The sequence below is a fragment of the Pogoniulus pusillus genome, chromosome 9 (assembly GCF_015220805.1).
Source record: "Pogoniulus pusillus isolate bPogPus1 chromosome 9, bPogPus1.pri, whole genome shotgun sequence".
Classification (NCBI taxonomy): domain Eukaryota; kingdom Metazoa; phylum Chordata; class Aves; order Piciformes; family Lybiidae; genus Pogoniulus; species Pogoniulus pusillus.
Window position 1 is genome coordinate 25,821,464 of NC_087272.1, and position 562,660 is coordinate 26,384,123.

Here is a 562,660-nt window from a genome sequence, read left to right on the forward strand (position 1 = left end):
GTTTTCCTGTGACATGGAATACTACACTACTCACCGGTGTCCAGCCCCTAGCAAGCAAATAATCTCTCTCAATCTAGCTTTTAAATGAAAGGTGTCTGCTCTTTCAGAAGTTACTGGCTTGTATTCTGACAATGAAGTTAAACTACACAGGTATCTAGAATATTTCATCACAAAATGAAATATTTTGAATTTTGCTTTCTTCCTTGTAACTTGCATGCGTACACTAACCTATGAAAGTGTTCAGTAAGAACAGTATTTCAGAAAGCTACTGCTGCCTCAAGGAAAATGCTGGAAAATATTAAAAGACAGAAATAATTCTATTTATCAATCATTCTTCTTCCTCACCTCTTTGCTATTTAGAATATTTGCATGAAAATGGGATACTTATTTCCCAAGAGTTCATCAGCTGCTCCTGCTAAGATCTAATTTCCATGGATACCAATTGTATGCGATGTTGCAAGCATATAACTAGAAGATAAGGACTAAGGAAGAGAGAAATCAACTGCTTTACTCTTTGGCTATGTGTTTGAATAACTCCATAAAACAAAACCTAAAGCTTTAGATAATCTCCATCATTCACACAAATAACCTTCTCGGTCCCTTTCCCTTCCAAGCCCTCCTGGCAAAAATGTCCTCGCTTCTTTAAATGTGTTCAGTCTTTCAAATATTATCTATTACTCAGTGGAGTCTCAAGACTTTGGAAGGTGACAGAGATAAAAAGCTGTTCTAACATGCAAAATTTCTAAGCTAAAATATAAATCTTGCTAAATCAGAAATTTAAGTGGTAGGTCTCTCCATTAAAAAAGTAAAGCATTAATTTCAGAATGACCAGCAACAAATAATTACAGATACAAAAGAAATCTGTCTAGTATGGAGGAAAGAAATAAAAACACATTAAGTTTCAAAATATATTAAATTGCTCTGTCTACTAATAATACAAATAAATACAAAGTGCCTGCACAAGAGTGAGTTACTTCACAGTCTTACGTGGATTTAGACATTTGTGTCTTGTTAAAAATCATTTGGAGAATATGTTGTCTTTGGTTTAAAGCCATTTCTAATAATGGGTTTTGGATGAACAAGTTTTCTCATTTTGTAACTGTACAAAAAACATTTTTCAGATAAGCTTGATCAGATTATCACCCAGGGATTCCAATTTAGCTCAGAAGAGGAATGTCTAGAAGCAAACAGCAGAGTAGGCAGAGAGAACTGTAGTCTCCATCCATCCAGGGAACCCTGATGTTACTCACAGGCAAGTCTTTGCAATATTTTGATGTAATGGTAACATGTGTGACCTATAGAGATGCAGTAAGACAGTCATAACTATAAAGCTGTCACCATTATCTATGAACCCTCTTTCCAATATCTCAAAGGCAAGGATATATTTCACAGAGAAGGGAATGCACACACACACAATGAGGTCAAGAAACCTGGCCAGAATCAAAAGCAGGGTAGAGAGCAGAGATACAGAGAGAGGTCTCACAGGAGAGTTCAGGCCACTGAGGAGGCTCAGTCCTGGTCCAAGGGTAGTTGTAGCATGTCACCCAGGAGCTCTCACTCACTGCTTCTTCAAGCCCTAGCATCATCTCCCCTCACCATCTCTCAGCAGCTAACAGTCACTGCTACTTTTGCTTTCACTTATCCCACGCTCAGGCAGCACACTGAGAGGCAACCACGGAAAGCCTCCCTGTAGCTTGTAGGCTCCTGCCCAACAAGCCGATCCACTGGCTGAGAAGAAATGGATGTTACCCTCAGCACAGCCAGAGGGGGAGTGATTTAAAAGCTTTCACATCCTGCCTTCTGGTTCAGAAGGTTCAATGCAAATATCAGGCTGGGGGTGACACAGGCTGGCTGCTGCTCAGCTGCCAGGGCAGGCGGAGTGACCTGCAATTTTGTAGTCTCCTCCAAGAAACTGAAATGCAAGGTATGCATACCTGGCAGCACACAGGGGCAAGGCTCAAAGTACATATTTCCTGTTCATTTTCTACTTCTCAATAGTCTCAACGTTATCTCTGGGGCAGATAATAACTTTTTTAATTATTATTATTAACTTTGCTCATCTGTCAAATCTCATTGTCTGACATCAAGGAGATCAATCTGCCTTCCTTAAACAACGCCTGGCTCTTCCAAAAGGCTTCCTTTTTTAGATGTCGGTCTCCTAAGCTCCTCTCCACAGCTCATCTCCCCTGCTGCATCCTTCAAGAGATTTTTTCAAATCAGAACAGACAACCCATACAGGTTGACAAGCTTTTTGCAGTGCTCACTGCTCATAGCTGAATGCTACTACCCAATCTGCCTGCATTCCTGGACAGCACAGCAGAGGAGAGTAGGGACGAGAGGTGTCTGCTACATGTGTATATGCATGCACCTTGGAAGGACTCTTTTTCTGTAGTCAGTTAAAATGAGAGTGAGGTAATTCATAAACATCACTGACAGATAGTTTTAAGCATCAGGACCAGAAAATTTCCATGGGAGAAAAAGAAAAGGGGGGGGGACACACCAAGAACAAGGAAAAAGTCCCCCAGGTATTATAAGAATCTGCCCTCTCCTTTGGAGATTTTTCTCTAGAAAGAAGAAATTTAGGTGTGTGAACACATGACCTGCTCTCTCTTGAATGCCATCTTCTGAGAAACATTCATCTTACTAGATATTTAGTCTCTGGATGCCTGAGGCAAAGTCAGGCAGTTCTGTGTGCCTGGTGCTGGTAATTATGCCTTAACCTTAAAAATTGGTCAAAATAAACCAAATACAGTGAAGTTCCAATACCACACAGCTATCTCAACTTTTATAGGGAGTTACCCATTACAGAAGACTGTGACCTGAAACAGCTCTCCTTTGCTCTTCCCCAGCCCATTCTGCTCCCCCCTGCATGGGATATGTAAAAGAACACCTTAGTAAAATCAGTCTGAGCTAAAAGTGCATTTAAAAATCAATCCAGGTAATGTGTAGGGGCTACGCACTTGAGGGCAGAATCTCAAATTGCAATTATTTATTACCAGGCTGTAAAGCTGTGGTTTTGCAGCCTGTGTTGGGAAGGTGTTATTTGAATGCCAATAGGGACATCAAGCTCCATCTTTTTATATACCTCAGGTCAGGAAACGATGTGAGCACACCATCAGCTTTAGTTCCACTGACTTAAAGGCCAGTTAAACATGTATTTTACATTCTGTCATGCACAGGAAATATGTAATACTCTGGTCACCTTGGCTGCAAGGGGAATACACACACTTACACAGGCTACCTAGCTCTCTGCAAAGGATGATCATGTCTTTTCTTGCACTCTAAGCTATGATCAACAGAAAATGAACTGGTGAGAAGTGAACAATAGGCCCAGTCAGGTTTTATTCAATACGAATGTATGAAGGTACCTTTGTATTATGCCTCACAACAAGAATCATGCCAGGCATCACTGACCTTTCTGCAGGCTTAAGTCAACCCTACAGGGTCTAGGATCCCAAAGGCTCAGTCCCAGGGACAAGTATCCTGCCAAGCACTGATCTGGCTCTCCTGTACACACACAGCAGCATTGCTAGCCAGGGAGATAAGCCATAAGGAGCTGTGAAGGAAAGAGCAGCAGGGACATCCTACTTCCAGAGCTATTAAGGCTATCACCCCGTCTATTCAAGACCAGGTATATCACACCTTGTTTGAGACAACTGAGTCATTAGGGACTGTCACGGAGGAGGCAGCAGTCAAAAGCATACACCTGGAAATCAGGAGGTGCCACTGTACTGTGATAGTTGTTGGGAAATTCTATTTTCAGAGTAAAGCTGCTGACTCTCTATGAGATACAGTCACCCTCCCTCACAGTCCTAAAGGTTACCAGCTGGAGCAGAGCTTGTAGCCCATCAGCACCAAGCCTACAAAGTAACTTCGATGTACTCTCATAAATGGAACCATTTAAGTGCTCTGCAGTGACCTCTTAGTGGCCAGGTACACTAGAAGCACTTACAAAGCCAATCAATTTCAAAAGACCCTAGTTAGCACAAGAGAAATGTTGATTTTCGTCCTAGCCTTGTCACTTCAAAAAGCTCCTTCAGTTTCGAGCCGGGTCACCTGACATGACTCCCCCTCCTCCTTCTTACTCTTTTCTTCTCCAAATCACAGGAAGGTTCTATCACTCCCTGATTCCAGACAGCTTTCTGTGGCCTTGAAGTGCCTGACAGGTAACAGAGCTCTTGTGCAAACATACTTCCTTTTCTCTCCTCCTTTCATTCTCAGACTTCAACATCCCATCACAAATTTGTTCTGCTCTGGAGTTTCCCCTGTCCCTTTCCTCAGTGCAAGTCTCCAAGCACCAGTCGACGCTCTTTTAAGGTGTTTCCACTTTAAAAGCCACCTAACTAGCTTCTATTTTTCTATCTCTGGAAAATAGATAAGCAATATTAAGAGCAACGAGTAGATCCATGTTGACTAAGGCATTCACAATAATGGCTGTTTCTAACAGTGCAATGTCCTCAGTTTACCACAGAAACATTTCTTCTCCAAGAGATATAAACTCCCATGAGATACAAACTCAGAAAGAATAAAAAGGATACCCATATCAAACATAATTAAGTATAGTCACCCTCAAAAAAAGGAGTACACAGAACACAAAATCCTGGCATCTGAACATGTTGCTCCTTAGCAAAACTCATGAGCACTTTAAGAAATTAGTATGAAAGCCATACCGCAAAACACTAGATGCATTATTAGCAGCATCTTTAGTAACAGTACAAATATTAAAGTGCCATATTGTTTACAACACAAAATTAAAATTTTCATTTTAATCAGTCCTGTTTACCCAGCAACATTCTGATTAGCAGTCAGAGTTGACTGAACAGCGGAGGATAAAAACGCACCCGGCTCACAAGACACGCCGCATAAAAGACTTCAGCAGGAGGCAACAAATGGCAGTAGCAGTCATACAGACAGCTAAAGAATGCACGCAAGGCTCTGGCAAACCAAGACACAACTTATGCCACTGAAGCAGCGATCTGAACGCATTTCTTTTCCTCTCCTTTGGTGCAGGGAGCACTTCTGAACTGAAATACACATTAGCTTGAAACAATGAAGGAATAGAGAGGTAGTGAGCACAGAGACAGAAATCCCAGGAAACCATAGGCAATCGCTTCTTTATTATGCATATTTTGCTGCTGGAACACATTGTTCTCATTGTCCTTAGGGCATCCTTTGTTAATCGCACAGTAAATAATGTCAACAACTAAAAATCCAACACATACAACCTGATTTTTCTCTTTGCCTCCCCACAAATTTGTATGAAAGGGAGGGTCCTAGCAGAGGACAGATTCTACAGCACAAACTTTGAAGCATGAAAGACAGAAGTTGCAGTTTCCCCTACTCCATAATTCCTCCTAAAATAAAAATACCAAACAGGTAATGACACAGACATTATATTTCATGTACCCTATCACATATATCTGTGCTTGAAATGTTGCCCTTCTGCCACACAGTTCACAGAAAGAGTGCCCTTCTTTCTGGCGCTCATTATTGCGAGTGACAGGCAGCAGCCCTCCCACCACAATTATATGGTGGTGTCTTGCAGGCTCGGAGCTGCCCAAGGCACCTTCCCCCTGGGATACCGCCTCAGCAGGGAAAGGGTTCAAAGCCTAGCCGCATCAGTGCCTTTGAAGCATTCAAAGGACATAATTCCACTGTTCCTGGAAATAAGCAGCGTTAGGAAGCAAGCTGCGGCGATTAAGCATCTACTCCAGGAAAAAAAATCAAATACTCTATTCCTCCAAAGCTTGATTAACCACATGCTTCATTAAAGCTTTTGCTGCTAGTTAACTGAAAACATTTGAAAATACTGAGTTTTTTGAATGAAACAATTTTTGTTTTCCTCTCTTTCAAGCCAGAGAAAGTAAACAGATGAGTTAAGTGTAAAAGGAAGGGAAGATGGATTTAGAAGTTTCAGTTTCTTAATAGTCAGTTCTGTTTAATGCTTTCCCACTGTGTGCCTTTCAGTAGTTCCCAAGGCTGAGAAGATAGACCAGATGCAGACTACGCACTTGAAACAAGTTTTACCCCTCTGTTCTTCAATCAGAGAGAGTTTTACATTAGATAAACCTGGATTTTAAAGGAGAGAAAGCTGCTAAAAGAGTCTTTAGTGGCACAAACCCTTTGAGTCATCACCACTGAGAAGAGAAAGAGTTGGTACCTCACACTTTCAGGCCTGTATTATAGAAAACCTTTCCTTACCTACAACTGAGAAGAAACAGCTGCAAATAAATGGCCTTTCAGCTGTGGTCACTTCTGTGCTTCTTCCTTAGATGCTCCCAGTGTAGCAGAAACTTAAGTTGGATTCCTAAGGAGTACTGCTTGCTGCTCCTTCATGAGATTCACACCACTTAACAGCAGCAAGCTCCCGGCAGCCAACCTGCTCCCCACAGTCCCAGCTGCAGCTCATAAACTCATCCCAGGCCCCCAGGTGAGACCTTTAGCCCTGTATAACTGCTGCTTCAGGGTGATTAGGTGAGGTTTCTGTACTTTGTTCCACCTCACTTGCATAAAGACTCACATCACCTAGCTTCAGAGAAAAGCCAAGAATGGCAAGCCAGAATTGTTTATTTTGCTTATTCTCATTAAAACGACTGCAAGATTCATTTTGGTAGCTGGTGAACTACTGCAGCCTCTGAAGTCACATACATAGAGCTTTCAGGCTGGGCAATGCACCAGGAGAACTTTTATTGCCGAGGTTATCTTAGGCAATTGTTATCAGAACAATTATACTGGTCAGAGCATACTTTTTGTTATCCTTGTGAAAACACTCCTAACATACAAGCAATAAAATGCTCAGTCTATGATCAAAGCTGGAAAGATGTCATTCAGTATGCCAGCCTGTTTTCTTAAATGAAATTTATGTACTGCTGCCAGTTCCTTGGGTTTTCAAACAGAGCAGAACATTTAGAAGGAAAATCCAGATGATGACAGGATTTAGATTTGACCTTGAAGATAGTTATATTGAACTGGATAAGATCTCAGCATTTTATTTGAATGTTATTTCTTCCTTGAGTTAATGCTCTAGAAGTAACAACCAAACTGGTCTCAAGAGTCTCTTCAGCTTCCTGTACTGAATTTTTCAAGTAATCCCCAATGAAGCCTCAGCTCACAGTCACCTCTCATTCCCTCAGCAGGCTGGAGGGGTGGTTTATCACTAAAGCAGTGCTGATGGTCACGATGGGATCTGTGAAATTTCACACTGGTGACCCATCAGACACAAAGAGCCAGTGGTTCCAAGTCCAGCTCTATTAATGGCAGGAGGAGTGGGTTAATGGAACATGATGAAATCTTGCGCCAGGAACCATCCAGCCATACCAGGCTCTACTAGGAAGCTCATATAAAAATACATGAAAGATACATGCATTGTGATCCTAATTAAGTCTGAACTTAGAACAGCAATTATCTATGAAGAAAAAGCAACTTTGCTGCAAAACCCAAAATTTCTGCTTCTTTTTATCTCTGTCCCATTGTCAGACCAGTGTAACTCAAAATGCTTAATCTTATCAATTCAAGCCAACTAAAAAAATGTGCACAAGCTCTTTGTGTGACTTTTAATTAAAATATTTTTTTCAGGTTTCACCCTCCCCCTCCACATATGTGCAAATTTCTTTTGGCAGTAAGCCACAGACCAACTGAGGTGGAAAACAGTTGTAGGGAAAAAAGGGCAAGTCAGAAACTACTTTATAAAAGGACACATCTTATAATACATTGCAATGCTCCCTTTAGTAGCCCAGTGGTCCATGAACATTACACTTTATGCAGTATCACAAATGCATAAAATATGCTTTGCATATGATTGCAAAGACAGCAGCACTCTGGAGCCAAGAACATGGCTTAGTATTATAATAATGGGTCTACTTCAGTCTAGTGGATTTTAATAAGACTTTAATAAAGACTGGTATGAAGCCAAATTACATAATGTCCCAAAATATGAAACAAAGCTTTTATAGAGAAAATAAAAGCTCACTGAAGTCTAACCACATTTAAAGAAAAAAAACCAACAAACTACCACCAATGTTATCTAAACAAAGCCATTAGGCATATTTAATTTTAAAAAATCAAATTAGGGAAAAGGAACTCAAACCTATTCCCAGATCTCCAGACAAAATTAAAAAGGATATTATTTTAGCCAACATTTCTGAAAAGGAAGGTACAATGCCAGCACTGGAAAACAAGCTAACACCATAATTACCTCTTTTGGCACAGATATGGGGATGAGTTGACTACCTCTCAATTTCTCTCAAAGGACAAAAAAATTATTCAGTTACCTTACTAGTTGACTGTAAGACTGAGCTATGTTGGATTATCCAGAAACAATTTGGACCAATAAAATATTTTTTTTCTACACATGAAAAATAACTTCAAGTGAAAATCCCAAAATGGTAAAGAGGCACGTAACTTACACTCTCAACCTCTTCCAGTTCTGGAGTCTCGGGGAAAACAAATATTTGAAAGCACCTCTAAGGCAACATCTAGCATGGATCATTCTCAGAGCCACTTTCTCTCTCGCTCCTCTCCATGTATGACAGTGCTAGAGAGCAATTAAAAGAAAAATCAGTTATTGAATTTGTTGGAATATATAAGCAGAATATCACACCTCCTCAAAACTGTATAACCTTTGCAGTATTAGTGTTATGCTAGTTGGAGGATTAGTATTTGCATGAATAGCATTTTTTGTCCTTCATTAGGATCAACTATTTAGATCCGCATGTCCAACAGACAAATCACTGTAGTGTACTCCAATGCACTACTGGTTACACTATTGCCGTTAAACTGAGTCTAAACCAATGCTAACAGCCTATCAGAGCACGTGGTGACGAATACAGCAAGAATCAGAACAGTTTTCCTCACATATATTACATTGTCTCATCTACATGTCTCTAGACTTTCAAAGCAGTTATGATAAAGGCACTTTAAAAAAGAAAGTAGATTTAGTTGCCACATGACAAGATGAAGTGAGTGGGACACTTTATGCCTTGGATTTCTTAGAAGTCTACTTTAGCTACAGAAGCCAGTAAAAAGTTGCAAGTAACTTCAAGATGAAAGGCATTAGCAGCTTTTTAGAAAAGGATAATCACACTCTTCTAGAGACTTAATGAGACTTAATTCACAGAAGCTTTTCACTTGGTCTGCTGTTAATTGAATCAAAGTCGATGATGATCTTGTTACACTTTGGCTTGAATTCCCTGAAATAAAGAAAAACACAGGTATTAGTTAGTGAGCAGCTAAAACATTTTGCTTGCTTTAGCTCCAGCTAAATTTCTGAAGAAACTAAAAAACAAAAAGCCCTGCTTGGATTCACACACTTTTCATCTCTATGGGAGCCAATTATAGTGCACCACACTGAGAGAAACCTGGACAAGAAAGACTAAGACAAAAAAGACAGGTGGGTGGGTTAGCCTCTGCGTTCTTCGACTACAGGAGTTCATAAATTACCCAGCAGTCAAAGGGTATTTAACCACGTAGCAGGTGGTGGCATCATGTTTCCAGGGCTTGGGGTTTTGTTCATATTTATTTATATTCTAAATATTGTTTATATATATATTTACATATATAGGTGCACATAAAAATATTTTCATATACTGCATGTGTGTATAAAAAAGTGATCAAAATATATTTGGAATATATTTTGATAAATATTTTGATCACTTTTTTTTTCCTACCAGGTTCTCAAAGAACACTTTCAAACTTTGCCTCACTATATTAAAATACTTTTTTTTGGCTAGGAGAATATAGCACATTCTGCATCATACTGAGGAAAAACCAAACTAGTTAAGTGGGAATCATTAAAAATTCTAACTTTAGAACTGTAAAATTAATATTGCCACAAAATGTCTCTTTTTAATATCATTAGAGCATCTGTTACTGCAATTAGCAAGGAAGGTATTTGGGGACCAAGCATATATTTTCCAGTCTACCAGTAAACAAAGGATTATGCAAATAGTGTGGATTTAGTGCCTAATTAAGCTCTGCAGATCAGTTCAAGAGATTCATTAAGTACCACCTACATCCTTAACAATCAATACAAGAATGAGAAACAGTCAACACAGAAAAGCACATGCTGCTGGCTACAGAAACTGAATACTCTGTCCAGAACAGCAATCTGAAACGCAAGAAACACTTCTCACCGTGGAGAAGTTGCAATATTTGACTTACAAGAGAATGACTTATGCTTCTTAGTCAAACAGTCTTAGTAGACAGAAAATACACTTGATGTCGAGGAAAAAGCTCAAACTATCAAAATCAGGTAACCACAAAATCACAAAGTCAGTTAACCATGAAGAACCTGCTTTGAAACCAAGGTGATCAGGACAAAAGGTCCCTAAGGATAAACGCATTGTGATTAATCCCTAAATTAACAATTCTTGGCATAAAGTGCCAGATATTGTAGTTAGAAAGTTTGGGTAGGAACTATAACAGAATGCACAAGTGACCATGAGCATACTGACAAATGATGAAACCAAATGTAACCTTTGGTTGCCTTAAGCTGATTATAACATCATTATAAAAGAAAAAAAACACACCTCCTGGCTAGAAAAGTCCCCTACTCCTAAAGACCCTTATCTTTGGAGCATGAATTTAGGAAGTAGTTGTACCTTTAAGATGAAGTAAGAAATAAGCTAGCCAGTATCTAGGTAGTAGGTGTTAACTTTAGGCATAGCTAGTGCTGCACATTTTGAGCAGTGTGCTGGCCTTGTGGAATTGCCACCTAGCACCCTTTTCTGTGCAGAACTGGAATAAAACAAGTGTCTTAACTCTGTATATTGATCTGGTTTTGCACACTGGATAAAGAACCCAGAACATGCTGAACAACATGGAATCTAAAGAACTGCTATGTTTTCTCATGTATCTTTCTTAGCCCAACAGGTAACTTTCAGTCTAAAATTTTATGTCAGAACTGTTATGTTTGCAAAATTTTCAGTTTTTATATTAGTACTGTAAAATTTTTTACACTTGCAAAGCCTCCTGGACTGCATAACTAGCCTCACCCACACCATGTCACTGCTGTCAATCTAGCTGTTGAACAGATTGCCATTAGGTACCTCTGTTAGTGTCCTTAAAAACACCACTCTCTAAACATTTTTCAGATTCTCATTACTTTAAGCCAAATACTCCAAGTTTTATCTTTTTCTTATGAAAAAAAAAACCTGACAGAAAAAGACTAGACAGTTATAGGGACCACAAATTAATTATGGGTGGCTCAGCTGACACCTTCCCAAACTAACTGAAAAAAAAAACCCAAACCCTGAAGTTTCAGTAAGGATTAGATAATCCACATAAAAAGTCAGCTGGCCCAACTCATACGGTCACTGGGTAATTCAGAGTGTAAGGGACTTCAGAAGATTAACTACTCTAACATCCTGCTCAAAGCTAGGTCTGTGATGACTCCCAAGTACAGTGTAGCAACCATCACATTTGCAATTTCACTTGCAATCCAGGAGTGAAATGAATATTCCAAATGGACCATTTTCTCATCCAAACATTAAGAAACTGAAATTTAACCGTACACAAGGCAAAAAGAATGGTGCAACAGTCTGTAATTCCAGTATCTTTTGCTGGCATACAGAGAAAGGCATCTACAAACACTAGCAAAGATTGTGCACAAAGCAAAGAAGAAAAACCTTTGCCCTAAAGTTGGTCTTTCACACATAATTTTCTTTCTTTCACAAACAGGGTTAACCCACAGTTCTCTTACCTGTATATAACACCTGCTAAATCAAACATCCGCCGTGCAGCTGTCATCTCCATAGTGTCATGATACTTGTCAGACATAAAAATAACTTCCTTTATGCCTATAAATACAGAAAAAATAGAATTACACTAGAAACAAAAGTAATGTCTGATGAAAAAAATCAGAAAAGGCGGTATTCAGAGGGTAGGACAAGGGGCAATGGATGTAAACTACAGCACAGGAAGTTCCATCCCAACATGAAGATTACTGTAAGGGTCACAAAGCACTGGAACAGGCTGCTCAAGGAGGCTATGGAGTCTCCTTCTCTGTGGACTTTCAAGACCTGCCTGGATGCATTTCTGTGTGACCTGCTCTAGATTATATGGTCCTGCTCTGGCAGGGGCATTGGATTTGAAGATCTCCAGAGGTCTCTTCCAACCCCTAACATCCTGTGGTCATCCACATACCCTAGAACTTCTTAGCACACCTCTATTTCCCAGAAAATCATAGATTGTACTTGAGAATAAGGCTACATAACGTAGAACTGTTTTGGAAGACAGTTCTTTGAAAAACTTTGGAAAATATTTTTCTCCTCTTTCACCTCAGAAAAACAGAACTAAAATCTCACAAGCAAATCCACAAGTTACACAGACTAGAAATTAAACATTTTTTGCAAATGCAACTGAAAACTTAGCTTTCTACTTCTATAATATAGATAAAATTCTCAACAAAGAACTTAAATCTCAAGTCCTATTCCCATTCTAAAACCAGCTGTTACAGAGTGCTTTTTGATTTTGTTCTCTTTTATAAGTAACTCTCAATTCCAGGTTAAAATCATAATAAACGCATGCTGTATCAAATTGTTGAATGATCTATGTCTAAATTACTTAGGCAGGGGAGAAGTGTAGAGGCTGACTCAAGGGAATTCACAAGCATTTCAGAGCCTATCAACATCTTACTGTATTTACCAGGTAACATGAATATCAATACATTGCAATTTAGTGCTGCCCTAAGTGCATAGAGGAAAAAGATGAGTGACTACATTGAGAACAAGCATCCCATCTACCTTGCAGAACATTTGATTTTGATTCTATAAATAGAAGAAATGTAGCACAAATACAGAACACCATTGCCTTTCCTTCTTCACTTCATTTCCAACCTTATCGATCAAAGTAAAGCAGCATTCTCTTTGCTGCTTTCTTCCTAGATTCCTGTGGCCATTAGTGGTAAGAGAAACTCCCCAGAACAGCAATCCATGCTAGGACTGCAAGACTTCACTCAATGAGCAGAGTATATGCTACCTTAAGCAGAGATTTTTATGGAACTGAAGCCTACTGCAGATACTGCCTAATCTGAAAAAAAGGAGACACATTTAGGCCAGCACACTTGCTGCAGTGGCACAGATTTATAACAGTTGTAATGAAAGACATAATTAAAGTAGGATCATAGAAGTCTTATGACATTTATGAGCAAAGATATTTTAAAATCTTCAAATATCTACCATGCATCACATTGAAATTAAAATTTCATGTATATACTCCCAACAGACCTTTTGTCATGCAGAAGTTTATTTCTTTCTGCCCTACTCTATTCAATGTGTCAGAGCACAGTAAAACTGACAGTAATTACATGCAAAGCCTGTGTTGTTCTTTGGCAGCTCCTGGTCTAAGAAGTTACAAACCTAAATTAGAACCACAGTTAGAATCACAGAAGATGCAATTAGCACTAGAAAATTTTGGCACCATTCAGATGCAGAAAAAACCCACAAGTAGCATCTCATGAAGTTGACAGTGCAATTAATTTAGATCTAACAGCAGCAACTTAACATCAAATGCGTCCATGATAAGATACCAACAAGCAGGTAGCACTGCAACCCTGACAAATCAAGCTGGCATTACTCCTTACCTGCCTGGATGATGAGCTTTGCACATTCATTACAGGGAAATAAGGCAACATACATGCTGCAGCCTTTCACATCAGCGGAGTTTTTGTTCATGATGGCATTCAATTCAGCATGGCACACTGATTTTTTTTAATTAAAAAAAAAAAAAGAAACCATTCATAATACCATTCATTAAAATCCATCAGTCAAACTAAAATAAGCATTACAATGTAACTGCTTGCAATCCTTTAAAAGGCAAACGGCTTGCACAGCCTGTCATAAAGGGCAGAGGAAGAAATAAAAGCAGAAATACCAAGATCAATGAAGGTCAATTGTTCTGACTAGGCTGCCGATTAGTAATTATATAATTAAGCACATTAGCATTGCCATTTGCTAACACCTATTGCAGGCAACAAAGCTGTAGGCTGTGGGCCAAGTACTCGCAGCCACCCTAAGTGAAGCCATGTCTCACAGCTTCACAACTCTCTGTAGTATCTAATTGCTGGCATAAACCAGCTCATTTATGTGTTTACATGCACAGATAGGAACATTCTTATGGTTGAAGAGCGCACTGTGCACTCTTTAAAGGCAGGAGCATTGCAAAGTAAAACTGAGCAACTCAGTCCTCTGGGTCCCAGAACAGCTCAGTGTTGCAGCATGATTCTCTCACCCCAAGAATACACAAGACACACTCAACCATAAAATCACCCCAGCTTTAATATTACAATGAGCTTACTGCTCATATAAAGGTGCCAGACTTCCCAATTAGGGAAACAAAGTCCTTCAATTCTCCATGGCTTTGAGATAGGCTGGGTAGCGACAGACTACCCTGCCTTATTCCACTGTAACCCAGTAGCCCTCTCCAGAGGGATTGCACCTTAGCATTTAAGCTTTTATGCAGTACACATCAGCAGATTATCTAGTGTGTTACCAACAGAAGAGAGAAGAGTGCAGTTTCTGTGTCATCCACCCTGAACCTCTGAAAAAAACATTAGGATCTCTGCAAGAACTTCCTGTTTACTCCTAGGAATGACAGCAAACTGCATAATTTATGTATCTACCTACTAAGAAACTGCCTGCTTCCCTGACTTACTTCATGAACAGGTGCTGAAGTGTGGTGTGCAGTTGAGCTCATTTAGAGAGCTGCAGTAGCAGACTACACTAGGAGTTTTTCCAGTGCTTGTTTGGAAGAACGAATAGGGAGGAAAGAGGCAATTTTCCTCTCCCCTGTGCACATGCAAAAGTTCAAATGAATGAAGTTTCACAGCACAAGTTCATACCCATAGTATACTTGCTACTACAGACTGGCCTCTGTGTGAATCATCTCACCACACAAGGAACAACTGAGTGCAGTACCTTCAGCACTCAGGAATCCTCACTGAATGGAAAAGCATTCCGTATGTGTTGGATGTCCATATGGAATTTTCCATGTAACAGCTAATGCACTACAAATTTACAGCCTAACTTACAGCACACAAGCTTTCCCATGTAGACAAGTCACAAAGGACCAAACACTAGCCAAAGAAAGCTCAGTACTGACTTCTACAAGCAGTTCCCAGCATCACCAATACCATGCTGCCCGCATACTTTCTCATATCAGTAAAGCCAGAAATTAACATTTTATAGTATTAAGTTAGGAAATTGTGTTAGGAAATTATTTATGTTAGAAATAGGAAATTAAAAACAAAACAACAAAATAAACCCCAAGCATCATCACATTAAGGTTTATGTTACAGTTATTATTGTTTCAATTGCAACTGTAATGATCTTCAGGCCCAGTCTACACGGGTTTATGAAGGGCAGGTCTTGCTTAGTCAACCTCATCTCCTTCTATGACGAGGCAGCCTGCCTGGTGGATGAAGGAAAATGCTGTTGATGTCATCTGCCTGGACTTCAGTAACGTCTTTGACACAATTTTCCACAGCATCATTCTGAAGAAACTGGATGCTCACGGCTTGGACAGAAACATGGTTTATTGAGGGAAAAAATGGTTGAATGGCTGGGCCCAGAGAGTTGTAGTTATGGAGTCAAATCCAGATGGTGGCCAGTTACAAGTGGTGTTCCCAAGGGCTCTGTACTGAGGCCAGTTTTGGTTAACATCTTTATCGATGACTTGGATGAGAGGATCCTGTGCACCTTCAGTAAGTTTGCAAACAACACCAAATTGGGTGGCACGTTGATCTGCTGGTGGGCAGGAAGGCTCCACAGAGACATCTGGACAGGCTGGATAGACTGGCTAACAAATGGTATGAGATTCAACAGGGTCAAGTGTTGAGTGCTTCACCTGGGCCACAACAACCCTATGCAATGTTACAGGCTTGGGGAAGAATGGCTGAAGTGCTGTCCAGCAGAGAAAGACCTGGAGGTGCTGACTGACAGCTGGCTGAGTACAAGCCAGCAGTGTGTTCAGGTGGCCAATAAGGCCAACAGCATCCTGGCCTGTATCAGAAACAGTATGACCTGCAAATCTAGGGAAGTGATTGTCTGCCTCTACTCAGCACTGGTGAGGCCACACCTCAAGTAGTCTGTTCAGTTTTGGGCCTCTCACTACAAGAAGGACATTGAGGTGCTGGAGCGTATCCAAAGAAAAGCAACTAAGCTGATGAAGGGATTTGAATACAAGTCCTTATGAGGAATGTCTGAGGGAACTAAGGTTGTTTAGTCTGGAGGAGGCCAACAGTAGACCTCATCACCCACTACTAATATCTCAAACGAGGTTGCAGTTAGGTGGGGCTCAGTCTCTTCTCACATGTAGCAACTGACAAGACAAGAGGAAACAGCCTTGAGTTGTGCCAAGGGAGGTTCAGTTTGGGTATTAGAAAAAAATTATTCACAGAAAGGGTTATCAGGCATTGGGACAACCTGCCCAGGGAAGCAGTGGAGTCACAGTCCCTGGAGATATTTAAAAGACTCATGGATGCAGTGATTAGGGACATGCTTCAGCGGTAGTGGCTTAGCAGTAACAGTGGGATGGCAAGCTGCAGGTGAGCACTGGACTTGATGATCTCAGAGGTCTCTTCCAAGCTCAACAGTTCCGTGGTTCTAAGGTGAGTGAGTCACTGTATTTTAAACATACACCATTAAGTGTACGAGATACAAAATTATATGAACATATAAATTTAGAAAATCCAGAAAATCCATTTAATTCCAAGTATATTACTGAGTTGAACTAATTTTATGTAGCCTTCACAACAAATGGGCAAGAGAATTTTTTATGGGATTATAGAGAACAGAATGAAAAAGACTGTCATTACCTTTGCAACCAGAACTAGGTTATGTCAACAGGACAGAAACAACACTTTTATTTGAAGAACAGACTTATGTGCTAGGCAGCAGTTTAAAACTTCTACAAACTTTGAACAAACCTCTCCAAAGCAGAAAGAAGTTCAGGCCAAAAATAAGTTACAGAAGATAATCAGCTGGAGCAAGGGAAAAGATAAATTTTGTCTCCAGATCACTATGACACAATCTGAAGTTAAGAACAATTATGACTCTCCAGTATGGAAAGAAGACAGAGACAGTAAAAAGTAAGAGAGACTAATCATTCCAAAGGGACTCTCCAACAAACCCAGCAGGCTTTTGTTTCAAAACCAAAAAAAGGTAGGTTTTCATACACACTTTAACCTAACCAAGTATTTCTTACTGCAGTTACTGCAAAAGTAGTATGGAACTAGAAGTTTGCATTGATTCCAGAAGGAATCTTTCTCCTACTAGTATGTCTTATTTTTTTTTATTTATTGGGCTACTAAATACAAACCCATCTTGGCTCAGTTGCTGGAACCTGGAAGAGCATCCTGGGTAACTACCATTACAAGTCTTTGTTTTACACATTTTTCTAGACATCCAGTACTGGCCCCTCATTTTTATTGTAGACCTTCCCAGCTCTGTACTGAGCATTAGTAAAATTCAGAAGCCCAAAATGCCTCTTGTTAATAGCTAAGTAATTAACTTCTGGGGTGCTACAAGGTTTTCTAACCTGTTAAGCACTCCTAATAATAGTTACATACTGTTCTCTCTCAGACAATAAGAAGTTAGCTTAAAATCACCTTTCACAGGTGCACAGTATTTAGAACTGTGAAACCTGTGTCTTTAAGTAGACTAGTAAAACTAAGAATGTTTACAATACCCTGGAGGAGGTGGGATAGTGTTTTGGGTTTTTAAAATAAATAATAGTCACACTTAGCCAATACAATACTAAGTCTGAAGCGGTTTCCATTCTGGAAAGTGGCTTGAAAAGTATTCTCGAAAGGCTTCATTAGCTGAAGAAATAATCATGCAAAGAGAAGACAGTGTGTGCCCTGACATTCTCACCACCTGCTAATATATTCAAGAAAAGTGAAAAGAAAGGCAGAGAAATCACTGCTTTCTTGATGGCAGTATTAATTGCTAGTGCTTCTGTCTCTTCTCATTGCATACTGCTTTGCATTGCTTATACAAGGTACCATTCATCCTTAAGTCAACCTGTAAATAATCCCCCCATTTAGTCTATTAATGGTAGTTTTTGAGGCTTAACCACTTAATATGAACATGATCTTTAGTGAGTTGCAGAGTCAGAAGTACTCTTCCCACCCACTAAAAGTGTTCTGACTGCCTTTTAAGGGAGTCAAGCTTTTTAAGAACCACAGGACTAGTCAAAGTGTTTCTTAGAACAGTTTAAAGGCTTACATGCTTGACAAAGAGTCTGAAGTAGAGACTGTGGTAACATGACACCTTTTAAGAAGTAAAGGAGAGGCTGGGAGGAACAATCTTTCTATGTATCATATCATATCATAGTATCATCAGGGTTGGAAGAGACCTCACAGATCAAGTCCAACCCTTTACCACAGAGCTCAAGGTTAGACCATGGCACCAAGTGCCACGTCCAACCTTGCCTTAAAGTGCGTGATTGAGCCAGACAAGGAATTTTGAGAAATTATGTCCTAAATACGGTGTTACATCTGAAAATAGTTCATTTCAGTGCATACAGATGGCCATGCAGCAAGTTCTGATCTATTTATTAATGTAAGTTTTTATACTGCCCTGTTAACCAACCTGACATTATGAGTTCCCAATACAAATATATGATAATAGCCTGCATTCATCAGCATAACGCTGGTACAGAAATGGATAAAGGGGATTCTGTCATTTGGTTCACTTATCAAATCATAGAATCAACCAGATTGGAAGAGACTTCCAAAATCATCCAGTCCAACCTATCACTCAGCCCTATTCAATCAACTAGACCATGGCACTAAGTGCCCCATCCAGTCTTTTCTTGAACACCTCCAGGGACAGCGACTCCACCACCTCCCTGGGCAGCCCATTCCAATGGCATATCACTCTCTCTGTGAAGAGCTTCCTCCTAACATCCAGCCTCTATCTCCCCTGGCACAACTTGAGACTGTGTCTCCTTAACCTGTTGTTGGTTGCCTGGTTGCTGGTTGCACTTCTCAATATTGTAGTAAAAGCGTCACTTTTGCATGTTTATCCATGTCTACCCTGACTTTGTCTGAACTCCATCTACCAGATAACCCTTTCCTTGCTCGACCCCTGACACTGGACATACCAAGGATCACAGAAGGGTCTGAAGTATTATTTAAAAGAATGGGACCTGGAGCAACAACCAGTGAAGACAGTGGTGGATGGATCTGCAATCTGTAAAACAACAGTAATATTTCTTCAGCCTTGGTCAAAGTGTAGGGATGGTTGGATGGGGGGTCAACGCATTAGGGCAAGGCAAGAGACACTGATGTTGGGCTGACATTGCCTTTAGCCATTCCTGTGGCTCACTTCCTTGCTTTGCATGTTGGAGGAGGAGCAGTTGCTATGGTTGGAGCAGGGAGGCAAAAATAACACCACCAATTTTCAGTGAAAACTGGAAGTGAAATTTTCATGCAGACTGCAGTCCAAAAATGGGGGTGGCCCCAGCATCACTGCTTTCTTCTGTGAAAAAGGAAACGTGACAAGTGAAGATGAAAAGCAAATTTATGAACATCACAAAATCTGCTGGGGATTGTTTTTTGGAGCTGTTTGCAAAACCTGAGAAACATTAATCCACCCCTTTTCTCAGTCTGTTCCATGCTGCTGCAAGTTTGTTCCTACTGTCAGCAGAACAAAGTCATCTTTTTAATGGGCAAGCAGAATGAGAGAAATTATTCCTGGTCTTTTCAAATCTTCAAGCTTTCTAGATATTTGATGTATGACACTAGAATTTGACAAAAATCCATGCAGGACAAGAGAGTAAGGGGCTGCAGGTGGAGACTGTCTCCTATAGATCCTCTTTCCAGCTGAAGCTCCAGCTTTGCAATGCCAATTGGAGAGAGAGCATCACACCTCTTCATAGTGCCTTATCAAGTCTTGTGCTGTCAAAATAACAGCTTCTACAAAAGAAGCATTTGCCTGTGTATCTTTGAATGTTCATCTCTGACTAGAAGCTCATAATCCTAACACGAGGAACAGTTTGTTTCATTTTACACAGCAGGTACTGTTCAATTAGAGCATACTTTTTGCCACAACACATTTTATCATATCTGAACATGTATAAATATTTGTAAGCATATTTACTCAATATTTTCTCTATTGCTCAGAGGTTTCTAAATTTGCCAGTCATTTTAATTTTAAACTCTCTTAATTAGAAACTAGTTGTCAAATGGATGTTCTTAGATTACAGTAGAGACAGAGGGCATAACAGGAGCACAGCAACTAGCATTAGTGGAAAGACTTGTGTTAATAGGAGAAAAATGTATTTTTAATGATTGGTGAGAGGAAATTGAGCATTATCAAATCCTTGGATTCATCTAACAGAAACAAAGGGCATTTATGTTTGCCTCAAAGACAGAATATTTTCTAATTATGAAGAAGCTCCTGCACACTGTACTGAGCCCAATGCTTCAGGAAAAGCTTTCAATAACATCTCAGTAAAGTACGTATTCACTGCCAAAAATGGCATTCTGAAAAACACCCAGTGCCTTCTGACATAACAGGAGTATACTACTAAAGTGTTCAAGTACACACTACAACTAGAAGGAACAGTTTTAGTCTGCTTCAAGATTCTCATAAGGAATGCATACTATCAATACAAGCAATCCATACGACTATTCCTGTTATATCCAGATGCCTTGCAAACGGTTGCATCCTCTAAAGTGAACACTACATTTTGGTGCTTTCTTTCAGTAGCAGCTCAGGTCATACTCAGATATGGGCAAATACAATCTTTTTCATCAAGCACAATCCTCTCCCTAACACTCAGCTAAGCAGAAGCCACACTTGGGTGTGCAGGCTAGATATGTAAGCACGTTCCAGCAGACCTAGATAACTGAGACACTCAAGCCACAGTACAATTTAAAAATGTAAGAACTTGTCTAGCCTTATAGTACAAGTTCAACGAGTTATTGCTAACAGTATGTGAACAGGGAAGGGGGGATAAGGAGGAAGGGGGTTAATCACAGTGGGTGAAAAAAGCTAAATAGAATAATGCTGACACACACAAGAATGTACAAAACAGCCACAGTTAAATGAAACAGTGAATCTGATCAATGTTGTGGGGTCAGTGTATCCAGCTGTCCTGCTGAAGCTCAATAAATTTATTATAGGATTACCTAACACACTTCTGCAAAAATAGCCTCTGGGTCCAATCTCCTGCCATGTTTATACTGCTAAACACAGACAGGGGCAGGGACTGATCTTTGGCCTTGAGGCCAACTGCCACAGCCTGGTTCATGTTCATCTTACTCAGAGCTCCATCAGCATTACATAGCACTTGGCCCTGGGTTTCCTCAAGGCTCCACATCTCAAGAACCCCATGGCATCACATACTTCTTTTGTATGTCTCAGTTGAAAGTGCATAAACAAGTAAGATGACTTTTTTGCAGCCCACTGGAGCAGCACTTTTACAGAATGAAAGAGTATGCCTTGTGTAACCCCCAGTATGGCCTGAGGGAGGAGGGGTAAGTATACCATCTAGCACGCTTTGCATTGCAAGCCTATACAGGATGACAGTTTTCTTTCAGCCATTTTTCCACCCTGCTCTCCAAATCAGCCTTTGAGTGAGCCATTGGCAGAGCAATTCTCAGGCTTAGTTCTGGAGAAAACTAGTTAGAATGGCCCAAAAATGATGGGAACTGACCATGCTTATGCCTAACCTGCAACAGTGCATAAAAACAGGTCAGCATTCAGATCCATCTCCAGCCCTTTTCTGTAGTACTGCAGATGCATGAAGTAGCTATGAGAGACATCTTCTTAGTGTGGTGGTACATGCACAATTTCCATCATTTTTACAAAATAAGCTACATTGCAGCTCTAGTGATGAAGGTGTCAGCATTATCACAATAAGCTAATGGTTCACACAGCAAGACAGCCATCTCTGAACAAGGTATTTGGAAAAAAACAAGGATAAGAAGCTCAATTTACACAAATTCTGTGTTGATTAGCAAAAGTGGAAACGAAAACATGACAGTTCCATGAGATTTTAATAGCAATTCTATATCTGCATCTACCAGAATTTTTTTAAGCAGAAGATTTTTTTATACATACAATTGTCTAGTCTGTCAACTGTGCTAACAAAGGTAATAAGAAACTGCTAGAGTTTAAATGATCTGTGAATTACAAACTAGGCTGTTTATTCATCACAGCAGTCATTGCATGTTACAAAGTTGTGATTTTTTTTAAATGAGGTGAAGACTATGATTCTCTGGGGAAATGTGGCTAGACCAAGTCTTGGAAATTAACTCATCTCTCCAAGTTGTTAGGTTGGCTAGTGTATTTTTAAAATGTCACGTATTACAGATTTTTACTCCATTTAGTATTTTTTTGAGTTTAAAGCAAAAAAAACCCACAAACAAAATCCAACAAAACCCCACCACAAAATTAGGTTGCCTTGTACAAGGACTCCTTACAAATTCATACAGCATTTTTAGTTTCAACTGGTCAGCTTTCAGCTTACATTCAAGTGCCTGGAACATGCTCAGATTACAGAGACCACCCACTGATCTTAGTTCAGAACTGAGACCTTACAGCAGCATAAAGATTCAACCAAAATCAATATTCTGTTTTCAGTACTTTACATTTAATCAATGGGCTAACACTTGTTTCCTCACCCTATAAATAAAGAGCAGTCATACCAAGTTGCACAATTATGGTACCATCAATATATGTAAAACAAGGTCTTCTGTGCTTTAGAGCAGACTTAAAATTTGGCAGGAGCTGGCCCTAGTATGGGTAATACATCTCTTAGGAAAAATAATATGAATCTGTCTCAAGCTTAAGAGCTAATGTGAGAGCTTTAATAATAAATTGATATAGTGAACAAGGACAAAGTACCGGGGTTTTAAAAACTCAAATATGAAACTGATGAATTATGTGCTGAGCCACTGCGTATCATCTTTCACTTTAATGCTACAGGAAACAGAAAATGTATTGTCAGGTTTTTTTTAAGAGAGCTCTGGGTGAATACAGACAGACAAAACTTATCCAAGTCTGTTTTCTGTATTAGACCAGTTGTTAGAAGTAAAAAATAGTATTAGGAGGCAGGGATAAATACTGTATACGAGAAACAAGGAGTGTCTCTTTGCAAAAGATAAACCCTCAGGCCTGTTTCCTCTCCCCTGCCCCATGCAGACGGATGGGAGAGTTTCTCAGGGCTCTTGTTCATTTTCGTGATTCTTCGTTCTGCCATTCCAGAGGCCAGGACTGGCTGAGATGCAGCACTGGATGAAGGAGCTCCTAACACTCATTTTTCCTATGCCCATGGCTTCTGCTGCATTGATCTCACCCCACAAAGGTGCAGCAGGAGCTGGTGTAGAAGATGGAGGGAAATTTAAGAGAGCATACACTCTCTGCATCCTTATCAGTCCTAATCACAGTTCTTCCCCAACATTAGCTATTGCAGGCCCCAAGGCTGAGGCAGTTTTGTACTTCCACACCCAGTGGTGCACTCAATGGCACGAAGGCTGAGAGAGCCTAGCAAGTTGTCTCCTTGGTTCCTGGAAACCACATCTGGCCCAGGGGAGTAACTATAGAGTCCTGTTGATAGGTACACTGAGATTCACAAAGGATCCCTCAAAGCAGGCTTGCAAAAGACCAAACTACAATGCCTGCTGCAAAGGCAAAGACAGGATCCACAGCAGCACTCAGCCACATTTACCATGAAACCGTCCGTGGTCTTCATCGCTTTGCCCATGTAGTAAATGTGAATTAAATTAGAGGCTGAAATAAACAATGACAGTCATCTCACTCATAGTAGGGCTGAGATGCACTGTACACCCAGTAATGCAAAAATGACATCATAAAATGCAATCAGGTAATTCAAGACAAACAAAATTCATCCCCTTCATAATACATATTGTCTACACCACCAACATCTGAACACTGAAATTCCCCACAACTACTGGAATTTACTATTTTAATACCCGTGTTTTAGATACACTCATTTATTTTGCATATATATGCTCTGTAATTTCTGTAGAGATGAACATAGAGAAGCAGCAATCATTTGCACACACTGCAACTGTGTGCTAATGAGCTGCATTATATTTACAAGTTTTCACTACACTTTCATCAGGAAGTCAGTCCTTCATATAGGCTGCTTTCATTTGGCTTCAGAGCTGTGACTTTTATCCGTGAGTGCACACTAACAAAATCAGGTGAGTGGAAGAAAACTTGATTGATACTTTACTAGCTGAATTCTCATATATACAGACACGACAAGTCTGGTATGTCAGCCACAAGAAGCCTTACCATAAGGATATTTTGTGTCTAGTCTATGTGCTGCTGTTCTTGTCCAGGGTAGTACATCATCGCTGCAGCCATTAGGCATCCCATTATATCCAATTCCAACAATCTTGTTTTCTGAGTTTACAATGCAAGCACCAACCTAAATAAAAACAGATTTGCATAGTACCAACAGCATGCAAAACAATGTATCAAGAAGACAAGACCTGAGAAGTCAGCCCTACAATTTTTATTTAAGAGACAGAAGCCTCACTAAATCACTCCATCTAGTAAGCAAGGTTACAATTGTACGTAACTGGTGGAGCTTTAAAATAAAAGACCTCTCCAGTCATGCACTCCCCATCCCAGTCTGCCAGAACTGTTCCCTGTTCAACTAGGAAGTGAACCTAGCTCAGGGAGCAGAAACAGCACTGAACTGAATCTACTAAACATACATTTTCTCTCAGTTCAACTTCCCAAAAGAGCTTTCCCAGCAGCAGCAAGAGAAGGTATGATAGGCAGAACAGAAACGCAGTAGTCTTGACCTAGGCAGAGACAGGCTCACAAACCATTGTGGCTTGTTTACTTAACTGTGCACCAAAATATTAGATCTTTGAGCTCCCATCCTCTATTACTTCAACCTAAATCTACACTGAGACCCTTCTTAAAGAATGAAGTTTCCAATTTTTCTGTTTTCTGCCTACAGTTTGGATTTACTGAAATGGCAGTAGTACCGATTTCAATTCACACAAGTGTTTATCCATCAACTCTTATGCAACAAAAATTTAGCTCTAAGTGAATAACCTTCAGAGAACTCAGAGCCATAATATACAGCAGCCAGCAAGTAACTGAAGAAACAGTTAACGTTCATTTTTACTCCATGCATTTTTTTTTCTGGGATATGCTCCCTAAACTTTGGTACACAAAAGAAGACTAACAGAATGACTGGGTCCACGGCACAACATGTTTCAGGAGATCTATCAATCAGTTGCCTTAGAAGCATGTGAAAGAAGACACAGGCAACCAAAGAGTGAAGCTAAGCAAGGAACCAAACTAGAAGAAACTCCAGTCAACCCAAGAATAAACAAAAGGAAATTTTTATACTCTTACAGGTGAGGAAAAGTAACTTGTAAAATGCTGCCTCTTAAAAAAATTACAGCCTAAAACTTAGTAGTTTTATCCTTCTCTAACCATAACTGTATTTACTGCAAAAAGGAGAGAAAATGTGTGTGCTACTTTAACCTCCAGATGAAAAGAAGATTTACAAAACTCCAAGCCACAAATGCACACACAGAATTATACACAAGGTCAGGCTCAGTAAGAAAATTTCTGTAACAAAAGGTGCTGACCATGTTAAAAATTGAATAGCTATATACTGAAATAACTTTTAATAAGAAATCCCCGAAAGTGCTACATGCACATCTGATGTGATGTGCAATACAGATTAGATTACATTATTCTTACATATTGCCCTCTTACCTGAGAGCTTGGATCCTTGCTTCTTTGTGCTGACAAAAAAGCTACTGCCATGAAATATTCAGGCCATTCCAAATAATCCTCTCGTTTTGTGCAGGATGCTTCATTGCAGGAACTATAGTTTATGGGAAAAAAAACAACATCAGCAAACAACACACAGAGTTATTACAGATTGGACTGTTTTAATGTGCACAAGTTTAAAGTAATCAGGATCAGAATCTGGCTAAGACAACCACACAGTCACTAATATTTTAATAGAAAGCCCTAAATGTTATATGCTTTCCAGGAACTCATATATGCAATGCTTCCTTTTGGGGAATGGCATTCAAGTGAGGTTGCAAATTTCAGTTTTAGATAAGAAGGCTAAGCCAATTCAGAGCATTGAGCTATTCAAAGACAGAGCAATTTATTCTTTATAGATAACACCTTGTGTATTTCTAAGATTCAGGTATATCATGTACTGGCATTCTTTTCACCCAGCACAATCTTTTTTATGATGACTGTGCTAACTGCAAGCCTCTAATCTAAGATATTTTGTATTTCTGCCTACAAGAAGTGCTCGCTGGATTTCCATGTCATAGTTTCCTGTGCAGTCATTCATTTCTGCCCACACAGCTATTGAGTGCCATGAGTTTGTCTCTCATTACAACACTTACTAGCAAAAAACTGATGTCATTCTGATGGTCCCCTGATAAGTTTCTCCTGAGATTATGTCTTATGAAAACCTTTTAAAAATTGAGAGGAGATGGGTTCAAGAACTTTTTCTTAGATATAATGTACAGCAGTGGCACAAAACGTTGTTTCTTTCCCTGCACAGAAGGGTGTACTTGGTAGGAGGGGGAAAAAAAGTAATACACCATTTTCTTTTGCCTGCTGATAAGTGAAAGACTGTTCAGACAGTACAAGACATAATAGGGGAACTTCTGTGCTTTTCAGCACAAAGAGAGGAAAGACACATACAAAAAAAATCTTGCTCACTCTCTTTCCTTCTCCCTTCCAACATATTTAAGCTTTTCAAATTTCAAGGAAAATATCAAATTCAAAGAAATTTCCCCAAACTCTCATCTATTATTGCTACACTTGAAAAGCAAAACAATAATTAGCCTATCAAAACACAAGGGACATATCACAGAATTTCCTAGATTGGAAAAGACCTTCAAGATCAAGTCCAATCATTAGTTTCATACTAACAAGTCCTTGACTAAAGCAAATCCCTCAGCACAACATCTAATCACTATGAATTGCTATGGTTGGAAAGTACCAACCCGGTCCAACCTTCATCCTTCATCACTAGACCACAGCCTCAAGCGCCACATCCACTCTCCTTTTAAAACACCTCCAGGGACGGCGACTCCGCTGTCTCCCTGGGCAACCTGTTCCAGCGCCTGACCATCTGCTCAGTAAAGAACTTCCTCCCAACATCCAACCTAAATCTCCTCTGGCGCAACTTGAGGCCATTTCCTCTTGTCCTATCATTAGCAATCTGGGAGAAGAGACCAGCTCCTGCCTCACTACAACTACCTAAAAGGCCTTTTATGTAGTTGTAGAGGGCAACAAGGTCCCCTCTCAGCCTCCTCTTCTGCAAACTAAACAATCCCAGTTCCCTCAGCCGCTCCTCATAGGTCATGTTTTCCAGACCTCTCACCAGCCTTGTCACCCTTCTCTGCACTCACTCTGCACCTCAATGTCCCTCCTATACTGTGGTGACCAAAACTGGACGGACACAGTACTCAAGGTGTGGTCTCACAAGTGCTGAGTACAGGGGCATGATCACCTCCCTACTCCTGCTGGTTACACCATTTCTGATAGAGGCCAGGATGCTGTTGGCCCTTTTGGCCACTTGGGCACACTGCTGGCTCATGTTCAGCTGGCTGTCCACCAACACCCTTTTCCACCAGGCAGCTCTCCAGACACACTTCTTTGACTCCTCCTATCTGGGACTATAGGTTAAGACAGAGATACTCTTCTAGGAGAAGTACAACCATGCAGCAAAATTCATCACAGGTAACTGTGAACAGCAAGACATCTCCTAGCAACACTAGTACCAGGACTTTCAAAAGATAAACATTAGAAGACATGTATTTAATCAATTATTGTTTTTATAAGAAAAACTATGTTTTAGAAGCTCACAGTTAGCTTGTCATAAAAGTGTTATGCTATTTGAGTGAAGAAAATTCCAGCACATGAAAAAACCCTGTACTTCAGAAACCTACAGGGTGCTATTTACCAAAGATAAATTGATGCTTTTTAATAGTTCAGATATGGCACATTACAAGTGAACAGTTTTGGCTTGTTCTTGAAATGAAAGATCATCATTAAGGTCATGGTAATGACCTTAATCATTAAGGTCTCAATATAGTATTGAGAGTGCCAATCTGGCTTGAATGATGGTAACTAAAGGATTTGGGCTATACCCTGAGGAAAAAAGAGTTCAGAGAACAAGAAGCTCACAACAGAAATTATACATGCCCCCCATCACACCTCTCTATGCCATAGTCAACTTTGACAGGTTAACTGAAAGTGTTCCAGGTAATTTAAGTGATTATTTAAAATATCTCCTGAAAGCAGATTTACTAAATCCCAAACACCATCGGACTTTAAATGATCAGTTTAATACATTCCAGACTACGTGACATACACAGTGATGTCTCTGGAGAGGCATGCAACACATAATGCAGAACTAGTGTGAATAAAACATTTTGGGGAAAGGGCTCCAGAATGACAATAGTACTCTGAACTGTGAGATCTCCTTTTGTTAAATTATTCCCTCGCAACTCTATTTATTCAAAACAACAAAAGCTACTATTTACTTTTCTCATAACTACAGAACTGTATGTAAGTGGAGGTCCCCCAGAGTACCAAATTCACAGGGAGAGGAGCACATCTGAAAAATGAGCAGAAGGCTTACATCAAAAAGCACATTAAAAAAAAACTTACTCAATTACTTCTACTTAACATCACTGTGTTTGGTGAGATAATTCCCTCAACTCAGGAATGTAAGAGTGTGAAATGGGTATAAAACATTTAATTTCTGATTGAGCAGAAGCCAAGGCTTCTGGCTAGTAGTCAAGCACACAGAGGATAATTAAGTTTATGGATTTGGGGCAGCTGATCATCTTCCTTACCCTCATTTTAAGTTCTGGAATTGCATGAATGAAGATTACTCTAGAAAATATTACAGCTAGCTGTAAAATGAGCAATTAAGGCTTACCCTTGTGGTAACTCAAAAGAACTTCTGAATAAAAATAATAGGAACTGAAAAACATGAAGATAACACTGCTCAAGAAGAGGGGAAAAATCCTTACATTCTAGAGCGATCAGTAGTCTGTAGAAAAGCCTGCACAACTAGCATTTCAAAGGAAATCAGAGGAAAAGATTCTGCAGTTAGAGGACAGTGTCTCTCTTTTCATTCATCTAGGTTTCAAGTAAGCTATAACACCAGCTGAAAAAGTCATTTCATTCAGCTACTGAAAAAGCCTGTTTAAATAAAAACTTCAGTTGAAAATCCTAAATCAGAATACATCACTTCAAATCCTTTCATAGGACAATTCTGATGGTCAGGTACACAATACAGTACATCTGGAGAACTGGTGGGTATTGGACTTTTATCCCATCTTCCTCTTTATTAAGTTTTCCCTTCTGCTTTCTGATCTCCAATAATGGCACCTGCATTGTATCAGATATTTCCCCACTATCAAATATGAGAGAAGAGACTGCCCTCCATCTCACTACAACCTCTTTTCAGACAGTTCCCTGAGCTGCCCTTTGTAAGACCTCTGCTCTCAACTCTTCACCAGATTTGTTGATCTTGTCTGGACAAGCTCCAACGCCTTAATGTCCTTCTAGTAGTGAGGCCCCCAAAACTGAACACAGTATTCCAGAGGCAACCTCATCAGCACCAAGACAGGCATGATCACTTCCCTAGTAACGTGGGCCAAACTATTTCTGAAACATGTCAGGATGCTTTTGACCTTCTTGGTCACCTGGCACACTGCTGACATATTCAGACAGCTGTCAACCAGCAACCCCAGGTCCGTTTCCAGCAGGTGGCTTTACATCCAGTTTTCCCCAAGCCTGTAACATTGCATGGGGCTGTTGTGACTCAAGTGCACTCGGCCTAGTTAAAAACTCCATACAGCTGACCTTGGCCCGTTGATCCAGCCTGTCCAGATGTTTCTGCAGAGCCTTCCTGTTTGTGCAGATCAACACAACCTCCCAGCTTAGTGTCATCTGCAAATCTGCTGAGAGTGCACGCATCCAGATCATTGATAAAGACAGCAAACAAAGCTGGCCCCAAAACTGAGCCTTGGGGAAACTGCACTTGTGATGGGCTGATTTAACTCCACTCACCACTACTCTTTGGGCTTGGCCAAGCAGACAGTTTTACCTAAGGAAGAGTACACCTGTCTAAGCCATGAGACACCAGCTTCCCTAGGAGAATGCTGTGGAAGACAATGTCAAAGCCCTGCTAAACTTCAGGCAAACGTCCACAGCCTTTCTCTCACCCACTGGGCAGGACGCCCAGTTATTTTGGGAGATAACCCACCGAATCTATGAATATAAACACCCTGTAAAGCTCCCAAGCCCTAGCTGAGCCGTACAAGAGTATTTCCCTTCACCGAATGTCATTAGCTCTCACGGCACCACTTCTTTGACTAATTGCATACAGCTCACACCAGTCTCCAGTTCAGGAAATTGTGAATGCAAAATATCCTACATGCTCTTTATCCTATTCTAATGACCAAGAGGAAAAAAAAACCCAAACAGTAGATATCATCACCTCAGCGCCTTCAGAGGCCTCCAGAACACCTCCCCGCGAGCAGGTGGCGTTCCCATCCCCAAAAGCAGAGACTGCGCCGCCCAGGCCGACCCCGCTGCACCATGGAGCCCGGCGTCCACAGGGAGCGCAGTGCCGGGGCAGCTGCCCAGCTGCGTCTCCCGCTCGGCGCCCTCAGCCAGAACTGAACCGCTGCGCGGCTGCCGGCGGATACCTGCTACCCCAAAAGCCGCTGGCTGCTCCCGGCAGCGGGTGTCGCTGCTCTGCTTCCCTTACACCGGCAGCGGCCGCATGGCACAGGCCGCGGCCGGCAGCACCGTGGGCCCGCCAGTGTGGTTGCCGGCGCCCCCGTCACCAAGACGGCCCAGCCGAGGACTGAGAAAGTTTAGTCGGTCAGGGAAGTGAGCGGAAGAATGGACCTAGCAGGAGAGCGACCGCCGCCTGTAAGAGAAGGGAAACGGCACCACGCGGACCCCCAGCCCCACACCCACGTCCCCTCCCAGCCGCTGCTCCCTCGGCGACAGGGGGGCGAGCCCACGCGAAGGCCAGGGCCACGTAGCGTACCCGTTAAGGTGGCGGCTGGACTCATGGCCGCTCATCCCGGTCTCTTTCGCCGCTTGGCGCCAAAGCGGGAGCAGGCGGAGAAAGGGGCGGGGGCGGGGAGGGGTGTTAGCTGCGGGAGCTGCCCCGCTGCCATGCCGAGCCGCGGGGCCGGGATGGGGGCGGCTGGTCGGCGAGCTGCGGCTCCGGGGCGCCGGGCCACGACGGTCCCTGTGTTAATGCACATGCAGCGCCCGAGAGCTGATCTCGCTGACCTGAGGGAGGCCATTCCATCCCTCCACTTCTGTGAGCCACCGCAGTAACTCTGAACGAGTTACTTTAATGTGAGTTCGAGTTTTCAGTTTTCTGACGGACGCTGCTTCGAGCATTGTGCTTTGACTCCAGTATGCATGTTTTCACCCAGGTCACACTCGAGTTAAACGCTACTTATTAAAGGTTGGCATTAACATATTAAAATGTCTAAAGGTTGTTTTTTGTCCTCTGGATATGAATTTGACGTGATGAGTTATAGCTTATTAATACCTCCAGCTGCTGCCAAGTTTTAGAAGTCTCCCAGGATGCTCAAGTAGTGGAATGTATATACAGGACATTACAGTGCAAAATAAGTGTCATAGTAATAAACATTAAATGCTGGTATGGTGTGTTTTTCTTCATTCTGCGAGGAGATTTCTACTCTGGCTGGCCGATTGCCACAGGAGCCTGTCTTTATGGAAGCACTCATATGGGAGCAAGGTACAGATGTTCACTCTATGGGGCTGCAAGACATCAGGTGAGGACTGCCCAAACCCAGCCATATGTGTCTGATTCAGTTCCCACTGGAGGCAGTGACAGGTGCAACAAACTCACTGAGAGCTGTGATGGACAAAAGAAAAATATTTGCCTTTGAGAGCATCCCCAAGAGGGATTTGTGGGCACAAGCTGTGCAGCTCGCACTGCACATGTGCTGCACCATTGATCTGGATTTGGTCAACAGACGTTGCTGAGATAATGGTTTTCTGCAGCCTGATCAAAATCTTTATCTAGGGGAATGCTTCAAATTGGGTTAAAAAAAGGACAGTTTGGGGAAATGGGGCACAGAGTAGCCCTATTCCAGAAGCTGTCTCTATAGCTCCTCCTTAACCTCTATATGCATAAGTGAGCACACCAGGTAAACAAAGACACCAACATATGCAAGAAGAGGGCTAAGTCAAGGAACCTGGCATGTTCATAGTTATTCTTGAAGCTGTGCTAAAAGAGAGGCTGTAGTAACCAAAACAGAGAAATACACTGCTAATATGTTTTCATATTTAAATTGTATCAGCTAGCTTTTTTTGTTGTTGTTGTTGTTTTTTAACAACTGACAAACCATCAAGCTACTAAATTTCACCGACACTCCTGTTCATTTGTAACCAGAAAACTTGGCAAAAGCAGCCTGTTGACATTTCAACTGACAGGTTTTCCAGCCTTCAAAGGAAGGAAAACTTATAGCTATTTCAGTTTGCTAGACTTCTACTATCACAATTTCATATATGGACAACAAATCTTCGTGTACAGCTAATGAATGAAAAGGAACAATTTAAATGCAAGGAAAGAAATATAATGAAAGTAGCACCACTCAGGAAAGCATAAGCCTGAAGGTGAAATGGAAGGCCTGATTATGGTTGATCACGAAGAGAGTTAAAGAGCACTCACTTAATTAATCTGAAAAAAAAAATAGTGTAATTCAGTTTAAAAAGTTTTCTACTATCTATATATGTATTTCTGCACTCTTGAAATAGGAATTAAAATTAATAGTGCTACAATTATGCATGCCAAATTTGTTATTTTTCATAATTAAGATTCTGAAGGCAAACCATAACAACTACTAACATTTAAAATGCAGTGCTTATATGCTGATCATACACACTGAATGATGGATTTTCTCATCTGTGAACACAGATAAGGGGTTCTTGAAAACTCTTCCTAGCCTCTGAATTTACCATGTTTTCCAGCTGATATCTATAAATCAGCCAGAACCAAATTCACACAGTGGACCAGATTTAAAATAATACATCCTCATTTCTCAAAAAGAAGACAAAGACTTTTGCTCCCTTCTCTTTCTCTCCCATCATACAATTAAAAAAAATACTGCCAAATCACTGCTTATATTATTAGCAATGAGATTTTTGATTGTGGAGTGCATATTTCAACTTTCTATAAAATTACATAAGCATTTTTTTAAAATACAAGACTCAACTATTTTTGCTATGCTTAGCAAATAACTTTCTGTAATGATTTGAAACTGCTCTCATATCTCCATCTATTGAAGTCCAAAAATGTATGATTTAAAAAAAAAAAAAAAATTGTGTCAGTAGGAAAAGGCCTTTGAGATCATCAAGTCTAACATAGCCTAACATCACCATGGCCATTAAATTATGTCCCAGAGTGCCACGTCTGCATGTTTCTTGAACACCTTCAGGGATGGTGACTGCTACCTCCCTTGGCAACCTATTCCAATGCCTGACCACTCTTTCTGTAAATATTTTTTTCCTAATGTCCAATCTAAACCTCCTCTGGCAGAGTTTCAGGCTTTCTAGATCACAGTATCTTATCCTACCACCTGATACTTAGGGAGAAGAGACCAAGGCCCACCTCAGTACAGACTTCTTTCAGGTAGCTGTAGAGAGCAATAAGGTCTTGCCTCAGCCTCCTCCAGACTGAACAATCCCAGTTCCATCAGCTGCTCCCGTCACCAGCTTTGTTGCCCTTCTCTGGACAAGCTCCAACAACTCAATGTCTCTCCTGTGGTGAGGCACCCAAAACTGAGCACAGTATCCAAAGTGTGTCCTCACCATTGCTGAGTCCAGGGGCACAACTGTTTCACTACTCCTGCTGGCCATGCTTTTCTTAACACAGGCCAGGATGCTGCTGGCCTTTTTGGCCACCTTGGCACACCACTGGCTCATGTCAGAGAGCTGTGTACCAACACTCCCAGATCTTTTTCTGCCAGTTACTCTGTCCCAAGCCTGTAGCATTGCATGGGGTTGCTGTGACCCAACTGCAGAACCTGGCACTTGGTCTTCTTAAACCTCATACAACTGATATTGGCCCATCAGTCCAGCCTGTCCAGATCCCTTTGCAGTTTTCCTGTCCTCAGGATCAACATTCTCACCAAACTTGGTGTCATCTGTGAACTTACTGAGGGTGCACTCAATTCTTTTGTGTAGATAATTGATAAAGATATTAAAGAGAACTGGCCCAAATACTGAGCTCTGGGAAGCACCACTTGTGACTGGCTACCAGCTGGGTTTAACTCCATTCTCCACCATTCTTTGGGCCCAACCATCCAGCCAGTTCTTAACTCAGCAAAACATCCACCCATTCAAACCATAAACAGCCAGTTTCTCCAGGAGGATGCTCTGGGAAACAGTGTCAAATATTTTACTAAAGTCCAGGTAGACAACATCGATAGCCTTTCCCTTATCCACTAAATGGGTCACCTTGTAATAGAGGATCGGATTAGTCAAGCAGGATCTGCCTTTCATAGTCACATGCTGATAGGGCCTGATGACCTGGTTGCCCCGTACATACTGCATAACAGCACCTAAGATGACCTGCTCCATGACCTTCCCTAGCACCAAGGTTAGGCTGACAGGTCTGCAGTTCCCCAGGTCCTCCTTCCAGCCCTTTTTGTAGATGGACATCACTTATGTGAGTCTCCAGTAAGCTGGGACCTTCCCACTTAGCTAGGGCTACTGGTAAATGATGGAAAGTGGATTGGTGAGCACTTCCACCAGCTCCCCCAGGACCCTTGGCTGTAAAGGTTATTGAGTTCCATCTTCATTCAGCATTTCTAATAATGCAGCAGTGATACATAGCCCAAGATGAAAAAGTTTTGGTGGAATTCTAGTTAGGAGACTATAGTGTTGCTAAATAACACATTTTCTGGAAACTTTGCTACAGTTTGAGTTCTTCCTCTTCTATTTTAGAATTACACTGAAAACCTCTCTTGTGGTCAAGCTGTGACTGCTGTTTTGACAATGTGCTATGGAGGTGGTACCTGACATGACAGGCTCTTTCTTCTCATCTATATCCAAAATAGATTTTGTGGTTTCAGATATTTAGTGGAGGTTTCCCATGGTTTACATGAGATTTAGGCTTGGATCTTGTGTTCTAAACATAGGATTGCGCTCAAGGCTGGTAGCTTCACTTCTTACACGTGTGGGGCAAAGTCTCAGTGCCTGGTATGTTCCATAAGACTTCTCTGGCAGTTGCCTGCTTCGAAAAAGCAGCAGCTCTTCTGGATCTGCTGTCTGAATCCTGCTCTCCATTAACTGTCTTACACTGTGATCTAGAAGCTCATTTGTGCACTTCGTTTGTCTCAGGACCCTTCAGATCTCTCTGACAGAACTGGAGTGTGTTGACTCAAAGCTCCTGTTAAAACTGGTATGTGCTCAAATAGGTTGAATTTCTTTTAGTTTTGTGTCTGACACTCTAGTGCTCTCCTTACACATTTCTCATTAATTCGACAGAAGGATGTATGAAGATGCATGGAGTACTTCAGGTAGTCTTTTCTAGCTTATTTTTGTTTGTCTTTCGTTTCCTAGGTGGAAGTTCCAGGCATGGATTATCGTGACCTTGCTGTATAGCTATCAATAAACAATCTGAGCTAATTTAAAGTATTTTAGATGCTCTTATTAATGAGAAGTGATGCAAGTTTGAAAGACATGCTAAATATATGGCCATCTGTCAAGATCCTTATATTTTTAGCTTACTGCTTATGACATTTCCACATCTTCTACCTTTCGCTTTTGATAAAAGCAAACTTAGCCGAGTTTGGGGAAAGCCCAGGTTTCAGACCTCCTCTCTACTTTCTTGCTGCTTGTCAACAGACTATTTTAACTTTGTTGGCAAGCAAGATCTTTCCTCATATATATTATGTGTGTATGTTGTCATCTAGAGAATAATGTTTGATACTTTTTGTTTCACCTAAAATCATAGAATCATAGAATCAACCAGGTTGGAAGAGACCTCCAAGATCATCCAGTCCAACCTATCACCCTGCCCTATCCAATCAACTAGACCATGGCACTAAGTGCCTCATCCAGTCTTTTCTTGAAGACCCCCAGGGACAGTGCCTCCACCACCTCCCTGGGCAGCCCATTCCAATGGGAAATCACTCTCTCTGTGAAGAACTTCTTCCTAATATCCAGCCTATACCTACCCTGGCACAACTTGAGACTGTGTCCCCTTGTTCTATTGCTGGTTGCCTGGGAGAAGAGGCCAACCCCCACCTGGCTACAATGCCCTTTCAGGTAGTTGTAGACAGTAATAAGATCACCCCTGAGCCTCCTCTTCTCCAGGCTAAACAGGCCCAGCTCCCTCAACCTCTCCTCATAGGATTTGTGCTCCAGGCCCCTCACCAGCTTCGTTGCCCTTCTCTGGACATGTTCCAGCACCTCAACATCCTTCTTGAATTGAGGGGCCCAGAACTGGACACAGTACTCAAGGTGTGGCCTGACCAGTGCTGAGTACAGGGGAAGAATAATCTCCCTTGACCTACTGGCCACACTGTTCCTGATGCAGGCCAGGATGCCATTGGCTCTCCTGGCCACCTGGGCACACTGCTGGCTCATCTTCAGTTTACTGTCTATCAGTACCCCCAGGTTCCTTTCCTCCTGACTGCTCTCCAGCCATTATGAACATATGGTGGCTTTCCTAATTTTGACTGTTTTATTGTTTTATTCATACTGACAGCTCTAGTTATAGGCCAGTGCCCTGATCACATCATCATTTCTTTGCTGACAGTGTATTCTCCTGTTACATGTGTTCTTTCTGTATGTTATTTCCCAATATTTGATTTTTTCCTAGTGTCTCTGACCAGTTCTCTACTTTTGAAGTTACTTGTTCCTTTTGTATCTGTCCCTGCATCCAAATTCCGTGTTTTGTGCAAACTAGTAAAATTGACAGGACAAAGACAAGTAGTAGAAAAAACAGAAGATATTGCATGTGATCTTTTCTCCTATCTGCATACAGAACTGGAAATCCCAGATAGTCTTGCTAGGTTGTCCTGTGAAAAGTAAACTGAGCCATGAAGTCTCAGACTGCAAGTATGGCGGCAACCCTAGTCTTTCCTTCCAATATAGGAATTACCTTCTTTGCCCACTCATACTAGTCATGATCACAACTATTCCCTAATTAGAAGTGGGGAAAATAATTTTCCACTTTGAGCAAGAAATTTCACTTTCCTGATGTGTTGCTTCCTTTCTCATCACCTGCCTACATAGTTAACAGCTTTCTATTTCTTCTGTTACCTTCCCCTTATTTTTCAAGGTTATTTGTAATATCTAAGAAGATTATATTCTATTTTCATCCTTTTTGATTTGGCATGATTTTCCTGTCATGATGCAGTAGCTTTTCACATTACTTCCATGGTATTTCTCTAAGTCCACAATCTGTTGCAGTCTATCATCTTGCAAAAACTCCAACTGGACAATAACATTATCTGTAATCACTACATCAGACACATTCTGAAAAATGAAGCCTTTACTTTTCTACCACATACAAATAATCTTGAATACATCTATCCTTTCATACCTGGGCAACTGATTTGCTCTTTGTAGTTGTTAGTGGGGTGTGTGTTTGTTTGTTTGTTTGTTTGCTTGCTTGCTTGCTTTTCTTTTATTCTCCTGATACAAATTCCTTTTATGCTTGTCTTCTTGAACCTCAGTGGAATCTCTCTCTGTGTTTCTTACTCCTTCCACTTTTTTGTTCATTTACTGTAAGATTTAGATCTCTTGTATAGAATTTTTTTCTCATTTTTATGTATAATTTCTTGTCATTTATCTTAGTTTTATCTTTATATTTCATTATTACTGTGTGATAATAGTTTAATCTTAAATATAAGAATTGCTATACAGAATCCTTTTCTTACATTTTCATGTAGGATTTAGCATGGAATGTTTTAGGTAATGTGCTAAATCCATTCCATGATAAGAGATTAATTATCCTTTGAGCTGTCCTATGGATTAGGGCAAAAAACCCAAAGACAACTATTTCATGATTCTTAGATATACTGCTTTAGCTAGCAAAATTAAATAAAAGAATCAAAAAGAACTACTGAAATCACTCTGGTTTTGTCTTGTATCTCTCCTCAGCATCAAGAGATCCCTTTGACCTACTTGCCTTTCAAGTTTGCTAATATTCCCAATTCCCCCAACACCCGTTAGCACCAAAAGCATTTTCCTTCCTTGGCAATAACTGCTCCATTGTTAGGATGTAGCAGCAAGAGAAATGCAAAACAGGAGGCATGAATCCTTTATTTTGTAATATCCTAAATGTTAGCTTGACACCAGGGCAGAGGGAGCTCAGGTATCCCTATCACATATGACTTTTCATCTCTTCCATCTAAGTTCTGGCTGTTTCCTAAACTCATTGAACTAATTACAGAAGAGCAGCTAACAGCCACGCAGCTTTAACTTATCAATAATGAAAAGTGAGCTAGAGCTGTCAGGAAATACATTTGACATTCCAGTGTCAAAGAACAGGAACTCTCTGTTCCTTCTGTAGATATGAGGGGAAATATAATCATTAGTAAACCTAATTCATTTTATAAGCAGTGTTGTCAGTGTGATTCCTTTTCAAGATTTCCTGGCACTTTCCTATTATGAGATTCTGCTTTTAGTGGTCTACACGAGACAAACATGGTTTGTTCAGGATGAAATAACCCAAACTGAGCATTTGCTACTACTAAGATTGTTTCTGTGTTTTTTTCAGGTTGTATCCACATTTTTATGCTATTGTAACTTTAAAACCGTTCTAAATAAAAACGTATTCACATTTGGAAGGCATCGATTCAGATGATAAAGACAGTGTATGGTAAATGAGGAACTGCAGCCTAGAGCCACAGCAGCTTTGCACTATGGAAGATGGCTGATGAGGTAAAGGCAGCTAAGAGCAGGATGTGATCTTTGAAAGCAGGAATCACTGAGGAATTCAGAAGTGGATATGCTACAGGTTGTGAAAGTGGAAGGCAGACATCAGTTAGATATTTCCAGCTCTTATTTCTCAGAATACAACAGGATGTTATTAGGGTTCAAAGTAGTGAAGAAAAATTGTCTTTTGTGGCCAGCCTTCACAGTAGCCTAGGGAGACAAAGAAATCAAGTAACAGATGTACTTTTTCTTTCCTTTTTAAAAAAAAAATGAAGAAGTAAAAGGCAACTGAAATGTGATATCCTTCATTTGCAGGAAAGTAAACTGAAAACAAAAACAATCCCTATTACTTTTTTTAACATTCAGTGGGTTCTATCGGGAGAGTTGCCAAGGAGAACTCTGAATCTCTTCCACTGGTGTATACATCCTCTGGGGTGAGCATTTTTCCACAGAAGATGTCTTACACTAGCAAAATAAGAAAGAGGCCAAAAATCATAAGAATTTTAAGGGCTTTGTGAAAATTGACTACTCTTGTTAGTACAACTCTTTAGGATAAAAATATTTCTATGCAGAGTCAGTTAAATTGACTGCAGTGTGGGTTGTGGATTGTTTTCTCTAAGGATTAGAGAACAAAGACACAACATGGGTCATTTTGTCTGTGCATAGGTACTATAAAATTCTTCAAGAGTTTCTGCAACGCTTCAGCTGATCTGCAGTACCAGAACCTGAAATTAGCTAGGACAATGGAATCAATAGCAAGCAATATTTTGTCTCTGAAAGAAATGCAGTCTGACAGAGCAGTGTAATGATTCTGTAAGGAAACCAAGACTCTGGATACAAAGCCAGATACAGAAATTCCCTGTAAAGCAGTACAAATTAGTTGATGTCACCAGAGCAAGAAAACCGTAGTGACAGAATAAAACGTTATCGAGGTTCCAGAATACTTTATTATCACCACCTTAGGTCACTAAGCTTCACAAGCTATATCCATCAAGTTTGATAGCAGTATATATACTCAACAGCTGAAGCTAGAAGGTGTAGTGCTTTAATGTACTAGCGATTTACATTAAGACACCTGGGTTCAAAGTCAGTTTATGACAGGAACAGAATGGGTTTGTTGGTCTCAGCCTGCTCTCTAGTGGACAATTACACATAAGGCCAGCCCTGAGAAGAATCCCAAGAATTAAGCTGTTGAACAAGACATATTTGTATTCTCTGAACAAAATTATTTTAAAATCACTTAAACTGGATACCTGTGCTTTCTGTGCTGTTCTGAAACACTCTAAGATGAGACATTGCCATCAGCAGCTCTTAAATGCTGCGTTCCATATTCTCATTACCAGGATTTGAAAGGACACAAGAGAAGGGGATACACTACAATGGAAGGCAGTAAAGGCAATTAGATACTTTCATGTTAGTGGAAAATGAAGATAAGATGACATACTGCTGTGACAGACATCTATAATGTTTATGACTAGGTCTTTATGATTATGTCTTCATCTGCTCTTTTTCATAATACAAGATACTGGAACACAAACAAACAAACAAAAGACACATAATGATAAAAATAAATATTTTCTTGATAGGTAACTAACCTGTAAAAGTCATGTGTGAAATACATCTTAGAGCTAAATAAGACTTTAAAAAGGTGATGGGTTTGTATAAATAATAAGAATAGCTAGAGTTATGTTAGGTAGTATTAAAATATATGAGGGATATAAACTCTCATGATTCAAAACATAAACCAAACATGAATTGCCTGGAGCATGGGAAGAAACTACACAGAGGGATGTTTTATTTCATAACTGTGTCTCATAAAATGACTACATTGACTTCAGCAGGCAGGCAGTAGAATGCTGGACCCTTGATTTGTATAGTCTGTGGTGTTTCCTGTGCTTCCAACATAAATTCCTTAGTAATGCATTTGCAGAAGTCAGCTGCAAAAAAATTGTCTGGAACTCTGACCCCATTTCAGGCTATTCCCCTTTACATTGCTTAACATTTTATTAATCAGGAGAACAACACTCAGTGATACTGAAGCATTTACAATTACAATCATATGCCATCTATAGAGGCAAAGTAAAAATGTTATTGAGTTTAATATAAAAAAATAACATTAGTTGCATATAAATGACCATTATAAATTATACCTATTTATGTATATACACTACATTAACTTTTTTTTTTCCCCAGACTTGTGCTTTGTCTTAGCTTAAGCTGAGCATTTCAATATATTTCATCATGTTGGCTACTTCATTTATTTGCAGGAACATTTGAACACTTCCAGATTTTACAAGTCTACACTTCAGGTTCAAATTAAACTTAAAATTCTTTTCTTATCTAATTAAGTTTACCTTAGGGAGTGGCTACTGTTTACTGTGTTTAGAATGCTATATTTCTAGATTTTACATAATGGGGAAAAAACAAACCAACCAACCAAACACCACCACCCCCAAAAAAACACAAAGACCAACGCAGTGTCTTTTCAGGCTCTTGATGTCAGAACTGCCTCTCTGACACTCTTCTGATTCCAAAGTTGAAGAATCATAAATTTTTGGTAAGAAAGTAGTTTTATCTTCAAATTTGCAAAGAAATGCAATTCCACATGTACTTTAAAGTGTGATTTATCAGCCACTAATTTCAGTTGCTCTCTCGGCTTCTAGATAGACTATTGGTTTATCAAAGCCCTTAATTCCATGGTGCCTTCATAATTACCACTTCTGATTAGTTTATTTCTTATCTTCTGATAGTGATGATTCATAGAATCACAGAATCAACCAGGTTGGAAGAGACCTCCAAGATTATCCAGTCCAACCTAGCACCCAGCCCTAGCCAGTCAACTAGACCACAGCACTAAGTGCCTCATCCAGGCTTTTCTTGAAGACCCCCAGGGACAGTGCCTCCACCACCTCCCTGGGCAGCCCATTCCAATGCCAATCACTCTCTCTGTGAAGAACTTCCTCCTAACATCCAGCCTATACCTAACCTGGCACAACTTGAGACTGTGTCCCCTTGTTCTATTGCTGGTTGCCTGGGAGAAGAGGCCACCCCCTACCTGGCTACAATGTCCCTTCAGGTAGTTGTAGACAGCAATGAGGTCACCCCTGAGCCTCCTCTTCTCCAGGCCAAACAACCCCAGCTCCCTCAGCCTCTCCTCATAGGGTTTGTGTTCCAGGCCCCTCACCAGCTTTGTTGCCCCTCTCTGGACATGTTCTAGTACCTCAACATCTCTCTTGAATTGAGGGGCCCAGAACTGGACACAGGACTCAAGGTGTGGCCTGAGCAGTGCTGAGTACAGGGGCAGAATAACCTCCCTTGTCCTGCTGGCCACACTGTTGAACCAGTAAATGCTAGTGTAAAAAAAAAAAAAAAAAAAACAAAAAAAAAAACAGAAAAAACCTACATTTTTCTAGAATTTGCAGATAAGAAGTGAATGTTAACAAATTTTAATGTTAACTAATTGAATCTAGAGGCCTCTAAAATTATAAGGCAGGTAAAGTCAAATCTTAATGTACTGGGGGAGGGAGCTGACTCATAATTTCTGCTTATATGAAGATGACAACAGGCATCCATGATTAAATTCATACTCCAAAATGATGTATATATGGAGTCATTCGATGAGTGCATTTTCCTTGAAGATTTAAAAAAATAATTAAAAATGTTAAATAGGACCTAAATTTGTCAAGCATAGCACAGAGGAATGAAACAGCTAAGAGTCTTACAACTTCAAAAGAATTTGAATGATGCATTTAAATTCAGGTTCATGACATGAACTAAGATAATTACCAGGAAAACAGCAGCTTTTGCAGTCAATAACAGACATTGGATTAAGTTTGTCAATTTTTCTGAGCTGACAAATGAAAGATGATTGCTGCTGAAATAAGCTGCAGATTCTATGAGAAATACTATGGTCCAAAAGAACTTATGCTTTTATTTTCAAAGTCTGAAGGTGTAAGAAACATTAATAAAGTTATTTATATTTAGCTGGTTTTGCTGTTTACCCTGTAAAGAAAAGTTACTTGATGGAGGTAGTCTTCTGTTTCCACCTGGCATCAAACATAGCTTTCTAAAAAATCTTTTTCTGTTCTATTCTCCTGATAATTCAACAGCAGTAGAATCATAGAATCATAGAATCATAGAATCATAGAATCAACCGGGTTGGAAGAGACCTCCAAGATCATCCAGTCCAACCTATCACCCAGCCCTATCCAGTCAACTAGACCATGGCACTAAGTGCCTCATCCAGGCTTTTCTTGAAGACCCCCAGGAAACCCTGTCAGGACTACTGACTGCTTGCATAGAATTTCTGTTGTACTCATGACCACCTGCTGGCAAATACTGATGCTCAGAGCGAAAATAAGATAGCTATAGCTCAAAATGGGTAGTGCTGGAAAGGGGATATAGCAAGTGTACTGGTAAAGGAGAAATCCCACCCATAACAGTGGTGCCTCACTGCTAGAGGACAAATATAAACCAGTATTTATGCTATGCAAGAGCTTAATCTTTATTTGTGATCATACAAAGAGCTTAAAATCCCTTACTTTCTGCACAACAGAGATCTATGCATACTAAAGGAGGAACATACTGGAACCATTATTATATATTCCAGGGACATAAACCACTGCATGACAGTTCAGGATCAGCCAAAGCTGATCAAAGCTTGAGGAATCTTATCTCCCCAACTTCTGCAGGAGCCCACTGTGACAAGCTTATCTCTTTGATCACAAATTTAGAATGTGTCAGAATGGGTTAATCCTACAGGTTTAATTAAAAAAAAAAAGTCCAATGTGAAAATAAAGTGGTAGGCAGGACCCAAACTTTCCATTTGCTCACTGCTTTCCGTCCCTTGGAAAGTGTCATGGCATGAAGGGAAGTTCTAACTTATGGATTTCAGCTTTTCCTCAGCTCTTCTTCAAAGGTTTCTGAACCATACTGCAGAGAAACATGAGCAGTGAAGAACCTTACAAGTCTGATAAAAGTAGCATAGAAAGGAAGTGAGAAGGATCCTCATCTGTTCTTATTGTTACACTTCATTATTTCGGAAAGTCATTGGTTTTGAATGCTATAACTGAACTCTCTTAGCCATGATACAGATTTCCTGGAGCAGACAGTCACTTCCCCTGTACTCGGAGGTACAGCATGCTTCAGACAAGCCTGACATTGCCCTGACTGGAGGACCAGATGAGGGGGGAGCAACTGATGTCATTTACCGGCACCTGACCAAGGCCTTTGGCACTGTCCTGCACCACATCCTGGTGACACATGGGTTTGATGGGTGGACCACTAGATGGATAAAGAACTGGCTTGATGGCCACACCCAAAGAGTGGCTGTCAACAGGTCCATGTCCAAGTGGAGGCCAGTGACAAGTGGAGTCCCTCAGGGATCAGTCCTGGGACCAGTCTTGTTCAACATCTTTGTCAGTGCCATGGACAGAGGCATTGAGTGCACCCTCAGCAAGTCTGCTGATGACACCAAGCTGTGTGGTGCAGCAGACACACTGGAGGAAAGGGATGCTATCCAGAGGGACCTGGACAGGCTGGAGATATGGGCACAAGCCAACCTCATGAGGTTCAACAACACCAAGTGCAGTGTCCTACATCTGGGTTGGGGCAATGCCAAGCACAAATCCAGTCTGGGCAGTGACTGGCTGGAGAGCAGCCCTGAGGAGAGGTGCTTGGGGTGGCTGCTGGACGAGAAGCTCAACAGGAGCCAGCAGTGTGCACTTGCAGCCCAGAGGGCCAACCAGAGCCTGGGCTGCATCGGGAGAAGTGTGTCCAGCAGGTCGAGGGAGCTGATTCTCCCCCTCTATACTCTGCTCTGGTGAGACCCCATCTGGAGTATCGTGTCCAGTTCTGGAATTCCCATTACAAGAAGGATGTGGATGTGCTGGAGCATGTCCAGAGAAGGGCCACAAGGATGCTCAGAGGGCTGGAGCAGCTCTGCTATGAGAACAGACTGAAGGAGCTGGGGCTGTTCAGCCTGGAGAAGAGGAGGCTTCGAGGTGACTTTATTGTGGCCTTTCAGTATCTGAAGGGGGCCTACAAAAAGCTGGGGAGGAACTTTTTAGGATAGCAGGGAGTGACAGGATTGGGGGGAATGAAGCGAAGCTGGAGATGGGTAGGTTCAGGATGGATGTGAGGAGGAAGTTGTTGAGTGGTGAGAGCCTGGAATGGGTTGCCCAGGGAGGTGGTTGAGGCCTCATCTTTGGAGGTGTTTGAGGCCAGGCTGGATGAGGCTCTGGCCAGCCTGATCTAGGGTAAGGTGTCTCTGCCCATGTCAGAGAGGTTGGAACTGGATGATCCTTGTGGTCCCTTCTAACCATGACTGATTCTATGATTCTGTGACCCTCTTGTGAGCCTGACTGGCAGCTGAGTTACCCAAGGCATGCAAGGACCCTTATATGAGGCTGGTGAGAGGTGAGGCCTACACCTTCCTTCTTGTAATCATTCTCTGCAATCATCACAACTGACTTCTGCATAAAGACCTCCCTTTGGTTCTGCTGATCCTATATGTCTGAGACTCATTGTCTACATTTCACCCATATCTGGGGCTCAGCCATAGGAGCTACTCTAAAACCCAACAATCCCTGCCCAGCAGAGAAGGGGCAATCAGTAAAAGAAAAGTACATGGCTGAAATGAAAATTAAATTAATGAAACAGCTAAACCAATTTCAATGTCAGTATAAAGTAAAGGATGTCATAGTCAGCCCAGTGAACATACAGTGGCCACAATAATGTGAAAGTAGTCCTTGGGAGCAGAATGGGAAACGAGTCCCTCTAGGAATGGAGAGAAGCAGGAGAAGAAGGAAGATCAGGAGGAGCCCCCTTCCTCAGCAAACTCCCCACTTTATAATGACTGTGATGGTCATGTTAAGGGATACATCCATCAGCCAGCTTAGGTCAGCTGCCCTGGCTGACTGGATGCTGCTAACAGTCTGCAGACCAGAGATGGCCTACGATTTTATAGCAGCAAAACCAGAACACTCACAAAATAGCTAGATCACTGAACAGATACCATGAAGAGTTGTCCATTGCTTCAGCAGAGAAGCTGGAGGCACATGCTATTATCTGTAGCCTTACTGATTAGAGCATCACTCTCATTACTGTTGTCATTCCAGATATGATGTCCAAGAAGTCCAGAGACTATCCACTGCCACAGTCACAAAATATCAGTAAGAGTGTCGCAAAAATACAAATAAGGACATCTGTTCACTAAAACCAAGAGCGTTATGAGGGAAAGAAGCACAGGGCAGCTGCATGAATTAATCAGCCACAGGAGCATGGGAAAAAGCAAAGGCAGATAAGAACATAGAAAGTCCTAGGAAAGCATGAGCGCATATCCCTGTGTCTTCCTACATATTCATTTATTTGATCTGTACAAACCCAGCTCTGAGGAAGTGAACTCTGCCAGGAATTTCCTTCAGCAACACCTAAAGTGGATCATGGTAAAGGAACAGCTAGGAGCTTGTCTTCCTACAGCGTGGTTTTAAATTAAAAAAAGAAAAAAAAAAGAGTGATGCAATAAGAAAGAAGTTTGTTAGAAAGAAGCAAAGGGTAGCTCAGAGGCTCAGCTCTGCACAGGCGCTAAGGAACGTATTTAAGCAGATCGTAGTAGAAATACATACCTTCTCTTAAGACAGCCCTCAGAAAGGGCAGAAGGAAGCCAATGTAACTAACCAGCAGGGTAAGTGAGGTTGTTAGAAGCAAAAAATGCATCTTTGAAAATGCTGAAGTCATGTTCAAATAATGCAAGAAGAAAGAGTTACAGACTCTGGCAGGTTAAATGTGTATCACAGTATCACCAAAGTTGGAAGAGACCTCACAGATCATCAAGTCCAACCCTTTACCACAGAGCTCAAGGCTAGACCATGGCACCAAGTGCCACGTCCAACCTTGCCTTGAACTGCCCCAGGGACAGATTACGTGAAAACGTAATCAGGCAGACCTAAAAGCATCTGAAGAATAACTAACAAAGGAATCAAAACTAAAAACCCTTTTCTCTATAGAACACATCAGGAGCAGGAATTTTGCCAGAATCTCTAAGGCTAGATTGTTTTCAGGACATAAAAGAGTACTCAGAGAAGACAAGGTCATTGTAGAGAAACTAAGTGAACTCTTTGCATTGGTGTTTGCTGTGGAAGAACTTGGTAGATCCCAAAACTGAACCTTTGGTGGGGGACTCATCTGAAGATCAGCCTGAAATTGAAATTAATGTAGATGATATTTGGAATAAATAGATAAAGTGAAAATCATCATGACCATATAGTATTAACTCCAAATTTCTAAAGGAACTCAAGGAACTCAAGGACAATGGAGCTGAATTTCTCACAGCAGGGTGTAACCTATTGCTCAAAATTGCCTTCCTTGTGGAAGGAAGCAGATGTGACATCAATTCTTAAAAAGGTTCAAGAGCAAATCTGGGGAATGGTAGGAAGGTAAAAATCTGATGTGTACCAGCCAAATTACTACAAGTAATGATAAGGAACAGAACTAGGAGGCGCCTGCGTAGATCTGATTTATTTGATAAGAGTTAGCATTCTGTTGAGGGAAATACTGATTTACAATTCTGGTAGAAGTTTTTCAAAGGATCCAAAAAGTACATGGGCAACATGGAGGTGATGCTCTTAGTATAGTCTACTCCGGTTTGCAAAAGACTTGAGTAGAACAAAGAAGTTTATATCCAACAATTTTATCTGTATCAGTGATGTATTTTTTCTATATTAATGGAGTAATTTGTACTATTACGTTACTAAAACATTAACAGGACTAATGTTACATTCTTACCTCCTTTTTAAAGGCATGACTTACATTCTTACCTCCTTTTTAAAGGCATGACTTCTTTATCTCAATAAGATAATTTGAATGCAATGTAAATTATAGAATGATAGGGACTGGAAGGGACCTTTGGAGATCATCTAGTCCAACCCCACTGCTAATGCAGGTACACCTGGATCAGATTGCATGGGAACATGACCAGGTAGGGTTTGAAAGCCTCCAGGGGAGACTCCACAACCTCTTTAACCAGCCTCTTCCTGCACTCCATTGCCTTCAAACTAACTTCAAGTACTCCATTACCCTCATTAAATTTCAAGTGAAATCTCCTCTGTTTTCTAGTTTGTACCTGTTATCTCTTGTCTTGTCACTGGCCACCAGTGAATTCAGCTTCAGGCTAGGGCTAGTCCTAATGGCTAGGGTTAGAGTTTGAAAATCAGCAAGTTTACAGGGGGTGATGAAAATGATGGTGGAAAAAGGATTCCAAGGAAATGCAGGACAGTTGTCTAGAAGATCCCTAGGGAGGGGCTTTAAACATGCTATGAAGCTTCAGTCTAAGCCTTTGACAAAGTTGCTTGAGTGTGCTTCTTCATTCAACATGGAAGAAAATGTCAAGAAAGGCAGAAAATACCTATCACAGGTAAATTCCAAGACAATATTACTCTTCATAGAATCATCTAATCATTTATGTTGGAAAATACCTTTAAGGCTATTGAGTCTATGAGACTATGATCAAGCTTTGCTCCAATGCAGTCCTGCCATAGATGGTGTGACAGGGATGGTAAGAACTTGAACTCCATGTGAGTAGAAGCTCTAAGAGGTTCCTTAAGGACAATATTAGGCTATGTGGAACCTGAACCTATCTAAACAATGAGGAACTTGAGAAGCTTCATGAATAATATCTATAGTTGATTGTTAATATGCCACAAAATTTTCAGTGAAGTCAAAAGAATAGCATATGGCAAAAGTCTCAATTCAGACTTCTTTTCACCAGTAATGCCTGTGGAAGTCTTGGGATTTCAGTGGCAAGGAATTTTAAAGGTATTCCAGTTCTAAATATATAGCAGCCTAATAGGTTGGAACAGTAATTCTTTTTCCATCAAATTTAATGGGTACTTTTTAGATTTAATGTGTTTGTGGCATTTTTGAAGACTCATATTTCCTTTGTTGTCTTCAGACTGCTACGGAGTTGCACCCCAGGGTACTTTATGAAACTGTAACTGATGTAAAAACTTGATTGGCAGATTTTTGTGTGTAAAATATATGCTTCATGACATCTGAAAGTATTTCTTGATGGAATCTACTTTATTCTCTATTAGGCTGTAGTTCTTTTTTGTTATGTGAAAATGTATTTTTGCATTGGGTACTGTACCAAGTACATCGCTTTGTGTACTGTCAGTAAAATGTTAAATATTGCTCATGGCACTATGAGGGGTATCTAAAAGTACAATTTTGGTAAATTGCCCAGAGCTTCAGTGAAATGGAATTTTAGTATTTTGGTGTGAAGATTACCAAAATGCAAATAAAGCACAACAAACTAGCTCAAGTTCTTTGAGGAAAGGACAATAAAAGGAGACAAGAGTAAAGAAATGTACGGTACATTGTTCACCTGGATTCCAATCTGGTATCAAATACATTATTAATGAATAGGTTAAGAAAGTAAAGAAGTAACACTCAACCAGACAGCAAGCTGGCTTGATTACGAAGTGAAGGAATGACCATAACTGTAAAAGGAAAATGACAAATGCAGCACCACACAGCTTAGCACTAGCATTAGATGCTCACCTTTGTCACATTAATGAACAGGACAACTGAGAGAGCTTCAAGGTGTGCAATCTGATGTGTCAGTAATACAGATAACATCTTGACATGAACAGTAAGGAGGAAAATTTAATTCAGACTGAATTAAAAAAAAAGATGGCTATACATATGCCAGAGAAGTGAAAACTTAAAATGTCTAAAAGTAATCATAAGGAAGTTAAAAAGTAACAGAAATTATGCCCTAAAGTGTGGGCTATGCTGAGTATGTCAAAGACCTGGCAGTGTTCAATACAAAGTTTAAAACACGAGGTAATTAGATAAATTATTATATTAAATTATGTTCAAACCATTTGGTAAGAAATGTGAAATACCACATAAGTACAATTAGCCATTCAATATCTGGCAGCAGCTAGAAAGGATAACAATTATCTGCAGAAGATGGAGAACGCTAAATTGAGACTCATAGTACAAAGGAATGTGAAAAGAATTGAAAAGTAGAATATTAGTTTGAATTCGTCCTAGGAAGACAAAGATTAGCAGTTCTTTCCATCAGTTTACTTTTTTGGCTGTCTTTGTGCAACAAAGTGATAACTCTGCCAGCAGACCCATTAGTGACTGTCAGGAGTGTGAAATTAACTTTTCTCTTTCTCTGAGAATCTTCCAGTTATTCTCAGAAAATCAGAGGGAAATAAACAGGTAGAGGACAGCACTTGTTGGAGGATTGCTGTGATACTTCTGGAAATAAAGACAGGTTTAAGCACACTGTATTTCAAAACTGTATATATTAAGCACTAAGTATTGTTCTTCATTGCTGTACTCCCTCACAAGTGCAGTAGATGCTAAATCAATCACTGCTGTACATATCCTTGCACTTCGAGTGTTGCACTGTGAGTCCCCCATCCTGCTGACAGTGTATGCTCAAGAACAGTGAGTAGGTGCAATGATATTGCTACAAAACTCTATATTTACGTCAGTCACATGTAGGCTTTCTCCCACCTGCCTTTTCCAAATGCAGCCTTTTGGAGAACCAGTTAAGACAAGGTTAAGACAAGTGCAAACTACACTTCACTGCATTTGACCATACTCACTATCATCGAAGATGGCTTACTCTTTTTACAACAGCAGCTCTCACAAAAATATTTGGCTGAAGTAAAGAAATAAGTGATGCTACTTCAAGAGCTCACTGAGGCTACTCTGACTGAAAATACAAAATAGTAAGTGGGCAGTCCATAATTAGAGACTGTTCATGGTTTCTTACATCTTTGCATCTGGGACTAATACTTGCCCTCAGACACTTGCCTTTGTTGAACTGCAGTAAACGATGATCTTGCTTTGTTATTCACACTTCAGTTAAGTAGATTACAGCAAAACAGTGTGAAACCTGCAGCCCTCCAGAAGCTCTAACCTGATATTTATTTTCTGATAATCAGAGTAAATTCTGGATACATAAAACTCATCCTCCACTTTCCAAATTGCTTTTTCAAAGATTTGAAGTCTGAAAATTTAAGAACTTAGTATTCTGCAACCTCGAGCCAAGATAACTGGAAGCCAGAGGATGAAGAACATGATGTTATGGTTTGACAGAGCTGCTTCTTTGTCAACCTGTTAGGATAACAGATACCTGTATGACAGACAAAATTCTGGAGGGATGGAGGGTAGGGGCAAGAAGAAAATTAGAATCAACTCTTGCAGAAAGAAAATACTATTACAGTGCCACTACCTTCTGTTTCATGTGCAAGATCAGCTAGAACACTAAACAGAACCCTTCTCAACAAAGCAAAACAAAAAGATGACTGTATGTCTTCCTGGTCTTCTTAGGGCAGAAGTTAAATGCAGACAGTCATCACTCATCATTATTGGAAGAAATTAAAATAGTAAGATAGTAAGAACAGCACAAGAGAATTAATACAATAGCATAGCACAGCATAGGTCTTTTTTCAGTGACTTCTACACTTCACTACCTAGAGCAATACAGCTGTTTTCTTACTGATGTCAGATGCCTGTGGGGAAAACAGGACTGAAAGTAGTAATTGGGGGGGGGGGGGGGGACACAACTCTTTCTGAGAGGTTTCTGTGCTGGGGATCAAGATACTGAGAGGAAAATAAAACTCCTTGTCCCAGCTGAATCCTTCTCACAGCAAGAGGACAAACTAATCTCTGTCATGCTGGCCCTTTCTGTGTTGGTTATCATAGATATGTGAGATGGGTTGAGAGTTACCCACCCCACCCCTCCCACTTAAGAAATCACCCAGACTAGACTCAGCCAGATGGAAGTTAAGAAATTAAGCTATATTTACAACTTAGCACAATTTACAAGCATATATACACACAGTATTTACAGTTATATACAAGTTAAAAGTAATACAGAAACACAATAGCCCTCCTGGGGTCTCTGATTTCTGATTTATTACTTTTATGGAGGGTGTTTGTGGTTTTCTTTTGATTCTCTTGAATTAGCCTATGTCTGTTCTTATTTAATTCTTAACATATCTCAGGTATTTTCATCATCTTACAGGATGACAGTAAGATAAAGGTGGTATCAAATTATCTGATAAATCTTGGATCTATCCTTCATATCTAGTCTTTTCATAAGGAATTTTTTCCCAAAGACAGTCAGATACCTACTTTTGGTAGATTTTCAGATTTTGTATCTACACATTGGGATGTAAATTATCCCTATTCTCCCTCCTTAGAGCAATCTCCTAAAGCTTCTTTTCATAATATTATCAGTTTCTAACTTTTGAATGCTCAGTTTTGTAATATGAATGTCTATTTTTTTGGTAGAATCTGCAAAAGAGAGCAATCTGCTGTTAGCATGACTGGCACCAGTGATATTATTCTTACTCTTCGTGAGTACAATGATGAAAACAAATAGGCCCAATGCATTTGAGAATAGTTTCTTGTGAATTCTTGAGAATAGTTCTGGACAATTTTCCATTTAATTGTTTCTTTTACCAAGCTTTCAAGATATTCAGAGGTTTTTTTATAAGTCTTTCTATTACATTGGAAGAATTATAATGTTTTAAATAAGCATGCAGTGAATGAAGCTATAAAACCAGAAACAATCCTACTGCTACACTGTTAAAAATGGACTTAGTGCAAGTTCTTTGCTTTATGTTATTATATGGAGAAGAATTAATACAACAAATGTATTTAGAATCATAGAATGGTTTGGGTAGGAAGGGACTGTAAAGATTATCTAATTTCAACCCCCCAGCTTGTTGGTAGCTCACAACTAAGTGGTCATCAGCTATGGTCGGTATGGAGGTCTTGAAAATTGTATTTTATATTCATTACTGCTATGAATAATCTGCTTAATCTTCTCAAGTTATAATTGACAAAAATGATGTTTCATCCATGATGTTTGCAATAAAAATAATATGGCTTCAGGCATCAACTGACAACATTATTTTCAGAGCAGAGGGGAATCATTAATCTTGAGAGACAATCAACTGCTAAATCAATTATAAAAATATAGACAGTTTCAGTTAGCTTTAATTGTTTGGTATCCCGAGAAATTCAAACACTTGGTGTAGCTGCCTGAGGCATCAGCTAAGCAAACCTATGATGAAATTCCAGCAGTTCACATGAAACTAAAGCTGAAATATTTGAGTAAACCTTATCCAGGAAGAAATTAATAGAGTGCAGGTTGACATAGGCATCACAACTACACTCAACCTCTTCTATCCTCCTCTATTTGTTAATTACACTGAAATCTGAAGCCCAAAAATGTACTGGTAGGTCCTATTCATAGCATTTACAGTAACAGTTTTCCATAAAGCTCCCTTACTTTATTCTTGTGTTCTACCTCACTCCCATAGGAAAATAAACTAAACCAAAATTCAAACCAAAAAAGGAAAAGATGATAGAATCAGCTGATGAAATGGCATATTACCAAATCCATGTGAAGTTCATGGGCCATACCTGAGCCTACTGTATGAGAAATTTTACCTGCAAGCACTGGTGAAGGAATTTTCCCAAGAATTACTGAAAAATCACAATATTTCCTTTAGATTATGACTGATATGATTTAAAAATATTTACATTATTTATCAGCTCCTGCATCTCCTCATCTAAATGTAAGCTGTAATCAATAAATCATAAAATATCTCACTTTATTCTGTGGGATACGAATTATGCAGCTTTCCATTGTTTTTATATACATATGTATATGTGTATATGAGCCAGCAGTGTGCCCAGGTGGCCAAGAGAGCCAGTGGCATCCTGGCCTGCATCAGGAATGGTGTGGTCAGCAGGAGCAGGGAGGTCACTCTGCCCCTGTACTCTGCACTGGTTAGACCACACCTTGAGTACTGTGTTCAGTTCTGGGCCCCCCAGTTTAGGAAGGACACTGAGATGCTTGAGCGTGTCCAGAGAAGGGCGACAAGGCTGGGGAGAGGTCTCGAGCACAAGCCCTACGAGGAGAGGCTGAGGGAGCTGGGATTGGTTAGCCTGGAGGAGGCTCAGGGGTGACCTTATTGCTGTCTACAACTACCTGAGGGGTGGTTGTGGCCAGGAGGAGGTTGCTCTCTTCTCTCAGGTGGCCAGCACCAGAACGAGAGGACACAGCCTCAGGCTGCGCCAGGGGAAATTTAGGCTCGAGGTGAGGAGAAAGTTCTTCACTGAGAGAGTCATTGGACACTGGAATGGGCTGCCTGGGGAGGTGGTGGAGTCGCCGTCCCTGGGGCTGTTCAAGGCAGGATTGGACGTGGCACTTGGTGCCATGGTCTAGCCTTGAGCTCTGTGGTAAAGGGTTGGACTTGATGATCTGTGAGGTCTCTTCCAACCTTGGTGATACTGTGATACTGTGATACTGTGATATCTATCTATATATATATATGTAATGCTCAGCCTTCCCAAACCCCTCAGAAATAAAATTATTTCCAACAAATAGGTGTACCTATCATTGTATCATGACTCCTTCTGTATATTGAGTAATGAATTTAACTAGTATAAGATAAAATGGCAAGAATTGTTTATGCATTCTAACCCTGCAACCTTACAATGTAGAAGATAAATGCACATAGGTCCGATTTTTAGGAAAGGATTTTATTTTACTTTGAACTGTGCTCAAGTATCACAGTATCACAGTATCATCAGGGTTGGAAGAGACCTCACAGATCATCAAGTCCAACCCTAACTGTCATGAGAATTCAGAATGCTCAGGATCTCAAACTGTTTGCTATAGACAGACATAGAGTAGAGTAGAGTAGAGTAGAGTAGAGTAGAGTAGAGTAGAGTAGAGTAGGTAGACAAATGTCTCTGAGTTTCCGCAGCGTTTCTAAAAGAATAGAGTTTTGGGTTGCTCTAATACCACAATATTATCTACCCCCTCTCAATTCTGTAAGCTGTGAAGTGTTAATAAAAAATGGTAAAACTTAATAAAAATAGTCTTTGCTTTCCAGTAAAATATTTATTTCAGGGAAAGTAAAATGCTTAGGATACTTTACATAGTGGAAGTCACGTGAGGCTTGTATCAGGACTTAGGTTGACTTTTTGAGTATAGCTATACTTCACCACAGACTTGAATTTTACTTAGTTCAGTTTACTTAAGAATTTAAGTAACTTTATTTCAAACCACAAGGGAAAAACACAAAACTTGTTTTAAAGGTGTCTTTTGCTACGGAAAACTAACCCGTTCATCTGTATGACAATTATCACTGTTCTTAAAACTAAACCACTTAAAGAGCCTGGGAGTTCTTATGGAGAAGTTTAGAACTTCAAATTAAATTTGAAGGTATTACATACTGAGTTGCCTGCTTTTTTGTTCCTTTTTTTCTTCTACCATCATTTTTAATTACTAATACATTTACATAAAAATAGGATCTTTATTTCTTGAAAGCTCATCTGCTCCTGCTGTTTATTCTTCATTGAAAATGTCACATGCAAAGGGTTAGATCTTTGGGTGAGGTAGAAGCAAGAACAGATGTGCACAAAAGAAAGATTTTTTTTAAATGCAAATATTATTTTTAATAAACCAGAAGAGGATAAAAAGTGAAAGTACATGCTCTGAAAGCACAATTCAATATCTTTTCCAAGTGATACAGATGTCCCTCTGTAATTTTGAACTTTAAAACAGAATAGAGAATATGAAAATATGAAAACCTAGATCACTGTTACTCAAAAAAGCCCCCCAATTTGGTATTCATGCTCTTAGTGCACAAGAAGGATACACAAGAGCCACACAGGCAGGTTGATTTAAGCCCTCAAAATAAGGCTTTTCCTATACAAAAGTTTCTAATTTTTAATGGTCTTTTATGAAACAAATGGCTGATTTCTGTCTGAAATGAGGCATTCACAGTGTAAAAATCAGCCAGTCAAACACTTATGCCTTAATGTGAAGAAATCAAAAGCAGGAAGCACTGAATGAACACAAACTATGAAACCTATTGGCTCCTTCATGTGCAGAGCCAGTTACAATATCACAGTATCACAGTATCATCAGGGTTGGAAGAGACCTCACAGATTATCAAGTCCAACCCTTTACCACAGAGCTCAAGGCTAGACCATGGCACCAAGTGCCACGTCCAATCTTGCCTCGAACAGCTCCAGGGACGGCGACTCCACCACCTCCCCGGGCAGCCCATTCCAGTGTCCAATGACTCTCTCAGTGAAGAACTTTCTCCTCACCTCCAGCCTAAATTTCCCCTGGCGCAGCCTGAGGCTGTGTCCTCTCATTCTGGTGCTGGCCACCTGAGAGAAGAGAGCAACCTCCCCCTGGCCACAACCACCCCTCAGGTAGTTGTAGACAGCAATAAGGTCACCCCTGAGCATAGTGGTGCAATGCTTGGAGGGAGTTTGCACCATGTGATGTGCTTTCAGAGAGAACTGAAGGCATTTAATACATGAACCCTGTTTCTGTTTCTCAATAATGTGGCTTGATTTCAGATACCAACAATACTGAGTACATTAAAATAGTAACAAGAGCTTGGGCTGTATTAGAAGTATGAGGAAATCCATCAGAGACTCACACATTAAAATAAAATTGTTCTCCTTTAAAAGAGCTATTGTGGTCTACCAAATTCTATTGAAGATTATAAGGTCTTCAAATAGCTCTCCCAGTAAGGTACACAATCATTTCAACTGCCTGCAGCCTGTCTGGGAAGCATCTTGAAGTTCATCACACCCTGGGCACCAGAGTGGTGATGACAGTAAATGAGCTGTTACTCATCAGATATTCTAAATCTGTACACAACAATTTGGCTGTGTAAATAAGTGTTTTGGAATGACAACATGGCACTAATTATTTCCATAGTCAGATCCCCAGCCCGTATGGGGTAAACTAGAGGCAGCGCTGCATCTCTGCTGAAAGGGGGCACAACTTGACAGGGGAAAGTGAAGGAGAAAGAGAAGAGGAGGGGGAAGAGAAGGCCTTTTTTTTTTTACAAATGAGCCCTACTAAGAAAAATACAGCTCTGTCAAAGCACCAGACCTCATTTGGTATTTGACCACGTTTCTTCCAGTACAGAAAATGACACAGAAGCAGAGGCAAGGCCCAGAGAATGCTCTACCTGCAGCCAGGAAAAAATGACAGTGCACTCAGACCCTCAGATTCAAATCTGCAAAACAAATGAATTGCTACTAATAGAAACAGAGCAGAGAGTCCCTTTTACATTGTTTTATCCTGTTTAAAAGGCAAACATTTGCACACTGCAAGCCTCAAATGGATAAAAGCTACCATGAGAACTTATAAGCCATCTGCTAGCTTCCTAATGAAGCCAGTAACTATTATTGTTTACAGTTGAACACCGGGGGTCATGTGTATTTGCTGTAATGAAAGAATCAATGCATCACTGCAGATGCTAAAAGAGAATGTGTTTTTTTTTTACAGATGGCTAATTATAAATACAATAAAATAGCAAATTTTTAAAAAAATTAATCTGTTCATCTCCTTAGAGAAATAGAGCTTAGCACACCAAATACAAAAGGCACCACTGTTCTATTTTCTAGCAGTCTCCACTTGACAGACTCAGCTTACAGAAACAGAATCACAAAAAGTTACACCCTGATACTTAACAAATAGCTGATCGCCAAGGAATGCTTAGTCCCTAATTCTCTAATCTAAATGAACTTCCTACATTATTTACTTGTATTGTTTATTGGAATGTAATGATGAAGTGTGCATTAGCAGATATGCCTCTGTTGCTGTTTTGCTCTGTTTCTCTCACATGAAGAAGACACTGTGATGTATGAAAACTTGGCTCAGTTGATCTATTAAAAGTGCCCTGAAGTTTCTTGGATTTTTTCAGTGATCAGTTGAAGAGAAACTGATACAGCAGTAGTACAATAGATTTCTGTCTTGCTATCTTAGCACTTGAAAATGCACTTAGAAAAATTAATGCAGTAATATTAATTCCCAACACTTTGCAAAATCAAAGAATGATAAATAATTGGGCCTTTGTACCTGCCAGAGATCTTAAATTAACTGAAAATAAGCCATTAATTTTGAAATCTTGCTAAAAGCCTTTGTTTGCTTTAAGGAAATGGTTTAGTGTATACCCTTCAGTGCTGTGTTCAACCAGATGTATTCTGACTCTGTATGTGGTGCATGGGGTGGGAACTCCAAGGAGAGGCCCCACTGCAACCTTTTACTGTGGCTTCTCCTTGTACCTGGCCACGCACCCACGGCCCACAAACCTGCCATGTGAACTGCACATGCCGCATATGTTCCTGAGGTTTGCACCTCCCACAAGTGAGTGTCCGGAGATGCTGGATAAAGAGAAGGTGGAGAGACCTGCTTAGCATTCAGAGCTTTGCTTTAGCACACCTGGCTGGACCCCTTTGGAGGAAATCAGTGAAGGAGCCAAGTAACTGGAATATAGAAGAGGATTAGAAGAATAATTTAATTTCAATTCCTACTCTGACAACATTTCCATCTTTGTGGACTTAGGAGAATACCTTGATTTATATGTCTTAATTATCTGTTTCAGAAAATGTCAGAGATAATACTTCCTTCCCTAAACCACAGGCAAGCATATAAGAATATACTTGCTTCCCCAAATTACAGGGGAGTGGCAGGAATTAATTAGTTAATGTTCACAAAGTGCTTTGAAGGCAGAAAGCACTCTATAAGGGCTAATTACTAAATCAAAGGTTTATCTGACTTTACTACTAAACCACTAATAAAATAAGTTACATAGCTGTTGCAGGTTGGAAAAGGCACTTTTACTGTCTAAAAGATATAAAGGTTTTAATTAGCAAATGTTTTGGAAGCACTTTGCCGAGGAAAAAAAAATGCTAACTGTTAATAAAGGTTTTCCCTAATGAGAACAGCTACAAAATATGAACTCCTGGATGCTACTACAACTTCTGCATATATTATCTAAAGTTTTGTCCCATGACAACAATATTTGTACTTGAAGCACAATTTTTGTAATATTGATGAAAAAAAATGTGGCTATGTTTGTCAAATAATTGCTCAGATACAGCAAGAGATTAAACGTATCATTCTTAGCAGAGAATAGCAAACCCTAACATTGTCACATACATATATACACATACCAATTTTTTTGCTATTTAACATAAAATTGTGCTTTGCTAAGCTTCCAAGCTTCAGCTCTTTCAAATGCTCTGCCGTAACTGTGCATATGACCTGTCATGTACGTGTTAGCTTAAAATCATATGCTTTATCTTAAAATCTAAGCATGCAACAGATGTGAATCTTTTATGTATAGGCAGGTAGAAAGACTGAATTCTGAAGAGCCTCGACCCTTCTGAAACACTGTGGATCTTTAAGTTTGCATAGTTTCATCCTGCCAGGAGAAACCTTTTGTTCACCTGTTTTGAGACACTTGTTTCCTCTCTGGATGTAATAATATAAACCTGAGCATAATTATATGATCATGTTGATTTATTAATATGTGTACAATAACTAATGTGTAATAACATAATTGGTTTGGATCCCTGCCTACATATATTTTAGACATAGGTTTGATTTTAGAGCTTTCAAAAGTCGTATTATTATTTCACAATTATCAGATGGTAATCAGTACTTCTCAAGTGCCTAGGCTACTGGTTTGTAGAGAAGCTTGAAAGTAGATTTTGGTAAGCTTATTACCTGTTGTAAAGTCTGCCTGTGGCTGTAGAAAGCATGAAACCTTGAGCAGTAAGAAAAGCATATTAATCTGCTTTGCCAAGAGGGGAGAGGCAAGTCAGTATCCTTCCTGCTTAAACCGTGCTGATGGCAGGAGGAGGAGGGTGCAATCAGCCAGGTCTGCTCAGTGAAGCAATGCAGCCTGGCTGCTGAGGCAGAAGCTGCCCATTTCCACAGTCCAGGTGACAAATAACTCATGCTGTCTCCAGTGCTTCCACCAGGGAGAGGGCCAGGTGTTGAACAGAAAAGAAGAGTCTGCTCTTTCTGATGTCACAGACCTTGAGCTTCAAAAGGTCCCACTCTAAAATCCCTGGGGTAGGTGGTAGTACGTGTTCATTAATTTGAGCCATAAATGGCAATTTCATATGTCAGGAAAATGTCCAGAAGATGATATGCTACAGCAGGGGGTTATGTCCATTTCTGTGCTCTGACTATATCTCTTCTAGGCAGGCAGGGAGAGTCAGAGCAGCAGCAGGAGGGATAAACCTTTGTCACTGCACCAATTTGTCAAGCTGTCCCTGAAGGAAAGATCACTGAGATTTTTTGGAAAGGGGACAGGGTTCAGGGCTGGGGACAGGAAGGGCCATCTAGGAATAGACAGCAAACTTGTTAAAATGTCAAAGAGGTCCTTAGCAGAAGAAACTCAAGATTACTGAATTTCCCTAAGCCCAGAGGTTTTTGACTGTTTTCAGGGGTTGCAAATTTACCTTATAAAACCTGTAATTGTATCTTTACAAGACAATTCCATAATAAGTCATAAATAAACAACCCAAACTATTTTGCAGTTAGTCTAAAATTACACCTTGCATTATACCAATGCATAAAGCGAAAACACTAGCCTTGAGAATTGTGGTAAAGGGTTGGACTTGATGATCTGTGAGGTCTTTTCCAACCTTGTTGATACTGTGATACTGTGACATAAGGTCTCAAATGATAATTGTGTTCACATTATTATAACTATTCCCTCTTAGTTTTAAAAGAATATAGGGAATTGTGTGGCCTTTCTGAAGGAAGTTTATGGATTTTAAGGTTTATGGATGGTATTAACCTTATTGTGACAGAAGAAAAATAAACCCTTTTAACTTCCAATGCTACTTTAAATAAAAATGGACTTAGGTATAATATAGATATACACAAATCTTTGCTTGGAAAACCTCAATGTGATATGGACAGAGGAATCAAGTGCATCCTCAGCAAGTTTGCAGATGGCACCAAGCTCTGTGGCACAGTCGACTTGCCAGAGGGCAGGGATGCCATCTAGAGGGACCTGGACAGGCTGGAGAGGTGGGCCCAGGCCAACCTCATGACATTCAACAAGGCCAAGTGTAAGATCCTGTGCCTGAGTCAGTGCAATCCCAAGCACAGATCCAGGCTGGGTGGCGAATGCCTGGAGAGCAGCCCTGAGGAAAAGGACCCGGAGGTCTAGGTTGATGAAAAGCTCAACACGAGCCGGTAATGTGCACGTGCAGCCCAGACAGCAACTGTGTGCTGGGCTGCATCAAGAGAAGCATGGGCAGCAGGGCAAGGGAAGGGATTCTCTCCCTTTACTCTGCTCTCATGAAACCCTACCTGGAGTACTGGGTACAGTTCTGGAGCCCCCAAAACAAGAAGGACATTGAATTGCTGGAGCAAATACAGAGGAGGGCCACGAAGATCATCAGAGGTCTGAGGCACCTCTGCTATGAGGATAGGCTACAAGAGCCGAGGCTCTTCAGCCTGGAGAAGAAAAGGCTTCAAGGAGAACTTATAGTGGCCTTTCACTATCTGAAGGGGGCCTACAGGAAGGCTGGGGAGGGACTATTTACAAGGTCTTGTAATGACAGGATGAGGGGTAATGGGTTTAAACTGGCAAAGGGGAGATTCAAACTAGATGTTAGGAAAGGGTTCTTTACAGTGAGGGTGGTGAGACACTGGCACAGGTTGGCCAGGGAGGTTGTGGCTTCTTCCTCCCTGGAGGTGTTCAAGGCCAGTTTGGATGAGGGCTTGAGTGACCTGTTCTAGTGGAAGATGTCCCTGCCTATGTTGGGGGGGTGGAACTGAATGATCTTTGAGTTCACTTCCAACCTAAACCATTCTATGATTAATAAATTATGCTGATAAAATATTTCTGCTTGGACAGCAAATTGTGAAAAAAAAGTGTGGTAGTACTGGGCCAGGCATTTGAGCTTTAGAATATGATGGCCAAGAGTAAATTTGTATTTCAATAAGAAAAATAAAAATATCAAGTATCTGGAAAACAAGCATGCAGGTTATTTTTAGAGGACCATGGCCTTTATCTTTGGAATCCTCATAGCAGAACATCTTAGGTTGCGGAGCGGCATGGCCAGACTCCACCCAGGCAGCAGCAGAATCTCTCTCTATTACAGACAGAGATAACTTTTTATACTGTAACACAGGCAGGGCATTAACACAATCCATGATGTACAACCTTGTTTTTCTAACAGACTCCTTCCTTCCATGCCTTTTTTGTTCCCCCCGGGGCCACCTGGCCTGTTATTTTAGCTGGCTCTTTATTCCTATACTCCACTCCCACAGAGGAGCCTCTCTAACTCCTGGAAACCAAGGCAGTTTACAGCTCTACATAGATCATTATTCTCCTTTCTTGCATTTCTCCTTTTTGCATTCCCACATTAGGTCACAGAAGCAACCCTAGGACACATGTCCAAGTGACATGCTGTGGTAGAAGGAGTTAATTCAATCCACAGCAAATAACCCTGTGGAAATTACAGAAGAAGTGGATAGATGCCACATATCCCTGTTATGTGGCATTCCTGGGGAGTGAGTTCTATTTCTGATATTAAAACTTAAAAAATATCTCCTTTAATTAGAATAGAATCAGGGAAGAAAAATCAAAATTATTAAATGACTGGAAATTGATCTTTAAAGTGAAAACTTATCAAAGAGGAGATTAAGAAGTGGTTTGATCATATTATGTACATTTGCAAACCAGAAATAGTAATTTCCATTTGTGCAAGATAAGATTTAAACACATCTGATGAAATACAAGAGTGAAAGAATTCTGACATGGAAATGTTTACTGCTTTTCTATAGAAGTACTTAGTTCTGCTATGCATAGAGCACTAAAATTAAAATCCAGTATTTGAACAGGATGCAAAAACCATGTGCTTGACTTGCTTCAACTAAAAATCCAACAGTTATACTCGCCTCTTTGGGTTTCCTGCAATCATTTGAAAGCAACCCCAAAAATTATTTTTTCAGTCTGGCTTGGTACCAAGTTATCCCTCTTTACTTTGTCATTGCAGTTTTCTTCCCACCTGCTACATTTGTGACTTGTCACAGAACAATTTGCTTATACAGGTATACAGACTAAAAATACGAAGAAACCTAGCTCCATATTAAGGCAGTTTCACATCTCAGAAATCACGTGTAACAATCCATGTAGATTATTGCCCAGTGAGGAAAAGCAAGGCTTTGCAGAGGTTAAGAACCCTGTCATACTCTGGAATTGACACCGTTTGCCCTGTACTCAGCTAAATGGCATTTGGAATGGGGGATCATATTAAGGATTTAAATCATTGGATTAACAGGACTTCACTTGGTGCTGCGGAAGTATCAATTGTCAGGTAAAGCAGCAGAGAAAACATAAAGTGTTGACATGCTTATTATGGGTTGTCTTTCATCCATTATTGTTTGGCTTTGGGGTTTTCTGCTATTCCTTAGTTTTCTGCAGGTCCTTCAGTTCAGTATCTAACATTGTTTCAAAAAATATTACATGAGAAGACATCATAATTATTCTGTCACAATGATGTGGTATATTTCAACACAGGAATCCTCTGTAAATAAAGTGAAGGGATATGAAAAAGAATTTTAGCTCTGCAGACTGATTTAAGGCCTTTGATTTTACTTTGATTTGGAAATGTCATGGTTCACTGAAAGCTCGCCTGAGTGAGTTTAATGGATTAGAATATATTATTAAAATGAGATTGCTAGAGAAGTGTATTCCACAGAGGTAGAATACTGAGAAGGGAGATTAAACAAAATGACTGGCAAAAGGCCTCTGCTGCATTAAAAGACAGTATACACTATGCTATCTTTCTTGCTTTACCAGATAAACAGCAGGAGTAGCATTATAGATTGCCTATAGCAGACAAGTTTTCCCTGGTTTTAGATTTTCTTCATTTATGTTGATACATAAAAAAGATTTCTTAAAGATGCATACTGAAACCCACTCATCTTTCATGGGGCATTACAGACACAAAATGTGCAATATATGCTTTTGAGAATGTTTATGTTCTTTTTGAGATTTTCTGGAACATTATTTCCTTCAAGAATTTACTTGATTCCAGAAAACCTCTTTTCATAAACAACCCCTTTCTTCCCTGCCCCAGTGTATTTTTTGCCACCTCTTACCAAGACAAAACAAAATCTTCTGTCAGCTCATTCACAATCTATGAATACCACCTAAAACTTTATATATATCTTCAATTGGACAGATCTTTGCTTTCTCTTAGCAGCATCTGTTATATATGTGTAACGGTTCCACATAACATCACTATGTATTTGTAACATGAGAAGGGCTCTTCCCTGCAACTGCTGTAGAAGGCACACCAATTCCAGGGCTGATGACAACTCTCAACTTCCAGCTGCTGCCTCTTCCAGCTCTCACCAGACGGAGCTGCTGGTGCACCGATTGCGGCTGTTTCAGGCCACTGAAAGCCATGCAGCATATTCAGAGCCCCTGCTGAGCTGAATCCAGTGGCGAGCACTCCTGGTTTGGCTTTGATCCTAATTTTCCGTCACACAAGAGTGGGTTTCAGTAGCAATCCCAGGCACGAACTCTTAACAGCAGGTGTCACTGTCGGCAGCGTGGTCCAGATCCCAGCAACAGGTCTGGAGGTGACTACAGCCAGTAACACTGCTCGAGAGACTGGGGACGTGCCGGACTGGGGAACGGCATGGTTAATATAGCAGGACAGCACACACCGCGGAGCGCAGCACCGAGACACACCAACTGCGTGGAGTAATCCAGGTCTACTGGCATTACCTCTGATGCAGCCCTTGGCCTGGCAATCAGAGAATGGAGGTGGGACGAGGAAAGCAATGAAAAGTGCAGGAGCCAGCACCTACCACACAAGAAAGTGACACTATCTTTACTGCTCCTCCCCACATTCAGTGATACAGCAATCTTGGCTTTAGCATATGGGGTGAAACTGGATGGAAGCTGTAGAACCACCAACCTTTCTTCCACTACATTTTGAAGGTATACACCATTTTATTTCCTCAAGTCAAAAGGTCTAGTTCTGTAATCTGAAAAAAAGGTCAAACTAACTGTCTCTGAGTTCCCAGAATGGGAAGCAGGCTGCTGTATATTGTACTTTCTTCACATCTGTAATGTTCTGAGAACAAGGTGGCAATGGTTAAGTAATAAGAGTGTCTTTGAGCTAGTCTTTGAAAACACCACTTTTCTTCTTTCCATAAAAAAAGCACTTCTATCTGTGCCTGTTGCTGAAGATGTCACACTGAATTGTACAAACATGCAATAATGCCTTCATAGAAGAAGCAAGGTCTCCTGTGAGTGATGACATCATCTATGATACCACTGAAGGCTGCAGACACTGCTGTCCTGAGGAGGCTTATCTCTTGTTCTAATTGTGTAGCAAGACTAGAAAGAAAGCAGCACAGAATACAAACACCTGGCTGCTCACTTGTGAAGGCTCCTCTGGCCTAAGGTTGAAAAAGGCAGTTTGCAGCATAGTAGTTTCCTCTTTTTGGTATGTTTGAATCCCATAGCACAATTTTGTACTCATTAAAGTTGTGTAGAAATGAGCAAATGGGAATCTCATGAACTTCAACAAAGAGAAATGAAATGTCCCACATGTGGGGAGGCATTATCTCTCGTACCAGTACACAATCCAGACCAGATGGATGGAAAGCAGCTTTGCAGAAAAAGACCTAAGGGTCCTGGTGGGCAAAAAGCTGACCTAAGCGTCCTTGTGGCGAAGGCAGTCAGCAGCATCCTGGATTAGTTGTGTAGCATAGGTGATTCTTGGTTATCTGAGGTGACCCTTATCCTCTACTTGCACTGGTGAGGCCACTGAATCCAGTTCTGGGCTTCTCCATATGAAAGGTGTTGACATGACATGCTGAAGAGTATCCAACAGAGGGCCGCAAGGATGATTCATACTTAAGAAGAGGTTGAGAGCGCTGAGTCTGTTCAGCCTGGGTAAAAGAAGGCTCAAATCTTAATTGCCTATAAATAGCTGAACAAAGGGTGCAAAGAAGATGGAGCCAAGCTCTTTTCAGAGGTATACAGTGACAAAAATGGAGGCAATAGGCATAAAATGAAAAAAGGAGGTTCCCTCTGGGTCTCAGAAAACACTTTTGTTCTGTGAGAGTGACCCAGCACAGGAGCAGGTTGCTCAGTGAAGTTGTGGAATCTCCATCTTTGGAAATACTAACAAACTGTCTGGATGTGGTCTTGGACAACTGTCTCTAGATGTCCCTGCTTAACTGGGGGAGTTGAATAAGATGACCTCCAGAGGTCCAATTTCAACTATCCTGTGATTCTGTGATTCCTTTAGTATAAACACCAACTGTATATACATTGGATTTATATTTAAACCTTTATGAAAGAGCTGATCATCAGCAACAGCTCTGACATTTCAAAGTTCTGAGGATTATGTTTTAATACTTAAAATTTGCAGACTTTGCCTAGCTTCAAATGATTTTATAAAAAATTATTGTTCACTGTAATCATTTGATGTTGTAGAGGTTGGTACTCTACTAATGCATTTATTTTATCAACACACAAGTACTGTGAACTACAATTTATGCTTTTGTTCTGTTTCTCCACCAAACAAAAAAAAAGAAAGCTGCTGAATTATTGTAACATGTCTTATATGTGGACCCAAGCATTTCATAACTTATGCTTGACCATATGGAATTGATAACTTTTATACATGGTTTACCTGGGGAGATACTGAATAAAAGGAATTTTTCTATGAATTTTAATTTTTTTCCTCATGTCCAGGAAGCTTATCCCAAGTATTTCTGAGACCACATACTGAAATAATAAAAATTACACACTGCAGTTCAACAGACCCAGCTCAGGAGCTGAGAGCATTTTATGTTCTAATCCCTATTCTATTTCACTTACATATTTTTTACTCCATCAAATCACTTCACACTTCTTTTTAACATCCACTGCAAAGTGGACATAATATCACACTGTGTTCTTCATAATGTTCAGCCCTCAAAAAAAGCAGACACTGGGATTCCAGAATTTGGATATTACACTATAATGAAAATTGCCTTGTGGTAACTCATACAATTCAGCAACATCTATAGCAGTCTAGAAGTACTAAATCTTGGTGTTGATGTATTAGTCTCATTTTTTGCTATAAATTTGCATAGATTTAGATTCTTGCAGCATGCTTTTAGCCTCAGTTAGCAGTAAGATAGGATTGAGGTTCCTTTGTTGTTGGCCAGGACAAACATCAAAGTATTTTGCATTAGTGTAAAGAAATTGTACTTTTTTTAGGTGAAAAAAGAGGTGAAAAATAGGTAGAAGAGAAAATAAGCTTTTTAAAAAAATATCTGTTAGAAGAAAGGTCACCTAAGCCTCTCCATCAGTCAGAGGCTTTTTTTTTTGGTAATGCAGGTGTTAAATAGTGAGTTAGTCCAGTCTACTGCTTTTACTGCACTGAGTGTCTTAAGTACATGAATGACACAAAGAAGAAACCTACTTCAGGATATTATTGCTAAAACATTCCTTTGTGAATTTCATCTGTTGCCTTGCCATCTTTAGAAACAACACAGCAGACATAATAAGTGCCTTCTTCTGGCTGTGGTGGGAGCACTTATTCCTTGCATCAGTAGAGAGGGATGATTAAAAGCATTAGCTGCTTAAACCTGTGCACTTGTTTACTACTTAACAGAGTATCTTAGATGCTTGAAGAAATTAATCATAATTCTCCAACAAAGGAGCTGTTATTCAGAAACTCCTTCATTCTTCCCTTCCTGCTGATGAGCATAAACCTTCTGTTGCTGTCCTACTTCTGTCTCACACATGGCCAGAAGAGAAGACCTGGGAAGTCTTGGGAACCTTCTTGGCTGAGCAGGCATAGTTCTGTGGTTCTCCAAAGCCATTAGACAGCAGTTAATAGACGGCACAATTCCGTAGATATGATGATATGTAAGAAAGTTAGATTTGTGTGTACAAGTATCAGGTCTATTTTTAAGAAAACAACACCAAGACAACATACCAAGACTGCACGAGAAACGCGGCAGAGAAGAAACAGTCTAGGAAGCTCACAGAGTGCATGGAAGGTAACCTCCTGACACAGCTGGTAAGTGAGTCTACCAGCATCGGTGTCTTGTTTGACCTGCTGTTTACAGACTGGCAAGACCATCTTGTGCTTAGTGACCAAGATTATAGAGTGGTTTATCTTGAGTGTGATCACACAGCACATGCAGAACAACAAGGGGATGAGGATCTGCAGAGAGATCTGGACAGGCTGAGGTCAATTGCATGAAGTTTAACAAGGCCAAGTGCTGGAGTCCTGCATTTGGGTCAAGGCAACCCCACGAAACACGAAAGGCTTAGGGCAGAGGGGCTGGAAAGCTGCCTGATGGAAAAGGACCCTAGAAGTGCTGGTTGATAGCTGGCTCAAAAATGAGACAGAACTGTATCCAGGTAGCCAAGGCAGCCAACAGCATCCTGGCCTGTAGCAGTAATAGCATGGCCATCAGAACTAGGTTAAGTCATTGTTCCCCTGTACTCAGTTCTGGTGAGGTTGCACCTCAAATATTATGTTCAGTTTTGGGCCCCTCGCTACGAGAAAGACATTGAGTTGCTGCAGCAGGTCCCAAGAAGGACAACAAATCTGGTGAAGGGTTTACAATACAAGTCTTATGAAACACATCTGAGGCAACTAGGATTGTTTAGTCTGGCGCAGAGCAGGCTGAAGGGAGACCTTGTTGCTTTCTATGACTACCTAAAAGAAGATTGTACTGAGGTGGGAGTAGATCTCGTATCTTACATAACTAACAATAGGATAAGAAGAAATGGTCTCAAATTACACTGTGAGACATTTAGATTGGATGTTACAAAACATTCTTCACTGAGTGATCAGGCATTGGAACAAGCTGGCCAGGGAGGTGGTGGATCACCATCCCTGGAGGTGTTAAAAAGATGTGTAGATGTGACATTTTAGGACATGGTGTAGTGGGCATGGCAGTGTTGGGTTGACAGTTGAACTTGATGACTTTAGAGGTCTTTTCCACTTAATGATTCTGTGATTTGAAGAAATCCTTGAAAATATGGCTCACAGGCTAATTTGGACCCCACAGTCCTGGGGGTTTTGACACAACCAAAATTCTCCATCTTTTTCTATTTGTCCACAGAAATATCATCAGTATGTATCATAGTTAACAGAACTGAATGCTAATTCAGTGTAATGGCTATTTTAGGGTGAGTTTGAGGAGACTTTGTCATGAAAATGTTACTCACATTTCCATAGATAAGTTTGAGGCAGAGCTCTTTTCACATAATTTCCATTATACCAACACTAAACTTTAACCAGACTAACAATTGATTAAAATTGTTTTGGGAAGCCATTTTCCGATTTGTAGTATTAGGATTACATCTGCAAGGACTAAAAATGTGTAATTGCTCACTACTTTCTCCTGTGTGTGTCTGGAGGCAAATATAAGGCTAAAATTCTGAAAATGGTATATATTCCTTTGGAGCAGAACCTGGTATGGCCTTTTCTGCCCATCCTGTTTCAGTGACAAGCTGTCCAACTGAATATAAATGGAAAGAACAAGCTGCAGTAACGAGAAAAACTGAATGAGCACAAAAATCACCTGTCTCGATCACTTCTACACAGCTTCATTATAGGTTCAACCAGAAACACCATTCAAAGATATTTTACTCTCAGATGTATACATGCATCAGAAGCTCACAACGGTAAAAGTAGCACTCCTCCTACCACCCCCATCCATGCACAACGTTTTTTCTTTACCACACTTTTAAAACCCTTTGAAAACTATACATCCTGCTCCATATTTTTGGTGGGATTTGGTTTTATTTTTGGAAAACATAGCTGTCAGACACAATTGTTGTTATATAAACAATTGCTGTTATGTATATATGTTGTTATATATACAATTATTTATAATGCTGAGAATACTGTTTTCTAGAGTTCTACTGCAGTGATATGTGAGGGAAGTCAGACTTGTCCACATTTGTTGGTTTAAGTGTCTAAAAATCTCCAATGTAATGAATACATATTTTCAAATATTTTTGTCAGGTGTTTTTAGAAATTCTTTCTGTCACCATACTTTATCATTCATCCTGCACTTGAATTCTGTTTGAAAGCAATAGAGGTTGAACAATATAGATGTAGACAGCTGTGGCTCTTGATTCAGAGCCATTTGCAGATAGTACAACTTAGAGTTGTAACAGCTGTAAATTTCTTCAGGCATGTTACTCCAGAGAATCATCAAGTTAAGGGACTTATGGAGGGGGTACAAACATACTTTTTTTTAGTCACAGCCAGCATGAGAAACAGATTTAATGGGAAAAACAAAGAAGCAGAGACCATCAGGAGATTAACTACTGGAGAAGGGCATGCTTCTTCTTACATGACGGGTCACAACCATTTGCCTTTGCTGAACCCCATTCTGGATTCATCCACTTTCACTCTTGTGTTCTGAATCTTAGCACAGACATTTTTTCCTCTAGATGATAACAGTAAGCAAAAAGGACACAAAATAGCTATGATTCTAATTTCCTTTAAGTCAATCCTTTAACTACCTACTTAGAATGTGAACTTCTCCAGATCAGGTAAATACACATATGCCACGCAAAAGACAGGAACAATTGGCTCCTTTTCACTGACTATATCTTGTTATTTATCATACTTGCTGATAAATCCTTAAGTCATGCCACAGTGACATTGTTCTGTGCTTTTGGAAAACTCCTTCATATACACTCTTCTGTGATTTCAATAAAGCATGCTTACATCTTCTGAATCATGCTGTCTTATGCAATTAAGTCAAACAATCTGTGGTATGCTGTCAACTAACAATGTCAGCACAAAATGCCAGGCAGGTTATCAGTTGATATGTAAGAAATATACTTGAAAAACTACATTTAGTGTGGATTTATACCATATTTTAGGCTAAAAAGAATCATTATGGATATCTCTTCTGCCTTCTGATATTAGACATAGGAAAAGATATAGAAAGATAGCACAGAAAAATATTTTCTAGCAATCTAAATTACAAAAGAGTAAAAAATCAAGAGGATAAATGAATTCTAATTTCTACAACAATAGCAATCCTTCAAGAAGCTACATGTTCTCACTGACAATATTAAAGGTCTGGCATTTATTTACACAAATATTGCCTATCTTTTGCCAATCTGACTTCAAATACTGTCATTTCTAACTCGTCCTAAACTGGCACTCTGAACTGTAGACTCTTACTATAGGTACAAACACAATGAAATACTCAAACAATGGAAAACGAAGGAAGAGAACAGCCTAACACCATGAACCAGATTGTATTTATAAAGTGTAAGCACATCTGTATATGCACAAACAATAATATGCATAAAAATTCAAAGAGGATGCAACAATCTTAGTATATTTATCTCAAAAAAATCCACAAAGAAACAAAAACCCAAACCAACCAACCAAATAACCAACCAAGCACCTGCAATTTCAATTTATATAAATGGAAAATACTGTTTTCTGATGAGAAGTTGTACCTTGGTAAAGATGATTACATATCACATCCACATCCATGTGGATCTCATCTGACCAATAATAAAAGATGTGACTCTGACTGTCTTGGGAGTAACAAAGAATAGAAACTGGGTATTACCCAAGTACTGACATAAATGAGATTTCATAGAATCACTGAATCATAGAATCAACCAGGTTGGAGAAACCTCCAAGATCATCCAGTCCAACCTAGCACCCAGCTCTAGCCAATCAACTAGACCACAGCACTAAGTGCCTCACCCAGTCTTTTCTTGAACACTTCCACAGACAGTGACTCCACCTCCCTGGGCAGCTCATTCCAATGGCAAATCACTCTCTCTGTGAAGAACTTCCTCCTAATATCAAGCCTATACCTCCCCCTGCACAACTTGAGACTGTGACCCCTTGTTCTGTTGCTGGTTGCCTGGGAGAAGAGGCCAACTCCCACTTGGCTATAACCTCCCTTCAGGTAGTTGTAGACAGCAATGAGGTCACCCCGGAGCCTCCTCTTCTCCAGGCTAAACAACCCCAGCTCCCTCAGCCTTTCCTCATAGGGCTTGTGTTCCAGGCCTCTCACCAGCTTCGTCACCCCTCTCTGGACATGTTCTAGTACCTCAACATCTCTCCTGAATTGAGTGGCCCACAACTGGACATAGTACTCAAGGTGTGGCCTGACCAGTGCTGAGTACAGGGGAAGAATAATCTCCCTTGTCCTACTGGCCACACTGTTCCTGATACAGGCCAGGATGCCATTCGCTCTCCTGCCCACCTGGGCCCACTGCTGGCTCATCTTCAGCTACTATCTCCTAGCACCCCCAGGTCCCTTTCTGCCTTGCTGGTCTCCAGCCACTCTGTCTTCCAGCCTGTAGCACTGCATGGGGTTGTTGTGGCCAAAGTGCAGAACCCTGCACTTAGCCTCGTTAGATATCATCCTACTGGCCTCTGTCCACCCAGCCAGCCTGTCCAGGTCCCTCAGAAGAGCCCTCTGACCCTCCAACAGATCAACACTTGTTCCTAAGTTGGTGTCATTTGCAAACTTACTCATGATGGACTCAGTCCCCTCATCCACATCATCAATAAACATATTGAAGAGAAATTTATGAAACTTAAGATATTTAAGTTTTGCCTTTGTATTACAGTTTCTTTTGGTGGATTATTTGGAGAGTCGGAGTATAGGAGTGCGGCTGTATAACAGGCCTGATTTTCAGGAAAAAAAAGCTGTAGTGTTATAAAAGGTCCTTGTTAATACCAAGGTAAGTAACTGGCAGTTGGTTTCAGAAAGAAAATATCCTCTATAGCTTTTATCAATTTACATAATGAAATGTTTTATTGATCGTGCAAAGTTAACTTTAAAAAGGAAAAGGAAATCCAGCTTATCCTGTCTCACAAATGCCACATGTACTTCCTCATGTAAGATGGAAGTGTAAGATGTCACCTATAAATAGGTTTAAAAAAGTAAATAGTTTAAAAGAACACAACTGGAACCGGACAGAAAAAGCACTTTTTTTTTTACACTGATGGAAAGCAAGACTGGACTTCACAAATCAATTGGTTATTGGAACTTTACGTCCTCAATGAAAACAGGCAATGATCCTGTTGCTTTCTTGGAGTGTCTGAACACTTGACAATATTCAGAAGTTAGGACAGCTCAGTTACTACAAAGGCCTTATTTTTTGTATGTAATTTCACAACTGATCTGAAAATAAAATCAAGGTAGTCTGGAGCTCAATATTTTGGGGTGTTTTGGGGAGGCATAGGAGCCATTTGCAGAGATTGTGTTGCAGAATACAGTAAAATGAAGATCTTAGCTCTTCCAAGTTGGCAATTAGCTAAATTAATCATATCCTAATGGTACTTTCTTCTATTTAAGACAATGGAATTTAAATACCTGTAAATTAGCTACCGAAATACCTGTCAGATATTCGTACTCTGAAGTGGAATACAAAAACTTGTTATGCACTGAACAAGTACAGGACTTAGTAAGTGTAAATTGACTCAGAAAAATAATTAGTACTGTAACACTAAAGACAGCTACAACGGAGTAGACAAACAGACTTAAAAAATAAAAGGGAAAAAAGGAAAAATGATAACTTTAGATCCCACAATTAGTCTGCCAGGAAAATTCTGTTACTTTAAAACAGTAAATATAAGTGAAAAAAAAACTAAACATACTAGGAATCAGGGATTAAAACTAAGGTTGCTTAGTAGTCTTAGCTGATAAATTAGAGTCCTCCCTATAGGGGCTCTACTTCTGGTGTCAAATTTTGGGAGTAAGATGCACATCAAATTAATGGAGCTCATTAAGTTACCACCCATCAGAGCTGAACCTTGGTAACCAGACGCCTCCTCTCTTTTGGCAAATGTGAGATAAAGCACAGTAATTCGCACCTGGTTTCCATACTTAATACGACTTAGCTGCCTGCTTTTTAGGCCCAAACAACTATGGAGGCAAAAGTACACCCATTCTCCACTGGTCATACTGTTAAAAAAAAAAGGTAATTCCAGGATTAAATAAACTTTTCCTTTTCTTTTGGATTTAAATTTTGAGCTCGGGTATTTTAAATGCGGAGGTTCTTTTTAAGAACCCTTGAGCCTTACTGCAGCTTTGAGAACGTTCACATGGATGTGAAGCAAGGTTAGCGGGACCTGAGGGGAAGATAACAGAAACTCGACACCGCCGTGACATGCAGGCAGCGCCGAACTCGCCTTTTCCCGGGGCACGTTCCTCATGCCCCGCAGGGCCAGGACGCCAGCCGCCTGCGGCACCTGATGCGGGGCCAGCAACAAGTTCGCAGACAAAAGGCCGCGCTACCGCTCTGTCAGTGGGCCACACCGCAGCCCCTTCGCGCCGCTCTCCCCCAAGGGGGGTGGTGGCAGGGGTGCCTCCTCTGCCCTTGCAGCTGACCAAAACAGCTTTGGGGACGCGGTCGGTGTGCTTAAACCTGAGGACCTGTGATCGCTGGGGCACCGGTGGCTTGTCCCGCGTGGCTGCCGCCACCCCCTCAGGTGGCTGTCTCCTACCCCCACACTGGCCGAGCCTCAACGTGCCGCAGACACGGAAACAGGAGGAGCTCTCCGTTGCCGCCTCTTTCTCCCCCCCTCTTCTGTTTCTGCCTTCGGCACTCGCCCGCGGGACATTTTTTGTCCTGGATCTATGTCTGGGGCCTGCCCAGCCCGGCGGCAAGCAGCGCCGGCAGGGTTAACGCCGTGGAATGCGGCGGGAGGAATGTGCATGCAAATGAGATGGATGCTAATCTCATGCTAATAAGCACCGGCCGCCCGGGGCTGAGCCGGGCTCCCCGCGCCCAGACGGCAGCTGGGCTCCGCCGGCAACCCTGACCCGGGCTGCCGCGGCGCGGGCAAGGTGGCAGCTCAGGCATGGTGGCCTGAGACTCGGCCGCAGAGAAAGGCTTTCCTGGGCTTCTGCGAGCTCCTACCGTGTGCCCCCCAGCCTCTGCTTCCGGCCCCCTTCCCGTCCCTCTGCCTCGGGTGGGAGCTTTTCCCGCTTCCCATCTTTCTTTCTGTCCCTATGGAGCAGATACTCCTGCCGCCCGACCATGCCTAGGAAAGCGGGGAATGGGCAGCTCCCCTTACCCGATGGCTGGGAGGAAGCGAGGGATTACGACGGCAAAATCTTCTATATCGATCACAACACCAAGCAGACCAGCTGGATCGACCCCCGGGACAGGTGGGTGCACTGGCAGGGAGGTGGCGAGGCCCAGGGCGGGAGGTGGGCTTTGAGCGGTGCTTCCTGGGTCCCTCGCCGCTGGGGTAGCTCCGCCGTGACAGGGGGGTGGTGCGCCCGAGGGTGCCTCACTCGGGTCAGAGGAGCTGAGGAAAGGCGGGAGAAGCCCTTGTTTGCAGCGGGGCGCGTCATACTCTCCTTCCTATCGGTGGTTGTTAAGCCCGGTGTGTAAATTGATGTTGCGAGCCTGGCCGTGGGAGCAGGGGGAAGCCTGCAGAGCTCTTCCCAGAGGCGACGGGCGTTTCTGGTGTTTGGGGAGCTCCCAGTAGGTACCAAAGTTTGCAAGTGCCCCTCAAGCCTGAGGCACTGGCTCTTCCCGGGAGCCGCGGAGCGGGGCTGCTTCCCGCCTGGCTGGCGTAGCGTGCCAGGCGCCTGTCCCTCCTGTGTCCTTCCCCCTTCGGCCCTGGGGACCGCCTGCACCGCGGCTGACCCGGCTGTCCAGAGAGGTCTTGGCTGCTGGGGTTCTAGGGAGGCCTCGTGTGCTCACTAGGCCTCAGCAAGACCAAATCCTCTCAGCCCGACGCTAGCCCGGAGTGTTTGCTGCCCTTTCCAGGTCTAAGCGCTGTTAAATCGGCAAACCTCTGAAAGTGCTTCAGTGAGCAAGGTAACCAACTGAAAGGCTCCTCGCACAGGAGTCATTGGGGCAGGTCTGCAGCTGGGGAGGGATTCTGGCTCTTTAGGTAGGCTTCAGTGGCTGTTTTTAATCAAATGGATGATAGAGGCCCAATATACCTATTGTAAAATGTGGGTTTTGTCCATAGTGGTCCTGAAAAGTAATTAAACCCCAAAACGGCATTATGCAAACAGCGTTGCTACTGAAAACAGGGCAGCCTAATTGTCAAAAACCTTGAAGGCATTATAAATTTATGGAACAAGCTGCACTGAATTATAAATGAAGACCTTGGTTTATATTTCTCTAGTGAAATTAGAAAAGGTGTAGTTGTGACAGAGCTTTCTGACTGTACCATAGGGGAAGTTTTGACAAGCATATGCCATGCTGGGCCTACTTCTCTGTCCTGCTTGCTATAACTGCGAATTCCTGTAGTGGCAGGAATTCCTTTGTACTTCTAAACATGTTAAATACCTTGTAAGTGCTAGTGAGCTGGTAAGGCATACAGGACAGCGTTATTTATTATACCTGGACTTCTCAAGTAATTAGTTACTTTTTTACCACAGGAAAAAAAAAACAAAACAAACAAAAACCTCCAAACGTTCTGGGTTCACTGTCCCTAGAAATAGTGGCTTCGAGGTTTTGTTTAGTTTTAGACTTTTGTGTTTGCAAAGCTGAATACTAGATGGTACGATTGAAGTAAAGCAAAATGGGGTATCAGAGTGTGCTTGCTATAATCTTGCCTCACAAGTATACTCATTTAAAATATTTTTCACATTCTGTAGTCTCGAAAAGTTCAAGAATATTCATATTTGGTAGTAAAAGTCTAGTTTTCATTGTCATTAATGGAGTAGACAGCTGAGTAACACTTGTGTGTGTTTGCCCTTCTGTAGGGATAGCGTAAATATTGTTTCATTAATACCTTGTTTACAGATGGAGGAGAAATCAAGCCCTGAGACTTAATAATCTGTAATGAGAACTAAGGAAGTAAAGACCTTTTTCAGAAAGAATAGCGTTTGAAGTAATTGTTAACCTATGTCAGTCATGCAAAACAAACAGAGGGATTTTGCCCTAGGTGCTTGAGAGAATCTGTGCTTTAGTGTGTGTGGCTCACTGTGAAACTGAGTTGCTTCCAAAGAAGAGACCCATTTAATGTGCCTCTTGCATTGTATTTACAGTATCCGTATTTATAATTTGTATTTATATTGATGACCTGGTTTGGAAAAGTGAATAGGAAGTGCATTAAAGTCCTGTAATGACTTTTCTCTGGATTCCATTGTATCTTACTGGTATTTAGAGAATATATTTGGAACCTATACAGGATGTCATTAGGGCTTGCTCTCAGAAAAACTTAAAAGTCTTCTTCCAAGTCTGTCAGTATAATTAAATCTGGATTCCTACTGTTTCTGAAATTGTCAAAACAAAGATAATGGATTCTACAGATAGAGCAAAAATGCATTTCCTTGTTTGATGACACTTTAGGTCTTTTTTTTCCCTTTACAACCTTAGCATAGTAACAAAGTTTTCTTAATCTACTTGTGGAATATTACAGTATGTGGACTCCTGAAATATTCAGTTGGTAAAACAAGTATAGACTGAGGCAAGTTTTTATGGACGATATTCTTTATAACGTTGTTACACTGCATTATACTGCATTCCCTGGATTATTACATGGAAAAGTCATGCTTGCTGTTTTAAAATAACTTTTTTTCATTTTGATTTAGAAGATACAGATACTGAAGACTAGTGCTGTGAGACATTGCACATACATTTGTAGGTTGTCGGGTGTATTTGAACATGTTTTGGGACTTCTTTGTTACTAATTTAAAGTATTCATGTCTAGAAATAAGCTGACAGTTGAAAATGCAGTATTTCAAAGATTCTTGAAAAATTCTGTGGGTAATGCTTTTTCTCATGTGCATTTCTAGACTGTTCTGATAGAACATGTATTTGTTACTGATCATGTTGTACAGGTCTGTTAGTATGATAGGCTTGTCTATAGCTGTGGAAAAAACCTCACATCATCTTCAAGCTTGGGGCTCAGTTTTCAGTTTTGTCCACTTGATTGATCTGAGCAATCCCTTTGACATTAGAGAATCTCACACTTGTAAGGGCAAGAGTGTTGTGTTTAAGAAGTGTTGTGGAAACTATTTGAATTGTTTGTTTCTTCAGGGGTTTTAAAATGTTTTGCACTATTGAACAGTGATTTTTTTTTTTTTTTTTTTTTTTTGTTCTCTGAGCACTTAGAGTACTGTGTTGATTTGTTTTGAAGACTGGTGGCCCAAAAGACAGGGCACTTTAAAACATAGTGTGATAAAGAAAAACATCAAGGCAAGAATGTGGGACTTGTAGTAATTTGCCAAATATATAAATATGTTACTTCTTTGTTTATGACTCCCCCAGGCTACAACAAATTGAGAACTCGCTGATCTTGACAGTTTCCTTCTTAAACTGGTTTATTATAGTAAGGGAAATAGCCCAAAATGTCAATTCTATCCTACTATGACTTGACAAAGTTAAAAAAAAGACAGCTGTGGACTGAGGAGGATGAGCTAGATGAAAAGTTACAGGAATTCATAGTTTTCTGTGGGGTTCCCTTGAAACTCTTACAAGTTCCTGGGATACTGTGTTACACTAAGATGTTGATAAGATTTTTTTTTTTTTTAGATGTACAATCAAAAAGTGTGTAGAGCAGAGACAGAAATTTGAAAAGGAAAGTTTGGTTTTTAACTTGTTTCTTCTGCACATTGTTTATCCCATTTTATATAGGCCTTATGTTTGTTATGTTCCTTGATGGAGCCAATAGAGTAGAGCACCAAGGAAGAGTGGAATGTGAGATAGGAATATCGGCACTCTAAAGTCTTCAACAGCTGGGTGTTTGATTTTTCTCACCAGGATTCAGGGCTTCTCATATCCTGTTAAGTAGAGGATTATCTGATGATGCTCCAAGGTGTACAATTTGCAGTAGTCTCGTGAGATAGGACAATGATCCTCCTTCCACATAATGTGTTCCTGACTCCTTGTCTGCTCAGGAATGTGCATATTCCCTGTGAAACTGTCTGATATCTCATTTTGGTTTGAGTGACAGGTTGGAAACTACTTTTACTTAGTTGATCTGTATTTATTCAAAATAAATTTTGTGATGCAAGTATTGAACTCTCAATGAGAGACCAGCTGTGTCTGAACTTCTGACACCTTCATTTGTGGAGTTAGAATTCTCATATTACTGTGCTAATACTGTCTGACGCCATCACAAATGTATTAGAATACCTAGTATTTGGAGCGAGGATGGTTAACTAGTCTGTCATTTGCTTGGTGCAACGTATTGTTGATTTTAGCATTAGTGAAAATGGCTATGGTAACTCTGAGATAACACTTTTATTCTTTGGGAGTGATAGGGCTGCAGCATATCTTTCATCTCAGAACATGTGAAGTTAACAAGTCAGGAAATACTATGAGGTATTTGCTTATGTGTGCAAAGTATGCAGTGCTGTTTGAAGCCAAGAATTGTGAGCTGGTATGTAAAGCAGGGCAAGTGGTCTAGACTGTGTTCTATCCAGACCTGTGTCTGTAGTACTTGCCTACTGGGGCTATTTCGCTTAAAATCTGTCTTGACTTACAAGTACTGTAGTTGTCATGCACAATGGAAGCCTTAATGAGAAGCTATATAGATGAACAAAAATATAACTTTTCTCAAATAAATGGAGCTGAGCCATTTACTAGAGATGTTATCCTACTACAGTGTGGTTAAATGAAGGAATACTTGAGTACTGTTTCATATTTTCAGAGAGAAAATATGAAGCTGGCTTCAGTTTGAAGTAATGGCTGGGAAAAAAATTTATATTTTTACAAGTATGGGTCAGTTTATAGATTAGAGGGGATAAAGTACAACTCGAGAGATCAGTACAGATTTCCTTCTTCATTAGAAGTTTGTATTTATCTCCAGTTAAATAATTTGTGTTCAACCTTCTGGTTAGAATTCTACGTTTTGAACATGTTATCAAGGTTATTAGAATATGATAAGAGAACGTTTCTACTCCACTTACTAATGTTTGCAGCATCTAGACACAAGTTGAATTTTATAGTTGAATTTTGTGAACTTTTTCTTTGGGTTTTATTGTTACTTCTTTTCAGCCTAGAAAAATGTTACAGGTATTTGAACTTTCACTATTTTGATATCACACTAAAACTAGAATAATACTTCTGAAAGTAATGGCAGAGTTTGAAAATGGATGAACATAGAGTAGTATTTCCATGGTGACACATTTTCAGAAAGGTACAATTAGAAGCAGTACTAGGATTGTACAACTGTTAAGCTGGGAACATGTAAATTCTTACTACAGTGGTCTGTAGGGAAAGTGAAAGGGGTTCCACAGCCCACTAGATTTGAACTATCATGGTTTTGTTTACCCATTCCCTTCCTGCCACCAAATATGAAACTGACCCCAGAAGATGATTTGGCTACAATGAAACCACTTGGGTTTAGGGTTATTTTCTTTCAGAATTGGGTTGTTGTGTCGCTGTATGGATACTAGAGCTGGTATGAGGCAGGAAGCAAGTCCAGACCTGAGAGCAAAAGGTGAGAGTAGTGATCTACAAAGAAAGATGCAGGTCAGTCCTAGCTGCCATGGAACTGTTGTCTTAGGTGTCTATTTATTTTGTGGGTTTCTCCATTATTTTCTTGTGTGTGTCTTTGTGTTGGTCTGTGCTTGCTGTGAACCAGGAGTACTATGTCACAGACATCTTGATCCTAAACATCTTTGCTGTCACTAAGAAATCTTTATGATGCTACAAGCTTTTGACTGACTTTATAAATGTTTGTAACCATGAAACTCTTGTTGAGAAATTTTGTTGGTGTGCAGTTGCAGAGTTAGTTCTGTTTTCCTGGAATTTACTGCTGTTGATATGAGCTGCTGTGCTCTTGAACAGTTATTTTCTTCTATATGTGAAAGTAGATCAGAAATTCTTGGTGCATTTTTTCCTAATTGTCATAATAATGCCTAATTATTTTAAACTCTGCTGCAAAGTATCTCAGCAGAATGATGAGTGTTTTATTGTGTGAATCACAAAACCATGGAAACATTCAGGTCAGAAAAGACCTTCAGGATCACCAATTCCAACTGATAACCTACTATACAAGCAGATGTCTAGCATGTTAAAGTTGCCCACAAGAACAAGGGCAAGTGATCTTGAGGCAGCCTCCAGCTGCTTAAAGAATAATAATTCAACCTCTTCTTCCTGGTTGGGTGGTCTGTAACAGACTCCAACCAGGATGTCAGCCTTGTTGGCTTTCCCCTTAATTCTCACCCATAGGGATTCAACCTGATCATCCATAATCTCTACTTCCATGACATCCAAAGGATCCCTAATATATAGGCCCACTCCTCCACCCCTTCTCCCTTGCCTGTCTTCCCTGAAGAGTCTGTAGCCATTGATGGTGAAAGGCCTGGAACACAAACCCTATGAGGAGAGGCTGAGGGAGCTGGGGTTATTTAGCCTGGAGAAGAGGAGGCTCAGGGGTGATCTCGTTGCTGTCTACAACTACCTGAAGGGAGGTTGTAGCCAGGTGGAGGATGGCCTCTTCTCCCAGGCAACCAGCAATAGAACAAAGGGACACAGTCTCAAGTTGTGCCAGGGAAAGTATAGGCTGGATGTTAGGAGGAAGTTCTTCACAGAGAGAGTGATTTGCCATTCGAATGGGCTGCCCAGGGAGGTGGTGGAGGCACTGTCCCTGGAGGTGTTCAGGAGGGGACTGGATGAGGCACTTAGTGCCATGGTTTGGTTGACTGGATAGGGCTGGGTGATAGGTTGGACTGGATGATCTTGGAGGTCTCTTCCAACCTGGTTGATTCTATGATTACTGCACTCCAACTCGGATTGCCAGGCTCCAACACTCTCACAATTACTTGCAAGAAGAGACCAGAAGTGGAGCCATTTGTTTCCACGTATTTGAGGGAATATCATTTGGAAAGAGTAGCTAGTGGCTGAGAAGTGGAGTGATACAGTAAGTAGGTATGGTTTCCCTTTTGTGTTGCTAGACTATTTTGTAGGGCTTTGCTTTGTGGAGCAAAGGACAGTTTAGATAATTTTTAATGGCATATTTTGAGTGTTGCTGACTACTGTTGCTCTTCCCAGTGACATTTTCTGTGCAAATGTGTTAGTGATGATGAAGTTCCTACTTGATAAAAGTCAATCTTGGCTTCTTTTTAAAAAAAAAAAACCTGATGAAAGAGTTTCCTGGGGAAGAGATTGTTCCCCTCTCCTTTAAGTGTACTTCTAAAAGGCTAATTTGCTGTTGAATATTTTTTTGTTGTTGGTTAAGGCTTCTGGGCTAGAAGCAGTCTGTCAGTGGTAGGAATGTATTCTGTCTACTGAAACAATCATTTGTGTCTCATAGAACAAGATCAGATGCTATTCTTTGAGCATGGATACTGTTTGTACTTGAAGAAATGCAGCTTTATCTCAGCAGCTCTGAACACATTGTATTCAAACTAATTGTTTGGGTGTGTAAAGACATTGTCTTGGGACAACAAACTCAAGTTTTTGCCTATCATTGCTGTGTGCTATGCAGTACTGTATCTTGGACCTGTTATGTGTTTATGCTTTTTTCTTCCTCCATTCATTAAACTCCAATCTTTGGATAACAAAAGTGCACAACTATATGGGGTTGTCTTCCTTAATGTCCTGTTCATTCTGATAGTCAGGCTTCTAGTGTCTAGAAATACCAGATGATTTTTACTTTTGTTATGGAGGAAAAGATCTAGAAAAATCTGTATTTAACTAAGTTCTGGTAAGTCATGGGGTCTTTGAATTATCAACTTTCTTGTGTTGTTAACAAAGCAACAGTACTTTGCACACTTGTTCTTTTTCATGTACTTTACAGTGCTGAACTGTAGTCTCATCCAATTAAGCATAACCTATGGCCTACAGATCAGATCTGTTAAAAACTCTGATTCAGTGGCTGGCCCTTCACTCTTAAGGAGCTTACCTTCCTCAGAGCTGGTGATGTCTTCACAAAGATGTAGGGATTTTTAGTCACATGGCAGATGAACTTTTGATATTCTGCAGATTGTACAACCACATCATGCCATATGGCAGTAAACATGCCTGATGTGCAATGAATGGTGCTTGCCTTTTAGCTGTGTGACAGGCAAACGTTTGCTTCTTGTCAAGTAACATGGTTTGGCCAAAGTGTAGGTGTGCCCTGTCATATATGTGCGTGACAGTGTTTCTCTTGGGATTGCACTGTGGAGGAAGAATTCTGCTCGCTTCTGCCTCTCACTCTCTGGGACACTTCTGGTCGTTGAAGGACTAAGTGATTTGCTCTGTTACTCTATAATATTTCCAGAAGAGAAGGTATGGCCCATTTCAGCTGAAAAAGTTGGCATTTTAGGCATGTTCATTGCCTGTGGTGGATTGCATAAAATTGTCAGGGAAAGATACTTGCTCTTGATGAGAAAACAGTGGAACGTTTTGGGGTTTTTTGTTGTTTGTTTGTTGTTGTTTGGTGGTGGGTTTTTTCAACCTTGTTTAATACTATCAGTTGTTAAAACACAGTCTAGCTGAGAAATGTGTGTCTCATTCTTAAGTCAGATGTTTATGCAGACTGAAAACTTTGTCTTCACTGGTGTTAACAAAATGTCTCTATGAGAAATCTTAATTTCTCTTAGAAATAACTCTGTTAAAAATTTCAGTTGATAATAAACAGTCATTTTGCATGAGAGAAAGGTGTGTTTGAGAGTTATGGACTAGGGGATTTTTTTGGCTGTTATTAACAAAATGATTGTCAGTCTTATCCTGTGATTCAATTCACGTACTGGCTGTGTAGAACCCATAGGTGTATGATGCTGTCCTCATTGTAGCCTATCAAGTGCAGAGCCTAAGCGAGGGCTGCTGAGTTTAGCTTCTGCTCCACAAGGATCCAATGGAGACCAATTGTCATGAGAAAGTTTTATTGTGCCATAAGGGTGTAGTAGCTGGGAGCTGAATGAGGAAGAGAGCATTTGAATGTGTTTTTGCTGTTATATGAAATGGTCTGTGGTTACTGTTGCTTGTAAAGCTCCCTTGACCTATACTTAATCTTTGGTGTTTTGCCTGAGATGTGTATGATACAAAATTTACTTGTGAAGAGAAGTGACATAAAACTTCTACCCCTCTTGTCAAATGTATGTTGTTAAGAATTTGAGTTACATTTTTAAACCACTTGACCATCTTGAGTTACATTATGAATACTGATCTTGGAGTATCTTTGTATGCATCATTTCTTGGTAGAGTACTAAATAATGTAATTTAATTTTTCAGTTATTTTTTTAAAGAGATGTGACAAGCATCCTTTGAGAAATTAATGAGCTGCTGTAGGTCTAGTAGCTTATTTTCTTTAGAAAATTATGTCAGGGTAGGAATATATTAACACATAACAGATGAAGAACAGAAGTAAAAATGTAGACAGAAGTTAGGTCATGGCTTTGCAATAAGTACTTCATTATGCGTTTTGTGTACTCTTGGGGAATGTACTCCTAGGTGTACCTAAGACCACTCTCCACCCAAATCTGACACCCATGTTCCCAAGACCTATACAATATGTACTCAGCATATTCACATATTACCAAAATGAAATACATTTTAACTAATTCTGTCAATGCTGTCTTAACACAATCCCATCTTTTACAGTAATTTGTGATACATTTAAAAGTACGATATGACAAATGTTATTTGTGGTTCTATTTTTTTCTTGACACATTGCATGGATTTTAATGACATTCCCAGTAATGGACAGCTTTTATTGTCTGCAGGATCTTACACAAATGGTCTTTGGGGTTTTTATTGCTTGAGACTTTCAGTGCAAACTGCAAAGGCTTGCACTTACCCTCTCATTTTAGTTTGGATGGAATTATACAGCAGTAAACAATTCTAGTTTGGAGTGCTATGGCTTCTCTTGGAGAGATTTGCAAAATAAGCTATGGTATGAGTTTAAGGCATAAAACTATTCAGTGCTAAATTCCAGACTGAATGGTGACAGACTGCCAAAACTGGAATTGTAACATCCGTGGAAAACAGAATAATGCTCAGATGATGTGATCTCTGAGGGCCTGGCTTGAATGTCACCCATTTGGACTAAATAATACTGTTCCCTTTAATTTACTGGATTGGAATGTAGACCTGTAGAAAAGACCCAGAAATCAAGGCCCTTTCTTTTGTGTTTCGGTCTCTTAATGTTCCTGGACAGTAGGAGTTTTGCCAGTTTTTCACATTTCCCACATTCTTTTGAAGTTACCAGCTTTATTTTATGCAGGAGTGCCAGGCTGAGATGGTCCTTTAATTAGTTACACATGAAGAAGGATCATTTGGAATGCAAGTATTGAGTATTTAAAATATATTGTGCTGAACCTTTGAGTACTAGATGATTGTACAAAAGAGGATGCAATTCAGGACAGCAGTTTGACAAGGAGTAAAGACCTCTTTGTCATGTTGTGAGTATTGAAATGTTTTAAATGAACTGCTAAAACATTTCGAATCATTCTCGTGAACAGTAGAATGCTATGAATGTGAATAATCATCTGTGACCTCTGCAGGACATTCCTAAAATAGTGTTCAAATGACTAGAGAAACTATGGGATGCAGCAAAGCACACAAACACTATAAGCCTTTTTGTCAGGCTGGTGTGGTCAGTGGTTTGTTATTGCACTAAGTAAGGCTTAATACACAGGATCTTACATGGTAAACAGATGATTTGTTCAAGTTTTTGAACTATGTAGTTTTGTGGGTTTTATTCCCATTTTTCTTCTCTTATTTGTAATCCCTGGTTCTCACTTCAGTGCACTAAAGTTTGAGGCTTGCTAAGGAGTTGTTAACTGGCTACGCTGATGTGTTAGTTAAATTAGTGATACTATGGTTTAGCAGGTGAACTGCTTATAGCAAAGCAAATTATCATGGTGATACAGATCAGGCTTTTTGGTTCTTGCATACGTTTTGGCTTGTTTGGTTACTGTTCGGCCTTATTTGCCAGCATGGATTGCAATAATCTAAATCAGCTGTGGCAGTGGTAGGTTGCTGATCTGCATTCAGGATCTGGCTGGCCCCTTTGCTCAGAATGCATGAGAGCCATCAAAATTTTATTTTTCTAGGCAAGATTTTGGCAAGAAACTAGCTGTGGGGACACATACTCAACAGTTAAAAGTTTTTTTTATTAAAAATCTCTAGAACCTCGTTTACTTGGTATTTCATGTCTTGTTGGCCAAGGTTTGCCAAAAAGTTGTAAAGTATCTTCTATCTGGTTATAGTTGTGGTGCCTGATGTGGCTTGCATTTTCAGTTTTTTTTCTCAATGTGACACTTTGTCTGAATGTTCTCTTTCCTTAGATGTGAATATCTGAAGTTGCACTGATGATGAACAGAGTAACATTCAGATATAAAAAGTTTCATGTGACTTTTGTGGTAATGTCCTGATTAGGGGTGTTTCAGTTACATGAAAAACTATGCAAAAATGTAAGTACTTTAAGCATAAGAGAATGGGATACTTGGAATAATTTTGAAGAACAGTAAGTTTAAAGGAAGACATTATGTCTTTTCAGCCTTCTAGACCAATGGATGGAATTAATCTCTTGCAGAAAGTCACTTATGCAAACAAACTATATTGTAATCAGAGGAACTTGTGAAATGTGGTATACTTCTTCCTTCAGAGTATTCTTTGTACTGCATTGCAAGCTCTGATTGGTGGTATTACATGGAAGAATGTTTACAGACTTCTTTCCTGAGCTCTCTTTCCTTGCTGTTCATGACATGTGAACACTATGATGGCTAGCAAAAGTTGGACTAGTTGTTTTTATACTCTTGATAAGAGATTTGGAAGGACAGAGATTTTATATTAATCTTTTCTATAGCTTCACCTTCCTACAGTGGCTTCTAATGCCAAGATGAGGTTTGGTCCTGACTTCGAGAGTGGTCACACACAAACAGAAGTATGTGTGTCAGGACATGCCCTGGATGTCCTATAGTCAGCTGAACTGTACAGTACTGAACATTGCAGGTTTCATTTAGAACAGATCATCTAGAATTCAATATTGAAAAGTGGATCTGATACTTAACCAAATTTCTCTTCATTAGAGTGTCTGGCAACTCAGAAGACTGGAAGCATTTTCAAATCCCACTTTTTGTGGTTGAGATAGCCACAGAGTGCTAGCTTTCTTTTTCCTCGTCGAGATATCTCCTTTGTCTGTCAATCAGCCTGATTGATAGTGGTGGTAAAAGGGAATACTGGAATGGCAAAATCTTTCAAACTGCCTATTTCTGTATCAGGCAATCCATTATCTTTCCAAAAACATTTAGTTTGAAGCCACACAGTCTGAAGTTAATCAAGAGGGGGAGTAAATGAACTGCTGGTGCTGTGGACAAATTCATCAAGGTCCAAGCCAAACAGACTATTTTAATCTGAGGTGTTGAGACCTTTCCATCTGCCGTAATAAACAGAATTTTACAAAAATCAATGCTTACCTTTTAAGAGAAACAAATTAGTGCATTGTAGTGTTTTACTTATGTATGGTTGAGATATGCTTGATTTTCATGTGAAAACACTCTTAAGTTTCTGAAAATAAAGTTGTTCTTGATATAGGGCATTTCACTCTGTCCCATATGACATCCTGGTCACCAAACTGGAAAAACATGGACTTGATGAATGGAGCACTGCTGGATAAGGAGTTGGCTGGATGGTGGCATGCAGAGAGTGATGATCAGTGGCACAATGCCCCCCTGTAGACTAGTGACAAATGGTGTCCCTTAGGGGTCAGTACTGGCATCAGTGACGTTTAACATCTTTGTCAGTGATATGGACAGAGGAATTGAGTGCACCCTCAGCAGGTTTGCAGATGGCACCAAGCTCTGTGGTACAGTTGACTTGCTAGAGGGCAGGGATGCCATCCACAGGAACCTGAACAGGCTGAAGAGGTGGGCCCAGGATAACCTCATGAAATTCAACAAAGCCAAGTGTAAGGTCCTGCAACTGAGTCAGTGCAATCCCAAGCACAGATCCAGGCTAGGTGGCGAATGCCTGGAGAGCAGCCCTGAGGAAAAGGACCCGGGGGTCTAGGTTGATGAAAAGCTCAACACGAGCCGGTAATGTGCACGTGCAGCCCAGACAGCAGCTGTGTGCTGGGCTGCATCAAGAGAAGCATGGCCAGCAGGGCAAGGGAAGGGATTCTCTCCCTTTACTCTGCTCTCATGAAACCCCACCTGGCGTACTGGGTACAGTTCTGGAGCCCCCAAAACAAGAAGGACATTGAATTGCTGGAGCAAATACAGAGGAGGGCCACGAAGATCATCAGAGGTCTGGAGCACCTCTGCTATGAGGACAGGCTACAAGAGCCGAGGCTCTTCAGCCTGGAGAAGAAAAGGCTTCAAGGAGAACTTAAGTGGCCTTTCAGTATCTGAAGAGGACATATAGGAAGGCTGGGGAGGGACTATTTACAAGGTCTTGTAATGACAGGATGAGGGGGAATGGGTTTAAACTGGCAGAGGGGAGATTCAAACTAGATGTTAGGAAAGGGTTCTTTATAGTGAGGGTGATGAGACACTGGCACAGGTTGGCCAGGGAGGTTGTGGCTTCTTCCTCCCTGGAGGTGTTCAAGGCCAGTTTGGATGAGGGCTTGAGTGACCTGTTCTAGTGGGAGATGTCCCTGCCTATGTCAGGGGATTGGGACTGGATGATCTTTGAGTTCCCTTCCAACCTAAACCATTCTATTATATTGTTATATAATATGACTGGGGCAGTGTTCAGCTGACAATTGTCAATTTGGGTGATGTGATGTTCAGATGAGTTTTTGAAAGAGGAATGAGACTAGCAAACACTGAACTTTTGCTTTCAGGAGGAAAATTTTGTCTTAGTAAAGGCTGAAACTGTTTCTCTTTATTTGTATTACACAGTTTTTTTGAACTTTGCTATGAACCAGAATAGAAAGGCTTAAAAGCAGCAATAGTAAAGCTGCAAAAAGAAAAGACATTAAAGGTCATACTGCAACAAAAACTTACAGTACTACTGCATCACTGAAAAGTGAGTTTACTTTTTTTAATATTTTGTTTTTTAAAAAACAATCTTTAGAAAGATGCATCATTTTCTTTAAACTGGCTTTGGTACTGAAGACTTTATCTAGTGAAAGCACAATCTCTGGATGATGTGGAGTCTAAAGACAAAGTAGTGCAGAGTGTGCACTGAGTGAATACTCATTTTCATCTTCCATACAGATGTTTAAGTACATGATAATGGATACATGAAATGGACAAAAATGAGTTACTGAATTTTTTTAAGTCAAAGTCATAGTGTTTTTGCATGGAGTTATAATTTATGCTTCTCATTGTGTTGAAAATGTTGGGCCAATATATAAGCTGTATCCAAGAAAAGCTTTAAAAGTAACTGCAGATGGAAATTCAATTACTGAATAAAACAAAATGGAAATAAATTCAGTGTAGGCCAGGATTTGTGGGTAAAGATTAGAACAGGCTCCTCTGATTGTGTGCATGACTTGGAGCAACCAGGTCTAATTTTAGAGTTTTCCTGAACTGGACACAGGTATTGGACCGGATGACTTCTGGGGATTCCTTCCCATGTATATGATTCTGTGATTACCTTTTTTCCCCTTCTCAAAAAGAAAAAGAAAAGTTGTCTGAGCAAGACTGGCCTGCTATTGCAGGATTTTGTTACTGGCCTTTCCTTCATAGGCATGTGTGGGTAAATGTGGCTCTATCAGATCATCAAATAAACTAAATGTAATATTTTTGGAAAAAAAAAACCCTAGTTTTAAAGAAGGCATCTGTTGGGTTAATCTGTTTAAATTCAAGGAAAGTGCTTACTGTCATACCCCGACATGAAGTCTGTAATCTCAAACGCTTGTGACTTTAACAGAAGACCCAGCTGATGATCAAGTAGCTGCACAACAAGGAAACGAAAACATTCTGTATGGAAATGGGAATGATGAGGGTAATGGGAGATTACTAGTGGTCTTTTCTGGTATAATGGCAGTAACTCGGTTACTGTCCACTTGAGTAATACTATCTGTAAAATGATCTGGAGCTTCATTTTGGTTTAGCAATCAATCTTACAAGCAACAGTATAGAAATTAAATGTCTTATCACCTGGAAAACCAGCTCTATGTGGTGTCGATGCAGATCTCCAACACCCAGGAGCTGGTACTTACTTCTGGTAACTCAAATTCTAGAATTTTATGGGGAACTTGCCTACTAAATCTACTGATTGGTTTACTAAAGATTCATCTGTGTGGGCTACATTATTTGCAGTATAATGTTAAATTTACTGCTGCTACTAAATGTACTAGAAGCACCTAGTTACTTTTTTAATCCCTGTTCCTTCAAATGTGACTTTGGAAGGGACAACATTTTAAAGTTTGTTCCAGAAGGCACTTTCAGAGATGGATGATTGAAAACAGCTCTCCTAAACGGCACCTTGCTGTACTTCATAGTTCATAACAGCTTTTATTCACCACTGTGATTGTCTTTTAAATTACTACCTGTGGATGAATACCCGAAAGAATTGGCCTGCTGGCTGCATATTTGGTTTGATTGGGGGCTATCTTGAAGTTGCCTTTAAATTACATGGGGTTCTTGATGATCCTAGCATTTTCTAATCTTTGTACTGCATGTTTTGTGTCTGAGATTCTTGCCACTTTAGGAAGAATGATTTTTTTCCCCTTTTTAAAAGTGTGTCATTTCAAGCTAAGATACCAAGAAATATTTTTTCTAAAAATGATAAATATGCTATTTATTTTTTTTCCTACTAGAAGTTGTAAATTATGTAGTGAATAATTAGTATACTAATAGTTGCTGACAGACCAGAAACTGCTTAATTTGTAAGAGATGCATTTGTCACAGGGGAAGCTCTATGTGACATCTGTAACAAAGTAATACAAAAGTAGTACTACTTCAGTACCTTACTGAAAGTGTCAGTGTGGCAGTAGTGTGTTATGTGTTTTTCCACAAAGGGATGCTTCATTGCACTGTCACTAGCAAGACAGGCAAAATGAATGTCATAAGACAAAGCAATGGTTGAAGTTGATTGAAATATTTGAATAAAGAGCTATTTTCTCAGAAGTTGCAGTGTTGATAAGTCTGTATAAAATGTTCCATTCTTTTTTGATGAGATTTTCTTGTCAGAGGCCCTTTGGGGAATATAAAAGACTGGGAAGATTTTGTTTGTTAGTCAGTGTACTGGTCTGGAATGTGAAAGAATCAGATGCCAGGCTCTTTCCTGGCTCAGGATGATTTGATGCAGTTGAAAAGCCATCTTCTCTGAATGAATGATTTGGAAGAGGTACTTGAACATCCCCAAAGCTTGTTTCCTGAACTACCATAACCCAAGCCAACAGGAAAGTCTAGGTTTCAGGTTTGAAAATGGAACATATTGAGAATTTTCTGGGGGGAAATCCAGACAAATTAATACAAAGAAACAGTGTCTTAGGAATTCCTCTGAAATATGTTTGTCCTCTTGGTAGCACTGAGGTGTGTCTGTCACTAGGCACCAATCAAAGACTATCTGTAATCTCCATAAATTCATTTTAGATTTTTATCAACAGCAGTTCCCAGCTTCAGCTTCCATGTTCTGTGTGCCCTCTGTTCCTTGCATTTCATCTTTTTGCTTTTAATTCAGAAAATAGTTCACGTGAATAAGCAGAAGATAGGAGTGTGATAGAAAGAACGGATCTTAGCCTATTAGAATATATGCCTCCATCTATATAAATAGTATGGAATAAATAAAAAGGCAGATGAGGGTGCTGGTGGCAGTAGAATACAGCTTTTTCTATGTCCTGAAGTCTCCAACATGTTGTAGCATGTTGGCAGCTTGACAGAACTAGGATTGTTACTGAACGTCAGAAGAAGCATGATTTGCCATACACAGTTTGTATTAGTTCTGTTTCTTGGGCCACAAAGACACACTTAACCATGCCTGCCTTTGCAGATCCTCAAAAATCAAGTTCAGAAGGTCTACCTTTGCCTTTGGACATTGCTTTTACTACTTCTGCGTTCTGTTTTTCTGAGGCATGTAGCACCTGGAGGAAGCAAAGCAGAATGAAACAAAGACATGAAGGTCAGAGTTGGGGTATTTCAGTCCTTGTAGTGTCTTAGTGGGAAGTTTGCAGGCAATGGACATATTCCATACTATGGCTGTGGAATTTCTCTGATCTTTCTCTACCTCATTCCACCCCTAGTGATTGCAAATCATGCTCTGCAAGCTATACTCAGGCCTGCTTTGCTCTACTGAGAGACAAACTTCAGTCTTTCTGCCTAGCATAAGTATCACAGGAACATCATGCCACATGGATGGATCATTTTGCTTGTCTTTGCTGTCTGAAGCAGCTATCTGTCCTGCAGCATGCTCTGTTGCAGCTCATTCACAAGTATTTGAATGACCCATAAAGCACTTCGGTTATAACCTAAGCATGGTGAGTGTCAGTATAGTAAAGGTCCTTGTGACATCAATTAAGCTTCCTAGTCAGGTCTGTGAAAGAGAGATTTTTGTCTTTCCAGAGCTCAGTGAAAGGATCAAAAACTGCTCTAGCCTGCTTTTTTTTTTTTCCAGCTGGCACAGTGCATGGATTGCCATGCTTCATCAAATAGACTAATTCTTTGGCTGCCAGTGAGGGTCACCAAATGCTGCTGCTTCCTTGCATATCTCCCAGCATCTGGCTTTAGAGGGACAGCAGGGAGAACAATCCAGACAGGAAGACAACACTGCTAGTTACTTTGCAAATTCTGTCCATTCCTATTGCACAAGGCCATGCATCTCTTCTGCAGGCTCTGGTCAAATGAAACCAGTTGCCATTATGAAAACCCAAATGTGGCCATGTTTGTTTTTTTTTCATGTGCTTTGTTTGTTTGATTATGAAGATTCCAAGTAAAAAGTGTGTACTGTTATGACTGGATTCATGAAGGCAAAATTCAGTTTTAGACAGAATGTCTCATATGTGTCAATGCAGAAAACTAATAATTGAAATACTGTAAGGAGTAGTACTATTGCTCCACTGGTACCTCAAGGCTGCTCTGGTACCATTCATTGGATGTTTCTAGTTGTTTGAAGTGTTACTGCTGCTTCTATATCTTTATGTAAACCAAACCAGAGATGTTGTTACAGTCTATTTTAAATGCAAGGGCTTTAACATAGAGAAAGCATTAAGATGGAGAGGAAATGTGATGGGGAAAAAATATTTTTTTGTGTGTGCCTTTGGCATGAGGCAAAGGCAAGTGAAAGTGAAGTTCAGCAAAAAAGAGACAACTTGAAACCCATTCACCTGGACTTCCAATAAAGAGTGAGCTTTTCCACTATCAGTTCAATGTAAAATGAAACACAGGAGTTGGATTGGGAGAAGACAGAATTATCATATACTGAAAAAGTTAGTGAAGAACTATGCAGGTCACCTTTAGGAAGGAATGCTAGTGCTTTATTTTACTGCAAAGCTATACCTGCCTTCCTTTACAGATTTTACCGGTAAAAGTTCAGTTCTTTATAGCGTAGCTCAAAAAGAGGTGCTTGGTGTACTGACAGAATGAAATGATCAGCCACAAGTGCATTAAGAATGTTTAGAACTAAATGTAAAATGATGAATTTTTCATTGAACAAGGACACAGCTCTGATGATTCCTATTAAATTCTACCATTTCAAAGACTTGACAGAAAATCAAATCTCTCTTTTTGTGGCTGATTTAAATCAATCATTGTTCTGTCTGGCAAAATTCCAAGTCCACATTTGAAAGCTCTTTTGAGAATTATCTTTCCCCCACCCTAGGCTATATCTGCCAGATCAGGAAATTCCAGCTTCTCTTAAATTTACTATAGAATCCCCAGAGTCTAAAACACAGAAAACAGTTTTTTTGCTGGACTGTGAATAATCACGATCTTCTCTTTCTTTCCTAACATTTTTTGAATACTCTGTAAAATAGAACTTTAGGCATGCTGAATGCCTGCAGATAAGCTGAAAAAGACCTGCATGGACTGTCATGAGTTTGGAAATCTGTCTTGTTAGGTCAGATTCAATACTTATACACATTCTGTCTGCATGTTAATTTTCCTTGCGTTTGTTTTCATTGTTTTACTTAATATACTGTAGGGCATTGTAGTGCATGCATGCACCTATTGGCATTTTTAACAGATTATCACACACACAGTATCAACAAGGTTGGAAAAGACCTCACAGATCATCAAGTCCAACCCTTTACCACAATTCTCAAGGCTAGACCATGGCACCAAGTGCCACGTCCAATCTTGCCTTGAACAGCCCCAGGGATGGCGACTCCACCACCTCCCCGGGCAGCCCATTCCAGTGTCCAATGACTCTCTCAGTGAAGAACTTTCTCCTCACCTCAAGCCTAAATTTCCCCTGGCGCAGCCTGAGGCTGTGTCCTCTCGTTCTGGTGCTGGCCACCTGAGAGAAGAGAGCAACCTCCTCCTGGCCACAACCACCCCTCAGGTAGTTGTAGACAGCAATAAGGTCACCCCTGAGCCTCCTCTTCTCCAGGCTAACCAATCCCAGCTCCCTCAGCCTCTCCTCGTAGGGCTGTGCTCAAGGCCTCTCCCCAGCCTCGTCGCCCTTCTCTGGACACGCTCAAGCATCTCAATGTCCTTTCTAAACTGGGGGGCCCAGAACTGAACACAGTACTCAAGGTGTGGTCTAACCAGTGCCGACTACAGGGGCAGAGTGACTTCCCTGCTCCTGCTGCCCACAGTAAGTTGGACTCCTGTTGATTTGCAGTACACCTACTTCAAATACTTTGGAAACTATTTTAGGTGACTCATCTTTATAGGAGGAGCCTTGCCTCCAAGTAGATAATACTTTGTTTGAAAAGCTTGAATGGTACATGAAGTAACTTCTCCAAAGAACCAAATATTACAGGTAGAATTGGAGGGACTTTTTTTTGGAAGCAACTGATGGAGATTGATTTATGAGAGACAGTGGGAGATTTTCAAGGAGAAGTTTAAAGAGATTACTGAAGTAATTGGATAGTAGAGCTTTGTATCTGGACTATCTCTTAAGAGCAATCTTCTTTATTTTATTATGGCAAATAGAGATGTAATGCTTATCTTGGCAGTTATTGTGTGCTTCTGCAGTGTGAGCTAATGCTGAGGTTTTTCCTTACTCAAACTGTATAAAAACTTTACATCTAACAAAATACATAGTGTTTTTTATGAAGTAATTTTGAAAAAATACTGTCAAAGAAATTCCTAGAGTCTGTGAAACTTCAGCTTTCTAGTCAGCTGAATTTACTGAAACATCGCTTATATGTCAGCTTGCCTCTTCTAGTACAAAAGATACACACAGTGTGGGTGATTACTGTTTAATTGATTGTTTATGCTTAGATGGTGGCTTTCTTTGAAAGGGCCTCTACTCAGTATTTGAGGCAGTATTGTGGATTTTAGTGTCATTAGCAATTGTTTTTAAAAGTCTTTCCTTACTAGAGTCTCATTCAGGAGCTAATTTTGACTAAAAAAAAATTCAAATTGGCAAAAGTAGGGCCAAAATACTTTAAAGATTTATTTTTTTTGCAAACACGACAGAAGTCAGGTAATTAAAGTATTAATCATGTATGAAGTTTGCTTTAATTCTTGCTAAAAGTAGTGAGAGTACTGCCTTTGACTTTGGTGTAAAAGGAGGCTGCATATAGAAGTTTCCTTAGCTTACTCTCTGACGTTCACAGTTCCTGTGTATCCAGGATTGGACATTTCACTGATTTACACATTTCTACTTTGAAATTCAAGTAGCCAGCAGATCAAAGTATTGCAATAAATAGAAATTTCCCTAATTGCCCAAGGATTTCCATTTCAAAATACACCAGGAATTAAATGTTGTCCTCTGTAATGATTTCCCTTTTCTCAGAATTGGGGCTTTTCAACAAGATACAGCTCATTCTTAGTCCAAAAACATCTCAATCTACCAAAATCAGCCTCAAACATTAAAAAAAGGTACCATGTAAAAACTTCATAAGGTAGTTAAACACTTGTCCAGTTTTGCATGCTTAGTTTTTTTCTGCCTGTTTCATAAGTAGTAGTAATCAGGTATATTACAGCAGTGCCTGTAACCTCCATCAAGAACCACAGTCCTGGTGTCTGTTAGGATTTCTCTTGCTGGATGACTAGTTTACACCAGTCTGTATTAGTGTGAAGCCACTCTTGCATTGACATTTATACCAGCAGTGAACTGGTTAGACAGGGTAACAGATTGGGGGAAGAAAAGTACATTTCAATTTCTCATAGTAAGTTTATTTCTTTGAACTGACTTCTTAGGGAGTTAGATGAGTGCTAGCATAAGTAGAAGAGGAGAGGCAGGAACATGTTGCATGGAGGAAGAGCAGAATTCTGACAGGTTAGAACTGACAAATTTGTTACAGAACCTCAGTATTTATTGTCATATAAGCAAGGATCAGAGATTATTTTTTCTCTAATCAAGATACACAGTGGTGAAGTTCTAAACTCAAAGAAATGGAGGCAAGGCAGGAGTGAGTACATGCATGCATGTGTTTTGGAGGTGTGGTGAGCAGCAAAGATGTAAAAATTACATGCAAAAAGCATGGTCAGTTGTGAGATCAGAGTTACACAGGTACAACTTCCCAGGTTAGCTTGTCCCACCTGTCCTCATGGTTATTTTTTTTTCCCCTCTCATGTCTGCCTGAACTTTTTGTTTCTACTTATGCCTGTTTTTTCTCATCCTCCCATTGCACTCACCCCTGCAAAAAGCTTTACATAGTCATCTCGAAAACTTCCTTGTAGGTAGAGATAGGCTGCCATTGCATCCCTTTGAAGGTGCCTCTTCTCCATGCTGAGTTAACCCCAGATCCTCACCCTCTCTTCACAGGGCAGGTATTGCAGCTCCTGACTGTCCTTGTAACCTTCCCCTGGACTTGCTCCAGTCTGAGTTGGTTAAGGTGTTTGTTTGTTTTTCTTAGGAGACCAGAACTGGATGCAATATTTGAGATGCAGCCTAGTCAGTGTGGAGTAGAGAAACTAATCACTTCCCTTGATATGCTGTCCACACTTACTCCAGTAGAAAATCAAAGCACTGGAACACTGCCAGCTCACTGCTCACCAGGATCCCAGGGCTGTCCCACAGCTGTTAAATTTGAGTCTGTATTGACGTGAAAGGGTTATTGGCATCCCAAATGCAGGACTCTGAAGATTTCTGTTGCCCCCTTCTTGTACTCTCAATCCTTCAGAATGATGGTCATGTCACTGAGTGTTTGTTGTTCCCCTCTCAGTTTGTTGTCATCTGCGAATCTGATGAGAGTGCACTCTGATACATCCTCCAAATTGATACAAATGTTAAACAGGACAGGTTCCTCCAGTAATCCACTTCTTACTAGCTTCCAGCTAGAATAAACCCAGAAGGCTACAAGCCTGCACTTGCAGGCTGCTTGTGGAAGACTAGAACAGATGAACAGAATTGGTACCACATTTTCAGTAAAAGTAGGTCCTACCTATGACTTCTTTCTTTCAATTCAAGAGGAACCTGCTGCTGTGAGCTTTGTGGGAGTTGTAATGCTGAAGTAATACGTTATTCTCTCAACTAAGCTTACCGTTTTCACTAAAATTCAGTATTGACCATATGTTATTTGCCATAAGTCTAAGAAAGATCAACTTCCTTTTTTTAATTAAAAAAAAAAATCCTTTATGACTATAATGCCACAGAAGGAAAAAAAAACTCCAGTGTTAAATAACTAAATGCTTATTAAATAAAAATACATTAAAGGCACTTCAAAGATACCATTGCCTAGGAGTTGCGGTAGCTCCGCAATGTGCTCTGTAGCAGGGCAGTTTTAGGAATCCTTTCTAGCAAGGTTCCACTTTGAAATGTGTGTGCAAGGCTGAAACATATATATTATGAAAGTGAAGAGAATAAAACAATAATTGTAAATCAGATCTTAAGATGTGCGTATTACCTTTCTGTAGTATACTGCTCAACTATGCCGCTATTTCAGTGGCAATCATGAAAAGTATCACCTTTTTTTTTTTTTGGTTTTGCTGTCTTTTTAGTCATTAATGTAAAATCAGCAATTTCTCTGTAGCTAGAATGTTTTCTTTAAATTTTCTTGTAAGCAAAATGTACTGTATCTGACACTGTTTCTGTCTTTGGAATTTTGGTTTCCAATCATAGCAGCGTCAGGAAAGGAGAGTGGCAGCTTTAATCTTTCTGCATTTACTAGAAGACTGAATTCAGAATAGGAAAATGGTTGCATCTGGAATATCTCCGTCACTGTGACTGGATCTGTTCTTTGTGTTGTTTTTTAATTCACTTTTTAAAAGCAATTATGATTTTGACCTCAACAAAGTTCTCTGTTAGAGAGGTCTAGATATGATTGTGCTGTACAGAACTTTGTTTTGCGCCCGCTTTTCTGTGTGTTCCTCCTTGTAGTGTGAGAATAAGTGTTCCCTGCTCCTTTGTTTGTATGTAATACTTCTGCTCTGTAAGCAACTTCTGAGATGACTGATCTTCATCTGTTTGGTTACACTGCATTCTATACCCTGGTACCATTGCCTGCTTTCATTTTGGTCTGGGTTTTACTAAGGTGTTATGGTGCAGAGGTACAGAGCTATCAGAGCTGACACAGTATTAGAATGTAGTTACACTCTAGCTTTATAGAAATTGTAAGGCAATGTTTTCTAATTTTTTTTTTTTTAATAGTTCTTTCTTCACAACATGGAAATAAACTGTTTGGCATTTTGGCTTCTGCTAAATGTTGAGCTGATTCAAAGAGCTGTCCACAAGTCATTGACTTCCTCAGTGTTGCTGGCAAAAATACATCACATCTCTTGTTCCAATTAAAAGTGATTCAGTGGTACAAAATCTCATCTTAGAGTTTTGTTCATAACTTCTTTCCTTTTTTATTTTCTTGAGTTTTTTATTGTTAGCTTAAGCAATTGCACTTGAAAATGTGCAGATGATCTCATTCTGGTGTTCACATGGTCTTTCCCCTACTTGCATACACTTTCACCTTGAAAGACAGGACTAGTAAAACACTGCTGTTACCTGCTTCTGAGATTTTTGTGAATATTGTTTTGATGTCTGTATGCTTATTTCAAGTAATGATGATAATTTACTCAACACCATTAACAACCACAGTCAGGGAATAGTTTTTAGTGTGTACTGTGTGCTCTGAAGTAATTATTTAGCCTAGATTAGGATAATCTTTTTAAATCTATGATGCAAACTGCTAATAAACCTGAAGGGAGTGCATTTGCACATGTGGGAATGGCAGATGTCACTATTCCAATTTGGTAAGCAGAGCATTAGGTCATCTAGGGGCTCCAGATTCACAGAATCACAGAAACATCCAGGTTGGATGTCCAACCTATAACCCTACTCTACAGGATTCACTTTAAACCCATATCCCTAAGCACCACATCCAAATGACCCTTAAACACATCCAATGGGCAGCCCATTCCAGTGCCTGACCACTCAGTGAAAAACTTTTTCTTAATGTCCAATCTAAACCTACTCAGTCTCAGCTTGAGGCCATTCCCCCTTGTTCTGTTTCCTTTTACATTCTCACACAATTCCTCAGCACTCTGCAAATTACTGCCTTGTGTTTAATCAGTTTGACATGAGGGGTCAAAACTAGTGTGTTGGTTTAGGTTTTTGTTTCTCTAACAGCAAGTCATGCTGCAATAAAGTACGTATGTGCTGTATTTCTGTTAGCGGCTACCAGGAAATTTGCTGCATGTTTTACAGGTTTTGGAGTCTTGGGCTTTTTTCAGATAGTTTCTAGGATTGTGTGGGCAGGAAGTCACAGCAAAACATTTAAACATTTCCTGTTAGATAATTGTTGCATTTTCCCCAGTCCTAAACCCTTATTGCTACTGGGAATAAATTTAATCTATAACTTGAATTTGGTTAATATTTTGAGTAATAAAATAAACAGTAGAGGTGCTGAAGGAACTCAGCACCAAATTTGTTTAATGCTATTTTGTGAGTATCTTAGATTATACAAAGAAAGGCAGTTCAATTTTAATTAAAGCATTGCAAACTGGAGTTCTACATATTAAAATAATTGGTGGGAGGGATTAAATATAGGCCAGGACATACGTCTGAAATCTATCTGTGATTTTAAAATATTGTAATTTTAAAGTACCATGATCTAAGTTCAATATTAGATTTATATGAAACAAACATATCTGATACAGCCCTTGCTGTTGGTTTTGTGCAATTTTACTAATATGTAAGTAAGGCTATGGCTTCCATCACTCTGCTATCAAGAATGTTAAGATGTTTCTAGAAGCTATCTTCTGTGAAACCGCAGCTGAGATAACTTGAGGTGATTTTCTGAACTGTTTGTCCCAAGATTTGGGAGGCATTTTTACTTATTTTAAAATCTCCACATATTCCCTCATGCATTTATTTTAATATTATGCTGCTTACAGTTGTATAAAATCAGTGATGTGTTTGGTTTCCATGTTAAAAATTGTTGATAGATTTTCAAAGATTTGTCCCTCTTTTGTAGCATCTGGAAGTAATTTGTCAGTGCCCAGAGGTTAACCAAGTGATTGTGTGCCATTTGAGCTCTCATCCAACTCAGTATTTTTGCAGCAGGAGCTGCAGTGTATTGCAAGCACATAATGATTTTATGAAGTATGTGCTAAAAATTGTTACCAAATTGGACAAGAAGCTGAAAATCGGGATATGAAGACTGCAGCATGAGTGGGGTGCTGGTTCCCCAGGGCAGTTTGTAGGTCTGTAACCAAATTGCAGTGATCTTGGACAGTTAGCTGGAGTTTGCTCTTCCCTACTTCTGGAATGATTGGAGTACTTGGCAGGAGTGCTGTACAGCACTGAAGCTGAATGTTTGTGAGGTTGAGGTGTTCAGATGGATGGTACTTTCCAAAAGCGCTTGTCACAGATTTAAGTTTCCTGCTTCTGAAATTGGTAGCGTTCCTGCTGGCTTCTGTGAGAGCAGAGTTAGGCAAGGCGAATCTTGATATATCTGCTCTATAAATCCAAAGGTTCTTTGCAGTGGAAGTGTTTGTTTGCAGGAGGAGTGAAGGGGAGTTCACAGAACAGGATTTTCAAAATAATTTTCTGTAGCAGATAAGGTGAGTAGTGGGGTGATTTGGACTAGGGTGTATGAAATTACAGAATAGAGGAAGGGGGAAAGTTAGGGATAGGGAATATCTCTTAATGCTGATGTTAACATGATTGGTTTGGGGGTGTTTTTTTTTGTTTGTTTGTTAGTTTGTTTTGATTGTGTTTTTTCTCTAAAATGCATTTATCTTTCCGAGATTTAATTTTCACACTACAGAAATGTCCTATATTTAATCTTTTCAAAGTTACCTTTCTGCTGCAAAGTCTACTTTTGATACTTATTGCCTGACAGCCAAACTGACAAATCATCCTAAAGAACAGGATAAATGTTACAATCCTTTATTGTAACTATCTGTTTTGATTTATTCTAACAAAGCATTCCAATCTATGGACATTCTTTTCCCATGATTTATTATATCATGATTCAGTTAAGTGGCAAGCTTTTGGGGACAGATGCTGCTTCTGTTTGCATATGCAAAGTGTTGCCAAGATTGTGCCTTTTGTAATCTAACAAACCAGTGCTTAAACTGTATCTGATTTTTTTTTTTGTTTGATTGGCTGCAGGTTCTTTTTTTTCCTGTATTTGTGCATTTCTAAGAATATGTTGTGAAGGAATAGTTTCATGACAAATGTGTGAATGATACAAGACAGGTAAAGGAAGCACTTCCAAGTCATGTTTGCAGATAGGTATTGTAGAATTTGGAACACTTTAAATGACTGGAAAAATACAGTGTTTATGGCCTTAGATTACAACTAAATAGCTAAGTTTCATAACAGTGTTCTCGATGGCAACATGTTTTCCCTCTATCAACAGCACACAGCCATGTATATACAAATAACCTATAGTAACACTGCACATAATAGGTTTTTCATAATGCCACTACATTTGAGCTTTCCGGGGGAAGGCTCAAAGGTCATATCATTGGTTTATGGCTGTGGAATTATCCCTGTGCTAGGGTATGGTTATCAGACATTCCTCACATTCCAGGTGTCTAATATTATAGTGCTTACATGCCAGCGCAGGACCAACTGCTGTGTCAAAGAAGAAAGCAGGAGAAAACACTCATAGCAGTACTCATTTCCACTTCTCTGCCTCCCATTCTCCACAACCTTTTAAAATGTCATCTTTGCACTGAATTTGGAAATGGTAAAGGGATAAACAAATTGCAAGCAAGGATTTGGTTGGGGCTTTTTTCCTTGCAAAACCAAATAGCTAGTATGCTGAGCTGGAAAATGTTGATTCTCTTTCCATTTAAACATTTAATTTAGTTTGGTATTTTCAATAATAAAATGGTACAGCAATGTATTATTGTGTTCAGAGTGGGGGTTTTATCTTCACTAATGGTAATGATTCCGTGATTCCACTGCCAAAACAGTTTATCATAATCATAGTCAAAAGGAAAAGAAAACCTAAAACCCGTGCCAGCAGGCAGTCTGACCTGGTCTTGCAACCAGTGGGTGTGGGTCCCTTCCTTCCCAAAAACATTCTTCCCCTTCTCGGTCTAAGCTATCCACTTTATGTGCCTTTTCAGAAGCACCTGTAAAGAGATGAAGCAGCGGACATTGAGCTGATGTTAACCCCTTTGTAACTCAGAAGGGCTAGTTACGCTCTGTTTCCTTGCTGTTACAGTGTATTTTTATGGCACTCATTAACATACACATGGCATCGTATGGTAAACTGGAAGGCAGAATATTCCGTTTGCACTTGCCTCTGTCTTCTGCCTCCTGTACTGAAATCTTACATTGTCTATTTTCTGTTTGCTTCCTTCCTTTTATGTGTATGCACAAGAGGACAGTAGTTCCCTGGTAATAGTTTTAATGTTGGAGAAGCAGGCAAGATTTGCAGAGGACTTGAAAGATTTTAATCTAACTTTCTATATTGCATAAAGCTTCAATTTGAGAATGTGTAGGATTTTTGAGCACTGAGGTTAAGTATTTTAAAATAAAAAATTAAAAGGATAGTAAGGTTTGTTAATATATTGCAAGCACTTAATCACTGATGGTTTTGTAGGACACCTGCAAAACTACTAAGTAGGAAGGTGTTTTATAGGAAAACAATGTATTCCACTGAGTAGGAATTGTTTTGGTTTGTTTTGGTTCAATTCCACACCCTGATTAATTGGTGGATTTCCAGTTTGTCAGTTTGGTGCACTACTTCTGCAGATTTTTCTGGCTCCTATAAGGCAACCCTCCCCCCCCCCCAATATGTAATTTCTGTGACAAAAAGAATGAATGAAATAATGTAATTCAAATAATATAATTAATTCAGCAGCATTTTTGTTACTATTAAGCTATTGTTACTATCACATTGTGTGTTCGTGTTAAAATAAGTGGACTCAAATTCTTTGCAGTTATAAGTAGATTTTTTGTTTTTAAAACCTTAGTCACTGTATATAATGCATATTTTCTAGTAAAGACGTGGTTGTATTGCTTAAAATAGTTATGTTCACAATATTGGAAACGATAAACTTTTATCAGATTCCTGGTTTTGATGTCTTTTCAAGTTTAGCAAATGATTTATAAATATATTGAATTTGGATGTTTTCCTGTAGTGGGCATGCAGAAAGGTTAGTAGTTGGTTTGTTTTCATTCTTGCCTTGGCGGTTAAATGTTTAACTAAACCAGGAATAGTAATTCCTGGAAAACATCTGAGGAATGAAATACAGTTTTCTGCTGTAGTCAGTGCTTAGTGCTGAAGCCAGTCATTATATTCAGTGAGTACTGCTTAGAAACAGTGAACAAGTTGTGTGCTGTGGCACAGTGTATGAAACTCTTGACTTGGTTTTCAGAAAGGCCTTTTGGCAGTAGCAGTCACAACCAATAAGGGGCTGAGACTGTCATTTTACATTAATACTTCAATGCAACCATCTCTTTGGAGGGCTTTCTAATTAAGACACTGTTCAGCATACTGTGCTTCTCAGGAAAGCATTGCAGAACAGCTTTGAGTATTTTGCCTGAATTACAGAGAAGAAATCGCTTGGTAAAGTACTCTGAAAAGGTTTAAAAAAAACCGAGCCGCACAAGGATGGAAAATTATGAGATTTTAGTTTCTGTTTGATCTTTGTGTGCTTGCTGAGTGCACCATTGTGTTCACCTGGGCTACTGAACAGATAGACAAGAGTGTTTTTATGGAAATTGTGTTTTTCAAAGTCTTAGATGTTCCCTGAAACGTCATTGAATGTAGTTTAGTTGTACCTACATGAACCCACAGCTCACTTGGAGTATGTGAGATGTTGGGAAGCACTGCTATTATAAGTTTGGTACTGGAAACTTGTTCTTGAGCTTGTAAAATTGCTGTAGGAGCCTGTTACCCCAGTAGTATATACCCAAATAACGTCCAACCCTTCTGTGTTACTGTAAGGTGGTGAACTTGCTTATCTGTCTTTTGGTAGAGCACCCTATCTGCATGTTACACCACTATTTTAAAACAGAGGCTGCCACTATCCTTACTCCTTGTTTGATGAATTCTAATTCAGTACCGATGTCTGCTAAGTTACTCTTTCAAAATAATACCTGTAATAAATTTGCAGTGTATCTTAATAATACCCTTATTAAAAGAGAATGTACCTAAGCAATGCAAAGGTTGTACATAATGTCTTGCCTTGGTATCTGAATGGAAGGCACTGCTGTGTTGAGAACATGGTGTTTAGATGTTGAAATCCTGTCAACAGATTCAGGAGCTTTTCCAAGTGATAGACTTTGCGTGTGGCTTTTGCTAGTATATAGAATCAAATGAACAAATAATATGGTAAAAGGGTGTTCCATGGACAAGCAAGTTTTGCACCTTTCTGCAGGTAAATGATCCAGTTACCACTTTTTAAAACAAGGAAGGTGACAGTGGTATTATTAATGGAAAATATATTCATTTTGTTGCAGCTTTGTCCCCTGCAATTTGTACTCTAGCTGTCTTCCTGATGTAATGTACTTCCATGCTGCTAATGGATACTGACCTCAGCAGCAATGCCTCTCTTTGACCTGCAACATGGAGATACAGCTTGGTCTCTTTCACCATTCTGTGTGTGCTCTGCTGCCTGGTATGGTATTCACCTCCCTGAAATTTAGTTAGGTTATATAGGCTAGGGAGCCTTGCTTTCAGGCCTCTTCTGTAGTCACTAGAAAAAAGAAGGAAACTGTCAGTGTAATACATCTCCAGTCTAAATAAATGTGCTCTATCATCCTCTGGGGAATCTAAACAAGTAATTCAGGGTAGAAAACTAACTTTCAAAGAAAATGAGACTAATTGTATCACTGAGCTTTATAGAAGAAATCCATTTTGAGTGCGTGGAGTAAAATCCATGTTTGGATAGATATTTGAGGGGGGATTAGAAGACATATTTATAGATCCTTGAATGTCACAGTAAATATGAGTTCTAGTGAAGAATTGATAACACTTTTCTTGTATTTGCATCTTCTTTTCCTTGATCAGTTGATTAAAATTTTAATTTTTGCTACTGAATCAAAATAATAATTACTTGCAGTGACCCTTTAGCAAAGTAATAAATCAGCTGATGCTGATCATATGTTCTTACTCTATCATTGTACTAGCTAAAAATATTTGTGTAGAAGCACTCAAAGGAAACATCTTGCATTACTGTTGTACTGTATTACTGTAAAGTCATCGCTCTTCTGTAACAGTGTGCACACTTACCTGACATCTGGCTCGTGGTCCTTCCATCACTGGGTTTATTCTGTTACGTTTTAATAGAGTCTCTGTCCTGCACATCTAAATGATAACTTAAGTTTTGTCTTCTCCATTTCTAGCAGGTGGAAAAGTAGTATATTTTTCGGAATAGTTTCTGTTCAGAAAGAGAGCTATCTTCGTGAGAGAAAATAAACAATGTGTAATGTACATAATTGTACATGTGAATGAATGGATGTGAAATTTAATTGGTACAGTACTTCATGCAAGTGCTGCACAAGATCTTGCTACATGGCAAAGAACAGGAGGTCGTTTTGGGTAGAGGATAACTGGGACTTGAAGAGAGTTTTCAAGTGTATGTTGAAGTTGCTTATGGAAGTTCAGCATTGACCCTAGTTATAATTGAATTCAGAACTCCAAGTCTTGACTGTAGGTTAAGGACCACACAGCAGCGAAGGTAATTTTCAAAAAGAGGAAGGTGAACCTATTCATAATTCTCAGGTGTTTATGTACTTCTCACCAACCTCCAGTTTCTTCCTTTCTGATTGAGGAAAAGAAGTCTCAGATTTATGTGGGGGTTTTGTAGCTTAGTTTAGTTGCTTTTTCCTCTTCCGTCTCTATGCCCCATTTATTGAGGTCTGCCTACTGTATCCTTTCTTTTTTCACCATGCCCTCCACCATATATCTTATAAATCATCAAAAATTAATCTTACAAAGTTGATGCAAAGAGTTCTCTGTGAGCAAAACATGTCAAGCTGTACTTGCTCAGGATGTAAATAAAATGAAGTATGCTAAGAAGGTCAGCGATGCTGGTATCAGCTGAGTTTAGAAGAGAGCAAAGACCAAAGTCCAGAGTTTCTTATTCAGAAAGTAGAGTCCCAATCATAATATGGATAACCTGTGGGTCAGTGTTACAGTTGGTTTACTCCTGAACAGATTTTGGAGAAAAGCACAAGGCAGAAAAGGAATGCAGTAGAATGCAGTATTATTCTTGCATAAACATATTAAAGATGAGGTGGAGGATGTATATATGTATATATACACACGCATATGCTCTACACATTTGTGAAAACATGCACATTGATAGTCTCCAATCACAAAAGTGTGAAATACTGACTGAAGGATAGCATTCATTCGCATATGTAGTAATTTTCTATTTTTTTTTCATGAACCCTGACCTTATGAAGAAAACTTTTACATATTTTTGGTGGGTTGACTTAGCTGGATGACAGATGCCCACCAAGCCACTCTTGTCACTTCCCTCCTCTGTGAGGGCCGAGGATAGAATGGAAAAAACCTTGTGGGTCAAGATAAAGACAGTTTAATGAAGCAATGGAAGATGAAGGATTTTTTATCTACTTCCCACTGGAAGGTGACATCCAGCCACTTCCCAGAAAACAGGACTTCAGTATGCATAGCGGTTGCTTCAGAAGACTGATTCCCTGATAACTAATGTCTCTCTGAGCTTTTATTGCTGAGCCGATGTTACATGATCCAGAATGTGCCTTCAGTCAGTTAGGATCAACTGTCTTGGTTGTGTCCTCTCCCAAGATCCTGCCCACTGATTGGGCAGTGACAGCCTTGATGCTATGCAAGCAACGTTTGGCAGTAACCAGAATGCCCATGTGTTACCAGCACCCTTCTAGCTACCGTTGCAGTGCACTGCATCAGGAAGGCCACTATAAGGAAAATTAACTCTGTCACAGCCAGACCCCATACAGTTATCTTTGTGGTCTAGGAAGTACACCACTCAAGAAAGTTGTCCAAATGAAAAAATACTGCACTGACAATACATGAGTCTGTAGTTATGGTTCCCTTTTACAGTATCATCAGCCTCTCTATGAACTTTAGATGCATATACAGACTTGTAAGCATGGCTTTGAATGTTATCATGAACAGTTGCTATTGCATGTATATATCATTTTAGAATCTACATTTTAAGATCTTAGAAAACCTTATATTTTGAAAACTTTGAAGAAAATGTGGATTTAAAAACATGTGAATTGATGACTACAAACTGAAGAAGTATTACGAACTACCTTAGAGTGTCAACTTCCTGAGACACAGCACTTAATCTTCTATTATGTTGCAATAAACCTCATTTTTCTTGGGTCACGGTTAATAAATGTAGTGGCAGTCTTTCTGTCACAGGTTATTATGTCCCAGATAATGATCTTCACAAAGGTTTCTTCAGTCCTTGCTCCTTTCCAGTTGCATCATATACCTCTTTGCTTTCAGCTCTTGACTTACAAATTTTCTCTTGTGTTTTACTTATCTCCATCTCACACTGATATCCTTCATTTTTTAAAAGTAAATATTTTTTATGTTCAGGCAGGCATGAGGGAATTAAGCAGTTGGACATCACATTATTACACTGATTGCTGCTTAATAGTATAATTCTGGGTCAAAAATCTTGTACCGTTGAAATACTCTGCAACAGCAGAAAAAAAGAGTCATGGGGAATGTAGCACTTCAGTAATTATAATCTAGTTTTCATGTTTTAAAAATCTTCTTGGGACATAATCTAGATCTTAAGGCTGAGATGTCCAAGTGTGATCAGGCAGACCAGAATTCATAAAGTAATTTGTCCACTATTGCCTGTATTTGGGAGCCTCTGCCTCCCTCTTTTCTTGCTGAAGGTCTAGAATGGGTCAGTGAAGTGTTTTTCCACAATTTTTTAGTGTTGCTTTGATTTATGGAGTGTCTGGAATGACAGAATGGCTGCTATTCATTCTCACAGTGTCTGATTCTTGACGGGTGCTAACACCTGGACAGAACATACATGTGCCAGAATGATCTGCACTCTAACCTGCAGAACGCACTGTAACAGTAGTAAGACAGCATTTAATTAAAAGTGGTGTGGCATCCATTTGAAAAGCCAGGATAGTGCTAGGTTTAAATCCTTCCCATAGAGGTGGTTTAAGTTGTTCCTGTAGTGTGTATCTGTGAAAGGATTGAATGTTTATGCGGAGCTAAAAATTAATTTATTAGAGACCATCTAGCTATGTTTATAGGAGTTTTTTATTCCTTCTCTGCTGTATGATTTTTATAATATTTTTTCTAATTGAATCTATTTGATGTGCAAAATAAGACTTGTGTTTTGAGTTAATACTGTTAAGACTGTGGATGACACTAAACTATTATTCTATTTGAAATGGTTTGTGAAAACCCACATCTGTAATCTAACTTGAAGCAGAACTTTTGTCAAAGCAGAATGTGCCCTTGTTAGTTGGCACAGGTTCACATAACTAACCAAGCTTGCCAAAAGGCTGTTCCTTTTATGTGATTGATGCTTCCTCTGAACAGTAATGACCTGGGAACTCCCTGACATGGGTACCCTGTGTTCAGTCCATTGCGTGTTGTGGACAGTGTGGTCGAAGCTGCAATTGTTTGTGTTATACTAGCTTTAAAAAGTTTCTCCTGTTTTCCTAAGGACTATGTCTTTCACAGCTGTTACTATTATAAAATAACCCAAAACAGTCATCTTTGAAGTGCTGCTGATAGTTATTATTAATAGGTAGCATTTGGGCTGGTGTAGGTGATATGGCAGTGCTGGAAAGGTGAAGTTTTGTGCAGCAGCTGTCAGCTCGTTTTGCTGGGTAGCAGGCATCCTGGCCACAGCAGCACAGCTCCTGGTGCCTTCAGAAAAGGAGGCAGGTGAGAAGCAGAGTGGCAGGTCTGAGTTGAGATTTCTGGAGAGCTCCTCCTTATAACAGCCTCACTCAGAGCAATGCCTTATCTGGATTGTAAAATATCAGCAGTGGGAGAGAGTACAATGGCTTGGCTTACTATAGGCCTGGTCTTTCTGGAGACTTGGGGAGGAGTTTAACCAAGTCAGCTTCAGTGGGCTGTCTTGTCCTGCATTGTAATGTGGAGGATAGGACGTGCCCATGTAAGAAAAAGGACTTGCTGAGGAGATAAAAAGCTTGAATGAGAACAGTTCTGTGACTCTCATGGGAAATCTCTCCCATTAAACAGATATTTTACTCACTTGTGCTGCTTACTATCCTGATGTAATTCCACATACTATTAATCTCACGTGAATTTTATAATGATTTCTGGCTTGTTTAGTGCACAGCAGTTTTCAAGTGGCAATAAGTCTGCAAGCTTGCCTTATTTGTGAATTTGTTCGGGACCTCAACCATTAGTAACAATCGTAGGATTATTTGGTAAATGTTGGAGAAATACAAGAAAGGTGATTCATGCTTATGATTAAAAAAAAAAATCTGCATTGCTGAGATTATTTTTTGGCCTGTAAGAGATGGGTTTTTTTATTCCTCCAAACTAGGGCTGCAGATATTACAGTGTTGCCTTACATAAAGAATTGATAGGTCAGATCCATAAATCATCAATAGTAATAATATATTTGTGGGACAGTAATTTCTAAATCAAACCTGTGCTGAAATGTGTATTTTCTCAATTGTAAGAAGAAAATAATTCAATAGGTCTGTGAAGTACTTTCCATGTAGGGTTTTCTGCAAGCAAAGCTCATTAATTTTGTAGAAAGTTAAATGTTCTGTTCTTTTCTCTTTCAGTCCTCACAAAACCAGCAGTAAACCAGTTATTTTTGGTCAGAATCTGTAAGTGAAGAAAAAGTACCAAAACACAAAGAAGTGTATGTGAATTAGGTTGTTAGGTTTTTATTTGTATAGAATTGTAATGATGAGGTGACAGTCTGAGGTGATAGAACTTCAGCAGTGATGAGCAAAAGAGGCAATGCTCTTATATCCTATAAATTTCTCTGGATAATCTTACTCTGTTATTTTTTAACCTCTGGATATGTCTTAATCTTACTGTCACTATGCTCACAATAAGGCCTTAACTCTTCCTATTAAATATATCAGTATATCAGGCATGGCATTCAGTTTGTTGTTAATAAATCCACAGCTCAGTTAAAGAAATGGTGAAAATAGGATGATACAAAGCTTTGCTCAATATTATTGTTATCAATCTATTTCTTGTAACAAATGGGCACACTATTATAATGAGAAACTTCTTCCCAAAGATGCACCATGTGAACATCTGAAGGCCCATTAAATATTACTTGTAAAATGTCTATTTTGTGCACTCCTTCTCCACACTGCTGCTTGTTTTATTCAAGTATCTGGATAGGTAAATGCTGCTAACTGTGTCTTAGATGGTTGTATGCTCTTTTCTGAATTTCCTGTCTGTGGACATTTGTGGAGAGAACCCTGAAATCTTGTGCTCTCATCACAAACTCAAAGGTTTAAGGGTCTGGTTCTTCTGGGGACTAATTGGAGTATAGATTTTTAAATAAAAGAAAACCAACACTATTTTACAAGCTGTTGTTTGTTGTTCAACTGTCAAATGTGAAAGACATTGCAGTGAATTTCTCATGAGTGCTCATACTGAAAAAAGTTTACAATAATTGATATTATGTTTTTGTAAGTCAGAGTGATGAAATAGAGGATATCAGGAGCCTGAACTTTTAGAAGGATAAAACTGCTTGCTGTCCTTTCTCCATGCTATCTTTTTTTACTCTTTTTTTAGCTGCTGTGATAATAGAAGTTTGTATGAATAGCAAACACATGTATGTTAGAGAGAAAAGCTGTATTATTAACTATTTTTTTATCGTTTTAGGTTAACAAAGCCCTTGTCATTTGCGGATTGTGTTGGGGATGAGCTGCCATGGGGATGGGAAGCTGCCTATGATCCTCAGATTGGTGTATACTATATTGATCACATCAACCGTAAGTATCAGTTTCCCATATTGATTATATAAGAAGGCTTATCTTGAGCAGACTTCCCTGGGAAAGGGACTTCCCTTTGGAGTAGGGAAAGGGTTCTTATCAGAGAAGTATATTTGAAATACACAACTTCTGATTTCCAGGAGACAAATTATCCCATTTGTCTGCATGGTTTTGCTGAAGGTGATTGCAGATGTATTGTATAGTTAGCTCAAAATTATTCATATGAGTCTTCATTTTTTTCCTGTGGAAGAAAACCATGTAGTGTGTAGTAAATAAAGGTGGTTTACATATGTTGGTGTCTGAAGTGTATGGTGTTTGGTGGCTGTTAAACATTCAGTAATGCACACTGGCAGAGATAGTCTGGTACAAGTAACAAAAGCTGCCTTCAGGCTGCTGCTGAAAGGAACTATTGTAGATAAGGTAGTATGGAGAGTGAGGGAGTTCTTGTAACTTGTATATGAGGTATGGCAGATGTACTATAGTTTAAGAATACATTTCAGGCTGTGAGTAATGTTGTGGTTTGTAGCAATAAGAAAGAGAACAGAATCAAAATGCTGGGGAAAATTTGTCCTTCAGTATAACATTAATGACTTAAAGACAACTTGCTGGTACAAAATTACTACATCTATTTCTACATATATTTTTAAGTGTTAATTATTATATCTAAATCATACAAAAGTAGAGGAAAAATTGAAATACAATGCTTGCTAGACTTACTGAAATTAATGTATTCCTCCAAGTGTTTTGATTTTCTTTTCATGTGTTTATTACTCCGTAATAGTTGAAGCCTTTTTCTATTTTCTCAGAAATTCTTTAGTAATATAATAGAACAGATTCTTTTTGAGACCAATACCTGAATATAAGTGCTTACATCTGTGCTAGCAGTGCTGTGTACTGATGTGAACAATAAAGTGTCAATGGCCATTTTGGATACTTTAGGTTAGCAGAGACAACTGCACAAAGTCCATAGATAGAGCATGTTCCAGAAGTGGCCTTTTGGAACAAGAGATGGAGACAAGTCTTGTTACCCATGGCATCTCAAATGTGTGAGCAAGTGAATCAAACCTGAGATGTCCAAGCTGCTTTATATCTGTCTAGTCAGTAGTCCATGTAATGTAAAGTGTGATGTAACTGGTTTAGTGTCTGCTTTGGAGATCAGCTGATTTAAGCTCCTTTGGGCTGGAACTCTGATAACTAGCGTGCAACACTATCTTCTGTGCTTATTGAGCACCTGCAATGGACATCAATCTTGGACTGAATCCCACCCAGTAACTTCATTGGGACTTTTATAGACCTACATTACTGAACTAACAGTGAGAGTCCTCTGATCTTAACATGTGGCTCTAAATGTTTCTGAACTTTAGTAGAAGGGAGGTGTGCTTCACTGAATTCAAAAGGTCAGGAAAGAAAAGATTTTGCTTCTGAATACTAAATGAAACTGCTCTTGAACTTCTACTTGGACCAAAACTATAAAACTTTAACCTATAAAATTTGAAAGGCAACCTGCATTTCTGGGTGTTCTAAAAGTGTTCTGATAATCATCCTTTTTTATTTCATGAGCGCTCAAAACTTTTAAACAGTTCTAAAAATCTCAGTCTTGTAGCTTTGTCATTTTTTTTTATTTTAATTTTTTGGTTTGTTTGTTTCAGAAAGATTAAGATTTGGGTTTGGTTTGGTGGTTTTGTTGCTGTATTGCAAAAAACTAATGTTTGTGCTTAATAGAGAAGATCTCTCTATATCCATCTGTACATACATGTTTTTTTCTGTGGCTGGACAGATGAGTATGAATAGCTTGGTTTCTTTCCATTATGTTAATGTGTATGATGGATGACAAAATGGTCTACTTTGGACTTTGATATACTTAAACTGGTTTCCATTGTTCAGGAGTACATTTGGTTCCTGTTACATTACTATGCTGCTTTGTAACAACTTCAGTGAAAGTTTTTATTTGGGAAAGTGGCACGTTGTAGTGTTTTGCCTTGTATTTTGCACAGTGTTTCAATGATAGTATTCTTGAGTTGCTAGGAGGTAAACTGCCTAAGATTCTTAAAAGTAGGTAATTTTTCTAGGATGCCAAATGTGGAGATTATAACTTCTACTTCACCTGATGCGGATATATGTGTTGTTTTAGTGTTATTGAAATCTCTAGCAATAAGGGGGGAAAAGTAGTTTTAGCCCTTGCTTACTGTTTTATTATCAGTGTAATGATTCAGATATCTTGAATATGCTTTTTGTATTTGAACTGTTGAAATTCTCTGCCAGGAATGTGTTTATGTTAGAACAAGGATGACTACTTCACTATTTCACCTCTTTCAATTATAATTTTGTTAATTCTCTCTTGTACTGGACAAAGAAACCCAGTGCAAGAGAAAAACTGCTTACTGCTAGGAGAAGGACCAAATGGATAGATGTCTGATAAATGGGTTAGATATAAAGTGGAATTTCAGGGCCTGTAAATAGCAGCTTGAGAGATAGCACCTTGAGAAGAAATCTGCTCCCATGTGTTAGGTAGGGGGATGTGAGATTTCATGTTCATTGCCTCCTGGCTGGATTTATTTCAGCAAAATGAGGAGAGATACTCTTACATTCTATAATTACTCTGAACACTTTCTCTGTTATCAGTCCTGGGTTTAATTTCTTTTTCTAGTATTCTTCCTACTGTCTACCTGTGTACAAAGCTATATTTGGTACAGCTGTGAAGTTTCAGGTTGTCCACAGGACTTTAGAGCCATGCAGCAAAACTAGCCAAACTTGATGATAAATTCCTCAATAAGCTATGAGCTCGACCTTAGCACAATAGACTGTAAACTCTGAAGGTCTTACTAATGGTTCTTCCCTCCTTTTCTGTTAAAAACTCAAGGTTGAAAACGGAGAGAATTTCCATTAGTGTTCAGTGCGAGACTTGTTCTACTGCCCTGGAAGGGTGAATATTGGCAAAACTCCCACTGATTTCAAGGAAACAGTGCTAGGGTGGACTTTGGAAAGTTCTAAAAATGCTAATAAATTGCAAGAATGTCAATTTTCCAAAAATTGTTTAAATCAAGTTATATTTTTATCTAATAAATTGTATATATTATATATATGGTATACCCATAAAATGTAAATCTTTGTCCTTTACCTACCCTTCTGTCTTACAAACCTGAGAAAAGCCTGCTTCCTTTACCTGCCAGAGGAAACAGTTTGCCCTCATAGAGGGGTAATAGTTGACTCTGAGCAATCTGCAACTGCAGAACGCTCACTCAAACCTGGTGAATATTTTTTTAGTATCAGTATCTTTAAGTGTAAACTTGCATTTGAAAAAAACATTAAAATATACAAAATTATATAAAATGTTTGATGATAAAGAAGCATGTTTGTTTTTCTAGCTCTTCATTGCCTTAGACCTTTCTCATGATTATTTTGGATGATGTAACCCACTTAGAGAAACACTGAGTGAGGTCATTACTTTATGAATTTATTACCCCAATTAGGAGTTTTAATGTGATGCTTTCAGCTTCAAGGGAGACCAGATTACAGGCCATCTGGCAAGGCAGAATGTGCATATGATGTGGGCATAGCTAATACTATAAGAACCTAAATGCTTACCCTGTGGTTCAGTAGCACCCTTTGTTAGAGAGATGACTGAAGTGATATTATTTGGTAGCTAGGGACTGAGGGATTCTTTTTTGTGCAGGATCCTGCTTTCAGTGGTTTTTGAGAGCCTGAAGATTTTATAGCTTATGCTGTTCAGTCTTTTAATTATTCTGCACATGTGTACTGGTATGTTCATCCACTTAAGATAATGTACTAACATTTTCTAATTTTGTTAAATGACACAAGTAGGAATTCAAGGCAGTACCAAAGATAACACAAACTTATTATTCATATGTCTACAGGCAAATATGTCACTTTCAAGTATTTCCAATTCTTCTGCTGGGTTTTTAACATCAAACATGAAGTGGCTGACATGCAAGCATTACTAATTTTAGAGCTTGGATTTGCAAACACTTTTAAGATGATATAATCTCTGAAAGAACTGGTCCTGCTCTGTTGCTACCTCTGGCCTTTCATTCCATCCCTGCACTGTTTTTACTTATGCTGGCATGAATGGCCAGGCAGTGAATCAGATCAGGGAGCTGGTTCAAGTTGTAGGCAATCTAGTATGGAAAAAAAAGTTGCTATTTGTTTTGCTTTAGACTTCCTTATTTATGCAAGTAAGGGGGAGCAAGTGACCTGGGCATATGAGACAGCAGTCAGGTGGGACAGCTGCTTTTCATGGTAGCATAGGTTAAAGGCATTTTGAAATTACACTCTTGAACTTTCATCTGTTCCATGGTCTGAGCAAGCCTTCCAAAAACCAGTTTTGACTCTGAAACTGATTTCCAGGTGCACTTCTTCGGTGGTGGCAGCTGCTGAAGTAGCAGTTGTTGCTTGCCTTGATTCCTGTCCCCTTATTGTGTCAGCATGAGGATGTCTAGTAAACATGGACAACACGGAAACACTCTGCTTCCTGAAGTGTGTGAGCTGTCATTCCCCACATCCTCTTCCTTCCCCCAGCTGCTCAGGTTTTCTGATCTGGATCATTGCATGGGATGCATGCAGATGAACAGCTGTGCAGGTAATGAGGGCAAGGAAGGGAAACTTCTAGTTCTGGCTTGACATGACTAATCTGAGGGACTCCTGGACTGGGACAAGTTCTGCACTGATGTCAGTATCCTGATGTCAGTATCCTACGTATTCCTAAACAACTTAGCACATTTGCTTTCATTCAAGTTTGGCTCAGGAATATCCAATCAGGTGGTTATTTCTTAATTGCACTGATCTATTTAACCTATAAAATGCATACTCTGCTGTTAGTAATGTTTAATGGCAAAGGTAGAAGAAAGAAACTGTATTAAAAAGGTAAGGATGGGAAGGAGTAGCTAGTTCTAGTCTAGTAGTATTTCAGACGATCACAGCACCTTTCTTTTTGTCATTCTTTACCTCAATATGATGATTTTTTGCCTTGCCCTCAGCCCCCAGCACTTTTCTTCAAAATAGAGTTGGATGTCTGCCTCCTCTGCTTCTGCAGCACCTCCCAACTTAGTTTCAGATGTTCTCTTTGAAGGAATGAATGTACTTTTCTCAGCGACAGCTTTCTACCACTGTTTCATCCACAAAGAGGAGAAAAATTGAATCAGAATGATGCTAAAACACCAGGAAGCATTAAAGTAGAGGAATTTGTCTCTGCTTAGCTTAGGAATAGAATTCATTGAGGGTTTCTTGTTTCCTCCTTTTATTTCTCTCCATAAAATTTTGAAGCTTAGCTATTTACTGTTTGACACTTAACATAGTATTTTAACTACAGGTATTCTGTTTGTAATTGTAATCATACACTTCCATGACAGTTTACACTTGTGCAACTGATTTAACACAGGGATTTTTTGGGAGATAGACTGGCTCTTCCCTGCCCCAGCCTGGGACTTGACTACATCTGCATCTATGAAAGGATGCCAGATGGTGTTTTCAGACAAGGAAGAAATCTGAAAATCCTACTACAAGTCTGCAATTGCCATTAGCTTGAAAGTATACAAATGGTGTATCATGATCATGTATGTGTACTCTGTGTTCCCATGACTCATCACCATCTTCTAAGCAAGTGGTGACATACAAGCATTTGTTAAACAATTGTGAAGACTCCTCTCTGTCAACGAACACACATGGTAAAAATCTATGTGCAGTATATCTTGCATTGAATCTTACTTTTGGCTATCTTGTCTGCCCCATGGCTGTAGGAAGGGATTCATCTGGTACATGTTGGCTACAGAAGGAAGGCTCAAGCAATGAAGACTCTGGATTAGTCTTCTGTCTTTTATTTAAAGATCATGCTTTTCTTATGTCTTAGTTATGATAGCCATAACAGCAGAGCATTACCTACTTAATGGATAATGTAAAGCAAAATGTTCAGGGTTTCTGCTACCTGATGTCTAAAGAAAACTAATGTGCCATGAGGATATGTTCAGTATTTCTTCATAAAAATATCTGAATAAATATTTACTGGAAATCTGCCCATGCTTGCACAGCATAGATGGAACACATTCTCATTTTATCTTTTTATTCAAACTCAAGTTCAGGATTAATTCATGGAAGCGTTAAGGAGGTGTCTGGAAGAGAGACATTTTTTGTGTGCAAATTCTATGGCAGGAAGCAAACTGTAGGGAGCTCAGTGGAGAGCATACTGTCAATAACCTGTTTTTCCTTCATGTCCCATATTCCACATTATTGTATGCTAGAATGTGATTTTATTCAAGTACCCAGCAATATTTTAAATAATTTTTAAGACACTCTACATGCCATCTCACTGGCTTGCATGGTCTTACTGAAACAGCTCTCTCTGATATGCTATTCTTTATTTTACATACCTATGCAACAAATATGTCACCGTGAAATGGCACAATACTTGTTTGAGAAGTCTTCCTCAAATTTTTGAATACTAATTGTTTTTCTTGTTTGAGTTTGAATGATTAGTATATTAAAAAGCAGAAGGAAAAAGGATAAGGGGGGGAAGAAAAGAACTTTCAAGCCAATCTAGTACCACTTTGTTATTCTCCCTGAAACCAATGCTAGTGCATTTCCTCAGTGCCTTTTTAGTGTGTTGAGACGTACGTCTCAGTTGCCTGCAATACTTGTTATGCCACTTGAAGTGCAATGGAGTAGTATTTGTACTTCTTTCTTTATTGTAAGTGGTTTTTTTTTGTCTGATTGCAGGCAAAAATGCGGAGATCTGAAAGGCAGTTTATTTATCAAGCAAACATGGGATATACTTGTAGAGTAAACATACCCATAGTGATTGCGTAATGTTGTTGATAGGGTTGCTTTCACCACCCACCACTAAGCTAACTGGCATTATCCTATGATGATTGCTATCAAACACCACTTTTTATCCTTGTAATATTACAAGTCAAAGAGTTGTCATTGACTTTGTGCCCTCTTGAGACTTTTTTTGTGAGATACCATTGAAATCTGGATTCTACTTTGCTGCAATTGGCCTCAGCTTGGCTTGCAGACCTTTTCAAGAAGCTTGTCTTCAGCATGACTGAGGCTGCTTTCTGCATATCCCCCCATCTCAAACCACCTCTCTGGAGCAGGATGCAATCCTACATAGCAAAGGCTTTGGGTGTGTGTTCAAAAAAACCCAACCCATTCTGGATGTAGCCTGTGAAATTTCCTTAGCCACTGAGGTTCGAGAGAAGCACTGTTGATGAGGGATCCTGAATGTACTCAGCTATTGGGTTTGGGGTTTTAAGGCCTGTGGTACTCCCTCGAAGGTGAGATTCTATTGGTTGGAAATAGTAGTCCTGCAATTAGTTTGCAAGATAACCAGAGGTGTGTAATAGAGTCACCTTTTCATCACTTACTGATTCAGACAGACATTGCCACTCTGACACAGAGTACCTAGTTGACTTGCGGCTACATGGTGTAGCCCAGAGCACAGCTCTACCTGTGGCATGCATCTGCATTGGTCAGAACTACCTCTTTTCATTTTGTACCTCAGGTTTACATATCCAGAAACCTTCCTGTGGTTAGTACATGAGGGAGAAGGTGCAGAGTAGACCCTTATTTAATATTCTAATGGATGGCGAGATCCACGAGTAGGCTTGCTGGTGCCACAAAAAAGATGTCTCCTTATGTCCCCAGCTGTGTGGTGGTTTTTTTTTTTTTTAATTTTTCCCCTGGCTTACTGAATCTTTGCTAACATGGTACAAGTCACCTAACCTGCCACCTAACATGCTTTCCCGTTATCTTTTGGAGCCAGTGAGTGTTTGTGTGGGTTTAATATGTTGATAGCCTTTGTATTGGGTTGACTGAGCACCAAAGACTGTAAAAGAGAACACATAAGTATATAATGTTGGGGAACTTGGGCTGATGTGACATGGAAGAAGCCCTCACTGTGAAAAAGGAGGATAAAAAATACTACAACATCTTCATCTGTGGCATGCAGCTTACCTCTGCCTTGGAGTAGTCTCTATGCCGAGATGATTCTGCTGTGTTTACAAGCTGGAATAACACAGACAAGTGTTAAACAGGTGAGAGTTCTCTCTCCAAGATGCAAAGAATAATGTCATGATTTTGTCTTCTCTTGCTTGTATGTCTTTTGCAAGTAGCAATCTGACATGTCTGGCATTTTTTTTAATGGGACACCTTGAGAGTACTTGTTCTCTGCGTTGCCTAAATGTAGTGTCTGACTGAAGACAGCTTTTGTGTGAGTCATTCTAGAGCCAACCGATGTGATTGTTTTGTTTGGCAAGAGGAGATGTTGGAAGACTATTGCTTCCACATATTGTTAATCTGTAGTGAAATGTCCAATTCTCTCATGTCTAGCAGTAGGGTGTCAGGGAGCCATTCTCTTCCCTTTGGGAATTTCCAGTGGGATTTCAATGTAATGTATTTTAGGGAAATACAATCTACTGCTGATAAGGTAATAGTTTCCTTCTGTAAAAACTTGGCAGAGCTTCAGCTAAAAAAAAGAATGGCATACCTGACTATACCCTATACTCTATGTCATAGTATTTATCTGCTATATAATTACACAGACTATGCATAACATTGGTGCCCCTGAAGCAAGTTCTAGCCAAAGGAATAAAGAAAAACTTGCATAAAGTCTGTCCTGGCATTTTGATTTTCAATTAATTTTTGGGCCAAATTCTTAGCTGAGTTTAAGTCTATCAAACCTGCCTGGAAGTGAGACGGGAGTAATGCATTTAATGAATAGCTGCATGATTAAAGCCAGCACAGCTTCCTCTGGTGTGTTGCAGGACTGTGATAATTTCAGTGCAGAGGAATGTCCTTGGGTGGAGTGTGCCATCCTGTGCTTGTATGGTTCTGCTGGCTGAGACCACAAGTGTGTTTTGTCTCTCAGAACTCCCCCCTCTCCCTCCCCAAAATGTTGGGTAGTCATTCAGATCTCTAAATACAGGAGGAAATAAATTGCTGAATATAAGGCACACCACCTCCTCATAATTTTGTTGTAATTATTATTTTGCATTGTGATTGGACAGAGGAATTTGACAAATATTTAGATTGGTTTTTTTTTTAATCTAAGCAGTGCTTTTGAGAGAGCCTGATGTACAACTTTTGTAATTTTTAAAGGTCCACTTTAAGGAGGTTACTTTAGTTAATACCTTAGCTTATGCCACAAAAAACAGTGGCTGTGTGTGTTCATTTTCTGTGGTTGAAGTGGCTGAACTCTTGAATTTCAGCTATCTGGAGATGCAGAAAGTGTTTGAGCGGTTGTATCCAGGCAGATGGTTTGTTTATTCTCCACTGCTGATGACTGAAATCCAGCTACCATTTTCTAGAACAGATAAAACCTATAGCTCTGTCTAGTGTTCATAACCAATGCTTAATCCTCACCTGACCAGCAGAAGTAACATCTCCCCCAACTCTCCAGTTAGCAGTCTGTCTGTTGCACAATTCTGTTCTGCTGCAGACCAGACTGTGAGACATGTTGCAGCCACCAGTGGAAATATTTATCTGCCCTAAAACTTCAGTGAGCTCTCCCAAGTATATTTTACGTTAACTGTAGAATAATAAGGGCAGGAGAATGTTTGGATGTTCCTTGTGGTTTAAATCTCATGCTTTGGTTTAAGCATGAAGGGCTTCACATCTTGGTTTGAAATGTTCAGGAAGCTGTTACATCAATGACGTGTGTGCAACTATACAGGTACATGTAAGTTTGTCTCTAGCATCAGGTGCTTAAAACATTGTTGTCCATGGAAAAGAAATTTGTGTCTTTGTGAGGCTTTATTCTGAGAATGACAAATACTTATTTTTGAAAGAACTTTGCTATTAAAAAATGTAATTAGCTCATGGAAGGTACCTGTGCTCAAATGAACATACTTTTTGGAGTGCAGCAGTAGAGTAAGATATATTGTCACAGAATCATCAGGGTTTGAAGGTACTCCAAGGATCATCTAGTTCCAACCGCCCTACCATGGGCAGGGACGCCTTCCACTAGATCAGGTTGCCCAGAGCCACGTCTGGCCCAGCCTTTAAACCATCCCAGGGACGGAGTTTCTGCCACCTCCCTGGGCAACCTCTTCCAGTGTCTCACCACCCTTGTGGTGAAGAACTTCTTCCTAACATCTAATCTAAATCTACCCTCTTCTAGCTTGGATCCATTCCCTATATCACTACCCAACACCCTAAAATGTCCCTCATCAGCTTTCTTGTAAGCCTCCTTCAGATATTGGAAGGTCACAATAAGGTCTCCTTGGAGCCTTCTCATCTCCAAACGGAATAACCCCAACTCTCAGCCTCTATCAGTACTTGTTTTTATCTCTGTGGGGTAAACCTAATGATGAAAATATAGATGAATAAGCGTACGGTGCTGTTACACAAGCACATAAGTTTTTTATGTATATAAAATGAACAACTTGCCAAACAAGTGACATGCTGCTTCAGGTTTTCTGTGTCATAATATTTAAAATGATACAGAGCAAAAATTACTTTGAAGCCTTCTCTGCTTGGTTAAAGTTGAGTAACAATTCTGGATAGTCATTCCAGTACTACTTCGTTTTTTCCTGAGTGCTTGTTCCAGAATGAAATAAATATAAATAGAATTGGTGAGAATAATTTGATCAGTGAATGTACCTACACAGGCAAATACCAAATCCTCGGTGTGCTGAAGTTATAGCATGCAGTTTTCAAAATGCAGGGTCACCTTTAACTCATTTATGACTGTCAGTATAAAAGTTGTTAGCTCATATAATTGTAGTATTGTTTTGCACAGGTACCTCAGAGCGGCATAAAGAAAAGATTTGGTTTTATTCGTCAGCAATAGAAAATAATCTGCTGTTGATCAGTTTTGTCCTTCTCTTGCAGTCACAAGGACAGGGCATCTGTAGGCCACATTTTAGAACTCTGCAGGCTACATTTGGTCTTTGGGCTGCATGTTGAGCAATCCTCACTTAAAACCTACAAGGCAATTACCTACAACATGGTCGAAGATGAGACCTTCCAATCTTGTAAGATTATTTGGTGGCTGCTGGTTCCACTCTTAAAACACAATCACATCACTGCATTCTTCTAAAAAACCAACATAACTGCATTTATCCTATTTGGTCATTGACCCATGAGAATTCTGCTCTATGCTCCTCATCCTGCCTCACAAAAAAGGACAGCTCTGGAAACCAGCACTTCTTATCTTGTGTAAATAACTGTGAATGTGGAGGTGTGTTAAAGCACAACAGCAATAAGTGGCCACCGATAGGGACATGTGTTGACCATTTAGGAGAGAAAAGATATCGATTTGCTTCTTTGTGTGCCTGGTGTCTTTGTGGAAAAGAGCAGGTGACTATAAACAGGTATAGACGTGTGCCCGTGTCTGTCTGTAGAGTGTTTCTGTTGGGGTTACTGGAAAACCAACTGTGCATAAAGCTTCTCTGCTTTAACCTTTTATGCACTGCACTTGAGTTTACATGGTTTATACTGCAGATTCATCCACTGTGTACATCTTAAAAAGACCTTTTCCAAGTAGAAATACAAAAGCTTTTCATGTTTGTAAGTGGTGTGTTTATTTGTTTTTTAAAATAGTGGTTCTATAGACATTGCCAGGTTAGGATTCTACGGGGTTAGTTTTATGTATTGCTGCTTTTTATTTGTGTGTCTTTTGGTTTATGTGATGTTTGCACTGGTAAAGACTTTAGAAAAGCTGATTGTTAATCAGTATGGAAAATTGTTATTGACCAGAAACTTAACAGCTTCTGCTATTACAAAATCTGTTTTCTTATATGAAGTTGAAAGAATACCTTCTTCCCAAAAGTACTCTTCAGTTACAGTTTAGGTCAATAACGTTTTTTACCCCACAGATTTCAGGACCTGTGCCTGTTATCCACTCCACTCCATACCCACCACCACTGGCACTGGTTCTCATGGTAAAGCAATTCAGAGAACTCAGTGCTAGAGATATAACCCAGAATAAAAAATTTCCTCCTCCTTTTTGCAGAAAAAATCTTAAATAAATACTTTTCTCTTAAATACTTTGGTACTGAATGTTACTTTTAATCTTGTAAATCTATAAAGATATAGAGTGTGTAGCTTACAAAAGACAATGCAAGATGATGCTTGTGTGAATTTAACTGTCAAACTTTTCCTGGCTATGTCTTATACAGCTTTAAAGGAAGAATATTCATTGTACAGCTTCAAAAATTACTGAACTAAGTTAAATATTAATGATAAGGCAGAAGATTCAGCCTTAACCCTTCCTCTTTGTATGTTTACATTAAGAACGCATCTTAACATGTACAGTTAGATCTATCTCATCATACAATTTCTTATTATATGCAACTACACTGTGGTGGTCTTCTATGCTAGTATGCCTTCTGTGTGGCTGCTGGAGTTAAAAAGTTGACCTGAAGTTGTTCATTCATTTAGGACCTTTTCCAGCCTACTCATTTATATTACCTGGGTAGTTGGTGGAAAAAAGTAGTCACTTGAAAAAGGCAGTTCAGTCCCATATATCTTGGGCACCTGCCTTTGATGGAGTGAAATTTCCTCTGAGGGTGGTCCACTGTCAACCATAATCTTATGTCAGATGCCTAGCAGGGGTAGGGATTGAGTTAGAAGAGAAGATCTGAAGAGTTAATGATCTGTTAGTTCAGTTGCAGGGGAGAATATAAAACTGTTTTTGTAGAGAGAAAGGAGAATGATAACTGCTATAAAATATGAATAACATATGGCTGTAAAAATTAATGAAGTAGGGAGGAGAAGAGTTGAAAAAATAGAATTGCTAAGATTACTCTTCATTTTTGTTCAGAAATGCATTCAATTTAAAGATGTACTTGAAAAAGCTTTATTGATCCAATAATTTCCAAATAATTTCACAATTATTTTTTTCTTGAGTTTTAGGATGTTATTAATTCAAAGGTGAAGATGTAGGAATTATCCACATAAGTGTTTATCCATTATACCTTTATTTCTAACTTTGCAGTTGATCCCTTAAATAGCATTTTTACACACACTGCTGTAGCAGAGAAAAAACTTAAAATCACATTGCACATCTGCGTAGTAACCAAGAGCAAGCAATAGCTTAGACTTCTGTAACTGTGGATTACTGGCACAGAAAAAATACACTTGTCGCTGGGTTTCAGCAGAGATCTCTTTAAATCCTTTCTTTTTCTCCTATAAAGAAACAACACAGATAGAAGATCCCAGGAAACAATGGAGGCAAGAACAAGAGAGAATGTTGAAGGATTACCTTATGGTAGCCCAGGATGCTCTCAGTGCTCAGAAAGAACTGTACCAGGTGAAAGAACAGAGGCTAGCACTTGCACTGGATGAGTATGTACGCTTGAATGATGCCTACAAAGAAAAGTCAAGCTCTCGTACAAGCTGTAAGTACAATAGAGAACACAATGTAACTTCTTTGATCTATGCCTTGTAGGGAATCCTGATTCTCTTTAGGGTGAGTTTTCAAGGTTTACTAGGAACATCTTGTGCTCTGACTTTTATAAAGATAGGTATTCTACCTTTTTTTTTTTTTTAACATACAGATATCTGCTGGAGAGAGCTCTCTTCACTCTGGTACAACCTCTTTGAGCCATGGTTTGGACAAGGTGGCTCTGAAATCTATTTTGTCATGTAATGTGTCAGAACAAAATTCTGCCAAATTCTGTTCAAAGTAAATAAGATCTGTTGCACACCATGCATGGCTACATGCTGAAATGTCCCTAGCGTGTTGATGGGTGTCTTCAAGAAGGGAATTTGTTGCTGCTTCATAAGAATAGCATACAATAGCTTTGTAGCCTGTCTGCTGTGACTGGAAGAGAAGTACGGATACATGAGGCAACACTGGGCAAGGATTGGGTATGCAGTAAAGTGACATTGGAGGCCTGTTGTTGGCCAGACATCTCTCTTAGGAGAACTGTGCAGTGGACCTGAGAAGCTTCTGAATAAATATTCTGCTTTCCAGAAATCTCCTCAGGAATTACACTTCCCAGGAGGAGGTGATCACAAGATTTGTCATTCCAATGAATGGGAACTGAAAGCAAGGGGTAGAAAACCAGGGAGAATTAGGTGCTACTTTAGGTTCCTGGAGTAAGTGAAGGAGGAGAAATAGCAAATAGCGGTAGGGCAAAAAAGGGGCAAATTTTGATTATTCATTAATTAATACCATCCTGCAATGCTGACTAATCTATAAAACATTTCCCTTTTTAAGACTTTCTGCATTTTTGAAGTTTTTGATCAATGTTGATTCATTGAGAAAGGGACTAACTAATGACATGAAAGTACTTAAATATTTGTCTCTTTTTTTTGTCTTTTTGGAAAAGTGTTCTCAGGCTCCTCATCAAGCACAAAGTATGACCCTGACATTCTGAAGGCTGAAATCTCCACTACAAGATTAAGGGTGAGAGTGCTTAACACATACTCATTGGTATTCTGTGTGCAAAGTTTATGATTAGAAAAAGCAAAGCTTGAACTAGGAGACATGACCTGTACTCTGGTACTGAAACCTCCTAATATTCTCATCAAATGCAGTTTGGAGGTTTTTAATGAACTTTTCTGTTAATTTCAAATAACACATTTTGGGGAGACAGATGTTCTAATTAGATGTGTATTTAAATGAAGTAACTATTTTCATTTGTATGCTCTTGTTTTTAAAAGGAGGACTATGAGCTACATGAACTGCCTCACAAGTTTCTGTTGGTTTAAAAAATACTTTTCATTCTGCTTTGTCGAAGTGGAACAGTTAAAATGAAGAAATTTGTGTTTGCATTTTGAAATTGATAATGAACACAAATAAATTATTTGGTCAGCTGTGTTCAGTATGGTCACTAACGGACTCCATAGAAAGACCTTTGATTCACAGAGGAGTGAATTTATCATGAGTAAGGAGACAGAATCACGTGAAAGACATTTAAAATCTGTCTAGGGAGTTCATTTATTTAATCTGTGACATTTACTACTCTATGGCTAGGCTTTCTGTAGTTAGCAATGGAAAAAAGTACTCAAAAAACCCGGATCAAATCGTTCAGGGTTAAAACGGCAGCATCTCACAGCATAGCCTGTCAGTAAGGACTGGAATAGAGAGCAGAAACGACAGCAGTTATTCAGCTGTTCTATTGCCCCCTCCTGGTTTCCTCAGAGCAGCACTCCAGAAGCCTCTGAGAGCAACATCCCTTTTCACCTGGTATAAGAGAGATGAATCTAAACAATTAATATTTAAATGGAGCCGTGTAAAAAGCTCATTAAAACTTTAAACCCCAGTATAAATCAGAGAGGGAATACACTGTAAAGCTGATACCTGGATGTTGCCCTCCTGACTTCTCGTAAAACTGCTCATCCTTACCAATTTCAGTTTGTAGTCCCTTGTTCTTTCAGGTGAAGGGAAGGTGATTAGGGAGAGAACTTTTTTCAACACTGGAGGAGGTGGGAGGGGCAATTTTAAGCAGGGAGAATCAACAGCAGTAAGGACCCAATCAGGAACCAGAATGAAAAGGCAAGGTGAGAGCTTCTTCTTTATAAAATCAGAGTCATAGTTTAGATTAGACGCGACCTTAAAGATCATCTAATTCCAATCCCCCTGCCATGGGCAGGGACACTTCCTACTAAACTGGGTTGATCAAGGCCTCATCCAGCCTGGCTTTGAAGACTTCCAGGGTTGGAGCCTTCACAACTTCTCTGTGCAGTCTGTTACAGTGCCTTACCCTTATGGTAAAGAATTTCCTCCTAATGTCTAACCTGATTTGAGCTGCTTCTAATTTGAAGCCATTACCCCTTGTCCTAACAATGCATGCCTTTGTAAAAAGTTCCTCTGCAGCTCTCGTGTAGCCCCCTTGAAATACTGAAACGCTGCTCTAAAGTCTCCCTGGACGTTTCTCTACTCCAAGTAGAGCAATGTCAGCTCTCTCAGACTCTCTTCATAGAAGGGGTGCTCTAGCCCAAAATGAACGGAGCAGTAGTAGATGTTACCTTGGGCAGGGAGCTCACTAGTATACGTGGGGAATTAACAGTGTTGTTGAAAAACAAGATAGGTGACCAAATTTAATGTATAGTCACCTGCATTTCAAAGAGGGGAAATTGTGAATGTGATCTTGTGCTCAGATTTTCACATTACTTAGTACCTCCTAGCAAGAGATGCAAAACAACTGAATCACCTCTTGGCTGCAGGTCTACAATGTTTTCACTGAGGAGAGAGGCAGATTTGTTAATCATAATAATTGTTTGGAGGTGCTTCCTTCTCTTCATTGTTTTCTTGGAGTCAAGAAGCCTAATACCCTTCTGGTTCCCAACACCTGATTTATTGGCATTGCAAAATCCTAGTTGCCTATATGCCTAAAATAGGTGACCTGAATCTTGTCTGCAGAGTTTAGAAGGGTGCAGTCCAAGAATATCTGTATCAGCATAAAGTTTGTCATCCAAAGCCACTGGATATGAAAATCATTGAGATAAGAAAATGTGGAGCCCTGTGATGCTAGGGCTGGAAAGTGGCTTTCATGGAAGATGTCAAGAGAGGTATGATTGTTATAATGGTTTACTCTCATCTGAATGTTTGAGGATGCTTGCTAATATGCCACCCTTTGGCGTTTTGCAGTATATGCATGCGTGGACTTGGTGGGAAGCGAAGTTAGTCATTAGTAAGCTGCTATCCAGCTAGTTAGAATTTGCACATTGTTTAGTGAACTATTAGGTCAGATGTTCTCTCTCACACACTGGCTGAGACTTACTGGTATCATCGGGTTAATGGTGGCTGAAGGGGGAAACTCAGCATTTGAGGAAGTTCTGAATTGGCCTTTAGCCTTTTCCTTGCTAGCTGTGCTTAATATATGCATGTCGAGCCTTTTGGGTTCATGAATTGCTGTTGTGCAATAGTTCATGGAGAAAATATAACATTGCTAAATAAGCAGAAGAAAGACCTTTCTCATCAGATTAAAATTGAAGGACCTGATTTTGTAGTGGACTTTGAGTGGGGCCATTTTGGGTATTAATCAGTAATCAGTAAGATAATTCAAGCATTACAAGGCACATATGATTGCACTGTAGTTTATGCATATGCAGCACGTAAGGAATGCACCTTTATAAAACAACTAGAGGAAAGCACTTCGTCGTCATTGTTCCATTAGCACTCGAATGCTGGGAATAGAAGGAGGTTAGCACAGGAGCCTGCTTGAAGATGCAGTTAGGAGGAGGAAGCAAAAGGCCTGATCAGGTGATTTAAGATGCTGTGCAAAAGCAATAGGAAGGAGGTGAAGGATAAGTGAAGAGTTTTGATCGAGTGGGAATTATGTGAAAGTTTTGAAGGAGAAGATAAGGAACACAAGAATAGCTTAATGCAAGTATGATGCAGTAAACACAGAGTCTATATTATGATGTAGGTCACATCCTTCTAGGATAATGTGCCTCACTCACATTTCTTGATAATGAAATGATGATGAATTACAGCAGAGGACACTCAGAAGATGATCTTGAGGAAAAATGTAAGGGTTTCCAAGAGATCCAATCTTCTAAGTTGAAATCAAATGTGCCTCATGCTATTACTATAAATTGACATTTGTGATTTAAAAAAAAACAAAACCCAAAGTGTAGCCATTCTGTGTTTCTCAGAAAAATTGAGACTTCTTTCCCATTTTACACATGACTTTCTCTGGGAGATAGAGGCAATATCTGTTCATTTTCTACAACCTCGATCAGAACATTTGAGAGATTATTTTTGGAGTTTTCATGCTAATCAGAGGAGAAATAGTTAAGAAGTCCTGAGTGTCTGTTTAGAGACATTGACTATTTGCCATCCTAACTATTTGCTATGGCCACAATAAACACAGTTTCCTTTCAAGTGAAGCAACTAGTGATGAAAGTTTTCCTAAGCCTGAACCTAACGCCTCATCTAGGAAACCAATTTTGCTTTGGAGAGAATGGAGATCGAAAGCATTTTTTCTGTCACAGAAAATTCGTTAGCCAGAAGCTACAAACTCAAATGCTTAAGTGTCATTCACAAACCCATAAGAAGACCTTGCAAATTGCTGCTTACTTTAGACATACAAAACATTTCAGGTCTCTTGGAGATGCTCAGCACGTGGCATGTTGCCAATCTCACTTTTTCCTCTTCTTCAAAAAGAGACAAATAAACAACCCAAATTCAAAGAACAGCACCAAGTAGGACATCTGTGGGGATTTGGGCGAAGAATGTCCTGGGGACATATTTTGAAATTAGCTTCAGATGAAGGGGTCAAAATGCTTTATTTTAATAGAGAGTTAAATATCTGGGGACCTACATGAAAACAAACAAGAATTTCACAGTGGTAGGTGAGAGCAGGGGACTTCAGCAGGCTTTTCCTTTTGTCATCTTTCTGATTGTAAAGTCAAAACACCTGACAATATTTGGCTAGTATGTAGAGTGCAAACGAGCCAGGTATAGATGTACAAACACAAAAATTTGAGACTCTAAACTTCAAAGAGGCATTTATGTCTCAGTGTGTATGCAGAGAATTAATTTTGATTTTGTGTTAAAGTACACTTCTTTACAGATTGTCCAGAAACTGTTTCAGTATGTTTAGGAAGTACGACATAAAAAAATTAAAAGGAGAATTTGGTTTATTTAATCTTGATTTGTAAATATTTTGTAGTGTTACTCACATTCAGAATAGCAGTATTAAGATAAAAAGCAATTGAGCATGCAAATTCAGGCAAAGTAGGGAATGTGTTGCTGAAAAAAATTCTATTGAATAGGTGCATATGTTTGTGATCCAAATGTGTTTGGTGATTGTTATGTTAGAATTAAATAAATTTGAATTACATATTTAGGGGCCCAGTGTCTGTAAAGCTTTATAATAAATAACAGGAAAAAAAAAAACCACACACTCTCTTTTACTGTGCAAATTACTTGGGAGCTTCCTGGAATGAAAAAGTGAAAACATAATAAGCTTAAACATAAACAGACATATCCCTGTAGGACAATCGGAATGCATGCTTAACAAGTGAGAAGTAAATTACTTGTTAAAGTTCTCTCAGGTTTAATAACACAGTGTGGTATCGATACAAATAAGGAATGTGATTTAATCTGCTTGTGTCCCTTTTATGCTAAAGCATGTTGCCCATAGACATCAGGAAGAGAACAGATCTTTTTGTTTCTAATATGTGTCAGTAGAGCAATTTACTCTGCTTTTTTTCTCGTCTGATGTAGAGAATACATTAATTGTTCAAAGGCATGCGTTACGCCATTTAACAAGAGGAATTCTCTAACTCTTGCTTTGATTTAACACAAGGTTAAGAAGCTGAAGAGGGAACTCTCTCAGATGAAGCAAGAGCTGCTGTACAAGGAACAGGGCTTTGAAACACTGCAACAGTGAGTAAAAAAAAAAAAAGTTGAAAGTGTTGGGTTTGGGATCTTTTTTTTTGGCACAGAATTGAATCCATCTTATGTGAGAGAATTATTGAGGGGGGGAAGTGAATCTAATAACTTTCTGTTGTAGCTAGGAAGCAGGAAATCTGTAGAAATAGCAGGTGTTAACATGAGAAATCTGCTCCCACTCATATATTTTTTTTTTCCCATGAGGTAACTTGTGTTGAAAAGAGGCAGAAAGAAGGGGGCAATGGTTAAGAGTCTCAAGGAAGAATTTAACTGCTTTCTGTGTCACATAAAAAAAAATCTTTTTTTCCCCTTCTTCCTCACCTCTGGGCTCAAAAGTGAGAGAGGAGAATGCTGATCACAGAGGTATGAATGGTGCACAACTGTGCAGGATTTGAAATTAGTCACAATTTGAGGATTAAAGAGCTGACTTTCTTTGTTCCATTTGCTGGAATGCCTGGTGTCCAAAGGGCTGATGCTGAACTAGATGAGCATTCTAGGTATTCAGCCAGCTGGATTATTAGGGAATGACATTTTTTTCAGTCTGAGCACTCCCTGCTGCTCCTGACTTACAAAGTTGGGCCCTAAAATATTAAACATTACTGGAGCTGTCACCACAAAGAAACTGCTGCAGGGGAAACCTTGCTAACAAGCCTGTTTTCTTGACTAAAGCGAACAGAAAATTATTGATGCTTGTGTTTTTCTGTATTATGGTATGTACCCATACATTTACACAGTAAAATGCTGAGCTGCGTGCTCTTAGTACACTAGTTCCAGTAGCAGAAACAATGCTGCATCATTAGTAATTGCCTGGATTCATTTATCCTTTTATTCAGGACCTCCTGTCTATGGCAGTGTACTGTCACATGAGTAATAATCTCTGTCCTGGAGAGCTTGCAGAATGCATGGGGAAAATGGACAAAAGTTGGGAGAAGATAAGTGGTTTTTGTGAAGAATGACAGACCATCTGTGTTTGAAGCCGGGGGATTGAGAGTTCAGTTTGTAGCTCTAACCAAAACATCTTGCGTGCTATCGCCTCTGTGTTTTGATACTCGGTTCCGTGCAGCAGGATTTTTGTTAATTGGGAGAAAAAAATTCTGATCCAAGAAGCGGCCACTCGTAATTAGAAACATGTCAAAAGGGACAAAAATTGCTTTTCCAAGATGAACAGCTTTAAGTCAGTTTGGAACTAAAAAACCTCAGCACCTTGGAAAGATGCCAGTCATAGAATTGTCAGGGCTGGAAGACACCTCAAGGATTATCTAGTTCCAACACCTCTGCCATGGGCAAGGACACGCTCCACTAGATGGGTTGCCCAGAGACACATCCATCCTGGCCTTAAAAACATCCAGTGATGGGCCTTCCCTGGGCAACCTGTTCCACTGGCTCACCACCCTTATAGTGAAGAACTTCTTTCTAACATCTGGTCTAAACCTACCCTCCTCTATCTTGGATCCATTCCCCCTAGTCCTATCACTGCCTAACACTAAAATGTCCCTCACCAGCTTTCTTGTAAGCTCCCTCCAGATATTGGAAGGCCACAATAAAGGTCTCCTCCACACTGAACAGCCCCAACTCTGTCAGCCTGTGTTCATAGGAGAGGTACTCCATCCCTCTGATCACCCTCATGGCCCTTCTCCAGACACATTCCAGCATGTCCACATCTTTCTTGTAATAGTGGCTCCAGAACTGAACACAGTACTCCAGGTGGAGTCTCACAATGGGGATGCAGAAGGGGCGAACCACCTCTCTCGACCTGCTGGCCACACTTCTCTTGATGCAGCCCAGGATATGACTGGCTTTCTGGTCTGCAGGCATACACTGGCAGCTCATATTGAGCTTCTCATCTACTCTTAAGTCCTTTTCTTCAGGGCTGCTCTCAAGCCAGTCACTGCCCAGCCTCTAGTGGTGTCTGGGATTGCCCCAACCCAGATGCAGGACCCTGTGCTTGGTGTTGTTGAACCTTAATCAAGTCTCTGTCTTTAATTTTGACTAAAATAGAAGTGAGATTTATTTGTTTACATATATGAAGACTAGAGAGGAGCAAAGGTAGAAAAGGATAGTTGATTGAGTTTATTTAACCATAAATTGGATTTAATTTGAAGCAAAGTTTAGAAGAAGAAAGACATATTGATTCTAAAGTTTAAGATAATAAAAACTCATGCTCCTGTCTCAGAATTAAAGGTTAGCCAGTCATGCTGGGTTTATTTTATTAATTCAACAGTGAAGTATTGTTTTAAAGCAGCTTGCTCACAAGCCATTTTGATAGGAATCCAAAGCATGTTTCAGAAACTGTCAACAGCATTCCACAGAAACACAATGGACATTTGTTTTTAACATTCAGTCAGCTGCTTTCAAACAGTACTAATTTAAAACAGAAAGATGGAATATCTTATATATCAGAGATCCTTCTTGTCCATCCTGATTATATACAGAATAAAGCAGTTGTGGCTTGAATGTGGCACATCATATTACTGGGCAGCATGTGGTGTATTACCCAGCTGTTCATTCATGATCCCAGTTGTTGGCATATCCTACATATGTTTGACCTCAGCAACCTGGTAAGTTACCAAAAATTGAGTGTTGTCAGACAGAGCCTCCCTATGCAGGAGTCTGAGAAACTTCCAAGCTACAAACTAATTTATTCTTGAATAGGAATCAGAGTGCTGAGTCATGTAGGTAATTTTCTTACACAAATGAAGTTCTAGTTTACACAAAACCTGAAGTGTGGAGAAAGGAAAACAGACATGCTCGCAGTTTTAAAGACTGCTTTAGAACCTTGACATCTCTGTGCACAAACTGGAAGAAAAATACTTACAGGTGTCTTGTGCAAGTTGCTGTTTTTGCAGAGGAAGCTCAAGATCACTCTGATCATTAAAATGTTCACTCATTCCCCACTCACAATATCTTCCAGCAAAGATGGTGAAGGATGTTATAAACAGAAAACCAATTTGCTTTAGTTTTGTGAGGCACAACTGCAGTCATTTCTGTGATGCTATGAAATAGTTAAACTAGAGATCAGAGGAATGTGTTTACAGACTGTAATTCTTGAAATAAACACGAGAATACTAAAATGCAGCAGTAGGGGTTTTTTTTTGCCTCTATGTTTAGGAACATTTTGTTATTTTCAAGTTACAGTTTCAAGTTACAATGGTAATCTAAGAATTTGATAAATTGTCTAATTTTGCCAGAGATTTTGTGGCTAAAAAGAGCCTGGTTTACTGGCTGAGCAGAACAGCTGTTCCAGATGGTTGTTAATACCTTGGATTAGGGTGAAGTAGCAGGAAACTGGTTCCGTTTCTTCTCTGCAAGGCTGATTAGTAGCAAGAGGCTTGTCTGTCTGCCTGTGTCACTATGTGGATCTGGGTAGAGAAATACTGCTACTAATAAATTCTGCTTCCGTGAGCTTTACAAACAGTTTATGGTATGAAAGGTGTACCCAAAAGCAGCTTTTGTGCTGCACAGTTATGCTGGGGATGGTAATTTTGACAGTGTTGGCAGTGATAACATCCTACTCCTGGTAGCGTGTGTAGGACTTGTCAGTACTGTGTGCCCCTTCCATCCTTAAAGGCTGAATCAACTAAAATTGTTTGTGAAGTCTCTGTCTTTGCTAAGAGCCTGGTAGTTTAGCTGAAGTGGTTTTAAAGGCAACAGGGGGAAGAAAATCCATTAAATTTCCTGATGTCAGCAAAAGCTGTTCACTGGGCACTGGGTACGTGTTAGATAGTTTGGTGGTTTTGCCAAGGATTAAGTAGTAAACATTTTAATGAAGACATCAGTGTCCTTTTTCCTCTTTGTATGCCTGCTACAGGAAATGTTATCTTTTATCTCCTTCCCTTCTCTTTTCTAATTATGGTTCTGCCTGAAGCAGAATGTCAGAGATTCTGCAATTCTTTACTGTGTCTGGTATTAGTATAGTCTCTTTCCACAGAATTGACCAAAAAATGTCTGGAGGCCAGAGTGGGTATGAGCTGTGCGAAGCCAAAGCCATCCTGAGTGAATTGAAGTCCATCAGAAAGGCGATAAGTTCAGGGGAGAAAGAAAAACAAGATTTAATGAAGGTATTTTTAATGGTTTATGAAAGTTTTGTGTGAATCTGTTTTAACATGCCTGACTTCCCTGATGATAAATACTTTGCATTTTATATTTTTAAGAGATTCTTGAAATACTTTGAGCCAAACTGGTATTAAAATAGACTTTCCTAATTCAAAAGGCCCTCTGTGTCATTCAGAGAATATAGGTATTTGAACTTGTATCTAAAGTACCATGCATATGTTACTTCTAAACCACGATTTACAACACTTAATGAGCAGAACCAAGAGGTGTGTTTGAGATTCAAGGACATTTTCTAAATCAGAGCTTTCTAAATCTAAAGTGCCCCATTTGCCACCTACCAATTACTTGATTAAAAGGATAGCTTTCTTAATATAAACTAGACCCCAGGATTTTTATATTGGAGTCTTTTATGTGAACATTTCTTGGAGATGAACTGGTACAAGCATGGTAGAGTGAAAAGGGGCTTTAACACTATCTCCACTTGTGCTTCCTGAACAGAGTCTTGCAAAGCTGAGAGAGAAATTCAACTTTGACCAGACCACTGGGACATCTGAACAAGACTTGAATTCCAGCTCTGTAAATTCTCAGCTGTGTTTTTCTAGACAAACTCTGGATACAGGGTCTCAGACTGACATTTCTGGTGAGGTGAGCTTACATTTTGTCAGATGAAAGGAGAAATTCAATTGGAATGCTGCTGTTAACTAAGTTTGAGCCAAATGGTCATTTACTGATCAGTGTGTGTGTGTGTATATGTATATCTTGAGATGATTACTTAGACTCAGTTATCACGTTTTACCCATAAATTTCAAATCAAGATTCAGATGAGCTTTGTGCATGTAGCATGAGGCATTTATGACTATCTGATTTAATCAAGTAGTTCCAGTACAGTGAAGATCAGCATAAGTAAATAGTACTTTTTTTAATCCATGTGTAGAATCTATTTCACCTTACAGACTTGATGAAGTATGAAGGTGTTTTTAATTTTAAGAATCAAGATCTCAGAATTTAAATGTGCAATTTCATTTTGCACAGCTGAAAAACTGTTAATGGAACTACTTTCAGGGATTTATTAAAACCTTCTCTGTTTCACTCACGGTGAATTTTACATACACAGAAAGCTGTGCTTAATTTTAGTACCTTCTTTGAAGTTCTGAGAGCTACTATTGTGAGTAGGGCACTGTATAAAATTTTCCAAACAGAGCTAAGCTTGTCTATGTTTTGTAGCAAATTTGTTGAACTCTTACTTTGAAATGGACTTACTTCTAAACTCTGAGTTTGCTGAAGTTCAAAGTAAGAGATCAAAATTTTGGGCATAGTCACTGCAAAACATCTTAGAAAATACTCTTCCTTTCCTGTGATGAAATATGTTGATGAAATACAAGTGCAGAGTCCTGCATCTGGGGAGGAATAACAAACTCCACCAGTACAGGCTGGGAGGAGATCTGTTGGAAAGCAGTCCTGTGAAGAGGGACCTGGGGGTCCTGGTAGGTAACAAGTTAACCATGGCACAGCAATGTGCCCTTGTGGCCAGGAAGGCCAATGGGATCCTGGGGTGCATTGGGAAGAGTGTCCAGCAGATCGAGGGAGGTTCTCCTCCCCCTCTACTCTGCCCTGGCGAGACCTCATCTGTTTTAGCTTTGGGCTCCCCAGATTAAGAGGGACAGGGATCTGCTGGAGAGGGACCAGCAGAGGGCTACTAGGATGATTAGGGGACAGGAGGGCATGGCTTATGAGGAGAGGCTGAGGGACCTGGGGCTTTTTAGTCTGGAGAAAAGAAGACTTAGAGAGGATGTAATAAATGTTTATAAGTATCTGAAGGCTGGCCAGGAGGGGGGGGGGACAGGCTCTGCTCACTTGCTCCCTCTGATAGGACAAGGAGCAACGGGTGTAAATTGCAGCAAAAGAGGTTCCGCCTCAACACAAGGGGGATCTTCTTTACTGTAAGGGTCACAGAGCACTGGAACAGGCTCCCCAGGGAGTTCGTGGAGTTTCCTTCTTTGGAGATTTCGAGGCTTGTCTGGATGTGTTCCTCTGTGATCTGTGTTAGATAGTATTGTCCGGCTCTGGCAGGGGGGCTGGACTCGATGATCTCTTTGTGTCCCTTCTAACCCCTAACATCCTGTGATCCTATGGACAACTGATATAATAGTAATGAAAAATGCCTAACTGCATCAGAAGAAAACAGCACTCTTTTGTACAGCCCAGTAGATTCCTAACTAGGCATTTAGTAGCAAGTCCATGGCTGCAGGCAGGTGTTGTTTCTTTTTTTTTTTAAGTTGCAACTTTTCTAGCCCTTGTGTAGGTTTTGTTGAGTCATTTTACAACTTTACACAGTAATAAGGCTAATTTTAATTTAATTTTTTTCTTTCCCTGAACAGGTTGGAGCAAGAAGTAGATCAAATTTAGTGGAGAAGGTCAGACTAAGTCTTCAATATGAAGAGGCAAAAAGAAGGTAATAGGGTTAGTCACTTTGTTAAGTTCTAGCCTTGAGTTGTAACAGACAGGCAGCTGAAGATGAGCCAGCAGTGTGCCCAGGCAGCCAAGAAGGCCAGTGGCATCCTGGCTTGTATTAAAAATGCTTTGGCCAGCAAGAGTAGGGAGGTGATTGTCCCCTTGTACTTGGCTTTGGTGAGACCACACCTTGAGTATGGTGTTCAGTTTTGGGCACTGCAATACAAGGGAGATGTGGAGGTGCTGGAGTGGGTCCAGAGGAGGGCAATGAAGCTGTGTAAGGCTCTAGAGAATATATCTTATGAGGAGCCACTGAGGGAGCTGGGGATGGTTAGTTTGAGGAAGAGGAGGCTGAGGGAAGACTTTGTTGATGTCTACAGCTACCTGAAAGGACATTGTGGAGAGGCTGGTGCTGGTCTCTTCTCACAGGTAACTGGAAACAGAACAAGGGGGAATGGTCTTAAGTTGCAACTGGGTAGGTTTAGATCAGACATTAGGAAAAAGTTTTTCATGGAGAGAATGGTCAGGCACTGGAATGAGCTGCCCAGGGAGGTGGTTGAGTCACCGACACTAGATGTGTTTAAGCGTCGTTTGGATGTGGTGCTTAGCGATATGGTTTAGGGTGAATTTTGTAGGATAGGGTTGTAGTTTGGACCTGGTGATCCTGATAGTCTTTTCCAACCTGGATGATTCTGTGATTTTGTGAGTTGGGATTTTGCGAGTCTGAGCTCCGCAGCACTAACCCTGTACTCGCAGTGACATCTAGTGGACGGCGCTCTAGAGGCCCTGGGGAGCGTTACTGCGGTCTTTCTTTTCCTTCACAAGACAAGCAGACTTTCAGGAGCAGTCGGTGCTTTTGAACAGGCTTTACATTTAATGCTGAGGTGAAAGAGTTAAGAACGACAGTGCAGACAGTGACAAAGTAATGGACAAAGTTCCAGGATTAAGGGAATAGATTGAGTTGGCTTTCCTCTGAAAGGAGTCACCAGGTTATTTATGTCTGTTACATCCTTCTTTGGGATCATCATGCTGGTTTACTATGCCACTGAAGGCTCTTCAATTTTAGACCTGCTTTAGCCTTCCAGTGCAGATTTAGTAGGCTTAATTAATTATTTATTTTTTTACTTGGGACTGTGGATAATTTAAATACTTGTTATCACTGTGGGTTTTTTTTAAATGAGTTTAACCTGAGGAGAAAAGACATCAGGAACTGCTCCACTGATGGATGTGGAATGCTTTTCAAATTAAGTTCTGCAGTGGTTGCTCCTGAAAGCAGTGCCATTCTGATAAACTGCCACAGCACTGAAGAATGACCATCAGAAAGCAGAACATTCAGGGTTAGAATGACATGGTGCACTAGAACTGGTACACAATAGTAAGAAAATATTTACTTATATATATATATGAGGGTGGTGGGTGGTGTGAATTCTCTTTTTATTTATAATGTATAAATGTCTAATGCTTTTCATAAAACTAGATGTCAGCTCTTCCAAAAGGATATGTATATTTGCTATGGAAATTCTTTGCACTTTAAGGGGACAAAAAGTCTAAAAATTTATCCCATGCCCAAAATTCCTTTTTTACCAAGGCAATAAAATGAAAAAATAGCACTCCCCCCAGATCATAGTTGTCCCCAAATGCCATCAAATGAAATAATACTTATAATTGTAATACTATGGCATAATTAGTTAGTAAACTAGGAAAATTAACTTGCAGCTTATAAGTGCCAGGTAAAGGCACAGTTTCTTGTAATGGTCTAAAGGCAGGAGGCTGAACAATCAACATTTTTTAACCTTATTTCAAATGTACACCCTCCACATACAAGGTAGCTGCTACCATCCTTGCTGGTAACAAGTGGAATCCTTTATATCCTCATTAAGGATCCAAAAGCATTATTAGATAATCAATGCATTCATCAAAGAGTGCTAAGGGTCTTGTGCTTGTTCAGTGTTGAACATGTCAGGTTTTGGCTCAGAATCAACATGTACACAATATTAATTGTCAGGAGGTGTTTTAGATGCAGATAGATGACATTTTTTCTCAAGCATAACTGATACAAAACCAGATCATACTCTGTTTTCGTTATGCCTTGACAGCAGGAAGTCCTAGCTTTGTGTTTTTTATCTTCCCTTTGTAGGAGCAAAAAAAATCCTGAAGAAAAAGATTTCCCTTAAAAAAGGAAAAGGGGGGGGGAGTGGGGGGAGAAAACCAAATAGTACAGTGCTCAGAGTATGGCATATTGCAGCATGAGATCTTACTTTCTCACAGATTGGTCAGCCAAGAATTTGAGTTGAAATTTCAGTAGTTTATTCACTTACCTTAGCATAACTATTGGTTCTATATAACATTAGTGCCTTTCAGGGTTAAATTATCTTCTTTTACATAGTATCTTTATTCCATTTTGTCTGAAGAGTGCCCAATAATGAATGTTGGTTTCAGCTTTAAAGAAGATGTTCATGTGCCTTGAAGAGACAATTAAAGTCTTTAAAGTGTTTGCACGTGCTGGCTTTAAGTTCATCCTGTAGTCACTGATAAAGTGTGCATGTCTTGCAACAGTGAAGATAAACACCTGATAATGGCCATTGTAATCATCACTATAATTTAATAAGTATTGACCATCTTTTCTGAAACATCAAGTGTGCAAATTCTTGGTAGTTTTGAGCTAAAACAATGAAGAGAATGAGAGGATCTTGTAAGAGTGAACTTCGCTACTTAAAAATTAACAGATAATTTTGTACGTTGCATATTTTACGTTGCTTAGCAAGCAGAATACCATGAAGAGTTTCAATGCTGACATTAACTATGTTAAATTCAATTGCAATTGGTAATCAGAAGGATTTAATATAGCATGGGGACCATCCTATCCTGGTGTGATGAAAATACCGTTAATGTTCCTTGTTAACCTGTTGAGCAAGGACTTCTTCAAGAGTGAGACGTGAGACCAGTCAGTTTTCATATCCATGTAGTTCTTCACTTGTCTGGTGAGGCAGCTGGAAAGGATTTTCCTTCTCTGGAGACTTTCAAGGCCTGTCTGGATGTGTTCCTCTGTGATCTGTGTTAGATAGTATTGTCCTGCTCTGGCAGGGGGGTTGGACTCAAGCTCTTTGGACCCCTTCCAACCCCTAATATCCTGTGATGTCAGTTATGGAAGCAGACTTGTCTATAGCAGGGCGACTGAACTGCTTGGAGACCACCATCCCACTCCATAAACCATCGAATAGCTGTTGGTAGGAGCTGGTTTCAGAACAAGATTAGCTAGAACTAGTGACCTGGAGATGACAGTCTTAACATTTCATTATGTCTCTGAAATTAGTTGTTTGTTTTCCCTCTGAGTGCTGCTCCCCTAAAGGACTGATGAATATAAATGACATATGTTGGAATGCTTCATTTAATTTTATCCCTCTGCTTGGTTATGGCAGCACTGCTGATAGTATTTGTTTATTTTGCTTTGTTTTTCTGTGCAAATACTGAGTCAAACTTGCAGGGTTTTGCTGGGAATATGGGTTCTTTTCCTTTTTTTGAAGCTGTTGTTTTTCCATTGAGGTGAAGATGAGAAGAAAATGTTACCTGTGGAGGAAGAAAGGAGGTGGTTCCTCTTAAGTTTCTGGTATATGCAATGGGATAGTTAGAATCAATATTAACTCTTCTTAGCTTTGACCATAAATAAATGCCTTAATGTGCTGCAGAATTAATACTGGAGATGCCAAGTGAGCATGATATTATTAGTTTTGTTAATCACAAAAAAAATATGGAAAGAAGAAGAACATTTTCCCAGGAATCTGTCAGAACTGCAGAAGGGTTAAATAAACCAAATTATCTGTGTACTAATGAAGTATGGCATGGGTCATCTCCTTGGGGATGGCCTGGTAGCATTGGAGTTGCACAAATTTCTATCAGTTTTTGAGCTGACTTAGGGTTTGTCACAGTCATGAATAAATAAAAAGTAGCAGCTCAGTTCCTCTTGCCCTAGATTGCATAGAAGCATCTTTCTGTTTTGATGTCTACTTTCTCTGCCTTTTCCCCAGCCTACAAGAAAGGTGCAGAAGGCTGGGAGCTGTTGCATAGAACTTCCATGTCTTTAGCTATGCATCTGTGTTTATATGTAGCTAAGGCTGAAATTTGTCATCTTACTAGATACGTAGCACTTGTAGCAGGATTTTTTAGGCTTTCCCAGTGGACAAGGAATCCTTACTGCAAGACCTGCACTTCTTAATCTGTGATGCTGAGCCCACAAATGGGGTAATCATGGACACTGAATGTTGGAAATAACCTGTGTTGATCAGGACAAAACTACAGTGCAATAATAAAGTGGGGAAGTTTCTGATTACACGTTTATCTGGGCAGCTTGTATGCATAATCAAGTCTTGGGTGTCTTAACTCTATGATTTGACATCTTCAACTGGAACAGCAGTTGCACAAACTCAACCTTTCAAGTTAATATCCATTCTCTTTAGGTAGCTGCTATCTTCTCACCTTTTATTTTGATCTCGCAGAAGGACAATGTGTTTGCCTTTTAAGATTTGCATATATGTGTGCTGCTGAAGTGAGCACCTTGCTATGGTTTCTGTTATTTCACCATCTGCCTTGCTGTTTCTGAGGAGCAGTCAGCCTTCATCAGCTGAGGAGAAACTCGTTATACTCCTCAATGAGTAAAGCCTAGTGCCATTATGTTACCAGACTGCTTTCAGTTAAGCTTTTATTACTGTAAATTCTACTTCAACCTGGCATTGGAACAGGAGTTAGTACTTCCTAATGCATGTCCACATTGCTGTTAGCCTGGATAGGTGACTTGCTTTTCTGGTGTAGCCTGCATTCTTGTGCAGCAAAACCAATAGGAAGTATGGCTTTGAATAGAAAAAGTTATGTCCTAATACCTTTCAAAATACCATGTCACTGCTCTCTTGCCTGGGATTTCTGTGCTCAGACAAATCTGCTGTGTTTTATTTTAGCATGGCTAACTTGAAGATTGAACTTTCTAAGCTAGATAGTGAAGCCTGGCCTGGGGCACTGGATGTGGAAAAGGAAAAACTAATGTTAATCAATGAAAAAGAAGAGCTTTTAAAGGAACTGCAGTTTATTACACCGCGCAAACGTACTCAAGATGAGCTGGAGCAGCTAGAAGCAGAAAGGAAAAGGCTTGAAGAAGAGCTGCTCTCTGTGAAAAACACCCCTAGTCAAGCACTTGCTGAAAGGTAAGGGGTTGTCTTTTGCTAACATTATATGCTGCTTTCTGCAGTTTAACCTTTGTACCACTACTAAACCTGAAATATGCTTTGAATGGGCTGTTTTCCTTCAGTAACTGTTCTATGTAGAGCTTAATTAAATTTGTTATTACCCCACTGGGCAGGAACACAAAGAAGTCTTCTGTACTGTGAGAGAATGTGAACACCCTGTATGTGCTCTGCAGTATCAGTTGCTCTGCATTTGTTACCAGCATGAAAATGCCTGTGACAGATGTTAAATAACTGAGGAATGTCAGCATACCAGTAGGAGGGCAATACATCATTCACTCGTTTCTGATAATAGCTGTAAACTATTTGAACTCAGGTTACAAAGATTATCTTGATTGTTGCAGCATCTGAAGCCTTTCATTGTGAGCTTTATTTCATACAAAAATGCAACCAAGAGGGGAACAGAAAAACTTTGAGAAAATCAAAGATGATTGTCACAAATGGACTTCTCATCAAGTGGAAATAAATTTATAGGCACCTCCAGCACATAAATAAAAAGCAGTAGGCACAAAATGTCATTGTATATATCAATGTAGTATGCCTTATTGAAGTAATACAATCAGCATTGTTAAACCTTCCTTGCCTCCCTCTGCTAGGAAACACCTACTCTTGCTCCATTTTACTGAATGGTGAAATTCCTGCTACTGACATTAGAAGCTGAGCCCTAAATTGTAGCTGAGTAGTGAGCAAACTTTTTGTTTGTGAAGTATGTATGTGTGCGTTAGGCATGATTTCAAAACATATATGTACACTTCATCAGGGTTTTAACTTCATGATACTGTAATTCTCATATGGATCAAAAAGCATTATGTCCTACTGGAACTGTTTTGGTAGTGGTATCTAAAATACCACGTATCTGTTGCACTTTTTTGTTTACTTCATTAACAGATGGAGAGTAAAGGGGTCAAGTATAAAATCACTTTCACAAATAAGTGATTTTACCCAAAAATTTCAGTAAGATGCTGCTGTAAGTAATAGCTAAACCTTGACTAAGATAGTAAATAGATAGGTAGGTAGTCTCATGTTTTGCAGTTCCTGGTTCAGTGCCCAAAGAAAATTCTGCACCTGTCTGTTATCCAACACAAGTCAGATGCCAAACCTGGTCTTAATGAAATGGCAGATTTTTTTCAGTGTATGATAGGTTACTAAAGTCATTCCAGTGTTGCTGGTTGTTTTGTTTTGTTTTTCTGGTTTTGATTGTTATTCCTCAAACTCTGGACTATTTTTCTGAATTCAGTGTAAGATTTAATGTCATACACTGCAGGCTGAGGTAGCATTTGTGGTGGCTTCTGGTTTGCTTTTCATTATTCCAGTAAACTTCCAGTTAATTTCCACTGGCAGCAGTTTATGATATTAAAACTCCTCCCTAATGACTTCAGTGCACATCAATTCTTTCACACCAGGCTATTTTGAGGATTATTTCTGGTATGTCTGCTATAAACATGAAAAAAAAAAAAATCTTCATTTTGTAGAAGGATTCACACAGTGAAACTTGTACTGAAATGTTAATCTGAGAAAATGATACACTGAATTGTATTAGCTCAACCTGCAGCATTTTGTTTCTTGGAGATGAAGATTTTTTTTCTCTCCAGTGTCAGTGAAGGGGCCACACCATCCTCAAAGTGCTGCATTGTTGTTGAATTACTATTTTCTTTCATAAAATTTCATGAATGCCTTAGGTTTTCAGTATTTTCACAGGTACTGATAATGAAGCAACAGTGTAAGAAGCTAGAGATGGTGTCAGAACTTTGTGACAAGGATCCTTTGTTTGGCTTTGTTTTGTTGTTGGGAATTTTTTTAGCTTTTTTCTAAAGGAGGAAGAAATTGAAGACTTGCTCTGGCTTAAAACAAAAACATTATAGCATAGCCCAGGGTTATTTTGGAGTAGGATGCTGAAATTGCCACTAGTAGATGTACTCAAAATCAATTTACAGGAGGAGAGTATAAATCATAACATATCAGCTTCAAAAAACGCAGAGACAGGACATGCTCTGTTCTAAGAAGCCTTCCAGCAACGATACAGAAACCACTGCATTGTGAAGCTGTTGGAAACTATTTGCTGTTGTGTTCATGTCAGGGAGATTCCATTACTGTTACAGTCCTTGGCAAAATCTTCTAAATAATCCCAGGCATTTAAACAGAGGCATGACTTAACTACTTGATCGTGCTGCTGCCTGCAAAACGCCCCTGCTATTATTGTTGTTGTAAACAAGTTTGTCCACCTCAGTGGAGGTAGGGTGCATGCACTATAGCTTTTTAATGTATTTTTAAGAGTCTGTAGCCCTCTCAGCAATGTTCCAACTTAAGATCAAAACTGGAGACAGATTTCTTACACTTAAGTCACTTCTGCAATTAGTAATAGGTTAATTCAGACAGAAGTGAGAGAGGCTCATGCAGAAAACACACAAGCAAACCTTTTAGTTTAGCAGCACAAGCTCAGTGGAACCAACTATAGGCAACTATTTTGAGGGCTCTAGTCAGAGAAGTTCCTAAGCTTTTAATTATGTTTCTTGCTTTTTCCCTTTAATGGTTGCATACATGCAGCAATTCTTGTGTTTGTTCCTTGAAGATAAAATGATAGGTCACTGTTGAAAAGCCACAAAAGAGCTAGAGAAGAGCACTCTTGCTTGGGAAAAGCAGGACAGATTAAGTTTTAAAAGAAGACAGAAGGCATTGATAATAGTGAAATGATAGGAAGGAGTTTCTGATACCATAGGTGAGCATAATTTGTGGTTTGGAAACTAGAGTGTACATTTTCCTGAGCAAGGAATGAAATACTGTGTATGCTTTTAACAGTCTCAGCAGGTATTGGCAGATGAACATGTTATTGTGGTGTAAGAGCACATGCAGCGCAGGCAGTGGAGTGGAAGTTCACACCCTGGCTGACCTCAGGATAACTTATTCACCTTTGTGTAACCCAGATTTGCGCCCTGAATAAGCATGGGTGTAAGCAAGTGCTTTTCATGCTTTGCTGAATTGAGGACTTAATGTCTTCTTACTGGTATCTGACACTGAAAGAGAGTGAATTCTTGGAACTCCTGAGTATTTCGTTCAGTTTGCATATGAAAGCAACGGTTGATTTTTGGGGGGGGTGTGTCGTTGTTTGAAGTATTCTCTGCATTTGAGTTTTAATTTATACAACCTTGAGATGCCGGAAAGGCCAAATGAATGGTCTCTGAAAACACACATTGTTGGGTTTTGGGGTTTTTCTGTTTGTTTGTTGTGGTTTGAGTTTTTTTGTTATGGAGGGGAGGTAGTTTCTTGTGGCTGAGACTAGTAGGTGGAGAATTTGTGACTGAGCAAGGGCTAGAGCAGAATATACTAATCCACCGATGACAGGAGGATTGTAGCTGAATCCACCAAGGGAGAGCAATTTTTTTCATATTGTAGATAGAATAATAAAAGGGAATTATAAAAGTGAAAAAATCATAAACATTAGTGATTCTTTTTTTTTGCTATGAGCCAGCCAAAAGGAATGGGAGAGGCCCACCATTTGTGGGTTTAGAGCTATGATAGATAATGGTGCAGGAGGCAGTAAATCCTGGTGGTTTTTTTTTTCATAAAAGTGAACCTTGATAGTAAGCATTACAATGCTGTGTGGCTCTGAGGTCATGACAAAGGTGTTGGGATGTAGACATCTTTACCGAGGACTTCTAAATATGGTCCCTTATCTCAGAACCTTGTGCCTGAATGCTGCTTCAATTTACTGTGCTTTGTTCTCTATGTGAAGACTGAAAAGAAGAGCTTTAATTTTAGAGTTCCTGCAGTGCTACCTCAAGTTCTTGCATTATCAGAACTAGTACTGACATCAGTGTTCTTTTGAGTTTGGTTGTTTGGGTTTTCTCTTTTTCTGAAATCATAGTCAGTGAGGAGCCAGTTTACAGCATGGCTTTTAAAGACTGTATCAGTGTAGATTTTATTTTCCTGAAGTTTCAGCTGTTTTTCCAGTGCTCATCAGTACTCTTTTACTGGGTGCACGTTCTCCTTGGTACAGAGTGAACGTAACATCACTGTGTGTTTGTACTCTCAGCAGGTCTATTACAGTGCTTAAGCATTCTGCAGGTAAAGTAGCACAGTCTCTTGGATCTAGGTATTTTGCAACCAGATGAAAACATGAGGGATCTTCACTTCGTTTCTGTTTCACCTATGGAGTATTTTAGCCTCCAAATTATTTTCTAATGCTTTCCTGTACTTATATGTACCTCTCTTTCCAGGTTGAAATTGGAGGAGAGAAGAAAGGAGTTGGTACAGAAACTTGAAGAAACTACAAAGTTAACTACTTATTTACATTCACAACTTAGGAGGTAAGACTGTACGGCATAAGGTGAAATCTGGTTTTGGTGGTCCTGGATGTCTCAACCAGTTGACACTGATTTTATTCTTCAACACTGACTTAGCTTTCTATAGATAGAACTGCATCTTCTGCAGGATTTTCTGATTGTTTGTTCTTTGTCTGGCAGCTATTGATTCAAAATCTGACTCTAGATTTATGGATTTCATAATAATAAAAAAGTAACTGGCTATAGCAGCTGTGAACTCAAACTGATTGTTCTGATGGGAATTCTAATATTTAATGATATGTGTAACTGGTCCTAGGGAAGGGAATACAGTAGTTGGATACTGCATTAAAGCATTCTATAATGGTCCTCCCACAATAAGCCATACCATCCTATTCCTGGGATCTAGGCTTAGCTATTTCAGACATCTCAGCCACATCCCATAAATTGCATCTTGACTGGTGATTAGTTAGAGAAAGAATCTTTTAAATCATTCTTTAAAGTGTTTTGTGCTCATGTTTGTTTGGACTTTTGGGATTCTCTCTCTTCTGCTAAGAGCAGTTTTCTAGCCCAGCAGCAATTTTTTTCAAGTTGATAGCTCTGTTATTGTTCAGTAAACCTCTTGGATGTGTTTGGAAGGAGCTGCCTCAAATTACTTTTTTCTGATTTTTTTGTTTCTCCCCAGCTTAGTTCTTCTGAGCCAAGGCAGTGACACTCAGGTTCTCTGGCCTGACAGTGCTCCTTATATTCTGTTATTGGCAGAAGAAGATTGTATGTTATGGTCTTTATCATGCTTATGTAGTTGGATTTGCTATGCATGTAGTGTGTGTTGTCTTACAGATGTGAAGCAGTTCTGATATGAGTTTTCTGCTTCTAGCTGCCACCTTTCCCAGGCACTTGGGCAAAGGGAAGGCAGCATAAATTGTGGTCATGGTGGCAGCACTCCTTTGGATCCTGTGGATCCCTTTCCTGTCACACTGACTTTACCAGTGCCCATCAGAGTGGAGCACATCTGTAAAGGGGATATAGCAGCTCTAGGCCAGTTTTCAAATCCAAAACCCTCTCCAGAAGGGGCTTTGGCAGCAGACAGTAATTTGGATCAGTTGCCCTGATAGTGGGCAAATTGTGCATACCCATCTCAGCTAAGCATGGATGCTTAAAAAAAGCATAATACCCCAAGCAGCATACACTTGTAAGTTGTTGTAGTGCAGCTCCAGTCAATCTTGCCTCTGCTCGTGCCATTTCATGCTGTTTCAGTTCAGTAACAGCAGTTTGTGTGTTTGTGCTTGCTTTGCAGCCTCTCAGCTAGTACCTTATCTGTGTCTTCAGGGAGCAGTCTGGGATCTCTGGCATCCAGCCGTGGGTCTCTGAACACGTCAAGCAGAGGCTCACTAAACTCGCTCAGCTCTATGGATCTCTACTATAACCAAGGCGATCAAATAACAGATTTGGACTATCAGTACAAGCTTGACTTCATATTGCAAGAAAAAAGTGGTTACATTCCTTCAGGACCAATCACTACTATTCATGAAAATGAAGTGGTTGGTTCCCAGGGGAGACTGGGTTACAGTGACTCTCCCTCTGCTGCAGACCATCCAAAATTGTCTGAACCTCCCAAATCTGTGACTTCACTGTCATCCAGATCATCACTGTCTTCCTTGTCACCCCCAGGCTCCCCTTTGGTTTTAGAAGCTGCCTTTTCCATGTCAGCTCAAAATTCCCCTCTGCATCACCTCACTACAGACTTTGAAGACTCTGACCTTTCAGGGGATTTTGCAGGCATTAGTCTCTGTGAGAACCAAATATTACTGGACTCTGAAGTCAGAGCAGGATCTCGGATTCCTACAGGTGATAAAGATCTTAATGAAGGTATTAGGCAGCCTCTGCCTTCTCTGCATAAAGGCAATTCAGGTAATAAAGAATATAATGTCAAATGTGCTATGTAACATGAAAATTTTGAACTAGCAGCAGGCTTTTGAATGGGGACATAACCTCATGTAACTGAAGAGTATCTTGATCAGCACACATTTGCCATGGGCAGTCAGTAATTTTGAGGGACCTTATGTAACTACTAGCATTGGTTGCAGAGGGATGTGATCACCTGGATTCCACCTACATTTTTCACTAGCTCTCTGAGAAGGAAAGTTCATGTATTGCAGGCTATCATGAAGAAAAACAAAAGGTAGAAAAACCTGAAGCTGAGTCTTGAAGACATGGAGGATGCATGGTGTTCCTAGGTATTATCAGGCTGTAAGGGGATAGAGAAAAAAATACCCTCTGCTGGTTTTCAGCAACTTAATTGTTTCTCACTGAAGAGAAAGTTACAAACTGACACCCTCAGTAAAACAGACTTCTGGACTCAAAGTTAGACCTTCATGAAGAGTGTGGGCATATCTAGTTATTTGAACTTGCTCTCACTGAAAGATCTGAAGTTCTTTTTAATGTGAATTGAGAAAGACAAGTGACCACATGCCATGGAAGTTAGTGAGACACCACCCATTTTTAGCATAGGTTTCATAGCTTTTAGCTTTTTATCCAAGTTAAAAGGGAGCACCTAAGCTAGTCTGGACTCCCTGTGCAGTCTGTGGGTAATTTCTGAGAAGATGAGTCATCTTGTCCTGAAACAGACTTCCAGTTAGGGGAGCTGCCTGACCCTTTGGGTTATCAAGGTAGCTTTGGTAACTAGTTAACTGTAACTTTGAGATGGCTGAATTAGGTGTAATGAATTCCATGTTTAGACTGCAGTAAAAGCCATGCAGCATACCTGGTTGTCTTGTATTGTCAAAGCTTATGTCAGTCAGGACTTCAAAAATCCCAGCTGTCAAGAATTCGTGGCTTCAGTTACAGAGCACTGACTTTGCTGCCTTTTGTTAGGGTTGACAGTATATTGTGTTTTCTCTGCACATGTATTGACTTTCTAGTGTCATTCTGTGTCATTGTTTCTAAGCACGCTGCAAACCATTCATGTGTTTGTAATGCTGTGGCTCTGTTTTCACAAGGAAGAATTGAGGGAGCCTGATTTCCTCCTGTGCACTGAGGTGCTGATAAGCACCTAGCATTCACAGCTCCACATTCTGGGCCTCAGTTGATAGTGAGGAGTTTGAGTGTCATAGAATGAATACACCCTAGATCTAGAGAATTCGTTGTCCTCCAGATTTGTTGCCAAGCTTGAACCTTTTTGCCTGGAGTTTGACAAAGTTTGATGGGTTTTTTTTTGGAGGTTGGTTGGTATGTTTGATTTTTTTTTTTTACCAGTACTTGGACATATTGATAGAGACATATTTTAATGAGAAATATGCTTTGTTTGTTTATATACGTGTGTGTGTATGAAGAAATTGGTGTGATGTGGTAATTAGAATATCTTACTGCAGTATCTACTGCAGTAATTTCAGTATTGATCAAAGCAATGTGATGCCAGAGAAATGTATGGTATCCATAGTACAAACTGGGAGTGCCCCCTCTGCTCAGCTATTGAGAAATGAAAAAAAGAAACTGACTGATGTCCTAATGGTCTGAACCTGTGAAATGCAAAGTGGAAAAAACATGGAAAAGGATTTAGGGTGGAGGTGGTCATTTTGTCCTTTGTCTTCTAAGTACAGTGGAAGACAGTAGTTACTTTGCTTGAGAGCCATGTTATAAAAGCATTGAAATTTAATTGATTTACTTGCCCACATTTCAGCAGCATATGCTTTCCAAATTAACAAAAGCTTTTGGTCTGTCTGGTTTTGTGGTCTGGCTGCAACTCATCTAGTCTGAGAACTGAATTTAAGATGGTTCAGAACTTGGGAATATACAGGGCTGTGAGGAATCAGAATTATTTATTATTATTTACTACTTCAGCTCATTATTTTCAAAGGCATCACGTGGTTCTCTACCTTTTTGAGCTTGAGGACTTGTTATGCTGGGAAGTGTTGGGGTGTCTGAAGTCTACAGGTAGTTGTGGGTTTAAAATACAAATTCATATTGTGATTCTTCATACTGATATTTCCTTATATTGTAGTGTCATCTATAGGATACAAGTTAACTTTAAATCTGTGTTAAGACTGACAAACCAAGCACTCAGACTTTGGAAAGTCAGGTAGTAATTGTGTCAGTATCTCTAGTTGTCAAAGTGAAATGGGCCTCATGGTGAGGGATTCAGTATATTAATGGTGAAACACAGAGCTGAGGTGGCTTCAGTGCTTCTGCTCAAATTTCATTCATGGAATTAATGCGGTCCTAAATGGAAAGGTTTTCAACAAACTTAGCCAGAGGCACAAGCCTACACTGAAAATTTCAGCCCACCCACTGAAGTTCAACAAGACTACAAATATGAATACTGCTGAATCTTAACTCAGAGGACAGCAAACATACCTGAAGCCGGTAGAGCTAGTATTTTCATGTAGTCATCAGCACTGACTCTTTCAGTGCAGTGCTTGCCTGCTGCTCTGTCTCTGACTTTTCTGTACAGGTGAACCGTACAGATATTTGCTCCTCTGCACATGTCCCTGCTGTCAGAAACCAAGTTGGAATATCATGTAGTTCTTCCACAGTCAGTCTTTGTCATTGTCAAAGTCAGTTCAGGCTGCTGTGGAAATTCCTAAGGGTAATCAATAAATCATGTCATCACCTTCACCTCTCACAGGGTGGGGGGGAAGGGAAAGAGCACTTCATCATCAAGGAAAAAGCATTCTTATTGCCATAAATAAAAGTACAAATGCAGCAATCAATCATCTAATCCAAAGCCTTACATTTTAAACATCTTAACAAGATGTAAAGTCATGATTCAGAGGAGAATGATAATGCATACCAATATCCTCACCCCTTGGCAGATAAAAGTACTGCATAGGCCCTCACCTTGCTATGCTGCAGAACGTGGCTTTCTGTGAGTGCAGCTTCTTCACTGCATGACACTAGCATATGAATGTGAGTTGAGATTAAAGCTAAGTAGTAGTTGATAGAAAAGAGACTGTAGCATAAAAAGTTTTTGATGATAGTAAACCAGAGGGGATTTTCTAGCAGGTATATCACTGGGGAGAGGGTGTCTGTCTGACTTTTGAATATTTAATAAACAGTAGGCAAACACTTTGCATGTAGCTGAAGTGTTACTGCAGTGCAGAATGTGAACGTGGCAAATGCAGGTTTAAAGATTAGGATAATGAGGGCTAATAATGAAGATAATGAAGGATAATAACTGGCTTAACAGATACAGGTGATGACAGGAGCCCGTATCTCTGGAAAGGAATAATAGTTGTACATTTTCAAGTTCATCAGTTTGGTTTATATCCCCAGCCAGAAAATGTGATAACAGCAGTACAGTCTCAGAATGTTTAATGATGTGGAACAAAACTACTCTGTGATACTCAGTTAAGGGTCACTGCTTTCAACTTGACAACGTTCTAAGCTATGCGCTTCTCTCTTTCTGACTATTCATCTCTTGGACTCATTTTAATTCTTTCTCTTTGTAGGTGTTGACTTACCAAGAAGACCAGCTGGTCACCTGCTTCAGGAGAAAAAAGCTTGTGTATCTGCTGCTGTGTCCGACGAGTCTGTGGCTGGAGACAGTGGTGTATATGAAGCTTCTGTGAAACAGTACGTTTGAGAAATGGTGCAGAGCTTTCCCCCAGCACCAGAAATTTCAATACACTTATAAGCACTCATGCTGGTATTTTATAAGTAGCTCCTTGGTCTTGCCTTGTTAATAAAAACTGTGTACTTTCATATTGACAGGTACATTTGCCAGACAAGGAAGTTTGATTAGTATCTTTTCTAAAGTAGTACATGTGTTGGAGTGCTTGTATAACTTGATTGAGTAGCATTAATATGCTACTTCCTAATTCTGGAGGTTTTTTCTTGCTATAAGTGTTTCTAGGAGAAAAGATGAGTTTAAGCTATTTAGGTCTTGCCAGGTGGCTATAGTCACTCAGAGTGACTTGTTGCTTCTTGCTTTGTTTAGATGCAATCTTAAGGTTGCACATTGTTTAGCTTGAGTATTTTCTTTTTTCAAAGGGAAAGGACATAGGAAAGATAAGAAAGTCTCCAGTTGTAGTGTTAGTATAAAAATAATCCAGGTTACAATTTAATGCTCATGCTTTGCTGTGGTGAACATGATATGACAAATCTGTTTGCCATTGTTGTTATTTTGATGAGAAATAACTTCTACAGGATTCTTCATACCAGTTCATGTATGTTTTCTGGTAGAGAAGACAATGAACTTTAGACTGCATAACAGAAAACTGTTGTAAACTGAGAGAAAATAAAATCTTTATTTTTCACACCTCTGTTTGACAAGTTGTTGACATGAAGGATTTTTCTACCTGCTTGAATATTCAGAGAGATATTTTAACAAAATGGTTGCAAAAATGTAGATCTTCAGATGCAAGACTAAATGCTTTTCTATTAGGACTAGTAAAGGTGCATTACAGTATCATGAAGGGCTTTTGTTGGCCTCTGATAAAATTACTTTTACTTGTCAAGTCTTTAATAAATTAAAAGGTAATAAACCAGATGAGACTGAGGACGACATCTTGAATACAAATGGGATTTCTCCTGAAGAAATCTCCTCCATCCCATTCAATCTCACTTCAGGTCATGGATCCATATTTCACCCTAAACTCTGAATTTCATGGTATTAGTTTGCTCCAGGCCTTCAGTTAGATCTGAAGCAACTTCTTAGGCTGAAATAAATGCTCATCTATTAAAAAGTCAGCCTTCAGGTGGCTGAGTGTCTGCTACTGTGTATTTTTGGTTCAATAACCATTGTTGCCTTTCAATTTTGTTTCAATTCTGAGCCACTGTGATGAAAACTTAGTGTCTGCTCTAGTTGTAAGCCCAGTGGGTAGAAACGAACAGGTGCTGGACCAAAAGCTGTGGATGTTCTGTGGAGCAAGTCCTTAGCTGTCCTCTCTCCAGTGCTGTGAATGGTGGAATAGGTGGAACAAGGAACACTTCCTGTCTCCTTCCTGTCATTACTCAGGAAAAAAGGACATGTAACAGCTGCATCCATCCCCCAAGCCTGTATTCAAAAGGAAACAACTGCCATTTGTGCAAGCTAAGATTTACAGACTCGAGTTATTCCATGATAGCTCCAGGTGTGGATACTCCTAATTATTAATGAGTAGGAAGTAGTGAAGAGGTAACGAGTGTCTCTGAGAGAGTTGCTTATGTTTAGTAGAAGTGGCTTTATGAGCACTGTGCATGGAATGTCTTAGAGTTTGTCAGTGTGCTCCTGAAGTTACAGAACAGTGATTTCAGCTGTACAGATCAGTCCTTTGTATTGAATAATTTAAGGCAGGGAAGGAAATAAATACACTTTATCAATTTAGCCATTAGCCAGGAAATTAATAGTAGAAAGGAAACCTCTAAAAGCAGTCTTAAAATAGTGCTGTCATGTCATTGGAAAGTCTGTGTCGTTCTCCACATTTCCTATCTTAACATTTTCTACCTTGATCTTGTTTATTGATCCCAACAGTCTAGTTTTAAAAATCAATGGAACATGTTAATACCACATCCTCATTCCAACCTCCCAGAAAATGACTGGAAATTTTTATGCCATATGGATTCTGTGTAACTCTATTCAGTGTCCATTCTTCAGCTGGAAGACACTGGTTCTTTGAATGTTTCTGAAAATAGAGGAAAGGTGCTTCTTGTTTACACATCTTCTCTTTTACAGAGCTCTTGCTTCTCAGATACTCTCCAAAGCAGTATTTCATATCCAGTTCTCATGTGGGCTGACATTTATTATAAATTTTAATCTACAATTTTGTGTTTGCAGGGATAAAGAAATACTAAGTATGTGCAGGAAGATGTCATGAGCTATTCTCTTGTCTATTAGTCTGCCATCAGCCTAAGGCCTTTGACTCATTACAGGAGCTGTCAAACTGTTAAGCACTGACTGCCTCTAAAATCAGTACTGCTACTGTGTAGGGTCTGGAATTCTCATTTGCAGTCCAGGCTGTAATTAAATCAGCCTATTTAGGAGAACTTATCAATGTTCTGTGTACACATACCTTAATTATTGCTGAAAGCTAACTATACTTTTCCTAAATGTGACTATTTGCCTGTTTGCCCTAGACCAAATGAATCTGAGGACCTCATATATAGTGAAGATGACGCAGTAACTCTAGAGGCTGCCCAGGTACAAGTAGGACTCAGGTAAGTGACCAGCAAAGGGAATTGTTTCTGCTCATACATACATGCAAATAGTAAACTTCCCTCATGTTCTCCTTTCTTTAACAGATATGACCACAGCAGTTCAAGTTTTGTGATCATCATCGCACAGCTCAGAAATCTTCCAGCGTTCTCTGTCCCCCTTGGCTCTAAAGTGTAAGTCGAACAATCAGCGAACAGTAGTGTTGAAATATGAGAGGATAATAATAACTTGTACAAATTCTCCAAAGGAATGGAGTGATTTGTTGCTTAACAGCACTAAAATATGTATAATACTTTTCAAACTGTAGCAGTACGTAGCTTTTACATGTTCCAGCAATGCTGCAGGGAAAAGAATTTTTCAGGAAATTGGCACATTCCACTGAAGTGGAACAAAAAGCACTTTGTGTGTGTGTGTGTGTTTGTTTACATGATGCTTCTATTTAGTGTTTTTAAATATTCTGTACCTTTGCAAGTGCAGAACAGCTATTCTTTAAACACCAAAAAGTGAAATTGCTGAAATGAATTGGTTCTGGTTTAGCTCAGACAAGGACATGGAGTTACTAAGACCATTATTTTGATAGATCACCATTCTTTCAGCTCACGGTGCTGTCTTTTACATTAAAATGCCACATAAATGTAAAAATAATACTAAAATAATGTATTTTAAGTGGGCTTTTAAAGGGATAATTTGATAAATTGCGAGTGACCAAGGACAGATACATTGAAATACACCACCCATAATGAGTGGAGCTTGGAGGTCTGTTAAGGATTAGTTCTTGTATTGAATTGGACCAACAGGAAAGGTCTAAAAGTAATGACAGTGGAAATGGTATATAGGAAATGTGTGGAAATGCCCGAATAAGAAAATGTTGACACTAAGATTCTAATCCTAAACACTCATCCATACAAATAAGTACAGCTTGCCTTGGCTCCTTGGGGACACCTCTACTTCAGCGAGCTCTTTTACAGCCTGGAAAGCTTTCATAAACTGTTGAGAAGATTAGCACAGAACATAATCAATCCTCAGAAAACTGTTTTCTTGCTGGTTCCCTTCCCTTTGTTCCCCATCACCTTGAATTTGATTGGCAGATCAATAGAAAGCCACTGAACACAGGCCCACAGGCCTCTGCACTTGCTGAATTTTTCTGGGTTTGTTTGGTTTTAACAATAAATGTTTGCCTACCACCATCCTTCCTTCTCTGACTTCCATCTTCCCCCAATGATCCTCTTACCATTTAACACAGTAAAATAGGAAAAACTATGGAAGCATAATTAGACAGAGCTGAGAGAAAAAACAAGTGTCAACAAAACATTAGGTCATAGTTGGCATCTATGTAAGAATTGAAGTACAAAGTTGTAATTAGTAGTCAGGCATCATCAGTGCAGAAGTCCAGACCTGCTGCAGCTGTAAAGATGTAATAAAACTAAAACTACACAAAAGGAGGAAGAACGGATAGGGTAAAGAAAGGACCTTGAAAAGAACATTTTTTTCTGTTGCTTGCCATTATATGCATATAATTCTAAAAATATGTACAATGGTGAAAATGAGGTCTGGGAAATTATGCAGGGTTACAACTGTGTTTTCTAGAACATCCCATTGGATAGATGAGTGCTTTATTGAATTTTTATGCACAGAAGAACAGAGCTGACATGAGGTTTTACTGATGCCTGCTTTCACTTTGTAATAGCTGGTCATTTTAGAGTAGGCAGAGCCTAAATGAAGGCTTACTATTTGTGTCAGAATACTTTTTTCATCAGTTGAGAAATAATAGATTTATCCCAGCAGAATCTTGAGGCATTGGCTGGCTTTTTACCCTTTTTAATTAAAATGAAAGTAAGTACTCTTGTAAAACAAAGACAGTGAGGCATTTATCTTTTACTTCTTTCCTCAAGCCTCAGTCTGGCCTGATGCCAATACATTGGCTAACAATTAAAACTCCAATGAACCACCTTTTAAACATAGTTTTAATATACTTAATTTTCTATTCTCTTTTCTAAATGTTCCCTAATTGCAGCTGCTATTAGTAGACCATGCAAATTGCTTAGCTGCTTTTAGGTGAATACAGCAGCAGCATTATGGATGTACATTACACTGCCACTTAACTCTGGGACTGGTTTGTCAAAACATTGGATACCTGCTATCCAGGCTATGCATGTGAACCAAACAAATGAGATCTTACTACTTTTTTTTTTCTCAAGGAGCTTAGCTTAATTGGGGAATAAAGGCTGTGCCCAAATTCAAACAGCAACATCCTGTTTCTCACAGACCTAATTTATTTTGGTTTAATTAATGTAAACTAAGCTTTTAATGATAATAACAGTACATGCAAAGCCATTAGCAGAAAATACAGCAGTCGTACTATGCATTTTGGGAGAACAGGTCTTTTCCAGATTAATTTTCCTTGGCCCACCTTTTGTTCTTACTTTAACTGGCTTCACTACATTGTAATGTAGTCAATAGTATTTCAAGCAAATACCAGAAATAGACTAATGCATGGGCACAGAAAGGATGTAAAACAATTACTGTGCTCATTCATATGTATAAGAAGGTGAGTAAATGTACAGATTGCATTGGTAACATCTTTATGTCAAGCCACCACTAAAGCAAGTCAGCTTGCATTGTCTTTATCCGCTTAACAGCCATTCATATTTGTTACAAACAGAATGCAACCATCTAACAGTTCCTTTTTGGGAAATGCTTCTGCCAAGGGGCAGGAGGAATTTCTCACTCCAGTTTTTCACCTCGTTTCCATTCCAACTGATTTGTCGATGCTTCATTTTCTTGCCCTGCAGTTGATGGGTTCAAACTTCTGTTCTGCATCACCCGTAAGTGCCAGTTTAATTACAGGTGAAGATGCTGTTTTGTTTCCGGCAGGTACATTCGAGTGGCAGTGCTTCCCTCCTCACCTGATACCAGCTGTCTGTTCCGCACAAGAGTGCATCCCGCCATGGAAACCACCTTATTCAACGAGATATTCAGAGTAGCCATCTCCCAGCTAATACTGTTGCAGAAGACACTAAGAGTAGATGTTTGTGCTGTCAGCAGAAGTCATTGGGAAGAATGCTTGGTATGCAGTTGCATTTCTGGCAGGTTTATAGTATCCACTGGCATTTGTTTCTCTTACTTTGATGGTAAAGGCTGCTAAAGTTCCACAGTGCTTAGAGACAAATTCTGAAGCATAACTACCTTGGTTGTTGCTGTAGTGCTTAAAGAGCTCCTTTTAGTTGAAATTCTTGATAGAGAATCCAATCCTACTTCAAAGATTTAGGTGATGTTTTGATAATTCTAACACTGCATGATCATAACCCTTTAACTACAGGTTGACTGTAACATTATCCTAACACTAGATTTTAAAGAAAAAGCTGAGTAAGAGCCACAGTATGAAAGAAAAGTGTGGGGGGAAGAGCAAACTTTCATTATCACAAAGACCAAACTGAATTCAATTGTTGTAGGTTCTATGATGTCCACCATTTTAGGCTTTATGATCAGTAGAAATAAGAAAAAGGCAAGACAGTAACAGACCAGCCTGTTGGAAACTGGCACTTCAAAAAATTTGTTGTTGATTGAGGTCATCACCTAATTAGTGATGCTTCATTTACTTTCAGCTTGCTTTTGCGTGGTCTGGTACACAAGATAGACTCATGGCAAAAAAACTAAACTGACTCAGTAGCTCATAGTTTAGTTACACCCAGCTGAAGAGATGCTGGAATGTGGCGGGGTTCATCAGCTCTAACTATGTTGAGCAGGCTCTCACTTTGAAAAACACAGAAGTTAATTTAATTCCTGGGGAATTCAGTATGTAATAGGTTTCCCTTCAGGTAAGGGAAGGTGTGACGGTTTGGGTGTTACCTGCTCCCCCACTCTTATGAAATCACCCAGACTAGACTCAGCCAAGCTGGAAGTTAAGGAAATTAAGCTATATTTACAGCTTAGCAGATATTTACAATATATACAGCCATACACAGAAATATACAAGTTAAAGGTAATACAGAGAAACACTCCTCCCAGAAACCAGAGTCCCCAGAAGGACTTCTCAACCACCCTTCCACCTCCTTTCCACCCCTCTACCTTATTCCAGGCTTTGCCTTACATGCAAGGTGAGTTTGGAGGATCGGCCAGGGGTGTTAGAAAGCAGAAAGATTAGTTACACAGAAAACAGGCCAGAGAGAATAGTACAGGCACCATCTGCAACAGAGACCCACACTGGGTTATCTATGTTTATGTTCTTGTTTTTATACATCTCAGCAAGCCTATGAGCGAAGTAGACATCACCATTGTTTCCTTTTCACAGCCTATAATCTAATTCTTCTCACCAAAATATTCCAGCTAGCCTCAAATTAGCACAGAAGGGCAGCAGGCCAAAGCTGCAACAGAATGCAGGATATGAAGGTGAGATAAAAAAAAAACCACCAACAACAAAACAACCCCACAGCAAAGACATAAGCATTAATCACTAGATCAGAAGAAAGAGTTGGGAATACCACCCTCCAGCAAAGAAAGCCCTGAGCAAGATGACTGGTGTTGGTCAGAGCTACGTATGTGGCCCAGTAGCTGTGAGGATGATTTGCTTTGCCAAAGAACAGAGGATTTTACATGAGTACTTCCTAAGTTTTCACAGAATGCCAACTCAGTGGATGTCAGTGCTTGTACAGATGAAAGGGTTTAAGCCTTTTTACTGTCTTTTCATCTGCTTCTTCACTTGTTAGAGCAAACAAACTCCTATGTTATAATGATGATTTTTGTGGTGGAACAACTGAAAAGTTGACTAAAACTTGCTGCTCCCTGAGCTGATGCTGCAGGTTTCATTGACACAGTTTTTCTTTATTGAATGCTGCAGAAATCGAACATGTGCATGGTGGTGATAGAAGTGGGGTTGTGTGTGTACAGGGTGGGGGGAATTCTTAAGGCTCCAATAAAAGGTGGCAGAACAGGCAATCTGAAGGATCTTTCTATGTAGTTCTATTTGTTTATTTTAACTATAAGGGAAATATAAAAAGCGTACAGTTAAAAAGGGAAACAAGATTCACATCAAATTTGTGCTGCCTGTTTTACATGATAAGTACCATAGAATTTATGTTCAGATCTTGAGCAAGAAATAACACTACTTTGATCAATATTCTTCCCCTTTCCTGTTTCATGCAGGCTGGGACTCAGATCAGTCTGGCAGATTTATCATTTTCTGATGAGACTTGTACTCTGTGGTACAACCTGTTACCTTGCAAGCAAAGGCTTGGCAAAAAACCCAAGGAACAAAATGAAGACTCTATGTTTGTGTTAAGGAAGCAATCACTGCACTCACTGGACTTGGTAAGCAGTGTGTTGGCCCTGTGTGTTACTGAAGTAGCACCAAAACAGCCACAGAGCAGAGGTGCTGCACTGTAAGTGTGTGAATTGTTCTCCCCTGAAGGTCCAAGAGCCTGTTGTCTTGCAGGCACTTTTGTCTCTAGTGACTTTGTGCTAGTAGGTCCTATGTGTGCTTTCAGACTTGTTAGCAAGTGTGGATAGGGCTGACGTTTCTTATTGGGATATAAAACTGCACTCCAAATTTGAAACATTTAGCTGTGTTTTATTTGGAAAACAATGTTCTGAAGAGCTTCCTCAAGTTTACCATCGATTTTCATAAGCAGCCATTAAAAATTGTGATTTCCTGTTTGGATTTGCATACCTAAAGCCATTACACCAAAAACGCTGTTAATGCAAAACATACAAATTCTTCTGGTTACATAACTTGTGTTCTGCTTTAATACCTCTTCAAGAGAACTGTGGTAAGAAAACCACACCTTTTAAGAACAACATTTTTTTATTCAGTGATGTTGCAAGTATGAGAGAGAAAGAGAGATGAGACATTTAAGAATGACAGGAGCACATTAGACACTGTTACTGATTTGGGGGTTTTGGATGCAGGTTTTTTCTGTATAAAACAATCCGTTAACTTGCTGCAGACTGACAATTCGAACCCCTTACAGTTGCGATCTGAGTCGAGTTTTTGCTGGCATCAGGGAGCAGCAGGGCAATGTAGCTCTTGCAGATGTCTTTTTTTAACCTGTGTTGTGTGTCACTCAATTCTGGTTTCGTCTTCCTTTCCTTGTGAGTAGGAAACTGTGTCAGCTTTGCTGGAGAGGACATCTGCTGAGCTGGAAGCAGTAGAACAAGAGCTGGCAGAAGATGATGAGGAGGACGAGGAGGAGGAACAGGGACAAAGGGGCTCTGAGGAAGACTGGTAAAGCCACTTTTCCTGCCTCTGCTCAGGAATTCTGAATTATTCCACTGAATTGTTCCTATCCTTAGACAAATGCAAGGGCTGTATTTTCAGAGAAGATCACTAGACTCATAGAATGGTCTTTAAAGGTCATCTAGCCCAATCTTGCTGCCATGGGCAGGGACATCTTTCACTAAATCAAATTGCTAAAAGCAGTGTCTAACATGACCTTGAACACTTCCAGTGATACATCCACAGCTTCTCTGAGCAAGCTGTTCCAGTGCCTCACCACCACTGGAAATGGGGTAAAAGTTTGTTCTCATGTGGTCAGTTCATTCACCTTCCTTTTAGGTTTATGGTGTCTTGGCTGCTCTCCTAACTCTTCCATTCTATGTACATCTTCCTGCAAAACTACTTCGGGGGAAGCCTAAGGCACTGGAGGTGTCCTAGAATGTCTCATAGCAAATATTAGTTGCATTAACTATAATAAGCACTTCATAAGATTTTAAGAGAGTTGCTTTCTGCTAAAGTCAGTGTGTGCTTCCATCAATGGTCTTGGTTTTGAAGAAGTTGTGAGCTTTCCCAAGGAGCAGATTTCCTGCTAGATTGCTGTATTGAGCTCTGTTCCTGTGTAGCTATTTTAGCTGCACTGTAGAAGTACAATCATGCTTTGTTATGGGAGAGAGGGAAACATGCTCATTTCTTTTATGTATTTATTGCAGCCAAAGTCGTCAATGTTAGCAGCATACAGCTACTGAATGTAGTGTAGTGTTGCCATGATGATCCTGGGAGGTAAACTGTAGCAGAGCTTGCTGGGCCTTACTAGAGCATATAAGGAAATGTGCCTTCATATGAACTTAATGGTGATACTCCTGTTTTCCCTGTCAGAAAGATGTGTACATTATATGTGGGTGAAGGTCTAGGCCTTCTGCTAGCTTTTCCTGGTGGACTTTCTCATTTTGAGAGTAAGCTTTGGCTGTTTCTGTTCATACAGGTTAGAAATGCTTACAGAAGCCTCTGATGAAATTGTGGATGAAGAGGAAGATGGCTTAAAGCTGGCAGTAGAAGGCAGCTGTACTGATGACATGGAGTTACTCATTGATGCACCAGAAAGAAGTGAAGACAAGGACAGGGAGAACAGTGATGAGGGCCATGAAAGCCAGCAAGCTGCTGTAATGCTAACACTGGTGAGTATCTTCAAGTACACGTTCCTACGGTGCCTTATTGTGTCTGAAGATCTATTTCTGAGCAGCTAATAGAGAAATCTGCTGCATCTGAGTGCTTGCAGTTTGATGTGGCCTTCGCTGTCAATATGCAGCTTTAATGAAATTAATGTGGTCACTACTGAACTATAAAGATGTTTAACAGATATGCTAGACAGAACTTCTAAGACACTAACTAAATCATATATCTTCACTTATTTTTTAATAGGGAGAATATTCAAAACAGAAGTGCAGTTCAGTGGCTTCAACTTGTGCACATTTAAAACATTTCTGTACATCTGTTGAATCAGAAAAAAGAAAACAGTGCATCTGATAAACAGGGGAAAAGACAGAACAAGGGTCAAGACATTTCAACCAGTGTAGGGAATTCTTTATTTCTTCCCTTTTATGAAATACAAACCCTAGCTTAGCAGAGAGGAGGAGGGGGAGAGATTAATGAACAGAAAATTCCAAAATGTGTACAAATAGTGTCCTATTGAACTGCACATAATACACTCTAATTATATGTTCTTGTTGACTGGTTGCTTTAAATTATATATTCTGCCTTTCTACAAAGAACTAGTACATTTTTTGTAAATCTATCCACATGTTCTAAAAACTTTATTTCTAGAGTATCTTTCTGCATCTTAATAAAAATGCTGATGCATGTGGTAAATCCATAGGTTCTGTGAAACAGCAGAGGTAAAGAGGCAAAGAGTGACATCTTGTTCCTTCAAGTTTATGATGATACAAAATTCAACAGCTCAGTGGACTCGCTGCAAACTAATTAACTTCCAGTTAATGTGGCAAGATGCCAAATGAGCTAAGGCCATGGTATAAAAAGACTGGCAGTCTGCTGGGTAGCAAGTAAATATAGATCAAAGCTGTAATTGCTCCTTGGCAAGGGAAGGCATCGAGGACAACATCTGAAGGTTAGGCACTCACACAAGTCTTTTTTTTTTGTTAAGCCCAGGCTGGATGGACCTAGACAGTGAGTGAAAGACACAGCAGACCTGATCATAAAGCCAGGCAGAATATAGATCTCTGTGTGCCAGATGCTCTCCAGGTTGCAGTTTTGCTGTTTAGGTCATTATATTTATCACCTGCACAGTGAAAACTGTGAACCTCGTTAAATTACCCAAGCTGATGGAAATGCCCCAGTGCACATCATTAACATCATCAGATGTGCTCACTGCTGTAGTGTTTGTCCTAGCCTGGCTGTCAAGATGATTGCTGCATGTAAGCAAGCACAGGCAGTGCCACCAATGTGGATGTCAGCACCTTGAAGCTCCCTGTGACACCTGTGGGGCAACTGTAGCAGGTGTCAGGCTGCTCCAAAGGGACAGCAACAAGCAGCATCTTTTCCCTGGCTTCACATGGCACAGTTCAGCAGATTGCCTTAAAGCAGCCCTGCAGCTGGGACTTAGGGGACATAGGATGGTATGTCTGGAAGAACCTGGGCAATGTAGCTTCCCCAGCTGCCCCTTTTGATGGACCTAGGCATTATCTCTGGCATAGCAGAATCTCACTGTTGTGCAGATGCAGAACAAAATAAATACAAATGTGCAATAATAATCACAACAATAACATCTGCAGATAGCCTAGCACAAGGATTTTAGGAGTCTGGGGTGTGTGTAATATGCTTTTTGCTTCTGGTCTTTTTCCATCCACTGCAAGGTAGCAACATCATCTGGAATGTGCAAAGGCACAAAAGCTGTGCAGTAGCATTTGTCTGGATAGAGTAGTTCTTATAAACTAATTTTCTTTATATAGGTTGATAAAGAGACTAACACTGAGGAATCGGTTAATGAGAATGCAACAGTCCGACCCAAAGACAGAGCCAGCTGGAGCTCAAGACAGCGTCCCTTTGTCAGAAACAGCATGATAGTGCGCTCACAAACCTTCTCTCCAGGAGAGCGGAACCAGTACATCTGCAGGGTAAGAGGAAAAACACTTGGAATGAAGAGCTATTAACTAAAGAGTCGTTTAACTTATTGGGAATGACGCATTAATGACAGTGAGTCATGTGCCTGTTTCCACTGCAAGAGCCAGAGCCTGCACTTTGTCTAGATTCTTTCCCTGAGCTGATGCACAGTAGAAGTGACTTTCAGCAGCCTTGCATACTCTTGCAAAACACCTTTACTAAGGCAAAAAATACATCCCGTTGGAGAGAAGTAACACAGGTGCCTGTGCTGGCTGTTTGCAGAAAGCCTGTTCCCTGCGTGTCAGCAACTGCAACTTTCACTTAGTAAAATACTTTGTTAAAACATGGAATAGAATTCACTGTAAACTGCCATATTTGAATAATGTAATCATTTAAGGGTAGCGGTGTGGAAAGAGCACAGTAATCAGTTCTAACCCCCACTTTGTATATCAACTAGTTTTAAACCCGAGCAGCCCAAATCATGCTGTAATTACGTCTTTGAAGGCTGTGTGAGTGCTGCCTGCGGGCCGAGTTTTAAACATGGCTTTGGCAACAAAGTTCTCTTGTCTCTCTAGATCTTTGATAGCATGGGGAAAAATAGATTTGTCAGCCCTGGTGCTGCTAAACTAACTGTGAAAATCATGTTTAAAGATTTAAGCATGGTTTCCTAGGTCTATAGATTTTTATTACAGACACCCTGGTAAAGACAGGTTATTTTGATCTTTGGTTCCTACAGGTTACTCACACAAGTAAAGCTTCTTTAAAAAAAAATGCTTCAATTCTCCAGCTAGAAGTGGTTCCTTTTAATCATTAAAGTTGATGACTTCTCTGTCAGATTCTCACTGGCCTAAAAAATAGTATCTATAGTCAGCATCTATGTATTGAAATATCTATTCCATACACTCTGCAGAATTACAGAATCAGAATTGTTTGGGTTGGAAAAGACTTCTAAAATCATCAAGTCTAACCGTCAGCCTAAAACCACAGTAGCCATTAAACCACATCCTCAAGTGCTATGTCTGCATGCTCTTTAGCACCTTCAGGGATGGCAACTTCTGTAACAATCTTTATGTAATTTGGATAGGTTATTGTCTCTGATTCAGAACCTAGACTTCACCTTAATTCATAGTATCATAGTATCATCAGGGTTGGAAGAATACTTGAAACAAATTGTATTGGCAAAAATACATAGTCCTAGCTTACTGCCTATGGAGGAAGTGCAATTGGAAATAACACTAGTTGTTCTGATGGATTATTTAGTATGAACTCTTGAATTTGTTGCACCTGGGAAAGCACTGGGCATTTGTAGCTTTGCACATTGCTACGTCCCTGCTACCAGAAGCCATAAACATATCTTTCTCTTTCTGTCTGGAATCAAAGTACCCTGGGAAAAACTCGAATTTACACAGCTGACTCTCTTGCAGTTTCAGAAATACTTGCAGTTGGGGCTTAGGAGTGTGCCCTGTACCTGCATCCAAGAGCATGGAGAAGGGTGAGCAATGCAGGTCTCACCAGTCCCAAGCTTGCACCATGAGCATACCCAGCCTAGCTTGTTGTGTGCACCTGTGGGATATGCTCTGGCTAACTGCCAGCTGCTCTCTTCAGAAGAGATGGCCTAGCTTTAAGGAAGCACCCACTTCATATGCAAATACAGATTTTTGAGGCCTAAAGGATGCTTTGAAAAGCTCCCTTTAAAAGTGCATAAAGAACATCAGTGATGGTAGCCAGCTGTGTGTATCCAGGGGTTAGCTCCCAGTAGTGGCTCCATGGTGAAAAGCAGATTTGTCTCTTGAGAGGTGTATTTGTATTGCAAGAGGTTGTATTTCTCACCCCCAACTGTGTAAAACATACTTTAGAGCTCTGGTTATTGAAATGTTAGCAGAGTGATTATTTTTGTCTGTCTTTTTCTGAAGAGGTGAAATAAATATCCTGCAGATAGATGCGTCTCTTTTCTCCGAAGGTTACCCCCATGCATGCTGATGCATCTAACAATCAGTCTGCACTGATCTCTGTGGAAGTAGTGCTACAATTAAGAAGCAACTACTGTCAAGCTGTGGTGCAGGTTTTTGAGACGCAGGAACTGCTCTTGGAGGAAGCTGTAGGCACACCTGTACAAACAATGCCACAAAAATAGTGCTTGTTGGACAGGTACATGTCCACAGTGATTTACCTTTCTGTAGTAAATTTGTTAAAAGCCTACCCAGATAAATGAAAGCTCTCCAGCCAGTGATCTGGCAGTACTTAAAAACCATCAGTACCTTCCCTGCATTCCTAAAGAGTGTAGTTTCTATTCATCCAGTAAGATCAATGGTTGTCTTGAGTTAGAAATAGGATTTTAGAGTAAACGCTGCTTCTAGTTGGAAAAAAAACCAAAAACCTTACTTTGTACCAAGTATGACCTAGGTGTTTCTCACCACTGAGGTTTCCTGACTAGCTATAACACCACAGGTGCATTTCTGTGTGGAGGTGCTTTATGTCTGGTTGTACATTTTGACAGTTGAATCGAAGTGACAGCGACAGCTCGACGCTAGCCAAGAAGTCTCTCTTCGTGAGAAATGCCACAGAGCGACGCAGTCTCAGAGTGAAGCAGGTATGTACTGGGCATGGCTGAAAACAGAGCTTGGGGAGAGAATGAGGAGCAAACAAATTCAAACAATATGCTTTATGTCAAGGTTTCAGCAAAAGCAGTGAAAGTATCACTTGTAGTCCTGTAGTTGTAGGCTGGAGTCTCAATATTGTTGTCAGCCTTACATGTTCCCCTTCAACAAACCTTATCACAGTATCATCAAAGCTGGAAGAGACCTCATAGATCATCAAGTCCAACCCTTTACCACAGAGCTCAAGGCTAGACCATGGCACCAAGTGCCACGTCCAGTCTTGCCTTGAACAGCTCCAGGGACGGCGACTCTTGTGGCTGAAGCCAGCAGCAAGACACTGGTGCTCAGCATTGTGGCGTTTACTGTTGCGTTTGATCTTGTTACTGTCAGAGGGGTCTAGGTTAAAGAACCCAGACAGTACAGTGACCCAAGGTTGACTTTTATGCTGCGTAAAAGTCAACACAGGTAACAGATATCATGAGCAAAATTGGGTAGAAATTTCAAGGATTCATATGGCCTTTTAAAGGAGATTTATTCTTCTCTGGGAGTATTTGAGTAGCAAATGGATTGAGGGACAAGAGAGTAAGAGTATGTTTCTCATATAGTCTTGGTTATAGCTAATAAAACATTTCTGCAGAAGGTTACCAGGCACCAGTACTACATTTGGCATGAGAAAGAAGTACTGGATATTTGGGAATGGCTTCTCCTGCCCAACTTACTTATGCATAAAGTCACTGTGAAAGGAAGGACAGTAAATAATATGAAATACGCTGAAGAAATGAATGTTTACAGAGTTTATAACAGTATGTGTTAAAAAAACAAATGCTCATAAAAATTAATAGAGTTGAGATCTATGGGGAAGACTGGGTTGTGTTATCCTGGGGATCAGAATGTTTTTTGGGTTTTTTTTGTTTTAACTTGGAAATACATAATTGTACAGCTGGGTGGAGAAACTTTCACATTCATTTTTAGGTAGTGGCTGAAAAAAATCCAAAATAGATGTAGTTTGGGGGCTTGGATCTCATTCTAGCAGCTTTCTGCTTGAAGTAAAAAAAATATGTATATTTGAGCTTCTCTGACTGTAGTATGTCAAACCCTACCCTAACCCGTCTGGATATTAATTTTCCCTGTTCTGCCTCCCCAATGATTCAGCCTGTTTGCCAACCAATCATGCGAAGAGCTATGCAAGAGTGCCCCATACGCACTTCCCTTGACTTGGAGCTGGACCTCCAGGCATCACGCACAAGACAGAATCGTCTGAACGATGAGCTTCAGGCCTTGCGGGACCTTAAACAAAAGCTTGAGGAAATGAAAGGCAGAGGAGAGACAGACCTTCCCCTGTGTGTGCTAGAGGATGAGCGATTCCAGAAACTCCTGAAACAAGCTGAAAAACAGGTACGAGCAGCACACAGATGTGCGGGCAGATTAATAAATGCAGAGAAAGGGCATATGGGGAAGAATTTGGTCCATCGTGGTAATGACTTCTACAGAAGCTCACATTTGACTGATTACACCTCTGAATGACATAGTGGATGCAGTTTTTCTTTATTAGTCAATACTACAACATATAAACCTAGAGTTTGAGGTAATATTTTACTAGTGCCCTCGCTTCAGTAATTCAGAGTAGAAAATCTCTTATTGGAGTAGTAGTTGTGGTTGGTTTAGTAAGATAGCATTTAAAGTTGATTTTAAATTCTCACATCCCAGCCCAGGTATGCACATACTTTTTGTGACTCAGCATAAGAGGACTGGTGGTTTGCACAGAACTGGTGGTCTAAAGATGTCTGTAACAGGTCAAGAGAGACAGTAACCTATACTTCAGCTGTGCCTTGTTTCCTTACACAGGACATAATTATTCTAGTTGTGGCAAAGGAAAGCCAAACTCTGTTCTCCATGTGATGGTCTCTAAAACAACTGCAAAAGACAATGGGATGCCATTTACCCATGCATAAAAGACAAGCAACATGATAGCATGAGTGAGAGACAATTGACAAGTTTGAACATGGAAAATTCCCACCAAATGCATTAAAAAGTTGGATGTTGTAGGGGTTATGTCTGGAGAAGTTGTGCCTTTTTTTTTTCCCCTTTAAAAAAATTATTCTAAGGGTGATCAGACAGTGGACTAGGGGCCTAGTGAGATCGCCAAGGGAGTTAAAAAAACAAACAATCAAACAAAACCCTCCAGAGCAACCACCACAGTTGGACATATTTGGACCCTAATTGGACAAGATCCTGAATACCCAGCTCTAGCTTTGCCACTTAGGAGCAGGAGGTTGGAGTAGATGCCCTCTGGAGCCCTTCCCATCTGGGTCAGTCAATGTACATCAGTTTTCAATGAGGGAATGTTGCTAGTGACATCCAGGAGGGAGTTGTACTCTTCACCTACTTATGGTTGATTGAATAATGTGGTGTCATCAAAGCACTTTGAGTAGTAAAATCAAAAGCAGCTTTAACAGGGCGCAGAGGACAATCATATGTAAGTATTAGTTTTGTTGTTTTGGTTCTTAAAAGCTAAATGTCAGCAAATAGCCTTATATGGAGAGGGAAGGGATGATCCTAGTATGTACATATTAAAAAGCTGAGCTGTCAATTAGATGTTAGGAATGAGATGCTCCAGATACAGGAAGGAAAAAAATCAGATGTCAAAAAGCAAAAAAATGGAACAAAACAAATCATTTTTTTCTGATACTAATGCATGTTATGCCAGCAACTTAAACATTGTTCAGTTCTAGTTCTTCTTCTGAAAGTGATTAATAAAATTACAGCGGTCAAGAGGGATGAGCTCTCAGAGAAGGAAATAGCTTCTATATCAGGAGGCCCACATAGTTATAACTGAAGTCTGTGAAATCATGAGTAAGCTTGGAGAAGAGCAACTAATTGTTGTCTTCTCTTGTAGAGGAAGCAGGGATTTGAAGAGGTGGCAGGTTAAATGCAAGCAAATAGCATAACATTTAGAAACTATAAAAATGCTTTTCACACAGTGCTACTGCAAGTTTGCAGTTTCAAAAAGCAGTTTGGTAAATTCACGTTAGAAAACTCTGTTAGGTCATTTGCCATAATAATATCAGCTTCTTCAAGAAGCACTTGACTGATAGCTTAAGAAACAAAAATGTTTCACAATATGGTCTTCCAGCTCTGTTGTTATCTGTTCTGGTTTCTGTTTTCCAGCCTCTTTCCTTGGCACCTGCTGTTTGCTATAGCTAGTGGGGTTCTCAGATGGCTGTAAAATAATGCTCAGCCTAAACTCTACTAGTGACAAGTGTTCTGAATAAAACCCCATGGGCAAAATGGGCTAACATAACATGTTGTTTAAACATCACACAATTTGAATTAATTTCATGAATGTTATCTAAGCTTTAACCCATAAAAATAGTAGCTTATATACAAGCAGCACAACTACATTTATGCCACAGAGTAGAAATGATAGTTTTTAATTATTTAATTTAAAGTTACCCCTACTCTAAGGCTATTGCCACTAGCATAGAGTATGCCTCTGAAACATTGTAATCATTTGGATTAGTGCTTTCTTATTTCAGCAGGCTGTTTCAAGGCAGCAGATAGGTTTGTCACATTGTGTATTTCTGATGGCTGTGATCAACACTGTAACAGGCACTGCAATGAGAGGTAAGGGCAATACCATACTTGCCTAAAATGTCTGCAGGCTGCGGCACAGCATTTAAGTTCTTCTTTCCAAGCTACAGGTTAGAACAAGGATCACAGCCACCTCATCTCTTTGAAGAGTGCCTACAAAGTTTCTAGAAATATTTATATCTTTAAAATTATTGCAGCCTTCCCTGTGGAGCAAAACAACCCAGAGAATGCTGTACTTTGCTGTCAGTGTTTCCTCTTGGGTTAGCAAAACACAGCAGCCTAAAGAACATTGTCATAGATTATTTTTTAGATCCTGCAGGCATTATAATGGCACAAACTAATGCAGCAGCTGGAAGTGCCAGAGAAATTGAGAGTCTCAAGTGAAAAATGAAACTGCAGATGTGGGGGATGTTGAAAATCAGTGGCTGCTTGCTAGCACACAGTTACTCTGCTTGAAGCCAAACACAGACTCTGTGCTTTCCCTTCCTACCACACCTTCCTAAGTACAGCAAGTACATAAAGCCCACTAATACCTGCAGATCAGAAAACAGTAGGTATTCTTTGTGCCAGAAGCATTTTCTCTTTAGTTTGCATTTTTGTGACAAATCCGGCAGTATTTCAAAGTTGGAGTCTTAAATACTCACGCAAGAACTTTTTCAGACACTATGTCTTCTGGACTACTTTGTCTTGGTGTTTGTGTTAAAGAGGATGTCTGTAAAGATCTTTGTTTCTTTTCAGTACATCTTACATATAGAGGTAATCTGTAATTATATCATTAGTATTGCAAACATGCCCTCATTGCAGGATTCTGGTGTTCAGCACGGATAACAGTTTTTCTTTAGATTCACCTTCTTTCTTCTATACAAGAACCACCAAAGAACAAGACAGGAATTAGTGTTTCAGCTTTAACTTTGATAGTGTTTCTGCTTAAGTTAAGCTCAGATACAGAGAATTCCTATCTGGCACTTCGTTTTAGCCAATAAGTGTCAGATTTTTGGCAGTCAGTGAGTGCACAGCTAGTGTATTAGTGTGCTTCTCTGTATGTGAAATAGGAGGGAGGTTTCACTCTCTTTGCAAATCAGTCAAGAGCATAATGTAAAGAGAAACCTGATCATGTACAGCCCTTCTCACATGCATCAGAGCATTCTGGAAATCTAACACAGTTAAAGCAAGGAAAGGAGGAATGCATGTTAATAGAGAGTATGAAAACAAACAGGTCATCTATGCTGTTAACCTGGAATGCAGTAGTTGCAAGAATCCCATGGCATAGTTAAGGAAAAGATAAAATATTTCAGAGTTTTCTAACTTTGTTCAGTGCTAAGTGTTAAATTAGGGGAGCTGATTAAGCATATGAGCAGTGACATAAAATTAAGACATTACGAGCAGTGGACTACAAATGTACGCTCACTAACTAATAACAAAAACAGTATTTATAGGTTAAATTAATTTTAAAGTTGTAGCTGTTTAGGGGCTGGGGAATGAAGAAGTGAACAGCAATACAAACGGACTGGATTTTCAGCAAGTTTTGGAAAGGGTGATGTTCTTTCATGTCTACAAAACACTGGAGTGCATTTCAGCAGAGCAGCACTACTGCTGTTCTTCTGTGAACAGATTTCTATAAATGCCCAGCATGTAACTGATAGCACAGGCTAACTGGTTTTGAATTAGCTGGCTTTGCTGCTGGGGAGTCTACTGGGTTGAATTCAGAACTGGAGACATGAACTCTGAAGTTAAAAGACCAACTTTGAAGATCGTTGTTTCTGGCTTGGGTGTGTGTTTTAACCTGAGGTAACAGAACAGCATTTTCAAGTCTGCGTGACTAAAACTAAGGATCAAAAATTATCCTCTAAAGAATTTCAACAATTGTCTAAGAGCATGAACTGCCAGCTATCAGTAGAAGCAATTCAGTAGAAGCAAAATTCCAAGTGCAGCAGACACTATTTTTGTGGCAGTCCCTGCAGTCTAGAAGTGAAGATGAGTGCACACACTAGGTAGCATTGCCCATGCCATGCACACATGGAGGTGATAATGCATGAGTTATGGGACTCTACAATCAGTGGCCATTTGTCTAAGAAACTCAGATGACTGCCCACCTAGAAGAGCTGCTCTTCACATTATTGGACATTCAAAAACCTCTGACAAAGTTGTTTGAAAAACAAAACATAACTTTTGGTAGCAGCCTATTGCCAAAATGATGGTTGTGGATCCTGTTGATCCAGCAGTGCTTACTAACAGGGACACGCGACAGAGCCAGCAATACTCAGGTACAGAAATACTGTAACTCGCTGGTGGGTATGTAGCTACTAAACAACAGTCACATCAGGAAACATCCTGCTGTTCTCTTCACTTGCCTTGGCTTTTACACTGTTACAACACAAATAATAGAGGTGAGTCGAGTCCCATACACAGAATGGGTGTTGTCTCATGAGTAAAAGCAGGTGTTTGTTATGTTAGAGTAGATGTAGGCAACTTTACCGAGAGCTTTGATTTAGGTATTGAAAGCATTTTACATGGGAAAAAAATCATTGTCTTTGAGTTTTACAAGGATATTTGGATGGACAACATTTGTTTGTGCAAGTTTAGGTGTTGCCTAACTCTAGCCCTAAGAAGTACCTCATGAAAATTTCTAACAGCTACTAGCCATCTGTGGTGGCATGGGATTTGCTTTGACTTTTTAGGAAAAGCTCTATCACCCTGTTTCATAGCCATGAGTTAGGCTTGTGGTGTTAGTCTTTTGTCCTGGTGAGTCCCTTGTATAGAGCTTTTCATAAAGTCACTTAGGTTGGGAATTATCTTCATTGAGTCTAACCTTAAACCTAGCACTGCCAAATGTTTTGCTTGACATAAGGAATTTGTCATTTCTTTGAGAGGAGCCATTGTTCATTATTAGCACAATACAGTAATTTCCCTCATTTACAGGCTGAACTGTCAAAAGAAGAACAAAAACGGGGTTTGAGCACTGAGAAGCTGATGAGGAAAGCTTCTAAGGATGTGTGCCGGTTACGGGAGCAGAGCCAGAAAGTGCCACTGCAGGTGCAGTCATTCAGGTATGGCCTGTTCTGCTTTTTATGCTCCTTCTCAAGTAGTAAAGGTGGATGAATTATTTCTAAATATAATCAGCATGCCCTGTAATATTAGTCAAAAATACACATGCCTTTGAATTGCAAGAAACATCAGACCTTTCTGAGAGAGCTCCAGACTAAGGTTTCACAGAACTGGGGAGCAAGCAGGGTGAAAAGTTTCAGATGCCTGTGTGGCATCTGCTGTGGGTCAGTGTGTGACCATTGCAATGGCTTACCTCGTCCTCAGTAGATTGACAGTGGGCTTTAAGTAATGGGATCTTTCCTCATGGTGGCAGGTCTCGTGAAGCAGGTGTCCCCCTCAAGAAGTGGAACAGTACACACCTGTCAGGAAACTAACCACTGCTTGTGCCTTCCTTAAGACTTGCTGTTCAAGAAAGACCTTGAGTCCCTTCTCCTGTTTTCCTCCTCCTTTTGGTTGCAGGAACAGCACCAATTACATGAAGTAATTAATTGTTCTTGTGTAGCATAAGCCAGAATAAACACTTCCTATCACAAACTTTAGTTCTGACAGATCTAAATTCCTAAATGGCTGGGCAGTAAGTGGCAGGCTGGCAGCTAAAGGCTGTGCTTTGGTAGAAAAATAAAACTGTCAATTGAAAAATAATGATGGTTACTCTTCCACACAGAAGAAGCAGTACTGCAGGCTCACTGAATCTGATTTGTCGCTAACACCCATTTTTAAAGTTGGATTTCCTATGCAGGAATCCAGAAATCAAAGTCAGCTGTTAATAAGTGTGAAATGATATTTTTTTTTTCCTTTTTATAACCCAGTCTGTTGTGAGCACTTTGAGAAATCCATAAGATAATAGGGGCCTGCGAGGCACATACTGCAAGCCACAATTTAATGATACAGAATCAAAGTAAGGCCAAAAAAAAGAAGTCTCTCAGAAAAAGCCACTGCATCTAAGTTCTTTATCATCTTTATGAAATTCAGGGCATCTTCAAACAGTTTTCACTTTCTATGCAAGTCTTGAGAAAGTTTTTACTGGTGCTGGTCAGTTTACCGTCACCACAGACAGACTGCTGCCCAAATTTACAGGAATATGTAGTGGTGCTCAAGACATCATTCTCCTGCAAGAAGTGTATCACAGAACTAGATCTTCCTTAATCTTCTAATCACCACACTACTAGCCAAGGAATCCTATTTATATAGCTGATTTTGCAGAGCTAATTTTCCTCTGAACTGATGGCTTTGGTGGAATTCAAGCTTTGCTGGTGTAAAACAAAGTTTAGCCTATTGGACAAATAGTTGCTTCCTAGGGCTGAATTGCAGCTGTACTTGTTACATTGCTGTGGCCTCACAGGCTAATCAGATATTGGCGTTTTTGAAGCTCTCAAGAAGAGTGACTCCTCTGAGCTGTAGGTTTTAGGCCCCCAATACTTATCACTTGCTTTCCAGGCTGCTGGCAGACAAGCTTCTGTAAACTTGTTATGCTTCAGTAATTTCTCAGTTCATAGGAGACAGAAATGGTAACAGCACAGGGGAGGCAACTAGAGAATGGGTTGACAACTCAGCTTCTGAGTCTTGCCCAGGTACATTTTTTCTTTTTTAACCCCACTTTTCCCAAGTCAGGCTAAAATGTTTTGGTTTGCCTTTTCCTTCACCCCCTTTGAAATGTCATCATAGAAAATGAAATACTGACCTAGTCACTGAAGTCTCATCATTGCAATTACTGATTAAATAAGATTAAAATCACTATATTTATGCATAAAAATATTTAATCACACTATATAAAAATCTACAACATTTTTATATTTTATATTGTATTTCAGAATTGGAGCTGTCTTTTTTTACATAAATCTGCTTAGGGAGGGAATTATGTCCAAATGGCCCACGTGATCTAAATAAATTCTGTGTTTTCCTCACTGCGTATTTTTCCATACCTAGAACTTTAAAGATGTGTGCTGTCTAATATTAGCAACTCTACAGCAGATGACATTGGAGTCATGCCATAAATAGTAAAATAATAACTTGCTTTCTTTTCTAATTTCAGAGAGAAGATAGCATACTTCACAAGAGCAAAGATCAGTATACCAGCCCTTCCAGCTGATGATGTATAATTATGCATTATCATTGCAGCGTGTTTCTACTTGTTCATCTCTTTTCAGATGAACTCTGTACTTCCAATAACCTGCTTTTAAAAATCTTCTATTTTACATTCACTATTGATATGTTTATTTGTAAAATATAGTGAATTGGATTGTTGTATGCTTAAAAAATGGCAAATCCTCCCCCAAAACCAGAAAACCAAAGTAGATTAATTTTGGTATGCTGATTTTGTACAGTTTGTATGTATTGGTTGTGTGGTTTAATTTTGTAAAGATGGAACAAAGGCAGTACTGAGGATGTATCCTGTTGAACTGCACTGTGTTGAGAAATATTATGTTCAACAGAGGATTGTTTATCTTTTCACTGTTTTCATGTGAGCAGACTGTGAAGATGGCTGTTTTGCCATGCAATATTTTTGTACAAGAGTGTAACTTTTATAGTTTAAAAGTTAACTGCAAGAGTAAGCTCCTTTCCAAAACATCAAGGCTGCCTCTCAACAGCTGCTACTTAGATTCAACATCGATAATGGAACTTTGTTTTTGAAAACAAATTTGTATTTAATACGTTGTAGGAAGAGTCAGAGTTCAATTCAGTTTTGTGAATGTACAGTACAGTACTTTGACCTGCACTGAAAGGTTTCTTGCATCTGCAGGAGAGTGAGAAAGGCAAGGCAGACAAGTAACCCTAAATACTTCTTGTGAGAGTACCAAAAGGGGCAGCTGCTTTCTGAACTAGAAGCTGAATCAAATTCATAATACCAGCATTGAAATTGGAATAGTTACATCCACTGTATGTTTCCAAATGGAAATTTCTGTCCTAGAAGCTGTCATAGTGCTGACTAGGAACAGGTAAAAAGTGTTTGGGTTTACAAATATGAAGGTGTTTTATTAAAACACTGAAACCAGAAGAAGCTGTCATATACTGAGAAATCAGAAATCTTGCTTCTAAGAGAGAGCTCCTGAAGCTCTTTGAAGTTTTCACATATTTTGGAACAATAACTAACATTTTTTCAAATACCCTGTGTGCCACTGTGGGTGTACATATGGCTTAACAAACAGATGTGAATGGCACATTTCAAATTTGTCCTGGATGAAGCAGCCTGCTACATTCTGTTACAAGTCCAGAGCGTTAGATAAAGGTATTCAAATAATCTGCTAAGAGTCTTACCTTCTCTGAGTAATGCATTAAGGAGGTAGACACTGCAGAAAACAGAACTGTGTCATTTTCTGAGTGCAACATATTAGGTAGATGTATTTAATTCACTGACTAAAGTTTTCTTCCCCAAGCAACAAGCCACATAAGCACAGACTTCATCTGCCAAAAGGGCTATAATCACTTGGTGAGAAAATGGAAGCAAATACGATGACACTATGGTAGCAGCTGTCTTAAATTCAAAGTGACAATTCTGTGACTAGGTCTGCGTAGCACCCAAGGGTTTACTTGTGCACAAATAGATCCGTTCACTTAAGCGTACAGCCAGACATGCTGGTTTGGGCAAGATGACTGAACATACTCTATGAATGTCCCATTTGTTGTTTGCTTCTTGGGTTTGAGATAACATCAATGTGTGAAAGGACAATTTAAAAAAAAAAATCTGGATTATTTAATGTAGAGGTGAAATGAAGGTTGACAGTTTCAGCTTCTCAATTTGATTATGTAAGTTGTTTGTAGAATGATGTCTAGAGGTGTACTTTTATGATTTTTTTTTCCTTTTATTTATTTACAGTCTTATTTATGTTCTGTTCAATATAGTTCAGTTCTGGCCATAAAAATATTTGACATTAAGGATGCTATTGTGAAAAAAATATTTAGAGCTGTGTAAATTCTTGCCAGATTAGCTGCTTCTCCTCACATATTGAATGGTTTTCAAAAAAAAACCAAAAACCAAACCCAAAAAAACAAACCAAACAGTACCATATTCTTGTTTGTAAGTGAGAGGTGAGGTCAAAATTTAAGGGCCACTGACTTTAGTTTGCAGAACTCATTTTAAAATGAGAGACTTGACCATACTCCTTGTTTTCCAAATTGGTCAAGCTGAACATAGTTACAGGCAGCTGTTAAAGCAGTTCTGGGGTTTGAGTTTTGTTTGGGGTTTTTTTTAACCAATTCAGACTATTCACACTTAAAACATTCAAGAAAATAAGCTACAATACTAATACAAATACCCCACCCCTCCAGTTTAAAATTACAAATATTACTCTTGAAGTGGAATTTACTCTGCACCGCAGGGGCTAATGACTGTCCTTAGTTCTATTTCCAGGTACCAATGCATATAACAAAATCTAAATATTACTGCTAGAAGAATATTTAGCCAAATGAGCAAAGTCTAGCACAAATTGCAATAGAACACAAATCAGATAAGATGTATTTTTTTAAACTATTGCTATGTTTATACTGTATTAAATATAAAATGCTCAGGACTGAACTAAATATTTAATCAGGTTATATTCTGAATGTGTTTCTGTTCTAATTTTGTCTGTAAGAGTATGCAAGTACGTCACATAGATTAATTTGTCTCTGCACTTTCCATGTGTTTCAGTGATTGGAAGATACATTTTTTTAACAAAGCGCTTTCCCAGACCAGTGTTTTATTTCATTATTTTATTGCTGCTCTAGTGTCTTTATATGCTTTTTGCAGAAACAGGTGGCTGCTACAGCTCTGTCAACATAAAACCACTGCCCTTGCTAGGAAGTTCCCAACAATCACTGACAAGTCTTAGGATGTTATATAGAAACTGATTCTTAGTTTTACACATTTCAGTAAAAACTGCACCTTGTATTACAAGAGACTGAGAACATTTAGTTTACTGCAAATTATGCAAGTCCAGGGAGCATTATTCTAGGCTGTACTGCATTGGATTTTTGTAATGCATGTTGAACTAGCTCTACAAACTATTTCAGGACTTCAATGTCTTTTTTTACAAAAATACTAGTTTTTTAAAACAGCCCATTTAAAATATGGTCAATTCTCCGTGCTTGCCTAGAGAATAACCATTCTGTACTTGCTTATACTAAAAAAAAAACCATGCAAAACTACCAGAAAAGATCTTCAATTGATCAGATACTGGAGGAATACAGAGGTGAGTTAGATCACTCATAATTCATCAATTAACACAATTAAAATTGAGGATAAGTAGGGATTGAAGCAACTACTTAGTGAGAAACAACCTCTTCTCCTCATCTTGTAAACAGTAATCTGTCTGTTCAGCAGACCTTTCTTACTGTAATGCAGGAAGAAATCTGAAAACCTGATATCTCCCCTTTTAAAGTCTTCCATTTCCAGTGTCCAGATGTCGGTGGGTGTCTTGCATATCTGTCATTGCATATTGCTCTGGTAGTTGGTGGTCAGCTGATAAGCAGATTGTGGAGAGGAGAAGAGATGCCCCTAGAATTATAAAAAATCCACCAAACCAGCCACTGAACAGTGCATCTCCCATTTCCCATCTGGGCACAATCTCTGGCACATCTTCATCCCAAAATTCCTGGATTATAGTATGGGTAACCCAAGAAACAGGGACTAAGGCCAGAACTCCAGCCATCCACAGGAGTATTCCTCCAAGTAGCAACAACTGTTTCTTTAGCTTCTGCCCTGTGTGCTCCATCTTTAAGCAGTCCAAACCAAGACTAGAGATGACAAGGCTCAAAAGTCCTAATCCATTTGACGTAGATAATAAAATCCTGGAAATCCTGAATTCTAGAGGCAAAGCTAGGAAAGAATCGAAGTCTTTACACTGTGTTCCACCTACATCTTGGACTATACAGGTTTGCCAGAGTCCCATGGTCCAGAGCTCCAGTACATTTAAATCTAAGTTGAAGTTTTTCCAGTCTGGTAAATAGTTACAGGTACCAGTTAAAATCCATCCTAGTACAGACAACAGCAGTCCAGCTAACTGTAGCTTGTGTCTGTAGACCAGCTTCATATTTAGCAGTCACAGAAGCTCTAAAATGCTCACCTTCACAAACACTGTTCTGATTAATTCTTTGTCATAGAGAACATAAAACAATACTTTATGAAGCATGATATACTCCTCCCCTCTTGCTTTCTGTTGCCTGGTTCCACACGTAGTGGAAACCAGTAAAGGGTAAACCAATAGCTCAAGGGTGTGGCCACAGCTGGGCTCACCTTTCCTTAGTTTTGTCTGTTTGTTTAAAGAAAAGCCTGTGTTTTGCGTTCCCTCCCTCTGCCAGAGCATGACAACAGCTCCGCTAGTGTATTTTTAACCAAAGTTTTAGTACCACACTGATACACTTCCATGTACAGCACAGGCTGCTGTCTGCTTTGTGGCCAGTTAGCCTATTTAAAGTCAAAGGTTGCAGGCTCAACATACTGCTAGAAATGTGAACAGAGCTTAAGGAGCCTTGGCTAGGATGCCTCGATACCTGCAGTGCAAGAAGATAGTGCAAGTATTTTTTAAAGCAGCATTTCTCAGCCTATTTTTGGTTGATAAAGTATGCAGGTGCCAGAAAGGGTTGGAATAACAGCTTCACACAAGTTACTTGGTATGAAGCACCCACCCCCTAACACCCCATGCACAAAGAGACATTCAGAAACCTGCAGTCTTCCTAGCACAACAATTTCCAAGTACACAGAAACACACGATTTCATGCAGTCACTGTGGTCAGACTGTTTAGGATGTAACAGCTCAAGTCTGCACTAGGCAAATGGAGAACTGCAACCAGGAGTCAAGCTTTGAGGCTAGCTGGATTGGTTTTATATGAAAAGCAAGCCTATGCTGCTCAAAAGCCAAGCTGTAAGGGAACGTGGGCAGTCATTTTCAGGATTGTACAGTGCTCTTGAGAAAGCAAAGTCACCCTTTCTGTGCAGTCTATGAAAACTTCAGCATCCTGCTGTGAAACAGTTTTGAAATGGTCCTGCAGGTGAGAAAACACCACCCTCCAATGCCAGTTTTGGCGGAAACAGACATAACTTTAGGCAATCAGCTAGGTAACAAAGAGTCTTTTGAACTGCTGCTGGAACAAGCTCCTGACTTATACTAAGGTTTGGAAAAGAGAGGGCAGTCTTTTTGTCCTGCTTAGAACCTTCCATTTTAAGGCCTAGTTTCCGTTTCTAAGTGTTGACACTGATCTTGCTGTTCTGCTACCACATAGTGGATGGAAGATGGATGGATGTCAGTTAAACAGCTTGTGCAACTAAGCAGGGATCCACCTAATATAAGACAAAATCCAGCAAGCCAGCCAACAAATAATGCTTCCCCAAAATCCCACCTGGGAACAATATCTGGTATATTTTCATCCCAAAATTCCTGAACTGTGGAATGGGCAACCCAAGAAACTGGGACAATAACTGTAATCCCCGATATCCAGAAGAGCATTCCTCCAAACAGCAACAGCCTTCTCTTTTGTTCCTGTTGTCTTTCACCAATTTTCAAACAGTCCAACCCAAATCCTGAGAGCAAGAGGCCCAAAAGCCCCGATCCATTGGAAAAAATCATCAAAACCCTAGAAATCCTGAGCTCTGGTGGCAAAGCTAGGAAAGAATCAAAGTCCTTGCACTGCATTCCTCCTTCTTCCTGGACAACACAAGCTTGCCAGAGTCCCATGGTCCAGATCTCCAGTTCATTCAGTTCCAAGTTAAGATTTTTCCACTGGGGTAGATAGGTGGTGAGACAGGACAGGATCCATCCCAAGAGAGAGAAGAGTATGCCACTTAACTGCATCATTGGCCGATAGACCAAGGCCATTGTAAAAGCAGAGTCCCGAAAGCTTGAGGAGGAAGGTCTCCCCAGCAGTTCTGCAACAACTGCTACCTTGAGTGATGGTGGAAGCTATGATGATTTTACTCCTCTGCTGCCCCAAATATAAGCCCTTGCTGTTAACCCTTTGTTGGCTCTGAAACACTTTTTTGTTCTTCATGAATATAAAGTTTCACATAAAGGACGAAGGACTTCACTAAACCATGAGTTAGGCTTTCCGATAAGGATTTGATCTGTTACCTTCCAATTTGCTTGGTAAAATTATATCCCAATGCCTGATGATTACAAGCCTGAGGATGAACAAAGAGGGCTCTATGACCCCTCACCCTAAAACACAATAGAAATCTTTGTGCTTCGATACGGATTAATTAGATTTTAAGTGGTGATAAAAAGTCAGCTCCGTGTGCAACAGGACTTCATTGTAATAGCTAAATTTGAGATTTCAGGGATGTAAATCAAGGCCTTGTAAAGAAAGGTAGACTGTTTGCCTATAATCTTTATTCTTAGACTTCCTCAACATACATAATGGCTTATCTTCCACTGCCCTGTTTTATGTCCCCAGCACTGTAAAAGACACTTTGTAAAAGATCCTTATGGTTCACATTTTCTACATTCATTTCTTTAAAAATGGGCTTTGTTTTGACTGACTCTTAAGGAGAAAAGGAGAAGGCTATGGTGAAAGTAGCATAGAAAATGAAATTCTAGACATCCTTCCACCATAATGAACCCAGGCAGATCAGCAGACAGCATAAACTTTACCTGCCCCAGGACCTCAGCAATGCTCTGGTAGCAGCTTACACCAGCTCCAAGTGTCCGCTTTCCTAGAGCCCATGTCCCAGATGGCACAGAGTGTATACACTTAGTGTCTAACAACATCTGGCACTCAATGCTGCCAGGGCCAGGAATGCCTAGTACCTTTTGATCAAAGCAAGATACCATTACTCTATGACCCCATTAGGAAACCCTGCCTTTTTTTCCTGCTCTCACATTAGCTGTGCTTGTCTACAGGGTCAGCAAGGAGAACATTTCCCTGCTCTTCCATTCCACAGGTGTAACAGCACAGCCTGTAAAAGGAGAGAGCTAAGCAGTGTGAACACATGCACACACATATGAGGTGCTTTCCAGTCTGTCATGACTTCATTTCCTAGATGTGATCATGTATTGGGCTCCTAATTCTCAGTAATTCAAAAGAGTTATCACATGATGGAAAAACATAGTTTTGCTTTTGAACTTTTTTAAAATGCCCATGAGTATCATTAAATTTCACTGTGAAAAGATCTCTTCCTCATATCTGCACGGAGTCTTAATTTCTAAGCCTTGTGTTTTTCTGTTGCAAGCTGTGAAGAGCCAACACAAGGGGAGATGCTATTTCCTCTCTGTTTGTGTACTAACCCAGGCAAGCGGCTTACACTTGGTTAAAAAAGATTACCATGCCCAAGAGCAGGAATCACCACGGATATTACTGACAAGATTTGGAATAAGTTGGTACAGCAAGGCTTTAACTTTGGCCACCCACTAGAGAAAAGAAGAAGCAAAAAGACCAACCCTGCATTCATTCAAATGCCAGATTGTATTTTCAGATTTGGCAGTGTCATTTCTCTTCCCTTGCTGTGCTCAGAGCAAGACTGCTTGTTCTGGTAACAATCACAACACTCAAATGAGAAGCTCCATCATACCATCTGAATCATTTTTCAGATAAACAACTACACTTCAGGAGTGTGTCTGCTCATTCAGGGACTACATGCTTATTTGACTTTAAAATCATGGTTACTGCCAGACTACTGCTGGAATGCTGTTGCACTTTTCAGTGAATATTTAGCATTTCCTTCTCTTGTTCCCAATTCCAACAGTCAAAATAGTGAGCAAGCACAAGATCAGGCATGTGAAGTTCATTCTTTTGCTAATATCTGCCACAGCTAGAGCAGTGTGCCAGCCCTTAAATTTTAGCAATCAGAAACATTCAGACCACTGCATCACTAAGATCTGCCAATTAAGTTCTGCAACTTACTATTAACCACATGCTAACTTAGAGCAAGCAAAGCTTCCTTTTACTGTTGTGTGCAAGACTATAAAAGAATCCTTGTTCTTAAGAGTGGAAAAACAAAAATAAAACAGGTAAGACTTGCCTTGTTACCAGGACAGTAATAAAGTGTGAAAGGCTTTTCCTTGGAATTTACTAATCTCATGAGAAAAAAACACAACGAAAACCAAAAATCACCAAACAACTTTCAGCTGAACTATGTAAATTCTTTGGTCAGCAACTTTCTTAGGACTATCTCCTCTATCTTTCCCCCACTCCCCATTGTTGTTTCTTCCTTTCTCTTGCATCTGAAAAAGATCTCATTCCCAGAATAATTTTATTTTGGTAGACTTGTGCCTCCACAGAAGGTAGCCTAAGGGCTAAAACTGGCCTCCCATCAGTTTCTGCCTCACTGCTCAGAGCAAACCCAGGGTGCATCATCACAGTGACAACATCTGCACAGCCTGAAAGAATAGATTCCCTCAAGGGGTTTCAAGCTGGCAGCCACTACCTCAAGCCAGTGGGGCTAGGGACTTGCCCAGCTCACACAAGTGAGCTGCCCCAGGACCACTCTGCCCCTTCTTCCACTTGCTGTAAACACACAGATGGGTACATCTCACACTTGCTGCAGTTCCTGTTTGACCTGTCCAGCAGCCAGTTCTGAGACACACTGAGCTTCCATACCTCTCATTAGACAATGCTTGAGAAGAATATAGTGCAGATGGTCATGATCAGGTTCCTACAGTTGCAGTAATACTGTTTAAAGCAGTGGAGATCACATCATTCATTCAAAGTAACTCCAGGCATCATTTTAGAAACATCATGTTTTACTAAAGCAGAATGGGAATGATCAGTTTGCATATTGTTTGTGCGGGTAAGTATATTAAAATTATTACTCTTCATAAAACCAGAAGAACAGAAAGATTGTGAATCTTATTGCAGGTAATACATATTTTCTTCAAAAGCTTTAGCACTGCACTAGCTCTTCTGGGAACCTCCATGGTCAGAGATAGATACACTAATCTTTACCCCCTGCAAAGAATATTAGGGAATTGTCTTTACAGAGCTCTGCAGCCCACAGAATTATTCAAATATTTTATGTTCAGCATAAGCAGGAAAAAATATCAGACACAGCACTTTGGGAGCTGATCAGGCAATTTAATTCCACAAAAGCAATCTGTGTATTAGAAGAGACTGACTGTTTCCTATACTTCCTTCATAAGGCATAAACATGTTGATGTTGTGGGCTTGTTTATTCTCTTCCAGTTGTCTAAAATCATGCTCACCTGTGAGATACAACTGTCTCCAGTAATATTCCCCAGATACTATCATAATTTTTGCTAATCTGATGATAGTCACAGAATTCCCTAAATATCTTTATTGCCCATTTAAATAGCTTGTATTTTCATGAGTCTTTTACAGGTTTCTCTTTAGATTCACATCTTATAGATACATATGCAAAAGAAAGAAAAATCTATATACCAGCTCTTATTTCCATAATTGAATCTTAGTTACAGCCAATAAAACACAGCTGCTGGTCAGCAGCTGGCAAAGCAGTGTCTTCAGCATCTTCCAACAAGTGAGTTAATTCATTCAGACTGCCAGTCTTTTTCTTTCCACCTTACTGCTTGAACTGGAAGTTGTTGGAGTTTGTATTTTCTTGCCCAACTACAAACCCATTTCTTTGTGACACGAGTGCATCTCTGGCTTCATACATACAGTATGCCCATCAGTGAAATCAAGAGAAACCCAAGCAAAGAGCACAACCCATACTGCTATCCCCATACTGACTTACTGCATTTAAGTGAACTTTGACCAAAAAAAAAAGCATTGGTAGATTCTACAGTTTCTGGATGATTCAAAGAGCATCCCAGTTCAGAGAGACTGACTTTTTCTGCGAAGAATTATCTCCACGTCCCCAACCACTGAGAGTCAGACTTCTCAAAGTGATAGCAGTCATATCAGACACATTCTGGCCTGCCAATAAAGCAGACTGATTTGAACTTTATTACTAAAGGTACGGTTCTTCTGTTTGATCTCCTCCTCGTTTCCCCCACTGAAATTACAGTATCAAGGTAGATGCAGCCTCATACAGAGCTGGAAGGATAGAGATAGCACTCATGTGAGACATCCAGCAAAGCAAACTGACGCAACATGTACAGTTGTACCAGTGTACAAGTGGTACTGTCTGTCAAACACCTGCCTGAACCCTACTGCAATCCACAGCAGCAGCTCTTAATTACAGATACTTAAAGGCAATTGTGAAAGCAGGGAAGAAAAGCAGTATGGAGAGGAGTAGACTGGTGATGAAGATGACAATTTCCATTTTGTAAGGGGAAAGGAGAGTAACTTCTAAAGACAGACATACAGATAGCTTACAGTATCACTGCACTTTCATAAACCATCTAACTCAATATTTAGAGGTGATGATTTCTGAGACTACATTCTTTATTTCTGAGTTGCATCCAAAGATAATGTCCCTCAGTGAATGCTAGGGTGCTGCTAGAGCAAAGGTTACAGAAACAGCTGAATATTTTGTGGAGAAGTTACAGCAGAGAGGAAGAGTCCAGCAGAGGCAAAGCAAACCACTGCTTCAAATCCGTCCTCCCTGATGCAAACTAAGAATAGAGCCCAGCAGTGCAGCCGTTGGTGCACCAGGGCTGGCATGCATTAGAATACAGCCCAGCAGTGCAGCCGTTGGTGCACCAGGGCTGGCATGCAGACAGTAATGCAAAGCTGGGGTGAAGACAGAAATAGAAGGTGAGAACTCAGTACATGCCACTTCATCACCTTCAGAAGAGCCAGGAAGGGGCTCCAGAAACTTCTTACACAGGAAAACGCACAGCTATCTGTGGCCCTGTAAACAGGACTCCCCTCCTCAAATGGGTATATGCTCCACTCTTCAGTATGGCCAGGACTGTCCAACCCTGCAAACCTTCCCTTGTCTGGTGTTTACTGGATGTAATTCATTAAGCAACATCAACAAGAGACTACTACCTATGCAAAAAAAATTATTCCTGCAAGTGGAAGAGCTTGCTAACAGTTTTCACTTCTGTAAAATTAATCAAAAGGTTGCAATGGATTAATGGTAGTTGGACAAGATCTAGAAGGGGAAGGAATGGAAAGCGTTAAGCACAGCAAGGCAAAACTGCCTATTTCTTCATTAGGGACTTATTCAAGAGATTGAAATGAGAGAGAGTATATTTGCCATCATCATACTGGAAGAATAAAGAATGCTTTAAGGCTCAGTACCTCAACCTCTGCAGAAACCTTTCCATCACCATCCCAATCCAGACTTGAAAGTGAGGGTTGACTGGGTTAGAAAATTAGCCTTATTATTCAGGGAAATATTTCTGATGTGCTGTCAATACAGGAGAGTACTGCAAGTATGAAAACTCATGTCACTTGAGCAGTGATTGGAATGCGATTTCCTTGAATGATGGAAGTCTAAGAAATTAATTTCTGAGCTGTGAAATGTGTAGACTTCTTTATCATTAGCTATCCCTTATTATGAGATTCTGGTTTAATAGAGTGTTACACATATATATTTCTATAATGCTCTTCATTTAACACCTGCAAACAATTACTGTAATAAGCTTCCTCTCATTCCTGAAGATATATTTCTTATTATCAGGAAACTTACAAGAAATTATTTGTAGTACCCAGTTGATCCTACATGGGGAATTGTTATTGCATGATAATAGGGATTATAAAAATAATATGGACTTGTTAACCATAAATTAGAAGACTGGACATACCTTTAGCATCAACCTAGCCAATGTGAAGTAAGCCATGAGGATTTCTGAAGGAAATGTGAGGCACCTGTGGCATTTTATCAGCCATAATTAATATTTGGGGGAAGGGGGAAAAAAAAGCTGGAAACATTTTTGAGCTACAAAATGCAGAAAGAAAAGGTCTTTCTTAGCAGGCAACTCTTATCTCTAGTGTTGCTGATCTTTTTGGCTAATAAAACCCAATCCAACAAAAGAAATGGGGGAGGGATGGGAGGGAGCTTTCCTTCTCTCCCCATACTGAATCTATGTTTTAAAATCTCCCCACAACTAAAATCTAAACAACTTCTCTGGCGAAAGAGTTCATGACACCCTGCCATCAACAAATTAGACCATTAAAACTTAAACACACCCCTTATTGTTGTCCATTTTATTCGTGCCCATCCCTTCTCTCTACTCCCTTTCACCTTCACTACTTCACATCAAAAAGCCTAAAAGGCTCTATCTATTCAGATGCCTTAAAGGGGGGCAGTGGGGAAGGAGTGAAGCAGAGATAGCTGGTCATGAGAAATAGATGGGTGCAGGGAAAGAAGAAGAAAGAGCAGTTTTTTCTCTTAATTTTCTCCTGGTCCTCCCATCGATTGTGGCCACCCATCAGCATCCTCATATACCAAATACTACCTGCAGAGGTGAAAAGGATGATGCATAGAATCCACTTACACACCTAATGCACGGTGCACTGCAAAATATGGTGTAGCTGAGAAGTGAGACTGCAGGAGTTCTGATTAATTCTGTACCAGTAGATCAAGGTAATGCCTGCCTGTGTTCAGTATCAACCCACAGAAAGAGAATGCTGAAGGCTTCCAATACCATGCCTCTGCAACAGTAATGTGATAGTTATTTTTTAATTAATTGATGATTAGAAAAGATATTTAGTACTTTTCCAATATGCCAAGTTATCGCAGTTTCTAAACTAACTTGCACAGAGATGATGGCTACCTCCTTGCCATCAAACACTTAAACAGAGAATGCTTTATTGTAAATGAAAGGTAGTGGATAGGCTTAAGTTCTAACCACAAGAAACAACAATTGTAATCACCTTCACAATTATTTCCCAGTATAGAGATAACCTGTGTTCACTTGAGTAGACAACTGCTTTGAATTCTTTGGTCATTCACAAGAGTATACTTTTTTCTTTGACAGAGTACAAGTGATTCTGGGAAAGTGACTATTCTACAACACAGTCAAGTCTTTGTATTGTTACTTTATACAAAATCCCATGTAGACTAAAGGCAGCTACTGCATGAGTTAAAGGAATGTATAAACACAATGCAGACATAAATGCAACTAAACCTCATGTACGTTTGTAAAGCAATATCCACTAACGCAAGGACAGCAGCACCAGGCCAAGCTAAAAGTTTATCTAGGCCAGCAGGAAAAGAATACAAGATAATAACAGACTGATGCTGTCTCCATCCTACAGTGTAAAGATCTCTAGGGCTGAACTTTACATCATCGCGTTTAGTAGCTGTGTTGGAAATTAATAACATGCTATTAATATTAATTTCTGTATGAATGTTAATTTTTATCATTAATATTAATTTTAAAAAATCCCTGAGATTCTTTGGCTTTTCAGTCAACAGGAAGTAGTTGCACAAAGAGTATTTATAAACTCAGAATTAAACAGTTTAATCAATTAGAACTTGGAAAATAGGAATGTGAAAACAAGAAAAATTCTAACCATGCTTGTGGAGCCTTAGCATTAACTCCAGCATAAGTACTCAGGACACTTTGGTCCCTGAGTAAGTTTCCTGTACTAAGACTCTTCCAAAACTCATGATAATGATCTTGGGGTAAAACACAAAATGTTCCAGGCAGAGGGAAGGAGAGAAGAACTGAGTTGCTGCTGTTGAGCTGCTACTTGAAGGGAGGTTGTAGCCAGGTGGGGTTGATCTCTTCTCTCAGACAACCACCAACAGAACAAGGGGACACAGTCTCAAGTTGTGCCAGGGGAAGTACAGGCTGGATGTTAGGAGGAAGTTCTTCACAGAGAGAGTGATTGGCATTGGAATTGGCTGCCCAGGGAGGTGGTGGAGTCACCATCCCTGGAGGTGTTCAAGAAAAGCCTGGATGAGGCACTTAGTACCATGGTCTAATTGACTGGCTAGGGCTGGGTGCTAGGTTGGCCTGGATGATCTTGGAGGTCTCTTCCAACCTGGTTGATTCTATGATTCTAGTGCTAGCTGCAAACATGTGGCCGGAGCAAGTCCCAGTTAACGAGACACAAATGAGGTGCTGCTCCTGGTGGAGGGTCAGTGCAAAAAAGGCATGGTTTCTAAACCACCCCCCATTAAATACACCACTTTCAAAATGAAACTGGCCGCCAATAGGCACTAGCATCATTGTTCTGGCAAATGAATGCAAAGCTTCATGCCTCATGTTACCATGCAGGCATGTTGAGGGGCAGCACAAGACACCTGATGTGGTGCTAAGCCCCTAGCCCTCAAGGCTTTGCTGAGGCCAAACCTTTATTGTTTGCTCATCTACTCAACTTCCCAGACCTTCAACAGGAGGAGGAGAGCAAGGGTTAAACCAGGCTGGCAGGATTTATGTCCTACCAGGACAGTAGCCTTTGATGGATCCTTCCCCTGTGCATTGACCCCTAAAGCACATACTTGGTGCATCCAAAGCACCTTACAACAATAAATTCCAGTTTAATTATGCCTTGCTTCATTTTATCCACTGTAATTATAAAAGCACTGCTAAATTATTCTATCTACCAGTCCCCATTTATTCTATGATGTTTGATATTCTTCCTAACTCTCTCAAGACTTTAATATTAGTTTATCATCCGTATGCAGAGGTCTTGTCCACTCTAAGAGATCCTGGCTTATATATACACAATTATCGCTGAATAGATGAAAGAGTGGTGACCTCACCTTCCAGCTGTCAGAACACAACACAACATGCACACTGTAATTCCATAAGAGAATTAATGTGGGGGAAAAAACCTCTCTTTCACTCCAGTACCATCATGACTGGTGAACAGGAACACAGCTATGGCATACACTTTAGGATGAAAAAACAAAAACTTTCCTGAGGTTGGAGACACTGAACATCACCATTTGGTTGGCACATTTGTATCTTGGTATCTACGTTTTGCCATTTGGGAAAAACCAGATAAGTAGCCCAAGAAATAAAATGGAAAACAATGAATTCTCTCAACAGCAACCTGCCTAAAGTCTAGTATCTTCCACTGTAAAATACAGTCGAGAAATGGGTGAGGTTTTCAGGTTTGGGGGAGTTTGGTTTGGGTTTTTGTTGGTTTTGTTTAGGTTTTGGTTTGGGTTTTTTTAATAGGAAGGATATACTCCCAAATGGATGTACAAATGAGTTTCCTGTAATATCCTGTCAGATGCACAGATGGCATGAGATTACAAAAGTGCTCCTGGCACCAACTACATGATTATTTTCACAAAGTATAGGTTGGAAGTAATGCATCCCTATTAATTTGAAAACCCCTTTATGCTACATCACATTGTCATGCTTTATCCTGACCTAATTATCACTTCTCTGCAGGACAACAATCACAGAATTTGCTGCTATTGTTGTAAAGGAAAAAAAATAGGGCACTGCAGAGTGAATAGGGCACTGCAGAGTGCAAGTGAACTCTGTCTAACTTGCATGTCTGGTTATGTGAACTACAACCCATACGAGCATCACTAGCAACAGGGTGCAGAAATAATTTTCATAAGGGGAATTTCCCCACAAAGGTGAAACAGAATCATGTGTAGTTTCCATGTGAATGGAAAGATGCATTAGAAGTCATTTTTGTCTATCTTTTTCTAGGGAGACACAATAAAGCAAAGTTAGAACAACAAACAGTTACTTAGCTTTTCTTTTGAAGTCTCTGCTGACAGAACTAACACAGCATTCTTAAGCTACCTCTCCCAATGAAGCCCTGGAATACAGATCATATTTCTTAAGTCTGTGTTGTTCTCCCCTTTTTTCCTCCTGTTTTAAGCAGTAGTAACTTGTGGTTTATGAGAAGAGCAGAACAGAGCAAGCAGGCAGTGCTAATTCCTCAACATCTTGTTCAGCTTTCACCTAAATGCTGGTCAGGGGCTTCCCAAATTAGAGATTTTATCTTCATACTCAACAGACCTATACTGCTCTTTCAACATTTTGTCCAAGCACTTACTGAAATCATGGTCAGATACAAAAAACACCTTCTCATTTCAGGCTAAGCCTACAGAAAATTCTTGCCAGTGAATTAGTGTTAACGTCTGGTGAAACACAGTCCCTTCCCCTTTTCTTTTAAAATCAGGACATTGGTAAGTTTTTCTCCTTGTACAGCTTATGCCCTTTTGGAAAGTAAAATATATTAGACAAGATGACATAGAAGAAGGGTTTTCTAGTCAAGCCTATTCTAGCCTTCAGGACCATAGCCAGATGACAGAAGTATGATTTAATAGTGTTAACAGAAATTAAACATTTAAATACCAAAAGGAACACGCATGTTTATATAAAAAAAGATAGAGATGCCAAGCTGTTCCAAATTTCTGTGAATCAAAGCTTATGCTTTACTTTCAGAAACTGAATGTGGTTCCCAGTAGCCTCATCCCATTCATCCTTCAAGCAAAATGCATATACTTGAAACTATTTACTGAGATTCTGGAATAACTGAACAATGTTTCATGCCTTCTCTTTGTTTCATTATGTGCAAACAAACACTAATCCCCTCCAGGCAAAACAAAAAATAAAACACACCACAAAAACTAAAACCAGACTTGCTGGTCCAATGGAAGTGACAAGAACCTCAAAGGTAGCATAAAATTATTCTACATCAGTAATCAAAATCATAAAGTCAGTTTTAATGCATTGAAATAAGCAGATAAATCCCCCAAAGGCATTAACAAGTAGAGCTTACATGAGTTGCAACACAAGACCTGAGCTAGGGATTGCTCACAAATAACCACAATCCAGTTTCATAACAGTCTGGATTCAATGGCCTCCCAGCTCAAGCAAAGCAGTATATAAGGTGCAGACAAGGAAGTCAGGCTCTGATCTTTTTTCTCAGCTCTGATAACAGACTTATATTTAAGAAACAATTTAACTACATTTTCTGTAAGCACTTTTAAAAAATTCACCTATTAAATGGGACTCAGAAAAACAAACAACAAACACCCAAACACTGCACATCTAAGATAGAAAGAACAAATACTAAGATATTTGTACAAGAAGCCACCTAATTTTGCATATCTGTAAGGCAAATAATTTCACTTTCAAAATCAAAAAGGCTATACTGAATGAACATTTTTCTGCACACCACATTTAAGAATAAGTTTAGCAATGTCAGTATTCTGAAGAGGAAAGTGGTCCTAAGGGTTGATACATCTTACAACTACAGGAGAATTGATAGCTGAAGAGAATTCTTTGATGTTTTATTTAAAAGTTTTGCTCAATAATTCAGTAAAGAGATCCATAATAAATCAGGAAAGAGTAAGAACATGCCATAAATACAATCCAGTAATGAATAAAAGACATACCAACACAAGGATAGCAAGTGTCTGCAATTTGGGAAGCACATAATTCACTATTTAACCCTACCAAATTAAGTAACCTGGAGTATAAACCCAGTCAAGTCTTGGATCTAAACAGTGATCCTCCTGTAACTCTTCTTCCTGTACGACTGAATAGCTGAAGATTACCCAGCAGCTCCAATGTTTTCACTAACAGACATGCAACAATGCAGCTTTGTTATCACCTACTAACACCAGATCTTTTCAGGATTCCAAGTGAGGCAAACATAAAAAGGAAAAGTAAGCTGTATATGTTCTCTTGCTTGTACCTTCCCTCTCATCTCTGAACACATACCACAAGGTCAGTTAGATAGGCTAATGTTCATCAATTAATCAAAACACCATTGCACACACAAATCCCAGGAATGGGAATCATCCCAAAAAAGAGGATTTACTTCAACTTGATAGAAAGATGCATTGTCTTTGCGCTCCCCAAAGTCAAGAAGAACACGTGGCACAACAGGATTGGGTTTCTAGAAATTCTAGTGGACCTATTTTGATTCTCCTCAATTTCTCTTCAATCTGCCTACATACAGAAGATTAAAAAATGCTAATTTCTTATGTTCCCACACATCTTGTCATTCCACATTTTCTAGTGGGAACTACAAAATTATTTTACGTAAACTCACAAGGAACCTGCCAGCAGTAAGGAAGCTAAACCAAATTAGGAAATGCATTTCCACAAAGAGTCTTCCATCAAAACACAGCAAATATGGAAATTTCCAACAACTCAGCATGTTGCTACATTGCCATTTGCTCGTAAATTCCAATAATACATAGCTCTGGGATCCCATTAGCATCCTAGAGAGTAAATAACAAATGAGCTATAAATCTCAAGCCCTGTAATCATAGTCAGGACTACCTATCCCCAATCTTCAAATATGTTTATTTAAATTGTATTAGCTATTTCTACTTAAATTTCACAGAATCACAGAATGTCAGGTTGGAAGGGACCCAACCTGTTAAAAAAGGCAGTTCTTAACTGAATGACACCTTTAATCAACTTCATCTGTAACCCTGTAATCTATCACCTCTCTCTAAACAAGACATCTGGGTAAAAAAAACTTTTTTTTTTCTTAACTCAGAATCTATTATTATAGCAGGAACATTACAACTAGCTATAGTAGGCTAAGCACTTAATGCTTCCTTCCTTCCCAGGAAGTAGTATATTCTACCTCTTGCTACACTTTTATCATTTTCTCACCTTGCCAATATCTAATCTACTCCAAATAGTCCTGATTGTTCCTTCGGAACACATAATTCATCCCAGATGCTCCTCTGTAGGTATTGATTAAAATAGCAACAACAGTCACCTTTTGTCCTGACCCGGTTACCACAGAGGCACCCAAGGTCAACATCCACACAAGCCAGAACTTACCATGACATGATGGTGACAACATTTGCAATGAAACAAGACCTTGCTTTAATCCTTCTTGTGCTGTTTTATATTCCTAACCTGAAGGCAAATGCCACTAGATTAATATGATTTCAAGTAAAGAATAGCTACCTTATACTACTATTGTAACAGGACTGGCCAGGGAGGGGAATCAATGGAAAGAAAACCACATCTTCAGAAGGTCACTTAGGAACAAGCTCTGAGAACTATAAAAACTTGCCTTACACTATGATGTCAAGTGTAAATGGAAAGCCGGAAAAAATGTAAACAGAAGTCTGAAGAACTAAATGAAAGTGAAGCAGAACTAAACCATCTCCCCTTAAGCCTATATCCTATTTCTCTTTCTCAGTTTTGGAAGGCTGCAGCAGAACTCTGTTCCTGTGCAGACATCCCACAAGTATTCAAATGTAAAACCTACCAGATTGTGTAACAAGTCTTCAAACTGAGACATGGGCTTTCATATATGGCAATGGAAATTAGAGCTCTCTATAGTCGATGTTATTTAAGCTTTTAAAAGTCAGACCTGACAGTCATCAAGTTTGTTTTCTAAGTTCAACACTAAAAAGCTGTGTGTGTTACAAAGGCTTCTGGCAGCATCCTTAAGACTATTTAACCTGGAGAATAGGAGAGTTATGCTTATGCTGCTACTGTCTTCAGGTATTCACTTTCAAGAAGGCTAGAATCATTTACTGTACTATAAACCAGCTCTGACTTTCAAGATTTACCTCTTTATAAGTAAGCCTTTTTCTTTTAAACAAATCATTAGACGTTATTCACATATACAATGTGCTGGTTTTTCTCTTGCTATGTATATTAATAACAATTTTAAAACAAGCAAAATTTAAATGTATATTTCTGCAAAATGACAGCTCCAGACAGTTTCCCCAAAAGTAAATTTCCTCTCCACTTAGGAAACATTTAGGGATTACTTCCAGACGTGGTTTATGTGTATTCATAAATCAAACCAACTGGTTACATACCTCAGAGAAAGTTAGTTACAACAGACTATGGATTCACATTACAGTTACCTCCCTTACCTTACAATTTATGTTATGACCTGACAATGTTTTTAAAGATCAAGTATCCACTTAAATGCAGCTTGAGATCCTCAGTGTCTGAAAGAGTAACTGCTAAATGTCCTCATTACACAGCTTAGAACACCAGTGCAATAATGCACTACAAGCTGATTGTTGCTGCTCTAAGAAAGGGCACATGGTTCCTGACAGACTATTCTGTTTATTTCATTCTTACAGCTGTTGAGGAAGCAAACAAATTTTAGGTAGACTTCTCAAAACTCCACTTGGTTTCTGTGAGCATAGCTACTTATGCTAAAAGCTTTCATTTAAACAAATACCTTAGTGCAGTTAGCACAGGCAAAAAATAATTGAAAGTCATTCACCATTTGTTTTTCCCTTCATTATACGACTACTCAGTGATCCTAGGCACAAAGGGAGCAGCGCTGCAAGACATGCTATGACAGCTTACAAAATGTTAGTGCCAGGTCCTGAAGGACTTTCAGTCAAAAAAAGATTAAAACCTGCTGTAATAGTTTCCCTGCAGGCCTGATGAAAAAGCCACATTTAATACCGTTGCAAAAGTTCACTGAGGCTCCAGACAGTGCACAATAAAACTAGATGCTGTGCTAAGGAACAACACTTTCCTCAACTTACTTTTTCTGTTCTTTAGTTGGTCCCCTTTCTCACCAGGAACACAGGCCAGCCATGATCAGATGGGCAGCCTGAAGCTAGTTAAAGAAAACATTCATTCTCCTCAGGTTTCTGACAGCTTTAAAAAAACCAGTTGTTTAAAACCACTTCCAGTTTTGGAACACTAAAAATGGTCTTGGTAAAAACAGATCTGTAAAGTACAGAAGGCTGCTGGAAGTAAGAAATGAGATGAACTGACAAAATTTGCTACCTCTTCATCCGAGGGAAGCTACTTCATTTCTTCAGACCATAACAAATAAATACAAATATGTTCTATTCCAACAAAAAAATTCACCACATCTGGAAAAATTATAGAATTGTCCCCTTTCCTACCAGCAAATAAAAACAGCATCCTGGTAGTATAGGCAGAGTAGCTTCATGCCCGGAGTGCCAGTAATTTCATCCAAATCTACGCTTCCAGTTTTTGATCAACCGACACAGCAGCGCATGACTGAATGTGCAGAAAGACTAATTCACCTGCTCTGGCAAACACAAAAAATTCCTTGATCATGCATGGGTTGTAACCTTATGACCCACTGCTAGACCCATAGCACATGCCTGCCTTCCAAAATGGAGCAGTTCAGCCAAAATGGTTGCTCCACAGTCCATTTATTATGCTAATACACAATAAAGCCTGCTCGCTGTTGCTCCCAACACCATTCTACAGCCTCACTGCTCTGTGTTAAGGCACCTTTGAAGATGTCCATCAAAATTCTAGATGCACTTGTAATTAGTACATATTTAGCAAGCAAATAAATCCTATAAAAATATGTCTGTGCTCAGACAGCAGTACTGATAATCAGCGTGTTTCACATTTCTATTGGTAATACATTAACTTATTGTAAATACTAGCTTTGTTGTAGTTCAGGCAGCTAAATGAAAATCAATGGAAAACTTGAGGGAACACAAAGAGACTATGCTCTTAATGATCTTCCTAATACTACTTTTCAGTATACCAGTAGGAATAATGTAGACATGAATTGTGAGATATTTCCAATGCCATTTATAGCCTTTAGATACACAAAGTATAACGTAAGTATGCATAAGGAGGTTTTTAGTGACTTCTAAAATAACTTTTAAATCACAGAAATGTTTCTAATACAATTGTTTCCAGCATGTAATTTAAATTGAAAGTTAATGCTTAGTAGATATAGGTGTAATGAAACTTTTTAGTAGGATTTCTTATTAGAATACCTCAGTTTTGCCAATTAGTAGAATATTTTAATATTACACACTGCCACAGCAGAAAATGAAAGCTCTGAATGGTTAGAAATTGCACTGCTTCTTTGTTCAGTCTTGTTTTGTGATAGAAACTGAACACAATTTTTAATACACACCACTTAGTAGAGGAAAAGCATCTGAGAAATTTTATATGATGAGATGAAAAAAGCATCATAGGTATAAGGATGACAATTTTGGTAATGCAAGAAACAATTGCTTCTCTAAATCAATTGTTTTCCCTTTAAGCAAAGGAAGTTATAACTAGAAACAGAGCAATCCAGTAAAGCTTCACCAGATAATGTTCAAGTTCAAAATGGTAGCCATCAAGATTTCCTAAATTTAGACCTGTCTTGTACAAGAGTTTTGAGACAAGATTCAGCTCACCACACCAGCATGTAGCATGATATGCTCCAAGTTAACAGCAATAAACTCTGGTCACAAAAATGACCTGATGTAACCTACAGATTTTCACATAATGCCATTATAGATACAACTTAGTTCCCTTAAGAGAGAAAACCTAGGTTCATTTGTGTCTCCTCTTGAAGGTTGAAGCTAATTAGAACTATACAAAAAAAGTTAGCTTTCTTGTTTGCATTGACCAAGGGTGTATATAGGGGGATATACCAAGTAACTTAAAAAGGCTCAAATTCCAGGTTCATGTAGGCCTGTGGAACAAACAAGTTCTACAGTCCCAGCCTCCTTGTGGTAACAACCAGTCTGTCAGTTCTGCTGCTGTCTATGCCTCTTGTAGAGCACAAAATTTCAAAAGCCTCCATCTCAGGCATTAGAAAGAAATCCACAAACACATACTCAATACACTTGGGTGCTGCCAGACAATCACATTAAGGGGTTAGACAGGACATTGTTTATGTATGCCAGGCAACAACGGCAAAAAGAACTGTCAGACACAATGAATACTGAAGCTATATAGCACCCACTGCTCTGTTGTACAGTCCATAAATCTGGCTACCTCTTTTTCGAGGAAAAGAAAGTTTAATTTATGGACAAAGTCATCAAAGGTACCAACCTCTTTCCAAGAAAGCATTTCCCTTTCTTTGATCTAATCTCTCTCTGCAAACAGTAACTTTCCACACACCCAAGTCCTGCTAGAGTGTGCAAAATCCTGATCATGGCTTCAGTTAAGTACAGGAACTACCAAAAAAAACCAAAAAACCCAAACCAAACAAACAAAAAATAAACCAGTAAAGCCTTGCTGCGGCACTTCTCCTCAAAGAGCACAACCTTCTCATGTCTCTCATTCCTTGCTAAACAGCACTGCAGAACAAGCAGATATGCCCCTCTCACAGCACAGCTCTCTCCAGAGCTCACATTTAATCCCAGCCTTTCCTCACTCAAAGCATAGACAGTAAGCATAAATTTCTGCTCTTACCTGGGTTCCTTCAGCTCCTTGTTTCCTTTCTCAGTTCCTGTGGACTTTTTGGTCTTCCTGTAATCAAGCACTATCACCACAGCAAGCTTTTCTCCTCTTGTAAGTCTTTCCTGCCCACCTCCTCTGATATAGCCACAGGTTCCCCACACCCCTAAGCACAGCTGATGGCTAACTGGGTACTTCATTAAGCCACCTTCCTGTTAATTCTGGGTCATACCTCAACATTGAGTCAATTCCACAACTTCCCATTCACATGATGAAAAGAAGACAGACTTCAATTGCTACATGCAAAAGGCATTCAGAAGTTTTTGGGTTGCTTTTTGCTCAGAACAAGGCAGGAAACAGACTGGATTTTGTCATTACAATTTGTTTTGTTTTGTTTTGTTTTTGTTTGTTTGAGATGGGCCCACATGCTTTAAAAACATATAATAAAATCAGATAGACCTGCTTACTCCAGAAGAGTAAATAGCTTTTGGTTGTTCAGCTGACATCAAAGAGACACTATTCAAACTGATTTTAACCTCTGTCCCTCAGATTTCAAATGAGTGTCCCAGCTGCTGGGGTACTCTTACCTATGTGCCCACTTTTGACTGGGAATGCTGTTTACACTGGAGTTGTTTTTGATGAATGAGTATGCTCTTGTAGAAAATGCTGTGTTACCAAACAAAACCACTTTCCTCCCCCACAACCTGTGGAGACTTCTGTGTTTAATGCTGCAAAACTGAACACAGAGTACTTTAGCCATCACACTTCATCAGGTTCAGGAACAGCAGTGAGGAGCTGCTCCTCAGCCCAGAGTGATAGTACTAAATGACCCCATTTTTAATTTCCACATATAAAGACAGTAATCTCTGTAGTCTAGTGGTTATATCTGCACAAGGGAGGACACATGCATTTCAGTTCTTCTTTTGGTGACTGTCTACGTCAATTATTCTTGAGAACCAGAACCCCTCTCACCTTCTCTTTTATTTGGGAGTGCCCTCAGCAGCACTCTTCCCGATCCAGAACATATTTAACTACACCATGCAAAACTTCACTAAATGGAACTCAGTAAGCAGAATATTAGAACACTTCATAACCTGGTAATCAGGGCATTGCCTTTTGAATCCCTGAATGAAATGGACGTTGTGTACCTATAGTCTGCAGGAATGGTCTAATCATTAAGCCCGTGGATAAACAACACAAGGGTATAGAGCACTCTTGCCTTTTTACTAGCTTAAGATAACAACACTTTTTTCTCTCTCTCAACTGCATTTTAAACGCAAACAAAAAATACAGTATGTCAATCCACCAACAGCAGAACAATTTTTCTACCTGTTCTTTATCTGACCCTTCAGGACAGAGTGCAGGTGCAGGGCACTGTCATTTAGGATCACCTGGATACTCCAAGCCACCCATACCTTTTTCAGAGAGACATTTAGATAAACTACTTTTCTTTATGGACTGGTATTCTGTTTATGCCATTCAGTATGAATTGTGCACCTAAAGGACATTTTATGAAGTGTTACAGCTGTTCTCCCAGGCCTGTAGAGTGCCCCTTTCTCCATATTATTGTTCCTAAAAAGTACCACCACCTGTTTCTGAGATAGTTTTGTGTTGCACAGAGCCTGTGCTCATTAAGTCCAGAATGACAGCTGGATTAATTTCCATATATGAAGGAGATGCCTCATTTGTGAACTTCAGTGGAACCTATACAGATGCAAAAGGCCCAGAGCTCTCCAGCAGCACCACCTGAGACACTCTAGGTATGACATGCTCTGTGGGGGAACTTTATCATCAGAGAAGCAAGGATGTGTGGATTACAGTCCCTTCAATGCAAAATTGCACCAAAGACTAGTTTAACCTTACATATATAAATACCACTCAAATCCATTTATGGATCAAACCCTTAAAAATAAAACAAACAAACAAACAAACAAACTTCATCAGGTATTTTTCTTTCTTTGCTACTTTTCCCTTTCCCATCTAACCTGAGAATTAAAAGAGGCAAACAGCTTACAATGAGGTCATAAATCACAGGTTGGAAATAAAAAAGACAGAAGGGTAATTTCCTGAACATCTACCTCATTCAAATGAACCCCAAGTTCCTTGTGCCTTTATCCTTAAAGCACACTTGGCCATGAGGCAACACAATGCTGAAATGCTCAGAGGCAAACGTACTCTGTGATAATCGGTTTATGCACATTCACAGAGTGTGCCATTCATTGTATACCCAACACAAAACCCTTTTCTGTGCTAAAGGCAGAAGGATTCCGGAAGTTTACTGGTCATGAATGAGAACTCTTGCTCTACATCATATTATAAACTATCATATGTATCACAAAGCCATGGCAATGCATTACAGTGCAGGATAAAATAAAAAATAATCAAGATACTGCTTTAAAACAATGCAGACTATAATTTTATAGGATAGTTCCTCCCTTCATACTGAAAATATAGTTCCAAGTCTCTGCAGCAGGCTCCTTGACTAACATTTGGCTCTCAATAAAGAGATTACTGTGGGATTAACTTGGGAGGTAGAGAAGAAACAAATCTCTAATTATCTCAGCTTTTGTACTCTGGCCATGATTTGTTTTTCTCTGGGGAAAAATAAGCTTTGTACTGTCTAAAGTTTAATGTGGGTATTCTTTCAGCTAGTTTTAATATATTTAAAAGTATTAATAAGGTAACTTGTAACTTTTATTTTCTAGTTGTTACATGTACTTTTTAATAGGAGTATTTTTTGTAATTGTTCTTGCAGTGTATACACATGCTTATCCCCTAAACCTCTCTTTTAAATATTTTACTCTATAACCTGAAATCCCCTTTTATGTATGACCTAAACCACTTGAAACACTGCGGGAGAAGGAATTTTGGATTTGCAATCAAACCATTTATTTTTTGTTACTATTCAACTAAACTACTGGCAAATCTTTGCAAAGCAAACTCTCTTTGTTAATGACTAAACATCATCAAGAACAGAGATAACCTTCCTCATTTAGAGAGGAATGCCATCCAAGGAGCAGAATTTACTGTCTTAGTCTTCCTCCTAGGGTCAAAGTTGAAGTTGTTAAAAAAAAAACCCAAAACCAGGAAAAAAGATCCCACGTAAGTCTTGATCTAGATAAATAGACACATAGCTCTTCTGAGTGAAGAGGGAAGAATTCTGAGCAACCTGCTTTCTAATAATGCAAGAGAATCATAGAATCAACCAGGTTGGAAGAGACCTCCAAGATCATCCACTCCAACCTATCCCCCAGCCCTATCCAGTCAACTAGACCATGGCACTAAGTGCCTCATCCAGTCTTTTCTTGAACACTTGCAGGGATGGTGCCTCCACCACCTCCCTGGAAATACAGAGGAAATATAACAGCAAGCAGCTCTGAGGGAGAGAATAAGTATTTAATGGCAGACAGGAAATGTAGTTTAAAACAACTTCAGAAAAGCACGAGAGCTTTTGGTGACTCTGGTGAAGAGGAAAGAGCAAGATCCACGCAGAGAAGAAAAGGTGTCATGATTAGACATGACAGGTTGTTCTGGTTTGGGCCACAAGCTCACCTGTTGCTGGAGAACAGAAACGACTTGTACCTCTTTCCAGGAGTAAGAAGGAGAATACTACACACTGATTGGAAGTTTAAAGAGAAATTGTATTTACAAGAGTGTGTATATATACATATATATATAAACAATCAAGTAGAATAAGTATAAAATCCACTAGGCCCAAACTGGCTTTCTAGAATCCTCCACCCATTCCACCCTCAGTCACCAAAACTGCCCTCCCAGTTGGGCATACAAGGCCTTAGTGGCTCAATTCCCTGCCAGCCAGCTCCCCCATGAACCATGAGATAAGAGCACACACTGCTTGGGGAAGCAGGGAAGAGAAAGAGGAGAGATCAAGTCAGGCACTATCTTTTAAGCTGTGATACCGGAAAATGGAACAGAATAACAATATTACAATACCCAAGGAGGAGCAGGTCCGTTCCCCTGGGATGGACCTCTGTCCCTATGGTTTTTTTTAAGGGGGGCCTGGGACCCCTCAAACTACCACACAGGCATAGGGAGAGATAAGGATAAAGCTTGAGGAAGATGTGAGAAACACAGATCGCTGCATGAAAGAGAAAACCAAGATAAGTACTGGGGTTGCACATGTAGATGGAGTAAAAATCATTCGGAAAGTCCGTTACGCTATACTAAAGAAATAGGAGGAAGAAAAGAGAGGGAGAAAGAAAAGCCATGACAAAAGAAGAAAATCCTATCTTATCTTGTCATTTTCTCATTTGTACTAAACTTCATCTAAATTACATACACTTTTGCTTGATTTAGAGGAAGCTGGGAAAGTGCTACAAAATATTCCCTCTGAAATGAAATGTCTAAATCACAGTTCTGCTGAAACGTTTCTATTCTGTTAGAAAAAGTAGAAGAAAATGTTATTCTGAGTTAAACCCAATGAACGCTAAGTTTGCCTAACCAACCAAAAGCTCTCGTTTGGGTTTAAATTATAACTAAACTTTTTCTCTGTGAATTGTTGTAGAGTTTCTGGGGAATTATTGTTCAACTACATTCTATTCAACAGATTAACTTTCCCAAGGAGGACTGCAGCTTCCCATCTGCCAAAACTGTTACATTATACACTGCTTACAGGAAAACCAGTATGTCAGGGGAGACGTTGCCTAAACAGACACCTAGCCTAGAGATTAAAATGGGAATAAGGCAAGAACTGTTTCTTTCATAGAACCCTCCCTTCCCATTTGTACTCATTTACTTCCAGTCCACAGGCTTATTATGGTTTTCTATTTCCTACCCTCACCTCCTCTCATACCTAAAGATATTTTTTCCGTGCTCCATGCTCTCACCTCTACAGCCACACTTCTTTCTACATTATTCAGACCTCCTCTCTGCCCTCATCCTTAGGTACAAAATTCTGCTTGCTACAAAGACTATATGTCTGCTATGAAGAGTAATATGCTCTCTTTTTGGTATTTTGGATACATCAGCCTGTTTAGGAATTTTCATTCTTTCTTGGTTGTCACTCAGGCTATTTTCATGAACCCTGAAAACAAGCCTGTTAATGAATACTACTTTAAGAGTTGATGGAGAATGTGAGCATGTGTGTAAAACATTAAGCCCTTGGTGTATGCTGGCACGAAGGGTACAGATTTATATGTTTGTTGGTTTGTTTGGGTTCTGTTGTTGTTTTAAATTCAGTACCAACAAAGAATTTCAAACTTTAAAAATAACATTTTTCAATTATGTGGTGTGATGTACATGCCCAGGGGTGTAACATGTATGTGCACATGACAGGTGTGTTAACAATATGAAATGTTTTCAGCTCCTGCTGCTTTTTACCTTACCCCTAGGAATTGATACTGAAGAAAATATATTTCAAAAACTCTATTACAAAAAGATACAGTAAGATTAGCTGCATTTAAGACATGCAAAAGGAATCGAGTCTTGTATCACAGTTCAGTTGTAACTAGATTTCTTCCGACTTTTTAAAGACAGCAACTTCATGTATTTTACAAACCAAATAAGCCTGTAAGCAAAATTAACTACAATGTATGGCAAATTTGTAAGACATTTTAGCCTTTCCTTTTGGAATCAACTAACCTCACCAATTAGTCACACAGAAGCAAACCTTTTCAAAGCTTTCCTGCAAAGAACATTTGTGTCTGAATTATGAGAGATATAAAGGATGAACTTCTCATATGTTCTCCATATCCTGAATAAATCAGCTTTGTGTTGGGTAGGAGTTGTCTTCCACCCCCACATAAGAATTTCAAAGGTGTAAGTTACTCAATGTACTTGTATTTTTCAACAGAAATAACAGACGTTCTCAAGTTTCTCCAAGCTGTGACTCCAACTGTCGTGCTGAAAAAAGTCATGACCCAGTTCCTACAAACATATGAAACCCAATTCTATTTCATTTTACATTTTATTAGCCAGTTACTCTGTCTATTTATACCATTAAACTTGATGCTTTCAACAACAAAGGGACTCATCACACACTAATTGAAACCAATGTCAGCACTCCAACTGGGTGCCAGAGTCCTTTACAAACATTGGCAAGCATGCTCAGTGAACTCATGTTTTAAAAAGTTCAATCTTTGCATAATCTCTAATGTCTTGTGGTGTTCAGAATACCAAAATAATAGGCACAGGAACCAAAGTCGTTTGTCACAGTTCTGCCCCTTTTCAGTTTCACCCTAAAACTACATGGTAACACTTACCTTCTCTCTTTTTCACTAAAGAAGTATTACTAGAAGCCTACTTGAAAAATACATGTATGAATCAGTGATGCAACTGCGGTATTTATTAAAGCCCATGAACTGCTAATTTAGTGCACTGAAGGACTGTATCAAGTTCACAGTGGGTAAGTGTACCTTTAAAAACACACAACTATCATTTACATGTACTCTTTAGCCTTCCTCAGCCCCTGTCTGTGAGTCTGACAAGTAGGACATGATGTGCCATTTTTGAGTTAGGCATACACCAACTAGCTATCTAGCATACCTTAGGTAAATGGTTATAGCTGAGTTCCCTCCACGATCTTTTCACCATGCAAACCCTCATGTGAGTTTCTCTATGCTCACCTGTCAATATTCACAAAACCTGTATGATTCCAACTAGTTTTGATATTTAAAAACCATTTTTTCCCTCAAACTTAGCAGAAATTGGTCCATAGATTAAAAAAAATGTTACAGGCAGATTGATAGACTATGAAACCAGGTAAGATAGTAGTATTGCACAAAGTTAATGCACCTCATGTTGAATAAATTAAAATTGCTGGATTGACAGATGCTAGAAAGTAATTAAACTGTTGAAATCATTAACTACTTCTGTGTTAACTCTGTGGAGCTAAGCAAACAAAGATTCTTTTTTAGTTTGTCGATGACCTAAGAGAATAGTATCTCTCTTTTCAAGATTTCTGGGCTGAACTACTTAAAGAGCTAATTATCCAGGTCAGGCAAGTCTATTACATAAAGCCTTCACTTAAAATTTATGTCAAATACACTGTTTGGTTGTTACATTGATATTCATAATACCAAGAAACTTTCTTAAGTTGCACAGGTTGCACAATGATACTTCAGGAGATATCAGGTCACTACAATCCACTAAAATGTATTTAATGTTGTGTCTCTCACAGCAAATTACATAATTTTTACTTTAATAAAGTCAGAAGAACACCTATCTTTTCACAGCATTGTCTCAATCAAAAGGAGGGAGCCTTCCTTACCTGCAGTCAGAGAGGGTTTGTCTGGGTATGGTCTATTCATATAGTGTGTATGTTATTTGAACCACTGAAGACAAAAGGCTTTTTACTATCTACCTGCTAGAATCAATACTTAACATCCAGATGATTAATAGAGCTTGCAGCTTGGGAGGCAAGTCTTAGAAATACTAGAGTCAAACACATAGAAGCGTTTATTTGGTGTATAATCCACCTTTTAAAAGTAAAAATATTCTGAAACTTCATGGCCTGTCACCTTAATTAGCCAAACTACTAGACAATTACAGAGACATCAGTACTTCTTGTTCCTGAATGTTAGAAGAAAACCAGTTTTGCCCTTCATCGCCTGTATGGAAAAATTACTAAGAACTCTACTGAGAATTATACTGAAATTAAAGAGAATAAACTTCTTCTATCTTAGTACCAGTGAATGGCATCAGGGACTGCCATCCCACATGGACTAAAACCCCCAACTCTCAACTGAAACATGTTCACACTACATAGGCTCCAGTCTTACTGACAGCTTTGGGAGTAGTTTTTGTCCTTTCACTATTTAATTCACAGATTCTCTTGCAACTAGTCAAACAGCACCCAAATGATAGCTTGCTATTTTAAAGGTGTATATATCCAGTGTGAACTAGACTGAACTAGAGTCCTGCACTGAGTTAACTTTAAGTTGTTCATTTTCATTAGCTTTATTCCATGGTTGCATCACTGATTCATATGTGTTTTATTCAAGCAGGAATCTGAGAATACTTATTTCATAAAACAAAGAAGACATGTATGCCTTGTAGTTGTGGGGTGTAACTAGAAAAGGACAGATCTTCGACAAACTGCTTTGGTTCCTGTACCCATTACTTGGTATGCTGGGTAATTCATGATGTTCAAAGCTATGCAAAGACTGGACCACTTTAAACTAAAAGCATTATAAGATAATAAAGTCATGGAAAACATGGAAAGGAGGCAGGCTTATTGCAGTGAGCTGCAACACAGCAAAGAACCATATAGAAAAACAGATTTCAATTATTAGCTTCCATACATCTCTTTTATGTAGGCTGCCATACAGAATAAAACAAATGCCCGACATAAACTCTGGTGTATTATGTCAGTAGAATCATCTTTATCAAAAGTACTTGTAACCTTGCCAGAGAACAATATCAATCATGTTTGACAAGACTCATTTTTCCTGAATAAAACAGGCACTTTATGGTCATGAATGAATATGTTACACTCCAGCTGCTAAATACTGAAAGCACATAGACATCACAGTTCTCTAGCTTTCTGTCCACCTCTCATTGATGTTTTAAGTCTCTAAGAATTTTAAATTGCCTACCCTGATTATTAGCTTGGGTTCTGCTTTAGTCTCATCACTTCCAATTGCTTTTTGGGAAGTATAACTTAAAATAGCATATTCATTTTATCTGCACATAAGATGATAACAGAATTTCCAAAAGGAATAGGAACAAGGGAAAAGTGCCATTTTATATTAGCTTTCCATAAAGCAGTTCTGCAGAACCACATGCAGCCCTATTTGAAAACCAAAATGCTAAACAAATGTGGCCAGATGCTTGCCCAGTCAGCACCGTGGGTGGATTTGATTGTGATGGTAGGATCTATGAAAAACACCACTGTGCCCATCCTGAACATGGTTCTCACTGTGTGAGACAAACAAGGTGACTACAGCCCCTCAGGGTGCAGTCTGGTAATACTATTACATCAGAAACAGTATCTGCTACAAAAGGCACGGGCACAGTCCCCCTCTTTCTCTCTTAGTCTCTACTGCAAATTTGTTTCTGGAATCAACAGACGTAAGCAGCTTTGGTATGGCAAATAAAATATCCTGTGTTGGACCTACTTCCTGAAAGTTAGTCACAGACTTACAAACAACACAAATAATTTGGTTTACTGTTTTTATTATTAATGCTGCTCTTAAAATTACACCTAAACCCACCCTCACTGTAGTCTGCACTGCATAGACAAAATAAAGAGGCTGTCTTGAATCTAAAAGGTCTATTATTAGGCTTATAGAGAGAAGACGAGCAGGAAGAAGATGTGTATTGGTTCACAGGAAAACATATTTATCTAGCAAAACACTTCAGTAGCTATGCTTGGACTCCGGCAAACCTTGAAGCACAGATGAGATCCTTGAAAAAGCAGAGGAAGATGGACGCTGCATTTTTAACACAGATTTTGTGCAACGTGCACACCCGTGGCACAGGTGAAAACATGAATGTATACTAGAGTGCCTTAAAAGGCTGGCATCAGTTATATAATGGCAGTGAGGGTCTACTTAGTTTTACAGATGAGATATGGTTTAAAAAATAAAGAGAAGGAATTTGTATTTCACATAGTGAAGAAAAGGGAGCCAATGGCATTGTGGAAAAAAGAGAAGTGGCAAGACTGGGACAATGAGCCAAGAAAATGACCTTTGCAATAGGACTGGAAGACAATGGAAGCATTGTTAAGTCTCTATACACTACGCACATAGCTCCAAGCAGGTTGTTCTGGGAGTAGGGGAGGGAGGCAGGAGGCCTTAGGAGATGAGAACTTAAAATAAAAGATACCTGAGAAAGACAAAAAGCAGTAACAGAACAAAAATCAACTACTGAAAACCAGACTAGAGCCCACAAGTTAGCGACTTGGATGGCTTGTCTGAATAAGACAAAAGCCAGCACAAGTGCATCCTACCATTTGGTCCTGTAATTAAAGGTTATAAATATTTTGTAAGAAATTCATACAAATCTGAGATTAGAGTCTGGAAAGCTGTAGTAATGAAGACTAACTCAGGAACAGTGTAAGTCCTAAAACTCTTAAGCATGTGCTGAACTTCAGGTAAACTGGACAGTTCTTGGTGTTTGCTTTCTTGAAACAGAGGTGAACCTCAATTAAGTTTGAATTAATTCTGTTACAGTTACTCAGTGTCTCTAGAGTCTTCCCACTGGGACTTAAAACTGTGAGCAAGCAAAGATTAAGGACAAGTCCTTAAAAAATGCCTGTCTCCTGCCAGACCTCTTGAGCACTGACTTGGGCACACAAAGAAGATGTGGTTTTGGATTAGCAGGCTACCCACGGATTCTCCCATCATAGCGAGTTCCCTTGGATTTAAGGGTCTGAGTACAGCATAAACAGTAAAGCAGTTTGTTCCTTGTCCAAGAAAAAGCCTTTATTTTCTCATTCTGTGCAGGTGTTGTTCTGCCAGGGAAAAGGGATTTGCCATAAGCCTTTAAGTATTGTACAGTGACCAGATTCTGTATTAAAACGTTCCATGTGGACAAATCAGACTACAGCACACATTTAGGGAGACTCAGGAGACCTAAAGGAGTACTTTCATGCAGTGATAGCAAAGAATACCCTGACAGCTAGCAAAATTCAGCTGCGAGCTGCTAATTATCATGTGTTCCAAAACTCTTTCTACAAACTAAAACCCTCTGCAGTTGAAGCTCTGCAGCCTCTGAAAAGCTTATCTGGAGTTTATCCTCTGGAGTCTGCAGGGAGAAAGGGAGTGGCCCTTCCTTGACTAATTATGTAGCTTTATCTGCTTTCTCAGATGGAAGGTGAAATTTCAGTTTTGAAAGCTTCTGTACAGTCTTGCTGTATGTTTTGCTACTTTTAACAAAACAGTTGCTCAGTTTTGAACTCATCAAAACAAATGCTTTTTGATGTATAGAGCTCCAAGAAATGAGCAATTCTTTTCTCAGGAGGAGAAAGATTTGCCGTGGTACAATCAATGTCTTTTTCTGTGTCTGCATAGAGTCAAGTTGTATCTGTCCTGGGAAGAAACGATAGCACTACACGGGTGCCTTAAAGGAGGGAGATGTGCCACTTTTTGAGCATGGCCTGTAAGGACTCAAAAGCCAGGACTACCTTGTGTTACTAGCTCACAGCACTAACAAGATTAAATAGCCCTGTAAATCTTTAATATTCTGTGTCCTGTGCCTCACAGGGTTTTCCCCCTTTCCTTTTCTAGGGCTAGAATCAATTTGTGTTTTGCTATGATCTGCAAGTCTATGAACTTCTAAATACATAGCCATCAGGTCTTGCAATCAGACAGTTCTTTATGATACTCCATCTGGGTTGTCTGGCATGGTTTCACATGACACTGTCTTCTCAGCATAGTAATGTCTCATCTGCTCTTTGGTGGAACACAGACAGTTTTGGTATCTTTGTTCATTAACAGCTAAATACAGTTGTTGAGCATCGTTTCTTACCTAAATAAAAGCATACTCTGCATTTGGCATTGATTTCTAACTCCTATTGAATTGTAGATTGGTTACATTGTGTTATTCCCTCTCTTCTGTTTTCAGCTGTTGTGTTTTTCTTTAAGAAAGGAGGATTGTTTCTTCAATACTGGATAGATTAAATATGATCACTTTTAAGCCATTGTTCTGAATTTAAAATTGGGACCCAAAAAAAAAAAAAAAAAAAAAAAAGAGAGAGAGAAAGGGAGAGAGGAAATACCCTTCTACAAACCCATTAGGAGTTTGCATCTTGCAGATAATTTATTTTATTATTTTACTATACTCATCAAGTAACAAATTACAAACTTGTGTTTATGTTATCAGCAGTCAAGGCTCTAGCTTATATGTAAAATCAACAGCACAGTAGTTGTAAGTTTACTATTTTGCTTGTGTTGTTGCCAGCTCCCTTTTGTTTATGTAAGTGATCTTGATGCACTCACTGTAGAAGCCAACCTCTGGTGCTGGAGTAAAATAAGAATGTATTTGATTTTGCTCCAGTTTTAGATTTTGAGTTCCTGTCTGCAGTAATTAACTATAAACTATCACTCGCAGGCCACCTTCTCTATTACTATTTACTAAACAGCAGCTTCTGATTTTGTATATATGATTATTATTTCTTCCCAGATGTATTACATTACATTTATCTATATTAAATCTCATTTCTCTTTCCCCTGTCCATCTCTCAAAAGTTGTCCCTAACCATATTTTCCAGTGAGGAGAGATCTGTTCTCACTGCTGCCTTGTTTACAGGATGCATTGCTGGAAGGGTATAACAGGTAAAATAACTGTGTAGCTCTTCTAGACTTTTCATTTCCTCTTTTCTGCATTCCAATTCTGCTCCCTCTGATGTAGTCACTGACTTCAATTCAGTCGAGAACAAGCATTTAAAGAGCTGGCCCATTGTCTGCATAATGGCAATAGTCCAGTTATTGAAATTTCTTAATCCTTTGTTTGGATTAAATTTCTTGTTCTCTTCTGAAAGGGGCATGGGGGATGAGAAAAGAGATTAAACTACATTACACTGCATCCCAAGCCTACAAAAAAAAATATTTCATAAAAGCAACTTGTAAATACTCTCAGTTTCTGCTGTGTTTCTGCACCTGAAGGAAGTTGTCTAACTTTATGCCAGCTGTATCTCTACTAGACTGAAGTTTGATTTTCAGCTGACAGATTTTTGGTTCTGGGATACGTTCTGGCACAGCAGCCCCTGTACTGTCCATCATCATTGATTTGTACTCTGATGTCTTTCAAGTCTTCCAGAATTCTCTCTGCATAACAACAAAATGAAGATGAACCATCTGAGAGTAACCCTTCATGTTTTAGATAGCTTTGGTAAAATCTTACTGGGGAAGTAGATTTGCCAGATCCCATCCAGCAGCTTAACTGAATCTGTGTGAGACCCTCATACAGAGGAGAAAGTGAATCTTTCCACTGGTGTCACTTGAATTGTTCTTGAAATGCTTTATAGATGACAATAGTTGCTGCAGTAGCCTACTCAGGGAGTTCCTGCTCCCTTCCTTGCTTTGGCACTAATGATCATGCAGTCTCGCCGGGAGTCAGCTCAGTAATGATGCTAATTAATTACTGCAGACAGGAGCTCAAAATGTAACACTGTTGAGCAAATCAAATGCCTGTGCTGTTTTGTCTGCAGCTGGTCTCCAATGGCTTCATTTGGGGAAAAATCTTCAGTACAGTTAAGAAAAAAAGCATTTGCTCTCTCAGTACACTGTTGAAGAAATATAATATTGAAGGACAGAATAGTAATAAAAATTAGGAAGTAACTAAAATGAAATACAGGACAAAGAAAATTTTGTTCTCAACAGTTTTAACAGAAGAGTACTCTTAGGAAGTATATTGCTAGAAACATAAGACTAGAAGAGACCATTTGGGTCACTAAGTCAGTCCCTACAAACACAAGCTGTCATTCAATAATCACCAAGTACAGAATGATCCACATAATATTGACTCTACATACCTCATACACAACAGGTCTCTTTCAACAACTTACAATAATCTCAAGATCCACTGAGATCACAAAAAGTCACATGAATAATATGTTTCAGAAAAACAAAAAGTGAAATCATAGACACTGTTACTGTCATGATGATCCAGCCTTTCTCCCTTCCTCTTCTCGCCACAGGAACCAGCACACTGCATCAGATCAGGTTGCAAGTTTGTCTGAAAACTGCCTGTATAAAATAATGATTCATTTTCAGCCCTATAAAATCCTCAAAACCAGTTGAGAATGAGCAGCTCTTCTTTTTTGGCAAGCTTAGTTCTTGGCTGCAAAGTTCCCTGGACCAACCTACTGCTCAGCTGCACAAATACCAGGAGGGCCCATGATAGCTCTCACTTAGATAAGGATAAACTGCTATGGAACTGCACTCCAGACATGAAATTTCTCACTGCAGCAAAGCCAACCAAATGGCTAGCTGCCACTGAAAAGAGCAGTTCCATATAACTGGCACTGCTATTCTATAAACTGTTCACTAACTCACTTTTTATTATGAGATTTATTTTCCTCTTCTTCAGCTTGCCATGGCTGCTGGAAAAGTTGAAAATCATGGCCAAGGAAGAGGAGGAGAAGTAGAACAATCTCAATTTTTCTGCACTGGCCAACTGTTAGAGTTGTGTGATTGCACTGCAAAGCTGTACTGCAGTTCCCTGTGAATGCTCATATCTGTTCCTGTACCATTTGTGTGCTAGCATCCATAGTCTATCGGCCTTGTAGTGGACAGGATCAAGGACCTAATTAAACTCAAGAAGCATGGAGGAAAAAAAAGCATCATTTTTCTTCAGCCAGAGGTGTTCCCTGATTGAGTTCACTTTAAAGCTGAAGGAGATTAGGCATAATGACGACTAAGTTTGCTTACAGCCTTCCAGACAGAAAGCCTATTCATGCAAGCCTATGAATTCACCACAGCACAGTGCCTGCTGCACTGTTTGAGCTGGGGAACTGAGGCTGGACCTACAGTATCAAATTTATAATGTCCCTTCTGGAAGAAATAATACCTTCATATCTCAGGCACAAATTTGATCTAAATATTTATCAACTGCTAGCAGCAGATGGAAATTTTAAATTAAAAAATACCAAAAGAAACAGAACACAGAAAACAAGCATATACTGCCTATAAATATTTACGCACTTTTCATGGATAATGTTGCCTTTTGTGTGCCTCTCTTCAAAAGCATTTTTCTAAGTGCCATGACTTTAAAAGTTAGAGCTATCTAGCTGTGCATGCATAAATTTTCCTGGCAGACAGAGTGGAAAAAAAAATAACTGAAGATAGCAGCATCAAAAAGGACTGGAAAAAAAAAAAAACAAAAGTCCTCGACTTTATTTTCTTGACTATTTATGCATACCTTTTGTTTAATAATTAAAAAAAAAAAAAATCTATGTTCCTGCTATCATGTGCTCACTATCACTGTCATACCTTGAAGGGGAAAAAAAAAAGAAAAGAAAAAAAGGTTGATATTATAGAGTTTATATAATAATTGCTCAAATCTTTAGGGAACAAGATTCCTCCTTGTGATATTAAACAATTCACAAAACACCAGGAACAACCATTCCAATATCAAGAAGCTATTAATTTACATCATTTTCATAATTTCACAGGTGTCAGATCTTAATCCATTATGCCCACGTATATTATGCTGCATAGTTCCTTGCTGACTTGCCATGGGCTAATTATTGATGGTTCACTACATTCTAATAAAACCTCTATCTCATCTGTCTCTCAAACAGAAATAACACACAGAAGTTGCCAAAATGGCTACTTGAGATCCTTTAAAAAATACAGAAGAGGATAAAAGTGTTCTATTATCCTCCATCCCATAGGTCATTCTGAACACCACCTCTTGAACAATGTTTTCATTTTACTTCTTGAGTTTACCTTTTTCTTACTAATAAGTCCCAGCCTTCATACAAACATCACCTTGAATCTTCAAGTAATTTTGAAAAAAATGCTGTGTTTATGGATATATGAATCAGTTACTTGAACACACAGAAATTCTGCAGTCGGTGCTTTGGGAATATACTTGCCACCCAGCTATGCAGACACACAGTTTATGCTGTAGTCATGATCATATCTCTAACTTGAAACATTGCTTTATCTCACTGAAGGAGAATCTAGGCATTCTGACAAATGTACTGGATGAGATAATGTTTTGGTTTTTGCTATACTGTTGTCTGCCTCTACGACCTTGCAGTAGACTAGTAATTTCTACAAAGTTATGGTCAAAAAATTACCATCCACTTCTTTCCTGCTTTCTCAGTATTTACAGTCTTAACTAAGAACTAAAACAGAACAGGTTTAAGAAGCAGCTATGTTGGATGTCCATCATTTCACAGTAACATCCTGCAGCTTAAATGACACAGTTAAAAGGGCATCATCTGTTTTTACCTAGAGGGAGGTAATCCCTGGCACAAAGCTACATGTGACACCTGTATGTAGCAAATGCATCTGTTTCTGCAGCTAAACCCTACAAGGGTGAGGAACAAGAAGCCGTGGGCAAACAATTTCTCTCTCTGGAATCACACATATGGCTTGATGCAGTAGTATGTGCTGAATCCTCCAGCCAGGTCTGAGACAGTCACAGATGCTATGTATTTGCATGACCACAGTGTTATATCCAACCTAATTAACACCATGTCCAACCTAATTAGCACCACCTACCAACAGGGTTAAGTACTTTGGATGCAGCAGCATTCACATGCAAGACTACAGCTGCTGCTTCCTATTCTGCAAATAACTTGAGGAGTATGTGCTCTGCTAAGTCCCACATTCTGTTGCATGGTGCAGAGGTGCCCTCTGTCTTTTCTTTCTCTTTTTTTTAATAGCAAATACAATTTTATTTTATTGCTTCCAAGGCAAGATGAAGCTTCACTCACTGCTGGACTTTCCATAGATTTTCTGTTTAATTGAATAGGAAAAAAATGCTTAGCATACCAGAATACTAGGAAGAAATACATTTAGGATATGCTCCTACATGTGTCTAAAAAGAATCCAAACAATGAAAACAAATAGGTGAAATCCCTAAGCCTCTAAGCTCAGCTGGTCACGTAAGCACTGACTTTCTGCTGTTTGGTCTCCGGGGCAGTAATTTACAATTCTGTAAGATGTTACTGCAGACTGCTTAGTAGCAATGCTATGTCCATTTGCACAAGCATGAATGATGATTCAAGGTGTGGAGCAACAGAAAATCAGCCTCTGGTACTTACATATGATCTTAGGAAGTACACTTCTTCAGGGCACAGCTTTGACTATTTTTCATCAAAAAAAACCCACAAGAAAAAATAGTGGCAGTTTAAACCCTGTTAACATCAAAAACTCATAAGGTATGCCTATCTCTAAGCTAACACATGAACACTTTAATCATAGTAATGAAGTCCAAAGTTCTTACAAGCATCCAAACTGGGCATTATCAACTGACAGTTTACCATATGTGTCATGGTAGAAGAAATCTTGAGAGATTTGAAGAATGCAGCAATTGCTTCAGGGAAGGTATTCCATATGCCGAGGGTGACCAAAAGAACATCATTAACACAGCTATAAGAAAAGCAGATGGTGTAGATATGGAGATGGAGAGAGAAGAGGACATCAGATGACAGGAAAAGGCAAAGTTGTGAAGTACTGTGGTACAATTTGAGAACACAACTGAGCTGACAGGTGCTGTTGACTGGGTGGGCTCCATAGGCACTTAGCAGAACAGTCAGGCAGACCCTTAGAAAAATGAACGGTTCTCTACCAGGAAAGTTGTCACAACTAGCTCATTTGGGTGAGAGAGATACCAGTGATGGCACAAGGGAAGTGCTAGGAATCAACCCATGATGACAGGTGAGGAAGGAGGTGCAGGGCTACCCTTTTGGCAGCAGATTAGCTTGGCTTAGATACATCATCATAATCAGGTCACAGCTCAACAAGGCTACATAACCTAACATCATCCATAGCTGCTCTGCAACCTCTTTCACCACACATTTCCCCAGACCCAACCATTCAGTTGCACCAGCAGAAGTGGTGCCTGATAGACAAGATTGGAGAAATGAGCTAGTTTGGAAAAGGTGCCTCTCCTCCCTCCCTCCCTCATGCTGCTTTTCAGCCAAATCAAGTTCCTAATCTGGTTTACCACACAGATAAACAAAACAACTGTGCCAGCAAATTATTGGGCATATCAAAGAGACAGGAGTGAATGGCTGGGAGCAGAGACTGTTTTAGGCCAGTGCAGCTGCCAAAAAAATTGTCAAACTGCACTCCTAAGAGAGCTACAGGGCTTGCAACAACAGGAAAATCTACGGAGATATGCTAAAGAGGCAAGTACAAAAAGGAGACACAGAAATAGGCCATGAAGATAAGTGCAAGAATAGTATTTCAAGGGACCTTTTTGACAGGTCGGGTCAGGCACAGGAAAAAAAAAACTGTCATAAGCAGGCTAAGAGATAACAAAAGCCTAAAAAATTTATCTGTGATGTAGACAGAAATAAGAAGAGACTTTAGAGATGAGAAGGAAACAAAATTTATATACATGAAGACAAACAAGACAAAAAAGAGAGCAGAGTCAAAGATGACTCCCAGGTTACAGATCTGATCAACAGAGAGTAATTGTATGCCTTCCAGACACGATCACAAAGTGTCTATCCAGCTAAAAACAGGAGTCCTTGTGTGGCGACCACAGATGGAGTTTCAAGTTGAGAGGTTCTCTGAAACACTATACGACATTTCCTCAACAGGTGGAAGCTTTACATTTTCCATCAGTTCCCATATTGTTTTTTCAAATGAGCTTCAAATCCAACCAACATACTCACACTTGCTCATAATTGCAAAACTGGCCAGTACCAGCAGCACTGTCATGGAGGACAGAGACCTAAAACTCTTCAGGTGTTTAGTAAACCTTCACATAAGAATGCAGATCGGGTCAAGCAGCATCTTTATCCTTAACCTTTTTAAGGGGAGAAGGGGTATTCAGATTCAGAAGCTTTGACTCTGCTTCCACCGTAATTTCACTACTGCCAAAACCTAGAACTGCCACTTGGAGTGTTTAAGAGATGGTTTTAATGACAAATGATTACATCAGAATGGAAAATGAGCCCACATTTATCTATTTCAATAATGGGATGAAAAAGTAAGCCACTCTTCTCTTTTTGGAGTTACACTCATTTTCTGGAGCTATTTCTATGCAATCTTGTCTCCTTCAGTGCCATCCAGTGGAAATAATGTGAAATATCACACCTATGAACAGGGAGGATATATACAAAATCACCACAGCACACAAAACAGCTATATTATTTTCAGGAGGTGCTGTTCATACCAGGTAAATTGCAGGTTGTCAGAGATATTGGTATAACAATAATGAAAATGAGGACCATGATTTTCAATAGCAATAATTCAAATTAGATCTGACATTGTTGCCTGGAGTCTCAAGAAAACTCCTTATATAATTTCTAAAATAGTTATTTGTGTCTGCAAAATATGTAGCACATACAAAATTCATACTGGTACAGCATGGTATAAAGATTTAATAGCATCCATTTGTGTAATGCACCTATCCACAACCCAAGCCAATAAAATATTAGTTTCAATTTTTCTTTTCCTCCAAGGCATAAATACTCTGACTGAAGAAGCAGGAGTATGTGTATTTATAGGTGCTTAAACTCTAAATAATACAACTATTTTAAAAGCATATTCACAGATATATTTATATTGTATTCTACATGCATGTGTACATGGAGATGCATGTGTTGTGTACACATATATATATACATGCATGCACAAATAAATATTATGCTCATAGTAGATTCTTTATTCAGATAAGACCTCTTTGCCCTTTTAGTGCTTTCCTGAATCTTCTAGAATTACAATGAGCTCATGCCAATATTTGCATTAAGATTCCTAAGACTTTTTTCATGCTTCTTCCAACTCTAGGGCAGAGCTGTCTGCCAAAGGCCTAATGCTTCCTAACCAAAAACTCTTAAAAGGTAGTCTGCAAGATTAATTTCTGCAGATAAATAGACTTTTACTGGTTTGCTCCTTAACAGCACACACATAAAGACTAGAAAAGAACATTAGAGCATTTTCTTGGTCCTACTTACACTAGCAGATGCCGACTGCAACAGAAAAGCATATTGAAATGCTAATGTCTGTACTCACTGAGTTTTACCTTTCTTTTCTCTAAATTTCTATTAAAATCTCAGTGGTTCCTCTGTCAATGCTCCCTTCCTATCACAGCTCGTCCCTTTGCTCGGAGTCAAGACTTGATTATGTTTGATTTTGTCCACTGTACCAGTGTATTCTCATTATTCTGGTTTCTTAACTAAGTTCCACATCTATTCTCTCCCATTTCTCTTAGTTCAAGGCTCCTGGCATACAGTTCTCCTCTGATTCCTCATCTACTTGTTCCCTTGCCTTGAACTTGTTCTCCTTCATTTCTCCTTGAAAATTTAATTTCATTCCTTGTACAACCCCAGTACCCTATGTTAAGCTTTTCTACTCACTAAGTAGTCTCAGTCCCTTCGTATTTCCTGTCTCAGTACTTACTGTTTCTGTCCCATCAGTAAGGTCCTTGTCCCCTCAGCATTCCTCTCAGGCATGCTCAAGCCCCTGTGAAGAGAAGAAAACAGCAGCTTTTTGGGAGCACAGACGTTTTGATAGCCTCACTCTGAGTCCAAAGACCCCCTCCAGCCCATAGTGGAAAGCACAGATCTCTCTTGGGCCCTGCAGCCCTCAGATGGGGTAGACTTGACTGCAGTTGTTTGAATGGTTGGGGACTCATGCTAAGTCAGGAAGAAAGAAAATTAATTTCTTCAAAGGCTTATGAATTACACTAGGTGCAGCCAGAGAACCAGACATCCACCTCCCAGGTCAGCTTTTCATGACAAATTCCAAGTCTGCTCTAGAGCATGAAGGCATTTAAGCACACCAATGATAAGATCTCCACAATATTTTATCCTAGCCCTTTTTTTTCCCCTGCCCTTGTTCTTAGATCATGTTTGGTAGCAGTAAAGTCATTCATTTTCAGTGTGAAAAATTTCATGCCAAGCTACAAACGTTTAGCAAGTGGTACACTACCTAAACCATAGTTTAGCAAGCAAAATTCAGTGAGTGGCATGCTACCTTTAGCTGCAGTTAAAGCTTAACAAACCCAATGAAAGGAAAACAACTGACAACCCTATTGTAAGCATTGTTATATATTTCAAGTATAACACGTTACTAAACACAGAATGGGATTTAAGCTATCAATAAGAGCACATTTGTGTAAGTGAAAATTATTCTTGATTATTCACATCTACCTTTAATCAACTGCAACTACAAAATACAGTTGAGAAATCTCAGGAGTGGGCAGTTGTGAAATCCAGAGCTGCTTACAGTAGCTTAACAAAAGTGGTGCAACTGTGGTTAAATAAAAACAGATTTACTCTGAACCTACAGAGCCATTAATGTTATTTTAGCAAGTGTTTTCTTTTATTCCAAAGATTAATTTACTGAATAGTAATGACTGGCTTCCTTGGCACACGCAGACCTCTCCTCCCAAAAGTGTTGTCCCTTGCCCGGCTAGGAGACATTCAATGATCTGCTCCGGCAGAACACATATGTTACACAGGGAAACAGCAAAATGTCTCTCACCCTTCTTCAGGACGCACTTCTAATGAACTTAAGCCAGAGACCTCAAAGGTTTATTACTTATAGAAGGGACCAACCTAAAGATAATGTTCAGAGGATTTATTGTGCCAGGCCAGTAAGATCCCACCGACACTGCCTTTCTGCAGCTGTAACTGTGAGCTTTATCTTTGCATTGTTGTGATATTAAGGGCACACTTCTTAAATAAGCTGAATAAAGACTGTCACTATATTTTAACCTTAACTGCACAGAATGTAATCAAACTCAATGGCTCTACTGCCTTCTGTGTTTCACTGGGACTTGACTCTGAAGAAATAATATCTCAGTAGTTTACAAAAGCAGAAATAAACTTGATTATACAGGAAGTGCAGGTGAAATACTGTGATTTCAGACACTGGCATGATTCACCCCAAGTTTTTAGTTGTATCTTGCCAAAAGACACTATTATCATGCCTCAAATGACTAACAACACTACTATCAATGTGGCATTTAGAAGTTCCTTCCCTAGTGGGGACAAAAACATCTATTTTCTTTCGATGTTGAAAATTAAATGCACAGTATTAGCACCATCAATGAGGTGTTTAACTTCAAAATTGCCTTTCCTGGTGAGAACAAAAATGCTACTTCTTTCCTTTTTTAAAAAATTACCAGCAGTGCTTTTCTCTCTTTTCTACTACACACACTTGTTTAATCAACTTGAGACACAGTATGTCTCTAGTGCTCAGAAAGCACTGTCGGTATACACCCAAGTCTGTGCACGTACGTGACATCTCATGCTCTGATGCTGGAATCTAGCCTGTTTCCAGTATATTCAAACACAATATTTAAGTACACAAAATATGTCTATGAAAGAAAAAAGCAGAGAAGACAGAAGGATAGATTTCCGTTCAAGTCATCTTTGTACAAACAAGGCTGTGCTAATGCAGAAGGAGCATTAGAGAAAATTAACAGCATAAGGTGCCAAAAAGGTACCAGACCATAGAGGTTGTTCTCTATACAAAACTACAGCCAAAAAATGCTGTGAGCCATTCCAAAAGTTTGCTGGACTTTTCTCCAGCTGTCAGATCTGTTTGTGTTCACAGATGTCATCAGTAGGCAGAGGTGAAATGGCTTGCAGTTCCTTTGTCCTCTAAAGCTGGGCAAGACGATTACAAGTTTTTCTCATCAGTTCCTGAAGCACTCTAGGACCAGATAACATACTAAGCTCTACAGATGTGCTGAGTCTCCACCACTCTTTAGAACAACGCTTTTGGAAGAGCCCAGGATGCTCAGATGAATACATACAACCTTATGCACAAGATGAACAAGAACAGACACAAGAGTGCAATACAGAGGCTTATATTTGGCATAAGAAACTGTCATTCACACAGCAACACCAGACTGTGACTTCTGAGCGTATGAGATGCCCAAATCGCCATCTGGAGTCTAAGTCTATCCAGCCCCTACTCTTAACTGGCATATGAGCAGCTCAAGCATGGGCTGGTCCTTAGCTGTGTCACTTGGCAGCTCAGACAGCTGCAGAGGAAGACAGGACATTCAAGGCTTTATTGTTTGCCTTGCTACCTTTGCTATACTACAGGCAGTTATGCCACAGCTACTCAGGCCTAGTTGACTTCCAGGTGTTCTGGGACAAACCCCAAGCATTTGTTCAAACTCTTAATTCATTGAATAATATGAACAAACAGGCTAGCAGCATGGATGATTTCAGCTTGAGTGCAAACTCAAACAGAAGTTCACCAGGGATTCCATTTACCCTTTTCCTTCTAAGGTCTGTATTGACTGTTGTCAAGAGTTTGGGCTGTGCCAGACACTAGACAAGTGATAGATGCCATTAACCCCTCTACCATCCAAAATGGGAAGAGAAAGGGAATAAAGGAGAGAGACCTTGCATGGAAAATTAAAACTAGTAATGAAGATAAAAACAAAACCTTTAAATATATACAAACACACACAAACCAAATATTGAACCCAACACCCTTTATGGCAATTGCATCACCATGACAGAAGCCCCAAACAAGACTTAGAGGCACACAATAAGTTGATTCAGAAGGTGGATTCTGGAAGTGAATTCAGGAATGCATGGATCAGGACTGAAGGTATAATGGATGCTGGACACTGAAGAGTAGAGCTCAACCCTTGTGATTCCTCAGCTTTATACTGAATACAATGTATATGGAGCAGAACACCTTGTTGGTCAGCTTAGGGTCATCCATCTTGTCTACACCTCCCTGTAGGTGCAGTCTTTTATCCTGGATCCCAAACATTAGTAAACAAGATTTAGTGACCTTGACCTGCACACCAATCTTTGGTGTTAGCTAGAAACATTCAGAGTTATCATCCTTAGAAGCAGACAGCATCTACAAACATATGCTGTTAATTTTAGAAAGTGCAGCTACTCAGAAGAGACAGAGCTGAAAAGTAAAAGCAATGAACAGAATTAGTTCTCTTCTAACTCAAATGGGACAACCACGAAGCTAAGAATCATGGTATCACATATTCAGATATCAAGGAGACAGGCCAACCTCATTTCTAAGTGGAAACCCTAATGTGATAGATCATGGCCTTCATATATTTGAGCTTGCACTACCAGATAACCACATGCAGAACTGATACAACTAATGCCTGGAAACAGACAGGTAACACTACACTGGTGGTGATCACACACGCTGTTTCTAAACAAACCCATCACTGCCAGACACCCACACTAGAGAGTATACAAACTTTGTTCTCTACAAGCAAATACAAAACAATAATGAGCCAGTCAGGTAGGGTCCCACTCACACTGTCACTGAATTATTCATGCCAATGTACATCACATGGGCTAACCAAGGGGAAAAAAAAAACCACCTCCACTTTAACAATGGATACAAAATAGAACTGCATTGTACTATTTTTTCTGGTTTAGTTTCATTAGTTTTGAAACATAGAGATACTACAGGTTAAACCACTCCATGGCAATGTCCATGAAATAACACCTTAAAGTCACTTAAGGAGAAACACTCCTCCCTTAAATGCAATATGCCTTGTAGCTGACTTCACGATGACATGTAGGTGTTAAAAACTGAAAACTAAAGCAAATAGAGACTTCTAATTCAGGGAGCAAAATCAATACAGCTCTCCTAGGGGAGTCCTTTGCAATTAAAAACTCTACTGTTGCACTAATTCCGTGAGCACCATCCTGGCAGACCGAAGGTGGTGCTATTTTCATACCATGCTTATTACTTTCTCACAGAGAATTCCCCAAGTGGTTTGAATCAAATACTGAGGTAACATTTTGCAACATAAAAACAGCCTACGGAGTTGAAAAAAGCAATTACCTGAACCCTCTGTGGCCAGCAGCCCTCAGACTCTCTAACATGTCCTCCAAAACGTTAAAAAACTGTTTCCTTGCTATCACATGCCAGAGGACAGAAGTATGAACTGATCACTGATCTCATGAACTCCGACCTCAGCAAGGCTGGAACTGATCCGTGAATTGGAACTTCTGTTCACGCTTTGGTCAAGCATAAACCAAAGTGAGCAACTGTGGCCATTCCTTTTCCCCTAGTTCTTCAGAAATCTGAGAGAAGGATGGGGGAACGGGCAGCCAGCCAGAGGCACATGGGCTTAGGAGAGCAGCGCACCAGCTCTGCAGCTCAGTCGTATAGGCCTGAATGCGTCAACCTGCGTACGGCACCCACACAAGCACTGTTACAAATGCCAGGCGGCGCCTACAGCACAAAAACACCCGTGGGCCGTACGAAAACACAAGGTACGCTCAATCGGAAAGAGCCAAGGAGAGACAGGTGCCTGGAAGCTACGCACACCCCAGACCGCAGCCCTCAGCCCCGCCGCAAGGCCCCGGCCCAGCGCTCAGCCCTCAGGGGGAGGCTGCGGCGCGCGCTTCCGCCTCGCGGCGCTGACGGCGCCAGTCAGGCCCGGCCCGGCCCCGCCCCGCCCCTCGCGCGCCGCAGAGCAGCCTAGGGCGGCGGCCGCTGTGAGGTCATCTGGCGCGGCCGGAAGGAGCGGAGCCGCTGTCGCCGTTGTCGCCGCTGTTTCCGCTGTTTCCGCGGTGCGGCGCGGAGGGGCGCCCCGCGCACAGCCCGGGAGGGCGCGGCGGCTGTGAGGTCATCTGGCGCGGCCGGAAGGAGCGGAGCCGTTGTCGCCGTTGTCGCCGTTGTTTCCGCGGTGCGGCGCGGAGCGGCCCCCCGCGCACAGCCCGGGAGGGCGCGGCAAAGGAGGGCGGCGGAGGGGAAGCGGGAGCGGCCATGGCGGCGGGGAAGGCGGCGGCCGAGCCCCTAGGGCGGACGGCGGAAGAGGTGGCTTGGGCCGAGGCCCTGCGTGGGGCCTGCGAGCCTGAACACCACTGGCGGTTCCGCCGTGAGTTCCTGCTACGCAATGTCGGGGAGCCGCCAGCGGCGGGCAGCGCCCAGCTCCAGCGCCTAGTGTCCCTCTCCATGGTGTGGGCCAATCACGTCTTCCTGGGCTGCCGGTGAGTGCGGGCCAGGTCAGTGGGCCCCGCGTGGGCTTTCGGCGCAGATCCTTGACGGTCCCCCTCCTCTGCCCTTGTCGCCCCTCCAGGTACCCGCCGCAGGTCATGGAGAAGGCGCTGGAAATGGCCGAAGGCATACAAGTGACCGGCGCCCCTGTTCGCACCACGAGAGATGAACTGGTTGCCAAGGTGAAGAAAAGAGGCATATCAAGTAGCAATGGTTAGCAGATAATAGCTGTGACAATACATAGGAGTCTAGAAAATGCTTGTTTTTAAATGTTTTCGGTTTACCTCGGGCTTAGAAAGTAGTCGAATTAATGTTTAAAACTCCTTGTCAATCGTTTCCCCTGTCTGCTATTTTTTTTCCTTATGTAACACCTGTAGAGTAGATGTAATGTGTATGTATTCTGTTGGTAATGTAGAGCTCTTGTTTTGAATTCCTATAACTGGTGCACTTTAGCTGATGGTTTTTTAATGTGATGTAGACTGTTATGCTCCAGCATAAATGCATTCTTGTTACTTTGCCTTTAGTGCTAGGCAGACATTGTTGCTTTGTGAGAAACTTAGTTTTATAAGGGCAGTATTTCAAATATATTTTTATGATATTAGTAGACAAAAATACACCTTTTTTTAAACTTAAGTAATCTGCTTAATGTACTTTGATAATTTTTGGTTTGAACTCCAAGAACAGAAGTATGTTCTTGCCCTCTGGTCACAAACCAAAACCTGAAAACTTGCCCCTGAGTATTTTTAGGTTTTTGTGGAAAAAACAAACAAACAAACAAAAAAACCCCACGTTAAACCATTTTGAAGTAACTGAAATTACAGTACAAGGTGTATTCCTAATATGTACCTTTTAAATTCGCAAAGATTATTGCTGTAAGTTTTTAGAAAATAGATTGTCTCTGGATGGGTATTTCATAGTACAGGAATTAAAGAGGGTAACGTACTTCACTTGTTTTGCAGAAGGGGTAGAAGAGCCCTCCAAGAAGCGAGCTGTTGAGAAGAGCAAAGATGCTAAGGATACTGGAAAGGACATGAAAACAACCAAGGCAGAAGCCCTGAAGGAGACAGAGAGCACATTGCCAAAAAAGCAGGAAAGCGATACCAGCAAAGATTCAGAAAGCTCCCAGTCAACTTCCACTTCAGATCAAGAAATGATCACATCATCAAATGTAGAAAAGGAAGTAAAACCTGCTAATGCTGAAAATAATACTGAGCAAAATGTGTCTTCTTCCGAAAAAGAGTCAGGAGAGAAGTCTTGCTCAAGCTTACCTAAGGACAGCAAGTGTGGAAATGTGACATCACCTGAGAAGAAAACTGCAGTAAGTGCAGTGCCACCAGCTTCCCAGAGTGCCCTGCAGGTAGAGGTGGTGGCAGCTGTGGTGCCACCAACCACCAAGAGTACCCCACAGGCAGTGGCAGCAGCAGTGCCACCGACCATCAAGAGCACCCCACAAGCAGAATCAGTGCCACCGACCACCAAGAGCGCCCTGCAAGCAGCGGCAGCGGCAGTGCCACCAACTACCAAGAGCACCCCGCAGGCAGCGGCAGTGCCACCAACTACCAAGAGCACCCCGCAGGCAGCGGCAGTGCCACCAACTACCAAGAGCACCCCGCAGGCAGCAGCAGTGCCACCAACTACCAAGAGCACCCCACAGGCAGTGGCAGCAGCAGTGCCACCGACTACCAAGAGTACCCCACAGGCAGTGGTAGCAACGATGCCACCAACTACCAAGAGCACCCTGCAAACAGCAGCAGTGCCACCTACTACCAAGAGCACCCCACAGACAGCAGCAGCAGCAGTGCTACCCACTGCAAAGAGCATCCTACAGGCAGCAGTGGTGCCACCAACTACCAAGAACACTTTGCAGGCAGTGGCAGCAGCAGTGCTGCCAACTACCAAGAGCACCCCGCTGACAGCGGCAGTGCCACCAGCTACCAAGAGCACCGTGCAAATAAGTGCTACATTGCTGTCTTCCAAAACCCAGGCTAGTACTTCAGCATCAGTGTCCAAGAGTGGTGCTCAGGTGAGCAGCTCACTGCTTTTGGCTCCCAAGACCAGCACTCAGGTGGGTGCTTCACTGCTGCTGGCCTCCAAGGGCACTGCTAAAGTGACCTCCACACTCCTGGCCTCCAAGAGCAGCGCTGAGGTGGCTGCTTCGTTGCTGGCTGCTCGGAGTGGTGCTCAGCAGGGATCTTCACTACTGAATTCCAAGAGCAGTGCTCAGGTGGCTGCTTCACTGCTGGCTGCTCGGGGTGGTGCTCAAGGTCCCTCATCACTAGCCTCTCGTGGTGGAGCTCAGGCAGGTGCTTCTCTGCTGGCCTCCAAGGGTGGTACACAGGCAGGCACACCACAGCTTGCTTCCAAGAGCAGCTCACAGGCAGGTGAAAGTCCTGCTAAGGCTTTGTGCAAACCATTAACAAGCGAAGATGCAAAGGAAAGACAGCCTTTTTTCAACAGATTATACAAAGCTGTAGCCTGGAAACTAGTTGCTGTTGGAGGCTTCAGTCCTAATGTAAATCATGCGGAACTTCTAAACTCATCTATTCAGTCTGTAAAAGCTACATTAGATGTTGCTTTTGTTCCCCTGAAGGAGCTTGCAGACTTGCCTCAAAATAAGAGCTCTCTGGAAAATATAGTTTGTGAACTGAGGTGCAAGTCTGTCTACTTGGGTACTGGCTGTGGTAAAAGTATGGAAAATGCCAAAGCAGTTGCTTCAAGGGAAGCTTTGAAATTATTCCTCAAGAAGAAAGTTATTGTGAAGATATGCAAAAGAAAATACAAAGGTAGTGAAATTGAAGATTTGGTACTTCTGGATGAGGAATCAAAACCATCAAATTTACCTCCAGCTTTAAGAAATCCTCGTGAGATCTTGTAGGGGAGAAAGGCTGTTTGTACCCTGTATAGTATTTCAAAATAAGGACTGAAGGTTAATTTTGTACTTTAAAAATGCAGGCTTCCAGATATTTTGTATTTCTTTCTCAGTTTTGCAAGACAATGATAGTCTTTTCACTTGGTAGCAATTGTATAAAACTTGTTAGAGATGACAAGTGTGCATTTAAAGGTATGCCTTAATACATAGCACATTAGTGTGCTGTTTCATTTGCAAAATAGTCTACCTAATTCTTCTATTTTTAATTAAGGTACAATTTGTTGTTTAAAACTTGACAATTTTGTAATTCTACGATTTGATGGCAGTGTGCTCAATTGTCTACCATGTCTTTTTTAGCCATATAGAAGTGTGTATATATAGGGACCATAATACTTGAATGATTGAAAGTTGCTGAAAAATTTCAATCAAAAAAAATGGAATCATCTGTTTCAGGCTTCTTGCTCATAATGTTCATTGTTGCTCATACTAGGAGCAAAAATACTTGGTTGACTAATTTTTATGGGATGTTTCTGTAGTACTCACAAATATAAATGACACCCTCATTCCATTTAACATACTAGAAAGCTAGATCCCGTTTAAGATTATACTGGTAAATTATCAATTAGCAGTCAAGTCACAGCTGCTTCAGCCACCAGAACTCTGTAAGCAAATTTATATTGTTAAATATTTACATTTTTTCTCTTCAAATAAACATGGATTTCAATACTAAACATTTTGACTGCTACTAAAACAATAAAACCTTCAGAATAGGCTTTTATAGTACTTCAGTTTCGGCCATGAAATATTCCATCCATTTCAATAATTTTGCAACACCTTGAGGAAAGCTTTACTTTGAGTGGCTTCAAGGTGTAATCCCACATGGATGAGATGTTTTCTTTAGATGCATAGATGAAATACTGTAACACTGATAGGGTGGACCTGTAGAATATCTATTTCTACTTTTGTAACACCAGAATAAGGGAAACAAAGATACTGCTGTCTAGTAGAGACAGCAAGTGTATTGTAAAGCAAAGTGTTCACACTAATCAAACCCTTCCTTTGCTATGTTTCTATGCCATGTACGGGATGGTTTGAAGGAAAGTGAGAGATTACCTTTTATTTTCAATATTACTGAAATACCTGCACAAACTGCATGTTTTGATATATTGGATAATGACATGTAATTGTAAAAACATACTGTCTTCAGTGCTATTTTGAATTAATCTTGTCCAGTTACGGTAGTTAGCATCATTTAGTGGCGATCTTACACTTGACAGAGATCCACTGATCAAGTCCTACAGGAGTGAATAGGATTTCCTGGGATCTCAGTAGTATGTATGTCTAAAGACTTCAAGTTCTTTTGTGATTGTGGAACTAAACCACAATGGTATTACACTGTACCCTATGTGATTTTGAACAGCAGTGGCTGTCCAGTCTGTAGCACCTGAAGCCTGCAAGGCACTTGTGCTTGGTGGCCAGTTGAGAACTTCCTCTGTCTGACCCCTGTGCTTCTGTGCCCTTGGTCGCCCTTCACTCTTGTTGGGTTTCTCAGGAGTTCCCTCTTGGTGTTTCTGGAGCACCACCTGACATTCGGAACGCAATACAGTGCATCTCACACAGCGTAAGAATATTGGTGTGTACTGATAGCACAGAGCGAGTTCCATGTTGTATTTAGGAGCTGTGGTATTCATGCCAGCAGATATGTAATTTGTTTTCAGATCTTCACTGTGTTGTGGAGATGCAGAATGACTGTTGTCACAGCGCAGGAATTGTGTCCTGTGCCCTCTGAAACAGCTTTTCTAGCTGTTCATTTGGGCATCTCGATCTCTGAGAACTGCAGCATGAACTTGATTGTGAAGATGTCTTCTGCCTCCAAAGCAAAGCTGATATTTACTGACCTCAGGGGGGAGGTTAAGGTAACTGTGTTAAAAGGCTGAGGTGCTAGATGCCCATTTTTTAAAGTACTCACTTAGGCTTTTAAAAAAAAATTTGAATGTTATTCCTCTTTGATGTTTGGTTGTGATTCATTAAAGGATGAGTCTGTAGCTACTCCTAATCGAAACTGAAAGTGTGTGTTATTTTTTTATTCCACATTTTGCATGGGAAGCAGCTCAAAAAGCAGATTCTGACATTCAGGTAAATAATCAAAGTATTTGAATTAGAATTTCTTAACATTTAATTAACCCTAGAAGAAGAAAGAAAGAATTTCGAGGAACTGGCTGTGTCAAGAAGTGTTCATGTGGTCCTGCTAGTTCCACAGCCTCTGGGTCTTCCTCCTAGGTGCTGTCCTGGTCTCTAGCAATTGAGATGCTGGTAACTGTAGACGTTGCTGATCAGGACCGGCTAGAGCAAATGCAGGTTTATCTGAGGGGATACAAATGAAACCAACCAACTGAAAGAAAAAAATGTCCCTGTTTTTCTTGCAGGAGTGCGGGAAATTGCAGTCATCAAAAATTACTCCTGTTTCCTCTAGGGGCTGCTAGAACAGCTTATGTACGTCCTGTTTTCTTAAGACAGCTGCTCGACTAACTGCTGTTGGCATCTTAGGGGGTGGGGAGGCTGGCAGGGCCCGGAGATGTCTCCACTGCAGTGCGCTGTGCTGGCCATCAGGTGGCGGCAGAGGCCTCGCTGCTGCGGCCCAGCAGCCTGCGGCGGGGCCGCTTCGGGGCGGGGCTGCGGCTCTTAATTTGCCTAATATATTCCCGGGGAAGCAGCAGCCCTCCGCGGTGCAGAAATCCCGGGCATACGGAGCCTGGCGCGCCTCTGCGACGGCCTGGCGGCCTCTCTGTCTGTGCAATGCCTGCAGAGACTGGCAAAAAAAGACGAGGAACTGGGAACAGTTCTCGCCCTGTCCTCAAGGTTTCCAGCATACCGCCCTATAAAAGGCGGCTGAGGAAACACTCGTGCACTGGGATGCTCTGAAGACCTGCTCTCTAGGCTACGCACGGAGGACGCTGGTTCCTCATGGGCCTTAGTGCCCGCCTAGGGGAAAGTCCCCGGACCACCGGCAGAGAGTGTCGGGCGCTATCGCGCTCTCGGACGCCCCCATCTCACGCAATCGCCGCCGAGACGCCTCCGGGCAGAGCGGGTGAGCGCGGGGCGGGCTTCTCGTCACGGCCACAGACATCGCAGGTAGTGCGCAGGTGCACTAACAGAACGGGGCTCACTCTCAGGCCATCCCTTTTTGCCAGCCTTGGCGAGCCCTGGGCGGAGCTCTTCGCAGGGAAAGCGAAGCACGCGTGGGAAACACCCGGCTTCCCCTGTCAGGATGTACACCCGCCTGGCGGAGCGCCTATCTCTGCCCGAAAAGGCTTCCTTTCACTTCCCTGTTCCAGGAAGAAACCAGAGGCCAGATGGAAGCATATTCTCATGTTTGTTTGCATCATGAAGAAGTTAAACGTCAAATACAGAGCAGTCTGATGCGTATCCGAGTGACAGCACGAAACTGACACAGCACAAAATGCAAACATCACTCTTCTCCAGCACAGCAGCCACTCACAGGCATGCTGCTGCACAGGGATGAGTACGGGGTGCACCCCTGTTTCCTCCTGCTGACCCGGACCTCCTCACAGAACGCCAGTACCTCTGATCAGTGAGTGTCATTAGTACTACTCAACAGATTCTCCTGCTTACATTCTGATACTGTGCAAGCTGCTGCCTGCAGCAATCATGCACATGAGTACTAGCCATGCTGATAAACCCAACAGATTTCACAGGCAGTGCTGTCCTTGCCTCTAGTACATTAAGCAAATAACACATCATTGTGCTCAGCTCCATGGAATTAAGTCCTCTGACAACCTACAGCCACGCAGGGGTATGAAACCCAACAGAAGAGCACTAGCAAAGACCTCCAAAATAACATCACGTTCAGGAATCTCAGGCCCAGAAAGTATGATTAATGTTCCCCTTACCCAAACAGCACCCAAGCAGCCCTGCACCAATATTTCCTTCTGGTTCATGCTCCTGTGAAGCACCCGGGTCTGCCAAAGTAGCAATGTCTTTTAGGTGGAATGACAGACATATGGCCTCTATGTAGGCACAATATTTTGCAAACCCCACTGGTTTCCAACACCTGCCTTTGTCCCAGCAATAGAGGAACAGCTTTTTAGCTGTGTCAGACTACTATGCTAGGTGGAAGAGAGCAGCATGCAGGAAAGGGAGTACCTCTGTCACAGAATTAGCTACAACAGCTCTAACTGCATCACATGAGTTTTGAAAGTGTGCACAGGGGGCTGACAAACCACCTGGCTTGAGCTGTCATTCAGACTGCTGTTTTAGCTGCTTGAACTTCCTTAGTATTCTCTCTTTTCTATCATAATTCTTCATGTGATCAGCTATATGTATACGGTAAACCAGAGATTTCAAATTAAAATATTATCAAAGAACCCATCCCAAAGAAACAGCTAAACTAGGGCATATCTTTTATGAAGTTCTTTCTGGGTATTTTTGTTGCTGTTTTGTTTTTGTGGGGTTTGTTTTCTGTTTGTTTTTTTTAAGAAACTGCAATGAAATCCCAGTGTCCTAGTTCCAACTGCTAAAAAAGATATATGCATGACTGTATGAAGCTAACGTTTCACAAGCTGTCAGGCTTTTGTAGTACAGAGAGCACCTGCAGTACAGGCTGACAAGCTTGTGTAGACAAGCTGAAGCTTGCACAGTGACTGATGTGGGTTTGGGTTTCTTCTTTAGTCCTAAAGATTGCATTATAGCACCTTAAAATTTTTGCCTGTTTTTCTCTGTGTGTGGACAAAATTCTCTCACTTGTAGTTTATGTTAAATGTCAGTCTTCGAATTTGTTAACAAGAGACAATATGTGAAAAAATCAAACTCCTCTTGACTACAGATGGCAGTAAGCTGACATGACATGGTCTAGTAGTCCAGAGGCTAATTGCAAAAGCACACATTGAAAAGAGTTTTGTTGCTGTCTCTTTCACTAGGCAGATCTGTCCTCCAGCTCTTTAAGTTGGAAACTGCAGAGAAAAATCACATCAGTATCTATTCTGAAGCATATTTTGTAAGCTTTTCTTTCAGTTAAAATGTGCATTTTCGCCATGTTTTGCATAGTGTATGATAGGCACACTCTGCCCATTTAACAATTCGAATTTGTTTGCCCTCTGTGTGGTTCTGTTAGTAGCTAACACCACAGCAAAGGTATTGCCATAGCTATGTTACACAGTTCTAAGGAAGCTTTATCATTTATGTACCTTACCCCTGAACTGGCCCCCATTCTAAATTTGTCAGGAAGCTATCAAATTTTAGGCTGTGATTAAGAATTACAGAAGAATTACACATTACAGAATGTGAATAAGAATCACAGCTTTCTTCCATTCGTGAACTTAAACCTGTACAGCTCTGCATGTGGCTGAGCTAGGATACTGCCTTGTGCAGAGCTGGCCAGAGTGGAGTGATAGCAGCACTTGGAGATGACTGTTCACACATTCAGCTGGCCTTTTGTACATGACAGCACAGGGTTCCACCTGCACTGAAGATGCACTCACATACCAGTGTTCAGAAAAACAAAGTTTATATCAATACTTGGTAATAGTTTCAGATACGTTGTAGGCTAATTTTGAAAAGGGCACATGGTAATTTCTGAGCTCAAGTGCCTGTTGCTAAGGCAATGAAAGATGGAGTTCCAATGGTTACCAGTTATTTACTTGCTCTAGTAACATTCCTGCAACTGAAAAAGCACTGTTCAGCTTTAACATCTTAGCCCTTTAAGGTTTGAATTGTCACTGATGGACAAGTAACATTGTTAGTCCCAAGTGGACTGAGAAACTACATGGTCTAAATGCCACTACAGAGATCAAATACGTGGCACAAAAGAAAATTTGTCACTGGTAAGAAAGCCGATATAAACAGCCAACATTGCCTAATTTTCTTCCTCTGGTATTTTATATTTTAACTGCAGTCTGAGAGACAAACTCTTTTCAGTCAGATGATGCCCATAATTTGATAATAGCTTTTCACCTGAAATTCTGCCTTAGTTTGGAGCATATGTTACATTTCTGTTTATTACTTTGGGGAAGAGGATGGTTGAGAGGTCAGCGATCTATTAATCTTGTTTAACCAAGAATTTTTTTTCACGATTACAACTGAATAATAAAGAAAATATAAATTCTGTCAGTTCTGGGAAAAAACATGTACATCAGTTGTATGCTAGTAGTATACAACAGTACTAATTTTTGGTAACTTGGAGTAAGTGGTGGCACTCAAAAATTCTGCACAGCAGCAGCACCTCTAATTCAGGTGACTTGGTGCTACATTTGTTTTGAAGATACAAAACTACTCTCTCGTGCTGTTTGCACTGACTTTCACTTGCACTAGTGCTTAATCATTTGTACTGGATAAGCAGATTCCAAAGAGAAGAAAATAAAATCCACACTAGAAGTGAAATAAAATGAAGCTTTCTCTTGTTCAGTGTGGGGGTTTGATGACATATGCTAAGTCTTTTCAAGTTTTAAAGGGAACTCTTAAATTAAAGAATGGCAACTATAGGCATGTAATTACCCCACTTCTGCACATGGAATGGAATTCATTTCACTGAGATCTATGACAAAACACCTGGCTCCCCTTATAGTCAATGGAGACATTTTTAGGACAAGACCTATTTATACCAAGATTCTCTCTCAACTGGATGATTCACACCCTTATTTCCTGATTTGGAAAGGACAATTAACATAGACATCAGGGAGAGTATTATGAATGCCTTAAACCTCCAACTAGTGAAAATTCCAGACATTACACTACCTGTCCTTATTTCACAACCTTGATAAAAAATGTGCAATTGTGTACATTTGGTCCTTACAAGAGGAAGAAGTAAGAATGTGTTTTCCACATGACCTATGCTGAATAGCAGAATCATAGAAATGCAGCACACATGCTAGCCTGTAGCTCAGGTAAGAGCACACAATAAATCCTTTGTTCATTGTGGGCAAAAGGGACTCAGTTGCATTAAAGTCACATAGAATCTTCCATTTACTTTAATGGAAGAGGACCAAACTTCAGGACTCGAGACAATAAAGACAGTTGCCAAATACTTGCATTAAATTAGCTTGTTGCCTTTCCTCACCTGGCCTCCCTAAATATTATTTGCACATTTCCCTATTTTTTTGGCATGCCGATTAGCTCTGCAGATGGAAAGAAAAATGACAGTCATTTATGCTTTAAACCAGTAGATGAAGAATAAAAGTCACTGTCTGAAAGATGCTTTCTGCAGAAGAAAACAGGGACTTGCTACTTCAGCCACAAGGAGACAAATCCGTGCTGTAAATGACAGGGAATGAGCCATGTAGCCCTACCCATCGCAGCAGCCAGATGCTGCCCCTCAGCTGGTTAGCAGTGTCTCCCACCTTTAAGGAGCAGCAGTTCCTATGCCAGCCAGCATGCTTCATAGCACCTGTGAGAAGATGATGTTGTCCAGTTCCTGTTGATTTTCAGAAAGCACCCTGAAGAGAGTAGATTATCTCAAAAAGGAGCAGTGTGGTTCTTCTCAAAACAAGTAATACTATGTCAGCGTGCTGTGACAGAAGCAATGATGCCACATAAAAGTGAATTTCTTAACAGCTTTCACCTTGGACCTAGCAATTTTTCAAAACACTTTTGAGTACAGACACAGGATTAGAGTGTGGAAGCTGAATGGGAAGAACTGTGAAAATCAATAATTACTACAAAATAAAGCATGAAATAAACTTAATTTGCACATTTCATTCCAGAATGGGATAAATAGAACCCATCAGCTTGAAGAAGAAAAGATGAGCTGGTTATTGCAGCTGTCTTCATCCCCATTTTAATACAAGTCAGCTGATCACTAATTTGGGCACAGGAAGAGATTTTCTTTTAGAGCATCATAGCAGAAAACTTGGAACTTCTCCATTTTTTTAACAGATATTTGCATTTAGATGAGGAAGAGCATACATCTCCTAATCAGTAAAGGGTGTTTGATGCTAGAAAGCAATTAGATATACGTGAGAATTAGTCCAAATGGAAAAAATACATGCCCATGTATTCAGAAAATGTACTGGTTTAGTTTATTTCCAGGTGTCCCACGCTTGTGTAAACAAAATAGAAAAATACTTTTTTTTCTCATATGATTTGTGTTCCACCAGATAAACCAAGCCTAATATTTAAGGAAAATCAAAAGCAATTATGTCTGCCACTACAGGGAAGTACCTTTTATGGATGATCTCATGTTAGAGAAACTTTCAAAAGTAGCTTACCAGAACAAATGTTGCTATCTCTGTAGCTCTGGCAAAGAATAGCCTCTTCCTGGAATATGGTCTACACAAAGGTTAACTGGCCTTTTTATAAAACACAGCCTGGTGTTGTCAGCAAACTTGCTGAGGGTGCACTCAGTGCCACTGTCCATGCTACCAACAAAGATGTTGACCAAAACTGATCCCACGACTGATTTCTGAGGGACTCTGCTTGTCACTGGCCTCCACTTGGACATGGACAGCCACTCTTTGGGTACAGCCATCAAGCCAGTTCTTAATCCATATAGTGGTCCACCCATCAAACCCATGTTTCACCATCTTGGAGACCAAGATGTGGTGCAGGACAAATGAGAGAAAAATTCTACAAGTGAGAGAAAAACTTTGCTACAGAGCACACTCCTGTGTGCCAGACATACATTCTTCCTCCTTGCACATAGCCTGTCATTATGCTGTGGGTACAAATTTCACCTCCTGATGAAAACTGCTCTTCAGAAAAAAAATATTTCAGATACAGTTTGACAAGAGTTTAGAAAAGAAACATAATTCATCTGCAAACAATTCAATGTGCGTATATACACTTTATTGCAAAAAAACTGACTCGCATTCCTTTCCTGCCAGGCACAATGCCTTTGGGAAAGTGCATTTCAAGAGATTTAGTGCCATTGGTGCTGAATTCCGAGAAAATGAAAGGATGATGCAAAGGATAAGACTTCTGCATGAAATGCTAAACTTCTTCACATTTTTGTCTGCTCATGTATCTTTTGCATTATCTTCTGAAACTGTGGGAAGGTTCAGGGTTGTGATTGAAAGCATAGTGCAAAGCACCACGGCCTGCAGCGGGGACAAGTGTAACGACCTCTAACAGTCACAACATATCTTTGCAATAAACTCCTCACAGCCTTCATCGACAGAGAATGCTTTCGGTAAAGCAAGCCAAAGTGGGAGGCCGGACCGGAGACGGGCGTTAATCAGTGGTGACAAACGTACCCCATGAGGGCTGGAGGCACACCTAAGAGACCCTCGTGGGTCTCTCCCGTTCGGCGCCCGCGGTACTCATAGACAGGTCGCGGCGCCACTCCTTGCCCTACTAAGAGCAGTGACAGAAGCTGACCGAAAACTGGAGGTGAATGGGCGCTACTCACACCTGGCCGTCATTTCCGCTCGCTTCACCTTCTCCTCACACAGGTGCACCGCGACCGTACTCCTAAGGGGAGGCAGCGGGCAGCACGGCGCGGGTGAGGCTGGCCGCAGCAATGGCGCCCGCGGGCGCGGGCACGGCAGCGCGCGCGCCTGCTGAGGAAGCCCCCGACCCGTGCGCGCGGCGTTTCAGAGGCCCCCACCGCGGCCGCGCGCGACCGCCCACACACCGGCGCTGCCGGGGCACCCAGCGTGGGGCGGGGCGGGAGCCGGTGCTCGGTCACAGCCGCCTCGCTACTCACCGGCTGTGGGGCACAGGTAGCCCCCCAAACCGTGACAGCCGCCTCAGTCCGGCGGCGACCCCGCGGCGACCCCATGCCAACCCTCATGAGGGCCACCACTTCTCCCGGACACGGAACCAGAGCTGACCTGTGCCTTTAGGAGCAGCTCCGCCTCCGCGCCGGCTCCCGCCCCTCGGGGCGCGTCAGGCCAGTAGCAGCGGACGAGAGGGGAAGGCGGGAGAATGCGAACCCCTCGCGGCACGGCCAGCCGCTCCTTATAAGGGCAGGACCTCGCGCATGCGCGCGCCCCGGCGGCCAGGGGCGGGGGCTCCGAGTGGGTTTTGCTTCGGCGGCGGCGGCGGCAGCCGCGGCGGGAAGGGTTGGGGGATCCCGCGGAGGAGTGGTCGGGCCCAGACTGGTGAGGCGCTCATCTCTCACCACCCCACGCAGCGCCTTGGCGTGGCCCGCGCACCTCAGTCCCCCGCGGTCAGAGGGGCAGCGGCAGCAGGGAGCCGAGCGGGGCCGCCGCGGGGACCCCGCGCCCGGTGCGGGCTGCGCGGCGGCAGCGGCGGATGTGCTGCTGGCGTGGGGGGATGATGCTGGCGGGGCCGCAGCTGGTGGCGGGGCCGGCGACGCCGGGCGGCGAGCGGGCCCGGCTGCTTTCGCTCTACGTGCAGGACTATCTGGAGTGCGTGGAGTCGCTGCCGCTGGACATCCAGCGCAACGCCTCGCTGCTGCGGGAAATGGACACACAGTGCCAAGGTGGGCGCAGTCGAGGGACGCGGCCTCTGCCACAGGGCACCGGGTTGGGAGCGGGGGGGGAAGGGAAGGAAGAGGGGCGGCCGCCCGCCGCACATGCGCCCGGCGCGGAGGGGCCAGAGCCGGGGCGGGCGCCGGGGTGAGTCCCCTGCCGAGCCCCCTGCCGGGTGTGCGTGGGGCTGAGTCGGTGTTTGCCGGGGCGCTGCGCTCCGCGTGTGCCGGAGCGGGCCCCGGCCGTTTCTTCATGGGGGAGGTCGACCCGAGACGGCGGCCCCGCCCCAGGGGCGGTGGGAGCTGGTGTTTCATCGCTGCCCGGTACTAGGCCTCGGCTCGGCGCGGGTCCCGCTTTGCCGTATGGGGCCGCTTCCGCCCCGCTTCCCACCCTAGGCAGCCCCTCTGATTGAACTGGCGGCGTTACTGCTGGAGGTAGGGTCATGAGAATCGGTTTCGCAGCTGCCTCTGCCCCGCCGCCGTGCGGGGGTGAAGGGTGCTGCGTCCCGTCGGCGCCCTGCCTCTGTCCCGGTAAATCGCTGCTCTCTGGCTCGGCCCGCCGGGCGCTGACCCGAGGCACTAGCTTACGCGGAGAGCTGCATAACGTGTTAGTAGCGTTCGTGTGGACCATGTAGAGGGTCCATAGCGCAGGAAGTTATTCTGCACTTCAGCCAAAGCCAAGGGTTCTGCCGAAATGTAGGTTGAGATGGATTAGATTTGTTCCATCTCGCACTCGTGAGTTCTTCCGCTGCTGCGGTATCTTCTAGTTACTGCTTTACTGCTTAGATAAGGTGTTCTGCTGAAGAGCATTATTACTTGAACAGTGCAGCAGAGGCCGAATGCAACAGACCCATGGCAGGAGTCGAGGAGGCCGAATTTCATCCCGTGTCCCCAATCCTAATGGGAGGCTTTCTTCAGGGTGGGTGAGGAAAGGACCGTTTAGGCCTTTCGGACGTTAAACTGGCCACCTCGGAAGGCAGCTGTTGTAAACAGGTTCTTTCAGTTATCTTTCTGATTACCTAGAAAGATGCATAAGAACAAGCTTTTGCAAAATTTCTATGCTTTTAAAGTGTGAAGGGCATAGACCTTTCCTGCAACCTTTTGAATTTTTAGCCAGGGCTGGAGTGTCTGCCTGGCTCTTTACCTGATCAGTGATAAGTAGCCAGCACTCCACATCTGTCCGGAATAAGTTCAGTCTTTTATTTAGGCATTTTTCCAGCCACTAATGCAATACTGAACCAAAGCAGAAGTTTGTTGCTGTTTTTACCAAGCCTTCAACTGTTCTTAAAAAACGACACCCCCTCCTCCCCATCAAACCTTCAAAATCGGCTAAAAATATTTTAGGCCCAAGTCTGAAGATGTAAAAGCAAGGCTATATAATTTCAGCTAATATAAAAGGTAGTCATAATTCATGCAGGATGGACAATAATACTCTTGTGCTTGGAAAACTGAAATCCTTTTAGCTTTCATTAGCTCAACCAAACTTAATCTGATTATCAGTAATGAACTCTTGCCCCTGGTTTATGTCGAGTTTGTTTGGTTGTTTTTTGGTGTTTGTGGTTTGCTTGGGTGTGTGTTTGTTTCTTGGTTGGTGGGTTTGTGTTGTGGTTTTTTTTTTAACATGGGTTTCAGAGATGTCTGGTTGGGTGTATGGATGCCTTCTGTAATCTTAAGAGACCAACAATGAGTTTGGCAAGCTTGCATTTCTGTCAGTCCAAAAGTTCGTTCGTTCTTTTTAACAGATGGTGATCTACTGATCTGGTGATTTAAAGTGTTCAGCATATCTTCATGGGCTGCATCCAGGGCATAATCAACATAGGGTGAATGATGTTCTCTATCACAGTGTGAAGAGGCAAACTGCTTGTGGGTTCTTCTGGGCAGGGCATTCCCAATACGGGAAATCTGTAACTACACCTACGCTGTCACCCCCCTGCCCCAGGAGGCTGTGTGGGAGATAATGTGGCTGCAGAATATTGTACTCTGGTTATGGCTTTTCAGTTCAACAGCATACAAAGTACATTAATCCACATTTTTCAGGAGCAGAGATTAAGATTTTTTTTTTTCTTTTCCCTTGTCAGGGCAACAGGCAAGTGATGCATCTAAAGGTGAAGGGAAGCAAAGCTTGTGTTTTTAGCGGTAGCTGGGATGCTGGTATTGAGAAAAGAACAGATTAAATGAGTTATTGGACAGGTAGAGTAGTGATTTTTATCTTCCCCTAAAACCTGGGACAGAACAAAATGCTATTGGCTCCTTTTGTCATACAGGTCTCAGAATTTATAGTAAAGAGTGGCCATTTGTACACAAGCTACTACTTCAAGATGTCATCGGGAAACAAAAATATCTCTCTGAACGTTGTTGAGATGATATCTATGACTTCCATTTAGCGCAAGCTTGAATCATTTCACAACTGTACAATACAGACAGGTCCTTTAAAAATGAAAGCAAATTTGTGAAATGCAGGTCTTAGGGAAGAGATAGACTGCACTGCCTATCTTTTTGCTTTAGAAGTACATAGTTTAGTATTGCACATAAATTCCCTTGCCTGTTCAAATAAAATCCTTAAGCTGTTTCTGAAGGAACCAGTCCTGTATCCAACGGTGTGCACTGGCTTTCACTGACAGTTCTATTAATCCATGTCCTTTCACTTGAGCGCTTCTTAGATTCTGCCTTCTATGTATCGGTCTAGTTTATCTTCTGGTCTAGAAAATATTAATGTAAAATTCAGACTAAGACTGGCTTGTAGGCTTTTTGTTAATGTCATATTTGAGTTTGTTAAACTTGCTTCTAAGAACTAAATTTTATGAAGGAGTTACAACAACTCACCCAGTTATTTTGCAAAAACAGCTCAGAAGTCAAACTGTGAACTACTCATTACTAGTTGCTTAAAAATATCCTGTGATGCACTAAACAGTAGGTCACCTATTCTGAAAAGTTCAACCTCGGTGTAAAATGCAACTTGCTGTAATTTGTCTTGGTAATAGGAAAAGCACTTAGAGTGATCTCAACTTAAGTTGATCTCAGGCCTGATTGTAAATTTGCTGTTGTGTAACTTTTATAACAGTCTACTTAAAACTGTAATACCCAAACCTTTAGGCAAATAAGAAGGTGAAGGAAGAGTGCCTGGATATCTTAATTCTGGCATGTTGTATGTCACGATATAAGTTAAGATATTGCTTTGATTTTTAGGCCAGAGTTTTGGAACCACTGTGGTAACAACTCCCAACAGAAACGCCTGTTTTTTCAGAGGGAGGCAGCATTTGGACTATCTACAATCCAGCAGTTGTGATTTACCTTCTTGATTTTTTTTTTCCTCGGTGTCTAAAATAAGCTTGAGATGTTTTTGTTGCAACAGATTGTGATCTTAAATACTGATTGCTGACCACATGCAAGTTGTATAAAATACGTGTTCTAGTTCATTAGGATATACTGTAATTAAAATCTGTACTGCATCTCATCATTTCTGTTTTTCCTTTAGCATGTTCCATCTTGTGTAATTATTCCTATTGTCTTTATTTTGTAGAAGCGTTAAAAGAAATAGATGATGTCTATGAAAAGTATAAGTCAGAAAATGATCCAGTTCAGAAGAAACGCTTGCAGCAGCATCTTCAGCGTGCATTAATCAACAGCCAAGAACTTGGAGATGAAAAAATTCAAATAGTCACTCAGATGCTAGAACTGGTAGAGAATAGAGCCCGGCAGATGGAAACACACTCTCAGTGTTTTCAAGATCTGTCTGAGAACGAAAAGCCTCTAGAAAAGGCAAAGATGGAGTCCTGCCAGCCAGAGAGATCTTCACGTAGACCTCGTCGCCAGCGAACCAGTGAAAGCCGTGATCTGTGCCATATAGCAAATGGTATTGATGACTGCGATGATCAGCCACCTAAAGAGAAAAGATCTAAATCTTCCAAGAAGAAAAAACGTTCCAAAGCCAAACAAGAGAGAGAGGTTTCACCTGTAGAATTTGCAATTGATCCTAATGAACCAACTTACTGTTTATGCAATCAAGTGTCTTACGGTGAAATGATAGGATGTGATAATGAACAGTGTCCTATTGAGTGGTTCCACTTTTCGTGTGTTGGACTCACTTACAAACCAAAGGGGAAATGGTATTGCCCCAAGTGCAGAGGAGACAATGAGAAAACGATGGACAAATGTACTGACAAATCAAAAAAGGATAGAAGATCGAGGTAGTGAAAGCAATTCATGTTTTAAAGAGTTGCTCCTTTTATATTAAAATGTTTAATTTACAGAGAACGCTGTTTTAGGAAATGCATAAGACTATGCAATAATTTTTAATCTATAATATTAATGGAGTATTAAAAGCTGTTATACCTTCTGTGATCTTTAACTTTCTGCACTGAATAACCAAATAATTGAAACAGGGTGGCTTCAGACCTTCACAGAAGAATTACAAGCATATGGCGCTTGATTTCAATTTAACCGTATTAGTATTTTAAAGAACCTTGTGAATCTTGAAATAATGGTGGTGGGAAAGATACTGAAGAACTTCATGCTATAGGAAAGGTGTTGAAAGGCCTCACATAACTGCTAGAATCTTAACAACTGAATTTGTTCTTTATCCCAGGTCTTAACTTTTCAGTTTTTGTGTCAACATCACACATTTGGAATTAGGGTTTCTGAATTCAGCTGTAACTGTAAAAGTCTTCCGAGCTAAAAGCAGACCTCTTCAGTGACTTTCATATGACCAGTATATTATTTCAAGGAAGAAAATACCACTAACTTGAGCTTTTTTTTTTTTTTGGTCAATATTAAACTCTTGTCTTTGTGACTTTACACATGGGAGTCAGTTTTTGAATCTGATAGAATGATGGTGTGCACACTGTTCTGGACATTCTTAGTAGGTTTTGTTTGGGTTCTGTGGAGCATCCTGATGTGGTCTTTATTGTTTTAGTTGATCTCTCTAATGCCAAAGCTGTTTACTTGATTTGCCACTGTCTATACTTGCCTTGAAGTGGCAGAAGGATCCCTTGAGAGGAGTGGATATTGAACAGAAATTAGAAATGTGATGAAATCTTTGTCGTAATCTCAAGAGAGTTGAAAGAGGACTGGTATTCTCTGGGATGTAAACTTAACATTTCCTTAAGCAGCATGAGTGTATGTGCATGGCCACACTTGGGTTTAGGCACAGCACCACAGTTTCTTGGCCTCAGGTCAAGAAACTAAGAAGCCTGAAGACAAAAGCTTTCAATGCAAGTTTTGATAGATGATAATTAAAAAATTACATAAGCATGGGTGGCATAGAACAACCACACAGATTCCATCAGGTTTCTGACAGGCTATGTAAACAGTGTTGTCCCAAAGTTATGTTTGTAGTGGCTAAATACTAATTGGGTGGTAGTTAAAAGTAAACTTTTCTCAGCCTTGCAACTTGAAGATGGAAAAAAAGATGAAAAAAGCTCTTTCTGTTTCTTTGTAAGGAGAGATGTTAATTGAAAAGTGAGTGGTGTATCAAAAATTGCACTTAAGGCTTCTGCTGAACAGTGTTCTTTGGGACTGCTTGTGCCCTGGTAGGCTTGGCAAGGCAGGCAGAGCAGTTCTGCAGGGCTGGGTGTGGAGGGGGCTGCAAACACCCTGAAGTCTCCGTAGTCTCTGCTCTTCGTTGGTAAGGTATCCGTTTGACAGCACTATCTCTGGCCCAGCCTGGTTGAAAAGCAGTTGTGCCGAATTGACAGCGGCCCAGAAGGCAGGTGAACAAAAAGCAATGCGGGATGGCTGAGTGCCATCCAAGCTCCCTCCTGCATCACCACTAGAGGGCTGTGGCAGCCGGGGCTGGTAGGCTGGGAGCACTCTGCTTGGCATAAAGCCTCAGTGCTGCTGGACAGGTGGTACGAATCAATCTGCAGGACTCTAAATATTATGAGCTACGTAAAATATCAAGCCTATTTCCACAGTTATGATCTGATTCCTTATCTGAACTTAGCATTTTTAAGTAATGCTGGTTAGCATATGGCAGGGGAGCATGAAGCCAGCGTTTGCAATTCTTGCTCTAAAATTGTAGGTTTATTAAGTGGACTAGCTCTGCTGGGGAGGACTGTACCACAGCAAGCAAACAGCCCTTGCAGGAAAGTACTATAAAGGCTTTGACCCTCAGCATGGTAGGACAGAAAGTCTTATCCCCAAGGCCCTGTCTTGCTTTCCAGGCCTAGTGGCTAATCGAGGTTGCAAATGCAGACTTCATAAAGGGGCTGGACCATAGGTATTAATGACGGATGATCAAACCAGCTGTTGGAGACAAGTGGTGTTAGTCATCTTCTGTACATTTTGTCCCTTTGTCTATTTGCTGTGACTTAACAGTTCATACATTTTGTTTTTGGAAAAACTGTTTGAAAGCTTTGGGCTGGAGATTGTATCAACACAATGTCTGCCTAAAATGGCAATGCTCCCTAGTATTAAAGACCAAACATTACTTAAATAAACACTGAACTCGAGGAAGAAAATACAAATTAAATTGTAACTTAACATTACTAATTTATCTTGAGAAGTATTTCTTGAATTTCTACTGACTAAACCAAGAATACTCCTGTGAGGCAAAGGAGAAAGCTGGGAACCTTATATAATTGTTCATCTGGAATAATTGCTAAAGTAGGAAGTGTATGTGTTGTGGTGTTACAGAAAGGAAATTTTAGATTCTGAAAGTGGTCCAGATAAATATCTCCAATGCAAGGATGCTTGCTTTTATGTTAATAGTCCTTCTAGTAGGGGATACAAATTCTCAAAGTTTCCAGTGGAGATGCTGATGGGGAAATGGTACTTGCTTGCCCACTACATGAAATCACTCAAATGTTGAATTAATTTTTGTAAGCTGATTAGCAGAGCGCCTCAAATATACACAGGTGCATCTAAAGTTACCTCTTTGAAGTGCTCTGGCTAATTTATTAAAATGTACATGAGAAAAGATCTGATGTTATCTGGTGTTCAGCATTTTACCACCTCCTTTAACCAAACCCTGATTTTGTGGTTTTGCATTCGTTTTCATAGAAGATCAATGGTAATTGCTGAAGATGCACATAAGAATGGTAGTTTGAAATCGGAAAGGTAAGTAGAGAACTTGTATGTTGCTTCTTAATGCTGATTTCCTTCCTAAAGGGATGAACCTCACTAATGAAATGAAAAATAAAACTGTTAAACCAGTCCATCTTCAAGATATGTATTGACTGTCACAGAATCATAGAATAGTTTGGGTTGGAAGAGACCTTAAAGATCACCTACTTCAAATCCCCTTGTCAGTTGAAAGACATGTCATGTAGATTAGGTTCACAGAATTAAGCAGGTTGGACAATACCTTAAAGACTATCAAGTCCAAACCTATTACCTAACACTTTCTAATCAATTAAACCATGGCACTAAGTGCCACATCCAGTCTTTTTAACCACTTTGAGAAATGGTGACTCCACTGTCTCCCTGGGCAGCCCATTCTAATGGCAAATCACTCTGAAGAATTTTTTCCTAACATCCAGCCTAAACTTCCCCATGTGCATTGTGAGACTGTGTCCTCTCATTCTATTGCTGGTTGCCTGGGAGAAGAGACCGTTCTCCACCTCGCTACAACCTCCTTTCAGGTAGTTGTAGAGAGCCTTAAGGTCTCCCCTGAGCCTCCTCTTTGAGAAGAAGTTGCTCAAAGCTCTATACAACCTGGCCTTGAACACTTCCAGGGGTGCAGGCAGGCATGACGAGATTCTTGCAATAAAACCCAAAAACCTAGGCAGCAAATACTGGAATTTGATAGAAATACAGGAAATTCTGCCCTCTGTGAAAGTTATTGTTACATCCTAACAGTGTAGGTTACATTTTTGTTTTATTGAAGCCTATGGAAATATTGTGTGCTTTTAAGGTCTTGCCTTTTTTGCCTTTCAGTTTTGAAGTAATGTAAGTTCAGCAGTAGCAGAAAAAGGAACGGAATCAGAATGTTTCTTGATCACTGTCCCATGGAACAGTTTGACTAATCATTTAATCAAAACTAACTTCAAATACTCCTAATAAAAATCTTACTATTTTGAAAGAAAAATGAGCAATTTAATATTTGCTGCCTATATTATAAGGGCATCTTGCTATCTCCAGCAGTTACTTTTTTTGGCAAGTCTGGAATAGTACACAAGCTTAATACAGGTTTCTTCTCCAGTTGCTGTGTATTACTGTATTGTGTTGTGCAAGCTGCCTGAATCCAAATTAATCCAGTTAATTACCAGCCATGGTAGGTACAATCTTTCTGAAAGTGTAGCTTTCTGCATACTGTTGTGCCTTAGTATCTTTTAATTGCTAAAAAGCACAGTGATAATACCTCCAAATTTAAACTATTTTAACACTATTTCCCTGCCAGTCATCAACTAATCTACACATCCAGAAACGGTAATGTAGTACTGACAGGTCTTGAAACTAGTACAGAAGGATGGTAAGTGAAATGCCCTGTTCTTCTCTGAATGTAAGGATTTTCTATTTTGGATGTTCTTTCAAGAGCTGAAGTGGGCCTTTGTAAAGAAGAGGGTATTTCCTGTATTTGAAGATATTTTTTTCTTCATTTTTAAAAGCCTCTAACTTTGTCTTCAAAGAAACTTCTACAGGTTGTCAGAATTCATACTTTAAAATGAGCAGTTTGACACTTCTGTGGTTTGTGTAATTTCTGATTGCAGCAGATCTGATTCTGAAAGCCTTCATCTGAGGTTTTATCCTTCAGACTCAGCTGGGCTGAACTGCCCCCTGCTCAGTTTCCCCTAAAACTCAGAGTCCATTGAGACAGAACTGCAGCAACTGCCATACCAGCAAGTGAATGGCTCAGATTTCTTTCTCCCTCTTATTCCCATATGTATTTCTTTTATGAAGAGGTATCAACTTTGGTAGCTCTGCAAGTCTTTGACATTAGCACCTTCGACTACAAAAATATTGTAGGTTTCATATAGAAGCCCAACTTGCTTTAAATGTTTCAATCTAATCTAGACATGTTTTTTCATCCCATACATAACTGAATGCAACAGAGCAATGATAAAAGCCCCTGCAAATCATGAAGATATTTGATCACATCAAGTGATATGTATGAAGTTCTTCTGTTGAATATTTCAAAGTTAATACTATCTTGGTAGCTATTGCTTGCTGAAGCCTGCTTTAAATGCAGATGACATAGTATTATTCCTGAGATGCAGTCTGTGCACTCAGTGAGTCTTAGCAAAGAAATTCATCATGGGCAAACAAAGAAAACTTGTTCATGTAATATAGCCTAGAAGTAGCATATCTTCCTGTCCAGCAACCATGGCTAGTGTCTGTTGAGGAGACCTGAGGCAGACCATGTATGGTTTGAACTGTGGAATGCCACAGACCAGATAAACTGAGTTGTAAGTTGGGAGGATCTAAACTCGACCAGTCAGATGAGGTTAGGAAGGTAGTGGCAGTTGCTGTTTTGTGTGTTTCCAATCTCAAAAAAGGTTGAAACCCTGAAAACAGAGATGTGTATCCTGCAATTCGGAGTAAAGCACTTGTTGTTGAAGATGGGCAGTTCTGTTCTTACCTTGCCTCTCCAAAGTTCTTTTGAGGTACTTAATCAGTTCCCTTGACTGTCATGGCTTTCTGAATCCTGTTCATAGTGCATAGGTGTTCTTGGGACCAGTGACAACTCTGGCTCTGAACGGCTGTCTTTAAGAGATCAGAGATGCTCCTTGAGTCTCTAATTATCAGAGAGTCTAGTTTTCCTCAGCTTCTCCTTGTTTGCTAGTAGACACTTAACAAAAGCAGTCCTTCCCCCCTCCCAGCAGAATGCATAATTGGTTTTTCATCTGATCCTCTCAAGATGCAGGGCTGTCCCTGAAACCCACAAGGACTGTTCTTAAGTTTGGTGCTAGTTAGGCATCTTTCTGTCAGTGGTAAAACGACATGTAACTGTGCATCTGTTAAAGATCCGTGGGGTTATGATTCCTGCAATAAAAAGGTGTTTATTTTTTACTATTAGAGAACTGAAAAAGTTTGAAATCCTCTCTTGCGTCATTTTTCTGATTACCATGCATTCTTTGGAACAGCTTGAAGATTATGGATTTCCTTACCAGCTGGTCAGGAAACAGTTCTGTTTAGTGACAATTCTGGCATTTTTTTTCCATTAAATTAAGCTGTAATTTGCTTTTGAGTCCAAGTCTTAAGATCAAGCTCATACAGCACCAAAATACTTTCTAATTTTTAGTTGGGGTAGGATGAGTTCTAAAAGCTTATTTTGACAAATTCTGTGCTTTTTTTCTGATCTATTTCCATATTTTGGTTTATCTGGTAGGGCAACCTCATTTTTAAGTCAATCAACAATGTTTTAGTTTCAGGTATTAGACTAGAGTGCAGCTTTTCTGCCAGAACATACTAACTGTAGCATGGCTAATTTCATACTTTCAGAGATGTACTTCACATATTGCATGCTTCTTTCTTGTTTTCTTAACTGTACATCAAGGAAGTTACAAGTAGCATCCACACAGATATAAGCTGTAATTACTTCTGTTCCAAAGACCTGTTTTCTAGTGTAGAGATTAGCACTTAGTGGGTGCATAGAAAATAAAGTCCTCCCTAAAGTTTTGCCTTTGCATACTTTCAAATGGAAAAGGTACAGCTGCTGAATGAATTTCACTATAGTAATTAAATGGGCACATTAGGACTAGTAGGAAGCTACACTTTATAGTTGAGGGAGTGCAGGGGAAGCAACTTGGGTACTTCTGTGGTTGAATGTAGTGTGATTTAAGAAGTCTAAAAGGAAACTTTCATCTCCTCCTGAGAAATAAAGAGAGTTCTAGAATCTTTGAGGAAAAACTTTCAGTAGAGAAATTAGGATAAAATCCTGTCCCAATTTAAATAAAATTCTACCCAGCATACAGATTTCTAGCTTCCTTTGACTAAAGCCTAAAAAAAGATTAAAGCTCCATGGCAACTGCTATCTTAACTCCTGACAGCCATAATATAAATTACATCTTGGAAAAACCTAATACTGAAAGTTTTATTTAGGTCACCAGTCAGGCTAAGAAATGGTAGGCTTAGAGATAACCTCCCAAATTTCATTTTGCCTCCTGCATAGCCTCAGTGAGGCAAAGATTGCTGTGGGAGGCAAACTGGATGCTATAGGGTAATATGCAGTATACATTAAAAAAACCTGACAACTTTTAGCTGCTTAAATTTCTTTTATACTGTCGGCAGAAAAGGCTCCAATTAACTTGCAACTGTAACCCTCCAGGGGGGAATACAGTGAGGCTCATTCAGGAGATGGCAGCCCAGACAGGTACAATGTGAGGTTACCAGAGTTGCTGCATTTGCTGGCAGTGGGGGTACAGCATCAATTTGTTTATTTTTAAATGGGGAGGGAAGGGAGATGGGCAGATGTTGTGCAATGAATTCATTTGCCTACAGGAACCTGGACCTTCATAGTTGTGCCGCAGAAGTCCCTTTTGGATTTGTATGGAGCTAATTTCTACCACTCAAAATTCTCAGCCTCAAAGAGTACTAATATAAATGGAAATAAAAATTCTAGGGTAAAGTGAACCTGTGGTAAAAAAACAACCACTGCCCCCTCAAAATTTCTGTCATTTGCATTAAGATTAGCTGGCAGAGCTAGTTGTGTTTTCTGGTTCTTTGACTATTTTTGACCCTGCCCTCTCTGGACTATATGCATTTTTAGGCCTTGAAGAATGCCTTTAATAGCTGTATCATAACCTCTAAAATAGCCTAGTGCTTCAGCCTGGAGAGAGATGTGTAACAGGGATCATTGATCCTGCTTCTCAACATAGGGCCAAAAAGAGGGGGTGCTGCACGCTCTCTAGGCTGTTAGCTGCTACCTGGGCAGTCATAGAATTGCTCCAGGGTTTCTTCTGACCTCATCAGATACCAAAGTTCAAGTCTTCAGGACTGAATTTAAAAGGAGAAAATAGATCTTATTTCTCCAATAAAAATAAACTCAAGATAATACCAAAACCATACTAAGGTGGCAGTCCACTATGTACCTTGGTTATTATCTGCTTGGAAATTTAGCCTTGTAAATGTTTAACCCTAGCATGCCCTCTCCTATTAAGGATGAGAAATAGCATTCTGGAAGCATGACCAGTATAATAATTAGTTTTACAGAGCTGCAAGTAGGGCTGCTTTTGCCCTTTCCTCTGGCAGCTGGAGTTCAGTAATCACAGTATGATGTATGCCTTTGTAACCAGGAATAATGGTATGATGGTGTTCAAATGGATCCCAAACTTTTATCCGTGAACAAAACCATGCATAGAGATGGTAAATTCTATAAGGAAAAAAAAAATCTGCCTCCCTCCAAGAGTGTAATAACAAATAATTGTATTGTTGAACACAGTGAATTGTGCAAGTAGAGTGGGACAGGGGATGCAAGATAACTCTCCCAAAACACGTTTAAGGGTGAGGTTGTAAAGTAGTTCAAAAAAGGCTAAATGACTTGGATTTCTAAGATCATAGGAAATTCTGCATTGGTGAAGAACTCTTTGCTTCATAAAACTTGGAAATTACTAATAGTTGAAATCGTACAGAAACAGACCATTGAGCATTTTCTGAGTAAAAATACATGCTTTGGCTATGATTTTTAATGCAGTAATCTGTAGTCTTATGATAACACACCTGGAGAGGCAAGTTCATCTATGTTATGATTACATTTTATTTAGCTGCAGAAGGTAAGAATAATTTTATTTTGTCTCTTACCTTATTAAATACTTGTACTTCTGGATGATTTTATGTAAAGAACACTGCAATAAAATTTGTGATTATCAGATCAGAGCTATTCTAAAGTCCACTTGAGAAGACTTATCTCCCCATTCCCAAAGCACTGCCAGACAAGGTAAGTTAGAGTATGAGTTCATTCCTTGGCCTGTGCAGCAGCTCGTCCTGCTTGCCCTAGGCAATGCTCTCATTTATTAGCTGATGAAGCTTTAGAAGCCACAAGGCTTGCCTTCCTGTAAACATACTGTGCACTTTTGAAACCTGCTTGAGGATAAAATGTGATGCTTCCTTGAAAAGTGACATTTTAATATTTAAATTTTTCTTTAGAGAAATCCCAAATGTTGTGTCACATACTTGTGGCTGTTGCTAAGGAGACAGGATTGGTGTGGGGGAAAGCGGGTCAGACGTAAGTCTCATACCTAATAAATTTTTTTCTTGCTAACATCTCTCTCTTGTGTTTAATGACTTGTCATCTCTCCTTGCTGGCATGAGGTACAACAGCAGAGAAGAAAGCACCCAGAAGATTTCAAAGCCTTGCCTTTGTGCAGTAGTAGAGTAACTGATCTGCAGATTCAGTAACTGCTAACTGTAGAAGGTTGTTAAAACTTAGGAGAGTTACAACAAATTGAGAAGAAATTCTAAACTTTTCTTAATAATTCAAGTTGTGCAAGTCCCTCACAGGAAAAATGTAACCAGAAACATTTCTGCATCTTATCTGCTGCTGGATAAAGGATAAAAAAAAAAAACAAAACCACCAAAACCCAAAAAACAACCACCCAGCCAAACAAAAAAAAAATCCTCAAAGCAACAAAACCCAACAAACAACCCCACAGCACTTAAATCCTAATATTTTGGAGTACAGCCTCCAGGCAGAAGTTGATTTAAAAAGCTCAGCAGAAAAAAGTTACTGAGATGATGCTATTATGCTTGCCAAAGCAACAGATCATTTGATAAGGCTCCTTCTTGAGTCTTATGGCCAAAGTCACTCTACATAGCATTATATGCAAAGTGTTCCCAGCTTATAGTCTTACTTGTCTTTCCTACTAAATTAAGCACAGTTTCTAAATTGAATTGTCTGATGAATATAAAACTAACATTTTCATTTGGTTCTTTATAGGTGAAGCTAAGGGACTGTGCTTTCAAGCACCTTTTATTTTCCCACTGATACAAAACTATTACTTTCTACACCTAAAGGTGTTGTGTAAACATGCTCTTCAGCAGACTCTTCATCTCCTATTCAACAGCCTGAATAACTGCTATGACCAAGATATGATTTGAAACCATGGCCTTGACAAGATACAGAATCTGTACTAAGCAAGTTTTGGCTTTGTTCAAAAGCTGACTCTATTTTAAAAATATATTAAAAAGCTATTAGCAAAAAATAACATTGAAAGTTTATTTTTGCCTGGCATAGCAAAAATGAGAAGAAAGCCTCCTGAACTAAAGTTAATCATGCAAATAGTAATAAGATGGTGCTAAAATAATTCCTATTTCCAGCAAAATGCATTTCTGCTGAAGGCTTCTATGTTGTGTCACTAGAATTTTCTACTCCAAAATGGAATGACCATCACTTACTTCAGCTGGGTAAAGAGGGAGCCATTCACAACAGTCAAACTGCTTAAAGCCTGAGTCCCAAACAAAGATAGCACACCTCATGACAAATAACAAAGCCTTGTTTCAAACAAATTATGCATCTATTTGGTAATACTTGCCTCTTGCTCATTTTCAGTTTAGAAGATCAGAACATATAAGCACAAAATAATGCATTTGTCATACTAAACCATCAGTTATCTGTCACTTGCCTTCTTTCTTAAGGTAACAAACATGGCAAGATGACCAAACTCTTTGTGTTATTGTATTTAGTGTAAGTATGTGAATGAGTGGAATAAAAACATGTAATTTTGCAAAGAGAAAGTCATTTTTACAAACATAAATCCTTGACCTACCAGCAGAAACACAAAATCTATTAACTTACTCTTTGCCTTTCATGAAGTTCCTATGTGTGTTAGCCAGCTTTCTCATTCTTCCTTTCCGAGTGATTCAGTATAGGAACTTGACGACTGTTGAGTGTATGATTCATGTAATAACAGCAGAAGAACATATTCAGGAGTTTACCCATTTTCCATCAATGACTCCAAAACCAATTCTGCTGGCACAATCTGTGACTATCAGGTTCATTTCTCAATAGTTTTTTAACCTAAAATTTAGAAAAACAATAATTTAAGTGTCTGTCAGGTAAATACCTCTACCATGAATTTTATATTAGTCTTAAGGAGTAGCACTTTAATAATGATTTAATCATTAAAGTAGAATAATCTGTGACAATAAAAGACCTTTAGGATTTGAAGAGAGTAAGATTAATGTCTCATTAATTTGCAGCATTTTGAAAACCTCCAAATGTTGTGAGATACAGAAATAGAAACATTGGTTTCAAACATTCTAAGTAACTATATACCATTTTGGACCATATTTAAGAGAGTTAAAATAAGCAATAAGATAGAGGAGAGGTGTAGATGAAAAATAGAACAGAGCCTAGAAACAAGACAACTGAAGTCAACAGTCCTCAGTAATGTGAAAGTTTGCTTCCAAGTGGAAAGGGACAATATAAGTGAAAGAGACAATAAATAATGTCTTTTGGATGGAGCACTGAAGAACACACAAGGGAGAAAACAAAAATGAACTGTCCAAGCATAATGACAGTGAAACACTGGGATATATTACTTTGGAAAGCAAAGATCTCCAGTGATGAAGACATTACAAGACAAGCCTGACAGTCACGTCAGCATCCATTACTTTATAACTGATCCTGCCCTTGGGCAGAGGAAATTGATTTGGTCAGCAGTTCTTGAGCTGTAAGGTGGCATCAACATATCCTTAGAGGCTAAGATGAATCTCCAGGGGCATTTAATCTGGTGTTTCTCCTTCTTCCTACTTTTTCCCCTGTAAGTTCTCTCTAAAAATCACTTCATGTAGTGTTTACTTCCATCCATCAGGACAGGAGGGGACCAGAGCCATCAGATCCACCCTACCTAAGGGCACATTTTGAGCATCACCAGTGACCATCTGGGTAGAATCTTGTTGCATTTTCCTTGCATTCCCCTGGCAAAAGTAAGATGAACTGCTGACAGTTATGCTACCACAGCAGCACAAAGTCCATGGGTTAGGCTGACCTTTCTCTTCCCAGAGAACCCATATTCACAACCAAAGAACATTTAAAAGCATAGGATGTGAGGAATGGTACAACTTCCCAAGAGCATCGAAACTAAAATCAGGGAGAGGAAGCTTCTAATGATGTGTGGCAATTCAGAACACAACTACCCAGGGACAAGATTTCTTGCTGTTGTACAGAAGTATCATCTGTTTGCTGGAGTGGAAATAGGGATGTTTCTACATATGAAAGGCCCATTCTAGTAGAGTAGGAAGATAGGTCAAATAATACTAAATTTCATTATCTCCTAAATGGATTTCCAGCTCTGCTTTCCCCTTGCTGCATATGTAATTAATTAATAACAAAATAGTTATATTCTCCACACTCACAGAAAATGTGGTAGATGTTCAGGTATTTCAAGCAGCAAGTCTGGTTTGCTTTGGTTTCTACCTCATGAAAAAAAACACTGGAAGAATGTTTCACAGTATTTTCTTTGATAAGTGCTAATTTTTGGTAGAAGAGACTGGCAAAATGAACACACACATTTTTAGCAGCTAGAGAACACGTTCAGCAAGTAATCCTTAGCGTACTGATTAGTTCTGAGTAGTTTCATGCAAATCTTCACCATCCAAGCTCTCAGTTATTTTTGTGAATACCACATCTAGCAGTCACTTTTCAACATGAAAAAAACTGCATTTAAGCTTACCAAAAAATAGTACTTCTACCTGTCCAGTTTCTAACTTCTGCAGCGTGATTTAGTTGATTTGCTGTTCTTCACTGCAGCTGGGAAGCACCAGATAGTGGCCAATGTAGGTCAAGGCAGTAGTGTATAGAAAGGATGGATGTGCTGGTTTCCAGAAGGTGGAGTTGGCATGGGTCTTGCCATGGGATGGTGTGTGTCCTGTGAACACACTGTGACCTAGGGAGCAGGGTGGCAACTGGTAAGTCAGTCACAAGCTCAAGAACTTTTCTGCAGATTTATGTCAGCACTTTCTACTCTAAATTATGCATCCTTTCCTCATCCTTACTTCTATAAGTAGTTAAGTGGCATAGGCGTTGGTCAATGAAATTTAAAGCCAAATGAACCTCTAGGCATAAATCCTTTCATATGGACATATAAGTTACTGTATATGTACACGTATGCACTTGTAGCAACTTTTCTGGCTGATCTGTCTGTTGATCCTATGTAGTGATGACTGAGAAAATCAAGGTAAATCATGTCCAATGAATATAGAGCTGAGACTGGCTGCATTATGACAGATGAAACAGTTCATAGTAAAGCCAAATACAGCCCACCAGGTGATATTTTATATAACAAACATTATTAATAAACTTTGCAACCTTGTGAAAAAAAAAATCTGTCTGCAACATAATCAAATTGTAAAATTCTTATTGCAATTTAGAGTTTGATCTTTAGAAAGAAAAGTGGTAGAATGTCCCCCTAGAAAATTAACCATCAAGTAAGAAACCAAAACTTAGACTTGATTATGATTATGACCGCAGAACATTTACCTGTCCAAGACCTTCCTGACGCTAGATCATAATGGAAGCTATGGAGTGAAACCAAGATGGAAATAAAGTGACATCATAAAAAAAATCCTAAAAAAAACTCAAAGCAAGACCAGTAGCTTGCTAGCATGTTAACAGCTACATAACATACCCATCAGTAAGCAGAACAATGCTTTGGGATTTGAGAGAAACCATATAAACATGACACATTAAGATATTGTTTCTCACCTTTTCGTCTCCTCTAAGCAAGATCAATGGCACTCTGTTTTTCACTAGTCAATTCCTATTTTGCCATTTCTTGCTTTATCTTCTTCTCCAGTCCCTTTTCCTGTCTTAATTTCCTTGTCTTTCCCATGGGGGCCAAAGTTCTGAAAAAAATATTAAGTATTTACATTTTTCACCTCATAAAACCTTTTGATTACATTAATTGAAGCAAAATTCCTCACAAGGAAGGATGCATAATTTACTTAATAGGTGATCACCACTATTTTAAGGCTTCTGAAAAACCTGCTTCCTTCTCATCTTCTGCATATTGTAAGCAAGTGGAGATAGACAGCATCTTAAAGAGCTATTGTGAATAGCAATGGTACATTCAAGACAAATTCCTCGCGTTTACTCAGAAATAGGCTGTCTGCAGCTCCAGACTGGAAGAGGTTAATGGAAGGTAAAGAAAACTGTGAGTATGCATACATTTCCTTCATGCAGGACTGCCATTCCAGTGGATAAAACTTATGGTTTACAAGTAGAAAAGATATTGGAAACCAATGGCTTAGGCAGATGTGTAGACAGATAGTAATGCTGCTTAAATACTGCTTAAGTGAGAATACTCACAATGCCTTCTTCCTAGGCAGCTAGGGTCACTAATTTTTGCAGTTGAAGGCTATAATAATTATACATCAGTCTGGTGGTCTTTATCTCTTTGATCTCCCTGTTTCAAGACAAGAACACTCTGGCTTTAAGGAAGGTTACAATGACCTCCTTTATGTATTCCAGTAACTCATATTTCAACACAAATCCATGGCCTGGACACCCAGTGTTTCAGCTGTCACCTGTCGCTCCCTTGCTCATTCTGCTTTTGGGTGGAGTCCCCTGGCACAGGTCCCTGGTGGCATTTGACAGAAGATGGCCTGCCAGGATAGGTTGCTCAGGAGTTTTTTTTGTATTCCAGCTCAGCTAACCCTTTACAAATCCAGTCTCTAAATTCCCAATGACAAAAAGGTCCCTGGCACAACATCAGGATTCTTTGATATCACATGAACCATATTCTGGGAACAGCACCAAAAGATCTTATCCAAACATTTCTCACAGACCTCACAAACACCAAGGAAAACCAACTCAGTCTAACAGGCACAGGGAAGAATCAGTTGCATCTTTCTGTTCCGGTGGGGTCTTTGTTACTGTTAGAGGGTTTTATCCCCAGAAAGCGACTTCTGCCTTCCTCCATTTCTGGAGAAAGCAGCCTTAGTTGAGAGTTTAGGTCTCACACTATCTTTGAAACTAAGAAGTATAGTTGACCTTAAGCAGCTAATGTTTCTATTCTGATACTAAATGCATTGTAAATAATTGCTTCTTTTCAGATCTTAACTTTATTTAGAGACACTTCCATGAGTACCTCTAATCCAGACAGATTTCAAGAGGATGCCCTTTATGCTAATGACTACTGTGACTCAAAAAAACCCAACAAAGAACCCAATAACCCATGCTTGACTGAACAGCCATGCTATTTAAAAACACTTAGCAGTTAGTTTCATAATCATATATGTTCTGTGTGCAAAACTTTATGGATACTACAGTCAGCATCAGAAACAAACTCCTACCTATTGTGAGAGAGACCAAGTACTAGCCCTCCCTCAAGAATTCTGTACTCTTTATTTTGGCAAGGAGCTGACTGTTTCTTCACATACTTCTTTTTAAAAAGGTCTTAAGTTAACAGCCTAGTAAAAACATTAAAAAACCAACCCAACTGTGCCTGCTTTGTGTAACTAATTGTCTAAGTAAATGTCTCATTTAATTAGGTTTCACAGAATCCATAAGCATGCACATCTCCTGCACACACCCCCACACCCCTCCCCAACTTAATTTCTGTGCAAATTTGCATTTAGTACCTGCCAAAATGAGTGTCAAGAGAATCTGGAAGAGAGGCCCATCCCTTGCCTGTAATGACAAAGAGTTTCAATTCCCTCAGCAGTATAATTCTGGTGCTTTCTGCAAGTCTCTTTTCAATTCAAACAGCATGGGCATCTGATTTTACTGTGTTCCACACTGTAAGCACTCCACCACTGAGATTCTGACATAAAACATCTCCAAGATAAAAAACCACACCCCCCAACAATAAGCAAATACTCACCAATATATGACTAGTAATTATTCTGACTACAGAATTACTCCAAGTCTGAAATTACTTGGATTATGAATCTTCTGAACACACCCTTGACAGTGATCTCCAGTTCCCCAATACAGATTTTTATGTATCCAGTTGCAACACAGTTAAAATCCTGGCCTCACTGAAATCAGTGGGAATCAGGAGTTCATTTGTTGAGAGATTTCATAACTAAAAAAAACCAAACAAAATCAACACCCATCAAGGTGTTGCAAAGACAAGTCCTTTGGCTAACTTCATGTTCAAGTTGTTTTCAGTTGGAGATTCCAGCAGTGCTCAGCTTTTTGTTCATTTACACCAGTTCTGAATCCATCCCTCTGTGTAAACTACTTCAGAAACAGGCAAAGCAATTCAGCCACAACTTACACAAATTAGTGTATTTTATCTGTCCTTTTTTTCTGGCAGAATCACCTTTTAAAGTTTATATTAATATTTTCAAATGCAACACTGTGCCTGTCATGTTGTCTTGTCTACTACCTGCCCTGATGTCTGAAATTCCATTTGTTTTTTCCCTTATTTGTAGTAATGGTCAAAGCCTGGTTATTGATCTTTGCAGCTAAGTTCTATTTGAAGGTAGTTCTCTCCACCATAAAAAGGTACAATAAAGAAGTTCAGTACAGACACAATCATAAAATCATAGAATCAACCAGGTTGGAAGAGACCTCCAAGATCATCCAGTCCAACCTAGCACCCAGCCCTAGCCAGTCAACTAGACCATGGCACTAAGTGCCTCATCCAGTCTTTTCTTGAACACTTCCAGGGATGGTGACTCCACCACCTCCCTGGGCAGCCTATTCCAATGGCAAATCACTCTCTGGGAATAACTTCACCCACGAAACAAACAAAAAAGCCAACCAATCAGAAAACAACACAAAACCCCCTCAACCCCAAAAAACAATCAACACATATGTCTGTAGTTATGCTAGGACTATCTTGTGAGGTTGCTTGAACAGTTTTACCTGAATTTTGCTGTTCACCTTCTTAGTGAGTACAAGGCCAAGTGCACAAACATCTACACTGGTAATGATTTAACTTTGTAGGTGAAATGCAGAGAGCTGATCTCTATATACAGTCTGTCTGATACAGTCTAACTTACAGAGAATTTAGAAATTAGCACAATTTTCTCCCTGCAACTGTCTTACCACAGTAACTGTTCAGAAGGAATGTTACCAGGTATCTTTTTCTGAGCTAAGCTGCACAAAATGTAAGGACTCAGACTTTTTTTTTTTAGAATAAGCCATTGTTTCACTTTAATAAATTTGAATCTCATCTTATTTACAAGAAGACAGAAATAGTATATTCCATTTCAGATCTTTGATAATAGGATTCAGTTTACTGATAAAGCATTGTGATTGAAACAGAATCTTGAATTCAGCATTGAAAAATCATACCTTTGGTTTCCAGATCGTGGAGATTTTCAGAATTAATATATTTCAGTGATAAGGAGCAATCACAATCTTTGTAACTTAATTGGCATTTTCTTAGAGCTCAAAAATATTATAATGAAATTTGGTTCACATCTCTTGTATTCTCAGAAGAATGAATTCACTTGTTGACAGCTTAAGCCCATCTCCCTCATCACATGTCTGATTTCAGAGCACTAAGGTCACTTGGTATTTCTTTCTTTAATCACACAGTACACTTTTTCACTGCAGTCTTGCTACAGACATTCACGTGAAAGTGCAGGAAATCAACTCAAGTACCATGGCAAAGTAGAAAAGATAACTGAAGTAGAATATTGGATGACAATATCAAAGGTTTGAGACTTCCATTTGCATGATCCTTTCAGAAATTAATCAACAATTCTCCTTTATTTAAGCAATGGCAACAGAAGTGAAACCACTCACCTTGATGAATTGAAGGTAACCTGGCCACACGCCTATGATTTTCAGATGCCAGAATATTATCTCAGTGATATTAGTGTCTGGAGTATGGCTGAATGCCACGAGATGATAGCCCATATGCTACTAATTCTCACCTTAATGAAGCAGATGTAAATAAAGTCATTGCAGCAACCCTGAAGAGTGTGAGAGTAGGCAAATGTGCTGAAGTTGGGAAGTTCTGCTTACATAATAGCTTGCTGCCCTGTAAGCAATGTCAAAACTGTTCATAGCAAGAGGGAGCTTTCTATTACAGCACTACAGGCACTTCTAAAACAGGAATTTGTCTTTAATTCTGTAATGCCATCTGAAAAGAAAATGTGCTGTCTCAAGAATATTTTCGGGTCAAACTTATTTCAGTGCAAACCAAGAGCTTCCCTGCTGACCCTTCTGCAAGTAATGGAGTAATACCGAATTTGCTCTGGGAGCAGATACCAGGCATGATAAGATACAGGTACTAGAACCTGGAAGGCTTAATGAAGGTATGAGAGAGCTGAACCCTTCTGCCTTCAGACTGAACACAGCTAGGTGAAAACACCCAGATTTTCAAGCAGGATTAGGCACCTGAAGTTGTCTTCCAGTGTGACATTCAAAAACTCCAGAATTTGTAAAAAAATGCTTTTGAAGACCTCAGGAGCCACTGAAATATTTTAAATAATTGAGCATAGTTTCTTTTTCTGGAGAAACAAGAAAACAGTTTCTAAGCATTCACTACCTAAAGATCCCAAGGATGCAGACATTAGCTGTGGCTTCTCCCTGAACAGCGGGCACAGATTCTAGGCACATCACCATAACCACCTCATCTCCTTTGCTAGCACTGAACATTATGGCTTCTTCTCTATTGCTGTGAAAAAGAAGAGTCAGTTGAAGCAGAAGAAACATACTTGTAGCCTTATTCTGTCACACTGCTAGGTAAACTCTGAAGCCTAAGTGCATGTACAAGGAGGACTAAATTCTTCCCATATATATATATATACACAAGCCAGTGAAGGGCTGTATGACAACACCGTCAGAATCAGCTAGATGAGGAGGGTGCAGAATAAAACTTCAAATGCTCTGATGCAGCCTAATTTGGACTTTTTATACAAACTGTGATAACCTTGGGAGAGGGAAGACTGGAAGGAAAATCTTGCTGCTCTGGCAATGACAGTTCAGAAATAAAAAAGCATCAGATTGCCAAATAGCTAAGGGTAGTTAACTGCATATTTTAATGCTATAAAAGACTGGTTTGTATAGGACTGGTTTTTTGGATTTTTAATGTGGTTCCATTTTGATTCTTTTGAAATATTTTGATCTTGTTGTACTGAATCTGGAAGCAAAATACATCATGATTTCCTCTGCTCTCAACATCACTTCCATCTGCAAATCTAGCTTTTAAACCCTTTGGACATACCAGTGATAAAATAAAGGACCAAGTAAGAAAAATGACATAGACTTCAGATTATTCTCTTTATAATCTCTTTTATGTATGGCCTCTTGCTTCCTCCTCCTTTTATCAGTCTTCTTTCCAACACTTTAGCTCCTTGCAGCTGGATTTGCCTTTGCAAACTATTTCTGCCTTTGATATAAAATATTGCCACTGCCATTTGAACATCAAATCAAAGTGAATAGTAGACAGTAGATTTCTAAACCCCATCATTCAAATCCTGTCAAACACACTGCATAAGTAGTTATGAGTATTCTTTCCTACCTTTCTGTAGGCCTGTGCTAGTTTGAAGCAAGCTGGAATGTTTTGGTAGAAGAACTAGATAACGGGCAGTGAAATGAAAAACAATTGTGTCTACTTCTCTCACAGTTACGCTGAGAACTCTGGGAAGAAGAAAGACTTTTTCTCCATTTTGTTTCTCACTCTTGCTTTTGCCTTAGACCTGGTCACATCTCATTAACCCTGCTCCTACTAACCCTGCTCCCTAACCTCTTGGCTGCACCTCTATTCTTCCTGAGAACTGGGGTAAGGTTGAGAGGGGCCGGGGGAGGTGTTGGGGTGGTTTGAGAGCCCCTCCTGGGGACTCAGGTTTCTGGGAGGGGAGTTGTGCTTCTGTATTGTTTATCCTTTGTATATTTCTGTATATAATTGTATATAACTGTATATATTGTAAATAGCTGCTTGTACATTCTGCTAGCTGTAAATAAATTGCTTCATCTATATTCCCAGAGGCCGTCTGAGTTAGCTGGGGCAAATACAAAGTGTGGGAGGGGCGGGGTAACCCCCAAACCATCACATTTTTTAATTGGCGCCCAACGTGGGGCTAGAGATTTCAGTGAGTGGAAATTAGCTCTGGGAATTAAGATGAAGCTAATCAAGCAGCTATTGTACTTGGTGGGGATTGCTGTGTGGCCTGTTTTCTGGTTTTTTGTGTACAATTGGATCAAAGATCAAATTGGTTATTTCTTGCTTCATGTAGTTTTTAAGAAGGCTAAAGCTAAGGTTTCAAACATGTTCTGGAGCTGGGGTGATTTCATTCTTGGTTATGCTGGTTTTAATATCTCTGAGAATATTACCAAGGATATTACAGGAGCTCTGGTCAATAATGTGACAATCAATGGAAATTCTGCTTTAAATATGGCTCTAATGAGAGTTATTCAGCCAAAGACAGGAATTCCAACTGTTTGCATAGGTACATGCTCGTGTAAAACTGTTTTTCTTCTCACAATTTTTAATATTTGCCTCATGATTTTAATATTCATATTAATTTTGGCATTATTGGTGAAAAATTCAAAACCAGTTTCTGTAAGAGCTAGGAAAAATTCTGTGTCTCAGAAGCAGTCTCTTTCACAGCAAAACAAGGGAACACAGTTATCAGCTTCCCCCTTGCCAGCCTCTGCCCCTCCTTCTCCAAGTGCTGGGAATACTGCCAGCGTTCCCGCCACTAACGTAAACAATGATAAGGATAACCAAAACAAGCCACAGAGTTTAGCAGGAGCCTCAGGAGCACAGGCAGGTACCCAAAATCAGAATGTCCCTAGCAAAAATGATAACACCTCAGGGTTGGCAGGCATCCCAGGAGGACAGGCAAACAATCCCACTAATGCTAATAATACTACTAATGCTGGTAACGCTAGCCCAGTCAGTCCAAATCCTAATGACACCAGCTCAGCCAATTCGAACCCCCAGCCAGCAGACCAGAACCAAAATCCTCCTGTTAAAAGCAAGGCAGATTTGAACTCACAAGCTCCAGGTCAGACCCCTAAGGATACAAATGCTCCAAGTCAGACCTCCAATAATTCAAACCCTTCAAGTCAGACTCCTAAAGATTCAAATCCTCCAGCAGACACATCCAAGTCTGTTGCTGCTCAGGCCCATCTGGCACCTGCTAAGGCAAAAGCTAAGACAAAGAGTGGTTCGCAGGAGGATGTAAGACAGGAGACCTCTGGTGATCAGCAGCAAGAGGAGGAAGAGGAGGCAGTTAGTCTGCGAGACCTTGTAGATGTGCTGAGACAACAATACTCAAGTGAGAGGAGTGCTGTGAGGTTAGCTGCCAGGAGAGAGGATGGTTCCAATGAGTTTAGGAATGCTATGAGGAAGATTGTGTTAGGCCCGGCACCACCAGAACAACAGGAAGAAGAGGAGGAAGATGACATCCAAGGCTCCAAGGATCCACTCAGAGAGGTCAGGGAAGTTAGGAAGGAATACACAAGGGAATCAGGTGAGCCAATCTTAAGCTGGCTAGTGAGATGCCGTGGCATTGGTGCTAATGCTCTGCAGGTAGGAGACAAGTCTGCCAAGCAGTTGGGACCACTCACTAAGGAGAGTGGAGTGGACAAACACCTAGCAAGTCCTCTTGGTAGGGTTAGCTTGTGGACACGCCTTTTGTTGGCTGTGGCTATGAGATATCCTTCCCGAGATGATTTGCCATGGGCTGCCAAGAAGTGGAACACCGTTGAGCAGGGAATTAAGCTTCTGAAGGAGTTTGCTGTGAAGGAAGTGCTTTATGGAGATCATGGCACTCATGAGCCTGACGATATTCCTTTGGGAACAGGTCTCATGAAGAAGCTGATTAAGCTTGCTCCTTCATCCTATGCTAACATCTTGGCCAGTAAATTCCTAGCAAGGAGTGATAATGGAAGATCTTTCACTGTTGGTGAATTCACTGATCAGCTCAGGCAGATTGAGGACAGCTTGTCACATTCTGGTATAATCTGTGCCATAAAAACTATGACTTCTGAAATAAAGGGCATGAAAGATGGTTTTGAGAATACCATGAAAGAACTGAAGGAGGATCTCAAAAATCTGGTAAAAGATACCATTCCTGCATCATCTGAATGGGTGCATGTTTCTGCAGTCAGGAACAGACGCCCACCTCCTGCAAGGCAATTCCAGCCCAGGAGGAGACAAATTCCACCCAGACAGCAGCAATCACGTGCGTCACTGTGGATACTTCTGCGTGACACATATGGGGAGAACATGAATAAATGGGATGGTAAACCTACTTCAGCTCTTTCAAAGAGGGTCAGGGATCTGCAGAGTGGCAGAAACAGAGGCAGCAATGCCAGAAAAGTAGCTGTCACTTCTTCAGCTCCTGAGAGCAATTGCAATTGTTCCAACAGTTGCAGTTCCTCTCACAACAACACCAATCATTGTATACACCCTACATGCCATGTTCAGCATTAGGGGTGCCCTGCCTCCAGCCAGGAGGAGGAAAGGGATAGTGGAGAGAACCGAATCTATTGGAATGTATTCATTAGGTGGCCTGGCAGTTCAAGAGTTCGGAAATACAGGGCTTTAGTTGACACAGGTGCTCAGTGTACTTTATTGCCATCAAATTGCAAAGGGACAGAGTCCATTTCTATCTTTGGAATCACTGGTGGATCTCAAGAGTTAACTAAGATACAGGCTGAGATCAGTTTAACTGGTAAAGAGTGGAAGACACATACTATTGTAACTGGTCCTGATGCGCCTTGCATTTTGGGAATTGACTTTTTGAGACAAGGTTGTTTCAAAGATCCTAAGGGTCATAAATGGGCTTTTGGAATAGCATCTGTAGAGATTGAGGATGATAAATTGAAATTGTCTGTTAGACCTGAACTTTCTGATGAATCTGCAGTTGTGGGACATCATGACATAGAGGACCTGGAAGTGCCAATTGCAACTCAAACTGTTCATCATAGGCAGTACAGAACTAACCGTGACTCTTTGTTGCCCATTCATCAGCTGATTCGTCAGTTGGAGAGTCAGGCTGTCATCGAGAAAGCTCATTCACCTTTCAACAGTCCCATCTGGCCTGTGCGTAAACCTACGGGCGACTGGAGACTGACAGTTGACTTTCGTGCCCTCAACGAGGTGACACCACCCATGAGTGCAGCTGTGCCGGACATGCTGGAACTCCAGTACGAGCTGGAATCGAAGGAGGCTAAATGGTATGCAACCATAGACATTGCTAATGCTTTCTTCTCTATTCCCATAGCAAAGGAGTGCAGGCCTCAGTTTGCATTCACCTGGAGAGGTATCCAGTACCAGTTCAACCGTTTGCCTCAGGGGTGGAAACATAGCTCAACCATCTGTCACTCAGTCATCCACAATGCACTGGAGAAAGGTAAAGCTCCAGAGCACATCCAGTACATCGACGACATCATTGTGTGGGGCCAAACTGCTGAGGAAGTCTTCGAGAAAGGTAACAAAATCATTGACATTCTGTTACAAGCAGGTTTTGCCATTAAGAGAGACAAGGTCAAAGGACCTGCCAGAGAAATTCAGTTTCTGGGAGTGCGGTGGCAGGATGGTCGCCGTTACATTCCTCAGGATGTGATCAACAAAGTCTCTACCATGGCTGTTCCCACCAGTAAGAAGGACACACTTTCTTTCCTTGGTGTGGTGGGATTTTGGAGACTACACATTCCTGGTTTCAGTCAGATTGTCAAACCTCTGCATGATGTGACTCGTAAGAGAAACAATTTCGAGTGGGGACCTGAACAACAAGCAGCCTTTGATCAGATCAAGCGAGAAGTAGTCCATGCAGTGGGTTTGGGACCTGTGAGATCTGGTCCAGACATTAAAAACATTCTGTACACGGCTGCCAGTGACAATGGTCCAACTTGGAGTCTTTGGCAGAGAGCTCCAAATGAGACACGTGGTCGTCCTCTTGGTTTCTGGGGACGTTGCTACAGAGGTTCAGAGACAAATTACACCGCAACAGAGAAAGAGATACTAGCAGCCTACGAGGGAGTGAAAGCAGCTTCTGAAGTGATTGGAACTGAGTCACAATTGCTTTTAGCTCCTAGACTGCCAGTTCTTAACTGGATGTTCAAGGGCAAAGGTTCATCACCACATCATGCCACAGATGCAACCTGGTCTAAATGGATGGCTTTGATAACCCAACGAGCGCGAATGGGTAATCTTGACCGACCTGGTCTGGTAGAGGTGATCACCAACTGGCCGGAAGGCACAGACTGTTCCAAACCTCCAGAGGAGAAAATAACTCGTGCTGAGGAAGCTCCTCCCTATGGTGATCTCTCTGATCAGGAAAAGAACTATGCTTTGTTCACAGACGGTTCCTGTCGTCTTGTTGGGAACAAGCGAATATGGAAGTCAGCGGTTTGGAGTCCAACCAGGAGAGTTACCGAAACGAAAGATGGAGAAGGAGAATCCAGTCAGTTCGCTGAGGTAAAAGCTGTTCAACTTGCTCTTGATGTGGCTGAACGTGAGAATTGGCCTATCCTTTACCTCTACACCGATTCGTGGATGGTAGCCAATGCTCTATGGGGTTGGCTAAAGGACTGGAAGAAGAATGGTTGGCAGAGGAAAGGAAAGCCTATTTGGTGTGCTGATCTATGGCAGGACATTGATGCACGGCTGGAGAAAATTCCAGTGAAGGTGCGGCACGTAGATGCACACATGCCTAAGGGCAGAGCCAATGAGGAACATCACCACAACCAGAAGGCAGACCAAGCTGCTAAGATTGCTCAAGTTGATACCAACTCTGAACTTGACATTGACCTTGATTGGAAACACCGAGGTGAACTGTTCTTAGCTCGGTGGGCCCATGACTCATCTGGACATCAAGGCAGAGATGGAACATACCGATGGGCTCGTGATAGGTCAATTGACTTGTCCATGGACGCTATCACCCAAGTCATCTATGACTGTGACATTTGTGCTGCTATTAAGCAGGCTAAGCGAATCAAGCCCTTATGGTATGGTGAGAGATGGTCAAAGTACAAGTATGGTGAAGCCTGGCAGATTGACTACATCACTTTACCTCGATCTCGTTCTGGCAAGCAGTATGTGCTAACGATGGTAGAAGCCAGCACTGGATGGTTGGAAACCTATCCAGTTCCACATGCTACTGCACGTAACACCATTGTTGGTTTGGAGAGACAAATCTTGTGGAGACATGGAACTCCAGAGAGGATCGAGTCAGACAATGGTACTCATTTCAAGAACAATCTTGTGAAAAACTGGGCCAAAGAGCATGGTATTGAGTGGATCTATCACATACCCTACTATGCACCAGCTTCAGGGAAGATTGAGCGCTACAACGGTTTGCTGAAAACCACCCTAAAAGCCATGGGGGGTGGAACTCTGAAAAACTGGGACAAACATTTAGCAGAAGCTACCTGGTTGGTAAATAGTAGAGGTTCAGTAAATAGAGCAGGACCTGCACAATCAGATTTGGTCCAAACAGTAGACGGTGATAAAGTTCCTGTTGTACGTGAGAAGAATCTGTTAGGGAAAACTGTTTGGGTATTTTCTCCTTCGGGCAAAGGGAAACCTGTCCGAGGGGTGGTTTCTGCTGAAGGTCCTGGTCATACATACTGGGTAATGCAGGAGAATGGTGAAATCCAGTGTATTCCACAGAGAAATCTAACCTTAGCTGAGAGAGTTTAAATTCAAACTGTTAGGAGTTTTCTTTTTTAGGTAACATCGGCGCCCAACACTGAGAGAATCTATGATAGAATCTACAGCACGTGAGCACGAAACCCAACATCACCTGGGAGTCCCTGTTCTGAGCTTTTGAATCACCTACATCTGATTGAAGTGTGAACTGAACTTGTATATATTATTTTAGTGTAAATATTGGTTTAGGTTAGATTGGATAATTCTCAGCGATACTCTGAGCGAAGTAGACAAGGGGTGGATTGTGCTAGTTTGAAGCAAGCTGGAATGTTTTGGTAGAAGAACTAGATAACGGGCAGTGAAATGAAAAAACAATTGTGTCTACTTCTCTCACAGTTACGCTGAGAACTCTGGGAAGAAGAAAGACTTTTTCTCCATTTTGTTTCTCACTCTTGCTTTTGCCTTAGACCTGGTCACACCTCATTAACCCTGCTCCTACTAACCCTGCTCCCTAACCTCTTGGCTGCACCTCTATTCTTCCTGAGAACTGGGGTAAGGTTGAGAGGGGCCGGGGGAGGTGTTGGGGTGGTTTGAGAGCCCCTCCTGGGGACTCAGGTTTCTGGGAGGGGAGTTGTGCTTCTGTATTGTTTATCCTTTGTATATTTCTGTATATAATTGTATATAACTGTATATATTGTAAATAGCTGCTTGTACATTCTGCTAGCTGTAAATAAATTGCTTCATCTATATTCCCAGAGGCCGTCTGAGTTAGCTGGGGCAAATACAAAGTGTGGGAGGGGCGGGGTAACCCCCAAACCATCACAAGGCCTAATCTCCCTTAGAAAACCTAACTTTTTTTTTTATATGACTACAGTATTTTCACAGAGCAAAAGTGAGAAACAAACTCTCAGCTGATACTTGGGAGTAGGTCACCAACTGAGAGAATGTTCCTGCACTGCATAGCACAAATCTTGTTCTCAGAAATCTCAGGCTGACAATCTCAACAAATACTGCATAAAGCTGCATGCTGGACTGGCATTATCAAACCAGGGAAGAATACCTTTTGACTTATGATTGGAAGAAATGTTTGAGTAGGAGTGTGCTAGTGGAAGACAGAGTAGGTTGTTGAAGGGATGAGAAAGTTTGTATCTGCAAGATGTACTCTTTGGATGAATCCTTTATACCACCTGGACTTGGTTTATGTAATGACAATACACCAACTATAGATCAATAGAGTAAATACAAAGAAATTATTAAGAGATATGGCTTTCAAAAAATACAATGATGGAAAGATGATACTAATTTGAGTTACAAAAAAATGTTTTAGTCCTACACTCTCATTGGTGAAAAATACTTCCTACTAATTTATAAGCACATGCAATATAATCTTTCTCTGAATTTCTGATGCAAGTATGGAATGATCCCTTTGTATATAGGAGTATCCCCTGAAGAAATGTGTATTTCATGCAGCAACTGGCAGGAATCTATCAAATCAAAACCCTGAATCAATAATAAAGAAAGTACAAGTTCAAACACAGAGCTGATTATATTTCCTGAGTCTGCAGCTGGCATGTGTTCCTATTCCTTTCACTTCCCTGACCTCAGAATAAAGTATGAGGCAATAAAATTCTGAGAGGAAGGGAAGTGGAATGTGAAAACAGAGAATATGAAAGTATCACCCACACAGAAAGTAACAGAGAAAAATAAACCTAAACAAGAGACAGAATTGAAGCAGAAATTGAAGTGTCAGAAATAATTAGGAGGAGTGTGAAAAGTAATCCAAGAAAACTAAAAAAGGGAAGTGAAGGGTCATTTCACAGCTAGTTAACTGCATCTGGAAGTAATTATAATGCATCTCCTCTTCAAAAAGAAAGTTGTAAGATTTTCTCCCTTTCTTTTCTTCAAGAAAATCATAAAGTACACATGCAAGTGTCATTTGAACTGTAATTTATCTAACAGCCATGGCTAAGGAGGTACAATTGCACATTGAATAGTTTAGGGTTGGTTTTAGTTTCCAAATTTGTGAGCCTCCTGCTACTCTTTTCCAATTGTTTACATTTCTCTTTTTATTTACTACATTTGACAGATTAATTCCCACCAAAATGTTGGGGAGGGGGTGGAAATTGACAACTTAAGCCATTACTTAAGTTGGCAGACAAATAAACACAGAAATAAGTCCTCCTCTCTCAAATACTGAAATACAGAAAACAAGCCCTTCATAAGTTAGACAGGATCCAGACATTTAAAAACCATCTGTTAAAACCTCATGTTCCAGTCTATAAGACAACTTCTGAGGAAGCCATCAAGTGAAATCCGTTAGAGAATAATTTGATATAAACCATCCTGTACCTTCTTTTGACATAACAAAATATCATCAAGGAACAGAAACCCAAGCTGAAGATGAAGTTATTTAATGAAACTGTTACTATTTTTATATCACAAGTTTTGAATTAAAAAAAAAAAAGGAAAAGGAAATGCTATTGGAAGCCTAATAGGCTGCTTATACAAAACTCATGGCATAGAACTCAAGTTTGACTATTAGGGAACTTTCATTGTCTTCCATTAGTCATAATTCCTATGACTAATAGACTAATAATTTTGAGAAGTCTAAGCACTGAAAATTAGAAAATTACTTGAGCAAGGAGCAAGCAGCTTAGAGGCAATAAGGATCAGCTTTGTGTATTGCTCAGCTATAAATAACTGTGTGAGTTTTTCTGCCTCTTGTAGTACAAAGTAGGAAACTTCCCTTATTCCTAAAGACTCTTCCTATTCATACTGTCATACTGTCAGCTACAACTAAAAAATTACACAAGAAGCTGTTCCTTATCACCTTTCAGCTGCTACTCTCCATGTCTCAACATCTACTTATTACTCTGTGGATGACTTATTCCAAGTGCACAAGGAGACATGTGGAAAGAAGTAAGCTCATTTTTCCAGAAGGACCAACACTCCTTCTGTCCTCTAAGTCACAGGAAGATTTTTATTAAAGCTTGATGAAATGTAAAATTGATCTTATGATTTAACAAAAAGAATGAAAACCAAGAACAAGAATAACAGAATCCCTCTAACCTTGACCAGTTGGTTTCCATAGAAGAAACCCTAAAGAACACCCTATTCATTGCCCATGTTAGTATTGGCACACGTATGGCAAGGAGATGCATGCTAACTCTTCATGTTTGTTCATAAATAAATCACCTACATCAGCATTCTCAAGAATTCTTTTTAATCACTTTTTATGGGACTTGTCAGGCTCCAAACCTGTTCACTATAGCACTAAGTCTTGCTTTTAAATAATTTTAGAGGCCTGGGGTTTTTAGATGTAATAACAAAAACATGGTTTGATATGATTTTAAAAATGGTTTGAATTCTAACAAACTTCTATCAATACATGTTTAAGAAACTACTGCAGTTGAGCTGGATATAAGAAAATCTGAATTAAAAAAATAGATGATTTTTCAGTGTATGACAATGAGTTGGAATAAATTTGATTATGTCAAAATACAGTGATTTTTAAGGAAAAAGGAAGCTGCACAAGTTTGGAAACACTTAAACATTTAGTTCCAAAATGCTCAGTTAAATACACACTTTTGCACTTGACACACATTTCTGTGCTGAACAAATATAACATGCACGAACTACACCTTCTTGCCTTTTTTCAGCCAATCTATTTGTTGACAAACAAACTGTCAGTTTAATATATTGTAGAAAGATCCTCCAGCCTGTTTGTAGTCAGGAATTCTGAGAGATTTCCTTTTAAAGGCACAGATAACCTACTCACCCTTGCTTCTACCTGGCCTATTTTTTTCAGGCATAATTACTTTACCCTCAAAGCTATTTCTCCTCTATGCAACTTTGGTGTCCTTATGCATATCACAAAGAACAGCACGCATGAACCCCAAAGTACGTTGCAAGGTACTGCTCTGCTTGATTTGACACTGAATTGACAGTTCCCAAAAGAGGCCAACAGGGAGGTGCACTGATTTCCTCTCTAGTCCCCAAGCTAACCTGAGGACAAATGCCTAGATCCAAAGTCCTGTTAAGTGTAAGAGAGGACTTTCATCCAGGAAAACACCTGAGTTGAAATGTCAGCTCGAATTGCTGCATGGTGACCTTTAGCAGTAGTTGTTCTTCTGTGGAGTGCGCATTACTCACCACCAGAGGGAGACAAAACCAAGCCGAGTTGAAAGGTCAACTCGAACTGCACCTCGGAAGGTTCAGGACGGATATTAAGAGAAAAGTTTTCACTGAAAGGGCTATCAAGCATCGGATCAGGCTGCCCAGGGGAGTGGCTGAGTCGCCATGGCCGTGGGTACTTAGGAAAATGTGCAGATGTGGCACTTACAGATACGGTTTAGTGGCGGACTTGGCACTGCCAGGGTAACGGCTGGAATCAATGACCTCTGCCAACCTAAACGCTTCTCTCGAGTCCATGACAACCTGACAGTTCTTGGCTTGGGCTCCCTCTGGTGGGTAATGCACACTCCAGGGAAGCACAACTACTGCTAAAGGCAGCCACGAAACAAAGTAACTTGCAGGTCGTTAACATTTTTCTTCAAATACATAGAAATACACCAGCTGACTAATGATTATAACCGAGAATACAGCTTTCAACTGCAGCGCGGCACATTAGTCCTGAAAAAGAAGAAGATGCAATGTTTCTGCCAGAACTCCTTTCAAATTCAGGAAAGAGGAAAAGAGGAAAAGAGGAAAAGAGGAAAAGAGGAAAAGAGGAAAAGAGGAAAAGAGGAAAAGAGGAAAAGAGGAAAAGAGGAAAAGAGGAAAAGAGGAAAAGAGGAAAAGAGGAAAAGAGGAAAAGAGGAAAAGAGGAAAAGAGGAAAAGAGGAAAAGAGGAAAAGAGGAAAAGAGGAAAAGAGGAAAAGAGGAAAAGAGGAAAAGAGGAAAAGAGGAAAAGAGGAAAAGAGGAAAAGAGGAAAAGAGGAAAAGAGGAAAAGAGGAAAAGAGGAAAAGAGGAAAAGAGAAAAAGAGAAAAAGAGAAAAAGAGAAAAAGAGAAAAAGAGAAAAAGAGAAAAAGAGAAAAAGAGAAAAAGAGAAAAAAGAGACAAAGAGAAAAAAGAGACAAAGAGAAAAAAGAGACAAAGAGAAAAAAGAGACAAAAAGAAAAAAGAGACAAAAAGAAAAAGAGACAAAGACAGGACAAGAGAGGAAAAGACAAGAAAAGATGGCATTTTTGTCCAGGCAGAAATCTATTTTCAGCATCTAATGCTGATTAAAATAAAATAATGAACTAAACCGCTGTTCTTTTTGACAGGAATACTTGCTTGGATTTCTGCTCTTGGCTGATACTTCAGGGCCTACATTTGATGTCCTTTCTCAAAAACATTTTGTTCACAGGGTTCAGAAAATACTTGTCATTTCACAAATTTCACACCCCAGTGATTCTGCAATTGTTACAAGAATTTAGTGCCAGTGTGAAAGAAAAACAGGCTCTCAGATCTGTGATATCTTACCTACAAGTCCAACCCTGACTGATTCTGTGATTCTAAGTCCACACATTGACCAGATGAAACAACTGCAGATTAAAGAATATTTAATTATTTGTTTTCTTGGGCACGATTGAAGTCCTTCCACAAGAACGATGTGCACACTGTATTGCAGTATCACAAACACACTGGTTATGATAATGGGACTTTGTAGTAATTACAATAGTAAAGTAAGCCCCAGTAATCTCTGCACCACAAAACATGACTGCAATTTTATTATCTCAGAAAAATGCATGGAAATTTTGCAGACATCAGCAACTTGATAGTAGAGGCTTAGAATTAATCGTACTTTTCTGCTCCTGCCAGTGGCATGAATAAATCAAATCATAAATCTTGCATCTCTGCAATATTTTTTTTCTTTCAGAAGCTTTTGGTTCATTTGTTGATCTGAAGCACAGACTGGCAGTTACTTTGATTAAAAAAAACCAATGTTACCAACAGAAAACAGTAATTGAGTGTGAGAATATTTTGATAATGGTTATATGAGTTTATGTTCTTTCTGTGGACCATGTCCATATTGTTCAGGCACAGGACCAACAGCAGTATAGTCTATTCTATATGGAACACCATAAATTCCTTATGGTGTTACATATTTAAAGACAACTCAGTGGATAAAAAGCTGACATGAGCTAGCAATGTGTGTTTGCAGCCCAGAAGGCCAACTGTATTCTGGGCTGCCTCAAGAGATGTCTAGCAGGTTAAGGGAAGTGATTCTGACTCCACTTTGGTGAGACCTCACCTGAAGTACTGTGTCCAATTTTGGAGCCTTCAGCACAATAAACACATGGACCTGTAGGAGTGGGTCCACAGGAGAGCTGAAAAAATTATCTGAGGGTTATAACATCTCCCCTGTGTGGACAGACTGAAAGAGTTGGAGTTGTTCAGCCTGCACAAGACAAGTCTCCAGTGGGACCTTATTGTGGTCCTTCAGTGTCTAAAAAAACAAGACTCACAGGAAAGATGTGGACAATCTTTTTTGCAAGATCTGTTGCAAAAGGACAAGGGGTAACAGATTTAAACTAAAAAGGGGCAGATTTAGACTATATATACAGAACTCACAGAACCTGTGGTGGAACTTCCTCATCCTTGTAACCATAGCATTTCTGGGGGAAAACTTTGATTCCCCCCCACTTCCTTTTCCTGAACACGAGAAAAATCCTTCACTAAACAGCTTTCCCTTTCTTTACAAAACTACCAGCAGTCTTACATGTAAATAAATCATTCTTCCTGACCAACGAACAGCAGATCAATACATTATTATTTCATAATGACCTTGCAAGTACACATGAAAATTACCTAATATGCAAACTATCTTCCTAAACCAGCTTCCCTATCTACAAACAAATCCTTCATTAAATTGCAGACAGGCTCTTCATAAGTACACACAACATATGCCATTGTTTTCAACTGTCCTAGTTTAAGCACATTCAAAGACAGAGGTCAAAGCCTCCTTCATGACATTTAGTGTACAACCCAATAGATTTATATAGTTGCAAACAAACAAACAAACAAATCTCCTATATTAAGTGTCATATGGAGGCAAAGGAACACAAAAATGAACAGCAAAGGCAACATTTAGTTTAAGGGTTTACTTCTCAACTTTACCAAGATGATTTTCTAATTATTCTTTGGTTATTCTATCAATAAAATGAAACCACTACCTTCAGGTGTTAAGCAGTGTGCTATCTGACAGCAGGTTAGAAACATTTCATTTCATACCAAGTAAATTGACTGTGTTTTTGCTAGTGTCAAGGCCACTTTCAGACTCACTTAAATACAAGGAGATTTCTTCACTATAACTTTTCTGAGTACTTAAAATACAATCTTTTGTCTGCAGCTCTTCTGATCTTTGTTTCTCTCCCTCAGATGCTCAAATGCTGACCAGTGGGACCGGGTGATGACAATTTTCTGGAAGTCATTATGTAGGTGGTTGGATGTAGAAGTAAGAGTACCTGCTGTTGATGTGTTCAACTCTCTGCCCTAGCATACATTTTTCTTACAGACATTGTAGTGGTGAAGCTAAACAGAGGTGTTAAGAAAAAGACTGGATGAGGCACTTAGCGCCATGGTCTAGTTGATTGGACAGGGATGGGTGATAGGTTGGACTGGCTGATCTGGGAGGTCTCTTCCAACCTGGTTGATTCTACAATCCTATGAATAAACTTTTCGAGTAGAGAAAGTAGTTGAATCAAAACATGCTGGAAGGCAGCCAGTGATAACTCTTGCTACAATGAAGAATATGTCTGCATTATGTCTGTACACTGATACATCTTTCTGCTCAAATTGTACTAAATTGATTTCTAACAATCCTAGAAAACAGCTTGTCTGTTACTATTTGAACCTGACAATTTCAGTGTTGTAACAAGAAAAGAAAGTTACATCCCTTTATGCCTGCTTTGAGCATGCTGAAGGGCAAGACAAGCAATAGCCAAACTCGTTTCATTAAGATGACAAAAGGGAGGTAAAGGGGGCCAGGCAGGAAGAAAACACTGAGCTGGTTTATGCTCGATAATGTGTATTTTGTTTTACAAACTTGTAAAGCCCAGAGCACATATCCATAGACAAAAAAAGGTAATCTAAGATGATGACTGAAGCAAGAATTAAGATAAAGCCAAAAACAGAGACATCATATCTCTTGTTACACCTTTTCTCAAAAGATCAATATGGTGTTCTCCCTGTGAGTTCATGTAACAGAAAAGCATCCCTGAAATCCCCAAGCTCAATAATTCCACTTAGATCTCATTTTACAGTTAAGAAACTAAGACTTAATCTAGGCCATACCTAATACTCTCCCTGGCTTCTTCAGATTTGTGAGACACAACTGAATCTGTCAATAACTCAAAGAATTAGTAGCAATAAATGAGCAGATCTAGATTTTAATTAAGCAAATTAACAACTGCTGATAAGATTTTGATTCTTGATTTGCATTGCCTTAATTCCATACTGATCCCATTGTTTCTGATGGGAGTGCTGATGAAGTTGAGTATCCAGGGTGAATTAAGAATGTTGTATCAGTCTTGTACGTCACTAATGCAGCATGCAACCCTAAGGATTTAGAGGCATGGAGGGACTCCACTCTGTATAGCTCTTCCCGGATACTGAGAGGAAAAGCAAACGGAAGATTGGTTTTCATCAAGTCTTAGAAGATTGCAGTCAATTAAGGGAGATAAATATAGATCATCAGAATAAACACTGAAGTAGGAAAACCAGGCTGAGAGAACATAGAGAAGGTGTTTAAAGGAAGAGTGAATGCACCTGACTTAGAAGTATAAAATTACTCCGGGTTTAGGACGCACCTTTGAAAATGCAAAGTTACACTCAGGACACTACAAAAAACATTGTGATCATTTTTTTTTTTCCTATTTAAAGTTCTAGAACATGATGAAAAGAAATCTCCAGCACCTAGGGTAGAGGTAAATAGAAGAAAGTGAGGGTAGGCATACCTGTGCTTTCTATGATGTTCTGACATGCTTCATATTTCTTCTCATTAATCTGTTTTCACAAGGTAGATGTCAAAACATTTTGAAGTCTGCTTGCTTTACAGTTTGTATTCACACTAACAGTGATCTTCTGGAGAATCCTGAATATTGAATCCTTGACCAACCTCTCTTGCTGAAAAAATTAAGAGGGAAGAAATGTTCTAATTCTTAACTCATTTTTTTAAAAGCTACCGTCAAAATAATTGAAGAAAAGATTATGCTGTAATAGCATTCATGAGGATGCCTGCAGCAACACAGATCCTAAACCAGTGGAAACTTCTAACAAACTGATAAAACAAATTCTTGACTGGAATTTAATTAATTGATCTGGGTCAGGGTAATGTAATAGAAAACATGTAAAGTGATACAGGAAAGTTACAAACCAATAACACTGTGGAAAAGTGTACATCTCAACATGATCATGGACACAAGAAAAGACCTGTGTGCTAAACTCTAAGATTGTCTCTTTTTATAAAACACAGCATTAATAATCTGCCACCAACTATGGCTCGGCCACAAGAACATGAGTTTACATATAAAACACTAAGGAAAGGTATCAGTGGAGGGCAGGCCATGAACATCAACAAAGTACTTTGGTTAACAGGGAAACTGACACGCAGACTAAGAACTAAATCGATCTAACTCATAGTATCTAGCAACCAACAAGGGTAGGCTTCAAATACATAAGTATCTCCAGAGATATTCCAGGAGAAACTTTCTTTACTGGACTGAAGGCTAACAGTTTTATATTCACTCTGAATAATTTAAGTGCTCACCTGAGCACTGTAAGCTGACCATGCTGGTCAGAAAACAAACAAAAATGTACCAAATTACACTCTTAGCTCTGATGCACAACCACTTCGAGCACCACAGAAAACATTTCCTTCTCCTTTCCTCTTCATATGAAAACCAGAAAATATCTGTTTGCAAAAAACAAACCCAAACTACTCATGAGATGCACAGTTTTACTGTCAAATTATTATTGCATTATTAAGTTTATTCTGTGGTAGACATTTCAGTCTCTGGGGCTAAACAGAATTTCACAGCATGTGTTTTATTTTGTTTGGCTTTACTCCAGGCTTTTTGCTCCTCTACTAGAGCCTGAAGATTTGTCTTCTGATTGCAGTTACATGTGTTTAAGTGGACCATAGGTTGAACAAGAAAAGGCATTTGGGATTATTGGGAAGTAATGTCTTTGAAGTTCTGCCTATTTTACATGGGTTTTACAGCAGTAACACACTCTAACTCCTCTAATTTACTTTATTACTGAAACTAATCTTTCTCCTTTTGTTTTTTTTTTTTTCTCCTTCTTTTTAAGGAAATATTGCTGATCTTTTCAGCTGAGTGTCCTTATCTTCCTTTGCGGTTTCTAATCTCACCTGTCTCAAGAAGCTCCGTCGATGCTTCTTCCCTCACAGTAAGTGCAGTATACTCTGGAACTACCTTGTGTGGTTTCTGGAAAGAGCTGTGGCATTTGCTCTTAGCTTGCTGCTTGTATGTAGGGCCACTGATGAAAATACTCCTGTAAAAGGTGTTACGGAGGTCAGTAAAAGGCATGCTATGAGAACACATCGGAAAATGAAGAAGCTGCCTTAACTATAAAACATGATTAAATAACACCATTACTTCAGGTAGGCGCTGCTCTAATCTACCAAACGGCTGCACAGTTTGGCAGATGCACAGATAACAGGTTTGAATCTTATTACCTTTGTTTTAGTAAGTATGTATCTCACATGGACCTCAGTTACACCACCTCTAAGATGGAGGTAAAATCTCAGATGTCCATTTGATGACAATGTGATATTATCAGCATCATTAATAAAGATTAGGGGTAAACCTTCCTTCAAACTTTACACATGGTAGTATAATGAGCAAAGCAGTGCTGCTCCTTTTAAATAAAGATAGTAAGCATTTGCAGGATATGATGTTGATGGACAGTCTTCAGACTTAGTATTATCTCATGCAAGTGCTTAGCAATAATATTCCAGAGATTAGAGAAGTAAACCACTTTCAGACTAATGAAGAATAAATTAATCTTCTTAATGGATTGGCAGGAAAACCACACTTACAACCTCTGAACAGAAGGAACTCAGCACTAACCTGCTGGGCTGCAGTTTATAAATACCTGGAACAGTTTCCATTCTGTCTGTATCACTGGTTAAGAAATGCAGGTCTTTCTCATTCAATGGCAGGTTTATGCTTGAAGAACGAAGATGACACATTAAATACATCCTGCTCATCTGAAATACTTGAGCTTGATTCTCTGTCAGAGTGAATCCCAGTTGTATTTTCTTTTGGTGTTCAACAGCTGCCTGGATAGCATCCCTTTATGCAACCATTTCAGTCAGAACTGTCTCTTTTGATTCCCTGTGGGATGCAGTGCTTAACATTTTCTGCTTTTGCATTATTTCAGTTAGTTTCATTCTTCCCATTACACCTTTAATTAATTCTAAGGGTTTTTTTCTCTCCTAATTTCCTGGGATGACAGGATCTCAGGCTTTTGCCCAACAGAATGCTGAAAGCAATGAAAAAGGAACATGGACACAAAGGAGACAAATCCAACCCTGATTAACATACAGCACATAAACACTATAAGAAACCTGTTAGGTTGACTTATCAATCAGGAATTTAATTATCTCTTCTTCTGCATTCTAGGTTTACAGTTTGTCCTTTCTTTATATAATAAATTCAGTCATGCACTTATTTTACCCTAAAACCATACATTTAACATAATTTTTAAATTAAATAAAAGGAGCCCAAAACCACTATAACAAATATTTGTTGTCTCTTCACAATTCCCCAAACTTTCCACATGTAGTACATTTTGGTGATCACTTCTGACACCATTTGGAAGCCCCCATCTCCGGGTCATCAACTGGACCCACACTCTCTTTCATTATAATAACTGTGTTATTGGGGAACATATTCTCCCATCAAGGCTGCCTCTGATTCTAGCACAAATAAGCATAATGGGATCAGGTTGTTGTAATAAAAAAAAATTATTGCAGTTTTGACTATTTTGCTGCATCTGATAGCAAAATTTCACTGTTTACTAGTACTGAAATCTGTAGTTTCAGGCCAGCCCAAACACAGGAATTTAAATAGGTTGTGTAGCAATACAATCAAGAGACTCTTACCCTACTGAAATAAAGCATAAACCACCATTTTTTCCACTGCCAGTGGGTTTTTACATTAAAAAAGAGTAGTAGGCATGGTGTATTTTTCAACAGTGTATAGAATTACCGCAGTAGTTGCGATCACTTGTGCCTTTCTCAGGCTTTTCCACAGTAACAAGTACCTAGATTCTTGAAATGAACCTCTTCCAACTATCACATCATAAAAGATGTTTTAACTGTACAAAGTACCTTTTAAAATTTATACATAAGTGAAGAATCGATAGGAAAATTCTGCCCTTAAAAGTAGATTTCCAAACAAACATGTTTATTAACAGGACTGGGGGAGACTGCTGGAATATCTTCACAAGAGCACATGATCTACAAGCAGATTTGGGGCTGAAAACTCAGGCATTTCCTGATGCTGGCAGTCACTAAAGCTAAACAATACAATCAACTTGTACTACCAGAGCAACTTCTCTCTGCAGTGTTACCCCCTTGTCAGACGCTCTTACTCAAATTGCAGCCTTCATCCCCCAGTTTATCATAGAATGTTTGAGTATGGAAGGGATCTTGAAAGATCATCTAATCCAATCCCTGCTGTCAAAGCAGGTCACACAAGAAAACATCCAGGAAGGTTTTTAGTGTCAACAGAGGAGACTCCACAATCTCTCCAAGCAACCTGTTCCAGTGTTATGTCATCCTCACAGTGAAAAGTTTTTCCTTATGTTAACATGGAATTTCCCATGATCCAGCTTGCACCCCTTGCTCTCTCATTCGACATCACTGAGCCTGGCTCTGTCCTCTCGACACTCACTTTTCATATACACATTAATGAAGTCATTCCTCAGTCTCCTCTTCTCTAAGCCTTTCCTCATGTCAAAGGCAAGATGGCATCATCTAGAAAAAGTCTTCCCTTGCATACCAGCTTTTACTCAATGCAAGTTCAGAAAGAAATCAGAACTTTAACCAACAGCCACTGGTCAGGGCATCCAGCCTGCAGCTTAAACATCCCTCTCACCAAATGCTGTACCTAGTGTGTGCAGTGGGGTACACCCTTCAGAGAGAAACTGGATTGTTGTGTGCACTGAACATAATGGGCATTCTCAGAGGGATGATTGACCCTCATGTCCATAACTAACACAGCCACCCTGAAGAACACAGAACTACCTACCAAGAGAAGATACAATTCCTCCACCAATTTCTAAGGTGACTTTATTTGCAACGGAAAACCATTTGCAAGTTGAAACTTGGCCTAGAAGTGCAATAGGCTACACAAAACTTAAAAAACCAAACACATACCACAGCAGATAAATAAGCATTTATTAAAATTCATCTCAGAACAAACAAAAATAATATAGGACATTAAGGCATCTTGCATTGAGTAACCGTTCATATAGTAGAGATGACTTCTCTTTCTGATACAAGAAATCAGATTAGGAAGCAAAAAAGTTCTCCCAACACATCTGGCAGTGCTGACATCCACTGTCCCACCACTCACTTAGCAAATCCCTTCAAGGAATGCCTGTTTCTCCCATGGAAGAGCTACAGAATCCCAGCACTCATTGAAACACGTGCAGGAACCACCTTTTCCTCCCCCTCAAGACACTCAACCTTCTGTAAAGACGCACACTGGAGAGACTAACAGACAGATATCACAGAGAATAAAGAAGATGTACCCCTGCTACAGCCACTCATTTTTGATCCGACTAGAATGTCTGACTTTGCTGTTGCTAATATTTACTATTTCAGCCAGTCACCAGTGAAAACAGGACCACAAGTGTAGTCTGTATTGCAACATAACAATCCTTACATTTTCATTCTACATGAATATCACTTAAATAAATGACAGAGGTCTTGTTTCCACGGAATAATTTATTGTGATGAATTATGCTGTCAAGTGACCAATCACTGTTATAGTGCTTTTTTTTTCTTCAATTGGATTAAGAACACTGGGAAATGCTTACAGTAGAATTGGGTTCACTATAACAGGATTTTACTACAGAGTAAAATATAAATTAATAAACATTGTATATAACACTACTGACTTCACCACATTGGCTCTCTACATCCTTTGTCACATTCTAACCTTCATTTAAGGCAAGTTTGTTTTTTGTTTTGTTTTTTTTCCTAAAGATCACATAGTCTCTAGATAATGTTGTGTGACTAGGTTTGCCAGTTAGGAAATTGAGCTTTATAAAACGTGTACTTCAACAAATATGAAAAGTTATTAAGAGAAAGATGACCCAAAATTGCACTGTATTAAAAGGTGAAGTTTCCTTGTACCAAAGTCCTTTATTCATCATCTTTAGAACCAGTTTTGCTTAACTATAAAAGAGACACAAAAAGAAAGTATTCAAAGTTTAGACTGCCATTCCTTTTATTAGGAAATGAGAGCAATGAGCAATATTTTTTACACAGAACACACATAAATTAATAATACAGACTGATTATGCTACTGTTGTAAGAGACTGAAAAACATCCAAAAAACCCACTTAAGCATAAACACTAAATAGGCTTATTTCCTGAATGTTAAAGTTGATTTTTAAAAAGTAACACCACAAAACCCCCTGAAAAACCTCAGGGTAATATTTCTACTTAATCTGAAGACTCAGTTACTAACTCTCTAAAACAAAAAAAGGTGAAGTAATGGAAAAAGTATCTCCACAAATCTCTGACAGAATTTCCTCACAGGAATTAATACAAAAAGATACATTAACTTACTATTTCTCACTTTAAAAAATGAAATTGTAATTATTGTATGTAGTGCATCTACCATGAAATCTATGTGGAAGTAAAGACATCCACTACCAACAACAAGTTCACTTAGAAGGACTCTGCCCTAAACCACCACTGCCATTCATTTGCTCATAATTAACACTAGAACTGGTGTTTGGCCTAACACTGGCATTATTTACATCTGTGTAAAATAATTCTATTTTCTAAAACTATTGTTTGCTTTCAAAATTGCCAAGCAGCTATACTGATTTCCAACTGAATCAGCTAAGACAAGATGGTGGAAGAAATCAATGCTGAGGAAGCAAATAGAAAAGGACTACTCACTAGAGGGCTGCAGCAGAGAATGCTCAGACTTGTAGGAGACAAGAAAGGTGAGCCCACTTGGGACAACTCCCTTTTCTGCTTACTTATCCATTGCCCTCCAGAACCTGGCAGCACCACTAATTTTATTTTACATCTTGTGGCCATTTGAAGACTGAATCTTTTGAAGTGCATTTGTCTAGCAAAGCTCTCTCATCATAAAAATAAAATGTAATTGCTCAATAGAAAAGAAATACTAAACCAAAGTTCAAAAGAGAATTCAAAGTCTATCTGACTCTGGTATTTGGAAGGACTAAACATTTTAAAGCATTTGAGAAATAGGTAAATTAGAATAAAAAATGAGCAACAGTTCTTACTATTCCTTGCAAATCTTGTAACATTAAAAAAATGTAACTTGAAAATACTTACATGCTGGACACATACAGAAATGAATCAGACACCACAGTCAAATCCAAACAACGTTAGGAAGTAAGAAAAAAAATAGATTAGTTTTCTTCAGCTGAAAGTATTATTTTTATGTGCACATGCAGTATTTTCATAATGCTGCATATAATTCAATCCTGTTACCTTAATTACGTCCACCCAGTTCCATCCTCGCGGAAGCTCTCCTTTGTTATCTACAGAATAATGTTTTATTAAGGTTTTGTTTTCAACACAAGAGCTACGGAAAATATCTATTTTTTTAAAAAAAGAAACAAGCAAAACACTAAAAAATAAACTCCCCTTATTTTTTCCACTACAATGGCAAAAGGATAAAAGTAAATATGAATGTTTTAAACACATATTGTTCTGCAAAGTATTTCTGTTTAAATAAAAACACCTCAATACATCTTACATTTAATTTAGAAGGCATCTCCCATGTGAGCTGGGCTAACCAGTAATGATACATTCTGTTAAAGAACAAAATTTTATACAGCTTCTCCTTTATATGGTCAATGCTCAATCTGCCAATTACAAATTAGGTTAAGTGAATCATATACAGAAATTACTGCTGCAATAGGAAAGTAACTACCCAGAGCAAGAAAAAATAAGGTTGAACAAATCAAAGTCATCAGCAGGATTGATTGAAACATTAAGTACTTTTAAATCAATCATTCCACTGAAAGCATAAAGTATCTGCAGAAGCACCTCTATTCTGAGGACACAAATTACATTAAACATTTTATTTTGGGCTCCAAATTACTTTCATTTAGAAAAGACATTCTTAATGTGAGTTATTTTTGAAGGCACATCAACAAATAATGTCTTTTGTTGAAAATGCATTATTAGAAGTCCCAAATGCTCTCTTCCCACAAATATTTTTTTTTAATTCCATTTTTGTCACGAATTAAAATTAAAAATAAAATAAAAGTCAAACCAAAACCAATGACACCTTGAAATCCCTACTCTGTAGGAAGTCACTTTGACCAGAACTAACATCTCAGGCAAAAATAATTAATCTAAAATAGGCAAAACAGAGACCACAGACTTAGAGCAGTAAATCTTATAACAAATGACCACTGATTCTGACTCCACCAAGATGTTCCTGCTGTAAAATTTGAATTCTCATACTGTTTAAACAAAGCACCATTATAATGAACAAACCTGTTTTATCAGCTAGTTTTCGTTTCTGGGTTTTGGATAACTGCTCCTTTTTATCTTTTTTCTTACTTGCTGGCACATCAGGTGTTCCAATTGCAATACTATTGCTTACTGAAGTCTGAGAAGGATAAAAATGGTTGTTAATCTTTTGCCTATCAGTTCCACAGATAACTCTGTCTGTGGTTACTGAACTTGACATACTGAAATATTTTGACTTTCAGAAAGAAGCAATGCTGGCAGTTGTCTGTTAATACATAATCATGACTGTAGTTTTTCAAAACCACATGTTGGAAATTGGAATTATTCCCTTTCAGAGGTGCAAAGGGCACCTCTTACACTCTCTGAATTTAATTCTAAAGTCTAATTTAGTCTGGAAGTATTCAAACCTCCCAAACATGGAAATCCAGTCACCCTCCCCCCAGATGCCTTTAACCTTTGTTTCAGATAGCTTTACTTTTGCTTCTGCTCCAAGTCTCCACTTTTACATTATTCTGTAGGACAGACCTGCAGCCCACAAGGATTTTGTTATAACTGCAAAATAACAATTATGACCACACAGAGCATTGTGGCCCATAGTATGTGTCACTGTTTACCCACTAATGTATATACCAAATACACTGATGAACAACTTAAAGATAGAGCAATGAAGTACTTAGAGCTATAATAATCTCTTTTTTTTTTTTCAGGTTTGAAATCAAGAGATTAAGGTCTGGATTTATTTACTTACCACAGTGTTAACAGGCTGATTTTCCATGAACACCTCTTTATTATCTTTGGCATATTCAAAAAGTGTGTATGTCATAGCAGTTCCAAGATTCGCCTCAACTTCTACCTTTAACTTATCCAATATACTTTGTTTAATAGCTGAAGATCTAAAAGAAACCATAACATTCAACTGTAACCCAGACTGATGAAGAAAAGTTTGTCAACCAAAAAGCCCCCTTCCACAGTGCCAAGGAATAGAAAGCTATTCTAAATACTTACATTGTGTTGTTGAAGAAAGCATCCATCGATATGAGTGGTGCTGTTTGTGGATATGTTTCTGGCCAAGAAACTTCTATTAGAAAGGCTTTGGGATCTCCACTTTCACCTATCTGGAGTGAAAATTAAAAAAAATCATAAATCAACAATTTCTAGTCACTGATAATGGATTACAATGCCAATATGCCAGTCTTTCACTTCTTTCAGAGTATCCAAATACTTTGAGATAAGTTAGAAAATAAAGTTATTGAGAAAATACTAAATTTCTGATGTCAATATTAATGTCTACCCTGCAGTTTTCATCCTAGGAAAAGCAGTAGAAAAACCAAAAAGCTCTCTATATGGTATTTTTTTTTTATTGCTTGGTTTAAGAAGCTACATTATAGCATCTGCAAGCCAAGCATTATACAATCATTTAAGAGAAGAAAAAAAAAGCCTTCTTTTTTCCCACCCAACCAAGTCCAGAGCAATATGAAAATGAGCCACAATAGTATTGAAATAAAGATGATAATCAACTAGTGACCTAAGACAGCAAAAATAACAGGTAAGAATTTAAATATTTATACATTACAGTTGTTTTGTTTCACTGCAAGAAAGAATGAGCAGTAAAAGATTTAAGAAGTCAGTAGAATGAAACTAGATTTAAAAAAGCATAGTATTGCAATTATAAAAAGACAGAGTTTAAGGTAAATAATCATGCTCATCAATTCAATTTAGTGAGCCAAAAATTACAAACACAATCCTTAGAATTATACACACACACAAAAGTGGTTTTGTTGTTTTGCTTTGTTTCTTAAAGAACTAGTACAGGTGCTACCAAAGCATACTGTACAAACAGAAGTAACTGTTTCACACAAAGATATGGAAGACCAGCGCAACAAAGTTGGCTAAATCTGTATTCTAAAACTGCCCAAAAAATTTCCCTTATTTCCCTCATTATAGAATGGTCAAAATCTGTGTTCATCAAATCACATGGAATGAAAGGTAGTGAGAAGAAATGTCCTAATCAGTCAAGGTAAAGCGACTGCACTTCAAAATTGGAAAAAAAGTCAGCGCTTTTTATTTGCAGTGCCTGTGACAGCAGAGTGGACTAACTGGCACTCAGAAGTATCTGTTTTAGAGGTGAAATAAAGAACACTAAACCAAAAATCTGCAACGTTTTGGGAGATATCATATACAGTGTTGCAGTCACGACCAGAAAGAGAAGTGGTGGTAAGGTTTGGAGAGTCCTGAGTGAAAAGCAGGGTCTGCAAACTGAGCAAATCCAGACAGAAAGATCCTTCTCACTGCAGCCCAAAACCTGGGAGGCCTTATTTTGAATGCTGCTGCTACATTTTTTCAGTATTTCACCTTTTTTGTCTTTAATCTCGCACTGATTACAAAACAGCTGTGTTCTGTATGTGAGACAGGAGGCTCAGGAAAAAGGCATATGAATTCCCTTTACCTTCTCCTGCACTTACTTGCATTATCCTTCTTGTCATACAAATTCTTCCTTATGGGGAAGATGTATTATTGCCTTTGACACCAAGTTTTACAGTATTTGATGCGTCTTAACTTTTGAAAATTATTTTTCATCTTATAAAAATTAGCAATTACTAAAGCTAGTCAAATGTCGAATGCTACACTGTAGACTTGTACACACATCACATTTATTCTCTTAAGGAAATTAAATTTAGTAGGAATGGTCCTGTCACTGAAGGAATGCTGCACTTCCATGGATGGGATGCAAGTGCTATTAATTAAATTGACCTATATCTCATTACAATTACTGATATGATTCTGAAATTATTTGAGAGGCCATGGAAATGTGATTTTATGTTTCCTCTCCACTACAGGCAAGTATCATTTTCAAGTCTCCCTTCTGTCCCATGAGTGCCTAAGTTTTCATTAATCAAGTTCTCTGTCCAGTCAAAATCTGCCTTGGTCCACACCCAGAAGAACTTCCAGATCTTCAAATCTGAGAAAGCTTGCAAGCATTTCGTGCCAGAATCTCCTTGCTTATCTCAGGCTCAGCACTCTCTGTATGCTTCTCCTGCACCGATCCTATCAGTGCACATGCCTAAAGCATTTTCTGAATTTTCTCTTTAGCAGGTAAATAAAGCACACCAACTACCTCTGGACAAGAGACTAGAACCTTGTAACTGAGCAGTAAGGAATGTTCAAGGCTTTACATTTGGATGTCACAAGCTGAGTGCTTCATCTTCATCTATGCCAGCAGAAATGGGAGACAACAAGATAGAGAGACCTCTGTAAGTGACATTTCTGATCAGCCAGTTTAAGTACTACTCAGCAGGCTACTCAGCTTCTTCAGCCGGCTTGATAGCTCTAAATAAGCAATACATAGTCATGTAAGTAGGATGCCTGGCTGAAGAATAATGAACTGTCGCTGGGAACCAGTTCCTAAACACGAAGCACTGTGCTATCAAGCATCACCATGGAAAAGATCTTAAAACAACAGCCTACTGGTCTAACTTCCACTGAATATCGAATACCTATGTATTCTGAAAAAAAACCCTGGTACGTCGACCACAAGACAACAGAGTAACTTCAGGCGAAACCTGGGCTACAGCGAGTCGCAAACCTTGCCTTACCCTATACTGGAAGGAAACCGGGCTAAGCTCCCTGAAGCACGTATCTCCCTCGTAGATAGAACGCAGGGCTTCGAGCTCCATCTGTAGCAAGGAGTAGAGAAGAAGGTTACAGATTTCAGCCTGAACACGAAGCTTGCACGCAGACGAGGTCGGTTTGCGAAGCTGTGCACAGCCCCACCAGTTTCCCGCCCTCCCTCGGCCCTGCCGCTGCCCGGCTTCCTCTTCTTCCCCAGCCTCCTATACCCAAGGGGCTGGCTCTTCTCTCCCGCTCCCCGCCACTCCAGCCGCTTCCCGTCTGGCGTCCCTCTCCCCAAGCGCGGCTCCCTCTCGGCCCCAGGTACGCTGAGGGGAAGTCTCCGGAGCCGGCTCTCCTTCAGGCAGAGCAGTCCCACGGACAGGGCCTAGAACTCACCTCCTGGTCCTCGTTGGCCGCCATGGCGCGCTACGGGGGCAGCAATGCGCATAAACCCCCCAAGGCCCTATGGCCGCCAGGGCCAGCCGGGCCTCGCTGGTGCGGCGCAGGGCGGCGCAGCCCCTCCGGTGTGGCACGGGGAGGCCCGAGCGGCCCCGCCCGCCGAGCGCACCTTCCCTGAGGGCAGCCCGGGTCACCCGGCGGCTCGCTGCTATTGGGTCCATCTTTCTGTCATCACCTCCTTCCTGCCTTTCTATTGGTCCTCTTGTCTGGTCCCGCCTCCCCCCTTCTTTAGCTAACTGGTGTCTTCGCCGGTGACGTGCTCCTGCAGGCGCTCTCTGGCTGACTCGGCGGCGGAGCGGCGGCGCTCATTGGTCGCTCCTGCTGCCTTCCTGATGCCCGGCGCTCGCTTCCTGAGGCGGCGGCTCGCCCTCGCTCTGCCCGCGACACGTCCAGTGACTCGCAGCTGCCCTCGCGTCTCGGTGCCCGGTGCTGAGCTCCAGCCCGCGGTAGCTACTGGCGCCCCGGGGGTGGGTAGGCCTGGCCCGGCCTTGTGCCAGCGTTCAGCGGGGTAGCCCGGAGCTTCTCCCAAGGCGTACCGAGGAGGAGCGGCCGGCTTGGGCCGCAGAGGCGCTGTGCTGAGTGTCGGTCTTCTGCCTCCTCGCAGGCCGCTTGCCCAGGAGCAAGATGACCCCGACGCAGTGGGACTTCCCGGTGGAGTTGTGCTGCCGGCCCATGGCGTTTGTCACGCTCACCGGCTTGGACGTGGTGTACAACGCCGTGCACCGTGCCGTGTGGGATGCCTTCTGCGCCAACCGGCGAGCCGACCGCGTCCCCATCTCCTTCAAAGTGCTCCCCGGCGACCACGAGTACCCTAAGTGCAGGACGAAGGTAGCGAGCGGCGTGTGCCCCGGCTGCTCCCTGTCTTGGCGGGTCCGGCCGCTCACGTTGTACAAGCGCCTGCCCATGCAGCAGAAGCCAGCGGCAGCTCTGGGTTTGGGTGGTGGCTCCCGGGGGGGAGTGCCATAATAGAGTTCTGGGCTGAATTGCCGGGTTTGCAGCACTGGCACCCCTTACCACTCAGATTTCTGCTGTCTCTTCCTCCACTGCTAGGAAGGAAGCGTGTGAGTCTGAAGCATGGGAGACATAGGAAACCACTGTGCCTTAGCTCATAGTCAGAATTATTTTTGAAACTATTTGCTATCCACTTACTAAACATTAAGCTATGCTTGTAAAATGTGGGCTTTAATGAAACCCAGAGTTTAACTCTAAACTCAAGATACTTGAAATGAGTATTCTGGGAAGCCTGAACTGAGTGAAAAGCTGCGTAAAGACTTATTTCTACTTTCTGCTCTGCAGTGCCATTTAAGAAGCAATGTCAGTGGATTTAACCCCTGAAAAAATGACATAATTCTTTGATGCTGGAAAATAACAAGAATCCAAGCAGATTTCTTATGGCTCCATTTGAGAGCTCACTTTTTAAATTGAGTCAAATATTTCATGAATGTGTGTGAAACATGCTTCTGAACTTGGCACTTTTCCCCAGTCTGCCTGCAATCTGTTCTTGGCTGATATCTCAGACATCAGGCCCTGATGCTAGGTAATGAAGGGTATATTTCACTCAGTAGGAGACAAAGGCTTGAGAGGAGGAGAGTTAAAAAGAAAAATGACAAATGTATTCTCAGGTGACAAGAACACAGAGGCAATTCACTTTCTTCTGCTGTAAATGTCCATAAGTGAATTTGGTGGCTTACTTTAATCCCAATATTTTCAGAGGACATCTTATGAATGGTATATTCCAAAAGGAATCCTGAAGACTGGTTGGATGAACAAACACCTTAATTTGGTTCCAGCGCTTGTGGTGGTGTTCTATGAACTAGACTGGGATGAGCCACAGTGGAAAGAAAAACAATCAGAATGTGCTACTCGAGTAGAAATAGTCAGGTAGAGTTTTTTTGCTTTCTTCATAATGTGTTACAATGTAATGGTGGAAATTGCAGAATGCTTTTTGCATTTAATGCATGTGATTTTTTTTTTTTTTTAATTCATAGACACAAATTAAGGGGAACTTGAACCTGGCTTCTTAATGCACAACTTGACAGTAAAGAAGCTTTTTTTGATGGCTTATTTGTAAAGTTTCTTAAGTGAAAGCCCCTGAAGTTTTGCTTGCTAAACTCAGTGCAATTGTTTTGTCCCATCTGAATGCGAAAGGGAACACACTCTTCTGTGGATGTGTACATAACATTCTTTCAGTACTTCTGTTTAAGATCTCATTTTGTTCTGATTGTTCAGAAATAAGAAGTGAAACCTTGATGCTGTGCCATGTTAATTTTTATTTTAGGCAAAGCTTGCAGGGAAGAAATACGAAAGTTGCTGTGGTTTTGATTCAGAAAAAAACACCATTACCTCCAGGTACTTGAAAACCTTGTATGAGAAGGTCTGATGGATTGATCTGACTATCACTTGTCACATTACTTGCAGTTCTTAATCTAATGTCACTTACAAACTTTAAATGCATTGTGGCTGTGGGAAGGTGTACAAATGGAAAGAATGCTTACAGTAGTTGATCCTAAACGTTTGATACTTCTGCCCTTCTTCCAAATTCATCTTTTGATACACTATCAAAAATTATTCACCAACATAATACACAGGATGTGTCTCCTTGTAAGCAAGTTGTATTTTAAACCTTGCCTGAGATCAAGTAAAGCTGTGAAAGCAATAGAAATTGAAGAAAGGGTATTTATTATGTACAGAAACCTTTTTAGCTTATATGTGTGTCTTTTCTGGATGCTATTCTGTTTCTCAAGATACAGGATATTTAATTCTGTATCAAGGTGAAAAAATATCATACTTCTTGCTAGCTAAGCACTCATAGAAAGTTTCTGCGGTGTGTTCTGCCAGATGAGGCACATAGTGCTCTGAAATAAGTAACAAAGGATGCACTCTTAGTTTTGTCTGCATTAATTTTTTCCAGACTTTGTGCTGGTCAGGCTTTTAGAATCAGTTTGGCATTACAGCATGGCATGCTGCTGACTTGTACTTTGCTTGTCTTCATTAGGGGAAGATGTTATTGCATCAGAGAGGGCAGCAGCTTTATGTAACGCTTGTGACCTTTCTGGAAAGTCACTTTTTGTACTTCCACATACTGATCATCTTGTTGGTTATATTATAAGGTGAGTACGTGTAATTAAAACATTGTTTAGCTCTGTTGATTGGCTGATTTATGTGGCAGCAGATAGGATACGCTTGTCTCAAAGACGGAAAAAGGTCTTTGCACAGGAGTTAGCAGGGCACACCGAAAGTGCTGTAGACTAGATTTGAAGGCAGGGAAGGGGTAAAACCAGGCTCACTAGAGAAGCTTGAGGGCAGTATGCCAGTGTTTGAATAACATTGTGCTAGCAAGATCTTTTGGTTTGCATTCTCAGTGGAGGTAGGGGATGGAGACCCATGTGGCAGCGAAGACACAAATGTTGTTGATGTGTTTGAAGCCATGGATGCACCTGAGAATGGTCCTGTAGAAATTAGGCCTTCTCCATCCCCATCAAAAGCAACAGGATAATAACCCAACTGAAGTGTACTGACACCAATGCACACAGCACAGGCAACCAACAAGAGGAGCTGGAAGTCACCATGCAGCAGAAGTATGACATAGTTGCCATTGCAGAATAATATTTGCTGGAATTCTTCAGGTTATTTTGCAATCTGATGAATTCCATGCCGCTTCTTTTTCTCTGTGAGACTGAATAATAACTGTTGGAGATGCTGCATTTGAAGAAACATCAATAATCAATATCCCAAGGTGTTCCCTTCCTCAAGTCAGGTAGAAGCAAAAGTGGGCTTTTCTACTGCTACAGTGGTTTTCCCTACAGATAATTTGTTAGGTGTAATTCTGCATTAGCAAGTCTTTGTTCTCCTCTCCATTCTCCTACGTCAACACACACACACTTCCTGGTTGTATAGGTGTCTCTGTACTAAGTGGCATTTATCTGTTGCAAATGTTAGGTCCTTGTAAGTTTTTACATTTCTTGTGCTTTACAGGGAATACAGCTGCAATTAAATTATGAAAGCCTCTCAAAAATGAAACAGGGAAGGAAGACTATCTTTTGTAGACTTAAAAAGGACTCAAACTAAGGCAAATCATGTTTGGTTTTTTTTTTAACTTAATATTAGGTCTTCTGGATATGGTCTTAGATACTATTTTTTCCTTTCCTTACAGTCCCACTTAAATATAAACAGTTCTCAACATAAGTTGGCACTGTTATGATAACCATGCTGCTTGCAAAGAGCTACCAGGATTGATCAGAATCAAGCAACTGTTACTTCTAGCTTTTCACATGTCTCATTGCTAAAGAGGGCATGTTTACTGCATGCTAACTGGTGTAAGCCTTTGCAAGATGTGTATAGTTGCATTTTGATATGAGGTTTGCAGCTGTCTTCCAGTTTGTGATGATAAGTATGTATCATTGGGGGTTACATATATTAAAAAAAAAAAGTTTAAGCATATAATCATGTCAGAATTCCTGGTGTTCTGAGTATTTTTATTTATTTGTTTTTTTTAATTTGAGATTTCGTAGCAATAAAGGATTTATTTATTTATTTATTTGCCATTCAGATTGGCTTCTCTTTTGTCATACATTTGTAATGTAGTGCTAACAATGATAGGTAGGCTTAATTTATCTTGTCTGTTGTAACTCATGGTGAACAACTGCTGTCCATCAGCAGTCTATCCCATTGTCCTCATTAACATCCTCTATTGCATTGCAGGCAGAACACAAATTGTGATCTGCCTTAGTCAAAACCTGCAGTGATCCCTTGGCCAAATCACAGAACCGGTACTTCATCCCTTTTATTTCCTTTGTGTGTCAGTGCTATCAAATGTATTCCTCTCCTGGATTCTGCTCTTTTTCTAGTTGATTTGGCTCCTTATAATTTGATCATCCAACACATGCTTCTTAGATCCTCCTCAGCCTCACACTGTATGCAGTGTTCTGGGCCTCTTTGTGTTTCTCTTTTGCCCCTGGGCCTTGCCTGTTTATCTTGCAAGCAAAAGTTTGACTGTACCCCTGCAACAACCCACATTGTTGGTGTTTGGACAGAATGATGAAAACTTGTCTGTTTCTTCACAATTTTATTCTATTTTTCCTTTCCAATTCTCTGCTACTGCAGTCCAGCAAATGAGTTTGTGACCTCTGTGGGGTAACTGCTGTTAATGTGATGACTTGGTGAGATTGAACCCAGGAGCCTCAGTGAGATTTACTTGCTTTGGCTAAGGTCTCTCCACTTTCTATTGCTTTGCAAAATCTGAACAGCTTACCTGTGAGGTTTCTTGTGTTAAATACTAGAGATTGTTGCATGAGAATTTAACATATAAAGCTCTTGAACCTACTAGTTCTGTGTCATAAAGAGCTTTTGTCTGCAGACTCTTAACCCTGTGCAGTAACTTACAGAACCGTGTAGTAATACCTCAAGCTACTTTGCCACCTCAAAGTAAGCATGATTGAAAAGTAACTTTTCTGAAGAATATGTGGGAGAAACTTAGTGAAACTTTTAAGCAACTTTGTTTCAGGTTGGAAAATGCTTTCTATGAGCATGCACAGACTTACTATTATACAGAAATACGAAGAGTGAAATCACATAAGGAGTTCTTGAACAAAACCACTCATCAGGTAATGTTGCCCTGTTTTTTTAATACTGTGAAAGCTATATTACATGTTAAAATATGAAAATAAGGTTTCTTTGGTGCTTAAATGTTTTTATCCCTCTTCTTCCAACTTAAGATGCCTTGTCTTAGTGTAGAAAGCAAATCTGTGTTTATTTTCTGACTTTAATTTGGTTTGTTCTTAGGTTTATTTGTCCTTTTTGCATTTTCTTAAGCAGTAGAGCTGCAGCCCCAAAATAAAGCTATCCAATTAAAAAAAAATTACCTGCCTGGTTTAACCTATTTGAATGTAGTATCTTAACAAGTTGTCAGAAACGCTTCTCTTAGAAATTGAGAACTTAAAAGGCCAAATCAAGTGCAACTTCAGCTTTTGCTTATCAAATTGTTAAATTGTCTGCTCAAACAAAAAATATTCTGTTGCCATTACTGGCTTCCCTCTCTTGGAAGCTGGGGTCCGAGTGTTAAGCTCCAAACCAGTAGTCAACACTGTTGGTGTAGAGATTTTGTGATGTTACAAAGCCTCCTCCCTGTTCCAGGGAATAGATTCAGTCTGTTGAAAGCAGAGATAATTGTTAGGAAACCGTTTTATTAGGAAGCAGTTGCATAGTCACTTTTCCACATCAGCTGCTATATTACATGATCAACTGTCTGCTTTGTAGGTAACAGGAATGTTCAGATGTTTGTGAGTGATGTACACTGGTTGTGTTTTGCAGCTTTTGTTTGTTAGACACCAGTTCAAAATAGCATTCTTCAGTGAGCTGAAACAGGATACACAGAATGCTCTCAAGTAAGGCTTGTGTAATCACCCCCTACCTTCTCTACCCCAAAAATTCTGATAAGCCATAGACTGTGATAAATATTGCCCTGAATACAAAATTATTTAAATGTGTAAGAGGTGAGTTCTTCATTGGGAAGAATACATGGATTAGAAGGCTTTTTTTCTGCTGCCAGCAATCTTGTCTTCAAATTTTATTGTCTTGCATGATTTAAAACTAACTTAAGTATTCCTGTTTAGAAACTACAGAACTGCCTATAATCTTGTGCATGAATTGAGGGCTCATGAAACAAACATACTGGAAATCAAGACCATGGCAGGATTTATAAGCTATAAGGTAACAAGTGCACTAATAATCTTTGACAACCTTTGCTTAAACAAAATTATGTTGATTAAGGAGATGGATTAACAACAGGTGTTAGTGGAATACAATTATGCTCAGATTTAAAAAGACCTGAATTCCATACAGAAGAAAGATCCTTAGTTGAAGTTTGGGAGTATCTTGAAGGACTGGAGTTCATTCTTTAGCTCTTAGTCTGTGTGGAGGGAATGAAATAAGGGTTGCTTGTTCCTTGAATATTTTCATTGTCTTGCAAAACTTAGGCCAGTGTAATACAGTTACTGCTTGTTAGGAGGAGGAAAGTAGCTCTTTAACAATCAGACCATACTTTTGTGGTATTTTGGGTATTTAGGTTAAGCAAAACTGTCCTTTGTCAGACTGAAAACTTCAAAGATAATGGTCTTCCTAGTGTCTCTGCAGTGCTATCTTGAATTTGGCTGTGAATTATGCACTCTCCCATTGATGACTTGTGGTAGAAAGGGAAGAAAAATAATGCTAGATGTAATAGAGTATCATATGGTTTCAGGTATAGTACATTATGGTTTACATCTGATTTTCTCCCTCTGGTTTCTGTGCTATTTGAGCTCTTCAAAAATAAGTAAAATTGATTTATTTGTTTTTTTTCATGAATGACATTCTTCTGTTAGAGCTCCTCCTTAGCAGCCCAGTACAGTTATTCCTCTTTTTTTGTTCCTCTTACTTTGTTTTCTTCTAGATCTGTCGCCTCTGTTTTCAGCATAATACTCCACTGGATGCAATTGCTCAGTTCAGGAAACATATTGACTTGTGCAAGAAAAAAATAGGAAGTGCAGAACTGGCTTTTGAGCATGCTGCCTGGATGTCTAAACAGTATGTTTTTTGCTTAGCTGTGTTTCAGGTTTAGTTCTTAGGTAACCTTGTGAAGCTCACTATTATACTTATCTAGGCTAGATACAAATTCTGAGCTCTTTTTCTAGGAAAGAGATATGCTACACTGTGAAAACTGTATCCTGTTTTTATGATTTGCTTTAATTGGCCACTTTTTGTGGGAGTGAACGGGGTATGACAAGAACTGCAGCTGTAGAACTCAAGTGCAAAACTATTTACCGTAAGACTAACTAGAACTTTTAATTGAAGGGTACCTTCCAGTTCACATTGCTGTTCTGTACATAATCTTGATTGTGATTTTCTTTTTTTTTTAAAACAGATTTCAGGCTTTTGGTGATTTGTTTGATGAAGCAATTAAGCTGGGACTGACAGCAATTCAAACTCAGAATCCAGGTTTCTATTACCAGCAGGCAGCCTATTATGCACAGGAACGGAAACAACTAGCAAGCATGCTTTGTAGCCACGATGTAAGTTGGGAGGGAGAAAATGCTTTGTGAGTAACCAGGTAGTAAATTAAGCAACGTTTTAATCTGAAAGTGCAGTGGAATAATGTGTAATATGTGTAAATAATCCAAGGAAAGGATATGTGTCATCCTGGTACTACACATCACAAGTGTATGTTATTTTAGAACAAATATGATAGTGTTTGTTTTTACAAATAGTGCTGACATTTAAAACTACTAATTACAAAATAACATACTTTATAACTTGCTGGATATTTGAAAGTTTACTCTTTTGTTTTAACACTACATTTAAATACACATGTACTGCAACTGGTGACTTGCAGGAAGCAGAGAAACGAGAGCATTAGTATATATAAAGTGTGTGTTTGGGGTAGGTGATGGTGGTTGTTGTCATTTTGAGGGGTGTGGATTTTGACCCTTGCCTGGTAGAAGGAGTTGCATGGAAAACCAATCTCTGCAGTCAGTTGAACACAGATTCTAACTATATGTAGCTACTCTCAAGATGACCCAAGTATTTTCAGTCTCTTTCTTCCTCTTGGTGCTATGTGTGTGTTGGTTTTGAATTAGCAGCTAGTTTTTAAAAAATATTACTCAGTTATCCTGTAGCAGTATTTGAGATGAATAAAGGTGAATGAAACAGGGTACCAGACTGAATTAGAAATATTTGAATGTTTGGGTTTCTTGAAGCACTGTTCTACACATGTAGCTGAGAAAGTCATATGTTTTTAAAGTAAACTTCTTTTATGTGCATATGTTTTGATGCACCAAATTGCTTTTAATGCTTTAAAATGAAAGGTGAACTGTCTTTTAATGACTCTGTCTGCTGAATTTGCAGTCCTCTGTGGTGTATCCCAATCCAGATCCCCTGGAAACACAAACTGGAGTGCTTGACTTCTATGGGCAAAGACCATGGCGGCAGGGAATACTAAGTATGTTTCTGTGGGCTTGTGTCTGTTGAGTTTGGATAAACCTATTGAGCTGCTGATCCTGCCAGATAACTTAGTGGACATCAGCATGTAATAATCCTTTTTCCACTAAGACAGACCGTGCTCCCTTGTTAGTTGGTGGTACATTTTGAACAGGCATCACCTGGAAGTGCAGGAAGTGTTTGATCTCTACAAAAAAAAGAAAAAGAAAAACAAAGATAGAAAAAGGTCTACACAGAATCAAGTCTTCAGCAAAGTTGCATAGGCTGTACTGAAGCTCTGCTGCTCTTCTGTTTCCATTGCTTTCAAAGCCACCTGCAATCATTGTGCTGCAGGAATGCCTGACTGCAGTGAAATGCACTCCTGGCAATAGAAGTTGCAGAACTGGATGCTGCAAAAGCAATCATTTCCTGAATGCGATGGTTATAAGTTCATCCTGCCATCCATGCTATATTTGGTCAACTGCAGACAGGAACCCATGACTACTGCTTAGATTATTGAAGTCTGGGATTTGTGGTTTTCATGTTAGGGTGGATGCTTTCTCAGATATTCAGACTTCAGATGTACAGCTCTGAGCTATTTGTGAGTGCATGTGTAGTTCTGAGATTTTAATTGTTGACTCTGATTTTTACTTCACTTTCTCCATCTCTGTTTGGTCTCCTTTATTCTCTGCTTATCCTTTTGACTTTGCTACTTTATCACTACCTGCTTTTAAAAACTTTAAGCACCGTACTGATTAACCTTTTTTTTAATCTTCAAGTGTTTCTATTATAAAATTAGTTTTAAATCTACTGCCAAGTTTAAACCATTTAATCTTAAGAGAAATTTATCTGTTCATAAATTTAGGGTTATTTTCTTCCAGCAAGAGTTCATGGCCTTTCAAAGGCCTATACAGCTCTTCATATTTTGACAGTGTCTACTGCTAGAAAATCATGAGCTTGAATCCTTACTTGAGATCAGATAGGAAAAAGGCTACAAATTGGTCTTAACAGGTGCATTTTAAATGTTAATAGATGCAGTCTAAAGTTTTTTTTGTCTTCCTGTAGTTTGCCATTTTTGGGTAACTTCAGATAACTTCTTTTAAACAAAGCAAGGTATTTGTTCCCAATTTGCCCTTCTAGAACAGATGGATGACATCTTAAAGCAGTATATCTACCTCCTGGGTGAAAGAAGGTTTGAAAGTTTGAGTGTGCTTGAGTTGAAGCTTCCATTGCATATAGCTTACCCCATAACTACTTCCCTTCTGGGACAAAATTCCTCTTTAATGGGTTTCTGGTTGTCTTATGCAGGCTTTGATCTTTCTGATCCTGAAAAGGAGAAGATGGGAATTTTATCCCTACAGTTGAAAGAGAAAAATGTCCTTCACTCGGTACGTTTTATTCTGAAACACCCCCCAGTTTCCTGACGTTATCCTACCATTTGTATATGTAATGATCTCAGTAATGGTTTTATCTGTTAGGAGCTAATAATCACTTTGCTGAGTAATGCTGTGGCACAGTTCAAGAAATACAAATGTCCAAGAATGAAAAGTCATTTAAGTGAGTATAGATAATAAGATACTTTTTTTTTTGTCATTAATTTTGTGAAGACTTTTGGTGTTCAGCTGAAACATTTCTTATTTTTCTTATCAGTGGTTCAAATGGGAGAAGAATATTACTATGCTAAGGATTATGCCAAAGCCTTGAAGTGAGTACCATCCATGTTTGCTGCTTTCACATGCTGTTATTCTCAGTAAGACCCCATATCCTATTGCTATAGAATAAGAACTTTCTGTTGTAAGCTGTTACGGGGATTTCAATCCAATTTTGGGCTCCCCCATTCAAGAGGGACAAAGACCTGCTGGAGAGTCCAATGGAGAGCCAGGATGATCGAGGAACTTGAGCATCTCCCCGATGGAGAGACTGAAAAATCTGGGGCTGTTTAGTCTGTAGAAGAGAGGACTGAGAGGTCTCATCAATGTGCATAAATATCCTGAGGAGTAGGTGTCAAGTGGATGGGGCCAATCTCTTTTTGGTGGTCCACAGCAATAAGACAAGGACATGGGTACAAACTGGAATGTAGAAGATTTCACCTCAACATGAAGAGAAACTTTTTTACAGTGAGGGTGATGGAGCACTGGAACAGGCTGCCCAGAGGTGTTGTGGGGTTTGATTCTGTGGAGACTTTCAAAACCTGCCTGGGTGCATTCCTGTGCAGACTACCCTAGGTGATCCTTGTTGTGGAGGCATGGAATTAATGTGGCCGACTCAGGAATATATATAAAAATAGAATTATTTTGTTTTCCTGAAACCTGCCCCCAAAACTATATCCAGGAATTAGTTTAGTTTAATTGGCAGATTCAGTTTGATTAAGATCTTACCAGGACCACCATAGATAAATTTGACTATTTAGAAGTCAGGAGATGGAAAGGCTAAGCTACTAAAGATAGTATTCCCACTATTAATCAGGCTGAGCCAAGTTTACTCACAGGTGGGTTAGGCTGTCTGAGAGAAAGGGTGATCCAGATGCTTGTCAGCTCTCTCTCCTTTCAAAGGACATCTGAGGCTTGTTAGCTTGCACAAAGGGGTGCTCATGGTGGGAAGCCATCCAAAGCAGAGACGGTCCTGTCCCTCAGGAGCTTGTCCTTCAGAGCTCCAGGGGGCTCTTTCTGCAGGAACTATCCAAGCAGGGGAGAACTCTAAGGTGGGAAGTACCCCAATATTTATACCCTTCCTAGACAAAGAGTTGAGTTACCACTTCCTAGGTGCAAAGACCGGCCAGACGCCAGCCCAATTCCAGCACGGGCATCTGCAGGGCCGGGGGGTTGTGGGGAGAAAGAGGTTTTTTGTGCCTTTCCTCTCCCATTCAAACCACAGGGGGAGAGGAATTTTAGGTATACAAGACTCCAGGACAATCCTACTTTGGGAGTGGTGTTTGACTTGATCTCTGGAGGTCCCTTCCAACCTCTAATGTTCTGTGATTTTATGATTTGCCTTATTGGGCAAATATTTCTAGATCTTTGAGTGCTGTCTCTCACTCTCTCTTTGACTCTTTCTCAGACTATATTATTACAGATGTAACTATATTTACATTTAATTACAGTATTTGTAGTCACAAAATTAGAATATGGAAAGGTTGCTGAATTTAATCTGTTTATATACCAGGGAATTATCAAAATTAATTATTTCTATTGGTGTGGTTTTCTACTATGAATGAGTACAGAGCTGGGAAAGCTTAGTGCTAAGGTACAGCTACCACCTGTTTTGAAAGATGCCTTATGCTAAGTTGCTTAACTTTGTATTTTTAGGGGGAAACAGTCACAGTCATATTAAGTAGGAGTCTCATAATGTTCTACTTAGGTTTCAAAGATCACCTGTTGTAACGGGAGTATATTTGAAGTAGGAGAGATGTGTTTACTAACTAGCTGGAAGCTATGTGGAGGTAAAAATAGGTTAGGATAAGCAGATCAGTTTGCATCAAGTCTAATTTTGTACAAATAAGCATTTTTTATTTGCTTAGGTAGTCTGAAGTAGGCCAGAACTGTTGTCTCGAGCAGTTGAACAAAATTGTTGTTGGTTTTGGGGTTGGTTGGTTGATTTTGTTTGTTTGCTTTTATTTGTTTAAAAACAAAACAAACAAGGAAATAAACCACTTCTGCTCTCCCACTAGTAGCAAACCATGTTAAGGTGCAGAGTTTTGCCTGATACAGATTGATGCATGTGTTGTTTATGTTCTTTGAAACTCTTGAAGGAAGCGGGGGATAGAAGGTAGAGAAGAAGAGAAACTTCTTAAGGAACATGAAAAATCTTCAGTAGAAGGAGACTTTATTCTAGGGCCTTGGTTTGTTTTTCTTAAAACTTTTGACTTGTTCAATAGTAAAGCATATTTTTAATGCAATGCTGGACTAAGACTCTCCTGTCTAGTTGCTATTTTGCTTCCTGTCTAGTTGCTATTTTGCTAGTCCTTTATCTGCATACAGGTGACTTTTCATGTTCCTATGTGAAAATTGTTCAAGCCCTAAATAGAAGATCCATGACACAAATGTGGGTTTTTTAAACAATAATTTGATGCTCTTTTCAGTAAGTCATTGCATGTGTAAACCGTAAGCTTGTTGTCAATCAAGCATTTGTATTAGAGAAGGTGAATTTTGTATTAATGATACTAAAATATTGATGTTTGTACCTTGTTTTTCTCTTGATTTTACTGTGTTGCAGACTCTTGGATTACGTTATGTGTGAATACCGCAGTGAGGGATGGTGGACTCTTCTCACTTCCATATTGACAACAGCTCTCAAATGTTCTTACCTGATGGCCCAGCTAAGAGATTATATAACATACTCTTTAGAGCTACTGGGCAGAGGTATTTTAAGAGATACATGCATCCTATACAGGGATAGGGCAGAGGTATTCTTTTAAGAAATGCATGCATTCTATACACAGGGAAGCTAAAGTACATGCATTTGGAAATCTTGCAGCACTTCAAATGATTTTACTACAAAATAACTATAGCTGTGCTGACTTTTTACTACCTTCTCCTGTGTGCTGGAAACTGAGCTTTCTTGCACTTCTGTTATAAACCCCATGGTAGTCAAACAGAATGCTTCTTTTCATTAGCCTTTTTTTTTTCTTCTTTTGATTTCATGCATTGTTTCTAATGTTATCCAAGCTTACATCTTTACATATTTCAGACTTTTCTACTGTTTCTTCTCATTTTAAGCATAAATAACATGCAAGTATAGGCATTACTCTCTTGGAGTTTTCCTCCAATAAATTATGAGTGCTTGTCTAACCAAAAATTCTTTTGCAGTGTTCTAGTGGAAGTAAGAGGAAATACTTAAAATGGTCAAAGTTCTGAAAACCTCTAATGAATCCTTTGCTGCTAGATGATGCATGCTAAATCATTAGTTTTCACCTTAGGATGTGGGTTTTTAAAAAATATATAATCTAAAAGGAAAGTGTTTTTCCTTTTTCAAAAAAAAAAGAAAGGCAAGAGAACTTGTTTCTCTCTTGTAATCTTTTGTTTTTTTCTGTTTTCCAGCATCTACACTTAAAGAAGATCAGAAATCTCGAATAGAAAAAAATTTAATAAAAGTTCTAATGGTAAGAGGCCAAAGTCCCATTACTCTTTTTAAATCTGAAGACTGGTCAGTGTTTGGTAACCTTTTCTTGTTGTTTGCAATCCTCTGTCTGGATATAGAATGAAAGCCCTGACCCTGAACCTGATTGTGACACTGCTGCTGTAAAAGCATCACAGAAATTGTGGGCTGACCGCGTTTCCTTGGCAGGCAGTAATGTTTTCACAATAGAAGTCCAAGATTTTATACCATTTGGTAAGTAAGAAAGCAAATTTACATCAGATTATAAGTTTCCATGAAGCTGTATCTTGAAAATAATGAATTATGAAAAAAAACAGATTGTGTGTTAAAGCCAGCAGCACTGAAACTCTTACTTCAGCTGCCCTCTGCATCTTAATCAGTGAGGTAAGAAGTCATGAAAGAAGTCTGTGATGTCTTATTCCTGATCTGGATTACTAAAGAATCGTTGAATTTTGGAAGACTTCTGCCACTCTAGCATGCTTTAAAGTATGATTCTGAGGAGTGGGGGTGCAGAGTGTGTGCAAAGTAATATTCCCCACAGAAAGGAGGCATGAATGAGCTTACCTATGACAAAAGTATATCTAAATGTACAGGATTTTTTTCTGTTACATGTCCCCCTCTCCTAACAGTTTTGGCTAAGTGCTGAGTAGTGGCATTATGCAAAGTGTCAGTAGCCAAATTTTTCCCACTTAAGGTGCAAACAGAAGTTTTTAAGAGTATGCATGAACCAATCTTTATCACAATTATTTTTAAAAATGTGCTTCTGGAACTTTATACTATAGTTTGTGCTTATCACCTGTTTCTTATTTCTTTTGTTTTAACTGCAGTGCAGTGCAAAGCAAAATTTCTTGCTCCTAGCTTTCACGTTGATGTTCCTGTGCAGTTTGATGTGCACTTGAGAGCTGATTGCCCTCATCCAATCAGATTTTCTAAGCTCTGCATCAGTTTCAATAATCAGGTATCAAGGTTTTGCCTATCTGTAACCTACTGATAGATGTTTGTCATCATAAGACTGGTGGGTTTAAAGATAAACAAAAAGTTCTTTTAAAAAAAATTGTTAACACTACATTGGAGAGGTGGTTTTTCTTTTTTCTTTGCATTATCTATCACTTTTGACAATTATGTTGGTGCTATGAGAAAAATCCCAAATGTTGTTTAATTACTTCATCTATCATATCTTTATTTTCCTGTGAAGTTCTCTAAAGTTTCAGAAGGATCATTGTAGTGTCTTGTTTCTCTCGATGTTCTTGCATTGCTGTATTAATCTAATGGGTGTCTTGTGCAATTACTTGCTAGGTTTAATTTCAAGAGTGTGAAAAGTAGCAAAAACATGTATAGTTTGATCCAGTAATATGTAGCATTAATATTTGCAGTGCTGCCATTACTCTTTGAAGATGTCTGAAGTCCAGATTTAACAACTTTTTCCTTTTCCACTGTAGGATTACAACCAATACTGTGTGGTAGAAGAAGCCTATCAAAAAAGTGGTATTCTAGAACAGTCATCACAAGGGACAATGTGCTTAGTCCCTGGCAAAACAAGAAAGTTCACCTTCAAATTTGTTGCAAAAACTGAAGATGTCGGGAAGAAGATTGAGGTTTGTCAGTTTGTTTTGCAGCTTCTTTTACTGATGTTTAAAAAGCTTCAGCTGTTTCTAATCTGGCAGGTGTTAACCAATGTCACTGCAGTTTGGCAGTTAGTTTCAATAATGCAAGAAACAAGCTTTTGTGCTGATTTTTTTTTTTACTCTTAAGTAATCCTTTCAGGCATTTGGTGGTTTTGTTGGTGGTGTTTGTTTGTTTTTTAATGCAATGATTTGTTTTTTAAAAGTGCTGAGGGGAAGGGTTGTATAGAACTTAGAGGAGAGCAGGAAACTACACACATGAGCACAAGTAATTTTCCCACCACTTTTTCATTAAATGAAATCCTGGAGTGGTGAGATGTCTGCAAGGCTGCCAGAAGCTTTTTGGTCATATGTGTATTTATCGTGCTTATTACAAGTTTGAAGATGTTACTCTTACAGCAGGCAATCTACAGACAAATTTATCAGTACACATTTAAATTTGCATCTATCAGATCACCTCTGTAGATTTGATCTTGGGAAGTGAATCTGGCCGATGTGTGATTCTGAACTGGCGTGGAGGAGGTGGAGATGCTGCTTCATCTCAAGAAGCATTGCAGGCAGCACGTTCCTTCAGGCGAAGACCTAAACTTCCAGATAATGAAGTGCACTGGGACAGTTTGGCTATTCAGGCAAGCACTATGTGAGTAAAATCTTGAATATCTGTGTGTACATATAATATGCATCATTGTGAATCTGCTGTGAAGCCCTCATCATCTTGACTAAAAGAAAGACCTGTTGAAACTTCTTTAGTATGAAATTTTTTATGTCTTTGCTTAACTCTTTAGGACTTCAGAGAGCCCAGATAGCTAGAAGTGTAGAAAAGTCTTGCACTGATCTCCCAGATATTTGTGCAAACAGGGAAGCATTGTTGTTCTTTCTAAAAAAGCCATAACACAAGGAATCCCTAAGAACCTCTGCTGGAAAATAATTATTAATAAATAGAGTAACACTAATTTATTTGTATTCAGAAGAAATCTGAGTGTGCTGGTGGGAATGCTGTTTTCTTTCTGGCAGAACATGTGAACAATTAATGCTTATAACCAGGATTCCAAGAGTTGTTCCCATGATGTTGCGTTTTAGGAATCTCTCATCTCCTAGTTGGAGGCCACTCATTTTCAGAACTCTGTTGAACAATAGGCTGTTTTAATTGCCTTTAAACTAGACTTAAAACCTTGTTATTTAAAAAGCATACAATAGCTGAGTCTTTTCTTTTAAAGGATTATTTCCAGAGTGCCAAACATTTCTGTTCAACTCCGTCATGAACCTCCTGCCCTGACTAATGAAATGTATTGTTTGATTGTGACAGTCCAGTCACATGAGGAGACAGTGGCCAAAGATGTTAAGCTTACAGCAGGTTTAAAGCCAGGTATTTGGTTTTACTTTATTTTAATCCCAAAGTCTACTATTGACCTATTGTTCTTGCTGCAGTGCAGAGAAATACAGTAAACGGCTGTCCTGCAGTAATTAAGAGCTAAACGAAAGTGGAGTTTGGGAATGATGAGATAATACTAGTGGTAAGAACAAGAGCTAGCAGACTCGCTCAGTTACAGTTATCTTAACCACTGCTTGTGAGTGCTGTTTCCAGGGGTATTTTCAAAGTTTAAATCTTTACAAGTTGTAAAGAAAATATGGAAATTTTGTGTCCTATCCTAGCCTTTTGTTTAATTCTTGAAACAGAGCTTGTCTTTTTCCCAAGAGCTAAGTCTTTTTTGAGATGAAAATATTGGACAGTGCTAGATAAATGTTTTTAAAGTATAGTCTGAGTTTTCTGCCACACTCGCTCCCCACTTTTGTCACCCACCATCGACACTGTGGTTTGGTATTTAACCTGAAATTTGGGGAGCAGAGGAGAACTGAGAGAGTATTCCTTTGAATGAAAAGTAAAAAATGCAAATATCGTATGTCTAAGTCCTAGATAGCTGTATAGAGTTGCTGCTGACAGCTTGCAATGTGTGAAGTACAAATGTTTATACTTTGTACACCTACTTGTAGCAGTTACACTAAAGGCAAAAATATTTTTAAGCTACTAGCATAGAGGATGCAATATGTGCTGTGTACTGTGAAATAGAACCACATTGCCTATACAGTTGTGTGATTGATTAAAGTCAGTAGAGTGTTCTTTAAACTCTTTTAATTGACTACTTGTTCTTGGCTCCTAAAGCAGTGTTTAATAGTTGGTCTTGATTTTTGATTTTTTTCTCTGCTTGATCTTGACTTAACATATGCAAGGTCAGCATGAGCTTGCTGGTTACATTAAAAGAACAATTGAAATTTGACATTTAATTTATAGGGAAGGTGATATATTTTTCACAGTTGCAGCTCTTTGGCAAGATGTGGCCTCTCTTGCTTTGGTAGCTATGCTACCTGATTACAGTAATGCTGTTCTAGTCAACCTCTGGCTGAAACGTCGTGTCATTTAACATTTGTTTTTATGTATTTCCAACATAAATATGGAAAAACCATTTAGAAAAGATGTGAAATCATTAAACCACACTTTTGAAAACAGAAGAATCACAGAACAGAGGAACACACAATTATGTTGTATTTTGTGTATGATAATGCATATCTAGATATGATTTGTGTGTTTTTGAGGCTTGGTTGGTTGGTTTGTGTTTCTGGCCTAAGTAGCTGAAACAAAAACCTTGCATCATGTGAACCCTCCATATTCACTCTGATGATACTTTCAAAGGGTTCCCTCAAATGAACAATGCTAATTCCTCATGCATTGTTTTTTGAGATTAATATCTTACTGCTTTCATGCTTCAGTGATGCAAGCCTGTGTGGAACTGAAGACTGTTTTTAATCTTAGGGCAAGATGCCAACCTGACTCAGAAAACTCAGGTGACTCTTCATGGAACAGATGCATGTGATGACTCTTTTCCTGCACTTCTTCCTGACATCCCTGTAGGAGACTTGCAGCCAGGGGAAAAGGTGAAGGCTTAAAACATTCTTTCTGTATCATGCTTAAGAAAATGGAGATCAACAAATGAAAGAATCTCCTAGAAGAGCCTATGTTTGCCTCCAGATATCTGAACTGCTAAATGAAATACTTAAAACATATCTTAACCTACTGTTAACTTCTGTTTTAGTACTTCTTTAGCTATACTCCCTTTTGGACTGTATGTATGAATAAGGTATGTTTGGGAATTTGTGATACAGCTGGGAGATGAGAAATGATGAGGCTAACTCCAGTTATTGAGTAAGTGCACTGCCTAATAGACAGTAGATAACAATAGTCAGCCTGTGCAAGACAACATGGTGGATCAGATACATAGATGTCGGACCAAACTGAAATTGTGACTAGAAAATTGGAAGTTGAGTAAATCATATACTGCATAGTAGGATTCTTTTCTTTTATTGGTAGATAACTGATGCGTGTAATTAATAAACCAACTGAAGAAGTGCTAACTCTGATTAAAATAATACAATGTATGACCAAGATAATGCATTGTAGGAGATTCTTTACAATCACAATAATACCCATTCTGCTATTGTCCTCTTTGGCCAAGTAAGATAACCAAAAAGTTTTGGACACCTCTAGGCTGTAATTTAGGTACAGCTTGGCTCACTGTCTCTTTTGTTTTGCAGCTGGAAAAACCAATATACATTCGTTGTGGAACAGTTGGTGCAAGAATGTTTCTGGTTTATGTTTCTTACTTAATCAACACTATCGTTGAAGGGAAAGAAATCCTCTGCAAGTGTCACCGGGTAGGATATAAAGACACACCACTTGCTGGAGATGATTTAATGAAACACAAGAAATGTTCTTGATCTAAAAATGGTAAAGGAGCAGTATGGTAGCCCAGTTTAGGGTGAGCAGTTTTGTAAGTATAATCAGAAGAAAAATGTTCTTTTTTTTTTTTCAAATATCTTAAAGATACATTCTGCACTAAGGAGGACTTAGTTAAAATCATAATTAAAAGTAACTATTTTAGTAACCTTTGACATCAGTAGCCAGATCTGAAACTGAATATAATTCTGTGTTTTCCCTTTCCCCTATTCTTCCCTTCTCTTTTCTTACCTATACAGGATGAAACTGTAACCATAGAAACAGTATTTCCTTTTGATGTTGCTGTCAAATTTGTTTCCACAAAGGTATGTGTTTGATATTTTGGAATCGTACCACTTTCAGTGGTCAGACTCTATTTAGTTAGAAATAACTAGAACTTGTCTGTGTCTTGACAGCTGGAGCACTTGGACAGAGTATTTGCAGATATACCTTTTTTACTAATGACAGACATTCTTAGTGCCTCTCCCTGGCCTCTCACTATTGTAACCAGCCAGTTACAGCTGTCAGCTTCCATGACTGCAGTAGATCAACTGGAATCTTATGTGGAGAATGGTAAGTTTTCTTAGATCATGCTGTTTGTCAGCAGAAGCAGTTTCTGTCTTTTGCATAAGTTGGAAGAGAGAAAGGGATACATTTTAAATAGTTTTTGCTTATCAAACTCTAAACAGGAGAAAGCTGTTAAATGCTGTAGTTTGACAAAACACAACTTAGCAGTGTACTTCAAAAAGTAGATCTGCTTCACTGGATCAGGTAAACACACTTGAATGACAGATGATAATCAAAATTTTAAATAGAACAGATGTAAAGGAAAGCATCCAAAAGTATTTCTGATATGCAGCATAGACACTCTTATGAAAAGATACTTAATGTTCCTACTGTTTATGGGCTACTTATACTTTCTGGAATGCAAATGTTATGGTGTGATAGAGGCAGCATCCAATGATTGAAGTGATTCATGTCTACAATTGCAGTCATGAAACTGAAAAGAGAAGCTAGACAGAGCAGGCTATGGAGAACAGTTTAAGCCTTGTTTTTATTTTTTATACTAAACTACATTAGTAACTTGAATGCATATCCAAAAAATATTGTTACAGTTCTCAACCTTTGAAACTACTCTATGTTAGCTTTGAAGTCAAATAAATGGAGTACTCAGACCTGATCCAAAATCTTCCAAAAACCTGTTTGCATTTGCTGAGCCAGATGTGAGAGATTGTGTACTCTATTCAAACTTGGAATAAGAGGAGGTGGTCTGGATTGCTACCTGATTGCAGGGCAGCTTCCCACCCACGTAATCAAGGACTTGCAAGACTCTAGTTCCTCTGTAGATTCAAGGATTAACTGGCAAAAAGCCATTATTTCTGGGTTCTTCAAACTATGAGTTTTCATTTTTAGCTCTGGCACTTTGTGTGTCATGGCTTTTGGTTAATGCTCCCAAAGAGCTAAACAGTCTCAAGGTGTGATGGGGGCAGTATAGGCTAAATATTAGGAGAAAGTTCTTCACAGAGAGAGTGATTTGCCATTGGAATGGACTGCCCGGGGAGGTGGTGGAGTCAACCATCCCTGGAGACGTTCAAGAAAAGACTGGATGAGGCACTTAGTGCCATGGTCTAGTTGATTGGATGGGGCCGGGTGATAGGTTGGACTGGATGATGTCGGAGGTCTCTTCCAACATATTCTGTTCTATCTGCCAGGAAGTACGGAGGTTCTCAGATGCCAACTATTCAGCTATCCACCTTTAGGCTGATTTTTAGTCTGTTTTATTTTTAACTTGCAAGACTTAATAAAAGATAGCTATTATTTTGAATCACTGTAACATCTGCTTTCTTATTACTTTTTTTTGTTAATCACTCTAAAAAAAAGGGTAGTTTTTTTTAGTTCATACAGGTGTGCGCAAAGAGGGGAAAATCAAAGCCATTAGATTTTTCTTGTGCTCCCTCACTTTATCACCTCTCATGCATTGGAGTAGGAGAGGAGAAATTACTAGGTTTATTTTTGTTTTAAAACTTGGGAGACATCTTATGTTGATGTTTTGAAATTTGCTGTGGAGAAGTGCAGAATTTGAATTTGTATTCTTTTGCCTTTTTTTTGGACAAACACTACATTTTCCATTACTTTTGTGTGTACATGAAAGACCTCATAATGATGTTCAGAAACTGAACTGTTGTATACCTGCATGTGTCACCCTTTTCTATACTTCACAATCTTTATTGAACTTCTGTAAATATAGTTTACAAAGTACTTCAAAGGTGTTTCTCGCTGAACACTTGTATTTGTGTCGTCGTGTTTTTAGACTTGATGGCTTCTGCAGTAGTGACCATGCCTTGGCTTTAAACAAAATCTTGCTGATAGTTGTTTTGCAGACAGGTGAAAGTGCCAGTGAGTGCTTTTGTCTTCGATGTCCTCCAGTTACTAATGCTAGTGGAGTGGCAACTGGATCTTATGTCATTTCCTGGAAGAGGTAAATATTTCTTAGCTTGGATGGGGAGAGCAAATACATTGGTTTGATTTTTAGGGGGGGATGGCGAGTCAAGTTTCAGAGGGATTTTGGCATTTGGAGTGTTGTTTGTTTTGAGTCTTCCTGTGATAAGCACACTCTGGGCTTTAGATCTTACTACTGCTTAACTTATTAGACTTTTGAATAAGTACATACATCACTTAAGAGCATGAAGTTTTCTTTCTAGGACCTTAGGTCAATTACAAAGCTATTTCATCACCTTCCACTCAGTTTTCTCCAGTCATCAAATGCTTCACTTGAAGCTAAGTCAAAGACAAATGTGGCACTATAGCTTCTTGTTTCTTTTTATTTGGATTTAGAGCTGTTTAGTGTTCTTACTTGCCTTACACTATTTTATCTACTTGCTGTGGTGCTTTTTTCCTCACTTAAGACAGTGGAGTGTAAGGATTTGAATTTTTCCTTTCCATGACTGAAATTACCATAATTTTAATTAAATCACCTATAACTATCAACATGGTCTGTGTTTGCCTTTTTCCTGCAGAAGTTCACCTGTGGAAAGTGTACCTGTTGTTAGTACAGTCATCACTCTACCACATGTGATCGTAGAGAGCATTCCCCTCCATGTAAATGCAGGTAATGCTCATTTGCAAACACGTGTCTGAGTTTTTTAGGATTGCCAAAGTTTTACAGCACCCAGAGCTTGTATTTACTTCAGTAAAAATCAGCAGGCTGGTGCTGGATGTTACAGTGCTAGGGTTGTCACTCTTAGAGTGCCTGAAGCCTTGCCCCTATCTCCCCTCTTCCCTTCAAGGAAAAAGTTGGACCATAGTTAAACAAATTCATTCCCTTAAAAGCTGTTAATGGATCGACCTGTGTTATATGGTGGCACAGAAGACAGAGTTACCTCTGCTGATGCTGCATTCACAGTAGGTTTTCTAGGTGCCTATGGCAAGCATTGTTCCATCCACCCACATCCTGGCTGCATCCCAGGAAAGAAACAGCCTGGAGAATTGGAGCTGCTTGTGGCCAGGTGAACTGTTTCTCTTCTAGCACTTCACCTGCACAAGAGTGGAATAGGATCTGCTCACTGAACATACAGAATTGCTACTCTTTCCTCACTTTGGTTTCATTTATACTGAAGTTCTTCCACCATCCTTTCCTGTTATGTTTGTAAGAGTTTCCTGACAGTGTCTGATAAGATTTTATTAAGTTGAAAATAACCATTAGCAACCAAGGTGACTTCCTATTTAGCATTCCTGGACAGGGTTAGCATTGGGAGTTCTGTAAGTAGATGTGAAGTGCTACTAAAAAGTTATTGTATTCTTTCTCTGACAAATCTCTTCAGAAATTCTTTAGATGCCTAATTATTTTGTTGCTTGGGTTTTGATTTGGTTATGTTGTGTTTTTCAGACTTCTCACTGCTCTTTGTGATAGACTTTTTTATAGAGAGAACTTTAAAATGTATTACTGTATTTGAGATAACTTATTTTCTTTCCAAAGATCTGCCATCGTTTGGTCGAGTCCGAGAATCTCTACCTGTCAGATATCACCTGCAGAATAAGACCAACATAGTTCAGGATGTGGAAGTGTCAGTGGAACCCAGTGACGCTTTCATGTTCTCTGGTCTTAAACAGGTACAAAACTGTCACATCTGCTGATCCTACTAAATTTAATTATCTGGTAGTGAAGAATACATTGATTAGACTTATACTGGTGTGCAGAGAGGAAAAACTCACTGGTAACATGTTTAGAGTACGGTAAATACATCTGGAAGAACTCATGGATTCAGACTGTTTAAAGGAGGCCCTTAAATGGAGGCCTGACTAAGAGCCATTTGTCATGTTTATGGTTCATATATGGTATTTCGATGTAGCAGTAAGTTTAACTGGAATAGGAAAATGTCCAACTCCAGAAGGTAGGCAGTGTACAAATAAGAAGTAAATGGGTATTTGTACCTATGTGGCCTGCCACAGGTGATCCTGCTTTGGCAGGGAGGTTGTACCCAATAATCTCTGAACATGCCTTCCAACCCCTAATACTCTGTGATTTAGTGGCTGGTTTTGATTGCAGAACTTACATATGTTTGTGGCTTTTTTTTTCTTTCAAGATCCGACTAAGAATCCTTCCTGGCACTCAGCAGGAAATGTTGTATAACTTCTATCCTCTGATGGCTGGGTATCAGCAGTTACCATCTCTCCATGTCAACTTGCTGCGATTCCCAAACTTCACTAATCAGTTGCTCAGACGATTCATACCGACACATATTTTTGTAAAGGTAAGACACTGAGAAGTGCCCTGTATTTACAGGCTTGTGTTGTGGAGGCAGGGAATTAACGTGGCCGAGTCAGGAATATATATAAAAGAGAATTATTCTATTTTCCTGAAACCTGCCCCCAAAAGTATATACAGAAATTAATGTACTTTAATTAGCAGACTCGGTTTCATTGAGAATGTCTTACAAAGGATGCTATAGAGAAACTTGGCTATTTTAGAAGTCAGGAAATGGAAAAGGCTAAGCTAATAAACACAGCTTTCCCAGTATCAATCAGGCTGAGCAGAAAGTTCACTACTCGCAGGTGAGCTAGGCTGTCTGAGAGAAAGGCGTCCAGATGCTTGTCATCCGAGGCTTGTTAGGCCTATTAAGCTTGCACAAAAGGGGTGTTTATGGTGGGAAGCTGTCCAAATCAGAGACGGTCCTGTCCCTCAGGAGCTTGTCCTTCGGAGCGCCAGGGGACTCTCTGCATGAACTATCTAGGCAGGGGAGAACTTTAAGGCAGGGACCCCAAGGCAGGAAGTACCCCAGTATTTATATCTTTCCTAGACAAAGAGTCGAGTTACCACTGCCTGCCTAGGCGCAAAGACCACAGCCACTCACCAGCCCAGTTCCAGGGCGGGCATCTGCACGGGGCACCCCCTGTGCTGGGAGGACCTTTTGCTCTCCCCTCACCCCGCTTCAAGCTTGCAGGGCAGGGGAGGGGAACAGGTTTTTTGCACCTTTCCTCTCCCATTCAAACCACAGAGTGAGAATTTTGGGGTACCCAGGACTCCAGGACAGCTTGCTGTGAGGCTGCTCAGTTTTTAGGGACTGCTACCCTAACCTTGTTTGAAGCTGAGAGTTTCTAAAAACTCTGGAGTTGTGCATTGATACTGTGTAAGTGCCAACATGCATTTGGTCACGTTTAGACAAACTGGCTGAATGTGCTTAGCCTGTCCCTGTTATTCCATGTCTTATAAACTTAGTTTTTAAATTGTCTGTATATTAAGTCTAATGGAGTGAGTTAAAAGTAATACCATAATTTGTAGTGCTTCTTGGGGGGGGGGGGAAAGTATTTGATCAACCCATGGCTCAAACACTGAGACATCTCCCTAAGTAACTTCCCAAATCGCATGTTCTCAGTGAGTCACTCAAGCTGATTTTTTTTAAAGTGCTACAATTAAGTAATGTAATAAAAAATAATGTGCTTCTTTAGACTTTTTGAGAATCACTTAAATCCAGATGTGCAAAACAGTGCTTTCTTGTTCCACTGCTGCTGTCTCCACCATATTGTAGTCACTTTTCAGTTGGACTCTGAGCAAGCGAGAAGCCTGAAGAGTTTGTTTCTGTAACTTGATATAGCCATCTGTAATCCTGTTTCCAGGAAACGGGCCTGGCATTCTTTTTGCTTTGGCCAAAAGAGATAGGTAGAAGTTTTGTCTTTTGTTGCATGTGCTGTCAGTCAGCCAGTGGGTCTTCCAGACTGGTTGTCAGGATTTCCTCCTAAATCAGTGTAGAAGACTTTTTTTTTTCCTCAAAATCATGGTGTTTCTCAGCACTCCAGTGGAATCTCTCAGGCTTTAGAATTCTTTTGCTTTTGAGTTGTCACGACCTCAGACTCTTACTTGTAAGGATGTCTTTTCTTTAAAACTTTCTCCTCATTCTCCCCTATCTCTAATGACTGTGCTTAACATTCCTCTAAGAAACTCTGTTATCAGTTTCATTTCTGTGTTATGCAATATCAGATTTTTATGCTGTGATAATACAACTAGGCCTTGTATTAAGCTCTCCAAATGCATATAGGGCTGCTCTTGGTATTTAAGATGGTAGTTAAGGAGCTGAGGTCTGTGCCAAGTACTCAGTGAGCTAAATGGAAATATCATTTGGGTCTTCTGTGTTTGTGCTACTCCTGGAAACCATTAGAGGTAAGGATATGCTTAATGTCACACTTGCATAGTGGAGTTACATTGATCAACACAATGTATTGCAAAGGGCAATTCCTAAAAACCTTACTCTTATATCTGTGGGTTTGGATTTACTGTGTTGTTTTCAATTCTCTGTCTTGATTTTTCTTAAAGCCTCAAGGTCGTCAAGCAGATAACTCGATCGCAGCTGCGTAACTTTGAGACCTGTACCTCTCCACTTAAGGAAAATAGAATGTTGCACAGAATATGTACAACTCACTTGGATACACAGCTTCAATCAAACCATAAGAATTAAATGTTGTTTTTAAATTACATCTCTTAGCAGAACTAATGCATTCTTATTTTCTTTCTGAACAACCCTTGTCTTTCATAGGCTTTCTTTAAGGAATAAGCATATGGGGAAAACTTGGTGCTTTATTTAACAGGAACATTCTTTTGAAGCTAGCTTTGAATGTCAAACCCCTAAAAGTGTTATTAAGGCATATTAAATGTCTTGAGTATTTAAGTGAAGAAATGCTAATTCATTTGACAAAAACTGAAAGACATTTTCATAATTAGCAGTAAATTGAAGTGCAGGTTTCTACTTACTAGAGATTTACAGCATTGAAAATGTCCATCCTTTACAGAAGTTTTTTGTTCTGTGCTGCTTGTTGGAGGCAGAACAGGATGTGCAGTGTCACAGTAAACTACAAATGGGTTCCCTTGTGCTGGTGGACTTGAGCAGTTTGCTGTTTCTTTAAAACCATGAATTTGAAGGGCACTGTTTCTCCTGAGTAAGTCATACCCCTGAATTTGACTTATAAAAAGAGAGATTAATTTGTAACAGTTGGACTGGCTTCTTGAAGCTGACAGGTTTTGGGGTTGTTCTACCTGCACAGCTTTTAGATTAAAGATGTGCATTGGTAGTCTCCTGCTGCATGAATTAAAACATGTACAGCTCCAGTTGAACTGGTGTCTAAAATCCAGTGAATCGTGTACAGAAAAAAAAGGCATTGTGAAAACTTCAGTTGTTTAACTTTCTAAATAATTACATTTTGATTGCTTGGAAAATACCTTATTTATTGTCAAAGTGAAGTTCTAATAAACAGCTTGTAACAGAGTATTTCTGAAAGGGTGTCTTTCAATTGTGTTGCTTTCACAGCTGTTGTTTCATAACTGGTCTGTTTTGTGGGCTGATACATTCATTTATGGCACTCAAGTCCAAAATAACAGCTGTAGTACTTGGAGAACGGCATTAGAGGGGCATGTAAACATTCCTTTCCACTGAAAGGACTGTAGGCTAGTTGGCAGTCCTGAAATAATATGCGTGAGCATGTGCAACTTTTCCATGGAGTGCAGTTGTGATTACAAGACTGACTTTGTTTTTTTCCTAATTTTTCTTTTCAGTGTATAGAGGAGGAAAAGGAATATGACTGACAAACCATGCTGGGAAGAACAAATTAAACCCTCCTCCATATTCTCTGCTTAAATATCATAAGCTAAGTGGCAGTTGTGGAATAGGTATCTTACCTCTTCTTTTGGTTTTTTTTTTTTGAGTGGAAAAATGTATTTAATTTTCAGATCTTAGTTTTAAGTAGCCACTTAGGTTGCAACAATTCTGGCACCTCTGCTACGACTTCTTAAAAGACATGTTGATGCAAGTGGTTCAGTGGAGAACTGGGTTGTCCCTGAAATAGTTTGACAGCAGAAAACAGTGATTTGCATTCCTCTGAGAAAGGGGAGAACATGAAACACTTGCATGGTTACAATGGTATTGAAGTCTTAAGCAAATTGTGTAAATATGTTTCTACTTAAAATGGCGAGTGGTGAAAGCAGAAGTATATAAAAATAATAGGCTGGATGTGAGGAGGAAGTTCTTCAACATGAGAGTGGTGAGACCCTGCAATGGCTTGCCCAGGGAAGTGGTTGAGGCCTCATCCTTGGAGTGTTTAAGGCCAGGCTGGATGAGGTTGTGGACAGCCTGATCTAGGGTAGGGTGTCCCTGTCCATGGCAGGGGGGTTGAAACTAGATGGTCCTTGTGGTCCCTTCCAACCCTGACTAATTTTAACACAAAAATAACAGAATTTCAAACATCTTTCCCTAATTTGGTTTGTTGTATGGTTTTGTTTGGGTTGTTGTGTTTGCTGGTCTGGAGATGATTTTTTGGCTGGTTGTTTTTTGGTTGGTTGGTCTTTTGTCAGAGTGCCTCTTCTTGCTTTGTGGGTTTCTTTTTTGTTTTCTGGTGGGGTTTTTTTGGTGTGTCTTTTTTTTTGGTCTTCGTTGTCTGTAAAGTGCTAGGCATACCTTTTATGCTATGTAAATGACTGATGTGAATGAAAACATGCAGCAAGCAGGAACCACCTTGTTCAAAATGCTTGACAAGTGATTAATGATGATTATTTCCCTGACTCATGCTGAGGGGACTGTTTACGATTCACAACCTGAATCCCTTTCAAAGTGTTGAGAAGATAAAAGGGCACATCTAACTCAGTGCAGTTTTTAGTTTACTGTATTTTGATAAGCACCACTCAAGCTTCAATGCATACTGCTTAAATGTACTCTAATTGGAGTTAATTAAGCATCAAAGAAGAGAGATGCTTCTTTTAGACAAGTTTAAAAATAGCTTTTGGGGCGGGGAAAAAAGGTTCAAGATCAACATGTTCAGACTGCTGCTGAGATAGAGACAGCCCTAGAAGCAGTTTTTACTTCTCTTTTGTGCTACCAAGTGTGTGAGACAGAGTATGGCCCATCATCTCCTATCTCCTATGCTACAATGACATCTGGAGCAAAGTTACTCTACCCCCTTATTGCTTTTGACCTCTGAATTCATTACAGCTCACTGTTTCAAGAAAGGTGAAAGGGTAAAAGATTTGAATCCCTGGTCAGTCTCTAAGAGCCTGGACAGTATGTTCTCAGGTTGTTGATTGACACAGATTTGTGGAGTTCTGCTGGCTTCCTCTTTGCATGTCCTAATGAACAAGGTGCTTCACTACATGTTTTTTCTGTCTTCTCTGAAGAGACTAAGTCTCTAGGTAAGAATGCTGTTGCTGGGACTCTATGGTTTGAGGTTGCTATGTACAGTAGAAAGACAAAAGTATCATCAAAAGCACCTCATCCCCTAATCTGTTCTGCTGCCTCTTCTAAGAAACAATGAGCTGCTCCTTCATGTCTTTTCGCTGAAGAAGCTGAACTAAAGGAAAGTAATGGTGCCTGATACCAGCCTATTTTCCCTGTCCTTCTCTAGAGCTGCTTTGGGCAAGAGGCTGATGGGACCAAGAATTGTAGACTGCTCTATTCTGAGGACTAGGGCATTCTTCTTGGTTAACTGGAGGATGAAGAGCTGTGCAGCACTTATGGCTGTTCAGCTTTCACTAATTCAGGGTGACTTTGCAGATTGCTTTGCATCTCTCAGGCATACCCTGACAAACATTTGCTCAATAGGGTGCTGGGGCAGCTTCTACTACCCCAGAAGGTTTGTCTCCTTGCCTCACCAAGCTAAGTTGTAATTCACATTTATAACACCAGAAATGTGGTTGTTAAATAGCTGTAGAGTGCTGCTGAAAGCAAGTTGTGTAGTTAAAAATTAGGATATATCTCAGCTAGCCATTGTGATAAGAGGGTTCAGTAAATAAGTTTATATAATGTGGAAAATAATCTTAAAGAATTGGTTCTTTGGAGTTCCTTGCAGGGATGCTTCAGGGTTCTGAAATGTGATAAAACTGAATAAAGGGGAAAATAGTTTCAATTGCTTTGAGGTGTCTGCTAAAGCAAACCCTAGGGTGTTGGTTTTTTTCTTTTTCTTTTTTTTAATGAGGGATGAACAACCTTAGTAGAAGTGTTAAGTGTCACCAGGGACCTGTTTGATTCTGATGAATTTAAGGGCTGGTATGCTGGGCTACACGTCTATGTGCCCTGAAACTGGATGAAATGTCTTTTGCCACTTGCATGCCAGGCATACCTTAGCTGTCTGCTTGTTCAGGGCAAAGCATTCTTTGGAAAACTCTTGGTTTCTACAGCAGGTTGCAATGCGACCTTTTCTGAGATTGTGCCTCTAGATTTCTGTGATAAAATTAAACTCTTGAGAGTGCTCTGTCAGCCTCTAAACTTGAAGGGGATACTGCATGGCACTGTTCTGTGTGGGATTGTGTGTACGTGCTCTCCCACTGTGGAAATATCTAAGCAGGGGGCAGGGCTCAGAATTCTTTTTCCAGTCCTAACACAGCTCTGAGGCTCATCTTCATTTACTCTGCAAAGACTGGAGGAGACTGCTCAGTATCCCTTGCAGTGTGACAACAGCACACAGGAGAAAGGATGATTACCTACCAATTAACTGCAGCTTCTTCAGTGTGCTGCTTATGTGCATGCTCACATTGGCATTTATAAGATGGTTGCTCACTCTTTATTTTCTATTTCAAAGTCTTTCTGTGAGAAAACAGTTCTAAGCCTTCTGGATAATTTATCTAAAGAGCTCTGCTCCCTTTGTACAGTTTCTGGACCACTGCTTCTTTCGTACCACAGGGGCTGTCACCCAGACCTTGGAAAGCCTCCCACCTTGGTGGGTGTGTGTTTGGTCATAGATCTTAAAGTCCCTCAGGTTAGAAGTAACCAATCTTCTATGCCTTTTACTGCAGAAGACTTTGTAGGTTTTGCCTTGTTGTCTTATTGCAAGACAGTTTTAACTGTGGGGGAGATAAGGAAGGAATAGATCTTGCAAACACTCATGGGAGTGAATCAGATTTTAGGAAAGCAAAATTTTGCATTTCTCAGTGTTGTCATTTTTCTTGCTTCCAAAGAGATGGCAGCTATTGGACAGTGAAATTCAGACATTTACTTATTTAAATAGCCTTTTAAAATGCACAGATCTATTCAAGAGAGTATAAACTTTGTCACCAGAACAGAAGTATTTTGTTCTGTTTTTTTTCAAGATAATTATGCTAAATTTCTTTGACAGTCCTCTAGATCGTTTACTGGGGAACATGATACTGTGGAAAGGCAATCAAGTTTGTATAGCCATGCTTAAAGGATCTGTTGTATCAATATAGAACTGTGTCAGCTATCTGTGCTAGTTGCCATAATCTGAACATGCCAGTGGGATGGGGAGATCTGGGAGCCAGAAATTTTTCCCTGGAAAGTAAATTAGAACATGTAGCTTGCATTCTTTTTTCTTTTTTTGTCTGTATTTAGCAATTGCTAAATTGTTGGGTCCATGGATAATCTTCAAAGAGGATCTACAAAACTTAAAATGAATTAAGCTCTGGGAAATGTTAAATGTGGCATACCTGGTTTACAAAGGGGTTTGTTGTTTTTTTTTTCTTCTGGATGCTGCTGTGTTTTCATTTTTCTTTCAGAGTGCCAAAGGCACTCAAACGTAGACTCTTGACCTTCTAGTCAGGATGACAAGAGAGTTATCCCAGGGTGTGTCCACACTTGTCAGACAATATTAAGCACAAAATACAGCTGTCTGTCTTCTTTAGCTGCGATGGTTTCAGACATACTTCATAAATGCCTGCCTTCACAGAGCAAAGAATTGCCTGTATTATTTCAGTGCATTTGATATTGAGATTGATGACAACTGGGGTCATTGGTTAAACTGTCTAATCCTGACAAGCTGAGGCAAAGGGAAAAGGTGGAAGAGCACCAGGGTGGCTGCTTTAAATACCTGCAGGAGAGATGGGTCCCAGGAGCAGGCAGGGCTAGCGAGGAGGCCAGCAGGTCATTGCTGTGGCTCGCACATTGAATCCTGCCTTTTGGAGATGCCGCCTCACATACTTGGCTGTACTTGAGGATTGCCAGCAGTGACACTGGGCAGGTTTACCTCAGCTCACATAAAAGAAAACAGAGCTTCCACCTGTAATTACAGCTACTATAAAAATCTAATGCAAGGGAGCAGTGTTCAAGAGGTGGGAGCCAAATTACCATTTGTGCTAAAAGCTCACCTGTAATGAAGGGCTATTAGGCAAGTAATAAATTCTCTTGCACCCACCCCACCACCCTTTCACTGACTCTATTTTGCCAAAGGGGACCTGAAAGTGATCATCTAGCCCATCAGTTTCATAGTTCTCTCTTTGCTCTGAATGCAAAGGAAATAATGGAGGAGCAGAGAAACTAGCTCATAGCTGGCAAGCACCATAATCTTAATGTGTGCCAGTTCTTAGCAGTTGCCTGACAGGTACAAAGCCAGTGCTGGAAGAGCTGCAGCCAGCCCCACTGGAGAAAGTAGCTGTAACCTCCCTCCCCACTCATATGAATATTGACTGGGCTATTGCACTGTCCTTCACCAGTTAAAAGGGAAAAGGGGATGATTTGCATCACACCATAACAGGTATCAGACTGTGTTTAAAAGTAATAACTGCTTATTGTAGACATCTGCAAGTGCAAGTTACTTTTACATTTGTGAACCAAGCATGGCTATGACTGAACTAGCTCCTGAGGACAAAAAGATTAAGGACTGAAGTGATGTGACAAGAGAGATTATTGAACAGAGCAAACCAGAAAAAGAGGAAAAAAAACACCCCACCTTTATGAGAATTTCTTTCTCAGAGCTACATCATTCTTTTCCAGAGGCACCTATACTAACCAAAGAAACATCAGAAACTGATATCCTGATCAAAACCATAAGCATATATATTACATACATGCCAGTAGCATGTTAGGAGTTGGAGAAGCAGCCAATCAGAACAGCAAATTAAAACCTGAAACAAACACATTATTCAATGTCCTTTGCTATGCCCAGCCTTCCCCTAAATGCAAAGACAGTAATGGTCAGTCCCACTTCCCACTGGTATTTTTTTCTTGCTTGTGTGCAAAAATCCACTTCCTGCAAAATTCTGGGGGTTGGAGAGATACTCCTAGTTTAGGGAAGCCCAGAATAAGGCTAGAAACCTGACTTGCATTTTCTCAGATGAGTTGTGGGCAGTGGATTGATGCACAGATAGTGGAAAGCTGTCATAAGGTGGTTACAGAAACTGAGCCTGCTGGCCAGCCTATATCTTCTGGCAAGAAAAACAAGAACGTCTTGGCACAAGCAGAGCCTTCTTGTACCTTGATCTGCTGTATCTGTGTGGGTGCCTGCCTACCTGAAAGGCAAGGGAAATTCTCCAACCCCAAACCAGCAACACTAGTTGCTTTCCCTTTCCCCAGTCAGAAAGGAGGTGTCATCACTAAAAAAAATGTCATGCCAACTGACTGTGGAGTTTCCCTGCCTTGTGATCTGGGAGAGCCTCTCCAGGTCTGTGCCACCAAGGAAGTTTCCAAGAAACCAACATGCATCAGATAGTCTTCCAGCAACCCGTACCAGCTCCTCCCATGCCTGGGGACACTGCTGAAGGTCTCTCACCACTGCCTGCAGGGATGGACTGTGTGATTCCCATCAATTAAGTATTTTATATCTCCAGTTTTGGTGGTATTCATACACTTTCCAAGCCCACATCAGAGCTATTAAGCTGATACTGATGCCCACTCATCACACACAGCTTTGCTGCCAGGGCAGAGCCAAGGCTGCTTTCAGAGCCTGTGCTCACCACTGGTTTCCATACCCTGTGCACTGAACATCCTATTTGTAGTCTGACCTGTTGCAGTGAGTTTTCTTTTTAAATTATTTTTTTAAATCTCTGTTTTTCTTTCCCCTAGATGGATATATGCAGTAGCTCTCCCCCTGCTTAAATTCCTCTAGAAAGTGTAAGTTTATCTAGTTGTACATTTAGATGTGGTCAGCTCCACCTACTTCATCTTCTTGCTTTAGCTCAGGATATACTTGCAGCATGAAAGTACAGGGTGGCTACACATTTCTTTTGGTCCCGGGTCTGATGGGGTCGCCACAGGAAAATCAAGCCAGTACAGGTTGAAGCTCTCAGTTATGTATGTTGCATGAACAAGGATCTTTCATGAAAATACACTTTGCCTATGTAGGCCATTTACATTTGCATACTCTTAGAGATATACCTATTTCACTGTAATTCTCTTCTCCTAAGTGCAACTTTGCACACCCTGCAGCACTTTTTCACAGGCTTGGCTTTGCACATAAGAAAGGGCAGCAGGAGGAGAACATCTTTTCAAGGCAGAGAAATTTCATATTAAAATTCCAAGGCTGGTGGAGACCTGATCAGCTCGGTCGGATTTTGGGATCATTAGCATGGCAACATGAGAACCACTTGGGATCAGCTACATGCCTTTGCTTGACTGGGTCAGGAGAACCCTCACACTTCAGGCCATGGGCTGTGAGAGGCAATATGAAAAGCAGCAGAGAATTAGATTTTATTGCTCTTTCTCCTAGAGTCCTCACAAAATTAATGACTGTTTCATTCACTATTTCGTTCTGTTACTGGTAGGAGAAACTATAAAGCCCCACACAGTTCTTTTGGTATATCAGTGCCTGAGCTGCCTGAGTGCGTTTTCTGTGGTTCTTGCAAGGCAATGCCACAATCAGATAATTTAGTCAAAGTGTTGTGCCATTTCCATAATGAAAATTGCATCTTACCTGCACGTACTAAGTCCTTTATGGCTCCACTAAAGTAGATCCGTTTAAGTTCACATATTAGTGTCTGTCTGTGACCTAGCCAAAACCAACCATCAATATCATAGTAGATAGGAGACAATTGTAGGTTGGAAGGCATGTAAAATTTTTTCTCTTCTAGAGCAAAGTATTTAGAGGATTAAGATATAAATATACCCTTCTCTTCCCTCCTTATTAATTTCCAATCAAGAATTTCCCATGCAGGGAAGCTTTTCTGGCCCCATTTACCTGCGCTGCTTGTGATGAGCTTCTTACCAGCTTTTTGGCTTCACAACATCTGTGAATCTGATTTCCCTCTTTACAACTTCACAAACCAATAAAATTAGAGGGCTTTCCAACATGAGGCTTTTAGTGCCTAAATGTAGGCACCTGAGTTTGAATGTGAGAGACCTGTACCCTGTATTATATATATCCTGTAAGTAATGTGGGAAGTTTTTTTCCATGTCTGTTAGGTAGAGATATTTCTCTCGGTCAGCATAACTTCCCCAGTCTGTGTAGGCTTTTGTTAAGCAGACAATAGATAATTGTCTACTATCCAAGTAGTAGTCATCTTATTGCAAAGATTTAATACCATTGCCATAGATTTTCCTGAAGAGGACAATGGGCACACCTGCTGTAACCAGGGATCTCCTCCTTCGGGTCACATCCTGTCCCTGGGATCCTTCTTGATGCCAGCAAGTCTGAGTCAGGTAAAAGCAGAGAGCTTAAAAATGAAGCAGTCAGCTGTTTCCTATGATGCTTATTAGCTGGGTGTTTAGTTTGGACCTAGCTTGTCACTCGTCACGCAGGGAACTCCCACTGACTTCACTGGGAACTCTGCCTGAGCAAGGATTTCTGAGCAGGACTTCTTGATGGAAAACGGCAGGACAGGACTGAGCACAGAAATACTTGGGTCCTACCTGACCAGAGACTTTCAAATGGTCATTCCTAGGATGATCTTTAAAACCAGGTCTTAAGGGACTTCACAAACCTGGAAAGTATTACAGTCCCTCTGTTACAAAAACTGGTCACCAAAACAAAAGGGTAAAGACAAATAAGGTGCTGTTTTAGGAAATCCTGGTAGCAAATCACTGTCTTCATGTACCTAGGCAAATGTAGAGCTGCATTGGCCTACAAGGGCTGCCATACTTCTGGAAAGAATTTTCAGGAACAACTACTAATTCTCCTCATTCTGCCCTCTTCCTTTTCTTAGATGCAAGTCGCCATTACTGCTCATAATCTACATTGTTTTAGAGTACTCACTCTTCTGAGATCAATCCCAGTTTTATTAAGGGTATGGACAAAAAGAACATCTGGTCTGTTTGTTATAGACATACCCAGTTCTGACTCTTGTCTTATGTGCACATCTGCAGCAGCAAAGCCAGAAGCCAACGCCAGGACAATTAACTCCATATCCAAGCCAGTATGACCGGGTTTATGTAGCTTTTAACTGGGGGAGGAGGAAGAGGAGGAGGAGGAGGAGGAGAAAAAGTCTTCTAAAAACTTACTACCATGGTCTATAAGCCCCAGTCTCATTAGGGCTGCAGTAAGTTCTGCCGGGTAACGACACCAGGTGTACAGTAAGGAGGGAAGGTGCAACTTCTTCTGGTATAAAACCACTAGAGAGATCAGGGAAAGAGTTTTCCAGCAGGAGATATTATTTGAAAACCTCCCACAGATGACTTACTGCCTGAATACTGTATCTGGGGTGTATCACCTGATGACATACTGCATGGGCTGCAAAACTGTTTAACTTGCCTTACTATGTACAAATCAGGGAGGCACAAGCACCACTAAATACATACACTTCATCTCAGACTTTCTTTTTCATTCTGTGGCCTTGGTTGAATTCTGGGGGAATACTCTTTTCCCAGAGAGCAATGTTTGTAGCAGACAGAGGCATCATACCTGAGCTCTGGATCAGTGCATACAACAAGAGAACACAGTTCTGCCAGGTTTGTTTGGCTTTCTGCTCCTCCCTAGGATGACTGATGCCATGTGCAGTGGACTGCCTGCCACCACTGATGCATTTCAAAGAGAGGTGTCTAAATCTTCAGAGGTTTCACCCCACTAGCAAAGTAAACATCTCTCTTTCCAAACACTTCAGAAGCACTCAGGAGTTCCACTTCACTTGCTTTCATTAGCTGGCCATAAGCAGGTTGTAGGCTGCCTTCTCATATATTTCTGTCAGGAAAAAAACAGATCGGCTTTAGTCTGGGTACAGATCTTGATTGCTTGGGAGAAGTCATTTGGAGTGAATGAACAGGAAAGAGATGCTGTTCGACCTCAAACCAGCAAGCAACAAAAAGTAAACAAACCAAAATAAACAAAAACTCCCAAAATTCTGGGGAAAAGAATTGATTGAATCGGTAATGAGATGGGGGGGAAAGGGGGAATGATGAATGGTGAATAGTTCACTTAGTACTTACTTATTCACAGCCTTTCCTCAGGCCCTCAAAACAAGAGGCCTCAAGGTTCAGCTCAGGCAATCCTAGTGTTGCTTTTTATGGGGATGGCATCTAAACTCCTTCATGTAGTGTATTTTGGTTTGTGCCACAAGCACTGTGCCCCATCCAATGTTTTGGACAAATTATAGTGTACCCTCTTTTGTTACCTTGTCATTACACTTGTGTGTGACATTATGAGTGTGCAATCTGTGGAGAGGGGCAGCATGCCGACGGAGGGAGGGAGTGAGGGAAGGAAGGTGGGAAAGAAGGAGGGGCAGCCTGCCAGCACAGGGTTGAGGAGTGAAGTGGCATGAAGGAAGAGGTGATGAAAGCAGGGTGGGAGAGGATTAGCAGGCTGAGGACTAGCCTTCACAGGAGAACAAGCCAGGAGTGGGGAAGATGTTGACAGCCTGCAGGTGTTATTGCAAATACCTTGCAAGGGGAGGAAAATGACTGCATGGCATGTTTCACTACATCAGCTGCTTCAGAAATTAGAACTGAAGGGAAAAGGAGCCCAGCTAATGGAGAGACCAACACTAATGCCATGATTGAAGGTTACCAAGCAAGCTGAGCTGAATATGTGTTTTTTCCAGAGGCAGCAGAAGGATCACAGATTTGACTAGCACTTGGGATTTGAGGGCTGTAAGCAAAGTGTGGGGCCGCACAGTCAAAAGGCTTAATTTGGCTCCTTTGTTTTTGCAGTTAGGAACAAAAACTCATGCAAGCCCTTTAGTTAACTTGTGTCTCTGATCAGTGGTTGAGATGTCAATATGATGTGCTTCACACAAAGGCAACACAAAGGTGAGCCCTGCCCAGGAGAACTGAAATGCAAGTACGATGGGCAAGATAAAAGGTTGATATAATGCAGAGAGAAGGAAGGCACAAGGTAAGAATAACATGAATATGACAAGATCATGACAGCAGTTTCAACACGCTGTGACTAGCTTTTTTAACAGGCCATCAGTGGCTCAGGTGAACTTTGGGAAGCAGTTCACAGGAGAACAAGGGTGCCAAGGGGCCATCTTGTCAGCCTAGAGCTAAAGGAAATAATGAAAATGCTTCTCTGAAATACTGACATCACCACCAAAATTTCCTGGGGCAAGAGGCATCTTGAGATCTTGCTGTGCTGGACACTTGGGAAAGGGTTCGCAGACCCTTAGTGTTAGTAGGCTCTGCTCCTTGCTTAAAATGACTCACAGTGATTTTGAACAATTTCTTTTGTCTCTGATTTCTCCTTTGGTGGAGTTGGCTTTGTACAGTTTGCCTACTTGCAAAACCATTTGGGATGCTGTAAATTTCACCTTCCTCTGTACAGTGCCTAGACAACGCCGGATGAAACACAAAAAGTAGGGACTGGGAATACCAGAAGAGTAAGACTGTTATGCAGTGTCTTGGAGAAGGAAATGGATGACAGCAGATGGAGAGTGACACAGGATTTGAATGAAATTAGAATCAAACAGGTGATAGTTTAAGGGAGCCAAAAGTGCCAAGTGATGTGGATGTCAGTGAATTCAGAAAAAAATGGATAAAACATCCTAGCTTGTGCATAGTGCAATAGTGTGGTGGATGCAGGCTCCTCAGTTGCAGCTCTTAAATGACTGACAGAGTGGTCTCTGCCTTTCCCCTCCACTCACTCTTGGCTCCTCTGCCTCTTCACTAGTGTAAAGTTTCCTTCCTTGTGTCCTTCACCTTTCTGGTCCATCTCCATGCATTGCTGCCCATATCCCCAGTGTGGCAGTGCCCTACTTCCCAGCGCGAGGGGAGAATGCTGCTGGACCCACCTATACAACCTGCTCAGCACTGAAATGTCCAACAGCCACAGCCAGCTCAGGAACTGAAGGCTCATTTTCGTCAATGAGGCCTTGGTTTTGCTGTGAATTTGAGGGGTTTTTGGAAAACATTAGTGAAGTCCCTAAATCTGGATCCTGACAAGTGTAGGCGGCAACTAGCTGCCAGCGCCCACAGCTCAGCAGCCAATTACAGCCTTTGCACATGCCAGGAAGGGTCTGGGTCCCTCCATTTCTCCTTGCTTTTGTGCCCCTTTTTGCTGAGTTGGCCCTCGAGCCTCACAGGCAGCCACAGACCTGGAGCACAAAGGAGGCAAAATGGAGCAAAGCTGGAGGTGGGTAGGTTCAGACTGGACATGAGGAAGAAGTTCTTCACCATGAGAGTGGTGAGACCCTGGAGTGGGTTGCCCAGGGAGGTGGTTGAGGCCCTATGCCTGGAGGTGTTTAAGGCCAGGCTTGGATGAGGCTGTGGGCAGCCCGATCTAGGGTAGGGTGTCCTTGCCCATGGCAGTGGGGCTGGAACTAGATGATCCTTGTGGTCTCTTCCAACCCTGACTGATTCTATGATTCTAAATATTAAAGTACTGGGAGAAAGCCATGGAAATTAGGAGTGAACCCCGGTCTGTCTCCATCAGTACCCAATTTCAATACTCCTGGCAACACAGAGTGATGCAGGACTATTACGTGTGAAGAAAATGGTTATGGGCGCTTGGCCTCAGTTGGGTCAGCACTGCTCACTAGGTTTTTCTACCTACAGACGCGTAACTACTGAAGAAGCATGAATACAACGACCATGAGCCTTGCTGGGATAACCTGGGGGTGTGTGGGGGATACCCTCTGCTTCACACTGAGGAGGGAAAGGTGAGGTGCCGGGAAAGCTGCACCAGCAGCCGGGACACACAGCGGGCTCGTTTCGTTTCTGGAGGTGGTGCTCTCGCTCGCCTGCTCGGGCAGGGAGGCGGGAAGTGGGGCGCGGCGGGGCGAGGCGCGGCCCGCTCTTCTCGGCCCCAGGTCGGCGGGCGCTGCCCCTGCGGCTCCCTCAGCAGCGGGACAGGAGCCCGCCGCGGCGGTCTCGCGCCGTGCCAGCGGCGAGCCGGGCCGGGGGCGGGGCCGGGGCGGGCCGGGGCGGCGCGGAGCGCGGACAGGCGGCCGCGGAAGGCAGCGCGGCTGCGGGGAGGCATGTTCCTGCCCGTGCCTATGTCCATGCCCGGCGGCGGGCGGTGAGCGGCCATGCCGCGCAGGGCGGAGCGGTACCTGCAGATCGCCCCGCACTCCCTGGCCATCGTCCTGGGTGCCGGGGCCGAGGGGCGACCGGGGGGCGGCGGAGGCGGCGGTGCGGGGCCGGTGTCGGAGCTGGGTCGCCACCGCATCGGCTACGAGATTTTCGCGGACTTCAAGCGGGAGAACATGCAGCACTTCTGGGACCGTCGGGCCACGACTGCAGTGGCCGAGACCTTCTTCCTGGGCTGGATCGACGAGCAGGTGCTGCTGGTGCAGGGCAAGGAGGAACACCTGGAGGTGCTGCGGCAGGGCTGGGCGCGGCGCTCCCTCAAGCCCCCCACCGGCTTCCACATCAAGTGCCTGGGTAGGTGCTGGCGGGGTGCCGGGGCTGGGGGCTCTCCACCCGGGCGGGGAGCGCGGCGGCGGCACGGCGGGGCCGGGGAGAGCTTCTCTCTCCTCGCCGCCCCTAAAAGCGGGTGTGAGGGGGAAGAGGTGAGCAGGGCAGGACCAGTGGCGTTGCAATGATGCCTTCCAAGTACCTGGCGTTTACCAGAAGAGTTACAGGCGGCAGCCGGAGCCGAGTTGGAGTACGTTCCGCCGCTGCCTTCAGCGGGAGAGGTTAGAACCAGAGGCTGTCAGTTTTGGGGTGTTCCTCTTTCAAGGCGCAATGTCGGCTTGTCCTTCTGGTCGGCGGCTTGTCCTGCGGCGTGCTGCTCTCTACTGCGGGACTATCCCACACTGTCCTGAGCTGTAAGACTCCTCTCATGTGGGAATAACTGCTTACCGTGGCAAAGGGTGCAGGCTTTTAACTAGTTATAATCAGTTCATTCAAGGTAATAATTTCTAACATTATTTTTTTTAAAAGCTAATTTCAACATTTCTAGGCTTCCTAAGCTAGTATTTCACTTTATATTTGGATCTACTTGGTACCTTGAACTTGTATTACAGTATTGCTGTGAAGATGTCTTCTATAGCACAAAGTAGGAGGAGGAGATGAGGAATGCATGGGGTTTGTGGTGCAAGGCAGGTGGCTTTTGGAGCAGTCAAGGGCAGGTCTGTCATGCTGCAAGTGGGCTGAAGAAGGAGTCCCAGAGGACTCCTGCCTGTGTGCAGTTTGGCCTAGGAGGGAGCACATCTCTCCTGAATTTTTTCAGGGGGATAAAAGGTAGAACCAGAGCATGTATGTCCAAAATCTTTACCACACATTTTTACACACACACAAGTCTCTTAAGAAATAAAACCGTGGCTATTTGGTGTATACACTGGGGAGTCACGAAGGACAACAGATGCGAAGTTTTCCTTAGGGTTTAAGGTAACTTCCAGCCTTCACAGCTTGAAACATGCACTTTCTTTTATGGAAAGAAGACAAACTGTAAGGGTATTTTTTGCTGTTGCTGTCAAGGTCTCCTTGCTTCCCATGGCTGCTGCAGTGGTGATGGTGAGGCAAACTTTGTTTTCTTCATATAGAGCTTCTATCATCTGTGTTCTGTGCTGCAGGCACCTGGACCAGGTCACAGAGCTAGACATGCTCCCTGGCATTGGAAGTTTCAGATTCTTAAAATGGGATGCTCCCAAGTGTGTCTTTAAAGAAATACTCTGAGTAAAGTTCATAGAAAGAATGGAGTATGAGGTGTGTCTTGGTTCCATTTTTAATCTCAGTTTTGAGTGTTTTACAGCTGTCCCTGTCCTTCTGGAATAAATGATACAAAGTCTGATCACTTCTGTTCTTCTACTGTCCTGCCTTTTGCTTGGTTTTCATATACTTCTATGTCACTAGTTCCCCATCTGATTAACTTGAGTATTGCCACTTCTTGCTGAGGGGGAAGCTCAGAACAAGTTGCCTACTTAAAAATGAGTCGATGAGCTTTTTTTACCTCATCACAGAGAAACTCCCTCTGAACTTCTGACAACAAACCAGTGCTGGAAAACAGGTGATAAATCCTGTCTTGTGATGGAAAAGTTTTCAATATTCTGCCAATATTTAGAGAACTGTAAAAAGTTGGTAGGTATCAGCTGTACATTGTGGCTGAGGTTTGGATGGAACTACTGTTCATAGCCAGCAAACAAGAGGAGAAAATCTGCATGTGCTTTTCACCCAAGACTTAAATATTTGTGCCTTTACTTTTGGAACAAAGTGTGATGCTGACCGTAGAGATGTGGGCAGTGGTTTGTGCCAGCTGCTCATTGCAGCTCCTGTGGGCTTTTTGGCTGTAGCTGGGCCAAGAGGTATGAGCTCTGGAATGGGTCCTGTTGCCTGTTGGCACATAAGGGTCAGTGTTTAATTTCTGGGGTGTCCCTGGACCCTATCCATCAGGCAACATTCCTCTGCCTGCTGCAAGGGAGAGCTGTTGAAGGCTGTGCTCTGACCTTGACGTTACTAAAACCAGACAAGGAATGTAAACAGGTCTGTTTTAAAATATGGAAATGCAGCTTTTGCTGGAAGTTCACGTTAATAAGTAAACTCACTAGTGTGTAAATAATATTCATTCCTCGAGGGGTTATCTTTGCTGTGAATTTACAAAAGACTGGAGCCAAAAGTTTTGACTTTAAAAATAGAAAATGCTTCTCAGTATTTGATTAAAGGCTATGAAAGAAGAGCAGGGACCTGCTGGAGTCTTACCTGTTGTGTGCTGTCCTTAGCTGTGGCAAATGAGATGGCAACGTTGATTTTTAACATTTTTAAATATTGGGTTTTTACTGCTTTTTTTTTCCACACCCAGACTGATAATTCAGGTCTTGCATCTAACCAAGTGCAGCTTGCACTTATTGTAAAGTTATGTAGTTAGAGTCAAAGTAATGGGCCTGGCCCGTGGGCATGAGCATCTGCTTAAATGTGTGTAATTGTATTTTCAACATAATTAGGGACCTAATGGGTAAAAGGCCATGGCTTTTTTAGCAGCTCTCTCACACCACCTCCACTTTGTAGCATTAAACCAGTGAACAGTGCACCTACAGACAAAAAGTCCCCTTTCAGCTTTGGACGGGGGAGGAGAGTGGTGGAGGATGGGGCTGAGAGGAACACCTGCCTGGCTGAGAAGTGAAGAATAGCAATATTTTACTACTGTTAATAAATAACTGGTGGGGTCAAGGGGAAAAAAAAGCAAGGTATTTTCAATGCTGGTAAAACTGCTCTTTTCTGTTGCCCTGGCCCAGCCCATAGCTCCCACACTGTGGTGCGAATAGGAGGTTGCCATGGCTGGCTGTGGCAGTGAGGATGTGCCCAGGCCTGACTGGGCTGGGACACACACAACCTTTTTCCCTGCACCCCGGAGGCCATTGGGGCACCTGGGCAATGTTGTGGCAGGGTATGGGGTTGGTTCTTGACTTTTTGCTTGGCTGACTGGCTGCTTCCAGAAAAGTAGGGGTGACTTTCTGTCCCACCTGCCCCTGGAGCCCAGCTGTGACAGGGTAGTTGGAGGACAGACTGTCAGTCCCAAAGCAGTATGGGGGGAGTGTCCAGGCCTCCCACTGCTGCCTGGCAAGGACCAAGGGACAGAAATGCTTCCTCTTCTTGGCTCCATGACCTCCATGTACCACAGAGCCTTGGACAATACTTTCCTTTACCTTCATCACTACTGCAGCTTGACTTTCAAACCTCTGTTGCTGATGTTTCTTTTTCATTGTGGTCCAGAGCATTGGCTGGTCTGATGAATAATGGGTTGTAATGGCTACTGAGATCATAACTGGAGGGAAAAATAGCTGGCAAGGAAAAGAGAACACTGAATATCTAATATGTGTAGCATATTTTCTGCTGCTGGGATTGTAAAATGTAAACCAGGAGATTGTGGCTGAATGGTACTTCCATGTTTAAGTCACCCTGACTTGATACTGAAAAATTCATTAAAGTATAATCTGTAGTCAACAGGATCTGGACAGTCCTTGGCACAGGTGTATCTGAGCCAGAAAGTACATAGATAAAAATCCACATGAGATTCCACTGATTACTGAATTGTAAACTGAAGCCCTACCACAAAATAGGACAGGAATATGAATGAAAAAAAGCATTAGCACAGTTTAGGGCTTGAGGATACAGGGGATGAAGTGTTTCATGTGTGACTCTCTTCAGCTACCTGAAGGGAGGCTGTAGTGAGGAGGGGGGCAGCCTCTTCTTGATGACAAGCAACAGGACTAGAGGAAATGGTTTCAGACTGCACCAGTGGAGGCTTAGGCTGGATAATAGGAAATAGTTCTTCACCAGAAGGGTTATGAAACATTGGAATGGTTGATCCAGGGCAGTGGTTGAGTGACCACCCCTGCAGGTGTTCAAGCAGCATGTGGACCTCATGCTTAGAGACATGGTTTAGTGTTGACGCTTCAGTGCTTGACTGAGAGTTGGACTGGATGATCTTTGAGGTCTCTTCCAATCAGATATATGATGTGATTCTGTGAAAACTTAATTCTCTGGCCATTTCTTAAACTAAATGGTTATGCACAGTGTCTATTTTCACAGTGATCAGAATTACTTGGGTATTAGGAGACTGAATGGTGTGTTTAGCTTTTGAAATTGGCCAAAGTGGAACCTTTGGGAAGCATAAGCAGTCTTTGAATAAACAAAACCCTCAAACCAATACCTGCTAAATCTGCTGGTTTGGAGGATTAAGGGGAAACCTTATGTAAACCTATAGGTCCCATGATGAAATTAGTTGTCTTTGGTAAGAGTGATTTGAAGCTTTCTTGTAACTTTGCAAGATTTTGCAACCTAAGTCCTAAATGAGCATTATTATTTTTGTCTTTGACACACCTTCTATTTGCACCCACTAATAATTTGTCCTCCTGGAAGATGATTTCCTTCCTCTCTTCCTCTTGCCTTTCTGCTTTTCTATGCAAGGTGCTGCTGGTGTAGCAGGATGCTCCACATCGTTTTTGTGTCTTCATTGCCCTTTGTGTTCTCAGATGAGACTTCCTTCTGTGTCTCTTGCACTTGATTTCTGTGTCTCAGACAATGGGCATCTTTGAGAGGTTTTCATATGCTTTGTGGAAGGGCCATGCCCTTTTGTAATGATTGCTTGAAATGAAGTGACCAAACTTTATAATAACCCTTCGGTCAAGCTCAGAGCAATTTCTCCAATTAGAAGCTGATGTTTCAAAAGGAGTTTTCAAGAAATGTATGTGCAATAATTAAACTAACTAGCAGAAGTTATAATTCAGAGAAGCTGTCGGGGCAGGGCTGTTGTGCATTGTTCCTGCTCAGCCAGGCATGGGGGGAAAACATTTTTTGCCACGCTGGGAGCTGGAGCTAAGTGTTCCCTTTCTTTTCTGTCTTTGCCATGTTGTCTCTTGCCTCCAAAAATTAAATGAACACCCCAATAGTTTAGGTTCAGTAATTTTCACAGTGAGTTTTCCAGTCATTAGTGGATGATTACAGTGCAGAGTAGACTGTTGGACATTAAATGTTATTCATCTATAGCCAGTCATAAAATGTGAATTGTCTTTTTCTCTCCCAATTATCTCCTTTATATCATGAAAGTTTCTTTTCAGTGAGGGAGCATTAGGTTTCATAGTAATAAAACCTCTGAGGAGGAGTTTACCACACACTCATCTACACCTTTTGTATGCACTGTGATATTACCATGGGAACTTCAGGGGATGTAAACTTCTTTTTTTCCCTCCTTCTTCTATCCCACCCCAACTTAGAGATTCACTAAGCATTTTTAATGTCTGTGAGGTGGTTATTTGAACCTAAAAAAAAGAAAAGTAAACTTAAGCTGATGGCCTGGCTGAGTAGCTTATGAATTTGTTCCCAACTTTGAGCAAATAACTTCACTGATCAGTTGGGTTGGGCCTTCAATGGACTTTGTAAAAGCAGCATTTAGAGACTGGGTAGAGCGAAGTAAGAGCTAAAGGAGTACGGACTGCAAACAAAGTGCCTGATTGCTCAGTATGCGGTTTGTGCTTGTGTCCTGTGAGCAAAATCTTGGAGCCAGATACACGTCTTGTTCTTTAAAGAAAGCTGAGGATGATCTGAAAGAGTAGTGCAGGTTGTCTAAAAATGTATTGTGAAAATAAAAAGCACACAGGAAGGAAAGATATGGCCTATTAATTTATTTTCTGTTTTGTTTGGGTTTTGGGTTGTTTTTTTCACTCAAAGCAACTTCTCTTGAAGAAGCAAAGTCAAATACACTGATGCATGATATTCATTGTGCAATTCCTGAAGGATTTATAAGGTTAATGGCCAGCTAGTACTGTCTCCCCGCCTCCTTTCCCCCAACAAAGAGCACCATTGTATAGAAAAGAGTTCTTCCCAGTGGCAAATAAGTCATCTAGCCTTGCAAGTTAAGTGTATGCTCTGTATGAAGCAGCCATGCTGTAAGGCAACTGTGGTGGCTGAAGCAGAAATGGCACCAGGGCCCTTGTACTCTCCATCTCTTTATCTGCACAGGAGGATCTGGTCTTTAATTAAGTTCTCCTCGTTTTCCTCCTCAAAGGGTCCTTGTCTTTTCTGTGGAGCAACACAGTGGTTGTGCACTGAATGAAGCCCTTGTCAGGTGTTATTCCTAGTGCTTAAATCAGCTGTTGGGCTGCCAGCATCACATGGCACCCAGCTGCTGCTAAATTACCTTTCTGTTTGTCCTACTCCTCTTTTGTATGTGATCATCTTTGGATTTAAAAAGACTTTGGATTTAAAAACATGGGGTGCCTGGGGGCCATGGCAAGGGGTGGTCATGGGTCTGCCAACCACAGGCATACTCATACCACCCTCTCCATTGTTTTGCAGCATGAAAACTCAGTAATCCTTTCCTGACTTTGTCCTGTCTTTGCAATTTGTTAGAGGCATGTTGTTTTTTTTATCAAGTTGTAATGATTTTAGTGAACTAAGTACAGATATTTTTTAATTAAGTTGGTGCTGTCTCCCAGCTCTTCTGGTGCTGTTGCCTTAGGCTGTTCGTCTAGATGGTGAACCTACCTTCCTTTCTGCTGGCCAAAAGAACTTTATCGTGTCCCACATAGGGCATGACAAAGCTTTACCACGTTCTTGTCTACATTTAAGACGTCTGTTTAGAAAGAGTAGCAGAAAACTTGCAGCTCAGGTGGATCAGGTGTCCTCCAAGGCTCTACGCACACAAAGATGTGTTGTGAGCAACAGTGCACCTTCCCTTAGCTTCAGAAAACATGATTCCCTGGGTCCTCTTTTCTTGCTATTCAAGGAAGTGATGAAGTGTTTGGAGAAAATAAAGCTGCAAAACCGGTGGTTTCCCCTGCAGAAAGTGTGGCTGTGAAATGTGAGGATGGGAGGAACTTCTCCATAATTGTTTAAACAGAAAAAGCATGGATGTTTTGTTTGTTTTCTAATGATCTTGACTGCTGGGAATGTTATTGCAGTCTCTAGTTTCCAATATTGAAAGAGCTTCCTGGGTGGGCCAGATCTGGAAAGATTTTAAAGGATTTTATGTAGTTCTCAGAGTAAAAGCCCTTTACTGAATTTGTAAATGTGCAGGGTTTTTTTCTTTCTAGCATACCTGATCCCTCAGTTTGTTACTTTAGATTTCAACTGAGACGTGTGATGAGAAATACCAGAATGTCAAGAATGTACATACATCTATATTTTGATGAAACAAAGTGCTTTCCTGTTGGCACTTGAGCAGGTGTTCATGGCTCCATTTTTCTAATAGGGCTCTCTTCATGAGCCCAAACAGCAATAGAGGACCTGTTCAGAGGGCAATAACTACCCAGAGAAGTAGGTCTTCTTTTTCTGCAGCAAAAACCAATGGTGTAATATTGCCATCTGCACTTACTAAGCCTATTTTTCATTTTCTTACAAAAGAAAGTTGTTATGCTGTGCACTTTAAATATGCAAGGAGGTGGTAGAGTTGCCATCTCTGAAGGTGTTTAAGGAAAGACTGGATGTGGCACTTACTGACACGGTCTAGTCGATGCGGTGGTGTTCGGTCATAGGCTGGACTGGATGATCTCACAGGTCTGTTCCAGCCTCAGTATTTCTGTGATTCTGTGACTTCTCTAGTCTGTTGTCTGGAGCTGGATGCAGTTCTAATCCATGCATGTTGTTCTTCCATAGGGTGGGACAGGCTAGGACACCAAAACAGAAGTCTGAGTAAAATACAGTACTCTTTTAGGTTATCTTTGACTTACACTATCAGCTGATTAATGGAGGTATATGCAGCTGTATCAAAAATTACTCTTTTAGAAGTGCAAGCCCATTCACTTAAACTGTTAATAAATGACTCCAAGCATGGCTCTTTACATAATCTATGCATGCTGACAGTGAAATGGGTTCCTATTTGGCTTGGTTTGGGTATCTTCATGAAGTTGTAGTTTGAAGCTGGTTTTGCTAGCTATTAGTGCCTCAGAAAGTGTAGGCTTGCCTTCAGAGAAGAGAAGGCCCTGCTATGCAAAATCCCACCAGAAGACTGGAGAGGTGACAAGTGCCAGTGGCTTCCCCAATAACATAGCCTAAAATGCAGTGGCCATCAGGACTAGGCTGGCCTTAAGGGAGGCTGATTCCTCCTCCTGGTGCTATCAGAAGGGGAAGAAATGCGTTTTGGGAGGGAAAGACTTGGGGCTAGAGTGGCTGCCTAGCAGCTCAGTCCCCTCACTGTAGCAGGACTGTTCATCACTATCCGTCCTTGCCAGTACCTGCAGCTCCAGTGACTCCTGCTTATCTGCGGTCTTGAAGCCGTGTGTGCAGTAGTGTATGTATTCTGTGAGGCCTCTTCCAACCCTGATGATAACTGTGATATTGTGATATTCAGTATTCAAAGGCTCTCAAGGGGTGAGACTGCAAGGACTGTGTTTAACACCGCAGCTATAGAACTTCTAATATGTTATTAGCAATAGAAGAAGCTGGGTGTTGGCAGTCTGGTTGAGATGTGGTAGCAGTGTCTTTGGTATTGTTGTGGGGCTATAAAATGATTTTCTTTTTTTTTTTAATAGAAAAGGGGTTTTGTCCTTAAAAAAAAGCCTGTACCAACTATAGTGGAACTTCTGTCTTAAGAAGTAGTACAGATTAATATTACAGTCTTTCAGACTATAGCTGTGTTTTCCACTTTGGTCATAGATGGTTATCTTTCTGCATGCAAAGAATATGGAAGAAACAGGCAGGCTTCTGGATGTGTCAGCCTTCCTCCATATCTTTGTGAAGAAGACTTAATGCCCTAAGAGTCTGTGCCTACTTACCTTGTTTTACAGTTGTCCTTGGGTCCATGAGATTATAGAGCCTGGCAACTGTGCCAGTAGCGATGCATAGAGTTCATTACTGATGTCCCTTCCCAAAGAGATCAACCCCACATAAATGAGATTTATCACTGCCTCTTAATTTGTTGTTGAAATTCTAGAGAGGTAAACTGCAGTCTTTTAAGTTCTAAGCAATGATGCACTAAACTTCTGCACTTGTGGTGGGTGGGTTTTTTTGTTTGGGGATATTATGTTTATTTTGTTCTTCCCCTCCCCCAAATTTCCCCACCTTTTCTTTTAGAAGGGGCTGTTTTAATCAAAGGATTCTCGGTGTCTTATTTGGCTGCCAATAGTGCTCAACCTACCCTCAAACCTTCCAGCTGCTTCCCAGCCCATGTAGGAGTGGATTCTGCCCTTGCCTCCTGCTCCAGCAGCCCGGCATTAAATGTTTGCTCTCCTGCGTGTGCGTATTGCAGGGTTAGTGCCCAGACAAGTTCCCTTTTCTTTGGCGGATGAAATAACAATAGCTGGCATTAAGAGCAAGCTGAGTGTTTTCTCTGGGTTTCCCTGAAGGGCCTCCTTTGTCTCCACTGTCTCTACTCAGAGAAGCCTGTATACCTTGCTTAATCTGAGGGTGCTGTCGAGATGCTCTAGCTTCTGAAGCCAGAAGTAGGTCAGCACCTACATGAAGATTTCTGTCTGCTCAGCCTGCCTCCTGATGGGAGACTCAGCCTCCTGACGGGGCTTTGGAAATGGCTCCTGCCCAGGCTGATGCAGGCAATCTCAAAAGCCTGAAGAACAGCATGAAATGTTTGCAGCACTGGGAAGGAGAGTAGGTGAAGGAGGTTCTGGTGGACTGCCACATACTTGGTGTTCATATGTCTTTTTAAGCCAACGGAGGAGCAAACAGTGGACATTTGGATGAGCCTAAAAGGAGGTTTCCAGGTGCCCAGTGTCACATTGTGTGTGGCCACGTTCTGACTGCAAGAAGTGAGCAACTCACCTGGACTGTAAGGATGTCTTAATTAGCCATATGTTCCCAAGGCAGTTTAACCAGTTGAAAAACAGGCTTTTAAGGTGTATTTTAAAGCAAAGACAGCAACACTGTAGACATTATTAGCTGGAGAGGTTATTAAAAAACAAATGGTGGGAATTTTTACCCTAGTTTAATTTGAGAAAAGAGAATGTAAAAGGACACATTCAACCAATGCTTCTGAAGTGGGGCTGAAAAAAGTCTTTGAGAATGCTGTTCTTTCCTGCCGTCATTGCTAATTTGTCACACTTATCCTTTTGGTTAAAAAGAAAAACCTTTTTGGTGTTACTAATTAACATTTTGGTTTTTAACTGTATCGATTTTTCAGTTTTGTGAGAAGCTGCAGAGAATAGACTTGAAGGGGTAAAGTGTGGGTAAGCAGGGAGCAGGACAATCTTTGCAGACTTAGATGATCTAGAATCAGGTATATCTTTCAAATAAGGGTCTTCAGACCAGATGTCAGCCTTGTAAAGAAGTCTCCTTTATGAGTATAAACATCTTCACAGAGAGAGTGATTTCCCATTGCAATGGGCTGCCCAGGGAGGTGGTGGAGGCACCATCCCTGGAGGTCTTCAAGAAAAAACTGCATGAGGCACTTAGTGCCATGGTCTAGTTGACTGGATAGGGCTGGGGGATAGGTTGGACTGGATGATCTTGGAGGTCTCTTCCAACCTGGTTGATTCTATGATTCTGTGATTCTATGATCTGGAAGGAGTGGGAGAGACTGAAAGAGAAGAGAGGCTGGTGAGATTTTTAGTGATGAAAACAGAAAATCTCCAGTGTTGTGCTTCACGTGTCAGATCTGCTCTGGTTTTATTGCAAACAGAGACTTCAATAGTACTTAAAGCATTTTCTTAGGAGGTCTAGCTGCATGGTGTTAGTTCCATCTTTCAGCAGATTGGGAGGTGCCTGCAAGGTGGAGATGGAATAACGTGGGACCTACAGTGCTGTGAAGTTTTGCAGTGTTTCTCTAAGAAATTTTGTGTGGTTAAGCATTCCACTGTCCACAACAGCAATGAACACTGTTGGCTAGTGTTCATTCCTATAGATGTGTGTGTGAGGCTGTATATAATGTTTTAAGTGCTGTATGAACAAATGTTTTCCATTATTTTGAGTAGTCTTGATTCAACAAGATGCAGATGCACACAGGAAGTTAAATCTGATTTTGGTGGGTGGGAGGACTCAACGTTTTTAAATATAGGCAGGTTGTGTGTTTTTGTATTTGCCTGACTATTGTGGGGAGATTTGCCAGAGGAATCTCTTCCTGGTTAATCCCAGAAAGACTCAGGAGGACTCACGTTTTAAAACACAGGCAGGTTGTGTGTTTTTGTATTTGCCTGACTATTGTAGGGAGATTTGCCAGAGGAATCTCTTCCTGGTTAATCCCAGAAAGACTCAGGAGGACTCACGTTTTAAAACATAGGCAGGTTGTGTGTTTTTGTGTTTGCTTGACTATTGTTGGGAGATTTGCCAGAGGAATCTCTTCCTGGTTAACCCCAGAAAGACTCATCTGCATCTAAGGTGGGACCCCTTTAAGAACTAATCAGGACTATTATTTTTTGCATTTTTATTTTTGGTGTGTAACAATACTCTGAAAAACAAACATCAAAAGAGTGCATTCAGGGTCTTTAGGTGCCCTTGGGAAAGTATGAAAAGGAAGTCTTAATTAATACTTCAACAAAAGTATGAAGAGGAAGCCTTAATTAACACTTTGTCAATAAAGATGAAGTCACAGAAAGCAGGCAGCTTGACCTACAATCATTCTAGTTTCTTTTCTTGGGCAAGAATTAGCAGCTATCATTTTGTCATTTTTTATTTGTTGCAGCAGTTGGTAGCCTTTAGTTTATAGTTCTGTGTTGTTTTTTGGTTTTTTTTAATTATTATTATTAATTCAAATTCTTTGGCTTTGTTTCCAAGGTATTTTCTGATTTTTAGTTTGCCTTTGTTAGAGGCATCAAGCTAGAGCTCATTGGTGAAACTGATGCCTAGTAGCTGTTGGAAAGGTCTGTAGGGACTTGCTTCTTGGCTACCTTTCAAGTGCTGTATGGTTGCAGAATATTTTAGTGTCAGAATCACTACATCTATTATTGTTATGCTTTCCTCTGTCATCAGCTAGTCTCATTCAGTGACATATTTGCTCACAAAGAGAGAAAGCAGATTTACCTGTGTGCCAGTGCATGAGTCTCTTAATTTTTCTGCTCAGATAATTGTAGGGCTTCAGGTTTCAGTGGTTACTTAAATTAATCCCAGTGCCATCTCTCAAATCTCTTCAATGTTTGTGTTGAGAGAGAAAGAGGCCAAAACATATCATGTCTGTTGGGAGCTACTAGACATCAGTCATTTTGTGAGATGGAAGAAAAGTGAGCTTCAGACTTCATAGTTCATTTTTGTGACGAGTGACAGAGGTAAAGAGGAAATAAGCTTGACAGAACTTTTTTTTTCTCACTACCTAGGAAAATACTGAACAACTGGGACATGCTATTTCAATTTTTTGGTCATTTCCGTGCTGTTAAACACTTCTGTTCAGTGTCTTGTGCACTTATTTCCAGTTTCTGAAGATTTTCCTTTGTTTTGAATCATTTAGATTTTCTTCTGTCCCCGTGAACAATGAGCTGCTAGTGTAATGATCCTTGGCTTTCTCTAGTTTGCAGGCTTTCCAGGGGAAATACAGCAGATCTAAGTGGTGCCTTTCATCTTTCTGTAGAGCTTTTGAACAGGAGTTCACAGATCTCTGTGTTCTGCAGAGTCCAAGTTGAAAACCACTGACCTTGCCATGCCTAGCATTTAACACCTGAGCATGCAGGTGCCTAAGCTTGTGCTCCCCTGCCGCTTTACTGCAGACTTCCTCAAACCTTCCTGTCTCATAGAGCACACTTTGTCACCTATGTCAGCGACCCTGAACTTCAGCTCTGCACCTTTTCCCCTTCCCACTTTGAGGACACTTGCAATATTAAACTTTGGGGCAGCCTGAATAACTGTGTACAAGGATGGGTGGTGCTTCTAGGGCTACCGGCTGGGAAACTTTGTTCGAGCATTGCTCCTGGTCTTCTTTTTGACAGCACAAGTGTTTTGGGGCAGAGATCTTGGTGGCTGTGTCAGACTGGTTGCGTGCTGTTTGCTGCAATACTGACCCAAGGCTGAAATTCGTAGGCGTTCTCAGAGTGAGAACCTTCAGATAATTATACTCACATATGGAGTTACTTGTGAATAAGAGGTAATCTGTAAATAGGCAACTGGGGAAAGAATTCTTGCTCAAAACCTGCCTGGATTTGCTTTGCCTGTGTTTTAACTGCTTGGGCTGTAGTAATTACTTATTGTGGCACCCCCTCAGCCTGCTTCATGATGAATTGCATGTGTAAGTTTTGAAAGCTTTAGTAGAGCTATGGTGAGTTTACAACCACAGCAACTTAGATCTGTTTAACTTGAATCTGCAGCCATGAACACATACTATTTCATAAATGGCTATCCTTACTTTATTCTGGTTGGCACTAAATAAATAGGTGCAGGACCCATTGGGTCAGTAGGTGTAAGAGTAGGCATTTCATACTGCCCTGCTTTGTGGTTTTGCATGCTTGGTATATGCTATGAAAACAGTAACTACACAGTGTTGTGGAAGGGAACTGGAGCCTGTAATGGTTTATATGGTGTTTCTTTCACTAAACTGCAAAGTCATGATTCTTGTATGATGTTACCTACAGGTTTTAGTAATAAATATGGCTTGCTTTTACCTAATTATGGCAGAAAATATGAGATTTGCATTTCAAGGCAAATCTGTGTCTTCTACTGAATTACATTTGTGAGTGCTGTCTGGTTTCTTCTCTCTTTGGCAATGCCCAGAAGTATATCTGAGGAAGTGACCTGCTCCCACCCTGGAAAAGCAAGGATGGAAAGGGAAGTGATATCTTGTGGAGTTTTCTTTGCCCTTCCTGAAATCACAGGTCTCAGCACTTTCACAAGATGACCAAGCTCTGTTTCATTGTTAGTCTTGTTCATTTTCCCTGCATGTGTTGCAGCTGAGCATAAATATATCTGAGATAGTTTTGAGCTAGCCAGCTCATGTGTGGTTTGCATTCTTCAACTCCAGCAATTAGGGTTTACAGCAGTGGCTAACTCCCAGCTGCTGCAGTAATTGACTTAAAGCTAGCTCAGGCTTATCCAGCACATTGCAGTGCTGGGATACTGTAACCCTCCTTTGCAAACTGAGCTGTTGCAATGAATTGCTTTTTGTGCTTTTCACTTCCTGCCTTTTGAATTTCTTTCTCTGTGAACTTAGTGTTTGACCAAGTGTGGCTTTTGCCTTTGTCAGTGACTGACCTTTTCTCAGTGCTATCTCTCTGCTTAAAAGCTTGCACCAGCATGCAACCTCTTGTCTTCCTCTCCACCAGTGGCTTTGTGTTTGGATCATACCAAACACATGATGAAGTGTTGACCCTTCCCAACGTATATGCCACCCTGCTGCTTGTGGCATCATTCTTCTGTAGGCTCTGTTCTACCTGCTTCTACAATTTACACCTTCCTCAGAGGCATCTTGTCTCTTCTGATGCCTCCAGAAAGGTTGTTGGCTGCATTTGGTACTAGCTGGGGCTAAGCCTTCAAAAGTTAACTCTTGGAACACATGCAGTGCTATTTTACTTGAAGACAGGTTATGTGTTTTGTAAGCAGCATGTTTCTGGCAGTTAAAAACAAGAGATGGTTAAGGCAAGACAAGAAACCATCCTTTGGGAGCTAGGACAGACATGGAAAGGGCTTGAGTCAATCTTTACCTAATTTGCTTTTTTTTAGTTCTGCTACTGCTTTGTTGAGGGAGGCAGAGGTCCAATTTCAGATGTTTGGCTGCAGGAGTCAAGCCCCTTATTGTTTTTAGCAGGAACTGAACTTTCCTCTATACCTGCACTGTGACAATGGTTTGAGATGGTGCAAGTCAACACCATGAAGGCCCTGTAGCCTTTGCTCTCTTTTTTTTGCTCCAACACAAGAACCCACAATGTGCCAACTGAAAGGCAAAAACCTACCTTGGGGTGAAGGAGGAAGAAAGGAGACCAGGATAAATTGCTGCAGACTAGTTCAAGAAAGACAGGGATCTAGTTGAGAGAGTGCAGTGGAGGGCTACAAGGATGGATGAGGGACTGGAGCGTGGCCTTATGAGGAAATGCTGAGATACCTGGGGCTCTTTAGTCTGGAGAGGAGAAGACTGAGAGGAGAATCCAATAAATGTGTATAAATATATGAGAACTGAGTGTCAAGAAGGAAGGGACAGCCTCTTCTCACTTGTGCCCTCTGGTAGGACAAGGGGCAATGGATGTAAACTACAGATCAGGAAGTTCCACCTTTACACGAGGAAGAACTTTAGTATAAAAGTCACAGAGCACTAAAACAGGCTTCTTAGAGAGGTGGTGGAGTCTTCTTCTCTGGAGACTTTCAAGACCCATCTGGATGCATCCCTGTGCAACATCTATATAGTCCTGCTCTGGCAGGGGAGTTGGACACGAAGGTCTCCAGAAGTGCCTTCCAACCCCTGACATCCTGTGATACTGTGACCTGAAGCCTTATCTTCTCTGCGTTACTGCCTGCAAATAGATATTTGTGGAATTGTAATGTAATTTGGCTGGGAAGGAACCTCTGGAAGTCTTTATTTCAATCTCCTGCTCACAGCCATGACATTGGGCCATATTTCTCCTATCATTTAACCCATAACACCTCACTGAAGATAGCAGCTTACAGCATGTCTGGTGGATCTCATGAATGATTCCCGCATCTCCTACATGCTGTTCTGTGGACAGGTCCTTTTGTAACCCTGGCTCCTGCATAACAGGTTTCCCTGGTCCTCCTGTTGCTCTGTGTAATGGGAGACCTGGGAGTACACAGTGACATCTGGATGGGTCTTCCACCCCCGCTGTTTGGACACTGACTTTTGTGAGGCAAGTTAAATACATCCTTGAATGTACAACTATGAACATGCCTTTGTTTGCAATGTGCTTCTGCTTTAAAACAAAACAAAAAACCAAATAATGAAAAAAAAGTCCACAAAAGGCCCTACAAAACGTTGGTTGGCCTCAGCTCTTTGAGACTGACAGACCCATAGCTGCCAGCAGCTTTTGATAGGACCTCTTCTCACCATGCTGCTTGCTCTTGGGAAAATGTTGGGCTTTGCCAGCCACTTAATGCATCATTGAAGTTTGTTGTTTGTTTTTGTTTTTTTCCAGAAACCCAGAAATTGCTGTTTTAGGCACTTGTGGGAGACAGTCTGAAATGGTGGATAAGCCTGCCCTTTATTTAATTTTAAATGCTGACAAATTAGGTTGTAAAGACTTGGTCAGTGGAAGCTAGGGAGAACAAATTAACCAAGTGCTCGATCTTTCTCTCATAACCTCATTTTTCTCACTTCTTTTGTGACTTTTTTTTTCTTCAGTTGACCTGTTCCTTGTGCAGCCACAATCTTTTTATTCATTAAATCATGTTTTCAGTCTGGCTTTAGACTCAGAAACTACTGTTAATGATCATTTCCTTATCTCCTTCCTTTCATTCTTATCTCAACATTTTGGCAGAAAGCACTTAATGGAGGCTGTGAGCCTTGAAGTTGGTCTTTAGTGAATAGAGGGGAGGGGAATTGACATTTTAATTTCAGTCTTTCTGCAGCCTGACAGATAGCCTCTGGGCTATGAAAATACCTGCTTCATTGACTTGAAGAGAATTAATCTTCAGAATAAATGATTGAAAAAAAAACACCACCTCTGAACTTCTACTCATGTATTTTTTGCATAGATGGTGATGTCAATAAAAACACAGAAAACATACAAAGTTTGTAAGCTTTTTGGCCCACCTACTATAGTTCCCAATGCAGCAGCTCCTGCTGTAGGGTCAAACTGCTTGTATTCATTGTGGCTGGTCAGCTGATTTGGATCTCATTATCCATAGCAGATCTAGAAAAGGATGAGTTAAAGGAAGGAGCTAAGTAGATTGATGTCTCTTGTGCTTTTAGGGCCTGTTATAAAAACTCAGCTGAAGGAAGCTTGGTCATTAGAGCTTCCCATCCCATCTTACAAAAAAGAGCCAACTTTCATTCCCACTTTTCATGGACAGTAGAGTTAGATTGTGTTTCTAGTGAAATAATTAGAGATGCCTCAAGCTAAGGTGAACAAAGGAGAGAAAGAGTATATGAGAACTTAGACTTTGTGATTCACCTGTATTCTTTCTTCTAAACATCCATTTCCTCTCTTCTTGCCCAAGAAAATCAGTTTTACTGTTGAATTTTTAAGATAACAGCTTCTGAGAGTCCAGCCAGGAAACACTTTCTCAAGTCTCCATGAGAGTGCCCTTTCAGAAACAATTTGCAGCTTTCATCATGGTTGTGAAGACAACATGAATAACGACAGTTGGATAGAACTGTTCTGTAAGTGCAGGAGCCAAACTCAGCCTGGACTTGGTAAAAGGGGAGGTCACACTTGTTATTACAGGCTAACAAAAAAGGTTGCTGGTAGAGTTGGTTATTTGTGTTATTTAGTTGCTGGCAAGAAGAATCACCTTTTCTGTTATCTTCTAGACAAACTGCAGCTTTCTTTGTAGTGCTCTAAGTGTTTGGTTTCAGATGGATTGCAGAAGATACGGTGGGATAAAATCAAACAATTCTCTGCTCATACGTTTCAGTTATTCCGCTTTATAGTTGAACCCTTCAGAAGCGTGTGTGTAAGCAAAGTTTATTGGCAGTAAAGCAAGATTATATTTCTTTCCTAATGGTATAACTCACACAAAATATGCTGCCCAAAGCATCACTAGAAATATGTTATAGTGGCATTTGCAAGCCCAGGCAATTATCTACAAGATTTTTCTGAGCGTAGACTCTCGAGCTGCCTGTCTGACTAATACATTGGTAATGGCGTGCCTGACTTCATTAGATAGGAGTCTATTCTTTGACACCAGGAGATAGCTTTACTGACTTGATCAGAGAATAGACTCACATATATTTTTTTTTAATTCTTTTTTTTCCCTGACTAATTAGCAGTGTCTGGGCAAGATATCTTGCTTGCACTGTTAGCTTCCAAATTTCTTGAAACTGAAAGCATCAGCATGTTTCTTTGAAAGCTTCTGACCTTTATTATTGTACATCACAAACAGGGAGAGGAACGCTACAGATGAGGTCCTAAAAGGAGTAGTGTTGGTGCAGTTTGTATTTCCTTCCCTCAGTCCATTTGACACTTATTTGAATGAAATTTCCCTTCCTTCCCTGTCTTTGTGATGGATGTCAGTGTGTGTATCATTGTTTACAGAGGTGGCACTGGGCACCCCACATGCTTGACACTCATGACCAGGAGTCCATGCTGATGACTAGACGATGCTGAAAATGCAGGTGCTCCACAAACAGAATTAAAATGGTTTTGTTTCTTTTAAGAACATGTTTGTTGGGTATGTTTAAATGCAAGGGTGGGAATTACTTTCCTAACTACAGATGAGTGGAATATTGTGGAAGGTTGCAGTTTATCCATTGGAGGAGTTCTTGTGTATTTATTCTGGCTGAGAAGACAACTGGACCAAAGCTTTTTGCTTAGCTTTCTTTAGGCAGCCTGAGTATTCAGACATTTTCTATCTAAAGAGTAGAAAAACATTGGAGAAACATACTCAAGTTGATAACAAAAAGGTAAATGGAAGCTGCAGAAACAAAGGCAGGAATTCAGTGTCTCTGTTTTGTTTTTTAAATCTGCAGACCCCATGACTAACACAGAGCTGGATTCTGTAGTGACTTGTGACTTGCAGAAGATGCTCCCCTTGCTGCTTTGTGTAGTGATGGTGGTTGCCAAGTCCCAAGGGCCAGGGGGATGAACCTGTCTGTGATTTCAGAGCAATGAGAATTTGCCATCCACGGTCTGACCTGGCTGAGAAGTAGGCACTGCAGACAGGGAGCCCTTCTCACTGAAAGGCAAAGCATTGAGCAGAAGATCCCAGCCTGGAAATGCTGCTTTTGAATTCCCCATCATGGGTTGAAGGGGGTCAGTGCACTGGTATGCTGCCTATTACACGATCTTCCTTCTACTTTTACAGATGCATCATTTTCTTCATCTGATAATTTGCTTCAAGGAGCAGAAAAGTGAGTCTGTGGAATTTGCCCTGTCGCTGAAAGAAAAACCTAGGGACCTCCCAAGAGCTTATTATGGAGTTGTAAAGACCTGTGTGAAACCCAGGGGGTTTTGGTGTCAGGGGCTTGTTACAAAAGGAGATACTTACTACAGTATTCATTGAAAAATCGAGGCTTTGTTACTTAAAAGTGCTGAGCTTGGAGCAAACTGAGTGCAGCACATTAGTGGTTTTGAGAGCCTGATCTCTGCAGATGTCCAAAGAGGAGGTTACATGTTTCTTCACAGGAATAGTTACAATGACTTGGATGTGACTACTTGTGAATATTTCATATAGTATGACCATAAATTACAAACATTTGAGGAAAATTCTTTTGTCATTTCTTTTGAATGTCACAAGTGGGAAAGATAACCTAATTCATTAATACCTCCAACTATAGAGAAAAAAAAAATAGATTCATGCTACTTCTACAATGTGGAACTATTTAACAAGTCAAAATATACCAGCTGAACTGTCATGGAACATGGTTTTATTTAGGATTTTTGCTCATTTCTGATTGTTGCTTAGGGATTTTTTTTTTTCAGTGTTCCTGTGAAATGATTCATCATGGTAAGTAATCTGGCACGAAACAGTCGTAGTAGGTTTTCTCTCTGTTGCTATCATTCCTCAAAGTTGGGTCCACCAATGAAAATGCCCTGATTTTTGTCTTATACAGGGCTGTATCTAACAGCTAAGAGAAAGGACAGCAGTAGCTGTGCCCTCTAAGTAATGTAGAGAAGACCAAGAAGCAAGATACTCATGTGAGAGAGGCCTTTCTTACACCATCTTACCTGATGGTTTGAGTAGTTACTTGGAAACCATTCTCTGCACAGGTCTGTTTAAGAGATGGTTTCGTAGGATGTAATGAGCTGAATGAAATGCTCCTCAGTTTGCTCCTGCAACTTACCTTGCATTGACACAAGTTGTAATAGGATGTTTCAAAGAATTGCTTTGCTTTGCCAGCCCTAAATGAATCAAACATCTAAGGCATCCACATGCTTAACACGGCAAAAATGCCAGGAGTGGCAGGGTTGGAGGATGGACTTGCTCTCACAGCTTGGTGTGTAAGGTTCAGGTCATGTAGGATGTTGGCAGATTGTTGGGGTAGTGAGAGAGGAACCTGAGCATGTTAGGGACTATGCCCTTTAGCTGTCCTGCTTGCATGTAATATATGTTGATGACAGCATTAGCAACAAAGCTTGCTGATGTTGCTGTAGCAGGCTGAGGACAAAGAAGAAATTTTCAAGTAATTAGTCATTTGCAACAGCTTTTCCTGGCAGAGGTGGCTTCAGCATGATTAAATATTATTTTCAAAATCACACCCTTGTTTCTTTCCTTGCCTCTGTTGGTGTGGTTCTGCCAGACCACATCCTGCAGCAGCAACATGCCTTGTGAAATGGCACATTCTAGGAGAAGGCTTTAAATCCCAGAGGGTCCTTTGGGATAACCACTCCCTTATGCTTATCTGCTGGGCAGTGCACAAACCCAGACTTTTGACAAAGCATTTACTGCACTGATACATGCAAAAGCAAATGGGCTTGTATATTAAGGAAGATTTATGCCATAACTGCATGCAAGGGAGTCAAGCCTTCAACTTGAAAACTTTCAGAAGCAAATTTTAATGTCCCAGTTGGCCCAGACAGGTAGAGAGCGAGCATCGCTGTAATGGGCATGTCTGGTATTAACTCAGTGTTAGGGCAAGAGATGGAAGAGTGAATGAAGAGAAAGGAAATTAAGAGAAGTAGTAAAGACTAAAAGAACAATTGTTGTTATAGGCTGTTTCAGAGAGGCAAGTCAATGTAAGTCACCTTGTAGGTCTTGTACATGTATACCTTGTGATTACTTGTGATAGGGAAGATGCAGCTTTCTGCCAGAGATTAGTAGCCATTTAGAGAAGAATCAAAGTTTTCTCTGAATGGGGCAATAATGGTATAAGTGCAATTTTAAAAGATTTTTTTTTATACTTTATTTTAATAAGAGCCAAACAAATAGTTTTCTTCAAACAAAATTGTGACCTGAGTTGTTTCTGGTAGAAAATGAAACTTCATTTCTTTTAGTGAGAAGGAAGGGGGCTGGGAGTGTAGCGACAAGCCCAGAAAGATGCTGGTCTCTACTGAGGAAGGAAACTGGCTGTGGCTGTTGCTGAGGAAGGGGGGGGTGTGCAGCTTCTCATAACCCAGAGGAAAGGGTGTGAAATGGGATAATAATTGTAGGAAACAATTGTCGTTGTTCTGGCATGACTGTGCCCTACAGGGTGTATGGAAATAAACACGGATCTCTCTGAATCTCATGACTCTGATGGTTCAGCCTTGTGGTGTAATAAGGAAGGAAATAATGAAGTAAAAAGGACCTTGGCATGCTGTGGTTTTCCTCAGTGGAGAGGTGGGAAGGTGATCAGTTTAAATGTACCCTGCAAAATGTGTACGGTTTGAAGTATTTCAGGGTCATGCAGAAGACAAAGCACCTATATGAACCCCTAATTTCTTGTGCCTGTGAGCTACCTGTGTTCAGGGTTCTGGTATTGATGCCTGACAAAAGTTTTGGGTCTTTTTGCTTTGTTTTCCTTATATTCTTTCTCCTGGTCCTGAAGAAACTTTTTCTCCTTGACCTCTGACTTACCTTCACATCTTTTCTGCGTCAACACCCTTTCTTGGTCAGGTCAGTATCTTTCACCATCTGTGTTTGACTGCTTTGCTTTCAAATCTCCTCTTATGCTCTGATTTTCTTTGACCGTTCTAGCCATCGTGCTAGCACCTCAATTCAGTTCTTGCTACTCCTTTTCTGGGCTGTCCTGCATGTACCTGTTGTCTCTAGGTAGAGATTGCCTGCTGCACACCAACCTGCTGCAGGGCCTCAGCCACCACTTCCATATTGCTTGCCTGCCCTCCCTTGTTCATCTCTTTCCATTTAGCCTTCCACTGCCTTTCTTGTGACGTTCCTCTCTGTGTGGTTTCCTGGTGATGTAAGCCACCTCCTTACTCTCCCTCCCAAACACCTCTCCGAACTCCTCCACAATTTTTGCCTGTCTCATGTGGGTGCGTAGCAAGCAGTGCTTCAGTCTCTGTCTCTTGCTCATCTCATGCACTCAGACTACAATCTTCAGCTACGAACTTTCGAGGAAATCTGATTCAGTTTTTACGAGCTCAGACTTTTGCAGGCTGTAATTACCTCTCGTTGTCATTGCTGAGACCTCCTTCCTGCTGGCTTACCTGAGGCAGGCACGCAGGCACACACACGTACATATACAGCATTCCCGTTTCCCCCAGGTCTTTAGCCTCTGCAGCAGTTGGATCACCTGCGCTGGATCTTTGCTGTCGCTACCTCTTGGCACACCTCCTTCGGCCACTCTGGGCTCTAATGTTCTCCCCATCTGCTGAGCCAGGTATTGTCTATTGTCCCCTGTACTTCTTTCTCAATCTAGCTGGCAAGAAAGGACTCGCTCGTGCATATATGCAGTGTCTTTCTGCTTTGGCTGGGGCTTTTACCATACTGAAATACCCTCACTGGTTGTCTCTTTTGAACACCTTCATAACCTTTGCATGGAGATGCATTTTCGTCAGTATCTTCCACCTCCTGTTAACACCCAACAAAATAACTGCTCTCTTTTTGTTATTCCCTTAGCTCTGTCGAAACGGCAAATGAACAATTCCACATCTCAGTCTGTCTTAGGAAGTGCACAGTATTCTACTTAGGACTGAGATATTTAGAATAGAATCATAGAATAGAATCAACCAGGTTGGAAGAGACCTCCAAGATCATCCAGTCCAACCCATCCCCCAGCCCTATCCAGTCAACTAGACCATGGCACTAAGTGCCTCTTTCTCTTGAAGACCTCAAGGGATGGTGCCTCCACCGCCTCCCTGGGCAGCCCCTTCCAATGGCAAATCACTCTCTCTGTGAAGAACTTCCTCCTAACATTACTAACAATTTTGGTGAACTCATCCCTGGTGTGCCAGTGAGGCTAAACTCTTATACTGACCTTTGTTGCGATAAAAAAATGCAGTTTGGAAATTTAGCTGCAGAAGTGTCAGTGACTTTATGGAGGGCATAAAGAGAAAGTAGGCTTTTTTTTGGAGAAACAGCCTTTTGTCAATGTACTCACTTTTTCCACTGCTAGATGTGCAGTGAACCTTGTCACCACCATTTCTTGGGTTAAATGCCTGAACTGCTAGAATACAGAGGAGGAAAAGCCCCTGGATGTGAGGCACGAAGCAGCATTGCTGTATTCACTCTGTCTTGGACAAACTTGTCTGACTTTAGCATCATTGGGGTAATCATAGTATCATTTTTTCTGTTATCCCTGCTTCTCCTCAGAGGCTTCCAGTCACTGAAGGCAGAGAGCAGAAACACAGGGAAATGTGTTTTTAAGCACATAAAAATATCTCTGCATATCTAGCCTGTCAGATCTAGGCACCCAGGTGAAGGCTTCCCTCTCCTATACTTTGTCTCTTAGTCCTTTCGTCCTGTCTCTTGGCGTGCATGAGATCATGCACTTCAAGCAGGGGGGCAGCAGAACAAAGCAGTTTTTGAAGGAAATAAAGACACTTTTGTATCTGGTTTTAATTTTCTCCTATTTGGTAAACTGTACAATATTTAATAATGAAAGACTTGCTAGTTCTTGTACTGCAGACGCTGAACTATTAAATCTGAGTCTGAATTTGCTGAAGTGTAATTAGTGTGCGCAATATCTTCCTGACACGTGCTGGAGATGTAATCAGGAACCAAGGTGCTCTTAGCAAAAGCTTTGTTAAAGCATACTTTAAAATGCTATCTTACTGTGCATGCAAAGAGCCTGTCATCATATTAAAAATCACTCCCCTCAGAAGCTGAGAAGTTTGGAAAGATGGGATCAGATCTATGTAGTTGGAGGGACTGTGCTCATCTGCTGGGTTTATCCTTTGTTAAATTTTCAGCATAGGTCCTCATAACATTGTGACAGCAGAAATGCAGGCAAAGCTTAAAGGATTAGCCTGGTTAATATGAGGATGTGAGTTTTGGGGTTTGTTTGTTGCATTAGGGATGAAGAAGTCGTTTTGGGTCCTTAGCTTGGACTCATGCCCACAACCAACCACATGGTACAACAGTTGATGGAATGCAGATAACTACTTCATTTTCTTTGCTATTTAGGTTCAAACTTGTGGTAACAGGTCCCTTCCCAAGCTTTGTTTCAACCACCTGTGTGAATCTAATAGGGTAATTCAGCTCCTTGCCTCAGTTTCCCTGTCCTGCAAATGACGATAATAATACACTCCTCTTTTAATGTGTTTGGAGCACAGGGATGAAAAGCTAGCTATTTAATTATTTGGCCTATTGCTTGTACTCTATTTGTCTGGCCATGGGAACACCTATGATTAGGAAACCTAGGCTTCTCAGGTCTGTCTGGGCAGCACCAGGGCTAGCTTGCCTAGCTGGGTCATGACCTACAGTGCTGGCATTAGCCAGCTGTCCACTTCAAAGGGTGAGTGTAAGAAGAGAATGAAAACTTGTAGGGGAGAAAGCATGCTTTGAACCTGAAAAAAGCAAATGTTTCCTCTTCTGACCAGGGACTGTGAATACACAGGCAGGGTTGCTTCACAAGTAATTTGGAGCAGTATAAATATTTCAAAAGAAAAGTGAGTCAAACCAGCTAATCCATGTAAACTGTTGTCATAGGTACATGGTGAAATGCACGTCTGTCAGCCCTGAGAAGTTGCTGTGTAGGGTTGGGTCAAGACATACTGGATCCTGCATCTCCCAGAGTGGTATGGGAGCAGCAATTTATCTTTCCCTAGTGAGTCACTGAGTAGTCCTAAGACACGCTCCTTGAACACAGAGAGCACAGGTTTTTATTTTTCTAGGGATTAAATTTAGTACAGGAGGAATCTGCTTTGGAAGGGACTTGGACATATTTGAGGCAGGCTAAACTAGCCCCTGAAGGGCTGACAGTAATATTTGTATTACACAGATGCGTCATGGTCTTATGAGGGTAGATATTGTATGTATATTGTAACATGTTGTATATTTTAAGTCTTACAATTTAAAGGTAAATGCTTAGCCCTGGAAATAAACCAGAAAAAAAAAGGCAATATGAAGCAATAGTATGAAGAATTGTATTGTGCTGCACTGCTACACTAACTGTACCAAGCCTATAGGCAAAGGCTTATGGATTTAAGGAGTATATGGCATGTCCTTGTCTCACTGTAGAAACTCTATGTAGAAGGAGATAATTTCAAGATGCAAGACCTGTTGTTATTTGTTATTTGCCAGTTTCCTGACTCTAAGTCTGCTTGGCCTGAAAGCCACGGGCAATCAATGAAATAATTTAAAGGGATTTGGAGCTGACCTTTAAAGTCATATAGTTTTTTTTATAGTGTCTTCAAGAAGAAATCCAATTGCTGAGTCACACATTACTCCACAAAAAAGTTTGAGGAACTGACAGTGGTACAAATGGTTTGCATAGGCATAAATATGAGAGCTCAGTTAGGCAAAGGGATTATTAAGTATAAATTGTTCAGAATGCCCTTAACTTTTAAAAGCCCAATGGTGCTCTGCCATCCAGAAGCTGATGAAATCTCACTTCAATATTTTTGTTGCGTTGCCTTGCATCTTTTATCTAACTTCATTGTGCTTATCCAGTTTACAACACTAATGGTATCTTCCAGCAGCAAAGGTACGTCCTTCAGATAAAATGAAGAGTTCTGATTTCTCTCTTACATAACATAGATGCTTGAGTGTGTCCAGAGAAGAGTGAGGAGGCTGGTGAGAGGCCTTGAGCACAGCCCTACGAGGAGAGGCTGAGGGAGCTGGGATTGTTTAGCCTGGAGAAGAGGAGGCTCAGGGGTGATCTTATTGCTGTTTACAACTACCTGAGGGGAGGTTGTGGCCAGGAGGAGGTTGCTCTCTTCTCTCAGGTGGCCAGCACCAGAACAAGGGGACACAGCCTCAAGCTATGCCAGGGGAAATTTAGGCTTGAGGTGAGGAGAAAGTTCTTCACTGAGAGAGTCATTGGACACTGGAGTGGGCTGCCTGGGGAGGTGGTGGAGTTGCCGTCCCTGGGGCTGTTCAAGGCAGGATTGGACGTGGCACTTGGTGCCATGGTCTAGCCTTGAGCTCTGTGGTAAAGGGTTGGACTTGATGATCTGTGAGGTCTCTTCCAACCTTGGTGATACTGTGAAATATAAAATCATTGATGTGGTCTGAAAAAAAGTCTCAGTATCGAGTATTCCTGATGTCTGCTTGCCAGTTTTGGTGTAGCTGTTTTCCTGCATAGCATGACCAACCTGAAATATTTGCCTTTCCTCCACGCTTTTCTTCTTTTCCAGCTTCATTGCTGTTTTGCTGTCCTGTGGTGTGGAGATGGTGCTGATGGTATTTTCATTTCTGCATGTGTAAGCTGCCAGCTTACTTCCTCCTGCTCACTGTTACTTCTTCTTCCAGTTGACTGACCTCCGAGCTTCCATGTGAAATGGAGGTTATTAAAGGCAAACAGTATCTCAGCAGCACTTATAATTCAGGTACATCTAATGAAACTGGTTCAGCTATGAAAGAATATGGGGAAAGCGACTCTGCACTTGGATTTGATGCCATAAGCAATTGCTTGTTTACCTCAGTGTCCTGAATAACTTCAACCTAGAGCCTGCTAACATGTATAGTTTGCAGATACCTAGGTTTGTAAAATTATTTATGCACCAAATAATTGATGATGATAACAAAGTTTTTGCAGGAATGATGTTGGAATGTTTTGCACTAACTTTTTCAAGCACCTAGCCCACACACCATGGTTTTTAATTATTTTTTTCTTTCTGTTAGGTTCTGGGTTTTGGTTTTAAACATGTTTTTAAGTATTAGTTAAATATTTTATTGGTATGCAAGATGCTTTACTAAGTCAGGCTGAGGTCACTGTAGCCTTAAATTACAGTGCAGAAAGCCAGAAATATTCAGGATCCAAGTCATTAATTGTGCGTGGTGAGGGAGGAAAACCCTGAAGCATCCCACACTTAAAAACTCCTGTTCTGCAGGCCCTCAGTTTTAATATCTTATGTCTTTATTCGCATTGTGTGGGGGACAGTCTGTAGGCCAAGAAGTGGAGAAACCTGCACATTGAAAAGAAAGCATCTTGTCTAGTTCCTCTGCATACGTTTCTCCCAATGAAGCAAGGTGGTGTTATCTGGTAGAGTAACTGGGAAGTGGAACTGGAAGCACTAGTTGCTGCATTCCCTCGTGGCAGGCAGCTCCATGCCTTGCTGTGGTCTACCCCAGATTTTTTTTGGCAGATGCTTTATGTTGGCAGTGGTGATGAGAAGGTTTACTGATTCCTGGTCTCATTAGTCATGTCACTTAGGTCATTACTGCTGGCCTCAGGAGCCCTTCTTTCTTGGTGCTGTCAGTCACCTCTACCATGATCATGGGTGAAGTATGCTGAAGGGTGCTGAGCTGTAAAATGGTAGGACAGAGGCAGTCTAGGCATGTACTGTTTTTAAAAGTGTAAATATTTTAAAATATAGTAAAAAATAGAGTTTTTCTAATATTTCATTTAAAATAAATCTTTTCTGTGCTTAGCACCTTTCCCAGTATTTTCTGAAAGTCAGAAACTGCAGAGTGCTGCTTACTCTGCTGCTTTTGAAATCAGAGCTAAGATTGCCTTCTTCCAGACTTCTTGAATGACTGCAAGTCTTGGGAGGTTTGGTGCTTCATATCACTGAGTAACTTACTGTTATTTGTGATGTATTATCCTGACTTTGGGGCATGAGTCCACAGGTTCACTTCAATGTCTAATCCACTGCTGAGAGACACTTGTTCAAGAGACAGCTTTGGTCTTTCTCTGGTAGGAAATGCCTCATGGAGCTCTTGATGCTGTCACAGCCAACTTGGTATTCCTCTACAGAAAGAGTGTTTGAGGAGGTGAAAATCTACCTTTTAGCATCTCTAATAGTTTGGAGCTGTCTGAACAAGTCCCATGCTCACTGCCTTTTCAGGCCCTGAGATCCCAGGAATGCTGCCGTGGTTGCATGCTGGGAGTACTGTGACAACATGGAAATCACCATAACCTCTGTGAAAGGCATGCAGTGTTTGCAGCCCCTGTGAGATTGGATAGACACAATGTCTTTACAAATTTGGCCAAGCCCTGTGATAGCTATTGCATGCAAGGTCTCTTAACTTGCAGAAAGAAAATCAAATGCCACAATGGAAAGTTCTTGCACACCTCCCTGGGTCTCCCTTGTATGGTTGTGCCTGGCCCTCTGGAAGTCCAGCACTGGACCGTTGAGTATGTTAGAGTGTTTCATATCAGCCCAGGAGCTTCCACAACTGGAGCTGCTTGGGCAGCATCAGGTAAACCATCAGATGGGTGGGCCACCTCTGAGCAGGCCTAGCAAGCCAGTGTTGCCACAATTTTGTTGATCTTCATGTGAGCCCTCCTTGGGGCCAGCCACAGGAAGGCCATCCCTTGCAGACTGCTAGTGCCAAGGACAAGTTTCATTGGTGCACAGAAAACTCAACTGCGAGTGTGATGGAGTAAAGGCATCTCCCATGTGAAAGATCTAGAGTACAGATTTTGCACCCATTTGTATGGTTAGTGCTATCACCATGACCCTTAAACACTGCTGTTTCCCCACTGCTGCTTCGGGATGTCATTACCTACCAGGAAACAGGTGGGAAAAGTGTCCAGGAAAAATGGACCAGGTTTTTGCAACTGGCAGTTTGGGTTTTGGCAGCTAGTGTGAGCAGGCATGTTTCCATTCAGCATCTGTTTCTCTGTGCAAAATGGCAGGAAATCTGCTCTTTAAATCCCTCTGACACTCATCTGTGGATTAACTCAAATGCTCTAAATATTTCATAGCCAAGATAATCAATTAGAAAAAAATGTTTAATTTCAATGTTGCAAAAATCTGAAGCAACACTTTTTGACTATTGCTCCCATCCAAAGCAGCCATTGCCAAAAGAGCACTAGGTGTAGCCCTGCATCATGTGAACTGGTAGCCAGAGAAAGTGTTAGCCATTCTCCTCTACCCATTTGTGTTTGGACACCCCTCATGTTCCCCCAGAACAAATCTTTCCAGTTCCTTTAATCGTGGGAGTGATGCAAGGGAGCTGAAGGGTGGTTAAGGGCAATCCTCCCCAGGTCCCTTACTCTTCCCTCAAATTTGTGCCTGCATGAACATGCTTTGTGCAACTGGAAGATAGGTAAGTCTGCATGTTCCTGTGGAGCCAGGAATAAGAGAAGCATCAGGAAACTTTTGCATTATGAAGACTGGTGGAACCCCTCAAACTCTGCTCCCTACTTCTTGAGAACACTAATACTTTTACTCAAGGTTCCTTGATCAAGGACTGTGCAGCTATGAGCCCCATGTCATTTTAAGTGTGGAAGAATGAAGCAGGCCCCTGGAAAGCAGGAAGGAGAAAGCTGGTCACAGGCTGCCTTGCTTCCATCACTGGAAATAGTGTACTGTGTATTTTTCTTCTACCACTCTGGAACGGGCCCTACCTGCAAGCCTGTAGATGTGTGAGGTGAGCATCTAGCTCTGTTTGCTTCCCTCTACTTTCACCATCTCATGCATGAAAGGTCCTTGATTAAGCTGACCCCTCTGCAACCCAATGGGTTTGGTTTTCCTTTGCAAATCACTGTGCAATCCTGCTGCAATACAGTACAAATGCAGCTTTTTCTTCCTCGGGACTGACCGTGACAGAATGTCACTTCTTAAGTGCTGAAAACCTGCAAATGTAACTTACCTTTTTCTTGTTTTTAAACAAAAGAAAACCAATCAAAACCAAAAGAAGCAATTCTAATGGTGGAATGTTTATGAAACATAGAGGTTTTCAAAACACACAGTGTACAACACAGATACACTTCCAATTTCAAACCTTTTATTACATAGTGAGGTCAGTGGTTTCCTGCAGTTACCAATAGCACTGTGCCTTTCACTTGCTTTGAAACTAAGAAAACAATTCTGTCTCGACAGTGCCTTGCTAAAGAGGTTTGCATACATTCAGCTGTTACTGTGAAGTGATTTCCCCCACACACCTTTTTTTTAACCCATTTGATCTGCTTTGGAGCAGAGATGAAAATATACTAAAATGACACCATGCTAGAGACACTGCACAAGTGAGCAAGCTGGAATCCCTTCCTTCCCTTCCTTCCCTTCCTTCCCTTCCTTCCCTTCCTTCCCTTCCTTCCCTTCCTTCCCTTCCTTCCCTTCCTTCCCTTCCTTCCCTTCCTTCCCTTCCTTCCCTTCCTTCCCTTCCTTCCCTTCCTTCCCTTCCTTCCCTTCCTTCCCTTCCTTCCCTTCCTTCCCTTCCTTCCCTTCCTTCCCTTCCTTCCCTTCCTTCCCTTCCTTCCCTTCCTTCCCTTCCTTCCCTTCCTTCCCTTCCTTCCCTTCCTTCCCTTCCTTCCCTTCCTTCCCTTCCTTCCCTTCCTTCCCTTCCTTCCCTTCCTTCCCTTCCTTCCCTTCCTTCCCTTCCTTCCCTTCCTTCCCTTCCTTCCCTTCCTTCCCTTCCTTCCCTTCCTTCCCTTCCTTCCCTTCCTTCCCTTCCTTCCCTTCCTTCCCTTCCTTCCCTTCCTTCCCTTCCTTCCCTTCCTTCCCTTCCTTCCCTTCCTTCCCTTCCTTCCCTTCCTTCCCTTCCTTCCCTTCCTTCCCTTCCTTCCCTTCCTTCCCTTCCTTCCCTTCCTTCCCTTCCTTCCCTTCCTTCCCTTCCTTCCCTTCCTTCCCTTCCTTCCCTTCCTTCCCTTCCTTCCCTTCCTTCCCTTCCTTCCCTTCCTTCCCTTCCTTCCCTTCCTTCCCTTCCTTCCCTTCCTTCCCTTCCTTCCCTTCCTTCCCTTCCTTCCCTTCCTTCCCTTCCTTCCCTTCCTTCCCTTCCTTCCCTTCCTTCCCTTCCTTCCCTTCCTTCCCTTCCTTCCCTTCCTTCCCTTCCTTCCCTTCCTTCCCTTCCTTCCCTTCCTTCCCTTCCTTCCCTTCCTTCCCTTCCTTCCCTTCCTTCCCTTCCTTCCCTTCCTTCCCTTCCTTCCCTTCCTTCCCTTCCTTCCCTTCCTTCCCTTCCTTCCCTTCCTTCCCTTCCTTCCCTTCCTTCCCTTCCTTCCCTTCCTTCCCTTCCTTCCCTTCCTTCCCTTCCTTCCCTTCCTTCCCTTCCTTCCCTTCCTTCCCTTCCTTCCCTTCCTTCCCTTCCTTCCCTTCCTTCCCTTCCTTCCCTTCCTTCCCTTCCTTCCCTTCCTTCCCTTCCTTCCCTTCCTTCCCTTCCTTCCCTTCCTTCCCTTCCTTCCCTTCCTTCCCTTCCTTCCCTTCCTTTCTCTGTAAAAACAGATGGAATGAAAGGCATCCAGCTTCATGCTTGGAAAACAAAAAGCTAGTTTGGATATTTTGCCGAGTAATTGCAGCAGCTGGGATTCAGAGTTGGCTCTGGGGTCTCTTTGCTCTTCCTGTGTTGCCTACTATTCAGTCTGGATTCACCTTAGTATCTATGGCATGGGCTGAAAGAAAAGACTGATGGTGGAACTCTCATACAGAGTCAGCAGACACTTCCTAATCCTCCCTCCTCCTCTTCCTCCCCTTTCTCCTCCAGTACTGGGTGCTGCAGCTGAGCCTGGCCACCAAGGCACCCTGTGACATGGTGATCTTCGTGGCTCGCAAACAAGCAGCCACTCCTCTCCAAAGAATGTGCTCAGCAACGCTGGCCCTATTAATTTATTTTATTTGGCATTATTAGAAAAAAAAAACCACCAAAAGCACAAAAAAAACCCCACCAGCCCCAAACTGTCTGTCGTCAGGATTTTCTTTAAATAGCCAGTTCTGGAAACAGGAAATTCCTTTAGCTCTGGAAACAGGAAGCAGATCTGCTATTGCATATTTGTTTTAAATCTTTCAATTACTCACTGCTGCCCCTCACCTCTGACTTTCTTTCCACTGTTCAGTGAAATAATCTATTTATTTTTGATAAGCCAGCATCTGTGGATATTGTGCAAGACTCAGGGATATGCTGCCATGGAGTAACTCCATATATTTTGTCATAAAGCTGGCAGGGCTCCTGGTTTTGGGATCCACCATGTTCATTACGTGTATTAACACAACAAGTTCTGTTCATGGAGGTTTGGTACAGAGGTATAGCCTGATGACTCAATAAAATAACAAAAAAAGAAGGGATGAAATGTGAATAGGCATGACAGAACTAAATTGAGGAGAAGGTTGTGCTTTCTTAAGGCTAATAATCAAAGCCTAATGACAAGAAAGAGTGTATCAGTGGAAATGGAGTACTTTTAGACATTCAGGACCAGAAGGGACTTTAAGATGTCTTCTAATCCATCTTCTTGCCCCTAAGAAAGATAAATCTTTATCTTTAAAACTGCTGATAAAGGCAATTTCACAACCTACCAACAAATCTTGTGCCAGGATTTGACTCTTTCTGTAGCCAGATTTTTCATCATACTCTGAAAACGTGTTAGGTGTTGTAAAATAGGGCTTTGTTTTAACTCGTGCAGTAGAGCAAATGATGATGGTCCTTTTTGTACCATAGTCTGCCCTCAGGACTGCATGTTTTCAGGATGTATTTGCTACCTCTGTAGCCTTATTTTAATTTTCTGAGCTTTTACCTCTAAATCATGCTTCCAAAGGCCTCTTGGCTCTCATTGCTTATTTCTTGGACTATATCTCAAAGATGTCTGCCTTTTGCTGGAAGGAGTATCTCCCATGCTGGGCAAAGTCTTCATCTGAAGTCTCACAGCTGCTACTCTGAGAGAAATAGCTGCCTCTTAAGCTGTGCCTATGACATCCTCTATGTCTGGACTTTGGTCATGTTTGCAAAAGCTGTATGTCATTGGCCTCTAACTGTAACTTTGTTTTGGTGGTACTGCCACCCTCCTGTTTATTTCACTTTTGTTTCTGTGGAGTCCTATTTTCTAAGCCAATCACAGAGCTATTAATTGTCCTGGGAATGTGCTGGCTCTTAAATAATTACAAGTTGGGCCAATGTGCCAAGTTTTGGTTTGGAGAAATTGGGTTGGTTGTTTTTTTTTTTTTCTGCTTCCAGACCTTGATGTAGCTCCAGAAAAATAAAAGTGTTTACAGGTGCATTATAAATTAGCACCCTGGTTGCCAGCCCTTTGTAGCTAAGTCCCTGCTCCAGCAGGGTACTGTGACACCTCTCATGCTGTGAGTGCACTTGAGCTAGCAGGAGTTCCTCCGCTGATTCATGTCATTCATGTCCAGACTGCTATGGTGCAGTGGGTTGTTCTCAAAGCCTTCCGGTAGTCTCTGGGACTCATTGTTGCTTGCTCCAGCCCTGCTGATGCCCTTGACATTGAATTCTTTACTTCTTGCTTACAGATTGCTCAGACCCTCCTTCCCAAAGCACCCCAAGATGTCTAGAGCTGCAGGGGTGGCAGAGGTGCCTGTGCAATACGGGCTGGGCTGCAGAGACCTTCTCAGCCAGAGAGAGGGTAGCTCTCTGCTGGTCCTCAGCACTGGAACTCGGCCCCCGCAGTCCCAGGACACAGCTTCAGTATTCTTCTCATGCACTCCCTGTTTGTACCCTTGCTTTAGGCTTAGCTGATGTCTTCCAGAAGGCACAGATACATAGGCAGTGGTTAGCACTGGTTTAGGAGTGACCTGACACCAATGTTTAGCTGTTTATCTCTGTACACTCCACCAAGCAGAAAGTAGCCAACAAGCAGGCTTGAAAAAGCTTATCTTGTTCAGTAAGCAACACCCTTCCCTCTCTCCCGCCTCTGCAAAGATGCCAACAGTTTTAATTTGCTGCTGGTTAGTACAGAATCTGAAGTGTCGTCTCCAAAAGCATGTCAGTGCTGGACACGGTGTGCTGAACTGCTCAGCTGCAGCTTCCACCTGATCCCTGCCATTGGTCTGGTCCAGGACACAACTACTTTTGATGTTAACTTTATTAACTGTCAGAAAGAGTAGCTGCTCTTGGTTAAGGATCCTAAAGCAGTCACCACATTAGCAAGAAAAGAAAGCAAACCAGAAGTAATTCTTTGTTTTAATTCCAGCATAACGTGTTGGAGCAGTTCGAGTATGCTTTGGCATGCTGTGTGGCAATGCAGACGTTTTCTCTGTTGGCTAGTTTGAAAAACAGCGATTGATTGCAGCTGAAAAAAGATGTGAGTCTTTCAGATCAGCAGCTTTCTAACTCAGGGACAGCCTGCATGGCTTGATGACTGTTCTTACACCTCCTTATCCTGAGTTAGCGTGACGCTTTTCTCTTGGAAATGTAATCAGTGGGGGAAAAAAAAAGTTCTAAGCTCTTAGTTGAAGATAAGCTTCTAAATGTTCTCTGCAGAAATGTAAAGGAAAAAAAAAAAAAGAAATAACTTTTTTTTTTCCTCATCCAAAAGTGTAGTGGTACTAATTTTTGTCTCTGTAAGCCTCTTGTGGTGTGTGGTTGAGTTTACCTGAGGTCAATGGGAGCCTTGCTGGTGATTTCATCATGGCTTGGTGCAGCTTTGAAATGGTGACAACTCATCTTCCCAGCTTGCTTGGGGAGCAGGTTGGAAATTCTGATTCCAATGTGGAGGAGCAGAGGAGCCAGTTTGGTTAATCTGGCTGTAGTGAAGGGCTGCTGACAGAATAACCTCACGGACTGGCCAAATATGCCTCCTGTTCCTCCTTCATCTGGGAGTTTTATTCAGGCCTTACAATATTATTGTTATTCCCATCAACATATGCAAAGGTGATCATCATTCTTCTAGCTTTCCCCAAGTGCTGGTCACTGAGTACATTCTCTTGGACTGCAGCATGTATTTTTCTAATATGACATGTGTCTTGCTACAAATAATTTACCTGCATCAAATGATCATTATACTCCTGTTTGCTATGTGAAATGGAGGACTCTTTTAGTATAAAACACACTAGGCATTAAATATATTCATATTTCATAGTGAGGTATGTGAAAAAATGGTAAGTAGGTTCCCTCTGCTGCCTTGAAGGAAGTCTGCCCCTTTTCTAAGCCACAGATGATCTCTACTGTCTGTTTTTCCTTTAAATAAATGTGTAGCTGGTATGTTTATTGCTGTTTTGTAGCAGAACTGCTGAATCTTTGACTTGTGGCTTCACACATGCATTAGGATTTGTGTTGATTTATGTATAACAACCAAAATGCTGGGTTATCTGATGGCCAAGGGCCTTAAGCATGTGCTCTGGAAGAGGATGAGGGGCAGGCACTTGTTCAGCCTGGAAAAGAGGTAGCTTTGGGGGAGACCCAATAGCAACCTGCCCCTGCCTGTGGGGAAGTTAATTGAAAGATGGTGTCAGTATTTTCATAGAATTTCCATCAGGGTAATTGAGCATTGGCAGATTGCCCAAAGGGACTCTAGGAGCTCTGTTCTCAGTGGTTTTCAGCACCTAGTGGAATCACCCCCTGTTCAACCTCACCTGAAGTCAGAGTTGGCCATACTTTGAGCAGGAGGCTGGAGACTTTGCCAAGTTCCTTCCCACCTGAACAGCATCATTTGGTGACATTACAACAAATGCAGGGTTTGGAGGTGCGTGAAATGCAGCGTTCCTTGAGTTCCTTTGGTGTTCCACTTCTAAATGGGACCCCACTGCCACTGTGCTAACTTGGGGCTAGTGGGAAATGCTGTTGCAGCAGACGGTTCCCTTTAGGGATTGACTGCTGCCTAACTGCATGCCCAAGACGGAGCAGTGAGGTGGTGAACAGCATGGTGATATATGATGCAGGGAATACTGCACTGAAGTCATCCTGGCATTCAGCCTCACCTTTATCCCCCACTTCTCCTTTTCTAAACTGATGGATGAGCTGTGACAGATTGTCTTGACTGCAAGTGTGTCACAAATCCGGATTTCATTACAGGAAATTGATAAAATAATTAAATGAAGTAAAATAAAGCATTAGTTGTATGTGCTGGCGGGAGCCTGCTCACTCCGTGCCTGCTGCACGCTGCCCCTCCAGCTGTTGGGGTGCCTCTGCGAGTCCATGCGTAGGGCGAGGGCACTGTGAAGCAAAGCCAGCGTTGGCAGCCGTGACTTGGTCTGCGTTCTCGCCAACACCGACTGGCTTTGCGGTTGTTTTCAACAAGCCCTGGACCACTTGGGAAGGGGAAGTCTGTGGAAGTGCGCGGAGACCTTCCGAACGCGTTCCCAGCGCGGAGAACATGGCAGGCGGGCGCAGTTCAAACAGCGGCGCCATCAGCAGCTCCACTCCCTCGGCCCTCAGGTGAAGCCTGGCGCGGGAGAGATGAGGGCAGTAAGCGCCGCTGCTGGGAAAGCTGCTGGGAAAGCTGGAGCAGCCTTTACCCGCTGCCGGTGCCGCTAGAGGCCCCTCCAGGCACGGCGATGGCCCGGGCTCCTCCAGCGCCGCCGCGGCGGCTGGGGCGGGCGGAGCGCAGGATCCCGCCGTTAGACCCGCGTGTTGAAGGGCTGAAAATCGTCTCCGCAGAGAAGAAAAGGGAGGCGATCTTGGATCGTCTTTCTGGCTTTATGGGAACGGTCCCCCTGGCCCTCGTTCAGACCGGCCCTGAGGCAGTCGAGTTGAACTTGACCCAGCAGCGATGGGTGCGTGTCCTGCCCCAGCGGGGGCCGAGGCAGATGCCTTTACCGACTGCTCTGCGGCTCCGCCGCAGCATGTCCACTGTTCGCACGGTGTTGTGTGAGCACTGGTGTTTTGCTGCCACGCTATGCGAGATCGCAGGGACGCCAAGCTGAAGGTAACCCCTCGGCCTTTTCAGCACTAGATCCAAGAACTGTTCAGGTTGGATATGACCTCTCAGATCACGCCCGACCTACCCAACACCTCTATGACCACTAGACCATGTCCCGAAGTGCCATGTCTTCTCGTTTTGTGTTTCGTTCTGTCCATATTCTATGGGAAATGTGTGCCACTGGTACTTAACATTATTCCCCCTTTTTTTCTCTCTTTTTTTTTCCTACCCCTTTTTTTCCCCCTCTCCCCCCTCTTCCACCTTTCTTCTCAGACCTAAGGATTTGAGGCAGAAATTACTGATGGTCTGGAAACTTCAGCTGCATAAATTTATCATACAGATTGTGTTTGGCCATTGCAAAGTATATTTGACAGCGCCAAGCTAAGAGGCTAAACGCCTTGGTGATTTATAGCCCACTTAGGGTGCAAACATAGTTATTCATTTACCTCATCAAAACAAAGACGTTCACTGTTAATGAGGATAGTTCATCACAGCTGCACTGCCCTGACAGAAAGACGCAGGGATGGCCCCTGAGCTCTGGGAAGGGGATGGAGTGGAGCCTGGATGCTCAGCATGTTTAGGGAACGTGTCGCTGGGTGCTTGCCCGTTCCTTGCAGCCTGGCCCATTGAGGTTTGCAGTAGTTTTGAGAGAAAGAGAAGGGATATACCTTTTTTTCTATCTGGATATATTTTACAGCTGCTGGGCACTACTCTGTTAAGTATCAGGTATATAATAACAGGAGCTATGGATTTAAAAACTGCCCAAATCTGTTTTTTAAATGTAGGGTAACCCAACAGTATCAAAGTGCTTCACATTCAAAAGCTTTGACTTCTGAATGGACACTGTTGTGAAAATAATGCGTCTGTAATTGCTTACACACAAACAAAAATGATCAACTGATGAAAAGTATTTTACACTACTCTTGCCTTTTCTTTACCTTTCCAAAATAGTTTAGAAGCACACCAAATCAGATTTTTCAATATAGATGCATTATTTTTATAGTTTTAACAGCACTGGGAATGTAGTTTTTAGCTGGAAACTCGAGCTCCCCACTTTCCTGCCTCACAGTGAGACTGTATATTTGCATTTTTAAGCTTGTAAAAGCTAGGGAGTTGGAAGTTCTGGCAAACCATGCTTCAGCATGTTGCAATAACATTTAGGCTGCAATGCCTGTCTGCACAGCTCACCACCATCTGCCTGTCTCTTTGCTGCTTTTTTTTCTCTTTATGTTGTTTAGGTTTGAACAACTGTGTCTAAACAAAAGGCTGGCTCCCTATACACAGTGTCTTCTGCTGTTTTAAAGTGAAAGTTTACAGAGTAGGAAGACAGCAGGAAAATGTTTGAGATATGGGAAGAATGGTGAAAGCAAGACAAAGCCTTCTTGACCCACAGCTTTTAAGGGATAAAAGAAAAATACAATTCTACAGAGTGTTTTGATGCACCCTTTTCTATCTCCTTATGATGGAAGACCTAGGAGAGAAATTGAACTCTCATCCATCAACAGAACTCTGGTTTCTTCCCCAGTCATATTTGCTTGGTCTTCAGCAACTGGGTTGCTCTTCCACAGCCTTTTTTGTTGTTTTTTTTTTCCTTGTTTTTAGTGGCCAGCCTCTGTTTCTACTATATCTCTTCTTCAAAGTCTGCTCTTTAGCTCTCTCAAACGTGCAGTACCTCGTGGTTGGTTTCTGCTTGTGTCCCATAGTGGTGGACAGCCAGGCTGGGGATAAGGACTGATGCTGGCCAGCTTCCTGCAGCAGTGCTGCCTCCTTGCCCTCTCCTGCGGTCCTGCCCCAAGCTGTGGCACAAATGCCCGTCTGACTCTTTGGAAGCTTGTGCTAGCTTCAGCATAGTGGGCTGAGACATAAATGTCTGTTTCACAAAGGGGAAGAAAAAAAGTAATTTTGAAAAGTTTCTCATTGATTGTCTGGCAGCAAGTCAAAGCAGATTTGAGCTGGGGCTCAGCTATGAGCTCCCAGTGATGTTTACTTTCCAGAGCACTAGGATAATAAACACAGCAAAATGTGGGAGAGAGAACAAGGCAAGAAAACCTCCCTTTCCTTTCCATCTCTGTGTCTAGCTGTGCTTTCCTTTGGTCCTGGAAATGTTCTTCAACTGAAGAGCATATAAATGGTGGGATTCACTTCTGAGCAGCCCATGGAATAGCCCAGGGTGTCGTTCCTGGAAGAAGCTTTCCCCTTCTTAAATGGGCCCTATATACTGCAGCAGGGAGATGAGAGAAAGAAATGGGGAAATAGTTCCTGAAAGGAGGAAGAAAAAGCTGTTATTCATATTCACTCATCTGTTCAAGATATTCTTAGATCTGCGTGGGCGCAGCCTAACAAAAGGAGGGAGCTTGAGAGAGGCAAGCCAGGTGACAGTGATGTGCATGGGGACAGTCCTGAGGGAGTTTGAGCCATGTCATCCTTAGGATGAGACATGGTATTTCTTCCCAAAGGGGGTTTCTTCCCCAATACCCATTTCTGTCCTCTGCTTCCAGTACAGGGGACTGGAGAGAGGAGAGGTTTCTGAAAAGAAACTTGACAACATTGATTGCTGCTGTGCAAGTGTCAGTTGTGATGTTGCTGTTACTTGGGTGCAAGGAGCTCAAGGGAGGCATCATGATGCAGAGCTCATCTCGGATTGCTTTCCTGGGTATCCCAAAGTGTCCATTTGCTCCTGGGTGCTATTCCAGTAAGGTGTGACTGAGCCAGTGAAGTCAGAGACAGCTCTTGTCAAAGTGATGGGGGAAACGTGACTCACTGAGAGCAGGACAAATGCTCCAAACAAGGAGTCCATGTTGCCTGCAGGGAGGAGAATAAGTTTCTGCAGGGTCTGGTTTGAGGTTTAAGGCAGGATAGGAGAATAGCATAAGATTAGAACTTGGCACCCCTTTCTATTCCCTGCTGGCAGATCACTTTTGACCTCAGTCACATTTAATTACTTCTGACAGGTAACTAACAGACTCTTATTCAGTAATTAGAGGTGTATGTGATTATATTCCTGAGAGGGGGGAAAAGTTGTGGTTGGAAACTCCAGTTGGCAGCGCTGCTTTCATCTGCGTGTAGCATCTAGCAGAACAAGGTCCTTATACCCTTGTAGGTCTTCACTCCTTGTGACAGTAGCTGCTGGAGGTATCACTGTAGGCTGCTTGGATGTGGGCTTGGGATTTTTTTTTCCCCCTTGGTTACTTAAATGAAAGAGTGATAGCACAGAATTTGTTTGTAGAAATTGTGAAAGTGCTGGCCTGTGTGTCAAAGGGAGGCTGGGAGGGTTGTGCTGTACTTTCAGTGGCAAGAGAACGTGAGCAGTTTGATGGTCCAAGTTTTCATAAAATACTAGATCTTGGATTACAGTGGCTGCAACAGGATTTAAATTCCACATCTGTTGTGCTGTAGCTAAAAGGAGACAAAGTGTATTAATGGGTAGCAAGGTTTTGCACCCACTTGATCAAATTACTCTTCCTTGCCATATTTCACTCCTGTAGATGTTTCTAATAGGTGCTGATGGATATACTGTGGCAGAGGAAAATAGCATTTGTGCTGCCTGTTAAATTAATTTCTATGATAAAATGAGGCTACCATGATGACCCATCTGACTCCTGTGATATTTTTATAAAGAACAAAATTGAGTACTGCTGTTATGATTAGAGTATTAAAAGTATTAGGTTTGTTGTCTTAACTGTGCTGTGTTTTCTCATGCTCTCTCTCATGCTGATTGCTAATGACAAGTTTTGGCAAGAGCTGGCCTAGGCAGTCTTTCCCGTGATGGGAACCAGCTGCCCTTCCCATCAGACACCAGGAAAGGGAGGAGGGGGAGCCTTATTTTGAGGGGCATTGATAGAAAAGTAAATGAATGGCAAAGGGCTTATTCTCCTCTATGCCCCATTTCTGTTTCCTTGAGGCCTCCCTGATGTGCAACTTTTAGCCTCACCCTTGGCTTCAACTTCTTGGCTTTCAAGGGATTGTGCCGTATGCCACATTTTCATTACTGGTACAATTGATGGAAAAATCACATTTTATTATGTGAAAAATGCAGTATTCTTGACTGTCAGAGCTCCGTTCAGCTGGAAAAAATCTATGTGACGCACTCTTACATTTCATGTATTTTGTGCATTGGTTGGAATGGAAAAATAATGAAAGGCTGTATTTTGTCAACTTCTGCATCTGTCTGACTGGCAGCGCTGACTGATTTGTTTTTTTAAATGTATTTATTTCTTGCACTAAGCACCATTATTCTCCACCCTTTCACGATAAATGCAAATAATATGGGGAATGTTGAGAAAAGATAGATGCAAATTATTCAATCCCTGCAGGTAGGTCTGTGAAGGAACTGGAAATGTGACTGCAGCATGGAAAAGTACTGTCTTTAAATGAGCTGCAGTAATCATAACAGGGCTGTTGTCTGTGTTTCAGGTTTCTGTGGACATATCTATTTTGGTTTTTTTATTTATTTGTCCTCTCTTTCCCCCTTTCCTGCTGTCAAACTTTAAATGGGATCTGGGGACTTTGAACATCTAGGGTACATTACCCTGTCCATAAATCCCTCTGCCTCTTGTGGGACCACCACTGCTCAGATGTGTTGTGCCCAAACCACTGAGGTTATTGGGTGCTGGCAGGGAGCTAAACAGCCTTGATGTCAGTGAGAATGGGCAGGTATCTCTCCTGAGATCCAGGCTGGTATACCTTTTAGCGTGAATCAAGCTTGCCCTTGGGGGAGAAATGTGGGCTTTCCTCCCTGCACAGCCATGTGCCAGCTGCATTGGTACGTGGGCATGAGTCAGATGGAAGGAAGCCAGGCTGACTTGGCATTGTACAATAATGCAGCTTTTGGGATGCCTTTGCATCTGGACTTGCTTTTGCTCCTACCTCACCAGTGTCTCTAACTGTGCTCCTTCCCAGGAGAAGATATCAAACCATTCCATAATGAGCAGTGGGATGTGGCCCTGGGCATCTTGGTTGTGCTCTTGAGTACTGCATGAGGCAGTAGCCTGGAGAGACTGTGCTGTGCAGCTGACAGGCCTGGTGTGCCAGCTGCTGGGTGTACTCTGTGGTTCAGGCATACCTGTGGTTCAGGATATCCCCACAAACTGAAATCAAGGTTTTCTTGTAGTACAGCATTTTTTCCCCTTTTTTTGAAGCTAGAATTGTCTTTGTACCTAGATCACTATAATTGGAATTTCAAGTGAAAAGCCGGTGAAAAGAGGTGTCAGGGTGCTCCTTCTCAGCACTGTTTCATTATTACCACTTATAAAACTCAGTCCTTATTCCAGTTAAGGTATTTTATGTGCTACAAATTTTCAGTTATTCAGCATATTAAGGAAGTGATGTCTTTATTCTTGCTAGATCCATAGATTCTCTGTCAATGAAAAAGAAATAAACTGAGCAGTGAAAACTTACAGAGAAAGTAGTAAAAATATAAACTTACAGATAAATCTAGAAAATCCTTCTTTATAGTTGAGACATTGTTTATGTTTGCATTTCTGGACTCCTAACCCTGTATTTGTTAGGAGCTCTTTAATAGTGGCCATTAGGAGAGCCTTGGTCTGGAGACTGTTGTAGCTGGAGGAGGGTACCTTGCTGTGCCTTTGTAGTGAATTGGCCTTGAAATCCTTGCAATGGTGGTGTCAAATAGAAGACAATCCCAAGAGAAGTCGGGTAGGAAGGAACATCAGGAGGTCTCTGGTCCAGCCTCTTGCTCAGGGCAGAACTAGCTGTGAGATATGACATGGTTGTGCTAGGCTTGATCCAGTTGGGTCTTTGAAAGCCTCCAGAGACCTGAATAGCACAGGCCTGCTGGGAAAACTGTTCCAAGAAACACTCTTGCTCATTTGCTATTTATCAGCACTGAGGGTTATCACAGGTAAATGTAGGCTGTCATTCTCTTGCTCTGCAGATATTCCTGAGACTCTTTTTTATTACTATTTAGGAGGCAGTATAAGCAATGACCCCATAAGCCTGAGACACTTGGTGTTCACTGTCATAAAGAGGTGGATGTGAGGGATAAGAACCTGCTTTGTCCTCTTTTGGGGGTAGTTGTGGGGTAAGCAAAGCTATCCTGCCAATCAGGGGAGCGAGAACCAGTCCAGTCTCCTCTATTACAGGTTTTTGCTGACCTTTTTGCCATCTAAGTGATGGAGTTGGGACTGCTGTGCTCCCAGGCCATCATCCTTTTTCCCTGCTAAGCTATACTTCTCTGTCCTGGCTGAAGTAGTCTGTCCTAGCTTGGTGAGGTGGTAGCTGTCAGTACAGTTAATAGTGGGACTGAGACACTTAGCAGAAGTCATTTGTACTGTTTGCCTTTGGGACACATGGCTGCAGCATGGGGACAGTGTAGCACCTCACTCAGTGCCCAAGATGCCAGTATAATCCTTCAGAGAGACGGGCACCTCCTGAAGCCTCAGCTAGGGGTGGAAAGCGAAGCCTCACTGGCCAGGACTCAGCCCAGGACTCCCTGCATGTCTGCATGTTCTGTTCTGCTGCCTAAAGCATCATCTTGCTTGCTCAGACAAGTCATTCACCACATCAGGAGAGTGTGAGAAAATAACCCAGTCAGTATAACAGAGGAAGATAAAGGCTTGTGTGGTTGGCCAGTTGGAGCTGAACTAGCTTGGGATTTTTTTTTTCTCTTAGCAACACCCTGAATAAAATGCAGCGTGAATGGATGTGAAGTATAAAGAGGATTTGCTTCCTTCTTGCCTAGACCTACGTCCCACAAAAGGCAAAAGTAGACATACAGACAGCTATTCCTCAATGCTTTGGTAGAGCTTTAGACCATCCAAAGGTTCAGCATGTTTGACTGGTAGGACGCTGGATTCTCTCCACTCAAATTAGCTTTGAATACAAGGGAAGTCTCTGACACGGAAGAGAGGAGAAGACATGGTAATCATCTGGGGTGTTTCAGTTGTGCTGTGCAGTCACCCAGAGTCTACTTCTTCTCTTGATTCTTCATTTGGGTTTGAAGAGAGGACCCCAGATGTAATGTAAGTAATGGAGGGGCAAACCATGTCCTGTAGTAGAGGCAGCAATATGAGGCTGTGGTGGGTCAGGTCTGGAAAAGGGCTGATGTTTGTTAACAGGGTGGAAAAAGAAGAGAATATGTGTTTGGATTGAGTCAGTTCTGAATTCCTGCCTATTAAAAACCTGAAGCTATTTTGCTCCTGTGAGATGTAAACTGTATTTCACAGCTGCCGTTTGCTGTTGTTATTTAAGAGATGGCAGCGAAACAGAACAGGATAAAGTCTTCTGCTGCAGTAGAAATGCCAGTGTAAATAATTTATTTGCTAATTGGTAGACATTGCTTTAATGACATACAGCTTTAACAGGTTATTTGTATCACATCAAACCCTGTATTCTAGAGGCAGCTTTCCCCCTCTGTTAGGTGTTAATGCAGTTGTGTGGAGTAATCGCACAATAGTGCAGATGAACAGCTCTTGTCTCTGCTTTGCTCAGGGAGCAGAGGCTTTTGACTTGCTCCATGCATGACAAAAATGACATCCAAGTTTTACAAAAGTGTATTTTGGAAATAAAGGCAGAACTTTAATTAAAAAAAACAAACAAATCGCTCCCCCTCTCCCCAGTAAATGAGGTCATGTTGTCTGATTGCCTGGTCCATCTGTTGCAGTTCATAAGTCTGTTATTTTTTTAAAGGCCAGTACTAAATGGTATTATGTAGTTATCTACTTTCATATGCATCTTGGCTTGTCAAGCACTGTCATTATATCAACCGCTGTTCTTAAAACAGGATTTTGGTTAAAATAGTATATACCTGCCATCTGGTTGAAAGATGTAAGCTTCCTACACAACTAAGTGGAGTTGTATCACAGTATTAGGAATAGCTTGTGTTCTCTTGAAAATAGCAGCTGATGGCAGATTGCAGAAATCAGCCAGTTATCAGTTGTCATTAAGCTATTTGATATCTGACATACATGGAAAACATTCTATTTTTAAGCATGCAATTATGTTATAGAACTATTCCTCTCTTTCTTTAATTATTTTTTAAAACATTGTTCTCCCTTTACTCATTTTAAAGGTGTTGGTTTGACTGAACTGGAAAGCAAAGTAACCCTTAGTATCTGGACAATAGATACTGAAGGTGTGCTAAACTGCATGCAACATTTCTACCATCATAAGTTGGTCTGTAGACGTAAATTTGAGTTTTTCTGGTGCTATAGGTGTCTAAATAGAAAAGTAATTTTCTCCTGGGTTTAAGACTGGATATCTTAACCATAGAGAAAAGTCCTCCAGCAGTGTCAGAGAAGTACAAGGAAGAGGTGGACTCCAGAAAGTGTAACCTTTATTATTTTGTTCCTATCAGCCTGCACCCCTATACAAATGAATATCACAGGCTATTCCCTTGTCTCCCTCTCTCTGTTCCCAGTATGCACTCTTATTTCTTGTGGTGAGGTGGAGGTTTGTGCCCTTCTTAGGCCTTGGAAAAGCTAATTTTTGCTGCACAATTTGGGCCTGGTTAAGGGGAAGGTTTTGGAAGGTGTTGGCCTAGTGAAGGTTTGGGGGAAAAAAGCCTAGGTTAGAGAAACTGGGCCAAGGCTGAATATAAATCTGTGTAGTTTATATTTCTGTATATATTTGTGAATAGTATTTCCATTTAAACTTCCAATGCTGTGTGGAGCATTTTTATTTTACTCCTTGGGAAGGGGTAAAATAGCTTTTCTGTCCTCTCAAACCAAGGCACAGCTACAAATAGTGCAGGAAACAGAAATACATAGAACCAGCCATGGAGGAGACTGCACAACTAGAAATTGTACTGTTTGTGAATATGTAAATGGTGAGTGGCAGGAGGCTGGAGCCAGGCTCTGCTCAGCGATGCCCAATGACAGCACAAGGGGCAATAGGTGGAAGCTGAGGCATAGGAAATTTCATGTAAACACGAGGAGGAATTTTTTTTCCCTGTGAGGGTGCCAGAACACTGGAACAGGCTGCCCAGGGGGGTTGTGGAGTCTCCTTCTCAGGAGATATTAAAAACCTGCCTGGGCATGTTCCTTTGTGATCTGATATAGATGACCGTGCTCTGGCAGAGGGGTTGGCCTGGATGTTCTTTTGCTGTCCCTTCCAGCCCCTGACATTTTGTGATTCTGTGAAAAGATGCATTTTACCATAATGTGCATTTATGGTACTGTTAGAAGAAAAAACCTCAAGTTTTAGGATCAACTAAAACAGGAACACTGCTAAACTTTGCTAAGGCATGGAAGCCTACTAGAGCAATAGGCTAGGCACTAGCATAAAAGCTTAGTGCTGACTGCTAAGCAAGGATTCATGTACAGCGCAGGGTAGAGGACACTGCTAGAGAGGGCAGTGAGGCATGGCAATGCTGTGACCTGGTTTGTTGAGGAGAACGATGATTATGGGAAACAAGATAGAAACAGTCTGCTGAAAACATAGATTGTGTTTTACTTCTGTGAGTGGAAACATGAACACAAAAAGCAATTAAAATAGGATAGGATGCTGTAAGGCTATTGATTTTACCAGAAATGCTATGAGGAGGTATTTTTGTGTAAGCTGGGGGTTAGACCATGACTAATCTGCTTCGGTGACACTGAAATCTTGTGAACACATTCTGCCAGATTTTGGTAAAAAGTGCTATAAATAATACTTGATTATTCTCACAAGATCTCAATTATAGTAAAGCAGAAATGTTTTGAGAACTACGAGGAGTTCGTTGTCCTCACTGGCAGGGCCCATCATCTCTTATCCTGTATGAAGGTCAACTGCAAAATTAAAGTCTTTGCTGTTTTGGATTCAGCATAATCTTGATCAGGTTTGAATCTGTTGTGTTTGAATATGAATCCTTTTGTCTTTTCAGATGGTATCTCAAATTCTGGTTGTGAAACATCTCTAGTTCTGCTTTTGGAAATGACTTTTTGCACAACCATTCACCCACGATGAAAACACATGCAGCTTCATGATGAGGAGTTTTAGAGTGTTGCAGTCATCAGAGATATGTCCTAACAGAAAATTGAGTAGCAAAGGTGTAGGTTAGAAGTTGTGTTTGGGGTTTTTTGTTGACTTTTCCTCATCAAAGGAGTGTTCGGAAATTGTATTATGGAGGGCTAACCATGTCTCCTCTGATCTAGAATTCTGGAGGCCTTCTTAGGCCATCAAAGCAGCTTTGACAATCTCAGGATTTTGGCAATATTGCAACTGCCTTGACCGTAAAAAGACTTGAAGCTGGTGCAGACAGCAGTCACTGCAGAGGAAGATTTGCAGGAGTGGTGCCCAGGAGCAATTGCAGCTCTCTCACAGAATCACAGAATTGCCAGGGTTGGAAGGGTCCTCAAGCATCATCTACTTCCAACCCCCTGCCATGGGAAGAAACACTTTCCATTAGATCAGATTGCCCAGATCCACATCCAGCCTGGCCTTAAAAACATCCAGGGATGGGGCTTCTGCCACCTCCCTGGGCAACCTGTTCCAGTGTCTCACGACCCTTATGGTGAAGAACTTCTTCCTAATGTCTAATCTAAATCTACCCTCTTCTAGCTTGGATCCATTCCCCCCGGTCCTATCAGTACCCAACACCCTAAAAAGTCCCTTATCAGCTTTCCAGGCATGTATGCACACACCAGCTCCCTGTGCTTTCCAGTTGATTGAGCTGGTGTTCTCAGTAAAAAACTGTGCTCTACAGGTGCTGCAGAGAAGCCTTCTGCTGGTACACAGGAAAGGCTGGCAGAGGAGGAGGGGCTGAGACAATCACAGAGTGAGAAATGCAGATGTTTGACAGTTCAGGGCAGTTTGGCAGAAAATAACCTCTTCCTCTTCACTTTCCAGACAGCGTACAATCATTTGCAATTCCTAGCTGCTTATTCTCTAATTTAGCAGCTAACAACTCCTCTGCCCTGGTATGCTCCTCCTCCTCTCCCAGCCACCAGCTTTCCCAGACTGCTTGCCAGATGACAGGAACAAATTTGCTGCCTGGTTTAGTTCTCTTTGGCTGGACTTTCAGAGGCCATTTTGATTCCCTACTTCCCTGGCAAAAGGTTAGTGAAAGACCATTTATATGCCTCCCTTTCTTCTATTTGAAACTTTTTAACATGTTTATCTACACTAAAACAGGTCCAGTGGATGGCTCAAAAAAAAAAAAATCACTTAATCTAAGTTTGTCTTGTGGTTGGGTCCAAATAAAATTGGGAAGGAGGACTCACAGATCAAAAGTAACTGTGTAGGCAGGTTTATTGAAGGACTAAACACAGTGTGGTGTTTTACATCTCACATTTGAGGGGAAAAAAGTGTTTAAAGTGGTTATAGTTAGTTTTTTAAAGTCTATCAGAAATCTGTACAGATCAGACTATCAGGAGTGGCACGTGGTAATTAGAATCAGGTAGCATCCTGAGAAACAAGGATGTTTCTCAGAAGAGCTCAGTGGTTTTGCAAGCACCTAACAAAGTTTTCCTTTCTCAGTTCTGGAGGCAGATTGTCAATGCTACTGGGTATGGTGCCGTGTTACTCCTAGCGTCTGTGTAAGTAGGTTAGGAAATGATGTAGGAATGTCATAGTAAAAAGCAGTTGATTTTTTTTTATATGGGTTCTGAGGGTATTGTATGTCCAAATGAATTCAATGTGTCTGATGTAAATCCGAAAACTTACTCTTGGTCATCCTGAACTCCTAAACTTCTCCCTTTAGAAACTTGTCTTGGAAATGAGGTTTTGGGGGCATCATTCTAGCGCCATTCTCAGGTTAATTTTTCCAAGTTGATTTTTCTTTTGCAGGCTTAAGTCATCTTCTCACCTTCTCAGATTCTGACCTCTTTGTGTCAGTGGGGAATCTGGTAAGACCCAAATTTAGGCCACCAAATGCACTGCGTTTTGAACTTTTTAAAATTTCATTTTTTTTAGGGGAAGCAGGGTGTGGGGGAGAGGAGCTCTAAAAATGGCTTTGTTTACAGCAGCATTTAACTTGCCTTCAGCTTAGGGCAGCATAAGTTCTTTCACTTGGGAAGTTCTGCTCTTACCAAGAGAAAGCTAGAAAGTGAAAATCTTCTTAGCATGGCCTTATATACCTTGAGAAAACTTCAGGTGTGCCAGAAAATATGTGCTCTGTCTGACCACGCAGCCTTCAAAGCAGCAGCAGCTGCAGCTCTGGAATTGCCTATGAAATTGTGAGATGAAGGAGAGATTCTCAGAACCCAACTGAGTACCTTGCTGAAGGGCACCAGGTGATAAAGGAGTTACTCATCTTCCAGCTGGGAGTTGCCATGGGGCACCCTCCAGGCCCTGCATTTAGTGCTAGGGATGCAGCTCTCTCTTGTTCCTGCTTCCTCTCAGAGGAACCACTGCTTTTCCTTATCATCTTAAGTTACTCAAGAAGAGAACATGCGTGCTGAAACTCAGGATCAAGTTCAACAGGCAACATCCAATGTATCCTGTCTAATCTGAAGAATTTTTTTTAATAGTTTAAGCTTTTGATGAGTGTTGTGTAGTAGTTGTGGTGTCGACAAGTACTTCACATAGATATTGCACAGAATACTAGTGTTTTGTCTTAGGATTTAAAGACAAAAGAAGAACTTTAAAAATCTGTTAATCTGGTAGAAAGTAGTCTTAGTGGCAGCAGTGGTAGAGGCAGCCTGAGATGAACCTTCAGTAATAAGGTCCATCAGTGCAGTGTGGTGTGAAGTAATGGCTTTCTGCAGCACGAAAAAGCAGATGTTTAAGGTTGTACACATATAGCATAGGGAGGGTAGGCATAAGCATGTAATTAGCAACATTTCTGTTTTTCTCTCTCTACCTCGGGAATTTATGTGCTGAAACCTAAAGCTGAAAGCTCTGAAGGCAACTTTCTGAGCTTAAGAAGTGGTAGATTTTATAATTTCTGGTACTACCTTAAATTTTTACTCACTTTTGCCTCTGGGTTATGATGGACAAAGATTCTTTTGGGTATGTGTAAGGACCTTGCTATCTCTGTACTAAAACATACATGATGAGTTTCTGTCTCTGTGATCAAAGGCGCCCTTTAAGGAAGGATGTGTTATGTTGTCATTTTATAGCTGAGAGCAGGAGAGAATATATGACCACACCCCATGCTTTTCCTCAGGACTTGTGCTTTGTAGTAGCTACACAGTAGGTTTACAAGGGAAAATACAGTGAGAGCCACTTGAATATGAGCTGTTGTGCTAGGAAGCATGTTCTATGGCAATGCACTTGTGGCATTATTGCATCACCTCAGGTGTTTGTACATCTTCTCAACGACTGGATACCTTATTAAGAATGTACAGGATAACTGGAAAGTAACATAGTTTACCTGAAGTCGTGCAAAATTTTTGGTTAAAATTTGGGGCTTTTGTGGTAGGGAGGATTTATTTTGTGACTGTGGTTACTATGTGCAAAAATAATGGTTGTGAAGTACTTGTGTCCTGCTTAAGAGGATGGTTCTGGTGCATGGGTTTCCCATGTCCTCATGACCATTCTGTGTGAAAGAGAGGTTATTTCTGCTCTAGACAATATAAAGAATTAACATAGAGCTTTAAAAGAGCAATGTCCTTTGGACTTTCTAATTCTGAAAATCTATTACAAAATTTTCATTGACTACAGGGAAGATGCAGGCATTCAGACCTACAAGTGTGCATTACATTACCTTCTCAGGTGGCATGCAGAAACTCATGCAGCACTACTTGAGGACTGATTTGGGTTGCTCTTGGATCAAGGTCTTGTCTAGATTAAAGGTTTGGATTGTTATGTGAAGTGCTGCAACTGTGTGCATAATCTTTGCTCATGACAAATGCAAGATTATTTGGTTTATTTTACATCTCAGGTAAATGCCCTGGGGCTGATAGCACAGAGATAATGTTCAGTTGATGCCTGGTAACTTCATTATGAAGTGAAGTATTGAGTTAAAAAAGCAGGAGTGTCACTATATAATCTGCTGGGTTGGTTTCATCCCATTGGCTGCTCCCAACTGAAGCCTACTTGATTTTGAAATGCAAGTTAGCTCATTTTAAACAGGAATAGGCTGAATTTAACCCGCCCGTACGGAGCTAAGCAAATCTGCCAAATGCTTGAGGGTTGCCTAATGCGTGATGCTCCTCAGATCTGCTTTAAATGGGTATTTGGTATCACTGTTGTGTTATTTCCATTGCCCAGGAGAGATGCTGTGTGTTCAGCAGGGCTGCAGGACGAGCTGGCTGGGATGCCTCATTACCATGGGGCAGAGCCCTAAGGAGCTCATCTCACTCTGGATTGTCAAGGGGGACTTGTAGCATGAGGTAGAGATGGGAGAGGCCTTCCCTCTCCTCCATTGTAGTGCATGCCATTCTCTTCACATAGGCTGTAGTGGATGCCACAGATTTCTAGGAAAAATAATTTGGAAAACTTTAAACTGGAATACCTGGCACATTGCCAGCTTATCCTATGGGCAGAAGTGCAAGGAATGGGAAGGCTGACTCCCTTACTGTCCTCTGGGGGAGGAAAGCTGGCTGCAGCACTTCCCTTGCCTTGCTGCTTTATGTGAGGACGCCAATGCTATTAGCTCTATGCATTGCATACAGTCTGCATAAGAGAGAGTGAAGAATATGTGTATGAATTCTTCCCTCTTTTCTGGAATATCTCCTTTTATTCCAGGCTAGAGCAGAGATAATCAGCAGGGGAAAACTTTTCTTTTAAATAACTTTTCTGCCATAACATCTTCATGCCAGGTTTTTATGTGTATTTTTTTCCCCCCAGGAACAGAGTGGAGATTTTGAATGTTTCACATCTCATGTAAAATAAGATACCTTTATGTTTTCATGTCTGTGACATGCCTGTTTCCTGCAATTATGTGTGCATGCAAATAGTTTTTTTTTAAATTACTTAACTTCCTTCAACAGGTTTTAATCTTGATCAACTTTATTGAATTTGATTTTGAGTAGAATGATAATGAACTGTTTAAAACACACAAGCTTTGCTTCTTGAAAATATTCCTAGCTCATGAAATGGATCAGAACTCATAGTCTGCTGCAAGAGAATTTCTATTAATCCTCTTAAAGGCACCAGATAAGATTTCAGGATCAGATTAAATATTTGTATTCCACATTAGGAGACCTCATTGGGTCTGTCTGACAATCAGTAAATCTTCTTCAGGCTCACAGTTCCTCCAGTCTGCGTTTACCTCTTTGATGTTGTGCATGAAGGACCTTTTTTTATAGATGTTAATACACATTTATTTGGAAGTTGAAATTTACATCAGAGATTTGACCTTTCCTTATATTTTTTTAATCTCTGTTTTGCATATTTCACCTGAAGGTAGAGAGAGAGGCAGTTCCAGCTCACTTAAATTTAGGAGGAATGGTGGGAGCCGTGTGTAGACCATGTCCCATTGAGCTGCTTAGCCATCAGGAGTGTCTTGTGATCGAGTCTCACGCTGAGAATGCTGTACGCTCCCTCCACCCAGCTACCCAGTGTCTCAGCTCACTCAGCATGAATTTCCCACTCTGTAGATGTGGGAGGCAAGTTGACAGCTTGCTCAGACAGAACACAGGATACTAGGTGGGAAGAGAGAGCGTAAAAAACACATCTGCTGTAAGCTGGTGCCGAAGATGTTTGCATAATTCATTAGTATTTTTAGCAAACAAGCATAATGAAGGGGGTCAATATTTGGGGTAGATGGAGCGTGCCGTGTTGTTTCATTTCGGGTGATGTCATTGCTCCCTGCCGCTCCGCCTGTTACCGCTGCGGCCAGCAGAGGGCGCTCCGTGGCGCTCAGCGGTTGAAGCGCAGCGAAATGCCGCATCTTTGCTGTCGGTACCCCGGGAGCTGTCTTAACGAGACTTCTTCTGTGCCTCACTTACTAACTAATGCTTTTCTGTGTGCCTTTGTCTGATTGTTTTCACTGTGTCTTCACGAAATCGAGGGAGGTGGCCCATCCAAAGCCAGCCTGTCAGCGGCTTGGCATGGTTTGAAAAAGAAACACACCAGTGGGATATTCGTTTTCTTAGTTCATCTGCGGTCATGCTTGTCATTTCAACTCCTCCTAAGTTTCTAGGCATGATTGTGATGAATCTGGGGAAGATCTAGTCAGATACCTGAAGGGTGGTTGTGGCCAGGAGGAGGTTGCTCTCTTCTCTCAGGTGGCCAGCACCAGAACGAGAGGACACAGCCTCAAGCTACGCCAGGGGAGATTTAGGCTCGAGGTGAGGAGAAAGTTCTTCACTGAGAGAGTCATTGGACACTGGAATGGGCTGCCTGGGGAGGTGGTGGAGTCGCCGTCCCTGGAGCTGTTCAAGGCAGGATTGGACGTGGCACTTGGTGCCATGGTCTAGCCTTGAGCTCTGTGGTAAAGGGTTGGACTTGATGATCTGTGAGGTCTCTTCCAACCTTGGTGATCACAGTATCACAGTATTATCAGGATACTGTGATACTGTGATCCTTCATCCTGCAATGATGATATAGGTGAACTCATAGGAAAGCAGGCGTTGAAGAACTTGCCAACCTAGAGCAACTGCTGCAAGATTGGAGGTTGAAGTATTTTGAATTCTAGAAGCAGGCTATTTTTCACAATGCCATAACTACTTTTCAACAGTAAAACAAAACACACTTTCTGGAAGCTGTCTGATATAAAAAGTCTGTGAGATGGTTCATTGCAAGTTTCATAACTGTACACTAAAGAGTAGTTTATATCACTGCCATATCTTGAGTACATTCAGCTTTCCTGGCTCAAAAGTAAATTCAAATGAGGCAAGATCTCATTGTGTTTAAATATGGCACGTCAGAGATGAAAATATTCTTCATGGTAAGAGATGAGGAGGTGAAATGTTTCTTCTCTGAAGAAAGAGCATGTTGTGGTGAGCCTCTGTCACATATTTTTGCACATGCAACCTTGGTTATATATTCCAGTATTCAATAATGCCACTGCTGAATTCTTCCTATATTGAGAATAATGTTATCCTCAAAAAATAAAACTGAAGTGCCCAGAAGCCACTATCCCATCAAATCAGGTAAGGTCACATAATGCTGTATAAATCTGTGCTAGTATGTAAAGGTGACAAATCATAAGGTGCAATAACGTGATGCTTCAGCTTTTAGCTGTAATGCATCATGTGATACACTTTAAAGTTGTTGCTCGTCTGGGTACTGCTTGTTATGGCCAAAATTAAAGGGAAAAGAGCTGGGCTCAAAAGAAAGAGGAGGTAATTGTAATTTTTATGCCAGAGGGAGAAACCTGCAGGACTTCTGGCTGGACCATTCTCTGAGAACAAGAAGTTTATGCAGGCTGATGCTGGACACTGGGCAAGCCTTTGGCAGAGAGGTCTCATGGAGGTTGCTTGATAGAGGAATGACAGCAGGAATAGCAAACCCCTTGGGCTGAAAATGGGGGGGGGGGGGGCATAGATTTGGTCAGGCTGGATTGATGGGCCTTAGCTCATCAGTCAGTTGTGTGAGGTTTAACAAGGTCAAGTTCTGGGTCCTGCACTTGGGTCCCGACAACCCCATGGAATGCTACAGCCTTGGAGGATAGTGGCTGGAAAGTTGCCTGGCAGAGAAAAGATGTGGGGATACTGTCTGACAGTCGGCCAAACATGAGCTAGCAGTGTGCTTAGGTGGCCAAGAAGGCCAACAGCATCCTGACCTATATCAGGGATAGTGCAGCCAGCAGTAGTGAAGTGATTATGCCCCTGTACTCTGCAGTGGTGAGGCTGTACCTCAAATACTGTGTTCAGGTTTGGACTCTTCACTGGAGTGTGTCCAGAGAAGGATAACAAAGCACCAGCTCTAGAGAACAAGTCTTAGGAGGAGCAGCTGAAAGCATTGACATTATTTAGAGTCTGGAGAAAAGGAGGCTGAGAAGGCACCTTATTGTTCTCTACAACTACCTGAAAGCAGGTTGTAGTGAGGTGGAGGTCACTCTCTTCTCCTAAGTAACTAGCAATACAATGAAAGGAAATGGTCTCAAGTTACACCAAGGGTGGTTTAGTTTGGAGACTCGAAAAAATCTTTACTAAAGAAGTGGTCAGACGTAGCTGGAGATGGTGGAGTCACTATCCCTGGAGTTGTTCAGAAAACGTGTAGACGTGGCACGCTGGGATGTGGTTTAGTGGGCATGGTGGTGTTGGGCTGATGGTTGGACTTGATGATCTTAGAGGTATTTTTAACCTTAATGACAGTGCGATTATGGGAGGGAGATGTGTGTTGGGGGTTGCTAATGCCTTTTATTTTTAATGGTCTGATAATTCCAAATTTTAAAATGAAGCTGTTGAAAGCAGTTCTTGTGCAAATGAATCATAAATATATAGCAATTTCAGGTGCCTGACAAACTGCATTATAAATCATAGTTAGAAACCCACGCCCGTGGAAGATTTCTGCTGGTTTTATTCAGATTGCTTTCAAGCCTCACTTAAGAACCTGGTTTCCTAAATGTTTTCAAATGCTACCTTCTCATATATGTTTTCGTTGTTGTTGAACAGCAAACCAAAATGGTGTGAACAGAATAATTATGATATTAATATTTCCTCCCTGCAAGCTCTATATTCCTATTGGTTCTGCTGATAGATCTTCAGTCTGTAGAATGTTAGAACAGCAATTTGAACAGTTGCCTTCTCTATTGCCTTCTTCTGGGAGTCAAGGTATTTGAGCATGTTACAAATGCTGTCTGCTATTAAGATGACCAAAACATAGATTTCTGGACTAAATTAATGTGCGTTCATTGGAGGAGTCCTATGGCCACAATAGTGAGTGCAGTCTTGTCTTCTAGCATAAAGGCAGCCCGTCCTGGCAGGGAATTGTGGCTTCCCACCCCTCACTCCCTGCATCTCTATGCAGCAGAGTGCCACCTGCATCAAAGGCATGGCTTGACATATTTTGAAGAGAGTCTTTAATTCAGTTGCAGTGCAATCCTTCTAGCCCTGCACCGATGGGTTTTACTGAGGGGAGGAAGCCTGTCTCATCACAGCTGTAGCTCCTGCAGAGCTTTCTGCAGGAAGATGAGACACACCAGCCTGCTGGTGGGATGATCCACTGCCTGAGCAGAGCTTGTCTTCACAGCGTCTGCCAGAGAGAGATGGGTGCACAGCAGCGTGTGGGAATGGTAGGGAGTACCAAGATGCTACAGATCCTGAAGGAAGCAGGCCCTAGCTTCTGGTGGATGGTGCATGCTGCATTTTTGACAGCTACTGGAGGAATAACTTTTCCTTTGGCTGAATTTTGCTGTGGCCAGCCAGTCTGCCTATGCTTGGGCAAGTGCTCTAAAGTGGTAGATTTAGACTAGATATTAGGAAGAAACTCTTTACAGTGAGAGTGGTGAGACACTGGAACAGGTTGCCCAGGGAGGCTGTGGATGCCCACTCCATGGAGGTTTTCAAGGCCAGGTTGGAGGAGGCTTTGAGCAACCTGGTCTAGTGAAAAGTGTTCCTGCCCATGGCAGGAGCGTTGGAACTAGATGGTGTTTAAGGTCTCCTTCAACCTAAAACATTCTATCAATCTCTGAAGTGCACACTCCAGTGGTTGATCTGCATTGCTTTGATCATCCCAACCAAGTCAATCCTGTCCATATGCAGATATTAGTAAGTCAAGCTGTGTCATCCTTCTGCATTTCATTTAATAGTTTCATGTTTTTCTGACAATCAGAAGCAACCCTCTTGCTTCGAATTGGCTCTTTTGCCTATTGCATGTACAGTTTCAGAAAAGCATCATTATTTCAAATCTTTCTGCTTTCTTCTTTCTAACTCTGAGCAGAAAGTGCTGGTGGTGGGGTGGTTTAGAGGCACGCAAGCATGCCTGCTGGGAATTGAGCTGAGGTGGGGCAGAACAAGTTTTCAGATGTAAGCTGATCTCAGCACGAGCCTGGGGCTAGTGGGGCTTCCTCTTACAGGTGAAAGGTTTTAGTGTGGTAATGAGTCCTGTGAGCATTCGCCATTCTTCTTCCTACCTTAAATCACTGCTACACGAAAAGTACATTCCTCTTATGCCATTTTTCTCTATATCAAACAAAATTATTTTATCATAAAGTTGAGGGGAAAAAAATCCTTTAAATTATTGTGTCAGAGGGCATCACACAGATAGTTTGTCAATAAAGACACATGAAAGATTGGGGCCATTTGTCTCTGTGTTACTCAAAAGCTATCTCTCTGACCACAGATAATACATGCATGAGGAACATCTTTTTGATCTCTTGTTAGGTTGCATGGTTGACACTAGAAGATGCAAACACTGTTCCCAACTCTGCTGCCTTTCTGGTGCTGGGCAAAGCTCCCTGAGGTGCTTCGGAGCACAAGTGGTGCTCTGTCACGTTCCCCTCTAAGACCCTCAGCTGGACTATGCTGAGAATTTATTTTCTCCTTGCTTCTTTCTGGGACACTGGAGTCCAGTGAGAGCCTAGTGGCCACATTTGCACTCGTGGAACTTTAGACTTTGATGAAAAATAAATTTTAGAACATCATCCCCTTCACTCTGAAAGATGAGCAAGTGAAATCACAGGATAGCTTTTAAAAAGGGAAGTAGTAGATCGTGCGTCTCCCTAACTGTCCTATCTCCCAGAGTGCTGAGAGATTATTTCAGTTGCTTGTACTCTAAGCTAGAGAAATACTGTAAATAATATTTTCTGCAATTAATAGGCCACACTGTTGTATGGGATTAACAAACCCTTCTGATTTAACAACCCAAGTATTTGGATTTTTTTTTCCTTTTAATTTTAAAAGGTGGATGTGACTATGAAAAAGATGGGTAGTAACTTTTCATACTTAGAAGGTATTTTTTTTTTCATGATCTGCATTGAAATTTTCATTGTATTTGCATTAATGCATGAAATCTGATGTTCTGTCAGTTTAATGACCATGGCAGTGTTGGATTAAGAGCTGAACTTGAGTTGATGTTTAAAAGTCTTTTCTGACCAAAATGATTCTTGGATTCTACACAGAGTCTGCCATAAAAAGTTGTTTTGCCTGTAGACTGTGTGTTAATTTTTATTGAAATAAGTGTTCCTTCTAGGTAAACGTCTTGGTCCTACACATTTATTTACTTATTTAAAGAAACAGTGCAAGCAAATTCAGTTAGAAAACTAAGAGCAATGGTGAAAGTGATGAAAAGTGCATTGTTTCTTCTTCATTACTTATAGAGGGGGGGAATGTAGGATTGTGTTAGTGCTCTGAGACCATCTCAGATAATTAAATGATGGAGGGAGGGAGTCAAATGCTACAGCTAAGCAGATGGTGTTCATGAATCTGTCTGTGTAACACTTCCCACACCACAAAGTGGGTGGAAGGACGGGGGGTAGTCCCGGGTTTGGGCTGATCCCTCCCCCGGGAAGAAAATTCACAACACAAACCCCCCTACTTTTTTGAAAGTCAGGGAAAGATGAAATTGTATTTTCTTATAATATAAGTATAACAATGTAAAGAGAAAAATAATAACTAGAGAAGGAAGGAAGGGGAAAAAAAAGAAAACAATACAATAACCTTAAGGGAGATGGGGAGGGGGTCAAGCGGCGGCGAAGCAGCAGAAGCAGCAGGAGCCAAAACAGCAGCCGGGGAAGATAGGCGAAGCTGCAGCAGCAGAAGCCAGCGGGTGAAGGGGGAGAACAAACTGTGCTTCTAGACATTAAGTTCTTGATGCTCCAATGAAATTATATTAATTTATCTATTGTTGCCATTTATGTGGCCTATCCCTGGAATGTTCATCTCTCCCCTATGTCTGACCTAGAGGATCAGCTCAAACGGCCACACTTTTCTACACTGGCACAAAGGCTGCACCAGGTACAGCACCAGGCTGTCTGACACCAGTTGTGAGCATTCTTGCTCAGAGCTCTGCTTTCCTGCACCTATCTGCTTCCTTCTTTCAGACTTCAGACTCTAGGCTGCTCCTGACGAGTCTGCTGTACCCACGGTCCCACTGAAGTCTTTGGGACTGCAGGAATATTTGTCGCAAGAGGAGTTGTTTGGAGGTCAGTAGTTTATTCAGGGAGGCTCCTCTGTTCGTCCCCACAGTAAGATACCTGTAGAAGTGAAAATGTAAAGGAAGTCTAATTTGTAACAGGCTGATCCATGCAGCCATCGTGCAGGGATCTTTTCAGCATGTCCTGGTCTGTGAGGGCACTGATCAGCACGCCCTGCATCACATTTATATCCTGGCAATTCAGAGCATCTACCAAAAATGTCTTGCTGTACTTTGAGGTCTCTTGCCAGTAGGAAAAATTACACTGACTACTGCTAATCTTAGATTCACTTTGCTTGTGGTACCAGAACACAGTGAAGCTTTTGCTAGTGGGTCAACAATGTAAAAGCTCTTTGTCCAGAAAACATGTCCTAGGAGGTGGCTACCAATAGACTCTGCAATTGTAAAGCTGGTTAGCGACGGCTGAAGGCAGTAACATCACTGTAATTTCAGACAAAATAATTTCTAGTGATTTTCAGAGGGTTAGATGGTCAGACACTGACCTTTCTTTTCTGATTTCAGCAACTAACTTGTCAGCTGAAGTATTTCAATTATTTTCCCAACACTGTATTTATACATAATTGGATTTTACATGCTCGGAAAGGCTGTGGTTTCTTTTTGTGCCCACAAGATAATGAGAACAATCCTAAGGGAGGATGAGATGATCTAAGAAGAATCTTTGTTTTTGAGGATAGTTCACATGACAGGACTCACTGATGCACAAATAGTCCCTGTTGCTTCAGGACCATATGACAGTGGCTTCATCAAGCATGATACAGAGTTTTCATAGAGATTGCATCAAGTGTGGGTAGTGAACAGGGCAGATGCAGCAGTTCTTGGATACTGCAAATACTTACAGGCTCACTTCCCTGCCCTGGAGGACCCAGATCTCCAAGCCAGTGAGCAGGGTAGCTAACTTTGTCATCCCCTTCAGCCCTTTCTTGAGCTGCAGTGTTAGACACCAGTCAACTCCCTGGCTCCCGGAAGGGTCAGCTGTGACTCTGTCATTAAAGGAGAACACACGGTAATTTGAGGATATAACTTGATCCCTTGATGTTCTGTGTGGGTAGCAGTGTCTACTGTGTATATAATATATGCATAACATATAATATAGCTGCCACTAACATAAGGAAAGTTTCTTTTTTGCAAATACTTGAATAAATAAACAAGTTCAGCCCACATAAGTCAGCAGACCAAGAGTGATAACTCACTGGCCATCTGCTTCTCATTGCAACATTGTTTTCATTGCCTGCTTTTGGAAACAGAAATGTATCACAGAGAGCTTCAGTTTGCCATCTTCAGAGAATTCAGTTGTCATAGTCATCCTTGGGAATGATGAGCTATTATGCTTTGTTTCTGACCATGAAAATCATCATATCCAAGAAAAAGTTGACTTCCAAGGAAGTCAAAGGGTGAAGTCATACATGAGCTATGAACATTATTTACCCTACCTGCCAGAATAACTGTTTTGTTACTGGAGTTACTTATTTTTAATCTAAACCCAGTAATTCCCTTTTTTTTTGGTACGTGTTGAACCATAACTTGTGCAGGTATAGATTCAAACATGGATAAACCTAATTTGATTTCTTTGGGAGCATTCAGTACCCTGTAACTTGCCTCTGCCACTTGAGGGGTGTTCCTGCTTGCAATACCTGCACTCATTTGTATTCATGTTGCTGCATACATCTCTATAACTGACTCTAAAGCTATGCATCCTGCTTAGGAAAGCACTTGTGCAGGTCTTTCCATTAAAGGTGTGTAGTGCAGTGTTTGTCTTTGAGAGGGCAAAGATAGCCTGACCATTTTTTGAAATAGTTCTTGCTTTTGACTACTGAATTTTTCTCACTGTTGGTAACATGAGGTTTTAATTTCCTACCTAATTATACCAGAGGTGGTGGAATATTATTATTAGAAGATAGATATGGTGAAACTTATGTTTCTATCCACGCTTTCTCTTGGTCTGTTTGTTCCAAAATCAGTCTTTGCACTGATTTTCAAGGCATAGCAATCAGTTTTCTGAAGCCTTAGAGATAAACAGGAGTCTGTTCAGATGCCCTCTGATTCAAGATCTTACCACTTTTGAAGTGGAGTGCTCAACATCTCAATTTGCTGAAAGAAGTATCTGTGTTATTGTAGTCATGTGCTCAAAGATCAGTGTCCTTGTTTCTGTGGTGGTTTGTTGGTTGGTTGGTTTTAGTGAAACATAAAAATGTGTTGGAAACTTCTCTAATTGCTTACACTGAAACAAGAAGTGGAACTAAATATTTAAATGAGTTGTTGATAGAATACAGTTAGGAAAATAAAGATTATACTTTTATAATGTTAGTGGTATGTATCTCATTAAAATTGACAAGAAATGTGTGATTGAAAAAAGATTAGAATTGAATCATTAACAGTCCTTTGCATTCAGCTGAGGACAGAGAGTACTAGCAGTATTGTTTCATACTGATGTTATTTTTTCTTCTGTGGGATAAACCAGGCTAACTGACTATAGCTGATATTGCAAGCAATTTGAGTTAAGGCAAGCCTGAACTGTGTCTCTGAATCGTTGCTTCTGACTCCTGGGAAATTCTGTGGACCTGATCCCCTCTAATAATAAACTACAAGGGTTCATCTAAGGACACTTTTTAAGCTGCACACTTTGCTGAAGCCTGGGTGCAGGTTACAACTACCTGGAATTTGTTCTTGCTTGTTTTATAGGATTAAGGAGTCCAGTAGAGATCACTATGTAGTATTGATTTCTGCCATGACCGAATATGAGGAACAGGGCTATGTCCAGCAGTACTATTTTTCCTGCATACTTCAAAGGCTACACTGGCCTAAAGCAGTGTGTGAGGGCAGGGCCTCTGTTTCAGAAGACCCCCATCTTCTTGCTTTACTGTGATGAGCCAATATTGCCCGTGAAACTGAGTAATTGAGACGTTCTTCTGTGTTTGGCATATTATAAAAGACGTCCATGATCTGTAATTGTAGTTTTTGTGCTTGTTTTATCACCAAGAAACAATAATTCTTTTGCTCCCTTGCCTTTCTTCCCACCTTGCCAAAAGCATGTGATGTTTCTTGAGCTTGCTGTAACCTTTCAGTCCTTTTCTGTAGCTGAAACATTTCTGTGAACAGGCTTTGCCTCCTGTGAAGGTACTCAATATATCTAGAAGCAGAGGACAACAGCTTGTCAAATATGCACAGCAATGGCAATTTCTGTGGGCTGGACTACACTAATTTGCAAATAACCCAACATTAAACAGCTTGAATAACTTCAATTTGCTGGAGCCTGGTTCTTCAGGATCACCAGTGATTTAACCATGCACTTGCTGCTGGCTGGAGCACCTGCTTCTGTTAACCACCATATAATTAATGGGTTTTTTAAACTCTTGATGCCTTTCCTGAGGCTGAAGTCCAAAAGCTCCTCAGATCGCAGACATCACTGTGGCAACTGGTTACATTTCTTTCCAACTACATAATCTGGACAAAGCTGTGGATGTCTGGTGGAGTGTCTAGCCAGAAGCTGGTATGAACTGGGCACATGAGACCTTACAAGATGAGCAAAAGAAATGCAAGTTCTTAAAAATGAATGTAAAACTAATTTATCGTTGAGTTTAAGATACCCAAATGGGGAAGGAGATTAGTTGTGTGCTCAGGGTGGGGCAGGGGTCAGAACAACCCTGTTTACATCCAGGGGAATGCAGTCAAACAGAAGAACTTGATCACTTATCAACAGTTTCCAACCTCAAAGCTCATCACTTTCAACTGAAGTATGCGTCAGTGGCAGGGCACCATTGTTTTTACCTGCTCCCCCTCCCTGCAAACGACCCTCTCACAGTTCTAAGTGACAGTACTTCTTGGCAAAGTTGGTGTGCTAAACTGATTTTTCAATTATTGCTATTAATTTATTTTTTACCTACTTTGAACATCTCATCCTCCTGTATAAGTGCCTGCATTTGTTGAGAAAAAATGCAGTGTAGAAAAGGCTTGTTAGTTTATGGGGCAAGAGGGGATAAACCAAGTCTCACAATCCTAGATCCTTTTGTGTTCACTGGAAGGCTCTTGGCAAAAAGCTAGCTGGATTTCCAGTGCAGCAGGGAGCCATGCTGGCTTCTATTGAAATAATTGGGCAGATGCTACAGGAGATTATGCAGTGAAATCTATATGTTGCTTTTGAGTGTCTGGGGTTTTGATAATTGCTGTAAAACTGTTTATTAGGTATATAATTAGTCTTTCCAGATAAGAAGTACAATATACATTGGAGAGATTTATAAGAGCTAAAAGATAAATGCATGTGTATATTGGCTGCCGTTTACAGCACTAATTTGTGTGTTTTGTTTCATTCCTGAATTTTACTTCAAAAGCTTCAGACAATAGAGGATTGAGATTATGGTGGCTGAAAGCAAAGCAAGCGAGAAATGTATTTGAAAAGACTGCATATGATATCCGTTCCTTTCATAAGGAATATTTCCTTTATGACCTCCTCCTGCTTTGTATTTAACATTTCAAAGAACTTTGTGGGACTGTTTGTAGGCTGTGTCTTCATGAAGCCAGTAGCCAAGGATTTAAAGTATTGTCATCACTGGACTGAAGCTGAAAACTGCAGGTGGTTTTAATCCCAGAGTGGGAGGCCTGGGTGCTTAAACTCAACCTTTTGTGTTCAGATTAGGAGTGCAGGAGGATGGACTTAAGGGGTGTTACTGAGAGTTTTTTTTTTCCTTGGCAGCTCAGTAATAGCATAAGGCTTTGGAAATACTTTTTTTTTCCCAATTATTTGTTATTTCAGTAATTACTATGTGGTGGGTAGAAATCCATAGAGCTCACGTTTAAGTACCATAGCAGTGACGCAGAGATGTGGGCAACAAAAAGAGGTGCTCCCGGGACAACTAAGGGCACTTAAATTTCTTCTGATGTAGTCAATAGACTATACCAGACTATTGCTGCAGTCCTAGGTGACTCTGTTTACTTTGTTGTGGTTCCATCAGCTAGAATAGTAGTAAGATTCATCTATGGAGAGGAAGTGAGACAAAAATAATTTGTCACTAGCGTCATGCTCTGACAGATCTGAAGTCTGCCGGTGTTGAAGGCAGATTATCCCATCTACCTTACACTGTCTGAGAGATGGAAGGGTTTTCAAACATCTTCCCCATCAAGCAAGAGATCAAAGGCAACTTGCTCAGCACTTGCATGTGGAGTTGTTTTTACTTTCTGTTAAAACTTAAGAAATGTTTGTCCTGAATATTTGTTAATTCCTGGAATAGCTGGGGGTAAAGAACACTTGAAATTTGTATGTACAGAAAGATGATGACTCTTTTCAAGAGTTTGAGGTGAGCACCATGACTAATAAGATTTACCACAGTTGGCTTGTGTAGATATTGAGTTCAGCTCCACAGTCATCAGTTTTAATGAAGACTAAAGACTTTTTCTAGCTTTTCATTTTGTACATGATTGTTTTTTTCACATAGAATCCTAATGGCTGGGAAAGTCACTTTCTTGTAAATTGTTTCACTTAAGATGCTTGCTTCTTTGGAAGAGATCCTTTTTAGATTTCCAGAAATACTAATTGTAAGTGGTTCTCTCTGCCTTACAAAAAAAGTCATTATGATATGGAAAACATTTTGAGAGAAACCTTATTCTGTGCCAGTGCTATTCACTTACTTTAAAGGATGTAAGTAGGCTGCCATGGTGGGAGTGAGGAGTATGCTTTTCTGAATTGAAGAGGAGATGTTTTCTTTATCTTTCTAATTTGATTGTAGTTTACTTTTCATAATGTCATTATTTCAGTTTGGTTATTGCAATCACTGTCCTTTGTAACAATGAACACTTTTCTTCTAACCTCCATGTGTTTCTCAGCCATGACTCTGGTAGGATGGTTGTAGGTTGCAAAATTCACACCAGAGACTACTCTCTTATATCCAGTGTGATGCTCAAGTGCTATCTTAGAAGCATTTCACTAAGGTGAGGCTTTGGGTGTTGCTGCCTTCTGCTTAGCTCCACAGAGGAATTAAAGGTCTTACACTGACCTTCAGAGTATATGGAAGGTAGCAGTGTACTGCTGAATTTGAATCTTTCTTTGTATTAAAAATACAAATTAATTACTAACAAAGCATTCAACAGCCATCTAGTAATATAGAAGGATATATTAAAAAAGTAATAGAACTCCCTGTGGTTGATACCTTTACTTTAACAGATTGCACTGTTATGCAAGGCACCACTTAGACAAAAATTATTTTGTTGGGCTTGTCTCCATCTTAATAATTTAACTTTCTTACAAGGTCACAGGAGAACTTTGAGACCCAGTGCTATAAAATGCTTTTTTCTTGTTGTTTTACTAGAATGCAAAAATCTCTGCACTCAGAAGAAATGCTCAGAACAACCTCTACAGAGAGGCAAATGCAAGTGGTGCCTTCATAAACCTTTATCTGAACAGGTCCATGGGAAATTGTCTCTGGGTTAGTGTCAGGACTTCAAAGTCCAGCCAAAGGTGGCAACCATCTGTGGTAACAAGGAATAGGCAGGGTAGCTTTCCCAGGAGTGGAATCTTCCTTCTGACAAGCACTGCTGTGACATCAGGAGAGAACAGAGAAGCTCCAGGGTCCATGAAAAGCATGAGTATAGAGTACCACTTTCATGGGAACAAACTGACTCAGCAACACTGCAGTCTTGTCCAGAGAACATACAGGCTGATAATTTTGCATTGATTTTCCTTTAGATCAGACAGGTATTGAGCCACATAAATTCTGGCTGTTTCAAACTTCTCTGAAGTTCTTTTCCTGCCCAAATACTAGTATATACCAATGAGACAGAATCTGAATCTAAGGCTGCAATAAAATAGCCAAGAAGCAATTAAATTGCTTTTCTGTGAGGTGATAAATCATTTTTTTCACCCTTGGTTTTGTCTCTTGCCTGCATTCTCTTCCCAGTGATGGGTGGGAAGCATATATTTTCAGTGCTTAACCACTATTTTGAAAGCTTGTGTAATATAGAAAGCTTTTTGCACATATGGAAGTAAATTCATGACAGGAGGTAGTTTACAAAGGGTGGAGTAGCCTATTTTCAGGCTTCCCAATATTTCTAAGGTTGAGATCTCTGCCTATTATAAATGCTATATATATATAAAATATGCTTACTATATTGCACAGCTGTATAAGCAAGAATTTTGAGAGGGTGGTTAGTACTGTGTTGCTCAGCAAATGCTCTGTGGAGTTATAGCAGCTGCTGGGGTTTAGCTCCCTTGGTATGCTGCTTTGATTTTTAAGACAGCTCATCAAATACGTTCATGGTCCTGTTTGCAGATATGCCTGTGGTACTTTGTTCCATCTTGTGTATGGTGAGCAATTCTTCTAGACAAGAATTCAGAGTTTAATATACTGACTAATAATACCATGGAACACACAAAACACTGCCCACTTGCTACAGCCAAGGACCTTATTTTCTTTCTTAGTGGATTTTTCTATTAAAGATACCAACCTGGCATGCAGAATCTGCTTATTGTTTGTGTCACTGTAGCTCCCTAGAGCCCAAAAGCCTACTCATGTTTGATGCCATCTTTGCAATCTCATGAAATGTTACACCAGCATAAACCAGAAACATAGGCTCTGTGGAGGAATGGAAAGAGACACAAAGATGTGTGAATTATTCTTTAAAAGCATCCATAATGGCTTTTGCTGATGGTGGATCTACATTGGCTACTTACTTCTCACTCCATTTTTCAACTCCCAGAGCAGAAGGATAGGCTGTCTTTCTAACTTACAGTACAGCTGGCCCCCATCAGTATGTTACTTAAATACCAGGATACTAATGATATGTGATACCAGTGGAAAATAAGAAATTTGAAGCCAGCATTTTTGGCACATCTCTTACTACTATATCCTTTGGAAGAGCAGCCAGTGAATGAATTGAGCTGCTGTAGCTCCACTTCTCCAAGTTTTTGAATTCTGTAATATGTAAGAGGTTTAATAAATGCTTGCCTGTGTGAAAATCCCTGTAGGACTCATGGTTTGCCTCCCTCTCCAGTTAGCTTTGTACACCAAGGAGTTACGAGTCCAGCTTCCATCTGTTTTAACTAAATGGCTTTGAGTTGATGGTAGTAGGAGAGAAAAAGCATGCATGAGGGCAAAGGCTGTGCCCTGCAGCTTGTGTGTTCCTTTTGGTGTGCTGGTACGATTTTAGGGAGTCTTGGGTACCCAGATTTAAAACACTTCTGTATCAATTGTCTCCTGTGCAGAGGAAGCCCAAATGCAATCAGAAGGTTGGGCATGAAAAAAAAACACAACAGGGGAACCTTTCTTCTCGTAGCAGAAGTAGGCCTTTCCTAAAAGTCATGGAAGTGAAAATAAATACCACGGCACATAAGCCAGCACACAGAAAAAGGAATTGGTGAGCTACAGCATGTGTGCAGCAGCAGTACTGCATTCCTGTCATCACACATTCCCGAAGCATAACAGTGAGAGAAATATGATCCAAAACTAGTTGAGGAGGTGCTGTAGTTAGGCCAGTATTACTACCATAGTACAACACAGCCCAATAGCCTTCCAGGGTTAAGAGTGAAGACTCACTTGTCATAACCTCATTTTCCTTTTATTTGGAAGGTTTTTCATTTGCATCTTTGCCCTTGAATTTTTTCCTTTCACTTTTTGCTGGAGTTTCTCTAATGCTCTATCCAAAGAAAGAGGGTTGTCTGAGCAAGCCAAACTTTTTCCCTGCCAACAAATCTGTCAAGAGATGCTGCCTTATTTTGTGACCTGGACCACAAGCATAGATGTAAGTTCTTGGCTTCTTGCATATTTGAGTAACAACAAGTACTAGTGAAAGGTGACAAATTAATAGTGTCAGAAGTTGAAGGGCTGCTGTGAAAGAGCATGTGCCACATGATGAGTTTTCTGGTTTGTTCTTACCATTATATCTGATTGCAAAGATCTGGAAGAGAAAAATAGTACTTTCTGCAGCCGAGGGCAGTTGCTGCATGTTGCCAGATCTCCTTAACCAGTAAGAGATTTCACAAAACAATCTTTTTTAGGGTCTGAGTTCTATACATTTGTTAATACAGAGACACAAGAATCCATGCATGAAGACGGTGAATTTATGCAGTGGGCAACTTTCTTCCTTCATAGGTTTATCACCATTAGAAATGCAAATATTTTCTTGGCAAGAAAGCAGAGCTGTAGATCTAGTAAAGCCATGTATTGTCAAGGCCTGTAATATAATACCTGAGTTTGGTGTTTGTATCAGGTTCTTAATTACTTCTACCTCTTCTCGCATTCAACTTTCCTTCTCCCTTCTGCTTTTCAGATGCTTATACTATGGCTTTTTTCCCCCTCTCTTTGCTATCTGTTTATTCCTTTCTGCTCTCTCTTGCCTGCTCTCATGAGCCCTGCATTTTCTTTCCAGCATCTCACAGCATCGTACCTCCACCTTTTAAAAAGCTGCAGAATTTGCTGTTTGTTTTCACAGACCACAAAATTACCCTCTGCGCCTTGTTTTACCTGGCGCCAGTGACTGTGGCCTTCCTTAGGGCAAAGTCTCTCCTGTGTCCCGGTAATACCACCGCTAATTGTAGCCTTTGTTTCTGGAGCTGGGGGCCAGGAAAGGACCCTTATAGACCTTGAGAGAATGAAGCCACGAGGCTTTGTGCCAAGCAATTTGCATCTTGACACTGTTGGTTCTCCTGGTAGTGTTGGATGCTTGTCAGGCAACAGCTCAGCTGACAGTAAGAAAACGAAGCCCTTTCAATTTCCTCACTGCGAGGCAGCCAGTTGACTATGTGCAACAAGCAAGGTAGTGACAGGTTAAGGAAGAACCCAATTTTTGAATGCACAGCTTGAAAGACAATTACTTTAGAGCTGTACCTTGTCTTCGCAAAGCAGGGGACTGCTTTTCTTCTTGCATGTCTTATTATTTTGTCACATTTATTTTAGTGCTTGCATTGAATGTTTATTTCATTTGAAAACCTCTTGCTAGTTAAGCTTGAGGTGGCAAGAATAGCCCACTCTGCAACTGAACCTGTCACTCTTCCCTATGGAAACTTTGTCCTGGGGAGGAAAAAGGAAGTAGGCCTAATTGAAGCTTGAAATACTCTGCTACGTGAGAGCGATTACTATTTATGCACAGGTACACATCCAAATATATATATATATAAACATAATATAATACAAGATAATATAAATATATACAGCTCACCAAATTGTATTCTGCTCATAATTGTTATTTTCCAATTGAGGAAAAATAAGCCTATGAAATGGAAGCCAGGACTCTTGAATTGTAGCAGTGTATTTGCCACTGATTTCCTACACTTTCCTAAGCCAGTTATGTCTTTTGCTGTTTTCCATTTATAAAATGGGAACAGACCTGCTTAGTAACTAATAAGTGTTTATGAAGATCAAAGGCCATAGATATCTCCAGTAATATTTCCCTTCTCATTTTTAAAAGATAACACAGGTTTTCAAAAGCTAAGATTTTGAACTGCTTTTCCAGAAGCCTTCAGGTTCCCTATGAATTTGAACTGTAGCAGGGTTGTGATAGAAAACTTGAACACATTCTCTGCGATGTCATATATATACCTAAGCTTCTTCTTTGAAATTCTTAATGTTAAATCAGTGCCTTTAAATTGGCTACTATTATGTTGCCTATTCCTGATAAGAAATTGTTAGGTTAAGAGAGAAGCAGGATGCCTATTTTTTTGTTTAGTTCAGACTTTTTTTTCCCTATGGTCTCTTCATCCAAAACTCACCTCTCCCCCTAGTAATTCAAGAAAGAGATGGTACATGTTGGACTTAACAAACTGTAAAAAACAAATGTTTTATCTGATTCTTAGCAAAAAGCTTTCCTTATAGGAAAGGAAGAAAAAAAAAAAAGAAAAAAGGAAAAACCAACCACAATAAAACAACACCAAGTGAAAGTGAAAAACAAGTGAAAAAATGGAAAACAAGTGAAAAACAAAAGAGCTGAGTGTGAATATAAAAAGAAAAGAAGACAGCAAAACCTTTTTCCTATTCATCGTGATAGCAAGTGATCAGATTCTTCTGGAAGAAGTATTCCATATTTCTTTTTACAGTTAGGCAAAACTTTACCAATGACTAACAGGTAGACAATTTTGTTTGTAAGTTAAAGCAACATTTCCCCGTGGTTTCAGACAAAGAAAATTGATCCTCTCTGCCCCTGTCAGAAATGTTGGATTACACAGATTAAACACCATATTTTTATTTACTTCAGACTGTGTTTCTAAGGCTGCTGTACTGGTCACTAAGTAGAACAGACATTTGTAGCTGGGACTGCTTCGTTCCCTACCCTGCTTTTGTATAGCTGAATGAGTCCACACAAGTATTTTCTTTTGTCTAACCCCTCCCCCCAAAACAAAAGTAATTTCAAATGTCTAAGAATAAAATATTGTGGGTTTTTTTTTAACTCTCAAATTTTAGCTTTCAGTTCATATGAAGAAAATGATTTTATTTCAGTTTAGCCACTGAAGCAAAAAATAAATTACACCCACAGTTCTAGCTCTTTCCCCAAAGGAAACAGACAAGACTTAAACTTGGTCTTTAATTATGTATTTCATTCATCCCACTAACAACACTTGACTTCAAACAATGCAAAAGCAGAAGTAAACTTGCTCTGAATTCCTCTTTTCAAAGAGAAGAACTCTTTCAGATACCATATTGGAAAACTTTGAGCAGAAACCAAACAAGATAACTATGGGAAGACTGAATATGAGTTCTAGCTCACCACAGGAATAATGTCTCAGTACTGAGGAGGCTTCCAAAAGTGCTTTTTAAACAAATCTCCCCACATTTGTAAAGAGCAAGTTGACTTTGCTAGATGGACTGCTTACTCCTCTTGTTCTCAACATCCCCACCTCCATTTTAATATGAAAGTGACTTTTTGTAGTTGTAGGAGCAAATTATTGCTCACTTGAAATGATCACACAATAAAAATGGGTCCTGTTGTTTGTGCTCAAAACTATGAACCAATCTCATCCCAACAATCAAGAAGCAAATGGTGTCATCTGTTAATTTTATGTACTGTATTATTCTCACAACAGTTCCAGCAGGTGTACAAATTAAATCAGTCAAAACTACTTGAAAGTCTTCTGTGCGCTGTTACTGGTTCATTGGCGCACAGCAAATTGCTCAAAAAGAATTGGGATATCTGTGCTTTACCTGACAGCTTCAGAGCTATCCCTGTGTTCCCTGTTTTTTTATTTGATACTTCTTGGAATAGCTCTGAATCTAAATTCAAGTGTTTTCAGTTGGAAATAATGCAGAAAGTCAATGTAAGGTTTGCTGGGGTCTTGTTTCCTTCCCCCCCCCTTCACGCTTTTTTCTGTCTTTCTACTTCTTGACCTCATTTTTTCTTCTCATTGCTTATTCCTGTTTGTCTCTTGTCTTTTTTTTTAATAGAACAAATTGATATCTAGGGCTGTGTTTAGAGAAAGTTTGAGTTTAGTTCAGCTAGAAGTTCAAGTTAGCTGCCCAGTTATACTCAGTTGCTTCTTGGAATTTAATTTGCTTTGCATCTGGTAAAATAGGTAGAAGAGTTAAGTTTGACTTGGCTGGGTAGTGCTAACCAATCTACCCCAGCCTGTTTTTCTGATGGAAAGTTGAATGATTATAGAAGTTCTCCATACATTTTCTTTTCTGGTCTGAGGGTGAAAACATGCTCTATTATAAGCTTTGTGTAGGTCTATGAGTAAACTGATAGATGAGTAAGTTGCACGATGGAAAATGTGTTTTTGAAGTGGAGCTCTCGGCTCATTTTTTTGCTCATTTTACTTTTTGCTGTTGCTATCAGAATACAAAGTATCAATGGAAAACCTGTCATGCCTGATGGCTCTTTGCACAGTTTGAAAGAGATGAGGCTGAGAAAGGACCCCATAACCTGTAAATGTCAGCGTTCTTGCTGGGTTTCACTCATCTAACTGTACCTCACATGAAAGGGATGCCTGCATGTTAAATCTTGAATCATTCTTTGGTGTATGTTCTGCCTACAGCAATAGAGCCAGGTGAGCCAAGGTGGGTACTGAAGTGATTAACCCAAAGCTATGCAGCAAGGCAGCAAAGGAATAATGTCTCAAGATCATGTTTGGTTATTTCATTGATAGTCATCCTCTTACTAGTTCACTGCTATGGAAATTTTTCTGTTACTGACAAAACTAGAGTCCTCTTCTTTTCCATGCTCTTAGAAATGTGACACAACCCGCTCTAAGAAAAGTTAACCACTTATAAAAATGTAAGTTATCTACTGGCAACACTTAGAAATTTCTGCATTGCAGTTGTCTCCTCTGCTACTGCTGGCACCACTTGATGTCAAATGTGCTCGTAGCTGTCCCTTAATACCATCTGCCTGTCCCTAGGGCTGGACCACCGTTTCTCAAAGACTCTGCTTCCCTGATGGCCTGGCCCAGTTCAAGAGGACACCATGGGCACAGGTGCATGTACCCCTGTGGTGAGAGGTTAGGCCACCCCCATCCCACCAGGAAGCAAGCCAGGTCGTCACGGGTACCCTCGTGAGGTGCGAGTTTTTGAAGGTGGTGGTGTGACTGACCAAGCCCTTCTTCGAACCGGGAAGCAGCAGCTCTTTGGGCACAGAGGGGAAAAGAAGGCGTCGCTGAGATAGGACGCGTCGGTGAACCCTGCGCTCCCCTTTCCTCCGCTGCATCCGTTCGCCCAGGGGTTGGCCTCGGGCAGCAGCGGTGCGCGAAGGGATAAGGAGAGATCGGGCCCCGCGGGCCTTGTCCCCGTAGTCGTCCTACCCTGCTGCCCTTCGTCGCCCTACGGGGCCGTGTGCGCCGCTGCCCCCTCCTCACTGGCTGCCGCGGGCGGCACCTGGAAACTGACGGTGCCGAGTGCTCGACGCTACGGTCAGCGACCCCCTGGTCCGGCCCTGGCGCTCCCCTGCAGGAGTCACGGCCGAGCAGGAAGGAAGGACGGAATAGAGGCGGAGCGGCAGGGCGCGGGCGGGAATCCCCCGCGGTACACGGGGCGCTGTAGGCGGGTGCCTGCGAACCGAGCAGAGCCCCGCACAGGGGAGCGCGGAGCCCGGCGAGACGCGCAGGCTGCGCCAGCACTAGCATGAGCCCGGGCGGCAGCGCGGCGCCTGGCGCTCCGGCAGCAGCTGCCCGAGGCGCGGCGGGGCGGAGGGAGAGCGGCGGGCGGGCCAGGCAGGCGGGCGGCGTGGCCAGCGGTTTCCCCGGTGGCCTCGCCCCCCGCGCCGGCCGCCCCTAGCGCAGAGCCAGCGGTGGTCCAGCCCCAGGGACAGGCGGACGAGGTTCGGGGGTCGGCCATGGCGAGATGCGATGTTGCCGACGAAAGCCGGCTGGTGCTCGCCGCTCCTGCACTGCAGGCTTGAGGGGAGCTGGGGGTGGGGGTGGGCGGGTGGATTGCGGCTGCTTCCGCCGGTCCCGCGGCGGGAGAAGCGCCTGCAGGCCCTCCCTCCTCTTGCTTTCTCCTCCTCCTCTCCTTCCTCCTCCTCCATCGGCTCCTCCCGTCGGGCCGGGAGCTGCCACCGCCTCCCTAGCGCCGGGCGCGCCGCGGTCGGGGTCGCAGCCGGCGGCCTCGGGGTTTTCCTCGTTTGTTTGGGCCTTTTGTGTTGCGGCTCACAGTTGGCTAAGCACGGCTGGGCTGAATCGGGCCATTGTTCGGGACCCCCGAGCTCCCACGCTGCACATCTCTCGTCCCCTTTCCCCCTCCTCGATCCCCCTCGTTTTTTTGCCTGAGAAACCACATAACGTGCCTTTCCTCCACGCGAATCTGGGAGCTGTAAGCCAGACCGATTGCAAATGAAGTGTAATGCATTGTGGGACGTGTGTAAAATTGGATCATTCGAGGGGAAGAAAAAAAAAAAAGGACGGGACCTGCGGCTGGCTGCCTAGAAGAGGTAGCGGCGAGATGTGCGCAGGCTGTGCCCCGGCGGTACCCGTGCTAGGCTGATGCCCGGCAGCGCGCATCCAGCGAGCTGCGAGGCCTGACCCATGCTGCGGCGGGAGGATTAGGCTCGGGCATCCTCAGGATGAAGAAGACGCGGAGTACGACCTTGCGGCGGGCCTGGCCTAGCTCTGACTTCTCTGACCGGGCCTCAGACCGCATGAGGTCCCGCAGCGAGAAGGACTACCGGCTGCACAAACACTTCCCACCAGCGTTTATTTCCCAGGCATCACGGGGCTACATGACATCAGGTTTGTAACATGATTTGCATGTACGGGAGAGCTTTGTTGCGAGGCTGCCGTGTGTCTGGCCGGGAAGGCTGTGTTTGTGGGTACTGAGGGGAGCCTGAGACCTGGAGCCTAAGTTGTTATGAATAATGCAAAAAAAAAAAAAAAAAAGAGAGAAGCATACATCCACCATTTTGTACCTCTGCAAGATTCATAGCAGGGCCCTCGCAATATGGTGTTTAAAGTCTGTTAGTCGAGTGAAATAAATAACATGGGAGAAACAGTCGCGCCTCTCTGTCGTGGAAGGGCAGTTAAAAATGACTAGGTGCGCAGAGCATGGAGCCCTTTGCTCCTTTTGTGCGTAAAAGCATGTGCTGGAGATTCACGGCTGCCCCACACATTCCTCTTTAAATGGACTTTACTGTAGTTCACTCACTGGGCTTTAGTGGGTTTTCCATTTTGGAAACGAGAAGGGTCACCTGTGACTGCAAAGGCTCTTGCCTAGTTGCAGGCTCTTGGGGTTTCAGCGGCGTGTTTCCGCAATGGCAAAGCTGGCTTTGGTGATAATGACTGTAAACACATTTGCATTTGTTGTTGAAGGTGTAGAAGGAGAGCAGACCTGGGTGTGTGGTAGAACATACACGTGCATGCATGTCTGTTTGTTGATTGCTTTCAAGGGAGGCCGTGGGGAAATAACGGACACTGCACCAACACGGCAAAGAGAGCGCAAACAAAACAAAAAACAGCAGAGGGAAAGCCAGGCACTGGGGAGAGGCTTGGCCTCCACGGGGTGCTGGTGCAATTTTGGAAAGCCTCAGTAACGTTAATGAAAGCTGCTCCATCATGAAATGTATTTTAATGGCCATGGAATTCAGACATTTCATAAACACCTCAAGGAAGACTTGAAAAAAGGCTGATAAAGAGGGGACTGGGGGATGAAAATCCTAGAAACCTCCTTTGTTGTTCTGCTGCTTGCTTACTGTGATGACCAGACATAACATTTTATTACTACGATGGCAAATTGCAATTTATCATGAAGGCACATTTTCCCTCTGAGGCTCAATTTAGGTTGAGTTGGCAGATTCCTTTAAAGGGGGAAAAGAACGGAGAGGGAGAAAGCGAAGGTATTTATTATGCATTAACTGAAAACGTTTCCAGACCTGTGCCCCGTCCCCCCCCTCCCCCCATTTCTGATGCAAAGGTCGAGCCAAAGATTGTGGTTGTCAGTTATATGCTCACTTTCCTATTCCTGGCTCTAATATCTCTTTAGTCAGGATTGGTTTCTCGTGTTTTAAAAATGTCTTGTGGCTGTTCTTTCTTTAACACCCGAGCACAAGGGATGCAATATGTATTTTACTGAAATGAAAATCAGCCTGTATCAGAATATCGTGCTGTTCTGGCAATAGCCACTTTGATTTTTCCCTGTCCTGGGAAGCCACATATTGAGAGGAAATGACAAGGATAATTTATGGCTTGGACAGCTGAAGAAGAGAATGGTGGTGGTGGAGGGGTTGTTTTGTTCCATTGGTGCTGCAGGACCTGAAAGCAGCTGGAAAGCCAAAGCTGTCCATTCCCTGAAGACTTTTGTTGTTGTGTGTAAGTACCCTGATATTCCCACTGCAAGGTAGACCGTGTCAGTTCTGTTGAAGTTGGTGCTTTAAGGCCTTTCTTTCAGTGTGGAAGCCTGTATTTAGAAGAGCTCACGTGAGCATTTTGTGCCATGCGGTGTGGGTTTTCTGCTTGGGTTTTTAATTCTTCAGGGAATCAGTCTGGCTCTGCAAAAGCTTTATCTTGGCAAGACTGGTACAATCCAACCAGACAGTCAAACACCAGCAATCTGCAGAATTAGAGGTGTCACCCTGCATTTTTTTGGCAGGTACCCTGCATGGTGGGAGGTATAGATTTGTAATCTGCTATGAATGCTTTAAAGTAATCTCCAGTCCCCCCAGAGTACCATGTTTATGAAAATATAGTGCCTTGATTTCAGTTGCAGCAGCTGAAGAAGGACAAATGGTGTGTTTGGTTTGAGTAATTTGCTAAAGTTGTAGGAGGGAGAATACATGGAAAATTAGAATCAGCAAATGTGCTTTGGATGGTTTGTGTTGCTATTTTGTTGTTGTTGTGTTGTTTTGGTTTTTAATTAGGCAACGACTTAGTAGGCTTTTAGCTGGAAATGCAATTGTTCTCTCTTGATGGATAGTTTCTATCCGCATTTAATTTTTAAAGGATCGTTGTCCACTGCCTTTCTAAATGTTAGTTTTGGGAGGAATGACTAGCGTATATAAACAGTCTTATTATTTGATGGAAGCTCTCCTTCCTCACAGGAAATCTATAGGAAGTCCTCTGGCATAACAGTTGCGGGGATCAGGAATACAAATACAGTCTTTGTCACCCAGAAAGTTGTAGGGAAGAAAGTATCCCAAAGCACATGGGCTGATTTCGGGAGGGCTGAATTCTGTTTATCCAACCATTTAACCTCGTCACCATTAGCATTGTTGCGGTTCTCTTTTAATTAAATGCTGCATTGTTTGGGATGGGGGTGAAGGGTGGGAAAGAAATCTTGTCGTTTTGCCTCAATTACACTGCTTAGAGTATATGAAAAAGCAAGACAGCTTTCAAGCCTTCAGTGATCTGCTAAAAAGCTTGAACTGTTAATATTTGAGTACGACCGAATGGGCCGTGGAGAATTGTGCATGTATTCTTTCAGCACATAGAAATACTGAGTAGTGTTGCAGTCAATGGTGTGGTGTTTTATTTGGGGAAAATAGAGTCTCTAAGCAGAACCATGTTTGCAGTGTAAGTGCAGACCTCATGCCAGACTGGTAAAGCACACTCAGTCTTAAACAGCCTTTTCAGTAAAACTGAGTTAAGGACTGGTTTGATATTTTGTTGATTTAAAGCAGCACTGGTGGTTGGCAGTCAGATTTTCAATACTTGGGGAACAAGCTGCCCATAATTATTGAAAATTGATACAGATGTGATTCAGCTGAAATTTAAGAATTGTTTGACAGATGAAGGGAGATGGAAGTGGGGAGGGAAAAAAGCAGGTAGTTTTGAAAATTACACATTTTTATTGCTGAATAATCTCTTGATACATGCTACTAAATCGGCTGTACTCCAGGGTTTCTTTAGGCCTCCTAGCAACCACCAGGTTCAAAGGCCATGCAAGGAGTTCATTGTTCATGTGGAATATTAATTTCCCAGTGGAGGACTGACTTGGGGAAAAAACACTGAAAAAGAAAGCTACAATAATACAGAGCTTTGACCTTGTGTGAAAAGAGATGTTGAAGGTTTGAATTCAATAAAATTTATACACATTACTGAAAAGAGGGAAAGAATTTTTGGATAGATTGATGCTTTATTGAAGGGAGAATAAAGAAGTTGTTTGAAACTGCCAAATAGGGTAAAACTTACTGAAACTTAGGAGGGCTTCAAACAGTCACTTAAAATATATGTAGCTTTTGATATGTTGGAATTTTCTTGCCTTCCCCTCCCCCCAAATAACAAAGGCAAATCCTGGGTTTTGTTTTAGTGGAGAGAGGAACTTCACCCTGTGGTTGACGCAGCCATTACATGTTAGCAGAACTGCATAGTACTCCAGAAAGAAGTAATTTCTTCTACAGCCTTCCTTGAGCTACTTTAAAGAAAGATCTCGGTGTTGGAGGTAATGTGTCAGTTTGAGATGGGAGGGTGTAGGGTAATGGTCTAGCACAGGTAATGTGAAGGAATGTCTGAAGAGTTTTATACAACAGCGAAAACTGATTCCAAATCATACTTGTTTGACGGTTACCTTCTACAATTTTATTGCTATAAAATTTCCTTTTGTTTTTGGTACTTCAAAGATGAAGGATAAAATTCTGTCTCAGTGTTGCCCTGATACTACTGGAGTTTCATTACCAAGTCGAGCGGTAGGGAATGAAGTATTTGACTATGCAATCTGACCGATGATATCTCTGCGCAAAATAAAGTTTGTAGGAGAGAAGGATATCCTCATTTTCTGTTCCAAGGATGTTTGGTGGAAGGTCTAGGACTGCCTCTTCAGCCTCCTTGAAGAGTAAGAAGAAACTTGAGTCATTTATCCAACATGAGAGTCCTCAGTATTTTAATTAATTATTTTTTTCAAGCTTGAGCATCTAATAAAAAGCAGTATTTGGAAATGATCATCCATGATCTGAAGAACTCAGTTTAACATAATTGAGAAGTGATAGATACATGCAAAGCCTTGAAGCTCATTCAGTTCTCCTGTTCCTTATTCAGTTATCTAAAGGAATATGTTCTAGCTCCAAAGTAGCTGTGTTGTAATTAATATTTAATGGAATAATCAGTATTGCATCACCTTCTTTTTCTCTGAGTGTGGTATTAAGAAACACCTTCCGTGTAACAGTAATGCGATTGCTATCTCCTTGAATTCTGAGTAGTTTTAGGCTGTCCTAACAGACCTCTTACTGGAATAGTAAAAACTGAGAGCCTGTAGGTGTCACTGACTGGCAGGACTAACTTTGCCTCTCAGCTTCTGCTCCATATCCTTCACTTCGGTCTTTGCTGATATAAAGAACCCCAAGCGAGTCACTCCAGGTACTTCAGGGGCTGTGCTTGCTTTATTGTTTGGAAAGTTGCTTCTGGGCTTGCTGAGCTTTCCAGTCCCTTTTGGCCCTTGCAACATCCACTAACTTTGACAGAGAAATAGGAGCTTTCACCACATCCCAGTTAGGAGAAGGGGTCTAAGTGTGTCTAACTTGAACAAATTTGATCCAAGTTCATGGACCAGTCGTTTTTGCGCTTTCTAACTCATTTTGTTTTCCCTCTGGTTTCCTGCCTAAAACAATGCAGCAGAAAATCTTCCCTCTCCTTTTCCTGTAGAACCCTGTTTTTCGCTCCTGCAGTTGCCTGTGCAGTATTGACTAACATGCAGCACTATGCCTGTGTGTTATACCTCTGTCTGGCCCTTTTATACCAGATACTAAGATATTTTCTGTGTATTCACTTTTAGACCAAGCTGTGAACAGTATCCTGTGCATTATTTGTGGGTTCATTTGACCAAACTGCAATTGAGTACATATTGTTCTTCCTGGCTGCTGTGACTTAAGAGCAAAGGGATCTAGAGTAGCTTTTTTTGTTCATGACATTCAAGTAAAATCAAAGAGGAATGAATATAAGAAAGAAACACAAGTCTGTCTGTAGCTATCTTACCCAGACCTATTCAGGCTTCTATCTCAGTTTAAAGCACTCATCCCTGCAGGGTTAGGTTTCAGGTTATTTTTCCCCCTCAGTCTCTGTGGTTGCCGGAATTCAGAGTCTCTGTGTTCTCTCTGTGGGTTTGCTTGGGCCTTTGGATCAGATCACCAGAGAGTGGCTTCTCATTGGCATTTGGACAGACATGTCAGTCTAAACTTGAATTAATTTCTCAGTGTGTTTTCCAGTAGTCCTGTGATTGAAGTAATTTGTTATATGCACACTAGATATTATGATAACCTACTGAAGATTCAGGAAGCTCCTCTTTCAATAATAGGCAAGGGTTCAGAACAAACACAGTACTGATTCATCACAAATAGCTCCAAGTCTTTCACAGATGTAGAAATTCTACTCTGCCTTTGTTAGCAACATTTGATAAAGCCAAAGGGTGTTGAATATCTTGCCATTTTGGAACTGAATAGCAGCCACATCTTTGCAAAGTGCAGTACTTGTTAGAGAAGGCTGAAATGTGAGGATTTTGCAGATCACCTTGGTTTAGTCCAGTGACCTCCTCATGAACAACAGTAGGCCTTCATTTGTATGCAGGAGGGTTCATCCCAGTGTAAACTACCATCTTTGTAACATGCTTGAACAGTTTAAAGAGATGTAAGTGCAATCAGGTATGAAGACTAAAAAGTTGGTATTTTTGCTAAGTACCTTGTAGAAGTCCTCAATAAAAAGGAGTTTCTTTTCTGTGTTTTGAGGAGTTTCTTTAGCATGACTCTTTGATACTCTTTAGTAGATTGTACATATCTATGTGAATACCATTAAAACTGAATCAGCATCATATCACCTAAACTCTGGGCTGTGATTCAAATACAGCAGTGATGAAAAAAATATTAATATAAATTTATTCTTCACTCCTCCTGAACGTGATTTTACCTGGTTGGAAGGGGACAGTTTTACTGTATTAAAGCCATGATGAAAAATTGTCAGCTTTTAGAATTTGCCTAAGAATTATTAAATAATGCAGTATAAGTTTTCCTTGGAGAATCATAGAATCAGCCAGTTTGGAAGAGACCTCCAAGATCATCCAGTCCAAGGTCTTACCCAGCCCTGTCCAGTCAACTAGACCATGGCACTAAGTGCCTCATCTAGTCTTTTTATGAACACCTCCAGGGACAGCAACTCCACCACCTCCCTGGGCAGCCCATTCCAATGCCAGTCACTCTCTCTGTGGAGAGCTTCCTCCTAACACCTGGTCCCATGGACTTGTGAGGATCCAAGTGGCTCAGCAGGTCACTTCTTCCTTCTGTATTACAGGGGGACTATACTGGTCTCTGACTCCATTGCCATTTTGGAAGGCTAGCTGCCCTGGAGACAACCTGAAGATTGAGGCAAAGAAGGTGTTAAGCACCTCTGCCTTTTCCTCATCTTTTGTTACTATACTCCCCTCTGCATCTAGTAAGGAGTGGAAGTTATTCTTGCCCCTTCTTTTGCCATTAATATATTTAGAAACAGTACTGCCTAACTGTTTGATTTCATTTTCACCACAAAAAAGGAAAAGGAGTAGTTGGTAGGTTAGATATGAGAACAGGAAGCAGAAATGAGGATTGAGAGCTTCTCTGAAAGTCTCAGGAAACTACTATATACTTCTGTACTTGTCCTTCCAGTAATTTTTTATATCGAGGCCAGTGGCAAACAGAGCACCCCTGAGTAAAATGCTTGGATATTTGAGGTGCACAGCTCTCCCTGACTAGCATTTGTTGCTCCCAAGTGACTGCCTGTAGCTATGATGAGAGTATGAAAGTTGTTTATAACTATTTGCTTTCTTTTTTTCAGCTCATGTATTGTGTTTGCTGCTTTAGTGATGCTGTTTTGTGTCTCACTCTTGGATAACAAATAGGTGTTGGAACTGTCTTGCTCAAATAGACTGTGGAGGAGAGAAGAGGGGAAAGAAAAAAACTAAAAAGAGGAAAACATGGTTTTACAGGAAGCATATTTGGGCATGGGTAGAGCACTCTAGGTTAGGTGGAGCTCTGGACTCTGCTGTCAGCTTTTAGAGAGTCTGCAAAAAGTTACCATAACAAGAAAATTTGGTTTTCATCTGGCTTGAATTAATTCTAAAAAGATGAACAAGTTTCCCTTTTATTTCCTCCAAAGAGAGGTTAAAGTCACTGGGTTTGAAAGTCAGGAGGGAGATATTCCCAGTTGTCAATGGTGATGTTTGTTTTCCTGGGCATTCTATCTGTTTCTACAGCTCCCTACGCTTCCCTACACTTAGATTGTATTCTGCACAGTAGCATCAGAATAAAATTGTATTCTGTGTGTATTGCCACAGAATAGTTCCTATCCCAACACAGGCTGTAAATTGATCATGGCAGGTAAGAATGATCATCCAAAAAGAGGTGCATTGTGTGTAAACAGCGCAGTCCTCGTTCTGCAAGATGAAATCCTGCATTGAGTTCAACCTCTGGATGCCAATGTTCATAAGAATTTTCTGTCTCACCTTCCTGCAGGCTGACAAAGGCCTGTTTGTAATATTAGCAGTAAATGACGTGAAGTGATCATTATGCAGTATTGTATCACTTCTCATGTGACCCAGCTCCTCACAACCCAAAGATAGTTCTGTTTTTCATCAAACTGTAGATGATGTGATTCCTATAATTTTAAAATACAGGAGTGGTTCTCATTACTTCAGTGGGAGATGTTATCTGCAGGAGATAGCTTCAAGTGCACCATTAGAACTTTCAGGTTGTGGTGTTGAAAAAACACATCCAAGGGTTTTATTGGATCTGATAGGCTGTGGAAACAAGATGGGAGAGGAAGTGTGAAAAAATTGAGGAACTGCTTTTAAATTTATGGACTTCTACGTAGGCCTTTTATGCTGGAGAACAGGGATGCCCTATTTGTTGCACAAGGATTTTGGGTATTGTGGGGGGAAAAAGGAATGGAAGTTGGGTTGTATTTATACTAGGTCTTTTTGTGTGGTGAAAGTAGCGTTTTGCAAGTCTCCTATTTTGTATCTGTCCTGTAAAGTTACACCTTAATTGCTCTGTGATCCTTTAGAGGTTCTGGTGACTAGGCAGTAACTTGTATGCTTTAGCTTTCAGCTGAAATTATTAGCCAGCAACTGTTTCTGTTTAACAGTTTTCCTTTACAAGGATTTGTCCGGGTACCCTAGGTGAACTGCAGCCCTCTCTCTTCCTTATGCCTTTCTGACTAGGGGTTTTATTTTTCAGTAGTGTGTCTAACATTAGAATAAAACAGACTCCCAGATACTAATTGTTGTCTTCACAAGCATGAGGGAGAATGCATCTGCAGTTTGTCTGGGATGTTGGAACTGAAGCAATATAAGATTCTCTTCTTGAGTTTGAGCACTGTCCTCAGTGTGGTATGTATGTCCACGAAGCATCTCCCACACTCAGCTTGTGCTTGAAGTGCTGATAGTCAGTAGAAATCTGCATTTAGTGATCTCAGAACACCTTTTCCAGCTATTATTTCTTTTCCAGCTGCATTATTAAAACAAAAAAAAAAAAAAAAAAAAAAAAAAACCCTTTGTGGTGAATTTGACCTCATCATTTTGGGAACCGAAGTGTATAATAGACAATTCAGAAATAATTAATGTGACCTGGAAAAACCAAAGTTCGGTATGAAGGCTGAGTTCATCATAACACAGGAAGCTGTGCTGGGAAAGCCTAGATTATATAAACCGATTTTCATGCCCATTTGTGTTCTTTTAATTTCCTCCATAATTTCCTATGAATTTCCTGTTGATGACCTGTGACCTTGTTTCAGAAGATGAACTTCTGACTGTGTGTGATAACATTTTAAGTGCTATAAATTGGAGCGTTTATCATGTAAGCCAGGAAAGATGATAGACTAAATTTCATTGTGGTACTTGACTTGGCCTCTTAAATTTTCACTACATTTTTAGAGCAAAGTACCATTCCTTATTTTCATAGCATGTTCTAAATTCTGCTCTCCTGAGAATTTGCATTCTTGGGTCATACAGTGACCTTGTTTTACTGCACATAAGCCTTCATCTAAATATTTTTTGAAACAACATGAAGCGGAAATATGTTTTCCAAGGGTTTTTTTAAAGATTTTTGTGCTTTTTGATGTAAGTGCTGCAAGGCTGCCTGGGTGAATAGAGGGAACAAAAAAAATCCAGAAGAAAAGGTTTATTTGCTTTAACATTAAGTTTGAAACGGTTGCATGCCCATGCACAAACTGGATGTATCTGCAACACTTAGAGTCATAGAATGCTTTGGCTTTGGGTTGGAAGGGACCTCAAGGATCATCCAGTTTCAACCCCCTGCCGTAGGCAGGGACACCTCCCACTAGAACAGGTCACTCAAGGCCTCATCCAACCCGGCCTTGAACGCCTCCAGGGAAGGAGCACCCACAGCCACCCTGGGCAACCTGTGCCAGTGTTTCACTACCCTCACTGTAAAGAACTTCTTCCTAACATCTAGTTTAAATCTCCCCTCTTCCAGTTTAAACCCATTACCCCTTGTCCTGTCATTACAAGACCTTGTAAATAGTCCCTTCCCAGCCTTCCTGCAGGTCTCCTTCAGATACTGGAATGCCACTATAAGGTCTCCTCGAAGCTCTCTCTTCTCCAGGGAGTTATTTCAAAGTTTGTATTGTGTTCCTAGGCTTTCAGTCTCCCCTTGTATTGTGGATGGATGTAGCTGCTTTCTTGCCCTTCAGGTTTTGCAGTTGCACATGTTACATTGGTTTATGATGGAAATCATGAGTTGTTAAGGAAGTTATGAGGAGTGGTATGTGTGTATACACTTAGTCAAATAGGGTTGTTGCACTGAAAGTACTGGAGACCAGGGTTCAGTGAAAGTCTTTGGGTCTTCTGTATGGGAGAGGTGTCTTTCTATAGGCACTGAATTTCGGGAGTGAAATCTTGACATTATGCAGCAAACACAAGAATGGATCTGCTTGAAATATTTTCACAGAATACAGAAGCAAAATATTTTTTCCAGCCATCTCTAATGAAATTTCAGCTTCTGAATAACGTTTTAGAATTTCTCTAGGCAGAGATATAGCCTCTGTAACCAAACATTTTGCAGGTTTTTGTTGTTGTTGTCTTGGATATAGTTTTGTTTTATTCTTTTTCCAAATTCATGATGCATTTTCCTTAGAATCAATCTTAGGTTCAGCCTATATCATTATTTTAATTGCAGAAGTATTCTTCTGTAACTGTGAGTATAAATAAGGCATCTTTTGGAAAACTCATTTTAAACCCCACCTTCTTTACCTCTTTTCACAAGAGGGTGAAGCAGCTCTGTAAGGTGTTTATTTTAGAGCCATGTACAGTAGCTTCTCATTGGACATGTGGTCTGCGTAGTAGAGCATAGTTTGTGTAGGTATATTACATTTTATGTTGTAAACCTCTACTCTGTGCATGTGTGCTAATTGTTGCACATAAGTAAGCACACTAATTCCAAGGGTCAGGCTTTGTCCTCTAGTGGGAAAAGTGCACAAGTTTTTGTTTGTCTGTTCAGGTAGGAAACTTTAAATCCCAGGAATAGTACTTCCCTGAATGATACAGGTAGGTACCTGTCTCTCTCCTACATATGTTTTTTGTCTACCCCAGAGATTTGGAAAGACTGAGGAGGGTGTAGCAGTAACAACTAAGTAATGCTCACTTTTAATTGAAGTCAGCCTTTGAGTAAGGGCCACAGACTAGAGAAACTGGGGCAGGCTTACCAGAAACAGGGGCAAATATTACATCAGTGAACAAAAGGAGGAGTTGTGGGCAGAATTGCTGTTCTGCTTGTGTTCTTACATCCTGGCCAGGACAATTACGCTTCCCCAGCTCACTCTTAGATTTTGATTGGAGGTGTTCAAGGCCAGGTTGGATGGGTTGAGAGGTGTCCCTGCCCAAGGCAGGGAGGTTAGATTAAATGATCTCTAAGGTCTTTTCCAGCCTAAGACATTCTGTGATTTAAGTAATTTTAACTTGCTGGATTTAAATCAGGACCTTCACTTCCATGTCTCTGGACTCATTTCAAAGGCTAAAAATTGATACAACTTTTTTCTGCCTCTCAGATGATAATCTCATGCAGTTTTCATTCTAGTGCTGATTGTTCCAAATAGAGCCATGGGTATGCAGCAGTACAGTGCATTCAGTTTTTAATGGTTATCCCTTTTTATCCTAACAGTGTTCCATTTTGCACATCTTTGAGAAATGTACTAAAGTAAAATGAAGTGTTTCACTGTAGCTTGCATTTAAATCATGAAAAGGTTAAGTTAAAAACGTTGAAGGGGAAAAAGCTTTACCTGCATATGTCATTGTAATTCATTCCCTAGTTAATGGAGCAGTGGAACAAGATGGTGCATTTCAAGCAATGAGAAAGCATATAAATTTATGTTGGATTTTACTCATGGTTTGTTTTCAAACCAAGCTCTGTCGTTACTCAATGTGGCAAAACTGTGGTGGTGCAACTGCCCTCAGGAATTAACATTTTATCTCTAATTAATTAACATTTAAAATTAACATTTTTATCTCTATTTAGCAGTCTTTACTGCTAAGACCAGCCCTCGGGAACCTCAGTCTCTAGAAGCAAGGGAGCACAACTGAAGGCAAGAGGGCACTCCACTAGTCAGTCAGGACTGGATTAGAGATCACTTGTGCCGACTGAAGACCCACATATCCATGGGCTCTGGTGGGTTGTGTCCACGAGTGCTGAGAGAACTGGCTGATATTGTTGCTGAGCCTCTCCATAATTTTTGAAAAGTCATGGAGAACAGGAGAGGTGCCTGACAACTGGAAGAAAGCCAATGTCACTCCAGTCTTCAAAAAAGGCAACTACAGACCAATCAGCTTTACCCTCCATCCCTGGAAAGGTGATGGAGCAGCTCATTCTGGAGGCCATCTCTAACCACATGGAAAGAAAGAGAGTTATCAGGAGTAGCCAGCATAGATTTACCAAGGGAAAGATCTTGCTTGACTAACCTGATAGCCTTCTATGATACCATGGCCAAATGGGTAGATGAAGGAAGGGCTGTGGATATCATCTACCTTGACTTCAGCAAGGCTTTGGATACTGTCTCCCACAAGATCCTCAGGTATAAGCGCAGGAGATGTAGCATAGATGGCTGGTCTGTGAGGCAGATCAAAAACCAACTCCACAACAGACTTCAGAGAGTTCTTGTCAATGGCACAGAATCAAGTTGGAGACCTGTAGCCAGTGGTGTTCCAGAAGGATCAGTACTGGACCAAATTTTGTTAAATATATTTATTAACAACCTGGATAAGGGCATTGAGTATACCCTCAGCAAGTTCACTGATGATACAAAACTGGGGGGGGGATGGCTGGGCTGCCATCCTATGAGATCTGGACAGGCTGGAGGGCTGAGTGAAGGCAAACCTTATGAAGTTCAATAAGAACAAGTGCAGGATCCTACATCTGGGGAGGAATAACAACAGACACCAGTGCAGGCTGGGGGCTACCCTGCTGAAAAGACCTTGGAGTCCTGGTGGACAGCAAGTTCTGCATGGGGCAGCAGTGTGCCCTTGTGGCACAAAACAGCCAATGACATCTTAGGATGCATCAGGAAAAGTTTAGTCAGCAGGTCTAGGGAGGTTCTTCTCCCCCTGTACTTCACCCTGGTGAGATCACACCTGGAATACTGTGGCCAGTTTTGGCTCTCCAGTTCAGGAGGGACAGGGATCTGATGGATAGAGTCCATTGGAGAGCCATGATGACGACTTGGGGACTTGAGCATCTCCCCTATGAAGAAAGACTGAGAGCCCTGGGGCTGTTCAGTCTGGAGAAGAGAAGACTGAGAGGAGATCTTATCAATGTGTACAGGTGTCTGAGGGGTAGGTGTCAAGTGGATGGGGCTAATCTCTTCACTGGTCAGCAGCAGTAAGACAAGGAGGAATGGATACTAACTGGAACACAGAAGGTTTCACCTCCCCATGAGGAGAAACTTCTTTACAGTGACTGTGACAGAGCACTGGAACAGACTGCCCAGAGAGGTTGTGGCATCTCCTTCTCTGGAGACTTTCCAGACCTGCCTGGATGTGTTCCTGAGCCAACTACCCTAGGTAATGCTGCCTTGGCAGATAGGTTAGACTCAATGATTTCTGGAGGTTCCTTCCAACCTCTAAAGTTCTCTGATTCTGTGATCTCCAGTAGCAAGTCAGTTTCAAACACACTTTTTAAAATCAGAGTAATTAGCCTTTGTTTTGCAATCTTAGATGGATGCATGTATGTGCTCACTGTGTGTAATATTGGGAGGGCTGTCTTGTAATGGAGGACCAGCACGAAGGAAAAAACAAAGAATCCAGAAACTGCTGTAGTATACACTGCCATGCCAGGACAGTTTGGGGTGGTGGTTTTCCTACAGACCACAAAGGACTGTGGAAAATTTTCCCTTTTTTACCACGAGTGAGAACCTAAGAGTGGCTGTGCCACTTAAGACCCAGGTCTGTCTTGCCCATTCTGCTCTGTCTGGCTATGGCCACAAACAGGAAAAAGAGAGCAAATACTTGTGGTGTTTCCTCACCTTCAATTGGTTCTGGCAATATGATTTACTTATCAGTCCCCAGCAGGTTTCTTCAGCAGGTTCGCTCTGGTACCTGTGTGTGCATTATCAGTACCAATCTTGCATTAGGTCTCATCCTGTCCTTCAAAGCATTTGTCTCTAATGAACAATATATGCCCATGTGAAGGTTTTCAGGCTCCTAGTATTTTTGGTGATGGAAAGGCAGCAGAGATCAGTCCTTGGGTAAAGAGGCAAATACAAACCACAAAATCTGGATTCCTGTGACTGGGATATTAATAGTATTCATGTCATCCTACATTCTCCTCTAAAGTCAAGAAAGAAGCATTTCTTAATTATTTCTGTAATTCCACTTACTCCTTCTTTCACTTGTTTTATTCCCTTAGTTCCTCCCTTTCCTTCCCCTCTGAATTCTAGGCATCATGAACCATCTCATCTTGAAGGTGACACATACCTAGATGAAAGGCTTGCATTAAGCAGGAGTTTCTCGTTATATCAATTCTTGACATTCAAAAAATGTCAACTCCTGATTCATATTGCAAGCAGGATCTGGTGCCAAAATGTAACTAATTTCCAAGTGTTCTGCCTATTAACAAGGCTGAACTGCTCTTTCAAGACAGAGTTGTGCAAAGAAAATACTGCAGAAGTGGATCCTAATGTTTCATGTCTCAGGGGTACTTCCTTTCTTTATTTTGGAGGCTCATAAGATTAATCTTGTTTGAGAGGTAATTGTGCAGCTAAAGGCCATGATTTTTCCATTTGGCTTCCTGAGCATGTGACACGTTGGGTGCCCTAGTGAAAGTGCTGGTTTTTGTAGGAGCCAAACATCAACATCTCTGAAGGCTGGTAAATTGAGCTGTGGAGATGTCAAAATCTGCATGTATGGGTTTGCGTCTGGGCCTTGACTGACCCTATCCATATGCTCAGCAGGTAGACTGCCTTTGATGGAGTGCAAAGATGAATATTTGTCTCATCACCATCAGCTCTATGCAGAGCTGCCACTAAACTCATGTCCCCAAGCCACATTTATTCGTAAACCAGCATCACAGAAATATGTTTTCTGAAACGGATTTCAGGAGTGCTGTGTAAGTGTGGAAAGAAACAACTCTGTGTGCCGGTTCCTGCGCTGAGGTTCCGTGTCTGTGCTGCACATGGTCCAGCCCTGCCAAGGAGTGCTGCTGGGAATCCTTTTTTTGCTGCGTATGTGCAAAGTAACTTAACAGTGTGTGTCAAGTGGCATAATATATTATTATAGGTTATATATAATTTAACCCTATACTTACGTTCTTTTTAAGACTGGCCTCTCTTAATGTTTCACCCTTCCCCTGAAATCTTAATGTTTTACTTCATACAGCATTAGAGCACACTAATTTCATGTATTCTGTTTGAGAAGACTGTGTTGTGTACCAATGTGAGTGTATTTTGTTTATGCTTTATGTACTTCCACAGGTGTTTCATTTAGATGTGCATACTGTTAGTAATGGTAATTGATGTTGCAGATATGTTTCCCAGCAATACTGAAATATAAACATTGGGGAGGAAAAATTAAAATGGTAAAAAACATAGGATTAAAACAGTCCAAATTATTTTTAAATGGTGACATTTTAGTAATGGACTTCAGTTTAAAGAAAAAACATAAGAATTCCCTCCTAGCAGTCTTCAAATGGCCCTTGCTTGGTCTGTAGAAGTGCTGTAGCATCAAGTTTGTCACAGGAGATTGAATTTTTGTTTGGCCCATAGTCTAATCTATCTACATAGCATGTGCTTAATCAGAGTAACTCCAGAGCAGATGATTTTAGAGCCTGAAGTTACACGTTAAAAAAATTAGCATTTTAAATTCTACCACACAGTAAGAACATATTAGGTGTTCCTCACAGGATCTAAAACCTTTATTTTGTGAACTCCTGAAAAGAGTTTGTGCTTTTAAGCAGTATTAGCTAATCTAGAAGGAACAGCAAAGGTCACGTGTGAAATGTTTAATTTGGCTTCTGTAATTGTAGGATTATTGAAAATGTCCTGAGAGACCATGGGGTCAGATTGTTCTTCGTATACCACTGCAATGCTGCTAATTTTTAACTGAGTTGTTGCTAATTTATTGTGGTGTGAGAGCAAAAGCAAGGCCTTTGAGTCTGTTGCTGGCAACAGTAGGAATAGTTTCTCTAGACACAGAGCCAGGCAACAGAACTGGACTTCACTTGATGGTCATCAGGGAGGACTGAGGAGCATTTGCAGTTTGCGAATTAGCACACTCTACTCTCTCTTCATTAGTGGTGCTGGTTTGTGCTTCACTGTTTGATTTCAAGGGAGCTATCCGTGTTCACATTGACTGACACAATGTCTGAAACAGCATCATGGAAGTGAGCAGTGTTATTACTGTGACTGCACTGCTCTCACTATGGCTTGCACATGCATGTGAGCTGGTGATCCCCTGCTTGCATAAAGGGCAAAAGGGGTGTCCTGGAGTCCTGTACCCCTAAATTCCTCTCCTGCCCGGACTTCGGGGGGAAAGGGGAAAAGCCGCCTGGTTTCCCCCCCCCTCGCCTGCCCTGCAGCCGAGAAGGGGGCGGGGACTGCCCCGTGAGTTCCCGCGCTGGAGCCAGGCTGGGATTGGCCGTGCGCTTTCGCGCCTAAAGTGTGGTAACTCTGCCCTTTGTCTAGCGAAGGGTATAAATATTGGGGGTCTTCCCGCCTTTGGGGTTCCCGCTTTGGATTTTGCGTGTGCCTGGACGAGTTCGCTCACTCTCCTGTGCCTGGACTGCAGAGAGACTAAGGACTTGCTTTGGTGTTAGGCACACACCTTTGTCTGCCTAACGACCCTTAACGACCCTTAACGACTCCTGTAGCCGCTGGAGGAGGAAGACCGACTGCACGAGCCAGCCTGAGTGAGTTATTTGGCTTAGCTTAATTTAGTAAGAAACCGCTATTAATTAATAGCTAAAGCCTTTTCCAAAAACTGACTTCCAAATATATATAGTCAGATTATTAATGGTATCCTCGTAGAATTCTCATGCAACTTAACCTGTTTATCAAACGAAATTAATCTTTGTATATATAGTTGTGGGGGCGGGTTTTGTAAAAATAAAAAATATCTATTTTTGATAAATTTTCTTCTCGGCCACGAATTATTACTGCCCTCCGCAACATTATGGCGCAGTGTATGCTGGGTAGTTCAATCATAGAATTTCTACAAGAAAAGGGATGCCTAATCACAGGTCTTGATTTAATTTGGGCTCAGAAAAATTGTAAAAATCCGGAGAAAATCCTGGAGAAATTAGCTGAGCGCTCAGACCCTGTGATTACAGAGTCTCCAATGGAGCATTTCTCTGTTGTTCTGGGGTCAGTTGTGACCCAGACTCTGGCCGAATTTGAAAATTATGAAAAAAGAATTCAGGCCTTGGAAAAGGATTTATTAGCCGAAAAAGCTAAATGCCAAAGTATCTGGGAAAGCATGCTGGCGCAGACAAAGAGCCTGACCGCGGCACTGACTGCCCGGATGAAAGAAAGGCTTGTAACGCCTGCAGACACCACCTCTTCGGTCTCCGTGTCTGAATTTGAATGGAGTGATTCGCGGGAATCGGGGAGAAAGGCAGAGAATGCCCCAAGGGGCTCTTCGGGGAGAGGAGTTCCCCGAAACCAGGCACAAAAGACTCTGCTAGAGACTCAGAGAATTCCCCTGCACATGCCTCTGCGCGGCAGAAAGCCTCAAAGCCACGCAGAAAGCGCAGGTCCCGACCGGACTCTCCCGTAGCTAGCGGAGAAGAGAGCTCCGGTGAGGAGGGCGCCGCGGTGCAGAGGCACGTGTTGCCTGTGATCAGGACTGAGTCCGTGAAGGGCAGAAAAGGCGGTGCAGGGACCACCGTGATCAAAAAACAGTTTACAGATGCACAGCTCAGTGACTTACAAGTCAAATATGCGAGAGATCCTGGGGACTCAGTCGCTGACTATGTGTATCGAGTGTCCCGAGCCGGTGGGGACCGGGTCCTTCTAGACTCGCAGGAAGCTGCTGGAGACTGGGGGGACGATGTGTTCCTGACACGTGAACCCGAGGGGACACACAGCCTCACCGCTCGGATAGCCTACTGGGCAAGCAGTGTCCGTCCAGCCTACCGGGGGGAGCCGACGGAACTAAAGGTCACCAGCTCCTCTGAGCTCATCACTGCTCTCCGCAGACTTGCCTGTGTCCAGGCTATCTATGATAAGGGACATTACGATTGCCCGTTTTATGCCCCTGTGGACCCGGAGAGACTGCACCCTATTATGAAGGGTTTGCCAGCAACTCTGCAAATCCAACTAATGAAGAATGTTGAGAAAATTGAACGTGTGCTTGGAGAAAATGCAGAGAATGATGGTGCTAAACAGCACGTAATGACTTGGGCTGAACTGTTAACTGACTTGAATGCCCATGGGCTGCAGTTTGGGTTTGGGTCTCCTGAAGGAAAAGGGGCTGGGGAGAGACAGTCTCGTGCTTCTCCCCCAGAAAATCCCAGGACTCTGCGCAGGCAGGTCCGGCCAGTGCAGGACTGCCCCCCCCAGGGGGACCGGTCCTTCAGGCTTCTCCCCGAGGGGAAGGGGCAGAGACCCACAGAGTGACTGGAGACCCAGAGAAAAGAACAGCTGGTATAGACAAGCCCTGACTTTAGGGGTACCAAAGACTGTTTTAAGGCAGCTGGCAGACTGGCAGCTGAAGGATCTAGTGCGGTGCCTTCAGCAATCGGCTGCAAAATCCAGAGGCAGCCGCGAGAAGCCCAGCGGTGGCTCCCAGAGCGGCTCGCCCAGAAGCGGCAGCCCCCCCCGCTGGGAACTGCAGCTCGTCCCCAGACAGAAAGGTTAACCCTTTCTCGTCTCCCATACGGGAGGCAAAACACTGAATTAGTGTAATGGTGGCTCGGCAGCTTTTAATGGTCAGCAGTCACGGGGAGAGCTACAGAAGCCCCCAGAATAAAGACCTGCTGCCTAGGTGAGCCACGTGGTCACTGACCACCTGCCCCAGTACAAAAGGCCAACCTATAGGGGTAGTGCCAATGGCATGGGGTAAACCCAGAGGCTTATATGCCTGGGAAGCCCTAGATGCAAATGGAAAAGGCCACCGGATCAGTGCACGGTGGATCGTCCCCAACTATTAATTGCTAAGCCTGGCCTTTATAGGCCGAGGCAGGTCTTGTCTCCTTACAGGTTAAGGCCGAGGCAGAGGACCAGTTCCTGACCACCTGACCAGCACCTGGGAAGGGGAGAACCAGCTACACGAGAGATGGAGTCATATCACCGGGGTGGCCAGTGGATGATGGCATCCGGACCCACGGACTGTGACCTCCAGCCATGGACTCAGAGCATCCAAGGCTCTGCCATGAACTTGGTTGCTCTACCAGGAACAGAGCAATCTTCAAATGGACTGTGTAGCTTTATTAATACTGTTTGGGCTATTGTTAAGCCTTGTTAAGTATTGTTAAATATTGTTGGGGCGATTAATGTATTGTTAATGTTGGAAAAGGCTAAGCCATATATATATATTAATAGGTTCCTAAATTGAAGGGGGATCACCTCTCACTCAAGTTCTAGACAAAGATGCTCATTACCACCGGGGTGGGATGTCCTGGAGTCCTGTACCCCTAAATTCCTCTCCTGCCCGGACTTCGGGGGGAAAGGGGAAAAGCCGCCTGGTTTCCCCCCCCTCGCCTGCCCTGCAGCCGAGAAGGGGGCGGGGACTGCCCCGTGAGTTCCCGCGCTGGAGCCAGGCTGGGATTGGCCGTGCGCTTTCGCGCCTAAAGTGTGGTAACTCTGCCCTTTGTCTAGCGAAGGGTATAAATATTGGGGGTCTTCCCGCCTTTGGGGTTCCCGCTTTGGATTTTGCGTGTGCCTGGACGAGTTCGCTCACTCTCCTGTGCCTGGACTGCAGAGAGACTAAGGACTTGCTTTGGTGTTAGGCACACACCTTTGTCTGCCTAACGACCCTTAACGACCCTTAACGACTCCTGTAGCCGCTGGAGGAGGAAGACCGACTGCACGAGCCAGCCTGAGTGAGTTATTTGGCTTAGCTTAATTTAGTAAGAAACCGCTATTAATTAATAGCTAAAGCCTTTTCCAAAAACTGACTTCCAAATATATATAGTCAGATTATTAATGGTATCCTCGTAGAATTCTCATGCAACTTAACCTGTTTATCAAACGAAATTAATCTTTGTATATATAGTTGTGGGGGCGGGTTTTGTAAAAATAAAAAATATCTATTTTTGATAAATTTTCTTCTCGGCCACGAATTATTACTGCCCTCCGCAACAAGGGGACCTAAAGCTCTTGGCATTCATCTGGACGCAAAGAAGACCCCTGGATGTTTTTATGTCAAAACATAGGGAGGGGGAAGAACTGGAGCCTAAGGTGATTATTGCTGAGTATTACTTGTGGGCAGTCCTAAGTGCCATGTTTTGTGGTAAGACGTTGTGCCTTGCTGAAACATGCTATGGTGTGACAACAAAGACTTACCCTTCCCTCTGTTGATCCTGAGCTGCATCTTGCTGTCATTGCAACGTGGCAGTCCCTCCTCTTGATTTTACCAATAATTTGAAGGTCAGAGAATTGGACCAGAGGCTGATATTTAAGAGAAGCAAGAGTAGACAGGCATAAAACTCAAGTGTTCAATGGGAGACTTCTCCAAGAGGAGGCTACATGCCTTTTTCCAGTGGTTATTCACAACTAGCTATTAAAAGCAAGGAAAGCCAGGCAGTTTTTGTGAGCTGAATTTCCCCATTGTCTTCCTTCATAGAGCTTCTCTCACTTGTGGGTACTCTGATGTGTCTTTGTATGGCTGAACTTTGGTTTCAGTCTTTCCTCAGTACAGCTTGTGATGGGTCCCCAAAACTTGTGGGGATATATGACCTTTTAAACTGCTCTTTTTCTGTCAGATTTGCATGATAATGTGCCAGAGTAAGTATGTGGGAGCATTGACAATGCACAGCTGAGAGGCACCGCAGTGTCTCACAACATGTTCCACTGTGAAACCAAACCCCACCAAGTCTACAAACATGTCTGTTAGAAATATATGGGGACCCTAATGTCAAAGTATTTAATTTACTTAATAGTTAGACTATAGAAAAATTATGGTTAAAATCAAAATGTGTTATTAAGAGCAAAAGGTTTGTCTTGCTAATGCCAATGTCAGGGCTGTAACAGATTCTTCTGAGATTTTCCCTTGCCTTTTCACAGTGGAGAGGAGTGAGATGGTTAACTGCTAGAAACCTGTAGGTTATTTCAAAGCATAACTGCTCATTTCTACATTTGGTCTAGGATAACTTAATTCAGCATCCAAGGGAGCCTTGGATGTGTAGATGTTAAAAGGAATGGGTTACAAATAAAGTTGGAACGTTCAGCAGCATTTCACAACTCCAAAATGGAATACATGAAGTGCAGTGTTAGAAGATGTTTATATAGAACATGCTAGGGTATTACATGGAGCAGTTGTACCTCTCTTAGCTCAGGCATGTATCTCGAGCTAAAGCCAAGTGGCTTGCAGGTTTAAATTGCTCAGTATTTGTGAAGTCAGTGTGGTAATGAAATATGTTAAATAGCTGGGGTCTATGTGTGAGTATTTGGGTTATTTTTTTTTGGCCTGACTCTTTTTTATCTTTGAAGACGTAAAGGCCATGTAGTGAGAAGAAAATGGCCAAAGTCTAACGAGTTTTATTGCAAAGAGCTGGTGTTTGTGGGTGCTCTTTAGCATTTGTAGCTCAACTTCTCCATTTTTTAAAGCCTTTCATATGAAAATATTTATGATATGTAAGAGTAAATCCTACACGCCCCTCTTTCACAGCCATTAAAGGCTCCAATAGTGGGGTTGCTGTTTCCATGGTCAGAAGCAGAAAGATGGCTTGTAAAAGCTGCCTGAAACTAGCTCAGAGCAGTGGTAAGAATACATTGAGACTGCCCAGGGAGGTGGTGGAGGCACCGTCCCTGGGGGTCTTCAAGAAAAGACTGGATGAGGCACTTAGTGCCATGGTCTAGTTGATTGGTTAGGGCTGGGTGCTAGGTTGGACTGGATGATCTTGGAGGTCTCTTCCAACCTGGTTGATTCTATGATTCTAAGACATGACTTGTTTCTAGAGATCTAGAAATCATAGTTATGCTCAGATATTTCTCAGTACACGAGGGTTTGTTGTTTTGGTTTTGTCCTGTGAGAAGCAAAAGGTATAACCTGCTTTTGTAGCTTGCATTTAGATAAGTTCATGTCTCCTGTGTAGTTTAAAATGGTAGAGATACTTTTCTTTTAGTGTGAACCAGTAAAATTAGGCTCTTACAGTGCTTGTCCTCATTTTTGTGATGATAGAAGATAATGTCATCTCATTTGCAGTGGTGTCTCCCATTGCGACTGCAGCTGTAGTTTACATGGAGGAATAACATTAGGCAGCAAATTAATACTGGATTGATAGCTTTGATTAGGATAGTTCATCAAACAGCCACCTTTTCACGTGACATAAGGAAATGCTCTGTGGCTCACGAATACAGCAAACTTTGGAAGGATTTTGGAGGTCAAAGGTGGGATGTGCCTTCTGGTGGTTCGCAAAGCATCAGCAGCATGACATCAGTGGATGCCTTTTTTATGGTCTCAGTGGTAGGCACACATGCTTTGAAATGATTTTTATGTCAGATCTGGCACTCCTATGCTTCTCATCTTGAGTAATCAGAGATTTTTTTTCCTTATCCCTTTCTTTTCAGTATCTTCAGTCTTCCATTTCACCCTCCCACACACATGCTGCAGTTGGGAATAGGCAATTTTATTCCATATTTGAACCAGTGAAGCCACAGAATCAGATACTTCATTGTAGCCAAATAGACAGGGAACCCAGTAGCGTGGCAGTATTTTAAGTGCTGGTTTGTAGTTTCTCGATGCCACCTTCCATACTTGGCAGTACTTTGCCAACTTCCACATTGTGATACTGAATGTCCTTCTTGCCTTGCCCCTCCAGGCATTGGTCAAGGTCTAGTACATTTTAGAAATTTTGATCATGCCCCTGGCTCTTGAGAAAGAGCTTGGCATTGGTCTTACCAAGGGCAGTTGAATCTGGTAGGAGCTGAGTTGTGGTGTTTAGAGGGACAGCCAGACAAGTGCCAATGGAGAAATAGCTTAGGAACCCTGAAGCCAAAAGCACTAACATAAGAGGTGTTTTTGCAGAATTTACAGTATTTTTTTTCTCCAAATACCACTTGCAAATCTTCACACCAAGGAAATAAGTTGTATTTTTGTGTCTCCAAGGGGACATGTTTTTATTTGCTTCCTTTATTGCTGTCTTTAAGGTATTCTCTGAAACACTTTTCGAAAGCTCATGGTTCCTGAGATGTCCTGACAGCGAATGGCTCTATTCCAAGTTATTTCCACAATAAAGCTTTTACTGATTCCTATGCATTTTGTCAGCAACTTTCAGATAGTTTCCTGTGATGTTTGTAGGAGGTTCAACCTATAAAATATCATCAAGTGTAAGAATATTAGAAAATCAGATTAAGCCTCTGATTCTGAGTTACCTGCACATGTACTTTACCTCAGATTCTCTCAGATGAGAGTCTATCTGTGCAAGACACTTTTGCTCCTGGCCTTTACCCTGAGATTCTCCTGCCTTTATTTCACCCCCAGCTCTACTGGGCTCTCTGCCTCCAAACAGTGACTTTACTTTCAGGGAAGAGCCCTTCCCACAACTTTGCTTTTTGCTCTTGTATCATGTAGGCAGAGCTTGAAGTGCAAGGCTTTGGAGGTTTAAGGGAGCAAGACCCAAGTTTGCTTTTACAGAAGAATCAAAACAGAGCTCTGAGTAGTGAACAGAAACAACATATCAAGACCAATTGGATTTTGGGACACAGGCAATTGCTCTTCAGGTTTCACTTACTGTAACTGGAGAGAGGTTATTTGTGTTTGGGTTTTTTATTGCTAGGTGCTGTGTATGTATATATATGCTTTGTCTCTCTATGGAAATATTCACTTGTACTCAAAAGTAGTGGTGCTTCACTCACACCTAGTGCATGTGTTTTCCTGGGATCTGTACAGATATTCATGCCAATTTTAATGCAGATCTCAGCATCCTCTCAGTACAGATGCAACAAGAATTCATAGTAAATTGGATGTGTTTTGATATTTTCTTGCTGCCTTTTTATTAAGAAAACAGCTTAACTTAATGACCAAAAGCAAATATTGTGCACTGATCATTAGCATGGCTCATTTTGTTATTTGTGAGTAGGTTGTTTAGGGTGTTGTTGGTTTTGCTGATCTCAAGTGTTACAGTTTTGGGGGAGAGGTAAGGTGTAACTGTGGGGTCTTTTTTTGCACAAGCATTGTGATATTTTGGCTTCAGAGGTTATAGTGGTACATTGAAGTAACAGTTTAAAACTATTTGGATAAAAATGCACATTTGTTGTGTAAAAGTCACTAGCTGACAACCGTCGTAAAATGATCTTGAATTCATTGACCTAAGTTTATGTAGCAGGTAGCAAAGAAACTTCATCCCAGAAATCTAAACGTAGGTGTTAAATGATCTGGGGTGCTGCCTTTTCCTCATTCTTAAGCCATTCATTAGTAAAAAGGAAAAGAAAACAGAAACTAAGGGTTAAGGGTGAAATGCCCTGACCTTCAAGCTAATCATTCTTCTGTGCAAAGAAAAATTGTCTCACACACTGCACTTATGTTGCAGTGGTCAGAACGCTTGTGCTAATTCAAAGTATTCAGGATTTAAAAAGTAGTTTAGTCAGACTTTTATGTTTGAACTAAAATAAATAGGCATATGGTAAGAGGAAGAACATATAATCACCCTGCTGCCTCAAAATTCTTTTGAGGTCAGGAATTTGAAAACAGGAACTTATAATGTAGCTTGTGAACACAATAGGAACAGCTGGTGCTCAGCACTTTTCAAAATGAGGTCACTTTATTCTTGGTTGAAATGTGCAAAATGGGTCATCTGGGCATAGGCTCAAGGAAAAGGCCAAGCACATGGCCATTTGTAACCAGGTTGTCTACATTTCCAAACTAGTTGTTTAAAACGGTTCAGTTAAGCAAAGAAACACTGAGATGGGTCTGCATTTGCTCCAACTTTTGAGGCATAGCACTCATTAGGAAAAGAAATCTCTGCCATATATTTTCAGAGATACTCATCCTAAGGATGACATCATCCATATTTTCACAGTTCCCCCTCCCTCTTGTGCCTTTCTGCTCGTCCTTCCCATAACCTACTTTAGGAAACACTGTTCTATTGTACCGTCCTTGGGAATGCTCCCTCTCCACCAGTTTCAGCCCTGGGACTTCTCTGGTCCTGCCAGCAGAACAAAGGAGAAAATCTCAAACATGCACAAACCCCCTATCATCATCATCCAACTCTAAAGATGTATTAGGAGAGATAATAAGAGCTCTGCATAGATTTGACTGTTGAGTTATACATGTTTTGAAAATAACATGAAAAGTTGATAGCATTAAAGGCCCAGATTCTGCACTTTTGGGTCATTGACCTGCTGGTACTAACACGTCCAAGACAATGATAGGAGTCACAGGATGCAAGCATGGCAGTTTGCAAATTTGAAACACAGTGTTGATAGGTGTTGACTACTGCATGGCATGTATCCTGCTACCAGTCATCCCAGTAGCCCTTACAAGCTAGTATCTGATGGAACACCCAAAGGAGCAAGATCATAGGAAAGAGATCTCAGGTGGTGTATTCCAACCTCTTCCTCATAAATCCAAGCCATTTTTCTCAAGTGGAATTGAATGGTTGTGCACAAACAATGCTTTATAAACTCAAGTAGATTCTGTTAATGTATTTAGAGAATGGAACATGCAAATCACAGTGGCCTTAAGCAAAAGCTTGAAGCCCATGCTAACATACACTGCGCCTCCAATTCAGGGACTGCCCGTTTTTGTTAGTAGCCTGAATTTTGTTAATCTAGGCCTGCTTTGTGCCATTTCTTAATTTAACTGCAAAGATACCATTTGTGTTGATTACATAATACTTCTAAGTCATTGTTCTCATTTTTTGGGCAGTTTTGTATCCAGTTGATGGACTAACCCAAGAAAGTACATAGTGACCAGAAGGTAAAATTATGTGTTCTCAAGTTCTGTGTGTTTTGTCACCTGAGGTGGACCTGTGCTAAGAGTTAGCCAGGGATGCATCTTACAGCACCAGCTTTCAGATGTGCCCACGAGAATGGTTCTCATTATTTTATTATTGTAAATTCAATTTACTGAGGCAGACTTGGTGATTGCCTTCATACAAGTGAGGTAATTTCCCTGTCTAAACCAAGCTTACATTTTGGCTGTTTTTTAATGAGAGCTGTCAAAGAGCATTGAGGAAAATGACAAAGTGGTGATAGCAGCAGTGCAATGAATTCTATACTGAGAAAGCATAAAGTAAGAAACTAGCTCCATGGTTGGCAAGGAACATCCAGGGCTGAGCTGGGGTGTGAGCACTCATCATTGCAGAACAGAATGTTGCTTGTACAACATGTTTGTTGGTTTGATTTTGAAAAGTGTTTCTCTTCCATTGAAGAAATTCCATTGAACTATGTATATGAAGTGATAAATATTCAGTGGCAAGTAATTAATTAATATGAAGATGCATGATGAGCTGGGGCTTAGAATCATAGAGTCAGCCAGGTTGTAAGAGACCTCCAAGATCATCCAGTCAACCTATTACCCAGCCCTATCCAGTCAACTAGACCATGGCACCAAGTGCCTCGTCCAGTCTGTTCTTGAACGCCTCCAGGGATGACAACTCCACCACCTCCCTGGGCAGCCCCTTCCAATGCCAATCACTCTCTCTGGCAAGAGCTTCCTCCTAACATCCAGCCTATACTTCCCCTGGCGCAAATTGAGTCTGTGTCCCCTTGTTCTGTTGCTGGTTGCCTGGGAGAAGAGGCCAACCCCCACCTGGCTACAGCCTCCCTTCAGGTAGTTGTAGACATCAGTGAGATCTGCCCTGAGCCTCCGCTTCTCCAGGCTAAACAACCCCAGCTCCCTCAGCTTTCTTTTTTTTGTCTCTGCTGCAAGGTCTTGGATATGTTTCAGCAGTCAGAAATACCATCTTGAGATGCCATGTGGCATTGCCACTTCCAATTTCATTGGTAGAAGAAAGTGCTTAAGAAGATTCCCAGTATCTTCCTCTTTCTAGAGTTTGCCGTGGATGAAGAGCCAGGAGATGGAACAAGAGAGGCTGGCATAGCAGACAAACAAAGTTGTCTGCTGAATGCCCAAATGAAAGGGTGATGTCTGGAGGAGCAGTGGTGGTGTCTGTCTTGTTTTCAGTGTCATTAATTGTGTCTCCCATTTGACTTCGTCCTCAGCTCTAGTAGATTGAGACTACTCCAGTTTTTGCAACCAGCGCAGTAGATTCTTGCTTTGCAGAAGAGGTATTCAAAGGGTAACCTGAGTATTTGCTAGTCATTCTACAGTCCATTTCATGTTTCATTTCATCCTCGGTTGAAACTCTTGCTGGACCAATAAATACAACAGTTTGTGAGTTACTTGTTTAGTGTTTCATGTGTAGTCATTTCTGTCCTTGCAGGAGTGGCATGCTAAAGAAGCTGTGTGCAGTGTGGGTTCTGTTTAGACAAGAACCGTTCCTGGCATCCCTGCAGTATCTTTTACATGATGGTGGTTTTGTTTCTTAGTCAGTGCTGAAAGGTTTGTGAATGTGTTATGTGGATAAAACTATTTGTGTGCCCTATAATAATGCAGCATGGATTTTGGAACTTTATATTGCATGATACATTTCCCTTGAAGTGGTTAGTTTTCTTTTCAACTTTCTGCACAGCCAAGACTTGAAAGGAGCCCTCCATCAATGTGTAAATATTCATACAGGTAGGTTGCAAGCCAGATCTTAGTTGTGCCCTCAGTGTAGTCATTGAGAACATTTAGACTACATTATGTACCCTTAATGTGGAGCTAGAGGAATGGAGGGGTAATTGTTTAAGTCCCTGATCTGCCCGGAGGAAAACTATCCTCTGTGCAGAGACTGGGTGGAGCTCTCTATGGGGATCTCTTTAGACATCAGTGCACAAACCCCGGGTGACTGTTTGGACAAAAAAAGGGAGTTATGCTGCTGGATAAGACTTCTGCGTGTTGTGGAGCTTCAAGAAGACAGCTGTAATCAAACCCTGAGACTACAGAGCTGCCAGGGAAGGGGTGGGAAGCTCAAAGGAGATGGAAAGTTTCCTTTGTCAAGCTTGCGTTCTCTGGTTGTCAGCAATGGTATGAGACCAGAGTGTAACCTACAATGCTAGATATCTGTGCTGCAACAACACAAGTGCCCTTCATTGAAAATTTAGGCATTTTAAACATAAGTGAAACCGTCCCCTGCCCACCAACTCTGCCCAAGTCAAACTTCAGGGGCTTACTTCCTTACATGCCTAAGGTCAAATGCCAAAGGCCTTGCTTTAAACAATGTCATTAGCTTTGCCTGCCATACTCTAGTATTAGCTGTCATTAGAAATGGTACTGAACATCTTAGCTGTGCTGCAGTCTTTTTCACCTGTAGAAGAAAAGTTTATTCAAGTACTGCATGCTTGCATGTATGTGTATCTATCACAAATACACAGAACTATTTGATTCTGCACTTCAAAAAACTTTCCTGTGCTTCTTTTTTCTGCACCATTTAGCTTGTTCCAGCACAGAGTACTGTGGTACTGATCACTGTCTGCTTCTGCTTCATTAGATCTTTGTAATGTTTCTCTATTTTCAAGTGAAAGGTGTGGGGGTCTATTCTCTATAGAATCTTTGTCATACACACGAATACACTATCCATGTACACTTGGCTCTGTCTCCATGAGCTTTGTTTTTAGTGTTTTCTGTATTTTCTTTAGCTTTTTTTGTGCTACAGGTTGAATCACATACATGGTGCTGTTGTTTTGGTCCTATGGACAGATGAGTCCTGAACTCCAAGACCCTTTGTGATATCTGTGTGAACACTGTCATTTTGAATACTCATGTGAATATTTATTGTTACAAACATTTACTATGTTTCTGAAATGATCTAATTTAATTAATACGTTTTCCCCTGCAATAATATTGAAGTCTTTGAATATTTAGTGTCAGATACTTTTGTCTCAAGTCTTTTTCCAGAGTACTTTGACCAACTTGAGCCTTAATTCTTACAGTAACTTGTAGGTATCTGTCACATTTCAGAAATACTTGATAAATGATTCTGAAGGCAAACAGTGAGAAGGACCTAAGGAGACAGATTCTAAGGAGCCATAATGGCAGTGAAATTTTGGGTTTGCCTGACCTCTGCTGGGTGAGTCTTGGACTTGACCCTTCCTCTCCATCCTAACCCAACTCAGCTCTGCCTTTCTATTGACAATCATCTACTCCTGACTGGAAAGCCAGGTCTTGGCTTGGCAAGCACAGAGACTTCTCCAAACTTCACATGCCTTATGTGCAGGTGAAGAGAAAATGTTGGTTTATTGTATCATAGTTATTAATTTCTGTTGTGATTGGGTACCTATTGTGCTGGGCATAGAAAATAAAGGATTATAAATGCCTTGAAGACTTAGGCTCTCATCAGTGTATTCAAAGAGAAGTAAGACACAAGAGATGGAGATTCAGAATATACACAGAGTAAAATATTCTTCTATATTTTATACTGCCAGTATAAATATTCTGTTAGTGAAGCAATAATGCAGCAAGAAGAGCTTGCAGATTATGAACTATAGTTTGCAAGGGTGACCTCACATTGGAATTCGAGAAGTGTGGAATAAATCACCCTTCAGGAGCTTTTACTCTCCTTTTTTTGTAGCACGGCCATTTCCTTCCCTATGCTTGTAGTTATGTGCAGAACAGCTGAGTTAAAGGCAACCTACATAAATGATGCATAAACTGAATTGATTTATGTATAAAAAAATACCATCAAGAAAAAAAAGAGATAGGAATGATCATAACCACCTGTCATTCAGCCACTGTCTGGTGGGGAGGGTCTATGTGTGTGTACATGTGTTAGGGAATATGTCTATAAATAGAGAAAAAACTGTGGGTAAGATAGCACCCATCCATTTTGAAATGAGTAGTCCTGTCAGCAGTGAGGATGTAGTTTGGGCTTTTTTAACATTTAGATCACCTCCCTCTAGGGGTTTGGCATTGAATTCTGCTCTCTAAAGGCATTGGGAAATCAGAAGGCAAAATAAGGAATTGCTGACCTGCCTCCAAATCTTCGTGGCTACCAAAACAGCCAGAACTCTCTTACCACAGTGGCCGCTCCTCCATGATGTCTACAAGGCTACGCTCAGTAGTGTTTGCCTGGATGATGTTCAAGCCAAAGCTGAGTTACAGTCTTGCTGCCTGCCATCAGGCTGGGGAAAGGGAAGAAATGGAAATGCAGGGTGCAGTATTCTCACATGTCAATGTGGCTTGGCTGAGCTGTACTGTAAGGAAAATGGTGTGTGTGTGCTGTTGTGGCACACATTCAGTATGGATCACTGTGATAGGTGATGGGGTTGTAAGTGATACTTGGTTTATGGGATTTTAGGGAACTTTAAGAACTCATTAAAAGCTATGACTATAACTTGCTGATCTTTTTTTTCCCCTTTTTGAGCACTGACACTCATAAACTATGAAAATAACCCAGTTTCTTAACAAGTGAAATATCTGGAAGAAAAAAAACACATCAACTTTTGAGGTCATCCTAGTTGCTTATATTCGGTTGTATTGTGCTTTAAATATGTAAATTAGTAGATGTTATAGTGCATGGGAAAACAAGGCTTCTCATTTCTAACTAAGCTTATGTTCCTCTTGGTGGGTACAGGCCCTGGTATGAGGATAGAGTTCATGATACCTGGTTATGTATTCACAGAAGACATTCTTTGTTGCCTTTGTAACCAAATAGATAACAAGAAATGGAGATTGGTAACCCATGGAGGCAACCACTGGAAAATTAATCTACTGGGGGTCTCCTGAACTGTCTTGAGCTTCTTCTTAATGAAGAGTTCTCAGGTAATACATGCCTGGACTGGGAGAGATTATGGGTAGATATTAACAGGATGTTGAGCTAATCACTGACACAGAGCTGGTTTCCCTTCTTTCTTCACTTTGAACCTTAATTGCATCCTGAGAACGAAGAGTGAACCAAGAAAGAAAGAAAAATAGGCCCCAAAAAACCCAAACCACCCAAAAAACCAAGCTCAACTCAGGAAAAAGAGTATTGGAAATTGATTTTTGGGTAGCAGGTCATGGGGGATGAAGTGAAGGTGTTACTGGCTGGAAGATAGGCTGCAGTAACCTGAGTAGAAATCCTTCCGCCCTTTGCCAAACTGCCCTGTGATGGGAAGTGCTGAGCAGTGTTTGAAGGTTCTGGATTCCACCCTGCTTCCACTCCTGCTGTTCCCCAGACCTGTAGACCTGGCTTATGTCTGTGTAGATGTTTGGAAAATGTGTTCAGGTTGTTCAACCTTTAGAGGTGTGGGCCAGCCGAGGGTTTCTGCTGTGATTTTCACATCATCCCCAAAGGGCCATCCCTTAATTACCTGTAAAGAGCTTGTATTGTCTCTTCGGTCTGTGTAGCAAACTGGACCTCTGTGCTTATGTTGTTTGCTTGCTTACAGGTCTCCCCTGATCTTAGAGTTGTTCAGGTTTTGGTTTTGTTTTTTGGTTTTTTTGTTTTGTTTTTTTAAGAGGAGAAGCATTGAAGACCCTTTAAGCCAGGGCTTCATAATGGATGGTGGCAGCATCTATTGGGAACCCTGATCAAGATTAAGTATTTCTCACTTTCTACTCGAAATATTTTTTGGTCTTTCAGCTTAAATTAAAACAAAACAAAAACCCACAAACCTCTCAAGTTCTCTAGTACTGTAGTCTTTTTTATTTTCCTCCAGGAACTGAAAATCTGCCAGCTTCGTTCTTTTTTTACCCCTCCTAACTCTTTAGATCTTTCTCTCTCTGTTTTCCTTTTGCTTTACTTCATCTTCCACCTCATTTCTCATTCTGGAAGAGCATTTCCACTTTCTCATTATATCATGTGTACTCTTTTACTCTCCCTCCCCAAGTATCACCTCATCCTTTCAGGCAGGATAGAGTACACTTCTAATCACCCATACTTTTTATCTTTCTGAATCTTAAGCAAAGTCTTTCTGATCTCTGTGTGTGTTCTGGAGCAGAACAAACCAGGACTGGGACAGGGTGAGGCTGAAAGCAAAATCACTGAAGCAACAATTGAGAGTCATCTTTAAAGCAAAAAGTTAACTTTGTGATTCCTTATCTTCTTGGGAGACCTAGAAAGTCTTTCTGTGTTTGTACATTTAAAGTGCTTGCATTTGGATGAGCTCAGGAGGTTTGTTTGAAGAGGTAAGGTACTGGGATGAGAGTTTAAGTGCATTGTTCAAGGACATTTACATGTTTTGGACTCTGGCATTTGTCGCTTCAAAGCACTTAAATTGTTCTCTGGTTCTCTGTCTTGTTTTTTTTGTTTTGTTTTGTTTTGTTTCTTGGTTAGGTTTTGGGGTTTTTTTGTTTGTTTGGGGGTTTTGAGGGGAGTTTTGTTTGGGATTTTTTTTCCTGAGGGTAGAGTACTTAAAGCATCGGGGTAATGGGTTTAACAAACAGAAATAGTCTGTGTCAATAACTCCACAAGCAGCTCCTCATTCGACGTTAATTAGAAACACCTTTGTATCACTTTCGCCCATACAGTTCTGTGTGCATCCTTTAGGTTCACAATAGAAGGCAGCACAAAATTATCTCCAAAGTGAGAGATTCTCATCTGAAGTGGCTACATGGCTTCATCCATGATATTCCTGAAAACTCAAAAAAAATCTTTCCCCTATACGTGTGCTAAGCATCTTCCTGGATTTTGGTGGCATCTTTCTACAAGGTACCAGGTGCAGTTAGAGTAGATGTTTAGAAAGGAGTTTCTGACTAAAATACTTCCTTGCCTCTAAAAGTTTAGCCTTGTCTTCATTTGCTGCACTTCCAAGAAGTACTTTATAATGGACATGTTGTTTTTTTTTAGCTAACAGCTGGGTAGTGAGTAGCCCTGACTGTTACAAGAATGATGCATCCAGTACAAGAGAGGTATAGGGACATTCCTAGTGGTATGTCTACCTTGTTTTATGACACATCTACATCATTAAATTTCTATGTAAAACTGCTGATGTTAGGTGCTTGTCTTTGTGAGAGGCAATAATAACATCAGTAGAACTTTATTTACATTTTGGTAATAGATAGTTAATATTAAATGATGCTACTCAGTATTTGGGTTCTGATAAGAGGTGATAGACCTTCAAATAAACTATGTTCTTGACCACAAAGCTCACATATAAGAACATAGACATGTCAGACAAATGCCTGAATGTTCATCCCACATTTCAAGAACCTGCCCACCAGTTAGGTCTTGTTTTCAGAATGTTTATTTATTATTACTATTCAGTATGTTCACTAGCAGTGAGAAGATGCCACCTTTTCATGAGCTTTAAGGCAAGACCACAGCAGATCCTTAAAACAATATTGGAGTTTTTGCATGCAGCAACCCAAACTCATTTTTCCATAGTATTTTTGTATGCATTAGAAGTTTATAACACAGAATATTTTCTTAGTATTATTTGTTCACCTGCGGAAAGGTTACTCTCTCTGATTGATTTAAACATCTTAGTAGGAAGAAACTGAGGGCTGGCACTCCAGATATTATTCCCGGGAGCAGCTTGTCTGAGACACTCACCTCACTCAATCAAGTTGCTTAATCCACAGCCTTGTACCAGGTCCCAGGCTGAGCTGAAACCTGCTAGCTCTGGAGTCTTCCAGGAGCAAGCCTGGGCTGCTAAGCTTGCCAATGCTCTTCTGAGCTAATAAGCAACTCTACGTGGTGGGAAGGATGAAATCATGCTCTAGACAGCATCACCGTTCAGGTTCCTTTGCTTGAGGCTTGTCTTTATCGCTTCAGAATCAAGATTTGAAATTAAAAACAAACGTTTCCAAAGCAGTCCTGCTGCCCTGCAGGGATTCATCTTAATGCTTGCTCCTTTGTAGCCTGTCTTCCAGGTATTCAGATGCTTCTCCAGCTAAAACAGTTCCCACAGCTACCTTTGGTAGATGCCTACATCTGAAGGCAGATCCAGATCAGTCTTTGAATTCTATCCCTTTGCTACTGCTGCAGATGACTGTTAAACCTTTTCACAAATGGTTCATCCATTTTAAAATCAGGTTTTGACCCTGTTGTTCCTGTTAGAGGGCTGTGCTGTTACTCCACTGTCATAGCTAGCAAGCTGGATCTCAGTTTCTGTCCAAATTTTCTGTGAAACAGTGCTGTTTTCTGGGTGATGCAAGGTGTCTCCTTCAGTGCTGACTGTCCTGGGTCCTGTTTGTCAGTTCTGCCCACATGCATAGCTTAGCATAAAGAGTGTTAAACCTATGTGCTGCAAAACGAAATGGTTTTTAAAGCTTATGTTTTTGATGAGAAGAATTATTCTGATAGTAATTTACACTAGATGCTGACTAAGTCTGTGAAAATAATCTGCTCTGTAATTTATCAGCTGTTTCCTTTTGTTTTCTTTTCAGTTTGTTTTCTCCATGAGTGTGATGGACAAAATTTCTCAGACTTAGATTCCTGCTTCCTGTTTTATTTTTGAAGTATTTCTTCAAGCTCTTTTTTTTTTTTAACTCTATTTTTTTTTCTTCTTTTTTTGCATGCATGAAATGCTTAATGCCCTCAATCTGCATGAAAATGTTTTGTATATAACTGAAAGCTCCCTTAGGACTGTAGACTTTTAAATGGAACGATTTAAACATTTTCCACACAAATGGGCACTTGGGGCAAATGTCATTAGAAAAATCATAAGAATATTTGTTATTGTCACTGGGTTTTTGTGTAGCTTGTTTTGTTTTGTTTTGTTATAAGACCCTCCTCTCCAGTCACAGTGGAAATTGCAGATCAGCCAGAGTCAGCATGATTTCTGTTACTGGCAGAGAAGTAAAGAGCTTGTAAGGCTGGGAGGTTAGGCTTTAATAAGAGAAACAATAGGCAGTCTTCTCTGCTTCAGACAACGCGGTGCAGGTGTTGAGGCTGACGTAATGGTGCTGCTACTTTCCTGTTCCGAGTGGTGCATCCATATTTATAAACACATGCAAACCAGCCAAGCCTTGCATTCGCTAGATAAGTTAACAAAACACAGGAAAAAGGCAAAACCACTTCAAGTTTAAATCCCACTCAGACTGAATGATTTTTTTTTCATTTGAAACTGATGTGTTAAGTTTCTCAGGTTTCACATGAGGAAGTGCACAATACCAGATATTCTTGTAAGGACATACTCTGAAACTCGTGTTGCAGAAGTTGAGGCTTTTACGTGTAGTTGACTAGCTCTATGCTGTGGAGGTTTTGGGATTCTAAGGAAATTGTTTTCTGATTGGAAACAGAGCTCCAAAGTAGTCAGATTTCACGTGGAAGAAAATCCTAACCCCTCTGTTTTCAGATCAGATGAAATATTTAATTCCAGCAGGATCGGGCCATATTGTTTCAAATCAATTGTTTAAATGGTTTTAGGCATTACCTAATGCCTTTCAGAACAAACAAATTTGCAAGGAAGGAATGAACCACTTCATGTGGGGATGCAGGAACAGAAGTTCCAATGTTTGTGAAAATATTTCTCCCTCTCTCCAAAATAAATATTTCACGATGGCAGTATGGTTTTCTGATACATTTAAAAATCTGTGGAATTGTGTTCTACAGAGCAGAATGTGTTCATGTGAAGCCGTTCTTTGACTCTCACCTGTGTTGTGAGCAGATACTGTAGCAGTGGGTGGAGCAATGCAGCGTTTTGCCCATCTTTTCCTGCATGTGATTTTCCAATGAAGTGGTTGGTATCTGATGTCTAATAGACTGTATACTTTGGGAAACGCAGTTCCTGCTGATGGTGACTTTTAACAGGCCCTTGATACTGCTGATGGAAAGGAGTACTTGCTCTCTCTGTCAGAGCAGCACAGTTTTAAAACACATTCTTGTAATGTGAGCTTGCTGCTTATATCCCTATTTACTCTAGGTAGGTGTCCTGACTCTGATGAAGTCTTGATGGTCTGTCAGATATGACAGAGTATGCTTACTTTTGCAAAAATTTGCCCTTTATTGATAAACCCAGTGCTGATAGACCTGAATCCAGATGCCATTAAAACAGGCATTATTTCATAAACTCTTTGAAAAATCTGTCACATGGATTTGCTGTCAGTGTGGTGACAGTCATTTTTGTAGTGAGTAGCCTTATTCAGTTTCCTGATAACTGAAAGAGTTCTTACATGTAACTCATGTTCCCCAGATCAGGAGGCACTGCTTCTCCATACCTATGTTGCCTGCATGGCAGCTGCATCCTACTTTGCTCTAAGACAGGGCCTCCTCTGTCCTAACAGTCAGGATTTGGCATCAAATACTCAGATCTTTTTGGCAGGAGTAGCCTTCTGCTGGGTTAGTGCTTAAAATGACTTGTGAGGAAGAATCAACCATAGATGCTGACTCTGCTGGATTAGGTGAGGAGAGCAATGGTTAGCCTTCAGATTGGGTGACTCTGTTGTGCAGGTAGGCATCTGTGGATGCTTTAATGATGACTTATTTGCATAAGAGATTCCAATTTTCCTTGAACTTAGGAGAAATACAACTAAATACCACCGTCATGGTGATGGATTCCTCGTACCATTTGAAGTAGTAGTGATGGCATCCAGTTAACAGCATTTTCAGTATTAGTCCAGAAGATCTAGCTGAAATTAACAATGGCTTAGTTTGGTGCTGTGGTTCAGGCTGGGATGATTTTGATGTTTTTTGTGGCTCACACAGACTTTCCTGGTGGGGTGTTGTGAACTGATTTTGAGCATGAAGCTTAGCTTGGCTACTTCTTCTAAACCGTAATTTAGATCTGGTTGTACTGCTAACTTGTGTGTTTTGCCTATTGAAAGCACTTGATTTGCTAGTAAGGTTTTAGGCACAGATGAGAGTATGCAATTTCTCATGTATGCATCTGACATGAGCATGTTTCAAGAGCAGTATGGTTTTAATGTTTGTTTAGCTCTGTTTCTCTGTTGTCAGTGGAAGATTTCTGCCATGAGGAAGATCATTTTTGCATAAACTATTCAGCAAACTTTGCCAGAGACTTTAAAAAAAAAAAAAAATCTAAAAGGGCCAAACATATGTCTAGGATTTGCTGAGTATTAAGTGCTGTAAGCATGACTTCATTTTGTATAGGCAGGCCAGAGCTAACTCTGACCTAGTCAGCCCTATTAAAGTAGGCAGTGTAATTGCTGCACCACAGTGTTCAAGACAAACTTGGACATTGTTTTGAATGATCAGGGAGTTATCTGACATGGGTAACATGAAGCTGAGACAGGCATAGTTCCATCAGTTAACAGTCACAGCACTGAATGCACTACAAATGTGTTGGGTAGCATTCTTGACCACTCCTTGCTTTTGAATGAGAGCGAATTTCATGGTGCCGTTCAGGGAATTCTGGCAGTTAGTCTTCAGGTATTAGGTGTGCTGGACCTGTGCTGAATCTTTTCTGCATGACTGTGAAAGTCAAGGAGTGCTGTTGGAAGATTGCCTCCTAGAGTGCTTACTGGTCACTGTGGGCCCTCAAATTTGGCTCTTGCTGTAGGTAATTTTCTTGATGATAACCTGTTAGTTCAGTGGAGGTTGGTACTTTTGAACTCACATCTGAAAGGTGGAAAATTGAACAAGTTGAGCACACAGCCTAGTTTAGTCTTTGCTGTAATCTTTTGGGTTTAGCTGTGAAGGACAAAAGAGCAAAAACTTCTCTAAGCTTCCAACAAAAATCCTGAATTTTAGTATCTGGGGAAATCCCATAAGTGGAGGTAGTAGTTAGATCATTCCAGGCTTTCAGTTAGCAGAAACTGTGGAGAAAGCTAAGAAACACTTGTTTTCACTTACTTCAAAAAGTATGTGAGCACCAGATTTTTCCTTATTTCTTTAAATACAAACAAGAGATGCTAATAGAAATGATGGCTTTGGATTTCAGGCTCATCATTCTTGAGCTAGTAGTTGTGGCACTTCTATGGATTGTTCAATTTGGTTGAGCAGTTGCTAGTTTAGCTGTAAGCTATTGTCAGTCATCTTGCCCTCTCTGGTTGTTTGCCAGGTTCTTCCTCCTGTACTTCAGGAAAAGTCATGAGTGTTTAATAACTAAAGGTACACGGTTCATCCCAAAGACAAATACCAAAACTGATAAAATCATTATGAGCCTTTAATTTTTTTTTTCCTTTCCTATTTTCCCCCCTTTTTTTTCCCAAAAGAATCTTTAAAATATATTTAAAATATAATTGATAAGTATGTAACACTGAAGATCACAAGAAAGATGTGATCTTGTGCTTCCATGGCCTCATAGATTGTATCTGAAACATGTTGACTCTGAACTAGGCTGTGAACTCCTTGAGGCAGGGATGGTCATTTTCCAGATCTTCTAAAATGCCAGGTGCTACTGATGTCACCCAGTAAAGAATCATTTCCTCATACTTGACTTGAAAGGGTAGGGATGGGTTTCAGTGGCGTTAAAGAGGAATAATCACCAGCTTTGAAAGGTCTCAAAGATTGATGTTAAACAGAGAAGCAAATGTACTACTACTGGAAATTCATTTCCAGGCAAGAAAATGCTTTACACACAACATGATGGTACTCCTTTTTGAAAGCCTTGGCTTGTAGCTTCTGTGCTAAGCCTTGTATGAGAGGGTTGTGTGATCTTATGAACTGGGTGTACATTTCCAGTGTGTAGTTACAGGGGGAAGGAGATCCTAGCACTTGTATAATCATGTGGCAGTTCTCAGTCTTGCTTACAGTGGTGATACTTGCCTTTCAAAATGTACTCCTCTGGGCTACCTTCCTGACTTTTTTTTTAAAGTTTTGTTGTTTTTTTTTTTAATTACTCAAGCAGAAAGTTTCCATTTCTTTCAAGTTAAGCAGCTCCAGCAATGTATCGCATGTCAACATGTGGAATAAAAGCATTTGTACAGCTTCCTTAAGTAATTCAAATGATGAGTGAGCTCATAAAGGGAAGAACATTGAAATTAAGTCTGAATCAGTGATTAATTGGCTGCTAGTCTCATCCCAACTTCCCTTGTGCCTGAGTGCTAGAGGAGGATGAGGTCATGGTGCTGATTCTTGACCACAGCAATGCTGCAGTCCTTCCATGTCTTACCAGGGCTTGCATCAGCTGCATCCCAAACACTGAGTTAGCATGACACAAACACTGCTTTAATTTTCCCTTAAATATCTATGCTGTGCTTAGGCTGTATATGTTGCTGATGCCTGTGGACCATGAGACACACCATCTCTAAAACTCAAGATGGGTACCTACACACGTGAAAAAGAGAGTCCAGATTCATCCTCAGGATCTGCAGTGGGCACCTTTTATTACCCTGTGATTTGTCTCTATATATTAATGCTGATGGTTGCTTTTGATTTGTTAATTATTCATTAAAAGACTTATCTAGTCAGACATCTTTTTGTGAGCAGAACCAAGAGAGATGGAGACCTTATTTTCTTTCAGCTTTCTCATTTGCTCTACAGCTGTGGTTTTCAGCATGTGTGGCACTGCTTTTACAAAGTACATGTGGGCCATAGATCCTCCTGCATCTATTCATAGAATCAACCAGGTTAGAAGAGACCTCCAAGATCATCCAGTCCAACCTACCACCCAGTCCTATCCAGTCAACTAGACCATGGCACTAAATGCCTCATCCAGTCTTTTCTTGAACACCTCCAGGGATGGCAACTCCCTTCTTGTGCCAGAAGCATTTCCTTTATGGTTGTAATTTTAAAACAGGTGAACAGTTGGCTCAAGTTTCTGTGCGAGCGTAGATTCTCCCTGAGCAGCAGTCAGATGGGAACATTTTGCTGTGATCTTTTGTTTTACTTTCTTAAACTTTAAAAACAGAAGAACAAAACCCTTGGATCAATTATGAAGCTGCATTGAGAGTTTGCATAAAATGCTTAAAAGGATTTAGCCTTTTGAAGAAGAGGGTGAATTTCGTGGGGGTAACTCTTCAGATTTACTTGAGGCATCAGCTGCACATGTCCTGTCACGCTGCTGCCCTTGGCAAAGCAAAGGGGGGGTTGTGCCTTTACTGCTTCTTTATTCTTTTCTTTTTCTTTGAGTACCAAGCCCAGCACGGCACCCTTGCTTCAGATGGGAACGTGGGACTTGATGATCTATGAGGTTGATACTGTGATACTGTGAGCGCTGAGTGCCGATACAGGAGTTGGATGTTGATCTGCTTTACCACCACGTAACATCCCCAACCTCAAATGAAAACACAAATCCCGCAGCCTCAAGCGTGAAGAAACCAATCATCGTAAGAGGCTTTTTGTTTGTTTCTGAGCTCCACCTGTCTGGAGCGCGGGTGGTTCCTGAGGCGGCCGCAGCAGCGGCGGCGGCACACAGACATGCGTGTGCTGAGGGAGCTACTCATGCGTCCAACTGGTGGCGTGGGTAGCCTTCGCTGGTGCCTGAAAATGCGAGAACGCGTAGTGCAAAGGCGCGGGTAAGGTTACAGCCTCGAACCGGGTCGGTACCGCTCGTCTGCTCTCGCTGGGAGCCCTGAAGCGTTTCCAGGTGTGGGAGTGGAGCTGCCGGAGCCGGGCCCCTCGCGTTGCCGCCACGCGTCGCCGTGGCGACAGGCAGCCGTGCCCTCCCGCGGGGCACGCCGGGGCTGCGCCGGGAGGTGCCGCCGGTGGGGGTCCGCGTCGCTGGGCGCCGTTTCCTCCCCGTTCGAGGCGGTTGCCCTCTGCTGCACAGTGCAGCTGCGGCGGCGCGGGCGCTGGGCGGCGGCGCTGCTCGCCTCGCCAGCTGCCGCTCGACTGTGTTTCGGTCCTGGGCGGGCCGGTCGCACCGGCGGGACCGCTTTCCCTCTAGGAAGGCGAGGATGGTGCCGTGCCCTTTGTGTTCGGGATTAGCGGGGGTGCGTGGGCGCTTTGGCGGCCGTTCTGCTGTAGCGAGCCGCTAGAAAACCGCCGTGCTGGTGGAGGCCCCTGTCCTCTGCTGTGAGGTCTGGGGAGACCCGGGCCAAACCCAGGTTCTTTGAAGGCAGCAGCCTTGCAGCCTGGCTGAGTTCGGCTGTCGTTTACAGGCCGAAGGAGCTGCGGAGGTTAGTAACAAAGCGAGTAAATCTGGTGTGCCCAAGCATTGCCTTTCAGATTCTCTGTTGCTACTGCTGGAGGCCAAAGAAACGACATTTTTAAATAGGTTGCACAATTTCCAGGCGTGTTTGAAACAATTTGAAACATCAGTCTGTGCTACTCCTTCGTCTTATCATTAGTCTTCCAAATTGGATGGAGTACTGATCAGCTACTGCAAAGTTTTCCACTGTTCCAGTCCTAGACTGGAAATTGATGTTGGTGCCTATGCTGGTAATGCTGGAAGTCTCCTTCCAGTTCCAGAAAGCTGTAAGCAGGCCCTGACTCAAAATCTTGCAGAAGTTGCAGAATCCTTTCACACTGTACAGCTGCTTTGTGGTTGCATCACCACTCAGGCTACAAATAACAAACCAGGCTGTCATAGGATTTGGTGATCTTAATCTGGAAAACTGGGACAGTCCCTGGCATAAATTATGCATGCATAGTACACCTTGCGTTGGACCTGCTGCACGTATGAGATGAGGCTATATATACACAGCAGCTAGATTCCAGACATCAGTCAGCCTGCGATGCCAGGCATCTGGGAAAGTAAGCAATTACTTTAAAGAGATGGGAAAAGCATTTTCATGTGTAAGCATGCAGTGGGCATAGGATTTCTGTGAATAATGTAGTCTGTTCTCACCTGATATCGTCTGTCCTTTCCCCCTCTTTTTATATACCATGACTTCCTTTAAAAGCTGAAATCAAATTAACTTTTAATTTCTTCTCTGAATAGTTGCATGAAAGCCTCAGTGGTTCCTTGGTGAGCCAAGAAATGTTCATCAAGTGATTTCTGTTATCCTTGATTTGCCTCGTGGTGGGGAAGTGGGCAGATAAAGGTTTTGGAATCGGTTTAGTGCCTGGAATTCCTTATTTTACAGGTTTTTAAACAGAGTATTCACCGGGGACTAAACAGGATATTGTTGAAAAAATGAACTAGTAAGTGTAATAAAATTATTACTATAAATACAAAGCTTGCCATAAAAATTACTGGGAGTACAAGTACATTTTTCATCAGGGAAGGTTCTCCCTAAATAGTTCATGTTCTTGCATTCTTTATCTCAACAGAAGATGGGCTAAGGCAATACTTCCCTATTTGGGGTTTTTGGTTGGGCTTGGGTTTGGTTTTTTGTTTTTGTGGGTTTGTTTGTTGTTTTTTTTTTCTTTCCACTTTCTGGAACTTATTGGCAGCTTTGAACATCTGTGAATAAACTAGCAGCAGACAATTTCAGGAAAAGTGGCCTGACTGCCACCTACATTTGCAAAAACAAATGACTAAATCATCACAAGATCTAGAAGCTGTTTCAGGATTCATCTCCCATGTAGTAGCTCAGGAAGCAGGCTGTAGTTCACTCAGATACTTAGGAGCTGTCAAAGAAAGCAGTAGCTGCTTGCTTTTTTTGTTTGTTTTTTAATTACTGGGAAAAGAGCCCATGCCTGACAGAGACAATTTACAACCTATTTATTTTCAGCATTCTTCTGATTCCCTTTGAAGTAAAACTCATCTTCCTGACAGACCAGCTTCTTATTTCCCTTAATCCTGCGGCAAAGTGATAATCCTTTATTTGTGACCTCATAGGCTGTTACTATGGAGAATGCTGTGATATCACAAAGCCAGCTCTGTGACTTCACTATTGGTGAAAGCCACAGTTGGAAATGTGTCACTCTGGAGGCGTGAGGGAACGTTTATCTGCTTCTGGTATTCTGCAAGCACTTCCTAAGGAGCAGTATCTGGCAAGCAGACATGCATAATATCTGTCTGTGTAGGTGATGAATGATACAGTCAGAGGCTGCATCTGAGGGGAAAATTTATGGTGATTAGGTTTGGCAAGGTTAATCCTGCCCTTGAAAGAAGCTATCGTGAGGAAAATGTCACTGGATAGTTAGGCAAGGCTTTTTGCATCCATCTGACTGAATACCAGGATTACTTTCTGTAAAGCCAAGAACTGATGCTGCATTTTTGTCTTCTTCATCTTAGTATCATTCTGCAAACTTAAAACTTCTATTTCAAACACTAATTACATCAAAACTTCAATCAAACAAAGTTTGTCAGGAGCAAGGCAAAAGGCATGTAAATCACATTCAAACCTTTGTGCCCTAAAAGTAGACTTTCAGGCTCTTCTTTATAAATGGAAGTATGAAAGAGATTTGTAACTTTAGGCATTGTGTCCAAGACTTTCAGTTACTTCCAAACATCTTGTGTGCATGGATTCTTTTCATATTGAAGTTTGAACTTGAATGCTGGGTTCCAGAAATTAGTGCCTAAAATTAGGCTTCTAAGTGACTGTCCTGATTTTCAAAGTACTGAGAGTACAGCAGCACTCGATGGAGATAAAGGGAAGTGCAAATCTACATTAATTTTGAAACTCAAGCTGTGACTATTAGAAACAACATATGGCAATAGGAACCAAATTTGGCTCCTTGAATATCTCTGCCTTTGACAGTAACAGGAAGTTTTTAGGAAAATAGTACTTGCAACTCTAAATGTTGATGATTATCTACTCTTCAAGATTGAAGCTATCACAACCTAGGAAAAAATATTAGTAAAAGAAAAGGCTAATTACTTTTCTAAAACACTTTAAAAATATATTAGGGAGCATATGATAGAACAACAGAAAAATCCTCGACCATTCTTTTCCTCTAATAAAATTAGTATTTTACATTTACTGTTGGTTATACCAATTTTTATTTTCTCTTCTTTATGTGTGAGATGAAAGGCTGTACATAGGAATTAAGCAGGTTTCTGCAAGTACAAACACCCCCATTGATACAACTTTTGGAAGTTGAATAAATCAGGTTTGTGGGGAAAAAAGCCCTTATTACAGAATAAATGAGGATTTGCATAGGTATAATTACAGCAATGTAATTCTGGCAGTAAGTCAGTCATTTAGACCAAAGCCCTGAGGTCAGCTTCCATCTTATCCCTATGAAACAAATGTTTCCTAAATTGTGTTCAGACACTGTACTGAGCTGGATGCTATGTAACAAATCTATGTTGCAAAACTTCAGTTAAATGTAGTATTAGAATCATAGAATCAACCAGGTTGGAAGAGACCTCCAAGATCATCCAGTCCAACCTATCACCCAGCCCTAACCAATCAACTAGACCATGGCACTAAGTGCCTCATCCAGTCTTTTCTTGAGCACCCCCAAGGACTGTGCCTCCACCACCTCCCTGGGCAGCCCATTCCAATGGGAAATCACTCTCTCTGTGAAGAACTTCTTCCTAATATCCAGCCTATACCTACCCTGGCACAACTTGAGACTGTGTCCCCTTGTTCTATTGCTGGTTGCCTGGGAGAAGAGGCCACCCCCCACCTGGCTACAATGTCCCTTCAGGTAGTTGTAGACAGTAATAAGATCACCCCTGAGCCTCCTCTTCTCCAGGCTAAACAGGCCCAGCTCCCTCAACCTTTCCTCATAGGATTTGTGCTCCAGGCCCCTCACCAGCTTTGTTGCCCTTCTCTGGACATGCTAGGATTAAAACAGCATAGTACAAAGGAAAAAAAAAGGCAAGCCTTATGTAGAGGCTTTGGAGACCAAGCATGGCATGCAGGATGCACTTAGAGCAGCCTTGCATTTTCAAGTTCTTGTGGATTACACCTTCCTATAAAACTACCTGTGCATGTATGTTCTGAAGAGCTGCTCATAAAGCAGCAGGGCACTTCTAAAGAAGTACTGGTGTTGACATGCTTAACTGCGTTCCTGTGTTTTGATTCATACTACCCAAACGATTACTGTGCTTCCTCAGTGGAGTGATGTTATGTGTATGTCTTACTAGCATGAGTACTAGTGATTTTTATCTCAACTTTGTTTGCTGACCTGTAAGCTCCCAGCCTTTCTCTGGCTTTATCTGTCATCATCGAAGCTTTGGAGAAACCCTTTGGGAGAGCAAGCTCAATGTTTATTTTTGGCTGTTCCAAACACTGGGAAGGCTCATTCAAAGTCACTGTGGGATGGAGGTTCCCTCTGCCAGAGTCAGGCACTCTGGCTCACGCCTCAGCTGATGGGGATGCTCCCTCTACCGGGTCATTGGTCCTGGGCTCTGGCTTTGGACTGCAGCGCCAGCTACATTTGTCCTTTCAGGCTTTTAACTGAGACTTTGAACCGAGGCTTTCATTGAATCCTTTGTGTGGCCTGGGCTTGAAGGTCGGCATGAAAAACAAAACAAAGCCGAGCACCAAGTGGATGCAGAGCACATGCAGATTGGGCTTCACAAAACAACTGGCCTTTTGTTCACTTCTTTCATCAGTGATACATGCAGCCTTCTCCACTTTGCTTATTCCAGAAGTCCTGTAGGCTTGTATTTTCCCAGCTTTCCTACAGCTGGAGGTACTAATTTTATTTCTTATCGTTTGGTTACTATTCCTGCTTCCATTTAGCTTTGCTAAGCATTTGGCTTCTTTTAGCAAATCTTCTTCCGTCATAACATCACATATGCTGCATTGCCTGCTCTAGGAATTAAAAGTCATCTCTTTTCTCACACTTACTTTTAACCTTTCCTGTCTTTTTACTTGTATTGTTTATTGATTTTTCTCTCAGATCTTCTGATGCTGCTAATTCATTCTTTATAGCCTGGGTTTTTCTTTAAGTAGCCTCTACATCAGCTCTCCAGGACTAAAACTTGCAGCTACCAAAAGGCAGAAGTAATCACAGAGGTTTCAAAAAACTCTGCTTTTGGAGCAGCTTACATCCCCTGTAGGCATTTCCAATGGCTGGTCTGCACAGCAGTACCAGACTCCCAAAGGGATGTGACCAGGTGAGGAGAAGGGCAGGCACCATTCACTTTTCCATGTGCATTGCAGCATTTACTGATGATCAGAGATGCTTTTGAAGCAGAGAGCCTTCTCAAACTCCAGCTCTGGCAGAGACACTTTTTACCCTTCTAAATAGAAGTCATGAGCTCTTGGGTCCCTAAGGTCTGAGTGCATTAAAGTGCTGCCCATGAGGGTAGCTTGTTGAAAGACTGTGGCAGTAACTGTAAGCCTTTTTAGTTATGGTCCAGAGTAAGGAATGACAAGATAATGAATGTGTTGGTTTCTTTGTTGTTGTTTGTTGAATGTGTTTTAAGAAAATATCTTTCTATGGCATAAAATGTAGTCATTCTGAGCTCGATTTATACATTCCCTGTGCTTTGATCTCAAAGTTTTGTTACAGATTATTTCCTCTTTGTGTCCAATGGTTACTTGCCAACTTTGATCAATACATTTTCTCAAATCTTACCTCTTGCTAGCCATTTGGTTTAGCTCAGTGTAAGCTGAGATCATCAGCAGCTCCTGAGATTGTCTCAGGAATACAGTCTTGATACCCTAGTTTAGGTCTCTCTATACTGCATAAGAGGGCAAAGACACAGCTATTTTTATGTGCTCTCATCTTTCACAAAAGTGGGTCACAGTGGCACTTGGGGAGCACAAGGACTCTTCCTTGCTTTAGTGCTTTATAAATGCTTGCTGAAAGTCCAAGAGAAAAGCCTCATCAAGCTCAGTTTAGGAATACAGAACAGGAAAAAAAAAAACCAAAGAACAGCCAACTCTGATCCCTGGAAAGGGTTAACAGTGTTCTGCACAGCAGGGCTTTGTACCGAATATTTAGGATTTAATAGCTGTAGTAGAAATTCGAAGGGTGGAATGGATAATGAAGTGGTAACCCTATCTGTCAGATCACAGTAGTTCAAGTTCATTAGGACTGCTGAGGAGGACTTCAGAAGGCAGTAGCAGCAGCTGAGCAATTCTGCAAAATAGTGACATCAGCAACATAGTTTAAGGCAACATAATGAACGTTGAAAAAATCAAATGTGTTGGATTTCATGATTTTTTGGAGCATGTTCTGCATGTTGCTGGAGTCAGTGATGAATGTGTCAGTAGGGAGATAGTAATTTAAAAGTCTAAACATAAAACTGGGAAATTAGGTATAAGGTCATGTGAGGCAATTCTGTCTGTGAAACTCATAATTTCATCTTTGTTTTGGATACCAACTTTGGTCTCATGGCTCATGTACTGTTTGATTTTCAGAGTCCTGAAATTTCACTGAAAAAAGCAGGAGGTGTTACAGTAGTAATAAGCCTGTGGTAGGTTTTGGTTTACTGTTTCCAGTAGTAAAACAAGTGCTCAATTAGAGGCAAAACCCATATGAAATGGATGAATGGGGAGGAACATTTAAGCTAGTGAGTTGTTTAACTTGGTTCCAGGTACTGTCATTTTTTGAGGGAGGTAAGTTCTGATTGCAGCATTTGCTGCTCATTATACTAATTGGGAGAAGGAAATTAAAATCTACCAGTCTCTGAGGATCTCAGAACCCTTTCTGCATGGAACAAGGGCATTTCCATTTAAGATGCAGTTGACACTAATGGCAGTGTGTGCAGTTGGTTTACCAGCTTCCTCTATGATGCTTGACTGATATGAGAGATGAAACACATTTGATGAGTTGCTGGGGTTTTGTGCCATGCCATTTGCAGTTTTCCCATCTATCCAGTTGTTCTCCACACAGAGGAGACCAAAGAACAGAATTCAGAAGTACTTTGAGTCACTGTGGAAAGCAGGAGCTGCTGCATCTACCCCACACAGGTAGAGCATAGGATTACAATATCCTAGTTTATCTATTTTGTGCAAAATATTTTGGTTTCATAAGCTTTAAAGTACATCTTAAATGTGCTCCAGCCATAGTGAAGACTCAGCTTTCTACCAAAGGGAAGAAACTGACCCAGTAAACTCTAAACTGCTATGTCTTTGGAGCATCTAACCTTTTGTTTTTAAAACCACTTTGGCACTATTTTAATTGATTCCATGCCTGGCCTTTTCATCAGTTCTCTCCTAGCCAGGAAAAACTGGGCTGTTAAAGGCTGCTGCAGTACCATGGGACTTGTGTTCAATGTTGCAGGTTTTTATTTTAACCTGAAGTTATCTGCCAGTCACCACTATTTGTTTGAAAAGCTGTAACCACTGCAGCATCATTTTTCAGATGAAAATCCTTCCACAGTTACAACAGTTAATATAAATGAGAGAAGGTGCACTGTGTCACTGGGTTGTGTCACTCATCATCCCTTCACCTTTCAAGAATTTTAGCTGCTGACTAGGCTCCTGCTAAATATTTGCTGCAGCTGCCCCAATTCCAGAGGGACAGGAATCTACCGGAGAGAGTCCATTTGAGGGCTACAAGGATGATTGAGGGACAGGAGCGCTGCCTTGTGAGGAAAGGCTGAGAGACCTGGGGCTCTTCAGTCTGGAGAAGACTGAGAGAGGATTTAATAAATGTATATAAATATGTGAGGGCTGAGTGTCAGGAAGGAGCATCAAACTCTTCTAGCTTGCGCCCTGTGATAGGACAAGGGGCAATGGTTGTAAATTATAGCACAGGAAGTTCCACCTCAGCATGAGAAAGAACCTCTTTACTGTAACAGAACACTGAAACATGCTCCCCAGAAAGGTGGTGGAGTCTCCTTCTCTTGGGATTTTCAAGGCTCATCTGGATGCATCTCTCTGCAACCTGCACTAGATTATATGGTCCTGCCCTGGCAGGGAGATTTGAAGTCCCTTCCAGCCCCTTACATCTTGTGATCCCTAGCCACACTTAAAATGTGTTCTGGCTGAACTGAATAGGACAGTGAGGGACCTGTGGCTAAGACAGGCTGTTACGTTTCAACAGCCATGTTCTGTGCTTTCAGGAGCATTTGTAAAGGAATGTTTTTCACTGTCCTTGCAAAATTTGCACCCGAAAAGAAAACATAGGTTTAGCATCGTTTCTTGTTCATTTGGGGTTTTGTTTCTCACATGCTCACTCTCTTTTGCCGAATTCCTCTAGTGTTAGGTTTTAAAAATGCTTCTGTCTTTCCTTGTGTTTGCTGTTTGTTGCTAGAAAACAGGTGGGTTTATTTTTGAGGGGGCAGGGTGGTGGTGTGGTCAATGACAATACAGATTTAACATTGATCAAATTAATAGCATCAGGTTTCTATGCAAAAAAACCCCCCTCCTATCCCATGTCCTAGCTACAAAATCTGTTAGAGAACTCCTCGTGTGTGGTTTAAAATAGCATATACTTTCCAGTTAATTATAATTTAAAGAAACCTTTTAGTTGAATTTTAACAGGACAGTTGTTTTTCCTACTGGTCTTTTGGGGGAGAAAGATTTGTGGGTTGCTATTTACTGCCTATTGTATTAGGAAATATGGCATGGGGTTTGTTTTTCATTTTACTTTTGGTGACTTTTTAAGAAGTGGTGAAGTGGAGATGCTGTCGAAATAGATAACAAATAAGAAGCATTGTGTGGTCAGAGATCTTTAATCCTGTACACATAGCAAGCTGTTAAAGTATAATGGGCAAGATCGTAGTCTTGGGAGTGAAACCTGAGAGTGTTTACTTCAAACTCATTAGCTGCAAGCAGCAGAAAAAGGTATCAGTTGTGGGATGACAGTGAACTACCAATGTACAGCTGGGAAGAAAAGAAAATTTATGTCTTATCACAGGATATTAGGGGTTGGAAGGGACCCAAGGAGATCATCGAATCCACCCCCGCCCCTGCCAGAGCAGGACGATACTGTCTAACACAGAGCACAGAGGAACACATCCAGACAGGCCTTGAAAGTCTCCAGAGAAGGAGACTCCACGACTTACTTTAAATAGGGTGGGATATTGCCACTAAAAATAGGAAATGTCAGCCCTCTTGTACCTGAGGTAGGTGAGAGGTTAGCTGGAGCACTAGAAAATGGTGCAGAATTCTGGTTGTCACTTTTAAAAGAAAAGTTACCTAAGTTAATGTGGAAGAGACCCCTAGAAAGATTTAAGGACAAGAGGGGCAGACATCAGAAGAACTCTAAAAGAGTGCTTTACTTAAAGCCAGTGGAATGAGATGCACATGAGGGGAGCTGTTTTGTCTGCACATACTTTGGGGTGTAAGCAGTGGAAGGGAATAAAGAGTGTTTAAACTCCTAGAGGACATTAGCACAAAATCAGATGGACCTTCTTACTGGGATATTGCTGAATTTAATACGCTGGTCATGGTCCCTCTTGTGTTTTTAAATGATTTCATAAAGAGCCAAGAGATTTGTTCAGGTAAGCTAAATGAAATTGAGTAGCATACTGCAAGTAAGTTGTTACTAGTGTAGCACTAATACATCTGACTTTTCAATGAAGATATTTCATAAAGAAGTGTAAGTTTGTATCTTTCCGGTGTTGCTCAGTCTGGTTTCTTCTGGAGCCACATGTTGTGGCAGTGTTCTTTTTAACATCTTTTCTTCTTCCCCTCCATTTGAGCATATTGCTTTTCTGCTTCTCATTTGTTCTACAGTGAAAGAGCTGTGGCAAAGGAAGGAAAACCCATGCCCTGGCTTGGGAGGGCTCAGGGATGTATGCAAGTGCATGTGGAATTTGACAAAGGAGTCTGTGTTCAGCTCCAACTCAGTGCATGTGCAAAGGAAGAAAATGGGATCTTTACATCATTTGCTTTCTCAGTGTGTGATGGAGATGCTTCTCAGGCTACAGTGTATTCTGTATGGATGCATGTGCATGCAAGGAGTTACACAGAGAGAAATACATGGTGTGATTGTGCCATGCACTGTCAATAAGGCATCTTTTGCTTCTGTAGCAACTGCTGTCACGTACCGAGGAGGAGATGTGGGATCAAGGAACAGAGGTGGCTGCCTTGACTGAGAAGTGCATGTGCTATTTTGGCTAGGCCCTTCTCCTGTGAGGTCACACTGCAGTAACATCATTGATGTTGTCAACACTGGTTTATCCATCAACTTCATCTCTTCTAAACATTCTCGTTTATATTTCCTCCACTGCTAGTCTCTCTCTTCACTTTTACTCTCTGCCATGCTTGAAGTATTAGGCACTTCTGCTATTCATGGTACTGATTAGAAGGCTGTGTAATGGTGCTGTGAGCTGATGGATTTGAGGACACATGAGATTTGTGTACATGCACAGTGCATTCTAGGTGTTTACAGGGCATCAGACATGCGAAAGGAATTGTCTCGCTCAAGAGGTTCCAATAGCGTGGGTTCGTTCAGTGCAGTCAAGCCAGTCCTCAGGATATAATTTGAGTTGAAGTGCTACAGAAATCTGTTGAAGGGTATTTGGACTGTGGTATTACCTTCCTCTTTCTTCCACCAGTTTTTTAACTTCGTGAGAGTAGTTACTGCTGCAAGGAATTATGATATGTGTGAAAACAGTACTGCACACAGAAGCAGCTAGTGCGCTTTGCGTGAGGGTTGTCTGGTGCAAAGAAAAAGCAGATTACAGCTCTTGCTTTTTCTTTCAGTAGTTACCTGTCACTTTTGAGCCCAGGGAAATTCTTCTTGGAATAAGTTTTGTTGCTGTAAAGTGGGTGTGGGCTTAGCAGAGAAACAACCACAGGGTTTCTGCAGGATGATCTTGAGGGACCCAAACATGGCAAATGCCAAGTTGGATTCATTAGAAGTTTTGCAGCTGATCCTGCGACCCCAGGGAAAGCAAAACGGCGAAGTGGTAGGAAGATTTCCTGGAATGAGGCCTTTCAGGCAACACAGAAATTGATTTACTGTGTATAGAAGCCCTGGTTCTCATGTTGAGGTCTTGGCTACTGTGTAACTGCAGGTGTAGCAAAGCACCCAGCTGAATTTACACTTGTAAATTAGCCTGTTTATAATACAGCTTTGCGGCATGACTTTCACCATAGACCTGTAAAACAAAAATGATGTTTGTTAGTTGTATAACCCAGCTCTTTACTTGCCCTCTTGAAACACATAGACCAGCATAAGGAGGTGATGACCTTTGCATTTCATTCAGTCCTGAATATCTGGTCTCTTCATTTAGAAGGGAACTGCCTCTTACAGCACAGCAGAGGTGAGTCCCAAAGTGCTGTATTTCAGGATTTTAAGGATTATATGCCTACTATGCCTCAAACTATTTCAGAGTTCTTTGGATACAGGAACCTTTAAAGAAGTGCCTTATGGTGGCACTCCTTATTTTGTTTGCCCCTCTGTTTCTGTATATCAGTCTTCTGGTTTTGATGATTAGGTCACAACTAGAAATAGTTCTTTTCTCAAAAATAAATCTCCAACCAACTAAAACAATGTTTCTACAAAACATTGTGTCTCATTGCACTATTTCTGCCTCTTCTACTGTCTTTTCCTGATGCTTTAGCTTAGCATATGCTCAACAGGCAAAGGGAAACCTAGCACTGGGAGTGAGATCCTGACACAGTGACCTCGTTCTGAGCATTGCCTTCTTTGTCAGTAGCAGCAGAAACTGAAGCAGCTCTGCTGGCTCTCGGCACTTGGAGCAGTTTGATATTTTCTGTCTGGCATGGTTTCAGGGCTCACTTTGTTGTGAGCCCAAATGGTGAATGGGATGATGAAAAATGAGCTTGCAAGAACTTGTCCACTGCCTCTAATTTTTTGATAAACAGTTCGCAGCAGCATAACTATGATCCAGTGTGCAGCAGAGCTGTTTGTCACATGCAGGTCTGCAGCATTCTTCAGGACTGACAAAGGAGAGTAAATCTTTCTTTTAATCAGTAGCATAAAAACTGGTAAGTGTCATGGTAAATAACAAATAACTTAAGCAAATACTGCTTTATGTAAGTGCGTGTGCGGAAATGTTTCTGGGCATTTGTGGGTTTTATGTGGTGAGGCGTTGTGTATTACATCGGGAAGGTACATCAGGGGTAGATTTTCTGTCTTAACTAAAGAGTTAAAGCCTTTGCTAATGCATGTAAATAGCTTTCTTGTCCACTTAAGGAGGAGGCTGGCTTGTTATCCTCTACAATGCAGCTGGGCACTGTTCCAGAAGCAGAGGCACTTCATTTCAAAGACAAAGAAGCCAGCACAGACGCAGGGAGAAACCTGGAACATTGCGCGGTGGATTTTTTCAGAGCGATGACTCATTTCAGTTCACAAAGGATTCTGGGCAGGGTAGTGAGAAGTCAGGTTGGCTGATCCATTCCTATGACTTCACTTTGCAGAGAGCCAGGGAGAAGAGGAGTGACACTGCAGAATCCTGAGGCACTGCAGTGGAGAGGTGCTTTGCGAAGACTGTGAGTGCCTTGAGAACAGGGGGTGGTGTCAGACTGTGATTCCAGCCATTCCGTGGAAACAGGGCGAAAGGAGAGAAATCTTTTCAAAACACTACATGGGAGTTATATTTGTAGTCCCTTTAAGATTCTGGGCTTCCATCTCCTCTATCATTTCTTAACCATTTGTTTCTTGTGCTTATGTGAGAATTATGTGAAATAGCATTCCTTTCAGTGGGGCTGCAAAGAGACTGCATCATTTTTTCTTTTCTGAAAGCCCTTTTTTTTCTGATTTAAGAGGTATGTGTTCAGTATATTACTGCCTAAAAGCATGCTTTGTTTTTCTTCTTTCAGGTCCTGTGGCACTGTCCTATGCTGCAGCCAGTCAGCTTCCACAGTGATATAAAGCCCCAATATGCACATTGTTTTTACATCACAGCTACTCTGGGTATTGTACTGGAGCATGGAACCAGACCATAAGGGTTCAGGTAAGTTCCCCTTTTTTAACATATTGTGTGCCAGAAATACAAATGTGGAAATTTGTTAAAAGATGCATTTGAAAAACACTGCTTGAGGAAACACATTCTGAAGCACACAATATATTAAAAAAACACAGTCCCACCCTCTTCCTTCCCAGGATAAGCAACACCACCAAAATTTCCTCGACTGAATCCTCTGGGAAAGTTCCGTGCTCCAGCAGAAACTTTTAGGATTATAGTTGTAACATGTGCTGGGTTATCACTTTGGATCAAGAGGCAGTAGGCCACAGGACACGAATAAAGAAAAGGAAATCTAAATCCCAGGAAATGCACAGGATGAATACGTGGAAGACAAGACTGCTGGCAGTTAGGCATGCATCTGTTTCTGAAACTTAGTGCCACTTGGTGACCTCCAAATGTAGCTTGATCTGAATTATTAGAAAGATCAGTTTACATAGTTGAAGTTAATAACTGCCAAGGGACAATAACTTTGTTTAGAGGCAAGTGTTTTATCGTATGGTTGGTGGTTTGTTTTCTTCAGGCTGGTTAGAATTGAAGCCACATTGCCAGGTCGCATTCTTGAAGCATTTGTGACCTGTGTCTGCAAGGGAGGGTGTATTTTGAGGTGCATGCATTTCAGAGGTGCAAAAGGAGCCTGCTAGTTAGCGAATGTATGTTGCTGCTTTTGGTGAGCCTTTGTTTAAACTGCTTTTGAACAGGAATAAATGGAGAAATCTTTATTGTGTTTTTTCCCTTAATGTTATCAGTCCTCTCATACATGTTACTGTAGTAAATGCAACCTGCAGCTTTGTTTACTAAATACTCCAGGAAATGTGGTTTAAAAAAGATGATGTAACTATGGCTGAAAACAGTGCAAGCAACATAACTTCTGATCTTCTTCATCACAGATTTTGCTGTTAAAATGTGTCCTTTTCTGTGTTAGTGTGCTAGTGCAAATCCAAGGCATATTTCAGAGTAATCTGAGCAATGTCACCAAAATCTACATATTCTTCCCGCTCCCTGCTGTTGTTTAATCAGATGGAAGTGTCTGTCTCAAAATGGCAATTACATAATCATTGTTGTGAGTTCACTTGAGAAAGGTTTTGTTTGATGCATCTGTGTAGGTATTCTATATGCTGAGTGATTCAATCACTTTGGAGTCTGGGAAAAAAGGGATAATGTGCAACACAGGCCAGACATAACTTCAGCATATGTGTAAATCTGATTTTTTTTTCTAGAAGAGACTTTTCTCTTTCAGTATTCCTGGAAAATAGTTATAATGTTCTAGGCTGAAGAGCTCTCTTTTCACACATTGCTACTAGTTTTGGCTTTGCTAGCTACCTTTTGTTTGAAAAGGACCTTTCTGTAGTTCTTCCCAAAGTGAGGTCATAGATGAGTGTCAACCAGAACAGGGTGTTGGCAAGAAATATTTTGTGGGGGATTTCTGTTGCAACCTATAATTGTGAGATGCTATGAAGTTACTGCACTCTAATTTGATGTTTTCTGATTAGTAACATAGCTCTGTAAGCAGCTGAAGTAATGAAGTCAAATTCACTGTGACAGGTGCTTTTTGTCTGGACTCTGTCCTGTCTAGTGCAGGCTGGCTAAGCTTGAAGCTTTGTGCAGATGGGGCATGCATAGCAAACACTCTGTTTTAGAATCTGGGTTGTCTAGTGAGGCTCATTCTCTGGCACACACATGTGCACAGACTGTGATTGTGTAAGCCTCATTTCCTGTGGAAACCAGGCTAAAAATCATGTTTTTCTTGATCTGTGGGAAACAAAAGGTTAAAAAGGTGTTGAGAGATGGAGAAGACAAACAGGGCTTTGCCTTCCTATATTTTACATGACGGAGAGTGAAATCAGAGGAGCTCTTCCCCATTTAGGGACATAATGTGTATAAATTGTACCATACTGTGGGTTTTCAGTGTAATTTCCTTAATTTTCTTCACAATGGCTGTACTGAACTGCTTTCATGTATAAGTCAAGAAGTGATTTTTCAAACAATCTTCATGCAAACTTCATGAGACAGGGAGTTTGACTTCCAGGTCACTTCTTCCCAGCAGCAGAATCACTAATAAAAATTCTGTCATCTGTATGTAGTTGATTGTTTAATTGCTGATACACGGTGCAGAATATAGTCTACCTCATTTTCTCCCAGACTTTCAGAGAACAGAGATGTTAGATAAACTGGCACAAGAAGGGTTCTGGCTGGTATGGGTCGAAGGTGTGTGAATTTCCTTTGCAGCTCTGTTTCAGACCAGAGAACTAAGTATTTCTTTCATGTGCTATATAATCTTTTGTTCCAAGTAACAATAATAATTTCTTTTTCCCCACAGGGCAGTACTACAAGTCCCCATGCCATCAATGAGGACAAATCTCATTCATTGGTTGTTACATGCTTAGACAGCTTTTGAAAGTTAGGTGCCACTAGAAAACTTTAAAAAAGAATGTTCTCTAGAGAAAAGATTGGAAAGACACAGCAGAAACAGTTAAACTGATATAATTTATATATATATATCATATTTAAACAAAACATGCCATTAGATGGTGAAAATTGCATTCTGAGCTCTGGTTTTCATTTAATTGGAAACATAAATATGAAAGTCAAGGATAGTAATTTGATTTCAAATGAAAGCTTCTTGAGATAAGCATCAGTCAGAGCTAACGGGAGCCATGTGCTAGATGTTCTATGTAAGTGATGTGGTCTTTTACAAAAAAAAAAAGGAAAGGATATTTGATTTTTTTAAAGCAAATTTATCCTGAATAAGTTGTAGTAAACTTTCTATTCAACAGGCTGAGCAGTATTTATGCATGTAATTGATGTTAGTACCTTGAATTAAGTCACAGACAGAAGATAATTTCTACTGTGCATCAAAGATGTTTGTCCACTTCACTGTGGACTTCACTCAGCAGAGTGCTGAGTGCTTTTAATTTCCCAGAGCCACCTGATAGTTAAAACTTGACAAATTGGAACCTCTGTGAGTTGAGAGGGGCTTTACTTTCTGTCACTGGATTTCCTGAAAGTTTTACTGATGTGTGCTGGCCATTTTAAACCAGGAGCTAGTAATTATCTCCAACAGACATTTAGGGCTGTGGAGGTAATTCTGCCACGATAGAGTTGAAACAATAGTTCCCTTGTCCTAGTGAAGAAGCACTCAGCGGAAAAGAATAAAGCCTAACTGGTGATGGTCCCTTACAAAACAGAAACAAAGGTTCTCACATAAACCAATATTTGTGGTGCATTTCTGTTGCATTCAAAAACATTTAAGTTCCCATTTTATGGACAGTTGTAGTTGTCTTTATAATTAAATGATTTGTAAACTCCCAAATATCTGCAAGTGGTGTGTTTGTTACCCTGGCATACTAACTGCAGCATGCTTTCTAGAGGTTGTGTCAGCACCAAGTGACTGACACTGAATGTTACACATTGATGAGTTATGAGAAATACAGTTAATATTTCAGAGGAAACTCTTGGTTTGTTTCTGTTGACAAGAGCCCAGCTGGCAGGGCTCAAATATGCAGACAATGTTTTCTGCACAGTAACCTAGAAAAACAATGCCAGAGGCTTTCTTTGAAATGTAAGATTGTGCAAAGTGCAAGAATACTAAAATACTGATGAACTTTACTATTTCTTAACTTATACTTAGCCAGCTTTACATTAACAAATCCTGACAGGGAATTATCCCAGAGGTGGATCTCTGCAGGCTTTTGGAAGTCAGAGGAGAGGGATGGGCTGCCTCAGAGTAACTGGTTTGAGTTCTTGTCCAAGCATCCTTTGCAGTCAGCTGAGAGGCTGCAGAGCAACCCACATAAATTAGCAGCACTTGCTGTGCTTCTTGTATAACCCTGCTTGAGCCCCTTCCCCACTTCAGGAAGCTGACTGTGGTATTGAGGCCTAGATCTCACATCCTAAAAATACCATCCTGGGTAGCTGCAAGTGTACCAGGTGCAAGGGAAAGAAATCTTCTTTCTGCTGTCCCATCCTAGTGCCTGAGGAGGCAACAGTGTGAGTGTATGGGTGAGGGTAGGCACAGGGATGCTCTTGTTGTGGTTGGTTTAAGAAATTGCCAGATTTTTGGTGGTCCAGATGAAACAATTCAGGAAGTTATGGATGATCACCTGGATGCTCTTAAAGCTACCCAGGGAGCCCATTCCAGTGCCCAGTAAACCTGATACGGTTAGACCTCAACTGAGGGCAATTTATGCCAATCTATTTGATGTGGTACTGAACTGAACTTAGTGTAGTGCTTACAGGGATACCCATGACACAGATATTCTCTGTGTAAAAGACAGTAATTTCTTACAGTGCTTAGATAAATCTGCATAATTCTTCCTATAATTCCAGTGGATTTCAGACATGAAGCTAATCATTAAAGACCCCCTACACAAATTGTGTTCATGGTGATTGTTGATCAAAGCTGGTGAAGTTATATGTCTGGCTAAATACAAACATTCATCTGTGAAAACTTTCAGCTGGCAGCAGTTACAAATTGTAACAGTGATTTTATAACTGTAATATTCTTCATCCATTCTCAAATGAGGAGGGGACAAATGGTGTTTGCTCCCCAGTCATGTGCAGGTGTATCTCTTACGTTTCTCTGTAACTGCCTGTGATCTTCTCTGTTGTCATTGACTGTAAAGCATATGGCAGGAGCCTTTCAGGTGTATATGAATAAAAAAAAACATCCAAAAAAAGGTTATAACTTAAGGTCATCATTCTGTGGTTAGGTAAAAATGATGAAAATCTTGGGCTGTACTGTGTTGAAGCTGAAGGAATGCTGCTGTGTTGGGGTTGTGGCACTGATCTGCTCAGGCCAATTGAGGAGAAGCAGGCGGGATGCAGCATAGCACAACTGTGTGTTTTAAATCACTGTTGTGTCTTGGGTAATGTGTATCACTGTTGTACAACAGATTGTACTGCTGCTGTGTTGAAAAGTACTGTTTCTAAGCCTCACTGAAGCAGTTATGCAATTCAGTATCCCCACTAATTCTTTCTTTTTTTTTTTAAGTGCAGAGTATAATGCAAGATTAAAAACACTTAGATAATCAGTTTTAGAAACTACTGGTGCTGTTTAGTATATGAATAGGAATATTGAATCAATAGTGTAAATATTAAGTTCTCTAAATTGTGGAGAAAAGTTTGAATTTGAATTAATTTCCAGTGATTTGATTGCAAGGTATTACTCAGGCACAGCAGAAATAAGGTGATTTTCCTGAGATTTCAAAGCCATTTAGGTAAAACTTAATACCTGGCCATTGACTGACCTGTGGTCAGGAAAGCATTTGTAGTCAAGCATCCTTTGTTCTGTCTGTTACTCTTTGTTACTTCTATGCTGGCAAAGGAAATCATCTAGCTTGCTGATTCCCTCTGAGATCGTTGGGGAACTGTTACCACCACTTCAAGGGGAGGCACAGAGCAGAATCTGAAAACCATTCTGTATTTATATAAAATGTATGTGTGCATTTGTATAGTCAATGTTAGCGTTGTTATCAAATTGTGCTTTCTCCTTTAACTTTCATTTTGAAGATCTTTCAATGTCTTCTAAATATCAGCTAATTAATTACTTTTAAAGACTGAAAACCCATTAAAACTTCTCTTTTGAAAATACATGGTTTACAGAAAGGCATTTGATGTGTAGGTCCAGGAAATACTTATTCACAGTATCAGTTTTCAGGTGTTTGGTTCTTTTTGTGCCTCTATAAAATGATCTGCACTTTATCACAGGAGTGAAAATGTTACTTGTTAGCAGTATTTTTTTCCTGATTTTTGTCACTACTAAGAAAAAAGTACTCTGTCAGGTGGAAGTGGTGAGTCAGCCATACCAGTATCCTTTGACAGGGGAGTGAAATCTCCTTGTTTATGACCAGTCAAATGCATGCAGCCAGGTTTATTGTGCAGTTAATCAGGCACAAGGTTTTGCAACCATCAGTGCTAATTTGTTGGATTTTTTTTTTTAATTTATCTGTTGCATCCTTTGAGGAACTATGTCTTCATAGTGTATGTCTCCAGTTTCCCAAAGTTTACTGTGTCTTAAGTTTTTAAATAAGCTGTTGGACAGTTCTCCATTGTAAGAGTTTTATCTTCAGGTCAGTACAAATGCTACAGAGCTGTATGCATCACCTCTGATTGTATCTCTACATCCTTGCTCTGTGAGCAGATTTTAAAGCAAAATGCTTCATTGCACATCTGTTGTCTTTTTACAGGTGATGTATCACCCATCAGCATGTCTCCCATCAGTCAGTCACAGTTTATTCCACTTGGGGAAATCCTTTGCCTGGCCATCTCAGCAATGAACTCTGCCCGAAAACAAGTCACCCAAGAAGCTCTAATGGAGCACCTAACAACCTGCTTCCCAGGTAACTGGACATTAATAAATCATTGGTCAGATGGGTGCATGTCTGTAAAAAGGCAGGTAAAGTATCCCCAGTGCCTGCCAAGAAGGTTGCTTATCTTTTTCTAATTTCCTTAAAGAAGGGAGTTCCATTGTCTGGGAGTCATTTTTCATCACTTCTGGTTGAGACTATTGACAAAACCTGACATGCTACCCAACAGCAAAAGGAGGCTTTAAGATTCTAATTTTATAACCTCAACCTTTTTTTTTATTCTTAAACATACAAAAAGATGAGTTCCCTTTGACCAGAGCCATTCATATGAGATGCTTTTTGCAGGTTCAATTCCTGACTTTATGTAGATATTAAAAATTACTTAAGGTACTGAACAGCAAACTGCATTGACAGGTTTCTTTTTTCAGACCAGTGTCAGAATAATCTTGTTTGTGGCTTCTTTTTATTTTTTCCTCCAAAATAACCTTCTTTATTGTCATGGTCAGAAGACCTTAGGACTTCAGTAGTTACAGAGAACAAAGCATGTGTTATAGACAGAGCAGACTTATTCTGCTTTCTGACTTTCAAGCCAGTTGTAAGCTAGTTTGCAAGTGCTCTGCTGGCATCTCTTCATGTGTCATTGTCCCCAGTCCCCATAGATATAACCACACAGGTCTCTGCAAAGTCTTCTCTCTTAAAGAGCATAGTTCCCACATACTGCATCTTTTCCCATCCAGGACAGGCTCTCAAAATTGGTGTTGCCTTATCCAAGTGATAGAGTCCAATAGCAATGATGCACCTGTTTCTGGAGGGATTATATTTAGACTGAAAGGAGGTTGTCAGCCTGGTTTCCAGGGGTTTTCAGAGCACAGACACAGTTCTGGCTTCTGCTTCAGTACTGCCCTTGCTTAAAACATCTTTAAATTTGTAATTTTTTTTATTTTATTTTTTTTTAATTGGCAGCTTTCTGGATGAAAGGTTTGGAGAGCCAGGGGTACAATTACTGTGTTCACAGATGTTGTTAAGATGTTCTTGACAGCAATTGATAATATTTATTAAATAGGAAAATTACAATGTCTTGGATTAAATATACCATAATATCAAAAAAGGAAACCCATGTTAAGAATGCACTCTTGAATATACTTCCCTGCTGCCAGTCTGTATCTGGAGTTGGTGAGTCATGCAAACAACGTCTTGTAGAGGCATCTAGAACAGTGGTGTAAAAGCATTGGGCAGAGGTTTACTGCACACTGTTCTGTGCCTGGATTTACATTTCTCTAAACTAATTGAGAAACCCTGCTGTGCCTCTTTTACAGCTGTAAAAAGCAGCTAATTGAAATTGCTTCAGTGGGAAAACTACTGATGCATCTACCTCATCTAGGCAGCCTAACTGTAGCCAGGGTTTGATGTCTTCAGTTTCTTTGCTTACATCTCAGAGCAAGAGTTACTTAAAGACTTGAGGCCTACTTGGGCTTTCTTTTAACTGTTAATAAATTCTGATATTTTAAAATACAATTATGGATCAGGAGCTGTGTTTGACCTAAACAGTACTGTTTGACCTTGAATAATTACACTTTGGGAAAAACTACATTTCATAAATACTGACTTTCTGTCCCAATTTGTGGTGGTGTTTATTGTTTGTTTGGGATTTTTTTCAGTATACTTGGCTGATTTTGAAAATAGAGGTAAAAGTTGTAAGGTCTATAATGCAAAGAAGGCAGAGTTCACAATTACAATTCCAGTTTAATGTATTTTGAATTTTGTTTTTCCAAGTCATGTTCTACATAACTAGAAAAGTTTCATGGATGGCAAGTGTTTTCCCAGTCCTTCCATCAGTATTTTTTATGGAAACATTATTGCATGGTGGAAATTATAATTTATTGGTGGCATCCCATGGGTTTCCTGGGAGCCTGATTATCTGTTGACTTGGTATGTTGCACTGTTCATGCTAGACAGAACTGTATATGAAAAATAATTCAACAGGCTGGATTATTTTGTAGACTCTGATCGGAATAAGCCTGAGGCAAATTATCACACAGTCTCTTGCTGCCTCTTTTTTTTTTCCCTGTCTACTGGCCATGAACATGTGCATTTCTCAAGTCTATTTCTCTAGTCTGAGATTAAAAACAGGAGAGCCTTGTTTTTTCTTCCTCACTTCCCAAAACACAAGGAAAATTACTTGGGAAAAATAATAATGTACCCTTTGTCCAATTGTATTCCCCTCTTTAGACAGACCTAGCAATTTAACATAGCAAACATAGGTGTTTTCTCAGGATGATTACAATATTACCCCCAAAAATTTGTCCTTTCCCATAAACAGAACCTCTTCTTGTGCTGAGTGATATTTTTCACTTGGTTGCTCAAACTCTCATAAATCACACAGGGAATCACACAGGTCACACAAAACTTTAGGGGTTGGAATGGACCTTGAAAGATCATCTAGTCCAACCTCCCCACCAGAGCAGGGTCATCTAGAGTAGGTCACACAGAAACACATCCAGCAGGGTTTTTCAGCTGTGGCTTTTTGAGCCCTTGTATTCTTTGTGGCTATTGTAAATTATCTGATGTCCTCATATTCTCAGTTTCTCTTCTCTAATTCAGTGCTGATACTCTGAGAGAGAGGAGTTTGTTACTAGTGTAAATGTATCTGTCATTGTCACATAACCTTTCTGTATCTCACCCTGGAGCAGCACTTGTCTGCCTGTGTTGTTTGTGTTTTAATGAACAGATGCTTCACTGCTTTTCATGGTGTGTATGAATTTTCTAAGACCCCAGATGCCATTCTCAAACTGTCTAAGAATACTAAACCTCTTGCCTCAGTGCAAGATCTTACACTTGCAATCTAGTCCTCTAGTTTGCTGAGCCATTGTGCAGGCATAAATCTGGGCCATGGCTCTATCTGAAGTAAGGTATGCTAATTATTTATAACATCACATAGCAACCACTCCATATCCTTAACTAGTATTCCATGAGCCAATCAGAGTATTTCTTTTATCCCTTGTTAAGCCTTAGCATCAGCTCAGGAGAAAATCATTTTAGCAGATTTAACACCATTTAAATACCACTTCAGATGTATTTTTCATGAATTTATATTATGGAGAAAGTTTGTAATGATAATGCACATCTTATTTATGGCTTTTGTTATTTGCCAGGTTTTTTAAAAAGCAAGAGGCCCCTTGCTGTACATGCTCCCATTATTCTAACTTAGAATTAAACAATGAGATGTTTGTACAGCCCTACTTTATAATTTATTGACCATGGTTTAAATCCTGTACATTAAATGAAAATCTTTGAAATCCAGTATAAGGAGCTAAGAATCTAACCTCTGTTCCTGTGTTTGGCAGCCAGACCCTCTTATCTGTATGAACCTGGCTGAACAAAACATCATGCCTTTGTTTCTGCTGCTGCCTTTAGTAAGGGTTTTATAATTTTCAAATTATTTTTTTATCCAGAGTTGTTCACATACTTATTAAAATCGTTTTGAGGTGTTCAAAATTTCAGTGTAGAAGATCCATGTGTAGTAGACCAGGTTGCTTTTGAAGTCAACAGTTTTCTGAAAGCTGACAAATTCCTCTGACATTCACCTTCATAACTGTTCACTCTCTAAATAAGGGAAATGTATATGTAGCACTTAAAGTAAGTGTCTTACATTAGCTGAGTTCACTCTAGGTCAGTGTTCTTTGTGAGCAGCAAACAAGACATAATCTTCTGTCTGGAAGCTCAGTGGATGGCAAAGCAGACTCTCTTGAGATGCAGAAAATGTACATGTCTGATGATTCAGTGTCCAGACAGTTTCTGCTTTTGAATTATTAAACCACTACATAATCTTAAATAACACCACTGCTGTCATGCCATATTTTCTATGCTAGAGTCTCTAGACTACTAGGTTTTTTCCTCTTGGTGCTGTTTAATGGAGGAAGGGAGGACGTAAGGAGGTTTCTGAATGTAGCAGGGTAGGTTATGTACAGACATGATGTGGGCAGGTTGCTATAAAGGGAAAACTTTTGACAAAGCTAGGAAATCTGCCTTAAAACCAGCAACAATGGGAGTCCGAGTAATGTCTTGCTCCTTCCCACAATGCAGAAAAGCCTCATTCAAGTTTGGGTCTATTTCTGCTTTTCTAAGTATACCCAAAAGACGTCTGAACAAAACCCATAGGTAGCATTAGCTGGCAATGCTGAGCTCCTCAGATCTGCATCTGCCGTTGCTACTGCTGGCTTAGGAAACCATAGAGATGTACTCGGTGCTGAGAGTGATAAAATTGATAGTTTCCAGCTCCAGAGAGAAGGCTGACAATTAAATTTACAGCATCATTGACTGCCCAGGCATGCTAATTTGGTTTCTTCTTGGTGTTTGTCTGAACATTTTCTGTTCGCAGGACAATTAACATAACTACTGTACATCCAGAGTTTAGAGACTCGTTTACCCAAAAAATTATGGTCATTATGATTTACTTGGTGAAAAACTACCTATTATTACTTTTACTGCATGTTTGCAGTGCATTTTTGCCTGAGTTAGTGTAATACCTCAGTGTAATACCTCTCTTTCCCTGACTTTTCTGAAAACTCCCAGGAGAATGTTTTCCTCTCCTTTTTTTGTCTGATGTTTTCAAAACAATCTATTATGAAAAGTCTTTTAAGTAAAGTAATGATGAAGAGCCAAATTCTCACAGACAAAGGTAGGTACATGTTGAGGTATTTACATGTAAGCTTCTGGAAAGTGCAGTGGATCAGTCACGCTGGTCATGTAGGAGCAGGAAGAGCTTGGCTGCTGCACAGCAAGTGTATCTCAGTTGGACCAGGAGTTGACCCTGAAGTGCATTTTCACCACAGGATAGAGAACATGAAGTTGACTTTGGGGTCATTCACTTCTTGTGGTGATGCAAGGCAGAATTTAAAAGGGGCATTGTTACTCAAGCAGACATAGCAGCTCTACTGCAGGAAAGAGGAGGTTAGATGATGACTGCTGGTTGTAGTGGGAATTGAAGTCCCTCTTCATGTTGCTGTGCTTTACTGAAAGCTCATGCAGAAAGCAACCTGTTCTCCAGTTGCTGCTGCCTCACAATCCAGCAGAAACTTAGCGTGGTGTTTACTTCAGTCCAGAGAGATTCAGGATACTGGCCTAGGGAATGGGTAGCTCTCTGGATTTTAACTTTTCCCATCTGTGACTGTTTCTGGCATATTTGCTCATCCAGCACTTCTGGAGGGCTTACTCTCTCTAGGATTATCACATGAATTGTGAACTCTCATATGAAAAGAGGAGAAATGTTCCTGATTCTCCATTTTCATTTATGTATTCTTTGCACTTTTCAGTGTCATTTATTTTCTCAAATTAAATGCTTTTCATTCCTGTGTCTGAATCAGTCCCAATCTTCAACTCCATGAGCTTTGTGTGGAATAGATTTACTTCCACCAGCACATTCTCTGTAACTGCTTTCACTCATGCATCCATGTTATTCCTAACACTTTGCTCTTTCCATTGTAAGATTGTTAGTTATAAATATTATTAGATGCAAGCAGTATTGTCATGTCTCTAATTCAAACAATGTTCAAAGCCAGACATAAGAATTCTTACTATGTTGTTTGCAACCCAGTAGCAAGGAGGAGGATGAGTTAAGGAATTAATGAAACGTCTCTACTTCTTGTTGCTTATTTTGTGATGAGATGGTGGCCATAGTGCCAGAGCTCTTGCTGTCATCCTCATGTTTGCTAACACAGGGAGATCACTGAGTTGCAGGCTCCAGGCTTTGACATGTGGGAAAGGAGTTGTTGACCAGACACTATATGCTACTGAAGGTACTGTGTTTGTGGCAGGTACACCTGCTTGAGGTTTTTCCCATGAAGTACTTTTGTAAGAAGCATATACTTTGCTGAAATGTATCTGCATGCATGATTCCACTGAATTTCTGTCTTAAAGATAGTCCATTTGGCTTAACAAGGACCTTACCAACCTAATCTTAGATGGCCTGGCTAAGAGTAGGGGTCTTGACCAGATGATTTCGTGAGGTCCAACTTAAATTACTCTCTGATTCAATTTAGTTTTATTTGTAAGTTAGGGTTTGGTTGTTGTTTTTTAAATGAATCATAGAATCAACCAGGTTGGAAGAGACCTTCAAGATCATCCAGTCCAACCTATCACCCAGCCCTATCCAGTCAACTAGACCATGGCACTAGATGCCCCATCCAGTCTTTTCTGGAACACCTCCAGGGACGGTGACTCCACCACCAACCTGTGCAGCCCATTCCAATGGCAAATCACTCAGAGTAAATGGAATTAACTTTCTTAGGTCAAAGTAGGCTATCCAAACTTTTGAAAAAAAAATTCTATCACTCTAGAAATGTGAACCAGGTCAGGTTTAGTTGAAACTAAAGTGCATTTTAGTTCAACAGAATGCATTGATTGAAGATAGCTTTTTCCACTGAAAATTTTGAAGGATTTTTTCTTGTGCAGCATAAACCAATGCTTGTTTGGTTTTCGTTTCTTTGGGTTTTTTTTTCCTAGCTTGTGGACTAGATTTCTTGTTTCCCTAGCTCTAGATGGAACTTATGCCTATGCAGAGCATGCTAATGCAGTATTTAAGGCGATATTGTCCTGCACCTCTGAATCCAGCAAGAGTACTGGTAGTGGGAAGGGCAAGGCTTGCAGTGCCAAGTCTACCACGTGGCTAATGTGGCATTGCTGCAGGGTTCTCATACACCTAATGCAGTGTGTGATACATGATTTAGGTAGTATTCTTCACGTCTCATATTAAAGGCAGGGAACTCAGAGAAGCAGATTTTTAGGATCTAGATCTGTAACTTCCAGCATAGTGTAAAAAGTCTGTTTAGGTAAGATGAACTGTGTCATTCAAGGTGTGTCTTTTTTGGAGCAGCAGTGATGTAGTTGAAACATTTTAATTGGAGAGTGGGTAAGTTCAATCAGATTTGTAATAAAAAGGCAGTTTGGGAGAATGTTGTGGGTTTTTCTGTGTAGTGTTCTTCTGTGGAAAAACAACTTATGTATCCAAAGTAACAAATAAGTTCAATACGTGACTGGGCATTATAATAAAGAGCTGTGGTGAATTGAGGTATATAAATATTTAGTTGAAAGAAGAGAGAAAGTGAAATATTTCCCCTGACACCCTTTTGATTTCCAGTGATTCCATCTTGTAGCTTAGTGTCACCTGCACAATGGAGATGACTAGAAGTTACCTCCTGTTTGATTTTTTTTTTCCTTTAACACTCTATTAATGGCCTTCTTTCTGTTTAATTAATAATTGATATGTCTGAAGTGTAGGAGCTAAGTGGCAAGATAAACAGACAAGAGAATGCCTAACAAAGTGCTTTACTGGAGTTGTTTGTTCAGCATATTCCAGCTTGCATCTTGGTAAAACAGCTCTTTGTTGGGGAGGGGAGGATGCAGAGAGTCCTGCATGTTTTATGCACTCTGTGATATGTGTTTGCTATCATTTCTAGGAGTTCCAACACCCAGTCCAGAAATCCTTCGCCATACCTTGAATATGCTTGTACGGGAGAGGAAAATATACCCAACTCCAGATGGCTATTTCATTGTAACCCCACAGACTTACTTTATAACACCATCTCTCATAAGAACTAACAGTAAATGGTACCATTTGGACGAGAGGATACCTGACAGGTCTCAATGTACCTCTCCACAGCAAGGAACTATAACTCCTTCCACCTCGGGATGTGTCAGGGACCGAACACTACCCAAAAACCACTGCGACTCCTGCCATTGTTGCAGAGAAGACATGCACAGCATGCATGCATCTACCCTACAGAGGAAATCAGCAAAAGACTGTAAAGACTCTTACTGTCCTCCTTCGTTATGTCAGGTTCCACCTACTGAGAAAAGTAAAAGTACTGTCAATTTCTCTTACAAAGCAGAGACGCTTTCAAAGCCTAAGGATGTAGAAAAGCAGTCTAAGAAATTTGGACTCAAATTATTCCGGTTAAGTTTTAAGAAGGACAAGACAAAACAGTTGGCAAATTTCTCTGCCCAGTTTCCTCCAGAGGAGTGGCCACTAAGGGATGAGGACACCCCTACCACTATACCTAGAGAGGTAGAAATGGAGATTATCAGGCGCATTAACCCAGATTTGACTGTGGAAAATGTCATGAGGCACACTGCACTAATGAAGAAACTTGAAGAAGAAAAAGCTCAACGGAGCAAAGCAGGATCTTCAGCTCACCACAGTGGACGAAGTAAAAAGAGCAGGAATCACAGGAAGTCTCACGGGAAATCGAGGTCACACAGCAAGACTCGGGTGTCCAAAGGAGACCCATCAGATGGCTCTCATTTGGACATACCTGTGGAAAGGGAGTATGAGTTCTATGATCCCTTGACTCGATCCCCACGGGAAGGCTGTTTTATAATAGAACACAAGGGAGATAACTTTATAATGCACAGTAATCCTAACATGATTGAATCTCATTTTCCCATGACACCAGAGTGGGATGTGTCTGGTGAGCTGGCCAAAAGAAGAACTGAAATGCCTTTCCCTGAGCCTTCCAGGGGAAGCTCTCACTCTAAGGTCCATCGGAGCCATAGCCATACACAGGATAGAAGATCAAGGAATGAGCGGTCCAGTAAGGCTAAGGAGAGGTCTAGATCCATGGATAACTCCAAGGGACCTCTGGGCTCAGCCACCTTAGGCACACCAGAAGATATAGGTGAAGGTTGTAGCCCAGATGACCAAACAACTAACCAAACTTTCATTGACGATAGTACCTTAAGGCCATCTCAATCACTCAGTCATCAAAGGGCTCTGATTTCATCTGCAAGCTACAAAGAGACTTGCATCCCTGAAATAGCTAGTGGCAGTGTAGAAACCCCTAGTTCTTGTAGCCTGTTGGAACAAAGCAAGCCTACAGAGAATTTGCCACCATACAGCGAGCTCAACTCCTGCACTACAAAATCTGCAGTTGATGACTATTTTCAGTGTAACACATCCAGTGAGACTGTGCTTACTGCTCCATCACCACTGGGAAAGAATAAAGAGGACCATGATACACTGACAGGGACAGATGGGCTCAAAAAAATTACTCCTGCAGAAAGACAGTCTCAGCATATTTCTAGGGATCCTGGGGTGCACAAAGATGAGTCCCCAAAGGGCCCAAGCAGTGGTACAACAGTTGCTGGCCAAACATCAGAGGTGATTGCAAACGGGCGGCTGGTTCAACACCATAGTGCTGAATCGAGCAGTCTTGATAAGAGGAAAGAAATATTTAGCAAGGATACACTCTTTAAACCTCTGCACAATACCCTTTCTGTGAACAGTTACCATAAGTCTAGCACGCCCCTGCTGAAGCCTCATCAAAAGACCCCCTCTGACACATTGCCAGTCAGATGTGAGAAACTTGAACAAGCGATAGTAACCTCAGTCACACAAGTCACGCCTGTTTCACAGAGGCAGCAAGAGACAGCTGGGAACCAGGAGGCCTCCTTTGACTACTACAACGTATCTGATGATGACGACTCAGAGGAAGGAAACAACAAAAATGCTGAGGAAGAAAAGAACAGGGATGATGTTGGTACAATGCAGTGGCTCCTAGAGAGAGAAAAGGAGAGAGATCTGCAGCGGAAGTTTGAGAAGAATCTTACTCTTCTCACCCCAAAGGAAACAGAAAATAGCAACAACCAGAGAGCCACCCACTCAGCCCGCCTGGACAGCATGGACAGCAGCAGCATTACTGTGGACAGCGGGTTCAACTCTCCACGGTAGGACTGTCACATTCATTGCAGCTTTACAGACTAGAAAGTTCCATTTATAGCTGTATGTGTGTGTGGTACTGGTGACAGAAGGTAGGGCCATTTTAAACAGTTGCACACATTTTCAGACAGTGTTTGCTACAAGTCTGCAATCTGCTGTTGAGGTGTGTGGCTTTCCCACCACACCAGTGACCATGTGCGGCATTGACTCTGTATTAGTTCATTTTCTGTTTGCTGAAAACCTCCCTGTATATTTTTTTTTCCTGTATTAAACTTGTGTTTGCACTTAGAATAGAAGGAATAAGCTCCTGCATACTCCCCTTTCACTTTCCCTTTCCCTCTTAGATATCATCAATGTGACTAATCAGAAGACTAGATGGCATAACCTTTGTCTCAGATAAAAAACCCAAAGCATGGTGAGGGTTTTGGGTTTGGGCTTTTTTGTTTATTTTCTTCCCCAAAAAATCGGATCTGTATCGCCATTCCAGACTGGTGAGGTTGGAGCAGCTGCTCCCCCCATAAGACTAAAAGTGCTCAGGATACTTAAGCTTCAGAGGTGACCTAGTGCTGCATCAGCAGAGGGAGGGGTGTCTTGCCTAAGATACTTGGGAAAAGATTCCAGATGTTTGCATGTGGTGGTGCTGGTAAGTCATTTCCATTCCAGGGATCTCAGACATCGTGGAAGTCTCAGGGTGCTAGGAGTCTTACAGGTGTAGAGAGGAGAGAGTTGCTGGTGTATTCCATGCCCTGGAGACTTCACAAGCTCATTTCCAGGTTAAGAATTCTTCACTTGAGCCTTCTTTGTTCTCTGTCTGCTCTTTCACTGTTGGAAGTCCATGCTGGAATGGAACTTGACTGGTTTTGTTTGCTATGGATAGCAACCCGTCAGAGCTCAGAGCAATGACTCTTAAGAACACAGAAATAGTTTAGCACAGTAGTTCTTCTGCAGTGTCTTACTTCAGCTTAAGTTATTTACTGTCTATGTTTTAAAAGCAAAACCTCAAAGTCTAGATTTGTCTTAGGAGAAAGAAAATGAGGGGGTTGTGGAAGGGCTTTGGGGTTTGTTTTGGTTTGGTTTTTTTCCTTTTTTTTTATTCCTCAGAATTATGTTTTCAAACAAAATCTATAGCAGGCTGTCAGAAAGACACGTGAAGGATTTACTGCTTCTACACAGGACTAAATCTTCAGTTAGCCCTGTCACTGGAGTAAATTCCTTCAGATTTGATGGCTACTCCCACTTGATGTTAATGAAAGGCAGTAATTATTTGGCCTGCTGCAGCATGCAGTGATCATCAAACTGGAGCAGATTTTTAACATCTGTATAATTTTTCTGAGTGAAATACTTGAAAAGTAACTGGAGTAAATTGTACCACTTAACACTGAGTCCAGCTTAGAAACTTAAGAAGGTTTTGAATTTGTTCCTGTTCTTGATTGTTCTGCAGATGCTCGACATCTTTCTCGCATACAGCTGTTGTATGAGGCTATTTGTACTCTTGACTTTGATTTTTTTTTTTTATGTAATCTTTTCCTGCTATGCTTGCAGTCAGTTTTTGTGGGGGAGTATACAGTGGTGTTTACTTTTTGCTAAGCTTGCCCCACTCCAGAGTGTGTTTCACCTCCAGGACAGGATGTCAGTCGACTGGATAACAATCTCCTCTTGGCCTACTGTTTTGCTAGCTGTACACTGGCTGAACATTAGGCTTGTGTTTCTGGTTAATGCCAAGGCAGACATTTCCTTCCCTAATTATCTACACAACAGATAAAATTTCTGTTGATGCTAATCTTAAACTTAGCTAGCAAGAGAACAGAATGTGGTGAGCATGCTGGATTTAGTGCTGCTATACAACTTTGTTTAGATCAAAAGAGAAACAGATAAGCAGCTTTTAATAATGATTGTGTTCCACACATCTATGTTTCCTTTTTTTTCTGTTTATTTGTTAACAAATGTCCTTCTTTTTTGGCAGTGTCACACAAAGTAAGATGTAAAGCAGGGTTCTGTAGAGTTGTTTTGTGAGACCATCATGTAGTCCAGCTCTTTCAGAGGCTTTTTCATGAGCATTGCATCATGATGATTAAATCGAGTTATTTTGCTGAGCTTTGGTCACTCCTTGGTTTAAATCTATACAAACAAATTGAGCAGAGGGTGAATTCAGCCCTTTGGCTATAATTGCCATGTTGTAACTTCTTTACTACTTCATAAGAAAAAATATACTCCACTACCCTTTTCCAGTAAATACAAAAAAGCCATCTGGCATCCACCTGGATTCACCTAGATCTGACAGTGTCCATTAGCAGATGCCTAGGGAAGAGTATTAAGAACAGGACATGCATGTAGTGATATTCCCTAGCTAACCTCCACTGATGTTTTTTAACTGTTGACTTCCTGAGGTATGGTGGTGTCTTTTCATTTAAACCAAAGTGTGCTATGGTTCTTGGGAAATCAAAATTACCAGTTCCACACTGTGAAAGAAAACTGTATTTTTAAAGTGTGACAGTTTGCAATGGTCATTTGACTTCAAAAGCATTTTGCATGAGCAATTCATGAGCACATCACCATCGGGAAAGAAACTTCACAGTGTTTTACTCATTGCTTTTATGCAAGTTGTATATAGTAAATGTCAGCTGATAAGTTTTATTCCTTAATTTTTAGAGCTTACATAATTATGCTACTACCCTTTTGTCACCTGAAGAAAGAGCTCGTTTTGGCACTCTGCATGCAAAACTCTTACTGCAGTCTTTGTGTAAACATGTTGTAACGGTTAGTTTGTAATACCAGAATAGGAAGTGTTTGAAGATCCAGAATTGGCAGTCCCATAAAGAATGATAAAACAGTAGATGATTTTTTAACAAAACACATACCAAACAACAACAACAAAAAAAGGTTGCATCTATTTTCATTAAGAAGCAGAGGGAGCAGTAACAGAAGCACACACCATATGTCACTGTAGCTCACAGAGATCTCTTCCTCTCTGTGTCACCCGTTGTAGCTGTTTGGAACTACTGGCAAGTGATAGCTGGCAGAAGGTGATCAGTACCATTCTGATCCATTTAAAAGACCTGTGGAAGTTTTCCTAGAAGGCATCAAAGGTTTTCCAGATTCACTCAGTTTAAGATGATTTAAATCTGCCCTACAACTGAACAAGGTGTTTCTTCCTTCCCTTGTGTCATGCACTGACACATTTCTTTCCTGCCACATCCAGAGATATGTAGTCCTACTCTTCCTCTGATGCTAGCACTATTTTTTTTTCCTTAGGGCTAGTGTTTAACTGAGAGTGGCCTCTGTTCTGGCTGGCTGCAAGGCTTAGCATCAGAGAAACAGCAGGAACATGTGGCAGGATCAGGTTCCACACAAGGCAGGAAAGAGCTGCCCCTTTTCAGTAGCAGGTAAATTTAGGTGACTTTAAACTGATTATGAAGCTCTGTCATTTAGTTTCTTTCTTTCTAGTGCTTATTTCACAAACCCATTCAGTCCTCTAAATGTACTCTGTAAACATCTCCACAGCAAATTATGATGTCATTTTGCTAAAAAAGGGGATATAGGTGAAGTGTACATAACTGGGGCCACCTGGCTATTTGAAAACCAAATGTCTCTCTACACAGGAGATCAAAAACTGAGCGCAGAAAGAGAACAAAGAGAGTAGTAGTGGTAAAACTAGTTTCAGTATATCTTGGTTGAGTTTTTAAAAGCTGAACAGGATAATGTTGGTAATGTATCATTAAAAGGCTTAGCTTTTAAAAAGGCTAAGTGTCCTGTCACTCCCGTGGCTAAACAGTATGTTAGAACTTAAAGGAACAATGTCCATTTTAGGAATGAAATAGCAGCAGTGATTGTTGTTAAGGGCATAATCACAGGGCAGGCAGTTAAGATTTCTCAGAGTCTTGTGAATTGCAGTTGTCTTAGCTGCCAAGCAAAATTGAAGCCTTGCAAAATTGAAGCATTGTAGGTTTAATGGAAAGTAGTATTTTTAGTTGCTATTTTGTGTACAGAGACATAGGTAGAACAGATGACAGAGGAAGATGTGTTACATGATTCCTCTCCCAGCTTTCCCTGGTCACTTTAGCTGATTCGAAGAAGTTACTTTGTGCAAAAATGAACCAGTCAGGAAAGAAAATGAATATGTTCCACGTGAAAGATGGAAGCTATTTCCCTGGATGAAAAATCCAGTTTCTTGATACGAGTTCAGCTTACAGTTTGTGTGACAGCTTCAGCTCTGCTTAGTGCTATACCTTTTTTACAGTATGATGACTGTTGAGTACCTCTGGAACCCATTTTGGAGGAACATATGTGTACCATCAAAATGAGATGGTTCATTGGTGTGACATTCCATACAAACACAGGAAGCCTATTATAAAGCACTCCATTCTCCTTTCCTTTCTGGTCATATAGGCATGTCATATATGAGTGTGTATATTATTTCTTTTCCATTCTAGTACTCGTGAGAGCCTGGCATCCAACACTTCAAGTATTGTTGAAAGCAACAGACGTCAGAACCCTGCTCTGAGCCCTGCACACGGTGGCACAGGCCCAACATTCACCTTCCGAGCCACCGCAGACCCACCGACAAGTGAAGCTGAGAAACTGCAAAAACCTGCTAACTGCCTGCAAGCTTCTGTCACTAGTGTCTGATAGTCATCCTGCCTCAGATCTTCTGTCTCATCCCATATAGCAAAGTTTACGACACTGGGACTGATGTTTACATCTTTGGGGAAAAATTGAAACAGCATCTCAACCACAGTTTTAGTGTTTACTTAAACTGTGCTGCTATGTAGACTAGGGGCAACAAAGATTTCTTTATTTCAAAGTATTGCTTTTCACATTTGCGGCTCTGTAGCAACAGAAATAGCAGTAGGGATAATATGTACACTTTTTGCTTCACTTAATTGTAACTGAGCACATATGAAAAAAGTCTAGACACTGTAAGTGTAATCTGCATTTTCAATGTCCATGCAGTTGCCAACGTCATTAAAAGAAAAAAAAAATGCCACAGATGTGTGATGCCCCTGGTCAGAGGCCAAACTCTGCTGCAGAGTTGATTGTTTCTTCCTTCAAAAACTGAGCCACTGCTGAGAATAACCAGCCAGGACCACGATGAGGAAAACAATGCCAAACGTAACAAGTGATGACCTCAGCTCTATCTGTGAATTATTAATCCTAAGCAGTCATTTTCACTGTGCGTTTTTGTGACACAACTTTGCAAATACCTGTATGAGCAAGTAAAAAGAGGTGTGGGGGTTGGTTTGGGTTTTTTACTAAGGATGGAGGGTAGGAAGGGAGATGGCTTCTTTTGTGTTTCAAAAGTCTGAGAGATGTTTACTTACTGAGACTTGCTACTTGACCTTCCATAGTCACAAATGAGGAGGTGGGCCTTCATTAGCGGGGGGAGTGGGGAGGGAAGGGAGAGTTATAACTGTCATGGAGCCACAATGTGGAGTGACACAAAATATAACAAATATCTTCAGTATAAAGTATTTTAAAAAGATAATCTAATTCTTGTGTCACTTTTGGTATTGCAACTTGCCATTAATATATGAATCAGGATAACTAATTTCTTAGAACAAAAATATTCTTTATGATATAAATGACAAGTATGGCCTGAAGAATTGATTTCTTTCTAGTGGAAGGACATAAATCTATTTTATGTAGCTTATGAAATAGAGTGCCTAAATTAGGCTATTAAAAATAGGATACATTGTAGTCATTATCAGAGAACAAAATTTAGAGAATTATAAACTTCTGGCCTTTTTATTCAGTGGATGTTATTTCCAATTTAGCATTTTTATGGGCATGTCTAATTTCTAGAAATTAAATGTGTCCACATGGTTGGCAGTAGAAATCTGAATTCTGTAGGTATGGTATATCCTAATTGCTCTCCCCTGAACTGTTACTCCAAAGCAATTAGTACTATGCTGATTACTGCAGAGTAACTTCTAAGGATAGTTAAACTGCAAGAGTACTTTTTAGATATAAGGTCACATTCTGCTCTGTTACTCATGCAACCTGGTAGTGCAACAAAATGACTTCAAATTTAACTGTTTTTTTTTTCCTCTTTTTTTTTTTTTAATCAAATGGATGAATTGGTGGAAGAACAACGAAGATACTAAAATGTTCAACAGCCCAAACTGTTGCATAGCAAAGGGATGTTTATGTTGTCTAGCTCTTGTAGTACACAGGTCTGAAACCCAATTGTACATACTGAAACCTATTGTTTTCATCAGGTTCAGGAGACACGTATTACTCTGTACGCAAAGTCATTTGAAGCTTCACCCACGTTCTCTGTTGTCATCAGAAGTCTTTACTGAAGATTCAGCCTTATGTTACACAGTTGGATATAGTTTATTTACTTACAAACAGCTTTCTAGCTCTGGACACAATCAGTTTCCAGTTCCGTCAACAACGGCCAGTCAATGCACAGGTCTGGTTTCCTTGGTTTTGGTGTATGATTTCCATTTCATAGGAGCAATAAGACCTTTCAGTGCATATAAAGGAAATTATTGTGCTTTTGGTTGGTTATCAAAGTCACTTGGCCTTTAGCCTTCTGCCTTATCATACCTTCCAAGATGTGCTCTAATTGCCATATAATGCTTTGCATGACGCCTCTTATTATTCGATATGTATCTCCAGCCGTACTTATTCCATGCGAACTGTAGAGTCAAGAGTTTTTTTGTGGGGAATTGTCATATACTATGCAGTGGCTGACTGTGATTTTTGTTTCTGAGATGAACTCTGGCATCAGTAGTATGTATCACTTCAGTAAATAAAAAGTGTCGAAACGATAAAACAATTTACAGTGATGATCTGAAGTACTAACAGCAGTATTAAAATGCAAACAGGAAATTTCACCTTTGGGGACGATATTTGTTTGTCATAACCTAATCAGCATTTATGCAGGCAGCTGGTTGTACAGAAGACATAATTCTAATGAAATACAATAGTACCTATAAACTGTGTAGTATGTTATTTCCTAAAGTTCCCAGAGACCAGCAGACAACATAAATGTCATATTAATGTTGACATGGCATTGTACCAATATTAATGTGACTCTTGGAATATGGAATGTAAACAGAAGTTTCAAATAGAAACGTTCTAATCTTGATTTTTTTTTAATTTTCTTTTCTTTTAAAATCAACAATGGAATATAAAGAAATTCCATCTTGAGGTTCTGGTAACAAAACCACAAGAGTGGAGCCTGAGTGCTTTATGTCACCCTAATCCTTTGATGAAATCATAGCCTTGTATTACGTGGTTGCTTGTCTATCGTTCTTCTAATGTATCAACTTAAAGGTTTACAGAGTTAGATTAGGTTGAATCTGTGTTGTGTTCAACTGTAAAGGGTCAACACAAATCTGTCGGCATTTTGCACACTTAATATGTATTATTATAATACAACATGTTACTTTTATGGTAATTTTTTTTACACATATAACTACCTCCATGAATTTGATGAAATGCAGCAACGTGAAAAGTGTATTGTACAAAGCAAGGTTAAAAACTTTGAAGCATTAGGTCATGGCATTCTCTTTTGTGTCAATGCTTGAGTATGAAGTCATCGTGTTTCCACAGTTTCTTTTTACAATATTAAAAATCTGGCTTTCAGATGAGTCACTTAAAGACTTTGACAAGGCTGCATAATTGGGATAAAAGTGAAAGGGAGGCTCAAACCTTCCATCCCATCCCATCCCCAGTTACTGCTAAAATTTCTGCCTGGTAGAACTTGAAAATGTAGTTGTAATTTAGCAAATTAGGAACATCTGCAGTCTGTGAAATACAATTGACATTTTGGGATTTAACAGAAGACACTCTGGGTATTTTCTTGGCAGCCTTCAAATACTCTGGGCCCTGTTCTGCCTCCATCTTTCTCAACATATCAGGTCCTGGTTTCTCTGAACTGGCAAGGGTGTTTAAACAGCTTTTCCTTTAATGACATGCACTCTCTTCTCTAGATTGTGTGCATCTGAAACACTTGCTCCTATTGAAATTACCAGCAGCCTTTAATTGACTTCACTGGGAGCAGTATTAGGGTCCCTACTCAAGGTATGTGCCCATTGTTGAAAGAACATGGGCAGGTTTCCAAGAAAAACAGAACCGGCTTTTGAAAAGTAGCCAGCTGCAACAAGCCATCTTTCAAGAGGGAAGAAAGAAAGACTTTTCCAAAAACCAAAGGAAGAAAGTGGCAGTTGAACCTAAGCAGATCACATTTATAGACAGACCCAGATTTACAGACGCCTCTTTCAACAAACCTAGTACCATTATCCTGATACAAACTAATATCCAGTCATCAGTCGAGCTGATTTTGCCGTCGTTAGCCATTTGACTTCTCGCACCATTGTAAGTGTCCGTTATCTTCACTCGACTTTATAAAGTAAAATGTATTGGAAAACAAAGATTTTAATGAAAACTGTGGCCTAAGTGCTTGCCAGCAGTAGTCGTTTTTAGAAAAGAGAACATGCACACCAGCCTTCAGAGGCCCTCATAAACACGGATAATACTTTCCACTGAAATCCTGCCTCTTTTGCCTGAGGGCCTCAAAGCACTTGTACCAGCTAAGCCTAGGGACCCTAGGAGGTAGGCAGAGTTCACTGCCCATACTTTATGCCCAGGCACACTGGGAAAAACAAAGGCTGTCTGCAGACTGATTTATTAACCAGTTACTTTCTTAAAGTTACCAGAATAATTTTAGTAGCTAACCAAAATGTTTCATGTTTATACTCTGTAAAGTTACTCTTTTGATGCATTCAGTTTAAGAGAGAAACTGCTTTGCAGTCCTGCAGACTCCTAGATTAGCAGTGCCAAACCCCACCACGTCTCCAGTTGCAAGAGTACTGCGGGCAGTGGTTTTAGAAGCAGTTACTTTAATTAAAATGTTGTTTTTCAAAACCATTTCGCAGAGGTTTTCCCAACACAGAGCCTTGTGCTGAGAAAGCGAGTAGCACTCCTGATCTATTGGTGCCACACCCACAGTTTACAATTCTCTTTGCTCTTTGGAAGAAAACTGTACAGTATTCGAGAGAAAAGTTCTATTTTTTACTAAATTCTTTTTAAAAAAAGTATATATCTAAAAGGTTCCCCCCTCAGCATAAGTAAAGTGCATCATTGCTGCGTGAGAAACATGCAGTGGAGCCACCAAATGCCACACTGGTGCTAGAAGAAAATGGGACTATCGCGCTTCTTTTATAGCAGTGTTCTAAACATTGGGTTTGGTTATGCAGGTGCAAATCTGGCATAACTCCCCTGATCTCCCATGGATCTGATGGAGATGGGAATGGGTCGTTAACTCCATTGAAGCTCACTTATGAGCTGAGGGTTTCCGTGTTCTTCCCCCCCACCCCGAGGCACTAAATGCAGAGAAGGAGCAGAAGTCCACGCACACACCTGGCTCTGGAGGGGCAGACTGGGTTGAATCTCTGATGAGGTGCAGAGCTGCCCAGCCAGGATGCTCCAGCAGCCACCACGTTTCCCACCTTGGAAGGGCAGTTTTCCGTGCAGTATGCTGCCCTCATGATGTATAGTGGTTAGAGACACCCAAAGGATACCCACCCACAAGTATGAAAGGGCCCTTGGAGTAATTGGCACAGATGTTACTTTTATATGTGGAGGAGACTTAAGTTTAAAGGGATCATAATTCTGCAGGTAATTTTCTGTGAGTGACTGAATGTGGCTGTTGCATTAGGTTTAAATGAGTTAATAAATGCAAGTGGGACTTACTGTATGTTAGAAGGGAGTTTTGCAGCCAAGACTGCCTTGTATAAATGTGTTTGCACTGAAAAAAAAAAAACAAAAACCCTAAAAAATACTTGGTCTCTGGTTGCTGTAAAGGTCATCCAAGATGGATGTTCTGTTTATATTGTATAGTATTTCATATGAAATAATTGCAGTTCATGAAATGTCTTCCCTAACGTTACTGATTTATAACAGCACATTTGTAACATGGTTTTTATCGTGTCAGTGTACCATATTGTAAATGATGATTACTTGTCATGCTTAGTATAATAATTTAAAGGGAAAAACAAAAAAAGGACAGGGATTTTTGTAAGTCTATATTTGAAAGTCCCTCCATATGGTAATATTGTGTTCATGTTGTTTATGTAGTGTTGTGTGAAATATCCATTTTGGATTGTGTTACTTTTTAAGATATTAAATAACATTTGGTTATATGTTTTAAGTGGATTCTTTGCACCCACAGAGGGTTGGTTTTAGAGGAAATAGTTCCACTTCCATTTTTAGTGCTGTTGCGCTTAGGAAACCTTGCACAACAAACAAGAAGTCTCAGAAAAGTCTCATATCAACTTGGTGTGCTCATGTATGCTCAGGGGCTCTGAGCCATTTTAGTGTGAGCATGAGGGATAAAATTTACCAACTTTGAAACATCCCATTTGGACTGAATGTGAAAGTGTGGGTGCAGGGGGGAGTGTGATCCCCACAGAATGCCTGCGTGCCCAGCTGAGATGCACTCGAGGTCCAGAAAATGGATAGTCTGTTAGGGCGTCCTGATGCCAAAAGCAACAGGTGTAAGGTTCCTTTTTTCCAGCCGTAAGACAAAAGAGGACACGGTGCAGACACCCAAGAGAAAGAGCTCTAACAAGGAGGGATAACTTTTTTTTCCCCCACACTGTGACAGCAGTGTAAGCTGGAAAGCCCCACGTGGATAATGTAACATGCAGGTGCTATTTTCCTGCCTTTTGCCAGCACCTGGAAGAAAGTTTTGAGGAGGTTCAATCTCCAGGAGCTTTGTCAAGGGTTTTGCCTTGAGAACAGCTGTTTGCCAAGTTTGACTATTACAACATGAAAAGCAAAGCAGCATCTGTTGAAAGTAAGCTGTCATAAGCAGCTTGGTCTGTCACTGTCACCTGCTAGTGGCATGTGCTGTTACCATGCTCTTTACAGTCTTTGCTGCTTCATTCACCTTACTCTTTTGGTAATCCATCTCCTTGAAATGGTGCATCCCGAATTACAGGGAGGAAAAACCAAAACAGCAAAGCTAGGCAGGGTTTGGTTAGGGCTTCGCACCAGCACTGACATAGTGCCTTGCACAGGTAAAGTCAGTGGTGGCCAGAGTCAGAATTTCCATCCCTTTTCAGTACTGCTGGAGAAGTCTGCAGGTAGAGAGCTTTGCTTCAGTCTCTGTCCTAGCAGTAGGCTTTTACTTTGAGTGGTAGATTGGGCTGGTTGTTATCAAGAAAGAAACTACTATTGTCCAAACCTCGCACTTTAAAACTTGCTTAGGAACCTTGCTTCAGTTCTCTTTGTGCTTATTCTGACTGAGGATCTTAAGCAAATGACATCTTTTTAATGAAGCAAGGCCTATAACACACTTAAACCATCTAGGGCCACTGCTGGGTTGAAGAACTATTCTCTAGCTGTTGGAATGGGTCTTTCTGCCAAGAGCACTGAGTCACAACAGCAGCTTTCCATTCCTCAGTTATCTACAGGTGGCTTACACTCATAAGACAATAGTTTATAAAGTTCTTTTCAGACTTTCCTTGCATCATTCTCACAGCTCTAGAATCTGGGGGTTTCCTCCCAGTTTATTTTCTGTAAATCCTGCTTCTATTTTACCTCTTTTTTTCCTATCTTTCAGAATCCTCTTCTAATCCTTTTGGACATTTATCCTGCTGCAAGTTAGAGGCTTTTTCTGTGCATTACTTGACATAGGATATCTTCTGCCCCTTTTCTTCCCTTCCCCTTTCAAAATGTCACCCTGATACCACAACATATTTTCCCTACTGCTTGCTTTCTCTTTTGCTCTTTCCCGCTCATCAGAAAGACCTCAGAGAAGAAAAGGTGGTCAGCTGCTTCTGGATAGACACTCCTGACAGCTCTTCCCTTCAAGCCATACTGTTGCAGGTCTGTGGTTTTAAAAAGGTTTGGCACTATAAATATGCCCCTGCAACTAGTCCCTTCTGTTCTCTTGCTCTTGGTGACAGGTGCTCCTGTTTCGATCGTGCACTCTTCTAAAAGCCCAGCATCTCTCTGCTTTGAGAGCTCAAAGAGAAGATTCAAAACCTCAAACAATCCCAAAAAAAACCCACATCTTATTTGTCTCAGAGCACCAAACAAGGCCCCAGGTAAATGCATAGAAAAGCAATTATAAAAATGCCCAGCTGCGCTTCTCAGAGCAGCTAAGTGGAAAATGGCCTCACCTGACTAAGCTGTTCCTAAACTGTGAGGAGGGGGCCTACACTGCTCTTCACAGCTGGTACACAAAGGGAGAAAGGTTTTGCAGCAGAGTCAAAGATGCTGGGATTTCCTTAGCCACCAGCATGTTTGTGCTGAGAAGGCTGAGCTTGCATTTGTAAGCAACTTCCTTCCTTGTAAGCAACTTCCTTCTATGCCTTTAGGTCCTTATGTTTAACAAAGTATTTTTAGCCCAACTATCATAAAAGTGATGAATGGGGGCTTGGAATGGGAAATCTCACCCAAGTGCTTTTTACTTATTTTTTTTTCCTCCTCTATTGTCCCAGTAAGTACAGAAAACCTAACCCTATGCTGCCAGCTATTTGAAAGTAAGAAAATGCAGTAAATAAATCTACCAGCATGTCTGCATACACTAAAATAGTTACGTTCCCTGTTTGCTTGCTTGCATGCTTGCTTAGGGAAACCAGGAGCCATTTGTTTCATTTTTTTAAAATATCTCTCCTCTTGTCCCTGTACTTGTTGCTGGTAAAATCAAACTAGGTGTCTAGTAAGTGCCAAAGAGGGTCAGTCTGACAGGATGCTGCAAAAGCAGTAGCTGCCAATGCATTCAGAGTTGGCACCAGTAGTAAGAAAACAAGCAGGAGCTAACCATCTCTCCTATGTGTGCAGGCTTTCCTTATGCAGAAGTGAAAGGGTGCACCAGCACTGAGCAGGACCATGCTTTCTGTGCTGCAGTTCCTATTGCAGAGCTGTCTCAGTGCAGGTGTGTTGCATGCCTTGCTGATGAAACTTCTGCCCTAGAGAGTGTGTATCAGGAGCACAGCCACAGAGCTGCAGCCCTTTTGAGTCCTATCAGCTGGGTTTGAGGACCTAGGCAATTAATTTTGCAGAGCAGCTTGTGCCTTGAAAGGATTTGAACTCAAGCTGCATCCCATGACCCTCATACCGGGAGCCTGCAATTGCAACATAGCTGTGGTCTCTACCATGGGCACACCACTACATTTGTACTATTGGCCAGGAGCAGCCATAAAGGCTGCAAACTTGAGTATAGAATCACAGAATGGTTTAGGTTGGAAGGCACATCAAAGATCATCTAGTTCAACCCCCCCCACCACAGGCAAAGATACCTCCCACTAGAAGAAGGTCGTTCAAGGCCTCATCCAACCTGGCCTTGAACACTTCCAGGGGGGAGCATCCACAACAGCAGAGAAGGGCATTTGCCTTTCTGGCTGTGGTAGATGAATGCTGCCCCTGCCTATGTAGGGAGGTCCCTCTCCCTCCCTCCACACTGATGTTCCTTGCAGCCAGTTGCCCAGCTCACCTCAGTCACCTTGAGCCACACCTCCAGGGTCAGCAACCTCCCTGCTGAGCTGTGGAGCCCCACACAACTCACCAGCAGCACGGTGAGGAGGTGGGAGGAGCAGCTAGTCTCTGTCCAGTTTAGCACCTGCCTCTGACTCGAGCCCAGAGTGAACCTGCCAGAGAAGTCCTCATTAGTGTCCAGCTGCTGCACTTGAGCATGCTTCTGCTGGACACAAGCTGGTGATGATTTTCAGGTGCTCGTAACTGGGCCATCTGTAATGCTCATGTAAGTCATGGCCTTGGCAGAGCTCCTCAATAAAACAGTAACTACTTTCCCCCCACCCCTTTTATAAGCCTAGATGGGGCAGCATTTTCTTAACTGTTATTTTTTTTGTCTTCTAAAGCAGTGCAGAGGTGCCTTACCTGAAACTTCCCAGGAAACTTTGTGTTGAGGCAAATACCTCACTGTCAGACAACATCTTCAGCAGAAGCCTCAGTCAGCACTGTGAAGAGGAGAGGATGCATGAGAGCAGTCCAGTGCCCAGACCAAAGAACAAAGGTGCAAAGCTCACTGAGGGAGCCTGATCAGAGCCTGGGCCACCTATCTTGTTGCACAGAGAGGAAGGATAAGGCCAGCACTCGCGGTAGGAGAGGAAACCCAAAAAACCTCCTTAGTTTTGTTGTTGCAGTGCTGTTGCTTGGCTTCAGCACCTAGCAGCCCTCTAGGAGCCCTCCAGAGTAGCACGGACAGTACTGGTGTCGTGTCCTGTCTTCTCTTCCCCACTTACTTCTGAAGAAAGAAATTCTGTCTTCCACCATAGTGTTTTGTTTCTAAGTAGGGGCCAGCAGACCCTGAAGATAGATTATTCGTTCATGATGAGGCTCTGAGGAGTCCTCAGAGCTAAGGCAGCAAATGTATGTATTGTTCCTCGGTAAAGGTAGACCCTTTTGCTGCCTGTTACTGGTTTATTACCGCCTATAACCCGGTATGGAGAGACAGTATTCCTCATGCTTTGCTGTTAGGCAGCAGGTAAGAGTCTTGACAAATCACAGCTCATGCAGAAAAGGAAAACAAGATGAGAAACCCATTTACTTTTGAACACAGATGTAGGGAAAGAAAAGAAAAGATATATCCCAGGAAATGAAAGCCTTACAGAATGACAAACAGTTGTGAAAAGCTCTTCTGCTGTGTTTAAAACATTCACCTGGAGGCGAGTGGGCTCACCTTGAATCAGAAACTAATAAAAGACTATTGCCTTCCTCTTTTGGACCACTGCAGATTCCAGAACTGTTTGGTTTTCTAAACGTGAGCTGCTTAGGATGTTGCTGAGGGAGAATGTGTGTTTTTGACACTGGATTAGTAGCAGGGTGAACTTATCTTCCGGTCCAGCCAGCTGAGACCCCCAGCTTCAGCGCTGGGTGACAGAACATGTCAGGCTAAAAAGGAAGGCTGTTGGCATTTTAGTTTTTTCTGTAAAAAGCAAGAAAGTTATCTCTGTGCTATACTGACATGTAGTGTGTGAATTCAGAGTCTCACGACTGCTGCCTTGTGCCATAGGTCATGCAGACAGTTATAAAACCCTGGAGTGAGTCTCTGTGGATGTAGATAGGTCAGCAGGCAACCAGCTTCTGCCCAGATTTCCTCCATTAATCGAAGGATCCTGGGTTCACAAAAGCCAGCTGAGGCAGGGAACTACATGTGCCTGATAGACTTCAGCTTATACTGGAATGTGTCTGTGGTTGTGCTGTAAGGATGCGGTGTCCCTGAGCAATGCCCAGCCAGGAGTTGGGATGCAGCACAGCTGCTGAGCGCAGCCAGGGCTGACTCCCCTGAAGGTGCCCCATTTGTAGGCAGAGTGGGATCCTGGGAGAAGCCCTGCAAGAAGGGATGGGATGGAAAGGGACCTAGGAGGGTCTTCCTGGTAGTGCTGCCATGGGAGCTGCTCTTCCTCTCTGCTGCCTAGCACAATGGCTCTCCTTGCTGCTGGTTAACTCCTGGCCTGAAGAACAAGTCACTGTCTTTCACCTTCCAGGCAGGAACTAGGCACAGCCTGCCAAACTGGCAAGAGGCTCGGCACTCCTGGCAGTATTCCCTTCTACTCAGGCAGCCTGCTAAAATGCTATTTCTTGTTTCAACTCATCGTCCTTCCCTCTCCCCATGTGCACAGGAGGTTTCTGCTCACAGAGTTTTTGCTCACTCCCAACGCTCCCATATTTGTCTTGGAATAAAACAATTTCTTCCCCTCCATTCCTGCAGTACATGCAATAAGTTGCTGTTTGTTCCCTTGCAAAGGCTGCAGAGTGCCTCCAAGCTTCTTTTCAATCCAAAAAAACACATCCCCTCTCCAGCAGGACAAGGTCTGTGATGCATCCCAGATGTTTGCAAGTGGCAGCTGTCCTCAGAAACAACAGATTATATGAGGGAAATGGATAAGTAATGAGCAGTTGCTTCTCCTTATGCCCCTGTTCAGAGGCAAAGAAGTTTTGACACTGGCTCTATTTACCACACTGGTATATGAAACCTTTTTAAATGTCACTCAGAGGCATCTCTGTTACTAGGTGTGTTTGTCGTGGGGAACTAAAAGTGGGGTGCAGAACAGTCTCCCATCATTAACTAAGATTCATCTTATGTCTTAGTCTTTGATTACCTATCACCAGCTCTAAATTAGTCCATTCCTGTCCCATCAAGCAGAAGAAAAGCACTGGCTGAGAAGGTCTCTATGCTGCAGCTGCTGTTCACATGCTCAGGGCAGCCTCAAGCTGTGTTCATGGCTCTCTCTGATTGCCTCATTTTTCCCACTCTTGCAGGATTTTTGGCAGGGACTTCTTCTTGAGGCCATGCTGTTACAGGCCTGCTGGAGCCCTCCTCTCAGGCCAAGGCCCTGAATACCAAGCTCCTTGTAAGAGAAATTATGAATTTTAAGATACAGTTTCTTACGTGGAAGCTGTTAGGCCAGGCAGGATCACCACGCTGCAATAACTGCCTATGCCCAAGCGCAGGGGCACTCCGAATGGCTGTTTCCCATTGTGACACTGCCCACCTGCTGTATCGTTTGGCAAGCTGATTAGGATGGCATTGTTAGGGCTGTCACTACCCACACTGGTGACAAACAGCAAGGCTAGTGCTGTAAGGGAATTCCTTTGACACAGAAAATTTCTCATGCTTCATCAACACAGTGCTGGAAGTAGGACCAGTGAAAGTAAGGGGTTTTTTTTCAAGAAAGAAGTGGCTTAAATAGCTTCACAGAGATGAGCAAGGGGCTGAGCAGCTCTTCAATAGAGATTTTTTTCCTTTTATTGAGAGGATGAAACTGGTTAAGACCTTGTCCATTCTGCCATGCTATCAGGAGTCTCAAATGAAATGTGGTTGTGCTCAACTTCCTGGAAGGATAATTGTATGCCAAAGCTTAATAGTGTAAGCAATCCTTTCACATGGACAAGGAGGGGAGGGGGGGAAAAGAAAACAAACTCAACAAGTCATCTACAGAGGTCTGTGCCAACAGCTTTCTCTGGAAACAGTCCATATAATTCACAGCAGGAAAGACATTTGTATCAACTTACCAACAAATTACTTTGGAAGAACAGACTTTGATGAGGCAAATGGGACCAGGCCTCCAGTCTGCACGTTGGTAGACAGTGATTTCTACAAAATGCTGTTCTAGGGATATCTCACACCCACTGGATGTATGGAGAGAGGCAGAGTAGGAGTATGTGAGAGGAACAGCAGAGAGAAATTGTGCTAACAGTCATGGTGCTATACTTTCCCACCATTAGGATGAGGAGCTCTAGCTTGTATTGATTCACAGTTCGTTTTCATGGCACTATTTATAGATCTGCTAACACTTCCTAAATGACAATCCCAATGGCACACTGCAAACCCTTCAGGATTTGCCATGTAGTTGAATTTCTTTGTGTGTTTTCAGTGGGAAAAATGACTGCTTTCTTGACTGGTCCAAAGCTGTGAACAGTAAACTGATGGAGGTTGCTGAAGCATTGTCTTTAAAACCTGTCTGGATATTGCCCCTTGGATTGGAGCAGATCTGGGTCTTACTGGAGCTCGATCTCAGCCCCCTGCCTTTTCCTCTACAAGGCTCTGCCGGTGTTTTCAGAGGTGCCCAGGCCACAGGATCCAGACATCCCTAAACACAGCTGAGCACTGAGGAAGCTGTGGGACATGCAGGAGGGTAGCAGCTGCTGCAGTTGATTGGGTCCTTTGGTGGCAGCTTCATCTGAAGCCTGTCCCTGGCAGGTGCAGGGCAGCTCTCCAAGGCAGTGGGGACATATGGCTGTCTCAGCTTTTCCCATCCTATGTGACAAGGCACTTCAGCCACCATGGACCAACACCCTTTGGAGAGAAAGTGCTTCTTCGTTTGCCTCAGCTCTTAGATCATTAATTCCTCCGTTCTCCTCCTTTTTATTCATTCCTTAAGCTGCTCTAGCTGTCACATCTGCACACTTACCAGCTGATTTCCCAATTTTAATTGCCCTCCGAGGGCTTCTTCAAGAGCCACACCTGCTTTTGTCTGGGCCTTCATTTGTCACTTTCCAAACTGAAGCAGCGAGCATTTAGAATTCAGCCTCTGTGACTGTGTTGTGTTTCTTCAAATGTGTGATTAATTGTTGGGCCTTTACAGGCCGACTTTAGCTACTTCTGCATAAAACAAAATCTATCTTTTGCTGGAAAGCTCCCCACATCATGGATATTAAATATCATCTGGTCAGTGAGACTTCTGTTTGTTCATCCCATTTGTTCTTGCAGGAAGAAGCCATATGAAATGCAAAGAAAGTTCAGGGCTCTCTCAAGTTTATTCTATTTAGACTGGGGGGGGAAACAAGTTATTTTTGTTTGTCAAAACTATTCTTACAAGGAAACATTTGAGATTAGGGAAGGAGGAATGGTCCAGGTCATTGCAGCCCCTGCAGCAATGTAAGCAAGGAGATTGTATAATCCAGCTCGTAAACCACTTCAACTCCACAAATATTAAGCTTTTTTTTTTTTGTTCTCCTTCACAGCTGCTATGGGAAGGCTACTTTAAACCTTTACTTTAAAGCCCAGAGTGACTGCTTTGTTATATCCGTGCCCAGAGAAGCCCTCTCTGGCTGGGCAAGGGGTGTGTTCCCTCCTTCTTACACCATCTTCTCAGATGAAGACATGTGCGAGGTGCAGGTCATGGCTGGCTGGGGTCACCCCTCTACCACCCCACATGGGTGACCCCTCTTCCATTCCTTGGATCCTCAGGGACAATGAGCTGCAAGCTGAAAACTACAGTGCTGCTTAGTCTGGCAAAAACACAGAAACAAAGTCTTGCCCTCAAAAACCCCACCACTATGGGGAAGAGGAGTAGCAAGAGAGATTTACAGATGGATGGATGCACAGGCAGGCAAATAAGCACTTTAATTTCTTTCTTTTATATTTAATTTGCCAGAACCTCCTTCTGCCCAGGGGTCATAGAGAAGGTGGGAAGCTGCTATCAGAAATCAGAATTAGGCCCATCCTGAGTCACTTTTCATAGCCAGGGCCTGCAGGGCAAAAAACTAACCTGAAGAGGGGAGCACAAAAGAGTATTTGCCAATGCACTGCTTGTTTTAGTGCCGTAGCATGAGCAGCACACTCGAAACACCAAAGAAAGGCTAAAACTGCCTATTATGGACATGTGGTTCAGTTATATACATTTAGATGGCCAAGAGCACTGGCATGGAGGCAGCCAGTGTGAGAGGCAGGTCAGCCAGACATTGAGCAGAGATTGCAGCTGATCCCTCACAAGCCCTGCTTGCACTCGCCGTCTTTGCAGCAGCCGGTAGTGCCTTGGCCTCCCTGGAAGCAATGCCAGTGTTTCCAGCCAGTTTTGAGGCTCAGTTAATGTTCATCACATGATATATAGAAGTGCTGAGTAATGTTTTTAGCTATTATTAAGTTCTTGGAAACAGCAGAAGGCTGCTCAGGAGCCCACTCCTGCAATCACAGTAAACGAGTCGCGGGAGGTGCCCGCTCGATCTCAGCAGAGGATGCTGGTGCTGGGGGCTGGCTGCCTGACACTCACCAAGGCAGAATGCAGGGGCAGCCCCTGTGCACACACTGATGCCCCTTGCTCCTGAAGGCTGCTACAGCCTTGACATTAAAATATTTACTGTGTCCAAAGGAGGAGTTAAAGAAACTCCACAGAGCTTATCTAAGCCCTGATCTGTGCTGGCAAGAGCATAGGTACCACATCCCCCTGGCATCAGCCCACACGCCTTCAGCCTTCTTAGCGTTCCCTTGCTGTCTTTTATTGCTTTCATCAGAGCCCCCTGAGCTGATGAAGGCTGAGTCCCTGAGCAGCTGTGCTGGGACTCCCTGATCAGAGGGTGCCACATGTAACAGAGCAAAGCCGTGAGAACCAGCAGGGAAAGGAGTCTCTGCATAGGTGCTCTGTTTGCCTCCAGTGGGATTAGGCTTTAATAACACCAAAAGCAGCTCTAGATGCAGGCCAAGTACTCTGTGTTTGGAAGTCTATTCAGCTAACTCCCGTCAAGGCTGCTTTAGGACCACGAGTACCCCCACAGCTCTCTGGGGCCACTCATCTTCGTGCTGCAGAAGCAGGCAGGAGGCAGGGCGGGAGGCTCGCTCAGGAGACCACACGAAGACAGCAGGTTTGAGAGGATGGGGCGGGGGCTTGCTGATGCGGGAGGAGAACTCAGCCATGAAGGCTAACAGAGGAAGCTTAACTGCACTGAGAAACAGACAAAAAAAAGACAAGTCACAATCTCTACTTTGCGCTACAACTCTCTCTCCCAAAATGGGCCGGTCTCTCCCTCGGGCTGGGGCTTCCCCGCCGCCGTGGCGGAGGAGGCCGTGGGAGCCGCGGTCCGCCTGCTGTCTGCGCCGCGCCCGCCGCCCGCCAGAGGACGCTGCCGGCCGCCAGAGGACGCTGCCGGCCCGCCGTGGAGCCCGGCTGGCGGCCGCCCGCGCCCACGGGGCACGGAGCTGTATGCCGACTGTCCACCGAGGGCTGCTGCCGGTGGGAAAGGGCGAACGAGGCCGTAAAGAGCGACCCGGGCAAGTCTGAGCAGTGCGCTCTGCCGAACTCCTGCGGTTCAAGACGGCCCTGTGCAAGCCCCCACAGCCGGGTCGGCGCAGCCCCTGCTGTCGCTGACCGAGAGCGGCCCTGCAGAGAAGGGCTACTGGCGGCTGGGAGGCTGGGCCTGAGCCAGCAGTGCACACCTGCAGCTCTGAAAGGTAATCGCGGCCTGGGCTGCTTATAAAGAAGCAGGGCCAGCAGGCTGGGGGAGGTGATTCTGCCTCTGCTCAACCCTGGGGAGACCTCAGCTGGAGTAGTGTCAGTTCTGGAGCCCTCAGCACGAGAAGGACATGAAACTGCTTGAGTGGGTCCAGAGGAGGCCACCAAAATGATCCGAGGGCTCAAACACCTCTCCTGTGAGGGTGGACTCAGGTAACTTGGATTCTTCAGCCTAGAGAACGCTCCAGGGAGACCTATTGCTGTCTTTCAGTACTTCAGAGTGTAAGGAAGGTGTGGACGATCACTTTAGCAGGGCCTGTTGCAATGGACCAGAATGGCTCTCTGCAACCTGATCTAGTTGGGGGCGCCCCTGCTTACTGCAGAGGGGTTGGACTAGATGACCTTCCAGGGTCACTTCCAACACAGACCATTCTATGAAAGGGTAATGGTTTTAAACTAAAAGAGAGGAGATTTAGGCCAGATAAAAGGAGAACATTTTTTGCAGTGAGGATGGAGAAACACTGGCACAGGTTTCCCAAAGGATTTGGTAAAAATCCTACCCGTGGAAATATTTAAGGTCAGGTTGGACTGAGCTTTGAGCAACCTGGTCTAGCTGAAGATATCCCTGATCACTGGACTGGATGACCTGTAAAGGTCCCTTCCAATGCAAATGTTTGCATGATTCAATGATAAAAGCAGCATGTGAGGGAAACTCCACTTCCAGTTCCTGTAGGGCCTTTCCTTGGCGAGGGCCAAGCTGCCACTTTCTCTCCTCAGCCTGCTCAGCTAAGAGAGCACATACTGTTATTTCAGTGCTGCTGCTGCTGCTGGATGTCTTACACCTTACAGTGGGAGCTTATCTAGAGCCATTAGTAGGTGACACTTCAGAGGCAGCCAGGAAACCAGTAGAAACAGTGGAAAAAGCCCTTCAAGGAGAGACTGAGGGAGCTGGGATTGTTTAGCCTGGAGGAGGCTCAGGGGTGACCTTATTGCTGTCTACAACTACCTGAGGGGTGGTTGTGGCCAGGAGGAGGTTGCTCTCTTCTCTCAGGTGGCCAGCACCAGAATGAGAGGACACAGCCTCAGGCTGTGCCAGGGGAAATTTAGGCTCGAGGTGAGGAAAAAGTTCTTCACTGAGAGAGTCATTGGACACTGGAATGGGCTGCCCGGGGAGGTGGTGGAGTCGCCGTCCCTGGGGCTGTTCAAGGCAAGATTGGACGTGGCACTTGGTGCCATGGTTTAGCCTTGAGCTCTGTGGTAAAGGGTTGGACTTGATGATCTGTGAGGTCTCTTCCAACCTTGGTGGTACTGTGATACTGTGAAAAAGGGCACCCTTGTGGTGTGATGGTGTGGCTTTGAGTCATTAGCCTGATGCTGGAGAAGCTGCCAAACAGATGTCAGGTGGGGCTAGGGAGAGACCACAGCAGGCTTGCTGGCAGCTTGCAGTATTTTTCTGATGAAATTGGGCTGGTTGAGCGAAAACAGACTTGCCAGATTCAGGATAACATCAACGCAGTGTGCAAGCCTATAGTGATGTCCATCTAAGTACAATTTTATCAGAATAATCTATATAGCTATAAACATCTATATGAAGCTTGAGAATGACAGTGTCCAGTCAAATGTAATTCTGAAATGTTCTTATTTTTGAGCACTCCACAAAAACTTGCCTTTAACATAAATGTTGTTCGGTACCTACACCAAAAAAAAACCCACCATTTTTCTGTCTAGGTGAAGTTCATCTTTCAAAACAGCTGTTAAAGACTTGTTATGCTTAAACGGAGAGTTTCAAACTTTTCCTGTCATTAGGCTGTTTTCTTAATTCCTGTTGGATTTGCAGCTGCCTTCCCTCTCTGCCACAGCCTTACAGGGAAAAGAAGGATGGGGAAATGTTACCTGGAACCTTTCCAATGCCTTTCACTTTCAAGTGCCCAGAGAATATTGTCTGCATCTCCCCCTAGGGTGTGGAGCTTAATATCTGACAGATGTTTTGACTTTTACTGAGCAACTAGGAGACAAGGAAGGTGGGCAGCACCACAAAATCTTAGTTGTGACATCTCAGTACCTGCGGAGGGCTGTGCCCAGGCCAATGGGAAGGCATCCCTGTGAGGCTACAGCCTGTGGGCAATGCAGGCTGCATCCCAAGAGATGCAGGATGGCCCATCTGCAGAGCCTTGGCCAGCTGTTGCAGTCACACAGCTGCCAAGTTAATTGATTAAAAAAAAAAAGGCTTGGTTTATTTAGGTGGGAAATGGCCAGCTCAGCTCACCGAAACTGATTCCTGTGCTGTCCTCATGAAGGCAATACCTCAGCACCCTCCTGTTTTCAGGACACATGCTGGTGTGACATGAGGAGCATCTCTGGGCAGACCTTAGCCATGCTGTCAGTTCAGAGGGAGTTATCTTGTAAATCACTTGTATACCTGAACTGCATCTCTTCCACCATTCCCTCCCTGCCCCTGAGCTGAGTTAAGGAAGGGACATGAGAGAGACATGGACCTCCTGGAGTCAGTCCAGAGGAGGCCACAAAGATGGTCAGAGGGCTGGAGCACCTCCCCTTTGAGGACAGGCTGAGAAAGTTGGGGCTGGAGAAGAGAAAGCTCTGGGGAGACCTAATAGCTGACCTTCAATATCTGACAGGCACCTACAAGAAAGCTGAGGAAAGACTGTTTAGAAAGGCTTGTAGTGACAGGACAAGGGTCAATGGTTTTAAATTGAAGCAGAGTAGATTTGGGTTGGACATAAGGAGGAAGTTCTTCACAATGAGAGTAGTCAAACAGTGGAACGAGTTGCCCAAGGATGCGGTTCGCGCCCCATCCCTGGAGACATTCAAGATCCAACTTGATGTGGCCCTGGACAACCTGATCTAGTTGGACACATCCCTTCTGCCTGCTGGGGGAGTTGGACAGGGTGATCTCTGAGGCTCCCTCCCAACTCGGTGCAGTCTGTGAACCTGTGAGTAGGTTTGGAGACTTAGTTCTGTTTAATCAGTCTGTTCATGAACGCTGCTCAGCTTGTGGCACTTAAAGCAGGGGTAGAGCCCCATATCCTCGAGGCACTTGGTGTTGTTTTTTGAGGTCTTGTTGCCATTTTGTTCCCATCCTGTGCTGGGAAGTGTGGTGTGCTGTGAAGGCTCTGGAAAGCCTGAGCCAATGGAACCCTGGTGCCAGCAATAATACATCTGGCTTCTGTGCAAGCAGCTGGTGTGATGGTAACACAGTGGGCTTGGAGAAGCGAATCTGGAGACAGTATCTAGGGCCCACCTTCTTATGAGAGCATAAGGGCTTGTCATGTCCATTTGTTCCTGTGACTTACATGTCCTGGTTCAAAGCTGGCATACATGCAGGAAAAAGAAAAAGACTGCATACACAAGCTACAGCATCTCTAGTGAAGTATTTAGTGTCCTTAATTCACATGCTGACAGCTTTGCCCTTTCTAAACAATGTTATCATTCATCTCTCTGACGACTAATCAGTACAAGCTTCAAACACTGTTTATCACACTGTGACGCAACAATCCAACAAGAAAGGCAAGGTGTTACAGAGGTGGTGGGTTGGGCTTCTGTAAAAAAATCTTACAGTATTTACAAAAAGATTTACTTTTTCCCCCCCAACACATTCTTAGAATAATTCACTCGCTCACAATCAGTCATTGTATAAAAACATCGTTCAGAAATAGGCTTTTAAATACACCCACCTCCATTGCATAGTATACAGGGGAAAGAAGGCAAGAGTCAAGGCACTTGATTTTTGAATGAGATGTGAACTGATTCAGAGGTACAATATTTCTGAGGAAGAAAGACGCACTTCCAAAAGAAATAAAAATCAGCTGTAGCTCTCCTAAAGCTAATGAGCTTCCTGGATGTCCACTGTCCAATTTCCCTTTTACAGATCAAGAATATCTTGAAGTGTATTACTGATACACACAATGCTCCTATTAAGGTGAAACACCATACTGCGATTAGAAGATATCTTCTGCAGTACTTGCATGTGGATGCTGATGTAAAAGAATTACACAAAGTATATACAAGCATCACTGCTAGTTCCATCCCTGGAACAACTCAGTGGACCTGCTTCTATAACTGAGAATGTGAATACACCTTTATACTTCTAGAATCTTTTCTCCTGTAAGAGGACCTTTGGCTATGTTCACTTGAAGAGTTAAACCAGCAGGCTGTGGAGGGTTTAACAGGCACTTAACTGTATCTATCGTGTTGATTTCCAACCCAAACTTGGTAATGTAATAATTTGGTTATCTTGTATAGTGATAAATTCTTTGCTTTAAAAATGTGCTTCAGTGAATTCATTGAGCCTGGTCCATTAAAGAGCTACAGGGAACTCTGAACAATAGGTGCTTGTTTTACAGCTACTGCAAATGCTTCGAAAGCACTAAATTGCCTTTTATACTCAACAGTCTAATAACAAAGACTGACTTTCTCCCTTTTTTTCCCCAATTGATTTGATGGTTCACTCGAGCTTTAAAAACACATTACATAAATCTTTACTGCTATTACAGAAGTCTGTTGTCAAGTTTAATTTGGCATTTGTTTGGGTTTTCTACCACAGTGTAATCATTCACTGTTAAATGCACTGTACTGCACATACCTGGATCGTGCATGGCTTTGGATCCACATGAATACAAAGTCTTAGAGGTTTATTTTGCATGGGGAGGGACTTAAGTCCTTCCAAAGGCAGTTTGTCACTGAGAACTCCTAGCTCAGAGGTATATCAGAAAAAAAACTGAGCACCCTCAAAGGCACCTCTGACTACAGCTCTGTACCATTTTGTTTCGTCTTGATAGTCTGTGGTGGAAATATTAGCAAGGACTAGCCACGAGGATGGGAGATCTATCAGTGTAGTTCTCTCTCCCTGTTGCAGGATAAAGGGGAATGTGCTGCTCACTGGGCAGAGATGTAGAGAGCAAGAGCAGGTGGAACAGCAGTAAGTGCTGAAAACCCTTTAGAAATACAAATGTGTGCAAAAACTCCAAACCTGGGCAGATGATATTATCAGGAAAAGCAGAGAGGCTGTTAAATGCCAAGCTTCCTCATCCTACTTTCTCCTGTCCAGATGCCTTTTCACTTTTCTCCTAGTTTTGAAGTGGAGGATTTCTGTCGATCTCCCCTTTCTCAGCCCTCCCTGCACGGCCATGGTCCATGAGGAAATCCTGGTCCTGGAGGCCTGCAAGGCTAGACAAAGAAAGAAAGGCAGAGAGAAGTAGGATGCTCTTACTGGTCTCTCGCTGGTCCACTCTCTCGGTGTCACAATTACTCAGTTAAGGACTCAGCTCTTTGAAGAATGGGACTTGGCTGGACCTGTAAGGAGAAGGTGGGGCTCTGCTGCTGCTGGAGTTGCAGATGAAGGCATGAATCAAGAAGAACCCAGTTAAATGCAGAGAAGTCTGTCTGCAGCTCTGAGCTTCTCAGCGCTGGGAGCCAGCATAAGCCTCTCAGTTAAAGGTGCCAGAGTAAGATGCATATGATGCTCAGAGATCTCCAAGTCCACCAACCAAAAACCATTGCGGGTTGCTGGCCAGGATTCTGCTCTCATTGCCAGTGCTGTAAATCTAGAGTAGGAAAGTGACTTTCTTGGCCATGCCTGGAGCAGCACAAAACTTGGCTTCATATTGCAAGATGGGTCAGATTGACGCCTGGTGGAGCACGATGGAGGAGTGGGGGTGGAGTGCTTCTATTAATGATACTATTATTCAAATGAAGAATTAAAAAACAAACAAACAAAAAAGGAGCAGGATGGAGCTGCTGGTGACACTGACTGACATTGTTCGGGATCACAGTAAGGAGATCTGCTCAGTGAAGAGGGAGAGCAGAGCTAGCACCAGGGCACAGCTGCTGCGTGTGAGGAGCGGTGCCAAGGGAGCTGTGTTTCGGAGCATGCACTCCACCCTGGACCAGGAGCCATTGTTGGGCAGCGGCTGTACTCCTGCCAGGCTGCACATGATGTTGTAAACATCCACGGATCTGATGGGAGGCGCTCGGAAGTTGGATCGGAAATCTGCAGGGAAAGCAGGCAGAAGAGAGGAGTTGGCATCACAGGGCTTGGGGCTCAGCTCCTGAAACACGGCACTGTGGGGCGAGGCCTTCTCTGCCTTTCCCAGGGCTGTACCCATCGGGCTGGGACTTGGCACACTACAATTTACAACACAGCTCAACAAAAACATCTTAAATGTTTTTCATTAACTATTTTTACTTCTAGTCCAGTCTTAGTAAAAATAAAATTAAAAAATTAAGCACAAGAGCTACTTTATTGTGGTTTTTTGGGTAGATTTAGTAGCCTGCAGTAAGTAACTGTATTGCACACTCTGCTTTGCTTTTGCTCTTGTCCACAGTTGCAGCCCTGTTCCCAGCAGCATTTAAAGGGACTGATGAAGTGGAAACCAGGGGTTTTGCATCTCCCTTCAGACAGGCTGCTACCTTCCCAAAAAGGTGAGTTCAAATCCACCAATCAAAGGAAAATTCATGTGTTTCAAATAGAATTTAAAATTTAGGCCAAAATTTAGGGCAAAGGGATAGAGTTACTGTGCTGGGATGTCAGAAAGAAGCTGAACAAATCTCTTCACACCTGCCCTGTTTCTCCAGCTATATAATACAGTTACAGAGCTAGAAACCTTCCCAGCATGGAGCCATAATGAGGAAATCCTGCCATCTATGTGTTATTTTTGGTGTCACAGAGTGCCACATCAAGGTCCTGAAGTGCCAGGGGCTGCAGAGATGCTGGGGCAGGGGCTGCAGGAAGAGTAGGACATCAGGGATGCCACTGTACCTGGCCCGTATGCAAGGAAGAAGCCTCTCATGTCCATGAGTTCGTTGTCATAGCCATGCCAGCCATTCTGCCAGGCCTCCTTCCACCCCGTCCCGTTCTCCCAGAAGGGCAGCTTGTCCTTGCTCTTGGTGACAAAAGCAGAGTACAGTTAGCACCTGCTGCTCAGGCTGTGTCCGTGGTGCTGTGGTGTGCCATGCTGTATCTCCACATACTGTACCACCACACCAGGCACATGCAGTCAGCTGCACAGGGGTTCATCACCAGGAGGGGTGACTCCTGGCTTAAGAAATCTCAGCAAGTCAGCCAGCTGAGCAGGGAGGACAACTTTCTGCCTCTCATTCGTCTAAATTTCTTAGCACAAAGTGTCACAGCTCTGTCTGACACATGTAAGCAAGCTGGTGTGCCTCTCCTGCTGCATGCCCACAGCAGCACTGTCACACTCAGTGCCACACACTCCCGTGGGCTTCATGGGGTGCTGTTCTGCCCACCATGCAGTTGGCACCACAGAAGATGTCATTTTCTGCTCCATTTGACTAGTCAGGCTAAATAATGCAAGTATCACCTCTATTATATACTTTCAATTTACTCTTTCTTCTCCCTGCTTGTTTTAGTATTAAAGCACTGAGCTTCCTTCCAGGGAGCACAGACTTGAACCTAAGATGTTCACTCTTTCTTCAGCACTGACCACACTCTTTTTTCTCTCCCTGCTCAGTGGATTCATGCTAAAATAATTTGTTATTGTAATTCCTGTTTTTCCTTGCCCATATGGCCTTTTAGTCATGCTTTAAAATTCCTTCCTTACTTTCTCCAGCTTCATATTAACAGCTCTTACCAGACTACCTACAAAAGTGCCATATCCTGGTCCCCTTGGGAGTAGCAGTCCCTGGGGGCTGCTCAAAATGTTGGTCCAACCCTCTCTGTGGGTTTCTCTTGTCCTGTGCTCCACATCTGTGGATGGCAGCAGATGTGACACTCCATATATCCCCAAAACTATGGCAGGATTTTCACTTAGATGAAAAACTTCAGCTGACAGTTTGTAAGATACCTGCTATTAATTCCTCTCATGGTTACAGAGGAGGCTTAGTAAAGCTATAGTCTACTAAGGCTGAAAGAATTGGTCTCTTTAGCCTGGAGAAGACTGAAAGGGGATCTTATCAGTGCTTATAAATATCTAAAAGGCAAGTGTCAAGAAGATGGGGACAATCTTTCAGTGGTACCCAGTGATAGGACAAGTGACAGTGGGCACAAACTCGTACACATGAAGTTCCACCTAGGCACAAGAAAAAGCTTCTTTACTGTGAGAGTGACAGCATTTACCAGGATGCCCAGAGAGGTTTCCTTCTCTGGAGACTTCCAAAAGCTGCCTGGACATGCTCCTGTTTTAGCTGGTGAGTTGGTCTAAATGATCCTTAGAGGTCCCTTCCAAGCCCTACCATTCTGTGATTCTGTTTCCTAAAGCAGCCAAGTCAGGTCTTTGTACACTAGACAGGAGCACAGAAGATGCCCTGACAAAGTCTCCCACAATCCCACCCTGGGGTGCCAAACCTCCTGCAGATGGTGAAGCAGATTGACCAAAGGATCTTTTCCTTTTGCAAACATTTATGTTGTTGATTTTTTGTTTTCCTCCTGCGTCCAAGAAGAAAATTGACTGTGCACAGGAGTAGTGGGGAATGGCAATGATTATGGCTAAGAGGCATAGATAGCCAGTTCCACAGGAACTCTCAGAATATCCCTTGTGTTTCTTCAGATGTAACAGTCAGCAGATAGATCAGATAATGTAACAAATTTAGCTGACAAATTAAATCTCTTTTCTTGACCCCCACTGCTCTGTCAGTGCTCAGATCAAGACGAGGAGAAAATAGATTCCTTCCCCTCTTCATACCGTAGCACCTCCTTATGCTCTGGCTGTGCAGTTCCCAGGGACTAATTGTCACTGGGTTGCTCGCTATTAGCCAACCTGTGCAGCATTTGTTAACATCAGCTCCAGACGATACAAGTCACATCCAACTGGCAATGTTTGTTTGGCAATATGATGACACTGCTGAAGCTTTGCCACTCCATGGTCCTGTCAGATGTCGTGGGCTCAGCTGCTTCTCCCATAATGTCAAATGTAGGAGATAGCATGCTTTTCCAACATTCACCCAGACACCAGGAGCTGCCTACTTGCAGCTGGATGTGCAGTCAAAGGCATGGTTGTTTCTGTTATTCATGCTGCTAGCTGGGTCAGAAAATGTCCTTTCTTTCACAGCTGCAGATGAAGTGAGAGATTGTGAAATGGAGCCTTTAAGAGCAGTGACTTAAGGAAAAGGGCTCTGCAAGCATCTCAGCACTGCTGTTCTAGAGCATTAGGCTCTGGGGCTTCTTTGGTGCCAGGGTGCTGGCAGCATCCTGATGTTTCTGCCTTGGCAAGCTCACATGAGACAGAGAACTCAACTAAGACAGCCTGGGCTAGTGCTGCTCCTCAAAGATGAAGCAGGAGAGGAGGAGAGGGAGAGGGAGAGGGAGAGGGAGAGGGAGAGGAAAAAATCCCAACAATGAACCAACCAACCAAAAATCCAAACAATTTTTTTTCAAACAGCTTATAGCTATCCACTAGCTGACAGAGAGTTAAAACACCTCAGGACCATGACAGGGAAAAGCTGAACATTCTCTCTTCAGTGGTTTAGGGAGAAAATATAATAGAAGGCTCAATTATTGCTTTAAAAATATGACAGGAAACTTTCATTTTCACATCCCATTCACAGCTAATGAAAATGTACTGAAGAGAAGGAAAATCTGACAGCATTAATGAGAGGACATTCTTGAAAATCAGAAACAATGGGAAGGAATGGGCAGAGAAACAGAAATAATTACCATAGCAGCAGTGTTTGCTGCACTATTATTAAGGTTTGTCAGAGTTTCAATGATTTTTTTAAGTGCCTTTTTTTTAAAAAATAGAATATGTAAAAATATTCTGTGTTGAATTTCTGTGCAGAAGAGCTTAATTGTATTTTTTTTAAATCTCTCTGGCAAAAATGTTTTGGATTCCTACTTTATGTGTCTGAGGGTTAACTCTGCCGTTTGAGTAATTTTTTTTTAAGCAGGAATGTGTTGCTCACCCATCCATACTGCAAAGCAATCAAGTCTTCTTTTAGAGATGCGTTTGTATTCAGCTGCAGAAATTACTGTCTTAAAGTCAGGCTGCCTAGTGAGAAATGTGGTAAGGTGTGGACTGGTGAGCAATAGCTCTGAGGGTCACAAAAGATGATGCTCAAGTGAGTTACAGTAATCTCCAAGGTAATGAATATGCCAGCTCACTTGAAAAACAAAACAAAACAACCCAAACCAAAAGAAAAGAAAAGATTGCTTGGTTCTGACACCAGTTTACTGCTTTGGGTGTGGTTTTGAGAAAATCCCTTGAGGCTTGACTGGGTTGAGAGTGTCGCTGCTCACTGCAGAGGGAGTTGGACTAGATGTTGTTTAGAGATCCCTTCCAACCCAGACCATTCCATGATTCTATGATACTGCTCCTCTGTTTACCCACTTAGAAGACAGGTAAGTTGCCTCACCCTCTAAACTGCAATACAAGTGCAAATTAATCAACAGCAGCAATGATAATAGTTTATAGGAACAAAATAAGGTGGTATGAAAAATCTTTGCATGTGCAAGTCTAATCAGTTAACTTCTTAACAAGTGCTCAGATTTCAGTGTGTCCACTGAGTATCTCTGAGGGCCAAACCCTCTGTCTGACTCAAATTCTGAGGGCTTGAGGCATTTTTAGGACAGAGTCTGGTGGGTGGGAAGCCAGGCAGAAGGAAAAGTTTCCATAAAATACTGCTGAATGGAGGGATAGTAAGGTACTGAAATGGCAAAACTGTTTTTGTGTCTGAGATGAAGGTAGATGGGCAAGGAGAAGTAAAGCAACGGAACTGGAATGGGAACTACAGAACCTCCTATTTTGTGATGACACTGAAAAAAGAAGTCAGCACTATTTTAACTCTCTCTGCCTTCAGCATGGCTGCCATGACTTCAGGCACTTCTGAGCACACAGCAATATTTAACATTAGTTTTGCAGTCAGCCCACATAACCTGTTACCCAGCACAGAATTACACACTTTTCTTGCTGTTTTCATATACTGCATCTTTCCACATTCATGGCTAAGTATTTTGCTTCTGTACTTTACCTCTACTATGAACCATCCTTTCTCAGCCACAAGAGTTAGTGGAGACACAAATTTTCCTTTTTTGTAGAAAAACCTGTCTGGAATATCCTGTGTGTTGTAAACATGCATGTGTTCCACAGCTTTCAGTTTTCTATATATCTGCAAAGAAAGGAAATGTTAGGACAGTGTAAGGCTGTAAAGAGTGTATTTGCACCTATGGAAACATCTACATTGATAAATTAGCTAGTCTTTAATGACTGATCACCAGCATGTTCAAACTGGGATTTTGCTGGTCCAGAGGTGATGGCTGTGGAAAAACTGCTTTATGTGGTTTAAGGAGGTTCTGAAAACTCGGTTCATAAATAGACAGGAATGCATGAATTCATGTGTTACATGTATTTATAATACACCTGTATTATACATGTATTTAGAATACACACACTTGCAAATGTATGCATGTGAGTCTGTCAGCCTATGGAGACAGACCACCAGAAACCAAACCAGCACAGCAGACAGTAAGTGCTGAAAGATGGTTAAAGGCACCACATGGACTAGGTGTGGATACAGAAAAGGGATCTTGTCTTTAGCCTCTACCACTCATTCCCTCCTTGTGCTTGAGTGAGCAGTTTTTGTCACCTCACTTCTGTTTCTCACACTGAATCAGTCAATCCCTATCAAAAGGATTGATAATGCTTAGTTACCTGTTTCAGTAGGATGCTGTGAGATTAATCAGCCAGTGCCTGTGGCTTTGAGCCTGCACAATGCCATGCAATCAGTTTATTAATATTAACCATACTGCATGAAGTATAATCACACAAATGTGGTTAACCCCAAATTATTCATAAAAATGTTTTAAATGCCTAAAGAAGATGTTCATATGCCATAAAGAAGGTGGTTATTGGAGTTCCAGAGTGTATCTTGCTCCTTTGCTTAACCTGTTAATGATCTTCAGAAAAAAATGAGAGGTCTTTCTCTAGCCTTTTAGCTAAGTCTGGAGCTGGGAGCTAAGGGAGTTGGGGTTGTTTAGTTTGAAATAGAGGAGGCTGGAGGGAGACTTCTTTGCTGTCGACAACCACCTGAAGGGACATTGTAGTGAGGCTGGTGCTGGTCTCACAGGTAGGTGGAGACAGAACAAGGGGGAATGGCCTCAAGTTTAGACTGGGTTGGTTTAGATTAGATGTTAGGAAAAAGTTTGTCATAGAGAGAGTGGTCAGGCACTGGAATGAGCTGCCCAGGCAGGTGGTTGAGTTGCTTACCCTGGATGTGTTTAAGGGTCATCTGGATGGGGTGCTTAGGGATATGGTTTAAGGTGAATCTTGTAGAGTAGGGTTATAGGTTGAACTTGGTGATCCTGAGGGTCTTTTTCCAACATGGATGTTTCTGTGTGATTCTGTATGTGAAGTCCCCCTTGTGTGTATGTGTGTGCAAGAGATTTGCATTGATATGCAGCCACTGTAAGGATGGCATCAGAGTGTGATGGAGTGATTCAGCGAGACTCTCCCACCATGACACAGAGTGGTTCTGGTGTTTCAAAATGGGATAAATCGTAAAGGCGGTAACCACTCTGCTATGATATGATCTAATCCCTAAACTCTTTGAAATGACTTAACAACAGAAGAATATGGCTATTGGGAAAAGAAAATTGACACAGTTTTGCTTAAAAAAGCAGCACTCCAGTAAGAAGTCTTAAAAAAAAAAAAAAAGGAAGAAAACAAACTCATAGCGTGAGGCATTGAACTTCATTTTCCTTAGGGATATTAAGCTGATTGATAAGAGAGAAGAGCTGCTGAAGACATTTGTCAGATGAAGCCCCATGTTTTCACAAAGTCACAATTTACACTTGCCCTTGCTTGAAAGTCTAGCCAATAAAAATAGGCATCTCTGAGTTCAGGCCAAGGGGAGCATCTATAAATGCTGTGATCCCCTGAAAGGACTTGAGTGAATTGCTTAAGCATGCCTCTTAAGACGACTTTTAATTCAGGCCCTAATTTGAAATGTTTGCAGTATCACAGCTACAGAATCCCTAGAGAGCCTGTTTAAGTGCAGAAAGGAGCAAATAGTTTCTGGTTTAAAAAAACTGCATAAGCTACAGTACACTGGAACTGGGTAGAATATAGAAAACAAAATTATTCCTCTGGAACACAGACTGCCCATTTTGTACATCCACTCGTCCGTTTGCTGAGGACAGCACTGCTTGCTGGCTATGTTACAGGGTCATAGTCTATTAGTTACAGATGCTGCATTTTCATTCTTTTCAAGTGGTTTCCATTTCCCCCCTCGCCCTGTATTGTTTTAATTTGTCCCTCAAAATCCTGCAGTTGTAGCCTTGGGCTTTTATGGTTGATTCGATCCAACAGGCTTATTCATCAAACTTCTTCAAAGGGGCATATTGTTAAAAAAGATTATTTTTTTTGTTGTGATTCTGGACTAATGGATTTAATCCCCCAAACTCTGTGGCAGTTTACTGGAATATGAATGCCTGCTCCAGATAATTTGAAAATCCCAGCTAGAGTGTCAACAAATTAACTAAAATATATAAAATCCTAAAAGTGGATTTTGAGCTAAAATTGCTTAGCTCTTTATCAGAAGCACAGTGGTGGGATTTGAAAGTACATATCTGTGCCAAAAAAACAGTGGAAGTTCATAGCTTTTAATTTGCCTACTGTGACTTTCCTTCTGAAATCAGAGGCACATGATCCAAGTCTGACTCCTGATATGAGCCTCAGGCTCTATTTACACACGTCTGAGAGTGGGATTTGGATGTTACAAAGAAAGAAAAGACACTAGTCACTAAAAACAAAGAAACACAAAACTAAATAAATACAAATAAGTTGTGCTTACCTCTGCATGCTTCTCTGGAGCTGGCCAGAGGCTGACAACAGGACCTCTATCCTTCATTTGTATGGTATCACTCATATTGATGTATTTTTTGAGCTCAATCACTTTGTTCTCCCAAGAAATGTCTGTCATCCCATGGTCAGAGAAGAGGAGGACGTTGAGATCATCCTGAAGGCCCTTGTTCTGTGGAGCAAGTGTGTGACAGCTGTTACAGCTGAGTAAGAGCTTCACACTCTCTGGAAAATTTTAATCCCCATTTGGCCTCTGTTGATTTAGTGGAAGCTGTCCAGAAAAAGCATGGTTGAAAGTGCCCTGCAGTGTGTTTGTCACCACCAGTAATGCTGGACATCCACTCTCACCTGCTGCTCTAGAAGAATCTGAGAGGTTAGCACCAAAGGCAGATTCACCAAAATAAATCCACCCCCTTGCTAAATGACCAGTCTCACAAATTGGAATGGGCTGCCCAGGGAGGTGGTGGAGTCGCCGTCCCTGGAGCTGTTCAAGGCAAGATTGGGCGTGGCACTTGGTGCCATGGTCTAGCCTTGAGCTCTGTGGTAAAGGGTTGGACTTGATGATCTGTGAGGTCTCTTCCAACCCTGATAATACTGTGGTACTGTGTGTGATACTGTGGCTGTCCCACTTGGTCTTAGACAGGATTTTATCCAACTGTTCTTCATTAGCGGGCCAAAATGTCTGGGGAAAAGCAACCTGTGGCCGGAGTAGTTCCTTCTTCCCTTCCCAAACACAAACACTCTGCATTAGAACTTTTGTAATTCAGTGACATTGGAAATGCATATTCCTCTCCCCAGTGAAACATTAAAAATCTCCATTGTGCATTTATCATTGTTAGAAATATTCACAGAACTGACAGTTACCCCCAAAATCAGTGTCCTCCTTTTCTCACTGTTTTAGAAAGCATGAACTAAATGATTTCGCAGAGTTTAAAGTAGAGAGTCCTGAGTGGTGCCAGAGGCTATTAAAGGCTGTAAAAGTTAATGGTCTGATTGCACAAACCTTAGGAAGTAAACGGTTTTGATTTGTTCACCTACTATAAAGCCCTGCCAGAAACAGGAGTTGTAAAGCAGCAATATGTATGTTGGTTTACGACTTCCCGGGGCTGTGTAATAACCACAAGGAGGACGATAATGCCATCGACCAAAACAAAAAGTGAGGGAACGGCACCTTGACTTTGACGTGACCTCGGCAGCCTCTGTTTCGCAGGACAGAAAAGTGTACACAATGAGCTGGCATCAAACGACGCTCTCAGCAGCGCCACCAAGAGCGCCTGGGAAAGCCCTTTCCGGACGCACGCAGGAGCTGGGTTTTTGGACATCACTCACCTTGATGAGCGTAATCATTTTGCTCAAGGCCTTGTCCACCTCCTTCAGAGCGTTCTTCCGCTGCTGGGACGAAGGGCCGTAGTGGTGCCCTTCCACGTCAATGCGCTCGTAGTACACTGCGGCCATCTCGGCGCTGCCGTTGCTGGAGGTGGGAGGAGGGGAGGCGGTGAGAGGCTGCCGCACACGGGGACCACCCAGGCGCCTTGCCCCCCGGCCGCTGCCGGTGTTGTCCTCACCAGCGAGCAGAGCCACAACCCCCCAGAGGAGCACTGCCCGCTAAAGCCTGGGCTTTCCTGGCCGCTGCTGCACAGCAGGGCTTGTTAGTCCTGCCCGCAGTCCCCTGAGTGTGCTTGAGAGAATGCCATGTGCCTTCTACTACCTCTTCGAAGGTGGCTTTCCTTTTTTGTGACAAAGAATGACCCAGAATGAAGACTGATTTCTGTGCTAGATGTCCTGATTAAAAGGACCGTGGGAATTATCTGTCAGATGTGCTTTAATTAAAGTTTGGCACTTCTGGCTTTCTCCTGTGTGAGGTCTTCCAAACCTCTAAGATCAACTTAGGACAGGCTCTTTCATGACCTTGCAAACTCCTGAGTGGTAGCAACTGGGGTGAGGTTTTAGATGGGGCTTTTGTTCAGGAATATGATGAAAAGAAACTGAAGTAATCTGAGGGCTGCACAAGTTTAGCTGATCATACATTTCTGCACTGAACGTCTTCAGCCTAACTAGCAAGGACCACACATATATCAGTGCTTAATTATGTTCCATGACCACTTCACAGCTCACTGTAAAGCTCCCTGAGAGAAGTTGTGTGGGTAAAAATCACACAACTGTACTCATCAATGTTCAGACCCAGCATTTTTCTACCATACTTAAATATGCCAGGGTGTGGCATCCGTAGTACCTGCTCTCATCCAGAGCCCTACAAAAAGCCTGGGTGATGTCCTGACAGGTCAAGCTTCTTTGAATAAAGACACCTGAGTAGTCTGGTGTCATGAACAAGACAGAAGAGGAAAAACCAGAGGTGAGGGCCTGACTGACTGAGTCTGTCATTTTCACTTGTAGGCTTCCTGACAGCCTCAAGAAGCAGTGCTATAGGAAGCTAAAGGTCTTTGCTGTAGTGGGAGTTTCTCCACAGCTGTCCCTGCAGAGCACTTTTCATGATTCTAGAATCATTCACATGAAGCAGCTCTTCCCTTCCACAGTTTCATTTGAAGCATTACTTTCCATCTATATTACACATCATTTCTAAACTTTAGCCTTATATAGAATCAACCAGGTTGGAAAGAGACCTCCAAGATCATCCAGTCCAACCTAGCACCCAGCCTTAGCCAGTCAACTAGACCATGGCACTAAGTGCCTCATCCAGTCTTTTCTTGAACAGCTCCAGGGATGGTGACTCCACCACCTCCCTGGGCAGCCCATTCCAATGCCAATCACTCTCTCTGGGAAGAACTTCCTCCTAACATCCAGCCTATACTTCCCCTGGCACAACTTGAGCCTTGTAATTTGCACGTTGCATACACACTCACTGAACCTACTGAAACACTTTTCTGCTGCAGTGCCTCTATTAATTAGCTACTTAGGCTGCTTTGTGTCTTCTCACCTGTAACTAAATGATCCTTTTGATCAAGGTAAAAAAGAGATTTACTGTGTAAAACCAATGGTCTTTTTTTTAGGCTGCGGTCATATTCCTCAGTGAAGGCCCAGTGCTGTAAGGATGAACATTCAAATTTGGACATGACTTCAATGGGACAAGCCTCAGTTATGTGGCATGCTTGGGAGCTTACAGGATGGAGCACACCACTTCCAGAACTTGTAAGATTGAGTTTGAATTAGTTTCCTTTTTTTTTTTTCCCTAGGAAAACTAGGCATCTCTGATCATGGCTTGCCTGGGAGTAGCAATCAATCTTTCTAACTGTGTCCTGTCTTCTCCCACCCCCAGTACCTTTCAGAAGAAATGGCTGTGGAAGACTTGCTGAGGAAAGCTGGACTGCATCAATGGCAATACCAAAAAAAAAGATTTACATCTTGTCAGTGCATTTTGCAAGTACTACATAAACTTCACAACACCTGTCCAGGTAAATGACAACAGCCCTTAAATTACAGTTGTGGAAAACACATAAGGGAGGTTTTAGTTCTACTTGCCAAAAAATGGGTGCATGGTTTAGTTTTGAATGTTTTCTGTCTGTACAGAATCATAGAATGGTTTAGGTTGGAAGGGACCTCAAAGATCATCCAGTTCCAACCCTCCATCATAGGCAGGGACACCTCCCACTAGAACGGGTCACTCAAGGCCTCATCCAACCTGGCCTTGAACACCTCCAGGGAGGGAGCAGCCACAACCTCCCTGTGCAACCTGTGCCAGTGTCTCACCACTCTCACTGTAAAGAACCCTTTCCTAACACCTAGTTTGAATCTCCCCTCTGCCAGTTTAAACCCATTCCCCCTCATCCTGTCATTACAAGACCTTGTAAGTAGCCCCTCCCCAGCCTTCCTGTAGGTCCCCTTCAGATACTAAAAGGCCACTATAAGGTCTCTTGAAGCCTTCTCTTCTCCAGGCTGAAGAGCCCCAGCTCTTGTAGCCTGTCCTCGGGGCTCACTCCAACTGTTCAATGTCCTTCTTGTGTTGGGGGTTCCAGACCTGCACTCAGTCCTCCAGGTGGAGTCTGACAAGAGCAGAGAATCCCCTCCCTTGCCCTGCTGGCCATGCTTCTTTTGATGCAGCCCAGGACACAGTTGCTGTCCTGGTGTGTAATGGGCACCAGAGACTTGACTTCCCACAGCTCCAGCATGATCTGTAGGATTTAGGCTCTTTAGCAGGCTGTGGCTGGTGTTTGCAGCAGACCCTGTAGTGGCAGGATTTGCTCTTTTCTTGAAATCACCTCCTTTCACAATCTGCCCTAACACTGTTGTGGCCCTGTCCTTTACTTCCACTGAAGGCAACAGCAAGGAGCCTTGTGACTTGGGCAGAATTAGCTATTGAAACTTTTTCAGTGGGCTCCAGCTCCCAAAAGATGGGAGAGCTTTTAACAGTTTGTGCCTTGCTTTTAATCATGTTGACAATTACAAAGCTGCAATGCATCCTGAGCAATCTTATGCACCTTGCTTCATTGAAACCAGACAGGAACCTTCAAGCACATCCTGACCCATCCCCAAATGATATTCAACCAAAAATCTGCTCCCTGGTAATTCTGTGTTTTCACAAGAAGTCACAGCTGGTGTCTGTATTCAGTTTTCCATTCCCTTCTTTATTCACTGAACTAAAAGTGTTGCAGAAGTTTCAGGAAACCTGCTATGGCACACATGAACTCCTCACGTCACATGCAGATAAACTCTCTTAAAATACAAGCTAAATCATTTTGGGATCAAATGTCTCATCTGTTTGGAGACAATTTCTCTCCCAGCCCTGTGCTGTAAACAACGCTGATTTGTAAGCATCTGTGTAGCAAGATCCAGTGCGCAACTGGGAGCAACACCTCCAGTGACTCTGTCATCATTTTGGAGCCTTTGTTTCAAGCAGAAGCAACACTCAGTGTTTGAACATGAAACTCTCCAGATACAAATTGGTATGGCAGTTTGCAAGTAGCAAGTTGGAGTTTCCCAGGATTGGAACCAACAAGGTTTTAGAAGAGGAAGCCCAGTTATAGCTAAGGCATAAGCACTGGCTCTGCACATGGTGGTGCAATCTTCTCTGACTTTACAAGGTACATGGAGTTGTCCCTTGTTAATATTTGTATGAGACATGGTGGAACTAGAAAGCTGGAGGGGGGGTGTGTGTTTTTCCTAGAAGCTGGCTGAGAAATACATTCCCATCATTTCTATTACTTAGGCTAGATGATCACTGTAGGTCCCATCCAACTCTCTGCCTCTTCTCCTCTCTCCTCTCCCACAAAATTCAGAATTTCCAGATTTCCAGGTCCACTTTCTAAATTTAACCATTTCAAAGGCTGCTCTTGTTTGAAATGGCAGATTTTAAACTTAGTGTTAGGATGTATTGTCTGTGTGGCAACCTACACATGCAAAGATGAGCACATCTTCCCCTCTAATCTTAGTGTAAGGGCCTAGTTCTGTTATGGTCATGTTTCTATGACAGTACCATAAAGCAACCTTAGCCCCCACCTTCTTAACTGAGAGACAGTCCTCAACATTTCCCCAGAGGAAGGCTGATAGTAAACCCAAATGCTCAGTGTGGGGAAACCCCACACTGCAGAAGTCTGCTGACATACCCCAAAGACTCAAGAGCATCGTTGATGGCATCCGCAAAGTGTTTGTCTGTCGGGACGCTGAAGTACTCACGGCAGTAACTTGGTCTGACGCCAAGAATTTCGACCTCACAACCTACAAGCAAAAAGCAGGGTAAGCTCTGCTGTTTCACCTTGATCACAGACCCCACACCACGTGTGTTCAAATTCGGGTTTGTAAATTCCATGTGACATTACTTACCTTGCACCTTCCCTGCAGGAAACCTTGTGGTCAGAAAGTGAAGAGGAGAAGGAGGTTGTTTTGACAAGTGCTTGTAGCAAGTCATACATTAGATCCTTTTATTTCCCTCTCTAAAAGGAAGGTCTCTGTGTGACCTTCCCACAATAAAATTCTCGATTCCCTTGTGGCAGAGAGTTTCCACCTAAATTGCTAGCTTGTTTTCATTTTAATGCCTGTGGCCACATAGCCTCATTTCTAGGCTTCAAACATAACAGATTTAGATATCGTTCCCTGGAAGTTCAGCAAATACTTCCCAGTTAGACATGATGTATCTTACGTGGCAATATCCTCTATAAACTCTATTTTATTATGTGATACTAGCATTCCACTATTAAATCTGTTTCCCACGAGGCCTTATTAAATCAGTATAAATCAATTAGCTTTCTTGGTAACATACAGCCTTGCAAAACAGAGGCTGTTTTGTGGTCCAGAAATTTATGGCAACAAATCCTATAGGAGGGCATGGCCCTGAACACACAAAACCTTGGTTTTGTGGGATTTTTTGCCCTTTTGCTCTCTGGTTACTATGCTGCTGAATAAAAATATTCAAAACAAGTGTGCTTTCAGAAACTCTGAATCCATGCAAATTATCTTTCAAGAGCCCCAGAGCCCTCCCATCACAGTTTGGGATTTTCTGGTGTGCTCCTGGGAAAAACATCCACCCACCCAACCAACAACACGAAGAACAAACCAACCAAAACAAAGAAACAAAAATACCAACCAAACAGAAAAAAAACTAACAAGCCCAAAACAACAAAAGGGATCTTTTACAAGTCTGCAGGAATACAGACAAGTCGAAAAGACAGCTCTTGGCCATAGCTTCAATCTGCCAGCATGTGGGTCCCTTTGCTTTTCCTTTGAGATTAAAGAAACAGATATCAAGGACTGTCATAGGTGGACTTGTTGCTTTTAGGGGGAAAAGCTAGCATAGGTATAAGGTATAAACACAGAGAGGGCACTGAGCAAGTGGAGCTGCTTTCTGAGGTGCTTTGCAGTGATTTGCTAACATCCACACTCAGTAAAGAGAATTTGCCAGTGTCTTGCATCCAAACCAGCATGAGCTGAAAGACAGGCTAAGCTGGTTATGACACTTCTGAGTGTGACTTCTCAGGACTAACAAGAAAGGTTAGAAAAGTGCAAATGGTTAAGCTTAGGAATTTGTTTTAATCTTCACTGAGTTGCAGAAAGCCAGATAAATCAGATGGACCCTTTCTCAAAGTTTAGAGAGCCCTAGCACACATAACAGATTTAGCTCTTCACCTTATGCTCCATGGCAGCATCTCCCAGGTTGCTACATCCTTCATGTGTTTCAAGGGACCCCCATCTATTTTGATTGTTTATAATAATTAATTAGGACTAGTGCAACAAAGAAAAAAAATGAGAGTGATAGTTGTAGGGGATTCACATCTGAGAGGAACACAGGGACTAATATTTTAGACAGGCCCCTCTCAGAGGGAGGTGTGCTGCCTACCTGGAGCCCGGGTTAGGGATGTTGCTAGGAACATTCCTAGCATGGTGTGCTCTATGGACTACCACCCATTATTGATCTTCCATGTAGGAAGAGAAGAAATAATGACTGTTAGTCCCAGAACAATCAAAAAATACTTTGGGGCTCTGGGACAAGTGGTACAAGACTCAGGGGCACAAATCATCTTCTATTATTCCAACAGATGGCAGAGACACTGGATTAAGCAGCTGCATACAGTCTTTTAATACATGGCTCCATGCATGGTGTCACCACCATCAATTTGGGTTTTTTTCTTACAATGGCATGATCTAAACAGCACCAGGGTTGTTGACACCAAGCAGGAGACAGCTCTTTCAAAGGGGGAGGAGGGTCATTGTAGAGGAGATTGGAGGGCTAGTTGACATGGCTTTAAATGGGGTGTGAAGGGGGAGGATGGTAAAGTCATCGGGCTTCCACATGGCAAGGTGTGGGAGGACACACTGGTGTGGGGGCAATGGCAGACTACTGAGGGCTCTCAATCTACTGCTCAGAAGCATGCTGGGGACAAAATGATACAGTCAAAGTCTTGCAGAGATGAGCCAGATCCCCTTCAGGTAGTAGCTGCCAACAGGAAAACATCAGGTGGTAGTGAGGACATGAGGGGTAGAGATAGGTTGCCCAGCAAGGTTGTGGATGCTCCCTTCCTGGAGATGTTCCAGGCCAGATTGGATGAGGCCTTGAGTGACCTGTTCTAGTGGGAGGTGTCCCTGCCTATGATGGAGGGTTGGAACTGGATGATCTTTGAGGTCCCTTCCAACCTAAACCATTCTATGAATTATTTGCAATAATAAGCAGAAAGTGTAGTAAAAAAAAACACATTTACATAGTTTTTAACCTCTGGAGAGTGGGAAAGTGAGAACAACTCTAAGAGTGTGTGCTCACTTTTGAGGCAACTGGGGAAGAATGACATTTATATGACTTAATTTTCCACTTGCTTTATGGAGAAACTCTAGAGTCTTATCTGTCCACCACATAAATGATCTGCCACCTGAATGAACAGCTTAAGATGACTTCACAGGAGCTGACTCTCCATACCATTCTACAGTGACCCTTCGATACATTCACATGCAGCACGTCAGAGAAATTAGGTTGTGCAACAGGGACAGGTCTGAGCTGCTACCTAACTAAATTATTAAAAAAATGTATTCCATGGATGAGTGAAATTATCTCCAGGAAGCAGGAGCCCCTGCTCCCTGCCCTGTGGGCATGCAGCTTGTTTTCTGTACAATGCGCTGGGTGCTACCAGCAGCAAAACATGGCCTTTCTGCTCCCTCAGATGCCAGAGGTGCTGCAGTAGTCCTCTGTGGGCTTTGTAAGTATTTCAGGACTAAAATACATCTTTGGAGCCAGTTTCTCCTCTGACACTCAATTTTGGAGCCCTTGGCTCCAAAGGCAGGCAGTAGTTAAGGGGATGTTTCGAAATGTGTTGGAAATGCCTAGTGGTTTAGTTCAGCTGGATGAATGCTCATAGCCAATGACTAGTAAGATGATTTTCATAGAATCATAGAATCAGGTTGGAAGAGACCTACAATATCATCCAGTCCAACCTAGCACCCAGCCCTATCCAGTCATCTAGACCATGGCACTAAGTGCCTCACCCAGGCTTTTTTTGAAGGCCTCCAGGGACAGTGCCTCCACCACCTCCCTGGGCAGCCCATTCCCATGCCAATCACTCTCTCTGGCAAGAACTTCCTCCTAACATCCAGCCTATACTTCCCCTGGCACAACTTGAGACTGTATCCCCTTGTTCTGTTGCTGGTTGCCTGGGAGAAGAGACCAACCCCCACCTGGCTATTTGCTTCTTTCTGCCTTTTCATATACTGACATCAGATGATCATTTTCTCAAATAACGTTCCTCAGAATGACTCAGAAGACTGCTTTAACTAGAAGCATTAACCTCTTGGGGATTTGGGGTATTTTAGCTGCTGTGGTATCTTTGCTGTTTCTAGATTGTCAAGTGATGAGCATATTACAAAAGACTACAGTCAGTAACATTTGGAAATAATTTTTTTAATGGGATGTGAAGGGGAAGGGTGATAAAGTCATTGGGCTTCCATGTGGCAAGGTGTGGGAGGACACACCAGGGTGGGGGCAATGGCAGACTACTAAGGACTCTCAATCTACTGCTCAGAAGCATGCTGGGGACAAAATGATGCAGTCAAAGTCTTGCAGAGATGAGCCAGATCCCCTTCAGGTAGTAGCTTGATGTGTGCAATTCATTGGCAGTAACCCTGAAAATTCAGACTGCTTAGGTATCAAGAGCTTGCTTTCTCCTTTTTAGCCTCTGTCATGCACAGAATTGAATATCTGATATTAAGGCTTGTTGCAATTCCAAAACACTGGCCCGGGAGACTCCTTAATATTAACATTTCTTTTTGGTCAATGCCAGGACAGACTGTAAATTTTCTCACTGAAAACTTATGGGAAAGGAAATTTGAAAGACTTGGAGGCAGACAAAGGGAACGCTAAGTTTTGCTTTGTTGAACTGCAAATAGATGGGCTGTACTCGCTAAGATGCACTGATGGGTATCTCCCTGCACAGTTTTGCATGACACTGAATCTTTATTTAAAAACCTGGCCTCCTGGAGCAGGAATAAGGACTTCTTTCACAGTGATATACAGGCTCTTCTTTATCTATCTGACATGGAGACCCCAACCCCTGCCAACTTTAAATTGCATTTCTAAACATTGATTTAACAGTTGGACACTTCATGTCATAACAGAAGGTTTTGACAATTTTCCAGACTAGCCCCATGGTCTGGTAAATGTTGTGTTTAAATGGGAAGAAGTTTGGTTTAGAGTAATTTTTTTTCCTCCCCCATTCTCTCAGCTCAGTGTTTAGAAAAGATGTGACTGCACTTCAGCTGAAGCAGCTGCACAGGCCACAGAAAATGAAGGAGTTTGATGGTGTGGGATGACATTGCCCACTGGGCTGAGCACAAGAAGCACAAGAAAGCTTTGCCTTGAGTGGTACCAGCAGGATGCTTTCACACTCTTCTAGGGCTTCTGCAGTCACTGGAACAGCAGTGCTTCAGACAGGCAACCTGGGCATGAGTTTGTGAGTTTCACCCCACATACAGTGTTAGATGTTGTGTTTTACTTAGCAATGAGTCAGAGGATATATGACATTTTCCCCAGGAATGCCTTGAAGAGCAGAGACTGTCTAATAAGCACAGTGAAGAAGGAAGAAAAATGTCCCTTCATGCAATGTGCATATATTTTGGCAGAAACAGTGGCTGGGACCCTTGGCATGGTGTTTTTTTAACTACTCCACTTCTAGAGGCAAGAGAGTCCAGATGAGTTGTTTCTGCTGTATTTATGTTGGGCTCACAGATAAAGCTGTGATGGATGGGTGTTCACATTTAACAGCCCTCCTGCTCCGTGTCCCTGTTTGCTAGGGTCTGGAATTTCTTCCTTTAGGCATTGACCACACATGAGAGAAGAATATAAGGAATAATACGAAGCAGCAGATTTTGGGTTCAGACTTAGAACTGGCTCTGAGGAGGAAATGGCACTGGTGTAAGTTAACCTTCTCTGATATTCACAACTCTTTTCTGCTAAGCTTGGTGGGACTCATTTGTCTTCACTATTGGCTAGAAAGAAAGTAGCATCTTCCAGAACAAGGTGTCATGAATTTAGCAGTATGCTGCTGTTCCTATTAAGTGTTTCCCTTTTTTTTTCCCTGGTTTGGATCTTTACCAGATTTGAAGATTGAATTACTAAGAAGCAGTGTACCCTCAGGATGGGAAGTTAACCACTAATAGTGGATCATATGCAGTGCAAGTGTCTATGTGACCTCTACTCAACTTGGTTATTAAACCCTTGTTTTTTCTTTAATTTTTGTTTGGTATCATAGAATCATAGAATCACTCTCCAGTCAAGTATTAAAGCTTTAAAATAACAGGACTGGACCCTTTAGAAAGGATTACAACAGTTCTAAGGAACTAGAAAAACTTTTAAAACCACATATGAAAAATGTAATAGTTACTACTGCACTGGGGAGACTTTGGTTTACTCCAGTTACACCTGGAGTCCTACTGCAGTTCAACTGCTCTGTGTTTTAGTTCAATAGTTCTTTGTTTCACCTCATCTCCTGCCCTGTGCCTGACCCTGCATGGCCAATGTGTCCTTTGAGACCATGAACACCCTTAAAATAAGCATGTGCTTAAGTGTTTCCTGAACTGAGGCACTGGCACCTTTGCCAAAGGTTGTCTGTCACAGATAAATAGTTAATGACAGATAGATGTACACATCACAGTCCATGCTAAAATGCCAGATCCATGCAAAAAAAAAATATCCCTCTCTGCTTCCCAAGAGGTCAATGTACCCACTGGGCAGCATAGGCACTGGGAATAGGCAAACTTTGTTGTCCCTTGCAATATTCCACTGGAAATAGCATGAAGGGTATAGGTATGTATGCAGAGAAACATACCTATATATAGCCCTCATGTGTCTCTTTCCTGGGGGACACTGCTCAGAAGGCAACAGGAAAGAGCTAGGTGAAGTCCAAAGACATTTAGTGGAAAGTGTTCTTCTGGATTGCAGTAGCTGTCTGTAGACTATTACACCTACTCAGTAAATAATTATACCTATCCAGTGCAGTTACATTGGTAGTTAAAAATTAAGAGTCTATAGAAACAGGTGGGGTTTTTTGTAAATCTTTAGAAGCATTTCAATATCCTGCTGTGATTTCTCTGTCCTGCTACTGCTCTTTGGGGACTTGGGTGATCTCCAGTAAGAAGAAACCTTTTATTTCTTGAGGCCTGATCCAAGTCATTATATCTAGCCTGAAATGCCAGTCCCTTGAATTCTGTCACTCTCAGATCTCTTCTCCCTTCAGTACTGTAGAAACACTCTGGATGGCTTTTCAGTGTTTTTTTCATCTTGGTTCACTCTTTCTTCCCTTTCCTAAGAACTGAGGCCTTTTTTTTGGGATGCTATTAGCCACGTTGCATGGAAAGACTATGGCCAGGCATATGTGTGTTGAGATGCAGAAGACGAGCTGGCTGAGAGCCCATGGCATGAGTCACCTGCCACTGACACTGGCTGTGTTCAGTATAGTTTTGCTAACGTGTGACCTTCTAGCCTGCAGTTACAGATAGGATATCTGCACACTGTTCAGGTAGCAGAGTCAGAAGGTCTGAGAAGGTTGAGAAGCTGGGTGCCTGACAAGGGATTTGGTCTGGCTGCACAGCCGGAATTTTTATTACCTTGTGGGTCCCTAAATGGACAGTCTAAAGGTCTACTCCGATTCAGTAACAAAGACACATTATTACACACTGCTAATGGTTTGGGTGGTCCAGTATTGGCCAAAGGCCAATCCTCTCCAAATTAATGGTTCAGACTCAGAGCAGCTGGGACCTCAGCACAGTTAAAGATGGAGGACAAGAACGCTCATGCCAGCTCACCAAAAGATACTTTGCTTTCAACTGACTTTTGCTGTCCCCAGAGTGGAAATTAATAGCTGAGAGCTGAAGATCCAAGTTAAAATCAAACAAGCATTTGGGAAGGATGGTTAAAGTTTAACCTTGATGAGTGACTAAGAATCATTCATGGAGCAACCATTTAGTGCAGCAGAAGCTGCAGGTGGGCATGAGCACCAAGCAGTTGGTGGAGAAGAGGATGCTCTGCAAGCTGGCACCCCCCTATAGGTACTGTTTGGTGGAAGCTACTTGCAGTGGCACTTCAGTCTTCTCCTTTCTAAGCACATGCATATTGTCACAGCCCAAGAAAAGATAATTCACTTCTAGGAGTGGTTAGTAAAGTACTCCTAATCTTGTCTGTATTTCAGAATTGTATCCTGTAGTACATGGAGTTCATAGATATAAAGCTGAACTGTTAGGAGGGTAGCAGTGTCTGACATACTAACCTGGCCAGTAGTACATGGAAACATTCTTTTTCATTTTGGTCATTGTAACCCACAAAGGCTCTGATCCATTCCACCAGAGAGGCAGCAGGCTTTCCTTATTCACTCCAATATCAAAAGATACATTTGTCTTTTCATCCCACATGTAGTTTCCAATCATCTGATGGACCTCACAGTGGCGACCTTCAGGAGCAGAAAAAACAAACGAAAAACCACAGAATGATGACACCAGCAACACCACTGCCACATCCAGCAAAGCAGCTGAAAAACCTTGATTTGAATGCTGGGACTCTTACCTTGCAACTGCTCATACAAGTTCATTCTTCTATGGACTCCAACTCTCTTTTTATATTAGAAAAAGAGACCTAGAGGACTATAAGGAATGCATTTTCTTTGCAGATATTCCTGGTTCCCAGAGACAGAAGGGAAGGTGAGAGGGGCATCCAGACCAAAAGGCAGGACCATTTAATGCTGCCTGGAGCCTTTCATTTCTGCTTGCCTGAAGCTTATGACCCAGAAAGACCCTGAAGCTCCTTAGGAGACGTCAGTAACCAACTAGTCAATCTCTTCCTGGGGTTCCCAATATTGATCTTGAGTACTGTGTCCAGTTCTGGGCCCCTCAATTCAAGAAAGATGTTGAGGTGCTGGAACATGTCCAGAGAAGGGCAACAAAGCTGGTGAGGGGCCTGGAACACAAATCCTATGAGGAGAGGTTGAGGGAACTGGGCCTGTTTAGCCTGGAGAAGAGGAGGCTCAGGGGTGATCTTATTACTGTCTACAACTACCTGAAGGGACATTGTAGCCAGGTGGGGGTTGGCCTCTTCTCCCAGGTAACCAGCAATAGAACAAGGGGACACAGTCTCAAGTTGTGCCAGGGTAGGTATAGGCTGGATGTTAGGAAGAAGTTTTTCACAGAGAGAGTGATTTCCCATTGGAATGGGCTGCCCAGGGAGGTGGTGGAGGCACCGTCCCTGGGGGTGTTCAAGAAAAGACTGGATGAGGCACTCAGTGCCATGGTCTAGTTGACTGGCTAGGGCTGGGTGATAGGTTGGACTGGATGATCTTGGAGGTCTCTTCCAACCTGGTTGATTCTATGATTCTATGATCGTCAGTAAACCCTGTTCAAAACTTATGCCTCATATCTAATTTTTTTTTGTCCTTTGTTAATCTTCAGTCATGGCTATTCTGTGCCTTGCCTTAGCTGGCATTTCTGCCCCCAAAAGACACTCATATACAGAACCAAGGTCACTTCTCAGATTTCTTTTGGGTCACCTGTACAATCCCAGTTCTCTGCATCCCGTCTTGTAGCTTATTTTCTTGAGTCTGAGAAAATGACTTCTGGTAATCTCCTTTTTAGTGATTATCAAAATAGCAATATGGTGTTAGACAGTTACCATAACACACTGGATTTGTTATTGCCTCCACCACTGCAGCTTTGCTCTGTAATCAGACATTATCTTAGGAGTTTCAAAAGTAGAACCTAGGCTAAAAGCACTTTCAGCATACAGAAGTCATTGTTTAAATTCACAGCAATTGTAGTTAAAAGCACCCCCACCCCCCTTCCTAAACCAACAGAGGAAAACAAAGAGGGTACAGTTTCCAGGAATATGATAACTGCTGTTATCTGGAAAAGAGCCAGCAAAAGCATTTGCAGGTCTGTGTGTCACAGCTTTCTTGGACACTACGTTTCTTACAGCACTGGCTTTGTCTGAAGCACACTCCCATGTCTCCAGGCACTTATGTCAGCACTAAAATGATTTTATGCAAAACAAAGATAAAGACTAAAACAAACAAACAAAAACTCAAACCAAAACACCAACAAAACACACAATGACTTAGCCACACGCAACAACAGCACCGTAACGTTGTGCACAGACTACATGTGAGCTTTGGCAACCAGATTGCGTGCTCCTGTAGCATTTGCTGCAGGAATGACCTCTTCTTTCTTTGGTGGTCTTTCACTGACTACAGAGATAGCATGTAGGATCACCAGCAGACATGATATATCATGCAAGGACCATCTGCATTTAAGTCTACAAGAGAAAATGCCCTTCGGAGACACTCAATGACTGTTTTTTGAAAGGCAGGAAGCATGTGGCAGATGTGCAATGCCATGCTTGGTGCATCAGGCAACAAAGCAGAAGTAAAACATCTCTGCACCGAGCAAATCAGGCTTATCAAAGCACCCATGGTGTGTTTGTTAGCCAATGCTGTGAAGGTGCCACAGTCTACCCACACAGGATCTGCCTGATGACAAATGTAAGCATGCAGATGTAGCTAAAACGTACAGCACTATGTAATATTATATGCATGGTTCCCACTATAGGGACACCTTTTCTCCCACATGCCACCATGATGTCCCCCCTCTGTGAGAATAGTCAGGAGGGCAGATGCAAACATAGGCTGCTGCAGGGCTACATAGGCTGAGGAAGAGCTAAGTTCTCCCACAGAAAACAGCTTCATACACATAAAGTAGGTAGGTTTTAAGAGCCCAGGTGAAACATGCAGTTCCCTCTCTCCGCTTCCTTCCCCACAATGTTTTTCCTCTGCTATTGCCATGTTTGAAGAGTCGTCTAAATGCTGACCCAGACCTGTTCAGTTATCAGCTCTTCAGCCTACTTCCAACTCCTCTGGATACCTGCTGGATGACTTGGTCTGGGAAATGCTCTGCTCTTACAGAAGTGGACAGCAAGACTTTAAAGTTGCCAGCACCATATTCCCACTCCAGAGCAGATATCATGGTGTTGCCACCCCCAAAGACTGAGTGGAACATCCTGAAAGGGCCAGCTCTACCTGCTTTGATAAATGCCCTGTTCTGCTCGTTGCCTGCTAGGTCTCATCTGCCCTGCTTTGAAAAGAAAGACTGCAGGGAAAAAGTGAAACATCTGTGCTACATCTTAAGTGACCTGGAGAAGAGCAGGGCTCATGAGAAGTCAGAGAGAGATTGCTGGTCTGGGCAAAGTGCTCCCAAGCAAAAGTAGTACCTGCAAGGTGTGCACAGAAAATCTGTATTCCTGGGTAATCTTGCTGGCAAAATCTTTCCAAATTTTGATGACCTCCAATACCAGACAGATGATGATTTGCAATCCAAGTAGGATCACATCCAAAGGCACAGAAAAGTCTCTGTGATATATAGAGCATTTTTTTTTCTTCTTCCTGAAGAGGATTCATTCAATAAGAGTGTGTGAAACTCTTCATTTGATGCGTTCATGATGGGGTAGAGCTAGGATGAACACAAAATTGCTTCCAGAGCTTAGACTTTGCAGATGCTTGCTTGTGCAGGAAGGCAGATCATGTCCCTGGAGAGCAGGTGCTCCAAACTGTCAGCTGGTCTCCCAAAATGAGTAGCAGTGGTGGGCTGAGGGACCACACGGGGATACAGCTCAAGGGCACTGCAGATCCAAGCAATACAAAAGGGCCAACAAAACAAGGGGCAATGCACAACCCTCTGGTGGCTTTCTGTTCTGGGCAAAGAAATAGCCTGACATGCTGCTGCTGGTAGCAGGTACACGGTTTGTCAGCTGTGAGAGCACAGCTAGTAAGAAGGAAAAAAGGTGCTTCAATTTGCAGCATATCAACTTGTGTTAGAGAAAAGTCTCTGTTCTCCAAAAGTATTTCCATTTTTCTAACTGGTAGAAAGCAAACACAGATTTTTTTAACAGCATTGTGTGTGTGTGTGAAAGAGAAAAATCTTGGCACTTGATGTTGCAGACTTCCTGGAGGCAGCGAGTAAGCAAAGCAAGACAAAGAATGTGAAAATGAAAAACTCTCCACATTCCCAATCTCCTCTCCAGCCTGTCCTTGCTAGTATAGTACTCCTTCCCTCTCACTTAACACTGTTAGCACAGACTTTGTTCTTCTCCTTTGCTTCTCAATACAGAATTTTAGAACTGGAGAGAAAAGAATATTGATTTTAAAGTGTCACAAACAGAATCCTTCAAATCTTTGCTGTTGCTGGCACATGGTGGTGGAAAGAGGAGCAAGAATCAAAAATGCTATTCCCTTGTCACTCATCATGCTCTTTATGTCCTGCCTGTTTGGGGGTTTTTGTTCTGGTTTTTTTTTTTTCTTCCAGCTTGGGCAGTGGAGTTGGCATAGTTTCAGTTCATGTGTACCAATAATGTTTCCCTGTTTCCTATCCTTCCAATTTGATACCTCAGACAATAGGCAGATATTGTTTATCTAGTTAATTACTTGCTTAATTGCTAAACAGAAATTAACGTCCTTCCTGGACCAGACTGGAGCCTGGATGCTGTTAACTGGGTAGCAGAAAAGAGGCATCTACTAGAACCATCACCAGGTGGGGCTTCCTCTGGGCACCAAGCAGATGTGGAGTGGAGATGCTGTGCTGTAAACCAGAGGGTCTCTCACAGCCAAGAATATACATGTGCCTGTCAGCCAGACCACAGAGGACTCTGGATGAGGCACTTAGTGGCATGGTCTAGTTGACTGAATAGGGCTGGGGGATAGGTTGGACTGGATGATCTTGGAGGTCTCTTCCAGCCTGGTTGATTCTATGATTATGGGTTGCAGCATACACTGAGGCACAGGAGGTGTGGGAGGCTCCCTTGTTCCCTTTGCCAAGCCCAGCACTGGTGTGTGACAGTGGTGACAGCCACTTGGGTACCTCTTGAGTCTCTGATTAGAGCCAACAAGAGGCCAACCAATGGGTCTAGTTGGCTGATGTGGAGGTTTGGAGGAACCAAGAGGTAAGGCCCCTTTATGGTTTTCAGGAGGGAAAGGAATGCATCAAGGCTCTGTTGTTACAAGGCGCTGGTTACAAGGCTCTGGTTGTTTTCCAGCCCTTGATGTGTTTGCTCTCCCGGTGATGCTCTGCTTGAGCTTATTTGCATTCCTTTGTGTAAAGAAATACTGGAACAAGCTCCCCAGAGAGGTTGTAGAGTCTCCTTCTCAGAGACTTTGAAGACCCGCCTGGGTGTGTTCCTGTGTGATCTGCACTAGATTATGGTCCTGCTCTGGCAGAGGGGTTGGACTCTGATCTCCAGAGGTCACTTCCAACCCCTAACATCCTGTGATACCACATAAAAGTCACAGGTGCAGGAAATGTCCTTGGCTGCTCAACTTGCTGGCTTGGACAACCTTGCATTGTCCTTCAAGGATGAGAGTGAGGAGTACAGGGTACTTATGGAACAAGCACAGCCCCTGCCTTCAAATTCACCCCACCATCCTGTCTTCCAACCACTCCAGCCTAAACCAGTCCCTGAAAACAAGACAGGTTGCCCAGGGAGGTTGTGGTTTTCCGCTCCATGGAGGTGTTCAAAGCCAGGTTGGACACCTAGTAGATGGTGTCCCTACTGATGGAATTAGATGCTCTTTAAGGTTCCTTCAAACCCAAACCAGCCTATGATTTGCTGTGCTCAGCAAATGAGATGTACACATCAGAATGCAGCATCATCCACCAAAGCCTCTCCTCAGTAGTCAAGTATGCCAGCGCTGAGGGTGAGGAGTGAAGGAAGGACAGTGTCACAGCTGCACAGGTTAGGGCCTTCCATCAGGGATGGGCTAGGTTGGCACTCACAGCTCAACAGGATGGCAAAGCACTGCTCTGAATTAGCTGGACGGCAATGCTACTTGCACGAAGCAGCACCAAACACTAGCCAAGTCACTACTCAAGGTTCGAGATTCCATACCAGAGGCTGAAAGATTCCTCCTCACCAAGGTGGAGAGACCCCTTATTCACAACAGAGCCTCACTAATTCATCATGATAGCATGATCAGCTAGTATCAATGAAGTCCATGTACCTAATCCCATTGGACATAAACCATTCACCAAGTCTGAGACCAAGACTGGATTTTGCCCCATCTTACCTGAGAAAGCAAGAGGCTCCACTCTGAACCTCGTAATTCAATGAGTCTGTCTCCCTCACCCTTTCATGCCTCCTGTTTCTGTGTGAATCACTCTAGCTCTGCTCTAACTTGTTTTTCCTTTGTATGCTTCTTCCACATAGCAAGTAGTAGATGAGCCTTCCCACAGAACTTTAAGCCACACTTTTAGTAATTCACACTAAAATCACCTTTGCTAATACCTTTGACTGTGACTCTTGAAGCAATCTAAACCACTCATCCATAGCAATCCGTTGTGGTTGTGTTTACTCAGCTGTAGCTTTGAAAAGCTCAGTAAACTTGCAATTCCTTGGGAATATTAATTCAGTTAGACTGCCCTCCTGAAAACACACATAAAATTGAATGACTGAAAGATCCTGCAGGTAATCAGGCAGGTGTACTACATGCTACTGCTTGCTAGTTGCTTGTTACAGAGGACAGCTACCTTCTGGCAGGGCTGATGGGTACAGTTTAATACCTGCACTGAGAAGCAGCAGGGCAGATGCTCCTCCATAACCTCAGCCTGCAGCTTTGGACAGGAAGAGGCAAGTTCAGATTTGAGAGGACTGACCTATCCCAATGATGATTGTGTCTTAGGAACGGAGTCCACTGTCCTCCTTCTAAGCCTGAAAGGAGGAAGAAGATCCTCCTTCTCCCTGGAAGGAGGGAGAAGATCCTCCAGAACAGCTACCCTCTTTCAGAGTCTTGAAGCTTGTAGAAACACTAGGTGTAGGACAGTATGCTCACACTAGTAGACAGAGCAAAAAGACAAATGCATCCCAACAACAGCATTTTCATATGTGCACTGTCCTTACCTAGCCATGCAAGCTCCTGAATGAATGCTAAGCCACTAGACCTTGTGAACCAGCAGATAAAGAAAGGATGAGAATGTTTATCAGAAAAAGTGGTGGGATGTAATGACCAAATCAGACGTGAGAGGGTGCACAGAAAATGGTTTCAGAAATTTCTTAAGCTGATTTAGCTAAAAAAAAAAAAAGCCAAAACGTTATGAAACTGCACTCACCAGTGCTAAAATACAACAATTTGGAGAGTAAAATATGAGTTTGTTAACAACTCCTGACATGGCAGTTCAGGACAAGATATAAAGGTCTGTATTGGAACCAATGCTGTTCAATATCTTCATCAATGACATTGACAATGAGATTGAATGCACCCTCAGCGAATTTGCAGATGCTACCAACCTAAGTGATGAGGTTGATAAGTCTGAAGGACAGGATGCCATCCAGAGGGAGCTGAACAAGCTGGAGAGGTGTACTGAGGACAATCTCATGAGGTTCAATAAGGCAAAGTGCTTACACCTAGGTCAGGACAATCCTAGATATCTATACAGGTTGGGGGATGACAAAAATGAGAGCAGCCCTGTAGAAAAGGACTTGAGGATGCTGGTGGATGAAAAGCTGGACATGAGTCAACAGGGTGCACTTGCAGCCCAGAAGGCAAATAGCATCCTAGGCTACATCAGAAGAAGCACTGCCAGCAGGTAGAGAGAGGTAATCCTGCCACTATGCTCTGTTGAGACCTCACCTGGAGTACTGTGTCCAACTCTGGAGTCCTCAACAGAATAAGGACATGGACCTGATGGAGAAGGTCCAGAGAAGGGCCATGAAAATGGCTGTGGGACTGGAACACCTCTTCTGTGAGGACAGGCTGAGGGAGCAGGGGTTGTTCAACCTGAAGAGAAGGCTTCAAGGAGACCTTGTAGTGGTCTTCCAGAACCTGAAGGGGGGCTACAAGAAGGCTGGAGAGATACTGTTCACAAAGGCCTGCAGTAATAGGACAAGGGGCAATGGTTTGAAGTTAAAGAACAGCACATTTAGATTGCATGTTAGGAACAAATTATTTAACAAAAGGGTGGTGGAACACTGGGACAGGTTGCTCAGAGAGGTGGTTGAGGCCCCATCCCTGGAGATATTCAAGGCCAGACTTCACATGGCGCTGAGTGACCTGATCTAGTGCTCCCTGCAGGGGAGTTGGACTAGAGGATCTCTGGAGGTCACTTCCAACCCAACCCATTCTGTGATTTCATGAAGAACAGCCTGTCCTTGTAGCTCCTGATTTCCAAGAAAAAAACCTGTTGCAGTGTTTAAGTCCCACATGCCCCATTTGCAAGTTGAAGTAAATGCACTTACACCCCCCCCTCAGTGGAGATGCAGGAATGGTGGGATGCGATGTAAGCTTTCCCATGCCCATACAGCAGCGATGGGGACACAGACAGTAACTCACCTGTCCTTCAGCAGGTTGCTACAGTGAGATGCTACATGGCCAAGCCACATTGATAGCCACAAGCTATCCAAATTGAACATGCACAGGCCGAACACAGGTAATTCTACTATCTTCTGCTTGATCCAAACTCTTAATCCTGCCACTGCCTCAAATGTGACATCTCTTTTCTATGGAGACTATACTGCAGCGTTGGTAGTAAAATCAGTGCAGATGCAAGATGCACTCTGTTGTCAGGTCAGGTCACAGTCATATGGCACACTACCACCCAAAGGGATGAAGGGCAGTCTTGGATCTTTCTTTGGCCATGTTTATCATCCAAACTTTGTTCTTCCTGGCCTATTTAAGACTCCTGTGACTCATGATATGAAGCTGTTCGCATTTAAGCTGCATTTGTCTTGAGATCTTCATCATGAAGGTCAGGAGTCTTGCAAGAAGAGCTCAGTTTGTTCTTATACATGGTCTCATTACTCCAAGCTGGGGTGTTGAAATTTGGTACTATGAAAAACTGTGAAGAGTGCAGTAGTGGCATTTCATCATTCAAAACAAAACTCCTTTGTGAGAGAAAAATGGGATATTTTCAAAACCCAAAAGACTTCACTCCACATGTGTGCACTTAATGGGAGTGATGATTAGATGTCATAAGGAGTAAAAGCAGTCATTTTCCTTCTCTTTAAGACCACCATCCAAAGTGGGGTTTTTTTTGTGTGTGCAGGAAGCATTAAGCCAGTTTGCCCATGTACACCTAAACAACATGGTCGGGAGTGATTAAACACCTGTGTTTTCAGTCATGACCCTTGCTCTGTGCTCATGCATTTGCACCAAGTCATGAAAAAAAAACCTCTGGTGGTTTTGTACTCTTTTCTCTTCACAGATGAGTAAAAGAAAGGCATTTCTCCCAGCAGGGAGGAAAGTGTTAAGCTGTTTCATAACAAGCTGGGTACAACAGATGCCAGATTTCTGTCTTACAATGGCATCTCTTTGCTTTCCCAGCAAGCCAATGGACATTGTATTGTTCTGAGGACAGCAGAATATACTACATATCCTAGAAGAGATTTTCCCACTGCTCCTCACTAGATGAGATGGTCTTGTTTGTTATATAATTCCAGAGAAAAATCCAATTGGGAAGTCCAGGGGAAAAAAAATCTGGGTTTTGTTTTTTATAACTTAGCTGTTGTTTTCAGTGTGTGGTCTCTGATGGTAACAGCCCATCACCTTCTCTGTGCACCTTCCTAGAATCACTGTAATCATCTCTCCCTCCACTTAGATTAAGTGCAAAAGAGCATAATTAAAGCCAGCAATCAGAAAAACTTAAGCAAAAGTAAAACTCCTGAATGTTCTTCTATGTGGCTATTTCATATCGTTATAGATATGAAGACTTAGGAAAAGTTAAGGCAAGGGTCTATCCAAACAGAAAGCTTAAAAAGAAATTTAACACCAAACTTGCCAAAGCAAACCTACTGAATGAAAATAAGTTTTCATCTTTTATACCCTCGGTTTAGAAGCCTTTTTATGTGCTGGAAAGGCTTTGAGCAGGCTCAGTATTCATCTTCTGGGCATTTCCCACTAGTTTTTGTGTTCCATATGCAGCATCCCCCTCAGTGCTTCCAACCAGAATGCCCTAGGTGGCCAAGCTGGTAGCAGGGCATAAGGACTCGGTGGCACTCTGGGAGAACAAAGGGCAACTTCAGAAGTCACCCCCAAGCAGCACTTCCAAGTGAAAGCAGGATTTAGGAAAACAATACCGAGTTATAACGCCACAGTGTTTTTCGGCTAAAAGCACGAGTGGTGTTGGTTTTACGACATCTTCAGAGGGAAACTCAGGGGCCGCTGCCCTCCACGTCTGGCTCTAGGTGCTGACAGCTCTGCGGAGCATCCCGGCGCAGAAACACAAGTACTCACCCGTCATCAGCGTGTAGTAGTTCGGGTAGGAGAGGCTGGGGAAGTCTGGGGTCATGTAATCCACCTTCACCCCTATGTTCACAATGTGCCGAAAACCCGGCAGACCCTCTAGCTCGCTGTCGTCGATGTAATCGAAGCGAAAACCATCGAGCAAGAACACCAAAAGCTTGCGGTGGGCCGAGAGGGCGGCGGGGGGCAGCAGGAAGGCAGCGAGGGCTGCGACGAGGAGGCGGAGGCTGCCCATGGCAGGTACGGCTAGGGGTCTGCCGCGGCCAGCAGCCGGCTCGGCACTGCTGCCCTCTCGCTCCCACTGCCCTGTAACGCTGCGGCTCTGCCCCGCGCTCCGGGGGCGTGGGAGGTCACAGGTTGATTGCAAGCAGATAATTAACCTCGGCTGGGGGGGGAGAGATCGGTACTGCCCGGCCAGAGAGAAGAAGCTTCGCGGCGATCAGGAAAACGCGGCGCAAAAGTAAGTGGAGCCTGTCAGGAGGCCCTCAAGGGAGGGTGAGAGGGGGAAGGAAGGATGAGGAGGGACCAGTGCTCAGCCCGCTCCCGGAGCTGCGGAGAGCGACGAGCAGAGCCCGCCCGCCCGCCGGTCCGCCCAGCCCTGCGCCCGGGCTCCGGCTTGCGGAGGTGCCGCAGGGGGCTGCTGTCTGTCACCCTGTAAGATTTCCAGCCACGGTAATGTACTCTTTCTAATGATCTTCCTGGCGGTGGCTTGCGACCGAGCTTAAGGCAAAGCATCTCGCCAGCACATTCGGGCTCCACACCTCGGTGGCATGGCTGTGCTGACTGACCTTGCCTCCACATGGACCAGAGCACCTGCAAAGGGCCCTGTCTTCTCCACTTGCACTGTGCTGCAGTGGGGACTAACTAGTCCAGCTCCTGATGCCCGAGTAGAAAAATCTAGTGTTCAGCATTATACGGGACAAATTACACCTTGTACGCTGCTGATATTATTAAGATGTGAAGAGCTGGGTGATGCCAAATTTCATATTAGAAGTGAAAGAAATGTCACATTTTTTTTGTCATGGATCTCCACCAGCTTTTCCTGCCTGCCACAGGAGCCTAGCTATTCCTGTAATGCAGTGTCAGCACCTGTTGTACACCACAATTACATATTAACTCACTTTATTTGAATTATGTTTGACTTTCTAAATTAAAGAAGTTCATAGCAGATGTTCTTACTCATCATAGGACCAGCCCTTCACAGATGCTTACAGCTGGGGCAGGTTGCACTAATTGACCACCACCCTGAGGTGAACATCTGAATCCCTTTTAGCTCATCACAAAGCTCCCAACTGCATGTCCAGCATGGTTAATTACCTGTTACCAAACACTGGGGTGGTGTAAGTTCAGCAAGATAACTTTCAGTCTCCCTTGCCCCAAACTTTCATTTACCCCTGTGCAAACCCCTCTCACGTCCTGGCTTGCCTTTTGCACAGCTTTGTACCAGCCAGTGCCCGTGGTTTGCAGTTGACTGGATAGGGCTGGGTGCTAGGTTGGACTGGATGATCTTGGAGGTCTCTTCCAACCTGGTTGATTCTATGATTCCTGAGACATGCCTAGAGGAGTGCTGTCCCTGCCTTTCTCTCACAAGACTTCCAGCACAAAAAAGAAGATGCCACAGCAGAAGGAGAGGTGCTGGGATATTCTGTAGGAGGCAGTTGTTTAAAGTAGATAAAAAAGAACAGTGTGGAAGCCTTCATCTGAGAAGGGCTGCTTGGGCTTTTCAACTGGCTAGTCTCCTGTTCACCTTCTCAGTGAAGCTTGTCATGCTTCTGTCATGACAGCAGATTAAATGCACTTCTCACAGGTATCTCCCCCTCTACTACTTGCCTAGACACTCTTTTCCTTCCTCCTGGTTTGTTTTCCATGTGCCTGTTCCCCCTCTCTGAGCCCAGCACTAGGGAGGTACCTTACCTTAGAATTACACCTGAGCCAAGAACTTGGAGCATTTCTAAGCTCCAGCCCAGAGATCTTTAGAGCAAGACAACGACTGAACCAGCCCACCAACAGTTTATGCCTTTTCACACAGCACTGACATTTGGAATGTTGCAGCTAGCCATTGCCATCTTGACAAGTTCAGTGCTGTTTGTGTTTTGACTTATCTTGCTTGGCTTTGGTGTGTGTATTTCCTCATAGCACAGCAGTTTTCTCAGCAAAATCAGCCCAGGGTTACACAGCTGTGCTGTGCCTCTAATCGGAGACAGCTGAGCCTTGGAGTCACTTGTGCTGCTCTATGCCCAGACAAGGATAGGCAGGCTGCAATCTTAAATCTGTGGGAATGATAGCAGACATTGTGTGGGAGAGCTGGACTGTACCACCAAGCTGTAGCCTGAACTTTGAAGGAAAACACCCAAATCCTGCAGTGCAAGGGGAAAGCCCCACGGCTGTGTGACCTGGGCAGCCAGGCTGTGCTTCACTGGTGTCCCAGCCAGTGCAAGGCTGCTGCTGCCCTGCCCACCCCAGATGAGGCTGCAGCTGCATGCCAGGCTGGTGGGAGACGTGACAGCCTGGGCACCAGTGTGGGCAGCTGCCTGCCTGTGGGACAGCACGTTCTGTATGTCAGGCCTATGGAGAACCACCGCTCTTCTCAGCCACCTCCAGGCTTGATAGGATCTCAGCTGTGGATCTGCCCCTTTACTTACTTCCCAAAGAGAATATACACGTCCTCCTCCTGCCACCTCCTCCTGCCAGACTTTCATGATGGGGGAGAATCTGTACTCAGAGTTCTTCTAACAGTGCTTACTGAGGATTTTCACTAAGCAAAAACTCTATGTAATGGCTTGGAGCCACCTGTAGTGTTGTGTCTTGGCTGTGTCACTGTGGTAATTTAATATGTCCATACCCACATTGAGCAAACTCAGAAACATGTCCAGAAGTAGGGAGGCCAATATGGTTATATACCTTTTGGCAACCCATGAGGACATTCGCACTGATATCTTGGCATGCCCTTTAATTAGCAGCCTCTGGCTCTGCCAGCAGGCTTGGCAGGAGCAGCAGCTGCTGCTCCTGAAGACATGGGAAAATCAGGAGTCAATCAAGTGTCCAAGGTGGACTCCCACCTTGAAAGCATGGCAAGGCTTTTGACATAATTAAGCCAAGAAGCCAGGCTTCATGACATGATACAAAGGTATGCCTTCTTATCCTTTAATGGCAGTAAGAAATGATGCCTGCCTTTAAAGCGTGCTGCAGTCTACTGGTTGACAGCTTCTCAGGGAAAGCTCTGCCTGAACCAACACAGCAGCACAAGGGGCGGTTGGTGCACGGTAGCAGAGCCTGAGGTCCGCTTTAAGAATTGGAGATTGCCTCTTAGCAAATAACAAGAGTGCAAGGCCTGAGAGGGGTTAAAGGAGTAAAGAGCCATGTAACCATGACACTGTACAATACCAAATTGTGTTTTGACAGACAATCCCCCTGAAGAGTGGGACTGGAGCCAAACAGTCTAGCTTGGCAGAGACAGACCCTAGCAATACATTTCATCCCTGCCAAGCAATGTTGGTTTGCTTTGGTTCACATTCATTTGTAAGCACTCTGTCTGCATAAAGCCCCAGATGGCCTTGGAGACTCCAGCACAACAATATTTTCATACAAATGCTCTTACAAAACCTATCAGAGCCTGAGCTGGTGTCCAAGGACAACAGTCTTCACTAGTTGGCTGAAAGAAAATCCCTCAGCCTAACTTGTGCATGAGGACATACACCACTGATCCCAATTTTATTTGAAACAAGATACTCAACCACTTAGGTTGCTCAGGAAATCCTCTTGGCAAAAACTGCCTCCAGTGCCCTTGATGTTTTGGTTTTTTTTTGTCCTGCAGAAAACACAAGCATGATGAAAGCAAATTCTCTGGGCTCACTAGTGGCTGGGTCTGGCTTGTCAGATATATCAAGCCTCCCTGGCAGCACAGTTCTGTCCGTGCCCTTAGATCCAGGAGCATATGCAAGAACAAAAGCTGCTAAAGGTAAAACATGCTTTCCCTTTCCCCCAGTGAATTAGAGAATCTAAAGGAGAAAGTCATCCTTCTTTCTCTTCTGGAAGATAAGGAGGCATAGCATGACTCATTGTCAGCTTGTAATTCCTCTTCAGTTCTTGTTCTCCTTCACACACAATGGTAGTGGAACACTTTGGCCAATACAGCCTGACTCACTTGTTTGGTTGTCTCTTTTCTTTCATTGGAGAAGGAGGTATGGCCACCTCCAGACATAAAAACACTGAGGGGAGTAAGTTGCTTATATATATTTGAGAAGAGGAAGAGGATTTGTGTGAGCAACAAGTTTTAAAGGTCAGAACTCTGCTGGACCGAGGTCCATCTTCCGTTTCTCTGCACCAACCCAAGCTGAAAACACTGTAGGTGGTACCAGCCCCTCTGAAGGTGTCTGCATAAAACCTATGACAATGAATCTGTCTGCCTTCTGAGCTGACAGTAGGTCTTACTTTGATAGAGATTGCTGGCTGCAGAAGTTTGTTATCTACTTCTTTGCTCCTGCACTGTGCATTCTCGTTAATGTTTCTGCATGGAGGGGCACATTACACAAGGCATCTGCTGCTCTGCCAAATCTTTCTAGATTATATTTAGCATAAAGAGAGTTATTTCTCTGATCTCGTGGTGTGAAGTAGTTCAGTCATGAGGAATTCAAGACAAAGGAAAGACACGAGTTGTTCTTTTTGTTAGTCATATACAGATGCAGATTATTAAGTCATGTACTTGTTAGGTACAGAGCATTTCAAAGCTAGGAACTTCAGCTTTCCTGGAGAAAAATGCTGAGCTTTCCCAACTTCTTGAGGTACAGTTATCCTCTGACCTACTTGGCTGATATGAGACTTGTCTATCTGGAAGCATCCACATGCTGGATAAAGAGTATATCCAAGCAGGACCAATGTGGCCCTAATGGATGGCCAGGGACTGGTTAAATGCTCTTTAAAGTGTCTCTCATCCAAGCAACTGTAATGCTTTAAGAGCAATTCTCCAGACCTCTTACTCCATTCTTCACTACAACAGTCATGAGTCCTATTAATAAATTTTCTATTTGACAAAAGCCTAATGAAAGTGAAGCAACTTGTTGCAGAAACCTGATTAGCTTGCTGCGGGAACGTGGTCAAGGCCCCCACAGATCAGTGTGATCAAAGGACTCCAGAGGATTCAATGTGAATTATGCCAGAGATGTTTATTGATCACTTCAGCTCTCATTATATACCCTGAGGGCATAAAGCATATGCCTGCACATTAGCATAATTAGCCAGACAACCCACTCCATCAGCCTAAACCACACCTTGTTTTCCTCTTAGCCAGGTGTCCATTATCTATCCCTTCTGAGATAAGGCACCCAGCTGCTTGTGAGAACCAAGGTCAGCTTCGCTCCCTTCCCACAGAAACTTAATGAACCTGTGGAGTCCTCTCAGTGTCTGCCAGTTTCCTTGCATGGAGACACACAGGCTTGGTGCCCTTCCCTATGAATTCTCCAATATAATGTTTCCCTTGGGCAAGGGGCTGTGCTTCCATTAAATGAAACTAAATCAGGTTCAGAATGACCAGAGGAGGTAGCTCTTCACACCAAAGTGCCATTCATGTGTGCAATGCCTTATTCCTGAAGACCATGACTTAAAAATGTAGATGGGACAAATTCAGAGTTAAAAAATGCAGCCAGGGATGGGCTGGGAACCAGAAAGAGCACTGGCTCCAAATATCCTAACACTTAATGTTCTTGCAGAGGGTGAAAACCAGTATTATTCATTCAGGAGAGAACCTTAACCTCTGTCATATGACCAGCACCCAGGCTTCTTAAAGCATCTTGATGTTTTCTCTTGCGCAGTAATTACAGCTCATTCTGCCCCCTTCAAGTCCACATGAATTGCCTGAACTGCCACAGTGGACATTCATAGTGGAGAAGAACAAAGTTGGGGGAATGTCAGCAGTGGGTGACAAGTCACCAATGGGACTGAACACAGTCAACAATGCCCTTAATTTGTCAGCTGCTGCTGTCCCCTAAAAGATGCTCCCAGGGAAAAGCAAGTTTCACGTAGCCAGTGTGGACTGGAATAACAACTTTAACAACCTCACAGAGCCACTTCCTACTGGTTATGAGGACAGTTGAGAAAAACAAACTGTTTACCAGAGGCTTAAACTCACTATGCAGTGAGCCTCTGCCACTGGAAAATGTGTGGGAGCTCAGGTCAGGAAAGACTGGAAAGCCTGCACCAGGTGATGGCATCTCGTGGCTGTGTGCAGCAGAAGACTGCTTCCTCTCTCACTCCATGGTGTGTCAGCCACAGGACCATCCAGCTCAGGAAGAGGGTGCCACTGTCTTGAACTGAAACCAGTCTTCACTCCTTTCAAAAGGTTTGGATCTCAACCCATCTCCATTACCTTCCCAACACTTCTAACTCATGTTACTGCAAAGTTACTACTTAATTAGCCCAAGACCAAGCTTGCCTGGACATCAGTGTCCAGTGATGCAGGAGTTTTCACCTCACTGAGGAAACCTTGCACAATGCACTTCTCTGTTGAAATCACCTAGTCAGGTTTGATAGATTGAAAAACCTGATAGCTCTAAGCAAATAGGTACTGCATTTTCTGCTTCACCTCTACTCTCTGGTCATTCTCCTGTATAATGAAGACAGTGGTGAAGGATTTTACTGCTATTCTAGAAACAGAGGTCAACATGCAGCAGTGTGAGTGGGGATGGAAACCTGGCAAGCTAAAAAAGTTGACTGAGAGTGGAAGAAAATAATAAAACCACAATCAACAAAATAAAGTAGGTGTTACTAATTCTGCTGTGCTGTGACACTAAGGTTCTTCAGGACACTGAGTTAAACACATCTATTCATAGGCCAGTGACTTCTCCAAGAGAACACCACAGTATTCTGCACGTCCACCAGTGCCTTGCGCTGCAGTTTCTGCCAGCTTACTACCTTGCTTGAGCAACAGTCTTAAAAGATGAAAGTATGATCTTAAAGTCTAACAATCTTGCAGTCATCTAGTACTAGCCAAATGTAGACCTATTTTAGCAAAGTTTTCAGATTTTCCCATTAAATGAAGGGTAATTTGAGAGGCTAAATATGTGGTGAATCAGTGCCCATGCACTTACTCTCCAGGAATAAAATAATATTCTATGTTTGATGTTTCTGCTACACTTCTACGTGGAGCACAAGAGAGTTACAACATTGACCTGAACTTAGTATAGGGACAAAGTAAACTAACCAGAGCTGGCACAAAAATAGTCATTTTAAAACTCCCAAATATTTTGCTTTTGGCAACCTTTATAGTCATGAGGTTATACAGAGTTCAGCTTTAACATCTGACATTAGTGCTTAAGGACTGTGGGAGTTGGGCTTGCAGGATGACCTAATGAGGAAAAAGGCCTTTATTTTGGCAGTAGTTATTTAAGCTAACCTCAGAACATTTATAATTAGGCCCCAAAGGCTGGTCTCTGCCAGGCTGCCTGAAGCAAGCATGCTCTGTATTGGAGAGAGTTTCTGGTTTGCTGTTTACAGTTACCATTGGTTTTGTCACGTGCCACTGCACTTTGTCCTTTCATATATTTGATGCCATGGATCCTGGCTTTTAGTTGCCAGATCCCATTCATCCATAATGCTGTGATGGATGAAAACTGAAGCCCTCACCTGGAGGACACAGATTAAAATCTCAGCTTCGCCCATTGTGCAACAAAAGTGAGTGTCTGGTTCTCATCCCATTGACTGCTGAGTCACCTCTGGAGAATTTGTGCTCACAGAGAGGAGACTGTTGTTTTACAATCCAAACCCTGCTCTGAGTAGAGCAATATTCAATATGTACTTAACATTTGTTTCCCAGCTTTTGGGGTCTCTCCATCAGCAAGCTACAACTTCTCAAGCAGAGCTGGATCTGCATCAGATATTCTTACAGGTAAGGTCCCATCTCTGTCTAAGTGCCACCAGTGATGTCCTTCCCTATAGGAGAGCAAGGTCATGTCTTTACATCAGGGTCAGCATTGCTTTCTCTCCCTATCTGAGTGCTCAGGTTAGGAAATCCTAACATATTATTTATGGCTTGAGCCAATCTTAGTGACTCCAACAGGTTTTTATCTGAAGACACAATCTAGGACAGCACTCAGCCCTGGGGGAAATGGTCTGACTTTTCCATCTGGGTTCTTCACAGATCTTTATCTGAGATTAATTGCCTTGATTTCTGTCCCTTTAATCTTTGATTCCCAAATCAGGCTTCATCAGCACTTCAATTGCACACCTGGCATAGCAACTGTACTACTCTGAATTCACTAAGACACATCCACATCCTTTATGAGTTGCCTTAACTTAGGGGCTTTAGACCTTCTGCCGCAGTCCTGAGATTTATAATCACATCTTCCAGTTCCAGTAGGAGAGACTATCTGTTGTCTGGCATCCTGCTGCTCTTGTCCAAGCAGCTTATTGTACACCTGAGAGAAATCATGCCTTTGATTTCCCTGAAAGCTGTCCCCACTGTGGAGGCACCTTTTTAACACTCTAGCCTTAGCCAACATAAAAATGCTCTTCTAATCCTATGAACATACTCAAGCCAATATGTTTGCCACTGGCCCCACCTTTCCTAGAAAGGCTAAAGCTCCCTCCCACACCTTCGTGTTACCAGGTGAAGCTGGAGGCCTGGAGAACCTCTGCTCCCTATGCTCTCCTTTTCCTCTTGCGTTGTGAATAGCTCTGGGCTGCTGGAGCCATCTCCTGCCTGTGGAGAGAGCTCACTGCCTCCTGCAAAGAGGATCCTGCTTATGCGGCTGTTGGCACATCTTTTCCTCTAACCCAGCTCTCCCATCTGTGCTGTGCTGACCACCAACGAGAGGTAAGTGGTAATGTGCTCTGTCCAATGCTCAGGCTAACCAGGAAGAACTTTCCTCTTTTGTCATTCCTTTTTTCACACCAAAACAGATAGCACTTGGAAGCAGCAACAGCCAAAATGATGTGCTGTTCCTTCTCAGCAGCCACCATAGAAAAGCATGGCAAAGGGATGGTTGTCCTGTGCTGAATACAGAACCTCTGCTGCCTGATTAACTAAAATCTTGTAGCTGGAGGCTTCACTTTGAGGCATGCTTCCCCAAATTCATTTTCATCTTCTTTCTAGGGAAGCCAGATTGCACCTGAGAGTGCTGGAGGCTACCATTGTCTCTTCTGGTGCTGCCACATCAGAAGTAGCTCTGGCTTCTCAACACTTTTTAAGTCCCAACCGATTGGAAAGAATGGCTTCTTGCTTGTCCTAGGCCAGGGCTGACCAGAACTGTGGTACTGGGCCCTGAGCTGCATCCCATCTAGCATGTCTGAGGCTACCCCTCGTGGAGTGGAGTGGGAAAGATGGCTGAGGCCACAGGAGAACAGAGGCAGCTAGTGGCCCCAGGTGGAGAGCATGGGCTGTTCCTGCAGCACCAGTCCCTTGGGGCAGCCCGACGCCAGCAAAGCTCTCCACTTAATCTGCTTTAATAGCACATGAGCTGTATTTTCTGTTTTCCCTTCTGACGTTATGCTGACATGCTAATCCACTGCATGGCAGGGAAAAAAACCCGCTCTGAAATTTCATACGGCGCTGGCAGCTGCTGGAACTAGACACCCTGCAGTAACCTCCAGGGCCGAGGGCCCACTGCCTCCAGTTCTGAGGAAGAGCTTACTTTCCTTGGCATGGCCAACACATGTAAAAGCCTGCTCCATCAGCTTTTCAAAAGAGAAAATAGGTGGCAAAGTACTTAGCTCTTTCAAGGAAGTCTGGAAACAATGGAAAGCAACCTCATGCCATGTGAGTGCTGAGTGCAGCTGCCCAGCTTCCAGCACAGAGCAGTAAACCATCTCCTGAATGGCTGTCACAAGAGCACCAGATCACCACAAAGAAGCTATTTTTCTTTCACCACCACTACCCAGTCAAGATACAGCACTGCTGCTAAAGCATTTAGCAGATGCAAGAAAGATTTGAAAATGGATATAATTTTTTCCAAAGAAATAAGGTTAAGAGCTTGTTTGCTGCCTTTGTTTGGGGCAGGGCTTATTTTGCTACTATGCACAGCTGTAGGTTCCTCCACAAGCTGGAAATGGTTGCACCTGCTCAAAGTCAGCAGTCTCAGGGCAAACAGGAATACTCCCAGTACTCCACAGAGGGCTTTACAAGGTGCTTTAATGGGACGTTCCATACTGTGTCCAAGTGTCACTGCCTCCACCCTGGTTGGACTAGAGGCACACTGAGAGAGTCATTGGACACTGGAATGGGTTGCCCAAGGAGGTGGTGGAGTCGCCGTCCCTGGGGCACTTCAAGGCAAGGTTGGACGTGGCACTTGGTGCCATGGTCTAGCCTTGAGCTCTGTGGTAAAGGGTTGGACTTGATGATCTGTGAGGTCTCTTCCAACCCTAATGATACTGTGATACTGTGTGATACTGTGATCCCCATGCCTGGGCACCAGACTCAAATCTAAAAGGTGACCCTCTGCTGTGGAAGCACAGCCTGAGTTATCCACTCCTTTCCCTGGGAAAAAGAATGAATGCCACTGTGGGCAACATCAGCTCAGGTCTGCCTGTGTGGTGCCAGGAGCCCACATAGCCCCTTGCTGGTTGCCATGTGGTCCCCCACCTGGTCTTGCCCCCAGCATATGCAGCATCCCTCATGGCTCTGCCTCCATAGCAAATGGGAAAGGTGAGTTCCAGTGTCTGTTCTCACTTAGGAATTAGTACTGTGTGAGGGGTGGGTACATGCCTTAGGAGTGCCAGGGAATCAGGCACCACTCCCCACTCCTTCAGTCGTTGCCTGCAATAGCGCTGCCACTGCAGTGGAATATGCCACAGGAATAACCTGTGAGTGGAAAAGTGAACCACTGCTTCCTAAAGATGAACTACAAATGTGGTTCTTCTTGAAATGTGTGACATGAGGATTTGTCAGGAAGAGACTAGATGAATAGTAGTTAAGAGATTGTGCTAGTTTGAGGCTAACTGGAATATTTTAGTGAGAAAAAATAGGTTATATGCTGTGAAAAGGAAACAATGTTGATGTCTGCTTCACTCATAGGCTTGCTGAGATGTATAAAAACAAGAACAAAAATATAGGTAAGTCAGTGTGTGTGTGTGTCTCTGTCACAGTCAGTGCCTGTGCTTTTTCTTCCTGTGTAACCCAACTAATTCTGCTTCTAACCCCCCTTGCCAATCCTCCAAACTCACCTTGCACGTAAAACAAACTCTGGGATAAGGTAGAGGGGTGGAAAGATGGTGGAAGGGTGGTTGGGAGCCCCTCCTGGGGACTCTGATTTCTGGGAGTGGTGTTGTGGTTCTGTATTACTTTTACCTTGTATATTTCTGTATATAGCTGTAAATGTTGTAAATATCTGCTTGTATGTTGTGCTAAGCTGCAAATACAGCTTCATTCCTTAACCTCCAGCCAGCTGAGGCTAGTCTGGGTGATTTTGTAAGTGTGTGTGTGGGGAACTCCCAAACTGTCACATCAGCTATTAAACACTCTCCTTGTGACAGCAGTTTGAGCACATCTGAGGAAAAACAATGGTAAAGTGGGGGGAAAGGCTTCTCAGAGCCCACCATAAGATGGTTTCTTTAGAAACTATCCAGCTGGAAGGCAAGAGTTGAAAGTGCTCTGGGAGGAACTTACCACCTCCCAGCAGCCAAAGCAGTGGGCTGAGCAACTTCATGGGAAACTAAGTAGAAGAGCTCAGGAAAGCTCTTTTGAAGGATAGAAGGGAAGCAATAGTTTCTGAACCCAGTTTCACGCTGGGCCACCCACAGGCAGAAGCTCATCATTGTTTCTCCAAAGCTGTTGCGTTTTATGTGTCACTTCTGCAGCTCTTAGTATCCCTTTCTGCAAGACAGAAGCATTGTATGGTTTTATGGCATTTGAAGCCAGTGGTAGCAACTGCTCTAAATGCATATACTGTATCAGAGCAGTGGGGTTTGTCTTCTGAGCCAATGCAGCTTTTAGAGTTGAGGCTTTCAGGATAACGCCTTGTGCTGTGGCAGAGGCAGTGGTTGCCCATGTGGGCACCCCCATCAGCAGCTTGCCTGGTAAGAGGGCTCTTCAGGAAGAAAGTGCAGAACACAGCAGCAGGCTGCCTGGAGATTACTGGAGACATTCAAAACCTGCCTGGACACGTTTCTGTGTGACCTGCTCTGAGTGATTCTGCTCTGGTAGGAAGGTTGCACTAGATCATCTCTCAAGGTCTCTTCTAACCCCTGATGTTCTGTGATTCTGTGAAAGTACTTGGCTTTAATTCTTCAAGTGCTAAGGTATCCTTCATGTGATGGAAGAAGATTATGAAATCCCAAATCCTTGATACTACCCTTTGTGTCTATTGTTCACGCTATGTCAGACCTTTTTTTACCCAGGAGATGCAGCCTCATACTAATGTACCCCTTAACATCAGGGCTTAACCAGGGGAAGGTCTGTTGATAATGGATGCTTTTAATAACTGAGCAGTTTGTGGAGGGCTTGTTTCTCTCTAGACTTTTATTTGCAGTGGTCATTTCTATGTGTCAAGATCAATTCTCTGCTATTTTGGTTTTATATTGGAGAGGGCAGCAAAGAATAGCATCACCAAAGGAAAATAAAAGGACTGTATCAAAGACAAAGAGTGGCCATAGATGCAGACATGTAAATAACTGAACGTTACATGAAGTAAAATATACTACAGATAAAACAATATGAGGGAATACTTCTTCCTTAAATGGTTCAAAGTTATATAAAATAGCTCCATGTATTCTCTGGAGTTCTACTGTATGTACAGAGCAAATACTTTCTGCTTGGGCACGATGTCCTGCACTGTCTGAGCTTAAGTATCAGTTCCTTGATTGTCTGAAACACTTATTTGATGCAAAATCTGAAAAGAAAGACTGAGTATTTAAAGGCTAAGGCAGTAGCAGGAAACTTCCTGAGCTCAAAACTTCAATAGCAGGGTGCCTGTGGTGTCATGATGCTAAGAGCTGCTCCCAGACTCCATCTGCACCCTATCAGAGCGCCAAAAAGCTGATTCCTGTGCAAACAGCATTAGCTTTGATCAGCTGCTCTTTGGGAGCCCTCTTGCACCAGGCTGCCTCCCAGTTACATTGGGAAAGCAGAGCACAAACATGTTTTTGTCTCCCTTTCACATATTCCTGAGTCTGAAGCCTGTTTCTACAGCCTGTTTATCTTTGGATAAAATGGTGTTACAACTGGAAGAAAACTTGCCCAACAAAAAGGAAGGTGAGGAGCAGAGATGGGGTCCAGGTTTTGGAAACTTCCAGGTGGGATGTGATTATCATTCCTCTGAAGCTGCCACTGGGATCTTCACACCTCTGCACCAGGTAGGTGGGGTAACCATAAAGAAAGTATGGCCTGCATCTCCTAAAGCGATAATGAGGGCAGTCAGGGTGGCACTTGTGCACCTCATTTCTCCATGAGGGCTGCAGAAGGCTGATGTCACCCCTGAAAGGGCATGCAGGGAATCAGGCAAAACTGAAGCCAGGTAATCTGTTGGTGCTCAGGGCATGGGGACAGGATGTGACTTTCTGCATAAAATGGTGATATTCCTGCTAATAGCATTAAGGCAAAATGTAAAATTGAGTTCCTAAGCATACTGCAAGCACCTTTGTTCTATGCCCCTCTCCTTTTCCCACTTCTGCCAATTTTCACAGTCCCAAAGATCCTATCCAGCTTTTGGTGCATGAACACGAGAAAGGAGAGAGCCCAAACTGCTTTGGTTTTGCAAAACTAGTTGTTTTTTTTTCTGTCTGTGCCATGTGGAAAGGTTAGAGCAGACCCAAGTTAAAACTAAAAGAGCACTGGTAAATGGTGATACAGAGTGATACCAGCACAGCCAGCCTGGGCCCAACCAGAGGGTTGTCTGTAACCCATCACTCTCCCTCAGACAGGGACCAAAGCCACATGTCTACGGGGCAGTGTCAACACAGGGCAAGCACTTGACTTTTTTCCTAGACACTTTCCCAGCCTCTAGCAATTTAGGGATTGTTTGAGCCCCATTCTACACTTGCTTATTCTTGGTTAGTGTCTCAGGTTGTGCCAGAGTAGGTATAGGCTGGATATTAGGAAGAAGTTCTTCACAGAGAGAGTGATTGGCATTGGAATGGGCTGCCCAGGGAGGTGGTGGAGGCACCGTCCCTGGGGGTCTTCAAGAAAAGCCTGGATGAGGCACTTAGTGCCATGGTCTAGTTGATTGGATAGGGCTGGGTACTAGGTTGGACTGGATGATCTTGGAGGTCTCTTCCAACCTGGTTGATTCTATGATTCCTCCATATGGTTCAGTCAGGCTTGTCAGCTTGAATTGTTGGGTGAACTTGAGCACCTAAACCATCTTTCAGGAAATACTTTCACCACTGAGCTGCATGCTTTTTTTCCCCAGTTCATCCTTGGATAGGCAATTTGGAGAAGAATTGAATAACCAAATGAGCAGCTTTTCTCTTTCTCCTTGTGCCAGCTAAGCAGTGTCCATCCCTGTCACACTCCACGTGTCTTCTGTGGAGCCCCAGTCCATAAATGGCTTCTGACTAGCACTGCAGGTCTCTGAGGAAAGTGTCTCAGGAGCGAGTCAGTGTGACAGTGAACTGACTTGAACTTGTGTGCTTGCTTTTGTGGAAGGACCTTGCAGTGGTTAGTGGAGGATGAGGAAAATGAGGCCACATGAGATGTGGCTGGCAAACGAACAATGACACATGAAGGCAACAGCAGTGTGGTTTCCTGAAGTTTGTCATACCGAGTCCTTTTGGTGGGATAAGTCCCTTGAAATTGTACCCAACCGTTCAAGTCAGTCATCATGTGTCTTGCTCCCTGTAAATCATAGAATCATAGAATCAACCAGGTTGGAAGAGACCTCCAAGATCATCCAGTCCAACCTAGCACCCAGCCCTATCCAGTCACCTAGACCATGGCACTAAGTGCCTCATCCAGTCTTTTCTTGAACACCCCCAGGGACGGTGGGGGTAAACAACCTCTACTTCTCAAAAGCAATGGCTGACCTTAATGATGATGCAAATAAGGAGACAACAGCAATGTGAGCTGTTTTTCTGATTTGTAGACCTACAAATTATTCGTGTATTTTTTAAGTGCCCTGTTACTATTATTACTATTGTTTTCTTTGTTGGTTCGTGGAACAAAGATACTCACGAGCCTCTAAACAAATTAGAAGCGCTAAGCCAAAGAAATGTTAACATCTTTCTTCCCTGCAAGTCGTCACTGACACACTAGGAGAAATGAGTCAGCTGTTTTCTCTGCCCTCGTCCTCACCAACACTAGATGTCAGCCCAAACCCACAAGTGCTTCTGCTCTAAAAATACAAACCAGTGCTGATAATCTTCATCTCTGAAGGAGATTTGTTGCGTTGCAATGGCAAGGGGGAAAAGGAAGGGCAGGTTCCCACATCTTTGCACAGAATCCGTTTTATAGTAAATATGTTTTTACAGAAGCTGAAGGGAGCCACATTTTATCAGATGAAAACTGCCACCTGAAGTTCCTGTCCTTGTCTCAGAAGTGCTGGAAAGAGGACCATTAGCAGTGGTGTCCCTGTTCCCTGTGCATGGCTCTTTGGGCAGGGCCATGCCACCCCAGTGGACCCTGCTGGGGACAACCATACAGCTCAGGAGCTTCTATTGCTAATAAAACAGAAAACAGCTGTGAACATTACTTCTAAGAAGCTGTGGGCTGTTCTAGCTCAGATGGCAAGGCAGAGCAGGTGCTTCTGGTTTTAGGGTGAAGTAAAACAGGAAACCAGGACTGACCAGGGTACTTTTTGCAATTAGTTAAGAGGTCCATTAACGTGTTGACTCCTTGCAGCACTGTTGCTCCAGAGCATTTAGGTCATAAACCCTGGTAACCAAGACCCATGCTGACCAAAAGCCCTGCAAAGGTGACAGAAGCTGCTCAGGGGAAAGTAGCATTTCCTCTTATTTCCACTCTGGCTGGGGACAGAGGCAGTTTCCCTTCCCCTTGTTCAGAAAACAGCCTTCCTCCCTCATTTCCCCCCTCATTCTCCTCAACTCCCACCGTGGCGAGCCAGCCTGGCAAGGGCTTCAGGTTGCTGAGGTGAGGCACCCTCATGGGAACAGGGGATTAAGGATTAAAGGTTAGCAGTGAGCACTTGCTCCTGCACCTCTGTTCATTCTCCCCCCACCTTCTGATTTTACAGCATGAATGTATTTGTTTCCATGTCCAGTCCCTGCCTTTTCTTGTGCTGCCCCTGCGGCTGCATGCACAGGGGCTGGGCAGAAATCACCCAGCCCAACTCAGCCGAGCCGCAGCTCCGGTGTGCTTGCCTGGGACACCTCTGGCCCAGCAAGGGCTTCGCTGGGGCAGGGACACGGGTACTGGGAATGAGCTGGCTGTCTCAGAACGGGCTCGGGCTTCCTCGCATCCAGCTTCCTCGGTGAATTTTCCCCTCGTGAAGACAAGCTGAGGGACACCTTTAAGACGTGTCACTTTAAAAAATACCTCTGTCTTTCAGGGCAAAGGAATGCAAACAAGCCTGGATCAAAATCGCAAGTATTAAACCGCTCCAGCCTGGCATCCTGCAATGCACAGCCTGCTCTGTGGGTTAGCTGCTGAGTGCTGCTGGTTTCATTGTTCGAGGCACTTCCTTAAACAGCAGCTCGATGAGCAGCGGATGCAGTTTGCTCTTGTTTACGGCGAGGGACGAGGGAAACGGCGGCGCAACCAAGCACCCGAGCTGCTCCCAGCGGTAACCCTTCAGCTGCTGGACCGAGGGCGGAGCTGATGGGACTGGCTTGCAAGGGGCATTGCTCGGACATGCAAGTGATGGCAGGCAGGAGGGGTACTTGGACTTTGATGGCCCGATGTCATGCTTCCCCCTGATTTGCCCGTTTGGGTTGTTTGGTGGGTTTTGTGTGTTTGGGGGTTTCCCCTTGGTTTGTTTGTTTGTTTTGGTTGGTTGTTTGTTGTTTTCTTTTCTCTTCTTCCTATTACAAGGCTCTGCTCCTGGCCCAGATCCTGGCAACACTTGGTTACACAACGGCAGTTGCCATGGCTGCTAAAGGGGAGGCAGCAAACAGCACTGCTGCAGCACTGGTAGGAGTGCATGGGTGCACAGGTGCATGGATGTGGGAGTGCATGAGTACAAGGCTGTGTGGTCAGGCATCCCACCAGGGTGCTAGCATCTCTCTCTTCACTTGCAAGCATGAGCATGCTGCAGACTGCCTCCAGCCCTCAGCCATGCATGCATCAGAGAAAAGCTCTGGTGTGAACTTGGTAAAATATTTCACCTGGGCTCAGTGTGGGCATCTGAAATTTTATGTCTGGTTTGGAAATGGTCACAAGTGTCAGAAAGGGAGAAAGTGGAGCTTCAAGGGTGCTCCATGTGCTGCCAGCTCTCCGTGCACATGCACATCACAAAAGGCAGCACACAGCAATTCATGGAAGAGTGGGCTTTCTTGCAAAGGCAGCCCATCATTCCTGCTGGCCAGGTATCCTGCTGTGCACAAGGCTTGTGAGAGAATGGGGGGGAGATCAGCTGAAGCTGTTGGAGCCCACATGATCTGTCAACACACTACGGGTAGCAAAGAGGAAAGAGATGCCCAGCAGCTGCTGGCCAGGCAGCCACAAGGAACAATTGAAGTCATGTACAGTAGGTACCGGAGTCAGCTGTACTGAAAAAGGGATTTTGTTTGTGGGACATGCACCCAAGGAAGGTGTTTGTTCCAGTTACCTCACGTCTGAATGGATTTATTATGGTCCCCAGCAAAGAAGCTGCGACTGGAGGTTGCTCATAACCACAAGAATTTCTGGCTGGGGTCGACACCTACTGTTCTCTCTTCCTGCACTCCTGGAGAGAAGACTAGGGCAGGAGCAACGCTAGCAGACCAGTGCTGCCACCCAAGCTCACGGTTTGATGGGCACTTTTAGCCTGGAAGTGGTGAGGATTTAAATCTGCCACACAAGGAATTATCAGTGAAGGGGAGGCTGCACTGCCTACCTTGCTGCTGGTCCTGGTTGTAGTGAAGGTGCAAGAGGGCTGGCAACTTAAGTAAGTGCAGCAAGATCAGCCAGGATTAATTTCCCAAAACCCTTGGTTACTCATGGTATGTTCACTTTGTTTACATTTTGTTCTGTGAAACTAAACAGTTCCCCTCTCTTGGTGGTTTTATATTCTCTAAATAGCTGTAGCACATTTCCTATCCCTAGTTTTACATTTGCTTGCTTGTTTCTCAAGCCAATTCTTCCAGTGTCTCTTAAATCATCTCTACTGCTGTTTGAATCCCTTGCAGTTTCCTGCCATCTGTTCAATGCCAAACTGAACAAAATGTTCATGGTTCATAGCAATACCCACTACGACACAGAAACAGGAGCCTTGTGCATCTCAAGTTTCAGGCCTCCCCATTCAAGTAACATCAATATTAATGCACTGATCTTTGTCACTCTAGGGACTGCACCTTTCTTCTTAGGCCCTCTCCTACTTCAAACCTTAACCCTATAACTAATAACCCTAAACGTAACTCTAACCCAATTCTAACCCTAATCCCTAAATGTAACCCTAACCCCTAATCCTAATGCCCAATCCTAACCGAATAAGGGTGCTGAACTTGTTCTCTTCTAGCCTCTGCAAGCAACTTGAACATCTTGCAGCTGTCAGGGTGCATTTCACACACCATCTGCAAACCTTTACCTGTGGGTGAGTATGGAAGGTACAGAGAACAGGCTGTACCTGCAAGTTGTGCTCATCAAACCATATGATTCAAGCCTGTGTCTGATGCAAACTGCAATTTTTCCAACTGATTACCAGTTTTGCTGTATGTCAGCAGCTCACTGGTTAGTCTGAAGCTCATATGGCAAGAACAAGTAGTTGATGATTAGTTTTCCTTGAAGAACATGCATTGTAAGAATGATCTTAACACTTGCTGGCTGCATGCTAAAAGCATGGCCTACCAGGTAACAGTAAGAAGTCCTTGTACTCCTGGCCAGTGACTTTATTTTCTGTGTAAGCCTGACCATCACAGACTGAAATCTTAGAAATGATGAAAACATTTTGTTATGCAAGGGAGATGGAAATGCCCTCACCTCGGGATGGCCATACCAGTTTCTTCCTTGCACCAATGGGCCATTGGAGGGGTGCTGCCACTGCTGAGGTTGTCTCTGTTGATCACTGTCACACAACCCATTTCTGCATCTTCTGGCCCAGGAAGCTCACAGCAGCACAATTTCCAGTATTTCTTCTTCTCTACCCTTTCATAACAGATGAATTTCAATTCCAGAATATGGTCAAACCAACCCACAGCAATGCCTTCACTGGACATCCTCAAAATATCTGCAGCAACTGGTTAGAAACAGTTGCTCTGCTCTGTTCACGTCCTGCTGGGTCCTGCTCTTGCCAACGTGCCCATCATGGCCAAGCTCAGGCACACAGCCTTGCACAGCCCCCTGCACGTGGCAGAAGGGACAAGGAGTTGGGCTCACACCCAGATCCCTATGCTTAAACTGTCTCTGCTGCATAGCATAATACATGATGAAGCTGCGTGGTGATTACTCACTGATTGCTTACAGTGAGGCCATGGGAGGACAAAGGGGTGGGATTGGGGTGCACTGCCACCTCTATTCACCTACTGCTTGCCCAGGGATGTGGAGTGCCTCCATTGCCTCCAGTCTTTCACAGCGCACTGCTAACAGACGGACTTTCAGGACCTACCCAAGCACAGGTTCTTCACTTTCTAAGGCATGAGGCGACTTTTCAGCAAGCTTTTCAGTGTGGCTTGTAATTTCTAAGAAGTGAGCTGAAGTGAAGCCCAACAGCCAGCCAGCTGAGCTGCCTGAGCACAGCAGGCACTGCATACACACCGGAGAAAAAGTCCCCGCAGGTCAGAAGAAGATGCAAAAACCCTGTCAAACCACTCAAGAGAGGGAGTGGGAAGCTGATACTTTGCAAGAACAGCTTGGATGAGATCTCTTTTAAACCTCAGTTGAAATAAAAGGAAGGTTGGGTATTCATTTTTTGTTGCTACTAGAAATGTTTTTCAGTCTGACCTAAAAAATGACTTGAAACTCCAACCTCAAAGTAGATTTATTTACAAGCTTGGGTCTAAAGAAATCCCTGCTTATATAGGAGGTTAGTGGCTGCGCTTGATGAACTGAAAGGTCTCTTCCAACTGAAGTGATTCTATGATTTGGTGGACTGGGATGAAGTTTGGTGGAAGGGATATGCAATGCTTTAGTTTCATAGACACACTATTTTGCTAGACAGCTTAGCAATTATATATTGAATCTTGATAACCTTTTTTTTGGTAGTGAGTAGCTAATTTTAAGACTTTGCCATGTTTTTCTGCTGCTGCTTTTTTTTTTTTACATTGGACCACATAAATGAAGAGATGATTTAAGTGGTTTCAGTTCCTCTATAAGATGCTGTAGATTACCTTGTTTACTATAGAACTAATCATAAATTAGAGGATTTGGGTGGACATACTCCAATGTCTGCACCAGCTAAGATAGAGGAGTGTGATGGTTTGGGTGTTACCCACCCCCCCATTTTGTTAAATCACCCAGACTAGACTCAGCTGGCTCTGGAAATTGAATGAAGCTTATTATTTAGCACAAGATACAGGCAGATATTTACAGTATATACAGAAATACACAAGATAGAAGCTAATACAGAAACACCACAGCCCTCCCAGAAAATGGAGTCCCCAGGAGGGGCTTCCAAGCACCCTTCCACCTTCCCCCTACCCCTCTCAACCTTACCCCAGTCCCAATGAAGAATGGAGGTTTGGCCAGGGGGTTAGGAAGCAAAGTGGATTAGTCAGAGAGGCTAGAGAGAGAGATGCAGCTTGGAGCTCCCCAGCAGGAGTAGTGGCTTATCTATGTTTTGATTCTTGTTCTTATACATCTCAGCAAGCCTGTGAGGGAAGTAGACATCACCATTGTTTTCCTTTCACAGCCTGTGATCTAGTCCTTCTCACCAAAACATTCTAGCTGGCTTCAAACAAGTGCAAGGAGCTCCAGGATAGCATTAAGTGCTTCACAGAGAGAGTGATTTGCCATGGGAATGGGCTGCCCAGGGAGGTGGTGGAGGCACCATCCCTGGAGGTGTTCAAACAAAGCCTGGATGAGGCTCTTAGTGCCATGGTCTAGTTGACTGGATAGGGCTGGGTGCTAGGTTGGACTGGATGATCTTGGAGGTCTCTTCCAACCTGGTTGGTTCTGTGATTCTATGAGCTACTCCTGATGAAAATAAACCAGCACCATTTTTCACACATACTTTCATTTAAGGAGTGGGAAAACCATGGAAAAACAAGGCCTCAGGGCCATCACCTGAACACAGAGCAGACAAAGCAGGGATGTCCCATGAGGTGTTTCCCCAAAATAGTGGCACCAGACTGCCAACACGCTCACAGAGGCACTGTCATCCCTGCCACACTCGGCTGCCCATGCCTCGCTGTGTTCACGTGCTTACACTTCCATTTAAGTTTGCTTGCAAGTCTGATTTTCCCAACATTTTGGCCTGCTTGGTTCCTGTAGTATGTTTTATGTGGAGTTTATTCATCTGATCCCAGCTGTAATTCCATCTTAGCCTCGTTTTGTTTAAGGAACATGAAATGTTCTCTTATTGCCAGAGCAACAGATGCAAATATCATTCTGAGGGTGGGAAGCCTATTAGCTGCCCAGTACAACACTTTCAGCTTGCATTTCAGTAAGTGCCTTTCCCTGAGAGGAGCTGCTGGTTTCTGACCTCTGGATCACACAAGTTTTAGCATATGGAACCTGTAGGGCAGCATGTCAGAGTTTTCACTTGTTTTCCTAAAGAAATTGTAACTCAGTGCACCTGTATTGATCTGATTTAAGCTTCCCAGAGACTCAAAACCTAACAGAACAGTACAATAATAGGATGCCTTCCCTTCTCCTCTCCTTTGGATGTAGAGAGAGAAAAGGGGTAAAACACCCAGAGAATAGTCTTGCTTTCATTTGGAAGTTAAAAGGAAAACTTTAACAATGAATGTAAGGTATTTAAAATAGGGGACTTACAAAAAAGGTATAGGGAAGGGAAACAAGATACAAAAGTGTATGTACGACCAGACTGATGGCAGGGGATGGAGGCAGGTTCAGGAAGTGGTGCTCCCAGCATGTGGTAGGGTGGCCAGTGGCAAAACAGGAGCAGCAGAAACAAGGGTGATGCTGTCAAACAGGCAGGGAGGGCAAAGAGGGAAAGAACCAGGAAGATCCTCTGTTTTCACAGGGGGCCTAGACGAGAAGTGGGAGTGGGCTAACCACTACACCTGGGGTCAGGTTCAGACCACCTCCAGAAGGGTTAATCCTTTGCAGCATCCTTTTATGGATTAGTCATAGACACTACAGATCAAGACTTGGCTTTATCTCAGTTTTTCCCTTTTACAGTCTGCAAACAGGGTTTCCTCTTTTGATCAAAATTGGTTTTGACCACACCTGGGAGATGAAACCAGAGGCTCAGGGTCCACTTCCCATTGGAGCAGTGCTGGCAAGTGTGCAGCAACTGGTGTGAGTTCACAAGTACCTGCTAGCAGGTTCTCTCCCTAGAGCTTAATAAGGATTTCAGGCCAGATTTACACTACAGTGGATGCCAAAATCTTGCCATTTGGTCTCACCACCCACCCACTTCTGAAAGCCTTGGTGAGTGCAAGTTCCTACTGTGCTGCTGTTGGCCTTTGTAAGCAAAAATTGTATGAACTGTTGGTCTGAAAATCAGCTCCATGTTCCTCTTGTGCAAGAGGTTTCTGAGGGAATGTCCAGCAGCAAAATGTGACTTTACAGCCATATAAGGACAGCATTTATACCTTTTCCTCCTTCTCTTTCTTTCAGTGTTGGTTTCTTTTTCTGATGCTATTGCAAAAGCAGAAACAATAATAAATCTCTTCTTCTTACATTTGTGATACATCCCAGTAACCACAGTGGCTATACAAAGCTGCACCTTTTTTCATGCAATGCTTTACTAACAACTCAGAAACTGAGGCTCAAGTGGGTTTCTTCAGCTCAGTTCCATTTCATAGGCAGTCTGAGACTTCCCTGCACGTTGGAAGATACCAAGGGAATGTTTCATCTGACACCAGCTGATATTTAATACAGATCAGTGGCTGGCGATGAGGAGCTGAAACTTCATTGAATCCCACCATTCCTCCACAGGCCACAGCACAGGGACTGCTTACTTTAAGGTTGTCAAACTCACTGTCCTTTACTAAAACCAGTCTTTTTTTGGTTTAAATTTCACTTCTTCTCTCAGTTTTGTGATGATACAACTAAAAAAAAAAAGAAGTTCCCATTTCTTTTCTTCTCTCCCTTCCGTTTGGCAGAGCCTATCCAAGGCATCACTTAAGGAGGCAGGGGCCAGAGGTGCTGCCTCCTCACCTACTCCTGCCCAGGCAGCCTCACCTAGGAAAACACCAGACATCTGGGGGGGAAGGGGAGCCACAGACAGCAAACACTGAACAGCAAGAGCTTTGAAAAGTCTTCATGGATTACGTACCAAAATGGTGCAAGTTGGTTGCTTTCTGCCTAGTGCATGGGATTTGCAGAGCAAACAGAAGCTTCTTTTGGTGTGCTAGAGCTGCTCCTGCCTGTGAACAGAGCAAGCTGTACCAGCATGACCAAGCAAGCTGCTTGAGACCTTACCTGACTATTCATTGCACAAGACTTAAGGGAAATGACAAACCTTCATGGGCTGCAGTAACCCCCTCCTGAAGTACAAAGAAAATGCATGCCTTCTCCTCAGAGAGGTAAACCAGGCTTAAAGCAGGTGATTGCATGCATAACACTCATCAGAGACTGCCATGTGCCCAGCTCCTGTCTTAGCACCGTCCTGGTAAAATGGGGATGATGTCTGATATGTGTGTATCATGTTCTGATGCATTTGGAAATTGCCTCCCTGCTGCTGCAAAAAGTGAATCAGTTCAGATCTCAGCATAAGCTCACGAACTCTGTAGGGCTCTGGCAAAGCCGAAATAAGGAACTAGCTCAAGGTATGACAATTTCAACCCCAGCCTGACACTGAGCATGGTTTCCTGCTGGGTCAGCTTTATACAGGAGATAAGTGCACTTGTGTGGTGTCAAGATGGAGCTTACCTGAGCTCCTCAGCTCCAGGCTGGCCTTCCCCTGAGGGTCAGGTTTCAGTGAACAGCTTGGAAGTCATACTGTCAGTAGTGTGGCATCTCTCGCTGCTGGTCCTCAGGGATCACATGGAGCATCAGCCTGGGCACAGACACCGCGGATGTGGGGGGGGGGGGGTGGTGGTATCCAGCCAGTTTCAGCACACGTGCAAACTGCTGTCAGAGAAGTGAAGTAAGGGTGATTAGTGGGACCTGTCCCTAGGTTTGTATTGAAACAGTATTTTGTCCACAGCTGCTGTGAATAATCCAAATATTTATGAAAAACAAGACAAAACAGATCTGTGGGTGAAACTGAGTACCTGTGTTTAGTTCTTTGAAAGGCTGTGAATTAGGAGGAAAAGAAATCTGGTTTCAGCAGCAGTGCCAGTTGCTTCTTCAACGAGTAAATATTATCAAAAACCTTCTCAGCCCAGTGGCCACTTTCATCCAAGTTGGAAGGTAAGAGTTGAAGAAGCTTGCAGAGAGAGAGAGAGGGGTAAAGAAACAGTTGTTATTGCCTTTCTTTCCTCTCGCCTTCCTAGGCATTGTAGCTAAAATATGCAAGACTCCTAAAAAGTACAGAGTGCTTTCTGCAGCCCTGACTGTCAGTGACACTTGGGTTTAACCTCCGTTTTTGTTACCTTAGACACTTGCTTTTTATCTCTGCATTTTGTAAGACAGGAAAAGTAGAGGCAGCCTGCAGCCCTTCACACCATGGGGACAGCCCATGCGGGCACATGTGTGCGCAGACCTGAGCGTGCCTGCAGCCTGGCTCAGCCTGGGAGGCTACGGCTGGCTGCAGACCCTCACCTCACAGGCTGGGCTGCGGAGGGATGTGCAGCTCAGCTGAGAGCAAGGCTTTCTGAACCAGGCAAACTGGGGCTGAACTAAGCCCACGCATCCTGCTTTGCCTCCCCCCCTCCAACCCCAACCATCACCACCACTACCCCTGCAGAAACAAATCCTTTCTAAGCATCTGCTTCCTCTTCGAGAGAAAGATACTTCACTGAAAACCAAATAACGGTCTGAAGGCTTTACAAGGGAAGAAAAGTCAGCACTAGGTTTATTCATTGACCATAATGGGCTTTTTTCTTTACCTGGTCAAACGTGCAGATGTGCAAGGCGTTTGCATGTGCCTCCTCTTCAGGGATTGCTATATCACAGAATCAGTGGTAGCGGTTGGAAGGACCTTCAGAGATGCTTGGCTCCTACCCCCCCTGCCAAAGCAGCATTGCCTAGGTCAGATCACACAAGATCACGTTCAGATTGGCTTTGAAATTCTCATTTATCTTTTTTTTTTTTTCTTTATCAGCCAGGTTGGAAGAGACCTCCAAGATCATCCAGTCCAACCTAGCACCCAGCCCTGTCCAGTCCTCTAGACCATGGCACTAAGTGCCTCATCCAGGATTTGCTTCAACACCTCCAGGGATGGTGACTCCACCACCTCCCCGGGCAGCCCATTCCAATGCCAATCACTCTCTCTGCCAACAGCTTCCTCCTAACATCCAGCCTATACTTCCCCCAGCACAACTTAAGACTGTGTCCCCTTGTTCTATTGGTGGTTGCCTGGGAGAAGAGACCAACCCCCACCTGGCTGCAGCCTCCCTTCAGGTAGTTGTAGACAGCAGTGAGGTCCCCCCTGAGCCTCCTCTTCTCCAGGCTAAACACCCCCAGCTCCCTCAGCCTCTCCTCATAGGGTTTGTGTTCCAGGCCCCTCACCAGCTTTGTCACACTTCTCTGGACACATTCCAGCACCTCAACATCTCTCTTGAATTGAGGGGCTCAGAACTGGACACAGTACTCAAGGTGTGGCCTGACCAGTGCCGAGTACAGGGGAAGAATAACCTCTCTTGTCCTGCTGGCCACACTGTTCCTGATACAGTCCAAGATGCTTGTCCAAAATCCTGAAGACAGGATACTGGTCCAATCGGGTCAGTGATCTGACGCATGTCCCTGTCCTTATGTTGTAAAAAATATGTTGTGGCCATAGTAATTAATCAGTTGGAAACAGCCCAAACCCAAAGAACAATGCCACAGCACTAAGTACATATTTACTCAGGGGAAGCAATGAGAAAACAAGTTTTGCTCCAAGCAGAGCAGCAACACCTACCAGAGATGCACAGAGTGCAGTGCCTGTGCATGATAGGGTTGGACTTCCCCAAAACTGCTGCCTAGAGCCATGAAGAAAATGGATGTGAACCCAAAGCTCTTGGGCAGTGCTGCCTATCTGGTAGTAAATGCACAGAGGTTGGAGGGGAATGAGGTCTATTTTTAAAACAGTTTTCCAATTACTTATACTATTTTATTTATAAGCATGAAGGTAGGCAGCTTGGAAACAAGGCAGCCTGGAGAGCAGCAGTGATGGACAGTGTGGAGTTTCTGGAGGACAAAGCATCACACATGAATTTCTAGGGCAATGCTGCTGAAAAAACTACTACTGGTATTTGTTGATGTGTAAGGAAGTGTGCAGATTGCCAGGTGAAGCACAGGTCTGACTGGCTGACTCCTGACTTTATGAAAGGTGCTGCTGCTGCTACAATAAGGGACATATAAGAGCTCACCAGCCTGAGCTATGAGGATGTCAGGGCATGGCCATATAGGCCCTGCACTCCTGATGCAGAAGTACTCTGGATAACAGCATCCAAGTTGGTGTGGGTAGTGATCCTGGAGAATATCATTCTTAACTACTTCTGCCCTAACAAGAGTTACTTAACACAGGCTTAAGGGATGTTGTAGCTCTGAGGGATAAAGCCACATTTCTCCAGATTGGCCAAAACCATCAGAAAAAGCAGGAGACCTGCTGGGGGGTGATGTCCTTCCCCAGACTCTGTGGAAGCTCGCTCTTCTGCTCTCTCTCTCTCCTTCCCTCCCTCCTTCCCTCCCTCCTTCCCTCCCTCCTTCCCTCCCTCCTTCCCTCCCTCCTTCCCTCCCTCCTTCCCTCCCTCCTTCCCTCCCTCCTTCCTTCCTTCCTTCCTTCCTTCCTTCTTCCTTCCTTCCTTCTTCCTTCCTTCCTTCCTTCCTTCCTTCCTTCCTTCCTTCCTTCCTTCCTTCCTTCCCTCCCTCCTTTCTTTCTTTCTTTCTTTCTTTCTTTCTTTCTTTCTTTCTTTCTTTCTTTCTTTCTTTCTTTCTTTCTTTCTTTCTTTCTTTCTTTCTTTCTTTCTTTCTTTCTTCTTTCTTCCTTTCTTCCTTTCTTCCTTTCTTCCTTTCTTCCTTTCTTCCTTTCTTCCTTTCTTCCTTTCTTCCTTTCTTCCTTTCTTCCTTTCTTCCTTTCTTCCTTTCTTTCTTTCTTTCTTCCTTTCTTCCTTTCTTCCTTTCTTCCTTTCTTCCTTTCTTCCTTTCTTTCTTTTTCTTCCTTTCTTTCTTTCTTTCTTCTTTTTTCCTTCCCCTTAGCCCCACTTTCCTCCATCCTTGGGATCCAGCAATGTTCAAGTCCATTTCTGGACTTTGAAGGCCAACCTCGTGCCTGATGGCCTTCTGTCCCTTCCACTAGAGGCAACTGGCTTGGGGTGGGCAGCTTGCTTTTCCTTACGTTGCTCTTTAACACCGAAGCCTACCTTCGTAATAAGTTCCTTGAAGTCAACACACGAAGAACTATCCAAAGTCCGACAGAAATAAGCCAGGCAGCTGCACCCCTGCCGAGCCTGGGCTTTCCTTTGTAAGGCAATGGAGGAGCCCGGCGCTGCGCGTCGTTCCGCAGGGGGAGGGCAAAAGGGCTCTTGTTCGGAGGGTGCCAGGCGCAGCTGCTGCCGGACAGCCTGCCTCTGGCCGCCAGGAGCGGCTCCCAGCGGGGCACGGCGCTGTTTGTGCTGCTGCCGCCGGGGAAGGGAAGTCCACACATCCTGCTGGCTTCACCTGGAGTGACCCAGCCGGGACGTCGCTTTAGCTTGGCAGGTCTGTGATGTTTACGCGCACAGAGAGCGAGAGGGTAACGATCCCAACGAAGCGGCCGCGAATACAGCTGTTCTGTGCCTGAACACCCTCCCCTGAAAGAGTGAGAAGCTGCTTACACAAGGACATTGTGTTTGGTTAATTAAAGCATCTAAACAAAAAACTTCATCCCTTTGACTCGCTGTAACAGATGTTCCTTTAGCTAATTCAATTTACACCTCCCTTGCTTCAGGGATACGTTACCTCAAATTGCCATTCGCTGCAGACAGAGCACATCGGTGGCGTGGGGTGAGTTGTTCCTGTAGCTAAACCCACAGTGAACTTGTTTTGGTATCATCTGTCAGCTTTTAAAGACCTTAGTCAGATGTAAACTTCAAATACTTAAGTAAAAAGTTAATCAGACTGCCATGAATAAACATGCACTTCCCATAAATTCCTTGCTATCCATCATGCCACTCTGGTTTTGCTCCGCTTCCAGCCCATCTGGAGCCCGACGCTGTGTAAAACCATGGAATGAACAGGCTCTGGTGAGCGTAACTTCATCGGAGAATGCTTCACGGCTGTGGGAAGGGAGACTCGCTGTTACAGGCTTGCGAATTCCCCAGCTCACATTTACCAGCTGCTGTCTTGGCGTGGAGCAGCACGCTGCCACTCTCCAGCTGTGGCAGGAGCTGATTGGGATGCCTGGCTGCATTCTAGTCCCCAGGGGAGACTGCCACAGGGCATGTGGGTGCTCAGGCAGCCTCCCCAGGAGGGCGGAGGGGACTGGGCATGGCAGAGGAGATCACTGACGGGCATTGATCTCTTGGTAACTGATCCTAAACTGACCTTCGGGGCTTTTTCAGGCAGTTTGCACTGACAATTGATGCATTTGAGATGAGCTCTCTTAAATGCTCACAAAGTTTTTCTATCGGCTTTGCTCACGTTTTCTCTGCAAATTTTCTTCCACTAAACAAAAAAAATGCTTATAAAATCTCTCTTTAGTACCATGAAACTCACATCTCCAAACCTCAGTCAGTGGACACAATATTGTCCTAAAATGTGCCATGCCGTGGCACTGTAAAACAGGAATCATCTCATTTTCTCCAGCAAAGTATGGCAGGTGCCAAAGAAAGCTGCAAAAAAGTGCAAACTGAAGGATGAGTCACATTGCATGTGCTAGGACAGTAGAAACTGTTTTTAGTGAAAGGCATCTTGAACAGCGTTGTCTGTGGGGTTCTCTGCCCTCACGGCAGCAGTGAGGCTCCTGTGCAGAGCAGGGTATGGCAGCACTCCACTGAAAGGTGCAGCATCCTGTGAGGGCAGCCAGGGTGCTTGGGTGCATAGGTGTATGGCATAGCCCTGCTTGCATATCCCACATTGTGCCGGGAGCGGCAAAGCAGTGTTTTGGGGCAGGGGAGGGCCCCGCACTGCTGACTCGGAGCTGCTCTATGCCATGTTTTGTACAATCCATGTGAATGGTTGGTCCTTTTCCATCGCTTGGCTGATGGAGGCAGCAGGATGGGTGATGCTGCTCACTGCCACAGGAATGGAACAGCATCTGTGGTCCCTACCGACCCCCAGAGCACTCCTGGAGGCTACTTCTGAGAAAGTGAAAGCAGCAAGGCATACAACTTTTCGTTTACTGACTGGAGAAAACTGAGAGCTGGAGTGGCAGGGAACAGTGGGGCTCTGCAAACTTATAGGGGAGCATGCAAGGGAAGGTGATCAGGAAGGAGGGGCAAAGGAAAGCCTGAAAGGGCTACAAAGCAGCAGACTCCAGCTGTGAGAGTGAAACGGTTAAGCTTGGCCAAAGAAAGCAAGAAGGGGAAACGAAATGGGAAAAGAAAATGAATGCGAGAGAAGCCTGGGCTCTGGACACCTCGGCAGCCCAGCGTGAATGCAGTTAGCTCCTGCAAGCTGGACATAGCCTGCCCCAGGCTGACCGACCCCACCAGCACAGGCATTGAATGTGTGTCAATAGCCATTGCTGGGTGGCTGAACCAGAAACAAACTCATTACCCTCCTTAAGTGTCTGTATCTTCTTGCTCTTGAAAGAACTGCACTGAGAAAAGTATGCCAGCTACTGCAGCTGACAGACCTGTGTATTGCTACCTGTGACAGGAGCAGAAAAATGGCCTTTCAAACGTTACAGTGAGCCGGGTGGTGTTCTCCTCCTCCCCTCCCCCCCTATTTTAGTTATTTGGAAAAAAGGAAAAGGAAAAACCAAACCAAAATACAAATTTGCCTGAGAGTAAAAAATACTCCTGAAAACTGAAACTCTACAAGGTTGACTGTGAGAGATAACATCTCTAAACAAGCACATGCAAAAGCAAATGCTACAGCAAACGTCCTCAGCACCCGCCCCGTTTCCTGCTGCACACAAACACACACACCCCCCTTTCAGGGCAGAAATTGTGTGTGAGGACTTAGTAATGCTGCACCCTGACAAATCCCCAGCCTGCCGCCTGGGTTTGGACACCTTAAAAGTTCACCTGCCCCTAAAAGTCAGTCTGGAAAAAATATATGCAAAATACTAATTTTACAGGGCCTGATGAGTGCATCAATTAGCTGAGAAACCCTACAGCAAAGGAGCAGAGGAAACAAAGCAGCACCAAGTGTCCTTTGGAGAGGAGCTACAGCCCCAGGGGCTCAAAGAGGTAGTCTTTACGAAATCAAAACTGGTAGGTCTGATTCCCCTCCACCTGCTCTACACAGCATTAGCCTGTATAAAACCAGGAGCCTTTTCCACTGATGCTTTAGCTTCTGATACCGGTCCAAAATGAGGTCTGAACACAAATTCCCCAAGGTCAGGCAGTGCTTGGAGCTGCAGCTGCAGAAGGCTGGACAGCACACCTGGTAGTGCTGCTGAAGTATTTAGTCTACAGGCATGGAACCGCGAGCAGAACCAGCCCGACGGAGCCATCATCAGCTACTCAACAGAAAATAATGCAGTGAACTTGGAAAGGGCTTCCTCTGCCTTTGCTGGTTTATTTACAGCTGCCACACACAGAGAAAAGCTTGTTCAACGAGCAGTAACATCCAGTAGCTGGATTTTGTGCGTCCCAAGCCTTACTGCAACTGCCCTCACCTCCTCAGAAAGCCACGGTCCCAGAGAACGCACCGACTGCGGCGGCAGTTGCCGTTGGCCCCTGTGGTTTCCTTCCTCCCCACCATTATTTTCATTGCTGCTGACAGAAAAATCCTGCACCTGCTGCTCTTACTGCAGGGGAGGAAAGCCTCCAGGCACTAGCTGAAAAGGTCGCCAGGCTGTTTCTTCTGCCACGGCACTGGCAGGAGGCAGCTCAGCCTGCCTGGCAGGAGCAATGCCCTAAGCCTAACCCCAGCCCCTCTCCATGACATCCAGCCAGCAAAGGTGGTTAACAGACAGTAAGGACAATGGAGGTGAGACAGCGCGGCCGAAGCTAACCACCCTGCTGCCTATGTTACCAAGCCACAATAGCGGGTGGGGCAGGGAGCGCAGCCCAGGCACCTGAGGATGCCAGCCGGTGGTCCTGGCCCACTCCCAAGGTTACCACTGCACAGCCTCATGCTGCATCTACCCCCCAGTTCTGCCAGGCAGCTGACCCCAGCCAGCGACTGGAGGGGAGAGACCAGAGAAAAGAGCAGGTACCAGCGCCATTCCCCCTCTGGGGCAGAGTCCCCAGCTGGAAGCAAGATGGGAGAGGTGGAGAGGAGACACATCTCAGGGAGGAAGCAACCGATTCAAAGATGAAGCCAGTTTCTGATGGCCCAGACAGAAGCCCTGTAGCAAAGCTGCTGGCTCTAAAGAGCCCTGAGGAAGCCTGTCTAACCCGCTGCAGAGTGAACGCATTTAGCAGCCCTGTGGCAGAGGTGTGCAGGCTACCTACAGCTACTTCCAGCAGAACTGCATCAAGAGGTAAACCAAGCTTCACTTGCCCCAAACCAATGCATGCAGGCAAGGGACGGGGCCTGCCAGGTGGCTATACACCAGCAAGAACAGAGGCCATTGCTACCAGCTGGGGAGAAAACCAGAGCAGGCCTGGGAAATTCTGAGGTGACTCACCTGTTGTCATTTTGGGTGGCATCTGAGTATCTTTGCATGAGAGGACATTGCTGGGCTCCAGCAGGATGTCAGGAGTGGCAGCCTTAGACAGCAGTGGGAACCTGGGTTGCAACATTAAGTGACTCATAAGCACACCTGGATAAATTTCTGCTTGGGGCCATTATTTCTTTTTTTTTTCATTCCCCCACCCCCCCCACCATGTTTTCCCTCCTTTTTTTTTCTTTCCCCCACATTATCACAGAAAGGATATGAGCCCTCTAGCATGTGTCTTGGCCCCTGCCAAACCCAAAGGAAAAAACAATGTTTGTTTTTTAATTCCTCTGGGGAGAAAAAAAAAAGGCATTCCTGGACTCAGCTTTCCTAGGCAGGGGAGCAAATCCCCTTCGAACAGATCTAACCCAGCTTCTCTTAACCCAGCTTTGTCTGTAAGGTCACCTCCTACACACAGGTATGTATGTATTGCTCCTAAGGAAATACCATCTACCTCAAGGCACCATCTGCCTAGCAAACATGTTCAGGATGGGAGCAGAAGAGCATGTAAAGTTACCCTTGTGGCAAGTCTCAGACTTGCACTTTTTTAATCTCTTAGACCCTGTGCTTGACCTCTTTTTCTCTTGGGTGCTACAGAAATATTTATACTTCGTTGTCTTCTCCAAATGAGAGTAAGCTGCTTCCAGATGACTTTCAAAAACACAGGCCTGGGTGATGGATGTCAGCGATAGCCAAGGGCAAAGGCAGCTGTAGTAAAAGTGGGGTGGTTCCCCTCCTGGTAAATCTGCCAACGCAGGAGGAGCCTGTGCTCTCTAATCTTTTTTTTTCCACTAAATATCACCTCTCCTCACTTCTAGACTTCAAAGCAGCTCTCACTGCAGCTGCAGCACCTCATGCAGCCAGGTCCTTGGCTGATATCATCCTGAGCCTTCAGCACTACTGACTAAACCTCTGATTTCTCAGCAATCCAAGACGTGTTGCTATGCTGAACTCCATCAGCCTGGGTCCCCCAATACACTTCACACCCTGCCCAAAGAGGCAGGAGTTTGCATCTGTGGGGATGCTCCAAACTTGACCAAATAAGGCTCTGAGCAACCTGGCCTAGCTCTGAAGCTTTGGAGCAGGGGTTGGGCCAGGTAATCCCCCAAGGTCCTGCCTGACACAAGTTGTGCCAACATTTAACACTGCCAACCTGAACAGTGAGAACAGGTCATCATGGATGTAAACAGCAGCCCTGCTTCCAGACAAGCAAAAGCCTTGAGTTAGCTCTGTTTACTTCAGAAGAAGCTCTCCAGGCCCCACACAACCTCACCTCTAGCCTTGCTCTTAAACTTAACTCAGTGCTAAACCCAAGCTGCATGAGAGGCAAGAGCCTGTCCTGGAAGGCTAATAGGCTTAAAACATGTCCTGGCTTGCCCCACCCCTTGGCTGATGGGGGAAGCAAGGGCAGGAGGAAAACAAAGGCTTGGGCTATTATGTCTGGTCCCATCCCAAAGTGATAAACAGGTACTCACAGGTGTTCAGGTACGTGTGTCTTGCCCAAATAAGGGTGAGCAAGCCCTGGTTTCACCCAATATGGTCAGTTTTGCAAATGCCACTCTGATTGATCAATCTCTGTGGCCAAAGGAGCCATTACACTCGGGCAAATAATATAAATGGAGCTAAGTTGCAAGCAGTTGCGCTGCCTCTGCCTCACTGCTCTTGGCTTGGAGATGCTCTGCCTTGTGTGCCAGATCAGCTTAGCTCTGATGTTTTGGGCTTGGACTACCTGGAAACTTCAGTGCCTCAAGTTTACCAGGAGAAGGCATTAAGTGCCTCATGATGTCATGAGGAGTGCCACCAACATTGTGCTCTGTGCACATCTCCAAGAGATCCTGCCTGCACCTCTGCAAACCTCTGTGCCAAGAGGAACCAGGATCGGGTCAGAGATTGTCTGCCTCTTCCCAGCACCCTGCTAGAACCTGGGAAAATCTCGAAGCCTCTCAAAGGCCATCAAGATGCCGAGCAGTTCCAACACTGCTGCAAAGGAGCCAGTGGCTATCTTGAAATTCCTGCTCCACTGCCATGAGTAGCACAGATGTTCCCTAGGGCTCCAGGCTGCCTTTTAAGTGGAGCAAAGCCATTTTGTACCTAAACTTTCCCAATTTTCTGATTCTCCTAAGTTAATGAATTGCCTATAAGCATCCTTGTCAAGATTTTCCCGACCAAATTAGAACCCAAATTTAACTAGCTTGTGGACTAGGCTTTTGGGAAATAAAATAGCTACATACTTTATAATTCCTGCCTTGTTAATTGCCACAACTAAATCATTTATGGCACAGCGACTGCAGGGTAGTTAAATTGTGGAATTTCTTCATAAGAAAGGCTGCATTACCACAGGAGTCAATTTAATCTGAGGTGTAGGAAAGCTGCAAACCTCCAGAGAATATCACAGCAAAATTAGCTGAGAGTTTTGACCCTGCGAGTCTACAGCAGAGTACTATGCTTTAGTCTTGGGTTCAGTAATGGCCTGGGCATAGGTCAAATTTGAAAGTTAGGAAAGAAAAAATTGGCTGCTAGAGGAAAGAAATCAGATCTTGAGAAAGGAATTAAAAGAGGAAAAGGCAGGAAGCCAAGACCTATGGAAAACACTGCATGAGCAGTCCAAAGCCTTTACAAATGCCTTAAAGCCCACTGGGCTGGTTTCCTCAGATGCACCTATTCACATAAAAGAGTGTGAATGGCCAGCAAATGCAAATAAACCGGTTCCACCAGTTCCTGGTCAAGAAGTTGTAGCCTCGGGCAAGGAAGCATTAAGCTCCTATTCTGCCAAGAAGAGTCTCAATTCAGCTCAATTCCGGACAGAGCCTCTCTCCATCCAGAGGCTAGCTACTCCTTGGACAAAAGCACCAGCACTTTATTTACATTGCACTATGCTTTCCACCTCTATGAGCATTCTCCAGCCCCACTGCTGCAGTCTCTTTAGGCCACCAGTTCCAGTATGTCACCACTCTCACACTGAAGAGTTTCTTCCTAATATCTAATCTGAATCTGCCCTCTTTCAGTTGTAACC

At 41.6% G+C, this 562,660-nt stretch overlaps 11 protein-coding genes and 2 long non-coding RNA genes across 35 annotated transcripts; 7 read left to right on the forward strand and 6 right to left on the reverse strand.

The window, feature by feature from the left end:
• Positions 1–7,870: 7,870 nt before the first annotated feature.
• On the reverse strand, positions 7,871–236,215 carry DCTD (dCMP deaminase). Of its 8 annotated transcripts, none has more exons than XM_064148949.1 (8): positions 236,112–236,215; positions 235,688–235,749; positions 217,902–217,964; positions 25,722–25,833; positions 24,270–24,405; positions 13,580–13,696; positions 11,699–11,795; positions 7,871–9,188 (listed from the first exon to the last, which is right to left on the reverse strand). In XM_064148949.1, exons 3-8 carry the CDS (start codon positions 217,952–217,954, stop codon positions 9,110–9,112), a joined length of 594 nt encoding a protein of 197 aa, XP_064005019.1. In that variant the 5' UTR covers positions 217,955–217,964; positions 235,688–235,749; positions 236,112–236,215; the 3' UTR covers positions 7,871–9,109. The 8 variants fall into 8 exon arrangements, with proteins under 8 accessions (XP_064005019.1, XP_064005018.1, XP_064005017.1 ...); XM_064148948.1 differs by lacking the exons at positions 235,688–235,749; positions 236,112–236,215 and adding exons at positions 221,987–222,050; positions 222,300–222,943 and having other exon boundaries at positions 217,902–217,962; XM_064148947.1 differs by lacking the exon at positions 235,688–235,749.
• WWC2 (WW and C2 domain containing 2) lies at positions 73,931–177,732 on the forward strand. 6 transcript variants are annotated; one of them, XR_010303440.1, is made up of 24 exons: positions 73,935–74,994; positions 110,961–111,070; positions 124,219–124,422; positions 125,359–125,435; positions 130,291–130,370; positions 134,305–134,434; positions 134,928–135,074; positions 136,808–136,881; positions 141,830–142,072; positions 146,326–146,415; positions 147,686–148,299; positions 151,836–151,959; positions 154,441–154,521; positions 154,606–154,692; positions 157,394–157,586; positions 159,662–159,826; positions 160,615–160,739; positions 161,713–161,905; positions 163,694–163,858; positions 166,342–166,434; positions 167,594–167,836; positions 172,952–173,079; positions 174,515–174,648; positions 175,110–175,164. XR_010303440.1 is itself a non-coding variant. In XM_064148934.1 (23 exons), exons 1-23 carry the CDS (start codon positions 74,864–74,866, stop codon positions 175,174–175,176), a joined length of 3,564 nt encoding a protein of 1,187 aa, XP_064005004.1. In that variant the 5' UTR covers positions 73,935–74,863; the 3' UTR covers positions 175,177–177,732. The 6 variants fall into 6 exon arrangements, 5 of the variants coding, with proteins under 5 accessions (XP_064005008.1, XP_064005004.1, XP_064005005.1 ...); XM_064148934.1 differs by lacking the exon at positions 174,515–174,648 and having other exon boundaries at positions 175,110–177,732; XM_064148935.1 differs by lacking the exons at positions 174,515–174,648; positions 175,110–175,164 and adding an exon at positions 173,391–173,860.
• On the reverse strand, positions 177,777–179,085 carry LOC135178232 (claudin-22-like). The gene has a single exon (XM_064148943.1). The coding sequence runs from the start codon at positions 179,083–179,085 to the stop codon at positions 178,429–178,431; it is 657 nt and encodes a 218-aa protein (XP_064005013.1). The 3' UTR covers positions 177,777–178,428.
• LOC135178463 (claudin-22-like) lies at positions 180,214–180,867 on the reverse strand. The gene has a single exon (XM_064149391.1). It carries the CDS (start codon positions 180,865–180,867, stop codon positions 180,214–180,216), a length of 654 nt encoding a protein of 217 aa, XP_064005461.1.
• On the forward strand, positions 223,132–228,391 carry CDKN2AIP (CDKN2A interacting protein). 2 transcript variants are annotated; one of them, XM_064148939.1, is made up of 3 exons: positions 223,132–223,453; positions 223,543–223,673; positions 224,420–228,391. In XM_064148939.1, the coding sequence occupies exons 1-3, from the start codon at positions 223,230–223,232 to the stop codon at positions 226,333–226,335; spliced, it is 2,271 nt and encodes a 756-aa protein (XP_064005009.1). In that variant the 5' UTR covers positions 223,132–223,229; the 3' UTR covers positions 226,336–228,391. The 2 variants fall into 2 exon arrangements, with proteins under 2 accessions (XP_064005009.1, XP_064005010.1); XM_064148940.1 differs by lacking the exon at positions 223,132–223,453 and having other exon boundaries at positions 223,553–223,642.
• Positions 235,880–243,359, forward strand: ING2 (inhibitor of growth family member 2). Of its 2 annotated transcripts, none has more exons than XM_064148942.1 (2): positions 235,880–236,381; positions 240,234–243,359. In XM_064148942.1, exons 1-2 carry the CDS (start codon positions 236,261–236,263, stop codon positions 240,902–240,904), a joined length of 792 nt encoding a protein of 263 aa, XP_064005012.1. In that variant the 5' UTR covers positions 235,880–236,260; the 3' UTR covers positions 240,905–243,359. The 2 variants fall into 2 exon arrangements, with proteins under 2 accessions (XP_064005012.1, XP_064005011.1); XM_064148941.1 differs by lacking the exon at positions 235,880–236,381 and adding an exon at positions 236,459–236,725.
• Positions 243,360–253,291: 9,932 nt separating this feature from the next.
• Positions 253,292–276,864, reverse strand: LOC135178464 (uncharacterized). Its single transcript, XR_010303550.1, has 4 exons — positions 276,460–276,864; positions 275,045–275,213; positions 254,295–254,434; positions 253,292–253,476 (listed from the first exon to the last, which is right to left on the reverse strand). It is a non-coding gene; the product is annotated as an uncharacterized LOC135178464 (long non-coding RNA).
• Positions 276,865–279,499: 2,635 nt separating this feature from the next.
• RWDD4 (RWD domain containing 4) lies at positions 279,500–287,033 on the reverse strand. Of its 4 annotated transcripts, XM_064148959.1 has the most exons (8): positions 286,819–287,032; positions 286,407–286,487; positions 283,819–283,928; positions 283,562–283,706; positions 282,838–282,952; positions 281,821–281,870; positions 281,662–281,664; positions 279,500–280,521 (listed from the first exon to the last, which is right to left on the reverse strand). In XM_064148959.1, exons 1-8 carry the CDS (start codon positions 286,840–286,842, stop codon positions 280,489–280,491), a joined length of 561 nt encoding a protein of 186 aa, XP_064005029.1. In that variant the 5' UTR covers positions 286,843–287,032; the 3' UTR covers positions 279,500–280,488. The 4 variants fall into 4 exon arrangements, with proteins under 4 accessions (XP_064005029.1, XP_064005027.1, XP_064005026.1 ...); XM_064148957.1 differs by lacking the exon at positions 281,662–281,664; XM_064148956.1 differs by lacking the exons at positions 279,500–280,521; positions 281,662–281,664 and adding an exon at positions 281,670–281,746 and having other exon boundaries at positions 286,819–287,033.
• A 100-nt stretch (positions 287,034–287,133) lies between these two features.
• TRAPPC11 (trafficking protein particle complex subunit 11) lies at positions 287,134–314,072 on the forward strand. Of its 2 annotated transcripts, none has more exons than XM_064148953.1 (30): positions 287,134–287,348; positions 287,486–287,709; positions 288,593–288,762; positions 289,160–289,230; positions 289,877–289,991; positions 292,385–292,484; positions 293,191–293,264; positions 293,493–293,589; positions 294,308–294,441; positions 294,779–294,926; positions 295,759–295,852; positions 297,139–297,218; positions 297,309–297,387; positions 297,481–297,535; positions 300,043–300,188; positions 300,867–300,928; positions 301,026–301,158; positions 301,752–301,882; positions 302,364–302,519; positions 302,999–303,186; positions 303,764–303,912; positions 305,356–305,477; positions 306,135–306,254; positions 306,576–306,641; positions 306,732–306,888; positions 308,686–308,794; positions 309,333–309,424; positions 310,292–310,425; positions 310,899–311,066; positions 313,124–314,072. In XM_064148953.1, exons 2-30 carry the CDS (start codon positions 287,506–287,508, stop codon positions 313,163–313,165), a joined length of 3,396 nt encoding a protein of 1,131 aa, XP_064005023.1. In that variant the 5' UTR covers positions 287,134–287,348; positions 287,486–287,505; the 3' UTR covers positions 313,166–314,072. The 2 variants fall into 2 exon arrangements, with proteins under 2 accessions (XP_064005023.1, XP_064005024.1); XM_064148954.1 differs by having other exon boundaries at positions 287,134–287,327.
• A 12,765-nt stretch (positions 314,073–326,837) lies between these two features.
• On the forward strand, positions 326,838–399,931 carry LOC135178239 (storkhead-box protein 1-like). Of its 3 annotated transcripts, none has more exons than XM_064148964.1 (2): positions 326,838–327,260; positions 398,975–399,931. In XM_064148964.1, exons 1-2 carry the CDS (start codon positions 326,906–326,908, stop codon positions 399,010–399,012), a joined length of 393 nt encoding a protein of 130 aa, XP_064005034.1. In that variant the 5' UTR covers positions 326,838–326,905; the 3' UTR covers positions 399,013–399,931. The 3 variants fall into 3 exon arrangements, with proteins under 3 accessions (XP_064005034.1, XP_064005036.1, XP_064005033.1); XM_064148966.1 differs by lacking the exon at positions 398,975–399,931 and adding an exon at positions 365,037–365,073; XM_064148963.1 differs by lacking the exon at positions 398,975–399,931 and adding an exon at positions 345,757–346,641.
• A 45-nt stretch (positions 399,932–399,976) lies between these two features.
• STOX2 (storkhead box 2) lies at positions 399,977–480,216 on the forward strand. 3 transcript variants are annotated; one of them, XM_064148961.1, is made up of 6 exons: positions 400,707–400,795; positions 453,501–453,572; positions 453,903–454,036; positions 460,234–460,386; positions 467,808–470,073; positions 474,496–480,216. In XM_064148961.1, the coding sequence occupies exons 3-6, from the start codon at positions 453,964–453,966 to the stop codon at positions 474,689–474,691; spliced, it is 2,688 nt and encodes an 895-aa protein (XP_064005031.1). In that variant the 5' UTR covers positions 400,707–400,795; positions 453,501–453,572; positions 453,903–453,963; the 3' UTR covers positions 474,692–480,216. The 3 variants fall into 3 exon arrangements, with proteins under 3 accessions (XP_064005030.1, XP_064005031.1, XP_064005032.1); XM_064148962.1 differs by having other exon boundaries at positions 453,501–453,556; XM_064148960.1 differs by lacking the exons at positions 453,501–453,572; positions 453,903–454,036 and having other exon boundaries at positions 399,977–400,795.
• A 13,870-nt stretch (positions 480,217–494,086) lies between these two features.
• Positions 494,087–528,876, reverse strand: ENPP6 (ectonucleotide pyrophosphatase/phosphodiesterase 6). The gene is made up of 8 exons (XM_064148967.1): positions 527,657–528,876; positions 517,673–517,852; positions 510,041–510,152; positions 505,812–505,953; positions 504,475–504,654; positions 501,655–501,792; positions 497,492–497,615; positions 494,087–496,723 (listed from the first exon to the last, which is right to left on the reverse strand). The coding sequence occupies exons 1-8, from the start codon at positions 527,898–527,900 to the stop codon at positions 496,500–496,502; spliced, it is 1,344 nt and encodes a 447-aa protein (XP_064005037.1). The 5' UTR covers positions 527,901–528,876; the 3' UTR covers positions 494,087–496,499.
• On the forward strand, positions 527,790–534,414 carry LOC135178241 (uncharacterized). The gene is made up of 2 exons (XR_010303442.1): positions 527,790–528,125; positions 533,473–534,414. It is a non-coding gene; the product is annotated as an uncharacterized LOC135178241 (long non-coding RNA).
• Positions 534,415–562,660: the final 28,246 nt, after the last annotated feature.

Bases quoted from the DNA above. Each gene is read 5' to 3' on its own strand.
- DCTD (XM_064148944.1), bottom strand. From the start codon at position 222,340: ATGTTAGAGAGTCTGAGGGCTGCTGGCCACAGAGGGTTCAG. The intron at 217,965-222,299 runs GTAATTGCTTTT...TTCTCTTCACAG, and splicing joins GCTGGCCACAGAGGGTTCAG to GGGCTTGAGCATGCCTGAGA. The intron at 24,406-25,721 runs GTAAGAGGGCAA...GTTTTTATTTAG, and splicing joins GCAAGGATCCAAGCTCTCAG to GTTGGTGCTTGCATTGTAAA.
- TRAPPC11 (XM_064148953.1), top strand. From the start codon at position 287,506: ATGACCCCGACGCAGTGGGACTTCCCGGTGGAGTTGTGCTGCCGGCCC. The intron at 287,710-288,592 runs GTAGCGAGCGGC...CAATATTTTCAG, and splicing joins ACCCTAAGTGCAGGACGAAG to AGGACATCTTATGAATGGTA. The intron at 297,388-297,480 runs GTGAGTATAGAT...TTTTCTTATCAG, and splicing joins AAGAATGAAAAGTCATTTAA to TGGTTCAAATGGGAGAAGAA.
- ING2 (XM_064148941.1), top strand. From the start codon at position 236,536: ATGTGCTGCTGGCGTGGGGGGATGATGCTGGCGGGGCCGCAGCTGGTG. The intron at 236,726-240,233 runs GTGGGCGCAGTC...TTTATTTTGTAG, and splicing joins AATGGACACACAGTGCCAAG to AAGCGTTAAAAGAAATAGAT.
- LOC135178232 (XM_064148943.1), bottom strand. From the start codon at position 179,085: ATGAAGCTGGTCTACAGACACAAGCTACAGTTAGCTGGACTGCTGTTG.
- RWDD4 (XM_064148956.1), bottom strand. From the start codon at position 286,842: ATGGCGGCCAACGAGGACCAGGAG. The intron at 283,707-283,818 runs GTAAGTATTTAG...GGTTTCTTTTAG, and splicing joins GCTTTCTTCAACAACACAAT to ATCTTCAGCTATTAAACAAA. The intron at 281,871-282,837 runs GTTTGTTCATTA...ATTATTCTGTAG, and splicing joins AAAACTAGCTGATAAAACAG to ATAACAAAGGAGAGCTTCCG.
- STOX2 (XM_064148960.1), top strand. From the start codon at position 400,630: ATGAAGAAGACGCGGAGTACGACCTTGCGGCGGGCCTGGCCTAGCTCT. The intron at 400,796-460,233 runs GTTTGTAACATG...GTCTTTTTACAG, and splicing joins ACGGGGCTACATGACATCAG to GTGATGTATCACCCATCAGC. The intron at 470,074-474,495 runs GTAGGACTGTCA...TTTCCATTCTAG, and splicing joins AGCGGGTTCAACTCTCCACG to TACTCGTGAGAGCCTGGCAT.
- LOC135178463 (XM_064149391.1), bottom strand. From the start codon at position 180,867: ATGGCCTTGGTCTATCGGCCAATGATGCAGTTAAGTGGCATACTCTTC.
- CDKN2AIP (XM_064148939.1), top strand. From the start codon at position 223,230: ATGGCGGCGGGGAAGGCGGCGGCCGAGCCCCTAGGGCGGACGGCGGAA. The intron at 223,454-223,542 runs GTGAGTGCGGGC...TCGCCCCTCCAG, and splicing joins CACGTCTTCCTGGGCTGCCG to GTACCCGCCGCAGGTCATGG. The intron at 223,674-224,419 runs GTTAGCAGATAA...CTTGTTTTGCAG, and splicing joins AGGCATATCAAGTAGCAATG to AAGGGGTAGAAGAGCCCTCC.
- LOC135178239 (XM_064148963.1), top strand. From the start codon at position 326,906: ATGCCGCGCAGGGCGGAGCGGTACCTGCAGATCGCCCCGCACTCCCTG. The intron at 327,261-345,756 runs GTAGGTGCTGGC...TTAAATCTGCAG, and splicing joins CTTCCACATCAAGTGCCTGG to ACCCCATGACTAACACAGAG.
- WWC2 (XM_064148934.1), top strand. From the start codon at position 74,864: ATGCCTAGGAAAGCGGGGAATGGGCAGCTCCCCTTACCCGATGGCTGG. The intron at 125,436-130,290 runs GTGAGAGTGCTT...ATTTAACACAAG, and splicing joins TCTCCACTACAAGATTAAGG to GTTAAGAAGCTGAAGAGGGA. The intron at 136,882-141,829 runs GTAATAGGGTTA...GTTTTATTTTAG, and splicing joins TATGAAGAGGCAAAAAGAAG to CATGGCTAACTTGAAGATTG.
- ENPP6 (XM_064148967.1), bottom strand. From the start codon at position 527,900: ATGGGCAGCCTCCGCCTCCTCGTCGCAGCCCTCGCTGCCTTCCTGCTG. The intron at 504,655-505,811 runs GTGAGTGATGTC...CTTGCTCCACAG, and splicing joins AAATGATTACGCTCATCAAG to AACAAGGGCCTTCAGGATGA. The intron at 497,616-501,654 runs GTAAAGTACAGA...TTTGTCACCAAG, and splicing joins AAGGATGGTTCATAGTAGAG to AGCAAGGACAAGCTGCCCTT.